Source organism: Rana temporaria, chromosome 4, assembly GCF_905171775.1.
Source record: "Rana temporaria chromosome 4, aRanTem1.1, whole genome shotgun sequence".
Taxonomy (NCBI): Eukaryota; Metazoa; Chordata; class Amphibia; order Anura; family Ranidae; genus Rana; species Rana temporaria.
This window is the reverse complement of record NC_053492.1, coordinates 336,896,194-337,472,909: the sequence shown is the minus strand read 5'-3', so window position 1 is coordinate 337,472,909 and position 576,716 is coordinate 336,896,194. Positions and strand designations below refer to the sequence as shown.

General features: G+C 46.0%; 2 protein-coding genes across 2 annotated transcripts; one reads left to right on the top strand and one right to left on the bottom strand.

Moving 5' to 3' along the window:
• Positions 1-103,492: 103,492 nt before the first annotated feature.
• Positions 103,493-568,161, top strand: TMEM178A (transmembrane protein 178A). The gene is made up of 4 exons (XM_040350749.1): positions 103,493-104,394; positions 259,308-259,421; positions 366,095-366,232; positions 567,368-568,161. The coding sequence occupies exons 1-4, from the start codon at positions 103,959-103,961 to the stop codon at positions 567,607-567,609; spliced, it is 930 nt and encodes a 309-aa protein (XP_040206683.1). The 5' UTR covers positions 103,493-103,958; the 3' UTR covers positions 567,610-568,161.
• On the bottom strand, positions 454,924-464,393 carry LOC120937484. Its single transcript, XM_040350747.1, has 2 exons — positions 464,291-464,393; positions 454,924-456,768 (listed from the first exon to the last, which is right to left on the bottom strand). Exon 2 carries the CDS (start codon positions 456,543-456,545, stop codon positions 455,517-455,519), a length of 1,029 nt encoding a protein of 342 aa, XP_040206681.1. The 5' UTR covers positions 456,546-456,768; positions 464,291-464,393; the 3' UTR covers positions 454,924-455,516.
• Positions 568,162-576,716: the final 8,555 nt, after the last annotated feature.

The window sequence follows — 576,716 nt, the reverse complement described above, 5'->3', positions numbered from 1 at the left end:
GAGCCATATGCAAAGTATTGCATCAAAAATTGTTATTAGACGCCCCTGTTGAACAGGGGCAGAAAAATTGGGCCTTAGGCACAACACAACACTGCAACCCCTCAGATACTGTAATTGGAGCACAGCAAAGAGCCACATGCAAAGTATTGCATCAAAAATTGTTATTAGACGCCCCTGTTAAACAGGGGCATAAAAATTGGGCCTTAGGCACAACACAACACTGCAACCCCTCAGATACTGTAATTGGAGCGCAGCAAAGAGCCACATGCAAAGTATTGCATCAAAAATTGTTATTAGACGCCCCTGTTAAACAGGGGCAGAAAATTGGGCCTTAGGCACTGGTGGCGGAGCCCAGAAACAAAAATGTTCTTATTAGCTATCAGCAAGATCAGTAAGGAGGAAAAGGATATTCAGTCAGCAGCATAACAGGACAGTCACTCAGCATCAGCATAGGCAGTCTCCAAGGGATCGGTCATTTCAAAAAAATTATTCAGTTACATCAGCATCAGGTGCTTGGTAGCTGGTGTTTATCCAAGTCTGATTCATTTTTATGATCGACGGAGTCGGTGGAGAGGCGCACCCTGTGATCGGTCACAAAGCCTCCAGCAGCACTGAATGTGCGTTCTCAAAGAACGCTGAATGCAGGGCAAGCCAGTAGCTCAATTGCGTACTGTGCAAGCTCTGGCCAGTGATTCATCCTCAAGACCCAGTAAGCCAGAGGATTTTCGGTGGGGAAGGTGTCCAAGTCTGATCTTGCCCCTAGGTATTCACGCACCATGTAAACCAAACGCTGACGATGGTTGCTGGAACCGGTCATACCTTGGGGCTGCGGACTAAAAAATTGTCTGAACGCATCGGTCAGACGGCCACCTTCTCCACCGCTCCATCTGTGACTCACCGAAGCCTCAGCAAAACGTTGTCCAGGAACAGGATTTGGTAATCCCCCAGGTTCTGGGAACGCGTTGCACAGACCCTTCTGCAAGGCCTCCCGAAGATGTTTCATCTTCTGCTCACGGCAAGATAAGCTCCGCAACCTTACTCTTGTAACATGGATCTTGGAGAGTTGCCAGCCAGTAATGATCCCTCTCCTTGATACCACGAACAAGAGGATCCTTACGCAGGCTTTGCAGGATCAGGGAGGCCATGCAGCGTAGGTTTGCTGAGGCATTCGGGGCACAGTCCTCTGGGTCACTGAGGATGACAGGATCCGCAGCCATCTCATCCCAGCCACGTAAAAGTCCACGGGTTCCTTGGGACTGTAAGTGATCCCTTGAAGACTGCTGCTGCTGATGCTGAGTGCTAGGTGCTGATACAATCCTTCTCCTCTTCCACCTCGTCCTCCTCATCCTATTCCTGTGTGCTAGGCGGGCATGCAGGACCACTGTCTGAATAAAGGGGGCCTTGAGAAGTAAGGAAGTCCTCCTCTTCCTCCCTCTGTTCTGCCTCAAGGGCCCTGTCTATTATTCCACATAGCGTGTGCTCCAACAGGTGAATAAGAGGGACAGTCTCACTGATGCATGCACTGTCACTGCTCACCATCCTCGTGGCCTCCTCAAATGGTGACATGACAGTGCATGCATCCCTGATCAAGGCCCACTGACGTGGGGAAAAAAACCAAGCTCCCCTGACCCAGTTCTGCTGCCATATTGGCACAGGTACTCATTGATGGCCCTCTGCTGCGTGTGCAGACGCTGCAGCATGGCCAATGTAGAGTTCCATCTGGTGGGCATGTCACAGATTAGGCAGTTCTTGGGCAGGTTGTATTCCCTTTGGAGATCTGTCAGCCGAGCAGTGGCATTGTATGACCTTCGGAAATGCACACAGACTTTCCTGGCCTGCTTCAGGACATCCTGTAAGACTGGGTACTTGCCCAAGAACCGCTGCACCACCAAATTGAGAACATGAGCAAAACAGGGCACATGGGTCAGTTTTCCCTGTCGCAGGGCAGAGAGGAGGTTGGTGCCATTGTCGCTAACCACCATTCCTGGCTTAAGCTGGCGTGGCGTCAACTACCTCTGAGCCTGCCCCTGTAGAGCTGACAGAACCTCTGCCCCAGTGTGGCTCCTGTCTCCCAAGCACATCAGCTCTAGCACCGCATGCCATCTCTTGGCCTGCATTCCTGCGTAGCCCCTCAGACGCCTACTGAGCACGGCTAGTTCAGAGGAAACATCAGCACAGGAAGAGGCCACAGAGGAAGAAGAAGAGGAGGGGGTGGAGGAGAGAGGTGTGCCACAACCAGTAGTAGTGTTTTGGAGGCGTGGTGGTGGAACAACCTCCAACACTACTGTACCTTGCCCTGCGTTCTTCCCAGCTGCCGACAGAGTCACCCAATGCGCTGTGAAAGAGAGGTAACGTCCCTGTCCATGCCTGCTGGACCATGAGTCAGCGGTGATATGCACCTTACCACTGACCACCCTGTCCAGCGAGGCATGGACATTGCCTTCCACATGCCGGTAGAGAGCGGGAATCGCCTTCCGTGAGAAAATGTGGCGTTTGGGTACTTGCCACTGAGGTACCGCACATTCCACAAACTCACGGAAGGGGGCAGAATCTACCAACTGAAAAGGTAGCAGTTGAAGTGCTAGCAATTTCGCTAAGCTAGCATTCAAATGCTGGGCATGTGGATGGCTGGGAGAGTACTTCTTTCAGTGCTGCAGCAGCTGGGGCAGGGAAATTTGTCTGCTACCATCAGTAAATTTCCCGCATGTACTACTAGGTTGTGACACACCTATTTCTACACCTTCAGTCTTATCAGTGCAGGCTTCAGAGAGGACTGAGGGTCTAGTGGGGCTGGAGCTCCCAGCTGATGAGGTGCAAGGGGAGGTCTGCTTTGTTCTTTGGTGTGGGTCTTTAGGGTATGCTTGCCAACGAACTGCATGGCAGGTCGACATATGTCTGGTCAAGCATGTGGTGCCCAAGCGGGTGATGTTTTGACCACGCGACATACGCTTGAGACATATGTTGCAAATAGCAATGGTGCGATCTGATGCACATGTCTCAAAAAAGGCCCACACCAAAGAACTTTTGCAGTACCGTTGAGACACAGCAGCGCCCTGCACAGGCGTAGCTCTGCGATGTAATGCAGTTGGTGTGCTGCCCATAAGCTGTCCCCTGGAGGGCATCCTGCCTATTTGGAGATGTGCCTGTGCCTCTTCCTCTCTCCTATCAGGCACCCACATAGAGTCAGTGACCTCATCATCCCCTCCCTCCTCATCACTGTCGAAAACCTGGCAGTATGCTGCAGCTGGGGGAACATGACTGCCAGATTGCTGTCCCTCTCGGGCACCCGCTCTCTCTGGGCTCACATAAATGCCTTCCTCTATCTGTGTTCCGTCATCGGAGCCTTCAAAACGCTGCGCATCTTCATGTAGCATGTACCCAACACTGTGTTGAAACAGTTCGGGGGACTCCTCAGGAGGACATGGTGGGACTAGGGAAGGATTGTGTGATGCCATTGTGCAGAGGGAAGAGGACGCCTTGGCAGCTGCTTTGCCAGACAAACTAAGCTCAGCCTGGGTGAGAGAGGATGAGGAGGATGAGGACGGCTTGGTCATCCACTCTACTAATTTCTCTGCATGTTGAGGCTCAACACGGCCAGCTCCCGAAAAGAAGGACGAGCGTGTCAAACGGCCACATCCTGAAGAGGATGCACCGTGTCCACCACCAGCGTTGCCTCTAGATGCAGAGCCTGCTTGCCCTCGTGACTCTCTGCCTCTCTTTGTTGTCCTTCCAGACATTTTAATAGCCTGCACAAGACAAAATCAGAAATAAACAGCACACGTGCAGTAAGAGCGACTGCGTTTATGGGCAAAAACACAGCAAACGTGCACTAACAGCAACTGCGTTTATGGGCAAAAACACAGCAAACATGCAGTAAGATCGACTGCGTTTATAGGCAAAAACACAGCAAACGTGCACTAACAGCAACTGCGTTTATGAGCAAAAACACAGCAAAAGTGCAGTAAGAGCGACTGCGTTTATAGGCAAAAACAAAGCAAACGTGCACTAACAGCAACTGCGTTTATGGGCAAAAACACAGCAAACGTGCAGTAAGATCGACTGCGTTTATGGGCAAAAACACAGCAAACGTGCAGTAAGATCGACTGCGTTTATGGGCAAAAACACAGCAAACGTGCAGTAAGAGCGACTGCGTTTATGGGCAAAAACACAGCAAACGTGCACTAACAGCAACTGCGTTTATGGGCAAAAACACAGCAAACGTGCACTAACAGCAACTGTGTTTATGGGCAAAAACACAGCAAAAGTTCAGTAAGAGCGACTGCGTTTATGGGCAAAAACAAAGCAAACGTGCACTAACAGCAACTGCGTTTATGGGCAAAAACACAGCAAACGTGCAGTAAGAGCGACTGCGTTTATGGGCAAAAACACAGCAAACGTGCAGTAAGATCAACTGCGTTGATAGACAAAAACACAGCAAACGTGCAGTAAGATCGGCTGTGTTTATGGGCAAAAACACAGCAAACTTGCACTAACAGCAACTGCGTTTATGGGCAAAAACACAGCAGACGTGCAGTAAGAGCGACTGCGTTCATAGGCAAAAACAAAGCAAATGTGCACTAACAGCAACTGCGTTTATGGACAAAAACACAGCAAACGTGCAGTAAGATCGACTGCGTTTATGGGCAAAAACACAGCAAACGTGCAGTAAGACCGACTGCGTTTATGGGCAAAAACACAGCAAACGTGCAGTAAGAGCGACTGCGTTTATGGGCAAAAACACAGCAAACGTGCACTAACAGCAACTGGGTTTATGGGCAAAAACACAGCAAACGTGCAGTAAGATCGACTGCGTTTATAGGCAAAAACACAGCAAACGTGCACTAACAGCAACTTCGTTTATGGGCAAAAACACAGCAAAAGTGCAGTAAGAGCGACTGCGTTCATGGGCAAAAACAAAGCAAACGTGCACTAACAGCAACTGCGTTTATGGGCAAAAACACAGCAAACGTGCAGTAAGAGCGACTGCGTTTATGGGCAAAAACACAGCAAACGTGCAGTAAGATCGACTGCATTTATGGGCAAAAACACAGCAAACGTGCAGTAAAAGCGACTGCGTTTATGGGCAAAAACACAGCCAACGTGCAGTAAGATCGACTGCGTTTATGGGCAAAAACACAGCAAACGTGCAGTTAGAGCGACTGCGTTTATGGGCAAAAATACAGCAAATGTGCACTAACAGCAACTGCGTTTATGGGCAAAAACACAGCAAAAGTGCAGTAAGAGCGACTGCGTTTATGGGCAAAAACAAAGCAAACGTGCACTAACAGCAACTGCGTTTATGGGCAAAAACACAGCAAACGTGCAGTAAGAGCGACTGCATTTATGGGCAAAAACACAGCAAATGTGCAGTAAGATCAACTGCGTTTATGGGCAAAAACACAGCAAACGTGCAGTAAAATCGACTGCGTTTATGGGCAAAAACACAGCAAACGTGCAGTAAGAGCGACTGCGTTCATGGGCAAAAACACAGCAAACTTGCACTAACAGCAACTGCGTTTATGGGCAAAAACACAGCAAACGTGCAGTAAGATCAACTGCGTTTATGGGCAAAAACACAGCAAACGTGCAGTAAAATCGACTGCGTTTATGGGCAAAAACACAGCAAACGTGCAGTAAGAGCGACTGAGTTTATAGGCAAAAACACAGCAAACGTGCAGTAAGAGCGACTGAGTTTATGGGCAAAAACACAGCAAACGTGCAGTAAGATCGACTGCATTTATGGGCAAAAACACAGCAAAAGTGCAGTAAAAGCGACTGCGTTTATGGGCAAAAACACAGCCAACGTGCAGTAAGATCAACTGCGTTTATGGGCAAAAACACAGCAAACGTGCAGTAAGAGCGTCTGCGTTTATGGGCAAAAATACAGCAAATGTGCACTAACAGCAACTGCGTTTATGGGCAAAAACACAGCAAAAGTGCAGTAAGAGCGACTGCGTTTATGGGCAAAAACAAAGCAAACGTGCACTAACAGCAACTGCGTTCATGGGCAAAAGCACAGCAAACGTGCAGTAAGAGCGACTGCATTTATGGGCAAAAACACAGCAAACGTGCAGTAAGATCAACTGCGTTTTTGGGCAAAAACACAGCAAACGTGCAGTAAAATCGACTGCGTTTATGGGCAAAAACACAGCAAAAGTGCACTAACAGCAACTGCGTTTATGGGCAAAAACACAGCAAAAGTGCAGTAAGAGCGACTGCGTTTATGGGCAAAAACAAAGCAAACGTGCACTAACAGCAACTGCGTTCATGGGCAAAAGCACAGCAAACGTGCAGTAAGAGCGACTGCATTTATGGGCAAAAACACAGCAAACGTGCAGTAAGATCAACTGCGTTTTTGGGCAAAAACACAGCAAACGTGCAGTAAAATCGACTGCGTTTATGGGCAAAAACACAGCAAAAGTGCACTAACAGCAACTGCGTTTATGGGCAAAAACACAGCAAATGTGCAGTAAGATCGACTGCGTTTATGGGCAAAAACACAGCAAACTTGCACTAACAGCAACTGCGTTTATGGGCAAAAACACAGCAAAAGTGCAGTAAGAGCGACTGCGTTTATGGGCAAAAACAAAGCAAACGTGCACTACAGCAACTGCGTTTATGGGCAAAAACACAGCAAACGTGCAGTAAGAGCGACTGCATTTATGGGCAAAAACACAGCAAACGTGCAGTAAAATCGACTGCGTTTATGGGCAAAACACAGCAAATGTGCACTAACAACAACTGCGTTTATGGGCAAAAACACAGCAAACGTGCATGTAACGGCTACCCATGTAGTGTGAGGGTCTCAGCCGTTGGAGACGTCCTTTTCCCTGGCAAGCTGCGATATGCCAGTACCGCCGGTATATCCCATCAAACGCCCTTCCAAGAAACGAGACGGGCTACGTTTGAAGGGTCAAGCAGACTGACTTTATTTGGCATATTTCACCTGCTTATATCTGCTTACAACTGTTACAAGAACAATGACAGTTTCCGCCCCCCCCCCCCCTTCCCCCAGTAGGGGGCTTCAACACAGACCCCCTGAAACAATGACATCTCCTTGAATTAATCACTTGACCAGTCTCTAGATGCTTCGGCACCGCAAACCACTTAACATTTTCTGGCCAGGCACATTCCTTTCTCAATAGAATTCAATTAACCTTTAAAACAATTATCACTCACACATAATCCCCATCAGCATACACCTCACAGGGGGGCTGTTACCTACACAAGAGAGAGTTCATTAGCTATGCGAAGGGAACATTAGCAATTAGCAATGAAAGAGACTTGTCCAATTAACCCTTTGAGCTCAGAATACAATGTGGTACATCCAATTGTGACAAGCCATGCAGTTCCTTGTAGTCCTCCCTGCATGACGATTATAACTGTCCCGGCAGCATGCATATGTCCGTTACACTACTCCCCTTTTGTGGAACACTCCGGCAGACCCGGATTGATCTTTTTCGGATCAACCTGGGGATGTCCGGTCTGCTGTTAGGGTAAAAGTTCAGTTTGCCTGGACAGTCCATCGGCCTTCCCATTGGCTTACCAGGTCGGTAGCTGATGGTGACGGTGAATAATAGAATTCAATTCTGGAACAGTCACTTGCTTTGCTCTCTCAATGGCTCCCAAAACCTGTTGCTGATGCTCTTGGGACAGATACGGCACCACCTGGATGCAAATCCCATTTAATCTTTTGACAATTTCCGCCTGTTTGTGCATTTCAATGTTCAAGCCATGGGACATCTCATAATACATGACATAGTGTCGTTGCATCTCTGATTTCTCACTGGCCAACTTGTCACATTCCCATTTTAGACTGTGATATTGTGCCGGATCTACAGTACATGTCGGGGAAGGTAGTCTTACCCAGTTCTCAGCAGCAAGCGGGTTGATTCCAGCAACGCGGGTGGTCACGGGACAAGCAGCAGCAGGTGTAGGTAAATAAGCCGAAGTCAGAGGGCCAAGGTCGTTGCCCAGCACCACCTCGGCAGGTAGGTTGTCCATGATACCAACTGTGGTCTTTCCTGACCCGGCTCCCCAGTCTAAGTACACCCGGGTGGTGGGTACGCGAAATACAGCACCCCCTGCGACCCGGACGGCAACTGTGCGAGTGGACACGTTCTCTGGCTTTAACAGATGTTTTTGAATCAGAGTGATAGTAGTCTTGGAATCTCTTAGGCCTTGTGCTACTTGTCCATTCACCCGTACCTCCTGACGGTGATGCTGACGATTATCCGGAGAGGCCGCTTGTATTGGGTCTGCCTCATACCAAATTCCCAGACATTCCTCCGGGCCCCCCTCGGTCTCCAGGCAGTGAGCCGCAGAGGGACGTGATGGAGTGACCTCTGTGTTGGGTGTTGTGCGTCTCCAATTGTTATTTGTAGCTCTCAAAGGGCAATAACGAGCAATATGTCCCGTGTCGCTGCAGTGATGGCACGTCACCCTAGGTGAATCCCGGGGGTAGTTGCTAGGCCCCTGAGGACGTGGTGGGACTGGAGCCCGAAACTCTGGGCGTGGGGTGACGGTTGGAGTACGCGGTTCTACCTTCTGAGCCAGCCGCATAGTACCTTGGCTTACTCTCCTTGTTTCCGCGTACTCACCTGCTAGCCGAGCCGCCTCGTTTAAGTCAGCGGGATGGCGATCTCGTACCCAGTCTTGTATGTCTGCGGCCAGGTCTTGGAAGAAATGTTCCATTGGGAACAGCTGCAATACTTCCTCCCCGGTGTTGGCCTTGCACCCTTGGACCCAAAGGGATGCCACCCTTTGTAACTGGTTGGCCCATTCCATGTGGGAGTCCACAGCCATCCTCTTGGACTCCCGGAAGCGCCGGCGGTAGGCTTCTGGCGTTACGGCATATCGGGTTAGCAGCGCCTTTTTAACTTGCTGATATTGTAAAATATCCTCTGGAGCGAGAGCCCGAAAGGCTTCATTGGCTTTGCCCGACAATTTCCCCGACAAAATAGTGACCCATTGGTCTGGTGGTACCTGGTGTAGTGAGCACTGCCTCTCAAAGTCCGCCAAATATCCATCTATTTCCTCCTCACTTTCTACAAAAGCTTTAAATGCAGTGAACGGTATTTTCTTTCCTGTAGCAGCAGGTGGGGGGGGGGGGTAGGAACTGCAGGTGTAATGGGCTGTCTCGCTCTTACCAGTTCCAGTTCTTGTCCCCTCTTCGTTTGTATCTCTTCCCTTGCTTCCCGGAACAGCTGGTTGATTAGTTCCACGGACGTTTCTGGATACAAGGATAATCTCCGCTGTACAATCCCAGTAATTACATCTTCTTCGCTGACCGGTGCAAGGGGCTCCGTTCCTTCCATGGATCCATCCATTTCGTCCAGCCCCAGCAGTTCAGCTATCAGCTCCCTCCATGGTCTGTTGCTGGCGCTCCTACCACGACTCTCTAATAAATCTTTCAGTGTAGATCTTTTCAGCCTGGCGTACTGCGACTCCATTCAGCACTTGCTCTTTGGATAAAAGGACCATCCCACCGCTGCCAACCAATGTAATGGCTACCCATGTAGTGTGAGGGTCTCAGCCGTTGGAGACGTCCTTTTCCCTGGCAAGCTGCGATATGCCAGTACCGCCGGTATATCCCATCGAACGCCCTTCCAAGAAACGAGACGGGCTACGTTTGAAGGGTCAAGCAGACTGACTTTATTTGGCATATTTCACCTGCTTATATCTGCTTACAACTGTTACAAGAACAATGACAGTTTCCGCCCCCCCCCTTCACCCAGTAGGGGGCTTCAACACAGACCCCCTGAAACAATGACATCTCCTTGAATTAATCACTTGACCAGTCTCTAGACGCTTCGGCACCGCAAACCACTTAACATTTTCTGGCCAGGCACATTCCTTTCTCAATAGAATTCAATTAACCTTTAAAACAATTATCACTCGCACATAATCCCCATCAGCATACACCTCACAGGGGGGCTGTTACCTACACAAGAGAGAGTTCATTAGCTATGCGAAGGGAACATTAGCAATTAGCAATGAAAGAGACTTGTCCAATTAACCCTTTGAGCTCAGAATACAATGTGGTACATCCAATTGTGACAAGCCATGCAGTTCCTTGTAGTCCTCCCTGCATGACGATTATAACTGTCCCGGCAGCATGCATATGTCCGTTACAGTGCAGTAAGAGCGACTGCGTTTATGGGCAAAAACACAGCAAATGTGCACTAACAGCAACTGCATTTATGGGCAAAAACACAGCAAACGTGCAGTAAGAGCGACTGCGTTTATGGGTAAAAACACAGCAAACGTGCAGTAAGATGGACTGCGTTTATGGGCAAAAACAGAGCAAACGTGCAGTAAGAGCGACTGCGTTTATGGGCAAAAACACAGCAAACGTGCACTAACAGCAACTGCGTTTATGGGCAAAAACACAGCAAACGTGCAGTAAGAGCGACTGCGTTTATAGGCAAAAACAAAGCAAACGTGCACTAACAGCAACTGCGTTTATGGGCAAAAACACAGCAAACGTGCAGCAAGATCGACTGCGTTTATGGGCAAAACACAGCAAACGTGCAGTAAGATTGACTGCGTTTATGGACAAAAACACAGCAAACGTGCAGTAAGAGCGACTGCGTTTATGCGCAAAAACACAGCAAACATGCACTAACAGCAACTGCGTTTATGGGCAAAAACACAGCAAACGTGCAGTAAGATTGACTGCGTTTATGGGCAAAAACACAGCAAACGTGCACTAACAGCAACTGCGTTTATGGGCAAAAACACAGCAAACGTGCAGTAAGAGCGACTGCGTTTATAGGCAAAAACAAAGCAAACGTGCACTAACAGCAACTGCGTTTATGGGCAAAAACACAGCAAACGTGCAGCAAGATCGACTGCGTTTATGGGCAAAAACACAGCAAACATGCACTAACAGCAACTGCGTTTATGGGCAAAAACACAGAAAACGTGCAGTAAGATCGACTGCGTTTATAGGCAAAAACACAGCAAACGTGCACTAACAGCAACTGCGTTTATGGGCAAAAACGCAGCAAAAGTGCAGTAAGAGCGACTGCATTTATGGGCAAAAACACAGCAAACATGCACTAACAGCAACTGCGTTTATGGGCAAAAACACAGCAAAAGTGCAGTAAGAGCGACTGCGTTTATGGGCAAAAACACAGCAAACATGCACTAACAGCAACTGCATTTATGGGCAAAAACACAGCAAATGTGCAGTAAGATCGACTGCGTTTATGGGCAAAAACACAGCAAACGTGCAGTAAGAGCGACTGCGTTTATGGGCAAAAACACAGCAAACATGCACTAACAGCAACTGCGTTTATGGGCAAAAACACAGCAAACGTGCAGTAAGATCGACTGCGTTTATAGGCAAAAACACAGCAAACGTGCACTAACAGCAACTGCGTTTATGGGCAAAAACACAGCAAAAGTGCAGTAAGAGCGACTGCGTTTATGGGCAAAAACACAGCAAACATGCACTAACAGCAACTGCGTTTATGGGCAAAAACACAGCAAAAGTGCAGTAAGAGCGACTGCGTTTATGGGCAAAAACACAGCAAACATGCACTAACAGCAAATGCATTTATGGGCAAAAACACAGCAAATGTGCAGTAAGATCGACTGCGTTTATGGGCAAAAACACAGCAAACGTGCAGTAAGATGGACTGCGTTTATGGGCAAAAACAGAGCAAACGTGCAGTAAGAGCGACTGCGTTTATGGGCAAAAACACAGCAAACGTGCACTAACAGCAACTGCGTTTATGGGCAAAAACACAGCAAACGTGCAGTAAGAGCGACTGCGTTTATGGGCAAAAACAAAGCAAACGTGCACTAACAGCAACTGCGTTTATGGGCAAAAACACAGCAAACGTGCAGCAAGATCGACTGCGTTTATGGGCAAAACACAGCAAACGTGCAGTAAGATTGACTGCGTTTATGGGCAAAAACACAGCAAACGTGCAGTAAGAGCGACTGCGTTTATGCGCAAAAACACAGCAAACATGCACTAACAGCAACTGCGTTTATGGGCAAAAACACAGCAAACGTGCAGTAAGATTGACTGCGTTTATGGGCAAAAACACAGCAAACGTGCACTAACAGCAACTGCGTTTATGGGCAAAAACACAGCAAACGTGCAGTAAGAGCGACTGCGTTTATAGTCAAAAACAAAGCAAACGTGCACTAACAGCAACTGCGTTTATGGGCAAAAACACAGCAAACGTGCAGCAAGATCGACTGCGTTTATGGGCAAAAACACAGCAAACATGCACTAACAGCAACTGCGTTTATGGGCAAAAACACAGCAAACGTGCAGTAAGATCGACTGCGTTTATAGGCAAAAACACAGCAAACGTGCACTAACAGCAACTGCGTTTATGGGCAAAAACGCAGCAAAAGTGCAGTAAGAGCGACTGCATTTATGGGCAAAAACACAGCAAACATGCACTAACAGCAACTGCGTTTATGGGCAAAAACACAGCAAAAGTGCAGTAAGAGCGACTGCGTTTATGGGCAAAAACACAGCAAACATGCACTAACAGCAACTGCATTTATGGGCAAAAACACAGCAAATGTGCAGTAAGATCGACTGCGTTTATGGGCAAAAACACAGCAAACGTGCAGTAAGAGCGACTGCGTTTATGGGCAAAAACACAGCAAACATGCACTAACAGCAACTGCGTTTATGGGCAAAAACACAGCAAACGTGCAGTAAGATCGACTGCGTTTATAGGCAAAAACACAGCAAACGTGCACTAACAGCAACTGCGTTTATGGGCAAAAACACAGCAAAAGTGCAGTAAGAGCGACTGCGTTTATGGGCAAAAACACAGCAAACATGCACTAACAGCAACTGCGTTTATGGGCAAAAACACAGCAAAAGTGCAGTAAGAGCGACTGCGTTTATGGGCAAAAACACAGCAAACATGCACTAACAGCAACTGCATTTATGGGCAAAAACACAGCAAATGTGCAGTAAGATCGACTGCGTTCATGGGCAAAAACACAGCAAACGTGCAGTAAGATCGACTGCGTTTATGGGCAAAAACACAGCAAACGTGCAGTAAGAGTGACTGCATTTATGGGCAAAAACACAGCAAACGTGCACTAACAGCAACTGCGTTTATGGGCAAAAACACAGCAAACGTGCAGTAAGATCGACTGCGTTTATAGGCAAAAACACAGCAAACGTGCACTAACAGCAACTGCGTTTATGGGCAAAAACACAGCAAACGTGCAGTAAGATCGACTGCGTTTATGGGCAAAAACACAGCAAACGTGCACTAACAGCAACTGCGTGTATGGGCAAAAACACAGAAAACGTGCAGTAAGAGCGACTGCGTTATGGCCAAAAACACAGCAAACATGCACTAACAGCAACTGCGTTGTTGGGCAAAAACACAGCAAATGTGCACTAACAGCAACTGCGTTCATGGGCAAAAACACAGCAAACCTGCAGTAAGAGCGACTGCGTTTATGGCAAAAAACACAGCAAACGTGCACTAACAGCAACTGCGTTTATGGGCAAAAACACAGCAAACGTGCACTAACAGCGACTGTGTTTATGGGCAAAAACACAGCAAACGTGAATGTAACAGGACGACCCGTGACACCCAGAGACTTTTGAAGGATGGGGGATACTCCTGTGCCAGCGGCCCTAGGAACTCTTGGGTCTAAGTTCACCCTGTGCCCCTTTTGGGCATAGGGTGGCTAAGAAATCATAATTCATGTATTACATGAGATGGGACATTAATAATAGTTCATATTGCAGGATGTCTTGAGATATCACAAGTTGTTGGCTTATTCAATGTGGGGACACATTCTTTTGAAAGGTGTTAATTGCATCTGCTCCTAAGACCTGTCCATTGTGTAAAGGTGTTAATCCAGGTCTGCTCCCAGACCTCTAATTATGTATGCTAAATACTGTTTATGTGTGGAATGTACTTGTCGGAGACAGAACGTCTGTCTAGGAATGTGGATTGAGAAGAGATCATTGTGTGATGGTGTTTTGTTTGAGTTCTGTTAATGAAGGAATGTGCAGTGATTAGATCATGATAATTATAGGCCGGCGCCGTCACGTCTAGAATGTTTAGTAATTAGCCTTAGTGTGTGATTAGGGGGGTGGAGATCTCATTGTCCCTTTGAATACTGTCACATGATTGTAACTGCATAAAAAGCTATGAAGAAACCATTAAAGTTGTCATTACATTTGAAACCAGAAGCACAGAGCTGTGTGTCTCCTGTCTGGGGGGAATTCTTATGGGTCGTGTTCGTTTGCCTGATTGTGGAGTGTCGATAAGCTGTCTTGGATGGGATGGAAGGTCGTAAACAGTGGTGACCGTTACAGTGCAGTAAGAGCGACTGCATTTATGGGCTAAAAAACAGCACACGTGCAGTAAGAGCGACTGCGTTTATGTGCAATTAAATAGCCCACGTTCATTAACAGCGACTGCGTTTATGTGCAAATAAATAGCACACGTGCAGTAACAGCTAATGCGTTTATGTGCAATTATATAGCACACGTGCAGTAACAGCAACTGCGTGTATGTGCAATTAAATAGCACACGTCCACTAACACTGAGTACTATGTTTAGGTGTAAACTAAACACTATGCAGGCAATACAACACATTTGTGCTATATGCAGTGCTCTATCTACTACCTAACAATAGAAATAGCTGATCTAGCTAAGCTACACAGTGTATAAATATATGTACAACGCTAGGATGTATATGTGAAGAAAATAGACTTTATTCTGAATTTTCTCATAGGTTCTGTTTGTTTTTTAAGAACCCCTGGACCGATCTGGGTGAAATTTGGATATGTTGGTCCCCCAGATCGGAGCTATCAGGGCATATGTAATTGTAGGGATACCTTGTGTGGAAAGGGGTGTTCCAACTTTTGGGAAACTTGGGGTGCTCTCTGCCTGGAGATAATTGATTTATTCCTTAAGGCCTCGTACACACGACCGAACATGTCTGCTGAAACTGGTCCGCTGACCAGTTTCAGCAGACATGTTCGGTCGTGTGTACGGCCGACCGGACAAATGTCCGGCGGATCGGACAGGTTTCCAGCGGACAAATGTTTCTTAGCATGCTAAGAAACATGTTTGCTGGAAGCCTGTCCGTCGGACATGTTCGGTCCTCTGTACAGACTCACCGGACATGTCCGATCGGCCGCCATCCAAGTGATTCGACGCATGCGTGGAAGCATTGACCTTTCAGGGTAGCGCATGTCGCGGTCACATCACCGCGCTGTCTGTCCGCGCGGATTTCGGTTTGATGGTGTGTACAACCATCAGACCAAAATCTCCGAGCGGACATGTCCGCTGAAAACCTTTTCAGCAGACAGTCCGCTCGTCTGTACGGGGCCTAACTGATTTCAATATCTCCCAGGCAGAGCCTGCTGTGATAATATCGTCTGCAGTGTCATGTAAATGAACTTTGGTCTGTCTCTCAAGAAGCGTTCATTGTGTGAATTTCTATTGTTTAGCAGGTGAGAAGAGCTTAAATCTGAATCACCTCGTCTGGGTAAATGACCAGTAATTAACACATGTGGATTACATCGAAAACAGGACGTCTGCCTCCTAAGAGGTCTATTGAAGGGGGGCTCGTTAGTAAAACCATTGTATGATGTTGTGTGAGGAGATTATCATTGTTCATCTGATTACGTCAAGTATTCCTTTTGGTGTATATAAGAACCTGCCTCTCAATAAAGATATTCTATATCTGGACACCCTTCATGAAGTCTTGGCTCATGTTTGGGGGGGAAGATTCTAACAATTCGGAAGAATCATCTTGGAAACTGCATTCATCTCCACTATCCCTCTACCTCCTATGGTAGCGATAATCACTTAAGCTCGGCGATTGAGGGATGGAAAGAAGGCCGCAGTACCTTAACTACTGCAGGTCTTAACAACTGGTGGCAAGCAGCGGGGTTGAATGGGACGCATAAAGACAGCAGGTGAATGGCCCAGCATTGCGAGAGACTAAAGAGGACTACGCTAAAGGATCTGCTGGAAGCCCGAGGTCAAGTGGCAAGCAACAAAAAGAGAGCTACCCTCATAGCAGAACTAATGGAGGGCGACCAAACCAGCAGCATGGCGAATGTCAGCCAGGAGGAAGCGGAGTTCCAACAGAACCTATATGGGCCAAATCCCACACCGGAGATGGTGACGCAAGTCCTGGAGCAGGTGAGCGCAGAACGCAGAGCACAACAGGCAAGCTTAAACCAAGGAGACACCGCTTCTTTAGCCGGATCTATAAATGGAGGGCAGCGGAGAAAGTTTAACTATGCTGCGTTTAAAAGTTTTTCGGATGGAGAAATGGAAATTGATGCATACCTACAAGATTTCGAGCGTCAATTGGACCCTTTGGAGGGTCTGGAATCGGAGCAATGGGCAGCAAACTCACGGGCCGAGCAGCAGAGGCATACCGAGCAGTTCCTGATACAGCCATACACGACTACGCCAGGGTAAAGGACATTCTGCTAGCCAGGTATGCCGTGACCCCAGAGACTTACAGGAAAAGTTTCAGGCATTATGGAAAGGGGGCCGAGACTCCTACACCGAATGGGCTTTTAGGATGTATCGGGCGGCCCAAAACTGGATACAAGGCTGCCAAGCCGCGACACTAGAGGAGGTGCTACAACTCTTCTTGCTAGAACAATTTTTTGACCACACACCTGCAGACACCAAGGACTGGGTCAGAGACAGGAAGCCGGCCACAATCGAGGAAGCTGGCAGATGAGTATCACGAAGGAAGAAAAGGAGAGGCTAGTGGAAACCACCCTCTGGTAGGGTCCAGCACCCCAGCGCCAGGTCCTGTGACCCACCACCGACCGAACGCGGTACCACCCACTACACCACCTAATTTTAACCGGAGACCGCCATTGGTATGTCTCCAATGCAATCAGCAAGGGCACTACAAAATACATTGCCCTCAGCGGAGCAGAGGCAATTGGGAGCGGCCATCACCACCACCACCGAGGGCAGCCACTCATCACTATCAGCATGAGCTGCTGGAAGACCACAGCACTGAATCTGAGCAATGGACCAAACTACATGAGGTGAACCCAGCACAAGCCGAGGGGGACAACCGGGTGCACCACAGACAATGGGTCACAGTAGATGGAAAGGAGGCTGAGGAACTACGAGACTCTGGGGCCACCCTCACTCTGGTGCAGCCTCACACCATATCTGCGAAGGTGCGCACCAACAGGTGGCAGGAGGCGCCATCCACAAACTACCCACAGCCCAAGTGCAGTTAAATTGGGGCACTGGAGCCAAGCAGATGGAAGTAGGCATTATGTCGGGCCTACCTACGGAAGTATTGCTGGGGAACGATTTGGGGTGCCTAACTTCACAGCTGCTTACCTCAGATCCCGCTGGAACCTGCCCTGTGACTACCAGGGCGCAAGCCCGCCGAGCTGGACAGATGCACTCCGAGGAACCACAGGTAGGAACCGAAAACCCCGTAGTATGCCCGGACCCTATCCCATTCTGGGGCACTCCACAAGAATTTGGCCAAGCCCAACAGTCAGATCCCACCTTAGCAGGTTACAGGAAGGCTGTAGGTACCCCTAAGGAATGTAATGCTCAAGAGGACTTCCACTGGGACAAGGGACTGCTATATAGGGTCACAGGGGGAGTGGGAAGTGGGGCAGCCCAAGTTATAAAAAGTCAGCTAGTTGTACCCCGCAAATACAGAGCAGAGCTTCTAAAGTTCAGCCATGATATCCCGCTAGCCGAACATCTGGGTATCAAGAAAACTAATGATCGCCTTACCCAGACGTTCTTCTGGCCAGAGATATCAAAAGACTTGCAAACGTACTGCAGGACATGTGACACATGTCAAAGGATTGGGAAACGTGGGGACCAACCCAAGGCCAAGTTACGGTCCCTACCTATAATAGAGGAACCATTCTCCAGAGTGGCAGTAGACCTGATAGGGCCCCTCAACAAACCCAGTGCCTCCGGAAGGCGCTACATCCTCACGGTGGTGGAGTATGCCACCAGGTACCCTGAGGCAGTGGCGCTCCCCAACATTGAGGCGGAGACAGTAGCAGAAGCTCTAGTCAGGATCTTTTCTCTAGTAGGATTCCCCCGGGAAATACTCTCAGATCAGGGAACCCAGTTCACGGCAACTGTCACTCAACAGTTATGGCAGAGCTGCGGGGTGAAACCGATTCAACGGCATGCTTAAGCAGATGCTCACAGTGTTCACAGAGTCCTGCGGTCAATGGGAGAAATTTCTACCCCATCTCCTGTTTGCCTAACGGGAAGTGCCCCAGGCGTCGACCGGGTTCTCCCCCTTCGAACTCCTATACGGGAGAAAAGTCCGGGGACCCCTGGACCTCATACGGGAGCACTGGGAGGGCAACACAGGAGAGGAAGGGATCCCGGTTTTGCCGTACGTGCTGGAGTTCCGGGACCGCCTGCGGGCACTGACCGAATCAGTTCGGGAGAGCCTACAGGCAGCCCAGAAACGACAGAAACAATGGTATGACCGGGGAGCACGAGATAGGAACCTGAAAGTAGGGCAAAAAGTATTAGCCCTCAGACCATCCAAAAAGGACAAGCTACAGGCAGCGTGGCAGGGGCTATTTAAAGTGGTGGAACAAATTAGCGACACCACCTATATTGTGGCCAAATGTTCGGATGAAAGGATGTTGAAACCGTACTTCAAGCGCTCCGAGGACGTGGCCGCTATCGGTGCCCCATCCACTGACGCTAGTGAAGGACTCCCCTTACCTGACCTGCTGGCAGCTAACCAAGGTAACCTAGAGCAAGTTGGGTTGGGGGAGAAACTAAATCTCACCCTGAAACCCGAGAACTGCCATGGGGCCATGGCAGAGGCTCAATACCTAGGTATACTTTCCGGTATACGCTACAGAGGGAGGGGCCTGATAAGAGAGCAGAGACGCAGCTGCTGAGCGTGTCCTAACCACCTCCGGGCGGCATGAAGATCTAACGCCGCCATCCATCCAGTCCATGCGTCCTCGCGGTGCTGCACCCTCCTCGTCCTCCACAGTGTCCGGGTTCTCGAGCTTCGGGCTTTCGGGCGGAGCAGAACGGAACGGAGGCTGATCAGAAGCTAGGAGAGCCGGGAGCCGGGAGCCAGGAGCCGTCATGCTGAAGTTTCTGTCTGGTATCGTTAGGATAAGATAAGACAATCAGAATGACTAGCCGTAGGGCAAGCTGTAGTATAAGCAGTATGATGAGCCGTGTGGTAACCTAACTCTGCCTAACGCTGTATTCCCTGTACCCGCTCTACCCGTGCCCAGGCAACAGACATAGCGCTACACATACCAGCATACCAGCACGTCCTTTTTTTTTTTTTTATTATCCCAAACCCGCAGCGGGCTCACTGCAGACTAGGACTCAGGCTCATTGTATTTGGGGTATGCATGTTGGAGAGTGGGAGATCGGGTCGATCCGGGCTGGGCTGTGCACTGCTCCTGGGATCCCACACATCCACTCCGCCCGCTGTTGTTGCATCCGTGGGCACTGAGAATGCCGGTATCGTGAGTATAGCGGCAGTGCCATGCGGGGTTGTGTGAGCCCTATGAGTACTACCTATCTATACCTATCTACCTATCTATAGAGAACTTTAGACGGGGAGGGCAGGCGACCGGGCTGGGGGAGCACGGTTGGGCGCTGCCAGGTGATATTTCCTGGCCCTCTGCTCCTTGCCGGCCGATTGCCATATTCCCATTCGCTGCTGCTTTGTTACTGTTGACACCCCTGTTGCTATTGTAGCTATTGCTACTAAAGCTACTGGTTCACCCAGAGAGATCCATGAAGATCTATTATCTCAGAGCACTAGAGAACACAGTCCAAGCCAAGTTTAAGTTAAATAGAAGTCTAGTGCAAAACTGACTGTCTGATACTGTCTGATATCTGCATCAATTGGGACTGAGCATCGCAGAGTATCGCTTAATACATATTGCCCAAGATACGTATAGGCTCAGAAAAACGTTACTGTTGCCACTCCTGTTGCTATTGCAGCTATTGCTATTAAAGCCACTGGTACACCCAGAGAGACCCATGAAGAGCTACTATCTCAGAGCACTAGAGAACACCGTCTAAGCCAATTGTAACTTAAATAGAAGCTTAGTGCAAAACTGACTGTCTGATATTGTCTGATATCTGCATCAATTGAGGACAGAGCATCGCAAGTATTGTCTAATACTAAGATATTGCCCAAGATACGTACAGGCTCAGAGCCAGATTGCGATAGACACCAATGACAAATTGAGACGCGGCCTATTTCTGTCTGGGCTTTTTGTTTGTGTTACTGCCTGTACTGTGCTGCATTGTGCTGATCCGCACTGATCCATATGGCTACGTACCGATCAGTTTTACGGAACATTGTGTATCGATCCACCCTGCCCCTTGCTGGAAAGGAAACTTATCACTTTTGTGGATAGGTGCCAGCAGATTACATAATCACTCATTTACCTAAGTACATACTTAAAATTATAGCTGATATTTTCATTGACACTATCTCTTATATTATAATCATCACTATATCATTGTTATCATCGATCCGTTATGCGGTCACTTATATCCAACTGCTAAGAGGCTCTCTGTGGTGATTTTTGAGTGTACCTGTTGATTTCTATTGATCCATATTGCGATACTGATATCTTTACCCATTGGAATTAATGGCAAATTACTGGTAAGCACCGTCTTTATAATCATATATATCCCTATACTTGTTGCAGTATCGGATAATCTTCAGTGCTAACTAGTGACTTTTTGTCAAAAAAAAAAAAAAAAAAAGGGGGGTGGAGACTCTCTCTTAAGATACTGTAACTGACATTGGCCAAAATTTATTTTTTGCTCATGGACTCTTTTCAGACCAATGGGTCGCCATCAGGATATATGAGGTCTCATGCCTGATCTTACATCTTTATAGTTGTTTCCTTGCTCTCTTGGGAGGAGGTTCTGTAGGGTGGTGTCCCCTAGACTAGACATCAGCTCCACTAGACATACCAAACTGTAAGTGTACAAGCACTAGCAGTAACGTAGGGGCAGGGAGAATGTAAAGAGTCTACGTTAGACTAACCTTAGTGAGGCCTAATTCTGCACACTAGGCTTGCACACCCCTCGTCATCCCTAGTCCTCCTCGACTAAAGGGGTACATACAGGTTACTCTTTGCATGAGTTTAAAAATGAGGGGGAGATCGGGGAGAGGCGCGGTGGCAAATATACCTAGAGCAAGTGCGAGCCCCGGATCTATAAGGAAATATATAGTACAGGAGGGAGGAAAAGCTAGCCCTGGTAGTAAGGCAGGTACTAAAACACATACGGATTCGGCCAGTTTGCTGAGAGAGGAATTAGAGGACGACGGGGAAATGGAAACAAGACAAAAAAAGCAACAATTAACTAAAGGGGAGATGGCAGAAATGCTAGCAAGTATGGAATTAAGACTGGAATCCTCTATAAAAGGGGAAATAAACAGCTTACGGGAGGACATGAAACATATGCTGGAAAGAGTGGAGGAAGTAGAAGAAAGAATGGATAGCCAAAATTCAGAATTAAAGGAGTTAAAGAAACAAGTGGAAGATTTACGTAAAGAACAGAGATATGCGAGATATAAAATCGAGGATCAGGAGAATAGGAATAGAAGAAAGAATATCAGGATCAGAGGCATACCGGAACAACAAGGAGAAGATAACTTACAAGAACAAATGGACGAGATATTTGGTCATATGCTGGGAAATAAAGATGCCCCAAGAAAAATTAAGTTTGAAAGGATACACCGGATCAGAAAGCCACCAGAAGTGGGGGCAGAGGCCCCAAGAGACGTGATAGCTAGATTTCACAATTATCAAGACAAGGAGCAGATAAATAGTTATATGAAAGCGAACCAACCAACCAAGTATCGAGAGACCAGTTTACAGATTTTCCCAGATTTATTAGGAGAAACACTATCGCGTAGAAGAACACTGAAGCCACTACTGGAGCTTCTTAGATCAAACAATATTCAGTACACATGCGGTTTTCCTGCCTGCTTGACTGGCCGTAAGGAGGGCCGATCGGCAACATTAAGATTTCCAGAGGAGACCCCAAATTTCTGTAGGAGATTGAATATAGATCAAATTGAGATTCCAGGATGGTGGGAGAATCAAGAGCAAATTGATAATTCAGAGGAAGCACAGGAATGGCAGCCGGTTTGGAAGAGACCACAGGGCAGAAAGAAAATGTAGGGAAAGATAGAAAGGGTACGAAAGGGTATGGGTTAACCGGGAGAAAGAAAGGAAAGAAAAAAAGAAAAAAAAAGAAAAAGAAAAAGAGTAAGTTGCTTGCTTAGGGATACATAGGTGGAGGTAGCATATGCAAGGATGCCCTGGAGGGATGGAGCTGGAGGGGGTGGACATGGGCGGGCGGGGTGAGCGGTTTCTGCCCTCCTTCAGAGCTCAACCTCGAGGAGGAGAAGCCGGGGGCCGGGAAAAGGAAAGGAGGGCCACGGCCAATGGTCTTAGAGAGACCAGTATTTCCTCCAAGGGAAAGGAGGGAGGGGAGGGAGGAGGGGGGGGAAGGGGGGAGTGGGATGGAAGTAGAGGGGGGTAAAGACAGGGGGGGGGGGGGGGGGGGGGGGGGGGATTGGCAGTAGGGAAGAGGGTACCCCAGAAATCAACTAAATATCAAGAATATCTTACAAAAAATGTCAGAGATAAATATAATATCTTATAATGTGAGAGGCCTAAATGCACCCATTAAGCACGCAAATATAATAAAGGAGCTTAGCTTATTGAAGGGGGACGTAATTATGTTGCAGGAGACCCATCTTACTATAGAAGCAAATCGCAAAAATATGACACAATTTTACCCGGTATGGTATTTTGGACACTCCCCAATTAGTCGAGCGAAAGGGGTCGCTATTGGTTTTGCCAAGGAGATCAGGTTTATAATAGATGAGAGAAGGACAGATCCAGAGGGCAGATATTTGTTCCTGAGAGGAAAACTGAATGGAGTAGAGATCTCATTGGCAAACATATACTCCCCAAACAAAAATCCTATCCGCTATGTAATGAAAATGATAACGGAGTTTATGGAATTTAAACGGGGAATCGCCATAATAGGGGGGGATTTTAATTTTCACATGGACCCAGATTTAGATAGTACGTCTCGTGCACAGGGGACCGGAATGGCATGGAGAAACAAACTGAAAAAAAAAAACTCCACCAGTTTCAATTAGTTGATGTATGGAGGATACAACATAATAAACAGCAGGATTATACATTTCGTTCTCCAGTGCATGAGACCTACTCGAGGATTGATTTCTTTCTGGTAGAGCATAGGTTTTTGGAAAACATAAGTGATTCCAGTATAGGTATAGCAACCTTCTCTGACCATTCGCCAGTCTTATTACGACTAAAAATAGGGGAGAAACGGGTCAATAATATGAAGTGGAGGCTTAACGAAGAACTCCTGCAGGACAAAGATACAGAAATCAAAGTAAGAAGGGAACTGGAGGAATTTTTTTAAATAAATTTGACAGAGGATGTCTCAGAGGCTATAGTCTGGGATACACATAAGGCTTTTGTGCGCGGAGTATTAATTAAGATCGGGGCGAAAAAAAAAAAGAAAAAACAATGAGAATAGATTAACTCTCACAAAAGAAATCTATAAATTAGAACAGCAACTCAAACAAGATAGAATAAACTATCTTGAACAAAATAAAGAAACTTTGTTAAAATTAAACATTAAGAGAGAAGAGATAAGAGAGGAAATAGAACAAGAAACTAGAAGTACATTTAATCAAGTAAAGAAAGAGAGGTACTTATGGGATAACAAACCAGGGAAACATCTTGCAAAATTATTAAAAAATAAAAAAAACATTAACTTTATTGAGAAAATACAAACAAGTCGGGGGGAAGTAGTGCACAAATCTAGTGAAATAGTGGAGAGTTTCAAGGAATATTACGAAAAACTTTATTCAATTAATAAACAGGAAAATAAGGATGAGCAAAGTTTAAAAGGAAAAAAAACATATTAATTTTTAAAGGAAATAGAGTGGGAGGAAATTTCTGAAGATAATCTCAACAAACTAGAAGCTCCGATCGCAGAAAGAGAAATCAGAGAAATAATTAAAAACGCGCCAAACGGTAAGAGCCCAGGACCGGATGGCTTAACGGTGCTATACTATAAAAAGTTTATCGATATTTTGGCCCCGAAAATGTGTTCGTATTTTAATGGCTTAGTGGGACATGAGTAAAGAAGCTATTGAAGCTACTATCACCTTAATTTTGAAAGAGGGGAAGGATAGCACATTATGTGCGAATTATAGACCAATTTCTTTACTGAACTGTGACACTAAGATCTTCTCCAAAATCTTAGCAGAGAGAATGAAGGGTATAATGAAGGACCTGATCCACCCCGACCAGGTGGGTTTTGTACCAGAACGGGAGGGGAGAGATAATGGGATAAGAACGTTGCTAGCCATTCAGAAAATCAGTAATAGCGGTGCCCCAGGCCTACTCTTATCGATAGACGCGGAAAAAGCGTTTGATAGAGTGGCCTGGGGCTTCATATACAAGACGCTAGAGAGAATAGGAATAGGCCCAAAAATGCTAAACTGGATCAAAGCACTGTATAATAAACCCGTTGCCAGGGTAACGGGATCCTCTCAGGGGCGTTTGAACTTTACAACGGCACAAGACAGGGTTGTCCCCTATCCCCCCTTTTGTTTGTCCTAGCATTAGTACCACTTCTTAGTAGAATAAGGAAGAATTCTGACATAAAGGGCATAGAAGTAGGAAGTGAGGAACACAAACTCGCGGCATACGCGGATGACATCCTGTTCTACCTAACACGCCCAAAAACAACGTTATCAAATTTATTAAAACTAATGAAACAATATGGAGAGCTTTCTAATTTTAAAATGTATCCAACTAAATCTGAAACTCTCTCTATCAATATAGCTAAGAATGACCAAAACACCTTTCAAAAGGAGTTTCCATTTGTGTGGGGGAAAAAGGAAATAAAATATCTAGGGGTAAAAATAGCCACTTCAAAAGACAGGATCTATAAAGAAAATTTCGTACCTTTGCTGGATGATATTAAAACAGAACTCAGTAGACTCTCTGCAGGTCAGATATCCTGGGGGGGAGAATGAATATTTTTAAGATGGTAATCTTACCTAAAATTATGTATAAGATACAGATGTTACCGATCGCTCTACCTCAAAAGTACTTTAAGACCCTACAAACGATTTTATTAAAATTTGTTTGGCAGGGTAAAAAAGCGCATATCAGTTGGGCAACTTTAAAAAAAAATAAGACACAAGGGGGATGGGGAGCACCAGATATCAGAAGTTATTATGAAGCAGTAATTCTCACAAGAGTGATAGACTGGATTAGGGACACTAAGCAAAAAAGGTGGGTAAGCATGGAATACCATATGAGCAAGGCTCGTTTAGGGAGTATAATCTGGATTCCAGATAAATATAGGGAGTTAGATAAACAATCACATAGCATTACACGGCACGCTATCAAAACTTGGGATAGATTTCACAAGAGGGAAAAATGGGATTTTAACTCACCATTTATGCCATTAAATGATTCAAAATATTTCACACCAGGGTTAGAGAAAATTTCTGGGAAATGGATCAAGAAAAAAAATGCTCAGCTGAAGGATGTCATGACGCAAGACAAATTAGGTACCTATGAGGAATTAAAGGCCAGAGGGGAGGTAATAGAGATAAATGAATGGCGATATGGCCAGTTAAAACACTTTTTGAGGCCCTCCCACAGCCACATAGATCTGTGGAAAACCTACGTCCCCTGGAGAGAATTTGTCAGGGGGACTCAGGGAAAGGAGTTATTTCAAAAATGTATAAATGTCTAATAGAAGTGGGTCACTTGGACAATCCACCATATATCAAAAAATGGGAGGAAGAATTGGGATCCTCTGTGAGTCTCCTCGAATTAAAACAAATATGGAGAAGAGTGCATACCTCGTCAGCTAAAATAATCGAACTAAATTACAAATGTCTGATGCGATGGTATATCACCCCAGACAAGGCTCATAAATATAAGAAGGAAGCCTCAGAATTGTGCTGGCGAGGATGTAGACAGATCGGAGATATGGCGCATATATGGTGGCAATGTCCAAAAATTAAGTGGTTCTGGAGAAGGATTAGACAGTTAATTACTAAAATAACGGACATAGAGATTCCAGATGATCCATGGGGATGCTTGCACCAAAGGATCAGATTACCTATGAAACAATATCAAAAAAGTCTTTTACCCCATCTTTTAACAGCTGCTAAAAGTCTAATAGCCAGTCACTGGCAAGACAAGGAAAGTCCCCCCATTAAAGAATGGTGCAACAAAATAAACTCGATTCAAAACTTAGAATCCCTAAGGCTAAGTGACACAGATGGCTTAGAGGAATATGAACAGACATGGTCAAAGTGGTCAGAGTTCAAACATTCCATGGTATTTGCGGAGTTACTGGCCCAGATTCAGGTAGATTTGCCCATTAGTTGCACATGTGAAGAGCAGCTGATTTGCTCTGCGCTGGGGCAAATTGGAAAGATTGCCACCTGATTCAAGATTCCTTTTGTCTGCTAACTTGCTCCTTTGTAAGGCAAAAATCAGGGCGTAAGGCAGCGCAAGTGAAAGTGGGTGTGCCCTATGCAAATGATCTTTTTTCCACTCAGCAGTGGTTTGCGCCTATTTTCAGGGCAAATTTTGCCCACCTGCTTGCACTGAGCAAATAAATAGGGGCAGACCTGCGCAGGTCCTGTGCAAAATTACATCCTGCTTGTTCCACCCCCCCCCTGAGCAAGGTAATTTTGCCCTTTTCTGCGAGATGGCACCTCCCGGCCAAAAAAGAGGAAGGCCAATTTTGTGGCAGCGGAGATGGAGATCATGCTGGAGGCACTGACGCGCCATACTGCTGTTCTGTATGGCGCTGAACGCCAAAATACTACCGTAGCCCAAAGGAGTGCAATATTTGAGGCGATAACCTTAGACATCAATGCCCTGGGCTTTGAGGACCGGACTTGGATGGACATCCAGAAAAAGTTCACGGACATGCGGCGTCGCGTCCGGGACAAAATTGTCCTCATTAAAAAGCACAGCAGGGGCACCGGAGGAGGACCAGCCTGTTCTGTGCGACTCAATCCGGAGGAGGAGGTCATCTCTCAGAGTCTAGCGCTGGAGCAGGTGGAGGGACTGCCAGGCTATGACTCCACTGTTGGGGACTTGGGGACTGGTAAGTTTTTTGTTTCTCATATCTGTTGTGTATCATGGGAGGGGGTAGAAGTGAACATATGAGGGGGTAGAAGGGAACATGTAACAAGTTTTTGTTTCTCATATCTGCTGTGTATCATGGGAGGGGGTAGAAGTGAACATATGAGGGGGTAGAAGGGAACATGTAACAAGTTTTTGTTTCTCATATCTGCTGTGTATCATGGGAGGGGGTAGAAGTGAACATATGAGGGGGTAGAAGGGAACATGTAACAAGTTTTTGTTTCTCATATCTGCTGTGTATCATGGGAGGGGGTAGAAGGGAACATATGATAGGTGTGTTGCTCCAGCAACATTTTTGTTTTGTGTCATCCACAGATGTTGATGATGAGGCTGGGCCGTCGTCGGCTGTAGGGCGACCCACGCCATCCCCAGAACATCATGGGGTGCAGTCAGGCCCTCTGCAGATCCTGGGCATGTTGGTGGAGGAGGATATCGGCCAGAGTCCATCTAGGGAGGAGGAAGTGGTGGAGGAGGCCGTTATCCTCAATCTGGAGGAAGCAGTGTCCCTCCAGGAGGATCCCACCATCCCTGACCGACCCACCACCCCCCCGACCATAACATCATCCCCCTCCAGGGCAAGCCCCTCCAGTGTCCCTCCCTCCAGTGTCGCTCGCTCCAGTGTCCCCCCCTCCAGTGTCACTCCCTCCAGTGTGACCCCCTCCCCTTCTGCTCCCTCAGTTCGTGCCCCAGCCTCTCCTCCAAGGAAGGCTCTTTCTAAAACTAGGGGTGTACCCTCCAGCCTCCGTGAGGGTTTGCAGGAGGAGCAGGCCCGGCAGACCCACCATATAGGGGAGATGGTCGGAGACCTGAGGTGGGTGGCGGACAGCCTGGCATCCTCCTCCTCCTCTGTCCAGCAGGCCCTCACCCACCATGCTGACCGGGGGGACCGACAGAATGAGACCCTGGAGGATGTTAGTGGCAACTGCGCAGCCATTGTGACCTGTCTGGTTGAACAGCAGGATGCCACTGCATTATTAACTTCGGAGGTGAGCAGGTTGGCAGGTGCGTGGAGGCCAAAAGCTGCTGTGCGGGAGGAGGGGAGACTTACCCGACGGCAGTTGAGGATCACCACCACATGGCAGATGAGGATGTTGGGACAGACCAACACCGTCCTCAACCGCCTGGCCAACGCCATGGAGGGCTTGCAGGCACCACCTGCCAGGAGAGATGAAGTAGAGGTTGATGCTCCCCCCCCCTCCATCCCCACCCCATGCTCCACCACGGCGTCTGAGGAGCCAGAGCCGGGGGACCCTTGGGCCAAGGATGTCCAAAAGAAAAAAATAATTTATGACCATTTTTATTTTTTTTGGTGGCTCAGATTATTTTTTTGGTGGCTCAGATTATGAGCTGTGCCAACATGCCCCTGGCATGTTGGCACACAGATGTGAGATCCAGAAAGTGTGGGTGCTCTGCTTGTTCAGCTCGTCCGTCTTGGTGCTGCTGTAGTTGCTCTCCAGCTGACCTGTGGCCATCTGTTGCTAACTTGCCCCTGCTTTTATAAAGTGCAAATTTGCCCCGGCCAAACAGCTTGCGCGCTTTGGGAGCAAAATGCGCCTCACACGCGCAAGTTTATGAATCAGTGGCAGTTCCTCATTTGCATATTTGCTGAGGGAAAACCATGAGAGCGCAAGTTTCTCCCTGAGCAAAATTGCCCCTTAATTGCGCCGGGGCAGAGAAACTGCCTCCGTGCAAAAATGGCACATTTCAGGCTTAGCTTGCTTTCTGGGTCACCCGCAAATTTGCCTGGGAGCAAATCCGTACTTGCGCGGCGCAAATCACACTTGCTCCCGCGCAAGTCGTACCTGAATCTGGGCCAATGGGTGCATAGGGCATAGGGTATGATTTTGTAAGATTATTTAGATATCCAGGGCGGGATACAATTTAAGAAAGCAACTAGATAGAAGATAAGACTGAATAGAAGATACAGAAAGGTAATTGGAGGTACAGGGGGAGGGAAGGGGAGGGGGGTGGGGAGGGAAGGGGGGTTGAAGGGCCACGAAGGCACTAAAGGGTTAAAGTGTTATTAAAAAAAAAAAAAAAAATTCCTGCATTAGTAATTAATGTATCTAATTGCTCCTTGTGGATCTGGGAAAAAAGGAGTAAAACGAAGAACAAAAAAAAAAAAAAAAAATATATATAAATTTATAAATAAAAACTACCACATATGATGCAATACCAGAAGGAGATTTGTTGGGCAAATGAATGGCGGGAAAATCTCGCTACCTTCCTCCGGTAAATGGTTAAGTCTGAAGTGGGAAAAAAAAAAAAAAAAATACCTAGGGCCTAGAGTAGGGTCTGGGAAACAGTGCCCCGAACCCGCAAAAGTAGAGGCCATAGCCAATTGGCCCCAGCCCTGCACCAAGACGCAGGTATTGGCATCCCTAGGCACCGCCGGGTATTATAGGAAACCCCTCACCGACCTGACCAAAAGGGCCCTATCCAAGCAGGTAGCCTGGTTCTTGGAGTGTGCAATGGCGTTCCAGGGACTTAAGACGGCATGGAGCACCCGGTGGCATACCTCAGCCGCAAGTTATTACCTTGGGAGGTCAGCTATGCCACCATGGAAAAAGAATGCCTGGCTCTAGTATGGGCCTTAAGGAAGCTCCAACCGTACCTTTATGGCCATGCCTTTAGCCTACCCACTGACCACAACCACCTCATCTGGCTCAACCGAGTCTCTGGAGACAATCCCCGATTGCTGCGCTGGAGTTTAGCATTGCAGCTCTACAATTTTACACTGCAATACCGCCCGGGCAAGCAGAACGGAAATGCGGATGGGCTTTCCTGCCAAACCGACTTGGAAGTATAATTTTGACCCGGACATCCCCTAGCCAACCCGGCAGGGTCTAGGCAGGTATGCCAACCCATGGAACTAAGGGGGAGTATTGTGAAGAAAATAGACTTTATTCTGGGTTTTCTCATAGGTTCTGTTTGTTTTTTAAGAACCCCTGGACCGATCTGGGTGAAATTTGGATATGTTGGTCCCCCAGATCGGAGCTATCAGGGCATATGTAATTGTAGGGATACCTTGTGTGGAAAGGGGTGTTCCAACTTTTGGGAAACTTGGGGTGCTCTCTGCCTGGAGATAATTGGTTTATTCCTTAACTGATTTCAATATCTCCCAGGCAGAGCCTTCTGTGATAATATCGTCTGCAGTGTCATGTAAATGAACTTTGGTCTGTCTCTCAAGAAGCATTCATTGTGTGAATTTCTATTGTTTAGCAGGTGAGAAGAGCTTAACTCTGAATCACCTCGTCTGGGTAAATGACCAGTAATTAACATATGTGGATTACATCGGAGACAGGACGTCTGTCTCCTAAGAGGTCTATTGAAGGGGGAGCTCGTTAGTAAAACCATTGTATGATGTTGTGTGAGGAGATTATCATTGTTCATCTGATTACGTCAAGTATTCCTTTTGGTGTATATAAGAACCTGCCTCTCAATAAAGATATTCTATATCTGGACACCCTTCATGAAGTCTTGGCTCATGTTTGGGGGGGGGGGGAGATTCTAACAATTCGGAAGAATCATCTTGGAAACTGTATTCATCTCCACTATCCCTCTACCTCCTATGGTAGCGATAATCACTTAAGCTCGGCGATTGAGGGATGGAAAGAAGGCCGTAGTACCTTAACTACTGCAGGTCTTAACAGTATATATATCCTCTACACACTGTAAATTTAACTAAACTGACTAGCCTTCCTGCTCTATCCATCTATCTGGTAGAAAAGACACTGTGGGCTAGATTCACGGAGAGATACGACGGTGTATCTCCTGATACGCCGTCGTATCTCTGACTTAGGCCGGTCGTATCTATGCGCCTGATTCAAAGAATCAGTTACGCATAGATATGCCTAAGGCCCCGTACACACAAGAGGATCTATCCGCTGGTATTTATCCGCGGATCAGTTCCAGCGGATAGATCCTGTGGTGTGTACGGCCCAGCGGATATTTATCCGTGGATATTTTACGGGCCGATAGATTTCCAGCGGATAAAAATTTCTTAGCATGCTAAGAAATCTATCCGCTGGAATCCTGTCCAGCAGATTGATTCGGTGGTCTGTACAGACTCACCGGATCAATCCGTCCGATCCCCTCCCTCGCATGCGTCGTAATGATTCGACGCATGCGTGGGAAGTCTTTACTTTCCAGCGTCGCGCACGTCGCCGCGTCATCATCGCGGCGACGGCGCGACACGTCACCACGGATGGATTCCGCGCGGATTTCTATCTGATGGTTAGTACAACCATCAGATCAAAATCCGCCAGAGGATTTATCCGCGGGAACGGTCCGGAGGACCGTTTCCAGCGGATAATCCTCTCGTGTGTACGGGGCCTAAGATCCGACAGGTGTAACTGTGTTAGACCGTCGGATGCAATTTAATAATGGCCGCGGGGGGGCGGTCTCGCTGATTAATATGTAAATCAGCGAGATACGCCAATTCACAAACGTACGCGGGCCCGACGCAGTTTGTTACGACGTTTACGTAGCGCTTTTCCCGGCGTATACTTACCCCTGCTTCTATGAGGCGCAGCCAATGTTAAGTATAGCCGTCGTTCCCGCATTGAATTTTTTTTTTACGTTGTTTGCGTACGCCGATTCTCAAACCCGATCGTCGCAAGTTACGCTCACGCCGAAACCACTGACGTCCTAGCGACATCAGTGGGAGCAATGCATGCCGGGAAATTTCGCGGATGGCGCATGCGCATTTAAATCGGCGCGGGGACGCGCCTGATTTAAATAGTACACTCCCCCTAGCCGCGGAATTTGAACTAGTAACGCATCGCCCCGGTGCTAAAATGGGGAATGCAGATGGGTTGTCCCGAGTGCATGCCTGCCTGGCAACCTGTGTCCCAACCCTAGGGTTGAAACAAGAGGGGGGGTATGTGACAGGAAGTCAGGTAAATCTGTGGGTGTTGTCACAGATGGGACATGCATTTCTGCCTTGTTTAGACAATACACAAATTGTTATTGGGCGTCGGCTGCAAAAATAGCCAGACAAGGTCTAAGGGCATTGAAAGACTCCAGCTGTTCAGAATGAGGCAATTAAGGCCTCTATAAGTAGTCCAAAGGATTACCACTGAATTGCTTCATCATTCCTAAGGCTTTGTGAGTAGGAGAGCAGCACTGAAAGTCTTCTGAGGAGGTTAGGAGAGGAGTGATAAAAATCAAAAGACTATTGTTTTGTGCTGTACGACCAGCACTGTCTGCCCAGCGCTAGGCTGAGTCAGACTCCATACATAGGTTCCTGTGTGGAAGGTAAACGCCCAGAGTGGCTAGGGTTTATTTTATGTTTGATTTTGTTTATGCTGTTTGGATGCTTGCAATTGTTTTCCAGCAAGATGGAAAAATAAACCAAAAACGTTGTTTTCAACCGTCTTCGACTGCCAGTCTGTATAAATTCAGTGTGTGGTGAACCCATCCAAGGGGTCACACACCCCGCTACCGAGCTAACCCCTTACAATATATATACACACTGTAAGGGGTTATCTTGGTAGCGGGGTGTGTGACCCCTTGGATGGGTTCACTACACACTGAATTTATACAGACAGGCAGTCAAAGACGGTTGAAAACAAAGATTTGGGTTTATTCTTCCATCTTGCTGGAAACAAGTGCAAGCATCCAAACAGCATAAACAAAATAAAACATAAAATACACCCTGGCCACTTGGGGTGTCTATCTTCACCACACAGGAACCTATCTAGGGAGTCTGGCACAGCCTAGTGCTGGGCAGACACTGCTGGTCATACAGCAGAAAAACAATTGTCTTTTGATTTTTATCACACAGAAAAATCAATCCTCTCCTCACCTCCTCAGAAGACTTTCTGGCATTGCTCTCCTTACTCACAAAGACTCAGGATGCATCCACAACTGTGGTAATCCTCTGGATTACTTATAGAAGCCTTAATTGCCTCATTCTGAACAGCTGAGGTTTTCCAACGCGTCCAAGGTTTTCAAAAAACCCTCTCAAACTTGTCCCCCTTTAAATACTAACGCCAATGTATCTATTTTTGTAAATCAAACAGTGAGGGATCTCAACAAATTACCTCTTTATAAACTAAAACCGAGGAACCTTTCTTCCAGCGAAAATGAGGCACTGTCCGCTCTTGCGGACAATGCCACATTTACAGTCAAACCCTCTGACAAAGGGGGCAACATTGTCCTTATGGACAATGGTGACTATATCATCATGTGTGAAACCATCCTGGCCAACACTAAGTGGTACAAACAGATTTCTGTTTTGTCCATTGGCCAATATTTGGTTAATTTCTATACTCTCGTGGATAAGGCCTTCGCAGATCATATAATTTCCAGACATCTATTTGAATTCATTCGTACTAAACACCCCAAAATTGCAACATTTTATTGTCTCCCAAAAATCCACAAACAAAAAAAAACCCCGCCGGGAAGGCCGATAGTCTCCGGCAATGGGTCCATAGCTGAAAATCTAAGCCGTGTTGTGGATAGTTACTTACAGCCCTATGTTACATCATTACCTTCTTATGTAAAAGATACGATTCATCTTTTACAGATCACCGAGGAAGTTCTCATTTCCGATGATTCTATTTTGGTCGCCATTGATGTTGAGGCACTATATTAAGGCCTTGATTGCAGGTCACCCCTCTGTTACCTTTAAACGTGCCAGTTCGATCAAAGATCGTCTGGTACAAAGTGAATATAGGGATGCCGCCAAAAAGAACAAACATTGCCCCATACCAGGTACCTTCCCCTGTGGCCACTGTTCCCATTGCCCACTTATTAGGAAAGAAAAGACTTTTCGACTCCCAAACGGGGATGTCTTCAAACCATCTCATTTTTCCAACTGTCAAACACAGGGCATTGTCTATCTCATGGAATGCGAGTGCGGTGCTTTCTATGTCGGAAAGACAAAACAGGAGTTTTGGCGAAGGATAGCCAAACACACTTATAGTATGCAAATCGGCAACTTTTATCTCCCCATTGGGAGACACGCAGTTTTTCAACACAATTATACAGTACCCAAGGTGACCTTTACTGCACTTTATAGAATCCACATTCCTGATAGAGGCGGAGACTGGAATAAGACCCTGCTGCAACACGAGCAGCGGTGGATTTTTCGATTACAAGCCACTACCTTGCTGGGTCTCAATGAAGCAGTTTCTTTTGCCCCCTTCCTTAAGGGATTTGTATCCGGGAAGACGCATTAGATAACCTTTGTATATATATATTTTTTCCCCCTAAATCTTTAAGGTTGCTCTTTACCTTTCAGATTTATGTCCATTATATTTCTTTTTGCTGTTCTCAGTATTTAGAATAATTAAAACTACGTGATCATACTATTTTTGAGACCTATTCCAAACTTCCTTCCCAAGCACCCCAGATGATTCTCGCTCTCTATAATCTTTGAGCCATGAAGGGTGATCATCCCCATATATGTAGGGGATCGCCACATATCCAAGATACATATGCCACCTGGCCCCCGCTATTCTTTATACTACCATATATCATGCTCTTTTAGAATAATACCTTACACTATCTTTACATATGTAGTACACATGTATATAGGGCTAATACATGATGGCAATGCTGTTTGGATTATATATGTGTGCTGTGATATGGTCACCTCTGTTTGTATGGATTTATGTAATACAATGTGGAATTGTATTTTTGATGATTTGCTGTGGCTCTCATGCTCTTCAAATTTTATTTATATTTGATTAAGTTGTTTGGACTATTGCCTTACAACATTTTCCTTGTTTTTTTATCTTGTTCCTTTTTGTTGCTGTGCGGCCTGAGCGGCGCCTTGGACAGCTCTCCATGGATGATCTTTTCACCCCAGGTACATCTCGGTCTCCGTTCCCTTTAGTCCTCCCGCCCACCGCCCAGCAGGGTGAGATTTCAGCGCAAGTCCTTGCGCTATAGCATTTCACCACATGATGGCGACAGTGCGCACTGCTGCCTCTTGCGTGGGGAGTGCACTCTCCCCCTGCTGGTGGCATGTGTGCACCGCCTCCATACCCGCTGGCAAGCACCGCGCGTGCGCGGCTGGTCCGCGCGCACGCGGTGACGTCACAGCATCACATGGGATGCAGAAGGCGGCGGCTGACGCCGACGCCGCTGGCGTGCACACACGCCGAGGAGGCCACCACCGCTACGGACCGGGTCCCCCACCAGGTATGTCTCTGGCATTCCCACATTCCTGGGAGGGCAGGTGGCTTTGTTTGTATGTAGTAGTTTAGGTAGGGGGGTGGGTCGGAACCTTCATTGTTTTTTTTTTTTTTTTTTCTGTTCCCACCCCCTCCAATTAGGCCAGGTGTCCTATATATACTCCTGCCCTTTTCAGCTATCTTGGAGGGATCATTTTGGTACCTCCTAAGTATAGCACACCATCTGCTCTGGTGCTACAGGTAAGTCAGGGCTGCCTATTATGCTACCCTTTCTTTGGCAAACCTTTATTTGGCTCTCTTATTGATAACCTAAATTTTTCTACCATAGAGGGAACCTCTCTGTCTGTAACTGCTGTCATTTACAAACCCACAGCATTTTGATCAGACAATGCTATCCCCGCTCAGGAAGTTCTCTTTTAACTTATTAAACATATGCTCTACATTTTAAAGGTACTGCTCTCCATATCCTTTTTAATTATTTTTTTTTTAACTGTTTTTCGCTATCCTACCCTGTCATCCCCTGTTAACTGCTACATAAGCACTTCTATTTTTGCACCTTTCACTCCTCACTACTTTTCCCCCTTTCTTTTTCACAATAAATTTTAGGCATTTCCACTTTTTTTTTTTCCTTTTTCTCTTCCCCTCGTTTTCCGTTGATCATTTCATCCCTCTGTTTCTGTTTTTGTCTCTTTTTCTTTTTCTATCTATGATAGACTGTTTTATCTCCTTTTTTCCTTTTCCTTTTTTTTTTTTTCCCTCTTCCTTTCCCCTTTTTCCCCTTTCTCATCACTCCCTCCCTCCCTTCCTCCTCCCTTCCTTAGCTGTTCACCATCACTTCATATCTTTCCCTCACCTTTTTTCCCCCCCGTTCCCCCTCTTGTTTCCTTACCTCACACTCCACCCTAATTGCTGTTCAGCCGTTCACTATCACTTCCATTTTTCCTTCACTTCCTCTTTTTTTCTTTTCCTCCCCCCTCCTTCCTTTTTTGCTATTTCATATTCCACCCCACCTGTTTTGTACCATCCTCTTTCTTTCTTAATTTCCAATCACACTTTCACTCCCCACTTTTTCACTCACACCCCTTTTTTCTACCTAATATACACCGCCACTTCCCTCTTCCCCCCCCTCACTCTCACATTATTCCTCCCCTTTTTCTTTCTCCCCCCCTTTTTTTTTTTTTTTTTTTATTTCTTTTTCTTTTTTTCCTTTTTTTCTTTTTCTTTTTCCTTCCTTCTCCTCCCTTTTCTTCATCTTGTCCTTTTTTCATTATTTCCCTTCACATTTGATTTCACTGCACCTCCTTCAGGTATCACTTTTTTCACTATTTCCCCCCTCCTATTTCTTTTTCCTTCCTTTCGTTTCTTCCACATCTTCCTTTGCACTTGATCCTCACTGTATTTCTTTCACTGTTTCACTTTTCACCCGCTCTTGTCACTATTCTTATCCTTTCTTCCCCTCGCTCCCCCATCCAATTTTCTTCTTATTTCTTTGCCCTTGTCACTTTATTTCACTTGCCCCTGTCCTTATTCTTATCCCCTTTTTTTCTTTCTCCTTTCAACCTTCCCTTTCACCTTTTTTTTTTTTTTTTTCCCTCTTTAGGGAGAACTTTGTTTCTTTATTTTTGAGACATATTATTTTAAATTTGCAATCTAGCACTCCTGAGCATCTATTTCTTATTCTTTTTAAGCCTCATAAGGTTTACTCTGTCAACTTCTACCTTCCACTCCAGAGCCTTAACAACTATATCCCTTAATATACGCCTGTATATGTATGTACAAATATACAATTCAGAGTACCAATGTTGCTATTCTGCTTACAGGCCTCTTTATTAAACTTCTTCCCTTCTGCCAACAATTCCACACCCCTCCTGGGTTTTTGCATGGTCTTTCCATCTTTGACCCGGCCCTGTTTGGGGGTGACCCCCTGTGGTGTCGAGCGAGGGGTCTTATTCGGCGTGGAGATCCGATTTATTGCCTGGGTTGTGGATCATCTTTGAGTGGGCGATGCGGTGCTGCTCTACAGGCTCACAGTATTAACACTGAGACACCTTACCAAGGTAAAAAGACAAAAAAAATCATTTTATTTCATTATTATTGTTTTGTATATAAATATAGAACATACTGTCTCTTTTTCATATATTGTTTTCCTATTTCATAGGTTTTTTGTAAAAGTAGAAGCAAATTCTAAAAGTGTACCTCCTATTATTTGAATGACTATGAGATGTCTAATCAATATGTGTTCCCTTTTAGTTACACAATTCTCTGAAGAAGACCTTGTAGGTTGAAACGTTCGTTAGATTGTTTATGCTACAATACATATTTTTGGCTGTATAAACACTATTTGTGTACTGTATTGCATATCTATGTAAACGCTGAGTGTGTACTTGTCATAGCTCATATTCTATCCACTTTTGCTATTTCATTCTTGCCCGATTTTTTTATCATGTGAATAAATATAATTTTTTACTACATGGTATTATATTCTTCTACACTAGCTGCCTAATAACCCCACCTGGGAAAATCCGTTCATATTCCAACGCCCTTAGACCCTTTCTGGCTATTTTTGCAGCCGACGCCTAATAACAATTGATGTATTGTCTAAACAAGGCAGAAATGTATGTCCCGTCTGTGACAACACCCACAGATTTACCTGACTTGCTGTCACATACCCCCCTCTTGTTTCAACCCTAGGGTTGGGACACAGGTTGCCAGGCAGGCATGCACTCGGGACAACCCATCTGCATTCCCATTTTAGCACCGGGGCGATGCGTTACTACAAAACTAAATTCCTGGAGGGCCAGGAACCACCTATTTATTCTCCTATTGGTCTCTTTGTTCTGTGCCTTCCACTTCAATGGGGCATGATCCGTCACCAGTTCAAACTGTCTACCCACGAGGTAGTACCGGAGAGAATCCAAAGCCCATTTCACCGCCAAACATTCTTTCTCAATGATGGCATAATTCTCTTCATGGGCCTTCAACTTTCGGCTGAGGTACATAACAGGGTGTTCCTCCCCCTTGATAATCTGAGACAGTACAGCTCCTAAGCCCACATTTGACACATCTGTCTAAACCACAAAGTCCCGTGAAAAATCAGGCGAATTTAAAACTGGCTGACTACATAAGGCCTGTTTTAAAGCCTGAAAAGCTGTTTCTACTTCGGGAGTCCATTTGGTCATTACAGACTCCTTCCCTTTGGTCAAATTGGTCAGGGGAGCAGCCTGTGAGGCAAAATGGGGGATAAAGCGGCGATAGTAGCCCGCGATCCCCAAAAATGCACGAACCTGTTTCTTGTTGGTGGGACATGGCCAATCCTGAATAGCCTCAACTTTATTTATTTGGGGCTGGATTAGACCTCTTCCAATGGTATACCCCAGATACTTCGCCTCTTCTAGCCCAAGGGTACATTTTTATGGATTGGCTGTAAACCCGGCTTTCCAGATGGAATCCAACACAGCCTGAACTTTTGGCAAGTGTGATTCCCAATCCTCACTGTGGATGACAACGTCATCGAGGTATGCAGCAGCATAGGCTCGATGAGGCCGAAGGGTGTTATCCATGGTGCGTTGGAATGTGGCAGGAGCATTTTGTAACCCAAAAGGCATCCTCCGATATTGGAAAGATCCGTCTGGAGTTACAAATGCTGTTTTTTCCCTGGCCGACTCAGAGAGAGGAATTTGCCAATAACCCTTGGTCAGGTCTAACGTTGTCATGTACCAGGCAGTGCCTAGGTGATCAATCAGTTCATCTATGCGGGGCATGGGATAGGTGTCAAACTTAGTTATTTGATTCAGGCGGCGAAAGTCATTACAAAACCGCCAACTTTCATCTGGTTTGGGCACTAAGACAATGGGACTTGACCAATCACGATTTGACTCTTCTATCACCCCCAGCTCAAGCATTTGTTTTACTTCCTGGCGAATTGCCTCTCACCGGGCTTCTGGAATTCTATAAGGCTTCAACTTGACCTTATCCCCTGGTGTGGTGATAATGTCATGTTCAACTCCGGAGACCCAACCTGGCAGGTCTGAAAACTTCTCCTTATTACGGAGCACAAATTCTTTAACCTCCTGTTTCTGAGTTTTGGAGAGTCTCCGCTATCCCAACTTCAGGGACAGCCAGGTTAAATGGAGCAGAAAAATCGGGTAGTCTTAGCGACCAAGGACTCTCTATCCTTCCATGGTTTCAGCAAGTTCACGTGATAGCTGCTCAGGTTTTCGTCTTCCCGGTTGGCTAATTTTATAATTCACCACTTCCATTTTTTCCAACACTTCATATGGGCCCTGCCATTTGGCTAGGAATTCACTTTCGACCGTGGGGACCAGCACCAACACCCTATCACCAGGTGCAAAGAAACGGACCTGGGCCCCACGATTGTAAATCCTTTGTTGAGCCAATTGGGCTTGGGCTAAATGTTCCTTCACAATCGACATCACTTGGGCAATTCTGTCTTGCATTTGGGCCACATGTTCAATCACACTTCGATGAGGGGAACTCTCACTCTCCCATGTTTCCCTGGCAATGTCCAGTAGGCCCCGAGGGTGCCTCCCATACAGTAGCTCAAACGGAGAGAACCCTGTGGACGATTGGGGAACCTCTCTTATTGCAAACATCATATAAGGGAGCAGATAATCCCAATTCTTTCCGTCTTTATCCACCACCTTCCTCAACATTTGTTTTAAGGTTTTATTAAACCTTTCCACTAACCCGTCTGTCTGAGGGTGATATACTGATGTACGTAATTGGGTCACTTTCAGGAGTTTACAAAGTTCTTTGGTCACCCTAGACATAAACAGGGTGCCCTGGTCAGTAAGAACTTCCTTAGGAAGACCGACACGGCGGAAAACCTGAAACAACTCTTTGGCAATGGTTTTAGCAGAGGTGTTTCGGAGAGGAATCGCTTCTGGGTACCGGGTGGAATAGTCCATTATTACCAAGATGTGCTGGTGCCCTCTAGTGGACTTCAGTAAGGGGCCAACCAAGTCCATGGCGATCCTCTCAAAAGGGACCTTGATAATGGGCAGGGGTACCAACGGACTGCGGAAATGTGGCATGGGTGCAGTAATCTGACACACTGGACAGGAAGAGCAGTACAATTCCACTTCTTTAGTGATCCCAGGCCAATAAAACCTTTGGGTGATCCTCTCCCGGGTTTTTTCCGCTCCCAAATGTCCCCCAAGAATGTGCCCATGGGCCAGTTCCATAACCATCTTGCGGTACGGTTTAGGCACTACCAGTTGCTCAATGGTGTCCTCTATCCTCTGTGACACTCGATATAACAAGTCCCTTTCAATAATGAAGTAAGGGAGGGCAACCCTCTCGTCAGGGTTAACTAACTCCCCATCTATCTTCACTACATTCTCCCGGGCTCTTAGCAATGTGGGGTCCCTCAATTGCTCAGTGACAACATTTTCTCTGTGCACCTCGAGGTCATGAAACCCTATTGGCCGCTGTTCCTCTTCTGAGGTAGCAGGCTCCTCCCTAGGGACTGTTGTTTCCCATGCGAATACTGAGAATGGAAACTCAGGAGAATCCTCAGTTATAGGTTTCTGGAGTAGATGGTTCAGACTCAGAAGAACCACCTACTGGGGAATCTGGGCAGTCCCAGAGTTCCCAGAATTTTGGGAAATCCCTTCCCACAATGGCAGTTTGGGAACTAAACCCACCTGGTGACACAAGTTACCGAGGGAGGTTTCAAAGGAAACCGTAGTCACCGGATATTCTCGAGTATCCCCATGTACACAAACTACAGCCATTTTCCTTGGATGTAAGGTTTTTCCCACCACTAGGTCACTTTTCACTAAGGTGACAAGGCTACCTGAATCCAACAATACCACAATATTTTTACCATCTAAGCACATTCTATATAAAGGTTTCTCATTTTCCTTTACTGCAGTGCATGTGGTTGCAAAAAGGGACTGCCGTCTCTCGGTCAGAAAGTCACACTGCATGGGTTCATCACCCGCTGGGCAAACTGCTGCTACATGTCCCACTTCCCGGCAACGGTAACAAATCAACCTTCTGGTCCTCTCCTGTGAGATGGGACTTCCAGGCCGCTCTCGCCAAACATTAGCAGTTGTCAGAACCTGTACTCACCGAGACCGAGATGCTGAGGGCGGCTCACCTTTGCGACCCTGTGCAGACCACTCCCTGGAGTTGGGACAGAGGAGGGACGGCACAAGGAGGCACCGGTGCCGGGAGCTGGTAGGCAGACTTGGTGCAGCTGACAGAAGCAGGGCAGGTGCAGAAGACTGGAGACAAGCGTTGGTCAGGCAGGAACTGGTAGGTAAGTCTGGTAGGGTCCACAGGAAACAAAGGCAAATCCGAGTCACAGGCCGAGGGTCAAGAGCAGGAGAGTTCAGAGGGAGTCCGTGAGAGCAAGCCAAGGTCAAGGGGCAGGAGACAACAGCAATCCGGGTCACGTTAGCCAAAGGGTCAGAGGTTCCAGGTGAGAGGAGAGTCGTCAAGAATTCCGGGTCAAAACAGGCAGGTACGGCAACAGGTAAACACATAGGAGCTGAAGACAAGCCAGCAACTTGTTTAGGGGATGAGGCCAGTTTAAATAGGAGAGTCAGTCCTCTGATTGGCCACAGAGCTGTCACGTGCACGCTCGTGCGCGCGTCCACGCACACGGCGCGCCGCTGTACTGCGCATGCGCGCGCACATATTGCGCCCGCACGTGCGCCAGTGCCCAGTTGCCCCGCGCATGCGCGGGAGCTCAATGGAGCCGGGAATGGAGCCCTGACAGCAGTATTCCCGATAATTCCTCTAGTTGCTCCTTGGTACCTCTCTCCACCCCCATCCCTTGATGCAGTCTTACCAATAGTGGGGAGGGTCTGGTCTTGGGGTGAAAAGTCTGTGCGTCTCTGGTGGAAGAGGACAAATTCTCTGTTGTTAGGTACCTTTCGACCAGGTCTACAAGTTTGTCTGCAGTTTCCGGTGAGCTGCAAGGCTCTCTTGGTGAACCTGTTGTTGAGCTGCCATGCTCTCTTGGTGAGCATGCTGTTGAGCTGCGTGAGCCTGTTGTTGAGCTGCCTGAGCCTGTTGTTGAGCTGCCATGCTCTCTTGGTAAACCTGTTGTTGAGCTGCAATGCTCTCTTGGTGAGCCTGTTGTTGAGCTGCGTGAGCCCGTTGTTGAGCTGCAAGGCTCCGCTGCAAACCTGCATTCGTCTGCTGTTGATTTGCATTTGCTATAGCCAGCTGTTTCAGTATCTCCTCCATTTTGGGTTTACGTTAACTGCCTGCGGCACTCCACCATGTGTAAGGGGTTAGCTCGGTAGCGGGGTGTGTGACCCCTTGGATGGGTTCACTACACACTGAATTTTTACAGACAGGCAGTCGAAGACGGTTGAAAACAAAGATTTTGGTTTATTCTTCCATCTTGCTGGAAACAAGTGCAAGCATCCAAACAGCATAAACAAAATCAAACATAAAATAAACCCTGGCCACTTGGGGCGTCTATCTTCACCACACAGGAACCTATCTAGGGAGTCTGGCACAGCCTAGTGCTGGGCAGACACTGCTGGTCATACAGCAGAAAAACAATAGTCTTTTGATTTTTATCACACAGAAAAATCAATCCTCTCCTCACCTCCTCAGAAGACTTTCTGGCACTGCTCTCCTTACTCACAAAGACTCAGGATGCAGCAAATCAGTGGTAATCCTCTGGACAAATTATAGAGGCCTTAATTGCCTCATTCTGAACAGCTGAAGTTTTTCAACGGCCTTTAGCCTTTTATGGATACTGTTGCAGCCGACACCTAATAACAATTGGTGTATTGTCTAAACAAGGCAGAAATGTATGTCCCGTCTGTGACAACACCCACAGATTTACCTGACTTCCTGTCACAACACATACATGTGTGTTTGAGTTTGGGGTGCACACCCTAATGTAATAGGCTGTGCACGCCTATGGCAAGGATGCATACTAATTAGTGACTCATTACCTATCACTCTGAAAGACAGGATCTAGATCAAAGACGGCCAATCAAATTGCTCAGCTATGCAGTGGATAGAGAATATAATCTTGGAGGTAAGCCTTGTCACTCAGAGAATAATATTCCCTATGTATTCTCTGTATGAATATATGTTAGTCTGGAAGTGATCAGAATATATTCCCTCTGTAGAAATATGGCACAAGTCTAGGAAGAGACTTTGAATTATATACTCTGTTGGATTTTGTATCGTCTGTGGACTTTGGACTTTGTTCGTTATTGGAAGTTCAATTAAAATGCATTCTTTGGAGAGCCTGTGTGTTGCTGCGAAACAACAAATCTATAATCATCATACTAACATCTAAATATCAATTATCTAATCGGACTGGACACTATACTTTTATATCACTACATTGGTGCCATTCAAGTGACCATAAGCGCATTTTCAGGACTTAGTAACAGAAGCCGTTGATGACAGCAATCCTGTGAGGTGGACAGAAGTCTGATGGAGACCCAATAGCTGTGCTGTGACTCTAATGTCTGGTTGTGACATAAGAGAGTCTGATATACAAGATTAAACAAGTTTGGAACCCCAGAATTTTTCTCTGGAGACTGGAAACTGAAGAAAGAAAAGACTGTCGTGTACTAGAAGACCGGAACTGGCAAGGTGGAGCTTCAAATGCGGTGAGTAAAATATTTCCTTTTTTTAATTATTAATAGTATAGTCAAAATGCTTACTCAGTGTGAAGCTAGTGTCAGTTCTGATAAAGTTAACAGATGGGTATTAAAATGTATTAAGCGTCATGGCGGTCCTTATGAAATTCCAGAAAAATGTAAGCAGACGTGGACTACGATGACGGAATTTTTCAAGAAAAGTGTTTTTGATAGCAACATTTCAGAAAGTAAAAGAAAAGGTTGTATTGTGCAGGGCTTGTTATCTTGCTGTTTAACAATGGCAAGTTCTTTGATTGATAAGGTTGAAAAAATTGCGCAGTTACAGAATGCAGTTGATAATAGACATAAAGTTTGTCAGAGGTTACAAAACCAATCAGAAACTGAGACAGTAAATTTTAAAAATTGCATGCAGTTACTATTGGGGGAGCTTTGCTTGAGAAATTTAAACGCTGTGATGAATTATCAGAGGAAAATGAGAGATTAAAATTAAGAATTATGGAATTGGAGAAAAGATCTCAGGAATGCAGATATGCATCAAATCTTGGCTTAAGCAATCTGCAGCAAAATACAAACACAAATTGTCTATCAAATGAAACGGAACCTCATATTAAATCTGATAATTCATTGCCTGCCGCACCCACTGTGACCACCACGGTTTACAACAACAATAATAATACAGGTGAAGTTCAGCTTGTAATGAAGTATTTGAAACCAAAAGAACTAGATGCAATTTTTAATGAAATAGGAATGGTTCCCTGCCATGATTTAATGGTTTTGTGACTTGCAGAAGGTCAGAGATATGTACCATCTCAACCCATCTGACTTAGAAAGAGTTTTGCAACATTCTATAGGATATAGTCTTTGGATGAGAATTAAACAGATCTGTATTCAGCCTCTGAGGACAAGGGACATATTACTGGAATTATTATGTGTTTTGTATGAAGTACGTTCTGATGTTGCGATTCGTGGGCAGATCCAACAAATGCAAAGTGAATCTCCCTATGAATTGTCGCACAGGATAGCAACTATTATGGAATTGTTGGTAGGTAATAATCTTGCATTTGAACGTGGAGGCTCGATACATATCAGTATGTTTCTAGATGCTTTGCATGAAGATATCAAACAAAATATTTTATTAGTTACCCCGAATCCTCATGATTTAAAAGACGTATTATTGAGAGCAGATCATTTATGGAGAAAGTCAAATGAGCAAGCTGTCAGAATTGATGTAGCCACATTGTTTAGGACAAACACTGAACAGAAAGATCAGAAGATAATATCTAATGATCACAACAAGAGACGTAACTCTGGGTCAAACATAGGTGATATTAATATGAAAAACAGAGCTGACCAAAATAATAATAAGAAAAACCTGGATCCCATTTCCTCAGTTAAAACAGAAATATGACCACCTGAAGAATGAGTATGATAAGATGAAAATAGAATATTACACATTATTAGAACAGTTGAAGGGTCCAGATCTGTTTTTGAAAATGACGCTTCTCTAGCAGTGGGGGTGAATTAGCTTTAAACTGTAAACATGTAAATAGTACTTTGTTTCAGGACCTTGCTAATGAGTTTTTGTCTGAGAGTTTTTGTCTTCCAGGTACATTGCTGAAGATACTCGTTTGCATGTGAATAGCAGGAGAAATTGCTGGCTAGTGGGGAATAAACGCTGAATGGACAATATATCACTATACAAGTGAATATCTCTTAATATTCATCAAGCAATAGACTTTTTTTTTTTAACATTTCAAATTTCCTTTTTTTTTTCTTTTTTTTATGGACTTACCCAACGCCCTATTTTTTCATTTTCTCCCTTTCCCTGATATATTTTGCTTTTTTATTTGTATTATGTTTTATTTTTTTAACTTAATCTTAAAACCAGAGCGAAGCATTTAAACCTAAAATAATTTTATAACATCTGTACATATGACATAATGCATATTGATATCAATAGATTTGACCTCTGAGGTGATGCTGCACAATGGCTTGGCATAGCATAAATTATAGTAGGTTGGGTGGTTTTCCTAAATTTATAAGAGGGGTGAGTGAAATTCATCACTCTAGTCATGATTTGAAACATTGTTGAATCAGTTGTTTATAATATGCTGAAGGCTATGACATATATGGATGAAAAAGACCTTTCTACCTTTCATAAAAAATACTGGCAAGAATTTCCACTGCCGCCTTGTCTGGACAGAAGATCTGATAAACACTGATGTCATGTCAAACCATCGCATGGGGGAATATATATATATATATATATATATATATATATATATATATATATATATATATATATATATATATATATATATGTTGATATACCATTCTGGTGGAATTATGGACTGAATGATACAAATAACAGCTCTATTAAAGGCAATGAGGGGTCGGCCTACAGCACATTACGAAAGCAAATTGTTGCTGGCAATCAACAAATTCAGGTACTTGACATGTACACAACAGGTCATCATTGCTCAAATAGGAAATGGAAAGAAGTAGATGGACTACAGCTTTATTATCAGAGAATATTGAGGGTTTGATGTTAAAAGAACCAAGTGTCCTGATTGATGGATTAATGATTGAAGATGTCAAGTGCAAGGAAATAGTTTGCAGCACAGAATTTTTACTGCCATACCCAAATCTTTTTGACCTTGGAAGCAACTGCTGATACATTAATGGTTCTTCTTACTATAAAGATGGAAGTAGAATTTCAGGATTTGCTGGTGTTTGTGTAAAAGCATCTTTAACCACTTAAGCCCCGGACCATTTTTCAGCTAAATGCCCAGGCCAGGTTTTGCGATTCGGCACTGCATCGCTTTTACTGACAATTGCGCGGTCGTGCGACGTGGCTCCCAAACAAAATTGGCGTCCTTTTTTCCCCACAAATAGAGCTTTCTTTTGGTGGTATTTGATCACCTCTGCGTTTTTTTTTTTTGCGCTATAAACAAAAAATAGAGCGACAATTTTGAAAAAAATGCAATAATTTTTACTTTTTGCTATAATAAATATCCCCCAAAAACATATATATATATAAAAAAAAAAAAATCCTCAGTTTAGGCCGATACGTATTCTTCTACCTATTTTTGGTAAAGAAAATCGCAATAAGCGTTTATCGATTGGTTTGCGCAAAATTTATAGCGTTAACAAAATAGGGGATAGTTTTATTGCATTTTTATTAATTTTTTTTCACTACCATTGGCGGCGATCAGCGATTTTTTCGTGGCTGCGACATTATGGCGGACACTTCGGACAATTTTGACACATTTTTGGGACCATTGTCATTTTCACAGCAAAAAATGCATTTAAATTGCATTCTTTATTGTGAAAATTACAATTGCAGTTTGGGAGTTAACCACAGGAGGCGCTGTAGGAGTTAGGGTTCACCTAGTGTATGTTTACAACTGTAGGGGGGTGTGGCTGTAAGACTGACGTCATCGATCGAGTCTCCCTTATAAAAGGGATCACTCGATCGATACGCCGCCACAGTGAAGCACGGGGAAGCCGTGTTTACATACGGCTCTCCCCGTTCTTCAGCTCCGGGGAGCGATCGCGAGGGGGTGGCTAGAAACGAATAGCCGCGCCGTCGTCCCGGATCGCTCCCCAAAAGGAACCCGCCCGCCGCACGCAGCGGGGGGGTCCCGATCGGACCCCCCACCCGCTAGAAGGCAAGGACGTATATATACGTCCTTCTGCCTGTCCGTGCCATTCTGCAGACGTAAATAGTCGTGCGGCGGGCGTTAAGGGGTTAAAAATGAAAACTTTGAGCCTGGAGATGAGAGAATCCTGGACTTATGTGGATTGGACCTCCCAAAACATACCAAGCTTTACTTTCAGTGAGATGATGAGAGATGTGATGAAGTCAGAATGAGCCATTGTAAAGCATCCAGTACCTCAAACCATAATGATGTTTGTTGCTTGAATTTTGAGTCAGTTCTAGTAGTTAGAACCGACTCAAGTGGGGGAATATGTTGTAATATATGTTGTAATATGTTGGCCGGTTTATGTGGCATGTTTATATATATATATATATATATATATATATATATATAATGTCGTATTATTGTGTTATAAGGTCCAAAATTGACCAGGCCAGATTTCAGTCCAGGATGGGTCTATTTTACACATCAAACCTGTAATTACATGTTACACATCAAAAGACGCTTGCCGATTGTCAATAGGCAAAGAGACAGGATGGGACTATTTTACACATCAAACTAATCAAACTATTACTCAGGCCACATGTAATCTAATTATTTATTAGAGGGAGCTTATTAGTATGCAAGGATGCATACTGATTAGTGACTCATTACCTATCACTCTGAAAGACAGGATGTAGATCAAAGACGGCCAATCAAATTGCTCAGCTATTCAGTGGATAGAGAATATAATCTTGAAGATGAGCCTTGTCACTTTCTTCTTTAAGCTCTTTTACAAGGGGGGGTAGGCCCGGGCTTCTCCGCCATTTTCTGCGGGGGGGGGGCGGTCTTCTCTGTTCCCTCTTCTGCCGGGCTCCAGCGCGGGGTCCGGTCTTCTCCTTCACTGTCTTCTCTGTTCCCTCTTCTGCCGGGCTCCAGCGCGGGGCCGGTCTTCTCTTCTAGCGATGTTGACACGTTAATCTCTCCCGCTGTAATGCCGTGTGAGCGGGGGCTCCAGCGCGGGGTCCGGTCTTCTCCTCCGCTGTCTTCTCTGTTCCCTCTTCTTCCGGGCTCCACCGCGGGGGCCGGTCTTCTCTTCTAGCGATGTTGACACGACGAGCTCTCCCACTGTAATGCCATGTGAGCGTTGCGCATTGTGTTCCCAGTAACACGACGGGTGCGCGAGCGCCGCCGGCGGCGCGCCCCCTAGCGGCTTTAAATGACAGGACGTCATATGACATTCTGTCTGAACAATGGAGTCTTCCGCCCGCCGTCATTTGACAGTGTGCGGTTGACAAGTGGTTAAGGAAAACCTGAAAACATGGCCTGTTGGGGGGGGGGGGGTATTAGCGGACAGACTTGAAGTGCCGATTTACAGCACTGTGCTTAAATCTAGTGCAAGGCAATCCTATTCTAATTGTGGGTGTTTGAGGGAAGCCAAGTGAGTGTTAGAACCCCTGCTTGTGTTTTTTGGGTTGGGCTCTGTGTCCCTTTTCTTAAAATTGGCTTCACTTCCTGTCACACAGCTGAACAGGAAGTGAGGTTAAAACCCTACCAATGTCTTTTCTTGGGGACACACAGGTCAATCTAACACACAGCGGGAACTTCAATTGGAAGCGGATCGTCCAGGGAAGAAGAAGCCATGCAAAATGCGGACGAGAAGACCGAAGGAAGGAGAAGAAGATGGAGGAAGAAGCCGGTGCGAAGATGCGGATGAGAAGACCGAAGGAAGGAGAAGAAGTTGGAGGAAGAAGCCGGTGCAAGATGCGGACGAGAAGACCCAAGAAAGAAGAAGAAGATGGAGGAAGAAACCCGAATGAAAGCAGAAAAGAAGAAGATGGAAGAAGAAGAAGAAGAAGCGCGGAAAGAAGACATTAATAAAGGAATTGTCAAAAACTGGCTATTGTCTTTTTTTTATTTTTTACACTTTTTTTGGTGAAATGGTAGAGGTACAACGTACCCCATTACCATTTCACACAGGGGGGGCCGGGATCTGGGGGTCCCCTTTGTTAAAGGGGTCTTCCAGATTCCGATAAGCCCCCCGCCCGCAGACCCCCACAACCACCGGCCAGGGTTGTGGGGATGAGGCCCTTGTCCCCATCACCATGGGGACAAGGTGCTTTGGGGGGCCTGGTACGGTTCAGAAGAGGGGGGGCCACTCTCTCGTCCCCCCTCTTTTCTCCGGCCGGCCAGGTTACGTGCTCGGATAAGGGGTCTGGTGTGGATTTTTTTTTATTATTTGGGGTGGAGTTCCCCTTAAAATCCATACCAGACCTAAAAAGGGCCTGGTATGGATATTTGGGGGGAACCCCCACGTCTTTATTTTTTTATGGCGGGGTTCCCCTTAATATCCATACCAGACCTGAAGGGTCTGGTAATTGAATTTGGGGGGACCCCACGCTTTTTAATTTTTTTATGAATAAATTTGCTCTGAATTGCCGGGAGCCGACAATTCATTATAGCCGCGATTCATTAAATTACTTTTTTTCCTTCAGAATGTCATTTTGAGCAGGGACAGTTCTAAGTACGGGAAACATGCGCTATTTCACATGCTTACTTTACACCCCCCCCCTAGGTATGAAATTTAAACGAATATTTCACTTTTATTGTTGCACTTTAAGCATTATTAAATTCACTGCTCCCGAAAAAACGGACGTTAAAAAAAAAAAAAAACATTGATACATGTCCCCTGGGGCAGGACTCAGGTCCCCAAACACTTTTTAGGACAAAAATTAGCATATTAACCTTTAAAATTAACACTTTTGATTTTTCCCATAGACTTCTAAAGGGAGTTCGGCGGCGGCTTTACATATTAATTGCATTGCGCCCACTGCTACGCGGGTTCATTCGCCTAATTAAGGATTCATCCGGCATGCCAATTAAGCCATGAACCGGCGCAGCACATTGCTTTTAGTAAATCAACCCCTAAGTGTTGTTGGAAGCAGGACTGTTTCCCTATTGTATGCTTGAATCTGCTATTTCTCCTTTTACTCCAACTTTTCTATCACCACAAGTTTTATTGTTTTTACCCGGCTGGGTAATAAAGAGCACAAAAAAAGACACCTGTCATAGACATTCCGTTACTACTACAATCTCCCTAGACGGCGGAGGAGCCATGAGGTAACATGCCACCCAAAACAAACCAGCAGCTCCTTCCGGGGGTAGTGCTACACGTGGGGGCTCGTCCGGGATAGGCTGGTACCTCGGACAACCACATTGAGAAGTTTTATTCCGCCATTGATGCAAGGAATTGTCGTGGTGTTGGACTGTGCTGGTGAGGAGAGAGTTAACGTCAGGTAGTTAAAGTTTGGGTGCACGTGCAGCGGACTGACGTGTGCCTGCAACGTGGAAGAAAAATAACTCAAAGTGTGAGGAGTTACCCACCCCTGCGTGAGACATAAGGCGAGTTTGGCGCCAAAGGACAGAGTGATTGCCCGCCCACGAGATAGAGTCGTGCAAGCATGTCTGTGCCCCAATGTCATTTGAGAGATTGAGACCCCCGATGTCTATGCCGGGAGTTAATCCGATGCCTGCTGCCACCGCTTTCCCCCTGACCGATACCGGGATTTGAATGAGGACCCAGGGGAGGCGCGTGCCATTTTCCAGTGGTAGCGTTGAGGGCCTTGGACTTTCCTGCCCCCGATGTGTGGAGCAAGCTGTCCGGATCCTGCCAAGAAGTGCCGGGAATATTTGTTCCATGTGGAACAACCAACGGAGTCTCCCCGTGAGTACCGGGTGTATTGGGTCGTCGGAACGGTGACTGTGGAAGAAGAGGTCTTGTGGCCTGCACCTGCTTCCACCACTACTTTTGTTGATCCTGATGTTGTGACTGTCTCTTCCACACTCACTATGTCATCGGCTGCTACCCCGATTGTGTCGTCGGAAGGAAGTGACACTGAAAATAAAGAGAATATTCCTGCTGTGAAGGTGGATGCTGCTACTGAGACAGTATGCATGGCGGTGGTCCCTGCTTGGCTCACCTCTTTATATATAATGACCCCGTCAAGGTCTCCCATGGCTGTGGTCATGGCCTACCTACATGTGGACATGACAAGCACTTCAGGGCGAGCGTTGCCCCGGTCAAGGCCAAATCCAAATCCAAGGACAAGGTCAGGACACTTGTTAAAGAGCGTGTCTGTTTGCCTGCTGAAGAATACCACACTTCTGAGATGGACTCTTCCTCCGATGTGGGGGATGACCAGTGGTTTGAGCCGGAGCTGCCCGAGTCACAGTGGGGCAGAAACTCCCGTGCCTCCAAACCCAGCAAACACAAAAGACACTCCCAGGGATACCGTGCCACAGGCGGATGTCCCGCAGTTAACTTGGGGAGTTGCGGTGCCAAGCACCAGTGTTACTAGAGACACTGCTCTCATACCAGCTGCATTGCCTGTTGTGAAAAGATCACCTGAAGCCATTGTTATGTCAGGACTTGGACACCCCCGTACCATACCGAAACTGGCTAGCCTTCAGCGCATAGTAAGGAAAATGGTGGCCCAGGACTATGGGTGGGAATTCCCCTACGTGCCCCCAGCTCTCATGGCACCAATTGAGGAAATGAGAGAGGAGTGGTGCAAGGATGCAATTTGGGAGTATCTGGAAGAACCAAAAGCCGATCACGGCACTGAGTATGCTTTTATCTGTACCGGCCACCGGTTTAAAGGTTGCCTAAAGGAGTGGAGCCCTGGTCAGTACATCTACCGTGACAGAGTGGTTATAAAAAGTCCCGGAAAAGTGGATCGTGTTTATTCAATTACCACAATGAATAACAAAGGGGACATAATCACTTTGCCTGACCCAAGATTTTATCTGTAGAACCAGTACCTACAGTGTAATTTTTTTGCTGCTATTTGAAGAAATCATGGACGGGAGCGTTCACCCCTTTTTCAGTTTTTTGTTTTCATTTTTCCTCCGGATCCACATTTGGCGGTGATGTGAAGAACTTTGGGGGGATATAATGATATAGGGATGTTGTACAGAAATAACAGGCGCAGCTTATCTGTGTACAGCTCTGTGCTTTAGGATAAACACACTCAAATTGTCCAACATCAATGACCCATTACTATAAATAAATAGATAAAAGCTGCTGCTAAAAACAATAGTCCAAATGTAAAATAAGGCAGAAATGAAAATGACTCCCAATGAGTCTAATACAGTCCTGCAGCAGCGCTGCAAACTCTACGTTTGTTGTGATCCTATGCAGTGTAGAGGTAGAAAAGATGTGCTCCAATCACCAGTTGTTGTTCACCACGTGGGGGATAGGAAACCCCTTCAGGGGATGCACTTACCAGATGACTGATAAAAAACAGCATATAATCCACCTCGCTTAGTAATCGTCAGACTTTCACCATAATGATATTCAGCATGTATGAGGAGAAAGAAAACTCATATAGAATAGTACCGTTTGGATGATTTATTGACAAACTTTTCCCCAAATATACATTCCCCTTCTATAGTATGCGTACCACATAAATGAAAAATACAGGCATGTAAATGTAAACGTTTGCCTCACGATTTGATGACCCTGAAGACCGCTCTGTCTCGTTTCCTTGCGGCGGCTTCCTGGTTCCCTCCTCGTGGAGCGCAAACGTCACTTCCGGTTTGTTGTGTATCGAGAGTCACGCCCTGACGCGTTTCGTCACTTCCGGACTTCAACTGAGGGCGTGACTCTCGCAGACACCAGCCGGAGTTATAAGGAGCAGCACCGCCCATCATCGCAGAGAGATCAACGCCCATCACTCTGGATGCTAAGCCGTGATAGCTCACTGAGACTATGCTAGACAGACTGACAATTGCTGCGGTCATATGCTCAAATCATAATGCTATTAGGGTCATCACACCATTAATAGTAGTCACAATGAATACAATAATATGGCTCCTTGCTAAGAGTAGATCTGTGGAATTTCTGATCAGAAGTGGGATTTTTGAATACAAGTGATGAGTTAAAAACCAGGATTTGCTGGAGTGTTTAATTGGTAACAGGGAGTGTTTAATTGGTAACAGGTGAGTATATAAGTGTCTGTAAAAACTCCATAAGAGCTGGCTCCTTGCTAAGAGTAGATCTGTGGAATTTCTGATCAGAAGTGGGATTTTTGAATACAAGTGATGAGTTAAAAACCAGGAGTTTAAAACAAGAGTTAAGACAGGAGTCTTCTAAAACTGTAAGTAACTTCTTAAACTTCCTACAAGTAATTGTATTGTAACTGGGAAATGAGTGCTAGCAGGGTTGAAGGGTTTGCTCAGTGCACAGTGTGTCACATGTATGCAAAATTGGTGCAACAATTTGGGTGATGATGTGGAGGTGGCAAACACAGAGGTGGCAGCCCTAGATGTTACTGCTACCCCTAACAGCCGGGAGAGCAACCCATCTAGTAGAGGTGGGGAGGGGAGTGCAGGTAGGCCTAGACAGTTGGTGGTAATAGGGTATTCTATATTCAGAAGGACTGATAGAATAATTTGTCGCCAGGATCGCTTCAACCGAATGGTTTGCTGTCTCCCTGGTGCCAGGGTTCGGCATGTGGTGGACCGGGTGGATAAATTACTGGGAGGGGCTGGGCATGACCCAGCTGTCTTGGTCCACGTTGGAACCAATGACAGTATACATGGATGGTGGAGGCTACTTAAGAATCAATTTAAAGAACTAGGCTGCAAGATGAAGGGAAGGACCTCCAAGGTGATATTCTCTGAAATATTGCCTGTGCCATGCGCAACACAGGAAAGGCAGGGGGAGATTAGAGAGCTGAATGCATGGCTAAAGACCTGGTGTAGGAAGGAGGGATTTGGGTTTCTAGAGCACTGGGATGACTTTTCATTGGGGTGCAACCTATATGCTAAGGACGGTTTGCACTTGAATGGAAGGGGGTCTGCTGTGCTGGGGGAGAGGTTTATGGGAATGCTGGAGGAGTATTTAAACTAGGATTGAGGGGGGAGGGTGAACTAGAATTACATCGGGTACACAGGTCAGCTAGGGGTCAGACATTAATGGAGAGTGGAATGGGGATAGATGGGGGGAGGGTCATGGCAGGTGACAAGAAAGTTCCCATGTTGCAAACAGCCATTGGAAATAATAGTGCCATTTGTACTACTATAAATTATATGAAAAACACTAGAGAAAAATGTAACAATACATTTAAGTGTTTGTTCACCAATGCCAGAAGTCTGCCAAGCAAAACAGGTGAGTTGGAAGCTCTGGTGCATGAGGAGAGCTATGATGTAATCGGTATTGCTGAAACTTGGCTTCAATCCTCACATGACTGGGCTATTAATATTCCTGGCTATGCTCTCTTTCGGAAAGACAGGGTAAAAAGGAAAGGTGGAGGGGTCTGTCTCTATGTGAGAAGTGACCTCAAAGCAAGCGTGAAAGAGAACCTGGTTGATGGAGAGTGTGGTGAGGCTGAAGCATTATGGGTGGAACTGCATACAGATGTGCGTAGTTCAAAATTAATCATTGGAGTTTGTTATAAACCACCCAATGTTAATGAGGAGGTGGAGACTCAGCTCCTTGCACAGATGGAAAGGGCTGCAAGGGCTGGGACGGTGATAATAATGGGGGATTTTAACTACCCAGAAATTGACTGGATTAATGGCACTTCTGGGACAGTTAAAGGACAAAAATTTAAAAACCTATTGCAGGACAATTTTATGGTGCAGTTTATTGAGGCCCCAACTAGGAATGATGCTCTGTTGGACCTGATAATCTCAAACCATGCAGAGCTTATTACTAATGTTCAGATAAAGGAACACCTGGGTAGCAGTGATCATAACATGATTTCATTTAATGTTAACTATAAGCAGGAAATACATACAGGAAATATTAAAACACTAAATTTTAAGAGAGCAAATTTTCCAAGGATGAGGGCTGCTCTCCAGGACTTGGACTGGGAGGGACTATTGACACAGATGAACACAGAACAGAAATGGGAATTTTTCAAAAAGACTGTGTGGAACCTCACTGCAAAGTATGTTCCCATGGGCAATAAGTTTAAAAGGCTAAAAATAAAACCTATGTGGCTCACGGGCAAAGTTAAAAAAGCTATAAACAATAAGAAAGTAGCTTTTAAAAAATATAAAAATGAAGGAACACTAGTGTTGTTTAAATGTTACAAAGAATATAACAGGATATGTAAAAAGGAAATCAAGGATGCAAAAATTCAAAATGAACGACAGATTGCAAAAGATAGTAGGACAAACCCCAAAAAATTCTTTAAATATATTAATAGTAAAAAGGTGAAGTCTGAGCATGTAGGCCCCTTACAAAATAATCTAGAGTGGGTGACTGGGGACAAAGAGAAGGCAAATGTATTAAATGCTTTCTTCAGCTCTGTGTATACAATGGAGCATGGGGGAGCTCATGTCCAAAATGGGGGTGGGAGTGACACAGCCCCAAATCCACAATGGCTCAAAAGTGATATGGTCCAGAAATATTTAGACAGAATAAAGGTGGATAAAGCACCTGGACCAGATGGCATCCACCCACGGATCCTAGGTGAGTTGAGCTCTGTCATTTCAAAGCCACTGTATCTAATATTTAGGGACTCATTAATGACAGGAATAGTACCACTGGATTGGCGTAGAGCCAATGTGGTGCCTATATTTAAAAAGGGAACAAAGTCTTTACCAAGTAACTATAGACCTGTTAGTCTAACTTCTATAGTTGGGAAGATACTGGAACGTTTAATAAAAGACCACATGGATGAGTTCTTGCAGGAAAAAAACTATTTAAGCAGCAGACAACATGGATTCATGAAAGACAGAAGTTGTCAGACAAACCTGATTTCCTTTTATGAAGAGGTAAGTAAAACCCTGGACAGAGGCGTGGCTGTGGACGTGATATATTTGGATTTTGCAAAAGCGTTCGATACAGTTCCACACACACGGCTCATGTGTAAGGTAAGGTCTACAGGATTGGATATATCAGTTTGTAAATGGATAGAAAATTGGCTGAAAGCCAGAATTCAGAGAGTCGTGGTTAATGATTCTTACTCTGAATGGTCCAATGTTATCAGTGGTGTACCCCAAGGTTCAGTGCTGGGACCCTTACTTTTCAATATATTTATAAATGATATTGGGTCTGAGATCAAAAGTAACATTTCTGTCTTTGCAGATGACACCAAGCTATGCAGTGGAATAACGTCCTTGCAGGATGTCTCCAATTTACAAGCCGACCTCAATGCTCTGTCTAATTGGGCGACTGAGTGGCAGATGAGGTTTAATGTTGATAAATGTAAAGTTATGCACTTGGGGGCTAAGAATATGCATGCATCATACATACTAGGGGGAGTACAACTGGGGGGATCTGTAATGGAGAAGGATCTGGGGGTTTTAGTTGATCATAAGCTCAATAATGGCATGCAATGCCAAGCTGCGGTTTCCAAAGCGAGCAAAGTCCTTTCTTGTATTAAGAGAGGTATGGACTCCAGAGACAGAGATATAATTTTGCCCCTGTACAAATCATTAGTAAGACCTCATCTGGAATATGCAGTTCAGTTTTGGGCACCAGTTCTCAAAAAGGATATCGGAGAACTGGAGAAAGTGCAGAGAAGAGCAACCAAACTGATAAGAGGCATGGAGGAGCTCAGCTATGAGGAAAGATTAGAAGAACTAAATCTATTCACTCTTGAGAAGAGGAGAATTAGGGGGGATATGATCAACATGTACAAATATATAAGAGGTCCATACAGTGTACTTGGTGTTGAGTTATTCACTTTACGGTCAACACTGAGGACAAGGGGGCACTCTTTACGTCTAGAGGAAAAGAGATTTCACCTCCAAATACGGAAAGGTTTTTTCACAGTAAGAGCTGTGAAAATGTGGAACAGACTCCCTCCAGAGGTGGTTCTGGCCAGCTCAGTAGATTGCTTTAAGAAAGGCCTGGATTCTTTCCTAAATGTACATAAAATAACTGAGTACTAAGATTTGTAGGTAAAGTTGATCCAGGGTAAATCCGATTGCCTCTCGGGGGATCAGGAAGGAATTTTTTCCCCTGCTGTAGCAAATTGGATCATGCTCTGCTGGGGTTTTTTGCCTTCCTCTGGATCAACTGTGGGTATGGAGTTGGGTGTATGGGATTGTATTGTGTTTTTTATTTTGTTTGTTTATTTTTTTGTGGTTGAACTGGATGGACTTGTGTCTTTTTTCAACCTGACTAACTATGTAACTATGTAAATATTTGCAAGGAATTGTATCTGCGGACTAGTCATATTACAACATGTCACCATATTGTCTATACATTTTCTTGATATTGTGCAATTCTAAATGCATTAATTCTGTGAATCACAGCAAGATCTAGGTAATCAACAAATAAAATCACAAATCAATAAATTATTTAAATTGTCTGTGATATCAGGAACTCCTATAAAATATGCGATAATAGTATTTTGAATACTTAAAATCATTAAAATCATTAAAATCATGCAATCAATGAAATGGTGCCTTAAAAGAAATAGTACATTAAAATAATACACTAAAAGAAATAGTGCATTAAATAGTACAATAAAAGAAATTTTGCAATATTGAAATAAAATCAAGTACATGCCATTCACTAAAATACCATATGCAACGTGAAATTAAAATTAAATTAAAATTAAAATTAAAATTAAAATTGAAATTAATCCATCGCTCAAGTAGGTAACTAACAATCTCCCAATTTCACAGCCAGTATAAGGAAGTTGAAGCAATAGTTGGGCCCAGTAATACCACAAAAACCAGAATTCATTTACAGGAAAGCCCCCAATCATGGTGATGTTGTTGTAAAGAAAATTTTAGTTCTACCAACTAAACCCGTGCAAAGAAATCAAACATTTACAAAGAGGTCTTGATCATTTTCTGTCTCCCTCGAATAATAGGGAATTTGAAATTAAACAATTCATCACCTGCAACAGTGATTTCGTAGTATATGCCCTCAAATGCCCCTCAAATGCCCGTGTGGCTTACTGTATATCGGACGAACAAAAAGACTGCTGAGGATCAGGATTGCAGAACACATTAACAATATTAAGAACGGGTATACTGACCACAATGTGTCTCTCCATTTTAAGTTGAAACACAACCAAGACCCTTCAGGTCTACAATTTTGGGGGGTAGAACATCTGGCAGCACATTGGAGGGGCTCTCATAGAGTGCGTGAATTGTCCAAGCGGGAAACCAGATGGATCTATTTGGCCGATGTACTAATGCCTAAAGGCCTCAATGTCGAAGTGGACATTAACTGTTTCATTAGTGATACATAGATATATATCATGCTTACCTACAGTACAGTAAGGGCATAAATCGGATTTTATACAGTAACCAGAATGACAGAAATCATGTTATTCAAGGAAGCTGCTGTGTTTATGGGTGTAACATGCCCCTACCCCAAGTTGTCAGGGGTAGATTACATGTACATATATGTCATTTCAAACTAATATCCACGATGACTATGTTGTTTAAAGAATAACTCATCCATTCATCCATCCATGGATTCAATATTCTCGAATCAGGATGAGGTTTATGAATACATTGATGTACACATTTGTTGATATCATAACATAGTACATATTTACAGATTGTTAGTTACCTACTTGAGCGATGGATGAATTTCAATTTTAATTTTAATTTTAATTTAATTTTAATTTCACGTTGCATATGGTATTTTAGTGAATGGCATGTACTTGATTTTATTTCAATATTGCAAAATTTCTTTTATTGTACTATTTAATGCACTATTTCTTTTAGTGTATTATTTTAATGTACTATTTCTTTTAAGGCACCATTTCATTGATTGCATGATTTTAATGATTTTAAGTATTCGAAATACTATTATCGCATATTTTATAGGGGTTCCTGATATCACAGACAATTTAAATAATTTATTGATTTGTGATTTTATTTGTTGATTACCTAGATCTTGCTGTGATTCACAGCATTAATGCATTTAGAATTGCACAATATCAAGAAAATGTATAGACAATATGGTGACATGTTGTAATATGACTAGTCCGCAGATACAATTCCTTGCAAATATTATTGTATTCATTGTGACTACTATTAATGGTGTGATGACCCTAATAGCATTATGATTTGAGCATATGACCGCAGCAATTGTCAGTCTGTCAGTGCGCGCTGTACCAGATTATGGTGGCAACACGTTCTGGCATTAATAGCGCAGTACACACTGCACGTACAGACTTCTGCCCTTAGCATAGTCTCAGTGAGCTATCACGGCTTAGCATCCAGAGTGACGCGAATGACGCGAATGGGCGTTGATCTCTCTGCGATGATGGGCGGTGCTGCTCCTTATAACTCCGGCTGGTGTCTGCGAGAGTCACGCCCTCAGTTGAAGTCCGAAAGTGACAAAACGCGTCAGGGCGTGACTCTCGATACACAACAAACCGGAAGTGACGTTTGCGCTCCACGAGGAGGGAACCAGGAAGCCGCCGCAAGGAAACGAGACAGAGTGGTCTTCAGGGTCATCAAATCGTGAGGCAAACGTTTACATTTACATGCCTGTATTTTTCATTTATGTGGTACGCATACTATAGAAGGGGAATGTATATTTGGGGAAAAGTTTGTCAATAAATCATCCAAACGGTACTATTCTATATGAGTTTTCTTTCTCCTCATACATGCTGAATATCATTATGGTGAAAGTCTGACGATTACTAAGCGAGGTGGATTATATGCTGTTTTTTATCAGTCATCTGGTAAGTGCATCCCCTGAAGGGGTTTCCTATCCCCCACGTGGTGAACAACAACTGGTGATTGGAGCACATCTTTTCTACCTCTACACTGCATAGGATCACAACAAACGTAGAGTTTGCAGCGCTGCTGCAGGACTGTATTAGACTCATTGGGAGTCATTTTCATTTCTGCCTTATTTTACATTTGGACTATTGTTTTTAGCAGCAGCTTTTATCTATTTATTTATAGTAATGGGTCATTGATGTTGGACAATTTGAGTGTGTTTATCCTAAAGCGCAGAGCTGTACACAGATAAGCTGCGCCTGTTATTTCTGTACAACATCCCTATATTGACTAGCATTTTACTCAGCTGCTATGGATGCACTCAAATTTTTAAGCAACAGGAATCTTGATCTGAATACTTTATTTTCAGCCAGTGGACCAACCGCCAGCCAGGTTAATTACAATGGTGCTATGTCGGCACTTGGGAACGCACTAGAGAAACAGGTGCGCACCTGGTGGGACATATGCACACTCGAGCAATATGTGAAAGAAAATATAACTATTAGGAGTTTAAGATGGGAGATCACACCACAGGATGGGCTGGATGATGCCAGCTCCATCCGTGAATGGTTTGATTTTTTTCAATGGGGTAGCTTTTAAATTACAGAATTTAATACTACAAAGAAAAAAACGTAAAATGATCATTTTAGAAAAGAAAATTGATGAGTTAAAGGTACAACTAGACCCTATAAAAGATACACAGCTTTTGGTTGACTTCAACACAAGGACCAACAAAAGGCTTGAAAAAGTGGACAAAGATACGCAAAAAAAGAAACTCAAGAAATACCACAGAGATATGGGTGACTATAACTCTAACAACATTTACGTATGGCAATCATTGTTGCCTGATAGTGTAAATTTAGTTACAAAACCACCAGGTGATGAACCAGGAAGTAGTGGTATTAATGTAATTCAGAATTTAGCAACAATGGAGATTGCAAGTGAGGATGAGATCGACATAGATTCACCTGCACAATGGTCTACCCCCGTGAGGAGGGGAAAAGGCAAACTCAGAGAGACGAGGGGAAGAGGTGGAAATTCTATCCCACAAACATCCTCTCATCCCACCTCAACATATAATTATTATCAACCATTAAACACAGAACAGAATACTTATACTAATGTTCCACCACCGCGTCCTTTTTTAGGGAGAGGTGGGAGGGGCCAGAGAAGAGGGACGACCTACCCCCACAACAGAGGGAGGCCATATCCATACCCCCCCCAGGATTACAGGGAACAAGAATGGAGAGACAATCAGACTCACAATCCTTGGCCCAGGGAACATCCACAATCAAGGAACTTGGCACCGGAGAATCAAGGACCAGAGGACCAGAGGATGCAGGGCAGGAAGGAGGGCCCAACAAAAAAAGAAGTCGTCAACACTAACCAACGGTATTTTCAATTTAAGTACAGTGGAATTGAGCCATAAAGAATTGAATATCCTAAACATGGGCCTAAAGTGTGGGATAAAAAAGCCGGTAAACAAATTTGATGTATACATCGATGTACACAAATACATCAGAAAATTAAATATAAAAAAGTATTTTGTGGGCTTGAACACACAAACCTTGCCAATTAATAACCACCAAGGGGTAGTGAACAGCGGATTAAAGAATAAATCTTTATTTAATCCGTCTAATAACCCGAACCATCAGGTGGAAGTATTTAAAAGTCTAATATTGCGGGATTTAAGTCATCTCAAACCCCAAAAAAACGTGAATATTAAACATATCCAGGATGGCATAGAATTATTGGAAAAACGGAAGGACATTATTATCAGACCTGCGGATAAAGGAGGAGGGGTAGTGATTCTTCCTAAAGACTTCTATGACGGACAAATTCAGGAAATGCTTTCTGATGAGACCACATATGAGCGCTTAGCCCGGAACCCTACTCAAGCATTCAGGGACCAATTGGAGGTATTGGTAGGAATGGGATCAACAACTGGAGTGCTCTCCAAGAAAGAGGCCAATTTTTTGGTTCCAACGAGTAGTAAAATACCTACAATATATACCTTACCTAAAATACACAAGAATCCAGTGAAACCGCCAGCACGACCAATTGTCAATAGTATTGATTCTATAACTTCCCGAATGGGACAGTACTTGGATAATTATTTGCAAAAAAGCGTACATATGACTAAATCATACTTGAAAGACACTAAAGACTTTTTAAATTATTTGCACTATATCACTTTAGAAGAGGGCCAACAAGTGCTATTAGTTACATCTGACGTATCGTCATTATACTCTATTATACAACACGAGGACGCTATGTTGGCTCTCAATTGGGCTTTGAGCCAAAGAGATGACCTCCCCCACAGTCAAAAGGTGTTTATTGGTCATGCACTGAACTTTTGTCTCTCCCATAACTATTTTTGGTATGGGAATGAGTTTTATATACAAAAGAGAGGAGTAGCTATGGGAGCTAAATTTGCTCCCAGCATTGCCAACTTGTTCATGGCAGAATGGGAGGACAAAGTGATTTTTAATAACAGAAGATCTGAATTGATTTTTTACAAACGTTTTATAGATGACTTATTTTTTATCTGGGCAGGCCCAGAAGAGTCATTACAGAATTTTTTAAACGTTTTAAATATCAATAATAATAACATCAGATTAACGTCTAAATGGCATGAACAGACCATTAATTTTTTAGATGTAACAGTTTACCGGCAGATGAACAAATTAGAAACTAAAGTGTTTTTTAAACCCACAGATAGGAATAGTTATCTTCCCATTACCAGCGGACACCATCCGCAATGGCTAAAGAACATTCCTAAAGGCCAAATCATGCGTGTCAAGCGGAATTGTTCTGAAACTGATAACTTTATGGCACAATCCAAAATTCTAACAGGAAGATTTGAGGAGAAGGGATACAACCCGCAATTCCTGAGCAAAATAGTGGAAGAAGTTAAGACGATACCTAGGGAAAGATGTCTAAAGGTTAAAGAAGAAACAATAGAACCAATCACTACAATGAATAATTCTAAGCAATGGGGCTTCATCTCCCAATTTCACAGCCAGTATAAGGAAGTTGAAGCAATTTTTAACCAACACTGGCATGTGCTTTTACTAGATAAAAAATTGGGCCCAGTAATACCACAAAAAACAGAATTCATTTACAGGAAAGCCCCCAATCATGGTGATGTTGTTGTAAAGAAAATTTTAGATCTACCAACTAAACCCCCCACATTTTGGGATAAAAATGTTTTTTTCTCATGTAGGAAATGCAAACCGTGCAGAGAAATGAAACATTTACAAAGAGGTCTTGATCATTTTCTGTCTCCCTCGAATAATAGGGAATTTGAAATTAAACAATTCATCACCTGCAACAGTGATTTCGTAGTATATGCCCTCAAATGCCCGTATGGCTTACTGTATATCGGACGAACAAAAAGACTGCTGAGGATCAGGATTGCAGAACACATTAACAATATTAAGAACGGGTATACTGACCACAATGTGTCTCTCCATTTTAAGTTGAAACACAACCAAGACCCTTCAGGTCTACAATTTTGGGGGGTAGAACATCTGGCAGCACATTGGAGGGGCTCTCATAGAGTGCGTGAATTGTCCAAGCGGGAAACCAGATGGATCTATTTGGCCGATGTACTAATGCCTAAAGGCCTCAATGTCGAAGTGGACATTAACTGTTTCATTAGTGATACATAGATATATATCATGCTTACCTACAGTACAGTAAGGGCATAAATCAGATTGTATACAGTAACCAGAATGACAGAAATCATGTTATTCAAGGAAGCTGCTGTGTTTATGGGTTCAACATGCCCCTACCCCAAGTTGTCAGGGGTAGATTACATGTACATATATGTCATTTCAAACTAATATCCACGATGACTATGTTGTTTAAAGAATAATTCATCCATTCATCCATCCATGGATTCAATATTCTCGAATCAGGATGAGGTTTATGAATACATTGATGTACACATTTGTTGATATCATAACATAGTACATATTTACAGATTGTTAGTTACCTACTTGAGCGATGGATTAATTTCAATTTTAATTTTAATTTTAATTTAATTTTAATTTCACGTTGCATATGGTATTTTAGTGAATGGCATGTACTTGATTTTATTTCAATATTGCAAAATTTCTTTTATTGTACTATTTAATGCACTATTTCTTTTAGTGTATTATTTTAATGTACTATTTCTTTTAAGGCACCATTTCATTGATTGCATGATTTTAATGATTTTAATGATTTTAAGTATTCGAAATACTATTATCGCATATTTTATAGGGGTTCCTGATATCACAGACAATTTAAATAATTTATTGATTTGTGATTTTATTTGTTGATTACCTAGATCTTGCTGTGATTCACAGCATTAATGCATTTAGAATTGCACAATATCAAGAAAATGTATAGACAATATGGTGACATGTTGTAATATGACTAGTCCGCAGATACAATTCCTTGCAAATATTATTGTATTCATTGTGACTACTATTAATGGTGTGATGACTCTAATAGCATTATGATTTGAGCATATGACCGCAGCAATTGTCAGTCTGTCAGTGCGCGCTGTACCAGATTATGGTGGCAACACGTTCTGGCATTAATAGCGCAGTACACACTGCACGTACAGACTTCCGCCCTTAGCATAGTCTCAGTGAGCTATCACGGCTTAGCATCCAGAGTGACGCGAATGACGCAAATGGGCGTTGATCTCTCTGCGATGATGGGCGGTGCTGCTCCTTATAACTCCGGCTGGTGTCTGCGAGAGTCACGCCCTCAGTTGAAGTCCGGAAGTGATGAAACGCATCAGGGCGTGACTCTCGATACACAACAAACCGGAAGTGACGTTTGCGCTCCACGAGGAGGGAACCAGGAAGCCGCCGCAAGGAAACGAGACAGAGCGGTCTTCAGGGTCATCAAATCGTGAGGCAAACGTTTACATTTACATGCCTGTATTTTTCATTTATGTGGTACGCATACTATAGAAGGGGAATGTATATTTGGGGAAAAGTTTGTCAATAAATCATCCAAACGGTACTACTCTATATGAGTTTTCTTTCTCCTCATACATGCTGAATATCATTATGGTGAAAGTCTGACGATTACTAAGCGAGGTGGATTATATGCTGTTTTTTATCAGTCATCTGGAAAGTGCATCCCCTGAAGGGGTTTCCTATCCCCCACGTGGTGAACAACAACTGGTGATTGGAGCACATCTTTTCTACCTCTACACTGCATAGGATCACAACAAACGTAGAGTTTGCAGCGCTGCTGCAGGACTGTATTAGACTCATTGGGAGTCATTTTCATTTCTGCCTTATTTTACATTTGGGATATAATGATAAATTAGTAAGATTAGGGTCCTGCGGGTTTCATCACAGCAAGAAAAAAGAAAGAAGAAAAGTTATTTTTCCTCCTCTCTGATTGCTCTAATTTGAGCATTGACTGCCTTATGTTGGTAGTACCAGCGCACTGACCACAAGGGGCAGTGTTCTGCAGTTTCTACCAGCGCAGAAAGAATAACTTATATATATTTTCTCCTAGGTCCTTGCAGTTTGAGAAAATCTTAGCACTTAATGTGGATGTGTCTCTTTGGGAGGAACGGAGGCTTCGCCTTAGTTGGCAGAGGCGCAGCTTCAATTTCACCCTCAGTGACTTTAAATGTATATTAATGTTTATTTTGTGTATGCTCTACCACTTTTGTTTTTCAGGTTATTGATCATCTATCAAAACTGTCGGAGAATGGGGCAGGATAGATAGTCAGGAATGTGTAATGTCATAATGCATCACTGTGAATAATTGTACAAAGTACTATTTCTTCCTTTTACTGTTAAAGCAGATTCATGTTAGGTGTTCAGGCTTGAACACCAGTTTGTTGGGACACTGAGGACAGTGTCTATTCAAGTGGGGGGAGTTACCCTGAACTTGTCCCCCCCTGTGTCCCCGCTGGCCACGCTGGGTGGATTTCTCTGGTTCCCCCCAGGCGAACAAATGGCCTTTTTTGGCCCTTGGGTGGAAGATGGCAACGCCAGTTGCGGGAAGCTCATGAGTAATGGCAAACTTTTAAGTTTTTAGACCCTACAGGCCAGACATACTGGCTCGCAAAAACATTTTTGGAGATATAGGGAACTTCACAATTTTTTTGAAATTCATGGCCCTTCTATTAGAGATATTGCCTCCCTTAAACCATTTGAACACCTTTTTCTGGAAGATGATGCGCTCCCACACCTGGTTTCCGAAATGTACCACCTGTTGGGCTCCGCCACTCTAGATCCTAGGCCCGCACACATACGGGTCTGGGAGAGAGACTTAAATCTTCAATTCTCCGAAACTCAGCTGACTCACCTAAACCGGTGATTATAAAATCTTGTCATGCTGGTATAAGGTGCCGGCTCATTTAGCAGGTATTTATCCCTCTGTATCGAGCATGCGGCCATAGAGGCACACTTATACACATATGATGGGACTGCCCCCGGATCAAGCCCTTTTGGGAAGACATTAAACTCCAAATAAAAGAGCTCTTATGCGCGTACACACGATAGTTTTTCGGCATGAATTAAAACAACGTTTTTAAAAAAGTCATTTAAACTGATCATGTGTGGGCTTCACATCGTTTTTCGGCTTCTGAAAAAGTACAAAAAAAAATAACGTCGTTTTTAAAAATGTTGCTTTTCGGGTTGTAAAAAATGATCGTGTGTGGGCAAAAACTAAGTTTTAAACCCGTGCATGCCCAGAAGCAAGGTAAAACTACCATTCATAATGGAGTAAGCACATTCATCACGCTGTAATGCCGCGTACACACGATCGTTTTTCAGCATTAAAAAAAATGACATTTTTTCATCATGAAAAAAAAAAGAAGTTTTTCCAACTTCATCATTAAAGTGGAGGTTCACCCAAAAATCTATTTTTAACATTAGATTGGGCCTAATTACGGGAAGCAAAATCGGGTGTTTTGATTAAAATCAATGCAGTACTTACCTTTTTTGAGATAGATGTTCTACCGCCGCTTCCGGGTATGGGCTGCGGGACTGGGCGTTCCTATTTGATTGACAGCCATCCGACCGTCGCATACAGCGCGTCACCAGTTTCCGAAAGTAGCCGAACGTCGGTGCGCAGTCGCCGTATAGCGCCGCACCGACGTTCGGCAACTCATGACGCGCTGTATGCGACCGTCGGAAGGCTGTCAATCAAATAGGAACGTTAAAAACGATGTTGCCCACACACCATTGTTTTGGAAAAATTATGAACAAAGCGTGGTGACGTACAACACGTATGACGGAACTCAAAAGGGGAAGTTCTATTCGCCTTTGGGCTGCTTTTAGCTGATTCCTTGTTAGCAAAAGACGATTGGCGCTTTTTTGTCTGTTACAGTGTGATAAATGTGCTTACTCCATTATGAATGGTAGTTTTACCAGAACGAGCGCTCCCGTCTCATAACTTGCTTCTGGGCATGCGCGGGTTTAAAACGTCGTCTTTGCCCACACGCGATCATTTTTTACATCATGGAAAACAACATTTTGAAAAACGACATTAAAAAATTTGAAAAAAATTGATTTTTCTTAAAACAAAAAGTAAAAAATATTGAATAAACTAAATTTTAGTCAAACATTTAGGCCAAAATGTATTCAGCCACATTGCTTTAGTAAAAAAAAAATCGCAATAAGCGTATATTTATTGATTTTCGCAAAAGCTATAGCGTCTACAAACTAGGGTACATTTTCTGGAATTTACACAGCTTTTATTTTATGACTGCCTATCTCATTTCTTGAGGTGCTAAAATGGCAGGGCAGTACAAAACCTCCCCAAATGACCCCATTTTGGAAAGTAGACACCCCAAGGAAACTGCTGAGAGGCATGTTGAGTCCATTGAATATTTATTTTTTTGTCCCAAGTGATTGAATAATGACCAAAAAAAAATAAAAATTTTACAAAATGTTGTCACTAAATGATATATTGCTCACACATGCCATGGTTATATGTGGAATTGCACCCCAAAATACATTCTGCTGCTTCTCCTGAGTACGGGGATACCACATGATTGGGACTTTTTGGGAGCCTAGTCGCGTACGGGGCCCCAAAAACCAAGCACCGCCTTCAGCATTTCTAAGGGCACAAATTTTTGATTTCACTCCTCACTACCTATCAAGGTTTCGAAGGCCATAAAATGCCAAAATAGCACAAAACCCCCCCAAATGACTCCATTTTGGAAAGTAGACACCCCAAGCTATTTGGTAGGTGGCTGTCCCGCTGGATCCGCTGAAGAAGTCCTGTGCCTTGGGACGATATGCGTGCGGGGGGCTTTCGTTTGATGTCAGGACAGCCACCTACCTGGTCTTTTTAATGTTGTACGCTTATATTCCATGCACTAGGACATAGTGCTATATTTGTGAGTACCATACCTTTTTAATAAATTTTACTGTGATTGTGATCATACGGAGAGCACTATGTGTCTGCTTTATACCCTTTTATGACACCATCCCACATGAGAGTATATCGGATGAACATCCATCCCCAGGAGTCGTTTGGAGAAAGGGACCATCCGAGGAGGCACCGTTATCCCTATACCCCCCTCAGTTGAGGGACAGCGCATTTGACCTGCTGCTCACACACAGGTCCATTCGTTCAGGTGAGCGGCTTGCACTTCTACTTAAGGATATCTGTTTGCTGTGTTTTTAGGATTTTTTTGCATCTGAACACCTCAGTGAGGTTCCAGGAGTCAGTTTAACCCTGTCATCACTTCGATTGATCATTATTTGGACTTATTATTTTATTTTAAATTTGTTTGTAGCGCTGCACTGCTTTTTACAAAACATTGTCACTAAATGATAAATTGATCAAACATGCCATTGGCATATGTGGAATTACACCCCAAAATACATTCTGCTGCTTCTCCTGAGTACGGGGATACCACATGTGTGGGACTTTTTGTGAGCCTAGCCGCGTACGGGGCCCCGAAAACCAAGCACCGCCTTCAAGATTTCCAACGGCATACAATTTTGATTTCCCTCCTCACTAGCTATCACTACCTATTAGGCCCCGTACACACGAGGGGATCTCCGCTGGACCGTTTCCAGCGGAGATTCCTCCTCCGGATTTGGATCCGATGGCGTGTTATCACCATCGGATCAAAATCCGCGCGGAATTCATCCGCGGTGACGTGTCGCGCAGTCGCCGCGATGATGACACGGCGACGTGCGCGACGCTGGAAGGTAAGTACTTCCACGCATGCGTCAAATCATTACGACGCATGCGAGGGAGGGGAGCGGACAAATTGATCCGGTGAGTCTGTACAGACCACCGGATCAATCCGCTGGACACGATTCAAGCGGATAAATTTCTTAGCATGCTAAGAAATTTATATCCGCTTGAAATGGATCGGGCCGAGGAATCTCCGCGGATAAATATCCGCTAGGCCGTACAGACGACCAGATTTGTCCGCTGGAACTGATCCGCGGATCAATTCCAGCGGATAGATCCGGTGGTGTGTACGAGGCCTAACTGTTTTGAAGGCCATAAAATGCCAAGATGGCACACAACCCCCCCAAATGACCCCATTTTGGAAAGAAGACACCCCAAGCTATTTGATGAGAGGCATGTTGAGTCCATGGAATATTTAATTTTTTTGCCCCAAGTGATTGAATAATGACAAAAAAAAAAAAACAATTACAAAACGTTGTCACTAAATGATAAATTGCTCAAACATGCCATGGGCATATGTATAATTACACCCCAAAATACATTCTGCTGCTTCTCTTGAGTATGGGGATACCACATGAGTGGGACTTTTTGGGAGCCTAGCCACGTACGGGGCCCCAAAATCCAAGCACCGCCTTCAAGATTTCTAAGGGCATACATTTTTGATTTCACTACTCACTACCTATCACAGTTTTGAAGGCCATAAAATGCCAAGATGGCACACAACCCCCCCAAATGACCCCATTTTGGAAAGAAGACACCCCAAGCTATTTGCTGAGAGGCATGTTGAGTCCATGGAATATTTAATTTTTTGCCCCAAGTGATTGAATAATGACCAAAAACATTTTTTTACAAAACATTAAAAGGAGGAAGCAGACTGCGCAAAGGAACACACAAAAAAATAAATAAAAATTTAGCAGCTGAACACTGAAGGTTATTGACCTTCAGTGTTCAGCTGCTAAATTTTTATTTAGGCAATCCTTAGGCAAAGTACATAGAAAAAAGCAGTGTAGCGCTACAAACAAATTAAAAATAAAATAATAAGTCCAAATAATGATCAATCGAAGTGATGACAGGGTTAAACTGACTCCTGGAACCTCACTGAGATGTTCAGATGCAAAACAATCCTAAAAACACAGCAAACAGATATCCTTAAGTAGAAGTGCAAGCCGCTCACCTGAACGAATGGACCTGTGTGTGAGCAGCAGGTCAAATGCGCTGTCCCTCAACTGAGCCCTTTCTGACACTTTTTTTTACATAAAAACATATTTCTTTTTTGCAAGAAAGTTAAGTTGAACCCCCAAACATTATATATTTTTTTAAAGCAAAGGCCCTACAGATTAAAATGGTGGGTGTTGCAATTTTTTTTCCACACAGTATTTGCGCAGCGTTTTTTCAAACGCATTTTTTTGGGGAAAAATACACTTTTTTTTATTTTAAAGCACTAAAACACACTATATTGCCCAAATTATTGATGAAATAAAAATGATGATCTTAGGCCGAGTACATGGATACCAAACACGACATACTTTAAAATTGCGCACAAACGTGCAGTGGCGACAAACTACATACATTTTTAAAAGCCTTTAAAAGCCTTTAAAGGTTACCACATTAGATTTTTTTTTAATATATTTATTTCGCTTTTTTTATTTTATTTGTAAACTGTTCCTTCCATTTTATTTATTTTTTTACCATTTTTATTGTTATCTCAGGGAATGTAAATATCCCTTATGATAGCAATAGTTAGTGACAGGTACTCTTTTTTTAAAAAAATGGGGTCTATTAGACCCTAGATCTTTCCTCTGCCCTCAAAGCATCTGACCACACCAAGATCGGTGTGATAAAAAGCTTTCCCATTTTCCCAATGGCGCTGTTTATATCCGGGGGGGGGACATTCCCTCCCACTGAATGTAAAAGCAGTCTAAAGGCTAATTAGCTGCTAGGACTGCTTTTACATGAAAGCCGACCGCTGGCTGAAAATAATGATACCAAGATGATGCCTAAACCCGCAGGCATCATTCTGGTATAACCATTCAAAGTCCAGCAACATACCAGCACGTTGATGGTTCTTGTTGGACATGTATTGTAATCTTTTTTTTCATGCAGCCTGTTGGCTGAACGAAAAAAAGATTGATTGGTGGGTATGCCCACCATTAGAATACCTCCCTTCATCCACCCACTTCTAATGATGGGCATACATGCACCATTTATATATGCCGAAGCATGGGGGCATCCTCCCGCAAAAAAGTAATGCCGCGTACACACGGTTGGACTTTTCTATGCCGCGTACACACGGTCTGACTTTTCTATGCCGTGTACACATGGTCAGACTTTTCCACGGGAAAGCCTCCGTAGGAATGTCAACCGTACGTACGCGGCATTAGGAGCAAAATCGCTCCTCCGCCCCTAATGCCCCCATGCTTCGGCGTTGGAGTCGGGGCTTTCTATATCGTGGGAGCAAACGCTGTTGCTGTCACGCTAAATAAATCCGCGCTGCAACTGAACTGCGTACCTGCTAAGCAAATGATGGTTAACATTAAAACAAAGTAACAAATTGCAAAGCAAATACCAAAAAAAAAACAGTAAAAAATAAAACATTTAACGCAACCTGTACCTAAAATATATATATGCCGAAGCATGGGGGCATCCTCCCACAAAAAAGTTATGCCACGTACACACGGTCGGACTTTTCCACGAGCAAGCCTCCGTCGGAATTTCGATCGTATGTACGCGGCATAAAAAGTTATGCCGCATACACACGATCAGACTTTTCCACAGGCAAGCCTCCGTAGGAATGTCGACCGTATATATGCGGCATTAGGAGCAAAATCGCTCCTCCGCCCCTAATGCCCCCATGCTTCGGCATATATGCTCTTTTTTTAACTGTGGTGGTGAAATCACCTCCTACAGCACTGGAGTCGCGGCTTTATATATCGTGGGAGCAAACGCTGTTGCTGTCAAGATAAATAAGTCCGCGCAACAGCTGAATGGCGTACCTGAAAACAGTAAAGTAAATTACATACCTGAAAAGCAAGCATGAAAAAACATAACAATAAAACTTTGCAGAATAGAATACAGTAAAAAAAGAGCAGAACAATAGAGAGAGAATAGAGAGGGAGAGAACAATAAAACAACAACTATTTTTGTTTTTTTTATTTTATATTTTTTTTGTGTTTTTATTTTTTACTTTTTTTTTTAACACTTTTTTTTGTAACTGTTGAACTTTCCGGATCCAGGTTTGGGTCTCTCAAAATGCGATGGCATCTTGGGAGACCCTGTGTAAGTGTGCCTAGCCTGTGAAATGTTTTACCCTACGCTAATACTTCACTTGTGTGTGGAAGCGTTCAAAACATTCACCAATACAAAGACCAGGATCGGCAGGACATTGGGGACAAAAATAACGGGTGTAACGCCTAAATCCGCGCTTGGTACAGACACGACATTTTCTTTGGGGGGCTTTTTGGGTTAGGGTACTCCTGAGGGCATATACAAAATGCCTCTCATGCAGTTGGCTTACTGCATTTGGTTGGGGATGGTGAGGTACAGAACCGCCTGGATACAGGAATTCTGTGACGATATCCCTCTGGAATTGAAGGAAGGATCCGTTCTGTCCTGAAGCTTTGTATAAGACAAAAGCATTCAGTAGAGTCAATTGAAATAAATGTAGAGACACTTTTTTGTACCAGCGTCTCGCCTTACGGGCAATAGGATACGGCGCCATCAACTGGTCGTTGAGGTCCACCCCTCCCATATTAAGGTTATATTCCTGGACACAGAGGGGTTTCTCCACAACACCAGTCGCCGTATGAATTTGTACTGTCGTGTCTGCGTGAAGGGTGGTAAGAACGAAAACATTCCTATTGTCCCGCCACTTCACAGAGAGCAAATTTTTACATCTGTAGCAGGCTCTCGCCCCCAGCCTAAGACGGGCATCTACAAGCCGCTGGGGAAAGCCCCGGCGATTAGGTCGCACGGTGCCACATGCTCCAATCTGATGATCAAACAAGTGACTAAAAATTGGCACGCTACTGTAAAAATTGTCCACATACAAGTGGTACCCCTTTCCGAATAAGTGTGACACCAAGTCCCAAACGATCTTGCCAGCACTCCCCATGTAATCTGGGAATCCTTCCGGCTCTACCTCACTATCTTTGCCCTCATAAACCCTAAAGCTCCATGTGTAGCCTGTTGCCCTGTCACAGAGCTTATAGAGCTTGACCCCGTATCTGGCACGCTTGCTGAGAAGGAACTGTTTGAAAGACAAGCGGCCAGAAAATTTAATCAGGGACTCATCAACGCATACAACCTGCTGGGGATTAAACAAGGCTGCATAACGTTCGTTGAAATGGTTTATGAGGGGCCGAATTTTGTAGAGCCGGTCATATTCAGGGTCTCCACGTGGACGACAAAGTGCATTGTCACTGAAATGCAGGAACCGCAGGATCGCCTCGTATCGATTCCTGGCCATGTGAGCAGAGAACACGGGCATATGGTCGATGGGATGTGTGGACCAATACATCCGCAACTTCGGAAATTGGTGTATGCCCATGTTGAGGGTAAGGCCCAGAAAGGTCTTAAATTCGGAAACCTCAAGAGGTTTCCATTCTTTGGCAAGGAGAGACTGGGGATTAGCGGCGATGTAAGTACCAGCATATAAATTAGTCTGGTCCACAATAGATCTATAGAGATCTTCCATGAAATACAGCGAATAGAAATCAAGTGGCATAAAATTCGCTGTATCCACCTGAATACCGGGTTGGCCAGTGAATGGGGGAAGTACAGGTGCTGCAGAAGTGGTGGGGACCCAATCAGGATAGGCGAATTCTGCAGGAAGGGCACTATGGGCACGACGGGCCTGTCTTTGTCTTCTTCTTGGTGGCAGCGGGACACTACTTGTGCTTGCCACCTCGCCAGCTTGAACTGCACTTATGGGACTCGCCACGTCACCACGTCTTACTGCAGTGCTGGATGAACGACCAGGGTGTACTAGGCCGCTGGTGCTTGCCAATCCACCAGAAGGAATAGCGGCGCTAGTACTGGCTCTCTGCTCCATACGAGGGACCTGCGGTTCTTGCTGCTCAACAACATCAGAACGGGGTCAGGTACGCCTGGCCTTAGCAGGGACCTCAACTTCGTCGTCAGAGCTATCTGACATGGAGGCGCTGTCGTAAACGGGTTCATATTCTGAGCCAGATTCTGACAGATGCGTGACCTCCTCTTCACTATCTGTCAAGCTCATGAACAAGTAAGCCTCGTCATCAGTGTACGTTCGCTTTGCCATTTGGACTCTAAATTTAGTCGTACACTGGTGATGATTCACAGGTAAAAAAAGCACCTGACTATAGAAAAGCAAATGTAGAAAACGCTTCCAAAAAAAACTGTTAGCGATCGCAGGGATCAGGCCTGTCTCTGCGAACGCTGCAGTTATGTGTGTTGTGTTTTTGAAGTGACAGTGATCGATCGATACTGCACTTGGGTGGGTTGGGCTGGGCAGAGGGGGAAAACGCAGGTGCTAGCAGGTATCGGGGCTGATTCCGCTAACAATGCGTTTTTGGGTACCCTAAACTGCTGGGTATGCTAGTATAGATCTGATCAGATCAGGTATCGATCCGTTCAGATACTATACCACTAAGGGGGGTGTATGCTTTGCGAGTGGGTGTAAGCAGTACTGGCACTAACCTAACGCTGCCTGGGGTGACGCAGACACTGACTGACGCTAAAATGTAATTTATATCACCCGCCGGGCGATCAGGGGATTAAACCTTTATTGGGTTATATACGGCGGGTGCCCTGATGCTATAAACAGCAAACTAACTAACCAGTCAACCGTAACACTTATACGGTGATCACTGGTGAAAGGGTTAACTAGGGGGCAATCAGGGGGTTAAAACCTTTATTAGGTAATATATGGGGGTACCTGATGCTTTCTAAAACCTGGCTAACCTAAAATAATGAAATAACTAACTGGCTAACCCGTGTCACCAGTGACACTTATACGGTGATCACTGGTGAAAGGGTTAACTCTAGGGGCAATCAGGGGTTAAAACCTTTATTTATGGGGGTACCTAACGCTATATAAACCTGGCGGCGAACCTCAAAAAAAAACTAGCTACCCAACGGCAAAAGTGACACCAATACAGTGATCAGAAAACCAATCGCTTAGTGACACTGGCAATAGGGGGTGAAAGGGTTAATTAGGGTGGTGATCAAGGGGTTAAACCTTTATTAGGGGGGGTAGGGGGCCTAAAGCTAATGTCCCTAACACTTTCACAAATGACACTAATTGCAGTGATCAGAAAATAAATGATCACTGCAATAGTGACACTGTGACAGTTGGCTGGGGGGGGGGGGGGGGTGATCAGCGGTGACTGGGGGGGGGGGGTTGTGTGCCTATGTGTAACGTGTCAGTGTTGTGTTTGGTGCAACTCACGTTACAGAAGTCCTCTCTCCTCTGGATCCAGACGAAAAAGACCCACACGAGGAGAGAGGACTTCACTTCCCCTTCCTGTGTTTACACTTAACACAGGAAGGGGCTGAGTAGGACGCCCATTGGCTAGGAGCAATCGAGAGGGGGTGGCTGGAATCGAATAGCCGCCCCCTCATCCCGGATCGCTCGTAACCACTTACCGACCGCCGCACGGAGCGGGGGGGGTCCCGATCGGACCCCCGACCCGCGAATAGGCGAGGACGTATATATACGCCCATCTGCCTGTCCGTGCCATTTTGCGGACGTATATAGTCGTGCGGCGGGCGTTAAGTGGTTAAGTAACGTGTGTTCGTTACGATACGCGCGAGGAAGAGGAGGATTGCTGGTGACTTCATCCGCTCGCGGCCGCAGAGCGGAGATCCGATCGTACTACACGCTGTTTATACAGCTCTGTCTGTTAGTGTTTTAACTGTTTTTACTCATTAAATTGTGAATGGTCTTACGCTATGGAAGCCTCCTTGTGTTCTTTTTGAGTGCCATTGCTGGGATCAGGTCTCTGTTTATGCAGTGTAAGAACTGCAGGCTGGCTGTGGGACATCCTTAATTTACATGTTATAAGGCTTACATACAAGCCGCTTCAGGGTAAGGGGCTTGTATTAACTATTTCCATCTTCACTACTGCACTGTGGAAAGGTTTGGAGTCTGTCATTTTGGAAGCACGTTTTTTACTTTGCACTGACGCACTCATCATGGAATCTTAATAGAAGTGAAGCACAGATGCACTTTATATTCATTCATTCTTTGCTTGATATTGCGTTCTTGACTATTGGATTGTTTTTCATTTTCACGTTATTTTTGCACTGGACACGTTTCTTTATATATATATATATATATATATATTTTTTTATATATATTTTTTTTTATATTGACATTTTTTTTTTCTTTTTAATTCCTTGGTGAATTATATGGGACAGTTTTCACTGCAGTCATTTATGGATTGAATTTTTTTCACTTTTATGCATGGATTGGAATTTTATTACCGTATTTATCGTGGTATAACGCGCTCCCGCGTATACCGCGCACCCCCAAAGTGGCACCGAATTCCTATGGAAAAAAAGTTTTTTAGTTTTTTTGTACTTACAGTTTTGGTGTCTTGCGCGGCGTTCATCGGCGGCCTCGTCGGTTCCGGCGTCCTTCTGCGGCTTCGGGTGTCCTCTTCGGCGGGTCGGGCGTCCGTCTTCGGCGGGTCGGGTGTCCTCTTCGGCAGGTCGGGTGTCCTCTTCGGCGGGTCCGGCGTCCTCTTCGGCGGGTCTGGCGTCCTTGCGGCGTCCTCACGTCCCCCCCACGCTTGTTTCCCGCCACGAGTTTTGAATACTGCGCCGGCATATACCGAGCGCAGTACACTCGTGTAACGTCGGGCAGGCTCGGCAACTGTCGCGCTGACGTCCTGTAAGCTCAGGACATCAGTGCGAGAGGCGCCGAGACTGCCCGAAGTTACACGAGTGTACTGCGCTCGGTATATGCTGGCGCAGTATTCAAAACTCGTGGCGGGAAAGCGGGTATCGGCGTATATCGCGCACCCACGATTTTACCCTGATTTTCAGGGCAAAATAGTGCGCGGTATACGCCGATAAATACGGTATTTATATTTCTTCCACTTTTTGATGTTTTAATGGATATTATTCATTTATTGCACTATGCACTTTGGATTGGCTTGAGCTCATTTGCATATTTGCACTATATATGTTATATGTTTATGAAGATAGCTACTGCTTGTTAATTTTATCTGAACGATTCCAGATCACTCGCTATTAATATTGTGCGGGTCACTGGCACATTTGTCTTTTTTATCATCATTTATCCACTCTTATTACTCTCCACATTACCCAGTTAATGTTGGGTGGGTATTTGATTTTATTCATTTTACACAGGAAAAAAACGACGTTTTTTTCATGCCCAAAAACGATCGTGTGTACGCGGCATTAGACTTGGACATCCCCCTCACTCCAGCACACTTCCTCCTCCCTCAAATCTCAATCAGTAGATACAAGAAAAGTGTGTTACCGCATGTTCTTAATGCAGCTAGATGTTTAATCCCCATCTACTGGAAACGTTCTCAAATTCCAACAAGGGAGGAATGGGTGGCCAAGGTAAATGATATTAGAGAGGCTGAATACTGGATAGCGACCTGTAAGGGTACATTGGACCGCTTTAACATGGTATGGGCACCCTGGGTAGCGCATTCGTCTGACCCTGGAGGTATATCCTCTATCTTAGACTTGGCAATATTGGTACTAGCTGAACCAGCCCTCAGATCCCGGGTGGAGGGGGGTGCTCTGATGCCCCAAGACAGGGGTGGCTCGTCCTTGGATGCGGCTCGCTTGGTGCAGACTTAAGGACTTCTACCTAACTCCCACTAATCTCTCCCCTAACTTTCTCTCTCTCCTAGTTCCTTTTCATCTTTGTGCAGCCTTGTGGCTGCATGGATTAGGAAACTGTTTAAGTATTTGCTCTCATTGGACCTTTGGTTATAATTTTTTGCAGATGCGAGGGGAACCCACATAGTGATGTGGGCATCATTTTCCCCTCCTTGCATTGAGCACTTGTCATGAGGTGTTGTGTGCTGGGTGGGGCGCCGGTGGAGGTTTGATGGAGGCAGATTTGGCCCCCCTCCACTGGCGTTGTTGCTGGCGAGTTGCCTCTTACCCTTTAGAGGGAATTGACTGCCAAACAATTTATCATATTAGGTCTAAGAAGGCGCTGAAGGGCCTACCATGCACTACTGTTAATTTGCAACATGTACTGTGGTATTGTCGTTCTCTTTGTCATGTATTTGTCTTTCAAATAAAATACAGATTATAAAAATAAAAATAAATGATGTCTTCGTCAATTTAGGCCAATATGTCTATGGTGTTGTCTGCTATTCTGTGAATTTTTTTTCCTTCCCTTCCTTCCCTGCCTCCTAGTTGCTTGTCTATATAAGACATGCTCAGTGTAACCCACATTGCCTAAACAACGTCTTAGTTCTCTGAGCCCTGGTTCCAGCTTGCTGCAAGGCCATCCCCACCATCAGGGGCTCTGGTAAAGAAGCAGGCTTAGACTCTGCACCCTAGGGAACTCTAATTTTGCATACTACAAGAGAGGTGTTATTGACCCCCTTGTAGCTATGCATAATAGATTATTTACATTTCTGTCTGGCTTTTATGCTTGCAGGCAATGCAAACATAATTAAAAAAAAGTATTTTTTTTTCTTTTGCTACCAACAGAAAATATCCTATTAAAAACCTTATTACATGTAATACAGGCTGGGTTGTGTACATGCTGGAGTGCAAATGTGGACTCCAGTATGTGGGCAGAACCTCCAGACCCCTGTGTGTTCACATGAACATGTAAATAACATCAAGAAAGGTTTGAGAGCACAGCGTTTCAAAACATTTTGTGTTTTTTCTTAAATCGGATGTTCACCCTAAAAACAATTTTCTAACATTAGATTGTGCTCACTCTCGACATTGACAGTACACTGATGTTTTTTTTTTTTTGCCGTACATACCATTGTATCACTATTTTCCCCGCCGGCTTCCGGGTAGTGGCTCCCGCGGGAGTGGGCGTTCCTATGCACAGGCTAAGTGATTGACGTGATGACAAAAGCTTCCCCCCCAGCACATAAGACGCGTCACGAGTTGCCGAAAGAAGCCGAACATCGGTGCGCAGGCGCCGTATAGAGCCGAATCGCAGTTCGGCTTCTTTCTGCAACTCGTGACGCTCCTTATGCACCGGAGGGAAGCTTTTGTCATCACGTCAATCACTCCTAGGCACAGCCTGTGCCTAGGAACGCCCACTCCCGAGGGAGCTACTACCCGGAAGCTGGCGGGGAAAATAGCAATACAACGGTATGTACGGCAAAAAAAAAAAAACATCAGCGTACTGTCAATGTCGAGAGTGAGCACAATGTAATGTTAGAAAATTGTTTTTAGGGTGAACCTCCTCTTTAATAGGGATCCCAAATGCCTTAGATTCTGGGGGTTAGAGAAAGTAATCAAACACTGGAGGGGAAGAAATTTTATAAGCCATTTAAGTCAGCGAGAATCCTTCTGGATCAATGACACAAAAGTTTTGTTTCCGGAAGGGTTACATGTTGAATTTGACTTGAATTGTTTTATATTGGATAAATAATCATTATTTTAAGGTGTGTTTAGGGCATTTAATTTGTTTTGTTATATTCATGTTTTTATTTGCTAACGTCCAATTTATGCATTTAGTTACAAAATATTATTGATGGCTGTCTTATATATTTCTGCATATCTCATATTATCCAGCCAGTGTCCCTATAGGAATCAGAGATCACAAAAGAGGACAGGGATTTCCTGTTTTCCCGCGATCTCCATGGAGACCAGCTGCCTATTTAAATTCCCGGGTGATGAGGTAGCCCCGCCCTCGCTGACATATAGTTACATAGTTACATAGTTACATAGTTAGTCAGGTTGAAAAAAGACACAAGTCCATCCAGTTCAACCACAAAAAAAATAAACAAACAAAATAAAAAACACAATACAATCCCATTACACCCAACTCTATACCCACAGTTGATCCAGAGGAAGGCAAAAAACCCCAGCAGAGCATGATCCAATTTGCTACAGCAGGGGAAAAAATTCCCTCCTGATCCCCCAAGAGGCAATCGGATTTACCCTGGATCAACTTTACCTACAAATCTTAGTACTCAGTTATTTTATGTACATTTAGGAAAGAATCCAGGCCTTTCTTAAAGCAATCTACTGAGCTGGCCAGAACCACCTCTGGAGGGAGTCTGTTCCACATTTTCACAGCTCTTACTGTGAAAAAACCTTTCCGTATTTGGAGGTGAAATCTCTTTTCCTCTAGACGTAAAGAGTGCCCCCTTGTCCTCAGTGTTGACCGTAAAGTGAATAACTCAACACCAAGTACACTGTATGGACCTCTTATATATTTGTACATGTTGATCATATCCCCCCTAATTCTCCTCTTCTCAAGAGTGAATAGATTTAGTTCTTCTAATCTTTCCTCATAGCTGAGCTCCTCCATGCCTCTTATCAGTTTGGTTGCCCTTCTCTGCACTTTCTCCAGTTCTCCGATATCCTTTTTGAGAACTGGTGCCCAAAACTGAACTGCATATTCCAGATGAGGTCTTACTAATGATTTGTACAGGGGCAAAATTATATCTCTGTCTCTGGAGTCCCGTAGAATGTAACACGTATTGGGGGAGGAACTAACTTGCAATCTCGCAATCCTTGCTGTATTTTATTCAGATCTACAAGAGCTCACTACAAGAGCTCCCCATGGCCGAGAATCTCAGGCCATGAGCTCCTCTGAGACCCTGCAGCCTCTTCTGGATCAACTTCAGTGTTTGGAGCAGGGAGTTGACGTCCAGCAGGCCTATCAAGAACAAATTATGCAGTGTCTGCAGGAACTTTCCTCCCATTTGGATCAGCTGCTGATGGTATCCACTTTCTCACCCACCATTCTGCATTCTCTTTCAGCCCCTGCTACTCCAGATCTTGCAGTCCCTCCTGCAAAGGGCAGTCTTAAAACTCCAGCGGCCTCCACCACCTCGCTTCTCTGGTGATCCTAAAGCTTGTCGGGGCTTCATGGTATGTTCATAAATGGGGTGACGAACAAAGCAGAGGGAACTGGCCTGTGCCGAATGATGTTGGGACACGACCCACAGCGACTCAGTGGCTTGGATCTATGAACAAATCGTATGTTCGTGAATGGGTGACGAACAAGGCAGAGGTAAACTACGTATGCACTGGCCGACAACTAACTACGAAAGGGATGCGGGATAGGATAGGGAACAGAACGAGTCGCAACTTGCATATGATATGAAAAAAGGTTTGAATCTTACCTGCAACCGCGAGCGAGAACCGCCATTGAAGACTTCAAACCGAGATGCCACAACACACTGGAATCGAATGCACAGACTCATAAGCATGAGCTGAGCTGGGAACCTAGAGACATAAGGTATCACGAACCAGAACCGACAAGGACCACAGGTGAGTTGTGTGCTTGAAATACACCAGGGCTCCTCCCATACTGGCCTTCTTATAATTAAGCGAATAAGTGAGGTGGTAGAAGTCGCCAAAATAATGGCGACTGGGAAGAGATATTCCCAAAGATAGGGTGGTGGTTGTTAAAGCAGGACAGCCCATCAACAGCCACTCTGTTGCCATCAGAGGAGCTGATGACAGCCTGAGGAGACTACCTAACCCTAACATGGTCCATATTAGACAAGTGCACTGCTGAAAAATGTGTTAGTTTCCGTTTGTTTCATTCGTTTTTTTGCTTTTTTTTGTAAAATAAAAAATTATAATTTTTGTATTTTGGAATTTCAGAATTTTCAAATTTAAGAATTTTGGAATTTCAAATTTTCTATTTTCCGAATTTTGCAATTCAGAATTTTCAGATTTTCAAATTTCAGAATTTTCTAATTCAGAATTTATGTATTTTCGATATAATAAAATTTTAGAATTTTCGGAAAATGGAAATTTTAAAACCCCAAAATCTGAAATAAATAACTAATAATAACTTAACTACTACTAATTAATAAATTATAGGTATTGGAATTTCCTTTCAAATTTGGCTGTTAGTGAACGTAACGAATGCCGCATCTAAACGTATGGAACGTAATAAAAATAATAATAAAAAAGTTTTATTATTTATTTCAGATTTTCGAATTTATGAATTTTCAGGATTCCGAAATTAGAAAATCAGAAATAAAAAAAATTCTAAATTCGGAAATTCCAAAATGCGAAAATTCGGAAATTCTAAATTCGGAAATAGGAAAATCGAAAATTCTAAAATCCGAAATTTCCGAATTTTGGCATTTGGAATTTCCGATTTTTGGATTTCCGAATTGTGAATTTCCAAATTTTCGCAAATCCGAAAATTGAAAATTCCAAAATGCAAAAATTCGAAACTTGGAAATGCGAAAATCAGAAATTCCAGAATGCGGAAATTCCAAAATCGTAAATTGCAAATTCCAAATTTTGAAATTCAAAAATTAAAATTTCGAATTTCAACTTTTGGGATTTTGGAATTTCGGATTTTCAAATTTTTCAGAAATTCGGAATTATGTAATTTGAAAATCTGATATAAATAATAAAACGTTTTTATTATTATTTATTATTATTAGATTGTTACGTTCCATTCATTTAGATACAGCATTCGTTATTTTGGATGATTCGTAACTTAGGATAAATTTGTATTCGTTACGTTCACTAACAGCCAAGTTATTATTAGTTAATTATTTCAGATATTCAGGTTTTCGAATTTCTGATTTTCAAATTTTCTAATTTCTGAATTTCCAATTTTCGAATTTCAGATTTTCGAATTTCCAATTTTTTTAATTTTCGAATTTCCCATTTTCGAATTTAACGAATACAAATTTATCTGAAGTTACAAATTATCCGAAATAACGAATGCTGCATCTAAACAAATGGAATGGAACAAATTATTATTAAATAATAATAAAACGTTTTTATTATTATTATTATTTATTATTATTATTAGAGAGCTACGCTCCATTCGTTTAGATATAGCATTCATTATTCCGGCTAATTCATATTTGTTACTTTCTGTGAGGAACCCATGACTATGTCCACCATCAATGCTTCCTCTGTCCAGAACCAGCACTATCCAAGACTCTTTAGCCCACCCAGTCTAACTCCAGTCTTGGAGTACATCAGGGCATAGCCTTTTATTTGAGATCTCACACAAATATATACACAAGGATGACAATACAAATTATAATCAATTGTCTAATCCTTTAGACAGCCTAGGTGACTCAGAGGCATGAACTTTGAGTTCCTAGCCTGGCTGTCTCCTAGCTCCCTAACTACAATACACTACAATTATCATAAAGCAACAGAGAACTCCTTCACACAATAGCAGAGTTCATTAACACAAACAACAATGGGTGAAAGACTTATGCCGCGTACACACGATCATTTTTCAGCATGTAAAAAACAAAGTTTTAAAAAAATGTCATTTAAAATGATTGTGTGTGGGCTTCACATCATTTTTCGGGTTCTGAAAAACGACAAAAAAAAATTCGAACATGCTGCATTTTTTAACGACGTTTTAAACGATGTCGTTTTTCGGGTTGTAAAAAATGATCGTGTGTGGGCTTAAACAACGTTAAAAACCTGCGCATGCTCAGAAGGAAGTTATGGGACGGGAGCGCTCGTTCTGGTAAAACTACCGTTCGTAATGGAGTAAGCACATTCATCACGCTGTAACAGACAGAAAAGCCCGAATCGTCTTTTACTAACACAAAATCAGCTAAAGCAGCCCAAAGGGTGGCGCCGTTTGAATGGAACTTCCCCTTTATAGTGCCGTCGTACGTGTTGTACGTCACCGCGCTTTGCTAGAGCATTTTTTTTAATGATCGTGTAGGGGCAACGTCGTTTTAATGATGAAGTTTGAAAAGACGTCGTTTTTTCAAGAGGCTGAAAAACGTATTTTTTTACAAGCCGAAAAATGATCGTGTACGCGGCATCAGAGCCCACACTGGCCTTATTTACAATAAACACATTATAGCAGACAACAGACAGACAGGTGGCTGGAGTTAATGACATCAGCCTCTTCCATTAACCCCAACATTATGAAGCCATCACTACAATATGGCATATACAGGGTTCCCAGAGTTTTGTGTTTTGGGGGAACATGGACTTGAATCCAAAGTAACATTACTTCAAGGTCCCCAGTAGGGATGAGCTTTGTGTTCGACTCGAACGTATGTTTGACTCAAACATCGTCTGTTCGTACGTTCGACGATTTCTGCCGGGGGAGGGCGCCATCCCTCGGTCCTCTCCGGTGGCCCCCCAACCCATTTAAGCTCTTTTTCATTTGGGGGGGGCATCCGGACTTTGGCGACTTCTGCCGGGGGATGGCGCCTATCCCCCGTCTTTCCGGTGCCTTCTGCCAGGGCTCCGGTCTTGTTCGTCTTCTGCCGGGGGTGCGCCAACTCCCCGGTCTTTTCTCTGCTGTCTTGGCATTCCCTCTTCTGCTTGTCTCCCCCGCAGAGCTCAGGGCTTTCTTTCCGCTGTCTTCTCTGTTCCCTCTTCTGCCTGTCTCCCCCGCGGAGCCCAGGGCTTGTCTCCGCTGTCTTCTCTGTTCCCTCTTCTGCCTGTCTCCTCCGCAGAGCCCAGGGCTTGTCTCCGCTGTCTTCTCCCTTCTCTTCCATTCGATGTTGACACAACGAGGTCTCGCGCTGGAATGCCATCTGAACGGTGAGCATCGACTTATATAGGGCAATGCCACCATGTGACCTAGACCCATGTGACATCACATTCCCTGGGCATGATGGGAATGTGATGTCACATGGGTTGAGGTCACATGGTGGCATTGCCCTATATAAGTCGATGCCCACCGCTCAGACGGCATTCCAGCGCCGGACCTCGTCGTGTCAACATCGAATGGAAGAGAAGGAAGAAGACAGCGGAGACAAGCCCTGGCCCTCCCGGAGGTGCCAGGCAGAAGTGGAAGGCACCGCAGAAGCCCGGAGGGTGGCGCCCTTCCGGCGGAAGACAGCGACGAAGGCCGCAGCCCTCCCCATAAGCAAGGAGCTTCATGGTGAAGGGGGTCCCGGTGGAAAACGGCGCAGAAGCCCGCGGCCCTCCCCCATAAGCAAGGAGCTTCATGGTGAAGGGGGTCCCGGCAGAAGACGGCGCAGAAGCCCGCGGCCCTCCCCCATAAGCAAGGAGCTTCATGGTGAAGGGGATCCCGGCGGAAGACGGCGCAGAAGCCCGCGGCCCTCCCCCATAAGCAAGGAGCTTCATGGTGAAGGGGGTCCTGGCAGAAGACGGCGCAGAAGCCTGCGGCCCTCCCCCATAAGCAAGGAGCTTCATTTTGAAGGGGGTCCCGGCGGAAGACGGCGCAGAAGCCCGCGGCCCTCCCCCATAAGCAAGGAGCTTCACGGTGAAGTGGGTCCCGGCAGAAAACGGCGATGAAGCCCGCGGCCCTCCCCCATAAGCAAGGAGCTTCATGGTGAAGGGGGCCCCGGCGGAAGACGGCGCAGAAAGCAGCGAAGCCTGGGCCCCCCCTCGAATGTAAAAGAGCCTTATGGGGTGGTGGTGGGGGGCCCCGGAGAAGACCCCCAGCTGACTAATAAATTAATTTATAAATGTGTGTGGTGTATTATTTTTTTACATTTTTTCCCCAGGTGAATGGGTAGGGGTACAATGTACCCCATACTCATTCACGTAGGGTGGGGGGGCCGGAATCTGGGGGCCACCTTATTAAAGGGGCTCTCAGATTCTGATAAGCCCCCCGCCCGCATACCCCGACAACCAACGGCCAGGGTTGTCGGGAAGAGGCTCTTGTCCCTATCGACATGGGGACAAGAGTGCTTTGGGGTGAGGGGGGCAGTGCCCCCTCCCTCAAAGCACACACTCCCCCATGTCGAGGGCATGCGGTCTGGTACGGCTCAGGAGGGGGGGGGCGCGCGCTCGTCCCCACCCCCATTCCTGTCCGGCCAAACTGCGTACCTGGGATAAGGGCTTGGTCTGGATCTGTTTTTCGGCGTGGGTTTAACCCCTCACGTTCTGGACCAAGCCAAGGAGCCTAATGTACCCCTGGAGGGGGACCCGCGCCGGTTTCTTGTTTGAAATTTGGCGCGGAGTTCCCCTTTATCCCGGTCCTGTCAGGGGGGGAAATGCCTGATCGTCTGTTCATACAATGTACAGCGATCTGTGATTTCCCCTAGTCAGTCCCACCCCCCCTTACAGTTAGAACACACCCAGGGAAACATAATTAACCCCTCCCTCGCCCCTAGTGTTAACCCCTTTCCTTGCCAGTGACATTTTCATAGTAAGCAATGCATTTTTAGAACATTGGTCGCTAGAAAAATGCCAATGGTCCCAAAAATGTGTCCGCCATAATGTCGCAGTACCAATAAAAAAGCCATAAAACTAACCACTATTTTGGAGACGCTATAACTTTTGCGCAAACCAATCAAACGCTTATTGCGATTTTTTTGAACGAAAAATATGTCGAAGAATACGTATCGGCCTAAACTGAGGGAAAAAAATATTATTGTTAGATAATTTTGGGGATATTTATTATAGCAAACAGTAAAAATAATTTTTTTGGGTAAAAAAAAAAATGTCGCTCTATTTTTGTTTATAGCAAAAAAAAAAAAAAACGCAGAGGTGATCAAATACCACCAAAAAAAAAATCTATTTGTGGGAAAATAAAGGACACCAATTTTGATTGGGAACCACGTTGCACGAATGCGCAATTGTCAGTTAAAACGACGCAGTGCCGAATCACAAAAACTGGCCCGGTCATTGACCAGTAATATGGTCTGGGGCTCAAGTGGTTAAAAATTAACAAACCACTAAAGTTAGCCCAATTTTTGGTGATAATGTGAAAGATGATGTTACACCGAGTAAATAGATACCTTACATGTCACGCTTTACTATTGCAAACACTCATGGAATGGCGCCAAACTTCAGTACTTTAATATCCCCATAGGCGACCTTTTTTTTTCAGGTTACCAGTTTATAGCTACAGAGAAGGTCTAGTGCTAAAAGTATTACTCTCGCTCTAACGCACGCGTCAATACCTCACATGTGTGGTTTGAACGGTGTTTACATATGTGGGCGGGACTTACGCAAGTCCCGCCAACATATGTAAACATCGTTCAAACCACACATGTGAGGTATTGACGCGTGCATTAGAGCGAGAGCAATACTTTTAGCACTAGACCTCCTCTGTAACTCTAAACTGTTAACCTGAAGGAAAAAAAATGTGCGTGTTCGCTTCTGACTGGGAGGACAGGGGCATTTTAATTATTATTATTTATTTTTGTTACGTAATAATTCACTAAGACCTCCCCTTCAGGCTGGAAAGCATGAGTTCAGGGGAAAAAAAAAAGCTCTCATGCTTTCAGCAGCCATTGCAGCTTTGTTCCTGCATGTGTGATGAACTGAGCCTGCTCAGACAAAATTTTCCTTTCTTTTTAAAAGGTGAAAATCACTTGGATGCTTATAGAGCGTGGGTGGGTTAGTAATTTAAGGACATCCTTACCAGGTGTAAGCACTTACAAGCTCACCCAAACTAGAGACTGAAATTTGTTCATGTGATTTCAATTGCTTAAATAGCACACATGTTATAAAAAGCGTGGATCGAGCAGTCCTCAGCTGCCCTCAGAGGGGCAAGCTGGCAGGCATGTTGTTGCTAAACAGAAATGTGGTTTGGAGCATGTTTATTTTTATTTTGCCAATGTTTTTGTTTATTTTTAAATGATGTTCACTTTGATGTATTTGTCTCTGCTGCCTTATTTTGATAAAAATTTCTGAAGATGTTGGGACGGTTAACCTATGTTTATTTTGATTTTTGAAATGTATTTTTGTTTGTGTGTGTTTGTTTGTTTGTCTTTTTTGCTTTCCTTGTTTTGTTGACCAATAAAAATTACTTTCAAATTTTTAAGTTTGTTTTTTGTTACTTTTTCATGCTACATATTTTGACAGCTGCAGCTGAAATAGGTTTGGGCCTAACAAATTAGGTGTGATTTTTGTCTAAGCTTCTTTCCTGGTGTGTAATCATGAAATGTTTGCCATGTTTATTCACCAGGAAATTAAAAAGACAAAGTGGTAAGTATTTTCTTTTTACTGCAGTGGTCCTCAGCCCTCAAGTACCCCGACAGGACATGTTTTGTGGATTTCTCTTATCAAGAATTGCTGTCCAGACTGTCTTTTAAAGCACATGTGCAAGATGAAGGAAAACCTGCAAACATGGACTGTGGGGGGGGGGGCTATTGGTGGACAGGCTTGAAGTGCTGATTTACAGCACTGTGCTTAAATCTAGCGCAAGGCAATCCTATTCAAATTGTGGGTGTTTGAGGGAAGCCAAGTGAGTGTTAGAACCCCTGTTTTTTTTTTTTGGGTTGAGTTTTGTGTCCCTTTTCTTAAAATTGGCTTCACTTCCTGTCACACAGCTAAACGGGAAGTGAGGTTAAAACCCTACCAGTGTCTTTTCTTGGGGACACAGGTCAATCTAACTACAGTAGTGTCCCCATTAAGCAAATTGCACTCCAGCACTGCTGTGTACACCCCAAATCATGGGTCTTCAAACTACGGCCCTCCAGTTGTTCAGGAACTACAATTCCCATCATGCCTAGTCATGTCTGTGAATGTCAGTGCATTACAAGGCCTCATGGGATGTGTAGTTCTACAACAGCTGGAGGGCCGTAGTTTGAGGATCCCTGCCCCAAATGATTATTTAGTTTGGGGATTAGTAAAGGCAAAGCCACTCTGCAGTACAAGCGTAGTCGCTGAAAATCAGAGAGGAAGCACTGATGGTTTTAACATCCAATCCTGTAGAAGCAAAGTTTTTTTGTTTTCTTCCTTGCTTGTCCACTTGTAGTGCAAAGTGGATTTGCCTTTAGTAAATGGACCCCAAAGTCCAAGATCCCTAATAATTTGGGGTGTACACAGCAAAATGCTAGAGTGCAATTTACATAATGGGAAACTATTTAGATTGATCTCTGTGTCCCAAAGAAAAGATATTAGAAAGGTTTTACCCTCACTTCCTGTTTGGCTATGTGACAGGAAGTGAATGAATTTGAATTAGAAAGGGTGAAGACACCTCACAAATGTTGTCACTATCAGGGGTGCAGACATCCCCAAAAAATGAGCAGATAATACTTATTTGAAAATTAATAATTTTTTAGTTAACATTGGGTGGTGTTTGTGGGTGGCCCTAACACACACATTCATACATATTAGCAACGCTGTATCCTGGCCTATTGGCATGGTTATATTTTCTTAGGCCTCTCAATAAAACTCTCTGAAATTTGTGCTTAAACTAGAACTATAATCAGCACTTTTTATTTTCTTTAATTTTGGATAGAGTGAGGGAGGGTTATAGCCCCTGTCAGTTTATTTTGTATTATCTGTGTCCAATTGGGGAGATTTGTCTTCACTTCCTGCCCCATAGCCAAACAGGAAGTGAGAGAAAAACTATGCAAATTAAGGGAATCCAGTGCCCCCCTCCCCCCCAGAACTAGTGTGTGTGTGCCCTGAAAATTCCTGGGTGGGTCATACAAAAACAGGGTGTGGCCTTGACAGGGAGGGGTGGGTCATTTTTCTATTAGGAGGTTCAGAAATGTAGTGAGGCCCCGCCTCTCTCCATAAAGAGGACCTGTCACACACTAGTCCTATTACAAGGGATGTTTACATTCCCTGTAATAGGAAGAAAAGTGATCCAAAATAAAAAAAAGTGACAAAAAAGTGCAAGAAGAAAAATATGAGGTAAAAAAACAAAACAAAAAAAAAAACGCCCCTGTCCCTAGAAGCTCGCACTCAGAAGCGAATATGCATGTAAACACCATTCAAACCACACATGTGAGGTATTGATGCGTGCGTTAGAGCGAGAGAACTAATTCTAGCCCTAGACCTCCTCTGTAACTCTGAACTGGTAACCTGTAAAAAAAATCAAGCATCGCCTATGGATATTTTTATGTCCCGAAGTTTGGCGCCATTCCATGAGTGTGTGCAATATTAAAGTGTGACAAGTTAGGTATCTATTTACTCGGTGTAACATCATCTTTCACATTATCCATAAAAATTGGGCTAACTTTACTGTTTTGTTATTTTTTAATTCATGAAACCGTTTTTTTTTTGGGCCAAAAAAAAAGGCGTTAGAAAAATTATTGCGCAAATACCGTTGGAAATCAAATAAAAAATTCCCTAGGGTGTCTGCTAAAAAAAATATATATAATGTTTGGGGGTCCTGAGTAATTTCCCAGGAACAAAATATAATTTTTACATGAAGGAGAGAAGTGCCAGAATAGGCACGGTATGGAAGTGGTTAAAGTGAAACAATAAAAGTGAAATATTCCTTTAAATTTCATACAGGGGGGGAGGGGGGGTACACGCATGTTTCCCATGCTTAGAACTGTCCCTGTACAAGATGTCATTTCTGAAGTGAAAAAAAAAAGTAATTTAAAAGTACTCATGGCTATAAAGAATACAGTCATTGCTCATTCAAAAAAACTAAAAAAAAAAAGTGTGGGGGTTCCCTCAAACTAAATGACCAGGCCCTTCAGGTCTGGAATGGATATTAAGGGGAACCCCGCCTTAACAAAAAAAATGACGTGGGGTCCCCCCAAATATCCATACCAGGCCCTTCAGGTCTGGTGTGGATTTTAAGGGGAACTCCACCCCAAATTTTAAAAAAAATGGCGTGGAGTCCCCCTAAATTCCACACCAGACCCTTATCCGAGCACGTTAACCTGGCCGGCCGCAGAAAAGAGGGGGGGACAGAGTGCGGCCCCCCCCTCCTGAATGGTACCAGGCCACATGCCCTCAACATGGGGAGGATGTCCCCATGTTGATGGGGACAAGGGCCTCATCCCCACAACCCTTGCCCGGTGGTTGTGGGGGTCTGCGGGCGGGGGGCTTATCAGAATCTGGAAGACCCCTTTAACAAAGGGGACCCCCAGATCCCACCCCCCCTGTGTGAAATGGTAATGGGGTACTTTGTACCCCTACCATTTCACCAAAAAAAAGTGACAAAAGTGTTAAAAATGACAGTAGCCAGTTTTTGACAAATCTTTTAATAAAATCTTCTTTCCGCGGTTTTTCTTCTTCTTTCATTCGGGTTTCTTCCTCTGCTTCTTTCTTGGGTCTTCTCGTCCACATCTTGCCCGACGTCTCCCATCTTCTTCTCTGTCCGTCGACCTTCTCGTCCCGCATCTTCTTGATCTTCTGGGCGCTGCGCTTGAAATTGAAGATCCCGCCATGTTCCCGCTCCTGGGACCCGCCCCCCTCTGACGACACAGGTAAACTCATATGAAAGTCTGTGTGTGGTACAGTATATGTGCGTCAAAGGGGGGCAGGGTCACATGAGCGTCACACGGCGGGAACTTCAATTGGAAGCTCATCCGCATAGTGCGGCGGCTTCTTCTCCGGACGGCACGCTTGAAATTGAATTCCCCCGCCGTGTGATGCTCTGTGACCCCGCCCCCCTCTGACGCACATGACCTTCTAATGAGTTTACTTGTGGTGTCAGAGGGGGGCGAGTCCCAGGAGCGAAACACGGCAGCTAATTCAATTTCAAGCGCTGCGTCCGGGGAAGAAAAAGATGTGGACGAGAAGGTTGGCGGACGGAGAAGACGATAGGAGAAGACACCGGGCAAGATGCGGGACGAGAAGGCCGACGGACGGAGAAGAAGATAGGAGAAGACGTCGGGCAAGATGTGGACGAGAAAACCCAAGAAAGAAGCAGAGGAAGAAACCCGAATGAAAGAAGAAGCGCGGAAAGAAGATTTTATTAAAAGATTTGTCAAAAACCGGCTACTGTCATTTTTAACACTTTTGACACTTTTCTTTTGGTGAAATGGTAGAGGTACAGTGTACCCCATTACCATTTCACATAGGGGGGGCCGGGATCTGGGGGTCCCCTTTGTTAAAGGGGTCTTCCAGATTCTGATAAGCCCCCCGCCCGCAGACCCCCACAACCACCGGGCAAGGGTTGTGGGGATGAGGCCCTTGTCCCCATCAACATGGGGACATCCTCCCCATGTTGAGGGCATGTGGCCTGGTGCGGTTCAGGAGAGGGGGGGCCGTACTCTGTCCCCCCCTCTTTTCTGCGGCCGGCCAGGTCAACGTGCTCGGATAAGGGTCTGGTGTGGATTTTTAGGGGGACTCCACGCCATTTTTTTTTAATTTGGGGTGGAGTTCCCCTTAAAATCCACACCAGACCTGAAGGGCCTGGTATGGATATTTGCGGGGAACCCACGCTATTTTTTTTTTACGGCGGGGTTCCCCTTAATATCCATATCAGACCTGAAGGGCCTGGTAATTGAATTTGGGGGACCCCATACATTTTTTTTTCCTTTATGAATGAATGCCTTTAGAATTGCCGGGAGCCGACAATTCATTATTGCCGCGTGTGAATTTTAAATGACTTTTTTCCTTCAGAATTTCATTTTGTGCAGGGACAGTTCTAAGTGCGGGGAAAATGCGCTATTTCACATGCTTACTTTACACCCCCCCTAGGTACGAAATTTAAAGGAATATTTCACTTTTATTGTTTCACTTTAAGCATTAATAAATTCACTGCTCCCGAAAAAACGGCCGTTTTAAAAAATAAAAAATGTGTTTATACATGTCCCCCGGGGCAGGACTGAGGTCCCCAAACACTTTTTAGGACAAAACTTGCATATTAGACTTTAATATGAACACTTTTGATTTCTCCCATAGACTTCTATAGGGAGTTCGGCGCGGCTTTACATATCAATTGCAATGCGCCAGCTGCTACGCTGGTTCATGCGCCTAATTAAGGCTTCACCCGGAGTACTAATTAAGGCATGAACCAGCGTAGCGCACAGAGAATAGTAAATCAGCCCCACGGTGTCTTTTCTACCAGATAGATAGATAGATAGATAGAGCAGGCAGGCTAGTCAGTTTTGTTAAATTTACAGTGTGTAGAGGAAATAAATACATCCTAGGAGTTGTACATATATTTATACACTGTATAGCTTAGCTAGATCAGCTATTCCTATTTGTCAGGCAGTAGATTGTGCTAGCTGCAGTGCTATAACGTGTTGTATTGCCTGTGTGCTGTTTAGTTTACACCTAAACGTACTCGGTGTTACTGCACGTGTGCGGTTTAATTGCACATAAACACAGTTGCTGTTACTGCACGTGTGCTGTTTATTTGCCCATAAACACAGTTGCTCTTACTGCACGTGTGCTATTTATTTGCACATAAACGCAGTTGCTGTTACTGCAGTTTGTATCTAAAGGTACGATTTGTGTGTACTGATTTTGTCCTGTGCAGGCCATTAAAATGTCTGGAAGGACAACAAAGAGAGGCAGAGAGTCACGAGGGCAAGGAGGATCTGCATCTAGAGGCAACGCTGGTGGTGGACACGGTGCATCCTCTTCAGCACGTGGCCGTCTGACATGCTCGTCCTTCTTTTCGGGAGCTGGCCGTGTTGAGCCTCAACATGCAGAGAAATTAGTAGAGTGGATGACCAAGCCATCCTCATCCTCCTCATCCTCTCTCACCCAGGCTGAGCTTAGTTTGTCTGGCAAAGCAGCTGCCAAGGCGTCCTCTTCCCTCTGCACAATGGCATCACACAATCCTTCCCTAGTCCCACCATGTCCTCCTGAGGAGTCCCCCGAACTGTTAAAACACAGTGTTGGGTACATGCTGCATGAAGATGCGCAGCGTTTTGAAGGCTTCGATGATGGAACACAGATAGAGGAAGGCATTGATGTGAGCCCAGAGAGAGGGGGTGCCCGAGAGGGACAGCAATCTGGCAGTCATGTTCCCCCAGCTGCAGCATACTGCCAGGTTTTCGACAGTGATGAGGAGCGAGGGGATGATGAGGTCACTGACTCAATGTGGGTGCCTGATAGGAGAGAGGAGGAGGAGGAAGAGGAGGAGGAGGAGGAGGAGGAGGATGAGGCACAGGCACATCTCCAAAGAGGCAAGAATCCCTCCAGGGGCCAGCTTAAGGGCAGCACACCAACTGCATTACATCGCAGAGCTACGCCTGTGCAGGGCGCTGCTGTGTCTCAACATTACTGAAAAAGTTCTTTGGTGTGGGCCTTTTTTGAGACATGTGCATCAGATCGCACCGTTGCTATTTGCAACATATGTCTCAAGCGTATCTCGTGTGGCCAAAACATCACCCGCTTGGGCACCACATGCTTGACCAGACATATGTCGACCTGCCATGCAGTTCGTTGGCAAGCATACCAGAAAGACCCACACCAAAGAACAAAGCGGACCTCCCCTTGCCCCTCCATCAGCTGGGATCTCCAACCCCATTAGACCCTCAGTCCTCTCTGAAGCCTGCACTGATAGGACTGAAGGTGTAGAAATAGGTGTGTCACAACCTAGTAGTACATGCGGGCAATCTACTGATAGTAGCAAACAAATTTCCCTGCCCCAGCTGCTGCAGCGCCGAAAGAAGTACTCTTCCAGCCATCCACATGCCCAGCGGTTGAATGCTAGCTTAGCGAAATTGCTAGCACTTCAACTGCTACCTTTTCAGTTGGTAGATTCTGCCTCCTTCCGTGAGTTTGTGGAATGTGCGGTACCTCAGTGGCAAGTACCCAAATGCCACTTTTACTCACGGAAGGCGATTCCGGCTCTCTACCGGCATGTGGAAGGCAATGTCCATGCCTCGCTGGACAGGGTGGTCAGTGGTAAGGTGCATATTACTGCTGACTCATGGTCCAGCAGGCATGGACAGGGATGTTACCTCTCCTTCACGGCGCATTGGGTGACTCTGCTGGCAGCTGGGAAGGACACAGGGCAAGGTACAGTAGTGTTGGAGGTTGTTCTGCCACCACGCCTCCAAAACACTACTACTAGTTGTGACACACCTCTCTCTCCTCCACCCCCTCCTCCTCTTCTTCCTCTGTGGCCTCTTCCTGTGCTGATGTTTCCTCGGAACCAGCCATGCTCCGTAGGCGTACGAGGGGCTACTCAGGAATGCAGGCAAAAATATGCCATGCGGTCCTAGAGCTGGTGTACTTGGGAGACAGGAGCCACACTGGGGCTGAGGTTCTGTCAGCTCTACAGGGGCAGGCTCAGAGGTGGTTGACGCCACGCCAGCTTAAGCCAGGAATGGTGGTTAGCGACAATGGCACCAACCTCCTCTCTGCCCTGCGACAGGGACAACTGACCCATGTGCACTGTTTTGCTCATGTTCTGAATTTGGTGGTGCAGCGGTTCTTGGGCAGGTACCCGGGCTTACAGGATGTCCTGAAGCAGGCCAGGAAAGTCTGTGTGCATTTCCGAAGGTCATACAATGCCACTGCTCGGCTGACAGACCTCCAAAGGAAATACAACCTGCCCAAGAACCGCCTAATCTGTGACATGCCCACCAGATAGAACTCTACATTGGCCATGCTGCAGCGTCTGCACACGCAGCAGAGGGCCATCAATGAGTACCTGTGCCAATATGGCAGCAGAACTGGGTCAGGGGAGCTTGGTTTTTTTCCCCATGCCAGTGGGCCTTGATCAGGGATGCATGCACTGTCCTGTCACCATTTGAGGAGGCCACGAGGATGGTGAGCAGTGACAGTGCATGCATCAGTGAGACTGTCCCTCTTATTCACATGTTGGAGCACACGCTACTTGGAATGATGGACAGGGCCCTTGAGGCAGAACAGAGGGAGGAAGAGGACTTCCTTACTAGACATGTGCACTGCCAAAAAAATCTTTTTTTTTTCGTATGTTATTTTCGTTTTTTTTTTCGTAAATTCGTAAAAAAAAAAATTTTTTTGTTTTTGTTTCATTAGTTTTTTTATTTTTTCAGAAATTTCTAAAAATTCTTATTTTTTTCGTTTTATAGTTTTTTTTTGCTTTTTTCGTAAATTCGGGAAATTCGAAAATTCAGAATTCCAAATTTTCGGATTTCCGAAAAAGCAAAAACGTAAAAAACTAATTTTCCAAATTTCCGAAAAAAAAACAAATGAAGCGAAAAAAAACAAAGAATTTTTGGAATCTCGAATTTTTCAATTTTCGAATTTTTCAAATTTTTTAATTTTCGAATTTTTCAATTTTCGAATTTTTCAATTTTCGAATTTCGCATTTTTCAATTTTCGAATTTCGCATTTTTCATTTTTTTTTTATTTTTTTAATTTAAATTTTCGAATTTTTCAATTTTCGAAATTTCGAATTTCTGAATTTTCGTATTTCGAAAATTGAAAAATTCGAAAATCGAAATTTCAAAAATTGAAAAATTCGAAAACTGAATAATTTGAAATTCGAAAATTGAAAAATTCGAAATTCGAACCCCCCATGACCCCATGAGGAAAGGGAGGCCTAAACGGCTGTCCCTTTTAATTCCCCAAAATTCGTTTTTTTCGTAAATTCGTAAATTCGTGAAATTCGAAAAAAAAAATTCCGAAAAAGCAAAAAAACGGAAAAAACTAATTCTCTGAAAAAAACAAATGAAACGAATTTTCGAAATTTCGATTTTTTAAATTTTCGAAATTTCGATTTTTGGAATTTTCGAAATTTCGATTTTTGAATTTTCGAAATACGAAAATACGAAAATTTTCGGAAATACGAAAATTACGAAAATTGAAAAATTCGAAAATTGAATAATTTGAAAAATTCAAAATTTCGAATTTGGATTTTTTCAATTTTCGAATCTTTCAATTTTTGAATTTCGAATTTTTTAATTTTCGAATTTTCGAATTTCGAAAATTGAAACATTCGAAAATTGAAAAATTCGAACCACCCATGACCCCATGAGGAAAGGGAGGCCTAAACGACTGTCCCTTTTACTTCCCCATTCTGCAGAGAATTGGTCAAAAGATCCCTGATTGTTGTTAAGAGATGTAAGGTGTTTGTGGAAGGTTTGTAGGTTTTTTTCTGGATTACTGGTGTAAGTATTATGAGGTAATTTTAATCGAATCAGTTTGTATGGGTTGTTTAATTTTTTAGGTGCTCGAGCGAGAAGCATGCCAGGCTTGTTAGCTTTAATATAACATTTATGCTTGGATTTGCGTATGGTTTTATCTGCGGATTCAGATAGGAAAAGATCAAGATTTAGGCTAGCTTCATCTAGTTGATTTTTTGTCACAGAGGTAGGATTCGCTTGAAAATTTGCGTGGCAATTGTTGAATTTTGTTTCTAATATTAGTTGTAGCTTGTTTTTTTATTTTTTAAGATATGATGCTTGGTGTAATAAGATTCCTCGAAGGACGGGTTTGTGTGCCTCCCATAAGGTTAATGGAGAAATATCAGGGGTTTTATTATTTTTCAGATAGTCTTTTATGGCAAATTCTAAGTCAGTAGAGTGTGATGGATGGAATAGGGTTGAATCATTTATGTGCCATGTGGGGTCTTGATTTTTAGGTATGAGGGAAGTGAAAGTAGAAAGTATTGCACAATGATCAGTCCATGTAAAGTGTATTACAGAAGATGTGAGCAATTCCGGGGGCATACTAATAGAGATTAGTATATGGTCGATACAGGAAAAGAAGGAATGGGAATAGAAGGAATATTGACATTTCGTGGGATTGATTTCTCGCCAGGAATCTAGCAAGGAATGTTGTTGAGAGATTGAGAATTGGAAGTGATAGGAATTGGGGACTTATCTAAATAAGGGTATAGAACTTGGTCCGAATCTCCACAGATCAAAAGGGTGCCCATTTTATGAGCCTCTATTACCTGGAACAAATGGGAGAGGAATGCTGTTGGATTTTTATTAGGAGCATAATAGGATACTACTGTGATTGGCGTATCACATAGATGCCCTGTAAGAATGGGATAGCGACCTTCTGGGTCTTTGGTTTCTGTCAGAAGAGAGAAGGGTGTAGCTCTATGGAATGCAATTAGCACTCCCCTTAGTTTCATTTTAGCGGAAGCAGTAAAAACTTGGGTATAAACTGTACCAAAATATTTAGGTGTTGAGGTTTCAGTGAATGAGTTTCTTGGAGGCAAATTATATGCGCCTTTGAGAAAGATAATGATCTAAAAACTTTGGTTTTTGTGAAACATTTAGACCTTGGACATTTAAGGTAAGGATATTTAAAGGAGCCATCATGATATTTTATAGAGAATATTATAAGACATATCTAAAAACGATTGAAAATCCATACTTACCCCGGGGAGGAGCAAAGAGAAAAGGGAGAGTAGAGACAGAATGTTGAGAAAGAAAGAGAAAATGAGAGTCGTTATTAAACAAATAATTAACAAAAAACGTTTAGAATGCAAGAAGGTAAAACGTTGGCGTTCCGAGCATGCAAAAGTGCAAGCTTAGAGGCACAGAGTCTGACCAGGGAGGCTCCGCACACAAAAATGTGTGTGGGAGAGTCAAAGGACAGAAAAATGGAGGGATCAGTGACAGTTTCTCGAGTCCCTCACGACCAACAATATATCTAGAGAAGAAAAAATATATTATGACACCTATACTGGGCGGAAGTAAGCAAAAATAAAATTAAATCTAAGAAAATATTATAATATTTTCAACATTAGTACATGTAAAATTTTAATCTAACAATTGTGTTTTATGGTTTCACGGGGAGGGAGTTAGATTATAAATTTTGTTGAATTATACAGATTACCTCTGGGTTGCCAGTTGTAGGAGAGTCAGTAATGTCATTAATAATTAGAATGAGAAGAAATAAAATATCAATTATTAATAATATATTAGTAATATTTACTTCTATTCAGTAAACAATTTTGTACAAAAATAATATAGAACCCTTGTTGTGGGTAAGAAAGGATTAGGGGAAAGGGGCGGGGAGGAGGGGGTAATATGAGGGAAGTAGAGGGGATGAGGTGAGTAAGGATAAGATGAGAAGGGAAGGGTGCAATGGGAATAGAAAAAAAAGATGGACAATTTAAAATTTCAATTATCCTAGACCAAAAGGAGGATACAAATTGGAATATATATATATTATATATATATATATATATATAAATAAAATCAGGCAATCAATATAGAACCAAAAGTCCAATACAAATTGTAGCAGCGCTCTTTGTTCTCATTGAAGTGAACAAACTTCTTTATGCGGTGAACATCATAAAGGTGAATGATAGATAAAAAAAGGAGAGGTGCTCAAGGGAGTAAAGTCTCTAAATGAAGATGGAAGCGGTGAAATAAGTCCTCTTCACAATCCACCAATCACCAGTATACCACCACGTGCAAACAGGAAACCCCTCTTGGGTATGCACTTACCACAAAGATAAGTGAGATACGCCTTCAAAAATCAGCTCATATCCTTCTCTCGTTACTAGAATCTCCACACGCTGTATAAGGGATGGGGTCCACTTTGGCTCATGTAAATAATAACAGAATGCACCACATAGCGTAATACTGTTTATATGTTTAAAACTTTTATTGCTTCCCCCAGTGTCCCCCTCTCAATATATATGTACACAATATAGATAAAATAACAGCAGAAATGCGGGGTGCATGGATGCTCAACAGAGGTGTAGTTTCCGGTACAGCCAGCTGTGAATGGCGAACACTTTCCGGGGATGCCTCCGTGAGACGCAAACCGTCTGTCTGTTAGAGCGATGAGACCACGGCCCTAACGTTTCATCCCTGTCGGACTTCCTCTGAGGAATTGGGGAAGTAAATTCAGGATGGGGACGCGCTTCATTTAAATGAAACACGCCCCCTACTCGCATTTGAATTGCGCGCCATTGCGCCGCGAGAGATAGACTACGCCGCCGTAACTTACGGCGCAAATTCTTTGTGGTTTCGAAGCTTCAAAAAGTAAGTTACAGCGGCGTAGCATATCTCCCATACGCTGCGCCCATGCAATTCTACGAGAATCTGCCCCTAAGTGTTTAGCATCCAAAAAGTGGATTTCAATTTGATATGCAAAATGCATTCAGTCCATTGAGTCTGGAGTATCTTGGTTTGGAGAGTTGAATCGACCCCTCTTCGATGAGCTTTGTCTGGTTCTGTTATTTTCGACTTTGGAGAAATTTTGTGGATAACTGGATGCTGTACATCGCCGAGGGCTGGCTTAAGGTCTTTCGCAGAGATGACATTTTTGTAGAGTGTTCTGTAGTTCATCAGTGGTTCTGCATGAGTGCTTGGTACCTTGATATGTGAAGCGAAGTGAAAAAGGGAATCCCCATTGATATGGGATCTGATGTTGTTGTAGGTTTTGTAATAAGGGTTTCATCGAGCGCCGTTTAGCAACTGTTATTGGGGAAAGGTCAGCAAAGATCTGATATGGGTGGCCTTGGAAGATAAAGGATTCTTTGTTCCTTGCAGCCACCATAAGCTGTTCTTTGGTGCGAAAGAAATGGAATTTTGCAATTATGTCGCAGGGGACCTTCAGATTTGCGTGGTGCTAATGCTCTATGTATTCTGTCTATTTCCAGTCTCTCAATTGGAATTGACGGTGATAACTCTTGAAATAGGGCAGTAATTGTTGATTGTAGATCAATAATAGACTCCGATATACCTCGTATGCGGATGTTTGAACGACGTGCACGATTTTCAAAATCTTCTCAATGAGTTTGCAGCGAGAAATTTTCATCTTTAAGTGTGTCCAATTCAGTTTCATGAGTCATTACATTCGTTTCTATGTCATCTACTCTGTTTTCTAATTCAGCCGTGCGCTGACCTAAGTCACGGATTTCTTTTGTTAATTTCTCAGTAATATGGTCGGAGGTCTGCTTTAATGCTTTTTGTAGCATTTTTTCTATTTGAGTTAAAACATTTGGGTGTAAAGAGCCAGCCTGTCTGTTGTGGCTGGCAGATGGCGCTGTCCTTACAGTCTGTATCATATGGTTCATGAGGTAAATGCTGCTGCTGCCTGACAGCGTGAGGTAAAACTGTGTGAGGAGATTTAGGCATTTTACTGGGGCCTCTAGATGAATTATCGCTTAGGGGTTTCATCTTATTTTTTCCCCGGACAGCTCCATAAACCATCTTAAAACGTTCCCAGGGCACTGAGGAAGACCAGGGTAAGCTTTTGAAATAATTATCCTTCCATTCGGGTGTGTATTCTGGCTGTGAAGTCCTGAGAAAAGGGGAGCCTCAGCAGGACATATCTGTCGCCGTGAGCTCCAAGCATGCCCCTGAAAATTGCATGTCTTACTGAATAGGTCTAATGGCATTTCAAAAACTTTTTTGGGTTGTAAAAAAGGAATTTTTTTTAATGTCTTTAAAAACGATCGTGTGTGGGCTCCAGAGCATTTTTCACGATGTAAAAAAATGGGCATTAAAAATTTAGAACATGCTCTAATTTTTCACAACGTTTTTAACGTTGTAAAAAATGTTCGTGTATGGGCTTTAACGACGTGAAAAAAATGTGCATGCTCAGAAGCAAGTTATGAGACGGGAGCGCTCGTTCTGGTAAAACTAGCGTTCGTAATGGAGATAGCACATTCATCACGCTGTAACAGACTGAAAAGCGTGAATCGTCTTTTACTAACACAAAATCAGCAAAAGCAGCCCCAAGGGTGGCGCCATCCGAATGGAACTTCCCCTTTATAGTGCCGTTGTACGTATTGTACGTCACTGCGCTTTGCTAGAGCATTTTTTTCACGATCGTGTGTAGGCAAGGCCTTTATAACGATCGGGTTGAAAAAAAACTTTGTTTTTTCTAGACCATTAAAAATTTCATTTTTTACAACCCGAAAAACGGTCGGGTGTACGCGGCATTACTTTCAAATAATTATGCAACTGAACAATTGATATTTTCTAGTATACTGGATAATTTCCAGAGCTGATGCTACATACAGTATGTCCACCAGTTATTTAGTTATTGATCATTTGTCATGCATACACAATTTGATGTTTACAAGACAATGCTGTATTAGTTTTGCAGGTTGTAGGCTAGATTGACATTATAAAGTGTCAAGAATGTGCACAAAGTCACATGCGTTCCTCACACATTAGAGAAAGGAGCTGCTGCTTAGAAGATGCGCTGGGGTGCCATAAATTCATAATGGCATCCCCATGCATCGGCAAAACACCATGGTATGGTCTTCCACCATACACTGCAGTATGCAGTTCTGTGCTGCACAATTTTAAAAGGGTCGTGGTCTTCTTTCTCCAAATTTATACGGGTAGTGCAGCCCATTGAAATGAATAGAGCGGTGTTCTGAATGAAGCCTTATTTTTGTTAGAGAAATTACTTTTCTTCCAAATTATTTTTCCCAGCTTTGTTCAATTTCATTTACAAAGTTGCATCAGCAGTAGCACTGTTATTGCTTGTCTAACAGACAGGAAATTGATAACTGATTTCCTGAGCACCTTGCTTGTATGTATACTTCCTCTATATATTACATATCAGATATACCATATTATGCAGACATAGATACAGCCAAGCTATTTTTCAAATGTACAACCTCACTAGTGCCAGCTTATTCCAAAGAATAGTGCATACATTTATTCATGTTTTAGGATGCGGTTTTCCAGTTAGTATAGCATATTCACCTTTGAAGTCACAGTCATAAATCACAGCCTTTTCTAAAATCATAGACTTCAAAACCTGTACAGTATAACGATATTGGTTGCGCTAATGAATAATGATCAGGCAACTGTTATGACATAATATATTGCAGATCCCTTCATAGAAAAGCTGTTAGAGTGTATGACTTCCTGTTTAATTATTGTTACAACTTAAATGTGTATAATTATGTCACAGAATTGATGTTCGCTGTTTTATTTCTTCTAACTTGCTGTGTCATTTGTGTGTGACCTTGTCATACCCTGGCTTGATCAGGGAAGGGCACATTCTGTGGGGAGTAGATCATTACTGTAATTGATTAGCCTGTACATTATTCATTCACTTAGTAGGTATAAATATCTCTCTACTTCTTGATTTAGTGATTTACAGGAGAGAAGAAAAGAAGTGAGGAGAGAGAGACAGAGATAGAGGGAGAGACAGCGAGAGAGACACAGAGAGAGGGAGAGAGAGAGAGGGAGAGAGAGAGAGAGAGAGAGAGAGAGAGAGACACACACACAGACACACACAGAGAGACGGATAGAGAGACAGAGAGAGAGAGAGGTGGGAGAGGGAGGGAGAGAGAGAGGGGGTGGGAAGTGAAGGAAGCAGAGAGGGAGTAGAGAGAGAGAAAACAGCAAGGGAAGCACAGAGGCGAAAGATGATGCAGTCGGAAAGGACAGTCGGAAGGAGGCAACTGAAGGAGGGAATATAGAGTTTATGTCTGCATCACAAAGCTGCTGCTTCATGTAGTCTGTTCACAAGCAGCCGGTAAGGTTGCAGTATACACAAAAGGCTGAGTTGGCTGTAGGTTAAATCCTTTTCACAGCATCTTGGCTGTTCATTTTGTGACTGGAGGCAGCCTGAAGGCACACACGGAAGATGACATTTTGGTTTAGGATATGGAAAAAAAGCATCTAGGGTGTTGTGGAGGTTGCAGATCACAGAAGGGGTGGCTTAATGGCTGGAGAAGCACAAACAGAAGTGAGAGGAGGGGGGTGCATTGCCTGAATCAAAGCAGCATCATGCCAGCCAGTGTTGCCTTGGTGTGATGCTGCACAAAGACATGGAGACAAGGGGCTTGGTCACTGCTGTTAGCTTGGCTCTGAGCCTTTTATCCTTGATTCTTCTGGTTACAGCTATATTTACAGACCACTGGTATGAGACGGACACTCGAAAACACAAGGAGATCTGTGACAGCCAGGGCAATTCAGACCCTACAGACCAAAAGAACAGACTGATGCCCCTTTATCAGCTGCCCTTCCGTGGGGACTCTTCCAAGAACCGCAAGATGGGTCTTTTGTCTCCAGCTCCTGCTGGAGGGGTCAGAGAGCCGGAGGATCTACTGGAAAATTGGAGGTCTCTATTGGGACTAGGGGTATTGGAATCAGATTGCGGGCGCCCCCTTTTCTCTACCTACTCCGGGCTGTGGAGGAAATGCTACCTTATGGGAATTGACAAAGACATTGACAACCTCATCCTTAAAGGTAAGCAAAAGCAAACAAGGTGTCAGTAGATGCTCTGTGCACATGTGACTTTCCCAGGACATCCACAGACATGGCTGATGATATCGGAGATGCTGAAAACCAACATAGAACGGTTATATGATTTCAACAAAACATTATCTGGAGGGTTACCGCTATATAAATTGAATTCACAAATATTTGAACAACCAAAAATATTTTTTTATACACTTTGTTAAGTCATGTAAGCTAACATTGTATCAAAGTTTCCCAAGATCATCTCTTAATTACATAGTTAGACATTATTTGTGTATTGACATCTTTAGGTATTTTAATGGATCCCCACCTTTAACCTTTGGTTCAGAAATTCTCAGTGGAATAATGCCTAATAATTATAGTTTTCTTGAAACTTTACCTTCTTACAGAAGGACCCTAGTGTTGGATTTTTCCATGTTTAGGTTGAATTAGACACTAAAACTATTTTACTCTATATTTGTACATATAGCATGTCAGAAGAATATACAGTATGTTAAATGTTTTCATTTTTGGAACAACCAAAATAGGTCCTTTTACTATTCATGTCTTCTACATTGGCAATTCAGTAATTCATTTTTCCTATATCAAGAACTCTGGGATACTTGCATTGTTATAGGGAGACAATGTGGAATGTACTGTATAGATCAACAGCACACACTCAATATATTAAAACTGATGCTAATGAGCTTATAGGCCCAGATTCAAAAAGAATGGCGTAACTTTCGGCGGGCGTAGCGCATCTCATATACGCTACGCCCCCGTAACTTAGAGAGGCGAGTACCGTATTCAGAAAGAACTTGCGCCCTAAGTTACGGCGGCGTAGCGTAAATGGGCCGGCGTAAGTCCGCCTAATTCAAATTATCAAGGCAGTGGGCGTGTTGTATTACAATGAGCCGTGACCCCATGTAAATGAGGGGCCGAACGAACGGCGCATGCACCGTCCGTGGACGTAAACCAGTGCGGATGCTCAAAATCACGTCGGATAGAATGCCTAAATAACGTCGAACACTGCCTACGACGTAAACGTAACTTACGCACAGCCCTATTCACGTACGACTTATGTAAACGACGTAAATTTCAATGGTCATTCCGACGTCCATACCTTAACATGACTTATCCCTGCTTTATGAGGGGTAAAGTTACGCCGGTCGTACGCCTTACGTAAACGGCGTATATTAATACGCCAGGCGCAAGTACGTTCGTGAATCGGCGTATCTAGGTCATTTGCATATTTATAATGGGAACGCCTAATGCGTCCAGCGTAACTATGCGCCCACGATACGTCGGCGTAGGCAAGTTACGTCGGACGGCTAAAGCCATGTTTTTGGACGTATCTCGCTTTGTGAATCAGCGCAAAGATACGACGGCGCACATTTGAAATTACGGCGGCGTATCTGGAGATACGCCGACGTGAATGCTTTCTGAATCTGGCCCATAGTGTGTAGCTACAACAGCTGATCACTTTAACTTGTGTGTGATGCAGTGACTGGAACTACTTTGAAATCAACTTAACTTTGAATTGTTTCTGTTTTTTAAAAGGCTTCTTTGGTTGTATGAGCTAAATGTGTATGTTGACCATTTGCATACATTAAAACTTGATTTAAATCATTTATAGCAATATGTTTGTAAATTGTTACCAAATCCCTGAGTCTCCTGCTTGACAAAAATTGTGTCTCTAGTTCAGTTAAAACACATTACTGGCAGTGGTGACCATTTAGATCAACCCAAATAGAGTAGAAACAGGAGTCATTGATATTGTATTTTCATAATAACCTATGTACACATTATATTTATTGTTACTAGAACAACCTATGGTTCCATTCTATTTTATGGTAAAATTAGTGGCATGCAGCTATTTTAAAACCACTTAACAGAGGGTACATAATTGTTGCCTAGCTACATATCATACATGTATTCACCAGCCATCTGCAATTTACAGTGTATGTAATGCTAGTGCTTGGCTAGTTCCTGTGCTGATGCCAATAAATTCTCATTGTATGTGTAAGTTGCACAGAATCTATGTTTGACACAGAACTTGAGTTAATGGTGTAGTATGTCCTGCATGCTAGTCTAAAGCTGGCACCCTTGGGAAATGGAGCAATAATTATGATAAGTAAAATAAACTGGATTAAAGGATAGAATGCAATAATGTATTGCTTGGTTATTAAAACAGGAAAAAATGATGACACTTGCTTGGTAATAAATGTGTGTTGAATTCTTGTGTTGATGATTGCTAGAATTATGTGGCACATGCTGCTAAAAATATATCTTGCCAGAAGAGAAATGACCTGCATACCCCTTTACACAATTAAATCTCCATTGTGTCACATCAGTGTAATTTACTCTTCATTAATGCCTGGCAGGGCTACCAGGTTCCTTAAATGATGTTTAACCTTTTCCAGTAGTTACCCGCTTTACAATATACAGTTGTGTCCGTAGAGTATCCATTTGTGTAGCAATATTTATAAAACCTCCTTTGCAGTTCTAATTCATATACATGTACAAAGAAGCAGAACTGTCCATTGCTATGCATTTGTGTTAAGTAAAGACTCTCGCGCCTCCATGTGAACTAAAAATATATGTGATAGACAACTGCAGCTCAATCTAAAGTGCAAACAAATGTACCAAAGTGAATAGAATAAATATATGTGATGAGCACAACAGTCTGCATAAAATTACAAAAAAGTAAAATCACACTGTGTGAAATCGCAATGATCCAAAGGCCAATAATCTGAAAAGTGCAATAATGCAAAATAATAAAGTTCAAAAGTGCATGTAAAAATAATAATTCTTAGAGCCCATTCACACAGGTCCGACTTTGGATCCGACTTCATGTCGCCCCAGGTCGCCCCTATTTGCCTCAAGTCACGCTGCATAAAGAAATCAATGTAAGTGAATGGAGCCGTCTTAATGCACACTACTGCAGTCGCTCCCACTTGAAAAAAGGTTCCTGTACTACTTCATTCCGACATGTAGGCGACTTGTACCCATTGATTTCAATGGAAGTCGCCTCCAAGTTGGATCCCCATTCACAGTGAGGCAACTTTACAGGAAGTCCCCCCAGTGTGAACCTGTTCTAAGGCAAACACCTCCATCCCACAGGGGAACTCCACGCTAAAAAAACGGCATAGGTTCCCCTCCAGGAGCATACCAGGCCCTTAGGTCTGGTATAGATTTCAAGGGGAACCCCCTACACCGGAAAAATGGCATGGGGGTCCCCCCAAATCCATACCAGACCCTTACCCAAGCACGCAGCCGGCCGGTCAGGAAAAGGGGTGGGAACGAGCGAGCGGCCCCCCTCCTGAACTGTACCAGACAGCATGCCCTCAACATGGGTGGGTGGGTGCTTTGGTGCAGGAGGGCACCCTGCGGCCTCCCCTACCCCAAAGCAACTTGTCCCCATGTTGGGCCTCTTATCGAAATCTGGGAGCCCCCTCTAATAAGGGGGCCCCCAGATCCCAGTCCCCCACCCTATGTGAATGAGTATGGGGTACATGGTACCCCTACCCATTCACCTGGGGCGTAAAAAGTGTCAAGAATAAAAACACACTAGACAGGTTTTTAAAGTAATTTATTAGGCAGCTCCGGGGGTGTTCTTTCTGACTTTGGGGGTCTTCCGACTTCTCTGCTTCTTTCTTCCTTCTGCCGGGCACCTCCGCTATCTTCTTCCAGCTCTTTTACCAGCGGGGGCCCTGTCTTCTGCGTTGCCTTCTTCCCTTCTTCGAAGTTGACTCGAATTTCCCTCCAGCTGTAATGCCGGGTGTGCGGTGCACAACAATTTATATAGACCTCTTATGACATCACAGTCCCAGCATGCTCCAGGTGGTGACGACATAAGGGGGCGAGGTAATTATGTCGTCACCACCCGGAGCATGCTGGGACTGTGACATCATAAGAAGACCTAAGGGCCTGGTATGCTCTTGGAGGGGAAACCCATGCCGGTTAATTAGTTAAAATTTGGCATTAAGTTCCCCCTCCTGGAGGCAAATTCAGGTCGTGTTGTAAGTCGCGCTGAAGTCACCCCAAAATGCGCTGTGATTCATACTCAAGTCGTATCCAAGTTGCCTCCCAAAGTCACGCTGGAAGTCGTGTTGACCCTGTGTGAATGGGCTCTAGTAATAAGACTGTGTCTTCGTGTTAGTGAACACACAATTTTCTTATGAACCTTCTGTAAGGCCTCGGACACACGGACGGACTGTCCTCTGAAAACGGTCCGCCGGACCGTTTTCAGCGGACATGTCCGCCCGGAGATTTCTGTCTGATGGTTGTACACACCATCAAACAGAAATCCGAGCGGACACGATACGCGGTGACGTGGCCGCGCCGTCGTTGCGACGATGACGCGGCGACGTGCGCAGCCCTGGAAGTTCAATGCTTCCACGCATGCGTCGAATCACTTCGACGCATGCGAGGGCTTTCGGCCGATTGGACATGTCCGGTGAGTCTGTACAGATGACCGAACATGTCCGACGGACAGGCTTCCAGCGGACATGTTTCTTAGCATGCTAAGAAACATTTGTCCGCTGGAAACCTGTCCGATCCGCCGGAAAATTGTCCGGTCGGACGTACAGTAGACTGAACATGTCCGCTGAAACTGGTCAGCGGACCAGTTTCAGCGGACATGTTCGGTCGTGTGTACGGGGCCTTAGAGGGTTCTCCAAATGTTAATGCTCTCAGAGCACTTACCTCCTTCCTAATAGAATACACCTTTGAATCTCTTGGCTTTCTCCAGTGTCCAGTCCTGGCCGTGTACTACTTCCAGCAGTCCCACTCAGTGTGCCAAAAACAGGGTCCTGGAGGAAATATAGGTATTCGTAAGATTCCGTAGGTAGGTGTGTCACCACGAGGGTACAAGCATAGAAAGATAGCCTCCTATAGCGTAATAAAGTTTTAAAAGGTGAAGGTTTATTCAAATAGTAATGCTCTTACATAGAAGCAAAGGATCGTATACAAAAAATAATTACGTTCGCGTTCCAAGTCACTTCCGTCCTTTCGGGTATATCCGGCCCTTACATGTTACGTCACATCACATCAGAGGTGTCAGATTGGCTATCTGCTCTTTCATTTATACAGAAAAAACGAAAGTGGTTCAGCGGCCATTTTGTCGGAGTACATGTCTCCGCTACATCGGCGGCCATTTTCTTGGTTAGCTAACCTGTGACAAGTAAAGGTGCTTAGGGGGAATGTGTTTAGCAGCCATTTTCTTGAAGTTCAGGCATAAACACATACCTCCGAGGCAGCCATATCGCTAACTGGACATCTCAATAAGCACTCTTGCATGATACAAATACATAGCTAAAATTAAACATCTATCGAATGATTGCAATGAATATTATATATAAAAATATATAAATATGATAAAATAAATATTAAAGTATATAATAAAACTAATTAAAAATTACTTAAAAAAAAAAAAAAAAAAAACAGTTAAGATCAAATTCTACGTTCAATCCATCAGGTACCAATGTCTGTAAACTTTTAGCTGTATTCAGAAAGACTTACTACGGCGTATCAGTAGATATGCAGTCGTAAGTCCGAATGCGCGCCGTCGTATCTTTGCGCGCATTCTTAAAATGAGATACGCCTCACTGTTGCTAAGATACGACCGACATAAGTCTCCTACGCCGTCGTATATTATGTGCATATTTACGCTGGCTGCTAGGGGCGTGTACGTGGATTTACGTGTTGAATATGTAAATGAGCAACATACGTACGCCCGTCGCAGTAAGCTACACTGTTTACGTTAGACATACGCCGGCGTAAAGATAAACCACCAAAAAGATGGCACAGCCCATGCAAGGTATGGACGAGGGAACAGCCGTCGTATTTTACATTGTTTGCGTAAGCGTACGTGAATGGGGCTGGGCGTAGGTTACGTTCACGTCGAAAGCATTGAGCCGACGTCATTTAGTAGGGCCCATTTGTGCTACGCCAACGTAACTTACAGAGCAAGTGCTTTGTGAATACTGTACTTGTCTCTCTATGTTACGTCGGCGTAGCGCATTTGAGATGCGCTACGCCGGCTTAAACATACGCCGCTCTACCTGAATCCGGCTATATGAATCCATCTGGATTCTTTCTGACTTATCGATCTAATCATATGTGCCCCTCTCCATGGTTTCTTATACCTCTCTATTGCCCAGAAGGATAAATGTGTAGGGTCTTTATTGTGAAATTGGGCAAATTTTTTTCTGAAACCGATCTCCCTTCATAACTTAAAACTGGTAATTTTAAAGGTTGCAGACTGCAACCTTTAAAATGTTCAGTTAAGTTATTAAGGAAGATCAGTTTCAGTCTTTTTGAATGCATAATTTCTCAGAACTCCATAGACATGGACAAGACATTCTTAGTAAATCAAGTTTCATGCATTTTTGATGCTCAGGGAGCCAACAGAGATGAAGGCCATAATACTAATGTTATCCACTAGAGGGAATAACAAATCATCATCATTTTTAGATTATTATTGCAAGAAAAATATATTTTTCTTTCCAATATTCAGATCTATAAAAAAGACAAATATTACAACAAAATAAAACTCACCTTCTGGATCGAGCAAGCACCGCCTCTTCGGTTGAGAACCACCTTCACTGCTTTTGTCAACCAGGGATGTGAAAGAATCTCTGCAAAATGTATGAGTAATAATAATAATAATAATAATAATAATAATAATAATAATAATAAAAAAAATAATAATAAAAGCAACAACATGATTACTGCTGGAACTGCTCGATGCTCCCCTTGAAATGGACTGAATCTATGTCCTTCTTGAGTTTGGCATAGAGGAGGTCCACATGCAGCATGATGTTGTGGAAAAAGAGTCTGAACAAATGTAAAATCCTGATCCTCCAACAGCATGGCAAAGGCTACTGCCTCTCTGACGGTAATAGGGTCCAAGTCACCTGAGTCTCACATAGTTTCAAACACTGTATTGACGGTACGGCTGTGAAAGTTCTATCTTACACTGCTTGATGTTGGTAGTCTATGGGCAACTACTTTATCAAGAACATCCATGCGCTTGGGTGATCTTGCAAAAAAGCTGGCAAATCCTCCAAGTGTAGAAAAAAAAACTCTCACTTTGGGTATTTGAGAAGTGGCCTGTTGCATTATTAGGTTCAGCTGATGTGCATAGCAATGGATGTATTGGGCATTTGGGTACACATCTTGAATCTTCCTTTGCACACCTGCAGAGGCACCCCTCATCCTGCTGGCTCCATCATACGTAGGGATGAGCTTTATGTTTGGGTCAAACATGAGTTCGACTCAAACATTGGCTGTTCACCCATTCGCAAAACAGCAAACAATTTGGGGTGTCCGTGGCAAATTCGAAAAACCCTTTAAAAGTCTATGGGAGAAATCTAAAGTGCTAATTTTAAAGGTTAATATGCAAGTTATTGTCATAAAAAGTGTTTGGGGACCTGGGTCCTGCCCCAGGGAACATGTATCAATGCAAAAAAAGTTTTAAAAACTGAAGTTTTTTTTCGGGAGCAGTGATTTTCATAATGCTTAAAGTGAAACAATAAAAGTGAAATATTCCTTTAAAATTCGTACCTGGGGGTGTCTATAGTATGCCTGTAACAGTCTCTGCACAAAGCTACTCGTGGCTATAAAGAATTGTCAGGTCCCGGCAATACAGATAAAAGTCATTGAAAAATTAAAAATAAAATACGTGGGGGTCCCCCCAAATTCTATTACCAGGCCCTTCAGGTCTGGTATGGATTTTAAGGGGAACTCTGCTCCCAAATAAAAAAAATTGCGTGAAGTTCCCCCCCAAAAATCCACACCAGACCCTTATCCGAGCACGCAACCTGGCAGGCCGCAGGAAAAAAGGGGGGACGACGAGAGAGTGCCCTTTCCCTCCTGAACCATACCATGCCACATGCCCTCAACATGGGAAGGATGTCCCCATGTTGATGGGGACAAGGGCCTCATCCCCACAACCCTTGCCCGGTGGATGTGGGGGTCTGCGGGGGGGCTTATCAGAATCTGGAAGCCCCCTTTAACAAAGGGGACCCCCAGATACCCCTACCATTTCACAAAAAGTGTCAAAATGTAAAAAAAAAAAAAAAGAAAACACACACACACACACCACGCACACCACCAAACTCCAGCGCTGTAATCCTTCTACGATCCCGGTTCCGGACCCACCACTACAAACGATACCACTCTCAGTTATAAAATAGCTGTCAGACAGATCGCGCGTCATTTGGCCGGGAGCCTCCGGGGGAGGCAGTATCGTTCGTAGCGGCGTTACGGGACCGAGATTATAGAATGATTACGGTGCTGGAGTTATTTTTTTATTTTTTTATTAAAAGGACTTGTCCCAACTTGGTGTGTGTGTTTTTTTTACATTTTGGACACTTTCTTTTGTGAAATGGTAGGGGTACAATGTACCCTGTTACCAATTCACATAGGGGGGCCGGAATCTGGGGTTTCCCTTTGTTAAAGGGGGCTTTCAGATTCCGATAAGCCCCCCGCCCGCAGACCCCCACAACCACCAGACAAGGGTTGTGAGGATGAGGCACCATCAACATGGGGACATCCTCCCCATGTTGAGGGCATGTGGCCTGGTATGGTTCAAGAAGGGGGGCGCTCTCTCGTCCCCCCTCTTTTCCTGCGGCCTGCCAGGTTGCGTGGTCGGATAAGGGTCTGGTATGGATTTTTGAGGGAACCCCACACCATTTTTTTTTAAATTGGCACAGGGTTCCCCTTAATATCCTTAACCGACACCCGAGGGGCCTGGAAATGGAATTTGGGGGGACCCCCACGCATTTATTTTTATCTTTCAATGACTTTTATCGGGACCCGACCAATCATTATAGCCGCAAGTAGTTTTAAATGACTTTTTTTTACTTTAGAAATGTAATTTTGTGCAGAGACTGTTATAAACACGGGAAACGTGCTACTTTGCAGGCATACAATAGACACCCCCCCCCCAGGTACGAAATTTAAAGGAATATTTCAGTTTTGTTGTTTCACTTTAAGCATTATTAAAATCGGTCCCCAAACACTTTTTATGACAATAACTTGCATATTAACCTTTAAAATTAACACTTTTGCTTTTTCATATTTGTTTCCCATAGACTAACGGTGTTCGAACAAATTTTTTGCCTGTTCGCATGTTCTGCTGTGAACCGAACCAGGGGATGTTTGGCTCATCCCTAATCATACGCTTGGGAGATTAGTTTATGCTTCTGATCCTCTGGAAGGATGACAGCAATGCGCTCTTGTAGTGCTGTAGAGATGGAATCTACTGTGATAAAATGCAGAGGAATATACTCAAAAAAACTCTTCAGTACGTTGTTTTTGGCATCAATGTAGCGCAGTACAAGCACAAGTTGGCAATGAGTGGCAATATTACTGCTTTCGTCGGCCTGGATTCAGATTCAATTGCTGCTCCGTGCTTCTTGCATAATGTGCTCCTTCACAACAGACAATATATAGTCCAACAGCTCGTTCTGAACAGATTTTGAAGTTCCCTTAGGCCCTGTACACATGACCGGATTTGTCTGCTGGGATTTATCCGCGGATCAGTTCCAGCAGACAAATCCGGTCGTGTGTACGGCCTAGCGGACATTTTTCGGCGGACATTTGTCCAGCCGACCGGTTTTCAAGCGGATAAAAATTTCTTAGCATGCTAAGAAATCTATCTGCTGGAAACCTGTCCGTCGGACGTGTTCGCTCGTCTGTACAGACTCACCGGACACGTCCGACCGTCCGCCATCCCTCGCATGCGTCGTACTGATTCGACGCATGCGTGGAAGCTTTGAACTTCCAGGGCCGCCCACGTCGCCGCGTCATCGTCGCGGTGACGGCGCGGCCACGCCCCGCGTATTGTTTACGAGCGGATTTCTGTCTGATGGTGTGTACAACCATCAGACAGAAATCTCCGGGCGGACATGTCCGCTGAAAACGGTCCGTGCTCTTTCAAAACTCCATCAAGAGGAGCAACAAAATCGACTAAGCCACTGAATATCCTGGGATTCTCCAATCTCTCGCTCTCGTCATGGCCACACAAAGCCAGTTCAAAATGCACCACAAAATTTTACACAATCTATTATTCTAGACAGGATTTGTCAATTTTTTGTGACCTCTTCATTGTGCCTTCCAATTCCAATTATGTAGCTTGCATATAGCTGTTCAACAATGCTACGCTTCCCAAAAAACTGGAGCTTCAAAGCGTTGTCAAGATGGCTTCGGGTACTTTAATGCCGCTTGCACTTTTCACTGAGATGCTTTAAGTCGGGAACCCCTGTTTTTGTCCACTTGTCAGTGCCAAGACTTTCAAATAGCAAACAGGAAAAACAATAAAAAGACATGGCTCACATCACATCCAGCTAACCATCTCTGTGTCCGATAATTTGCAGGGGAAAAGCGTAAAGTGTAAACTCTACCACGATCACTTGACTGCTGATTAATCTGCAAGTTGAGTCGATCTGGTCCAAGCTCCTTTATTCTCTTTTTCTCTTCATCAGGACGCCTTGTAATGATAAAACCAAATTTTCCTTCATGATGTTGAGAAATTGTGTTTGCTTCCACAATTATCTATTTAGTACCTATGAGTCAAATGACAATCTGGGTAAGTTTAAAAGAGATAGGTAGTGCGCTGCCAAATGCAAGTGTCTATTTCATCAAGATGTGCTCATTAAATGCAGCCTTACTGTGCCCATCAATCCAATTCCTGTCCCTTCACCCCCTCAGATCAGTCCCAATTCCTATCTCTTCACCCCTCTGATCAGTCCCAATTCCTGTCCCTTCACCCCTCAGATCAGTCCCAATTCCTGTCAATTCACCCCTCAGATCAGCCCCAATTTCTGCCCCATCAGACCTCAAATCCTTGTATATAGCATTTCTCACAAATCATGGTATATAATATAGCATGTCTTACAATCCTGGTATATAGCATGTCTCAGAAATCATGGTATATACCAGGGATATGTAATTAGCGGACCTCCAGCTGTTGCAGAACTACAAGTCCCATGAGGCATAGCAAGACTGACAGCCACAAGCATGACACCCAGAGGCAGAGGCATGATGGGACAAGTAGTTTTGCAACAACTGGTGGTCCGCTAATTGCATATCCATGGTATATAGCATTTCTCACAATCCTAGTATATAGCATTTCTCACAAAGCCTGGCATATAGCATTTCTCACAAAGCCTGGCATATAGCATTTCACACAAACCCTGGCATTAAGCATTTCTCACAAATCATAGCATATAGCATTTCTCAAAAAAAAACGGGCATATAGCATTTCTCGTCAATGGTTTTTAATTATTAGCCCCCAATACATATCACCTCTATTTGGTAATACACAGAATAAATATAAATGTGTATACAGTAGGTGTTTGTGATATTGTGCTTTTAGCACGACAGCGTCGCGCTGATACTCGGCGACATGGTGCCGAGATCTCGCCGACATCTTGCACTCACTGGAATAGTGACAGCACATCCCAGCAAGCGCGTCATAGAAGCGACGGGAGATCCGACTTGGATTCCCGCCAATTCTACACGTGTGCGGCGTTTGTTATGAATCCTGAGGGGGAAGTCCCCGCCGGATTTTAAATAAAAATCCGGCATGGGTCCCCCCCTCAGGAGCATACCGGGCCCTTAGGTCTGTTATGGGTTGTAAGGAGAGCCCCCCTACGATCCATACCAGACCCGTATCCAAAGCACGCTACCCGGCCAGCCAGGAAGGGAGTGGGGACGAGCGAGCGTCCCCCCCCTCCTGAGCCGTACCAGGCTGCATGCCCTCAACATGGGGGGGTTGGGTGCTCTGGGGCAGGGGGGCGCACTGCGGCCCCCCCACCTCAGAGCACCCTGTCCCCATGTTGATGAGGACAGGGCCCCTTCCCGACAACCCTGGCCGTTGGTTGTCGGGGTATGCGGGCGGGAGGCTTATCGGAATCTGGGAGCCCCCTTTAATAAGGGGGCCCCCAGATACCAGCCCCCCACCCTAAGTGAATGAGTATGGGGTACATCGTACCCCTACCCATTCACCTGCAAGAAAAGTGGTAAAAACACAAATAAACCACACAGTGTATTAAAACATTTTATTAGTCTGCTCCGGAGGCCGCCCCCTGTCTTCTTTATTAGCTCTTTTACCAGGGGGAGCTTCTTCTTTGACGTCTTCGGGTGGGTGGGGGCCGCCGTCTGGTTCTCTTCCACCGCCGGGGGGGGTGGCTTTTAAAAAAGCCCCCACCCCCCCGGCGGGTTTCCTCCGGCGTCTTCGGCGGGGCTCTTCTTCTTCCGCTATCCCGACGGGTCTTCTCCGCTATCCGGGGGGTCTCCTTCTATGTTCGCCGCTCTCTGCTGTTGACTCGTCGCACCCCGGTTCTTCGTCTCGCAGTCCGGTCCCTTCTTCCGTGCTGTACGTCTTCTTCCGTGCTGTGAGTTCTTCTTCCGCGCTGTGACGTCATGTTCTTCACTTCTCTTCTTCTCCCGATGTTGACACGCTGGTCCTCCTCGCTGAAATGACGGATGCGCGCCTTGCATCGGACCTATATAGGCCTCATAGTCCCATCATGCTCTGTACCTACCCATGTGATACCTACCCACGGCCTGTTGCCGACTCTGCCTGGACTTGACTCTGCTTGCCTACCGCACCTGTACCGGATCCAATACCCATCAGTGGATCCCTCTGCTGGGACTTGTCCCCACTGGACTACAATACACCTTCCCCGCTGTTGCTGCCTCGTCTGCTTCCTGCGCCTCCACCTGCCTATTGGGTCCGCCAGCCTGCACCTGCTTCCCTACGCAGTCCGGGACCTCTGGAGCTCCTCTCAGCACCAGCGCTGCAACCGGCACTCGTGCAACTCTGTACCCCCGAGCCCCCTGTCTGCTCTATCAGGGGTCTCGTGGTCAGAGGAGCAAGGGCAGCCACTCCTTGCACGTCGGGCTCGTCAACCAGGTACGTGACAGTACAGGTCAGCCATGTCCGAGCCCGCGCAGGGAGTGGATCCCATGCAGGAACTCTGCCGTCACCTTGAGGGACTAACCCAGGCGATCCGAACCCTGCAAGAGGGTTATACAAGATTGGAGAACCGCGTCCAGGCCTTATCAGCTCCAGCTCCCGCAGCCGCGGGTAATGCCGCCTCACCTTCTGTGATCATGTTGCCACCAGAGCCCAAGGTCCCTACACCGGAGAGGTTTTCAGGGGATCGGAGCAAATATCGGGCCTTCCGGAACGCCTGTGAACTGTTCTTTGCCCTGCAGCCGCGGACCTTTTCCTTGGAGGCCACCAAGGTGGGATTCGTGATCTCACTTCTATCTGGAGAACCACAGGCTTGGGCCCATCGCCTTCTGGAACAAAAAGACACTTCCCTGGATACCCTAACCACCTTCTTTCAAGCTATGTCCTTGCTTTACGAGGATCCACATCAAGCTGCCACCGCTGAGGCCGCCCTACATGCCCTCCAACAGGGTCGCAGACCAGCAGAGGACTATGTGTCTGAGTTTCGGAGGTGGAGCTCAGACACCAGCTGGAATGATTCGGCCCTTTGCTACCAGTTCCACCTTGGCCTCTCAGATTCACTTAAGGACGAGTTGGCTCGGGTAGGTGTCCCTGGGACTTTAGACGCCTTAATTAATTTGACAATCCAGATTGACAGACGCCTGAGAGAACGCCGGTCTGAACGAACCACCGGTCCGTCACGCCCAGTCTGGATGTTGCCGCGAGTACCCTCCTTCGCCAACTCAGCTCCACCGGTCCCAATGACCTCTTCACCACCCGACACTTCGGAACCCATGCAGCTGGGGCTCCTTCGTCCATCTCTTTCCCCAGAGGAGCGCCAACGTCGAAGAAGCAATAATCTGTGCCTATACTGCGGGGAATCCGGACATTTTGTGAGATCCTGCCCGGCGAAGCTTCGTAAGTCCCTCTTTTTGTCGTCTGTCCATATACCCGCCTTCCCCAAAAATTGCTCAACTCATCTGGCTGTCTCCGTTGTCTTTCAGCTCCCCGGAAGGAATATTCCGGTCCACGCTATAATTGATTCCGGAGCGTGCAGTGGTTTCTTGGATCAGTCCTTCGCCACCAGACACCGTATTCCTCTGCGTTCTAAGACTATTGGACTTTCTGTACATCTTGCAGACGGATCTGCCTTAAAATCCGGGCCGGTTGTCCAAGAGACTTTGCCTCTGGCTACAACAATTGCTGACATCCACCAAAAACTTCTGTGCCTAGATATTATCGAGTCACCCATATTTCCTGTTATCCTAGGCATGCCGTGGCTACAAGCCCACAACCCACAAATCAACTGGATCTCTGGGGAAATTATCCTCAACTCTCCTTACTGTCGTCAACATTGCCTTCAAGTATCACCCTCCTCGTCTCCCCTGCTCTGCATGGACTCTGACTCTGAAAGTCGCCAAGTTGTCCCTAGTGCATACCACAACTTCCTGGACGTGTTCAGTAAGAAGGGAGCTGAGATCCTTCCTCCGCATAGGGCCTACGATTGCCCGATAGAGCTCCTCCCAGGAGCTGAAATTCCCTTTGGGAGAATTTTCCCCTTGACAGGACTTGAGCTTGAGAACCTAAAAACTTACATTGATGAGAATCTCAGGAAGGGGTTCATTCGCCCATCCACCTCTCCGGCAGGGGCTGGGATCTTTTTTGTAGAGAAGAAAGACCACTCCCTCCGCCCCTGTGTGGATTACAGGGAATTGAACAAAGTGACTATTAAGAATCGGTACCCGCTACCCTTGGTACCTGAGTTATTCCAACGCTTGGGCGCGGCAGTCATCTTCACAAAATTGGATCTCCGCGGGGCGTACAACCTGGTATGTATTCGTGACGGAGACGAGTGGAAGACAGCCTTCCGTACCCACTTCGGACATTTTGAATATCTGGTCATGCCCTTCGGGCTTTGTAACGCCCCTGCCACATTTCAACATTTTGTGAACGACATCTTCAGAGACTACCTCGACCTTTTTGTTATTGTGTACCTGGACGACATCCTCATCTTCTCCCCTTCTCTAAGTAAACATCGGGAACATGTGAGGTGTGTACTCGGCCGCCTACGGTTGCATGGACTTTATGCAAAACCCGAGAAGTGTGAGTTCGAGCGCCAGGACATACAGTTCCTGGGTCTCATAATTTCAGTGGAAGGTATCAAAATGGATCCTCAAAAGGTCTCTGCAATCCTTGATTGGCCGGCACCCAAGGACAAAAAGGGTGTCCAACGTTTTGTTGGCTTCGCAAAATTTTATAGAAAGTTTATCCGAGGGTTCTCCAGTATCATTGCCCCGATAACCAGCCTAACCAAACAAGCCAGTTGATTCCAATGGTCCCCAGAGGCCCAGTCGGCTTTTGAGAAGCTCAAGGACTTGTTCGTATCAACATCCATCCTCAGACATCCTGACGCTAGCCTGCCCTACATCCTAGAGGTAGATGCTTTAGAAACCGCTGTTGGGGCGATCCTCTCCCAAAGACAGGGCCCCAAGGCTCTCTTACACCCTGTTGCGTTTTTTTCCCACAAGTTGTCTGAACCTGAAAGGAACTATGGTGTGGGGGACCGGGAGCTGCTGGCAATCAAGGCCGCCCTGTAAGAGTGGCGATACCTTCTGGAAGGCGCAGCCCATCCGATTCTGATATATACTGACCACAAGAATCTTGAGTATCTCAAATCTGCTAAAAGACTAAAACCACGTCAGGCCAGGTGGGCATTATTCTTCACAAGATTTGTGTTCCACATAACGTACAGACCTGGGTCAAAAAATTCCAAGCCTGATGCCCTTTCCCGTATGTATGGTGACTCAGAAATCTCTACTCCTCCGGACACCATCTTGTCCTCCAAAAACTTCCTGCTTCTTCAAGAAGACCTGCTATCGCAAATCAAGCAAGCCTCATCCAGCTTTCCTCCCTTACCTAGTTCGGATCTTCAGCTGAAGGATGGGTTGTTGTGGCATCAAGACAGAATTTTTGTACCTGAAGGTGTACGGGTCACCGTCCTAAAGTCTTGTCACGATCACAAGCTGGCCGGTCATTTTGGGGTGCACAAAATGTCAGAGTTGTTACAGCGTACGTTCTGGTGGCCCCAACTTTTAACAGACTGCAGGAAATACGTGGAGTCCTGTGCCACTTGTATACGGAACAAGGGAAGTAAGTCTAGAGCCTGGGGATTACTGAAGCCACTGTCGGTACCAGAAAGACCCTGGAAGATGATCTCCATGGATTTCATCGTTGAACTTCCCCGGTCGGAGGGCTTTACCACCATCTTCGTGGTGGTGGATAGACTCTCCAAATGGCTCACTTCTTGCCCATGAGGGGCACAGCCTCTGCTTCAGAGACAGCGAGGATGTTCATCAAAGAAATTGTGAGACTCCACGGGGTTCCTGCAAATATTGTATCCGACCGGGGGGTACAATTTACGTCCAGGTTTTGGAGAGCACTCTGCGAAGCCCTTAATATCGGCCTGTCGTTCTCCTCAGCGTACCACCCGCAGTCGAACGGTCAGACGGAGAGAACTAATCAGACTGTTGAACAATACCTACGCTGTTTCTCTTCCTTTTCCCAAGAAGATTGGGCTTCCTTGCTGCCCTTAGCCGAGTTTGCGTATAATAACTCTATTCACTCCGCCACAAGACAATCTCCGTTTTATGCAAACTACGGCTTCCACCCCTTGTTCATTTCTAACTCTGTCCCTGAAAGTACGGTACCCGCGGTCCAGGAGACTTTGAACTTTTTCAGCACCAACAATAGGATTCTGCAGGAAACCATGACCAAGACGCAGGAGTATAACAAAGAGGTGTTTGACAGGAAAAGGAGGGGGGAGCTTAACCTAGAACCAGGAGACCAAGTGTGGCTATCCACTCAAAACCTGAAACTGGCATGTCCATCAAAGAAATTGGGTCCAAAATTTTTGGGTCCCTTTCCCGTCAAGAGGAAAATCAATAACGTGGCGTATGAATTGGAACTGCCTGAATCCTTCCGCATCCATCCAGTGTTCCACGTTACTCTTCTCAAACCTGACGTCCCTGATCCTTTCCCTCAGAGGGACACCGGGCCTCCTGAACCAGTTCTAGTCGACGGTGAGGAAGAGTTTGAGGTGGAAGCCATCCTGGACTGTAGGAAGAGAGGCAGCCAGATCCAGTTCTTAGTGAAATGGAAGGGCTATGGACCCGAAGATAATTCATGGGAACCAGAATGTAACATCCATGCGGAAAGATTGGTCCAGTCCTTTAAAGATGCTCATCCTCTTAAGTTGTCTCAGTTGGGCATCCGGAGGCTGCCCATTGGAGGGGGGCAATGTCATGAACAATTTCGGCCACTAGATGGCAGTAGCGTCATTTCGGCGCGCACGGGCACGCGCACTAGCAATCGCGGCGCAATCGTGCACCATAATGCGCACAGGCGCACGCATCGGCGGCGCGCATGCATGTGAGGACGCCGTTTTGGCGCCAAACTTGGATTCAAAAGGATCCTGATCCCTGCACTTCTTGCTGACCTGTCTACAGTGCCCCCTGTGACCCTTGTATCCTTGTTCCTGTTGTACCTGTTCCTGATCACCCGGCTTGTACCTGTTTCTCCTTGCCTGCCGCCTGCCCTGACTACGGATCGTCTGACCATTCTCCTGCCTGACCCACTGTACCTTCTGCTGCCCGCCTGTTGCCGACTCTGCCTGGACTTGACTCTGCTTGCCTACCGCACCTGTACCGGATCCAATACCCATCAGTGGATCCCTCTGCTGGGACTTGTCCCCACTGGACTACAATACACCTTCCCCGCTGTTGCTGCCTCGTCTGCTTCCTGCGCCTCCACCTGCCTATTGGGTCCGCCAGCCTGCACCTGCTTCCCTACGCAGTCCGGGACCTCTGGAGCTCCTCTCAGCTCAGCACCAGCGCTGCAACCGGCACTCGTGCAACTCTGGACCCCCGAGCCCCCTGTCTGCTCTATCAGGGGTCTCGTGGTCAGAGGAGCAAGGGCAGCCACTCCTTGCACGTCGGGCTCGTCAACCAGTTACATGACAATCAATTAGATTCTTGAGTTTTCGGTCCACCACTTGTGTTTTCTTTTTAAGCTGGCCTAAGGCGATGTTTATGTCCTCAATTTCAGCCCTACAGGACAACACCTCCCCAATTAAGACCTGGGCACTGTAGGTGTCCAATCCGCCCCCAACTGCACGAATACCTCCTGAAATTTGTAAAAAAAAAATTATTACAATTATGCAGGCCTACATCTATTACCTGAACCTGTGCTGTATGACACTGACCTGATGTGGTGGCTTTTTCCACTTCCTGCACATCCGGTGAGGGTGGGGCTTGGCTCTGTGTGGGGTTTGTCGACTCCACTACTGCAGCTTGATTGCGCCATATGAGATTGTAAAAAAGGGATACATGAATCAAAAAGATTAGAGGTCTGAAAGAGGAACATCAATCATTCTTTTTATAAAGTGTGGTACAATTGTCTGTTTTTACAATCCTTCTAAGCTTAACACAGGATTTTATCCTTTACCAAAGCTGCTACATTTCTCTATATTTGGCCAAATTTCCTACATGGAAAAACAAGAAGTATCCACTGGATCACCTCTGTGTGACACCCTAACTAGGTTGTTCTTGTGGCCAACACTCAGTGCCGATCCTGACCTCCCTGGGGCCCTAGGCAAAATGACACGGCACATTAAAAATGAGAAGCGGGGGGCGCTGATGACAGTGACATGTCACATTGAAGAAAGTTGAGAAGCGGGGGGAGGGGGTGTTCTGCTGTCGGAAATGACATCTTACATTAAATTGAGAAGCAGGGGGTGCTGACTTCTTGCCTCTTCTCCCATGCAGCCAGCGAGTTGAGAAGCAGGGTGAGGGGGCGAAAATGACTTCTTACCAGGCGGGGCCTCTAGTAATTTGGGGGGCCCTTCGCAGCTTTGTGGGGCCCTAAGCGGCTTGCATAGTGAGCCTATAGGGCGGATCGGCCATGCCAACACTTGTGCTACTGAGTCCATATGTGTAACCAACTGCTGAGCATACTCTCCTTTTACTGTATATTGACTTATGTTGGATTATTTAAATCTAGTTAATAACACATCTACATTAAATAAAAAATTGGTCTCACATAAAAAAGATCATAAATAGAATGAACGACCAATTATTATGCCCACAAACATGAACCTTGAGACATCTATTCTTGAACTGTATATATATACACAACCTGAAAGAAAAAGCACATGCCGCAAAATAATAAAAACAAATAATCAGAGTACACATGAAAATCACTTACTACTTCTGATGACTTTTCTAATCCTATCCATCTGCTCTGGCTCTCTCAATTTAAGGTCAGACCAGCATTTACGTAACTGTTCCCTGGACCTCTGCACCCCGAATTTGTGATGGATAGTCCTCTGCACATTCTCCAGGATCTGGGCCTCGACTTTCTTTGGGTTCTTGTAAGGGCCATTTTTGCAATCAGTCCTCCCTCCTTAGGATTGCCACCATCTCAACCATCTCATCAAAGGACATGTTGGTGGCCTTATACCTCCTCCTCCTGGTGTGTGCTACTGGTGTGTGTGCCTGGCCTGGCTCCTGCCTTGAAGTTGCAGCTTCCTGTGTGTCCTCCATGGTGTCTTCTTCACTGTCTTGCATTGACCGACCGAAAAGGGGCGTGGCAATTACTAGAACGATCGTCAGGGGCGTGGAAACGTGCGGAGCTTCTCGCATGCGCATTGTATAAAGGGATATTGCGTGAGTGAAAACGTTGTTCACAGTCGTTAGGAAAAGTCGGAAGAAACAATCGTGTAGTACGACGATACGTAACTTGATTTTGGACTTTATGATCAGTGGATGAGTTTGTGGGTTAGATATGGGGAGAAAGCTTAGTAGTAAAAGGCTTGACTGACATTGGCTTTTTTTGCTTAATTTTGACTTGCAGAAATAATGGAGGCCTTAAGAGAACAGGAGTTCTTCACAGAATTTGTTCAAAGGGGGCCCCGGATGGCAATCCCCCTTTTTTTCTATAATTTTTCTTTCCGAAATAAATAATTTATTCAGCCAAGATCTGGCATTGTAATGCCCCCACCCCACACCCAAAAATTATCGACATATTGTTGCCACACAGCACGTGCGCTTTGGGGGGCCAAACCTGTATGGACAGGGTCACGGGCCACCACTGGAACATCAATGGCCTCATCAGGCACAAGTGTCATGTAGTTTGTTGAGGAAATTGTGCAATATGCAGCAGCAAAGTATGACATGGTTCAGATTCAGTGTTGCCAACCGCCAGTATTTTTACTGGCAGCCAGTAAAAAACAGGCAATTTTCTCCTGCAAGTAAATGCCAGTAAAAGTAAAAGGTTGCCTGTAAAAAATATGTCTGTGACACTCAGTTTGGTCCGGAGCTGGCTGGGACCATCCGAGTGCTTGCCACAGTGTGATCCGGTGGCTCTGGTGGAGACTGTGCCTGAGCATCTCGTGTGATGTCATGGTGCAATGGAGCCAAGCAGAGCGGCCAGAGCCTTGTGTGTGGGCCTGCGGTATTGGAGCAAGGCAAGCGGGGATCGGGACTGTTAGTGCTGTTTAGACTGGAGTGGACTGGAGGGACCACTTGGCTTGGAGAGAGACTGTCACTGTGACTCAGGAGGGGACGTGTTGTGTTAGTGAGGTCTCGCCATCATCTGTGCGGCTGCACACTGCTGTCAGTGTCACTGTGTAAATTATATGTGTGTGTTCCATCCATTCTAATTTCCTGCCCTCCTGAGTCCTGTCCCTGAGCTACTTACTTACTATATCAAAAATAAAATAAGAAACATGTTTTTTGCCAACACTGTTCAGATTCTACTTAACAAACCTACAGTCCTTGTCTTGTTTGCACCGCCTGTATACTGCTGTTCAAAGTATATAGGGCCAAAGGGTCTTGTAATGACCTGGGGGGAGTGGTGGCGGGGAAACCCATGCTATTTTTTCAATGATTTTTATCCATATTGCAGGGACCAAACATTACATTAAAGCCGCAAACAATATTAAATGTATTTTTTCTTATAGTAATCTCATTTTGTGCAGGGACAGTTGTAAACATGTGCCACCTCACAGGCATACTATAGACACCCAGCAGGTACGATATTTAAAGGAATTTTGCATTTATTTTTTCTCACTTTAAGCATCATTAAAATCGCTGCTCCAGAAAAAACTACAGTTTAAAAAAAAAATAATTCAATTGATACATGTTCCCTGGGGCAAGACCCGGGTTCTCAAAGACGTTTTCCAACAATAACTTGAAGTTTGGGCTTTAAAATGAGCACTTTTGAATTCGAACGTTCGAGTCCCATAGACTTCAATGGGGTTCTAAATGTTCGCGCGAACGTTCGGTTCGTTCGAAGGTTCTGGTGCGAACCGAACGCGGGGGTGTTCGGCTCATCCCTATTCAGCACCTCTCTGGAGGAGAAACACTGAGACCGGACAAGGTCCGCTTCCTCAGTATACCAGCGGTCGTGGCTGCGCCCTTGGTGGCTGTCTAGTTTGCCTAGCGGTAGCATTGGCCTAGTACAGGACCATTCACAAAGTAGAGAGTGGCTTGTGCATGTGCAGTGGGAAGTTTCCCTTAGTTAAGATGCCTAGGCACCCGAAGCCCAGTGAAGATCCGGCAGTAGCAGTATTTGTAGCTGCTGAGATTTACATTTTTGGGGGGAGACTGAAGCTCCTCTTTGAATGGAAGACACATTTACATATTTGAACTAATTAAAGTCCCTATATTACTGACAATTCCCTTTGCAAACATCAAATTGTGTGCTAGAAAAAAATTGGATTTTTGTACTCACCATAAAATATTAGCCTTCTATCAGAAGAGGACTAGGCAGAAACATGTTAAAACAACCTCAAATTGTACAGTACTTCCCAGGGGGTGGTCCCTCTCCCTGCATCCAGCAGCTCAGTTCACCGAAAAGCAGTACAAACATAAAAAAAGGAGGGGTGGGTGCTGTGTCCGTCCATGAACTTCAGAGAAAAGGATTTTACGGTGAGTACAAAAATCCCATTTTTTCTTTCATTCATGGACAGACACAGAAGCATAATCTTGACAGCTGGTCCGTCAATTTCACACAGATCGGGGAAGCCTGGTGCTTCCTTGTTCATGGTGCAGCAAACTTTTTCCTATTCAGGAAGCATCAGCGACACCAGGGTCGTGGCCGAAATGCTGACCCCAATACCGTGACTAGGGGCCGGGCCACCGCCTCAGCCCTCCTGTCTGCTGGTCCTCAAAAGGCAGGGGTCCTCTCCACCGGAAACGTGGCAATCTTATCGAACCGGGATCCCGGGGGACCCACAATCAGGAGAGATGTCAAGTTTTTAGGAAACTCTCCTCAAAAGGTATAACGGACTGCCATGCATTTCGGGCTGCTGCTGTTCACATTCCTAGTATATAAACTTATCAAAATAGGCTAGGTAAAGAAAAAAAAAAACCCTAGCGGTGCGGGCCGGCTTATGGGACCCAGAAGGTACCGACACCTCAGTAGATGCCTTCTCCGTATCCTCCATCTTTGTTTGAGGATCCCGCACCCGGTCATAAGTGCTCCAGCAAGCGCACTCTTGCGCTGATCCAGACACGGAGTCATCCACATTGTCCGAATGGTCCTGGTCTGCATATTTTGACACATCAGAACAGCAAGGCCCGAGTCTGAACCAGAGAAATTCCCCAGAGGACGGTGGGGGGAGGGGGCGTATCATAACCCCCTTCGAGCCCCCAAGGCCCCTCCACCCTGGCAACAAGGACTCCAGGACTTCCGGGGATGTCCTCACAAAACGTTCATAGGTACTAAAGTGCAGGGGAAGCGGTTGTCATCACAGGGATTCTGGGGAAGAAGCGCCAGTTTCTGACACCATGCTGACCTGCGCTCACCTGACATCCTTCTGGGACAAGTGAGGGCGCACGACGTCCACCCTCCTAGCTGTCACAGACCCAGGCCCCCACTGCAGGACTCACCACTCTGACCCAGGCATAGCACTGCCAAGCTGTCATCCGCTCTCCCCTGTCAGCCGTGAGGTGTTCTGAGCCATGTGTGCCGTTCAGGAGGAACATTCCCAGCGCTAGAGGCAAAGATTAGGCAGGGCTACAAGAAAATGGCAGTCGGTCGCCTCAGTAAACAAGCGTGGCTACAAGGAAATGGACACAGCGGACCTCAGTAAAAACAGGTGTGAGCTACAAGAAAATGGCCACCATTCGTTCACAGTAAAGACAAGCGCGGCTATAATAAAATGCCCGCCGACTATCTCTGAGGTAAAATAAAATGGCAGCAGCACGCTGACAAACCAAGCTGAGGCCTTCACCCCTGAACACACTGAGACACCCCCTGTGAAGAGTAGACCACCCAAGCCTAGCGCAGCCCCCAGCCAAAACTCGGAGCCCCCCGGAAGGACCCCCAGTTAGGTACACAGCAGGCCCAGCTCAGAGAGCATGGGAAGAAGGGAAAGTACAAGGAGAGAGGAAAAGGAGGGTGAGAGACCCCCCCAGGAATGTCGAGCTGTTCCATCCTGCCAAAACAGGAGGAACCTTACTTACCCATCCCTGTGTGGACTGCTAGAAGCATTCCTGCAGACCCATCACCCGAGCAGTACAGCGTGGCTGTCGGCCCTGGCATACTGTAAAACGGACAGTAATAGCCCAGTCATATGTGTACCCCAGAACATGTAGCTCACCAGCCACCCCTGGAGCAATGGGGGCATGTCGTGGCCGACCCAGCGTGTAGCTAAAGGTCTGCACACGCTCAATGGCAAAACTGGGGAGACTACAGGGATCTAGGATATCCAGCCTGTCACCCAGTCGGCAGTTGATAGTAGATCTCAGGATCAAAAATGTGAAAAAAGTTGAAAAAAAGAGTAGAAAAAATCTCCAAGACCAATGGGCCCACAGGGAGCCAGGTCCTTCTCCTATGCTAGGCAGAAAAAAACTGAGCTGCTGGATGCAGGGAGAGGGGTCGTAGCCAGAGGGACCGCCCCCTGGGCGGTACTGTACAGTTTGAGGTTGTTTTAACACTTTAACATGTTTCTGCCTAGTCCTCTCCTGATCGAAGGCTAATACCCTAATGTCAAGATTACGCTGCTGTGTCCATCCATGAATGAAAGAGAAAAACTAAATTTTTTCTTGCATGATTAGATGATAGACATGAGCAGAGCTTAACCTCATTCACTAATCTCATGGGCAAATTCTTTTACAGTAAAACCTTTGATTGCGAGCATAATTCATTCCGGAAGCATGCTTGTAATCCAAAGCACTTGTATATCAAAGCAAATTTTCCCATATGCAATAAGACTATCCCCTATTTTGTAAACGCTATAAATTTTGCGCAAACCAATCGATAAACGCTTATTGTGATATTTTTTTTAGCAAAAATAGGTAGAAGAATATTTATCGGCCTAAACTGAGGAAAATATTTTTTTTTATATATATATTTTTGGGGGATATTTATTATAGCAAAAAGTAAAAAATATTGAATTTTCAAAATTGTCGCTCTATTTTTGTTTATAGCGCAAAAAATTAAAACCGCAGAGGGGATCAAATACCACCAAAAGAAAGCTCTATTTGTGGGAAAAAAAGGACGCCAATTTTGTTTGGGAGCCACGTCGCACGGCCGCGCAATTGTCAGTTAAAGCGACACAGTGCTGAATCGCAAAAACTGGCCAGGTCCTTTAGCTGCCTAAAGGTCCGGGTCTTAAGTGGTTAATTTTAAGACTTTGGAAAATGTGGAAAGAAAATGAAAACACTTTTTTTTTTTTACACAAAGTTGTCCATTTATACAATATTTCTAACATATAGCATGTACATACCAAAAATTACACCCCAAAATAGATTCTCCTACTCCTCCTGAGTATGGAGATACCACATGTGGGAGACTTTTCCACAGCCTAGCCACTGGGCATGGGCTATCTGTTCAAGTCTAGCATGAGTTTGACTCGAACATCGGCTGTTTGATCATTCTTCATGCTGTTGGCGACAAATTCGAATGGCGCATCACGGCCCACAATTCACTGCGGCATCGCTAGTGCATTGCTGGCTGAGGGTTGGCCAAGCATGCACTATGACCCACATGCTTTGCCAATCACAGTGCCGTAAGCAAAGAGAGCCATAATTGGCCAAAGCCAGGGTGGCTTTGGCCAATTATGTCTCAGGGGGTTTAGTACACGCCCCACACTATATAAGGCCGCCTGCGTGGCGACCTTGCGTAGTGTGTTGCTGTGGTGAAAGACAGACAGAGAAAAAGACAGTTAGGTAGATTCAGGCCGGCGTATCAGTAGATACGCCGACCTAACTCAGAATCTGCGCCGACCTATGTTTAAGTGTATTCTCAAACAGAGATACGCTTAAACATATCTAAGATACAACGGCTTGCGCCGTCCTATCTTAGGTTGCAATATTTCGGCTGGCCGCTAGGTGGCGCTTCCATTGCGGTCGGCGAAGAATATGTAAATCAGTAGATACGCCTATTCACGAATGTACGCCCGGCCGCCGCAGTACATTTACGCCGTTTACATAAGAGATAGACTGCCTAAAGTTAAAGCTGCCCCCTAGGTGGCGTAGACAATGTTAAAGTATGGCCGCCGTTCCCGCGTCGAAATTCGGAAAATTTACGTCGTTTCCGTAAGTCGTCCGTGAATAGTGATTTACGTTGTTTACGTCCACGTCGAAATCAATAGGCCCGTGCGGCGTACCTAGCCGCAATGCACACTGGGAAATGTAGGCGCCCGGCGCATGCACAGTTTAAAAGAAATGTCAAAAACGTCAGGTCAAGCTCCATTAACATAAAACACGCCCCCTTAGACAAATTTGAATTAGGCGCCCGTGCGCCTGCCCGCTTTAGGCTACGCCGCCGTAACTTAGCAGGCAAGTACTCTGAGAATCAAGTACTTGCCTCGCTAACTTACGGCGGCGTAGCCTAAACACGCTAAGCTACGCCGCCGCAAAGTTGGGCCAATCTCTCTGAATCTACCTAAGTGTCATTTCATTTGAGTTAGAGCAGGCAGGCGAGTCAGTTACAGTGTGTAGAGGATATATATGCATCCCAGGTGTTGTGTGTGTGTGTGTGTGTGTGTATGTATATTTATACACTGTATTCAGTTTAGTTAGATTCGTTCCTGTATTCTCTTCCTAATATACTGACAGGCAGGTAGGTGATTGTGCTAGCTGCAGTATTTTCACTTGGTGTACTGTGTCCTTTGCACAGTGTGCACCTAAAGCTACTTGAATACAATTGCTGGTGTTCTCATACTAATACCACAAGCAGGGATCTGCAAGTATTTTCAGTTAGACCCCTTTCACATTGAGGAGTTTTTCAGGCGGTACATTGCTAAAAATAGCGCTGCTATACCGCCTGAAAAACTCCTGCCCAGCTACCTCAATGTGAAAGCCGGAGGGCTGTCACACTGAGGCGATGCGCTGGTGGGAGACAAATCTCCAGTGAGGCACGGAGCCAACTGCAAGTAAGCGTAGGGCCGGCATGACAGGGTTAACAGAACCCTGGTAGCTGGGGGGGAGGAGGAGCAGGAGCGGTGGGAGGGGAGTTTACATATATCTCCCACCATCCAGTTTCCCGGGCAGACAGGCGTGGGGGAGCAAAGTTCCCACCCACCCTCCCTAGTTTTGAGGTAGAAAATATGGACTGATGGTAATTGATAATTTGGTATGTGTTTTGGGTGCTGTTTTTGTGTTTTGTTTCTTTACAGGTGAGGATTACATCGTCGTGGCAGTGGCGGGTGTTTTTCGGACTTTGCAGGAGAAGATATTACCCCAAAGATGGACACCAGTACCCAGTGGTGGATGGTTTCTGAAGGGGTTTCTAGTTCCCAGTCTACTAATGTAGCTGGAAGGTTGGTGAATTGGGGGCACTGCGGTCAACGGTCGTCTTTGAGCCAGTTTCGGCTTGAGGCCTATGACCAGTGGTTAGGACACCGCAGTGCCAAATAAAGAGTTACAAGTTTAAAAAGTTAAAGTGTGAACAAGTTTAGTGGTTAGTGGGTCCTGCAAAGTCCAACACCATTTAGGAGAGGTATTATCTCAGGAATTTTACGTGTTTGTTGTTATGTTATTGGTTATTTATTATTTAAAGAGTATTTAAAATAAAGGAGGCTGCTACGGACAGTTTTTACTCCAACATTAAGTGGTGGTCTCATTATTTATTAAGGGGGTTAATGTGGGGTATTAACTGTAAAAGGGTCTTAGCGGTTAGGGTGTATTCTGGTATACCATAGTCATGTCAGCAGCATCTTTGGAGCGGTGAGAGGAGCGGCGTGTATATCGCTCCTTCCCATTAAAAATAATGGCAAACTGCGGCAATACCGCCCGCAATGCGCCTCTATAGAGGCGCATTGCGGGCGGTAATAACCCTTTATCGGCCGCTAGCGGGGGTTAATACCACACTGCTAGCGGCCTTTTCCCGTGGCAATCCCGGCGGTATAGCGCCGCTATTTTTAGCAGTGATATACCACCACCGCTGCTACAGGTCCAATGTGAAAGGGGCCTTAGTGTACTGTGTCCTTTGCACGGTGTGCAACTAAAGCTAACTGAAGACAATTGCTGGCGTTCTCTTAATAATAATAATAATAATAATAATAATAATACTACTACTACTACAGGCAGGCAGTTGATTCTGCTAGCTGCAGTATAATTAGTATGTATATATGTGTGTGTGTGTATGTGTATATATATATATATTGCATATATTGCGGATCAGAAGTTTGAGAGGTATGTGGTTGCCCGTAGCAACGGTGATGATGTCAAGTCTGCAGACCACGTGAGAAACGTATTGCCGACAGAGGATCGTGACAAGCTGAAAGCAACAATGCATCAAGAATCGCAAAGTCGCTGCATTTGGGAGAGTCAGCAAAGTACAGCTGGAAGAGTGCCATCTCCTTTAGCAACGAAAGATCAGATGTCAACCGGAAGGAGGAGCTACAGTGGAGATGTGGGGAGGCGTCCCACTAAAGAAATGTGCAAAAATGTACCATGCCTGGAATGTGGTCAGCTTGGGCATGGAATTTTTTCTTGTCCCAGCTTATGGAACATGGCTGGAGATATGGCTACTGGGCAGAAGTCTTTGTCTGCAAGCCCAGATCCTTGTGCAAGCATGTTTGCAATCACCTCTGGCAACAGTGAGGAAGTACCTGTTGTGCCTGCAGGGGGTGCTAAGGAGTCAGCAGTGGCTTCTGCAGTTTCATCCCATGGCCACCAGGGAGAGTTGGCCAGTGAAAGACAACGTACTCAAATGAACATGGCAGTCCCTGTTACAGTGATTGGTAAGACCGTTGCTGGTAAATGCATGGAAATGATTGACTATGTGAATGTGCACACTGGAGTTGCAGTGACCCCAAATGGGAGATCCACTGTCTGTGTGGAAAAGGACTTGCCTTGCTGCAGTGCCCTGTTCAGTGGGGAGGCAAGTGGTAAACTTGAATATGACAATGTGATGGGTAAAACTGACAATATTGTGTTGGCTAAAGTTGATGGCCCAGCTGCTAATGGGCTAGTGCAGCTCACTAGAGATATAAATGTTGCTATGAATACAGATAAAGATGTGTTATCTCCCCTAGCAACTGTAATGAATGCCACAGAGGTGTCCCTAGAAACCCCCAGGGAGCTCTGCGTTTTGGAGCCGGAGGTTGCTGGGATAGCTATGGTGCCATTCTGAAGGATAAGACGGTACCTGAACATAGTAATAATGAAATGTTAAATGCTAAAACTAATGTGTTTGAAAACACTCATGATGGAAGTGTCTTAATGCAGTCTGGCAATGACAGGTGTGAAGGTCTTCATGCATTTAATGAAGCGCCACCAGAAGGTGAGAGTGTGGTATTGCAGCCTGCTTTGGTTCAAAATGTATTGCCTCAGTCTGGTTTAAACAAAAGTGACATGCACAAGGTGTCAGTTACTGAGCTACTCCCTCTGATAGCGCAGAAATAATAGACTGGGACAGATGGGCAAAAAGCGTGTTGGCTTTGTTGGAAAAGGCCTCTGTTGGTAAGAGTGGAGCAGACATGATTTCTGCAGTGCCAGATGAAGGACCCGCAGAGCAATTTGTATGCAATGGTGCATTTGCTGCTGCAGATAATGTTGCTCACAAGATGGTAACGCCAAGTAACGGCGAACGCACAGAAGAGGTCATGTCTGTGATCCACAAAGGGCCTAATGATATGGTAATGGATGATGCCGCGCCAAATGAGCTGGTATTGGTGGAAATGCCAGATGGCACAGCAATAAATGAAGTGATTGTAATCAAAGGTCCAAATGTTGTGTTATGCGATGTTCAGCGGTCAGGACAGTTGCTGGCAGAGGATCTCATGCCAATGGAGTTGGTGTATACTGAAGCTGCTGGAGACAACCACACCGTTGGGTGCAGTTCCTCTCCAGACACTGCCCTGCCAAACATGGGTGAAATGAAACATGACCATTGCATTGATATTTTTGACCATGATGAAAAATGCAGCATGTTGGCTATTTTTGATGGTTTGGTTGCCATGGTTGACATCAAAAATAATGGTAGACCTGATGGTCTTGGTCAAGTTGATATGGTTGTAGCAAACCCTGAAAATTGTAGCAAGACAGGAAATGATAGGTTTGACACAGAGGTAAAAAGTAAAGCAGAATTAGGCCCCCTACAGGTTCAGGAGGGTAATTCTGGAGAAGGTTTCCTGAGGTTTGAGGAACTTCTAGGATCTGAGAAGGATCCTGGTAAAAAATGGTTGGAGGGAAAAAGCCCAAAACTTAGCAAGGTGTCGCATGACTTAAAAACCTCAGAGTGGCGAGATAGTCAGGATGTCCTTCAGAGGGAGACTAGGACAAGGCTGCAGTCTTATGAGGATGTTGGTGATGAAACTGACAGAATGAAGCATGCAGTGTACATGGGGAAACAAGTGACGCCAAGTTTGGACAGTAAGGGGGTGCCCGTACATAGAGCTCAGAGAGGGACCAGTGTCGCCCCAATAAAAGAGCGCCCACTTATCGCTAAACAAGTGTTTGAAAATGTTATCCCTTCCAAATTAAATAAAGGGAAAGAGGGGGGTCTATCGGAAATTGAGGGAGACTTTGGTAGCCTTAATGGTATCGGACCCTCAAAGCTCAGAAATCAGCCTTGGGTGCAAAAAGGTGCCAAGAGTAGTAAACTCCCTACTGATAAGGTGGCTAGTGTAGGTCCAAGGGAAATGGGAAGACAGCGCTTTTGGAAGCGTACACGTAAAAAGGCATGGGAGTGTCTTTGCAGACCCCGAGTAAATGTAGCAGGGGGACGCGGAGAAAGTCACCGGATGGGACAAGGTTTGGCCCATGTGGGTGGTAGCTTGCATGGTCATGCCAAAGTGAGGAGGTTGTACTGGTGTGTTCCGCCCTCTGGGTCGAAACAAGGGGGGGAGATATGTAGTAGTATGGTACCCCAGGGGTGTGGTGACCCAGGATTCTCAACCAGACAGGTTGAGGGGCTCCAGGGTATTTGCTGGTTTAAGAGGAAACTGGCTTTTCAGTTTCCTCTGTATTTACTAAAATCCACTTTGGGACCTGGAGCCCGGGGATTTCATAGAGATCCGGGTGGGATGAAATCCCCAGTCCTGAGTTCAGGCTTTAGAGGTGATCAGCACACTGATTGTGCAGGTGTGTGTGGGCCTGAAGGCAGACTCAGGACCAGCATTCTGGGCTCCACCCTCCCGAGGAGTCCAGGCTTGCAAGGGAGAACTCAGAGAGTGCAGGTGTGCACTGTGAAGTGGCTAGAGAAGCTGGAGAGTGCAGGCTGCACTGTGAAACCCCAGAGACCTGAGTCTAAGGTTGCTGACAGGAGTCAGGAGAGCTCCATGCTGGAGCCTGAGCAGTTGTGCTACTGCTGACAAGAGCCAGATGGCTTGGTATTTTCTTTGGCACGTATAAGCCAGGAGGCTGAAGGTACCGTTCTGTGTGGACAGTGAAAACCCCCTGCGTGGGAAACCTATGTTTGGATTTTGTTTATTTTTGCCTTTTCAATAAAAGTGGGCCAACAAGCCCTTAAACATAGTTCCGGACTGGCGTGAATCTATATATATATATATATATATATATATATATATATATATATATATATATATACATACACACACACACACACACACCCCAGCTTTGTGCAGCTACATCTACCTGCAGGCCATTAGTATGTATGGAAGGACAACAAGGAGAGGCAGACAGTCACAAGCCGACGATAAAAGAAGGCAAGCAGGCTCTGCGTCAAGAGGCAACAGTGCTGGTCGTTGACACGGTGCATCCTCATCAGCACGTGGGCGTGAGACACGATTGTCCTTTTTTTTTCCGGCAGCTGCCTGTGTTGAGCCGCAACATGCCAAAGACTTGGTAGAGTGGATGACCAAGCCGTCCTCCTCTTCCTCATCCTCTCATACCCAGGCTCAGGGTACTTTGTCTGGCAAAGCAGCTGCCAATGCGGCCTCTTCCCTCGGCTCAATGGCATCAGTCACTTTTCTAGCCCTACCATGTCCTCCTGAGAAATCCCCCGAACTGTTTGACCACAGTTTTGGGTACATGCTGCAGGAGGATCCGATGATGGTACCCAGCTAGAGGAAGGCAGTAATGTGAGCCCAGAGAGAGGGGGTGCCCAAGAAGGACAGCAATCTGACAGTCATGTTCCCCCCAGCTGCAGCATACTGCCAAGTTTTCTCCAGTAATGAGGAGAGAGAGGTATGATGAGGTCACTGACTCCACGTGGGTGCCTGATAGGAGAGAGGAGGAGGCACATCTCCAACGAGGCAGGATGCCCTCTAGGGGCTAGCTTAAGGGCAGCACAGCGACTGCATCACACCGCAGAGCTCCGCCTGTGCAGGGCGCTCCGCGTTATTCCAAAAGTTCTTTGGTGTGGGCCTTTTTTGAGACGAGTGCGTCAGATCACACCGCTGCTATTTACAACATATGTCTCAAGCGTATCTCGCGTGGCCAAAACATCACCCGCTTGGGCACCACATGCTTGACCAGACATATGTCGACCTGCCATGCAGTTCGTTGGCAAGCATACCTAAAAGACCCACACTAAAAAACAAAGCGGACCTCTCCTTGCTCCTCATCAGCTGGGATACCTTCAGTCCTCTCTGAAACCTGCACTGAGAGGAATGAAGGTGTAGAATTAGGTGTGTCACAGCCAAGTACTTGCGGGCATTCTGCTATCGGTACACCAACATCAGATTGTACCAAGAAAATTTCCCTGCCCCAGCTGCTGCAGCACCGAAAGTTTGCTCCCTGCCATCCACATGCCCAGCGGTTGAATGCTAGCTTGGCTAAATTGCTAGAACTTCAACTGCTGCCTTTTCAGTTGGTAGACTATGCCCCTGTAAGGAATGTTTTATTTACTGCCGTGGGATGTTATTTATTGTGTTGGATCGCAGCTGCAGAGGCTTGTCAGGTCTAACCACCAGGTCACTCTCTATGCAGTTAGAAAGTTTGGGGTTAAATCATCATATCCTCTTACCGATACCAAATTAAACTAGCTTTTTACCTCATAAGCTGAAGAGAAGAGTATAATGAGCATACTCCTTTAAGTGGACTATAAAGCAGGTGTTGAGATATTGATATAACTATATGAACATCCACAGTAGATGGGAACTATAATGTTACTTCACATTAGAGTAGATAATAGATATAGGTATAGTCCATAATAATATCATGAGACACAAGTAGTGTGAGACTTCAGTAAACTCCAATGTAACTAGTAACAATGCTGATAGGTAATCAGATTAAATATCAAAGATACTTGTGGTTCTGCTGAGAGCAGTAATCCATGGGGATTATGTAACTAGTAACAATGCTGACAGGTAAACAGATTAAATATCAAAGATACTTGCGGTTCTGCTGAGAGCAGTAGTCCATGGGGATTAAGATCCTGTTTGTTTAGAGGCTGTCAGCAGTGATGAAGTTTTAGAAGGGCCAGTGAATGTCAGGTAAAGTCCTCTGAGGTCTGTGTGGTCCAAGCGCTGGTGGCTGTAGGTGAGGACTGGTCTCCGGAGGCTGCTGTGGTGGAGGGTGCAGGCAGGGTGTTCCAAGGTGACTGCAGGTATCCGACAAAATAACGGAACACCCTGCCGTCATCTCTGGGGTCTTAAATAGCCGCGAATTCGCGGGGAAATTTGGAAAGGACGCTGGTCGCACGTCCGCGTTCCAGCGTGGAACGCACATGCCCGCGCACCGGAAGTGACGCGGGTATCTTGCAAAACGAAGTGCAGCTGTTTGAATAGGACAGAACGGGGCTTGTATGAGAGAAGTAGCATCAGAGATGTTACATACTCCCCTCCTCAAGGGGGCACCTCCGGTGTTCCCAGATGGAGATGGTCGGTCTGGGTATCTTTGGTGAAAGAGTCTTACCAAGCGAGGGGCATGTATGTCTGAGGAATTTTCCCAAGAATCATCATTTTGATCATAACCCTTCCATCGTACCAAATATTGAAGGGTAGAAGCACGTCTTCTAGAGTCTAGGATTTTTTCGACTTCGTATTCAGTCTGACCAAGTACTTCCACAGGTGGAGGTGGGCAAGGTTTCCTGTTAGGGAATGGGTTAGGAATATAAGGTTTGATGAGAGAGACATGGAAAGATGAATGTATTTTCCAATCTGTGGGTAAAAGCAATCTGACAGCATTAGGGTTAATCAAATGGGTGATCTGGAAAGGTCCCGTGAATTGAGTGCCTAATTTCTTTGAGGGTAATTTAAAATGAAGATTACGCGTGGATAGCCAAACCAAATCCCCAACCTTATATACAGGAGGTGCTGACCTGTGGGCATCATAATTCTTCTTTTGTCTATGTTGAGCAATCTCCAAGTTGGAACGTAGAGTACTCAAAGTATTTTTAAGAGTAGAAAGGTAATCTTCAACTGCTGGAACAGTGTTTGGGGGGTAGCTGGCTGGTAAACTGTTTGGGTGAAAACCATAATTGGCAAAAAAGGTGTGAATCTGGATGAAGAACTGGTTGAGTTGTTATATGAGAATTCGGCTAATGGAAGTAATTGATACCAGTCGTCTTGCAGATGTGTATAGTAGCATCTTAGATACTGTTCAAGGATCTGATTGAGGCGTTCTGTTTGACCGTTTGTTTGCGGATGGTAGGCAGTGGACATCCGATGGTCGATTTGTAGACTTTTACACAGGGTCTTCCAAAATCTAGAAATGAATTGGGAACCACGATCAGAGATTATTTGAGAGGGAAGTCCATGTATTTTAAGGATATTGGAAATGAAAGCATTTGCTGTCTCAAGGGAAGTTGGTAATTTCCTCAAGGGGATGAAATGTGCCATCTTCGTGAGTAGATCTACTGTGACCATGATGGTATTGGCACCGTTTGATCTAGGCAGATCAACTATAAAGTCGATCGACAAAACATCCCATGGTCTTTTAGGTATTGGAATAGAGGTAAGTAGACCAAAAGGAGGTTTCTTGGAATGCTTGTTTCGAGCACAAATTTCACAAGACGTCACATAGTCGTAAATCATTTTAGAAAGGTTGGGCCACCAATAGTCTCTCTTAACAAGATGAGTAGTTTTGTTGATCCCAGGGTGGCCTGCTAAAGGTGAATCATGAAGATGTTTAAGTAATAGGAGCTGTAAATTAGGAGGAACATACATTTTATTGTTGTAGGTGTAGACACCATCTGAAGATTTGGTAAGATCCTTTGGTAGAGAGGTGGCATCTGTAGAGAGTGATTGGGAAATTAATTGTCTGAAAGAGGTGTAGACTCCAATGAATCTATTAGATGGGATAACAGAGAGTGGAGGAATCTCAGTGTTTTGATCCTCATGCAATCGTGAAAGGGAGTCAGCCTTGACGTTTTGTGAACCAGGCCTGTAAGATATGTAGAAATCAAACCTGTCAAAAAAGAGACTCCACCTGACTTGGCGGGCTGAGAGTGTCTTACATGTCTTTAGGTGTTGTAAATTACGGTGATCCGTGAGGATGGTTATTGGGTGTGTAGAACCTTCTAGTAAATGTCTCCAGTTTTGTAAAGCGTCTTTGATTGCAAGAAGTTCCTTTTCTCCAATAGGATAATTCTTTTCCGCTGGTGATAGGGTCCTGGAGTAAAATGCAACAGGATGAAGTGGTTCGGAAAGGGTTGGGCGTTGTGAAAGTATAGCACCTAATGCATAATGGGAGGCATCCACTTCCACGGTGAAATGATACTGTGGGTTAGGTAGTTCTAGAATCGGTGCTGTAGTGTAGGAAAGTTTAAGAGAGTCAAAGGATTCCTGGGCTTCCTTAGTCCAGGAAAAGGGTGTTTTTGTGCTGGTGAGGGCATGTAAAGGTTTGACAATAGCTGAGAAATTTTTTATGAATTTACGATAGTAGTTGGAAAAACCATGGAAGCGTTGAAGAGCTTTCCTTGATTGAGGAATTGGCCAAGAAATGATACAATCCACCTTAGAGCGGTCCATCTGGATACCGTCAGGTGTAATTTGGTACCCAAGGAATGAAATGCTAGACTGGCTGAAAACGCATTTCTCCAGCTTGGCATATAGAGAATGCGTTCTAAGCCTAGCTAGAACCCATCGAACATGTTTGATATGTTCTTCAAATGAATCGGAATAAATCAATATATCGTCCAGGTATATTACCACACAGATGTCGAGCAAGTCTCGAAAGATGTCATTTATGAACCATTGGAATGTCGCGGGTGTATTACACAACCCAAAAGGCATAACAGTGTATTCATAGAGTCCATAGCGGGTTTTGAAAGCGGTCTTCCATTCGTCTCCTGGACGAATCCTGATTAAGTTGTAGGCTCCTCTAAGGTCTAGTTTTGTGAAGACTTTTGAAGTTTGAAGACGTTCGATAAGTTCCGGAATGAGAGGGAGTGGATTTCGGTTCTTTATGGTTATACTGTTTAGGGCTCTGTAGTCAATGATAGGGCGTAAAGATCCATCCTTGTTTTTGACAAAGAACATGGCAGCACTTGCTGGCGAAGTGGAAGGTCTAATAAAGCCCTTCTTTAAATTTTCGTCTAGGTAGACCTTAAGATGTTCAAGTTCTGGTTGTGAGAGCGGATAGATACGAGCAGTAGGGATTGGACTGTCTGGATTTAAATCTATAGGGCAGTCGTATATACGATGAGGAGGAAGAATGTCAGCGTTAATTTTACTGAATACATCTAAAAAATCCTGTATGTAGTCAGGTAAATCTTTACAGCTTACTTCTGTGGAGAAAAGAAAAGGTGTTGCCTGCGCGTATGTAAAGTAGGTATGAGGAAGGAAAAAGTGGATAACAGACTGCTGCCCCCCCCTAAAACATGTTGTCCAAGGAAAACATAGATAATATAAATACAAAAGATGGGGGTGGTGGCGCTGTCTGTTGTATTCCCTGTGTGACCAGGGTGTGAGCCTGTGAACAGTCCTACGCTAAATAGCGAGGATCAACAAAATGAAATAAAGTGGATAGCCAAACTGAATATTAATCGATGGTGTAGTGATACTCTCTGTCCACTAGATGCCGGTATTAAAAATACCTAAATTAAATGTGATACCAAAAAATAAATAAATACAGGTGCACTCAAGGTGTGACCAGTTGACTAGTATCAAACCATAAACAATAATGTATTAGGTGTATATATAAACCATTCGGTAGGATAAAAATAAAAATAAAAATATGTTAAACACTGTAAAAATACTTCTGCCATCCACAACTGGAAGCAAACGTGTGATAAATTAGCAATCAGTCAAATGTACATTCATCTGATAGTTAAATCAAAAATAAAATTGAAATAAAAATAGTCCTTCCAACTTGTAGCTGTGAAATATATAAAATAAACGGCAGCAGATATAAAGTTCATTCGGTGGGTGTCATCTTGGTGACTTGCTAGGTGAACAGACAAAATACTTTTAAGTGCAGTCGCTGTGGCTCCGGTGCTCCCCCTTATGTGTCCCCACTCACCAGAGTTGAACACCCCTGCAGGGGTAACAAGCGTGGGTAAGGATTTCCACCAGGCGCTCCTCAGCTTAGATCTCCAGGCACTTGATTTTCCCAACGTTCCCTTTAAATTCCACAGCGGGGCAAAAAGTAGACTGCTGTCTTTATATACCTCCGGAGATAAAAAGGACAGGGACTCCCATAGTGTAGTAAGTATGAAATAGCACCATGGCTAAGATTTATTGGCTGTGCCAGCAAAAAATATGTGTAATACAAATAACAAAAATAGCAGGGACTCAGATATAATAGGACAAAATAAAATAAAATAAATAAAATGTTTTAAAAGGGATCCAGGCTGGTTGGATTTGCCAGCCGTTTGGAAATAAAAACAAAAAACTGCTGTTCCAGCAGTGTCCCACTAGGCACTTGTTGTCCGGTACTCGTGACAGAGCTTGTCGAGCGGCGTGCGCTCCAGATGCGTTCCAGCTCGTCTCCCGGAAGTGCGTGGGGGTGTGCGTGTATCCGCTTGACGATCGTTTCGTCCAATCACGTCTTCTGAAGCGGGTAAACGCCTACCTCTTCTTCCGATTTATATAAGAGACGTCAGCGTGTAACCTCCCGCCCACTTAAAGGCATCAACCAATCGGGATTTTTTGCAGGACTCCCTCCGAATTAGTAGATTAGCTGAAAAAATCAATTCCCTTGGGACATTTAAGGTTACCGTGGACTGAACAATATAATATATTGGAATCATGCAAACCCTTCATTTATATGGCTTTGTCACCTCATGCAATTATACAGAAACAGTGCATAAACGGGAGAAAACTCATATATACATGAATAGCATGTGAAAAAGAGAATTTGTAGCGCAAGTGTGTATGGAATAGTAATGTAACCATAAATCAATGGTAAATGCTAGTATGAAGTTCAGAAGCCCCCACCTATAAGTGTACAAGGCTTCCGCTATATCAATGTAGGAAGAATAATACTAATAGTGTAGGAGATGAGATGGCTCGGGGATGCCGCACTAATCTGTTAAAGCTGATATAGCATGTGCATATAGAAAAGTATTAAATAGCAGCTCCAAGGAATCAGAATAAAAATAAATATAAATATAGAAATGGAAAACCTCTCCGAGGAATGTGCATGAAATAAAAATGAAAAATCTCAGGGGTAGTAGAGAAAATGCAGATCCCTAAACGACGGTACCCATAGAGTAGATAAATCCAGAGCCTAGGCTCATGGATGATGATACCATAACCTATAATATTACCTGGTAGGTGTGATTATGGGGAAGTATAGGTGTGTGAGTAGGGCAATATCGAAAGTGTGGTAGGCTGATGGGGCTGAACTGTGACAATCCCACACCAGATAAAAACGTATGTCATACAAAGGGAGGGAAAGGCACAGGTGGCACCATATGAAGAATACACCGTTTCACATGTATACCAGGGGCTTTAGATATTCCAATCTTGAGTAAGCATATCCTGCCACTCCCTAGTTACAGATCCTAACACTCCCCAATTTAAAGGTACCATGGGGTAGGGGCTCTAATTGAGAGCCAAGTGGATGGTATACATTCTTACTTGGAAAATTAGAATTAAAAAATTAAGCATATCCTAACTGAGAAATGTAAATTGGTATATATAAATGGCACTATAAGCTAAATAAGAAATAAAGAACCATAATAGTAATGGAGAACATATCATCAATATAAGGTAGGCCCCCAATGTCATGGATTGGCCAGGAAACAATTCAGATCTATGGGCCAAATCCACAAAAGAGATACTCCGGCGTAAGCCGTCGTATCTCTGGTTCTAACTTTGGAACTGATCCTCAGAAGCAGTTTTCCTAAGTTAGGCAGAAGATCCGACATCTGTAAGGGACTTACACTGCCGGATCTTAGGATGCAGTACCGCATCCGCCACTGGGGGCATTTCGAGTCGAAATGCCTCTGTTAGTATGCAAATTAGCACTTAGGGCGATCCTCAAAGGTTTGTGCCTAGTTTTTTCGCCGTAAGTGTTAGTTTGCCTGGTGTAAAACTAGGGCTGCTTTTACAAAGTGTAAAGTTAGTCACACCTTGTAAAGGCCCATTCAAGCGACGGCATTTGGTATGCATTACCGAGGGAGAACTCCACGGCAATTTGTAAATTCCAAACCGGCATGGGTTCCCCCCCAGGAGCATACCAGGCCCGTAGGTCTGTTATGGGTTGTAAGGAGACCCCCCTCCGCCGAAAAATTGACGTAGGGGGTCCCCCTACAATCCATACCAGACCCGTATCCAAAGCACGCTACCCGGCCAGCCAGGAAGGGAGTGGGGACGAGCGAGCGCCCCCCCCCTCCTGAGCCGTGCCAGGCCGCATGCCCTCAACATGGGGGGGTTGGGTGCTCTGGGGCAGGGGGGCGCACTGCGGGCCCCCCCACCCCAGAGCACCCTGTCCCCATGTTGATGAGGACAGGACCTCTTCCCGACAACCCTTGCCATTGGTTGTCGGGGTATGCGGGCGGGGGGCTTATCGGAATCTGGGAGTCCCCTTTAATAAGGGGGCCCCCAGATACCGGCCCCCCACCCTAAGTGAATGGATATGGGGTACATCGTACCCCTATCCATTCACCTGTAGGCAAAAAGTAAAAGTTAATAAACACACAACACAAGGCTTTTTAAAATATTTTATTATTCTGCTCCGGACGCCCCCCCTGTCTTCGTTATTAGCTCAATTACCAGGGGGGGCTTCTTCTTCCGCTCTCCGGGGGTCTTCTCCGCTCTCCGGGGGGGGGGGGTTCTTCTTCCGCTCTCCGGGGGGGGCTTCTCCGGACTCCGGGGGGCTTCTTCCATCTTCTCCCCTCTTCCGCTCTTGACTCGGCGAACCCCGGTTCTTCTGCAGCTCTCCGGTGCCTTCTTCTTCAGCGCTGGCTGCCTGCTATGTTTGTGTGTTAGCTCGATTTCAAACAGGCAGCCGGCGCGGTCTTCTGTGGCGTCAGGGTCTTCTGGTCTTCTGTTCTTCCGATGTTGCCTCGTCGCCTGTTGTCGCTGTAATGATGGAAGCGCGCCTTGCATCACATTTATATAGGCATCACCGTCCCATCATGCTCCGGCAGGTACCCACGTGGTGGGTGCACGTGGGTAGGCACCCACCACGTGGGTACCTACCGGAGCATGATGGGACGGTGATGCCTATATAAATGTGATGTAAGGCGCGCTTCCATCATTACAGTGACAACAGGCGACGAGGCAACATCGGAAGAACAGAAGACCAGAAGACCCTGACGCCACAGAAGACCGCGCCGGCTGCCTGTTTGAAATCGAGCTAACACACAAACATAGCAGGCAGCCAGCGCTGAAGAAGAAGGCACCGGAGAGCTGCAGAAGAACCGGGGTTCGCCGAGTCAAGAGCGGAAGAGGGGAGAAGATGGAAGAAGCCCCCCGGAGTCCGGAGAAGCCCCCCCCGGAGAGCGGAAGAAGAAACCCCCCCCCCGGAGAGCGGAGAAGACCCCCGGAGAGCGGAAGAAGAAGCCCCCCTGGTAATTGAGCTAATAACGAAGACAGGGGGGGCGTCCGGAGCAGAATAATAAAATATTTTAAAAAGCCTTGTGTTGTGTGTTTATTAACTTTTACTTTTTGCCTACAGGTGAATGGATAGGGGTACGATGTACCCCATATCCATTCACTTAGGGTGGGGGGCCGGTATCTGGGGGCCCCCTTATTAAAGGGGACTCCCAGATTCCGATAAGCCTCCCGCCCGCATACCCCGACAACCAATGGCAAGGGTTGTCGGAAAGAGGTCCTGTCCTCATCAGCATGGGGACAGGGTGCTCTGGGGTGGGGGGGCCCGCAGTGCGCCCCCCTGCCCCAGAGCACCCAACCCCCCCATGTTGAGGGCATGCGGCCTGGCACGGCTCAGGAGGGGGGGGGGGCGCTCGCTCGTCCCCACTCCCTTCCTGGCTGGCCGGGTAGCGTGCTTTGGATACGGGTCTGGTATGGATTGTAGGGGGACCCCCTACGTCAATTTTTCGGCGGAGGGGGGTCTCCTTACAACCCATAACAGACCTACGGGCCTGGTATGCTCCTGGGGGGGGAACCCATGCCGTTTTTTTCATTGAAAATTGGCATGGAGTTCTCCCTCAGGAATGCATGCCGAGCGACGCTGTCATTTTTTTTTATAATTATTTGTTTTCCCGGCGCGTCTTTTTTTCACCCGTCGCAACTTTAGTGTCCCGTCGCAATCCACAAAGCCGCCCGGCGTCAATTACGTTCGCGCGATGCACGTCGGGAAAATTACGTCACACGCATGCGCAGTACGGCCGGCGCGGGAGCGCGCCTCATTTAAATTGTAAACGCCCCCCGGAGAGGAGGAACGCCTTACGACGGCGGCACTTAACTTACACTGCTTGAAATTTTTACGTAAGTGCTTTGAGGATCAGGCACTTAGGTAAAAACTTTAAGTCAGTGTAACTTAACTGCTGAAAGTTAAGTTACGCCGCCTGGCTGAGGATTTGGCCCTATGTCTTTGTTAAGGCCATGGGGCACTAAAGTACCTAATCGGTAAATCCAGCTTGTCTCGTTCTGCGAGATCGCAACTGTTTTATTGCCCCCCCTCCAATTGTTCTTGACAAGGTCGATGCCATAGAAGATGAGCCCAGATGGGTCCTTCTGATGATATTCCTCGAAATGACGTGACAGATTATGTTTAGGGTAGGCACTTTTTATTCTGCTGATATGTTCCTGAATCCTGACCTTTAGGGGTCGGGTAGTTCTACCGACGTATTGCAAATGGCACGGACACTCAATGACGTATGTGACGTGTGTGGTATTGCAAGTTATTAACTCTTTAATTTTGTATTCTTTGAAATCGAAACGTGATTTGAAGCTAGTTTTTCTTCTTGGCTGCTTCTTACTAACCCGGCATGCTAGACATTTTTGGCATTTGTAAAAGCCTTTCAGCTCTGGGCATAGTCTGACAGGTTGCGGTGGATCAATGACATTGTGTACCAGATGTTGTCGTAAAGATGGAGCCCGTCTGTAAATGAATGTTGTTTTTTTCCTAATATGCTGGTCAGGATTTGATCTTCTTGTAAGATGGGCCAGTATTTTTTGATGATATGTTCAAAGTCTCTATACTGAGAGTTGAACCCTGTAATAAAAGCCACATCTGTCATCTTCTGTCTCTTCTTGACCTTAGGTTCCAGCATTAGGTTCCTGTTCATATTCCGAACTTCTTCCTTTTGTCTGGTCAGCTGTTCAATGTTGTATCCTTTTTCTTCAAACCTTTTTATTATCACGTCCGCTTGAATTTCAAAGTCTGAAATTAGGTTGCAGTTTCTACGGAGTCGCATCATCTGTCCTTTTGGAATATTTGCTTTCCATCTTGGGTGGTGACAGCTGGTAGATGGTATATAACCATTGCGGTCGGTGGATTTGAAGAACGTTTTTGTGTGTAATTTGGAGCCATAGATCTAGATATTCGATGCAATCTTGGTCACATTTACCAGTAAATGTGAGTCCATATCTATTATTATTGAGGTCTAGCAGGAATTTGTTAAAGGTGTCTGTTGTTCCGTCCCATAAGATGATAAGATCATCAATGTATCTTTTATACATTTTAATCTGGGGAATGTTTTGTCCATACACATATTCCTCTTCCCAACAGTCCATTAGTAGGTTGGCGACGCTGGGGGCATAACGAGCCCCCATTGCAACCCCTTTTGTTTGCACATAGTAGTTCTTCTGATACCAAAAATAATTGCACTCCATTGCCATTTGGAGGCCTTCAATGATAAAATTGATTTGTTCTTGCTTGAGTGCAGTTTTTTCGTGTAGGGCTTTTTCTACCCCCATCACTCCATCTACTTGTGAGATGCTGGTGTAGAGTGAATTTACATCAATGGTGGCCAGTAGCAAGCTTTCTGCCCCATCTATATGCTGTAGTTCGTTAATTAGTTGACAGCTATCACGGAGGTATAATTTGCCCTTCTTAACAATGGGATTGAGAAAGGTGTCCAAGTACTCCCCTAGTCTAGAAAAAGTGGAGTTGATTCCACTAATTATGGGTCTCCCAGGTGGTTTCTCTAGCCTCTTGTGTATTTTTGGGGTATAGTACAATACCGGTGTTTTAGTCGATTTGGACACTAGGTATTCAGCCTCACTCTTATTTAATATCCCTAGAGTGGTTCCTTTGTTAACAAACTTCTCAAGTCTTTTGGTGAACTGTGTTTTGGGGTTGCTTTTCAGTTTTTTATATGTACCCTCAACATTGAGTAGATTTTTCATTTCTTCTTCGTAGTCAACTTTGTTGAGGATGACCAGCCCCCCCCCCTTTGTCCGCTGGTCTGATGATTACCTCATTTCTCTCTCCAATGGCTTTGATGTTCTCCCACACTTTTTTATTTTTGGTTTTAGATTTCTTCTGAAGTTTCCTAAGATCGCTTTCTACCATTTTCTTAAACGCCCCTATGCACTGATTACCTGGTATGATAGGGTTAAATGTTGAGTTGTTCCTAAGATTGGTTTGGACATATTCTGATTGTGTAGCTCTCTCTTCGTCGGTACTATTATGGAAATGTTTTCGTAAGTTAAGTTTTCTCAGAAATTTTTGCAGGTCAATATAAGCTTCAAATTGGTCGATAGTTTTCTCTGGCGCATTCTTCAGGCCCAAATCTAGTATCTGCATTTCTTCTCTGGATAACTGTACATCACTAAGGTTGAATATGCCTTTACCTATTGATGTCTTGTGCGTTTTTCTTCTGCCCCCCTCGGCAGCCTCTCCTAGTCCTTCTCTTTGGTTTGGTTCTGCTTCCCTGTCTTGATAGTGGGATCTGTTCCATGGATTGGAATATGTTCCATGATCTTGGTATCCTTGATTTGCTTGATGTTCCCCTCTTCCTGATGGTCTTCCATGGGTATCCCCTCGGTTGCCATTCCTCCCCCTCCAGTTGGGATTCCCATATCCTGTTCGTGGTCTCCAGCGTCCTGGTGGTCTGGTATTTGGGCCACCCCTGTGAAAACCCCTATTTTCCCTTGTTCCTCTCCCTTGGGAAAAATGGTCATCACGGGGGTGATAGTCTCCTGAATAGTTTCTGTTTCGACTATGTGACCTCCATCTTGGTGGATTTGGGCTTCTATAGTTCTCAGTTTCCTGATAACGTACCCTTCGATTATCCGGTCTTCCCTGCTGTCTTCTTGGTGTGTGTGTCCTTGCCTGTATCGATTCCCTTGTATTGGAGGGTAGTTCTTGACTATTGTGGTAACTAGATGTAGCACCATCGTTACCAGTTAGCAGTGTTAGTTGTTCTGTTCCCACATGAAGGCGAATGAAGGTATAACTGATAATAGCTGTGTGACTTCTTACCTTCGTATCCAAGCAGTGGGGCAGACAGGACCGGCAGATGTTCAGGTTAGATGGATCCAGACTCAGACATGAAGATGAAATCAGCGTGGGTTTATTCAATCCAGATAAGACAACAAACGGTGATACAATACTGTTCTGTAGTAGTGGTATCAATGCTGACTTGTTAGAATATGTCCTGAGGCTAGCTGCTGTGGCTGCAGAGCTGCTGCTGAGCTGCTGCTAACTACTGCTGACTTCTGCTGACTTCTGCGTGACTTCTGCGTGGTCAAAAACTGATGCCTTCTCTCGAGCCCAAAAATGTGGAGTGTCTAGTCACACAGCCATGAGGAGATACTGAAAATGGCTGCTCCCAGTGAAGAGACCTGCCCAGCAAGAGTCCACGCCTCCGAATAGAAAAAACTTTACTAACAAGAACAGGGACGTGTGGCATGCAAATTCTGGCCAGCAGATGGCAGCAGTGAAAGAAATGCATGAAAACAAACATGTAGAAATAAAGATTAATAATGTAATGTACAAATAACTATAAAGAGAACAGCACACTGCCCGTCTGAAATTTACGTAAGGAGATTTCACTATGACGAATGTCCATAAAAATATAATACAACCTGTAACAAAGAACATGTGAAATGCAATAAACATGACATAGTGGGTTGGCTGACCCATAGCGGGTAAAACTGTGAAGTTCGAGTTCAGTCCTTTTTCATCCTTCGGGAACGTTCTCGATGGGTAATATTAGAATGAGTTCGTTAATCGGCCTTGCAAAAGTTTTAAGCTCACCCTTCCTGAAGATCTTCAGCTCCACCTTTCGGACCTTGCCATCCTTGCTAGGAAGAACCTTTGTAATTAGTCCCATAGGCCAGGTGATCCTTTTGGTTTGTTGCTCCTTCATTAATACGAGGTCTCCTTCTTTCAAGTTTGGTTTTTGATGTTGCCATTTCCTCCTTCCTTGAAGAATATTGAGATACTCTTTACGCCATCTGTTCCAGAAGTAATCTGCCAGGTGTTGTACACGTTTCCAGTGTTTTTGGTAGATATTCCCATGGGTAAATTCTCCACTAGGCGTGAGCATATTGTCCGTTTTTTGGGTAAGTAGAATAGCCGGAGACAGTATGGCTGGTGTTTCAGGATCCATAGATACTGGCACAAGGGGTCTTGAATTGATGATAGCTGAAACTTCAGCGAGAAGAGTGACGAGAGTCTCGTGTGTAAGTCTTGAAGAGTTTACATCCATCAACATAGAATTTAAGATGTTGCGTGAGATCCCGATCATTCTCTCCCAGGAACCCCCCATGTGGGAACTATGAGGAGGATTAAAAATCCAGGTGCAACCTTTCTCCGCCAACTGATCTTGGATAGGCTTAGTGTCGATGTTCAGTTCTCTACAGGCGCCGATGAAGTTACTTCCCTGGTCTGACCTCAACTGTTTCACTGGTCCTCTGATGGCGAAGAACCGTCTTAAGGCATTAATGAGGCTGGATGTGTCCATAGATTCTATCACCTCTATATGAACGGCTCGCACACTCATGCAAGTAAATAGCACGGCCCAACGTTTACTGTTTGCGTGACCACCACGGGTTCTACGTGCGGACACCATCCATGGTCCAAAGACGTCTAGGCCAGTGTAGGTGAAGGGCGGCTCTGTGCATAGTCTATCCGCGGGCAAGTCGGCCATTTGTTGGTGTAGCTGTTTTCCTCTGGCTTTACGACAGTGCACACAGTCATGCAGTAGTTGGGCTACACATTTCTTCATACCTATAATCCAAAGACCCGCAGACCTTAACTTGCCCTCAGTGATTTGTCTGCCCTGGTGTTCAGTCTTTTTGTGGTAATGTCGGATCAGCAACGTGGTGATAGGATGTTTGCTGGGAATAATGACAGGATTTTGCTCCGCAACTCCTAGGTGGGCTTGATTCAAACGACCACCAAATCTGAGCTGGCCAAAAGTGTCCATAATTGGATTTAAGTTAGCAAGAGGTCTTTTTATAGGAATCTGCTGTCTGTTGTTCAAGCACTTCCATTCTACGTTAAATTCCTGCTGCTGGACATGACGTATTATGAGAGACTCGCTATGAGAAATGTCCTCAGCAGAGAATGGTCTATGACAGATGTGCCAACCGTGACAATCTTTATCTTCTTGAGTGTTGTGATAACATCTGGCGATGTGCACTAACCTTGCAATGGTTCTGACAAGTCTCATCCAACTGGAGAAATGTTCAAAACGATGACAGTCAAGCCTGGAGGTCTGCTTTGTTTCAGTGACTAATGCGCTAACTTTGGCACGGATTTCTGGATCATTATCCGGATCCTGGATGCTGTAAACTTCCTGTTCACATTTGTCTGCCCGTCCTAGCAGAAACTCTGGGCCTGTAAGCCAAGTAGATTTAGCAAAGGAACCCACAGACGTAGACCTGGTGGCGTGATCTGCTGGATTAAGTTCGGATGATACGACAATGTGTTCTCTCGTCTCAGGCTTGCTGTTCATGGTACGCTGAAGAGAGTTAGGTCTGGATGGCGCTTGCTCCTGATTGTCCGGGAGACTTACCCTGGTGGTTTGGAAGGGTAATGGAGAAACACAGTGATTGGTTTCGCCTTTAAAGAACTCTCTGTCTTCTACTGATAAGGCTACCTTATTGTCATCCTTGGTTGTGTGGAAGACTGATCTCCCCGAGTCGTCAGCAAAGAGGGGAGAAATTATGTCAGGTGGTTGTACGAGGTCTGGAGACTTCTCCTTCACTTCATAGTGATGAGGACGCGGCTTAATACAAGTTGTGCGTCCGTCTCCACGCACGTACGTTTTGAAGGAGTCGATTTCTGGTTGATCCAGGTATACATTTCCTATGACTACCCATCCCAGGTCCAGCCTCTGGGCAAATGGCGCGTAGTCAGGACCATTACACTGTTGGCGCACCTTGTGCACCCTTAGATTGTCTCTGCCAAGCAGGAGTAGAATCTCAGCATTGTTGTCCATAGGTGGGATAACGTTGGCTAGGTGCCTTAGGTGCGGTTGGTGAAACGCAGCTTCTGGGGTAGGAATCTCATCCCTATGGTTGGGTATTTGATCGCATTCAATCAGCGTTGGTAGGGGTATTTCTGTATTCCCACTGATGGGGGAAGCAATGAATCCTTGCGCCCTCCTGCCGCTAGTCTCAATGCGGCCTGAGCAGGTGTTTAAGATGTAGGGTTCTGATGGTCCCTTTATCCCGAAGGCTTCAAAGAATTTAGGTCCTGCTAGGGACCGGTTGCTTTGGTCATCGATGATGGCATACATTTTTACTGCCTTTTCTGGGAGTCCCTCTGGATAGACCTTGATTAGGCATATTCTGGCACAACATTTCTCACCCTGGCCCTCGCCACATACTTCCAAACATGAGCAGGAAACAGCGGTGGCTGCGTTAGCGTGGTTCTGGGGCTCCCCGCCATGACTTGGAGCGGGACTGGTGGCGACGGCAGCTGGTGAGTCTCTGGGCAGTGGAACTGGGTGCATAGCCGAGGCATGTCTTTCACTATGACACTCCTCACACTTGATGATGGATTTACAGTCCTTAGCCATGTGCTCCAATGAAGCGCAGCATCTGAAACACACCCCAAGCTCGCTGAGGAATGTCTTGCGCTCCTGTATGGGTTTGGATCTAAACCCTCTGCATTTGTTCAGTGAGTGTGGTTTTTTATGAATGGGACATTCACGATTGAAGGACTTGTCTCCTGATGAGGTATTGTACTGTTTACCCGTGGGTGCTGCATAAGATGGTAGGTTAGTCTTTCTAACACTCACGCTGCTCTTAAAGTCTCTGTGTTTATGCATGGCACTCTCATACCTTGGTGATGGTGTCGCTGGAGCTGTAGTGTTGAACTCCAGGAAATCGAGGCTGGGGTCATTCCTCATCTGGGACTGTTCTTCAATGAATCTGCAGAAATGAATAAATGGGGGAAAGGTGATGTCATGCACCCTTTTGTACCTTGAGACTGATGCCGCCCACTTTTCTTGCAGACTGTATGGTAGTTTCACGACAATTGGGTTCACTCCATGGGCTGTATCCAGGTAGCATAGCCCGATCAGACGAGGGTCTCTTTTGGCAAGCTCTAGTTCCATGAGCAGGTCACTCAAATCCTGAAGCTTATGGACGTCCTTAAGATTGATCTTTGGAATGTTCTGCAATCTCTTAAATAGGGCCTTCTCTATAGCTTCTGCACTGCCAAAGGTACGTTCGAGTCTCTGCCAGGCAGCAGCGAGACCTGCTTCTGCTTGTCCCACATAGACAGTTCTGAGGCTCTTGATGCGATTTGTGGAGCTTGGACCCAGCCATGAGATCATGAGGTTGAGCTCCTTCTCTGCGTCTAGTTTGAGGTTGGCAATGGTGGCCTTGAAAGTTGCCTTCCAAGCTCTGTAGCTCTCTGCACGGTCATCAAATTTTGAGAGACTTGTGTTAATTAGCTCTCTGATCGCCATAATCCTGGCCAACTCAGACATATCTGATTTCTCACTGCTTGTTGCCACGACAACCTGTGGTGCCGCCGGGGCGTGTAGGCTTTGCGGCGTGAAAGGGTGAGATGCATCCAGGTAGAATGATGCTGCTGCAGGGTTGAGCTGTGATCTAGTCTCTGTAGATCGTGAGGACTGCTGCTTGAGCTGTGGAGGTAGGCCAGGAAACACCTGATGGCCCTTTTTGTAGTTTCGTAATAACTGTCCTTGAGAAGGCACATCTGGGTGAACACCATCGGATTTCTCGGGTGCTGTAAGTGACACTGGCACTGTAGGTGGAGATGACTTTGAGGTTTCGGTGTTGTCAGCTTGGACGGTACTGCATACTGGGGGTGATGCAGATAATTGTTTCAGCACATAGTCGCTGGTGCGGTAAGCTGAATCTTCTACCTCCTGTGGTAGCGAGCAGACTGGATCAAGACCTTGGCTTAATGCTTGCTCAAGTAGTCTTACTTTAGCTAATGCAACTTCCTCTTCCATCTCTGATTCAAGAATCTTTATTCGAGCCTCTGCTTCTGCGTCTGCCCTCTTGGCCTCTGCTTCTGCGTCTGCCCTCTTGGCCTCTGCTTCTGCGTCTGCCCTCTTGGCCTCTGCTTCTGCGTCTGCCCTCTTGGCCTGTGCTTCTGCTTTTGCCAGAGCTTCTTTTTCAGTGAAGGAACGCCTGACTTTGGATTGCTGTGCATTTATGCGGGCCTCTAGTAGTCTGTCGCTTAGGGTTGAGCTTCTTGAGCACGATGATCTGTATGACCGAGAGGAATGTTTGGATGAATTTGATCTGTGTGATCTAGTTTCTTGCAAATGGGAGATGCGGAGTTCCGCTTTATCTTTAGCAAGCAGCACCATGGTGTCTCTTTGAATGTCTATAGATTCTGCCTTGCTCAATTCTGAAAGGGCTTCATCATTATTAACGTTTTTTAGAAAGGTTATATACCTTGTGAACAGTCTCTTGTATCCTTCATGAGCTGTGTTCAGCCGCCTGATGCCAACTTGTAAGCTTGAGGTATCACCAGAGGATTTAAGTCCTGACATGAGGGAGGAAACTCGCTCCCATAGCTCTTCCAGGTTATCGCATAGCTCATCTTTTGTGGTTTGATAGTTTTCCCTGACCTTTATTGTCGGTTTGAGGGAGCGTCTTGGTCGCACGACTTGGTCTGCTGGAAGTGTGGGTTCTGCTTCCTGTACTTCTTGGTGATCAGTATCAGGCTGCATTAGCTCTGTTTCATCACTGGGGAACTGTGCAAGGTCCTTTTTGTCCATTTTGATTTAAGGTGCGCTGTCTCTTTAAGAAAATAAACATTTGAATCGGGGGCTGAAAATTGCAGTGTGGCTGTGCTGGGGCACTCTGGCAAGGTTCCTCAGGTGTTTTAAGTGATTTGCGGGGGTTTAGGTTAGAGAGGGACCCCGTGTGCGTTAACAGTTCTGCTATGCGAGCAAAGATTGATATGGGATATAGGAAACGGCTTGATGAGTTGTGGAGGGCTTTCAGGCAACAGTAAAGATACTGTGGACATGCGGTGCTTGCCCTTAGACTTGTGGAACATGCACTGTAGCTGGGCAGATTCGCTGCAGATAGGCCTGTTGCAGGGCGATTCCTTAGTGTGGTAACTCTGAGGTAATCTGTGACTGGGGTGTGGACATTAAGGCAGTTTTTGACTGTTCTGTTCCCACATGAAGGCGAATGAAGGTATAACTGATAATAGCTGTGTGACTTCTTACCTTCGTATCCAAGCAGTGGGGCAGACAGGACCGGCAGATGTTCAGGTTAGATGGATCCAGACTCAGACATGAAGATGAAATCAGCGTGGGTTTATTCAATCCAGATAAGACAACAAACGGTGATACAATACTGTTCTGTAGTAGTGGTATCAATGCTGACTTGTTAGAATATGTCCTGAGGCTAGCTGCTGTGGCTGCAGAGCTGCTGCTGAGCTGCTGCTAACTACTGCTGACTTCTGCTGACTTCTGCGTGACTTCTGCGTGGTCAAAAACTGATGCCTTCTCTCGAGCCCAAAAATGTGGAGTGTCTAGTCACACAGCCATGAGGAGATACTGAAAATGGCTGCTCCCAGTGAAGAGACCTGCCCAGCAAGAGTCCACGCCTCCGAATAGAAAAAACGTTACTAACAAGAACAGGGACGTGTGGCATGCAAATTCTGGCCAGCAGATGGTAGCAGTGAAAGAAATGCATGAAAACAAACATGTAGAAATAAAGATTAATAATGTAATGTACAAATAACTATAAAGAGAACAGCACATTAGTTCACCTTCATCTATAAGGGTATCATCTAATCCTTCTATTGGTTCTTCCATTGAGGCCTGCCATTTATACACTTGCATGTTTTTATAGTCCAGTACGTCTCTTTTGTATTTCTTTTGTTTCTTAATTTGAATGTCACTATCATATTTCTTAATTAAGTCCTGCAATTCTCTTGTTTTATCAATGTAGTCTTGCTGACTAGAGAATGGTGTCAGCAATGATTGTATTTCTGTGATGCATTTCTCAATTCCTTTGAGTTTGAATTTGCGTCTTTTAACGATCCTATGCAAAAGTTCATTCTCACTTGTATTAAAGAAGCTATACCACTCATTCATGAGTGCTGCATCTTCTATGTTATCATTTGGGTGTTGCGTTGCAATATCCCACCACACTCGTAACTGTTTTTCCATCGTGTGCCTTAATTGCTTCATCAATCCTTGCATGTCCTGCCTGTTGATGACTTCTTCCTGACTAAAAATACCACTATACTTCTGTGGAGAGGATGGTATGTTTTGGGTAACAATTACTTTGACAGAAAGTGGAATTTAAATTGAGAGAGTGGTTAGACCAAAGGAAAGTTGGTTGATGGCATAATAACCAGGGTAGACCAAGAACAATCGGGAATATTGGAGATGGGATAACATCAAAAACAAGAGTCTCTGTATGGTTATTCCCAGAAGTGACCAGTAGGGGTGAGGTCTGAGAGGAAATTGGGCCAGAAGAAGAGGTAGAACCGTCAATAAAAGTGACAGAGAGAGGATTTTGTTTAAGCACACAGGGAATTTTATTTTCATTCACAATTTTTAAATCAATAAAGTTGCCACAGGCACCGGTGTCGATCATTGCGTTGATAGTGATTCTATCTTGGTCCCACTGTAAGGTAAGGGTGACATAAATGAAACGATTAGTGGTACTTCTAGGTGGAATGGTCTTACATATATTAGATATGTTACCTTCAATGTTCCTCCTTAGGAGTGGGCAGGTGGAGACTAAGTGATCTGGAGCTGCGCAATATAGACAGAGGTTATGAGCTCTACGGCGCTGTTTCTCAGCTTGTGACAGAGGGCCCTTAACAGCTCCCAGTTCCATGGGAACCTCCTTGGGTGGTGATTTAGACCTTCTAAATTGTGGAGGTAAGTAGGTGTTGCCTCTTTCAGCCTTCCTCTCTCTGAGGCGTCGGTCTATGGTGAGTGAAAGATGCATAAGCTCTTCTAGAGTTGCAGGGAGTTCCACACGTGCTAACTCATCCTTCATAGATTCAGACAGACCAAGTCTGAATTGATTTCGCAAGGATATATCAGTCCACTGCGTTTCTCTGCACCAACATTTGAATTCAGATATGAACTCCTCCACTGGTCTCTTCCCTTGTTTAAGGCTCCTAATATTATTTTCCACTGTTAGCTGCCTATTAGGATATTCATATAGAAGTGACATCTCATCCAGAAAGGCTCCCGAATGCACCAAGTAATTCACCATGTTCAAGCACATATGCGTCAGCCCAGAGCCTAGGTCAGTGATGGCGAACCTTGGCACCCCAGATGTTTTGGAACTACATTTCCCATGATGCTCATACACTCTTCAGAGTAGCCGAGCATCATGGGAAATGTAGTTTCAAAACATCTGGGGTGCCAAGGTTCACCATCACTGGCCTAGGTTCTCCCTTTAAATAGGACACAAGGGTGAGGATGCGAACCCTGTCTGAATAATAGGTTCGTGGGCGCAAATCAAACATGAGACGACAGGAGCTAATAAACTGACGGAAATTTTTTCGGTCTCCTGAAAATGGTTCTGGGGGGCAGACCTTAGGTTCAGGCCTGTCCCTAGCTTGGACAAAATTTTGGTTGCGTAAAGTATCATTTTCTAGGCGAAGTTTGTTCATAGTGGCTGTAAGGTTATCGACTCTTTGTGAAAGTCCAACAAGGTGGTTTGCAAGCTCTGCTGGATCCATTACAAAAATTTTCTTTATTAAGGGGTTCCGTTATTATGTAAGGAATGTTTTATTTACTGCCGTGGCCAAGACTAACTGTGAGGGCTTGTGGCAACACCAACACCTAAGACTCAAATTTCTGCAGAGTATATACGGCAGGCCCCTACTTTCAAACATCCAACTTACAAATGACTCCTACTTGCAAATGGAAGGAGACAAAAGGAAGCAAGAGGAAATCTACCCCTAGGAAGGGAAATTCTCTCCTGTAAGGCCCGGTACACGCGAGCAAACATGTACGGTGAAAGCGGTCCGTCGGACCGTTTTCACCGTACATGCCTGCCAGAGGGCTTCTGTACGATGGTTGTACTAACCATCGTACAGAAGTCGGCGCGTAAACAATACGCGGGGCGTGTCCGCGTCGTCGCCGCGGCGATGACGCGGAGACGTGGGCGGGCCTGCCATTTAAAGGCTTCCACGCATGTGTCGAAGTCATTCGACGCATGCGAGGGACGGCGGGCACCTGGACATGTACGGTAGGTCTGTACTGACGACCGTACATGTCCGAGCGGGCAGGATTCCAGCGGACGGTTTTAAAACACGTCCAGGAATATTTGCCCGCTGGGAAAAGGCCCGGCGGGCAAATGTTTGCTGGAATTCGGCCCGCTCGCGCCTACACACGACCAAACATGTATGCTGAAACTGGCCCGCGGACCAGTTTCAGCATACATGTTTGGTCGTGTGTACGGGGCCTAAGAGTTAATATGGGAAAAATGCGTCTCCTCTCCACTGATGCTTTATCACCAATCCTTGTTTCACTAAAAACACCAAATTTTCAAAAAAAAAATTGTTGTTGGGACAGAAAATTTGATGAAATCTTCTGAACAGGTGCACAGACAGCACAACAAATGTTACAGGGGTGATAACCCTTCCCCATGTTTTCCAAAAAGCTTAAAAATAGGATTTTTGTACTCACCGTAAAATCCATTTCTCTGCGTTCATAGACGGACACAGCCTTCTTTGACCTTAGGGTTATGCTTCTTCCTACCAGGAGATTTAAGGCAGAATTCTACAGCACTTAAGGTGTTAAAACCTTTTCTTCATGCCGCTCCTCCCAGGGGGCGTGGCTCCCCCAGGCATAACCCACACCCTGCTCTAGCAGCCTCAGCTCGTAACAAGCAGTACAAACAAAGGAGGGGTGGGTGCTGTGTCCGTCTATGAACGCAGAAAAATTGATTTTACAGTGAGTACAAAAATCCTATTTTCTCTTTCGTTCATAGACGGACACAGCCTTCTTTGACCTTAGGGACGTCCCCAAGCAGTGTCAATTTTTTTTTGAAGGGTGGGAAAAATAACACAGCAAACCAGGTTACACCCCAAACAAAACCGGAGTTACTCAATGGAGGAACTCCAACCTTAAACTGCCGCCTGTAACACCCTGCGGCCGAAGGAGGCATCAGAAGATGCACTCACATCCACCTTATAAAACTTTGAAAAAGTGTGGACCGACGACCAGGTCGCTGCCTTACACACCTGTAACACAGAGGCTTGATGTCGGAAAGCCCAAGAGGCCCCGATCGCCCTGGTCGAATGCGCCGTGACCCGAAAAGGAGGCGCCCGCCCCTTCAGGGCATAGGCCTGAAGCACAACCTGTCGAATCCACCTGGAAATGATGGCCGACGAGACTGCCAGGCCCTTACTGGGACCGGACACTGACACGAACAGTGAGTCCGACTTCCGGAACGGAGCCGTCGCCGACAAGTAAACTCGAAGGGCCCGAACCACATCCAGAGAATGTAAAGTGGCCTCCTTCGGGTTCTTCGGCTGAGGACATAAGGATGGAAGAACAATGTCCTCGTTAATGTGAAAGGCCGAAACGACCTTCGGAAGAAAAGAGGGCTGCGGGCGCAGCACCGCCTTATCCTGATGGATGACCAAGTAGGGGGCCTTGCAGGACAAGGCTGCCAGTTCAGACACCCGTCTGATTGAGGCAATAGCTACCAGAAAGACCACCTTCTGCAACAGAGTCAGCAAAGGGATCTTCCGAATGTCCTCAAAGGGGGCACGCTGAAGCGCCGAGAGGACCAAATTAAAGTCCCATGAAGGCAGTGGAGGGCGCACCGGAGGGGCCACATGACGGACCCCTTGCACAAACGTGCGAATCAAGGAGTGCGCCGCCAAGGGATGCTGAAAATAAACAACCAGAGCAGAAACCTGACTCTTGATCGTGCTCAAGGCAAGAGCCTGGTCCACTCACCGCTGTAGGAACAGCAGGATCCGGGACACCACGTATGTACGGGGGTGCCACTTCATCTCCTCACACATAGAGATGTACGCAGCATGGTAGAGATCACCGGGCCCAACAGGCCTCGGTCCTTCAGTATCTGGCTCTCAACAGCCACGCCGTTAAAGCCAGTGACCGAGGAAGATCGGACCCTGAGACAGGAGATCTTCCCTCAGGGGTAGACGCCAGGGGGCGCCTGCCACCAGACGTACCAGGTCCGCGTACCAAGAGCGATGCGGCCAGTCCGGGGTGTATCAGCCGTTGGAGACGTCCTTTTCCCTGGCAAGCTGCGATATGCAAGTACCGCCGGTATCCCCATCCACGAGATCCAGAGAGAGAGAGAGAGAGTCCCCCTTTCAAGAACGAGACGAGGCTGCGTTTGAAGGGTCAAACAAGACTGTTTTAATGGGACATTTCACCTAGCTTATATGTGCTTACAACTGTTACAGGAACAATGAAAATCTCCGCCCCCCTCCTCACACAGTGGGGGGCTTCAATACAGATACTTTGAAATAATGACACCTCCTTGAATCAATCAGTCTCTAGACGTTCCGGCACCGAGATCCACTTAACATGACCTGGCCAGGCACATTCCTTTCTCAATAGAATTCAATTAACCTTTAGAACAATACACTCACAGATGATCACGTTAGCATACACCTGGCAGGAGGCTGTTAACTGGTAATACACAACAGAGCGTCAATTAGCATTTAGCAGTGAAAAAGTCACTCTACAATTAACCCTTTGAGCTCAGAATATAATGTGGTAAATCCAATTGTAACAAGTCATGCAGCCCTTGTAGGCAGAATAGTTCATAGGTCCGTTACACGGGGCGATCAGGATTGTCGGAATCCCTTCGGCGAGGAGGGAAGGCGTAAATCAGGTGATAGTGACCCCAGGGAGCCACCAACGTGTCTGACGCGTCCGCCCATGGGTCTTTTGACCTGGCCACGAACCGTGGCACCTTCCGATTGAGACGGAACGTCAGATGGTCCACGTCTGGAGTGCCCCATTTTTGGCACAGGTTCTGAAACACCTCCGAGTGGAGAGACCACTCCCCTGGATCCAGAGTCGTGCGACTTAGGAAGTCGGCTTGCCAATTCTGAACTCCCGGAATGTACACGGCCGACAGAGCCGGAACGGACCTTTCGGCCCACCGAAGTATGTGTGCAACCTCTGTCGCTGCAGCCAAGCTCCTTGTGCCGCCCTGATGATTGACGTACGCCACGGCCGTGGCGTTGTCGGACTGGATCCTGACAGGACGGCCCTGCAGCTCCAGGGACCACCTGGCAAGGCACAGCGAATTTTCGCGAAACCAGGTCGGGCGAAACCAGGTTGAGTTTTCCACTACGGGAGTGTTACAGTGATCGACTTCTGGATATGCCTATACAGACTCTATATCCTCTACATTATTAAACCACACGCTACCTGGGGTCTTCTTTTAATTAAGAGACCACTGGGAATCTGGTAATCAGATTCATTACTCGTTTGGTGGAGGATCTTCTCTATTGGATTATCACGTCTATTTATGTTAATTAATTTGGACTTTTTCTTTTTTTCATTCACTGGTGAAAGGATCTTCTGTCTTCAAAGGACTTTGGACATTTTTTTTTTTTTTTCCATATGCACAATTCTACTATTTACGGATATTTATTAGTTTTATTTGCTTTTTGGATGATAATTCGTTACTTCACTTAAGTGTAGCGCATCTTGTTTTTTTCTTTTATCTTTCTTCCCTTGCCTTCTCTGAATACCCGGCTCACTGTGGAGCTTTATGGATCAAAGGCTCATTCGTCGTATTGATTTACATGAATTATCGACATCTGATTTCTAACCGAGGCCCTGGATTTGTGTATCATCTGATCCTGTGTACTACATTAGTACTTTAAGCCTAATCCGACTTGCAGTGACGTATGTCAGCGCAGGTCCACCGACTCTGGTAAGCCTCCAGTTATCCTCATTGGTGGCGGTGTTCATTCACATTTGAATATACTTAGTTGGAGTATCATTAGAATCGCTCCATTCTACACGTGGTGATTTATATGGACTTTATTGCACATATTGGACCTTTTTTTCTTCACTTGAAAATGAAAATCCATTAGGAATTTCCATGTGATTTTATTACATTTTTTACAGGAACAATCACTATTTCACAATACTGTATATGTTATGACCGTAGCGCTACATTTTTGTTTTTTATTTCTGTTTTGCTGATTTGTCTATGTTAGCTATGTTAGCAGCTGGTCTCACATTCTTTGAAAGCAGCGCAGTATACCCACTTTTTGTTTTCTCCTCTAACTCTGAGCCTGAGGAAGCTCTCAGGAGAAGGTCGTCCAGATATCCCACGGTAGCGATCCCTCGCTGCCTCAGCAAGGCCAGAATCGGGGCGAGCACCTTGGTGAAAACCCGCGGTGCTGAAGCCAGACCGAACGGGAGGGCCACAAATTGAAAGTGGTCCTCTCCGATCGCAAAGCGCAGATACCTTTGGTGTCTCGTGCAAATGGGAACATGCAGGTATGCGTCCATGATGTCCAAGGACGCCATCAAGTCCCCCTGGTGGAGGGCCGCTACGATCGATCGGACCGACTACATCCTGAATCTTTGCACCTTGACAAAGGAGTTGAGGGCCTTTAGGTCCAGGATAGGGCGAACCCCTCCATTCTTGGGGACCACGAACAGATTGGAGTAAAACCCCTGAAACCGTTCCTGCGAGGGAACCGGCACAATCACCCCCCTGTCCAGAAGATCCTGGACAGCCCCGGACAAGGCTAGCCGACGATCCGGAGGAAGCTGGAGGTTGGAGGGAAAAATAGGATTTTTTGTACTCACCGTAAAATCCTTTTCTCTGAAGTCCATGGATGGACACAGCTTAAATCTTGACAAGTGGGTTATGTTCCCTGTTTACAGGAGAGGACTAGGCAGAAACATGTTAAATAGTTAAATACATGATACATTAACATAGTTGAACAGCCCCGCCCAGGGGGCGGTCCCTCCAGACATAACCCTCCTCACTGCAACTTGCAGCCTCAGTTCGTAACAAGCAGTACAAACCTAAAAAGGAGGGGTGGGAGCTGTGTCCGTCCATGGACTTCAGAGAAAAGGATTTTACGGTGAGTACAAAAAATCCTATTTTCTCTTATCGTCCATGGACGGACACAGCTCCTTAAATCTTGACAAGTGGGACGTCCCCAAGCAGTGTCAAAAAACGAGGGGTGGGAAATCTATCAGTAAAACCAATTTTAACTTCACCCCAAAACAAGCAAAGCTCCTCAACGGAGGAGGTGCAACTTTAAACAGCCGCCGGCAAAAACTAGCGGCTGAAAAAAACATCATAAGATGCACTCACAGCAACCATGTAAATTCTGGAAAAAGCGCGAACGGACGAGCAAATCGCCGCCTCGCACACTTGTGAGACCGACGCATGATGTCTGAAAAAAAACCCCAGGAAGCACCAATTGCCCTGGTCAAAAGTGCCGTGACCGGAAAGGGGGGGCCGCCCCTAGGAGCATAGGCCTGTATGACGGCCTGCCTGATCCACCGAGAAATGGTGGTCGACGAGACCGCCAGGCCCTTTTGTGGACCAGACACCGACACAAAAGAGAGTCAGAAGCTCCGAAACTGAGCCGCAGTAGGCTGGTATACCCGCAAAGCGCGTACCACGAGTGTCAAGAGAAAATCTCTCTGATGTTTCCAAAAGGAAGGTTCCTGAAGAACCGAGAGCACCAGAGTCAAAACGCATGGGGGAAGAGATGGGCCAAGAGGGGAAAGTATATGACAAAACCCTCTGCACACAAAAAAAGGGGACCCACCAGGGAACGGGCCGCAAAAAGGCCACTAAAAGAACACAGCCAAGGCTGAAATCTGCCCCCAAACGGTGCTTTAAGCAATTTTTAGATCCACTCCAAGCTTTAAAAAACAGCAGGACCCTGGACACCGAGAGTACGTCCGTGGACGTCACTCCATCCCTTCGCACCAAGAGAGGTGCGACGGTAGATCCTCCGGAAGAAGACTACGGTGCCCTGTTGAGATGACCGAGTCAGACAGACCCCGGTCACCTAAAGTCTGGCTTCCAATAACCATGTTGAGCAAGTCAGTGACTGTACAACAGGAAGTATGGGACCTTGAGACAGAGGAACCTCCTGCCCTGGCAACCGCCAGGGTGCCTCCGCTACCAGGCGCCCGATATCAGCGTACCAAGGATGCCAAGGTCAATCTGGAGCGATTAGAATCATCGGGATCTCCTCAGCCTCCACTCTGTGGAGCGGCCAAGGAAGCAACTACCATGGAGAAATGGCAAAAAATCACCGATACAGACAACACAGGGCCACCAGCGCGACTGACGCGTCTGTACCAGATCACTAGATCTGGCCACTAACTTTGACACCCTTGCGGCGGAGACGAGCGGCCAGGAGATCCATGCCCTGTGAGGCTCACCTCCTGCAAGGGAGCCAAAACACCCCAAGCACAAAGACCAGTCGCCCTGGTCCAGCATCTGGCGACTCCAGTAGTCCGCCTGCCGGCATACCTGATGGTAGACCGAAGCCACGGCCGTGGCATTGTCCGGCTGAAACCAGATCGGTCGACCTCAAGAAGAAGCATAGCCTGGTTGCCTAAAATAGTAGGACAATGAACAGTAGACAGCACTGGTATTCCCAGGCAGTCTCCCACCAGGCACTAGCCAGGCCCTACCCTGGGTAGCTACCGAGACCAGACACATTCAGGAAGGTGTGGCTGTAGGTCCACGCAAGTCCAGCGACTCAGGGCCGACTGGACCCCCCCAGTTTTGTGAACCCCCCAGGTTCACAACCCGTGAGCTGGCATCCGTCGTAAACACCGACCACTGGAAGGAAGAAACAACTTCCCGGACCGAAGAGTCTGGGATCTCTGTCACCAACTCAGAGAGACTAGGTGGCGCACAGGAATTTAATGATTTCAGAGACAAGAGATTTTTACCACCTGGACAGTATTTCCCCTGGAAAACCAGGGTGTGGAACTGGGCATACAGTACCGCCTTGAAGGAGGCTACCCACAGGCCCCAAACCAGCAGGCGCCCGGAGAGAAGACCGATTGCGTGATGCCAATACCTTCACCGCAGACTGAAGAGTCTGCAATTTCTCCAGGGGAAAAAGGACCTTTGCCACCGAGGAGTCTGTATCAACACTAGATACTCCAACGCTGAGTCGGAACCTAGCATGCCCAGGATTTGAACCCTGGGTCGCACACATGGAGGGCAGGCTTGCTGCCACTGAGCTACACTTTCTGGCCTAAACGTTTAACATCCACCCGAATCTTCGGAGGGTCTGAATGGGAATAACCCATCCACTAGGTCGGAGACAGAAGCTGCTCTCAGAAGAAAGTCGTCCAAGTAGCCAATGAGGCAAAGCCTCGCTGTCCCAACAAAGTTAGAATAAGTGCGAGCTCCTAGCTGAAAACCCATGGTGCTGACACCAGATCAAAAGGGTGGGCCACAGGCTGACAGAGACCCTTCTCTCATCACGAACCACAGAAAAAAACACTGTGACATGTACAAAACGGGACATGCATGTATGCGTCCCTGATGTCCGAGGACGTCAGGACATCCCCCGGATGAAGCGCAGCTACCACCGAACAAATGGATTCCATGCGGAACTACCCGACATTCACAAAGGTATTTAGGGCCTGAGGCCCATAGAAAACCCCAAAACTCTCGTCCTGCAGGAAAGGTAAAATTACCCCGCAGCTTAGCAAATCCCACAGGCAGACCGACGGGCAGGGAGAGGAAGACACAAGGAAAGAACTTTGTTCTGTGGATAGGAGGAAACCCTATCTAGTACTCCAAAGAGACCACCTCGCAGACCCACTGGTCGGAGAGCAGGGAGGTTTCACTGACTTGTGAACCTGCAAGCCGCCCCTCCCACCTAGAGACAGGGAGGGAAGGCTACATACATTGGCAGGATTTGGGTGCCGGCGTGATCGGCTTACGCACCCAGGGACGGATTAGTCCCCCAGCTGGGCCTTTGACGTGTATGTATATTATGTAGGTGTATGCACACATGTCTTTGGAGGAAACTGGAGTACCCGGAGGAAACCCACGCAGACACAGGGAGCGACAATGCAAGCTCCAGGCAGATTGGCGTCAGTGTTCCGGATTCGAACCAATGACTCTCTTGCTGCCAAGTAATGGAGTTAAGCACTACACCACCGTGTGCATAAAAGCATTCTGAAACAGACGCCCTGGATAACAAGGGCGCAGCATTCAATGAAGCATCACAGACCTATATGAGGCCCTGGACCAGCTGGTCCGCTAGCCTAATAACCTCAGGAGAGAATCGGTGCTCCCCCACTGTCTGGTGCAAAATGCTCACTCCGTGAGTTGTATACAGCACTAGGGGTCAGGACTACTCCGAGCGTTCAGAACGCGGCCACAGGAAAATGGCCGGCACAATGGAAGCTGCGCCATAGCGCGGCTACGACAAAATGGGCGCCAATGGGAGTTTTCAATGTAATTGAAAAACCTCCCAAAAAATGGCACCAGCGCCAACTGAGACCCCAGTGTAGTGGCCACAATAGGCCGCAAGCCAGACCCCAGCATGGTAAACATGGAACGGGTCAGTACTTCGGATCTTCTATCAGTCAGAACCATACAAGCGGGGGGTTCCGGCCCGGCGGTGAGGGACTATAAAAGCCCTTAGCGGCTTTTCTCATTCCGCATCTCAGAAATTATCAAAGAAGGGCACAGAAGGAAAAAACCTACACAGCGGTCTGATTTGTGTTTTTTTCTCCAAAAAAGACCGAGCCCTTGGCGGAAACCCAGCTGCACTATGCAGCTTAGGAGAGTCCCTTGCAGCAGTAAAAAGCGCACCCATAAATGCCTTATTCTGCTTTTTTTTTTTAACTAGGTACCTGGTCCATGGCTTCATAACAGAGCATTCCCCAGGGGATAACGGGGGAAGGGGACACTCTTTTACCGCCCGCCCGCAGTCCACCCCCACCCTGGCACAAACTGTGTCTATGTGGGAATCCCAGGTGCTAACACCTGCTGCCACCACCAGCATGTGGGGAAGGACCCAGATACTGACTCCAATATTTACATAGTGTGTATTATAATATGCACACTTGTCCATACAAATAGACAAAAGCTCCTAGAGCCCTATTCAGGGCCTCTCACCCACTCGCTGCGCTGACCAGGGGTAACCAGGGGACTCCCTCAGGAGGAGACTGCCCAGCGCTGCCTGTGCGGAAAAGAACCGTGAGGTAACTTCTGCAGGGACCTGTGTTTAAACAGGAAAAGCCTCCTAGGGCTTTTTTATGTAAAGATAAGACACAGATACAGCATAAAAAGCAAAACCGTTACAGGTGTCACCAATCAGTCAGCGTCTGCTGAAGTATATTCATAAACATCTGTGCTCATCACAGGGCTTTTTACCTCACAGGAAAGCCCAATACAAAAAAGAAAAAACACAGGCCAGATAACACAGTCCCCTTAGGAAGGCCCCCTCCCCCCTGACAGCGGCAATGTTAGCAATGCAGCAAGGGAAAGGAGCAGGGAAGTAAGAGGAGGGGACCCCCGAACCCCAGGAATGCCCAGCCGTACCAACCCACCGAAGCAGGAGGGACTGTACTTACCCGTTCCGATCAAGGACTCGCTGACGCATTCCTGACAGAACTCCAACCGAAATGGAGGTAGCTGTCGGCCCGGTCCACTGTGAGTGAGACAACACCACAGCCCAGTCATATGTGGACCTCGAAGCAAAGCTCACCAGCCCCCCCAGGAGTCATGGGGTATGGCGTGGCAGACCAAGCCTATTTGCAAAGGTGTGCCCACGCTTGCTGGTTCGGACTGAGTAGACTACAAGGATCTATATTATCCAGCCTGTATCTCAGCCGACAGTGGAAAGAAGATTCTTCAAGAAAAAGTAAAATAAAATAAAATTTCTCCTCAGGGCGCTGGGCCCAAATGGAGCCATACGTCCTTCTCCTTGCTAGGCAGAACGAAACTAAGGCTGCAAGCTGCAGTGAGGAGGGTTATGTCTGGAGGGACCGCCCCCTGGGCGGGGCTGTTCAACTCTGTTAATGTAACATGTATTTAACTATTTAACATGTTTCTGCCTAGTCCTCTCCTGTAAACAGGGAACATAACCCACTTGTCAAGATTTAAGGAGCTGTGTCCGTCCATGGACGATAAGAGAAAAATCTGTTTGGGGGACAAGAGAGAAACTCTATCTTGTACCCCGAGGCAACCACCTCGCAAACCCAATGGTCGGATAGAAGAGACTTCCACCGATCCGCGAATTCGCGAAGTCGTCCCCCCACCCGAGACCCGGGCGGGGGCAGACCTTCATGCGGAAGCAGGCTTGTCCGCAGGCTTGTTGGGCTTGCGGAACCAGGTGCGCTTCTGCCCTGCAGTGGGGGCTTTAGCACCTTGTGGACCCTTTCCCGCTGTGCTGGGCGCACAAAAAAACGCTTAGGGGTAGTAAAGGTAGGGCCTTGCTTGCGGCGAGGTTCCTTACCCTTCCCAGACTGTGGGAGCAACGTGCTCTTACCACCCATGGCATCCTTTATGATGTCATCCAGGGAAGCCCCAAAAAGACGTTCGCCCTTAAAGGGCAAATCCACCAAAGCCTTTTTAGAGGACTGGTCAGCCGACCAGCATTTCAGCCACACAAGGCGGCGCAGAACCACTGCGTAGACGGAAGCCCTGGAAAGCAAAGGTATCGTATCCATGGCCGCCTCGCAGAGAAATTTTTGACCCTGAACCAATTGTTCAGCCAGGTCCCTAGAGGACTCGGAAGCGCCCTGGTCTTCCAGCTCCTGCAGTAGGAGCTTCGCCCTTTCAGTCAGGGTCTGTGCCACCAGGCTCCGGCAAAATGGCCACCGTGACGCAGATTTAAAAAGACAGTGACACAACAAACTGTCATACAAAAAAATCACCACACAGCACACTGTAAAGGCCCAGAAGTGAACACCACAGCCCCCTGTAGTGACACACACAGCCCCTGCTACACTACGGGTCCAGTGACATGAGCCCCAGAAACCCCCCCCCCCCCCCGCACAGCCGTCACCCAAAAAGGGAAGGAGGGAGAGGAATAAGGGAGAGAGGAAAGCAGGGAAAAAACCCTCAGTCGACCTCCCAAGGGAAACATTCCAGCCAGACCACTTACCTGAGTAAGAGGCCACTACTTACCCGTCCTGCGACTACCCGGCTGGAAGTATCCCAAACAGAACCAACGTCCGTGAACGGCATGGCTGTCGGCCAGACACACTGTGACAAAGCCATAAAAGACCGGTCATATGTGTGCCCTAGAACCGAAGTTCCCCGGCCGCCCCTGGAGCAACGGGGCCTGTCGTGGACGTCCCAAAGCTGAGCTAAGGGCCGGCACATGCTCGAAGGCCGAACATGGGGGGACTACAAGGGTCAAGGACCCAGCCTGTCGGCTGTTGATAGAAGAATGGCAGGATTCAAAAATGCAGGAACAAAATAATAAAAGCGAGAAAAATCGCAAGAAAAAAACTCCAGAGTCCAGGACTCCAGAGAGAGCCTGACTCTCCTGTCGTTAGGCAGAAAAAAACTGAGGCTGCTAGAGCAGGGTGTGGGTTATGCCTGGGGGAGCCACGCCCCCTGGGAGGAGCGGCATGAAGGAAAGGTTTTAACACCTTAAGTGCTGTAGAATTCTGCCTAATGGTAGGAAGAAGCATAACCCTAAGGTCAAAGAAGGCTGTGTCCGTCTATGAACGAAAGAGAAAATAGATTTTTATGGCTGGAGCTACACTTTAAAAATGTACCAGTTCAAAATTACAAACAGATTCTACTTAAGAACAAACCTACAGTCCCTGTCTAGTTTTCACCGCCTGTATACTGCTGATCAGAGTATATAGGGCCTGGGGGCCCCACGCCTTTCCTTTTTTTCAAATTTGGGTGTGGGGTTCCCCTTAATATCCATAAAAGACCCAAAGGGGCTGGTAATGGCCTGGGGGGCTGTGTTCGTTTTTGCTCCATTTCCATGGGGACAGGGACTCTCACTATTACATATTGATCCGGAGGGGGGAACACCAGCACACGTCATCAGGGTTGGGACACCTCTGTGTTGGCTGTCAGCTGCATATGCCCAACCCTTTTTTCGGGTGCGCTTCCAGGTAAGTCCTACCCTGACTCTCCATGGGATCCCACTCGTTTCTATTCTACGCTTTCTCCCTCTTCTGAGGTTCCTGGGCTTATTTGCTTTTCTCGGGGGAACTCTGCCTTCCCTAATACCCTCACTTTCTTCATATAGGGAACCTGTTCCTAATACTTCGCCTGATGTGACACCAGATTTTCTCATTACAACAGGTTTTTTTGGTTTAATAACTTAAAAAATATATAAAATGTAGCGCCAACCTATGTGAAAATTTTTTTTTTTTTTTTTTTTTTTTTTTATCCACAAAGTGGCCCCAAATGGACAGACACCCTATAGGGAAATATGTCCAAAAACTTCACTGGGTACACGATGGGAAAAAGATCATATATACCATGAACAAAAAACAACTGATGATCACGGTTAGATATGAATAAGTGAACCAACAAAGGTAAATAAAGTAATTAATAAGTCCTGTAAAAGTGTATGACCACAAATACAATTTATAATTGAAAAAGTCCCATGTATATATGTGGGGGTGGTTCTTTATGATACATTCATAGCTTGTGACTACGTTCAGATATTTCCCTCAGTTGAGAAAACAACACCACTTCACACGGAAAGGCAAAAACCTCTTCTCATGGACATTCCTTGGTAAGTTAAAAGATGAATACTCTTACCGACTCCCGTTGACCCACATCTCACCGTACGGTGGGTAGGTCTCCAAGGCTTATATGGGCTCAGATACCCTCCAACAGCACCGATGAAGGAAGAAATCCTGATTCTGATGTTCCTGAAGGAGATTGAAGTATTGGCCCCAGGAGCGTCCGTGAGATGGTGTGGAATAAACACTCCAGGTTTCAGAGGGAAAAAAGGGAAAAAGAACACCTCCTCATAGTGTAGAAAAATTTAATAAAATCTCTCAAAAGATATAAAAAATGTTCCACAGCAGAGAGAGAATCCAAACAGTACAAATGTATATAAAAATCCCGACAGATAAAAAGTTCCACACTTAGGTCACCACAGCAGGTCACATCACCACAGCAAATCAAATCAAGAGAATCAAGATCAAATGGCGTAGTGAAAATGATTGGAGTCCAGTGTAGCCGACCGGTTTCGTCCTCATAGACTTCTACTAGGGCATGGAACTGGACTCCTTCACCTCCACACGCCTATAAATAGCCCCCATAATTGCCTACCTGTTGTCTATGCATGCCACGCCGTTCCCATCCAGCGTGCGTTCCACAGCCTGTGTGTTCCCCTTCCTGCGCTCCACGCAGCGGAAGTGAGCCACAAGGATCTGACGAATTGTAGGGGGTAATCACAAAAATCTCCTCCTCCTGTTTCACGTGTATCCCTCTGTCCAATACGAGGGAGTGTGAGTGGATAGCCCCGCCTTGCACCCGCTGTCCAATCCGAGTCCAGGGCTCAGCACAATGCTGTCCATTGCTGAACTGGTCATCCATGGGGCCGGCGATGACGGAAGCGCTAGCATCATGTGACCGCTCCATGCGCGCCACCCACGTCCAGACGTAGTGACGCCGTGCACTCCACCACAACGACGGAAGTGTCGGCGCCACGTGACCGCTTCATGCGTGTCACCCACGTTAGAACTTGGTGACGCCGTGCGTTCCATCGTGAGCATCCCAGGATTCATTGGGAGAAAAGGGATTTAGCGCAGTAGCGTTAACCCTTCGCTGCGGAACAAGTACATTAACTCCTATGGGGACGGATACTGGTATACAGTGTCCCATAGGTGGGAAGGTCATAGCTGGCGTGTACATGCAAGAATACAAGTGTGCAACATCAAACAACTGCGTTAGCAAGTGTATGGGTAAAACTCATGGGGAAACAGAAAAAATATATACTACAATACATAAACAGCTCAGTCAAAACCATTATTGAAAGGGGGTTTATAAAGCTGTACTGGACTGTTTATCAGACTATTAGGATTGATTGATGAAAGAGTTCACGTCCCATTCCACGTTGAGGCCATGGGGCGTGTAACTCTTAAGTTGGTAGATCCAGAACACCTCCAACTTTGACACCCCACGAGTAGCGGGTTCACCCCGCCAGTGGGGGACAAAATGGTCGATAATCTGGAACATGGTCCCTTCCACTTTTTTGTCGTGGTGTTCCAAATAGTGTCTGGGGACCGTATGTTTTGGATAGCCTTTAAGTATCTTGGCAATATGTTCACCTGCCCTTGTGGAAAAATTCCGTATAGTACGTCCAACGTACTGTTTTCCACAAGGGCAGGGTAACTTGTCCGAGGTTACCCATGGCAATTAAACCCTCGTTAGCAGTACCGACCATTGGCAGATCACAAATTTTGAGATCCCAACTTCCGATACCATCAGTGCTTTTTTCATAATTTGTTAGGACCCGTCCTGAGGAGAGACCACACACAGGCGAGTGACTATGCTCTACGGAACTATCACCAAGCTCCACCTCACTTGCTGTCCAACGCTCCATGGGCGGCTGTCCTAACGAATGACACTAACCCAAGCACAAATCATGCCCTACGGCGACAATGCCAACTGGTGTACGCATTACTTTGCTACAGCAACCAATTCCTTTAGCACTTTTCCCCACAGTGTCTCAGGGTACTTTAATTTGTACCTTTGTGCGAATGACAGGAAAAATCTCTGCTACTGCCACGTCCATTTCGGTCCCTTCCTTCATGTGAGGTCTAGTGGGTGAGGCAGTGTCCATGCCCTCTACTGACCACCGCTCAGCCGCACTTTGGACTGCATCAACAGAAGTTTTTTAGTCACCGTATTAGGCGGAGAGAATTCTGATGTTTTCAAACGTTCTCCTGAGCGCCTTTCATCCAAACCGGTAACTAGAAGGACCCTCTCAGAGAACCTTGAGACCATTTGCCACAATGCTAACAAATATGGTACATACCAGTTCCTCTTGTGATTAACATCAATCATAGCCTGTACTACTTGGCTCCACCTACTGGTACTACGCAGTACCACCTTGTCCGACCACGGTGGAGACACCCAAGTGTACAGCAAATGTGCTTTTTGGACTTCAAGCATTTTCAACAATACATCAGTCATCTTAATGCGATCCACATCTACATGCAAGACCTTTCTAGGGACTTTTCTATTATCAATGACGTGGAGGGGCTCACCCACTGAAGCTGGAAAGATAGAGACATTTACAGCGACCTCCACCTCACTGGTGGTATTGGTCTTCACAGCCTGGTGCTTAACTGGAGTGCTGTCAGATGTACGTCTCACATTTATCCCTTCTGCCACAGCATCAGTGAGCTGCTGCAGGTCATAAGTCACATTGCCATTTTTGCGCTCACTATTTTCCAGCGGATAACACAACTGCCATGCATGCGCCCTTAACCGGCCCTTCTGACTGGAGGGGACCAATCTCTGCAGAGGCCAACACGCCCTTGGTCACTGGCCACCCTGCAATCCCTCCGTTGGGCATATAAGGTAGAAATAAATAGTACATATAGAGCCTACATAGTGTATTAAGGGGATAAACCCAAACGCATTACCGTCCCGGGTAGAAAAATTAATATGTGTTCCCAATTGGGGATGGGGCATGGGACTGTGCGAATGCAGTTGGGATATGTGGTATAAATCGAAAAGATTTTGCTGAGGTACCGCAGATACCATACATAGTGGACAAAACTTATGTACGTAAAAAATATAATTTAATTCACATTGATCATATAAACCAGTGTTTCCCAACTCCAGTCCTCAAGGCACACCAACAGGTCATGTTTTCAGGCTTTCCATTATTTTGCACAGGTGATTTGATCAGTTTCACTGCCTTAGTAATTACCACATCCGTTTCATCGGAGGGAAATCCTGAAAACATGACCTGTTGGTGTGCCTTGAGGACTGGAGTTGGGAAACACTGATATAAACACACACATTGATAAAAGACATGATCACATGAGATAATAAAGTTCACCATATGCAAGGTTACAGATAGGTGTATGCAGAGGGTCCAACATGTTTCACCCTTCAGGCTTCTTCAGGGACAAAAATGCATATTATATAATCTATAAATAGATAAGAACATGTAAGTATGGTACAGTTTACAAATTCACATAATATACTGATCAATGGCCAACTGCGGAAAAAACCCTGCAGATTTTTGCAAAAAATCAACATGTTTACTATGAAAGCCTATAAACTAAGAAATATACATATGAAAAAAGATAAACAAAAAATAGAATTTTTCTGTGTCTGCCAACACCACTGTGTCAAGGGGTGAATGTCCAGAACAATATATACCTCGGATGTGATTGCACATAGAAATCCTAGGCGGATCCGTCAGAGTGCTAGATGGATATGCAAGATACAACACACGTCATGGGCAATCCATAGGTCAATCTGGGGAGCACATGGAGGTATATTATATTAAGATAATATCTAAAGAAGCTATAATCTGATATTGATAAAGAGATAAATGAAGTTTTACAAATTAAACAAAAATAGGAGAAATAGATATATAATGGAATTGGGCGTTTTCACTGGTTAGTAAAGATGCTATAATCATAGTAACAAAAATGTTCTCCATACTATTTAGGTATGCAGTATAAGTGCTAGAGAAGAAAAATAGTGATGGTAGTGATAATGGCCCAATAAAGGGATCTATTTGGTAAATGTACAGAAATCTAGAAAGCTTTTATATATGCATGTCTGAAACAAGCATATGCTTGTATATATTATGTCCTTTTAGGCTTATATTTTTTTGCGCAAAATATGCACCATACATTCGTGTCATAATGGCAGTTAAAAAAACATAATAATTATAACTTGAATAGACTTACATACCAAGTTTCAATTAGATAGATTGCTTGTGGATAGATGTCAGAGTATAAGTAGCAACCTGGAAAGAGGCTGATTGGAGCCAGGTGCACCAGGCGTATTTGGCAATCTGAAGTGATTATACATATGAATACATGTTAAGATCTCATAGGTAAATGCAAAGACAAAAAAAGATAAGATGAAAATTAAAAGAAAAAAATATGCTGATTATGGGTGTATATACCTCCTATAGCAGCTCCACTGTGAAAGGATGGTATATGTTTAAACCCTGAATGAGGGTGCAGGGGTAGACCAGTACCACAGCCAAACACACACTAAAGGCAGAAACTGGGAGACAAAATGGGTAAAAAGAGATCCAAGGGAACAGAGTCCCCTATTAGGAGTATTATGATAATAATGCTGAATGGCGTATGGCTAGCCTCCATGTATAGGAGGAAGGCATATCCAAGACTCAGACTCAGGTTGAAAAAAGAGTTTACAAAGAGTTACCTTGGTGTATTGGCTGGTGTAGACACGGTCTCCCTGCGATGGCCTGAGCCGATTGTGTCTGCTACCGTGTTTCCCCGAAAGTAAGCCCTACCCAGAAAATAAGACCTATCTGGATTATCAGGTTGGGCTGCAATATAAGCCCTACCCTGAAAATAAGCCCTAGTAAATCTCATTAAAAACCCTGTAATGCTTTTGTAAATATTGACCAGTGTCTTCGTTTGCAGCTGTATTTAAAAAAACATGTTTACACCCACCGCTGACCCGCCGGAGGTCCTCTTCTCTCCTCCCGTATGATGTCTGTACCCTTTCCTCTTCTGCGCATGGAGTGGGCTGACGTCAGCCGATATCTCGGCTGTTCTCTTTCCTCCACTCCTCCCACCTAGCAGCGGCCCCTCTGTCTTCAGTGCACAGACGTCACATTCTCTTTCCTCATCTTTACTCATCTCAGAGAAGAGCAGTATAAGGTACCATAAAAGTTGTTAAAAAGGTACTTTTATACAGTATAAAACGGGACTGACTGAACTGTAATAGAACTGATTACTTTACAATCAATTCAGAATGATGTAAAAACGGACTCCTGACCTGACAATGTTGTGGTGGGCGTGCAGGGGGTGAGGGGAAGACAGAGGACACATAATTTTTAGATTTTAAGAGGAAAATAGAGAGGGATAGATGACACCGCACAAACACGGTGTTGTCTATCATGCTTTAAAGAAACAGGATTTTTTTTTTAAGCAACAACCAGCCAGACCGACCGTAAATAAATAAGCCCTACCCTGAAAATAATCCCTAGTGTGTTTTTTGTGACCAAAATGAATATAAGACCCGGGCTTATTTTCGGGGAAACACGGTAGATGTGCTGCTTTTATACTCCCCGCGTCCTCTGACGCAGCAGACATATGGGGCTACTCCATTGGCACGATGTGGACATGATGGGCTTTTTTGCCCTCGGGCACATCGCACCCAATGAGAGAGGCGGTGAGATTGACAAACGTCTTCTCCAACTAGAAGCTTGCTGGATCTACACGTTAAGAGCCACCATATACCCTGGCCTTAACGACAGCATGAGCTATAAATCATTTTTGTAAATACACAGGATAGATCCTATATCAATGAAGTTATCTCCCCATCCCTCCCTCTTTTTTTTTTTTTTTTTTATTCTGTATGTATTTTTTTTCCTTTTTCATTTTTCGTTGTTTATTATTATTGGTTTTTCCCATATCAGAGGTTTTCACATTTACTCCCCTCTTTTCCCCAACACAGCGACATATCAGACGCTGCGGTAACATATTTATCCCATTGTGTACCCATATTCAGGGCCGGATTAACAATGGGGCTGATGGAGCTGCAGCTCCAGGCCCCTTTCTCAAGATAGGCCCATTTGCCCAAAAAAAAAAAACATTTTTTTTTTTTTTTTAAGAATTTTTTTTTTTTTAAGATCGAATTTGGGGGGTTGTAGCTCGATGACCAGAGGTCACAGAAACCCCACATTTGGGGTTAGCCTTGGGAAGAGCTACCCCACAACTGGTCAAAATATGGGACAGCTATCATTTATGGTTCCGGAGATACGGGCCTGCTTGCACAGCCTGTCAGAAGCTACATTCAGAGCGGCCAGTATAAATACAAGCTGACACACTGCAGCAAACTGATAGGATCACAGTGCTTATAATAATAATTATTTGTATATTACTCATGGTAATTAACCCCTCGCCACCCAGGCCAATTCTGACACTTCTCTACTACATGTAAAAATCATCATTTGTTTTTTTGCTAGAAAATTACTCTATGGTGGTCTTTGCACTTTTTATGTTGCAGGGTACAGAGCTGCACGATTCTGGCTAAAATGAGAATTGCAATTTTTTTGCTTAGAAGATAGATCATGATTCTCTCACGATTGTTGCGGCGTAACATCATCTTTCACATTAAAACAACAAAAAAAAAAATGGGCTAACTTCACTGTTTTGTTTTTATGGTTTTTATTATTCATTTAAGTGGGAAAATGCAGTGTGACATAAAATATTGCAGCAATTGCCATTGTATTCCCTAGAGTCTCTGCTAAAATATATATAATGTTTGGCAGTTCCAAGTAATTTTCTAGCAAATAATATTGCTTTTTAACTTAAGAAACAAGTGTTGGACTTTAAGTGGTTAAATTTAGTTACAATGTTAGTTAGTTACAATGTTTCATTTTGTTTACAAACTTCGCAGACTGCCCAGATGTTTTCTTTACACACAGAAGTGTATCCCTTTGATCTAAGAAGGAAGTGTCAGTTACAATGTTTCCTGTTAAAAACTTGGCAGACTGCTCGAATATTTTCTTTTGACAGCTGAAAGTCTTTCCACTTGTTATATGAAAGAATCAGCAAACTCTGCATTGGAGATCGTCAGGGGGTTGAATCGAGATCACGATTTTTTTAACGATTAATTGTGCAGCTCTAGCACGGTATTTGCGCAGCAATTTTTCAAACATGTTTTTTTGGAAAAAAAGTTAGCACAATTTTTTTTGGTATCCTAAGCAATGCTTTACATTTTTTTAGGTTACATGTTTAGAGTTACAGAGGAGGTCTAGTACTAGAATTATTGTTCTCGCTCTAACGATCGTGGCGTATGTAACCTGTGTGTATCTGGCTCTGATACTAGCCAGTGCCTACCCAGCCACTGACTAGTATCTCTCCCCAGCCTGTCCCCACACACCCTCTCACCTGCTGACCTGTGGATGGGGGAATCACTCCTGCAGTGTTATTGTGTTCTGCCAGTGCGTACAATGATCAGTGTTGCTAACTTTAGCTGGCAGCACTGATTGTTTTAAGAAAAAAAAAACAGGCTGGTTATACTCAAGTTGATTAATAGATTGACTTGTGTAAAACCAGCTAGCCCATACATAGATTGACTATGGCTGGTCTCTGCATAATTGGCGTAATTTCAATCCATGTATGACCCGCTTAACCACTACTCAGTCCCTAAATATCCTTCCACTCCTGTACATAGTGCTCACTGTCATACTCTCCACACTCCTCTCCTGTACATAGTGCCCACTGTCATACTCTCCACACTTCTCTCCTATACATAGTACCCACTGTCATACCCTACACACTCCTCTCCTGTACATAGTGCCCACTGTCATACCCTCCACACTCCTCTCCTATACATATCGCCCACTGTCATACCCTTCACACTCCTCTCCTGTACATAGTGCCTGCTGTCATACACTTCTCTCCTGTACTTAGTGCCCACTGTCGCACCCTCCACACTCCTCTCCTGTACATACTGCTCACTGTCATACCCTCCACACTCCTCTCCTATACATAGTGCCCACTGTCATACCCTCCACACTCCTCTCCTATCCATAGTGTTCACTGTCATACCCTCCACACTCCTCTCCTATACATAGAGCCCACTATCATACCGTCTACATTCCTCTCCTGTACATACTGCCCACTGTCATACCCTCCACACTCCTCTCCTGTACATACTGCCCCATCATACCCTCCACACTTCTCTCTGGTACGTACTACCCTCTGTCATACCCCCTCACTCTTCCTGTACATACTGCCCATTGTCATACCCTTCACACTCCTCTCCTGTACATAGTGCTTTTTTTGGTACCCTTTGTACTCCTCTCCTGTACATAGTGCCCACTGTTAGACCCTCCACATTCCTCTCCTTCACCTGCACATACTTCCCACTTATATACCGCCCATACTCCTCCCCTATGTCGCTTACCCACAAAAACAGTTCTTTAAAATTATACTGAATATCCTCAATGTTACCAGCTCTAGAATGGACACACTTTTGTTAGTTCAACTAAAGGAAATATCAGTTCTCATATTTGTTCTGCCCCATTATTAGTACTCATTTAATTTTGTGATTACTACTATGATGTATAGAGGAACATCGGGGATCTCAGCTACTCTAAATATAGCACTTATATAAAAAAGTGGCCCTGAAAATATTTTTTAAATGTTGGCAACTGTGCACTTAGGCACTGCCCAAGGGCCACCGTCCACCTGGTCAGTAGGGGGCCCCATGAGAGGCTCCTGGGATCCTGTGATAATAAAGCGGTAGTAAACTTTCCTGACATTACTACTTTTTAGAGGCCCTGGGGTAGGTTATGCCACAATGTACAAGTATGCACAGCATATTAGCACATTAGTGTACACTTACATTTTCAGACTGAGCCCTCCAGTGCTGCGATGAATCAGGCGGGGCCCGGGCGCTTCCATCTTCACCCGGTCTTCCTTCTGGGTTCTGTGCCTTTGGTCACTTGCCTTGGCTGGGCTGTGTTCATGTCATTCCCACGCATTTATTTATTATTTATTACACCCCATTCACACCTCCGCGACAAAACGCCCGACGCCGGCCGCTCGTGCCGCTGGAGGGGAGAATTCCTATTGCTGTCTATGAGATGGTTCACATCTCATAGACGCCGTACACCTGCGGCATGAAAAAAAGTCCCGGACCCTTTTTTTCAGGCGGCATTGGCGTTCGGCCATACAAAGCAATAGGAAGGATTTGTAAAAAAAAAGTTACACTATTTGCGGCAAAATACGCCGCGTACGCGGCGTTGCTTGTCGCGGAGGTGTGAATGCAGCCTAAAAGGCCCCACCAAAATCCTCAGCACCAGGCCCATGATGTTCTTAATCTGGCCCTGCCCATATTCCAGCTGTTCCATATGTGGATTTTGCATCTAGATCCATCACTGGCCCTCATAGTACCCGACTGCTCCCTACAACACCATATGGAGCTTTATCAGGCTTGCAATCAATTATATGCACTATATACAAAAGTTCCCAGCATCAGCCTTTGTGGATAATAATATTCCACAGAGACGACCCATTAAACTTTCTTTTTGCTGTGATAGGAATGTTTTGCTGTATTCAAATGAAGGGTTAATTTTCCCCTTCACCTTATGAGATAGTGACCTTTAAAGGGTGCATGATCTGTGCATCTTGGCTGACATTTAGTCATATAAATATAATTTCAACTTGCTATAATGTTAACTACATTATGTTTTGCTGCATTTGTTAACACTTTTTTCTTTTTTATTTGTCTCTGCTTGCTGTCATGTGTCATAGGTTTTTTTTTCTGCCCAGGGACTGTCCATGCCTCTATATGTCAGTGTTGGCTGTTATATCCCAGTGCGCCCGTCATCGATCAGGCTGTCATTCTAGCCCCACACGCACCACCATTCAACATCCATGGATCTCGCTAGTTGGGCGCCCAGGGGTGTCCACCAGAGTAATTGCTCTGAATCATGGCTGAGGCCATGATGCTGTGGTCATCCGCTTCCCGAGCGCATCAGCTGTGCATGGGTGTCTGCACCGCCGTGGAGACAGACGGGCATTCCCCCATCCCGCCCAGAGGGCGTGACTACACCGTCATCCCCGATGGGCGGGTTCCCCACACAGCGCTGACAGGAGAGGACTTCCCCACACCTCTCCTGACGCGCTCTGCCCGCCCACATCAGTCCTCTGACGTCTGCTCCGTCAGAGGACGCGGGGAGTATAAAAGCAGCACATCTAGCACTGGCAGACACAATCTGCTCAGGCCATCGCAGGGAGACCGTGCCTACACCAGCCAATACACCAAGGTAACTCTTTGTAAACTCTTTTTTCAACCTGAGTCTGAGTCTTGGATATGCCTTCCTCCTATACATGGAGGCTAGCAGGGCTGGACTGGGACAAAAATTTGGCCCTGGACTTCATCCAGACTGGCCCACTTTGACAGGTCTCTCTCATGGCGGCCAGACAACTCCCGAACCCCCCCCACCACCCAAGCCCCCCTCTCCCCTCTCCACCTTCACTAGCCACTAGCCATTCTGCTTTATTAGAGTAGAATGGCTGGTACTGGTACTCTTATAGGCAGGACCAGTGGGGAAGCTAGACTTTATTTCACCCGGGGCAAAGTATCAATTTAGTGCCCCCCCTTATGGGACAAGATTAGGCAGAAGTGAGAAACTCCCAGGCCATAGCTGTTGAGTCAGCTGTCTGTCCCCTCCCCCATGCTCCTCTGTCCCCCCCTGCTCCTCTGGTCCTCCCCCCTGCTTCTCTGTTCCCCCCAGGTGAGCGCTGCAGGGAGGGAGAGGAGGGAGGGCAGCGGTCCGCTGTCACTGAAGCCGGCCCACTGAGCCATCGGCCCACCGGGAAACTCCCTGTAGTCCCAATGGCCAGTCCATCCCTGGAGGCTAGCCATACGCCATTCAGCATTATTATCATAATACTCCTAATAGGGGACTCTGTTCCCTTGGATCTCTTTTTACCCATTTTGTCTCCCTGTTTCTGCCTTTAGTGTGTGTTTGGCTGCGGTACTGGTCTACCCCTGCACCCCCATTCAGGGTTTAAACATATACCATCCTTTCACAGTGGAGCTGCTATAGGAGGCATATACACCCATAATCAGCATATTTTTTTCTTTTAATTTTCAACTTCTCTTTTTTTGTCTTTGCATTTACCTATGAGATCTTAACATGTATTCATATGTATAATCACTTCAGATTGCCAAATACGCCTGGTGCACCTGGCTCCAATCAGCCTCTTTCTAGGTTGCTACTTATACTCTGACATCTATCCACAAGCAATCTATCAAATTGAAACTTGGTATGTAAGTCTATTCAAGTTATAATTATTATGGTTTTTTAACTGCCATTATGACACGAATGTATGGTGCATATTTTGCGCAAAAAAATATAAGCCTAAAAGGACATAATATATACAAGCAGTGCTTTAACTGGGCCGGAACGGTGCTTTAAAATGGCCCTGGAGAGTACCAGCACCTCTCCGTGCGCCCAGTACGTGGGTTTCCCATACCGGAACGCAGCCCCAGGCCAGGAATATGATGATCAGTGGCGGAACTACCGCCATAGCGACCCACACGGGCGCTATGGGGCCCGCAGCCGAGTGGGGCCCGCTGATGGGGAGGCAGATCGGTGCGCTTTGACAGTTACAGAACCGATGCTGTGTATCTCTCCCTCCTGTCGGCATCATTTCTGTAACTGTCACAGCGCACCGATCTGCCTCCCTGTTCTAGCCACATGTGATCCTCCTATAGGTGCCTGGTCTCCCCCCAGCGCTGCCTGCTTTCCTCTCCCTAAAAGCTGGGGGACACTGTGAGAGAGCGGGGGAGGGCTTTCCTGTCTTAATGCACAGGCACTTCTGTGAACTGCCCAGGGGTCCTAGGTGCATGGTGGGCCTTTTTAATTTTTCTCCCAGCAGGTTCGGGCAGCAGTGGTAACAGGTCTCCTCACGTTGGCTTTACAGGTCAGTTCTGGCTGTGTCTGCAATGCTCTCTCTCTCCCTGGCATCTTCCTCCCTTCCTCAGCCACTATCTGGCCGGCCGTCCTGCTCCCTGTCGTCCTCACACAGATCCATTCTTCTTTGCCTGTCACACTGCTCCTCTCAGATGGTTGTGATCTCTCCCCCTCCCTTCCCTGACTTTTCCCTGCAGACACTTTACCTTCACACATGTGTGTGTGTGTCCCAGGATCTACAAACATTACAAATGTCTGGAACAGTGGCGGCTGGTGCTCAAAATTGGGGGGGGGGGGGGGGGGCACAAAAAAAAAAAAAATTGAAGCCTCACTGTGCCCATCACATGCAACCACTGTGCCATGCCACCAAATGCAGCCACTGTGCCATCAATTGTCACCACTGTGCCATGCCATCAAACAGCAACTGTGCCATCAATTGTCACCACTGTGCCATGCCATCAAACGCAGCTACTGTGCCATCAAACGCAGCCACTGTGCCATCAATTGTCACCACTGTGCCATGCCATCAAACGCAGTCAACTGTGCCCTGCCATCAAACGCAGCCACTGTTCCATCAATTGTCACCACTGTGCCATGCCATCAAATGCAGCCACTGCGCCCCTCAATTGTTGCCACTGTGCCAATTGTCACCACTGTGCCCTTTAATTGTCACCACTGTGCCCCATGATGCCACTGTGCCCATTGTCACCACTGTGCCCCATGATGCCACTGTGCCCATTGTCACCACAACTTTTCATGTTCAGTATTGGGGGGGGGGGGGGGCACCGGCTCCTAATAGAGTACCGCCACCTCTTTTGGCCCACTTAAAGCACTGTATACAAGCATATGCTTGTTTCAGACATACATATATAAAAGCTTTCTAGATTTCTGTACATTTACCAAATAGATCCTTTTATTGGGCCATTATCACTACCATCACTATTTTTCTTCTAGCACTTATACTGCATACCTTAATAGTATAGAGAACATTTTTGTTACTATGATTATAGCATCTTTACTAACCAGTGAAAACGCCCAATTCCATTATATATCTATTTCTCCTATTTTTGTTTAATTTGTAAAACTTCATTTATCTCTTTATCAATATCAGATTATATCTTCTTTAGATATTATCTTAATATAATATACCTCCATGTGCTCCCCAGCTTGACCTATGGATTGTCCATGACGTGTGTTGTATCTTGCATATCCATCTAGCACTCTCTGACGGATCCGCCTGGAATTTCTATGTGCGATCACATCCGAGGTATATATTGTTCTGGACATTCACCCCTTGACACAGTGTTGGCAGACACAGACAAATTCTATTTTTTGTTTATCTTTTTTCATATGTATATTTCTTAGTTTATAGGCTTTCATAGTAAACATGTTGATTTTTTGCAAAAATCTGCAGGGTTTTTTCCGCAGTTGGCAATTGATCAGTAGATTATGTGAATTTGTAAACTGTACCATACTTACATGTTCTTATCTATTTATAGATTATATAATATGCATTTTTGTCCCTGAAGAAGCCTGAAGGGCGAAACATGTTGGACCCTCTGCATACACCTATCTGTAACCTTGCATATGGTGAACTTTATTATCTCATGTGATCATGTCTTTTATCGATGTGTGTGTTTATATGATCAATGTGAATTCAATTATATTTTTTACGTACATACGTTTTGTCCACTATGTATGGTATCTGCGGTACCTCAGCAAATCTTTTCGATTTATACCACATATCCCAACTGCATTCGCACAGTCCCATGCCCCATCCCCAATTGGGATATAACACATATACAGTGTTATAAAAACAAAGTATCTATATATAGCGTGAACTAGTGTTCAAAAGATAAAACAGCGCTGTGAGTTGGTGAGTGTCCAGCTCAGATAAAAATATATATATATATCTCCTAGAGATCAGTGATGATATGGGAGGTGATCAGATAAGGTGTAAGTGCACCATACACCTAAAAAGATTCACCCCTAAAAAGTGGATTGCTCCCCCAATTGGGGTACGGGCTTACAACAGCAAAGAAATAAATAAATACATTTTGCAATCAAACCATCAGATCATCCGGGTATTGATAGGGATTTAACTCTCAGCCGAGGTACATGAAAAGCAAACAAACAGACCAGACCTAGTGTGATATTGCTTAAATGACAGCTCAGCTAAGTTTAGGTAAAAGGAACCAAAGGTTAATGCCCGTACAATGTGACACTATAGAATGAACATGTAAACAAAAAGGATGTCACCGCCGTCTTCCTACCCACAGGGGCCGCGCGCGTGCTGTGTGGATGTTGTACTGTGCTAAGCTGTGGTTGGAAGTCCGTGGATTGTCTTCCGTGTGGCGCCGTTGTAGCCACGCCCTGACGCGTTTTGTCACTTTCGACAGAGGGCGTGGCTACACAGCGCTTTCACTGTCTCTTTATACTTATTCAACAGCAGGCTATTGGAAGAGTGTTCCCCGTCCACCGGTCATGATTGGTGCTGCTCAAACCGGACGGAGGGATGGACTTCAGCCGTGTTGTATAGAGTTTACAAAGAGGATGTGAGAAGGATAATTATACTGCATTTTAATGTGGTCAAATAAAGAAACAAAGCAACCCATCAATATGCTTGTCCTATATAGGTAAAAAGATCATTGGTAAATGGTCAATAACAAGCAATGGTGCAAATGATGGTTTTAATAAAGAAAAGGTTTAAAATATACTAGCCTAGTTTGTGGTGTTTCATAGCACAAACGGCATTTTCGCCCAATCACATATGATGTGGGCGTATCTGGAGATCTCATACAATCTTATGTGGCGATCATATCGAATCTTAAAGTACTTGCAGTATAAAGGTGGTAAGGAATAATCATTATGCGATTTTCAAGATGCAGAGTCAGACATACTATTGAGACATTATTGGATAGCAGTAGTTTTATAACCAAGCTAAGTCTGATAGTCAATATGTATAGATTACTGATCATTGGGATGATCGCAGTAAATGAATGATCTGAATGCACAGTAACGCACATCCACCACACAATCTGCATATATATGGACGTATGTAAATCAAAGTCATCCATATGGAGAAACACAGGGGGATCTCAGAGTACTAAATTCACACATAAAAAAATTGTATAAAATATAGACTATATAAAAATACATTATATATATATCTATAAAATAAGGGAGTTATTTATATATATATATATATATATATATATAAATATATATATATATATATATATATATATATATATATATATAACTATAAAAATAAATATATATGTAAAAAAGGAGTCAGCATATATAGAAGACTATAGGTATGTAGCTACCATTACTCTGAAAAAAAGAGAACCGGTTTATGGATCACAAAAAAAAACGTGAAGGCAACCGTCTGCTGTGTGCAGAGGTGCAGGGACATGAATCATGAGTAGACGGTAGGAAAGGCACAGGACAAGTGAGCTGAGAGATACCTGATACATAGGCAACAATGTATCAAATGTAGACAAGGAGTGGGTCTGTGTACGGGTAGTAGGATGAGGTAGACCATACAGACAGGCTAAAAAAAAGGGGTTAAAAAAACATTAAAACTCAATCACTGATAAAGCAGTTTATGTGAAGGTCAACGTTTAACCCTTTCGGTACTAGTGTGCCAGCCATGTATATCCATTCGGTTTCGCGTTTGGATAATTCTCTTACATAATTACATCCTCTCCATGAGGGTCCAACATGGTCTACCCCCCAAAACTTCAGGCCGGCAGGGTTACTGTCATGGTGCAATTTAAAATGAAGTGATACATTATGATCCTTGTACCCTAGTTTAATATTGGCCACATGTTCGGCTATTCTGATTTTTAGTTTTCTTTTGGTCTACCGATATACATGAGTTTGCAGGGACATTCCAGCATGTACACTACATATGTTGTATTGCACGTGATAAAGGATTTGACTTGAAACTGGATTCCATTGGATGTGGCGATAAAGGAGTCAATTGAACCTCTTGACCTATCTGCTTCTCTACAGGGAAGGCATTTTTTACAGGGAAAGAAACCATCCTTGTCCCATATAGATGGGGGTTTCTTTGGAGGGTCGAGGACCTTTTTCACAACTTTGTCACCGAAACTCACGGCCTTCCTGTATATAAAGCCTGGTTTTGTTGGAAGGACCGTATTAAGAGTTTTATCCAAGAATAGGATATGCCAGTGATTTTTGAAAATCTTTTCTATTTCTTTATACTGGCTATGGTAGCCAGAGATGAAGCTCCAGTCATGCATATTTTACTTGATTTGGGGTTGACTTGTGGATAGGCAACTAGATCTGGGTAGTATTGTTAATTCCTCAATGATCTTATTCAAATGATTGTTTTTTTATAGCCCTTTTCCACAAACTTCCCTTTAAGCAACTGGGCCTGTGATTCAAAGTCCACATCACTGCTACAATTGCGTTTTTACTCGCATCAATTGACCTTTAGGAATATTCCTCAGCCACATAGGGTGGTGGCCACTTTGCATAGGTAAAAAACTATTAGAGTCAGTCGGTTTAAAGTACACCTTGGTGCCTAGTTTGTTCTCATTTCTAAATATGTTAAGATCTAGAAAGTGGATACTCTGTTGATTGTATTCACTGGTTAGGCGAATATTGCGAGTGTTTGTGTTAAGATCCTTTAAAAAAGCTTCCAATGTTAAAAGGGGACCTGCCCAGATAAAAAAGAGATCGTCAATATAACGACGGTAAAAAATCAATTCCCTCCGTACCATATTAAAAATAGTTTTGTCCTCCCACTCAGCCATAAAAAGATTTGCTATACTGGCGGCAAATTTAGCCCCCATTGCAACACCCTTACTCTGTAGATAAAAACAATCATTGTACCAAAAGAAGTTATGACCTAAGCAAAAGTCCAAGCAATTGCGAAGGAAAACTTTAACAGTATGTGATAGGTCATCTCTTTTGGAAAGGGCCCAATTCAGTGCTAGAAGAGCATCATCGTGTTGGATTATTGTGTACAACGATGAGACATCAGCCGTTACTAAATATACATCGTTCAGTCCTGTTAGGTCTATCCCCTGTAGTTGTATAAGGAGTTCTTTCATATCTCTCAGGTAGGCTTTAGTGACTGCCACACTTTTTTGGAGATGATGATCGAGGAATTGACCCAGACGAGATGTGATGGAGCCTATTCCGTTCACTATCGGTCTTGCAGGTGGGTGTTGTACATCTTTGTGAATTTTAGGTAGTGTATAAATCGTTGGTATCCGACTGCTACTAGGGATCAAGTATTTCCTCTCCTTATTAGAAATTGCATATGACCGTTATCCCGCCTGTACCAGATCTTGCAAATTATTTTCATACTGTGTTGTAGGGTCCTTCTTCAATCTAGAATATGTGGTTGAGTCAGACAGCATGTTGGTCATTTGTGAATGATAAAATTCTTTACTTAAAATGACTACAGATCCTCCTTTGTCTGCTGGTCTTTTCACAATATCTTTTCTTTTCTCCAATAATTCAATCCCGTCCCTTATATGCCTTGGATTGACATTCTTTTTGGGTTTGACATGTTCTAGGTCTCGAAGTAAAAGTCCCTTAAAAACATCTAGAGGTTGGTTTGATCCTACTAGGGGGTTAAAAAGTGATTTGTTCCGTAGAACAACGGCGCCACACAAAGACAATCTGCGTTCCACCGCGCTCCACGGACTTCCAACCACAGCTTAGCACAGTACAACATCCGCACAGCACGCGCGCGGCCCCTGTGGGTAGGAAGACGGCGGTGAAATCCTTTTTGTTTACATGTTCATTCTATAGCATGGGTGCTCAACCTGTGGCTCTCCAGCTGTTGCAAAACTACAATTCCCATAATGCCTCAGCCTTTGGGAGACATGCTTGTACCTGTCAGCGGCTTGCAATGCCTCATGGGAATTGTAGTTCCGCAACAGCTGGAGAGCCACAGGTTGAGCACCCATGTTCTATAGTGTCACATTGTACGGGCATTAACCTTTGGTTCCTTTTACCTAAACTTAGCTGAGCTGTCATTTAAGCAATATCACACTATGTCTGGTCTGTTTGCTTTTCATGTACCTCGGCTGAGAGTTAAATCCCTATCAATACCCGGATGATCTGATGGTTTGATTGCAAAATGTATTTATTTATTTCTTTGCTGTGGTAAGCCTGTACCCCAATTGGGGGAGCAATCCACTTTTTAGGGGTGAATCTTTTTAGGTGTATGGTGCACTTACACCTTATCTGATCACCTCCCATATCATCACTGATCTCTAGGATATATATATATATATATATATATATATATATATATATATATTTTTTTTTTTTTTTTATCTGAGCTGGACACTCACCAACTCACAGCGCTGTTTTATCTTTTGAACACTAGTTCACGCTATATATAGATACTTTGTTTTTATTCTTTTGAATGGTTCATTCCATTTAATTAAAATAGCTGCTTTTCTAGATTATTACCACTCTCAGTACTGGTAGTTTCTCTATACCTCAAAGTATTTTACACCACCCCACTTTCACTTTGGTAAAAGGTGTTATACTGTTATCTGGCGCCGGAAGTGCAACACTAGGCCACGTTTGTTGCACCCTTTTCTTTATATAAGGTGTTATGTCCATATCCAGGGCCGCTGATAGGCCAGTACAGCTGGCCCTGTTGTACCGGGCCCGGCCAGCAGGGGGGCCCGGCAACCTGATCAGATCAATAAGTTAATGTAGTAAAAAAAAATGTTGCAGCCGTGTCCCTTAACGTCGATCAAATGCCCAACCACCACAACCGTTTGATACTGACATACCACTGACTCCCCCCCAACCCCCCCTCCCTTCAGATTTTAAGTTTTTTTCCGTTTGTTTGTGATCGGTTTTTGGACTATTTTGTCTATTTCGGGTGCGGAAGAATACCATCCCTGTGCTGGCCAGCGGACAATTGCATTGCTAGACAGGTGCGGGGGGTGCGGCCCGGGTGATGCCATCCTGACTCTCCCTAGGGTTTTTTTCTTCCGCTGACCCCGCTGGAATAACACGTCCAGCTCCGCGCAACCGTGCCTGTCGTGTGTCCTGCTTCCTCCTCCCTACTTCCCTGCTGAGCCAGTGACATCTCAGACATGATGATGTCACGATCTACACCCGGGCGGCGCGGCTGCACACGATCCTCGTCTGAGTCCCCTCTCCAGCTGCAAGCGAGTGCTGCAACAGGTAGGAGGGAGGAAAGGGTGACACTGACACAGCTTACTATGGGATGTCCACTGCCGGCCCAAGCCTGAGCCTGAAGTGAGGTGTGAGGTGTACACAAACCAATGGAGGGACACTGCTGTGTATGCTGAGCTAAAATGTGTTTGTACTGTACTGTCGTAGATGGAGGAGGGGCACAGAGGGCACAGAGTGTGGAGTGATGGCGGGGTCTCTATACTTAGTGTAAGGGGGGTTTGTTCTTAGTATAGGGGTTCTGAGCTGGGGGAGGGTGTCTGTACTTAGTGTAAGGGTGGCCTTGTACTTAGTGTAAGGGGGGTCAGGACTGGGGAAGGGGGTCTATACTTAAGAGGTGACTGTACTAAGGGAGGGGGTCTGTACTTATTGGAGAGGGGGGCCTAGACTAAGGGAGGGGGTGTCTATAGTGAGGGGTTGTGGTCTGTACTGAGGGGGACTATAGTTAGTGGAGATGGGAATCTGTACACAGGAAGGGGGTCTGTACTATGGGAGGGGATCTGTACTTAGTGGAGGGGGGTCTATACTGGTGGAGGGGATCTGTACTGAGGGAGAGGGGTATATACTGGTGGAGTGGGGTATGGACTTAGGAAGGGGGGTCTTTACTTAGTGGAGGGGTTGTGTACTAAGGGAGGGGGTCTGTACTTAGTGGAGGGGGGTCTGGACTGAGGTCGGTCCTTAGGGGAGGGGGCTCTATACTGAGGGAGGGGGGTGGTCTATACTGAGAGAAGGTGTCTGTACTGAGGGGGACTATACTTAGTGGAGGGGGTCTGTACTTAGTGGGGGGTCTGTACTGAGGGAGGGGGTTTATACTGGTGGAGGGGGTTTGGACTGAGGGGGGGTCAGTACTGAGGGTGGACTATACTTGGTGGAGAGGGGGGTCTGTACTGAGGGAGGTTGTGGTCTATACCTAGTGGAGTGGGGGGCCTATACTAACATAGTTGCCAACATTTGAAAAAAATTTCCAGGGACACTTTGCAGCACAGCTATTAATTAATTACCACACTCACTTCCCCGAAGCTCCACCCACTCTGTATAATCATCGCCTACTTATCAGATTATAGGGTCTACTCAATAAACAGAGAATTACAGGAAATTGAAACGGGAATTTCAAACTTAAGACCAATGTAGCAGAGTTGGAATAATTCTCCCATTCAGCTGCACTACTTCTGCTTAAAGTTTAAAATTCTCATCACAATTCCCTGCAATTCTCTCTTTATTGAGTAGGCCTTTATAACACCAAATTCCCACCAACAACTATGCTGATGAATAACATTAATATGCAAAAATACTGTACGTGTAAAATTAAATAAATGACCCTCAGAGAAATCCATGTATCGATTGTATTCCGCCATAAAAACCTTCTCTCCCTCCCCGGCCCCCGAACCTCCTGCCTGGGCAGCACTCTAGGAAAGCTTGGGGCTTCGGCCTATACAGAGGAAGCCGCATATCTGCTCTGCTCCTCCCAGGCCGGGTCACCACTGGGGCCAGTACGACTAACAGGGGACAGAGGAGGCAAAGCGCCACCATTTTGTTGGTCAGCCCACTCACCTGCTGTAGAAGCGAGTGCCCTGTGAGGGGAGGAGACTTCATTCACCCCGAGCGACCCTACTGACCGTCCTTTACTGCTGTCACCCTGAGCCTGCACTCTTATCGTTGCCCGCTAGCACACACACATAACATGTCTGCCTCCAGCTTCCTCATCTCTCATAGAGGCCAGGGGCGTACCTAGAGCATTTGGCACCCGGGGCGACTCCTATATCTGGCACCCCCCCCCAACTTTAAAATGTAAAAACACCCCACTGTGCCCCCTGCATATCTCTGCACCCTTCAATCTCTGTCACTATTGTGTACCCCCTCTCCACAACTGGACCCCTTTACATTACTAAACCCTCTGCATCTCCTGGACCCATTTAAATTACAAAACCCCCTGCACCTCTGCTGGATCCCTTTACACTACACAGCACCCTGCAACTCAGGACCCCTTTACATTACACAGCACCCTGCACCTCTGGGCCCCTTTATATTACACAGCACCCTGCACCTCTGGGCCCCTTTACATTACACAGCACCCTGCACCTCTGGGCCCCTTTACATTACACAGCACCCTCTGGACCCCTTTACATTACACAGCACCCTCTGGACCCCTATACATTACACAGCACTCTCTGGACCCCTTTACATTACACAGCACCCTCTGGACCCCTTTACATTACACAGCACCCTCTGGACCCCTTTACATTACACAGCACCCTCTGGGCCCCTTTACATTACACAGCACCCTCTGGACCCCTTTACATTACACAGCACCCTGAAGCCTTTGGGTTCACACGTGTGTCCTGGAGTTTGTCGCAGTGCTGGGGTATACACAGTTTTTCTGCATTTAATCCCCATTTTTAGCTGCAGCCCCACAGACTTCTATTAGCTTGTGTAATTTTACGGTGTTTTCTGAAAGCTCACCAAATACGCAGTAAGGACAGTTGGTGCGCTTTCAGAAAATGTTGCCAAAATGTGTAACCTAATAGAAGTCTGTGGGACTGTAATGAAAATTGAGGTAAAAGCAGGAAAACTGCGTATACACAAGCACTGCAACTGAACCGTAGCACATCAGTGTAAATCCACTTGAGTGCTGGTTTACATATATGCGATGCAGGAATCAATGCGATTCCTGCATTGCATGTTGCTTGTTGACCGTTCACGCTGTCCTTTGCAAACTGCTACGGGTGTCAATATAAATTAATGACACCCCCAGATCGGTTGGCAGATCGCAGTGAGGACTGTGAAATGGTGCAGGAATCGGATTGCTTAGGTATAAACACCAATCCAATCCGATTCCAGCGCAGACCAAAAAAAGGTTTTGGTGCAAATGCGATTTCAGCCATACAGTTTGTATGTCTGAATTCGCATCGCACAGCCACAGACGTCGCATGTGATCTGCACAGCAATGCGGTGCGAATCACATGCAATGTCTATGATCACACAGTAGTGAAAAACCTGGCTAAAGGAATGGACCAACTGTCAGCATAGGGTTAATGACAGGCACTGCTGGAGGAAAGAGGGGGGGTGAAGGATTTGGGGGAGAGGGCAGAGTCTGGACACAGTGCTGATAACTCACTTTATGTTCCGGGATGTCCCCAGTCTCACACTAGTTCTGTCTCCAGGCTCTTTTGCTATCAGCTACTTGCTCGAATGTTCCCGCCCACACGTTCCTTTCAGACACACAGCTGAGCAGGGGCTGCACGGAGCATGGAGGACACAGAGGGGAGGGAGGAGGCAGAGCTGATGCAGACTCTTCCATTCCTGTAGTGGGGGGGGGGGGGAGTTCTCACGGAGCTCTGTAAGAATTTAACAGAGAGTGAGTTGCACAGTAGTGTCAGTCTGCCTGAGCTCTCCTTGCGCTGTCAGCATATAACATCGCCGCTGCACTACCAAGCCCACTCTCACTGTTTCATACAGGGGAGGATGAGGGAGCCGCCTGACACCCCCCTAATGTGTGACACCTGGTGCGGTCCGCCCCATAGTTAGTACGCCTCTGATAGAGGCAGTTTATATACACGGCCAAAATTAGTTGCGGTTTCATGTTAGCCGGGACAAGTCCCGGCAGGCTAAATTAGCCGGGACTAGGTCCTATTTAACGGGACTGTCCCTTTAAAAACGGGACAGTTGGCAAGTATGTACTAAGGGGTAACTATAGTTAGTGTAGAAGGGGGGCTGTATTAAGGAAGGAGGGTCTATTCTTAGTGGAGAGGGGGGTCTGTACTGAGGCTGGACTATACTTGGTGGAGGAGGGGTGGCTCTGTCTGCCCATAATGCATGTGCTGCCTGCAGAGACAGTGCCACCCATGACGCTAATGCCATAACGCATGTGCTGCCTGCAGAGACAGTGCCTACCCATGCTGCCAATGGCATTATGCCATTGGCGGCATGGATGACAGTGTCTGCAGCACAATATGGCATTGACGGCATGGGTGGCACTATCAGCAGGTAGCACATGCGTTATGGCATTGGGTCATGGGTGGCACTGTCTGCAGCACATTACGGCATTGGTGGCATGGGTGGGACTGTCTGCAGGTAGCACATGCATTATGGCCCATAACACATGTGCTGCCTGCAGAGACAGTGCCAGCCATGCCGCCAATGCTGTAATGTTCTGCAGACAGTGCCACGTGTTCCGCCAATTACCGTAATGTGCTGCAGACAGTGCCACCTATGCTGCCAATGGCATTATGCCATTGGCAGCATGGGTGGCACTGTCTGCAGCACAATATGGCATGGGTGGCACTGTCCGCAGTACATTATGGCATTGGCGGCATGGGTAGCACTGTCTCTGCAGTACATTTATGGCATTGGCCTGTCCCGATGTCAAGTCGCTGGGCCAGGGGGCGGAGCCAGGGGTGGGGCTGAAGGCGGGACCAGGGGCGGGACTGAAGGGGGCCCCGTCAGGTAGGTTGTACGGGGCCCCATGATTTCTATCAGCGGCCCTGTCCATATCTGTGTTACGTAACCTAGCCTTATCCAGCATGGCTAGCAATTGTTTTGCCCAGCTGTCCCAGTCAGTGGTACTTTCCTGACAGGCATTCTGCAGCGCTGCATCACCTGTTCCAAGAGGCACCAAAGGAACCTGGGACTCATTACCCAATACAGTAAATGTGTCATCTCTATACGCATCACATTGTACAAGCACAGTTTAACAGGGTGAAAAATTGTTCACCAAACTTGTCACATACCAGGCGGGTGGTCTGCACCCACACGCTCTCATTGTGTGGTGCAGTCCCTCCTTGTTCCCCCCAGAGTAGTACCAGAGCAGTCCTGGACAACCTCCAGTTCCAACACAGGGAGATCCTGGGAGGTTTCCACGGGCAACCCTACATCCTTCTCCCATCCTTTTTAGTAAACATATTACCAGTATTCTCAAATATGACATTTTCAGAAATACCTTTATCAACCTTAGAGGATCATCATTACACTTAGACATAGCTGTAGCTATTGTGGGTGGCCCCTTACCTACTTGAGCAGCTCCACAGCTGACCTGAGAAACCCTCCGCTCCAACACTGTGGGCTCCTGGGAGGTTTCCCGGGGCAACCCCACAGCACCTGTCTCCGTCACTAGGGAACATGGTATACAGATTTCTTTGTTCAGGTCTAGTACAGCTCTTCCAGCATTCTGCTGGATTCCACCAGGTACAGAGTCCTCATGTCCTTTTTAGTCTTTAGTCCTGCTGACAGTTGGGCTTTACCCTGTGCCACCCCCCTACTTTGGGTAGCACACTGTAGAAAGTCCACCTGTACTGTGGATCTCCCCGCTGAACACACTTCCACTTCATTGGGTTCTGTCCCATAAACTGCAACAGTCTTACCAATTCCTGTAGCCAGTGTCATAGCCTTCATTTGAGTGTGTTGTCTCTCATCTGTGGTGTCTCCATAGGCTGACTCTTCCATGTGGTCATGGAGCAACACTGCAGCCTTTTCAGACCCACCAACACCCCCTGCATGTAACACAGGATCCCTGTTGCTAGGGGTAACAGCAGACCAGCATGCCAAAGATGGTTGGCTACACCTCATGGTGGCTTCAGACTGTTGTGTCCTTCTTTCTGGGCTGACCACTTCACATAAGCGGCCATAATACACATATTTACATTCCTCATTGGTACCCCCTGCAGGCCACACAGACTTCTTGCCACTGTTGCCAGGGGTGACAACTGATAGGTTTGCAGAAAACCCAGGGCTGGTACACTGATACACACTCATGCTCTCCTGAGCCATTTCTTGACTGGTGCTTTGTTGTCACAGTGATGCCTCTCCCGTTTCTATGGTTGATGACCTCCCTTTGCTGGAGCATTGCTGGTGGCCCATGATGCGATGGAACTCTCCTCTAAGATGGATTTCCTCTTTAAACTGGCAGTAGTCATCCTGGTTCCTGTCCATCAAATGGTAAACCAACCGGTACTCTTCCAGTAATAAGGTTTGCAGCAACTTTGGCCACCGGTCTCTAGGCCATTTCCTCCTTACAGCGACTTTTTCTAATTTTTCCAGGAACTCCTCAACCTCCCCTGTAGGTAGCATGGGTTTTGTGTAATCAGAGTCCCAAATCATAGCCCCTTGAACTGCATCCGACTCTTTAGTCTGGTTTCACTTGAACCACTCATTCACCGTCTCATACACTACTGGCCCTATTTGACTGGCCCTCCTAGGTGGAGACATCTTCTCAGGCCACGCTGAGCTCACTTCCCCTTTAACTTGATTTAACATGAACTTCTTGTGTTTTGACTACCTCATCCTTGCAGTCACATGCATAGCAGCTTGTTACACAGTTCACATGAGTAGAAAAAAAGATTCTCACAGGTGCACTACCTGTATGCAACGCTGTCCGTCAATTTAACTCCCGCAAAATGCCGTTTGCCTGGCTGCCACACACAGCTAGCAGCAGTTCCTAAAATGACTCACTACTGGCGCAGAGACCCGGATTTCACCGCCTTGTGCCCGCATTCTCCACCACTTGTGACATTGGGGGTTGTTTAGCTCAAGTGAATAGATGCATTTTTATGCAGGGAGTCCATATCAGACAGGTGTTCTAGTCAAGGGCCTGGTAGCCCACGTTTATTAAAACAGAAAAACAAAAGCAAAATGTCCATTCAGGATTCCCACACAGGGGTTCAAACTTCATTCAGCACACAAATAAAAAACATACCAAGCCACCTGGCTCTCTTGTCAGCAGTTCCTATGCTTGCTTTCAAATATAAACTATTCTTTCCAGCCCCCTGGACTCACTGGCGTCCTCAGTCTCCCTGACTCTTAAGGCTGGCCAGCCTTTCTCAGTCCCTGGGCAAAGAATCCCCCTTTACAAAGTTTACATGGGATGTAGTCCTTTACAGGCAGACCACTTTCCAGACACAGGTCTGTCTACACACAGCAATAACAAACGATTCACTCTCCACCATCCTCTACCTTCTGCTCTCACCAGCCCCTCATTATATTGGTTGTGTGCACCTGAGCACACGCCCTGCTGGCTGTCCACAAGACCCGGACACAGGGTTGGAGATCCCATCCCACCCAAGTCTCTGCGGGATCTCCAAACTACACAGCCCCATCCAAACTTAGCAAAATCAGGAGAAAGCTGCCAAAACAGTTTTCTCCATTTCAAAGCTATGCTCTGTAGTTCTGCAGTCCACTGACATGCAGACTCTGTGTCTGTTTTTGCTCCCTTTCCATAGGGATAGGGACCCTCACTATTGCAATACATATATACACTGTATCCTGTGCAGCTAGATCTCACTGCAGACCGTTCCTGGTGTACTGTTTCTAAAATACTTCAGGCAGGAAGTTGATTCAGTTAGCTGCAGTGCATTTAATATATATATATATATATATATATATATATATATATATATATATATATATATATATATACAGTATATATATATATATATATATATATATATATATATATATATATATATATATATATATATATATATATATATATATATATATATATATATATATATATGTCTAGCCAAGCCTATACCTGACTGTAGGCCATTCCTGGTGTATATGTTCAAAGACACTTTCAGGCAGGCGACTCAGTGAGCTGCAGTTCATAAAATTGATATATACTGCATTGTAGTCCAGCCAAGCCTATACCTGACTGTAGGCCATTCCTGGTGTGTATGTTCAAAGACACTTTCAGGCAGGCAACTTAGTGAGCTGCAGTTCATAAAATACCAGCACTAGTGCCTAAAGCCAAATTTTTCTGCCCCTGTTCAACCCGGGACGTATAATTACAATTTTTGTTGTAATATTTTGCAGTAGATATGTAGTGAAACAGTGCAGTGCAAACAAACAATAAAATATAATAAAATATTAAATATCAAAAGTCCATGAGTGATCATATGGAAAATAATGAATACAATCAAAAGTCCATAAGTGATTAAGTGAAAGAGAAATCCAAATGAATTTCATTAAAACGGTGCGGGTTCCAATCAAGTGACCGAAGAAAGATCCTCCACCAAGAGAAACAGATGGCCTCTCACCTCGCCCGTGCCGATCAGAGTCTAGACTGGCATGTACGCGACACCTTCCTCCTCCTCTCTCAGCGCCCAGCTCTGCGGGTTTCCTCACACGGTGGTCGGCTGGAGCAGGAGGTGGCAGGGAGGAACGTGCTGGTGGTGAACACCTTCCTCATCCTCCCTCAGCGCCCAGCTCCGCGCTACTTCCGGGTTTCCTCGCACTGTGGTCGGCTCGGCTGGAGCAGGAGGTCACTGGCAGGGGGGAATCTGCTGGTGCTGCGGGACCTGGCTGCCCCAGAGGGACACCAAAGATGACAGAGCGGGAGGCTGAGCCCGAGCTGTGAAGAGGTGGAGGGAGAGCTGTGCGAGGCAGTGCTGCAGCTGCTAGGGGGAAGGTGAGGCTGGTGCACAGAGAGCTGTGTGTGTGTGTGTGATGTGGGGTGAGCTGAGTGCAGCTTTTTCATTATGTTACTGGTCACACTGCTCCCCCCCCCACCTGAGACACTGCCGCCCCCCAAGAAACTGCTCCCTCTGAACACTACTTCCCCACCTGTCACACTGCTCCCCTCCACCTGACACACTGCCCCCCTAACCCCCCTCAATACCACCCCTGGCTGTGTCTAACCCCCCTAGCACCCCTGGCTGTGTCTAACTCCCCCTAGCAACCCTGGCTGTGTCTAACCCCTTCCCTACCACCCCTGCCTCGGTCTAACCCCTTCCTTACCACCCCTGCCTCGGTCTAACCCCTTCCCTACCACCCCTGGCTGTGTCTAACCCCCCTCCCTACCACCCCTGGCTGTGTCTAACCCCCCTCCCTACCACCCCTGCCTGTGTCTTACCCCCTCCCTACTACCGCTGCCTGTGTCTGAACCCCCCACCACCACCGCTGCCTGTGTCTGAACCCCCCACCACCACCGCTGCCTGTGTCTGAACCCCCCACCACCACCGCTGCCTGTGTCTGAACCCCCCCCACCACTACCACCGCTGCCTGTGTCTGAACCCCCCCACCACTGCTGCATGTGTCTGAACCCCCCCCCACCACCGCTGCCTGTGTCTAAACCCCCCACCACCACCGCTGCCTGTGTCTGAACCCCCCACCACCACCGCTGCCTGTGTCTGAACCCCCCACCACCACCGCTGCCTGTGTCTGAACCCCCCCCCTCCACCACCACCGCTGCCTGTGTCTGAACCCCCCCCCCTCCACCACCACCGCTGCCTGTGTCTGAACCCCCCACCACCACCGCTGCCTGTGTCTGAACCCCCCCCCCTCCACCACCACCGCTGCCTGTGTCTGAACCCCCCACCACCACTGCTGCCTGTGTCTGAACCCCCCCCACCACCGCTGCCTGTGTCTGAACCCCCCACCCACCACCGCTGCCTGTGTCTGAACCCCCCACCCACCACCGCTGCCTGTGTCTGAACCCCCCACCCACCACCGCTGTCTGTGTCTGAACTCCACTATCATTGTTGCATGTAAATATGACTTACTTATGAATTGAATTCAGGTTTTATTTGTAATGATATAAAATAATTAATGTGGGGGCCTTTTGGTGGCCAAGATTTTTTTTTTGGAGGGGGGGCAGCACTTCATTCCTGGGCCCAGGCAGTACAATGTCTTGGGCCGGCCCTGAATATATATATATATATATATATATACACATACATACGCACACTTTTTTTGTATTTTTGGAGGTGGGGAATCTTGGGCGAGTTCCCACACTTTTTTTCCTAGGACTTGACCCCTGGAGAGATCTAATGCTCTCAGTAGCAAAAAGGGGTATTTATTAAAACCAATAAAAGCCACTCACATGGTAAGGCACTCAGAACCGAGTGCAGGTAAACAGGCAGATAACGCTAACAAGCGTGTACAGCATAAGGTTGAAGCGGTGATTGCGGGTGACATCAGCACGTAACTCCTCCCCCTCGTACGTTGCGTCCCATGGGCAGGACTTCCTTTAGCGTCGGGTATGGAGATACTGAAGGTGTCCCGCAGACTCAAGCATATACAACATGCTAAGGCGTAGTTATGGCAACTGCTATAAACCAATCAATCAAGCAAAAACAAAGCAGCCTAGAACAGCCCGCATCGTATGCTCATGGTAGCTAGAGCGCAAAGGCCACAGAAAACCAGGCTCATTAGCAACTCGGTAGATCAAGGATACAAACGTCAGTCAATCTGGCCACTGACCAGACAAGAAGAATCCTTGAAGGCTATATAAATGTATTAATTTTTTAAATTGTATATAATAAGAAAATAAAAATAAAAATCTATAAAAAAACGTAAACAAAGGTAAGGGAGATATAATCTCAATGACACACAAAATTGCATATAACATGCCAACTATGTGATCAACCTCTTTGTAAAACACGGTTAAGATTTCTTATATCAAAAATTATCACATATACCAAAAGTATATGTAACGGAATGACCCGTGACAAGCAGAGACTTTGGAAGGATGAGGGGTACTCCTGTATCGGCGTCACCAAGGAGTCTTATGTCTAGGGTCACCTTATGTCCGATAGGGCCATAGGGTGACTGAGAAATTATATCCTAAATTACAGGACAGGGGACATTACTGATTGCAATATCTCAGATCCTGCAATATGAGCTAAGTGTTGGTTTATTCTATGACTCATCTCTGTGTAGACTGTTGACATGTTAAATGAGGCTGGCTCTTGAAAGGCCTTCCATTGTCTGAGGCTGTTGAGATGCTAACTAAGACTGCTTCTGTGGATTGAAACTGAGAGTCAGCCTGGCTCCTAGACCTCTCATTATGTATACTGTTTATGTGTGGAATGTACTTGTCGGAGACGTAACGTCTGGGGGATAATTAACTCTGAATATCATTATGTAAAAGAATGTGATTGAAGCCCCCCCCCCATGGTGTGATGAGGGGGGTAGAGAGTTTGATTGTTCCTGTGATTACTGTAACCTGTTGTACTGCATATAAGCAAGCTAAGAAACCATTAAAAGTTAGTTCATACATTTTGAAGCAGAGAATAGAGCGGTCAGTCTCATTTTCTGGGGAATGGATATGGATCGTGCCTGCTGGTTTGTCTGTGTGTCGGATAAGCTGATGTGGGTTGATGGAAGGTCGTAAACGGTGGTGATCGTTACAATATATATGGAAAAAACGTCAGCCGCAATCACCCTTTCATAATACAAAACAGCTTCAATACTGTGACAAACATAATAAAATAATAATATAATAATAGAGTCACCTATTCGAAATAAAACAATTCAAATCAAACTCAACATTTTAATCCTGCTGGCGAGGTAACTTTGGTCTCATAAATCCAATAGGATTCACGACGACTCAATTGTTGAATGTAATGTCCACCTCTCCAGTGTTTAGAGACTTTTTCTATTCCCCAGAATTTCAGGCTTTTGGGATCTCGTTGATGATGAGTCCTGAAATGTTTGGAGACACTGAGTTTTGATACCTCTCTTAATGTTACTAATATGCTCACCTACCCTTATATGAAGCGCACGAGAAGTGCGCCCCACATATTGGAGGCCACATCCACATTCAAGCATGTAAACCACACCCACTGGTACATGTGATCAACTGTTTAATGGAATATTCAGTCTGTGTAACAGTGGAACTGAAAGATTTCCACTTTTTAATATTAGCTTTAGCATGCTTACAAGACGCACAGCGACCGTAAGCATAAAAGCCAGACAAAAAATTGAAAAGTTTTGGTTGAGATACAGTAGGTGGGTCCACAACTCTGGGGGCTAAACAGTCCCTAAGAGAAGGGGCCTTCCTATAGATGAATTAAGGACGGTCAGGGAGGGCCGGGCCTAAAATTCTATCACCCTTTAATACTGGCCAATGTTTGGCCACAATTCTCTCGAATTTCTTATGCTGGATATTATAATCCAACACTATTTTATAGTTGCTAACCTTTTCCTCACCAGAAGTCTGGGGTTTATCAGCTATAATGATTTTCCTTTCAATGGCCCTGACCTTCTCGATCTCCAGAGAGATGGAGGGTCAAGAATATCCCTTGGAGGTGAACCTGGTTACCAACTCTTGCGACTGTAACAAGAAGTCAGACTCAAGTGTGCAATTTCTGCGGAGTCTGACAAATTGTCCTCTAGGAATGTTACACAACCATAACTTGTGATGGCAACTGGTAAGTGGAATATATCCATTCCGATCAGTTACTTTAAAATGATTTCTGGTATGTAGTATGGAATCTCTTTTGAATATTTCTAAATATAGAAATGTGACGTGCTCATGGGAAACTGTCCAGGTTAGGGTTATATTCCTATTGTTGTCATTCAGTCTATTCATGAACACCTGGAGTGTAGACATATCGCCCTCCCAAATCATTATCAAGTCATCGATGTATCTCCTATAACAAAGGAGCTGGGGTGGCCTATCATGGAAGACAACATCCTGTTCCCAGTGGGCCATAAACAAATTGGCCACACTGGGAGCAAAACGGTCCCCCATGGCAACACCACATCGTTGCAAATAGAAATCTCTATCAAACCCAATTTTCTTTTTCAAAAGGCAGAATCTAAGGCTCTCCAGTAAAAATTGTACATGGTCTTCACTAAGATCAGTGGGTTCTAGTGCACAAAGGACTGATGGAAGGGCCGCTTCATGACCAATGATCGTGTACAGAGACCCTACATCTGCTGTGAAATAGAGTCCAATATCTGGATGATCTGCTTGGTGTCACAAAGGTATGCTGGCAATTTGCACACCAAAGGTTGCAGAAAGAAATCCAGATATTGGCCCAGGCGTGAAGTAACTGAATCTATACCATTTACGATCGGACGACCAGGTGGCCGATCTACATCTTTGTGCAACTTCGGTAAGAAGTATATAACAGGGGTACAGCAGTGAAAGGGGTCCAGATAGGCCGCCTCCTTAGCATTAAGAACACCCCTGCCTTTACCATCCTCTATCAGGGAATGTAATGGTGGCCAGTATTAAAGGGTGATAGAATTTTAGGCCCGGCCCTCCCTGACCGTCCTCAATTCATCTATAGGAAGGCCTCTTCTCAGAGGCGTTGCTAGGGGGTGCGGTCCGCACCCGGGTGACACCCACTAGAGGGGTGACACCCCCCCGCGACTGCAGCAATGAGCGCTGTGGAATCTGAGCGCCGAGCACCGCGGTACAAGAGGAGGGGGGTTGCGGGGTGACACCGCAGCACCATCCATCCCCTCCTCTCACAGCCACGGGCTGTTAGCGGTGCTCGGCAGACGGCACACAGGCACAGCCCCCTCCTCTCTGTTTGTGTGTACAGAGGGGACCTGCTGTCCATGCGATGATTTGAGGAACTGAATGGGGAGGGGGGGGTGTTTGCACCTGGGGGGATTTCACTGAAGGGGGGGTGTTTGCACTGAGGGGGGTTATACTAAGGGGGTGTTTGCACTGAGGGGGTTTTCTTTTCACTAAGGGGGTTTGCACTGAGGGGGGGTTTGTACTAAGGGGGGGTTTGCACTGGGGGTGTTAGCAATGGGGGGTTGCACCGAGGGGGTTTGCACTGAGGGGGTGTCTGCACTGAGGGGGGTCTGCGTAACATGCAGGGGTCCAGAGGTGCAGGTGGCTGTGTAATGTAAAAGGGGTGCAGTGATGCAGGGTGCTGTGTAATGTAAAAGGGTCCAGAGGTGCAGGGGGCTATGAGATGTAAAGGGGGCCAGTGATGCAGGGTGCTGTGTAATGTAAAGGGGTCCAATGATGCAGGGTGCTGTGTAATGTAAAGGGGTGCAGAGGGCTGTGTAGTGTAAAAGGGTCCAGAGGTGCAGGGGGCTATATGATGTAAAGGGGTGCAGAGGTGCAGGCGGCTGTGTAATGTAAAAAGGGTGCAGTGATGCAGGGTGCTGTGTAATAGACATGTGCACTGCCAAAAAATTATTTTTTTTCCGATTTTTGTTTCATTCGTTTTTATTTTTTCGTAAATTCGTAAATTTCGAAAAAAAAAAATATTTTTTTGCTTTTTTCGTAAATTCAGGGAATTTTCGGATTTCCGAAAAAGCAAAAAACGGGAAAAAACGAATGAAACTAAAAAGACGAATGAAACGGAAAAAAAAAAAGTTTCGGAAATTCGGAAATTTACGAAATTTCAAATTTTTTCATTTTTGACATTTGGAATTTTTTCAATTTTCGAATATTTCTATTTTCGAATTTTTCGATTTTTTCAATTTTCGAATTTTTAAATTTTCGAAATTTCAATTTTAGAATTTTTCATTTTCCGAATTTACGAAATTGAAAAAAATCGAAGTTCCAATTTTTTTTTCAAATTTCGCATTTTTCAATTCTCTTAAAATTTCGAATTTTTTAATTTTCAATTTTCAAAAATACGAAAATTCGGAAATTGAAAAATTTGAAAATCGAAATTTTGAAAAATTGCAAAATTCGAATTTTTCACTTTTCCAATTTGAAAAATTGGCACCCCTTTACATTACACAGCCACCTGCACCTCTTGGACCCCTGCATGTTACGCAGACCCCCTTCAGTGCAGACACCCCCTCAGTGCAGACACCCCCCTTAGTGCAACCCCCCTCAGTACAAACCCCCTCGGTGCAACCCCCCAGTGCAAACCCCCCCTTAGTACAAACCCCCCCTCAGTGCAAACCCCCCTTAGTGAAAAGAAAACCCCCTCAGTGCAAACACCCCCTTAGTACGACCCCCCCTCAGTGCAAACACCCCCCCTTCAGTGAAATCCCCCCAGGTGCAAACACCCCGCCTCCCCATTCAGTACCTCAGATCATCGCAGGCAGCGTCACGGCACATGGACAGAAGGTCCCCTCGGCCCGTCCCCCTCTGTACACACAAACAGAGAGGAGGGGGCTGTGCCTGTGTGCCGACTGCCGAGCACCGCTAACAGCCCGTGGCTGTGAGAGGAGGGGATGGATGGTGCTGCGGTGTCACCCCGCAACCCCCCCTCCTCTTGGCGCTCCGATTCCGCGGCGCTCATTGCTGCAGTCGTGGGGCGGGGGGGAGCAACCCCCCCCCCCACATGTCAGCTAAAAAAAAAAATGTTTTTTTTTTTAATCGGGATGGTGTCACCCCTCTAGTGGGTGTCACCCGGGTGCGGACCGCACCCCCTAGCAACGCCTCTGCTGGGTATGACTGACTATGGCTGGGTATTGCAGAGTATGGCTGAGCATGTATGGATGAATGAGTGCTGCAATGGGCACAGAGCAGCGCTGAGGGCACTACAGATCCAGCCAACAGCACTGCTGCACCCAATCTCTCCCCTCACCGCTCACACTGTACCGATCAGTACAGAGAGGGCAGAGAGGAACCGGACAGGACTCTGGTCTGTCATTTGATGGAGCGAGGTAAACGGACTCTGTCAGTGGCCATTTACCATGATCCATGCAGAGGACCCAGCGGTCACATATACTCCCGTGTGCGCGCCCCAGGGGGCACGCGGCAGCGTGATTCTGGGAGGACGTCATAGTATGCATATCGAGCCATGCTGTAGCCATCATTCGGCTATAGCACGGTTGTTAAGTGGTTAAGGAAAATCAAAACTAAGCTATCTATATATACAGTATTTTACAAAAGTGAGTAAACCCCTCACATTTTTGTAAATATTTTATTATATTTTTTCATGTGATAACACTGAAGAAATTACACTTTGCTACAATGTAAATTGGTGAGTGTACAGCTTGTTTAACAGTGTAAATTTGCTGTCCCCTCAAAATAACTCAACACACAGCCAATAATGTCTAAACTGCTGGCAAAGTTAGAACACGCTGAAGAAACACCCCTTTATCGCGCCCCTAGTGTTAACCCCTTCCCTGCCAGTGACATTTTATACAGTAATCAGTGGCTATTTTTAGCTCTGATCGCTGTATAAATATCAGTGGTCCCAAAAAAGTGTCAAAAGTGTCCGATCTGTCCGCCGCAATGTCACAGTCCAGATAAAAAACGCAGATCGCCGCCAATACTAGTAAAAAAAAAATTATAAAAATGCCATAAGTCTATTCCCTATTTAGTAAACGCTAGAACTTTTGCACAAACCAATCTAATGAATTGTTGGCTCCCGACAATACAGATAAAAGTCATTGATTAAAAAAAAAAAAAAAAAAATTCAATTGCCAGGCCCTTCAGGTCTGATATGGATATTAAGGGGAACCCTGCATCAAATTTAAAAAAAAAAAAAACGTGGGGTTCCCCCCAAATATCCATACCAGACCCTTCAGATCTGGTATGGATTTTATGGGGAACTCTGCACCAATTTTTAAAAAAAAAAAATGGTGTGGAGTTCCCCCCAAAAATCCATACCAGACCCTTTATCCGAGCACGCAAACTGGCAGGCCGCAGGAAAAGAGGGGGGACGACAGAGCGCCCTCCTCCCTGAACCATACCAGGCCACATGCCCTCAACATGGAGAGGATGCTTTGGGGGTCTGTGACCCCTCAAAGCACCATGTCCCTATGTTGATGGGGACAAGGGCCTCATCCCCACAACCCTTGCCCGGTGGTTGTGGGGGTTTGCGGGTGGGGGGCTTATCGGAATCTGGAAGACACCTTTAACAAAGGGGACCCTCATATCCCTGCCCCCCCCTATGTGAATTGGTAATGGGGTACATTGTACCCCTACCATTTTCACAAATAAAGTGTAAAAATGTTTAAAAAAAAACAGACACCTTTGGGAAAAGTCCTTTATTAAAATAAATAAAAAAATAAAAATTAAAAAGATTCCTGTGGTGGTACTCCACTCCAACGCTGTCGGTATCCTGCGATGGATGCTCTTCTCTCCCGGGTCCAGCGATGGATGATATCCTCTCTATCCAGGTCCAGGCTCCAACGATGATGTCCAGCGCAGCGCATCCTGTCTCCACCGGAAACACCCCAGGAATATCGTCGCCGCAGTCCTACAGGTCTTATGTAACTGAGGGAGGGGCCACCCGTCACATGACCCCGTCCCCCTCTGATGCAAGGGGAAACACGGGCTTACCCAGTGACGTGATGGGTGACCCGGCTCCCTCTGATGCAACAAGAAACCTGCATTACATCAGAGGAATAGAGATTTAATCTCCAAATACAGAAAGGTTTTTTCAAAGTAAGAGCTGTGAAATGTGGAATAGACTACCTCAAGAGCTGTGTGACAGACTCACCTGGGACAGAGGCTTTTGGAGGGGACTAAATGCTATCCACTTGCCTTGCGATCAGAGGTGGTGTTACTTTGGATTCAGGTCATGTCCCCCCAAGACACACAGACTCTGGGAACCCTGTATATGTCATATTTGAAAGAGTGACTGAGTCATACTGTTGGGACATATACTGTAAGGAGATGCTAATGTCATCCCCTCCAGCCACCTGTCTGTTGTCTTCTATAATGTAAATGAGTCTAGCGTGGCTTCTCTGCCACCCATTGTTGTCTGTGCTAATTGACCCTGCAATTGTATGAAGGAGTTCTGTATGATAAAGTGTATTGTAGTTATGCAATCACAACGGCTGCTTTATGGGATTAGTTATTTATATAATTATTTATATAGCGCCAAAACAGTTTACGCAGCGCTTTACAATATAAAGGGGAGACAATACCGTTATAATACAATAAAATATAAGAGGATTAAGGGGGCCCTGCTCAGAGTATCTTACAATCTAATAGGGTGGAAGTGGTAAAAGATTAGTTGGAGATGTCTTAGACTTCCCTGAAGAGATGAGTTTTCAGGGATCGCCTGAAGATAGCAAGAGTAGGTGATAGCTGGACAGGTTGAGGTAGAGAGTTCCTGAGGATGGGAGAGGCTCTGGAGAAATCCTGGAGATGAGCATGGGAGGTGGAGATGAGAGAGCTTGACAGTAGGAGGTCTTGAGAAGAGTGGAGAGGCCGTTTTTGGATATGTTTGGAGACAAGATTGGTTATGTAGCTCGGGGCAGAGTTGTGGATGGCTTTGTAAGTTGTGGTTAGTATTTTGAATTTAATTCGCTGGGTGATCGGGAGCCAGTGTAGGGATTGAAGGAGAGGGTTGGCAGACACTGAGTGGCTGGTAAGATGGATAAGTCCGGCACCAGCATTCATGATAGACTGAAGAGGGGATAGGCATGGCCAATGAGAAGGGAGTTGCAATAGTCAAGGCGAGAGATAACAAGGGAGTGAATGAGGAGCTTGGTGGTTTCATTTGTTAAAAAGGGGCACATTTTAGAGATGTTACGGACGTGAATTCTACAAACTTTTGACAACGATTGGACTTGAGGCTGAAATGACAAGTCAGAGTCTAGGATTACACCTAGTAACCTGGCGTGAGGGGAGGGACTGATGATTGCATTGTTGATTTTGATAGAAAAGTCAGGGAGGGGGGTAGGGGGGAATATTAGTAACTCCGTTTTAGAGAGATTTCGTTTAAGGAAGTGGTGCGACATCCATGCTGAGATGTCAGTTAGTAAGTTAGTAATGCGAGAGGAGACTGAAGGAGTGAGGTGAGGAGTGGACAGATACTGTAGATTTGGGTGTCATCGGCGTATAAGTGGTATTGGAAACCGTGGGTGGTTATCAAATGACCAAGGGAGGAGGTGTAGATAGAGAAGAGAAGTGTAGATAAATAGAAAAAGACTGTGAAGTCTGAGACTAGGAGAAAATGGACTTTGTAGGCACCAGATTTTTTTAAAAAAATATAAATAATTTTAATTTGAACAGTACATTAGCACAAAAAACACTGAACAATTGCTCAATTTGATAATCAGAAAAAGAAAAACAACACAAAATACAAATAACTCAATTCCTGTCCCTTTCAGAAAGACACCGCTGATAGCCACAGGGCTAGATGTAAAAATACACAATAAGCGCTGGGTGGCGTTGTAGACTTCAAGAGATGGTGCAGGAGGAGTTTGGATAAAAGTGGGGATCAGCTCAACATGTTTCGCGACGTTGTCGCTTCTTCGGGAGCTTCTGGGTGTTTAAAAGACAAAACAGTGTTGTCATTAGAGATGTATATATATCCAAATACAATACAATATTGTTTAAACATTAGGCATATTGTACAGGAATACAAAAAGGCCTCTGAGCAAATAAGAAACAGCATTTCGACTGTGGCCATAATACTCACCGAAAAACGGTGTTTAGAAACTTTGAAGAGTGCTCAGCAGCGTCCAGAATTAAATATATGATCAGACCAACTACCTTAGTCAGATGAAATGAGATACCAAGGGTCAAAGCCACACTGACCATGCACCGCCGGGCAGGTTTGAACCAGTTGGGGTATCTAAAAATTGGATAGTAGACAAGAAAAAATAATAATGTGTCCAACACTAGGTGGGACCATAGAAAAATTACAAAAGGGAAGTCAAGGAGAAAGAAAAAAGAAGAAAAAAGGAAAAAGACGGATGAAAAAAATATATATGAAAAGTATAATATGTATAAAATTTGACTGATATAGCATACCTTAAAAGAGGTATAAGGGCCTAGGCATTCAGAGGACAATTCCAAGAGCTGGAAAAGGGGAACGCCCTTAGATAGAAAATATTGGGACACCAGAAGGTAAAGGGTCCATGTGAATTCCCTCCTAACTGTAACAAGTCCAGAAAATATAAACGGTAAAAAGTATATATATAAAGAAAGAAAAAATTATAAATATAAAGAAACAAATAAATGATAATATTATTGGTTGCCAGATAGTAAACTAAAAGATTTAATAGGCACTTGGTTTGTAGGAGAAGTAGTTGATATTTCAAAAGGAACCTGACATTAAACAAAAATATAAAAATATAAGCAGTGATTTTTACCTTGATAATAAAGGACTGGATAACAAGTCAATTCACAAAAATTGCCACAAGATGGCAGCGTTGAGCGTTAGGCTGGAGCGAGGAGTGAGGAAACCCCCACAGTGGAACAGCAATCAGCTGTTGAAAATACAAAACCACTCTTAATAGAGGCATGGTGGCAGACAAAAATAAGCAAGGGTAATGAAGGAAAAAGAATTTGTGTACATACCCAATGCTTGACTAGCAGATGGAACGATCTTAGGCAGTGAAATGGTGTATAGGCCCCCTGGACGTCCGTCCTGGCTGGCATTCAACAAAGAGCAACTGCATGCACAGGCTCTTGTTGAATTTAAATACCCCGCGCGGATGACGTCACGCTAATTGACAATCATCCGACAGGCCAGAAAACAGTACACTGCGCATGCGCGTGCGCATGCGCACAGAGAGCCGCGATCAGGCTTTCTGAGTGGATGGAAAACAAGTGTATGCATATGGTGTTTCCCAGATGGAAAAAAGAAATGGGGAATTTTTAACACCATATTGAGAGTGCCATCACACATTCTAAAGTCTGGATGAATAACATCTGACCGGATAGTGTGATGGCTTACCTGGCCACTGGTTCATCTGCTCAACGGCGCATGGCACTGTGGTGACAGGTGGTAAGGCAGGCATAAGTCTGAACATATATAGACGCTGGATGAGCAAACAATAAGAAAAAATGATGAAACATTTATATAGAAAGACATGCAAAATACATGTATAACAGGATTGAATCCATCATAGAGTGGACATATACAACACAATAAATAATGATCATAGTACTGTTTCTACTTATTAATGACAAATCAATAAGGAAACTGCACAAAATTTGTCACAGAACACACTTTTAAAACCTGGACATTGGGAAGGGGAAATGGGGGTGGCCCAAACCGGGGCCACTTTGGCCACTAGGACAGACTAGCTTAATGCTATAGCTTGATCAGGTCACAAGAGATTTGAGGTATTAATTAACCGTATTGAGATTATTACATAGAGAGAAGTGAAGTCAAAACCATTTAGATATATAATGGTCAGACCTAAAATAATAAAATAATAAAACGAAAACCAAAACAAAAACTAAAATACAACAAAAGAAGAAATAATTATGAATATTATGCAGGTAGACAATCAGCGTTGGAAAACCACCGTTGGTTTGATGGATCGATCTCTAAGTATGGGAGCTGCCATACAGGTCCCTCAAAGGAAGGGCCTGTATGATAGTACCTCATTGATCCCCGGTAATTTAGTGGCGCCCAAGCGCTCTATCCACAGGGTCTGTCTTTCTGAAAGGGACAGGAATTGAGTTATTTGTATTTTGTGTTGTTTTTCTTTTTCTGATTATCAAATTGAGCAATTGTTCAGTGTTTTTTGTGCTAATGTACTGTTCAAATTAAAATTATTTATATTTTTTTAAAAAAATCTGGTGCCTACAAAGTCCATTTTCTCCTAGTCTCAGACTTCACAGTCTTTTTCTATTTATCTACATTATTCAGGATGTGGCACCTTATATTAAGGGGTGTTTGATTACCACCCCAGGGCAATCGTAATTCTAAATATAAATAGAGAAGAGAAGTGGTCCAAGAACAGAGCCTTGGGGGACCCCCACAGAAAGGTGCAATAGAGAGGAAGAGACAGAGTTGTAGGTAACACTGAAGGAGCACTGTGATAGATAGGCCATGATAGAGCAGAATCTTGGAGGCCAAAGGAATGTAGTTTATTGAGAAGGAGCGGGTGGTCCACGGTATCAAAACTGCAGAGAGGTCAAGTAGGAGTATGGAGTACTGGCTGTTGGTTTTAGCAGTTAATAAATGTGATGTTTGTGATAGATCACTGTAACCCTTGCCCTTTTTCTCCTGATGCATGATGGGGGGGGGAGCTGAACCAGGAAGTCGGGACGGTGTGTGTGTGTTGGCAGACTGGAAGCCGACACACGAGGCTGGAGAAGGGATTATATCTGTTAAGAACAGAAGCTGTTTGGATCAAGACTCCTCCATGTAAGAATGACATAATATTCTGAGTAATAAACCTCGCTCTGGTTAAGAAGTACAATCGGCCTGTGTGTGTGTAACTTGCTGAGCAGATTCTGGCAGCATTGCCAGCAACACCGGGGACACAGAGTGGCAAGGGGACATAACAGTGGCGACGAGGATTGTGGATGTTAGCACACATGGCCTTCATAGGGTTTATTCAACCATTTGATCCTGCAGCTGAGTCATGGAGCTCTTGGGTGGAGAGGTTGGAACAGTATATGGAAGCAAATAATGTGACTGTTGAAAAGAAAGTTGCAGTTTTTCTCACTGCATTGGGTCAAGCTGCATATGAAACTCTCAGAGACCTCGTTTCTCCAGACAAGCCGGCCTCTAAGCCCCTGCCTGAGTTAATTCAGACGTTGCATACACACTACAACCCAAAGCCATTAGAAATCGCAGAGCGGTTTAAATTCTACAGTAGGAAGCAGCGGGCCGGGGAGGATATAAAGACATATATCATCCCTTTACGTAAACTAGCTGCCACTTGTCAGTTTGGAGACTACCTGCAGATGGCTCTCCAGGACATGTTCGTCATGCGACCCAGCCATACAGAAACGTTTACTCACGGAACCCGATTTGACTCTGGCGAAAGCCACTGACCTTGCTACGATCATGGAGTTGGCAACTCGGGACGCCACCCTACTGAAGGCACCACCTGAACATCCTGCAAGCCAGGGTGAGGAAATATTCCACACTGCTATCACGCCTCACTCAAGACGGCCGTTCCCTGCCACTCAGCTTAAACCTCGTCTCCCTACTCCTTCGGTCTCTGGGACCCTGACTTGCTACCATTGTGGTAACACTGCTCACAGTGCGCCTGCTTGCAAGTTCAAGGATGTCGTTTGTTTTCGCTGTGGAAAGACTGGTCATATTGGGCGTGTTTGCTGCAGCTCTCGTTCCCCGAACACTACCGAAAAAGATAGACGTAAACAGACTTTCCGTGTAGATATGGACAATAACTGTTTCAGCTCTGATGAGGAGACCCGTGTCCAGCATGTTGGACTGTTTTAAGTAGCTGGGAGCACTCCTGCGATTACAGTGGATGTCGCACTCAATGGCTATCCTGCCTCCATGGATGTTGTTACGGGGGCAGCTGTGTCTGTCATTTCATGGACTGATTTAAAGGCATCGGGTCTGTCCCTGCCGCTCAGACCTACAAAGCTCACACTGCAAACCTACATCAAAGAACTACTACAACCCTTGGGTTATGTACAACCCCTTGTTACATTAGGCACCCGCAGTCAAAGGCTACACCTTTATGTTGTGAGTAAAGGGGGTCCTCCGCTATATGGAAGGGACTGGATCAAAGCCCTGGGCATGCCTCCTTTTGCCATTGCCCAATGTACATTGCTTTCTGAAGTAGACCTTTGGGTGGAATCCCTGAAGTCACGTTTTACAACAGTTTTTGAGGACTCTTTGGGCACAGTAAAAGGAAAGATGGCCCACCTCCTCTTGAAGCCAGGTGCTACACCTCATTTTTGTAAGGCAAGGTCAGTACCCTTTGCCTTGCGGAAGAAAGTGGAAGCAGAGCTGGAACACCTATTGGCTGAAAAGATCATAACGAAAGACATTAGGATTTGTGGTGATTTCAAGGTAGCCCTGAACAACCAACTTCTTGTGGATCAATACCCATTGCCTCGACTTTAGCTCACTGGCTGGGGGGGCAAAAGTTTACAAAAATAGACTTAAAGCAGGCTTACCTGCAACTACAACTGCAAGTACACCGAATTCACGTAATCTGTTGACCATTAACACTCATAAAGTTTTATTCCAGTATAACCGCATGGTTTTTAGCATAGCCCCAGCTCCAGCCATCTGGCAGCGGCTCATGGATGAGGTCCTGGCGGGAATACCTTTCACCCAATGTCTATTGGATGACATGCTCATCACTGGTCCCACTGATGAAGACCACAGAAAGAATGTTGAAGCGGTGCTAGAGAGACTCCAAAGGTATGGTTTACGTGTTACTCTTTCAAAATGCGAATTTCTCAAGCCTCAACTGGAATTTTGTGCCCACACGGTGGACCGACATGGGTTACACACTACTGAAGAAAAGGTTAAAGCCCTTACCCATGCCCCTACTCCCCAGAATGTCACCCAGCTCAGGTCATACCTGTAACGCCATCTGCGTTATTTCATGCAGAACGAGCGCAGCTGTCCCTGTTTCAAACAGCTGCGCTCCGTTCTGTAAGACGTCCGCGTCACTTCCAGTGCGCGGACATCTGCGTTCCACGCTGGATTGCGGAAGTGCGTCCCAGCGTGTCACGCTCGGCTCTCTTCACCGGGGCTATTTAAACCCCCCAGGATCGGCGGCAGGGTGTTCGGTTATTCTTGTTGGACCCTGCCGCCACCTGGAACCCGGAACCCGTGCTGTAGGATCTCTGAAGAACCTCTCCCCTCTGGACCCTGCTCCCTGCTTCCTGGACCCTGCTCCCTGGACCTCTCCTGTCTGGGCTCTCTTCCCCAGTGGACCTCAGCATAGCCCAACTGCAGGGTACAATACTATTGGGACTCACCCTCATCGCCCCTGCAAGACACAAAACCCCTACTGGATCAGCTGCCTGCATATCTTATATTGAATTCGGGAACACCACCATTAGCTCTCCGTTCGCAGACAACCAGCTACAGAGAAATCTCCTAACCGCAAGTATTCTCTATGACAAGATGTATTGCTTATAGTTAATGCTAAACCAATTCAGGACTGTGTTTATCTCCATACCAATTGCCTATTAGCTTAGCATATTTACTAAAGAACTTTGCCAGTTTCTTAAATACTCAAGCAAGATTGGAGTAACCTGCAGCAATACCATCACCTGCTTGTTCTGATAGTAGATCTCAATCTAAACATAACAGTTCTTTACTAATATAGAGACTGTTCATTTACGGCACTATACAACTAAGCTTATGACCTAATAAGCTATCAATTATATGTTTTGTTCTCACTGGAGGTTGTGATGACCTAACCCCAAACTCTCTATATAACTCTGAGGCCGGGTACTCACGACCAAACATGTATGGTGAAAGCGGTCCGTCGGACCGTTTTCACCATACATGTCTGCCAGAGGGCTTCTGTACGATGGTTGTACACACCATCGTACAGAAGTCCGCGCGTAAACAATACGCGGGGCGTGTCCGCGGTGTCGCCGCGTCGATGACGCGGTGTCGCCGCGACAATGACGCGGCGACTTGGGCGGCCCGCCTTTAAAATGCTTCCACGCATGCGTCGAAGTCATTCGACGCATGCGAGGGACGGCGGGCGCCTGGACATGTACGGTAGGTCTGTACTGACGACCGTACATGTCCGAGCGGGCAGGATTCCAGCGGACTGTTTTAAAACAAGTCCAGGAATATTTGTCCGCTGGGAAAAGGCCCGGCGGGCAAATGTTTGCTGGAATTCGGCCCGCTCGCGCCCACACACGACCAAACATGTCTGCTGAAACTGGCCTGCGGACCAGTTTCAGCAGACATGTTTGCTCGTGAGTATGGGGCCTGAGAGTGAACCGGTGGTTGAGACCTGAGAAGCCTCCTCAGCTGAGATCCAAACTTATAGTCTAGAAATCTGATTAATACAGAGTCCTAACATAATAACCGAACCAAAAAAACTTTTTTGACATGGATCCAGCGGAGCTTGCAAATCACTTAGTGGGACTTTCACAGAGGGTAGATACCCTTACCGCCTCCATGAATGAGTTGCGTTTAGAGAATGACGCCTTGCGTAATCAAAATTTTGCGCAACCCAGAGAGAGACCTGAACCCAAGATCTGTCCTCCAGAGATCTTCTCTGGAGATAGGAAACACTACCGCCAATTTATTAGCTCATGCCGACTGATGTATGAGTTGCGCCCCTGCACATATTATTCCGACAGGGTCAGAATCCTCACCCCAATTTCTTATCTTAAGGGCGAACCCAGAGTTTGGGCCGATACTTACGTTGAGGAACATGGGGACCTTCTTGGTGCTTTTGACACTTTTTTGGATGAGATGTCATTACTATATGAAGACCTTATTAAACAGCTGACTGCAGAGAATTCAATTAGGAACCTTAAACAGGGGAAAAGACATGTGGAAGACTACATCTCTGAATTTAAATGTTGGAGCAGAGAGACCCAATGGCCAGATATTGCTCTTAGAAACCAATTCCGTTTAGGCTTATCAGAAGCAATGAAGGATGAACTTGCCCGTGTTGAGCTTCCAACATCTTTAGAGGATCTTATGCACCTCTCCGTTGCCATTGATCGTCGTCTTCGGGAAAGGAAGGCCGAACGTGGTAACACATATCTTCCGACACCTTTCAAATGATCCAGATCTCCTCCCAAGGATGCTCCTATGGATATAGGTGCTATTAAAGGTCCTTTATCCCCAGCTGAGAAACAACGCCGCAGAGCCAATAACCTTTGTTTGTATTGCTCAGCTCCCGACCACATTGTATCCAGTTGTCCGCTTCTAAAGAGGAACTCTGAAGGTAAATTTTCCCACATTAGTAAACCTAATTCAAGTGGAACTACCTCTAACTGATATATTTTTATCGCTCTTACTTTACAGTGGGATCAAGAAAAGATTACCATTGAAGCGATGGTCGACAGCAGAGCCTGTGGCAATTTCATTGATTCAAAAATTGTAGAATCCAATAAAATCCCCTGTGTGTTTAAGCAAATTCCTGTGTCACTCACTTTTATTGACGGTTCTAGTTCCTCCTCAGGCCCAGTCTCTTCCCAAACTTCTCCCCTCTTGGTTACCTGTGGAACTGGTCATACTGAGACCCTTGTTTTCGATATTATTTCATCTCCTGTATTTCCTATAGTTCTCGGTTTACCATGGCTACTTCTTCATCAGCCTAGTTTCCAATGGTCTACAAATTCACTAACCTTACAGTCCACTTACTGTAAGGAAACTTGTTATCCTAGTTACATTTTCTCTTTTACAGATGCTAACCATCCTCCTCTGCCAGGTTATCTATACGATTTTGCGGATGTCTTCAGTAAGACCAACGCAGACATACTTCCTCCACATCAGATCTATGACTGTCCTATAGATCTTATTCCTGACAGTCCGATCCCTACAGATCGGATTTATCCGTTATCCCAACCAGAACTTATACATCTCAAGGATTACTTAGATGAGAACCTCAAGAATGGATTCATTAGACCTTCCACTTCTCCAGCAAGTGCAGCGATGTTTTTCGTCAAAAATAAGGATGGTTCACTCCGGCCAATAATTGACTATCGCTCTCTCAACAGCATCACTATAAAGAATAGATATCCTTTACCACTTATCCCAGAGCTTATTGAACGTCTCCAGACTTCAAAAATGTACACAAAACTAGACCTCAGGGGGTGCCTATAATTTGATAAGGATCCGTCCAGGTGATGAATGGAAGACTGCATTCAAAACTCGGTATGGTCTTTACGAGTATACTGTTATGCCTTCCGGGCTATGTAATGCACCTGCAACTTTCCAATGGTTCATTAATGACATTTTCCGCGATCTGCTTGACATTTGTGTTGTAATTTACTTGGATGACATTTTAATTTACTCAGACACCCCTGAAGAACACAACAAACCTGTGCGTTGGGTCTTGGGCAGACTTAGAACACATTCCTTATATGCTAAACTTGAGAAGTGTGTTTTTAGTCAATCTAGTATTTCTTTTCTTGGATATCAGATTACTCCCAACGGTATTCAGATGGATCACTCCAAGGTTGATTGCATCTTATCCTGGCCGACTCCCCATACTAGGAAGGCCCTCCAGCGTTTCCTTGGATTTTCAAATTACTACAGAAAGTTCATCAAGAACTTCTCATCAATTGTGAAACCACTAACTAGTTTAACTAGCACAAAAACACCTTTTTCTTGGTCTAATGAAGCACAAAAATCCTTCGATACGCTCAAGCTCAGTTACACCTCTGCCCCCATCCTCCAATTGCCTAATCCACTGTACCACTTTACACTAGAAGTTGATGCCTCACATTTCGCCTTGGGTGCTGTACTCTCCCAACGACCAACATTATCAGAACCCTTGCATCCAGTAGCCTTCTATTCAAGGACCTTATCGCCAGCTGAAAAGAATTATCCCATTGGGGAAAAGGAACTACTTGCAATAAAGGATGCTTTAGCCAATTGGAGACATTTATTGGAGGGTTCCACACACCCAATTACCATCCTTACTGACCATCGCAATTTGCAACATTTAAAAGCCTGTAAGACCCTGTCCGCTCGTCAAGTTAGGTGGAGTTTATTTTTTGATAGATTCGATTTCTTCATCTCCTACCTCCCGGGTTCACAAAATATTAAGGCCGATTCATTGTCCCGTATGCACGTAGACCAGACGTCGGAGATTCCTCCTCTCTCCATTATTCCATCCAACCGATTCATTGGGACTACTACCTCTTTCAAGCAGTTGCTTATTCAAACCCTTTCTAAAGAGGGTTCCCAATTACCTAAGGATCTGAAAAGACAATCTAATGGTGTGTATACCTTCAACAATAAGATTTACGTTCCACCAAAATTAAAACTCATACTTCTCAAACAACTCCACGATTCTCCTCTTGCGGGTCATCTTGGAGTCAGTAAAACCATCCACCTTCTTAAGAGAGACTACTGGTGGCCTCATTTAACAAGGACAGTTCAGGATTACGTCCGTTCCTGTGACATTTTTGCCACCAACAAACATTCAAGGAGGCCTCCCTATGGTCTTCTAACTTCCATCCCTATACCGAAAAGACCCTGGGATGTAATTTCCATGGATTTCATAGTTGATCTCCCTAGGTCACAAGGTGCTAATACCATCATGGTCACAGTTGATGTATTAACAAAGATGGCTCACTTCATTCCCTTAAAAGAATTGCCAACATCTCAACAAACAGCAAAAGCTTTCATCTCCAATGTTATTAAGCTTCATGGATTACCTTCCCAGATTATTTCAGACCGTGGCTCCCAGTTCATTTCTAGATTTTGGAAAGGCCTCTGTCAGACTTTACAAATTGATCACTGTATGTCCACTGCTTATCACCCTCAACAAATGGACAAACAGAACGTGTCACCAGACACTCGAACAGTATCTACGTTGTGACTGGTTCCATCTGCTTCCCCACACGAATTTGCATATAACAACGCCACCAGTTCATCTTCTCAGTTCTCACCATTCTACGCGAACTACGGATTCCACCCCAACAGTTTGCCGTCCTCTTTCCTCCCTAACAATGTTCCCGCTGTGGAACACTATCTTTCAACCATAAAGAAGACTCTGAGTATATTACGCTCCAACCTTGAAACTGCTCAGCAAAAACAAAAAAAATATTATGATACTCATAGAACAGTACCTCCCACTTACAAGGTTGGCGATTTAGTTTGGTTATCCACTCGGAACTTACACCTTAAGATACCTTCAAAAAAAACTTGGCCGTCAATTCACTGGACCTTTCCCAATTTCTCATGTGATCAACACCAACGCTGTTAGACTTCTCTTGCCTCCTGATTGGAAGATTCATCCGTCATTCCATGTTTCACTTATCAAACCATACATACCTAATCCATTCCCTAACACAGGGCTCAAAATGTCAAGTCCTGAGCCACTAGCCAGGCCTTAAGAGTTACTTACCACCAGTTGCCCCACCCAATACCTCCCCTGCCCTACCCCTAAGTCTGCCCCTAAACACGACCTTTTAAATGCTCTCATGAAATGACACTGTTAAATATTTTAAGCAGAATTACGTTCCAAAAATAAATATTAACAATAGTAACATAAAGCATAACAGTACCCATCTGTGCCCTTGAACGCCTTAGTGTGCCCCATCAATGCAGCCTTAGTGTGCCCCATAAGTTGCAGCCTTACAGTGCCCCATCAGTGCAGCATTGCTACTGGGGGGTATCAGGGGAGCATACACTGGGGGGGGGGGGGAATCAGGAAAGCTTACACGGGGGGGGGGATCAGGAGAGCATACACTGGGGGGGGGATCAGTAGAGTATACACTGGAAGGGAGGGATCAGGAGAGCAAACACTGGGGGGGGGGGGGTTTGGAGAGCATACACTGGGGGGGGGGTCAGGAGAGTATACACTGGGGGGGGTCAGGAGAGCATACACTGGGGGGGGAATCAGAAGAGTATACACTGGGGGGGGAGGGATCAGGATAGTATACACTGGGGGGGAGGGAAAAGGAGAGCATACACTGGGGGGGTCAGGAGAGCATACACTGGGGGGGGAGGGAACAGGAGAGCATACACTGGGGGGGGGGGTCAGGAGAGCATACACTGGGGGTGGGGATCAGGAAAGCATTCACTGGAAGGGAGGGATCAGGAGAGTATACACTGGAAGGGAGGGATCAGGAGAGCATACACTGGGGGGGGGGATCAGGAGAGTATACACTGGAAGGGAGGGAACAGGAGAGTATACACTGGAAGGGAGGGAACAGGAGAGTATACACTGAGGGGGGGGGGATCAGGAGAGTATACACGGAGGGGGGGGTCAGGAGAGTATACACTGAGGGGGGGGATCAGGAGAGTATACACTGGAAGGGAGGGAACAGGAGAGTATACACTGGAAGGGAGGGAACAGGAGAGTATACACTGGAAGGGAGGGATCAGGAAAGTATACACTGAGGGGAGGGGGGGTCAGGAGAGTATACACTGGAAGGGAGGGATCAGGAGAGTATACACTGAGGGGAGGGGGGGGGATCAGGAGAGTATACACTGGAAGGGAGGGAACAGGAGAGTATACACTGAGGGGGGTCAGGAGAGTATACACTGGAAGGGAGGGAACAGGAGAGTATACACTGAGGGGGGGGTCAGGAGAGTATACACTGGAAGGGAGGGATCAGGAGAGTATACACTGGAAGGGAGGGAACAGGAGAGTATACACTGGGGGGGCAGTCATAATCCTTAAAATGAGTTACATTTCTCACTTCTCATGAATGAAGATCTGTTTTGTCAGCTAACAGCACCTCTATGCTAGGTTGCAGTAACTCAGCAAAGTGGTGCCTGTAAACAAATCCACACTGTAGTGCAAGCAGCAGAGCTCACCTGCAGGAACTTTCACATGGCTTCCCTCTGCTCAGCTCAGCTGCAAAGTGCACGCATCTTGCATCTTCCTCTTCCAGACGAGCGTCTTCTCTGGGAAAAGGGCACATCCCCATCCCGCCCACTCAAGCAGCAGCCTGCAGGAGAGAGGCTGAAATGCTGCTGGGGGAGGTACAGGGGGCGGAGAGTGCAGACCCGAGGTTTCTGAGCAGTCATTCATGCTTAGAATGGCTGCGAGTTGTCCTGACTGCAGCTCTGGTTACCCGGGTGCCTCAGAGACTTTAATGTTTTCTCAGGCACAGACCCAGCTCCATGACAAACAGCGGAAGCGCTGTGTGTCTGTGATATGAGAGGAGGAGAAGGAGAGAGCTGCATCCACGGCTCAAAGCGGCGCCAGGGCAGTCCAGCCCTGCCGCTCGCTGTGTCATTCGGCTGACAGTTTCCTGGCTGATCGCTTCAGCCAGGAAACTGTCAGCCTGATTCACCCCCGCTCCTCACTCGCCCTGGACTAAATCCCACTCGCATTTTGCGAGCAAAGAGTGGAATTTTTGAGGGCTTCCCTAACAGACATCCTCAACCTCCTCCTCCAGTCGATGTCCTTGGTGAAACTGAATTTGAGGTAGAGAAGATTCTCAATTCAAGAAAGAAAGGTTCTTCTCTTCAGTATTTGATTCGTTGGAAGGGTTATAGTCATCTCGATGACTCCTGGGAGGATTCCACATACATTCATGCTCCTCGACTCTAACAGTTTCATCACAGGTATCCTGATCGGCCGTCTCTTTCTGGGTGACCTATAGGTGCCCCCTTGAGGAGGGGAGTATGTAACGCCATCTGCGTTATTTCATGCAGAACGAGCGCAGCTGTCCCTGTTTCAAACAGCTGCGCTCCGTTCTGTAAGACGTCCGCGTAACTTCCGGTGCGCGGACGTCTGCGTTCCACGCTGGAACGCGGAAGTGTGTCCCAGCGTGTCACGCTCGGCTCTCTTCACCCGGGCTATTTAAACCCCCCAGGATCGGCGGCAGGGTGTTCGGTTATTCTTGTTGGACCCTGCCGCCACCTGGAACCCGGAACCCGTGCTGTAGGATCTCTGAAGAACCTCTCCCCTCTGGACCCTGCTCCCTGCTTCCTGGACCCTGCTCCCTGGACCTCTCCTCTCTGGGCTCTCTTCCCCAGTGGACCTCAGCATAGCCCAACTGCAGGGTACAATACTATTGGGACTCACCCTCATAGCCCCTGCAAGACACAGAACCCCTACTGGATCAGCTGCCTGCATATCTTATATTGAATTCGGGAACACCACCATCAGCTCTCCGTTCACAGACAACCAGCTACAGAGAAATCTCCTAACCGCAAGTATTCTCTATGACAAGATGTATTGCTTATAGTTAATGCTAAACCAATTCAGGACTGTGTTTATCTCCATACCAATTGCCTATTAGCTTAGCATATTTACTAAAGAACTTTGCCAGTTTCTTAAATCCTCAAGCAAGATTGGAGTAACCTGCAGCAATACCATCACCTGCTTGTTCTGATGGTAGATCTCAATTTAAACATACCAGTTCTTTACTAATATAGAGACTGTTCATTTACGGCACTATACAACTAAGCTTATGACCTAATAAGCTATCAATTATATGTTTTGTTCGCACTGGAGGTTGTGATGACCTAACCCCAAACTCTCTATATAACTCTGAGAGTGAACCGGTGGTTGAGACCTGAGAAGCCTCCTCAGCGGAGATCCAAACTTATAGTCTAGAAATTTGATTAATACAGAGTCCTAACAATACCCTGGCCTCCTAAATTACTACCACCGTTTCTTGACGAACCTGGCACACCAGCTCTACCCATTACATCGCTTACTGGATATGCAAGAGCTAAATGGATATGGACGGAAAAATGTGAGGAATCTTTTCGTTTTTCTAAATACCTCATTCTGTCTTCAAGAGGTCTGGTCAACTATGATTTGAAGAAACCTGTTATCTTGGCTTGTGACGCCTCGCCTTATGGACTGGGTGCCGTGCATTCCCATGTCATGCCGGATGGCACGGAGCGCCCCATTTCTTTTGCCTCCAGGTCTTTAACCTCCCCAGAACAAAACTACTCCCAGATAGACAAGGAAGCTTTGGCCATTGTATGGTCCACAAAGAAATTTCACGCGTACATCTATGGTCGGGAGTTCACACTTATCACTGACCACAAACCTCTGTTGTCAATACTGAACCCTCAAAGGGATTTCTACAACAACGACTGCATCTCGCTTGCAAAGGTACGCTTTATTTTTAGGAGCTTATACTTATTCTATCAGATACCGCTCCCATGATACCCATGGCAATGCAGATGCATTTTCCAGATTGCCACTTGGAGGCCACCCACCAAGAGATATACGTGTAGTGGAAGTACACAGGCCACGATCTTGCATGTCCACCTCCCTAATTGCCAGACATACAGCCACAGATCTTTTCCTGTCTCAGATATTCTCTTATGTTCAGACTGGATGGCCAGAAAGAGTTCCAAGTGAATTTCGTCTGTACTTTGCCAGAAAATGTGAGCTTGTGACAAATGTTGGTTGCCTACAATGGGGCAATAGAGTGATTGTACCCCAGTATTTGCAATCAACCATGCTGCGGATGCTGCATGAAGGCCATCCTGGTGTGGTGCGCATGAAGCAGCGAGCTCGGAACTATGTTTGGTGGCCACAAATGGATACGGCAATTGAAGATTATGTTGCTCAATGCCCTGGGTGCTGTCAAGCCCAGCGACCCCAAAAGAGAGGAACCCTGCAACCTTGGCCATGGTCAAGACTCCATCTTGATTTTGCTGGCCCCATCCGGGATAAAATGTATTTTGATCTTGGTAGATGCGCATTCCAAATGGCCAGAAGTTTTTCAAATGACTTCAATTACCTCGGCTGCTACCATTCTAGTCTTAAAGAAGCTTTTTGCTCAATATGGCTTGCCGACAGCCATAGTCTCCGCTAATGGCACTCAATTTACATCGCATGAGTTTCAATCCTTCCTTGGTGGCTTGGGCGTCCACCACTACAAAACAGCTCCTTATCATCCAGCTTCGAATGAGCTGGCGGGAACAATTTGTGCAGATGTTTAAGAAGAACTTACTGTGCACTCTGGACCAGGTTGGACTGTCAGAAGAGAAGCTGCTGGAATTCTTGATCATGTACCGTAACACGAAACACGCTACTACTGGGCTGTCACCAGCATTTCTTATGTTTGGCAGGCATCTCCGCACCAAACTTGATTTAGTTCGTCCGCAGGAACCGTCAACAACACCTCCTTCGCCAGGCCGCCTGGGATTCCGTTCCGGTGATCTTGTGTGGTCTCTGAATTACAGGGTTTTGCCCCCTTGGCTCCCTGGCGTTATTGATGGAACTCTTGGAAGAAGAATGTACCTTGTTCACCTGGAGAAAGGCATTTCTGTTCGACGACACCTTTTGCAATTGAGGAAGCACATTTGCCGGCCGCTAGTGATGAACCCGACCCTCTTGCTAACCACCCACCAGAGTCTACTCTGAACTCTGCTGGTGACATATGGCATGGTGTCTGGCATGATCCCACAGGTTTACAACCAAACCCTGAAACAGTTGGTGACCATGGGCCAGATCCACAAAAGAGATACGCCGACTTAACTCGATTTTTCTAATTTTACACGGCGTGTATCTTTGCGCCCGATCCTCAAAACGAGAAGCGCCTGAAATTCCGGCTTTTCCGTCCTACCTAAAATAATTACACCGGCGCATTCTCGGGCGCAAATTACGCTAGGCACGCCGCTTTATTTGATAGGCAAAGATGCAAATGAGGGAGATAGGGCGATCCACAGAATTAAGTGTGTGCGCCGTAGATTACGCCCTGTGCGCACCTGTTAGTTTCCCGGTGGGAATTTACACTTTATAAAAGCAGCCCTAATTTTACACATGCCGTCTGAATGTCTGCTGAAGCAACACCATTGCTGAAGAGCTCAGCACACACACACTTTCAGGACTAAAATCTCTCTGCCAAAATGCCAGGACCATCAATGATCCTAGCTGCATTAGTGTCTATAGAGGCACAAAGAAGGAGGAGGGCACAGAGGAGGAGGAGGAGGGCACAGGAGAGGGTATACCGCCCACGCCAAGATTTGTTTGGCATGCCTGCTTCTGAAGTATTCCGCAACTACAGATTTACCCGTGAGGCCATCCTGGAATTAACAACAATACTTCAGGATGATCTTACCAGCCCAACACAACGCTCCCATGCACTGCAGCCACTCACCAAAGTACTGGCAACTTTGCATTTTCTTGCCACTGGCTCATTCCAACGCACAAGTGGAGGCGTGGCTGGGATGGCACAATCCTCCATCAGCAGGTGTGTGCACCAAGTGGTCCCTGCAATCCTGCGGCGCATGGGAAATTAGTTTCAAAAACCCACCCAGGAGGATCAGCGTTTAAAGACCATGACAGACTTCTATCACATTGCCAGATTTCCACGCACCATCGGGGCCATTGATTGTACCCATGTGGCACTACAACCACCCCATGATACTGAGCACATGTTCCGGAATCGTAAAGGCTGGCATTCCATAAATGTGCAAGTGATCGTAGATGCCCATGGCCTCATCTGGCATGTCTGTGCTAAATTTCCGGGATCCTGCCATGATAGTTATATTTACCGGCAGACCCAGATCTCCAGAGATTTGGACCAGAACATGTATGGAGACAGCTGGCTGATTGGTGAGTGACATGTGTGTCAGGTATGTCCCCCCCATGATGCTGACATCACAAGGGGCACATGCATGACTAATATCCTCCTGTCTTTTCCCTTACAGGTGACTCTGGATATGCCCTGGGACCTCACATGATGACCCCATTCAGGAACCCCCAAACCCCAGGAGAGCAACGCTACAACCAGGCGCACATACGTACCCGGGGCGTGGTTGAACGTACCTTTGGGCTTATGAAGTCCCGCTTCAGATGCCTGGATAAGTCTGGGGGTACACTGCTGTATTCCCCTGACTTTGTGTGCCAAATAATTGGGGCATGTTGTATACTCCACAACTTTGCCCTCAGAAGGGGACTGCATATTGACTTATGTGATGACCTGACCCCTGACCCAGGCAATACCCCCCCAACCAACTCTACCCGGGCTGCTAAGGGCACAGCAGCCAGGAGACGCCTTGCAGAAGGCATTTTTTCCCAGTAAACGTACATGATTAATGTCACAATAAGAATGTATCTTTTCCCTGTAAATGCACATGAATAAAGTCACAATGATAATGCATGAATGCACACCACTGTGGTTCCTAGCACAGACACATCACATGCACATCGAATTGGATTAGATCCAAGTCCCCCCCCCCCTTTGGGACTTGGGAGCAGTAACGCCACGCCACAGCTCCAATTATGTCACTGTGCATTCATACACCATTCAGGAACCTGGGATTGCACTTCTCCCTGGTCCTGGGGATCCCTACTCCACCAAAACTGAGGGTGACACCCTTAATTTCTCAGGAATGCCACCCCCCCACATTCACACATCATTCACACACATAAATCAAATCATAAGTACAGAAGACCAAATTAAATAATAAACAAAAAAAAATGCATAAACAAAAAAACAAAAGTATCCCAGCAAATTAATTAGCGGCGGCGATTGCTACGCCTTGGCTGGGCAGGGGCACGGGCAGGGGCACGGGCAGGGGCACGGCCACGGCCACGCCGTCGCGGAGGATGTCCATTGGGGGGGGGTCAGCTGGGGAAGGAGGAGCCTCCTGGGGGGGTGAGCTGGGGAAGGAGGAGCCTCCTGGGGGGGGTGAGCTGGGGAAGGAGGAGCCGCCCCTGCTGGCCTGCCCTCCATGGCCCCTGCAATGCGAGTGAGACAGGCAGTGAGGGCAGCCGCATTGGCCTGGCCAGACCTTGTATTGTCCTGCACAGCCTGGGTCAGGGCACTCAGCTCATGGGCCACGCGTGTTGTGGCGGTCTGTATGTCGTTCAAACATGTAATGACAGCCGTTGAGTTGGTGGCCACATCACCGAGTGCCTCCATCATTTCACCCTGGCTGTGCTCCATCTGCGTAATTTTTTGAAGTATTTTCCCAAGAGTGCGGGTCTGCCGGGCATTGTCCTTCACCACACTGGCCGACAGACGCTCGCCCACAGCCACGGTCTCCTGGGTTGGCCCCCTGGCTGCCGCTGAGTCTTGCGGGCCTGGAGGAGGGGAGAGAGTGACCCTGGTGACTGGAGGCCTGTTGGGGGAGAAGTGGGAGGGGCTACCCCTGATGGTGGCCTGACTGGTGCCAGCCTCAGGGGAAGACTCAAAGGTCATCATATCAGTGGCCAGGAGGACTTCCCGGCCAATCTGCATATTTTCCTCCTCCTCCCCCTCATCATCCTCCTCCCACTCATCCTCCTCCCCCTCAACCTCCTCCCCCTCAACCTCCTCATGAGTGGAGGTTTGGCCAATCCCCTCCCCTGGGGAATCCTGCCCTTCTTGGGACTCATCATCAGCCTGTCTTGGGGGTGGTGCAGCCTGGCCCGATGGGCCTGCAACCTCCTGGCCTGCAACCTCCTGGCCTGCAACCTCCTGGCCTGCAACCTCCTGGCCTGCAACCTCCTGGCCTGCAACCTCCTGGCCATCTGTGGAGGACACAAAACAATCACATGTTTGAGGAACCACACACTTGGCACATCTTCCCTTCCCCCACCCACACATGCTAATCAACAGAGAATAAACAAAAAAAACCTACCTGTCCTCCAAGGAACATCTGACGTATAGCCAGGCAGGCCCACCACCTGCTGTGGGTGGAAACACTGGGCCACTGCCCATTCCTCCTCCGTCAGTCTGACTGGGCAGGGTCCCCCTCCTCCAGTGCCCCTGGCATGGGCGTCGATCCTTGCCATCTTATTCCGGACGACGCTCCTCAGATCATTTATTTTTTTCTGTATGCCAGCGGGGGTCCTGGTCTCCCCCCCCCCCCCCGCCGCATTGATCTGGTCGGTGATTTTTTTTAGAAGCTGCCTCCTCCTGGCCGGGGTGGTGTTCTGGCTCTCAGGGCCATGCAGAAATCGCCCATATTTCACAATGCCCCGAGCAAGAATTTGCTTCTCTCCCAGGGTGAAATTAAGCTTCCTGCGTTTGGGGGGCATCACATACACCACCCAGCAACAACAAACACACCCGACAAACAATCTACAATACACACACAAAAACCAGACAAAAATATACACCACAAAAAACTAACCAAAATCTAACCACACAAGGACACAGCTAATAGTAATTCAAAAACAAACACGCACCAACAAACAAACAAAAAACAAGCACCAAAAAACAATCAGCAAAAACACTAACAAACAAATTAAATAAAGACACTTCGCAAAAACAAACAACAACTAGACTCTCCAACTCCTCAAACACTTTTCTCACAAACACAACTTACCAACACACAAACAAACAGAGCAGAAGCAAATTGCTCATGGAAGGGGAACAATGGGATATACTTTTGCAAGGGAAGTGTGTGTGTGTGGTGCTTTTTACACACAGGGCGATCCTCAAACTAAGTACACTTGGCCTTTTACCTATCTCACTGATTGCGCCGAGACCAGTTCTGCACATGCCCAGTGAGGTCCCGATTCGTGCGCGCATGCGCAGTACGGCCGGCGCCTCATTTGCATGGGGTCACGGCTCATTACAATGAAGCACGCCCACTTCCTTGCCACTTGCAAAAACCCCGCCTTACGCTTCTGAATTTAAGTTACGCTGGCGCAAATTTAGACGCAAATGCGCTGTGGATACGGCACTTACGACACCAACTTAGGGCAACGTAACTTAAATGACATAAGTTAGGACAAACTAAATTTGCACCGCTGGCTGAGGATCTGGCCCTATATTCCTGAGGAGCCCAGTCATGTGCCTGGGGTTACAGAGACTGATTCGTCTGTGGGACAGACACTGACATCTGCAGAACCTTTGACCGACTCTGTTACTCCCGGTGCTGTGCCACTTCATAAGTCTACCCGTCAAAGACGTCAAACGCCTCATTGGCAAAGTGCTGAAATTTTACGGGACAAATTGGAGATCGGGACACAGAGACACAGGGCTTGTGAAGTGCTGCGGGAATCACAGAACTGAGTTGCAGATGCTACTTGCTGAACTGATTTTGCTTGCCTCGTTATGTTATGTGTTCAACATTTTGTTCTCTTGTTATGTTTTTTTTTTCACTCTGGTTAAGAAGTACATCGGCCTGTGTGTGTGTAACTTGCTGAGCAGATTCTGGCTGCATTGCCAGCAACACCGGGGACACAGAGTGGCAAGGGGACATAACAATAAATCGTTGGTGAGTTTTAGTAAGGCAGTTTCCGTGGAGTGCTGCGAGCTTAAGCCAGACTGTAAGGGGTCAAGAAGGTTATTTTTCACTGAGGTAGGAGCCAAGACGGTTGTGGACTAGGTGTTCTAGAAGTTTAGAGGTGAATGGGAGCAATGAGATGGGCCTTAAGTTGTTCAGGTTGGTGGGGTCCAATGAGGGCTTTTTAAGTATGGGAGTGATCTGCGTATGTTTTAGAGGGGAGGGGAAGGTGCCACTAGAGAGGGAGAGATTGAAGATGTGAGTAAGGAAGCATAGGATGGAATCAATATATCCAGACTGGAAGGAAGTGGTATATGACGAAAGCACTCAAGCGGAGTGTGGGATATTTCGTTACAAGCTGGTTCTGGCCAGCTAAGTAGATTCCTTTGAAAAAAGGCCTGTTTTCTTTCCTAAATGTACATAATATAACTGGGCACTAGGGATGACTTTGTGTTTGAGTCAAACCCATGTTCAACTCGAACATTCGACCATTTGTCGAATAACCAACATTATGGGCCGTTCCCTCCAAATTCGAGTGGCGTGTTACGGCCCATAATTCACTGCGGCATCGCAGTGCATTGCTGGCTGATGATTGGCCAAGCATGCACTATGACCCGCATGCTTGGCCAATCAAAGCTTGCAAAAAAACGGAGAGCCATAATTGGCCAAAGCCAGGGTGGCTTTGGCAAATTATGGCTCAGGGGGTTTAGTACACGCTCCACATTATATAAGGCCGCCTCCCTGGCAGCCTTGTGTAGTGTTTTACGGTGGTTTACAGAGACGAGAGAGTGTCATTTTTTGCAGTTATACAAGGCAGGCAGGCTAGTTAGTTACAGTACATGTTGCCGAGAACGTGTTTCTAGCACGACAGCACCGCGTTGATTCTCAGCGACATGGTGCCGACATCTCGCACTCGCTGGAATAGACAAAGCACATTCCAGCGAGCGCGTCATAGAAGTGACGGGAGATCCGACTTGGATTCCCGCCAATTCTAGCTGCAGCATTTGGTATGCATCCTGAGAGGGAGAACTCCACGCCAAATTTTAAATAAAAAAACGACATGGGTTCCCCCCCCAGGAGCATACCAGGCCCTTAGGTTTGGTATGGGTTGTAAGGAGACCCCCCCACTACGCCGAAAAACCAACGTGGGGGGTCTCCCCACAATCCATACCAGACCCGTATCCAAAGCACGCTACCCGGCCGGCCAGGAAAGGAGTGGGGACGAGCGAGCGCCCCCCCACCTCCTGAGCCGTACCAGGCCACATGCCCTCAACATGGGGGGGTTGGGTGCTCTGGGGCAGGGGGGCGCACTGCAGGGCCCCCCCACCCCAGAGCACCCTGTCCCCATGTTCATAAGGACAGGGCCTCTTCTCGACAACCCTGGCCGTCTGCGGGCGGGGGGCTTATCGGAATCTGGGAGCCCCCTCAAATAAGGGGGCCCCCAGATACCGGCCCCCCACCCTAAGTGAATGAATATGGGGTACATCGTACCCCTACACACGACACAGGGTTTTTAAAATAATTTATTAGTCTGCCCTGGGGGGGCTTCTTCACCGCCGTCTGGTTCTCTTCCGCTCTCCGGGGGTCTTCTCCGCTCTCCGGGGGTCTTCTATCTTCTCCGCTCTCCGGTTCTTCTCCCGCTCGCTTTCCGGTGCCTTCTCCTTCAGGGCTGGCCGCCGCTATCTTCGTGTGTTAGCTCAATTACTAGCAGGTGGTCAGCCCGCTCTTCTGAGACGTCTTCTTCTCTTCTCTTCTTCTGCCTTCTTCCGATGTTGCCCCGACGCCTCTTCTCGCGGGTCTGGTATGGATTGTGGGGAGACCCCCCACATCGGTTTTTCGGCATAGGGGGGGTCTCCTTACAACCCATACCAGACCTAAGGGCCTGGTATGCTCCTGGGGGGGGAACCCATGTCGGTTTTTTATTTAAAATTTGGCGTGGAGTTCTCCCTCTCAGGATGCATACCAAATACCGCAGCTAGAATCGGCGGGAATCCAAGTCGGATCTCCCGTCGCTTCTATGACGGCTTTGTCTCCATCGCGGCAAGCCAGCTCGGCGCTGGCTCCCGCGCAGGGGCTCGTAGGTGGTCAATCTCGCCGAGAAAGGGAGCGAGATTGACACAATATCGTGGTCGCCTACTGTAGAGGATATATATGCATCCCAGGTGTTGTGTATATATATTTATTTATTTATTAAGTTTAGCTAGATCCACTCTTCCTAATATACTGACAGGCAGGTGATTGTGCTAGCTGCAGTATTTTCAAGTGGTGTACTGTCTGTGTCCTCTGTACAGTGTGCACCAAAAGCTACGTAAAGCTGGTGTTTCTCATATTAGAGGCAGAGATCTGCTCAAATTAATACCACAGGCGGGGATCAGCAGGTATTGTCAGTATTTGTGCAGCTACATCTCACTGCAGGCCATTAGTATGTCTGGAAGGACAACAAGGAGAGGCAGAGAGTCACAAGCCGATAAAAGAGGGCAAGCAGGCTCTGCGTCTAGAGGCAACAGTAAAGGTCGTGGACATGGTGCATTCTCGTCAGCACGTGGCCGTGATACACGCTCGTACTTTTTTCCGGCAGCTGGCCGTGTTGAGCCGCATCATGCCAAAGACTTGGTAGAGTGGATGACCAAGCCGTCCTCATCCTCCTCATCCTCTCTCACCCATGCTCAGGGTACTTTGTCTGGCAAAGCAGCTGACTCTTCCCTCTGCTCAATGGCATCAGTCACTCCTTCCCTAGCCCTACCATGTCCTCCTGAGGAGTACCCCGAACTGTTTGACCACAGTGTTGGGTACATGCTGCAGGAGGATTTAATAAAGGGAGTTAGAAGGATTGGGGGGGATTATCACGGTGCCAAGATAGAAACCAGACAGCTCATTTATAGCAAAAATAGAAAATATTTATTCAAATTTTACACAATAAAATCTAATTCAAAATACAATAAAGACAGGAGGATGCGCAGCGTTTTTGAAGGCTCCGATGATGGTACACAGCTAGAGGCCAGCTAAAGGGCAGCACACCGACTGCATCACAACGCAGAGCTCCGCATGTGCAGGGCGCTGCTGTCTCTCAGCGTTATTCCAAAAGTTCTTTGGTGTGGGCCTTTTTTGAGACGAGTGCATCAGATCGCACCGCTGCCATTTGCAACATATGTCTCAAGCGTATCTCACGTGGCCAAAACATCACCCGCTTGGGCACCACATGCTTGACCAGACATATGTCAACCTGCCATGCAGTTCGCTGGTAAGTGTACCTCAAAGACCCACACCAAAGAACAAAGCGGACCTCTGCTTGCTCCTCATCAGCTGGGATCTCCAACCCCACTATACCTTCAGTCCTCTCTGAAGCCTGCACTGATAGGACTGAAGGTGTAGAATTAGGTGTGTCAAAGCCAAGTACTTGCGGGCAATCTACTATCGGTACACCAACGTCAGATTGTAACAGGCAAATTTTCCTGCCCCAGCTGCTGCAGCGCCGAAATAAGTTTTCTCCCAGCCATCCACATGCCCAGTGGTTGAATGCTAGCTTAGCTAAATTGCTAGCACTTCAACTGCTGCCTTTTCAGTTGGTAGATTCTGCCCCCTTCCATGAGTTTGTGGAATGTGCAGTACCTCAGTGGCAAATTCCCAAACGCCACTTTTTCTCACGGAAGGCGATTCCGACTCTCTACCGGCATGTTAAAGGAAATGTCCATGCCTCGCTGGACAGGGCAGTCAGTGGTAAGGTGCATATTACCACTGACTCATGGTCCAGCAGGCATGGACAGGGACGTTACCTATCTTTCACAGCGCATTGGGTGACTCTGCTGGCAGCTGGGAAGGATGCAGGACAAGGTACAATAGTGTTGGAGGTTGTTCCACCACCACGCCTCCAAAATGCTACTACTTGTGTTTGTGACACGCCTCTCTCCTCCACCCCCTCCTCTTCTTCTTCCTATGTGGCCTCTTCCTGTGCTGATGTGTGCTCGGAACCAGCGGTGCTCTGTTGGCGTTCAAGGGGCTACGCAGGTAAAGAGATGCCATGCAGTGCTTGAGCTGGTGTGCTTCCGGGACAGGAGCCACACTGGGGCAGAGGTTCTGTCAGCTCTGCAGGGGCAGGCTCAGAGGTGGTTGACTCCACAACAGCTTAAGCCAGAAATGATGGTTTGCGACAATGGCACCAACCTCCTCTCCGCCCTGCGACAGGGACAACTGACCCATGTGCCCTGTTTTGCTCATGTCCTTAACTTGGTGGTGCAGCGGTTCTTGGGCAGGTACCCAGTCTTACAGGATGTCCTGAAGCAGGCCAAGAAACTCTGTGTGCATTTCCGACGGTCATATAATGCCAGTGCTCGGCTGGCAGACCTCCTAAAGGAATACAACCTGCCCAAGAACCGCCTAATCTGTGACATGCCCACCAGATGGAACTCTACATTGGCCATGCTGCAGCGGATGCACACACAGCAGAGGGCCATCAATGAGTATCTGTGTCAATATGGCAGCAGGACAGGGTCAGGGGAGCTTGTTTTTTTCCCAGTGGGCCATGATCAGGGATGCATGCACTATCCTGTCACCATTTGAGGAGGCCAAGAGGATGGTGAACAGTGACAGTGCATGCATCAGTGACACTGTCCCTTTTATCCACCTGTTGGAGCACACGCTGCATGGAATAATGGACAGGGCCTTTAAGGCAGAACAGAGGGAGGAAGAGGAGGTATTCCTTACTGATTATATATATATATATATATATATATATATATATATATATATATTGTGAGATTGGGGGATCAGACTCCAAGTGTAGATGCGTTTTTTCAGTGAGACGCCAATCCAATACGGAGTTTTTAAGGGCTGGTAGCCCACTTTTCTTTAAAAGTAAAGTTCAAAGAAAACGAAAGTAGCCCTCGCAGGGGGTTTTCATCATTCCTGTATCTTGGAAATACATCAATAATTCAGCCTCCCGGCTTTCACATTTGCCATCCGGCTGTTCAGGCCTTTAACTTAGGCCCCACGTTCTGCTCCTCAGAACTACCAGCTTCTTAGCCATAAGCACACGTCTAGCTTACGTCCTGCTGCAGCTAAGCACACACCTAGCTTATCTCTTGCTGCTCCAACAGTAATCACCTCTGCCTCCTGCAGACATGCACCCACTCGGTCTTCTCTCACAGAGCTTTTGGGAGTCACCTGACTCCTTAGCACAGACCTCCTGTCTGTGGGGTGGGGGCCCTGAATGCTGCTCAGATCAGCCTTTAAAAACCCAAAACACAGCTGACCAATTATCATGTGTTTCTTTACAGAATCTGGCATAAAATAGCCATTTCTCACCGAGCACAAGGTCCTATCCTCACATATCCTCCCCCCCCTGTTTCGAACCGGAGGGAGGAACACATAGACCTCCCACCACCAATGGGACACCTCCAGGCCAGCCATAGGCCCATGTTTTTCGGGTAAATTGCCACCAACACTTCACCGTGCCAACTATCAGCAGCAGGAGCCCTAACCTGCCTAACCTTTTCTCTAAAGGGGCACTCCACCCACATCTTCTTCCGGATGTGCTTCCACCAGCACTTCTTCCTGAACCGTAGGCTCCCACTAATCTCTCTACCCCTTCTATCTGCTGGCCTCAAGATCCTTCTTTTCCCTCCCACGGACCTACTCTCCTGGGACTGTTGGTGACCTACTTCCACAAGGTCTGTCAGGGACTGACCGCTCTCACTACCTGACTCAACATTAACCAACAACATTTGTTTCTCAGGTTCACTAACCCCTATGTGGTTACCTTTGGCAACCAAACCTTCTGAGATCAACACCACACCCTTCTGTGTAACCTCACTGGCACTGTTCCACAAAGGGTTACTCAACTCAACATTGTCATTGGGACCTCTTGTCCCCTTGTTTGCTTGGACAGTGTCTATGGAGGGACCACCTACAGGCAAGCAGCTAATCCATATGGGACAATCCCGCAGTTTCACATCGCCCCCTGTTGTCCAACACTCCCGATAGCAATTGTCCTACCAACGCACATTTTTCCTTACCACTCTCTTTAACCACTTCTGTGTCCATTGGTACCTCAACCAATAGCTCAGAATTGTCTGACAGTGCTCTACAGTGCTTCTCACACACGTTTTCATTACAGTTACCACTACTGTTATTTCCTGTCAATGTGTCTCCGGGTACCTCAAACTGCACCTCTTTGCGAGAGATGGACTGAATTCCCACTACTGCCACGTCCATTCCGAGCCCTTCCTTTACATGAGGTCTAGAGGGTAAGACAGTATGCGCCATGTACCAACCACTGCTCAGCCGTACCTCGGACCGCACCAGTAGGAATACATCCCATCACATCAGCACACGGAGAGACTTCCACTATGTCTATTATTTCTGATTTCTCTAACAATTCTCCTGAGCGCCTTCCGCACCCAACCGCCGCTGGAAGCACTCTCGAAGAGAACTGTGAGACAACTTTACACAAAATAAACCAACAGTACAGCAACCAAATTTTCATCAACACTGCCTAACCATGTCTGTACCACCTGTGTCCACCGATTGGTACTAGGCAGTACCATGTCACTCCTCTGCTGTGGATACACGCAGGTGTACATCGGAAAGGTTTTCACCAATTGCAATAATATTTCAGTTATTTCTAGACATGCCACATCTGAACACACAACTCTAGGAATTTTCCCTTTACCAACGATGTGTAGGGGCTCATTTGCTAAAGCGTGAGAGGCTGAGTCATTTAAAGAGACCTCTACCTCAGAGGCAACTGACAAAACTTGCGGCTTCCCTTGAGCACTGCAAATTGCATGTGCGACACTCATCCTCTCACTTCCAGCAACACTGAGCGATTCCAAATCGCTATCCATTACCCCATCATCCTGAAGCTCAACCTTCCTAATCTCTTTGGCTGTGGACAAAACCTCTGTTATGCACGCGCCCTTTTCAGATCCTTCCAACGGGAGAGGGTTAACTTCTGCAAAAGCCAACGCACTCGTGTCTACCGGCCCTGCAGTCTCTTCCTTTAGCATAGCAGAAATTGTTTCCACTTCACTGTTATCCACTGAGCCTTCTTTTAATATAGCCAAAAAACTTATGGCCCATCTGTCCCAGTCTACTTTCTCTATGTTCCCATCAGAGGCACTATGCAGTACAGCTCCAACTGCCAAAGGAGACACAGGACAGAGTGGCTCCACTGCACACACATTTTTAAACACAGCAGGCTGCAATAACATAACTTCACCACATTGCTCAGCTGGCGCTTCACTAAACTCATGAGAACTTTTCCTGCCATCAGCGACAGACCGTAGCAACCTATTATCACTACAAGTAATTTTAAACATTTGAGTTTTACCATTTTCCTCATCACCAAGGACAAGTACCCTCTTATCCATTAGAGCGGCACCACAGTTGTCCCCGGCAACCTCTGACTCCAACACACAGAGCTTCCTGGAGGTTTCTAAGGACACCTCTGCAGCCTTATCTACTGTTGCTAAGGTGAATCGCATATCCTGCTTAGCGATCACCCCTACCTTATTACTAGTGAACACACCACCATAAGTACATGTATCATTAACAACATCTTCAACATCAGCATCCATAAACATAGCAGTTTTATAATCTCTATCAGACTGACTTTTGTCAGAACGCATGGCAACCTGCATGCGACTCAGCACATCACCCTTCCTCTCCAAAGGAACCATTTTGCCCACTAGGGCGGCTTCACAGTTGTCCTGGGAAACCCCTTGCCTTACCAATAGCGGCAGCAGCTGTCTCTATCGCTAGGGAACATGACACACCAACTGTTTTGGTCACCCCTAACATATCTCTCTCAACATACTGCTGGAGAGCACATCGCCAATATTTTATTGGGTTATAAAGACCACAATGTTTCGCTTCATTTTAAGTTGTTCCATAACCAAGACCCGAGTGGTCTAATGTTCTGGGGTGTGGACCATTTGAAACCAACATGGAGAGGAAGCAATCTGGTCAGGGATTTATCGAAGAGAGAAACCCAGTGGATCTTTTCGGCCGATACTCTTGCCCCTAGGGGCTTAAATATCGAGCTAGACATTAATTGTTTTATTAGTGATTTCTGATATTATGTCTTAATTGGTCAATTCGAGTTTTGGGTGTTGACCCATTTTTTTCCCTTTTATGTTTTTATATTAAGTGGCTGAGTGTCATCTTTGCTTTATTATTTTCCTGCTCCTTTTTATTATGAGTATTAAGTTCGGCTCTCTCTTTCCTGTTTTAGTTGTGTTTTTCTTGAAAGATCACCGAATTTTTGATGCAGATTAAATAGCAAATTATGGTCACATTCCCCTGTCCTTTTAGTGTAAGGTTGATATTTATGCTATATATCTGCTCACCACAAGATGGTGCTATATTAGCTGTGGTCTATCTATCATTGCACAAAATGCTGTATATTACTTAAAATGGGACTATATTTTTTATTATATTTTTTTATTATTGAGTCATTTGTATTTTTAAATATATTTATGAAATGATCACAGTTATTAATGTATATTTTAATGTTATTAATGTATATGTTTTAATATGTAACATATAATTTATGTATATTCAGTTCAGTGAAGTTCTCACATTCTATGCGTTTATGACATCCGTTTTTGGTTGTTGATTATATATCATCAAATTACAGTATAGTGCTCTTAATAGTTTTATGAGTTTATTATTATGTTTAAATCATATGCATACGTCCGTGCGTTGTCCACCACCCCTATTTCCGGTGTCACCGCTAATTACGGCCCCTGTGTGTGACAGCACGAGATGGATGTTGTTTTTTGAGATATCTCTCACTCGCCCCCACACGCCGTGGTTCTATGAGTCAGGGGGCGGATTAAGCACCTTTGCCCGCCCTCGTCTCTACGGCGATTGGTGTGCCTTTGAGAGCTGCATGTATTTAGCTTGGTGGATAGCGTCGTGAGGCCACGCCCTCTGTCGAAGTCTTATGACGAAACACGTCAAGGCGTGGCTACTCACGACGCTCAGGAAGTGACGCTTGCGCTCCACCAGGGCCTCGGCTGGAACCAAAGTTTGCTAGTCTCTCTGAGACTGAAATAGGACCAGCACGACGCTTCACCTTGCATACAGGAGTTGGTGATTATGCGCTTGTTTATCTTTTATATTGTACATGTAATATTTGAAGGGTTGATCTCATCTGTGGGCTACTTTTATTTTTAACCCATTAAAAACGGAATTATGCTATGGCACTGTTTTTGTCTTTTTTTGGATTAACTGGGAGCCTCCATACAGATTTATTTTGATTACCCTGCTTGAAGGATTTATACCAGTCTGGAGTTATATTTACATCGCCATATATTACTTACTTTTTGGTAAGTGTGTACCCCAGAGGGGGCTGATTTTGTCCCACGCGGTGTCTTTTGAGGAGTTCGGGTGGAAGGTGCTTTGCTGTCTGTCCTTTCTTAAAGTGAACCACATCCTTCTATGGGACTTTACCTCTATTGACTTATTTTCTTCACGCAATTTTTTATATAGTGTATTAGTGGTGCTTTGAGCATTTACACCAGAACTATCACTATTAGCGCTGTTTGTGATTGTTTTAATTGTGCATTTATGCTCTTTTAATTGTGATCATTTTTTATCATGTCTTTATTGTTTTAAACGGCTGCTCCCATTATCGTAGTATACAGATTTTCTGTCATCTACGTTTTTTCAGTTATTAGCTTATTGCAATCAGCTTTTATCCTGGTTTGGCGCTGGGAGGTGTTCTATAGGCCTTCAGTACACTTTTTTCGTTTTATACTGCTGGACTACCTTAGGTGCACCCATAGTCCATATGTCCATTTCAGACCTTGACCTTGCTGCAAGCAGGGCTTTACCCGGTGTCTCCCCACTGATCTGGGTAGCACACTGCAGCAAGTCCATCTTTACAACTTCTGCCGATCTCCTCACCGGACACACTTCACTTGAAACAGAAACTGCAACAGTCTTACCATATTCTGAAGTCGACAAATCGATCTTCACTTGAGGGCGTTGTCTCTCAGCTGCATATTCACTGGTAAACTCCTCCTGGTGGCCACAGGATGAAATTACAGCAGGCATCTCCCACTGTTTAGCACCCCCTGCAGATACAACAGAAGACTTCTTGTTGCCAGGGGTGACTGCAATCATATCTGAAAAGGAAACTGGGCCCACCGACAAAGAGTTCTGCTCATCAACTTCACTTTTAACTGCATCCCAGAATCTAGGGCAAGAAAATATGCCGTGCCCCAGCTGACCACATTCCAGGCATGGCACTTGGTGACGTTCTCCTGTTGCTAAGGGAGATGACACTCTCCCAACAAGCAGAATTTCACTTGTATCTGACACATTTTCTCCAGTTGCTAACGGAAACGGTGCTCTCCCAGCTGCACATTGCTGGCTCTCCGACACACGTCACGTACACTCTCTCCATGAAGCGGCGTTGCTTTAAACTTGCCAGGACTCTCTGTAGGCAACATTTTTGTCTTGTGGTCCACTGACCTGACACCATAAGCGTTGCCATGGGCAACTGCACCCATCTGCTCACTCTTTACATTCAGCGCAGGCTTCTCATACCTTTGCTTTGTTGAAGCCTGGGACAAAGGGCATTTGGACACTTCATGCCCCCACTCACTGCATCGCAAACAGCACACCTGGCTTTCAAAACTTTTCACCTTGACAGCTGGCCGACCTACACCAGCGTTGCCAGGGGCAACAGCATGAACTTTGACTTTGGCTTGGTTCAGCGCAGCCAAGTGCTTTTTGCACGATTCTGGGGCTTGTTCTGTCGGCAACAAACCCTCCAGCCACAAAGTTCTGTCTCTCATTTCAGCAAATATTGCTTTCTGTTTGCGATTTGACCTTCCCATCGCTGCAAACAGGGCAATAGTTTATCACACAGTTCCTTCTTAATACAGGAAAAATGTTGGTGTACTTGCAAACTTGCAAACAGCACACTTTCACATGCAGACTTCACTCTCTGCGATTCCACTTGAACCATCCATTCACTGGGCCTTCCCAAATGGATATGTCTTCTCAGGCCATGTGCAACACAGTCCATTAATTGACCTTCTGTGCAATGCTGTTCTCCTGACTGCCACACACAGCTAGCAGCAGTTCAAAGCAAGAAAACTTTTAACTTTCAGTTCATATTGGCTGTTCATCATAGCATTGCTGCCAAAAACGCACGGTTGCTTTCTACTCACTGTTTGTTGGTATGCGTGGATCTGGAACTCTTCCAAACTGCCCGTAGCAATACCTCCACCATATGTGAGATTGGGGGATCAGACTCCAAGGGTAGATGTGTTTTTTCAGTGAGACGCCAATCCAATACTGAGTTTTTAAGGGCTGGTAGCCCACTTTTATTTAAAAGTAACGTTCAAAGAAAACGAAAGTAGCCCTCGCAGGGGGTTTTCATCATTCCTGTATCTTGGAAATACATCAATAATTCTCCCGGCTTTTACATTTGCCATCCGGCTGTTCAGGCCTTTAACTTAGGCCCCACGTTCTGCTCCTCAGAACTACCAGCTTCTTAGCCATAAGCACACGTCTAGCTTACGTCCTGCTGCAGCTAAGCACACACCTAGCTTATCTCTTGCTGCTCCAACAGTAATCACCTCTGCCTCCTGCAGAGATGCATCCACTCTGTCTTCTCTCACAGAGCTTTTGGGAGTCACCTGACTCCTTGGCACAGACCTCCTGTCTGTGGGGTGGGGGCCCTGAATGCTGCTCAGATCAGCCTTTAAAAACCCAAAACACAGCTGACCAATTATCATGTGTTTCTTTACAGAATCTGGCATAAAATAGCCATTTCTCACCCAGCACAAGGTCCTATCCTCACAATATATATATATATATATATATATATATATATATATATATATATATATATATATATATATATATATATATATATATATATATATATATATATATATATATATATATATATATATATATATATATAGTACATATATGAATTCTGCATGTATATATTATGTGCTAGATATTCTCCATGCCAATAAATATGCCTATACATTTTATGGTCTGTCATATGCTTCATCTAAAGTTCCAAACCTTTCCTTTTTGTAACTTTGTTTTTCATATCTCCCTCACCAAAATCTTAAATACGACCATCAATTTATTTCCTGACACCTTGGGATTGAATGTCGAATTGTTGCTTATCCTCAATATTACTAACCACATTATTACATTTTTCTGCATAATGCTTTTGTTTTTAGGTTTAGCTTTCTCAGAAAATGTGTACATTTCTGTCAATAGAAGTATCAAACTTCATGCCCAAAATCCAAAATTCTTATTCACTAAAATACTCAGATTAAAAACACCTTCTGTAAATTTCTCTCTTTTTATTATTCAACGGGAGGCAGAAATCCCCAATTTCTCCATTAGGTAGCATTATGGAGAATGATAAAAAATGGAAAATTGTACCAAACACTTACCGCAATTTTCCTTTCCTGATGCCAAGACATGGCAGCATACATATGATATAGTTCCGCCCAGTGCTTTAAGTGGGCCAAAAGAGGTGCCGGTACTCTATTAGGCGCCGGTGCTCCCCCCCCAATACTGAACATGAAAATATATATATTTTACAAACCCTTTCTTAGACGAAACCTAACATTTGATTTTGCTGCTAAAATTACATAAACCAGCTGATGATGTCAGAAACTAAAAAAAGAGAAGATAAAATGGGCACAAAGCATGACAAGGGACAGACACCACAGAAAATAGATAGGAGAAGTATAGAATATACATATCAGTCTGTGAGCAGCCATAGCAACAAAACATCACTCACCATTAGTACAGAATCTGTACTTCAGATCCAAAGCAAAGTCCGATGACTGATTTTTCACTTTGCTGCACCGTCCTAGGAGGGGCAGTCACCCGCTCACATCCACCACGCCGCACTGATCGCTCCTCACAGGCGCGCGGAAAGGAGTTGACGTCATCTAACGTGAGGTCAACTCCCTGCCTGCGCCTGCACGTACGGCTCAAGCCGTACTCTGCACACGGCCCGCCCCCCTCCACTAGCTGATGGCCGGCCCAGCCAATGACTATTATGGAGGAGACGGTGCGCGATGTAATTCGCCCAGCGGCCAGCCACTACAATGCTGTAGCTAGCTCTCCACCCGGGGGCCTGATTAAAAGGTCCGTCGGGCCGTATCATCATATTCCTGGCCTGGGGCTGCGTTCCGGTACGTGAAACCCACGTACTGGGCGCACGGAGAGGTGCTGGTACTCTCCAGGGCCATTTTTGGAAGTGGCGGTACCGGCCCAGTTAAAGCACTGGTTCCGCCCCTATATCCACCCACAGGACTAGTTTAACTCTCTATAAAAGTCTGACTGAGAGCAACCTCCCCCATTCTCCGTATAAAGCAAAAATATCAGAGGGAGGGTTCGTATGCTGCCATGTCTTGGCGTCAGGAAAGGAAAATTACGGTAAGTATTTGATACAATTTTCCATTTTCCTGACGCCAGACATGGCAGCATACATATGATAAATGTTGAGCTTTTGAGAGGGGGGGTTTAATGCTGTAAACGTAATCTTTATTCAACAAAAAGACATAGAAGCTTGGATAGACTTCCTCCCAAACTCTACTGTAGTAAGAGCTGCTGGATCCACCCTGTAGTGTTTTAAGAACATATAATGTTATGACCAGCTAGCCTCTTTGCAGACTGTCTCCAGAGACAACCCTGCCTGTACCGTCCAAGAAGATGACATCACCCTGGTTGAGTGATGAGCTCTAACCACCTCTGGAGGATCCTTCCCGGCTCTCCATGCCTGGTGAATATTTTTACTATTCAGGCCAAGATGGTTCTGTCCGAGGCCCCTTAATCTTTAAATCTTCATGATTCTGAATGTAGAAGTAGCCTGGAGATAGGCCTTGAGGACTTTTGGAATGTCCAAGTTATGCAGATCAGCATCTGATTCCGCTGGGAAGGCTGGAAGCACCCATTCACTGGAAAGATGAAATATGGATGCCACTCTTTGGAACAAAAACGATCCAATGGTCTCAGCTCAACCCTGTCTGGAACGAACATGGAATAAGGTTCCGCAGCCCCAAATTTTTGGAGTCTACACTTTCCCCTGAAATCATGGCTAATAGAAAAGCAGATTTTAGCCTAGGTTCACACTGCTGCGAATTCAAAATTGCGGTAAAATGCGCGATTTTACCGTGATTCCGCGGCTGCGATTTTGCCGCAATTTAATGTAAATCGCGGCCCGAAATTGCAAAAAGTAGTACAGGAACTACTTTTTGAAATCGCAGATGCGGCGTCGCACTGATTAGGACAGTGCCATTGCCGACAATTGCCGCCGATTTGAGATGCGGTTTGACATGTCAAATCGCATCTCAAATCGTTCCAAATCGTACCCAGTGTGAACCAGGGCTTAAGGAGATCTCATATAAAGAACAGTCTTCTGTCAGAGTACGATGAGGGTTTGCTAGAAAATTGAGGACTACTGCCAGGACCCATTGAGGGAACCTATTTCTCTTGGGAGGGCATAGTCCAAGTAGCTCTCTCATGAAGTGATCCATCAGCAGATTTGCTGCCCATTTCTTTTGGGTAAAAGCCAAGATGGCTGAAGTTTGCACCTTAAGCAAACTGAGCCCCAAATCCAATTCAGATTATAGAAAAGACAGAATTTAAGATACATTTGGGTCACTAGGGTCAAACTGACATCCAGCTGCAAAGCTTGTGAACCTAATCCATATTCTGGAGTAGAGGGCATTGATTGACCCATTCATAGAACTTTGTAAAGTTCTAATCTCCTCTGGAAAACATCCTAACTCTTGTAACCTCTGCCTTACAATTTCCAGGCCACTAAGGTTAGTCGTGATTGTTGCAGATGTAGTGTATCTCCCTCAGACAAGAGGAGATGATCGGTGTGCACACGCTGATACCCATTGCCAGAGAGACCCATGGTCTGTGAGGCCAGTAAGGAAAACCTGTGATGACTGTCAAAAATCTCCTCAGGGATTTTGGGATTAAAGAATTTGGAGGGAAGGTATAGGCTAGTTGCCCAACCCAAGGATTGGTAAAGGCATGTGTCCCCTCCACTAATGGATGAGGGTAGTGTGAGAGGAACCGGTTTCCCTTGTAGTAGGCTGATGAGGCAAAACAGATCCAGTTGCAGGTACCCCCACTCGTGGATGATCCTTTGGAACACTTCGGGGTGAAGGGACCATTCCTTGGGATCCTTGAATTGTCCGGATAGACAATCCGCTTCCAAATTCTGATAGCCTGGAATATATATGGCCCTCAAATCTGGGAGATATTGCTGGGCCAAAGTCATGATTGGTTCCACCTCTCTCAAGAGGGATCGGCTGTGTGTGTCACCTTGTCGCTGTATATAAGACACTGATGCCATGTGGTCCAGATGGAGTAGCAACTTAATGCGAAAATAATATAAATAAATAAATAAATAAATACATAAATGAATAAATAAAAAAATAAATAAATAAAGTGCTAGTGCAAAAAATAGCAAAAATGATGCCCAAACAGTTATGGAAAAACCTTTCGGAGTAAATACAACAATCTGCTATTTGGGACCAAGCGCTTAAAAAACTTTGTTAGTCCATTAGAATTGCATACTAATCAATTGTTAAACAGTCCCAAATGAGAGGGAAAATCAACAGCAGAACCCCAAAACATATGAATGTCCAAATAGATGGGCAAAAACAGTTGCAGAGTAATGAAATAATCCAAATATTGAACAGCCTCTGGTCTCTGGTCAGAAGAAACATATATTCCCACCGAGAGGTAAGTAAGGGTGTGCTCTTACCAGATCCACGATCATAAAAAGCGTGTCAATCCACTCAGGACATGGAGAAAGCTCGGTCACAGCTGACAGGCAGAATATCCTCTCCAATGTGTTTAACGGCTCCACATCCATCCGGAGAACCAGGGGAAGAAATAGGCTCAGAATGTGAAGTACCGTCAAATATTTATTAAAAATTGCGGTACATATAATTTAAAAATGGCCGGCTAAAACAAGCAAAGAGATACAAATAAAAAACGTACGCCCGTGCATCCGGGGTCACGTAAAACGCAATGACGTTCGATGCGTGGCTCCGCCCTGATCGATTTCGCCACAGATGGCGTTGTCAAAGGGCACGGGCGACGCACTGAACATCAGCCTTAAATGCCTACAGAGCAGGCAACCAAGCCTCTCTCTCAGCTAGCAGCCTCCAATCAGGAACGGCCGCGGGATCCATGAACCCAGAAGTGGGGAGGATCTGAACGACCCGGAACCTCCTACCAGTAAGACCGCCAGTGAGATAGATAAGACTATCCTATGTCAGCAGGGTAAGGTCCTACCTCATGAGGATATTCTCGATGGTCAACAGACATCCCACCATTCACTTCATATAAATATTTTAGTTAAAGGGTCACTGTCTGTCACATCGTATGTTCTTACTATACATCAACAGATAACACCATATTAACCTAAAAACGGGTAAATTCATGTCACCACTTAATAGCATCTGTTAGGAACGCCAGAAAGTTAGCAGCATGAACATTATACCCAAATTGATATCATATCAGCCAAAACAGGGATTTTAATATCTGAAAGAAAAATCACAGTTGGCTGACATCCTTATTCTCTTAATACATTAAAATCACAAAGGTCAGAAACATATTTTTTTTTTTAAATTAATAGATCTAACATATCACATTGAGAGCCCTCTAGTGGGTGATAAAGAAATTACATTACCATTTAACCAGCATTTGTGAGTATTACAGGTAGGTAAATCCCTATTGAAGACAAGAACAATTCCCAAAAGGATAACCTAATTTTAAATTATATGTACCGCTGTGTATATGTTGCACAATTTTTAATAAATATTTGACGGTACTTCACATTCTGAGCCTATTTCTTCCCCTGGTTCTCCGGATGGATGTGGAGCCGTTAAACACATTGGAGAGGATATTCTGCCTGTCAGCTGTGACCGAGCTTTCTCCATGACCTGAGTGGATTGACACGCTTTTTATGATCGTGGATCTGGTAAGAGCACACCCTTACTTACCTCTCGGTGGGAATATATGTTTCTTCTGACCAGAGACCAGAGGCTGTTCAACATTTGGATTATTTCATTACTCTGCAACTGTTTTTGCCCATCTATTTGGACATTCATATGTTTTGGGGTTCTGCTGTTGATTTCCCCTCTCATTTGGGACTGTTTAACAATTGATTAGTATGCAATTCTAATGGACTAACAAAGTTTTTTAAGCGCTTGGTCCCAAATAGCAGATTGTTGTATTTACTCCGAAAGGTTTTTCCATAACTGTTTGGGCATCATTTTTGCTATTTTTTGCACTAGCACTTTATTTATTTATTTATTCATTTATGTATTTATTTATTTATATTATTTTCGCATTAAGTTGCGACTCCTAGCGCAACTCATCTTTTTTCTTTTTACTTTTTGCGTGTATATCACATATTTAGCGTTGCTGCTGGAATTACTCACTATTTATTTATTTATTCATTTATTCATTTGAAATTCATTTATATTCATTCTCCTAGCGTGAGGAAACCCCCCCCCTCTTCCAGATGGAGTAGGACTGGCAGACCCTGTATGTGTGGCAGTAAAGTGTTCAATGTCATGAATGCTGGTAGGAGTTCCAGAATATTGGAAACTAGGCCCTGAGTGGGAAATTTCCACCTGCCCTGGATCTTGAGATGCTCGCAGGTGGTGCCCCACCCTGCTGTGCTGGCACCTGTGGCAACAATTATCCATGGCTGCAGCCCTAATAGACTAAGTCATTTAGCAGTTTTTTTATCACCAGAAACTCTGGTGCCTCCTGCTGGAGATCCTGATTGGCTGGGCTAGACAAACTCTTCCATTGAATCAGGAAGCCTTGTTGGAAAACTGAATTTCCAGTGAGCCCAGAGGATCATCGGAATACATGAAGCCATTGTCCCGAGAGGACTCATGCACTGGGATGCTGACATCACTGGTGCAGTCAACGCCTGTTCGAACGTCTCCCTGACTTTGGGGAGTTTGGGGTGGCAAAGAAACTGAGGCCACCTGAGTATTGAATTGGGCCCCTAGGTAGAGCATACTCTGCATAGGCTCCAGCTGGTTTTGGTAAAACCTACCCCTCAACTCGAAACTGAGGAACTGCTGGTATGACTGAAGGATCGGGACATGCTCATAGGCATATTGCAAGTCCATTGAAATCCTCCAGTAACATGGTTAAATTACCTGGATTTATGGTATGGAGAGACTCCATCTTGAGTCTATCCATATAAATTGATTCAGCCTCTTGAGGTAGTTCTGAAAGCTACTGTTTGAACAACCAATAATGGCCTTGCCATTGCTAATGATTAAGCACAAAATTAATGTGTGAAATGCATCTATGTAACCTTGTGTTGGTGTCTTTGGTGTTATCACTTTTAACAATAAAAGGCATTCGGAATTCCTGGATGTGCAGCCATTTCTTTTCTTACATGGCCTTTCGCCACTGTGGACTGAAACCACCATTTTCAGCAGTGGTTGTGCCGGACCTGGGTCACTTTGAGTCACCTGGCTCCAACTGCCTCCTGGGCAGGCCTGGTGTTAAAAGGTCTTCTGGGTATCTTGGGGAGCCGCAAGGGTCTTGGCTCTCTGCGATCTTACGAAGGTTGACTGTGTACCCCTCCAATGCCCTCTGAAGTTCTTGGATGGGCGAAAGCCTCCCAAATCCCAGTACCTGTTTGGCGCTCCCCTGGATGGTTGCCCCCTCTGGCTCTTCGAACTTGGGGCAGAAGAACTGATTTTCCTCCTGTAACCCTGGAGATGATAGTTTCCAGTTTCTTTCCCATCAAAGGGCAGTTTACAGCAATTCTGCTTTGAGGATGGGCCAGCCATCCAGGATTTTAGCCACAGTGCTCTTTTGGCTGTGACTGAGCCGAGCATGGCTCTGGATGACCATCGAATGATGTCTATAGCTGCCTCACCTGTAAAGCCCGCTGAGAGTTTTATCTCATCAAGAGCCTTGATGACTTTTCTCTTTGGCAGCTGGTTTTAATCGCATACTCCAAGTTCCTTGCCCACACTCGCATAGCACTTGCTACAGATGTTAAAACAATGGTGGGTTTACAAGCACCACCTGCCGTGATGTAAAACATTCTAAAGTACATGTCAATGCGTCAATTAAGGATATCGTGAAAGGAGGAAGAGTCTTCCATCAGAAGTGTCACATTCTTGGTCAGTCTGGTGACTGCCGCATCCACCGTTGGTGGGTTAGATAAAGGAGTCACATTCCTCCTCCGTTAGTGGATACAACTTCTGCAACCTATTAGTTGAGGAGGATTTCTCTTCCGTTCATGGACGGACACAGCAGCCTTTGACCTTAGGGTATATATCCTTCCTTCCAGGAGAGTTAGGCAGAAAAACAAGCTTTAATTTGTTTTGTTCCTGCTTTTTTTAATCCTGTGATTCTACTATCAACTGCCGACTGGGTGACAGGCTGGGTCTTGACTCTTGTAATCCCCCCATGTTCGGCCATCGAGTGTGTGCCGACCCTCAGCTCAGCTCTGGGTCGTCCATGACATGCCCCATTGCTCCAGGGGTGGCCGGGGAACTACGGTTCCAGGGCACACATATGACCAGTCTCTCTATGGCCTTGTCACAGTGTGTCTGGCCAACAGCCATGCTGTTTAACGGACATTGGTTCTGTCCGGAATGCCTCCAGCCGGTGGTCGCAGGATGGGTAAGTAGGTTCGGTGGCCATTTTCTTGTAGCCGCATGGTGTTTTTTACCTCAGATGGCGGCCATCTTGGAAAAGTCTTGGCATCTAGTGCCTGAAATAGCGCAGCAAAAGCCCGCGAATCACTTCCTGAGGGACAGTGCAGCCAGCACTTCAGCTCACACTGCAACCGGGTGGGGTGGTGAGTTCCCTGGGGGTCCCCTGCCTTCTTTTTTTGCAGCCGGGAGGTGACCGGTGTTTTTTTTTCTGCCTTGCAGTGTTAGGCATAGCGGTGGGGCAACATGGAGCCTGAACCAGGAGCTTCTGCCCCAGCAATGCCTGAGTTAACCCTTAATGCCCCTGCCGCCTCTGTAGAGGCTATGACGGCAGTCCTTGAGGCGTTTCTCGCCAGGATTGAAGCGACAAGTGGCCAGAAGGGGGGTAAAAAGCGCCCCCTCCCTGAGCCTGCTTCTGGGGATGTCTCTGACACAGAATCAGGCCCTGCTATTGCGTCTGGCTCTGGTTATTTCATGTCAGATGATGTGGGCTTAACCCACACGGACAGTGAGGAGGACTTTGTTGAAGCTCTTATCTCTGCGGGATACTCAGAAACTTAAAGGTTTGGCAGAGGCATCGGATGTGCCGGTCCCTTTTGGGTTCCGCAAGCCACCCCGCACCGCAAAAGTGTTTCCTTGTATTCCATATTTGGGCAAATTGTTGTACAAGGAATGGGATACGCCACAGAAAGCTTTTGCTGTTCCAAAATACTTTGCGACCCGTTATGCCTTTGAGGAGGACTTTTTGAAAAAGTGGGTCTCTCCTCCGTCAGTGGACCCTCCCGTGTCCAGATTGAGCAAAGCCACCACGTTGCCTGTGTAAGGGGCTCCTGCCTTTAAGGACCCCGCAGAAAGGAGAGTGGAGGCTGTGGCCCGCTCCATGTTCACAGTAGTGGGTTCGGCAGTAAGACCGGTTTTGGCCGGGGCTCTGGTGTCACAGACACTTACTGAACGGGCAAAGTTCTTGCTACAGGAGCTGGAAGCGCAAAATGCTTCAGAGACCTGTGTGGACCTGGCTGAACAATTGGTTCAGGGTCTGAAGTTTGTCTGTGAGTCGGCCCTGGATACGCCCCCCTTGCTCTCCAGGGCCTCTGCCTACGCGGTGGTACTATGTCGCCTTGTGTGGCTAAAGTGTTGGTCTGCGGAACAGTCCTCAAAGAAGGCCTTGGTTGATTTACCCTTTAAGGGTTAACGGCTTTTTGTGGCATCCCTAGATGACATCATAAAAGATGCCACAGTCTGGTAAGCAAGGGCCCTCTTTTACTACCCCAAGCGTTTTTTTTTGCCCGCCCAGTGCGGCAGGAAAAAGTTTTCAGGGTGCTAAGACCCCCGCTGCAGGGCAGAAGCGCACCTGGTACCGCAAGCCTAACAAGCCTGCAGACAAACCTGCTTCCGCATGAAGGTCCCTATCTCTCTTTTCCACCAAACAGATTTTTTCCCTCCAACCTCCAGCTTCCTCTGGATCGCCAGAAGGATCTGTCAGGGGCTGTCCAGGATCTTCTGGTCAGGGGAGTGATTGTGCGGTTCCCTCGATGGAACGGTTTCAGGGGTTTTACTCCAATCTGTTTGTAGTCCCCAAAAAGGAAGGGGTCCATCCAATCCTGGACCTCAAGGCCCTCAATTGTTTTGTCGAAGTGCAAAAATTCAGGATGGAGTCGATTCGCTCAGTAATAGCAGCGCTCCATCAGGGGGACTTTATGGCGTCCTTGAATATCATGGACGCATACCTACATCTTCCCATATGCACAAAGCACCAGAGATTTCTGCGCTTTGCAATCGGGGAGGACCACTTTCAATTTGTGGCTCTCCCGTTCGGCCTGGCCTCGGCACCACAGGTTTTCACCAAGGTGCTCGCCCCGATCCTTGCCCTGCTGAGGCAGCGCGGGATCGCTATCGTAGGATATCTGGACGACCTTCTCCTGAGAGCTTCCTCAAGCTCAGAGTTAGAAGAGGACGTGTCTATCACGTGTCAGACTCTCCAAGAGTTCGGCTGGCTTCTGAATATCCAGAAGTCAGTGTTGGTTCCGTCTCAGAGACTGGAATACCTGGGACTAGTCCTGGATTCCGCAAAGGCGAGAGTTTTTCTCCCACAGGAGAAATTTCAGACACTGCAATCTGCGGTGCAACAGTTGTCGACCCAGAAGTGGTCATCTCTTCGATTCTGCATGAGGGTTCTGGGTCTGATGGTGGCCTCTTTCGAGGCAGTTCCGTATGTCCAATTCCACACCCGGGTGCTACAGAAGGAAATTCTGTCACGTTGGGACAAGCTCCCTTCATCTCTGGATTACCAGATTCAGTTGAGTCAACTGGTCAAGTCCTCCCTGGTGTGGTGGCTGATGTCTCCGGTGCTTCGGACCGGGAAGTTGTTTCTGCCGTGCCATTGGACAGCAAGCTGACTACCTAAGTCGCCAAACACTAGACCAAGGAGAGTGGTCACTTCACCCGGAGGTGTTTCAGAGCCTGTGCCAAAAGTGGGCCACTCCAGACGTGGACCTTCTAGCGTCCCCTCTCAATCGGAAGGTGTCACGGTTCGTGGCCAGGTCAATGGACCCGTGGGCGGACGCATCAGACGCGTTGGTGGCACCTTGGGGTCACTATCACCTAATTTCCGCCTTCCCTCCTCTGAAGCTTCTTCCTCGCCTGCTGCACAGAATGGAAGCTGAAGGGATTCCAACAATCCTGATCGCCCCAGATTGGCTGCGCCGCTCCTGGTACGCGGACCTGGTGCGTCTGGTGGCAGACACCCCTTGGCGTCTACCCCTGAGAGAAGATCTTCTGTCGCAGGGTCCAATCTTCCACCCTGCTTTACAGTCACTGGCTTTAACAGCGTGGCTGTTGAAAGCCAGGTACTGAAGGACCGGGGCCTGTCAGGCTCGGTGGTTTCTACCATGCTGCGTGCACGGAAGTCTACTTCACGGAGGATTTACCATCGTATGTGGAGGGCTTACATCTCTATGTGTGAGGAGATGAGATGGCACCCCCGTACATACGTGGTGTCCCGGATTCTGCTGTTCTTACAGCAGGGAGTGGATCAGGCTCTCGCCTTGAGTATGGTCAAGAGTCAGATTTCGGCTCTAGCTGTTTACTTTCAGCGACCCTTGGCAGCGCACTCCTTGGTGCATACGTTTGTGCAGGGGGTCCGACATGTGGCCCCTCCTGTGCGTCCTCCACTGCCCCCATGGGACCTGAATTTAGTCCTCTCTGTGCTTCAAGAAGCTCCCTTTGAGGGCATTCGAAAGATCCCTTTGTTGACTCTGTCACAGAAGGTGGTTTTTCTGGTGGCAATTACCTCAGTCAGACGGGTGTCTGAACTGGCGGCCTTGTCCTGCAAGGCTCCTTACTTGGTCATCCATGAGGATAAGGTGGTGCTGCGGCCGCAGCCGTCTTTTCTCCCAAAGGTTGTTTCGGCTTTTCACATTAATGAGGACATTGTGCTACCATCCTTATGTCCTCGGCCGAAAAACCTGAAGGAGGCCTCTTTACATTCCCTGGATGTGGTTCAGCCCTACGTGTGTACTTATCTGCTCCGTTCCGGAAGTCGAACTCACTGTTCGTGTCGGTGAATGGTCCTAAAAAAGGTCTGGCGGTCTCGTCGACCACCATTTCTAGGTGGATCCAACAGGTTGTGCTTCAGGCCTATGCCCTGAAGGGGTGGGCGCCTCCCTTTCAGGTTACAGCCCATTCGACCAGGGCGATTGGTGCCTCTTGGGCTTTCCGTCATCAAGCGTCTGTGTTACAGGTGTGTAAGGCAGCGACCTGGTCGTCAATCCACACCTTCTCAAAATTTTACAAGGTGGATGTGAGTGCATTTTCGGATGCCTCCTTCGGCCGCAAGGTGTTACAGGCGGCAGTTTAAGGTTGGAGTTTCTCCGTTGGGAAACTCCGTTTTTTTGTTTGGGGTGTGGCTTGGTTTGCTGTGTTGTTTTCCCACCCCTCTAATTTTTTGACACTGCTTGGGGACGTCCCTAAGGTCAAAGGCTGCTGTGTCTGTCCATGAACGGAAGAGAAAATAGGATTTTTGTACTCACCGTAAAATCAATTTCTCTGAGTTCATGGACGGACACAGCACCCACCCCTCCTTTGTTTGTACTGCTTGTTACGAACTGGAGCTGTTGAGGCAGAGTGTGGGTTATACCCGGGGGACCATGCCCCCTGGGAGGAGCTGTACTGAGGAAAGTGTTGTTAACACTTAAAGTGCTGTTTTTCTGCCTAACTCTCCTGGAAGGAAGGATATATACAATAAGGTCAAAGGCTGCTGTGTCCGTCCATGAACTCGGAGAAATGGATTTTACGGTGAGTACAAAAATCCTATTTTTCTCTCTCCTTTTTCCCATTCCTCCTGAAACAGGCCTCTTATTTCTGTTATTTCTGTTTCTTTAGGTTCCTCCTATGGAACACACGATCGGATATCTGATGGAATCTAATTCGATGGATTTTTTCGTTGGATATACGATGAAGCTGACTTTCATCAGTCTTGCCTACACACCATCAGTCAAAAATCCGACCGTGTCCAACGCAGTGACGTAAAACACTACGACGTGCTGAGAAAAATGTTCAGTGCTTCCGAGCATGCGTCGACTTGATTCTGAGCATGCGTGGAATTTTCTCCGATAGAAAAAAAAACGATCGTCTGTGTGGAACTCTATCAGTTTTTTATCCATAGGAAAATGTTAAAACATGTTCTATTTTTTTTCATCGATGGAAAACAAACCGATGGGGCCCACACAAGATCGGTTTGCCTGATGTTTTTTATCCATAGTAAAATTTTAAAACATGTTCTATTTTTTTTCATCGATGGAAAACAAACCGATGGGGCCCACACAAGATCGGTTTGCCTGATGTTTTTTATCCATAGAAAATTTTTAAAACATGTTCTATTTTTTTTCATCGATGGAAAACAAACCGATGGGGCCCACACAAGATTGGTGTGACAAGGACAGAGAGGGACGCTGGGGACAGACAGAGGGACACAGTGTGATGAGGACAAAGAGGGACGCAGTGCCACGAGTACAGAGAGGGATGACAGGGATGGACGCAGTGTGACAAGGACCATGCCCCTCCTCCCAGGGGGCATGGTCCCCCGGGCATCAGACAAACCGATCGTGTGTACAGGGCTTTAGGCTTGTTCAAACTTGCAGCAGGATCTGCTATTGCACTGAAAAGCAATCTGTGCTTAGGTCACTTTTTTGATATTGTCACATAGAGGGGACCAGTGTTTCTGCTATGCAATTTTCAAAGAGCAATTTGTACACAATGTTGCAACTCGCATGGGGGTGGCCCATTCACTTGGTTGCCCTACGTGTGCAAAAAGAAGCCCCTGCTTCTATTTAAGGGCGACCAGCTTTGCACAATGTTTGAAAGCACTTTTTCCCACATGACTATCACAGCAAAATCGCATGGCATTTGGGGTTCCCTGAAAGGATAACGGCACCTAATGCATATTGTACAGCGATTGTCACACAATTTAAAATCAGATTGTATTGTGTGTGATAACAGGTTTTCTTCTTCTTTGGAGGAGGTTCTGGATCCCCCCATTCCAGTGCCACTTTACTGCCATAACGAATGGTGACATTAGCGTAAAAACAAAGCCTCAACCTTCAGGATCCTCAGCCAATATCATCTCCCTCTGCCTGAAAGGTTGGCTGTAATACTGGGTCTGGGGAACCAGCCTGCCTAATTTGCTGGGCTGGAGTCACCCCTGAAGTGCCTGGTACCCCTTCAGTTAGAGAGGGTTAAATGGTTTAGACCTGATGTAGTGCCCACACTATTGGTCCACTTCTGTCCCTGGTTGCCCGAGATGACCGGAACATTCTGCCAGGGATTTGGCGACTATTTTCTTGAACAAGGTTGACACCTGCTGACTCTTATACTCCTGGTCTCTGGCAAGCTGCCTGAAGCAGTTTCTGCAAAGTAGCTTTCCAGGCATAGGGTCGTCTCCACATGACCAACATTTGCCTTTCGGGCACTGAGCCCTCAGAGGAGAAGCTGTGTGCGTACGTCTTAAGCGTACATTTGCGCCCTTTGTACTGGGGTCTGCCAGGACTGGAGGAGACACTTTCTGCCCTGAAAAAAATCCTGATGATCCAGAGGGCATCTGAACCTCCTTGAGCGGGTGTGAGCGGCCGGGTTGCAATAGATAAGTAGGCACGCTCGTCAGGGCTCGATGCACTGTTTTCTCCCGCGTCTTCTTACTTACCAAAAGTTGGCCCTTTACCTGATAGTGCGGTGGTCTTGATTATGTGGCGGTAGGCTCATGCTTATGGAAGTTACGAGGACTGTCGTCTCTGATTAGAGAACACCTTGACCCCAGAAGACCACCAGAAGGGGTTCCCAACCTTGTCTGTGTGTTTAGCGTGCCTAAGATGTGGGACTTCGCACTGGGAGAGGCTTGAACCCAGACGGAACTTCGACATAGTCGGCAGGTAAGGGCTTATCCTGAGTTTAACGGTCTGTAGGTGTTGATCTTTTGAGGACAAAAAGGAGAATGGGGGAGGTTGCTCTCAGTCAGACTTTTATAGAGAGTTAAACGAGTCCTGTGGGTGGATATAGGGGTGGAACTATATCATATGTATGCTGCCATGTCTTGGTCTCAGGAAAGCACAACTGCTTCACTTGCCAATTTATATTTTTTTACAGATAAAAGATAAATAGTTACTGTATGCGCTTGAACAATTTATCAATTGTTCAAGCCAATATGTTGTATATTGTTTACAATGTCCCTGCAGTCTATTGTATGTGTGAAGAAACAAGCACACTTTACACAAGCGAGTGGGGGAGCACCGTAGGTTTATAGAAGATGGTTCTGTTGAACTAAGGCCGCGTACACACGATCGGTTCAAACCGATGAAAACGAACCGAAGTTCAGTTTCATCGGTCCAAACCGTCTGTGTGTACGCCCCATCGGTCTGTTGTCCTTCGGACAAAAGTTAGAGAACTTGCTTTAAAATCGAACCGATGGACCGCTGACCAAAACCGATGGTTAGTACACAAAAGCATCGGTTCAAAACCCGCGCATGCGCAGAATCAAGTCGACGCATGCTTGGAAGCATTGAACTTCATTTTTTTCAGCACGTTGTTGTGTTTTTCGTCACCGCGTTCTGACCCGATCGGATTTTGAACTGATGGTGTGTACGCACATCAGACTGCTTCAGCGGTGAAACGATGAAAACGGTCCGTCGGACCATTCTCATCAGATGGACCCGTCGTGTGTACGCGGCCATAGAGTTCCTCAACACTTTCTCCTCTGACATAACTAAAATATCAAAGAGCTGAGAGTTCATGGATTCACAGGTTAGACGCTAACTTTAAAAGCAGATTTGCAGACAATTCTTTAGTGATCTTCTCCTTTGTTTTCTCTTCAGAGTATTTTATCTGTATATTTTTATCTTTTTCTGCTCATGTTGGGTCATTTGATAGCGCTAATTAAATATCCTTTTCTTAATTTTTTTTACATACATGGATTTTTTGTGTGTATATGATATGGATGCATAGGTATTGTTTGGATAAACACTAATGGTCTATAAATTAGCTTTATTATACTTCACACTTTTTAAATTATAAAATAATATAAGAGTGTAAACCATTGTATACACATTTTTATCATCCGTTATATCTTATGTGACCTTTTGTTGATCCTTATTAAGGAATTGTGTGTTGTGTAGAATTGTATTTATTAAATTTTTCATCAATATGATTTTTTGGTTATTATACATATAATATAATTAATTTTATTTTTATACATATTATATTTTGATCAATTCTTGTATTCAACCAGTGGATGAACATTTAGTATTTTTAAAATGTCATGATTAATTTATGTAATTTGTATGGAGGTTGTTTGGATTTATGTTTTGCTGCGATAAGTCCTAATCTTGCCCCTACATTTTTGTTTTACTATATAAATCACTTTCACTCTATCCAATTCCCTCTCTCGCTACTTACAACATAGGAAGAAAAAAAGCAAACACTCTAAAATAAAGTACAGCTCAAATTGCATAATGACAATCACCAACATAATTTTTGAGGGCAAACAGGACCTTTGTCAAGGCATGTACACGTTACACAGGTGGGGCATGCAGCTTAGCACAATTGTTATTTGCACATTGTAAGAAATTTAACCCAGTGCTGAGTTGCTCACTGACAGATAAGAACTGTTTACTTGCCAGTCACAGCATTTTCTTTCAGTTAATTTACCCTTATGTCACCCTGTACCTCCTTATGTCAGTGTGTTTCCAAACCCTTCCCTTCTACTTTCATCACCTTTTCTATATCTTGGGCACTGTTCCCCGTCCTTGGAGGGTTTCCCCGTCTCAACCCCGGGGGAGACATCATGCCCGAACCCCCCCTTTTTCCTTGGCAGATACCGGACCAGGTCTTGAGGCTGTATAGTAAGTCTCCCAACTGTTTCCATCCTGTCCCTGTCCTCCCCTATTCATAAGGCATTATTATTTATCCTTGTTTATTTTTATTTCCAGTATACTACTTTATAACACTCCTGATGAATGGCTGAAATGACGGCAAACACGTAGAGTGCCACTAGATGCCAACAGTCACCTGTCTATATTTCATATGTTTTTTTAATTGATTGATTTTACCATGTATATCTGCTATGTCTGTTTTTTATTTTTGTATTGCATGCTATGAGCAGCATATTTAGAGTAAGCCTTGTGACTACCTATTTGATACAAAATATCTGACATGTATTTAAGATTGTAATAAATAAATCATGTACTGTAATTTAATCTTTATGTTATTATTCCCTTTGACGTAGCGCTCCCTCATTTAAAGTCCCACAAACCCCTCTTTTCTATATATCTTTTCTATTATAATTATGCTCCTACTCCTATCACCCTGCCCCACTCCTGTATCCTCCTCACCCAATTCAAAGCATCTCTGTCTCCAGAAATAATGACCCTCTGGAACGGGCATTGCTAGGTCTACAAAAGATCTGGGGCCCATAGCAACAAAACAAAGAAAGTCATAAGCTTTGGGCGGGCATACACATGTATATAATATACATGTGTGTGTGTATAATATTTTATATATATATATATATATATATATATATATATATATATATATATATATACACACATACACATATTGTTTATATATATATATATATATATATTATATAGTGCGTATTCCCCCTTACATCAGGGTCCCCAAAGAGCCCCCATTATATCAGGGTCCATATAAAGCCATCAGGATCCTAGGTACTTACATCAGGGTCCCCAGAGAGCCCCCCTTACATCAGGGTCCCCAGAAAGCCCCTTCCTTACATCAGGGTCCCCAGAGAGCCTCAGGGCTCAGGAGTGTGCTACATAAAGAATGCAGGGCCCAGCTGTGCTCATCTATGCAGCCTCACCTGTGCCCTGCACTGCACCCCCCACTGTAGTGTCCTCTGTCCCCTGCACCCCACTGTAATATTCTTTGTTCCCTGCACCCCCCACACGTCACTGTAGTATCCTCTGTCCCCTGCACCCCCACTGTAGTGTCCCCTGCACCCCCACCCCACTGTAGTATCCCCTGTCCTCTGCACCCCACCCCACTGTAGCATTCTCTGTCCCCTGCATTCCATCACTGTAGTGTCCCCTGCATCCCACTGTAGTATCCCCTGCACCCCCTACCCCACTGTAGTATCCTCTGTCCCCTGCACCCTCCACCCCACTGTAGTATCCTCCGTCCCCTGCACTCCCCACCATAGTGTTTTCTGTCCCCTGCACCCCCACCCCACTATAGTGTCTTCTGTCCCCTGCACCCCCCCACTGTAGTCTCTTCTGTCCTCTGCTCTGCACTTCCCACCCCACACTGTGGGGCAGATCCACAAAATAATTACGCCAGCGTATCTATTAATACGCCGCATAATTTTAAAGTTCCCGCGTCGTATCTTTGTTTTGTATCTACAAAACAAGATACGACAGCATCTGGGATCGATCCGACAGGCGTACGTCTTAGTACGCGGTCGGATCTTAGGTGCATTTTTTCCGCCGGCCGCTAGGTGGCGTTTCCGTAGAATTCCGCGTTGAGTATGCAAATTAGCTAGTTACAGCGATCCACAAACGTACGTCCGGCACATTTTTTTACGTCGTTTGCGTTCGGCTTTTTCCGGCGTATAGTTACCCCTGCTATTATGAGGCGTACTCAATGTTAAGTATGGCCGTCGTTCCCGCGTCAAATTTTGAATTTTTTACGTTGTTTGCGTAAGTCGTTCGCGAATAGGGATTTGCGTAGAATGACGTCACCCTCAGAAGCATTGGCTTGTTCCGGTTTAATTTCGAGCATGCGCACTGGGATACCCCCACGGACGGCGCATGCGCCGTTAAAAAAAAACGTTGTTTACGTCGGGTCACGACGTATTTACATAAAACACGCCCCCATCACAGCTATTTGAATTCTGCGCCCTTACGCCGCCAAAGATACACTACGCCGCCGTAACTTACGGTGCAAATTCTTTGAGGATTCGAAAAAAAAAAAAGTTACGGCGGCGTAGTGTATCTTAGATACGCTACGCCCGGCGGAGAGAAGTGCCGATCTATGTGGATCTGCCCCTGTGTAGGTACTTTCCTACCTTACACAGGTGTACAGAGAGCAGAGCATCAGAGATTGACATCACTGGTCTGGACGGGGTGGGAACTACTGAAGTTAAGTTTTCACATTAACAGGCTGGTTATTGGTTGCTAGGATCTTCTGGCAACCAATCACCTGCTGTTTAATATAAAAGTTTACTCCAGCAGTTCCCGCCCCCATCCAGCCCTGTGATACTGGCCGCTCGCCGCTGTCTAATGAAGAGGACAGTGGCAAAAATCTCCATGGGCCGGGTGCCCGTAATCAGCGGTGGCTGGCCCTGTGCCTGTATTCAGCGGTGGCGGGCTGGGTGCCCATATTCAGAGGTGGCGGGCCGGGTGCGACCTGCGGGTTGCCGACCCCTGCACTAGAGACTCAGGGCAGCAAAAAAAAAATTAAATATTGGATCCTGATAGTGTTATAATATATGTGACAAGAATAATATCGGTTAAGAAAATTTACTGATTATTGGGGCATTGCTCTTTCAGAAGCAGTTAAAAATCAGATGCTTATAACCAGCCACAATTAAAACATTGCATTACATTGAAACAGCTGCTTTTTCTCTTCAAAGGGATTGCACAGAAATGTACAGCTATCAAGTATCACTTCTCTCAGCCGTTTCGTCTGAGGAATATTCCATTCAATTTGACCAGAACTATTCAGCAAGATGAGTGGCACCTTCTACGTAAGTAGGATACTTCAAATGACACAAGAAAGCAGTTGTGGTTGCTTTAATACATGTGCGTCATAAATTGTTTTCATGGTAACTTCTAGGGTTATTACAGTTGTGCTTTTTTTCTTTTTGACTTTGTTTTCCCTTTTATGTATACTGACGCTGAACTATGTTATTTTATTGTAAACAACATACCTCAATAAAAAAATATTGTTTAAGAAAAAAAAAGAGCAGTTGTGCAGGTGAAGAGGATACACTTAATGAAACACAATTTCTAAATACATGTGTGTTTGTGTTTATGTATATGTATTTATGTGCGTTTCTGTGTTAGAGAGAAAACTTATTTTCAACCATTAAAACTTTTTTTTTTAATTGTTTGCAACAGATATTACTGATGCATTGAATCTGCAACACAAATACCGATTACCCGTACCGTTCATTCATAACTTAAGCATAATAAACGTTTACCATGTCCTCAGTTTATGAATGAACAGGAGGTCTCTGCACAGAATGTTTCCTGTTCATTCAGTGCAGCTGCATCTTCAGAGTAGGAGGAGATTGCAGATACTGGGGGTTATTTACGAAAGGCAAATCCACTTTGCACTACAAGTGCTAAGTGCTCTTGAAATTGCACTGAAAGTGCACTTGGAAGTGCAGTCGCTGTAGATCGGAGGGGGACATGCAAGGAAAATAAAAAACAGCATTTTAGCTTGCACATGATTGGATGATAAAATCAGCAGAGCTTCCCCTCGTTTCAGATCTACCCCTCAGATTTACAGCGATTTCACTTCCAAGTGCACTTTCAGTGCAATTTTAGATGCACTTTGCAATTGTAGTTTGCACTTGTAGTGCAAAGTGGCTTGGCCTTTAGTAAATAACCCCCAACGTCTTGGATCCCTTTCTACGAGATAAAATCAAAATGTAAGGCAGAAAAAAAATATAGTAAGACCTCATTCACACAAAGAGCCTATTTCTGCACTCAGGAGTTACAGGTGTTGCATCTGTCAGCCTGTCTTTGATTTTTGCAAGCTGACAGATGCCGCAGCTATATTTTTTTAAATGACATTCATTCAACTATATGGGGTTGATTTACTGAAGGGAAATCCACTCTGCACTACAAGTGCACTTGAAATTGCACTTGTAAGTGCAGTCGCTGTAGATCGCTTTAGATCTGAGGGAAAGCTCTGAAATTAGGGGAAGCTCTGCTGATTTCATTATCCAATCATGAGCAAGCAAAAATTCTGCTTTTTAAATTTTCCTTGCATGTCCCCCTCAGATCTACAGCGACTGCACTTTCAGGTGCACTTGCAGTGCACTTGTAGTGCAAAGTGGATTTGCCTTTCGTAAATAACCCCCTATGTGTGGTAGCACATTGTGACATGTTGCTTCAAATTGTAACACACTGCGTTGCATTAAAATGTATGCCTGCATTATTTTATTGCAATGCACACTTAAATAAATTGGGGGTTTTTGGATTCTCCTTACCTAAAATATATATACCTTTTCCGTTCTTGTAATGTGCTATTCTGTTAAAGCCATGCTAAAATTAATAGTGACAATATAAATAATAACAGCTATAATATTAAACATAATGCTCACAGAAGCAAAGGTCTTCTTTAAAAGTAAAACCCTAACATAGAAATCTAAAATAATATTATAGAGCATATAGAAATAAAAGAGCAGAGATGAAACGGTATGTAAGCTCTGTATAGTGGCTGGGCTCCAGGAAGATCAAAAGGGACTATAGGTGGCCTTGCATTTTATACCACTCACAAGCCACACTTATAATGACATCCTTGGCATAGTGATGGGCTTTGAATTCAAGTCGAACATAAGTTTGACTCGAACATCGGCTGTTCGATCGTTTGACAAAGATTGAACTTAATGGGCCGTTCGTGCCAAATTTGAGCGGTGCGTCACGGCCCATAATTCACTGCATCATCGCAGTGCATTGCTGGCTGATGATTGGCCAAGCATGCACTATGACCCGCATGCTTTGGACAATCACAGCGCCCTCAGCATAGAGAGCCATATATGGCCAAAGGCATGGTGCCTTTAGCCAATCATGGCTCAGGGTATTAGGTACACGCCCCATACTATATAACGCCGCCTGCGTGTCAGCCTTGTGTAGTGTGTTGCAGCATTCAGAGAGAGAGAGAGAGTCATTTTATTTCAGTTAGCTAGATTGAGCGGGCAGTAGATTCAATTAGATCAGTATAATTAGTATATATATGCATTCCACTACACAGCCCTCTGCACCCCTTTACATTACACAGCACCCTGCATCACTAGACCCCTTTACATTACACAGCCCCCTGCACCACTGGACCCCTTTACATCACATAGCCCCCTGCACCTCTGGACCCCTTTACATTACACAGCACTCTGCACCTCTGGACCTCTTTACATTACACAGCCCCCTGCATCACTGGACCCCTTTACATTACACAGCACCCTGCATCACTGCACCCCTTTTACATTACACAGCACCCTGCATCACTGCACCCCTTTTACATTACACAGCCACCTGCACCTCTGGACCCCTGCATGTTACGCAGACCCCCTTCAGTGCAGACACCCCCTCAGTGCAGACACCCCCCCCTTAGTGCAATCCCCCCCTCAGTGCAAACCCCCTCGGTGCAACCCCCCAGTGCAAACACCCCCAGTGCAAACCCCCCCTTAGTGCAAACCCCCCTTAGTGAAAAGAAAACCCCCTCAGTGCAAACACCCCCTTAGTACAACCCCCCCTCAGTGCAAACACCCTCCCTTCAGTGAAATGCCCCCAGGTGCAAACACCCCCCCTCCCCATTCAGTACCTCAGATCATCGCAGGCAGCGCCACGGCACATGGACAGAAGGTCCCCTCGGCCCGTCCCCCTCTGTACACATAAACAGAGAGGAGGGGGCTGTGCCTGTGTGACTACTGCCGAGCACCGCTAACAGCCCGTGGCTGTGAGAGGAGGGGATGGATGGTGCTGCGGTGTCACCCCGCAACCCCCCTCCTGTTGTACCGCGGCGCTCGGCGCTCCGATTCCGCGGCGCTCATTGCTGCAGTCGCGGGGGGGAGCCACCCCCCCACATGTCAGCTAAAAAAATATATATATATATTTTTTTAAATCGGGATGGTGTCACCCCTCTAGTGGGTGTCACCCGGGTGCGGACCGCACCCCCCGCACCCCCTAGCAACGCCTCTGTGGTCATGGCCCTCTGACCAAGAGATGTGGATCACATAAACACGCAACAAGACTTACAACATAAATGGACCTGAAGTGTGCCTTGGTGGTCTGGTCAGTATGCCAAGAAAAGGGGGCATACCCAAGGTAAGTAATGGGTAGTTAATTGAAGAAAGATATGCTAAGAAGTGCCCTGAAAAAGAGAAGGGCGGGAGGGTGTCGAAATGTGATTGAATGCACAGACTCACGGACATGAGGTGAGCTGGGAAGAGTCGGCCCAGTGACGTGTAGTACCGCACAATGAAACGACAAAGAGCATGTGTGAGTGGACTGCTTAAATACCCTCCGGGCTCCTCCCATAAACTCAGGCCACCATATTGGCCTTCTAATTTATGGTCGTGGCCCTCTGACCGAGAAACATGCGACAAGACTTACAACATAAATAGACCTGAAGTGTGCCTTGGTGGTCTGGTCAGTATGCCAAGAAAAGGGGGCAAAAGACTCAGATAGGGAAATAGCTTTTATTGATTTATTGTATTTATTAAGCCAGCTTGGTAAAGGCTTGTGCCATTTCTTCCTGAGGATTTGGGATGTATGTGCCAAAACAAGCAGACTTCCATCAGCCTAGTATCTTGATTACGTGGTCTTGTACTCCCTTTTGGGAGGCAGCTGAGGCTGCTCTAATTTGGAAGGAATGTCCAGAGAACTGACTGGGGTTTGATGCCCAAGTTGCTTAGGAGGATTCTGACATGCTTGACAAACTGGCTGCCACTCATGGAGCTGGTTTAGAAAGGGTAGCAACGAGCTACCATCAGAGTTGCTGGGTAGATGGAGCAGTAGTCGGTCGAGCACCGTCACTGGGCGTCAGGCTTTGTTAGTCTGAAACAGGTTGATGTCAACCCAGTGGCGGCTGGTGAAGTTTTAGGATGGGGGGGCGCAAGACCCCGCCCCTCTACATTTGGTCCCTCCCATTTCTCATAAGCCACACCCCTTATAGAATTCACCCACTCCGTCCCCTGTATTCCACTTGCTTCCACTCATAGTGTCAGGAGTATACAGCTCAGCATCACAGGGCAGAGTATACAGCCCCAGCATCACAAATCATGTTATATAGCGCAGCCTTAGGCCTCGTACACACGACGGGACATGTCCGATGAAAACGGTCCGCGGACCGTTTTCATCGGACATGTCCGCTAGCGGATTTTGGTCTGATGGCTGTACACACCATCAGACCAAATTTCCCGCGGACAGCGAACTCGGTGATGTGGCCGCGCCGTCGCAGTGACGTGCGCGACCCTGGAAGGTCAATGCTTCTACGCATGCGTCAAATCACTTTGACGCATGCGAGGGCTTTCGGCCGAGCGGACATGTCTGGTGAGTCGTACAGACGACCGAACATGTCCGACGGACTGGCTTCCAGCGGACATGTTTCTTAGCATGCCAAGAAACATTTGTCCGCTGGAAACCTGTCCGATCCGCCGGAAAATTGTCCAGTCGGCCGTACAGACGACCGAACATGTCCGGACCAGTTTCAGCAGACATGTTTGGTCGTGTGTACGAGGCCTCACAGATTGGCACAAACAAACTAAAAAATTACACTGTTAGTAATGAAGGACTCTAAATGGGCATGAGATTACCAGATACTGCGGACATACTGCACAAGGTTACCAGAGACTGCGGACATACTGCACAAGATTACCAGAGACTGCGGACATACTGCACGAGATGACCAGAGACTGCGGACATACTGCACAAGATGACCAGAGACTGCGGACATACTGCACAAGATGACCAGAGACTGCGGACATACTGCACGAGATGGCCAGAGACTGCGGACATACTGCACAAGATGACCAGAGACTGCGGACATACTGCACGAGATTTTCAGAGACTGCGGACATACTGCACGAGATTATTAGAGACTGCGGACATACTGCACAAGATTACCAGAGACTGCGGACATACTGCACGATATTACCAGAGACTGCAGACATACTGCACGAGATTATCAGAGACTGCAGACATACTGCATTGTCCTGCGACTTGGGACTTCAACGTTGCATGACAAGTCGTACCCCACGATTTCCAATGAGTACCGTTCATATCTGTGCAACTTCAAGTCACACTGACTTCAAAGTAGTCCCTGCACTACTTTGGTCCCACTTTGATGCAACTTGAGGTCCATAGACCTCCAGAACAAACAGGCATTGCTTTAAGTCGCATCAAAATTGCGTCAGAATTATGCAACTTTCAGACTGCGTTAGCCTGAAAGTTGCAAGATTCTGCCACAATTTTTTGCTGCGATTTTGCAGCAACTTGAAGCAATGCCTGTGTATTCTGGAGGTCTATGAACCTTAAGTCACATCAAAGTGGGACAAAAGTAGTGCAGGGACTACTGAGAAGTCGCTGTGACTTGAAGTTGCACAGATATGAACGGTTCTCATCGGGTCCGACTTATCCTGCAACTTTCCAGTCCCAAGTCGCAGGACAATTTGCAATTTTTTTTAATAAGCGGGGGGGAGTGGGGTTGGTGTTGAGGGCCGATATTTTCCCCGCACATTAAGTATAAAAAAAATGTAATAACTGGGGGGGTTGGTCTGGTGGGGTAGTGTTGACGGACGCTATTTGTGCTGTAATACATTTTTACATATAAAAGAAATGTTGTTAATAAGTGGGTAAGCGGGGGGGGGGTTATGTTGTTGACGGCCGCTATTTTCGTCGCAAATGAAGTATAAATAACGTTTTTTTTAATAAGGTGGGGGAATTGACGCTCGCTATTTGTGCAGTAATTCTTACGTAGTAAAGACGTTTTGTAATAAGCGGGGGGGTTTGTGCTTGCCGCTTATTTTGAATGAGCGGGGTGGAGGGGTTATGGGGGGGCCGTTCCGGACGCTATTTCCGCCCAATGTTAAATATTCCAGCCGATTAAATATAAAAAAAAAAGTGTTTGAACTAAGAGGGGGGGTGTGGCCGGATGCAGGAGGGAGTGAGAGTACTGGAGTGAGTGTGTGAGATCCTCCACCCCCCCCACCACACTGAGAGTCATGCCGAGATAATACATCCAAATCCGGATCTCTTACTCCCTCAAAGTTGAGATTTTGATGTTCTATAAGGAACCCCGGGGCAACAGTATGTTTTCTGTTATTTGGCGATCCAAGCTTATCCTATGAACTTTACGCAGGACTTACCTGGTGTACTTTGAGCCGCTGAGCCGTCTTGTGCTACTGCTGCTGCCGTTGAGCCTGAGCTTGGCTGGGTGGTATCCAGGAGCTCACAGGTATTGTGGATGCACTGAGATGCTTCACGGCACCTGTATTTTTCATTCAGCCTCTGGGCTTTGGACTGCTTGGTCGGACCAGGGAGCGAGGAGCGGCTTCAAGGCTGGAGGAGACCGGGGACGTCTGTAGCCGTGCGGAGGATCGTGGGGTGCACGGGGATACCCGAGGCTACGGAGCTGCTCGAGATCCCGCGAGATCTCGGATACACACGAGAGCGGGTCTCCCCGCTGCTGTGTCTCTGTCTCTCTGTGGTAGTGGCGTGTGGAGATCCCCGCAAGGAGAGAAGACGGCTGGTCTATACATGGGCATTGAGCACTGGATGGAGGTCCATGGGTGCCACACTTTAATGTGACCGTCAGAGTCTTTAAATAGTGTGGTGCTTTTGTGTCTCATACTTTTAGATAGAGGGACTTGCAGGCTAATAATTGTTCTCCCCCTTCTTTTTTTATGTCCCTCCTGATTTACCAGCAAATAGAAAACGGCACAGTGGTAAGAGGCACCTGTTGTAAGCTGCAAGCTATAAAGGACTGTTATATAGTACTCGCAATATGGCAAGGTGATGCAACAGGAGTAGGACACTATAGGAATATTAAAGTATAAGTTGGGGCAATAATATGTCCAAAAAGTCTGGGGAAGAGAAGCAACCAGTCCAGCATTGTCCAGAAGGAGCTCAAGCTCAAGGCACTCGCTCCACAAGGATTCAGGCAGCACAACCATCCCAGGAGGGGATAAAGAACACTCGATCTGCGAAAAGTCAGGCAGCAGCGGCGGCGGCCAAACTGGAATGCTCTGCCAGAAATACCTTATCGCCAGCAAACTAGCCCAAATAGGATTGGCAGCGGATCGGAAAAGCCAGGGCAGGGGCCAGGTATTGGCCAACACAGCCGCTGCTGCAAAGCTCAATCCAAAAACTGTGAGTACTAAAGGGGCAGGGGGAGGAAAAATCAACACTGTAACTGCTGAAATTTCTGTATTACCCCCTGTTAAGACAGCTCAGACCAACATGGAGGGAGCACCCACAGAAAGGGAGGAGGAGCCTACGTTGAGGGATTTGTTGCATGCCATTAATGCCTGTAGAGACTCAATAACTGGCCTGGATGCAGAGCTTAAAGGCATTAAGGGCGAGCTCCTCTCAATGGGGGATAGGGTGAGTAAGACTGTGGAAAAAATGACTGTGTTGGAGGAGAGACTCAGTACAGTGGAAGACAAGCTTTTTCCCCTTAAACAAGTAATTATTGATATGAGTAAACAGATGGATATACACGCCGCAAGAATCGACGATTTAGAAAACAGAAACCACAGAAACAACGTTAGGATAATAGGCATGCCTGAACAGAGCGAGGGACCCAATGCAATAGCATTTTTGGAGGGATGGTTTAGGGAGGTCTTTGGGGCTACATCCTTCTCACCATTTTTTGGTATTGAGAGAGCCCAACGTACCCCCTTCAAACCTCAACCGGCAAATAAATATCCCAGGCCACTACTTATTAAAATGTTTAATTACATTGATAAAGTGACTTTGCTTCGGAAGGCCAGAGAAAAGGGAGATATTTTTTTTAATGGGACGAGAATTTCATTCTATCAGGACTTTTCCCCAGACCTGCAGAGACGAGGAGGAGAATTTATCCCTGTCAAACGAATGCTTCAACAACATAAACTAGACTATGCGTTAATTTACCCTGCACGCCTGCGAGTAAAGGCGAAAGATGGTACCAAATTCTTTGACACTCCAAAAAGTGTGGAAAGGTGGCTCGAAGAAAACAAGAAAGAGTAGTACAGGACAGGACTTTTTTTGAATAATGCACGAAATGCACAAATTTGCGCAATCTAGCAGCAACATAAGAATACAGGGCCAAATCCTCAAAAGAGATACTCCGGCGTAAGCCGTCGTATCTCTGGTTCTAACTTTGGAACTGATCCTCAGAAGCAGTTTTCCTAAGTTAGGCAGAAGATCCGACATCTGTAAGGGACTTACACTGCCGGATCTTAGGATGCAGTACCGCATCCGCCACTGGGGGCATTTCGAGTCGAAATGCCTCTTCTGGTATGCAAATTAGCACTTAGGGCGATCCTCAAAGCTTTTGTGCTTAGTTTTTGCGCCGTAAGTGTTAGTTTGCCTGGTGTAAAACTAGGGCTGGTTTTACAAAGTGTAAAGTTAGTCACACCTTGTAAAGGCCCATTCGAGCGACGGCATTTGGTATGCATTCCCGAGGGAGAACTCCACGGCAATTTGAAAAATCCAAACCGGCATGGGTTCCCCCCCCAGGAGCATACCAGGCCCTTAGGTCTGTTATGGGTTGTAAGGAGACCCCCCCTCCGCCGAAAAATCGACGTAGGGGGTCCCCCTACAATCCATACCAGACCCGTATCCAAAGCACGCTACCCGGCCGGTCAGGAATGGGAGTGGGGACGAGCGAGCGTCCCCCCCCTCCTGAGCCGTGCCAGGCCGCATGCCCTCAACATGGGGGGGTTGGGTGCTCTGGGGCAGGGGGGCGCACTGCGGGCCCCCCCACCCCAGAGCACCCTGTCCCCATGTTGATGAGGACAGGACCTCTTCCCGACAACCCTTGCCGTTGGTTGTCGGGGTATGCGGGCGGGGGCTTATCGGAATCTGAGAGTCCCCTTTAATAAGGGGGCCCCCAGATACCGGCCCCCCACCCTAAGTGAATGGATATGGGGTACATCGTACCCCTATCCATTCACCTGTAGGCAAAAAGTAAAAGTTAATAAACACACAACACAAGGGTTTTTAAAATAATTTATTATTCTGCTCCGGATGCCCCCCCTGTCTTCGTTATTAGCTCAATTACCAGGGGGGGCTTCTTCTTCCACTCTCCGGGGGTCTTCTCCGCTCTCCGGGGGGGGGCTTCTCCGGACTCCGGGGGGCTTCTTCCATCTTCTCCCCTCTTCCGCTGTTGACTCGGCGAACCCCGGTTCTTCTGCAGCTCTCCGGTGCCTTCTTCTTCAGCGCTGGCTGCCTGCTATGTTTGTGTGTTAGCTCGATTTCAAACAGGCAGCCGGCGCGGTCTTCTGTGACGTCAGGGTCTTCTCTTCTGTTCTTCTCCCCTCTTCCGATGTTGACTCGTCGCCTGTTGTCGCTGTAATGATGGAAGCGCGCCTTGCATCCCATTTATATAGGCATCACCGTCCCATCATGCTCCGGTAGGTACCCACGTGGTGGGTGCACGTGGGTAGGCACCCACCACGTGGGTACCTGCCGGGCTATTCTGTCACTGGATGCTACTAAAGCGTTCGATAGTGTCGAGTGGCCCTACCTCGTGGAAATATTAACCAGGTTTGGATTGGGAGACAGATTTATAACATGGGTAAAGGTGCTTTACTCAAAACCTAGAGGCAGACTCCGAGTTAATAATAACCTCTCCCTCCCATTTGAGCTACAAAGAGGCACCCGGCCACCTGAAGGAGCAGAGCAGATTACTATAGCAAGTCGTTTTTGCTATCTGGGTGTGGTGGTTTCCCCGGATACGGCTGAATATCTTCAGCTGAACCTGGGTCCACTACTGGCAAAACAAAAACAGAAATGTGACAGCTGGTGCAAACTTCCCCTATCAGCGGTAGGGAGAGCTAACCTAATTAAAATGGTATGGGCTCCACAACTCCTATACATCTTCCATAACTCACCGATATGGATACCGAACAAATGGTTTAAAAGAATCGATACCCAGATGCGGGAGTTGATATGGAAGAAAAAGGTAGCCAGGATTAATTTAACTACTTTACAATATGGAAAGGGTAGGGGGGGATTGGCGGTACCTCACCCCAAAATGTACTTTTTAGCCTCTCAGATACAACAGCTGGCGGGATGGGGAAGGGAAGAAGGAGAGGATCCGAATAGAAATATGGTGACTGATACTGCTCCCTTATTAAAGGCAGCCTCCCATCTTGAGATGGGCTTGCCCAGTATGCCACAGTCAGCACCCACAGGAACCCTCCTCAGAAAGGTATGGGGGGAGCTACGGAAGACTCTGGGGACAGAGGGGGTGTTAACATTTACTCCAATATGGAATAATCTCAGATATACAGAGCTACAGGATCTAGCAGGCTTTACTTCATGGAAAAAGAGGGTAATTTGGTTCTTTTCACAGCTATATGAGGGTGAGGTATTAAAAACCTACGAGCAGCTGTGTAGGGAATACCAATTAGCCCCACGGGGCTTCTATCAGTATCTCCAGCTCCGGCATGCTTTACAGAAACAACAACAAACACAATTACTGGTGGTAACAGCACCGTCACCCTTGATGACGGCGGTTCTGCAAGCGGAAGCTCGGAGACGACTCATAACAAAAATATATGAGGGATTGTTAGCAACAATTCAGAGTCATGCCTCCCTTGGAAGCCGCAGGAAGTGGGGGGAAGACATTGGGGAGATAGACGGAGACCAGTGGGAGAGGGCGCTCGAATCTGTCCCGGTGGTATCCGTCTCTGCATCGCACAAACTGTCGCAACTCTTTATCCTACACAGGGCTTATAGAACAGCGCCACAACTACATAGATAGGGAAGAAGGGATACTCCTATGTGCCCAAAGTGTAAGGTTCAGCAGGGGGACTTCATACATTTGATTTGGAGATGTCCAAAGCTTCACAGGTACTGGGAGGAAGTATCTCAGTGTATCACTAGAGTGGCACAGGTACCAGTTCCATTGGATCCCCTAGTATATTTGTTGGAGAGTATACAAGGGGAAAGTATTGTATGGTAACAAGACTGCTGTACTTGGCAAGAAAACTCATTGCACGTTATTGGATGGCCCCCGGGGTCCCCACAGGGAAGCAATGGATTGCATATGTCAACTCCCTGTTGGGTAGATAACATCTGGCCTACAAACGAAGGAAAGCAGAGGGTAAATTTGAGGAGATTTGGTATTCCTGGTTGAGAGATGCGAGTGTCGCACCACCAAAACTGGTGATGGATAGATTTTCTATGTAGAGTGCAGAGAATAGGGGGGGCGGGTGGGGGGGAGGGGATGCGATATAAAAATATAGAGACGTACATTGGAATTCTATAGGAATGCAAAAATGTTGTATAATGTATGTCAACTGAATTGCAATGGATACCGAAAAGGCATATTTATGTATGAAATAAAAAATTAAAATAAAAATAAAGTGGATTATAAAAAAAAAAATATATATATATAAAAAAAAAACATTTGAATAAGCAGGGGGGGATGGTTGGCCCCTATTTCCGCCGATAAGATATAAAAAAAAACATTTGAATAAGCGGGAGGGGGGGGCGTTCCAGCCGCTATTTCTGCCGAATATTACGTGGTTTCAGCTCGCTATTTTCGGCGCATTGAGCTCGAGAGTCCCGACGTCACTTCCTGTTCTTCCAGTGACGTCGGGAACTAGCATAGAGACGAGCGGGTGCACACAGAAAGTGTGTGCACCCGCCCAGCCATAACAATACAGTCCATTGCGCCACAAAGGCTTTTTTTGGCTGCCAATGTAGTGCCATGTCTGCAATCCCGTGATTGCACAGACGTTGCGCTACCCATACTGCACTGTGCCTGGCGTCCCGGATACAGTGCACCTAAGGACCTTTTTTGGATTTTTTTCCCTTAAAGGGACATGTTTAAATAAAAATAAAAATAAACAATTATTGACTGGGGGAGGGGGGGGGCACTGTGTCAACCCCGGGGCTGGTTTGTTGCGTTTGCAGACTGTGGGAGTGTAGTGGTTAGAAAGCGAGTCGGGTGGCATCGGAGCAGTGTCTGACTGCCAGAGCCGCTGACTGTAAATTCACTAGGTCGTAGGGAACCGTAGAAGGCCTGGTAGATGGCTGTTTGGATGACTAGGCTGGGCAAAGCCCTAAACGGGGAACGAGTGAGGATTTCAGACTTGTCCCTAAAGAGGGCACTCTTGAAAGGTAGGCGCTTGCCACTGACTACAGGTTGGTGCTTGATAGTATAGCGTGATAGTATTGTGAGAAAGGGTCAGCTGTGTGTGGAAATACGATATGAAGGCTAGGACATGTCTAACGTCGCCTATTGCTGCTCCGGGGCAAGGGGCCAAATTTTTTTCGGCTAGTGTTCCAAGCAGTGCGATAGGCCTTCAGTGTGTTGCATGCCAAGGAGTGGTTAATAAGCTGGGTTGCGTTGCAGAGATGCGACTTCAGTCCATCGTCAGCAACAACCAGGGTGGGACAGGCATAGTTGCTGGAAAAAACAAAGTAAGGTTGGAACGGGACAGCGCATCAGCTGCGATTTTGCATTTGCCTGGAATATGTCTACAGAAGATATTAAACTGGTGACGGAGTGACAGCTGCGTGAGCCTGCGCAGGAAGGACGTGATGAGGAGTGACTTCGATCTACCTTAATGGGGTACAGTACGAGGAGTGATGAAGACTCGGTCAAGATTTGGCGAACCAGTGGCGGCTGAAAAATGGGTGCAAAGCCTGTGGTGGTTCGGCTGACACTGCCGGATGAACATTGAAATGCTGTTGTCCCACATAGCTAAGTCTGCTACTGATGCTTGGTCTAGTTTGAGAACTCGGACTGAATCTTGCATTGGTGTGAGAAAATCAAGACAATTCACAGGTGCTCAACAAGACGATATACGTGCACTCGCTGACCAACGTGCACTCGCTGACCAACGTGCACTCGCAGACCAACGTGCACTCGCAGACCAACGTGCACTCGCTGATGCTGGATGAAAACCTGAACTAACCTCAGGGAAAAAGACAGAGAAAAGATGAGTCGCCCACGTGCCACTGAAGATGAATGGCCAACTGGGTGCCGCTGCGTGTTTGTGTGGCTGATAGTTTGTCACTGAGGTGTGTTTGCAAGTTTAGTTTCTATTCGGGTTTGCACATAGGTGCGTGCAGCAAAGTGTTTTATACTACTGCAGACAATATTGTGTGGTTGCAAGGGTGTCAGTGAGTGTCAGGTTGCTGGGCCGATATTGCATGGTTGCAGGGGCCTCGTTGAGAATGAAGGTTTGTTTTGAGATGGCATTGCGTGGTTGCAAGGGTCTCAGTCTGGTTTGCTGAGACGATATTGCGTGGTTGCAAGGGTCTCAGTATGGTTTGCTGAGACGATATTGCGTGGTTGCAAAGGTCTCGATGGTTATGAGGTTTGTTTTGAGATGGCATTGTGTGGTTGCAAAGGTCTCGGTCAGGTTTGCTGAGACAATATTGCATGATTGCAAGGGTCTCGATGAGTATGAATTTTTTATTTTTTTTATGATAAAATTGCGTGGTTGCATGGGTCTCAACAAGTGAGGGGTTTCTGAGACGATATTGCGTTTGCAATGGTCTTAAATGAGTGTCAGGCTGCTGTGACAACTTTGTATGGCTGCAAGGGTCTGAACGGGTGTCAGGTTGCTGAGACGATATTGTCCGCAGACCAGTTTCAGCAGACATGTTCGGTCGTCTGTACGGCCGAGCGGACAGGTTTCCAGCGGGCATTTGTCCACCCGACCGTTTTCGAGCGGACACATGTTTCTTAGCATGCTAAGAAACACGTCCGCTGGAATCCTGTCCGTCGGACATGTTCGGTCGTCTGTACGGACTCACCGTACATGTCCGAGCGGCCGCCATCCCTCGCATGCGTCGAATCACTTCGACGCATGCGTGGAAGCATTGACCTTCCAGCGTCGCGCACGTCGCCGCGTCATCGTCGCGGCGACGGCGCGGACACGTCACCGCGCTGTCTGTCCGCGCGGATTTCTGTCTGATGGTGTGTACAACCATCAGACAGAAATCTCCGAGGGGACATGTCCACTGAAAACGGTCTGGCGGACCATTTTCAGCGGACTGTCCCCTCGTCTGTATGAGGCCTCAGACGAATTTGTATGGCTGCAAGCGTCTGAATGAGTGTCAGGTTGCTGAGATGAGATTGTGTGGTTGCAAAGGTCTAGACGAGTGTGAGGTAGCTGAGATCATATTACATTTTGCAAGAGTCTCAAATTAGTGTCAAGTTGCTGAGACAATATTCCCTGACTTTTTTTTATTTTTATGAAAACGACTGTGAACGAAACGGTGGTAAATGTGAGTTACCACATCTAGCATCGTTTACAAGCTGTTAGGCCGCGTACACACGGTCGATCCAAACCAATGAGAATGGTCCAACGGACCGTTTTCATCGGTTCACCGCTGAAGTGGCCTGACGGCCTGATATGCGTACACACCGTCAGTTCAAAATCCGATCGGGTCAGAACGCGGACACGTGACCCAGGTACGACGTCACTATAAAGGGGTAGGCCAAAGCCTTCGTTGCCGCCCTTGAGTCCGCTTTTGCTAATTCCGTGTAACCGCGTGTTAGTGAAAGGTTGGTGAGAGCCGATTCGTGCTTTTCAATCTCCGTGCTTTTTCAGATCGTATTCTCGGGTTCAGTGTGTGCTTGTGGGTTTGGATTTGTCATTCAGTGCTGGCTTTCGGGTCGTTTCTGCTTTGCAGTGCTGTCCTGTCCGCTCGCATTTAGGTGCAGTGCGTTCTTTACAGGTATTGATGGATTTAGGGGTGCTTTCTGACCAGCCGACCGGTTTCAAGCCATGATGGGCTGGCTTCTGCAGTTCATAGTTACTCAAGGACTTTGGCCAGGACCAGAGGGAGGAGGAGTTTCTGGGCCAAGAATTGGTTGCGCCAGCGTGACCAATTTTTTCATATGCCTCTGCTTAGGGAAATCCAGGAGAATAATCCTGATGACTTCAGGAACTTTCTCCGTATGACGGACCCCGTTTTCCACCATCTATTGGATCCTCTGTCCCCCTATATCACGAGGCAGGACACTGTGATGCGCCAAGCCATCACGGCCGAGCAGAGGCTTATTGCCACGTTGCGGTACCTGGCGACTGGGAGGAGCCTGCAGGACCTCAAGTTCTCGACAGGCATCTCTCCCAAGGCGCTTGGGATGATCATACCGGAGACGTGTTCTGCTATCGTTCAAGTCATGCAGGAGGAGTATATTAAAGGTAAGTTTCCTCCTTTAATCATCACAATCTCTGTTTTTTTTAATGTATGCTAATATCTCTTTATTTTTAGCAGATTTCCCTACTTCCCATGATTGTATTATGCTGTGAATGTTCCCTTTTGTCCCCATGCCTGTTTGAAGCTTTCCATGCTCTTTTTTTGTCCTACATGCATCTTTCCCTTTGCTAAACCTGTCCAGCATGCTATCCTAGGGCCAAACACACCTAGCCTAGTCTTTTTTCAACCTTATTTTTGTCTGCTCCATTGTAGTTCTGCCCCCCCTTTTGTTTTTTTTTGTTTTTTTATTTTTGTAATATTTTTAGGCATAGTGCTACCTGTATAGAATTTTTAGGGCCTACACTCAGCTTGCCCCCCTCTAAAAATGTTTAATGCCCCATCAGAGGGGTGAGGAGTCTGATTTAAGTGGGCCTATATCTTTGTAATACTCACTCCAATGCTAGTAAATGTTATAATGATGTGGCACAAGGATGTTTTTGAAATTGTGATTGCAATGGAATGGCAGATTGTGGCTTCCCAATTTGCCCAGCGGTGTGATTTTCCGAACTGCGGAGGGGCAATAGATGGGAAACACGTCCACATAGTGCCGCCACCCCGTTCGGAGTCGTACTATTTTAACTACAAAGGTTTTCATAGTATCGTGTTGATGGCGGTGGTGTCGGCACAGTATGAATTTTTGAATGTGGACGTGGGGAAGAACGGCCGGCTGTCTGATGGGGGAGTGTTCGCGCAGACGGAGTTTGCCAAGCGTCTACAATCTAGTGGTCTGGAAATGCCACGGGATGAAGACAATTTGGAGGGACTTCCGTTTGTTTTTCTCACGGATGAAGCTTTTGGGCTTGGACCTCACCTCATGCGGCCTTTTCCCCAGAGGACCCTCACCCCGGAGAGGAGGGTTTTCAATTTTCGGCTGGCCAGAGCTCGGAGGGTAGTCGAGAATGCCTTTGGGATACTCGCCAGCCAGTTCCGCCTGTTCCTGACAGCGAAACACCTGGCGGAATATAAATTGAACACCGTTGTTTATGCCTGTTGCATTTTGCACAATTTTTTACGCAGGCACTCCCAGTTGTACCTAGCCAACATTGGTGCTGAGGCAGGACTACCCTCAGATACCTTTCCTGGCATGGACACTGGTCGCGATGGCTTGGCCCCCCAATCTGCTTGTGAAGCACGCAACAAATATGTTGAGTATTTCATGGGTCGGGGGGCCATTGCTATGCCTGAAAATATTTCTTTCTAATTCGGCCCCCAAAAGAAAGAAATATTAATTACCTAATAAATAATTTGACCATTGGAATTTATACAGTTGTTTGTCATTCTTGCTTTGGTTAATTTTCTCTGTCTCCCTGGTTTTCCTTCTAGTGCACTTCTAGTGCCAAATGTAGTTCTCAGTTTTAGTAAATAAACACAATTGCACAGTAGTCACACATGTACATACTGGTATTGAGCATAGAAAGAAGAAGCCACTCCATTTGTATCTTTCGGGGGGTTTTTATTCTGTGCTCAACCTCCCTTTTTTTTATTCTGGTAACAAAATAGACAAGTGTTTGTTTCTGCACAAGGTTTATTTTATTTTATTTTATTTTTTATTATTTTTTTTTCTATTTTTTTTTTTTAAATATATGTTTACATGTTGTACAAAACCCATGCGTTTAAAAAAACAAAAACAAAACAAAGTTCAACCTTATTCCAAACACATGTGATGGGGTGATGTCACCCCACAACAAGCCAAAAATTTTAAGATGCACACATTTTGACTGGCAAAATGGGGATTTCTCTCCTGATACCATGCCAACATGTGCTATCTGCCATCATGGGTGATCAATGGATGTGTTTTGGGGGGCAAACCCTTCCTCTCACCTACTTGAGTAGCGAGGAAGGTCTTGAACCCACAAAGCAAAGCCAATCGATATCCTGTGATGGCAGATAGCACATGTTGACGCACTGTGTGCATCTTAAAATTTTGGTGTGTGGATTCTTCAATACAAATTCTTCAACACTGACCTGTTGTGCTGATAATCTCCATCTTCCACAACTCCTTCTTCCACCACTCCTTTGTAGTGATCTAATTTGTCCAATAAATGTAGTGATAATGTATAGTGTCCAGTACTCCGGTCAGATAATTAATATCTTAGATGTTAGTATGATGACCATAAATTACGTTGTTTCGCAGCGACACACCAGGCTCTCCAGAGAACGCAAAATTTAATGAACTTCCAATAACATACAAAGTCCAAATTCCACAGATGATACAAGAGTCCAACAAAGTAATGTAGTGTCAAAGTCTCATCTTAGAGAATACATGTTCTGATCCCTTCTAGATCTGTGCCTTCACATGTTCATGCAGAGAATACGTGGGGGTATCTTCTCTAACTGATAACCAGAAATTCCCAACATTATATATTGTTCCTTTGAATAGCTGAGCAATTGATTGGCTGTCTCTTAATTGAAAAACAGGAAATATTTACCTGCCACTCTAAAAGACAGGATGGGACTTCAGCCGAAGTCACTAATTAGTATGCATCCTTGCATACTAATAAGCCCCCCTCTAATAAGTAATTAGATTGATCATCTTTTTTTCTATATATATATATATATACATATATACAGATATATAAATATACACATATATATCCATATATTACAACATATACTACTACATCCTTCCTCGTCGATTTCTTCCACCACTCCTTCTTCCACCTGTCCATCTTCCATCACTCCTTCTTCCACCTCTCCTTCTTCCACCACTCCTTCTTCCACCACTCCAACATCCTCCTCCTCCACATGCTGTGGTTGATGGGGTTTCTTGGGTCTGGCCCTCCTTGCCTCCTCCGAACGGTGTCCTCTTCTTTCCTGGAACAACGGAAAACATCGGATTTGTGAGGAACGATGTGGAGGAACGACACTACTACGAACGGAAAAATAATACACTTTGCTAAAACAATCAAATTACTTTGCCATGTTCAAAAGTACTACCAGGCCAAAGAAGCACATGGAGAAAAACATGTTCACAAATTAGAAAGTCAATTGCAAATAAAACATTCAAATTACCTACTTTTATCAAGAATTCGCTTGATCCTCCTAAACTGCTCTGGCTCACGCAGTTTCAAGTCCGACCATCTCTTTCTCAGCTGCTCCTTGGACCTTGTGACCCCAAATATGGCATAAAGTCTCCTTGCCACTTTATCCATAATTTTGGCCTTCCTCCGATTAGGGGTGTTGTATGGGCCATAATCCCCATCATAGTCTTTCCTCCGCAGAATGTCCACCATCTCCACCATTTCTTCTTGCTTTGTAGTGCCTGGGCCTGGATCGTGACGTTTCCGCCTCCTGCCTTTCCTCGTCTGCAAAGGGTAACCCACGCTCCTGTGACCCCGCCATATTTTCGTAACATAATGTTTTAAAGGGCGTGGAAAAGAGGGAAGGGTCCGTCATGGGCGGGCGAAGCTTCACGCATGCGCGGGTATATAACAAGAACAACATGATTACGTGAGTTAACGCGGAGTCTGCTCGAGCAGAAGTTTGTCACAAAGGTATTTTTGAAACTAGAACCAGCAGAGGCCTAGAGACTTGAGTATAATGGGATGTGGGGTTTATATGTTGATTGCACCCTTGCAAGATAATTTAGCTTGGGGCTCACCATGCTTTTTTGCCCTCCTTTTGCTTGGAGACTGCTTCAAATATATATGTGAGATTTAAAAACATCATTATTTTAGTGTGTATCACATCAGGCAACGATTGTGATGTTGGACAGAGGTAATTAGCCAGTGTATCATCTCATCAATGCTGAGAGGGGCATGATATCTACACTGAATAGTGCTTTGATGAATGCTATCATTACTTTGTAATGTTATTATGCCACTTATTTAGTGAAATGAAAACACAGGGTTTGCAGGTAAAGTCAGCATTTTCACCAACAATGGGGCAGAGCTGGGCATCATTTTAGCAGCAGGAGACAGTGTGTGTTTGAGGCTCAAAAGATTGGGTGCAGATTCTGACAATGTCAAAGCTGAGCCAAGTGGTTCTAATTTTTGTTTTTGGTATTCTAGAAAAGCATGGATCAACTAAACGTGCACGAAAACCTAGCACGCCTCATCGAAAAATATCGGGAACAGCCCTGTCTTTGGGATTCAAGGAACCCTGCCTACCATAAGGCAAATGTGAGAACGGCAACACTCAACCAAATTGCAACATACATGCAGACTTGGATACCGGAGTGCACAGGCGCCATGATTAGGGAGAAAATAAACAACATCAGGGGCACATACAGAAAGGCCTACCGGATTCAACACAAATCACAGAGGTCAGGAGAAGCAGCACGTGCTGCAAAGGAGCCCAAGCTGTGGCACTACACGGAGCTCAGCTTTTTGGAGGATCAAATGGAGGGCCGGGCTTCAATTTCAAGTCTTCCTTCCACCCTTCCTTCCAGGCGTCGTTCCACCAGAACTTCCACGGTTCCCCCCACCCCTGCAGAGTGTGAGCAGGAGCTGGCTGACATCGAGGACGCAGATCTGTCAGGCTTCAGTGAGGTATAGTAGTTTACAACATATTTCTTGGCTGCAAAATCTTGTGGGTTTATGGAGATGAATTTGTTAGCAACAAGGAAAGCTTGTAAACACAAACAAAAGTTGGGGGCAGAAACAATTGTGTCAGGGATGCCAACTGCAGGGTTTCAGAATAAGAGTCTGTTCAATTTCTATTCGTAAAAAAAAACTGTCAAGAGCATGAAAATGTGTGTGATTGATTGTGCAAAATATTAAAACATGTCCCGTTTTACTACACAGGAGGAGACCAGCCAAGAGGCGGCAGATACCCAAGATGTCAGCCAGGCGGAAGGGGTGAGTGGCAGCCAGGAGGAGGCCGGGCCCAGTGGATGTCAGCCAGTCCCCAGGCTCAGCACCATCTCCCAAGTGCCTCCCCTCCAGATGCGCCGACCAGGCCAAAGGAGGTGCTTGAGGCAGATGGAGGAGAGCATGCAGGTCATGAGGGAGGCTGCAGAGATGATGAGGGCCCCCCTGAACCCCATGGAGAGCTTTAGCTCTTCTCTCTCAAATGACCTGCAGGAATTGGGAGAGGAGCAAAGAGGCCTGGCAAAAGACATGATGAATCAGGTCATGTGGTGGGCCCGAAGGGACTGGCTGACCAGGGACACTGAGCTGAGTGACCTGGCCCGGCCTGCTGCTCATCTTCTGACTCCTGCTGCCCCACCTTCACCACCTCTAAGGGGCTGTGGACAGGGGCGTGGAAGTTCTGCTGCAAGGCAGCCGGAAGGAAGGCTGTAAGGAAGACTAGAAAGTGAATCCCTGCCTTCCTGCTGATTTTTCAAAAACCTGAGCTTAGTGTAGTACCACAGCTTGGGGTCATTTCTGGCATTTGCTGGAGCTTTTGAGTTCTGTGATTTGTGTTGCACATTGTGACTCCTGATGTTGTTTATTTTGTCCTTAATCATGGGAGACTGTGCCTTTTGGTATCCATAAAGTCTGCATGTATGTTGTAAATTGGTTGAGTGTTGCCGTTCTTTTTATTATTTTATTTTTCCAGAATAAATGGAAATTTATTTTACATTACAACCTTGTCTATTGTGTTTTTCTGGTGAATAGCCATCAAACATTTCCAAAATACAATGTGTCATTTACAAAGGACACAACCTCCTTGATGGGGGGGGGGGGGGAACATTGGTGTGATAACTTGACAAAAAATAAATAAAAGCCTAAACTCCCAAAAAAAAATACATCTCACTCCAAAAAAAAAAACATTGGTGTGATAACTTGACAAAAAAAAAGCTTAAACTCCCCAAAAAAAAAAATCTCACCCAAAAAACAAACAAAAAAAAACATTGGTGTGATAACGTAACAAAAAAAAAAAAAGGCTAAACTCCAAAAAAAAATAAAAAAGAAACACCCCCAAAAAATAATAAAATAAAACATTGGTGTGAGTACAAATAAATATTTTGGAGATCTGGCTAGGGAAAAATTATAAAAAAAAAAAAGGAGATAGATCATAAGCAAAAAAGAAAATAATTCTGTATGGGAGAACACTGGCTAAATAGCGTCAGCTAAAAAACGTGTTCATTCTAGCAATAGAGCGAAGAAACAAATGCTCAGCAAGAAACGGAACACTACTTTTAAAAATGTAGAATGTGCCATCTCAAAAACGAATGCGAGGTTTACAAGAACGAGCGCTCCCGTCCCCTCATTTAGGTTTTTGAACAAATGCTTTTGTGTACTAACCATCGGTTTGGACCGATCGGGCAGCGGTCCATTGTTCGGTTTTGAAGCATGTTTTAAAATTTTGGACCAAAGGAAAACAGACCGATGGCCTATACACACGGTCGGTTTGGACCGATGAAACTGAACTTCGGTCCATTCTCATCGGTTTTGTCCGACCGTGTGTACGGGGCCTTACAGGCATTGTCGTTTCGAATGCCTCTGAACATCCACCTGAACCCATTTTTATTTATTTTTTCTGGAAAGGTTTCTAAACTCAACTGCCTAGAAATGACTATAAATGACCCTGTGTACATATACTGATAAGATAACATAGAGGAGAGATCGGGGCAGCTGAAAAACGCCCAACTGTTCCTATCGTCTGTTTACCAACAGCAGTGTACATGAGGCCTAAGACGATTTGTCTGGCTGCAAGGGTCTCAATAAATGTCAGGTTGCTGGGGCAAGACTGCGTGGTCACAAAGGTCTTTGACGAGTGGGAGGTTGCTCGAGACGGTATTGCGTGGTTGCAAGGGTCTCGATGAGTGTGCAGCTGCTAAGACTGTATTGTGTTTGCAAGGGTCTCAACAAGGGTGTCAGGCTGCTGAGACAATTTGCATGGTTGCAAGGGTCTCAACAGGTGTCCAGTTGCTAGACTGAGATTGCGTGGTGGCAAAGGTTTTTTTTTTGTGTTTTGCAAGGGTCATGTGTTGCGTTTGACAAGGGTCTAAACAAGGGTGTCAGGATACTGAGATGATTTTCATGGTTGCAAGGGTCTCAACAGGTGTCCGGTTGCTAGGCCAAGATTGCGTGGTGGCAAAGGGTTTTTTTTTCTTCTTTTTTTTTATTTTATTTATTTGTTCTTATTCTGCTTTTTTTATGCATTTTGCAAGGGTCATGTGTTGCAAGGGTCTTAACAAGGGTATCAGGCTGCTGAGATGATTTGCATGGTTGCAAGGTCCCAATTAATAAGAATTGGGTTACTGAGAAAGGATATAAACACCTGGTTTGTTTGCTGGTTTACCGTACCATTAAGCAAGCAGTATAAGGTATAAGGACAACGTCCGTTTGATTCGTAGGTTCTGTAGGGGCAACTACCAAACGATATGGGAAACAACGAATAGTAACGAATTTATAGGACATAAAGAATGTAATAACAAATCTTACTTGCGACAGCGGGCCATACGAGTGGGTTCGCGGCAGACTGTGGCTGGAGTGAAACACATCGAGAAGGCGTAGCGTGATGCCATGCATGAGGCAAAACGAGGTTTGGTGTAGAAAATAGAACGCGAGAAGTGCGTACGAATAATTTGTAAGCTCCACTGCGGGTACCGAACATATGGTACGGGTGAGACCACGAGTGGCCACGAATTTGACATGACAAACAAGATAACGAATCCTACCTGGGACAGTGAACGTGCGACTGGGTTTGCTTTGGACTGGAGCAGGTGTGCAACACATCCGAAGAGTGTGGTGTGGCGCCATGCATGACGCACAGACAATAACTTTGGTAAATAAATGAGAGAGATGAACCGTGTACAACCAATTTGTAAGTTCTGCTGCGGGAACTAAAACACATGGCATGGGGAAACAACGAATGGCAACGTTAGAAAGTATGCAATGCATCTGATACAAATCGGTTGTAAAATGCATGAAATGAAGCCGACACTGTCATGATCTTACCTCTCTGCAGGCTTCTCATCACTGACATGTGCTGGCAGCCATCTTGCTTCATGGGGTTCTTGTAACCTGCCTCACACTGCGGCTCCTCCTTCCCACTGGGAGGAGCTGGCTTCCCAGCATATATATATGACGAAATGAAAGAGATCGCGCTAAAATTATTGAACAGTGAATAATAAATAAGTGGAAAGTTCAAATTAAAAAATCAGTCCCGCCACACAGGCAAATTCATATGAACAATCTCCCAGGTGTAACACCGAATCCACAAAAGAAGAGTGCTTGACAGGAAAGATCCTCCACCAAGGTTATAAAAGCCTCTTACCGGATGGAAATGATCTCCAAATTATAAGAGATCAAATAAAGCGTGATAAGAGACAAGGATGGATGATATTCCATAGGAAGTCACAGCGCTGAAATCCTGATAGACTGTATCCTTACGTTAGATAGGTACTCCCGATAAACCATCCAGGGGTATATAAAAACAGAAGGGGATCACATAGTGTAAAACCTTCTTTAATTAATAAAATAAGTGGAAATACACTTACATAGTATCAGCAAACATGGAGCATGTAAAAAGCCGGCCAGCTTAACAAAAACGCCCGTATCCGGGTAGAAGATGCGCAGTAACGTCAGAACGCCGCCTCCCTACGTTTCGTCACGACAGGACTTGGTCACGGGATACGGGCGGCGCTCTGAATGACCGCGTATATACACAAACAAACGGATGCAGCCTCGATGTGGTGAACGACTGATCTCAACTCGGACATCTTGGCTGCTGGAAAACATTACTAGCTGCAACTACAAATGCTCTGCTAAGTAAGGGAAACCATAAAGGCACTAAAAACACTACTCAATCAGCGAACAAAGAGACTATCCAAACCAACACTGTCTATGAACGTCGGTAAATACCGATATATGCAAATTTAGAAATTAACCAAATGCTAAAAAAAGGCACGGACAGGTTGAAAGAAGGCCGCAAAGCGGCACACACAGCGGTATGACAAATAACATCAGACCCCATGTCTTCATTGGTTATTTGGATATTCCAAAAAATTATATTATTTAAAACAAAATCTTTTGTGCAGTAATGTATAAAAAATTACATGATATTACAAGATGTTGTGAAACCTGAAATTAAATAAAAGAGGTCCACACTGTTACCTACAAAAGTAAAAAGTAAAAAAAATTATTAAAAAACGTGTGACCCGAAAGGTGCTGCACCATAATGGTTGGGCATCGAATCCAATAAACCATTATCCAAGATTACCAAACGAATGATAAAAATTAGTAACAGATAAATCTATAGTTTGCTTGTCAAACACCACGTTGAGCTCACAACCATCTGCATATACAGATAATAATGTTTCCAGAAGATTGGGACTTAAAAAAAAAAAAAAACATATACCAACAAATTATACACATAAAAGCATGGAAGTGAGGAATAAACACTAATATGATAACCAATTATGAGTTGGCTATAAAACAATTGACGTCTACTTCTATATTTAAGCCGATGGGCGTATAGGACTTTAACCTGTAGACCCAAGACATCTCCAATTGAGAAATGGTTCTCACCAGATGGCTTCCTCTCCAGTGGGGACTAAATGTATCTATTCCCAGAAAAATGGTGTTCTTGGGGTTTCTGTTGTGTGCTGTTAAATAATGTTTGGACACAGAATGTTTGGTGTAACCTAATTGAATGTTGTTAATATGTTCGTTTAGGCAGACCTGCAGGGGTCGCTTGGTCCTGCCCACATATTGAAGCCCACATGGGCACTGGAGCATATAAACTACCCCTGTTGTGGAACACGTAATGAAAGGTTTAATGGCATAACTTTTAGATGAGCAAGTAGAAGTAAACGTGGTGGTTCTTCTAGAGTTGCAACCGTTCAGGGAACAAACCTGGCATTTGCCACATTTATAGTATCCTGTAAGGCCAGAAAAAAATTTAGATTCCATACTCGGGGGGGTTCAGGATGTTGGGAGCCAGTTTGTCCTTCAAGGAAGGTGCCCCTTTAAAGACCACCTGTGGCTTATCTGGTAATAAGCCCCCTAAAATCTTGTCATTTTTCAAAATATGCCAATGTTTGCCCACTAGATGCTTCACATTTGCATGTTGGCATGAATAGTTGGTAATAAAGGGGTTACGGAACTCATTGTCTTGGTCCTTAGTCCTAACGGTCAGCAGATCAGATCTGTCGACATCCTGGACTGAGGACAAAGTGTTGGATAAAAAATCTTTAGAATAACCTTTCTCCTAAAAACGTTGGGTGAGAACCTCGGCTTGTTCTGCAAAGGTAACATCCTCCGTACAATTACGCTTCAACCTCAGGTATTGGCTTTTAGGCACTGATCTAAGCCATGATGCATGGTGACAGCTACTTTTGGGAATAAAAGCATTCCTGTCAGTGGCCTTAAAGAATGTTGATGTAACAAAAGCACCATTGATGACAGAAATGGTCAAGTCCAGGAAGTTAACCCTATCTTGGCTCACCTCTTGACTCAAGTGGATACCTCTGTCGTTCACATTCAGAGAATCCAAAAATTGCATTAAGTCAGACCTAGTGCCATCCCAAAGGAGGAGGATGTCGTCTATGTACCTGGCCCACAGAACTATCTGAGGCCTAGCATCCACACAGACGACATCCTCCTCCCACTTGGCCATAAATAGGTTCGCTAAACTAGGGGAGTATTTGGCCCCCATGGCGACACCCCTATCTTGCCTGTAAAACTGGCCATTAAACCAAAAATAGTTATGGGATGCGGCATATTCCAACAACTCCATAATAAACAAAACCTGCTTGTTAGGCAACTCGGAGTCTCTTTTTAAGAAATGTAGAACTGCCTCCAAGCCTAGTTGATGCGGGATCACCGTATATAATGAAGTGACATCCGCCGTAACCATCCACAGGTTGGCAGGAGGTGTGAGGTCCTTCAGAAGATTAATGACATGTCTGGTGTCTTTGACAAAAGATGGCATATTGCGTACCAAAGGTTGTAAGTAGAAATCAATGTACTTGCCCACCCGGGAAGTAATGGAATCAATCCCACTGACTATGGGCCTTCCCGGGGGGCAAGTGGGATTTTTATGGACCTTCGGGAGGTAATATATAATTGGAGTCCGGGGAGACTCAGGGATCAAAAAAGCCTTTTCTTTTTTATTGAGGATTTTAAGACTGAAACCCTTAGAGACTAGCTTCTTTTTGTATTTTCCGCCCGGATCCAAAGGTAAAGGAGTGTAGGTAACAGTATCAGCCAAAATACGGCCCATCTCCTGCATGTAATCCTCTTTATTGAGGACCACAATACCCCCTCCCTTGTCCGCCGGGCGGATAACAACCTGTTTATTAGCACAAAGGGACTCAATGCCCAACTCGATATTCTGTTTATTCCTCACATTTTTGACCTGGATATCCTCTAATTCCTTTAAAGCGGAGCTCCACCCTAAAGTGGAACTCACTTTGCACCCACTTCCGGCCACACGCTACGGGCAAAAGACGGGTTTTTCTGACTTCCCGTCTGTCGCCCGTTGTGTGCTGGATATATTTATACACTGTATTGAGTTTAGCTACAGTAGATCCGCTCTTCCTAATATACTGACAGGCAGGCAGGTGATTGTGCTAGCTGCAGTGTTTTCACTTGGTGTACTGTGTCCTCTGCACAGTGTGCACCTAAAGCTACTGTCAGGGCACTGCCCTTTACGGTCACATTCCCCAGTTGGCTCTGGGTGGAATTGAACCTAGGACCTATCCATTACAAGTCCAGCTCTTTGCCTCTGAGCCACTGCTCAAGTGTTACTTTGCTTGCTGTCCGTTGGAGCCTGGTTCTGAACCTGTACTTCTGTGAACCAATCAGTGGCCAGTGCGGCCTATTTAAGCCAGCCCCTTCCCCTTTGCTAATTGCTGGTTCGTTGTCAGCTTTACCCTGTGAGAGAACCTTGAAACCTGAATACCCTGACCTGTTTGACCCGGATTGGACCTTGACTATTCTCTGCCGTCTCCTACACTTGACCCCTGCCTGCTTATCGGATTTGCTGTTGTCTCCTGCCCCTTGACCTTGGCTTGCTCTCACGGACTTCCTCTGATCTCTCCAACTCCTGACCCACGGCCTGTGACCCAGATTTGCCTTTGTTTCCTGTTGGTCCCTTCTGGACTTACCTGCCTGTTCCTGCCTGATCAACGACTGTCTCCAGTCCTCTGCACCTGCCCTGTTGTCGTCAGCTGCACCAAGTCTGCCTACCAGTTCCCGGCACCGGTGCCTCCTTGTGCCGTCCCTCCTCTGTTCTAACTCCAGGGAGTGGTCTGCACAGGGTCGCAAAGGTGAGCCGCCCTCAGCATCTCGGCCTCGGTGAGTACTTACCTTAATGGTCCTGACAGCTACGTTATTATATTTGCTGGTGTTCTTATATTAATACCACAAGCAGTGACTGATCAGCAATTATTTTCACTTGGTGTACCGTATCCTCTGCACAGTGTGCACCTAAAGCTATGTGAATACAATTGCTGGTGTTCTCATATTAATACCACAGGCAGTGATCAGCAAGTATTGTCAGTATTTGTGCAGCTACATCTCCCTGCAGGCCATTAGTATGTCTGGAAGAACAACAAGGAGAGGCAGAGAGTCATTAGCCGATAAGAGGGCAAGCAGGCTCTGCGTCTAGAGGCAACAGTGCTGGTCGTGGACATGGTACATCCTCATCAGCATGTGGTCGTCCTTTTTTTCGGCAGCTTGCCGTGTTGAGCCGCAACATGCCGAACACTTGGTAGAGTGGATGACCAAGCCGTCCTCATCCTCTCTCACCCAGGCTCGGGGTACTTTGTCTGGCAAAGCAGCTGCCAATGCGGCCTCTTCCCTCTGCTCAATGGCATCAGTCACTCCTTCCCTAGCCCCACCATGTCCTCCTGAGGAGTCCCCCGAACTGTTTGACCACAGTGTTGGGTACCTGCTGCAGGAGGATGCGCAGCGTTTTGAAGGCTCCGATGATGGTACCCAGCTAGAGGAAGGCAGTAAGGTGAGCCCAGAGAGAGGGGGTGCCCAAGAAGGACAGCAATCTGGCAGTCATGTTCCCCCAGCTGCAGCATACTGCCAGGTTTTCTACAGTGATGAGAAGGGAGGGGATGATGAGGTCACTGACTCCACGTGGGTGCCTGATAGGAGAGAGAAGGAGGAAGGAGGAGGCACATCTCCAATGTGGCAGGATGCCCTCCAGGGGCCAGCTTATGGTCAGCACACCGACTGCATCACAACGCAGAGCTCCGCATGTGCAGGGTGCTGCTGTCTCTCCGCATTATTCCAAAAGTTCTTTGGTGTGGGCCTTTGAGACGAGTGCATCAGATCGCATCGATGCTATTTGCAACATATGTCGCAAACGTATCTCGCGTGGCCAAAACATCACCTGCTTGGGCACCACATGCTTGACCAGACATATGTCGACCTACCATTGCAGTTTGTTGGCAAGCGTACCTCAACGACCCACACCAAAGAACAAAGCGGACCTCTCCTTGCTCCTTATCAGCTGGGATCTCCAACCCCACTATACCTTCAGTCCTCTCTGAAGCCTGCACTGATAGGACTGAAGGTGTAGAATTAGGTGTGTTACAGCCAAGTACTAGCGGGCAATCTACTATCGGTACACCAACGTCAAATTGTACCAGGCCATGCTGCAGCAGCTGCACACGCAGCAGAGGGCCATCAATGAGTATCTGTGCCAATATGGCAGCAGGACAGGGTCAGGGGAGCTTGTTTTTTTTCCCACGCCAGTGGGCCATGATCAGGGATGCATGCACTATCCTGTCACCATTTGAGGAGGCCACAAGGATGGTGAGCAGTGACAGTGCATGCATCAGTGACACTGTCCCTCTTATGCACCAGTTGGAGCACACGCTGCGTGGAATAATGGACAGGGCCCTTGAGGCAGAACAGAGGGAGGAAGAGGAGGACTTCCTTACCTCTCAAGGCCCCCTTTATCCAGACAGTGTTCCTGCTTGCCCGCCTATCACACAGGAAGAGGACGAGGAGGAGGATTGTGTCAGCATGGAGGTGGAGCCTAGCACTCAGCATCAGTCTTCAAGGGATCAATTACAGTGCCAAGAAACCCATGGACTTGTACGTGACTGCGGATCATGTCGTCCTCAGTGACCCAGAGGACTCTGCACCGAATTCCTCAGCAAACCTACGCTGTATGGCCTCCATGATCCTGCAAAGCCTGCAGAAGGATCCTCATATTCGTGCTATCAAAGAGAGGGATCATTACTGGCTGGCAACCCTGTCAGGGAAGGTTCCCCCCGCTGGTGTTACTGCCTGGTATTTGGCGTGCAGTACTGTGGCCCACCACCAGGTGTCTCCCGGCAGTCTTGGACTGCTGGGGGAGCTCTCCCCTGGTGGTATTATGCGATCCTTGGGCTGCAGTGCTGGCGTCCACCAGCGGGGGGTTCTTGGCAGTATGGAGCATACAGCCCTTCCTGCATTCAGGTGTGACCTGAATGCAATCAGCACGCCTCTATAAATACCCGGCGTGTGTAATCACTCTTCGCCCTGGTATCGTTCTACCTCCCGGACCTGAGCCTGTTATCTGACCCTGCTATCTGGACTCTGTTGCTGTTCCCCATCCTGGACCCGTCCTTCCTTTTGCCTGTTTACCTTGGTTCCTGTTGCCCCTTGGATTCCTGCCCCACAGCCTGTCCATCCATCCGCTCCGCGGTGTTCCCATCCTCACCTATCTGCTGACTTCCCCTGTGTATGACCTCGGCCTGGCTTTGTTTACGAATACGGTATTTCCCCTGATTGTATATGCTTATTTGTTGCGCACTGGTTGTCTTCACTTATTTGTTAATAGACACCTTTTAACTTCACCACATACATTGTTGGTCTCCTCTGTGCAGTCACACAGTACTGGTCTACTATATTCTCCTGACAGTATACCAGGGCCATCCCTGACCAGATGTGCCTGCATTGAGGAACCATCCTGTTGCGGTGCGTTTTTTGAAGATGGATTTCACTGAAATCACTTACCTTTCTCTGCTGGCAGAGGAGGATGAGGAGTATTGTCGCCAGGTTTTTGAGGGATGGACAAGTGACCAGCTGATGGAAGCCATCAGATCAGCCCATTCCATGGTGGATCAGGGTTATATGTCTTATGATGATATCCAGCCATTAATCCGGTTATGTGTTAAACCGGCCCTGTCGTTCATCCCAGATGGTAGTGATGATTTCTCTCCCCCCTTCAGTCGTGACCAAGTTGAATCCTTGATATGGTTAATAGAGGATGATCCAGTTTCTTTTGATGAACATTATTCCTCTTGTCCCCAGCAGAAGTTGTCTGAGTGCATTAGTTCAGTGCAGTCTCTAATTAGACAGGGTGTGTGTGAACCAGTGGCGGCTGGTGAAGTTTTAGGATGGGGGGCGCAAGACCCCTTCCCTCCACATTTGGTCCCTCCCACTTCTCATAAGTCACACCCGCTTATGGACGGGCCGCCACTGCGATAGCTCCCTTTACATCACAGAGCCCTCCCTTTACGCAACAGTCCCCCATTCGCATCACAGTTACTCCATATACATCACAGGGCTCCTCTTTACATTGTGGTACACCTTTACAATACAACCATAATATACAACACTGCCCCCTTTTACATGGCAGCCCCTTTACATTGCAGTCCCCCTGTTTACATTACAGCCCTCATTCTAAATTACAGCTTTCTTTACATCACAGCACCCCCTTTTACATCACACCCACCCCTTTAAATTACATTATAGCACCTTCCTTTACATTACAGTCCTGATTTGCATCACACTCCCTCCATATACATCACAGTACCCACAGTCCACCCCTTTACACAGTGCCACTCTTTTCAATGCATCCCCCACACCCTTTACATATCAAGTTGCCCCTTTACATGACAGCCATCCTTTACATTACAGTACCCCCCTTGATAAAGCAGTATCCCTTCATAGCACAGTGCCAAATTTTACATTACCGCTATTTCCATCAATTAAATAAATAAATAATAAAAAAAAACATTTGGATAAGGGGGGGGGGGGTGGAGTGCCGTTACGGCCGCTATTTTTGCCCGATGATACATATTAAACTATGAATAAGAGGGGGGGGGGGGTCCGTTTACGGGTGGGGAAATGAGCCGCTGACTGATGCCTCCGTATTAATAATACTGCTGCAGGCATGGATGGCATAGCTCAGCTTACCTGTTCCACCAGGCGCACTGAGCTCGAGAGTCCCGACGTCACTTCCTGTTCTTCCTGTGACGTCGGGACTAGCAGCACAGAGACGGGCGGGTGCACACAGAAAGTGTGAACCCGCCCAGCCATAATAACAGTACAGTCCATCGCGCCGGAAGCAAGTGGCACGATGGAGAACGCCACAAAGGCGTTTTTTTGTGCCAATGTAGCGCCTCGTCTGCAATCCCGTGATTGCACAGACGTGGCGCTACACCCACTGGACTGTGCCCGGCGCCCGGACACAGTGCAGCTAAGGACCTTTTTTGGAAAAAAAATTCCTTAAAGGGACATGTTTAAATAATTTTTTTTTTTTTTTTTAGATTTTTCTTTTTTTTTTACTGACTGGGGGAGGGGGGGCGGCGCCCTCTATGGACGGGCCGCCACTTATGTGAACCTGCTTTTGTTCAACCTGTACTGCAGGCATGGTCAGATCTCCTGATTTCAGCCAAACCACTACATTCCAGCCCTGCCACTAATCATCTGCCTTTCCAAGAATCTATCCGTCCATCACCAATAGCAACCCCAGCTACAACCCAGATAATTTCGCTCCCTACCAAATATTATTACCCAGTCTCTACCTGTTGTACCTACCCCGCTTTCAATCCACCTGCTTCTTCCCTTCCACCTGTAACAACTCCACAAAGATCTCCTCCAGTCACTGTTCCTGTGTCCCTGCCACATTCCAACCCTTCCTCCTACATAATCCGATCCTTTTCATACGTCCCTCCTGTTAACAAGTCTGCAGTGACTAAATCCAAAAAGAAGCGGAAGTACTTCCCGACCCACACCATAGTGCCATCTGTTCAGCCTGTTCTAGTGCCATCTGTTCAGCCTGTTCCAGTGCCATCTGCCCAGCCTGTTCCAGTGCCATCTGCCCAGCCTGTTCCAGTGCCATCTGCCCAGCCTGTTCCATTGCCATCTGTTCAGCCTGTTCCAGTGCCATCTGTTCAGCCTGTTCCAGTGCCCTCTGCCCAGCCTGTTCCAGTGCCCTCTGCCCAGCCTGTTCCAGTGCCCTCTGCCCAGCCTGTTCCAGTGCCATCTGCCCAGCCTGTTCCAGTGCCATCTGTTCAGCTTATTCCAGTGCCAGCTGCTCAGCCTGTTGTTCCAGTGCCAGCCGCCCAGCCTGTTGTTCCAGTGCCAGCCGCCCAGCCTGTTGTTCCCGTGCCAGCGGTCCAGCCTGTTGTTCCCGTGCCAGCGGTCCAGTGCCAGCGGTCCAGCCTGTTGTTCCAGTGCCAGTGGTCCAGCCTGTGCCAGTTACCCCGCCTGACGTTGCAGTGCCAACCGCCCAACTTCTTGAGCCACTGCCTGCTTCCCAGCCCGATGACCCGGAGCCTGCTGCCCAGCTCGACGACCCGGAGCCTGCTGCCCAGCTCGACGATCCAGAGCCTGCTGCCCAGCCTGACGACCCGGAGCCTCTGCCTGCTGCCCAGCCCGATGACCCGGAGCCTGCTGCCCAGCCCGATGACCCGGAGCCTGCTGCCCAACCCGACGACCCGGAGCATCTGTCTGCTGCCCAGCCTGACGACCCGGAGCCTGCTGCCCAGCCCGACGACCCGGAGCCTCTGTCTGCTGCCCAGCTCGACGACTCGGAGCCTCTGTCTGCTGCCCAGCTCGATGACCCGGAGCCTGCTGCCCAGCCCGACGACCCAGAGCCTCTGTCTGCTGCCCAGCCTGATGACCCGGAGCCTGCTGCCCAGCCCGACGACCCGGAGCATCTGTCTGCTGCCCAGCCCGATGACCCGGACCCTCTGTCTGCTGCCCAGCTCGATGACCCGGAGCCTCTGTCTGCTGCCCAGCCCGATGACCCGGAGCCTGCTGCCCAGCCCGATGACCCGGAGCCTGCTGCCCAGCCCGACGACCCGGAGCCTCTGTCTGCTGCCCAGCTTGATGACCCGATGCCTGCTGCCCAGTTTGATGACCCGGTGCCTGCTACCCAGCTCGATGACCCGGAGCCTGCTGCCCAGCCCGATGACCCGGAGTCTGCTGCCCAGCTTGATGTGCCCCTGTCTGCTTCCCAGCTTGATGTACTTTTTGCCCAACCTGAGATGTCCGTACCCGCTGCCCAGCTCGAGCTGCACTTTGCCCGGTTTAAAGTCTTGGACCTTCCTCCGGCCCAACCTGATGTGACTTTATCCGCTGCCCGGCTTGACACCACGGACTTTCCCCAGCAACAGCTAGTTGGAGCCTGTTCCAGTGCCATCTGCCCAGCCTGTTCCAGTGCCATCTGTTCAGCTTATTCCAGTGCCAGCTGCTCAGCCTGTTGTTCCAGTGCCAGCCGCCCAGCCTGTTGTTCCAGTGCCAGCCGCCCAGCCTGTTGTTCCCGTGCCAGCGGTCCAGCCTGTTGTTCCCGTGCCAGCGGTCCAGCCTGTTGTTCCCGTGCCAGCGGTCCAGCCTGTTGTTCCAGTGCCAGCGGTCCAGCCTGTTGTTCCAGTGCCAGCGGTCCAGCCTGTGCCAGTTACCCCGCCTGACGTTGCAGTGCCAACCGCCCAACTTCTTGAGCCACTGCCTGCTTCCCAGCCCGATGACCCGGAGCCTGCTGCCCAGCTCGACGACCCGGAGCCTGCTGCCCAGCTCGACGATCCAGAGCCTGCTGCCCAGCCTGACGACCCGGAGCCTCTGTCTGCTGCCCAGCCCGATGACCCGGAGCCTGCTACCCAGCCCGATGACCCGGAGCCTGCTGCCCAACCCGACGACCCGGAGCATCTGTCTGCTGCCCAGCCCGACGACCCGGAGCCTGCTGCCCAGCCCGACGACCCGGAGCCTCTGTCTGCTGCCCAGCTCGACGACCCGGAGCCTCTGTCTGCTGCCCAGCTCGATGACCCGGAGCCTGCTGCCCAGCCCGACGACCCAGAGCCTCTGTCTGCTGCCCAGCCTGATGACCCGGAGCCTGCTGCCCAGCCCGACGACCCGGAGCATCTGTCTGCTGCCCAGCCCGACGACCCGGACCCTCTGTCTGCTGCCCAGCTCGATGACCCGGAGCCTCTGTCTGCTGCCCAGCCCGATGACCCGGATCCTGCTGCCCAGCCCGATGACCCGGAGCCTGCTGCCCAGCCCGACGACCCGGAGCCTCTGTCTGCTGCCCAGCTTGATGACCCGATGCCTGCTGCCCAGTTTGATGACCCGGTGCCTGCTGCCCAGCTCGATGACCCGGAGCCTGCTGCCCAGCCCGATGACCCGGAGTCTGCTGCCCAGCTTGATTTGCCCCTGTCTGCTTCCCAGCTTGATGTACTTTTTGCCCAACCTGAGATGTCCGTACCCGCTGCCCAGCTCGAGCTGCACTTTGCCCGGTTTAAAGTCTTGGACCTTCCTCCGGCCCAACCTGATGTGACTTTATCCGCTGCCCGGCTTGACACCACGGACTTTCCCCAGCAACAGCTAGTTGGAGCGTTCGGAGGCCGCTCCTTTGAAACCCATGGACTTGTACGTGACTGCGGATCATGTCGTCCTCAGTGACCCAGAGGACTCTGCACCGAATGCCTCAGCAAACCTACGCTGTATGGCCTCCCTGATCCTGCAAAGCCTGCAGAAGGATCCTCGTATTCGTGCTATCAATGAGAGGGATCATTACTGGCTGGCAACCCTGTCAGGGAAGGTTCCCTCTGCTGGTGTTACTGCCTGGTATTTGGCGTGCAGTACTGTGGCCCACCACCAGGTGTCTCCCGGCAGTCTTGGACTGCCGGGGGAGCTCACCCCTGGTGGTATTATGTGATCCTTGGGCTGCAGTGCTGGCATCCACCAGCGGGGGGTTCTTGGCAGTATGGAGCATACAGCCCTTCCTGCGCTCAGGTGTGACCTGAATGCAATCAGCACGCCTCTATAAATACCCGGCGTGTGTAATCACTCCTCGCCCTGGTATTGTTCTACCTCCCGGACCTGAGCCTGTTATCTGACCCTGCTATCTGGCTGTTCCCCATCCTGGACCCGTCCTTCCTTTTGCCCGTTTACCTTGGTTCCTGTTCCCCCTTGGATTCCTGCCCCACAGCCTGTCCATCCATCCGCTCCCTGCTCTGCCGTGTTCCCATCCTCACTCATCTGCTGACTTCCCCTGTGTATGACCTCGGCCTGGCTTCGTTTACGAATACAGTATTTCCCCTGATTGTATATGCTTATTTGTTGCGCACTGGTTGTCTTCACTTATTTGTTAATAAACACCTTTTAACTTCACCGCATACATTGTTGGTCTCCTCTGTGCAGTCACACAGTACTGGTCTACTATATTTTCCTGACAAACCCTCCTTGATCCACGTTACAAGGGTAAGGTTGCGAACCTTATCTTGCCAGCACAGAGGGAGCAGAAGATGAAACATCTTCGGGAGGCCTTGCAGAAAGGTCTGTGCAACACGTTCCCAGAGACTGGGAGGTTACAAAATCCTGGTCCTGGACAACGTGTTGCTAAGGCTTCGGTCAGTCAAAGAAGGAGCAGTGGAGAAGGTGGCCATTTGACCGATGCGTTCAGACAATTTTTTAGTCCGCAGCCCCAAGGTATGACAGCAACTACCGCCAGCGTCTGTTTTACATGGTGCGGGATGCGCCTCTCCACCGACTCGGTCGATCGACTGACCTTAATAAAAATGAATCAGGCTTGGATCACCACCAGCTACCAAGCACCTGATGCTGATGTAACTGAATATTTTTTTTGGAAATGTCAGATCCCTTCAAGACTGCCTATGCTGATGCTGAGTGACTATACTGTCATGCTGAGTGACTATCCTGTTATGATGAGTGACTATCCTTTTCCTCCTCAATGATCATGCTGAAAGCTTGTAAGAAAATTTTGGGTTCTGGGCACCGCCACCAGTGGCTAAGGCCCAATTCTTCTGCCTCTGTTCAACAGGGGCATGTAATTACAATTCTTGATCTAATATTTAACAGCATGGCCCATTCCTGCACCCACCAAGAGTAACTGTGAGGGCTTACAGTGTTGTGGCACCAGCACCACCAAAGGCCCAATTTTTCTGCCCCTGTTCAACAGAGGCATGTAATTACAATTATTGATATAATAGTTCCCAGCAGGGCGTTCCAGCACCCACCAAGACTAACTGTGGGGGCTTATAGTGTTGTGGCAACACCAACACCTAGGGCCCACATTTCTGCAGAGTATATATGGCAGGCCCCTACTTTCAAACATCCAACTTACAAACGACTCCTACTTGCAAACGGAAGGAGACAACAGGAAGTGAGAGGAAATCTACCCATAGGAAGGGAAATTCTCTTCTGTAAGAGGTGTCTCCTGTCCACTGATGCTTTATCACCAATCCTTGTTTCACTAAAAAATTTTTTTTTCAAAAAGACATTTGTCATTGGGACAGAAAGTGAGGCGCAATCTTCTGAACAGATGCGCACAGACAGCAAAACAAAAGTTACAGGGGTGATAACCCTTCTCTATGTTTTCCAAAAAGCTTAAAAATAGATTTTTTGGCTGGAGCTACTGTGACAGAACCCACTGTCACTGTGTGTTTTGTTCCAGCATTAAGCTTTGGCTCATGTATGGTCTTTTATGGGAAGAAGGGAATGCTTGACGGGGATATTTTCTACTACCGTCACAACTGGTGGCAGCAGTGGGATGTCTCCTTCAGTCCAGGACATCCAAACCACCACCAGGATTCAAGATCTGGGCAGCTGCCGAGGAGCGATACGGGGACCAGCCAGCATGAGAGCGGAGTTCGGGAGGAGGCTGCAAGGCATGCGGAAAAATGTACGGAGACCCAGACTTTGGGAGCAATGAGGAGTGGAGGCTGGAAAACATCCTGGACTTCCGAGATGAGGTGCTGGACCTCCCCGAAGAGGCATGTGACCTGGAGGAATTGGAGTTCCTGGTTGAGCAGGAATGGGAGCTCGAGATTGCCTACAAGCGGCTGTTTGACGGTAATTAGCAGCCTGGCATGGCTCCCGTTGCCTGGGACTGTCCGAGAAATAGCAGACAGTCAAAAAGATGAGGAGCAAATGGGGCCAGGGTTGACCCTACGTTTTCCCATCCTAACCGTAATGGAAGAAGCAGCGATGATACAGAGGGCACTGCGAGTGCTAGAATGCTGGAACGCACCGGAGGTCCCCCAGGCAGCGAGAAGCATGAAGGTCTCAGAAAGAGGAGTTGAGACAGGAGCTGGAAGGCTGGGAAATGGTGATCAGCAGCAAGTCCAGAGTATCTCATCTGGTGCCCCAGCAGAAGCGCTGGCTACAGGGCAGAGTGCCCCTGGCATCTGCCCAGCATCAGAAAAAGAGTTGGATCCGGAGAGTCTGAGAGAGGATCTGTGTGAGCTGTTTCCCCAACAGCAGATATCCCCACCGGGAGTAGAGGAAGCAATTCTCCCTCCCCAGCAATTGGACACTACCCCAATGTTCACCCCCCCAGCAGAAGCGCTGGCTACGGGGCAGAGTGCCGCTCGCCTCAGTCCACCCTCAGAGTTAGATCCAGGGAGTCCGAGGGAGGACCTCAGTGAGCTGTTTCCCCAGCACTTGGACACTACCCCAGTGTTTATCCCCCCTACCAAAAGTAGGTATAAGAATATGTATCGGCCTAAACTGAGGAAAAAAATTTTTTTTATATATTTTTTGGGGATATTTATTATAGCAAAAAATAAAAATATAGATTTTTTTTCAAATTGTCGCTCTATTTTTGTTTATAGTGCAAAAAATAAAAAATGCCAATGTGATCAAATACCAATCAAAAGAAAGCTCTATTTGTGGGAAAAAAAGGACGCCAATTTTGTTTGGGAGCCACGTCGCACGACCGTGCAATTGTCAGTTAAAGCGACGCAGTGCCGAATCGCAAAAAGGGGCAAGGTCCTTAACCTGCATATTGGTCAGGGTCTTAAGTGGCACGAGGATGGTGAGCAGTGACAGTGCATACATCAGTGATACTGTCCCTCTACTCTACCTGTTGGAGCACTCTCTGCGTGGAATAATGGACAGGGCACTTGAGGCAGAACAGAGGGAGGAAGAGGAGGACTTCCTTACCTCTCAAGGCCCCCTTTTTCCAGACAGTGTTCCTGCGGGCCCGCCAATCACACAGGAAGATGACGAGGAGGATTGTGTCAGCATTAAGGTGTAGCCTAGCACTCAGCATCAGCAGCAGTCTTCAAGGTATCGTTTACAGTCCCCATGGACTTGTACATGATTGGGAGGTGGTCGCTGCGGATCATGTCGTCCTTAGTGACCCAGAGGACTCCGGACCGAATGCCTCAGCAAACTTACGCTGCATGGCCTCCCTGATCCTGCAAAGTCTGCGAAAAGATCCTCGGATTCGGAGGGATCATTACTGGCTGGCAACCCTCCTTGATCTACGTTACAAGGGTAAGGTTGTGGACCTTATCCAGCTGTCACAGAGGGAGCAGAGGATGAAAAATCTTTTGGGAGGCCTTGCAGAAAGGTTTGTGCAATGCGTTTCCAGAGCCTGAGGGGTTACAAATTCCTGGTCCTGGACAACATGTTGCTGAGGCTTCGGTCAGTCACAGAAGGAGCGGTGGAGAAGGTGGCAGTCTGACCGATGCGTTCAGACAATTTTTTAGTCTGCAGCCCCAAGATCTGATCGGTTTCAGCAGCTATCGCCAGCGTCTGATTTACATGGTGCAGGAATACCTAGGGGCATGATCAGACTTGGAGACCTTTCCAACCTAAATTCCTCTGGGTTACTGGGTCTTGAGGATGGATCACTGTCCAGGGCTTGCATAGTATGCAATTGAGCTACTGGCCTGTCCTGCATCTAGCGTTCTTTTGGAATGCACATTCAGTGCTACTGGAGGCTTTGTAAATGATCACAGGGTGCGCCTGTCTGGGTCGATCGTCTCACCTTCATAAAAAAAGAATCAGTCTTTGATCACCAGCTACCAAGCACCTGATGCTGATGTAACAAATAACTTTTTTATGAATGCGAGATCCCTTCAAGACTGCCTATTATGACTGTTATGCTGAGTGACTATCCTATTCCTCCTCAATGTTCATGTTGATAGCTTGTAAGAATATTTTTGGTTCTGGGCACCACCACCAGTGGCTAAGGCCCAACTTTTCTGCCCCTGTTTAACAGGAGCATGTTATTACAATTTTTGATCTAATATTTCACAGCAGGGCCCGTTCCTGCGCCCACCAAGTGTAACTGTGAGGGCTTACAGCGTTGTGGCAACACCACCACACCACCAAAGGCCCAATTTTTCTGACCCTTTACAACAGGGGCATGTCATTACAATTCTTGATCTAATATTTCACAGCAGGGCCCGTTCCAGTGCCCAACAAGAGTAACTGTGGGGGCCTACAGTGTTCTGGTACCACCAACACCTAAGGCCAAAAATTCTGCAGAGTTATCATGGGGAAAAAGGTGTCTCCTCTCCACTGATGTTTTATCACCAATCCTTGTTTCCCTAAAAACCCCAAATTTTCTCAATCCAATTGTCATTGGGACAGAAAGTAAGGTGAAATCTTCTGAACATAGGCACAGACAGCAAAACAACAGCGGTGATAACCTTTCCCTATGTTATCCAAAAAGCAATGATTTTCATCCATATTGCCGGGACCCGACATTACATTAACCACTTAAGCCCCGGACCAAAATGCTGCCTAAAGACCCAAGGGGTTTTTACAGTTCGGGACTGCGTCGCTTTAACAGACAATTGCGCGGTCGTGCGATGTGGCTCCCAAACAAAATTGGCGTCTTTTTTTCCCCACAAATAGAGCTTTCTTTTGGTGGTATTTGATCACCTCTGCGGTTTTTATTTTTTGCGCTATAAACAAAAATAGAGCGACAATTTTGAAAAAAATGCAATATTTTTTACTTTTTGCTGTAATAAATATCCCCCAAAAACATATATATATTTTTTTCCTCAGTTTAGGCCGATACGTATTCTTCTACCTATTTTGGTAAAAAAAAATCACAATAATCGTTTATCGGTTGGTTTGCGCAAAATTTATAGCGTTTACAAATAGGGGATAGTTTTTTTGCATTTTTATTTATTATTATTTTTTTACTACTAATGGCGGCGATCAGCGATTTTTTTCGTGACTGCGACATTATGGCGGACACTTCGGACAATTTTGACACATTTTTGGGACAATTGTCATTTTCACAGCAAAAAATGCATTTAAATTGCATTGTTTATTGTGAAAACGACAGTTGCAGTTTGGGAGTTAAACACAGGGGGCGCTGTAGGAGTTAGGGATCACTGTGTATGTGTTTACTAGTGTAGGGGTGTGTGGCTGTAGGAATGACGTCATTGATTGTGTCTCCCCTATAAAGGGGATGACGCAATTGATGCGCCGACACAGTGAAGCACGGGGAAGCCGTGTTTACACACGGCTCTCCCCGTTCTTCAGCTCCGGGGAGCGATCGCGACGGAGCGGCTATAAACAAATAGCCGCGCCGTCGTCCCGGATCGCTCCCCGAGCGGACCCGACCTCCGCATGTACCGGGGGGGTCCCGATCGGACCCCCCACCCACGTCTAGCAGAGGACGTACAGGTACGTGATTGTGCCTGTCCGTGCCATTCTGCCGACGTAAATGTACATGAGTAGGTCGGGAAGTGGTTAAAGCCGCAAGCTTTTTTTTTTTTCTTTTTTTACAATAGATCCGCAAGCAGTTTTAAATGACTTTTTTTCCTTTAGAAATTTTGACATTTTGTGCAGGGACTGTTCTAAACACGTGCCACTTTACAGGCTTTAAGCATCAATAAAATCACTGCTCCTGAAAAAACGTCAGTTTTTAAAACTTTTTTTTTCCATTGATACATGTCCCCTGGGGCAGGACCCGGGGTCCCCAAACCCTTTTTAGGACAATAACTTGCATATTAGCCTTTAAAATTTGCACTTTTGATTTCTCACATTTGAGTCCCATAGACTTTAACGGTGTTCGAAAGTTTGTGCAAACTTTTGGTCTGTTCGCATGTTCTGGATGCGAACCGAACCGGGGGGTGTTCAGCTCATCCCTACCACAGCATAGTCCTTTGTCCAATGAGCAAAAAAACGGTAAACTATCAGGACTTATGTTGCTATTCCGATATCCAGCAGATTGTGTTGTCACATTGCCGACAAAAGACTCGGCTCAGGTCAGCATTTTGGCACCAGGTTTGATCTTTTTTCTTTGATCTTATTAAAAAGAAAATATATTTTTTCTTTGATCTTGTTGAAAGAAAAGGCTATCAGGCATTCCAATCTTCACATCACCAGGAAGTCTGAGGCGATACTCATTTCATGATGATTTGCAGTAGTGTCCAGATGGCTTAGGTATAACCAGGCCTTCACAGTCCAGAAATGTCTGATATTAACCCCTTCCTTACTGGGCTCTTAAACCCCCCTCCTGCTCAGACCAATTTTCAGCTTTCAGCACTGACGCACTTTGAATGACAATTGCGCGGTCATGCAACGATGTACCCAAATAAAAATGTTATCATTTTTTTTTCACACAAATAGCTTTCTTTTGGTGGTATTTAATCACCGCTGTGTTTTTTATTTTTTGTTAAACAAAAAACATGGAAAATTTTGAAAAAAAAATCATGATTCATAGTTTGTTATAAAATTTAGCAAACAGCTAATTTTTCTCCTTCATTGATATGCGTTGATGAGGCAACACTGGTGGGCACTGATAGGCTGCACTGGTGAGCACTGATGGGCACAAATAAAACGGCACTGATAGGCACAAATAATATGATTTTTTAATACAGTTTACCTGTAAAATCATTTTCTTGGGAATACATCACAGAACACAGAGCCTTAATTACTTAATGGGTTATGTAGTCACCACAGGTGATTGGACACCGACAAACCCAATTAAAATTGAGTTCCTCCCCTATATAACCTGTAAACGGAACGTTCCACACTCCGCTTGAGTGCTTCCGTCATATACCGCTTCCTATCAGTCTGCATATAGATATCAAATATTCCAGCTGCTCTCAAGCACACAAACGAGACGAGATGAGACTTGTTTGTCTGCTGAACATGGAGTGTTTAATAGAACCAAGAATACAACCTTATATACAGTTTAAAGAGGAGGTAACCAGAACATAAATTAACATGAGCTAATTAACTAATCATTTACCCAGACTAGGCGACTCATAGATATGACCTTTCAGGGTAGACGTCACGTCTCCTCGCTCACCTGCTATACAATACACATCATAAGTGTAAACACAGGACATCTTCACACAATAGCAGGGTCAATTAGCACAGAGAACAGACAGATGGCTGGAGGGGATGGCATTAGCATCTCCTTACACTGTATGTCCCAACAGTATGAATCAGTCACTCTAATGGCATATACAGGGTCCCAGGCATACAGCTCACAAAGAGCACCGTTCCCCCAAATGCCAGGTTTCCTGATCGCAAGGCAAGAGGCTAGCATTCAGTCCCCTCCAAAAGCCCCTGTCTCAAGTGAGTCTGTCACATAACCCCTCCCAAATGGAGAGTACCTCAGTTTTGTAGCAAAGCAATAAGTGTTCCACGTTTAACTCCGAAGAGGGATGGGAGCTCCAAGATGTATTCCCAAGAAAGGGATTTTACAGGTAAGCTGTATTAAAAAATACTATTTTCTTGATCATACATCACGGGACACAGAGCCTTAATTACTTAATGGGATGTCCCATAGCAATGCTAAAATTTGAGGGGAATCAGAATAAGACCGCCATTGAACCAGAGGATCTATACTGCTACCTGCAGCACACTACGCCCGAAGGCGGCATCCTCGTAAACCTCTCATATCTACCTGGTAGAATTTAGTAAATGTATGGACTGAAGACCAAGTAGCAGCCTTACAGATCTGAGCCATGGAGGCCTGGTGATTCACTGCCCATGAAGCACCAATTGCTCTAGTCGAGTGCAATTTCACCTGAAAAGGAGGGATCTTCTTTTCTAAACCATAGGCCTGAATAATGACTTGTCGAATCCATCTTGCAATAGTGGATTTTGACTCTGCCTGGCCCTTCCTTGCCCTTGTGGCAGAATAAACAGACAATCAGTCTTCCTTATCTGAGCCGTAGCTTGCAGATAGACAGACTTAGAGAAACCTGGTGTAAAAGTTTAAAAGGTAGTTTCTGTAAAACAGATAATACCAAATTCAAATCCCATGGGCACACGGAAGACTTAACCGGTGGATTCAAATGCAGTGCACCCTGAATAAAAGGCCCTGACTAGGGAATGAGAGGCAAGCGGTTTTTGAAAAAATACCGACAAGGCTGAGATTTGGTCCTTGATAGTGCTCAAAGTCAACTTCATATTTAGGCCCAACTGAAGAAAGGCAAGAATCCTATTAATGGCATACTTCCTAGGATGCCATCTTCTGGGTTCACACCAGGTAACATATGCCTTCCAGATTCTGTAATAGAGAAAGATTTTCACCGCTCCAGGTGAGCCTTGTAGATGATCAGGGACGGTCGGATTACCAAGGTGCTGGCGATGCATGTAGCAATAGCAATGAGAAGAGGAAGATGGACAGTCGCACTCCGGAAAAACTTTTAAAAGAAAGTTGTCTTTATTTTCAAACTGGAACATGTAAAGTCACCGCAACCACAAAACAGGACAGCCGACGCGTTTCGCACTTAACTAGTGCTTAGTCATGGCTAAAGTATGGTTCAAATACAATAACATTTATACTAAACATCAAATCAAACATGTGATTTCTTTCAGCCTATGGCATCATGGAATTAATTAAAAGTGATACACACCCGAAATCAAAGCAATTATAGAAAACACATGTATGTAAAAACAAATCCATCTTTAACCCTACAAAATACAAGATGCATACATAGATTTCAAATAAAGAAAATAAATAAAAAAATGATAATAATGTATAATATAATGAAATAATAAAATATAATGATAAAGTATTCCCACAATGTCTACTGGAATGACACATATGCATGTAGGTTAAACAAACCTAGACACAAATTTATATATATATATATATATATATATATATATATATATATATATATATATATATATATATATATATATATATAAGACCAAAATTATAAGTGTAATGTGGTATAAATATAAATATATAAGCAAACCATATAAATATAGAGAAGAGTTTTTAAGAATGAGAAAAGTGAGATAATAGTGTACCCCGTGTATATGAGTATGCACATAACAGCGTATAAATATATATATAAAAATGTGCATAAGCTCACATCCGTCAATTATATTGTGATATAATGAAAATATAATATATAAAAAAGGAATTATATATATGTGTATATCAGTATTCGACAAATTCCGGGCGCCAGGTCGCCGTTGCGCCTAGAATTATCGACCTGGCGCCCATGGCAGCAGAGCTGGGGTATCCTGAGAGCGTCGCCGCGCATCCCCCACAACCGCGATCGGGTCGTGCCGCTAATTGAGGCCGCGGCTTTGCGGCCTATGCATCGAGCGGTATGGATAATGTAGCCGATGATACAAGCAGAGGTTGCGGGCACTCCGCCTCCGGCCGCCTCTCGCCCTGGGGATTGGGGAATTTCTCAGAGGGGGCGGTGCCACGGCGAGTCAATGCGTATCATGTAGCCGATGATACAAGCAGAGGCTGCGGGCGCTCCGCCTCCGGCCGCCTCTCGTCCCGGGGATTGGGGAATTTCTCAGAGGGGGCGGTGCCACGGCGAGTGAATGTGTATCATGTAGCCGATGATACAAGCAGAGGCTGCGGGCGCTCCGCCTCCGGCCGCCTCTCGCCCCGGGGATTGGGGAGTTTCTCTGAGGGGGCGGTGCCACGGGGAGTCACAGGAACGGAGCTGCCCATGCTGTTCGCGCTCTGTGAGAACAAGGTTAAAAGGTAAAAAAAAAAAAAAAAAGAAGACAATACTTTTAAAACCGGAACAGTTATTAGTGTTGCTAGTGTGAACTCAGTGTTGCTAGTGTGAACTCAGTGTTGCTAGTGTCAACCATAAGTGCAAAAATCCTATATAGTTATGGCATAACTATATAGGATTTTTGCACTTATGGTTCACACTAGCAAAGTTAGGGCACAGCACAGGCATGTTGATATTGCTCACTTTGCAGCCACTGTGCCCATCAATTGTCACTACTGTGCCATGCCATCAAACGTAGCCACTGTGCCATCAATTGTCACCACTGTGCCATGCCAAACGCAGCCACTGTGCCCATCAATTGTCACCACTGTGCCATGCCATCAAACGCAGCCACTGTGCCATGCCATCAAACGTAGCCACTGTGCCATCAATTGTCACCACTGTGCCATGCCAAACGCAGCCACTGTGCCCATCAATTGTCACCACTGTGCCATGCCATCAAACGTAGCCACTGTGCCATCAATTGTCACCACTGTGCCATGCCAAACGCAGCCACTGTGCCCATAAATTGTCACCACTGTACCATGCCATCAAACGCAGCCACTGTGCCATCAATTGTCACCACTGTGCCATGCCAAACACAGCCACTGTGCCCATCAATTGTCACCACTGTGCCATGCCATCAAACGCAGCCACTGTGCCATCAATTGTCACCACTGTGCCATGCCAAATGCAACCACTGTGCCCATCAATTGTCACCACTGTGCCATGCCAAACGCAGCCACTGTGCCATCAATTGTCACCACTGTGCCATGCCAAACGCAGCCACTGTGCCATCAATTGTCACCACTGTGCCATCAATTGTCACCACTGTGCCCATCAATTGTCGCCACTGTGCCAATTGTTGCCACTGTGCCCTTTAATTGTCGTGCTCACTGGTTCCCGCTGTGTTCTGGGAGCTGTGTGTTTCCCAGAACACAAGGGGGGGGGGGGGCTCTGACGTCCTGCTCGCAGTCTACCCGCAGACTGTGTGGCCGGAAGTGGGTGCAAAAAAACCTGGCTCCTAACTTTTTTAGCTGGCTCCTAGATTCCAAGCAAATTTGTCAAGCCCTGGTGTATATATATATATGGGGATAACACTGAAAGTGAAATAAAAAAGAAGAATGCGTGCTGAAGTGCTGTAAGATATATATTGGAATAAAAAATCTCGCGCCAGAAAATATATAAATAAAACAAGATAAGTGTAAATAAAATAGCTGCTCCCCAAAACAATTCAAATAAGAATAAATTCAAATAAGAATGGACATATAAAGGAAATTAATAAATAGGGGGCGCTGGCATTAATAGTAGGGGGCGCTGGCATTAATAAAAAAACAATAAGAAGTGGCAGTAAAGTGCCTGTGCAAAACAATACAAAGGGTTTTTTGAAAAACCTTTGAAAGTGTAAATTAATAATAAATATGGGTAAGAATACCTATAATAGGTGTGCCAAACAACAAGTGAATAAAGTGCGTGTGCAATTTATAAACTGATAAAAATGAGTGCATGAACCTTAAATGTAAACCACACAGAAAAAACTGCACATATGTTAAGTTTTTTCTGTGTGGTTTACATTTAAGGTTCATGCACTCATTTTTATCAGTTTATAAATTGCACACGCACTTTATTCACTTGTTGTTTGGCACACCTATTATAGGTATTCTTACCCATATTTATTATTAATTTACACTTTCAAAGGTTTTTCAAAAAACCCTTTGTATTGTTTTGCACAGGCACTTTACTGCCACTTCTTATTGTTTTTTTATTAATGCCAGCGCCCCCTATTTATTAATTTCCTTTGTAAGATATATATATATCAAACCGAGATTCTGAATATGAACATGTGAATTAAACAGAAAGTGTATATATATATATATATATATATATGAAGTGCAGACCAGTATTGGATACATCACATATGTGAGAAACTAGTGATATAAACATGAAATCTATTAGTATAGTGATGATATAGAAGTAAAAGGAGGGAAACATCCCTACGTAAACATAGGTTTCCAAAAATTATGGAAACCAGAGGCCATACATTATTTATTCTTTGGACGTTCATTGGCATGAGTTCATTAAACCTTACTATTTTATGGTTCTAGTTGTGTTTCGTTTCTAGAAACATATACTATTTGATATACTACATACTAATATATGAGGAAAAATATGTTTTTCCCCTTTTTATATTTACTTCAACTAAAATACCTCTTACTCTTATCCTCTTCCCTACTTTTTCTGCCATACACATGTAGATATATAATATTGCGATCCTTTGAGATCTTCTATATTGGATTAGACTTACAACTCATTCTATATATATATGTGCACATATACCTATATACTATTGTTCATGTGCATAACAGCATAGTTTCTGTTTGTTCTATAGCTTAGGGATGTAGCCAGTACAATGGGCTTAATGACATGGTGATCACCCCTCCTCTTCTTCTTTTACTAGACCTTGACCCTCTTCTCTGGGACATAGTCCTTACTGCAAAGCAAAGGTACTATCCACAAATATAAATGCAATCACTGTTGTGCTATAGTCTTACAATACACAAAAAATATCAGCTCACTGCACGACCTGAGCCCGTTCCGAACCACAGCTCCAGACGACATCTGTTTACAGGATCCACAGCATGACAGACTCCGCAGGCTCATCCATCCCTCGGGGCGCTAGTTATCCATAGCTTTTATGTAAGTGTGAAAAGACATGTTGCTGCTTTTATTAAATATTTGCACTCAGATGCGCTTTCTTGTCTGTTTCCATCAGAGCTGGCTTCGCTCTCCATTGAAAGCTTTCCCTTAGTGCTTATACACATCACCTCTTAGATGTGAAAACACATCAATTGCAAAAGACTGCTTCTCACATGGACATTCTTATCAATTAGTAATCAATGGACTAGTTTATTTTTTATTTTATTTTAGGGCCGAAACAATTAATCGACAACTAATCGATTATGAAATTAATCGATTACCATTTACATAATCGATTAATCGGGCAGTAACATAATGGGGTTAAAAAAAAAATTGTCCCTTTATAGTACAAAAAGAGCAAATCGCTACTGTAAATATTACTTTCACTGTCCAACAGTAAAAAATTAACCCCTTACAGTAGCAATTATTTGCTCTTTTTGTACTTATTTTAGTTTTTTTAACCACATTATGGGGCAGATCCACAATAGGATTACGTCGGCGTATCTATTGATACGCCTGCGTAATTTTTAAATTCCTGCGTCGTATCTTTGTTTTGTATCTACAAAACAAGATACGACGGCATCTCGGGTCGATCCGACAGGCGTACGTCTTAGTACGCCGTCGGATCTTAGGTGCATTTTTTCTGCCGGCCGATAGGTCGCGTTTCCGTCGAATTCCGCGTTGAGTATGCAAATTAGCTATTTACGGCGATCCACGAACGTACGTCCGGCCGGCGCAATGTTTTTACGTCGTTTGCGTTCAGCTTTTTCCGGCGTATAGTTAAAGCTACTGTTATGAGGCGTACTCAATGTTAAGTATGGCCATCGTTCCCGCCTTGCATTTTGAATTTTTTACGTTGTTTGCATAAGTCGTTTGCGAATAGGAATTTGCGTAGAATGACGTCACAGTCGTAAGCATTGGCTTGTTCCGGTTAAATTTCAAGCATGCGCACTGGGATAACCCCAGGGACGGCGCATGCGCAGTTAAAAAAAAACGTTGTGAGCTTTGACACCACACACATGATGATGGAGTGAGTGTGTGACGTGTGTGGGCGTGCTCCTCTGCTGTTGCGATGCTCCACGTGTGAACCACCAGCCTCTCTCCCTCCCCAGCAGCTTTCTATCTCCCGTCCTAGATACCGAGGGGACAACTGAGTGGAGCTGGATGCCCGGTCACTGTGGGTAGCAGAGCAGAGAAACAGTAGCTGGGCTTCGGTGTTTTCAGCCCCCCTTTGGCTGCATACTTCATACTTCCAGATCGGCAGGTCTGCTTACCGTTGGAAGTAATTTGACCCCCCTCCTGGATCCTCGGAGCACAGTACATCATTGTATCCTGCCTTCAGAACTGAGCACTGGCATCCCCAGCATCCCCACGGCTGTGCCTTCTCCTCCTCCTGCTGGCTTCCCTCGGCACTGAACATTCTCCTAGCAAGTGATAATACAAGTAGGTCTGATCTTTTACTCACTTGTACACACACTGAATGTCACTGCTTTACTGAGCGAAAATTAGGAGAGTGGGAGAGATGCTGAGTGGAAAAACAATAAGGACATTTATGTGAACTGCACTAAGGCATAAATTGCCTAAGAAAGAGGAGAATCTGTGAAAAGGTGGTGGGGGATAAATAAATAAAAATACAGTCTCTATTACACTGATAAAATCTAGAAATGGTTTAGACGGTGGAGTAGAGAGCAGCATACGCACGCATGTAGCGCCCCATACCCCACACTCTGCACCCCGCCGCTCACCGAGGGAGGCAAAATTTGAATCCCTGGAACCCAGCTGAAAAATAACCCCTGCGGTGGCCTAGGAATGGCAGCGTGAGAGACATGGAAGCCTGCAGCTTCAGGTTCTCTCCATGAGGATTTCAGCGATAGCGGTGTGCATCTTCTGCAGGGTTTGAAGCGGTATTTACGGCGGGAGCTGGAGTTGGCGCCCTATGGAGCGGTATGAACAAAGACCGCAAATACATAACACGGGCAGATACAAAGAAAGCGGCCGCTCTAACAGATAGCAAGCAAAGAGACATTCAGAGATATCTTACCTCGGCATCTCCAGTGTCCATAGCGGCGAGCGGTGCAATTAACAAAGGAGCCCGCGGTCGGAGCGATGAAAGTAGTGCAGCGGGGGAGAGGTCAGCAACGCAACGAAGAGCTTCCGGAGCAGGAGTTACCCAAACACAGACGCCGACTGCAGTGAGATCCGCCGCAATAGAGATGGAAATGGCAGAGATCAAAGCGATGCTTGCAGCTCTCCCGACACGCCAGGACATCGAGCGGCTCCCCACCCGGCAGGAGATTGAGGTAATGATACGCCATATGGAGGAGACTCAACGCCAGGACCTACAGGCGGTAAGACAAGATTTAAGTGCCCTGTCAGAAAAGGTGATGTTAAGAGAAAGCTCTATAGTCTCAATAGAGCAGAGAGTGGGGGCCATTGAGAGAGCCGTGGAGGAATTGGAGCGTAGTAGAATGGACATAGCAGCCGAATCCCTAATAGACCTGCAACTACAGTTGGAAGTTTTAGAAGACAGAAGTCGCAGGAATAATGTGCGACTTAGGGGTGTCCCGGAGGCAACAGATACTGAGGACTTGGACAGTAAAGTCAAGGCAGTCTTCGGGTTAGTACTAAAATTACCCCAGATGGAAATTGAGATAGAGAGGGTGCATAGAGCCCCAGGCCCTAAGTCACTTAATTTAGATAGGCCAAGGGACATCATCTGTAGATTATATAAATATCAGCAAAAAGAAGCGATTCTCCGGAAAGCATGGGACATAAAGGACATAGTATATGAGGGCGCGCCTATAAAAATTCTACCAGACCTGTCCCGGGCCACCCTTCAGCGCAGAGCATGCCTGCGGCCGTTATTGGACCTTGCTAGAGAAAAAGGGGCTACATACAGGTGGGGGTACCCACTTGCAGTGACATTTCGCAAGTCTGCAGCGTCATTTACGCTCAGAGCCCCAGCGGAGCTTCCAGAACTATTTATATTTCTTGAGACAACATCAATCCAGGTACCAAACTGGCTCCTACCAATAACATACACGGGTAATAGAGGAAGGCCTCAAATGAAATCGGGGCAAGGGAGGACCCCACAGAACATGCGGACACCAGGAAAGATGGGGTATCCCCTAAGAGACAAATAGTGGTCCCTGAAGGGAAGTAGTTGACCAGCAGGAAGAAATGTGATAAAAGAAGAAACTGAGACAGCCATGGCCAGAATAAAATGGAGAGAGACCAGCTTTGGGGAGCTTTTTTTTTCCTTTTTAACACCCCCCCCACCCTCCGATCATACAACCTTCCCCCCAAATATTTGTTTTTCTTTTTTTGGGGGGGGGGGGGTAGGGGGGCCTGTATGGGGGAAGGGGGGCCCTTTTTCTTTTTTTTTTTTTCACATCACATACACGGGGAGTGAGATACACCCCAACAAACAAACAACACCAATTACAATTAACGATCCCAGTATCAACGACAGGAACGACACTAGTGCACAACACATCGTATACACACATAGCGATTTAGATAATTGCCACATAACCATATAGACAACACAGACACTCACTAACGTATAGATACACCGATATATAGTCTCACGACAAAGGGGTAGGGGATTCCCCCCCCCCCCCCTTTTTTTTCTCTCTCTCTTTTTTTTTTTTTTCTCTCACACACACAACTCACAACACAACTACTGATGCACCCAGGTGCCAACGTAGTACGCTATCTGGGGAGCGCAATATGCACATGGCACAATAGAGGGGCCCCCCATTGTACAGAATACCCAGCAGACCCTGCCGAGATGCTGTGGAGTTAGGAAGGGGCAGGTCGACCCCCCCCCCGTCTTGGGGAATGCATTTAATGACAACACAAGAAATGGAATGATACGATTGGTGAATATCTATAGAGAGGAAGCAGAGAGCTGCGAGCTGGAAAGTTGAAAGAAAGTGGTCCCACTCTTTTCCTCTCTCGAACCCCCCTTTGATACCCAACAGTTGGGATATTACTGAATCTTCTCTTTCTTTTCTCCGTCTCCTTCCCCCTAGTGGAAAATGTAATTATAATTATATTTTTTGGATTGTACTTCACTCCCACCTCCATCTAGAGTTGGATAGTTGGAGAGTGGAGACCAATAAATGAGGGTGTGGTGAGGGATGGGGGGGGAATGGGGAGAAAGGGGCATAACAATAGAATAATAAAAGACAACCCTCTCGATATAAGGGGGGGGGGGTACAATATAAAGTAATGGTATGGGCCATGGCTGTAACCTTCTATGTATGTATATGTATGTGTATGTATATATATGTATGTATGTGTATGTATATATATGTATATATGTGTATATATATGTATATGTGAAATATGTTAAATGTTATGTGGTATAATTACTAGATAGTAGATATAGTAGGAATGTATGCTCACATTTCTGTAGGTCTTCTCCTTCCCTTACTCTTATGGAGAGGGGGAACTAGCAGAAGAGAAGGGAAAAGGACTTGGTGATAGGAGTCACACTTGGGCCCCCACAATTGACAGAATGAAGGAACGTGAGAAGCCAGGGGGGCAAAGGGAATTTTCTCTTTTCTTCAATTTTTTTTTATTTATTTTTTTTGGAGAATTGGAAGGAAAATATGGGAATCATGGGGAGACCCGGAGCTTAGAGCTCGTTTTTTTTTTTGTTTGTTTGTGCTCCCTGTATTTCTCTCTCTCTACCCTATTCTACTGAAGGTGTCCCTATAAGTGGGATACTCTCTCATATCTTTTTTGTGTAAGCATTACATTTAAAAAGAAAGGAGAAGGAAAGGGAGGAAAGAGACTGGCACATAGGAGCACAACGGAAGGCCACCTATGGAGCACGCCCCCCAAACATAGGTTGACGCTCAAATACCGTTAATACGGTGAGTGTTTCCACTCTTATTAGCAGGATAGCTAATATTAGGAAAGGAGAATATCTCCTTTTTTTTTTCCCTTTTTTTTTCTGTTTTGTTCTTTTCACCCACTTTTACCAATCCCCCCCCCCCCCCCCCTCGTTAATTGTCTGCCCTCTAGGTTTATGCTCTAAACTGATACAGGGAATATAGGAAGATAGATGGAGAAATTAAATGTACTATCAATAAATGCGAAGGGGTTGAACTTACCCGAAAAAAGGAGAATCCTCCTGCATGACCTACAACGATTAGGTATTGACGTTGCGTATATACAGGAAACACATTTTAGAGAAGACAAAACTCCGACATTAAAGAATAGGAAATACCCAATAGCATACCATGTGACAAATCAAGAGGCAAAGTCAAGGGGGGTGTCTATTCTGATAGCAGGGAGAATCCAATGGACATATGTAGACTCCATGAGAGATCCGAAAGGGAGATATTTATTCGTGAAGGGTAAAATAGGAGGGATAGGGGTAACATTCGCCACAGTATATGTCCCAAATGAACATCAAGGAACCTTCCTAGACAAAACAATTAAACGCCTATTAGAATTCACAGAAGGACATTTGATTATGGGAGGAGACTTGAATATTCCCTTAGATCCCAAAGAGGATACCTCATCGGGAAAGTCATCCACATCTTTCAGTGTGAGAAATCATATTATGCAAACTCTGTATAAAAGTCAACTGATTGATATATGGAGGCTGTTACACAATAAAGAAAGAGACTATACGTTCTACTCTGCTCCACATAAAATATACTCCCGGATAGATCTTTTCCTCATTCCACATGCCCAATTACACTCTGTACAGTCGACTAAAATTGGATCAATTACATGGTCGGACCATGCCCCGATCTTCCTGGTATATGAGTTAAAAGATTTAAGACAGTCCAGACCAAACCAGTCGAGACTAAATGAAAGCCTGTTGGAAGATAAGGAGGTCCTAGAAGATGTAATTAAAGAATTGAGGTTTTATTTCAATTCTAATGACACACCAGAGTGCGACCCTGGAATTATATGGGAAGCACACAAGGCGGTTATTAGAGGTGTGTTAATTAAACATGGATCTAGGATCAAAAGGAAACGTACTGAAAAGTTAAACAGGCTATTAAAGGAGCTAGCCATCTTGGAAGGCAAACATAAGCAAACATGGTCAACAAATGTAGAGAAAGAACTAGCTAGTAAAAGAACTGAAATCACAGATCTCCTGTACTATAAAGTAAAAGCGGCAATGCAGAGATGCAAAAAGGCTGAATACGAGTCAGGGAATAAGTGTGGAAAAAGACTGGCGAGGCTACTAAGAGAACAGAAGCTGAGTAACTATATTCCACATATTAACTCACCCAAGAAACAGAGGGTTACAAAACCAAATGATATAACGAAGGAGTTCCAGGAATACTATCACTCTCTTTACAATATACAGAGAAAGCCCCCGACTAGAGAACAAATTGATTTGTATCAAACAGAATCTGCAATACCAAGACTATCAGAAGAGGATAGACAGAAATTAGATGACGTTATAACCGAGGAGGAAATTAAAGTAGCAGTAAGCATAATGAAAAGGGGGAAAGCCCCGGGACCCGATGGTTTTACAGGTCAATATTATAAAATTCTGTTTCCCTCGATATCAGGATATATGGTTAAACTATTTAATGCCTTAGGGACATCGGCCAGTTTAGCCAAAGATACCCTGCTAGCGTATATTTCGGTGATACCAAAAGAGGGGAAAGACCCAGCCCTCTGTGGAAGCTACCGACCAATTTTGTTATTAAATTCGGATGTGAAGATTGTTGCCAAGGTCTTAGCAAACAGGATACAACAACATATCCCAGACTTAATAAACCTGGACCAGGTGGGATTTGTCCCTACCAGGGAAGCACGAGACAACACAATCAAGGCAATTAACCTGGTGCAGTTAGCCAACTCAACACAGACGCAATGCGTATTTCTCAATACGGACGCAGAGAAGGCCTTTGACAGGGTGAGGTGGAGTTACATGAGGGCAGTCCTAAAATACGGCGGCTTTGGGAACAAAATAATACAGTGGATATTCTCCATGTATTCAGGCTTAACAGCCCAGGTACGGGCCAACGGAATTCTGTCCGAGCCCCTCACAATCTCAAATGGGACAAGACAGGGCTGCCCTCTGTCTCCACTTCTATTTGCCCTGTCACTAGAGCCCTTTTTGTGTACGCTACGAGCAAACTCTAATATTTCAGGCATACAAATAGGGAAGAACCACTGTAAAATTACAGCCTATGCAGACGATATGTTGTTCAGTCTTACAAACCCGTTGATTACAATTCCAGAATTAATGAAGGAATTTGAGAGATACGGATCTTTATCGAACCTACGTATCAATTTTAATAAATCGGAACCGATGGGGGTAAACGTCCCACATATAGTGATAAACTAAAACAAAAATTTAAGTTTAAATGGACTGATAATGCTCTGACATACCTCGGTATACAACTAGCAGGGAAGGTGGAGAAGATCTTTGAGCTGAACTTCCCACCCCTCTTACAGAAAGTAAAGATCTTATTGGATAAGTGGAACCAGGGTTTTCATAGCTGACTAGGACGCTGCAATATTATTAAGATGAACAGACTCCCGAAATTCTTGTATTTATTACAAACATTACCAATACATATTCCATCAAAGTATTTTAAACAGTGTCAGAGAGTGATCTTTAAGTTCATATGGGCACATAAGAACCCCCGGATACATAGGAAACAACTAATGAGCACTAAGCAGCAGGGAGGACTGGGAGTCCCAGATATAAGGAAATATTATTACGCAACACATCTGAACAGGCTAATAGACTGGAATAGGCATTCAGATACGAAGCTATGGGTACAAATCGAACAGGCGCAATTCAAAACACCTCTAGAAAGAACACCGTGGTGGTTTGCCTTACTCCCTAAAGAAATGAATAAAAATCCAATAGTGGGTAACACGGTGAGGATCTGTGCAGCAGCACTACCTATGATGGGCATCGAGCCCAGGACCTCCCCACTATACCCAGTGATAGGTAACCCCCTCTTCCCATCGGGATACGAAGACGGAGCATTCCGGCAGTTGAGAAAAAGAGAGTGTACACAAGTAGCAAGGTATATCCACATGGGAAGATGGGTAACCATAGCGGAACTGATGAAAATAGGAAATGTATTCCGTTTGACATTCTGGAATGCACTTCAGATAGTTCACTTCCTGAACACTTTGCCAAATCCAGAGAGCTTTGAAAGACCACTCATGAAATTTGAGAAAATATGTAACTAACAAGGAACATTACTACATAGTCTTTCAATAAGCTATGAGTTATTAGTGCGATCAGGAGGTTGCCCTCTGAGGTGCGTTCAGGAATGGGTCTTCAGTCCTTCAGTTCGGAACAGCGACAATGCATATACAGGCGAACACACGAAACATCAATATGTGTGAGAATACAAGAGACAAACTATAAGATCTTCACAAGATGGTATAGGACACCAGAAAAGTTAAGCAAAATTTTTGCAGAGGTATCAGATAAATGCTGGAGGTGCCAGGGAAGCAAAGGAACGATGCTACATATATTCTGGAAGTGCCCAATTCTAAGGAGTTTTTGGGCAGAGATTAAAAGTGCTTTACAGTTTTGCTCAGATTATGAGATTCCGGAAGATCCGGAATTCTATCTTCTGCATTTAAACCAAATACCAGAAAAAGCCTATAGGGAAATGATTATATGCCATCTATTAGATGCCGCTAAGGCCTGTATAACGAAGAGGTGGAAGTCACCAGTTCCACCAACAGCGGAGATGTGGATATGTAAAGTTAGGGAAATAAGCAAATTAGAAGAGTTAGTCCTGACAACACAATATAAAAGGGAAAAATATTTAAGAACTTGGACTCCCTGGAAGTCCTATATGGACCACAGGGGGGAAGGCTGAATGGTATAGAAGGAGCCCAGGAACTTGGATTGGGTATATGTGGGATTTAATGAGAAACCACAGGAATATGGAGAAGGGTCGGAGGAGAGGGAAGTAGGGTGGGTTGTTGTGTTTTTTTTAATTTATTTATTTATTTATTTATTTTTCTCCCTTTCTTCTTCTTTCTCTCTCAGGGATGTTTGGGAAGGGGAGAGATATGTAAGAAGGAGATATATGTTTGATTTTGACAACAAGGTTAAAGGGGATGTATAATAATAAGATGGACTGTGACTGTTGTTTTGTAATAATGTTCTGTTATGTATTATTTTTTATATATATATATATGTGTTGTACTGATTTGTTTTAAAATAAAAAAAGAATTATAATCTAAAAAAAAAAAAAAAAAACGTTGTTTACGTCGGGTCACGACGTATTTACATAAAACACGCCCCCATTACATCCATTTGAATTCCGTGCCCTCACGCGCCAGAGATACACTACGCCGCCGTAACTTACGGGGCGAATCCTTTGTGGATTCGAAAAAAAAAGTTACGGCGGCGTAGTGTATCTTAGGTACGCTGCGCCCGGCGTACAGATGCGCCGCTGTACGAGGATCTGCCCCTATGTTAATAAACATCTCAGGCCTGGGTTCACACCTCTGTTTTTTAGTGCTTTTTGAGAAAAGGCCCTACAGTTCATTTACATGTTTTCCTATGGGACACATTCACATCCATGATTTTTTTTCAGCTGCTGCCTATTTGGAAAGGGCAAGGACTTTTTTTAATGCAAAACGGTACTATTTTGTTTTTTTGGTTCAATATACTTCAATGGAGAAGCTGCAGAAAAGCATGTAATGTGTTTTTTAATCTGCCCAACAACAAATTGCCCAAAAAAAATGCAAATCAAATCATCACATTTTTAACATTATTAACCGATTAATCGAAACAATAATCGGCCAACTAATCGATTATGAAAATAATCGTTAGTTGCAGCCCTATTTTATTTGTATTTCAGTTTTATCCTTGAATCTTAATTGGCATAATTTGTATATATGATGCCGAGTAGGAGTCTAGGTTTGCCTGGTTCAATCCACAGGGATGCTTACAGCCCACAGCTCTGTGTCCATGCCGCTTACAGAAGGCTCTGGCGTGCTGGGCTTTTCAAACCAGCCTCTTGGCGCCTGCACACAGGTGTTCCACGTTTGCGTACTTGCACTAGCAACCACGGCCCTCGCCCTATCCATGTCTCACTTAGACAGCTAAAAGCACGCTCCCGGCACGCGCCGCTGTCATGGCGGCACCGAGGAGAAACAAGCATGGGGGAGAGATTACTGGGGGCATCATTGTGGACCCCTGTATGCGTTATTGTGGCAGAACCTGCAGCGGAAGGAGGCGAGTGGTGTTTCCTGAATGGCTTACATAAGAATACACTAGGTTGCACTTACTCCCTCCAGTGGTAAAAAAACAGGAAAGACATCCTACTCGCAGAAGATAATATAAAATAAAATGATCCTCTTCTTACCTTATCCACGCCGCAGGAAAAGCTACCAAAAGTAGTTCCAGCTTTTACCCATCACGGCAGGCAAGTTGTGCCAACCTTTAGATTTATCAAGGTTTCCATTAGAGAAAACCTCATACCTGGACCTGTAGAAGACTTTTCATGCCACAGATGTATTAGTACACCAAAGTCTGGATCCCAGAGTCCAGACCTCCGCAGAGAGACATTACAGGCAAGCCTTGTTTCTTCTTACACAAAGCCTGGGTACCAACCATCTTAGGCCTTTGATATCAGCCCGAGGAATGGATCCGGTTATAGCTCCTAGGTCTCCGCAGCCAGACCATCAAAAGAGCATTTTTCTTCATAGCATATGTTGAACGTGACCAACCACCTTAAACACTGGCGAAAAAACTGAGGTACTCTCCATTTGGGAGGGGTTATATAGGGGAGGAACTCAATTTTTATTGGGTTTGCCAGTATCCAATCACCTGTGGTGACTACATAACCCATTAAGTAATTAAGGATCTGTGACCCGTGATGTATGATCAAGAAAGGCGGTACTGATGGGGACAGATAAGACGGCACTGATGGCCACTGATAAGATGGCACTAATGGGCGGGAACTGATGGGGGCACTGAAATGGGGTACTAATGGGCACTGGTAGATGACACTAATGGGCACTGGTAGGTGACACTGATGGGCATTGGTAGTTGACACTGATGGGTGAAACTGATTGGTGACACTGATAGGTAGCACCGTGGTCACTGATAGGTGGTGCTGGTGGGCACTGATAGGCGGCACTGCTGTACACTGGCAGGTGGCACAGATGAGCAGGAGGCTGCTCTCCCTGATCAGGAACGATGTCCCTCTGATAGCCGCCGGTGATCGGCTTTTTTTTCTCCTCGCTCTATCAGCACGAGGAGAAAAAATAGTCGATTACCAGCTCTGTTTACATCACATGATCAGCTGTCATTGGCTTACTCCGATCTGTGATCAGCAGAGTCTCATTGACTTGCTGATCACAGAGCGCACCACGCGCCTCCAGCAGGGGGCGCACAGGTCGCTCGACAACGGGAGGACGTCCCGGCAAATTAGGTCCACGCTGTAGCCGTCTTTCGGCTATAGGGCAGATCTGAAGTAGTTAAAAAACATGTTGCGCCTTTCAACACTCAATAATGCAGTGCACACATGGTGCTGCAATTGAGTATTACCACAATGCGTAAGTGTGAAGCCAAATTCCAGATTGCTTATTTTCAATTTTTCTTACCTTCAGTTCTCACTATTTTGTAAAAAAGCCACAATTAAAAACTTACAAATATTTGTTAATTATTAACCCAATACAGTTTTATTTTTTTTTTATTTTTTTTAACAATTTGTATTGAGTTTTCTCAAAAGGAAAACATACAGAGAAGTAAAAAACTAATTACGAGTGAATATTCAAGGTCGGGGGCGGCAGCGTGGCCGGAAGATGGTGGAGTAGAGACACACACGCTCCACAGCTCCTTCCTCTGCCCGTCTGAACGAGCGATATGAGAATCCAGCAATAGTTTGATTATAGCCTGCCCGGAGTCGCATTATTGGGCACCCCCTTGGAATGAAGAAAGAGGCGTTTAAATTACCTGGGGTGAATCTATCCAGAGCGCCGGTTCAGCCGGAGATTCAGCGGTTCTTCCCCCTTACAAGATCAGCTTCCACTAGAAACCGCAAGACAGCGTCACGTGGTATAGTGACGAGCAGGAAGCTAGACGAATCAGCAGTAATCTCCGTTACACCAGCGCTGTCAGTGTTGTCGACCCCCGGAGTGTTAGGAGGGATGAGCGAAGAGGAACAGCGGAACGGACATGTAGGGGGGAGAGCGCCACACACAGAGCCAGGCTCAGGAGAAACAGAGTCAGAGCTGAGTACTCTGAGAACCCTGCTGTAAGCCCTCCCCACACAGGCCGATATGGAATCTCTGGTCATGCGCTTGGAGGAATCCCACCGAAGGGATCTGAAAATCGTGCGGGAGGAGGTTCAACATCTGACAGATAAGTTGGGAAATGACGAATTGTTGTTGGCTAAATTGGATGAACGCATAACTGCTATAGAACAGACACAAATGTTGAAATTGAAGTCCCCTCAGGTTGACCCCATACAGCCAGGGCTGTCTTAATGAGAGGGCACACCTGGGCACTGCCCAGGGGCCCCCCTGCACTTTCCCCAAAGCAGCTGGTCCCTGAGCCCACGCTGCCCCAAAATTGAGGGGTCCCATGATGGCACTGAGAGTGATAGATACACAGGGGAGGCAGTATGCCTCCTACCTACATGATGTCTGTTTACCTGCACTGTTATCAGTGTAAGGGCCTCAGAGCATTACTTTGCCCAGGGGCCCATAATGCTATTAAGACGGCTCTGCATACAGCTTAGGTTGGAGAAAATGAAGGACTGTAACAGACGTAAGAACTTGTTCAGGGGGGTCCCCGAAACGGTAGAGAGGGAGGCTTTACAGTCAGCCATATTAGCAATATGCCATCAATTTACCACCCCACCCCCTATCCAGGTCTTTGTATTTAAAAGACTGCATAGATCATTGGGCCCCCGCTCAACAAATCTGAATAGACCCAGAGGTATAATCTGTTGTTTCCACCGTTACACACATAAAGAGTTGATCAGTCGGGAGGCATGGGAGGCGGGGGAAATTGTATTTGAAGGGTCCCAGATAAAAATCCTCCCAGACCTGTCTCGGGCTACTTTACAACAGAGAGCCATGTTGCGTCCATTATTGGATAAAATTAAGGGTCTGGGAGGGACATATCAGTGGGGGTACCCGATTTCCCTAACAATTAAGAAAGAGGCACGGACATTTATCCTACAGCAACCAACGGACCTTCCTGAGCTGTTTAAATTCTTAGGAATAGAAGCATTTGAGGTCCCGGACTGGTTACAACATTTACCAGGGCCAAGGAGAAGAGAAATGACCCAACAGGAATAAAAGAAGATGAAGTTTAGAGGAGAGGAGAGACTAAAGGGGGAGATTTGAGGCCTACTAGCAGAACAAGTGAAGGACTAAGAGGCTTATTGGATGGGCCTCTCTGGAGAGAGAAGAGAGAAAAATGGACTCCCCCCCCCCTTTTTTTTTTGTCCCCCCTCTCCTTTTTTACCCTCCTCTCCATGGCTTTTTTTTCCTGGAGGAGTTCCCCCCCTTTTTTTTCCTTCCTTTTATTGTCCCCCCCCTTTCCCGCCTCCTTCACCCAACAGGGCCTATGGACAGCACAATTGCACAATGAGATAGAATACTTTTTTGGGGGGGGGGGAAACCATTTTTTTTTATTTCCCCTTTTTTGTTTTTTTTTGTTTGTTTGTTTGGTTTTGTATTGGATAATTACATTATGAATTATAAACACTAGATGCGCCTGAGGTGGGATAGGCCACTTGGTTGTAAGGGGCCCTTGAAAGTTTAAAGATATGGGTTATTCAGATTTTTTTTTTCCTCCTCATGGATATTAAATAGGACACTGAATGAATGAAATTAGATTTGAATAGAGTTGAGAAGGAACTGAGATAGAGATACAAAATATTATTGAAACTACACTATGAAGTATTACACAATAGAGATATAAAGTATGAGAGATGAAGGGAGGAAGTGGATACATAAAATGTTCCCCCTTTTTTTTCTCCTCTCTCCTTTATTTTCTCCTTTATTTTGGTAAATTCACTGTGTACTCACTTCTTGTGGGTACTGTAGGCATTCACAATATCACTAGATAGGAAGAGAATAGGCTGAGAGCGGGGTGGGAATGGGGGAGAAGGTTGGTAAGATCCATTGAGAAAGGGAGGGGAAAATATGCCTACCGTAGTAGGATAGATGGTGAGGAATCTTAGGCAATGTGGATGGGAGGGTGAGGCGGGGGATGGGGGGAGGGGAAGAGGGGGTATGGCCCCTGGAGACGGAGGAGGAGAGGAAGATTGGACATAGAGAGGAACAAGAGTTTTTTTTCTCTCTCTCCCCCCGCTCACTATTTCTCTTTCTTTCACTAAAGATTTAAGAGACTCGGGCAGTAGTATGTGTATATGGAGTTTCGATAACTATAAGACAAATATGCAATACATAGTTAAGAGGTAGAGAACGATGATGTTGCCAAATAGAAAGTGGATGATGTAAAACTGAAAGTGCTGGAAGGGAAAAAAATTATGAAAAAAGTTTGGAAATTATAATAATTCAGTCGGGGGGAGGGCGGAGACTGAGAGGGAGTTACTTAGCTTATCTTAGTCACCCCCTCCAATTAGGTGTACACCCACGGAGGTTTCCCTTAGGGGCATAGAGGGGGAAGGTATTGATAAAGGGGAGGGTAAGGAGGGAGGGGAGAAGAATATATAGGGTTTTGTTTTTTTTGAGATGGAGGGATTAAAAATAACTTCCCTGAATGCTAAAGGACTTAATGTTCCAGAAAAATGAAGGATGATGTTGAATGATCTAAGGCATTGGGGGACTGATGTGGCCTATGTACAGGAGACACACTTCAGGGCAGGGGAACTTCCATTCTTCCAAAACAGATGTTTTTCCATGTGTATACCATGCGATGAACCAGGAGGCAAAGTCTAAAGGAGTATCAATTTTGATCTCCAATCGAATGACTTGGTCACTAGTAGATAAAAGCATGGATCCAAATGGTAGGTTTCTCTTTTTAAAGGGTTGTATCGGAGGATTTAAAGTGACACTGGCCACGGTGTATGCACCAAATATGCATCAAGATGTATTTATTAAAAAAGTCCTCACACAACTGGTGGAGTTCACAGAGGGTAAGTTGATTCTGGGGGGAGATTTTAATATCTCTCTGGACCCCAGAATGGATATGTCCTCTGGGACATCATCGACCCCAGGGAATATCAGACGAGGTATACTGCGGAAATTGCATGAAGTACAGTTGGTGGATGTTTGGAGGATTCTACATGCGGAGGAAAGGGATTACACCTTTTTCTCCAACCCACACCAAGTGTACTCCGGCATAGACCTCTTTCTGATTCCCCATTATCTGATCTCCTCAGTTCTAGAAGTAACAATTGGGAATATAACGTGGTCAGATCATGCCCCGATTAATATGTGTCTCTCACTATCCAGTGCGGTTCTCTCCCGGGATAGATGTTGGCGGCTAAACGAGATCTTGCTACAGAACCCTGAAGTTAGGGAAGATGTCGCTAAAGAAATTACAGTATATTTTGAAGTGAACGATACGCCCGGGAGAGACCCAGGAATGGTATGGGAGGCACACAAGACTGTGATTAGGGGGATCCTGATCAAACATGGATAAATCCTGAAGAAAAACGTGAGAAACAGATTAGGGATTTATTGGAAGATATTTAGGAATTGGAACTTCAGCATAAAAAGACACAACTACCCTCCTTTGGAAGGGAGTTAGGGCAATTGAGGAGACAGGTTACAGAGATTATGGGGATATACTAAAACATTTAATGTGAAAATGGCTTAATGTAGCTTAATGAGTAATAAAGTGCCTAAACCTCAATCAATTTCCCTGAAACTTTGCACAGCCTAAGATCTTAACTACCCAAACCAATCCAAGACGTTTTGTGCGATTCGGTGACCCACAAGGCAAACTAGGGACATTAAGCTTGTTTTTTGGGAAGCTTAATGTGGCTTAACGTACGAAAAAGACCTTGAGGCCTCGAACAGACGAGAGGATTTCCGCTGGAAACGGTCCACCGGACCGTTTCCAGCGGACATTCCTCCTCCGGATTTTGATCTGATGGCTTGTACACACCATCAGATCAAAATCCCAGCGGAAAACATAAGCGGTGACGTGCCGTGCCGTCACCGCGACGATGACCCGGTGACGTGCGCGACCCTGGAAGGTAAATACTTCCACGCATGCGTCGAATCACTTCGACGCATGCGAGGGATGGGGATCGGGCGGACTTATCCGGTAAGTCTGTACAGACGACCGGATAAGTCCGAAGGACAGATTAGCATGCTAAGAAATTTTTATCCGCTGAAAATCCGTCGGCCTACACACGACCGGATCTGTCTGCTGGAACTGATCCGCGGATCAATCCCAGCGCATAGATCCGGTCGTGTGTATGGGGCCTAAATGTTAACCAATTTCCACCAAACTTCACACAGTAGAAGACTCTATCCGTGCCAACATATTCTGAAAATGTCAGCTCATTTGGTTAATCACACCAAAAGTTATTCACATTAAGCCAATTTTACATTTAATGTGAAATTGGCATAATGTAGCTTAATGTAGCATAACGAGCAAAAAGGTGCCTAAACCTCAATCAATTGCCCTGAAACTTTGTACAGCCCAAGATCTCGACCTTCCAAACCTATCCTATAAGTTCAGCCTATCAGCTTATTTGGTTAATTACACCAAAAGTTATTCACATTAAGCTATATTTTACAATACTAAAACATTTCATGTGAAATTGGCTTAATGTAGCTTAACGAGCAATAAAGTGCCTAAACCTCAATCAATTGCCCTGAATCTTTGCACAACTAAAGATCTCAACATCCCAAACCTATCCTATGTGTTTCGTGCGATTAGGTGTTCCACAAGGCAAACTAGGGACATTAAGCTTGTTTTTTTGGGAGCTTAACGTACAGAAAAGACCTTAAATGTAAACCAATTTCCCCCAAACTTCACACAATAGAATGCTCTATCCATGCCAACATATTCTGAAAATTTCAGCTCATTTGGGTAATCACACCAAAAGTTATTCACATTAAGCTATATTTTACAATGCTAAAACATTTATAGCCAGATTCAGTTAGAGATACGCCGGCGTATCAGTAGATACGCCGTCGTAACTCCGAAACTGCGCCGTCGTATATTTAAGAGTATTCTCAAACTGAGATACGCTTAAATATTGCTAAGATACGACCACCAGCACCGTCGTATCTTAGCTGTCTATTTACGCTGGCCGCTAGGGGCGTGTACGCTGATTTACGCCTAGAATGCGTAAATCAGCGAGATTCGCCTATTCACGACTGTACGCTTGAAATCGACGGGTGATCAGCGGTCCGGTCCAGCGATGAGAAGATCCATCCGTCCATAGCGCAGCAGGCGAACTCCAATCTCCTCTGGACACAGCCCAGCGGAATGACGCGCTGGAGCTTTGACATTTCTTGTATAGGGGAAGCGGCCACCCGTCACGTGACCCCACCCCCATCGCTGGATAGAAGACAACGTTGGAGCAGGGAGCCGCATCGAGAGTGGATTACCACCGCTGCATTTTTTTTTTATTAATAAAGGAATTTTTTCTACGGTGTCTGTGTGTGATTTTTTTTAACTATTTACACTTCCTTCTTGAAATGTTAGAGGTACAGTGTACCCCATTACCAATTCACATGGGGGATTCTGATAAGCCCCCCGCCCGCAGACCCCCACAACCAATGGGCAAGGGTTGTGGGGATGAGGCCCTTGTCCCCATCAACATGGGGACATCCTCCCCATGTTGAGGGCATGTGGCCTGGTGCCTGGTGCCGCACTCTGTCCCCCCTCTTTTCTGTGGCCGGCCAGGTTAACGTGCTCGGATAAGGGTCTTGTGTGGATTTTTGGGGGAACTCCACACCATTTTTTTTTTTAAATTTGGGGTGGAGTTCCCCTTAAAATCCACACCAGACCTGAAGGGTCTGGTATGGATATTTGGGGGGAACCCCACGTCATTTTTTTTTAAATTGACGGTGGGGTTCCCTTTAATATCCATATCAGACCTGTTAATGGAATTTGGGGGGACCCCCACGCTTTTTTTTTTTATGAATGAATCATCTCTGAATTGCCAGAGCCGACAATTCATTAGAGCCGCAAAGCCGGTTTTAAATGCCTTTTTTTCTTTCAGAAATGACACTTTGTGCAGGGACAGTTCTATGTACGGGAAACATGCGCTTTTTCACATGCTGACTTTACACCCCCCCTAGGTACGAAATTTAAAGTAATATTACACTTTTATTGTTTCACTTTTAGCATTATTAAATTCACTGCTCCTGAAAAAACGGCCGTTTTTAAAACTTATTTTTGCATTGATACATGTTTCCTGGGACAGGACCCAGGTCCCCAAACACTTTTTAGGACAATAACTTGCATATTAGCCTTTAAAATCAAACACTTTAGATTTCTCCCATAGAGACTTTAACAGGGTGTTCCGCGGCTTTTCGAATTTGCCGCGAACACCCCTAATTGTTCGTTGTTCGCCGAACAGGCGAACAGGCAATGTTCGAGTAGAACATGAGTTCGACTTGAACTCGAAGCTCATCCCTAATACCAACATATTCTGAAAATTTCAGCTCATTTGGTTAATCACACCAAAAGTTATTCACATTAAGCTATATTTTACAATGCTAAAACATAGAGGCCCGGATTCACAAAGGATTTACAACGGCGTATCTCCAGATACGCCGTCGTAAGTCCGAATGTGAGGCATCGTATCTCTGCGCCTGATTCAAAGAATCAGATACGCATAGGTGTGCGCAGCCTATTGCATAAGGGTGTGCACCCCAAAGCTCTAACACATATGCATTTGACATATTTACCGGCCTCTTCCCCGCTCTCCATCCTGAAATAATAGGAGAAAGGAGGAGCAAGGGAGCACATGGGGGGCATATATTGGTACCCATCCCCTACATTTTCTTCCTGTGGCAGCTGAATGTTGACAAAAGGGAGAGGAAAAGCCAACTTTCAGCTGCTGCAGAAGGAAAATACAGATTGGTTCCACTAAATTCCACCCCACCACCTCTCCTGTCCAGGTTCCGAGGGTCAGCAAGGAAGGATTGTGGTTTACCTGTCACCTTCCCACCATTGACAGGTTGCTAACCCCAGAATAAGGGTGTGCCCAGGCACACCTGACACACCCCTTGCGCACGCCTATGCAGATACGCCTCACTGTTGCCAAGATACGAGCGGCGTAAGTCTCCTATGCCGTTGTATCTTGGGGTGCATATTTACGCTGGCCTCTAGGGGCGCTTCCGTATATTTCCGCATCTAATATGCAAATGAGAGGCTGTCCCTGCTGCTTGATAGGCTTTCCTAAGGTCTAAGTCTATTTTCCTGTCCATTAGGTCCTTGAAGGAGGATGAGTCCTCCATAGGTAGAGTCACATTTTTTGCCAAGCGGACAACTGCCGCATCGACCGTAGGTGGCGAGTCAAGTGAGATTCTCTCCATTTCCTGTAGAGGATATCATTTCTGCATACGGTTGAGGGAAAACCTTTTATCGTTTTTTTGCCACTCTTGCTTTAGGACTCCCTTGATTTCATCCATGAATGGAAAGTAGGATTGTCTTTTTTGTAGAAAAGGGTAATAGGATTTTGCCTTGTTTGGCACTTCCTCCTCTTCCCATGCGATCGCCTGCTTTATGACCAGAATGAGGGGTTCTACAAGGGAAAAACTGAACCCGAGTTGTTCTGGGTCCTCCTCTGATGAGGAGGAACTGTCCTTCTCTGCAGGCTGAGAAGACTGTAAGGCCACCCCACTGGGTATAGCCATACTGCTTGCTGAAGTCCCTGGTTGGTCTTCCAGTGGAACCTCTTATGTGGCTGGCTGGTCTGATGTAAACTCACACATGGAATCTCGTACTACTTTTTTTTAGCAATGACGAGACCTGCGCAATGTCCTGTTCCCTGTCCCCTGCAAACTCTTCAAGACAGTTTTTGCACACCAACTTGTTGGACAGGGGAACGGCGCCACAGGCCCAGCATGATTTCTTGTTGGGACGCCTGTATTGCTCTGGAGAAGAGGAGGAGCGACGCACTCTCTGATTTTTTCTTTGAGCAGGAGCGATTCCTAGAGCTATTTCCCTTTGAAGAGCGTCTGTCCTCTCTTGTTCTTGGACTCCTAGAGCGTGAGCGTGCGGGGCTGAAATGAATCAAAGCAAACCGCATTAGAGGGCACTCTTTTTAAGGGTCACCTGAAAACTTACCAACTAGGGGTCCCCCTACCTTAAGTATTGAGGGTCTTGCATAAGTGGTAACTGCCTCATGGCAATAGAGAATAAGGGACGGCTAGCGTACAAAAGAGACAGCTGAAAGAAAGACAGAAAAGTGGCGATTGCTAAAATTTGTCCCATTTTTTTTTTTTTACATGATACAAAAGCAAAAAAAGAATCTAACTATAATCAGGCAAACAGATCACAACCACAATAATACATTACTTTATATAAAATTATATAATATTCAACATTATATAAAAATTCCCTTTTTTTTAAACAGAAAACTTTCTTACCAGTAGATGGCGCCACAGAAGGTTGCTACTTCTGGATCCAGAAAGCACTTCAAAGTCAGGAGCCACAGACAAAAGGCTGTATGTTGGCCACTCTACAACAGCCTACTGATAAATTTAAACTATCCCGGGATTAACTGAACCCGCCCCCAGGCTCCTTCTTGCTGCTGTGGGCAAAATTAATTACTTTGCCCAAAACAAACATGGCGTCCTGAGCCTCCGTCGGCCAGTGCACATGTGTGAACCTGGCGCAGCCCAATGACATCATCAGGCCATCCTAGGCCGGTAAATACAGCGCTGGGCAGCCGCCCCACGCCTATAGGGAGACACTAAAACACCCACAGTACAGCGTGACCCGCTCTCCCCCCCCGAGAAGGAAATGTTTGAGAAAAGAAAGACAAAGGTAAGGTAAAGACACAGTCTGCTGACCACAGAGAGAAAATGACATGCTGGCCCCCCCAAAGCTCTGTAACCAAGTAATGCTAATAAATGGCAGATTTCGATCCTAAAGAGGAAACACTGCAGGGACCCCTTCAAGACCACACAGACGAGGGTTTCTCAGACTATTTAGCGCGATGTTAGCAGCCCAAGCTCTGAGACTTCGCACTGGGAGAGGCCTGAACCCAGACGGCTACTGCTCAGCGGCAGAGTGGGGGGACATAAAACTCCTTACTTCATCACTAGCGTGGAGGAAAAAAAGAAGAATGGGGTGGTGGCTAACCATGCCTTAATTTATGCTATTCACTGGTCCTGGAGGAGGGGTCAAGAGGCGGAGCTCTATCACTAGTATGCTGCCATGTTGGCGTCAGAAAAAGACCTTAACTGTTAACTATTTTCCCCCAAACTTCACACAGTAGAAGATTCTATCCATACCAACATATTCTGAAAATTTCAGCTCATTTGGTTAATCACACCAAAAGTTATTTACATTAAGCTATATTTTACAATACTAAAACATTTAATGTGAAATTGGCTTAATGTAGCTTAATGTGGCTTAACGAGCAAAAGAGTGCCTTAACCTCAATCAATTGCCCTGAAACTTTGCACAGCCTAAGATCTCGACCTTCCTATACAAGAAGTTACCAGTGATTTGGTGTCCCATAAGGCAAACTAGGGACATTAAGCTTGTTTTTTTGGGAGCTTAATGTGGCTTAACGTACGAAAAAGACCTTAAATGTTAACCATTTTCCCCCAAACTTCACACAGTAGAAGACTTTATTCATACCAACATATTCTGAACATTTCAGCTCATTTGGTTAACCACTTCCTGACCGCCGCATGTATATGTACGTCCACAGAATGGCACGTACAGGCAAATGGGCGTACAGGTACGTCCTTGCCTTCTAGCGGGTGGGGGGTCCGATCGGGACCCCTCCGCTACATGCGGCGGTCGGATTCCCGCAGGGAGCGATCCGGGACGACGGCGCGGCTATTCGTTTATAGCCGCTCCGTCGCGATCGCTCCCCGGAGCTGAAGAACGGGGAGAGCCGTATGTAAACACGGCTTCCCCGTGCTTCACTATGGCGCTGCATCGATCGAGTGATCCCTTATATAGTGAGACTCGATCGATGACGTCAGTCCTACAGCCACACCCCCCTACAGTTGTAAACACACACTAAGTGAACACTAACTCCTACAACGCCCCCTGTGGTTAACTCCCAAACTGCAACTGTCATTTTCACAATAAACAATGCAATTTAAATGTATTTTTTGCTGTGAAAATGACAATGGTCCCAAAAATGTGTCAAAATTGTCCGAAGTGTCCGCCATAATGTCGCAGTCACGAAAAAAATCGCTGATCGCCGCCATTAGTAGTAAAAAAAAAATAATTAATAAAAATGCAATAAAACTATCCCCTATTTTGTAAACGCTATAAATTTTGCGCAAACCAATCGATAAACGCCTATTGCGATTTTTTTTTTACCAGAAATAGGTAGAAGAATACGTATCGGCCTAAACCGAGGAATTTTTTTTTTAATATATATGTTTTTGGGGGATATTTATTATAGCAAAAAGTAAAAAATATTGAATGTTTTTCAAAATTGTCGCTCTATTTTTGTTTATAGCGCAAAAAATAAAAATCGCAGAGGTGATCAAATACCACCAAAAGAAGGCTCTAAAAAAGGACGCCAATTTTGTTTGGGAGCCACGTCGCACGACCGCGCAATTGTCTGTTAAAGCGACGCAGTGCCGAATTGCAAAACCTGGCCTGGGCATTTAGCTGCCTAAAGGTCCGGGGCTTAAGTGGTTAATCACACCAAAAGTTATTTACATTAAGCTATATTTTACAATACTAAAACATTTCGGGCCAGATCCACATACATTTCGATCGGCGCAGCGTATCAGAGATACACTACGCCGCCGTACCTTACCTGGCGTATATTCGAATCCTCAGCGAGTTTGCGCCTTAAGTTACAAGGGCGTAGTGTATTTCTGGCAGCGGATTTCAAATTGGGCGGGTTGGGGGCGGGTTTCATTTAAATGAAGCGCGTCCCCGTGCCGATTGAACTGCGCATGCTTCGTTTTGAAATTTCCCGCTGTGCTTTGCGTGAAATGACGTCGCAACAACGTCATTTTTTTAACTTAGACGTGAGTTACGTCCATCCCTATTCACGGACGACTTGCGCAAAAAAAAAAAAAATTCTAATTTCGACGCAGGAACGACGGCCATACTTAACATGGGAAGTCTATCTATACACCGAAAAATACCAGCTTTAACTATACGCCGAAAAAAAGCCGACTACAGACAACGTTAGAAAATGCGACGGACGCGCGTACGTTCGTGGATCGTCGTAAATCTCTAATTTGCATACTCGATGCGGAAAACGACGCAAACTCCACCCAGCGGGCGCCGAAGTATTGCATCTAAGATCCGAAGGCCTACAAAGCCGTACGCCAGTCGGATCTTACCCAGATGCTGTTGTATCTTAGTTTGAGGATTCAAACTAAAGATACGACGTGGGAAATTTGAAAGTACGCCGGCGTATCAGTAGATACGCCGGCGTACTTCGTCTGTGGATCTGGCCCAGCATGTGAAATTGGCTTAATGTAGCTTAACGAGCAAAAGAGTGCCTTAACCTCAATCAATTGCCCTGAAACTTTGCACAGCCTAAGATCTCAAATTTTCAAACCTATCCTATAAGTTTCAAGCGATTTGGTGTTCCACAAGGCAACTAGCGACATTAAGCATGGGCTCTGGGGAGCTTAATGTACTTAAAACGTACTTAATGTACTTAACGTACTTAAATGGTAACCAATTTCCCCCAAACTTTACACAATAGAAGGCTCTATCCACGCCAACATATTCAGAAATTTCAGCTCATTTGGTTAATCACACCAAAAGTCAGTCACATTTTACAACCCTAAAACATGTGGCTTAGTGTAAAAAGAGCATAATGCAGTGGCGTACTAAGTTGGGGGGGGGGGGCGTGCCGCACCAGGGGGAGTGCGAGCCGCACCCGAGTGATACCCATCCCGTCGGCAGACCCGGCCGCAAAGATCCCCTTCTCTCGTGGCCGTGCTGCGGCTCTGATAAGTCTCGGCTGTGACTGTCTCGCAGTCACACAGCCGAGCAGAGTAAAGCCGCGCCGCCTCCCCCTCCTCCCTGTAGTCTACAAGTGCTGTGTGTGCAGCACGCGGCGCGCTGATGATCTGACCTGAACGAGGTGCATTACGGGTCTGAAGGGGGGGTGTCTGCACTGTTGTAGGGGGCTCTGTATTGTAGGGGGGCTGTATTGTAGGGGGGCTCTGTATTGTAGGGGGGGTCTGCACTGTAGGGGGGTTGTTTTGTAGGGGGGAGGTCTGTTTTGTAGGGGGGGTCTGTATTGTAGGGGGTGTCAGAGAACCAACTATGAACTGAGACCTGGCAGACCTGTCTTGCACGGCCCAACAAGCACAATGCGCAGACGCCCTGGCTTGTCTCTCGGCTTATCCTTTGTCCTGCTCCTGTCTGCTGGTTCCTGTGTATGACCCTGGCTCGCCTCCTGACCTGTTCCCGTCTCTTCCTGCTTCATGTGCATGACTACCGGCTTGGCTCCTGACTCCGCCCCTGGGTCCTCGTGCCAGTCTACCTCATCTGGTACTTCTGAGGTACCCCTGCCTGACTACATATCCTGGCATACAGCTGATCTCCAACATCACTCAGCAAGTCGCAGCTGGCAACCCTTGCACCTCTGGGCCGAACACCCCCTGTGTTACCTCCAGGGGGCGTTCTGCACTTGGTCTTAAGGGAAGCCCTCTCAGCACTTCGGCCTCTGGTAAGGTACGTGACAGTATCATGCAGCCAGAAGTGTCAGAGGCCGACAGAGGTGCTTCCCCGCTTGAGACTTTGTGCCAGCAGGTCGCAGCCCTTCCGCAAGCTGTGACAAGCCTACAGTATTGCTACTCTCAGCAAGCTACCTTCCGAATCAGATGATGTTCCCTCCTCCAGAGCCCCGTGTACCCACTTCAGAACGCTTCTCAGGTGATCGAAAGAAGTTCAGAGCGTTCAAAGTCTCCTGTATCCTGTACCTGACCCTGCAGCCAAGAACTTTTTCCCTAGAAACTGTTAAAGTGGGGTTCGTTATCACTTTGCTGTCTGAGGGACCTCAATCCTGGACCCATCAGTTGTGGGAGCAAAAAAGCCCCGCCATCAACACTTTGGACTCCTTCTTCAAAGCTATGGCCACTTTATATGATGATCTTCTACGTCCAGCCACCGCAGAGGCAGCCCTCCATGCCCTACGACAAGGACCACGCCCTGTAGAGGACTATACGGTGGATTTTCGTAATTGGGCTGCAGACACAGGATGGAACGAGGCCGCCCTCAGGCACCAATTCCGCCTTGGCCTGTCTGAACCTATTAAGGACGAACTAGCACGAGTGGAGGCCCCTGCCACCTTGGAGGGGCTTATTCGACTGGCCATTCAACTTGACAGGCGCCTGCGGGAGCGACTGTCTGAACGTGCCTGCCGGCCTTCTCACTTACAGTCTATGACCCCAGCCGCTCACGTGTCCTCCTCTTCCGTCACGATCAATAGGTGGCCTATGCAGGTTGGTATGGTTCGCCCTGCCTTGACTCCCAATGAAAGACTTCATCGCCGACAGGCGAACCTCTGTTTCTACTGCAGAGCGGCCGGACATCTTCTTTCCAGTTGTCCAACCCGGCCCTGTAGGCCCTCTCCCCGCAACCTGTTGCATCTCCGTCTCCCGAGACCCTCCTCAACTCACCTGGTTCTCCATGTCATATTACAGTTGGCAAGAGGGGAGGTCAGATTCCCAGCAATAATCGACTCTGGAGCGTGTAGTTGCTTTTTGGACATTTCTGTTACTAAGGACTACCAGATCCCTTCTGCGGAACAAAGACTTGAGATTCATTTGGCCGATGGATCTGCACCTTGTTCAGGGCCTGTTACCCAAGAGACTTTACCTATTTTTACCTCAACTGATTCTGGACATCAAGAGTTCCTCTGTCTGGATGTTATTTGTTCACCGATGTTTCCTGTGATCCTGGGGCTCCCTTGGCTGAGGGCACACAGCCCACAGATAGACTGGAGCACAGGGAGTATCGCCTTCAAATCAAGTTACTGCCGTCAGCACTGCATAAGGCCCGAGACTTCAGCCTCTCCCAGTTGTCTCACCGTCCAGCCAGCCTCCACTTCCAACCCAAATGTTCCTTCAGTCTACCATGATTTCCTTGACGTCTTCGATAAAAAGAAAGCCAATACCTTACTACCACACCGTCCTTACGACTGCCCTATTGAGTTGTTGCCTGGTGCAGAAATCCCCTTTGGGCGAATATTCCAACTTTCAGAGACTGAGCTCGAGACCTTACGTCAATACGTTGATGAAAATCTGGAAAAGAAGTTCATCCGCCTATCTTCCTCTCCAGCCGGTGCTGGAATCTTCTTCGTAGAGAAGAAAGATCATTCCCTCAGGCCCTGCGTGGATTACAGAGAACTCAACAAGATCACCATTAAGAACAGATATCCTCTCCCTCTCATTCCCAAACTTTTTCAGAGATTCCGTACTGCACGAGTCTTTACCAAACTGGATCTACGAGGTGCTTACAACCTTGTGCGTATTCGGGAGGGGGATGAATGGAAGACCGCCTTTAGAACCCGTTTCGGTCACTTAGAATATCTCGTTATGTAACGCCCCGGCGACCTTTCAACATTTTGTGAATGACATCTTCAGAGAGTTCCTGGATTACTTTGTAATCGTTTATTTAGACGACATTCTCATTTTTTCTGCTACCCTGGAATTACATAGAACCCATGTCCGGAAAGTACTAACCACATTAAGGTTGCACGGGCTCTAAGCAAAAGCGGAAAAGTGCGAATTTGAAAACTCATCCATACAGTTCCTGGGTCTAATCATTTCCACATCTGGAATCTCCATGGATCCTCAGAAAGTATCCGCTATTTTGGAATGGTCAGCCCCTACTGATAAGAAAGGCATTCAGAGGTTCATCGGGTTCGCAAATTTTTACAGGAGGTTTATTAAAGACTTTTCCGGCATTATTGCCCCCATTACCCAGCAGACCCGCCAACATACCCGTTTTCAGTGGACCCAGGAGGCCCAGGAAGCCTTCGATAAAATAAAGGCTCTGTTTACTTAGGCCCCCGTTCTACAACACCCGGATCCAACCTTACCTTATGTCCTTGAGGTCGACACATCGGAAGTCGCCTTAGGGGCTGTCCTGTCTCAACGACAAGGTCCTAAAGCTTTGCTCCATCCAATAGCTTTTTTCTCCCGAAAATTGAGCCAGCCGGAAAGGAATTATGATGTGGGGGATCGGGAGTTACTGGCGATAAAAGCTGCTTTAGAGGAATGGCAGTATCTCCTTGAAGGTGCCGCTCACCCCATCATGGTATTCACGGATCATAAAAATCTTAAATAAATCAGATCCGCCAAACGACTGAGACCTCGGCAAGCCAGGTGGGCTTTATTCTTTTCAAGATTTAATTTTCATCTCACCTACCGCCCAGGGTCCAAAAATGGTAAAGCAGATGCCCTCTCACGCATGTTCCCAGAGACCCCAGAGACTGTCATTCCCAGCACGAACTTGTCCCCCCAGAACTTCCTGTTGATTCAGCCCAACCTAAAGTCAGCCCTGGAACAAGCCTCTGCTCAATGTCCTGAATCTGAGAGTTCTGCATTCAGAAAACAAGAAGGGCTCCTGTGGCACGGAATTAAGATTTTTGTTCCCGAGGGAGCCAGACTTCAGCTTCTCAAAACCCTTCATGAACATCAGCTTGCCGGCCATTTTGGGGTCCATAAGACTTCTGAGCTGATTCAGCGATCCTACTGGTGGCCTGACCTGAGAAAGGAGTGCAAGGACTTTGTAAGTTCCTGTACAGTTTGTGCCAGAAGAAAAGGAAGCCGCACACAAGCCTGGGGCCTGTTAAGACCATTACCTGTCCCTGACCATCCATGGAAAGCGATATCTATGGACTTCATAGTGGAATTACCCCCCTCTGAAGGGTTTACCACGATCCTGGTGGTGGTCGACCAGCTAACGAAGATGGCACATTTTTTGCCTTTATTAGGTACCCCCTCGGCCATGGATACGGCTCATACATTTATCAAGGAGATTGTGAGATTGCACGGCCTACCCAGTAGTATTGTATCTGATAGAGGGGTACAATTTACCTCAAGATTTTGGAAAGCTCTCTGTAAAGCCCTTAACATCGAAGTCTGCTTGTCATCCGCTTATCACCCACAAAGTAATGGCCAAACGGAGAGAACCAACCAGACGCTGGAGCAATATCTCCGCTGATTTTCCACCTCCTCTCAAGACAATTGGATAGTCCTACTTCCATGTGCCGAATTTGCATAAAATTAATTCGGTACACGCCACCACTAATCAGTCTCCGTTGTGGGCAAATTACGGATTTCATCCGTCCTTCTTGCCCAATACCGTTCCTGAAGCAACGGTGCCTGCTGTACAGAGACAGATTAACTTTTCTCCAAGAAAATTTACAGGTTCTTCAGGAAACTATGCAAAAATCCCAGGACTATAAGAAATACTATGACAGGAAGAAGAAGGAGAGTCCGACTCTGGAAGTAGGAGACAAGGTTTTGCTTTCTACCTTGAACCTCAAACTGTCCTGCCCGTCCCGGAAACTGGGCCCTAAGTTCATTGGTCCTTTTGAAATTAAGAGAAACATTAATCCTGTGGCCTTTGAATTGTCCCTGCAGCACTTTTATAAGATTCATCCAGTCTTTCACGTCTCACTTCTCAAACCAGCCATTGCCGGTTCCTTTCCTGGAAGAGAAGATCCACCTCCACCTCCAGTTACAGTGGGTGAGGACATGGAATTTGAGATGGAAGCCATTTTGGATTGTCGGAAGAGAGGTAGACAAATCCAATATCTAGTAAAATGGAAGGGCTACTCTCTCGAAGAAAGCTCTTGGGAACCTGTAAAAGATGTTCATGCCCCTAAACTGTTGTCTGAATTCTTCAGGAAGTACCCAGAGAAGCAAGTACGTTTGGGCATCCGGAGGCTGCCCCTGAGGGGGGGGCACTGTCAGAGAACCAACTATGAACTGAGACCTGGCAGACCTGTCTTGCACGGCCCAACAAGCACAATGCGCGCTCAGACGCGTGCATCGCACACACGCTCGCAGACGCGTGCAGAGGCGCACACACGAGCAACAACACTGTGAACTCATTGTTCTTTACTGCGCACGCGCGTGCGCCAGTACGCACGCAATGTGGGCGGGACTCCTGGCGTCAGTGCACTATTTAAAGCTTGCTGCAGCAGTGACTAACTGCTGCATGATCTTCAGCCCTGGATGTTATCCCGAGTTCCTGTACCTTGTGTTCCTGTTCCTTGAGTTCCTGTTGACGACCCGGCTTGCCTGACCAGACTTCTCCGTGCATGACCCCTGGCTTGTCTCTCGGCTTATCCTTTGTCCTGCTCCTGTCTGCTGGTTCCTGTGTATGACCCTGGCTCGCCTCCTGACCTGTTCCCGTCTCTTTCTGCTTCATGTGCATGACTACCGGCTTGGCTCCTAAATCCGCCCCTGGGTCTTCCTGCCAGTCTACCTCATCTGGTACTTCTGAGGTACCCCTGCCTGACTACGTATCCTGGCATACAGCTGATCGCCAATTTCACTAAGCAAGTCACAGCTGGCAACCCTTGCATCTCTGGGCCGAACACCCCCTGTGTCACCTCCAGGGGGCGTTCTGCACTTGGTCCTAAGGGAAGCCCTCTCAGCACTTCGGCCTCTGGTAAGGTACGTGACAGTGGGTCTGTATTGTAGGAGGGTCTAAAAAAAATTGGGCTAACTTTTACTGTTTTGTTATTTTTTAACTATTGCGCAAATACCGTGCGAGATAAAAAGTTGCAATGACTGCCACTTTATTCCCTAGGGTGTCTGCTAAAAATATATATATAATGTTTGGGGGTTCTGTGTAATTTTCTAGCAAAAAAAGGATGATTTTTACATAAAGGAGAGAAGTGCCAGAATAGGCCCGGTATGGAAGTGGTTAAGCTAAATGTCAATCATTTCCCTTGTGGGAAACCAAAATCCATAAACCTTTAGGATAGGGTTGGGAAGATTAAAACTTTGCTTGTGCAAAGTTTCAAAGCTATTGATTAACCACTTCAGCCCCGGAAGGATTTGCCCCCCTATTGGCCAGGCCATTTTTTGCGATACTAGACTGCGTCGATATAACTGACAACTGCATGGTCATGCGACGTTGTACCCAAACAAAATTGACGTCCTTTTTTCCCACAAATAGATCTTTCTTTTGGTGGTAATTGCTCATCACTGCGGTTTTAATTTTCTGCGCTATAAACAAAAAAAAGAGCGTCAATTTTGAAAAAAATAAACTTTTTTTACTTTTTGCTAAAATAAATATCCCCAAAAAATGTTTTATAAACAATTTCTTCATCAGTTTAGGTCAATATGTATTCTTATACATATTTTTGGTAAAAAAAAATAGCAATAAGCTTATATTGTTTGGTTTGGGCAAAAGTTATAGCATTTACAAAATAGGGAATAGATTTATGGCATTTTTATGGAATTTTTATTTATTTTTTACTAGTAATGTCAGTGAGCTGCGATTTTTTTTACCGGGACTGCAACATTATAGCAGACAGATTAGACACTTTTCTGGGACCATTGACATTTATAAAGTGATCAGTGCTATAAAAATGCTTTAATTACTGTGCAAATGTCACTGGCAGGGAAGGGGTTAACACTGGGGGGCGATCAAGGGGTTAAATGTGTCCTTAGTGTTTATATAGATATGGTCCAAAATGCATAGATTCACCCAAGAAAAAGGCACCTAATCCCAAATAGGTAGATAAAGTTTTTTCAAAAAAGAAAGAAAAGGGGGATAATTTGCGGTGTGTGTTTTTTGGACCCATGCGATTTCCTTTTCCAGTTGCATCTGCATTCCAACTGACTGATGCTCTCTGTTACCCACTGAATTAAATCAACAACTAGTTGTCCACTTCCTTTTAAACTAATTAAAGCGGGAGTTCACCCATTTAAAAAAAAAAATCTCCCCTTAGCTTCCTGCTCGTTCGGTCTAGGGGAATCGGCTATTTATATTAAAATATGTGCAGTACTTACCCGTTTTCGAGCTGCATCTTCTTCCGTCGCTTCCGGGTATGGGTCTTCGGGAGCGGGCGTTCCTTCTTGATTGACATTCTTCCGAGAGGCTTCCGACGGTCGCATCCATCGCGTCACTCGTAGCCGAAAGAAGCCGAACGTCGGTGCGGCTCTATACTGCGCCTGCGCACCGACGTTCGGCTTCTTTCGGAAAATCGTGACGCGATGGATGCGACCGTCGGAAGCCTCTCGGAAACCTGTCAATCAAGAAGGAACGCCCATTCCCGAAGCCCATACCCGGAAGCGACGGAGAGGATGCGTCTCGTAAACGGGTAAGTACTGCACATATTTTAAAATAAATAGCCGATTCCCCTAGTAATAATGAGCAGGAATCTAAGGGGGAAAAGTGCCCTCTAAGGGTGAACCCCCGCTTTAAGTGTATATTTTGTATTTCTATTTATGAATAAAGTATTTTTTGTAAATTTTGTAACAAAGAATTTGAGCTTTCTCATCACTATCATTTTACAAAAACACACACCGCAAATTATCCCCTTTTTCTTTCTTTTTTGAAAAAACTTTGTGTCCTTAGTGTGTTTCTAACTGTGAGGGGATGGGAATGACCAGAAGGGGAGCCAGATCTTTGTTCCTGCCAACTAGGGTTGCCAACTCATCCCTTTAAAACAGAACACATATTAATTACACAGGTTCTGAGGCTAATTTAATGCAAATGAGGCACCAAGTGAGTTTAATTACCTCCTTAATCAGCCACAGAACCTGTGTAATTAATATGTGTTCTGTTTTAAAGGGATGAGTTGGCAACCCTACTGCCAACTGCCCCCACAGCAAGCAGCTAGCTATAGGGCACTCGAGCCGAGCCGCAGCTTTGTGTGTCCATTTTAACACAGAGCCATGGTTTGGCCCCGCCCCCTCTTTCTCCTCCATCTGTCACTTGGCTCTCGGGTGGAGGCGCCACCATCTTCGGTAAGGGAATCAGGAAGTGAAGCCTTGCGGCTATCTATGCCCAGGAGTGGGAGCAAAATACCTGTATTAGACAGGTATCAGCTTCCCCCTCCCCTTGAAAGGTGTCAAATGTGACACAGAGTGGGGGAGGATTCCGAAAAATGGAAGTTCCATTTTTATGTGCAACTCCGCTTTAAGATAACACCGTAATACATAGAATTTTTATTTAACTACTTGCCGACCAGCCGCCGTCATTCTACGGCGGCAGGTCGGCTCTCCTGGGCGAGAGCCCGTAGCTATGCGGCGGCTCTTTGAGCGGCCACTAGGGGCGCGTGCGCGCCGCCGGAGGTGCGCGCGCACACCCCCCGCTCGTCCGTGACTCCCGTGCGGGTGCCCGGCGGACCCGATCGCGGCCGGGCACCCGCGATTGCTCGTTACAGAGCGGGGACCGGGAGCTGTGTGTGTAAACACACAGCTCTCGGTCCTGTCAGGGGGGGGAAATGCTGATCTTCTGTTCATACAATGTATGAACAGAGGATCAGTGTTTCCCCTAGTGAGGCCACCCCCCCCCCACAGTAAGAACACACCCAGGGACATACTTAACCCCTTCCCCGCCCCCTAGTGTTAACCCCTTCACTGCCAGTGGCATTTTTATAGTAATCCAATGCATTTTTATAGCACTGATCGCTATAAAAATGCCAATGGTCCCAAAAATGTGTCCGAAGTGTCCGCCATAATGTCGCAGTACCGAAAAAAATCGCTGATCGCAGCCATTACTAGTAAAAAAAATATATTAATAAAAATGCCATAAAAATACCCCCTATTTTGTAAACGCTATAACTTTTGCGCAAACCAATCAATAAACGCTTATTGCGACTTTTTTTTACGAAAAATATGTAGAAAAATACGTATCGTCCTAAACTGAGGAAAATTTTTTTTTTTATATATTTTTGGGGGATATTTATTACAGCAAAAAGTAAAAAATATTATTTTTTTTCAAAATTGTCGCTTTATTTTTGTTTATAGCGCAAAAAATAAAAACAGCAGAGGTGATCAAATACCACCAAAAGAAAGCTCTATTTGTGGGAAAAAAAGGACGCCAATTTTGTTTGGGAGCCACATCGCACGACCGCGCAATTGTCAGTTAAAGCGGCGCAGTCCCGAATCGCAAAAAGTGCTCTGGTCTTTGGGCAGCAATATGGTCCGGGGGTTAAGTGGTTAAGGTCAAACAAGGCTTTCTTTCTGTGAATATTGTCCTACAACAAAATTATTATTTTTATTTTTTTTGCAATCCTAAGACAATTTAATGTAATAAAACTAAACAAAAGGCATTTTTTTCCCAGCAGTAAATATATGTAAAAAGTTGTAAAAAATATTAATAAGCAAAGCAAACAAAACCAAAAAAATAGTTTAACTATTACCGAGGTTCACCATCCCTGTATTAGATAAATAAAATAGAAAAGAAAAAAAAATCACCAAGAAAATTACACTTGAAGAGAGAAGGAGAATATAGAGTTAATCAGTGCTGATTAGAGAAAATTAAAGGGTTAAAAAGGGGTTCAACAGAGGAACGTTTAATTAGAAAAAAAAAAAGAAAAATTTTTTTTTTTGCCTTGTCATGGTTGCTTTAACTCTCTTCACCTGCAAATCAAAGTTCAATCAAAGTTCATCCCTATACAGATTCAGAACACAGAACATTACAATTGATACAGTGTTTCAATGTAAATTTCTGTGAAGTGTTTGTTGATAAACTTTGCCAGCCTGCTTCTTTTTTTTATTTATTTTGACAACTACTATATTGTAAAATATAGCTTAAAGGGGTATTCCAGCCAATTTTTATGTTTATAAAAAGTCAGCAGCTACAAAAAGTGTAGCTGCTGGCTTTTAATAAACATACACTTACCTGCTCCAGCGTTCCAGCGACACGCGGCCGGGGTTCCGCTCCTCTCCCCCCTCCCCAGCCGGCTTCTTCATTTCAACTGTGGGCACCCGGCCGTGACAGCTTTTGGCTTCACGGCCAGGCACCCACTGCGCATGCGCGCGGCGCTGCGCCGTCTGATTGGACAGGAGATCGCCTAGGACCTGTGAAGTGCAGGGCCGGATTTGCTCTCCCTGCCGCCCCAAGGCCAGGTTCCAAAATGCACCCCCTCCCCACCAACCGAACCCCCCCCAAATCAACGGAGAATGTGCGGCACGGTTAGTTCAAATATGTTTTGTTTGTTTTTTTACTTTTTTATCACTTTTTTTTATTTTTATTTATTTGTAGCTTGTCGCTTACTTTTTTTAATTTTTGTATAATTTTCTTCCCCGTGCTTCACTGTGGCGGCTGCATTGATCAAGTGATCCCTTTTATAGGGAGACTCGATCGATGACGTCAGTCCTACAGCCACACACCCCATCAGTTGTAAACACACACTAGGTGAACCCTAACTCTTACAGCGCCCCCTGTGGTTAACTCCCAAACTGCAACTGTCATTTTCACAATAAACAATGCAATTTAAATGCATTTTTTGCTGTGAAAATTACATTGGTCCCAAAAATGTGTCAAAATTGTCCGGAGTGTCCGCCATAATGTCGCAGTCATGAAAAAAATTGCTGATCGCCGCCATTAGTAGTAAAAAAAAAAAAAATTAATAAAAATGAAATAAAACTATCCCCTATTTTGTAAACGCTATAAATTTTGCGCAAACCAATCGATAAGCGCTTATTGCGATTTTTTTTACCAAAAATATGTAGAAGAATACGTATCGGCCTAAACTGAGGAAAAATAATTTTTTTATATGTTTTTGGGGGATATTTATTATAGCAAAAAGTAAAAAATATTTTTTTCAAAATTGTTGCTCTATTTTTGTTTATAGCGCAAAAAAAAAAGAAAACGCAGAGGTGATCAAATACCACCAAAATAAAGCTCTATTTGTGGGAAAAAAAGGACGCCAATTTTGTTTGGGAGCCACGTCGCAGTGCCGAATCGCAAAAAGGGTCTGGTCCTTTACCTGCATTTTGGTCCGGGTCTTAAGTGGTTAAGCTACATTAAGCCAATTTCACATTAAATGTTTTTAGCATTGTAAAATATAGCTTAAAGCGGGGGTTCACCCGAAAAACACATTTTTAACATTAGATTGAGGCTAATTACGGGAAGCACAATCGGATGTTTTTTTTAAAATCAATGCAGTACTTACCGTTTTAGAGATAGATGCTCTCCGCCGCTTCCGGGTATGGTCTGCGGGACTGGGCGTTCCTATTTGATTGACAGCCTTCCGACTGTTGCATATAGCGCGTCACGAGTTGCCGAAAGTAGCCGAACGTCGGTGTGCAGGCGCCATATAGAGCCGCACCGACGTTCGGCTTCTTTCGGCAACTCGTGACGCGCTGTATGCGACGGTCGGAAGGCTGTCAATCAATTAGGAACGCCCAGTCCCGAAGACCATACCCGGAAGCGGCGGAGAACATCTATCTCTAAAACGGTAAGTACTGCATTGATTTAAAAAAAAAAACACCAGATTGTGCTTCCCGTAATTAGCCTCAATCTAATGTTAAAAACATTTTTTCGGGTGAACCCCCGCTTTAATGTGAATAACTTTTGGTGTGATTAACCAAATGAGCAACATGAATATGTTGGCATGGATAGAGCCTTCTATGGTGTGAAGTTTGGGGGAAATTGGTTAACATTTAAGGTATTTTTTGTACGTTAAGCCACATTAAGCTCCCCAAAAAAACAAGCTTAATGTCCCTAGTTTGCCTTGTGGAACACCAAATTGCACGAAACTTATAGGATAGGTTTGGAAGGTTGAGATCTTGGGCTGTGCAAAGTTTCAGGGCAATTGATTTGCTCGTTAAGCTACATTAAGGCAATTTCACATTAATAGGTGGATTCAGAAAGAGTTAGGCCGGCGTATCTACAGATACGCGGCGTAAGTGTAAATATGCGCCGGCGCATTTATGTTCTGTACCCACAGAACAAGATACGCCTGAAAATAGGCTTCCTCCGACCGACGCAACTTTCCTACGCCGGTGTATCGTGGGCGCATATTTACGCTCGACGCATCTTGCGCTCACATTGATTTCCTATTCAAATATGCAAATGAGGGAGATACGCCGATTCACGCATGTAAGTGCGCCCGACGCAGGCTACGCCCGGTGCGCGCAAGTCGTACGTCAGGCCTAAAGTTATTCCATCAAAAAGCTGGAATATCTTTGCACCAGGCGTGCACAGGTCAGCTGGAGAGTAGCTACAGCAGCAGCGTTACGGACGAGCTGAGCAAGCTGAGCATCCACACTTGCAGGACAACACATCTGTGTGCCAACATGACAGGGGCAGGCGTGGTCCTAGCACTACTAATGGGTCCACCGACTCGTAGGAGGGCACGGGAGAGGATATACCGCACTCGCATGAACGTCTTTGGCATGGGTGATTCGAAGGTGTATCGCATCTACAGATTCAGCCTTGATGCCATCCTAGATTTAGCCACAACCCTGCATGATGACATCACCAGCAAGACACATCGCGCACATGCAGTGCAGCCACTGGTCAAGGTACTGGCAACACTGCATTTTCTTGCAAGTGGATCTTTTCAGCGTACAAGAGGAGTTGTGTCTGGGATGTCACAATCCACCATAAGCAGATGTGTGCACCAGGTTGTCCCCGCAATCCTCACACGCATGTCCCACCACTTCATCAGACCCACCTAGGAGCATCTGCAGCAGAAGGCAATGGAGGATTTCTACAGAATTGCCAGATTCCCACACACCGTGGGGGCCATTGATTGCATACATGTGGCACTACGCCCCCCCCCCCGTGATACAGAGCACATATACTGCAATCGGAAGCACTGGCATTCCATCAACATACAGGTGATAGCTGATGCCCAATGCCTCATATGGCATGTCCGTGCCAAACAGCCAGGGTCCAGCCACGACAGCTACATATACCATCAAAGCAACATCCCAACAGATTTTGAACAGAACGTGTATGGGGACAGCTGGCTGGTTGGTGAGTGACATGGGAGTCAGGCATGACTGTCCAAACCCATGATGCAGACATCACTAGGGGCACATGCACGACTAACATCCTCCTGTCTTTTCCCTTCCAGGTGACTCTGCATATGCACTTGGACCCCATCTCATGACTCCATTCCAGACTCCCCAAACCACAGGAGAGCAAAACTACAATGCTGCACACATACGTACCCGTGCAGCAATGGCGTCCCTAGGGGGGGCAGAGGGGGCCCTGACCCCCCAACATTATGCTGTGCCCCACCATGTGCCCCCCAAAAAAAAATTGTATTTTGCTCGGGCTGCTGCTGGAGTAACAGTCCCCAGTAAGCTCTGCGGGGGATTCCTCCCCCCTCCCTCTGCTCGCCGACACTGCATAATGCGATCGCTCACACAACCACAGCCGCCCAATCTGCTCCTTCCCCTGCATCCTCATTGGCACAGAGAATGGAGAAGAGCGAGTTGCAGAAAGGACTCCATGAGCACTGTGGGGGGGGGGGGGGGGGGGGGGGGGGGGGGCCCAAGCCTTTATCTCAGTTACTGAAAAAACAGACTGATTTCTCCCGTCCTTCGGAAAGGAGAACCAGCCTGTAAATTCCGAGAGTGGTGACTGCAAGCTGAGCCGAGTGTCAGTCTATGACACTCTTTCACAGCCCGGCGAGTCCAGCCACCCCCCCTCACTCTCCTCATATACGAGCAGGGAGAAATACAGCTCCTCCTCCTCCTTTCAGTCCCACCCACACTATCCCGGTGTGCTGTATCTGAAGAGAGGTGATGTGTGGGCAGGAAATATCAGCAGCATTCCTGACTGTGTGTGAATGATGCCTGAGATTCTAACCTGCACTGTGGGTAAGTGTGTGCACTGCAGACTGCAGTACACTGTAATCACTGAACTGCATTATCTCCATCCCTTCTCTCCCTCATCTGTCTTCCTCCCCCTCTCCTGTTCTTTCAAGACATTCACAATTTACTTCCACTTTCAGTTAGGCAGGTAATATACGGTTCAAATTTCTTTCCTGCATCCACAGATTGCAGGAAAGAAACTTGCATGATTCCCCCATCAACACAGACAGTGGTGACAGGGGAATATCCCTCCTGCCCAGCAATTGTATTCTCCCGACAAACAGTGATTATTACTAGTGGCTATACAGCAACCACTAGTGATAATCATAAGAGAATCTGCTCATTAATGGTTCAAATCTCAGCCAGTTCCTGCTGAACCAGCTGAGATTTAAACTGTCTATGGCTGGTCTTAGGGCCAGATTCACGTGCAGCGGGCGCAAGTTTACATAACCGGTTTACGTTACACCGCCGCAATTTTTCCGATTTAGTGCCCGATCCACAAAGCACTTACCTGGAAATTTGCGGCGGTGTTTCGTAAACAGGTCCGGCGCAAGGCGGTCCAATTCAAATGGGGCGGGTACCATTTAAATTGGGCTCGCTCCTGCGCCGGACGTACTGCGCATGCTCCCGTCGCAAATTTCCCGACGTGCTTTGCGCAAAATTACGACGCGCCGACGTTTTGTGAATCGCGACGTGAAAAAAGATTTACGCCGGGAAAAATAAAAGATTTAAAAAAAATTCAAAAGCGACGCGGGAAAGACAGGCATACTTTAACATGGTGGAGTACTTTTACACCATGTTAAAGGTGCCCTATCTTTGCGACGGAAATCTAACACTCGCGACGACGTAACGACGGGAAAAATCTTCGTGGATCGCCGTAACTCCTAATTTCCATACCCGACGCTGGTTTACGACGCAAACTCCCCCCAGCGGCGGCCGCGGTACTGCATCCTAAGATCCGACAGTGTAAGTCCATTACACCTGTCGGATCTTCTGCCTATCTATGCGTAACTGATTCTATGAATCAGTCGCATAGTTAGAAACAGAGATACAACGGCGTATCAGGAGATACGCCGTCGTATCTCTTTTGTGAATCTGGCCCTTAGCTCTTAGGCAGCCCATACATTGATCACTTTTTTCATTCAACTATTAGGTTGAATGAAAAAAAAAGAAATGATCCAATTCCCCCATCCAGACATTATAGGTGGATGGGGGAATCCTCCCAGTGTGGACCAGTGGTGGAATAACCAGAGTTGCTGTCCTATCCCGGCTATTCACAGCGCTGGTCTCTGTCTCCATGGCAGCAGCGGCAGCACATTGGAACCCAGAGCTGGTTACTTTATGGGGCTGATTCATCTGACATTTTCAATGGGGGTGTTGAAAACATCAGATGATGACGAAACGCGTCTGGGAAGGACAGGCAGTATCGTCACCACGTTGAGGAGGAAGGGCTCCGTTTAACTTGCCGGCCGGCTTGTTCTGTTTTTAAATTTACGCTGTTTTACTGCAATGTTTGTAAGTACCTTCTGACCGTACTTTATTAAATACCTTTTATTACTGAATTACGCTATGGTGCATCTTTCTTCTATTTCCAAACTCTGCATATGGGAGAGTGTCATCTAGCGGGTTCCTGAGTGCTGCTTCCCCCATTGTGATCTGGTGGATTGAAGGCCGCGGCTGGGTTATAGCCAAATGCACAATTGGCTTACCCTCTGGTAAGCAGCCCCTTTTTACTGGTGAAGGGATTACTTCAGTCAAGGTTTTCTCACTTAGCGGTGGTCTGTCAAGGATTATTTGCATGAGTGTGTCTGCTGGAGGATTCGTTTTTAACCATTTCCTTGCTGTCTAAACATTCACTGTGGACTGCTGAACTTATTTTACATGAACTGTTTTCACTGTTCTTGGAGCCATTCCTTATGATCTAATTTTTTGGCACAGCTTTATTTGTTTTTTTTGTTGTATTGTGTATCACACGTCTGTCTGCAGCCTTAGCATTTTCTGATTAGCGCAGTTTTTTTGTTTCCATTTCACAGCCTATGATATGACTGGCATAAGAGCCTTATGCTAGTCATATCTTAGGCTGCAGTCAGCGTAACGAGGTTCCTGAATCAGGAGCATTCGAAACGCCGGCGCAAGTAAGCAATTGCGCTGCGTAACTATGGTTACTCAGACGCAATTGCTACCTGAATCTGGGCCACTGTGTTTATTAGATCTGAATGGGAGCATCACCTGGATCACATCCAGCATGTCAACAGAGAAGGTTATACAGCATTACTGCTGCCAGGTGACCACCTGGGGGCTCGTCTCTCTATAACCAATAGTGCCAGCCTTCTCCTGTATGCACCCATAATGTGACCAGCACTAGGTCCCAATAGACTGCCGTCACTGCCAAGGAGACAGATGCCAGACCAGCGCTGTCAATAGCAGGGACAGGACAGCTGGGGATCCCCACAGTGGCAGAACACCAGGGCCCGGTGGCAAGACAACCTTTGCAACCCTGATAGTTCTCCCACTGCTTTGGACCCCTATATTTTCTTGGTGTGCTGGTGACATATATCTCTTGTTTTCTGCCACCCTGGGGGGCCCCAATATAGTAGGAAGGGAGCTCACTAAAGAACATGTTAAAGCGGAGCTCCACCCTAAAGTGGAACTCCCGCTGATCGAAACCTCCCCCCTCCGGTGTCACATTTGACACCTTTCAGGGGAGAGGGGGTGCAGATATCTAAAGACAGGTATTTGCACCCACTTCCGGCCACACAGTCTGGGGTAAACTGCGGGCATGACGTCACCTCCCGTCCCCCCCCCGTTGTGTTCTGGAAACACTCCGCTCCCAGAACACAGAGGGAGACAATCAGCAGGCGTAGAGCGACTTACGCATGCGCCGTAGGGAACCGGGCAGTAAAGCCGGAGCGCTTCACTTCCTGGTTCCCTCACCGAGGATTGCGAGGGGGCAGCAGAGTGACGAGCGATCGCTCGTCCTCTGCTGCGGACGGCGTTGGACTCCAGGACAGGTAAGTGTGCTAATATTAAAAGTCAGCAGCTGCAGTATTTGTAGCTGCTGGCTTTTAAAAAAAAAATTTCAGCGGACATCTGCTTTAAAGGGCCCGTTGTGGGTGGTGGAACGCACCTTTGGCCTCCTGAAGTCCCGTTTCCGATGCCTGGATAAGTCCGGGGGGACCCTGTTGTATCCCCCAAACTTTGTGTGCCAGATCATCGGTGCATGTTGCATTCTACACAACTACACCATGAGAAAGGGCCTGGAGATTGACCTACGTGATGACCTGACCCCCGAACCACACAATCCCCCCCTAACCGAGGGTAGTCCGTCTGCTGAGGGAGCAGCAGTCAGAAGACGCCTCACAGAAGACATGTTTGCACGTTAAACACACACATTCATTATGGCACAAGGAGAATGCACGCATGCACACCACTGTGGTCCCTAGCACACACCCACATCCACATCACATTGGATTAGCCCAAGTCCACCAAGCAGGACTTAGGAGCAGCAACGCCACAGCAAGGCTCCAATTATGTTGCTGTACATTCATACCACATTCACACGGGTCGTGGCGATAAGTTCCCCCCAACGACCGAGGGTGACACCCCTTACTGGCAGGAGTGTCACCCCCCCACATTCACACACCAGTCACACTGTAGCCAGCACTCCTCACCGTGTGCTTTAAAAATAAAAAATAAAACTCATGACCTGAGCATATAAAAAAATAAAAAATAAAGGCACTTATTTTGCCTGACGGGGGCTGTGCCTGGTGGCAGCTTTCTGGCTCCTCAGCTGCCTGGGGTGGGGCATCTGGAGGTGGCTCATCCCCGGGTGGGCCACTCCTGGCAGGTGATGGCTGCCTGCCCTCCAAGGCCACGGCAATTCGGCTCAGAAAGATATTTGTCTGGGCCTGCATCCTCAGCTGGCGGGTGAGGTTATGCCGCTGATTGCGTTGCCTCTGTCTCCCCTCCTCCTGGATGGCAGCCGTGTTGGCGTTTATGGCCTCAATAAGGCTATCAACCTTGTCCACCAGGTTCACAGTGGTGGCCTGCAGGTCCGCCACACAGGTGACCACTGCAGAACTGTTGCAATTGCCATCCAGCACTGCATCATGGATTTGGCCAGCCTTATGTGCCATCTGCTGCAGGTGCCCAGCTATATCCCCCATATGCCGGGTCTGCTGGCCTTGGTCCAGGGCTATTTGGTCCTGTACACTTACAGGTACACCCCTCGTCTTCCGTGTCGCCTTTCTTGGGGCAGAAGACGCTATCGAGTGGGTGTATGGGGAGCCCCTTGAGGTGGTTCCCCTGCTGGTGGGAGACGCAGAGGGGCTTCCCCTCATGGGGGTGGAGGTGTGAGAGGGCCCAGCCATAAAACTGGACTCCTCTATAATGAGGCCGATCTGGCCAAGGTCCACTGACTCCTCCACCACCTCTTCGAGAGGAGAGGTGTGGACAGTCCCCTCCACCGCAGGATCTTGGGGGTCTTGCTGAGGCTGCTCCGGGGACTTTGTGGTGGGACGGCCACCACCAGCAGATGGGCCTGCTCCCTCCTGCACATCTGTGGATGACATAAAGCAGTCACATGTTGGGGGACCCACACACTTGTCACATGTTCCCTTCCACCCCCTCACATGCTACACACCGGATAGGGGATATAAAACACTTACCTGTCCTCGATGCATCATCCTGGGAATCTAAGCCCTCCACGCCCTCCAAATGCTCCCTCTGCATACACTGGGTGACCTTCTCCTCATCCGGGGTCAATACAATAGTGCAGGGTGGTCCACCCCCGTGCCACTCTGGTGCTTACGAATGGCGGTAAGCTTCTCCCGCACACGGAGCCTCAGGTCGTTGATTTTTTTGTTTATGTCCTTGCCGCTGCGGGTGGCATTGCCAAGGGCACTAACCTGAGTGGCAATTGTGTCCAGGATAGGCTGGCGTATACCAGGAAGTTAGGCCGGCGCAGTTGTGAGCATGCGCACAAGGAAGTGATCATACTTCGACATCACTGCGCATGCTCCGTTGAAGATACGCTAGTCGTAATCCACTGCTCCACGCTCAGGCCATCATTTGCATAAGTTCACACCCACTTACACTTACACCGGCTTACGCCTTCAATTTTAGTTTACGCCGGCGCAACTTGGAGAGCAAGTGCTTTGTGAATCATGTACTTTCCTCTCTGACTTATGCCAGCGTAGCGCATATACGTTGCGTTACGCCGGCACAAAGATGCGCCTATCTACCTGAATCTAGCTATAAATGTAAAATTGGCTTAATGTGAATAACTTTTGTTGTGATTAACCAAATTAGCTAAAATTTTCAGAATATGTTGGCATATATAGAGCCTTCTATAGGGTAAAGTTTTGGGGAAATTGGTTAACATTTAAGGTCTTTTTTTTACGTTAAGCTCTCAAAAAAACAAGCTTAATGACCCTAGTTTGCCTTGTGGAACACCAAATCTCACGAAACGCATAGGATAGGTTTGGAATGTTGAGATCTTATCATGTGCAAAGTTTCATGGCAATTGATTGAGGTTTAGGCACTTTTTTGCTCGTTAAGCTACATTAAGCCAATTTCACATTAAGGGCCAGATCCACGTACATCGGCGCATATATAGGCCGGCGTAGCGCATCTCATTTCCGCTACGCCGGCTCAACTTAGAGAGGCAAGTACCGTATCCTCAGAGTATTTCCGTCCAACGTTGTGCCGGCGCGACGTAAATTCCTAGGCGTAAGCCGGCGTAATTCAAAGTAGGAAGAAAGTGGGTGTGTTCCATTGAAATGAACCGTGACCCCATGCAAATGAAGGGCCGAATGAACGGCGCATGCGCCGTAACGCTGACTATGTCCCGGGCCTCTCTGCGCATGCTCAGAACTAGGCCCGGCGTAATCCCTGAGATACGCCCAGGGCATAAATACGCCCAGACATGCGCCCGTCGAGTGCAAAAGTATATCCGCTTGTTTCCCCACCCTGAATCAAGGTACTTTTGCTGGTTGGTTTGGTGCTGGTTTTTTTGAGCCATGTCTGCTCCAGCTGCTGAGAAGAGGAGGAAGTTAAACTATTCCCCACAGGAGAAGTAGGTGATTATCAGGGCCATGGCCCAGTTTGATGTCTTCCTCCATGGGGCAGAGAGTGCCAACACCACCAAGGCCAGGAGGACGGAGATCCTGTCGCAGATTGCGGCTGATGTGAATGCGTTGGGCTACGAGGTCAGGACTACCAATGACATTCAAAAAAAAATTATTAATGATCTGCGTCGCCTGGTCAAAGGTAAGATGGCAAGGATGAGGGCTCATGCCAGGGGCACTGGAGGAGGACCAGCAACTACCTTGACGCTCACTCCTGAGGAGCAGGTGGTTGCCCAGTGCCTCCACAGGCATCAAGTGGAGGGAGTTGAGGGCTTTGACTTCGTTGAGGATGCCTTGAGGACAGGTAAGTGTGTTTTATCTCATATCTGGTGTGTAGCATGTGTGGGGGTGGAAGGGAACATGTGACAAGTGTGTGGATCCTCCAAATGTGAATGTTTTGTGTCATCCACAGATGTGCAGGAGGGTGCTGGGCCATCTGCTGCCGGTGGCTCTTCAACACCATCCCCCGGACATCAGTCCGAGTCAGACCCCCTGTCAAGCCAGGAGTCATCAGTGGAGGGGAGTGGCAACACCTCTCCTCAGGAGGTGGTTGAGGAGGAGGTGACCAGTGGAAACGAGGTCAGCCACTATTTAGAGGAGTCTCCGTCTCCCCCTTTGGCTGGGACCATTTAGTCAGCCCTCCATCAGGGGTAGCCCCACCGGGTCCTCCCCCAACAGGGCTTCCCCCTCAAGGGTCTCCTTCTCCACGGCTCCAAGCCTCTTCTGGCCACAGGAAGGTGTCCAGGAAGACTAGGGGGTGTCTGATGTTCTCCCGGAACACCTCAAGAGGGACCAGGCCCGCCATCTGGGTGAGGTTGCCATGCAGATGGAGCGCATGGCAGACAGCATGGCCTCCTATGCCACCATGACGGAAGCTGTCCAGGACGTTGGCGCAAATTCTGCTGCTGTGGTCACCTGCTTGGGTGATCTGCAGGCCACCACAGCAGGCCTTGTGGGTGAGGTCCACGCCCTGGCAGAGGCTGTCAGGGAAAATACAGCTGCCATCCAGGCGGAGGGGAGGCAGTCAAGGCTGCTGCAGGCCGACACAAATGCGGTCCTCACCCGCATCGCCCTGGCGTTGGAGGGCAGGCCGCCAGCCGTGGAGAGACCAGGGGATGCTCCCCCTCCTCCTGATTCAACCCCCCCCATGAGTCTCCCACGAGGAGCCGGGCCGTGGCAGGCGTGGGCCACGTCAGCGTTGCTGATGTTTTTTTTTGTGTTTATTTTTTTATACTCAGGTTATGAGTTTTTTGTTTATTTTTTTATACTCAGGTTATGTAGCCCAAGCACACGGTCAGTAGTGCAGGCTACAGTGTGACTGGTGTTTTAATGTGGGGGTGACATTCCTGCCGGAAAAGGGGTGTCACCCTCGGTCGTCGGGGAGAAGTGATCCCCAGGACCGTGTGAATGCGGTATGAATGGACAGCAACATAATTGGAGCCTTGACGGGGCGTTGCTGCTCCCAAGTCCTGCATTGTGGACTTGGGCTAATCCAATGTGATGAGGATGTGGGGTGTGTGTGCTAGGGACCACAGTGGTGTGTAAGCGTGCATTCTGCTTGTGCCATGATGAATGTGTGTGTTTAACGTGCAAAGATGCCTACTGTGAGGCATCTCCTGACTGCTCTTCCCTCAGCAGATGGGGTAGCCTCGGTTAGGGGGGGAAATGTCTGGTTCGGGGGTCAGGTCATTACGTATGTCAATCTCCAGGCCCTTTCTCACGGGGAAGTTGTGCAGCATGCAACATGCACCGATGATCTGGCACACAAAGTTTGGGGAATACAACAGGGTACCCCCCCGACTTATCCAGGCATCGGAAACAGGACTTCAGGAGGCCAAAGGTGCGTTCCACCACTGCACGGGTACGTGTGTGTGCATCATTGTATCTTCTCTCTATTGGGGTTTCAGGATTCCGGAATGGAGTCATGAGATGGGGCCCAAGTGCATATGCCGCGTCACCTGGAAGGGAAAAGACAGGAGGATGTTAGTCGTGCATGTGCCCCTCGTGATGTCTGCATCATGGGGTCGGACAGTCATGCCTGACTCCCATGTCACTCACCAACCAGCCAGCTGTTCCCATACACGTTCTGTTCAAATTCTGTTGGGATGGTGCTTTGACGGTAAATGTAGCTGTCGTGGCTGGACCCTGGGTGTTTGGCACAGACGTGCCATATGAGGCATTGGGTATCGGCTATCACCTGTACGTTGATGGAATGCCAATGCTTACGATTGCGGTATATGTGCTCTGTGTCTCACGGGGGGGGTCGTAGTGCCACATGTGTGCAATCAATCAATATTTGAATAGCAAATCAATGGTGCGTCCAGCGTATACATGCGCCCACGATGCGCCGGCGCAGAAAAGTTACGTCGGTCGGAAAAAGCCGATTTTCAGGCGTATCTAGTTTTGTGGATACGGCGCATAGTTACATCGGCGTATTTATACACTTACGCCGCGCATCTCGAGATACGCCGGCGTAAGTGCTTTGTGGATCTGGCCCTAAATGTTTTAGCATTGTAAAATATAGCTTAATGTGAATAACTTTTAGTGTGATTAACCAAATAAGCTGACATTTTCAGAATATGTTGGCATGGATAGAGTCTTCTATTGTGTGAAGTTTGGGGGAGATAAGTTAACGTTTAAGGTCTTTTATGTACGTTAAGCCACATTAAGCTCCCAAAAAACAAGCTTAATGTCCCTAGTTTGCCTTCTGGGACACCAAATCACTTGAAACTTCTTGGATAGATTTGGGAAGTTGAGAACTTAGGCTGTGCAATGTTTCAAGAAAATTGATTGAGGTTAAGGTACATTATGGTACGTTAAGCTCTTTACATTAAATGTTTTAGCATTGTAAAAATAGCTTAACGTGAATAACTTTTGGTGTGATTAACTAAATGAGCTGAAATTTTCTAAATATGTTGGCATAGATACAGCCTTCTATTATCTTAAGTTTGGGGAAAATTGGTTAACATTTAAGGTATTTTTTGTACGTTAAGCTCTCAAAAAAACAAGTTTAATGTCCCTAGTTTCCTTTGTGGAACACCAAATCGCACAAAACGCATAAGATAGGTTTGGAATGTTGAGATCTTAAGCTGTGCAAACTTTCAGGGCAATTGATTGAGGTTTAGGCACTTTATTGCTCGTTAAGCTACATTAAGCCAATTTCACAATGTTTTATTATTGTAAAATATAGCTTAATGTGAATAACTTTTGGTGTGATAAACCAATTGAGCTGAATTTTCAGAATATGTTGGCATGGATAGAGTCTTCTATTGTGTGAAGTTTTGGGGAAATTGGTTAACATTTAAGGTCTTTTTTTGTACGTTAAGCCACATTAAGCTCCCAAAAAACAAGCTTAATGTCCCTAGTTTGCCTTGTGGAACACCAAATCGCAAAAAAACTTATAGGATATGTTTGGAAGGTCGAGATCTTGGGCTGTGCAAAGTTTCAGGGCAATTGATTGAGGTTCAGGCACTTTTTTGCTCGTTAAGCTACATTAAGCCATTTTCACATTAAATGTTTTAGTATGTCCCAGATTATGCGCTTTAAAGCTAAAGCAACAATACAAAAAGGTAAGAAGGTAAATTATGAGTTGGGAGATAAATGTAGTAAACTACTAGCATGGAACCTTTAAGAAAAAAAAAATTGCTCAACATATATACCGCAAATCAAAGGGAAAGAGGGACAACTAGTACGGAAACCAAGGGATATAGCGCAGACATTTGGAGAATATTATTCTTCTTTATATAATCTGTTACATACAGGGTCTCCACAGTCAGTTATGGAAGAATATCTATCCTCAGCAGGCTTATCTAGATTGCCATCACCAGCTTGAAATAGTCTTGAGATCCCTATTTCCATTGAGGAAGTAGATGCAATCTTAAAAAAGGTTAAGTCTGGGAAGGCCCCAAGCCTGGACGGATTTACCATAAGGTACTACAAAGAGTTTTCTACCCTCTTAAACGGACAGATGACAAATGTCTTTAATGCACTTGGCGGAACTTCGGCACTACCCCCGGATGCACTCCTGGCACATATTACGGTAAATCCAAAGGAGGGGAAGGTACCGGTGGAGTGCGGCAGTTATAGGCCAATTTCGTTATTAAAGGTAGACCTAAAACTTTTCACGAAAGTATTGGCGTCCCGGCTTCAACCTTGGTTATCACAGTTAGTTGATCTAGACCAGGTAGGGTTTGTCCCTGGAAGGAAAGCTAGGGATAATACAATTAAAACCCTTAATTTGGTCCATTATGCTAAAGTGAAAAATATTCCCTGCATATTCCTGAATACCAACGCTGAGAAAGCGTTTGATAGAGTGAACTGGCAGTTTCTTTTGGAAGTGCTGAGACATGTGGGATTGGGGGAGCACATGATTAGGTGGATCATGAGTGTCTACACGATCCCACGTGCCTCAGTAAGGCCTCGTACAGACGACCGGACAGTCCACTGAAAACGGTCCGCCGGACCGTTTTTAAGCGGACATGTCCGGTCGGAGATTTCGGTCTGATTTCTGTCTGATCAGACAGAAATCCGCGTGTAAACAATACACGGGGACGTGGCCGCGCCGATGACGCGGCGACGTGGGTGGCCCTGGAAGTTCAAAGCTTACACGCATGCGTCGAATCAGTACGACGCATGCGAGGGATGGCGGTCGGTCGGACATGTCCGGTAAGTCTGTACAGACGACCGAACATGTCCGACGGACATGGTTCCAGCGGACAGGTTTCTTAGCATGCTAAGAAACATTTGTCCGCTGGAAACTGTCCGATCCGCCGGACAATTGTCCGGTTGGGCCTACACACGACCGAACATGTCTGCTGAAACTGGTCCGTCGGACCAGTTTCAGCGGACAGATCCGGTCGTGTGTACGGGGCCTTAGAGTAAATGGAGTGCTCTCACTACCTTTTAAGATTACAAATGGTACTGTAACGCCACTGGCGTTATTCAGTACAAGACGAGCTCAGCCTTACCTCATTCCATCGGCTGCGCTCCTCTCTCTGCACTGGCCGCGTCACTTCCGCCGCGCCGCAGCGCGCTCTGCTGTTTCCCGCGCCCCGTCGGCTATTTAAATCGCCAGAAATGACGGCAGGGTGTTCCGCTATTTCGTTGGACCCCTGCCTTCACCCGGGACCCGCTCTAAAGACCCCTGAAGGACTACTTGAACTGAGGCCCTGATTCCTCGTCCTGGTCTGCGACCAGCAACCCCTTCAGGCATCACTTCACCATTTCCAGGCTCCAGCTCACCCTCTCCAGCTTTCAGCATTCCAGACATTCCTTCACACCACTCCAGCTTACAGCTATTTCTCGTGGAAGACCAGCAGTACCGCAAGTATCTGAATCTATGATTTAACTGTTAGCAGGCTATAGTAACTTCGTATATGCATGTTACCCATCCTGCTTATTTAAGACCTGCCAAGATACATCTGTATGAGCTGTGATTTGCCTACTATTTGATTCACTAGTGCTGTCTTTAAACCAGAGACTTTAGTCATAATTACTACAACCCTCAATATATAATTTTCGTGCTCCAGCACATCCGTATACTGCAAAATATTAGCTTATGAATTAATAAGCTCTTTGATTGTGTTGGTACTCCATCTGAGGTTGTGATGATATAAACCATTAACTCTTAGCATATATTAGAGTGACTAATTGGTTTACACCTGAGAAACCTCCGCAGCTGAGATCCAATTAATCAAATCACATATATCAAGACAGGAGCGTCACAGGTACACGACAGGGATGCCCCCTTTCGCCTCAGGGAATACAGATAGGAGAGCAGATACACAAGGTGGCAGCATATGCGGATGACTTGCTTTTTTCCCATGTCCAATCCACACGTTTCACTCCCTAACCTTGTGGGAGAAATTGAGATCTATGGAAGGCTGTGAAATTTGAAAATAAACCACGCTAAATCGGAAGCAATGAGTGTGGCAATGCCCACTCCGATGAGTAAAACCATACAACGTAATTTTGGTTTTAAATGGGGGACGGCACTAAAGTACTTGGGTACACATATTCCATCAAATATAAAGAATATCTTTGAGATAAATTTCCCACCACTGTATAACTCAATAAGAATACTCTTAGAGAAATGGCAACATGGATTGCATTCATGGTTCGGCCGGAGCAATATAGTAAAGATGACTATTTTACCAAAAAATCTGTATTTGTTCCAGGCATTGCCAATTACTCTTCCAGCAGCCTTCCTCCGCCAAGTAGGTACCTTGTTTATGAAATTTATATGGGCGGGGAAACTGCCAAAGATCAAGAGAAATCTGATGAGTTTACCCAAGTGCTCGGGTGGGATGGCAGTCCCAGACATAGTAAAATATTATCGAGCAGTACACTTGACAAGGTTAGTAGACTGGTGTAGACATGTGGAGTCTAAACGTTGGGTGGACATGGAACAACGGGTTAGTCCGGTACCTCTGTCTAGAGCACCTTGGTGCTATGTAGCACTACCTAGCTATCTTAAGAAGCATCCTACAAAAGGACCAACGCTACAAATTACAGCAAGGATATGCCGGGATCTGAAATTTTCATCAGCTCAATTACCATTGGTACCCGTACTAGGAAACCCTAATTTCTTACCAGGCTTGGAAATAGGAAGATTTGATAATCTTAGAGTGAAAGGCCTTTATCCGGCATCACATTTCTTATGCCGCATACACACCATCACTTTATGTGATGAAAAAAAACGACACTTTCTGTGAAGTAAAAAATGACGTTTTTGAAACTTCATTTTTCTAAGACGAAGTTGCCTACACACCATCGTTTTCTCACAATGATCTTGCAAAGTGAGGTTACGTTCCACCACGTTTTTCCATTGAAGCTAGCTTCTGGGCATGCGTGGATGAAAAAACGTCTTAGAAAACGACGTTTTTTGCTACACACGGTCAATTTCTGTGAAGTAAAAAGTGCACTTTTGAAAAACGACACATAAAATTGAAGCATGCTTCAATTTTTTTCTGTCGTTTTTTACAAGACATAAAACGACGTTTTCCCCCACACACGGTCAATTAAAGTGACGTTTTTAAAAACGTCATTTTTTTTCATCACATAAAGTGATGGTGTGTACGCGGCATTACAGTCAGGATCCTGGCCGTCCATTCAAGATCTTACAAGATCAGGGGGCCGTTTTGAATTAAAACTTTGGCAGGCGCTCCAAGTAAGTCATTTTCTGAGATCTTTGGGGCCAGCTATATAATTCTCACAAGGGGTATCTAAGATGTATGGGCTGTTGAATACACCCTCGGAAGATTTTGTGATGTCAGGTATTAGTAAATGGGAAAGGGACCTAGGGAGGACTTTCACTCCAATTCAACGTAAACAAATAATTTTTCTGACATTGAATTCCTTGGTCTGTACAAGGACCCAGGAATCCAATTATAAACTTCTCACACAATGGTACCACACCCCAGTAAGGCTTCATAAATTCGCTAGGGAAACCCTGGATTGTTGCTGGAGATGTGGGGTGGACCGAAGAACTCTACTGCATATATTTTGGTCCTGTGAAAAAATGAAGCATTACTGGCTGGAGGTCCGGAGAATATCTCCAAAATTTACAGAATATCTGTTACCAGATGACCCTGCCTTTTTTTTTTACTTCATTACTCACAGATTCCGACTCAGAATTATAAAAAATCAGTAGTGTGCCACTTAATCAATGCGGAAAAAGCGGGAGTCACCCTACGGTGGAGGGATTCTAAATCTCCCTCCATCGTGGGATGGCTTAACAGGGTTCGGGAGATAGGAGCAATGGAGGATTTGGTCTCTTCAGCACAAAACAGAAGAGAACAATATAAGGAAACCTGGACAGGATGGAATTTATGTATCAGTTCAGAGGAAGGGAAGAGAATGCTAGAAGAGTGATAAGAGGAGTAATATAAGCCCATTTGGAGTTGCATACCTGTATATGGGATTATATGGTATTGGTATCCCTACATCTCGGGGGGGGGGGGGGGTGTTTAAGGGGTAAGAGTTTAATGTAAGAAGGAGAGAAAGATGCAAAATGGAATCCTAGGAGATATAAAAGTATAGATATGGTGACTGACAATGTTGATTGGATGGATTGTATTTAGGAGAATAGGTACAATTGTATTTATACATGTTTATACACTTGAAGTTGATGTATGGTGCTTTTTTTTTTAAGGATTTTTTGTTTTGCTATGTATGTCTTTCTTATTTTTGATAAAATAAAATAAAAGATAAGTAAAAAAAAAACTAATTACAAGTACAAACAACGGTCGACACTTGACTGAAAAAGAAGAATATAATATGCTAAAGTTCTACAGATCAATTGCATCCGAGAACATAAGTAATTCAGAGATAAACCTATTGAAATTGCACAAATAAAATTTCCTCGCTTAGAGTTGCTGGCTACAGCACCTCGAATGTTCACAAAAAATACTGCCCCCGGCCCTAGCAAGGCTAAGGGCACGAGGCATAGCAGTAACAGCCTACCTGGACGATCTGTCAATCATAGATCGGTCCGCCGCACGCTTGGGCCACAATGTGCACAGCACAGTGGAATATTTTAAGTACCTAGGCTGGGTCCTTAAACTGAAGAAATCTTCCTTGCAGCCTAAAAAAAGGCTAGAGAACTTGGGCATGATTATAGACACGTCCCTAAGCAAGGTATTCCTTCCCAAGCCGAAGGCAAAAGCCATAGGAGACTTGGTCCGAGTGGTAAAGGCGAAAAGAAGGCCTTCCATCCGTCTATGCATGAGATTGTTGGGAAACATGGTAGCCTCCTTCGAGGCTGTCCCTTAGGCCCAGTTTCACGCAAGATCGTTACGGGGCGGAATTCTGTTAGCTTGGAACAAAGATGTTCAGGCCCTGGATCTTCCTATGATCTTATCTCCAGGGGTTCGCCAGAGCCTCAATTGGTGGTTGCTCCCCCAAAATCTGTCAGAAGGAAAATCCTTTACTCCAGTTACCTGGAAAGTGGTGACCACAGACCCTTCTGGGCTGGGGGGCAGTGCTGGAAGAAGCATCTGCCCAGGGGAAGTGGTCCGGGGCTGAAAAGCTCCTACCCATCAACATTCTGGAGATTCGGGCAAATTATTTGGCCCTCAAAGTTTGGTCTTTCAGACTGCAGGGCTGGCCTGTTCAGTCCGACAATGCTACGGCCGTAGCCTATATCAATCACCAAGGAGGCACCAGAAGTCTGGATCCCCAAAAAGAGGTGAATCACATCTTGGGCAGAAAGGCATATTCCTTGCCTATCTGCGGTCTTCATTCCAGGGGTAGAAAATTGGCAGGTGGATATTTTAAGCCGCCAGCAACTGAGTCCAGGAGAATGGTCTCTACAACCCGACATGTTTCAAATCATATGTCAGAAATGGGGAACCCCAGATGTGGACCTGTTGGCTTCCAGGTTCAACACAAAACTGGACAGTTTTGTGTCAAGAACAAGAGATCCCTGTGCTCAAGGCTCAGATGCCCTAAAAATCTCATGGGATCGGTATTCCCTGACTCATAGGTTCCCTCCAGTACTGCTCCTCCCACGATTCCTTCAGAGAGTCAAGAAGGAAGGAAAGTCAGTGATTTTGCCCCCCCCCCCCCCGGCTTGGCCCAGGAGACCCTGGTACGCAGAAGTCGTAAGGATGGCAGTAGGAAGACCTTGGGTTCTTCCACTACGCCCAGACCTACTATCGCAGGGTCCAATATTCCATCCTGCCTTACAAAGTCAAAATTTGACGGTTTGGCTGTTGAGACCCACATTCTGAGGAAACGTGGGCTCTCAGGGCCACTCCTATCCACCCTGGTTAATGCTAGGAAGCCGGCCTCCAGGCTAATCTACTACAGAATCTGGAAGGCATATGTTTCCTGGTGTGAACCCAGAAAGTGGCATCCTAGGAAGTTTGCCATTAATAAGATTCTTGCCTTTCTTCAGTTGGGCTTAAGTATGAAGTTGGCCTTGAGCACTATCAAGGGCCAGTTGGATGTTGTAAGAGCAGTAAAGGTTTATCTGCAAGCTACGGCTCAGATAAGGAAGACTAATTGTCTATTCATTCTGCCACAAGGCCCAAAGAAGGGCCAGGCAGCGTCAAAATCCACTATCACAAGGTGGATTTGACAAGTCATTATTTAGGCCTATGGTTTGGAAAAGAAGATCCTTCCTTTTCAGGTGAAAGCACCCTTGACTAGAGCAGTTGGTGCTTCATGTGCAGTGCATCACCAGGCCTCCATGGCTCAGATCTGTAAGGCTGCTACTTGGTCTTCGGTCCATACATTTACTAAATCCTTCCAGGTAGGTGTGAGAGGTTACAAGGATGCCGCCTTCGGGCGTAGTGTGCAGCAGGCAGCAGTATAGATCCTCTGGCTCAATAGCGGTCTTATTCTGATCTGTGTCTCCCTCCCTCTAATTTTAGCATTGCTAGGGGACATCCCATTAAGTAATTAAGGCTCTGTGTCCCGTGATGTATGATCAAGAAAATAGGATTTTTTAATACAGCTTACCTGTAAAATCCTTTTCTTGGGAATACATCACGGGACACAGAGCTCCCACCCCTCTTCGGAGTTAACGTGGAACACTTATTGCTTTGCTACAAAACTGAGGTACTCTCCATTTGAGAGGTGTTATATAGGGGAGGAACTCAATTTTAATTGCGTTTGCCAGTGTCCAATCACCTGTGGTGACTACATAACCCATTAAGTAATTAAGGCTCTGTGTCCTGTGATGTCTTCACAAGAAAAGGATTTTGCAGGTAAGCTGTATTAAAAAATCCTATTATTTACATGTCAACCTTTTAGGTGATTCTGAAGGTGTATATAAAGTCAAAACCATTTTAGATAGTTAGGTAGGGTAAAACTACAGTTATTCTATTTATTCTACCTCTGTCCAGCTTATTTTAAAGACAGAAGTGAAAATGAGAGGAAATCACTCCAAATGTATGAAATTCCCATCTTAGAGAACTGTCAAAAGAACAGGTATCCCAATTGGAGGATATTCCCTCACCTCTTGCTCTGGGGAGGGCTCAAAGAGTTTCCCTCATATTCTGTTACCATGGCAATGGTATCTAGGACAAATAGAGGGATGAATCTCCCTTGTGAGGATATAGATAGCTATAAAATATTTGACAAAGTCCAAACCTTTGCCCACTGTATCAAAAACTAAAAAAAATAATTTACATACATATATCTTTCCTCACACTGATTAAAAAACAAATAAATACATATGGTGGTGTTTGAACCCCTAATTTAAAAAAAAGTCATCAGTTTTTATTTGATTACATTTTTGACAAATGTAAAATAAGTTTCTGATCTACAATGTTTATTTTTACCTTTATAGGTTTACGTTTCCTCATGTATATCATTATCATGTCCTCATGCTGTAGTAATACTTGTAAGATCTAGACATGCAGAATGGAAAACCAGAGTTAGACTTACCGGTAACTCTGTTTCTAGGAGTCTTCCAGGACAGCCCACGAGACATAGCATCTACTCCTTCAGGAACAGGAAACGCATCACCAAGTACACTTTAAAGGATGTCCCTTAAAACAAGAACCGAAGGACGAAACCTAAACAAAACATCATAAGACAAGGGAGGGAATCCGGCTGTCCTGGAAGACTCCTGGAATCAGAGTTACCGGTAAGTTTAACTCTGGTTTTCCCAATTCGTCTTCCAGGACAGCCCATGAGACAATAAGCAAGAACTTACTAGATTAGGGAGGGTCAAAAAAAGCCTTTACTACCCCCGGGATTACCATAAATATCATAGATATGGTGGATCCAGATCTCAATAGAGAGAAAAACCATGGTAGGGGACCTGGTTGCATCGGACTGATTCCAAAAAAATCTATATCTGTAATAAAAGAGCTAGCTCTAGTGAGCATCTCCTCTGGCCGGAGGAAACACAAATACTGACCAGTTCAGCAGAGGGACTTCCTTTAAAGTGTACTTGGTGATCTGTTTCCTGTTCCTGAAGGAGGAGGTGCTATGTCTCAGGGGCTGTCCTGGAAGATGAATTGGGAAAAATGTGTTTTGTTTTGGATAGATTAGTTATGTTGATAATTTCGTTTTGGAATATATTTAGTTTCATTTAGAATTATAAATTTTCTAACGAATTCCAAATCTTTAATTCATATTGGGACCGATTGAAAAATAATCAACCAATCAGAATTCTGTGTAAAGAATAGCTGGTTGTTAAAGCGGAGTTCCACCCTATTTTACAACTTTTTTGCATTGTATTTAACACTGCCCCTTTAAATCTAATTGGCATGTTTTTTTTTAAACTCACAGTTTAATTCTTTGGCGTTCATTTCCCCGTTGCGGTGGAATGGCCTCCCCGCCGCATCCAGCGCTGCTATGCCTCCTGGGAGATGTGTGTCATCAATCCCAGGAGGCTGGGCTGAATGATCGCCGCCGTAGTTGAAAATCTCGGGGGCGGGAGGGAGGGAGGGCAGTGCCGCCCATAGAGGTGGTGTTCCTCTTCTCCCTCTCCAACTCCTCCCTGCTAGCACCGCCCCCGTCCTCCCGCCTCCTCCACCCGCCCACCATCTGTCTTCAGTGCGCGGAGAGTTAGATCATCACGATCTAACAAAGCGCATCTCGGTCTGATAGATTTGTATGTGTGAACACCGCTCTTAGTACAGCCTTGCCTCCCTGTACATTGAAACATCGCTCTGTCACAATTCTGGTGCAGGGAGGTGAGTCTGTACTAAGAGCGCTGTTCACACATACAGACATACACAGACCGAGATGCGCTCTGTCATCCTGATGATCTGTAACTCTCCCCACTCTGCACTGATGTCACAGAGTTAGTGGGAGAGCAGAGCTTGCCAGCATATACCCCTCCACTGTGCCATCAAACACAATCACACATTTGGGCCATCAAATGCATCCACTATCCCCAACGCTGCCTCACTGTGCCCGTAAAACGCATCCATGTGCTGGGGGCTATGCGATTTGGCGGGGGACCGATGCGTTGTGCAGGGACCGATGCGATGTGCCGGAGGCTGATGCGGGTTGCTGTGTCGGGGGCCGATGCGGGGTGCCGGGGGCCAATGCGGGTTGCTGTGTCGGGGGCCGGTGCCGGAGCCGATGCGGGGTGCCGGGGGCCGATGCGTGGTGCTGGGGCCGATGCGGGTTGCTGTGTCGGGGGGCGATGCGGGGTGCCGGGGCCGATGCGGGGTGCCGGGGGCCGATGCGGGGTGCCGGGGCCGATGCGGGGTGCTGTGCCAGGGCCAATGCTGGGTGCCGATGCGTGGTGCTGGGGCCGATAAGGGGTGCCGATGCGGGGTGGTGGGGCCGATGCAGTGTGATGTGCCAGGGCCGATGCGGGGTGCCCGGGCCGATGCAGTGTGCTGTGCCAGGGCTGATGCGGGGTGCCGCGGCCGATGCGGGTTGTTGTGTCGGGGGCCGATGCAGGGTGCCAGGGCCGATGCGGGGTGCCGGGGGCCGATGCCGGGGGCCGATGCAGTGTGCTGTGCCAAGGCCGATGCCGGGTGCTGGGACCGATGCAGGTTGCTGTGTCGGGGGCCGATGCGGGGTGCCGGAGCCGCAGCGGGGTGCGGGGGGGGGCGATGCGTGGTGCTGGGCCCGATGCGGGGTGCTGGGGCTGATGCGGGGTGCTGGGGCCGATGCGGGGTGTCGGGGCCGATGCAGCACAGCACACGGATGGTGGGAACCCCTCATAATGAGCACAGCAGGAGTACAGCAACGGGAAGTCAGTGCAGGGATGGTGGGAACCCCTCATGAAGGGTTCCTACCATCCCTGTTCTGTGCTGACATCCTGTGGCTGTACTCCTGCTGTGCTCATTATGAGCGTACGAATCCGAAGTGAGTTTCAGGCACAAAATACGAAATAACGGCTAATGCGAAACAGAACTAAAAAAATGAATTTATTGACAGTGCACATGTCTAGTATATGTATACACACCACATATATAACAAGATATATATATAATATTGTTATGTAGATATATCTGCACAGGAACAAATTATTTAGTATATTTACTGGTTCCTGGAAGGAGGAGGGGAGGAGGTTTGCATAGATAAGGGGCGGCAACTTTCTCTGACACTCCCGTTGCTATTGAAACCTGATCTGAAACCTATTACACTGCTTGTGCACCACTGAGCATGTGCAGGATCTGCAAGGCTGAAATCAAGGAAGTCATACAGTCTGGCTTCATGATGCCCACACTTAAGATGGCCCCAGTCAATTTCTATTTTATAAAGTGTCTAAATGCTGTAACAACCTAACAAAACGGACCTTAGTTTACAGACTAACTTTACTAGACTACATTAAGCTTGTGTAGTACAGGGGTATTTATATTTAAAAAGTGAAATTGTGGCCGGAACTCCGCTTTAAGGAGTGGGCCAGGTAGCTCTGGGAAATTCTGAAAAAAAAACAGCATGGGGGTCCCCCCCAATCCATATCAGGTCCTTCGGTTTTGGTTGGACCCCTCGCCATTTTCAAAAAAAATGGTACGAGCACGCAGGTACAAGCTCAGGTCTGCAGAAGTCCGGCATGGCAGATTAGTGATCTGCTGATCACTGCTGCAATGCTTTACAGGCTCTTATAACAAAAAATAAATGCACATTTTTTACCTGAACAAAATGTGCACTATTTTTTGTCAAATGGTAAACTAATCCTTTAATTTTCATTTATGTAGGGAATTTAAATGTAATAGAAGATCTGAACTCTTACCAAACCCAATGCACTATTCTACCAAAGAGAAAATACTAATCCTTTTTTTTTTTTCACTTTCTGGTACAGATTTAAGAAGAATTACTGCTGGATTCTTGGGCATGGCTGCAGCGGTACTCTTGTGTGGATGCATAGTTGCTGCAGTCAGCTTCTTCTGGGAAGAAAGTCTTACACAACATGTGGCTGGACTGCTTTTTCTAATGACAGGTACTTATTATTTTCACTAATAGGCCAATCCTAATAAAAACAGCCTGCTTTCCATGTGGTTATCAAAACACAACTCTATTCAGCAAGTTAAAGCACACAAACTGCACATCCTATAGATACAATGGGACTTTGATGAAGTTAGAAGTTCTGCTCATTTTACCTTTAAACTAGGATTTGCATAACCCCATAATGAAAGATACGGCATGTTTCTCCAACACCTTCTGCGTAGGACTGCAGATTTTTGCCACACAGTTATGCTCTGCCCAACTATCCTGTCATGCTAGTGTGTACTGGGTAGAGAGGCTGCATTTTGCTCAAATACAGTAATGTTCTTAGGACCGTGGAACCCACTAGGCCAGGGGTCTCCAAACTGTGGCCCGAGGGCCAGATGTGGCCCTTTGCTAGCTTCTGTCTGGCCCTTGGGGCACTATTCCTTCCACTGATATGAGGCACTATTCCTCCAACTGACAGCAACAATGGGGCACTCTTCCACTGATATCAATGATGGGATACTATTTCTCCTATTAACCACTTAAGCCCCGGACCAATACGCTGTCTAAAGACCCAAGGTGTTTTTACAATTTGGCAATGCGCTGCTTTAACTGGTAATTGCGCGGTCATGCAATGTTGTACCGAAACGAAACTTGCGTCCTTTTCTTCCCACAAATAGAGCTTTCTTTTGATGGTATTTGATTGCCTCTGCGATTTTTATTTTTTGCGATATAAACGCAAAAAGACCGTAAATTTTGAAAAAAAATGATTTTTCTTATAACAAAAAGTAAAAAATATCGAATAAACTAAATTTTAGTCAAACATTTAGGCCAAAATGTATTCAGCCACATGTCTTTAGTAAAGAAAATTGCAATAAGCATATATTTATTGGTTTTCGCAAAAGTTATAGCGTCTACAAACTAGGGTACATTTTCTGGAATTTACACAGCCTATCTCCCTGACTGCCTATCTCATTTCTTGAGGTGCTAAAATGGCAGGGCAGTACTAAACCCCCCCAAATGACCCCATTTTGGAAAGTAGACACCCCAAGGAAACTGCTGAGAGGCATGTTGAGTCCATTGAATATTTTTTTTTTTGTCCCAAGTGATTGAATAATGACGAAAAAAAAAAAAAAATGTTTACAAAAAGTTGTCACTAAATGATATATTGCTCACACATGCCATGGTTATATGTGGAATTGCACCCCAAAATACATTCTGCTGCTTCTCCTGAGTACGGGGATACCACATGTGTGGGACTTTTTGGGAGCCCCGAAAACAAAGCACCGCCTTCAAGATTTCTAAGGGCATACATTTTTGATTTCACTCCTCACTACCTATCACAGTTTCGAAGGCCATAAAATGCCAAAACAGCACAAAACCCCCTCAAATGACCCCATTTTGGAAAGTAGACACCCCAAGCTATTTGCTGAGAGGGATGTTGAGTCCATGGAATATTTAATTTTTTTGCCCCAAGTCACTGAATAATGACCAAAAAAAAAAAATTACAAAACGTTGTCACTAAATGATATATTTCTCACACATGCCACGGTTATATGTGGAATTGCACCCCAAAATACATTCTGCTGCTTCTCCTGAGTACGGGGATACCACATGTGTGGGACTTTTTGGGAGCCTAGCCGCGTACGGGGCCCCCGAAAACCAAGCACTGCCTTCAAGATTTGTGTGAGTGAAATCAAAAAATTATGTCCTTTTAGGCCAAAATGTATTCAGCCACATGTCTTTAGTAAAAAAAATTGCAATAAGCATATATTTATTGGTTTTCGCAAAAGTTATAGCGTCTACAAACTAGGGTACATTTTCTGGAATTTACACAGCCTATCTCCCTGACTGCCTATCTCATTTCTTGAGGTGCTAAAATGGCAGGGCAGTACTAAACCCCCCCAAATGACCCCATTTTGGAAAGTAGACACCCCAAGGAAACTGCTGAGAGGCATGTTGAGTCCATTGAATATTTTTTTTTTGTCCCAAGTGATTGAATAATGACGAAAAAAAAAAAAAAAATGTTTACAAAAAGTTGTCACTAAATGATATATTGCTCACACATGCCATGGTTATATGTGGAATTGCACCCCAAAATACATTCTGCTGCTTCTCCTGAGTACGGGGATACCACATGTGTGGGACTTTTTGGGAGCCCCGAAAACAAAGCACCGCCTTCAAGATTTCTAAGGGCATACATTTTTGATTTCACTCCTCACTACCTATCACAGTTTCGAAGGCCATAAAATGCCAAAACAGCACAAAACCCCCTCAAATGACCCCATTTTGGAAAGTAGACACCCCAAGCTATTTGCTGAGAGGGATGTTGAGTCCATGGAATATTTAATTTTTTTGCCCCAAGTCACTGAATAATGACCAAAAAAAAAAAATTACAAAACGTTGTCACTAAATGATATATTTCTCACACATGCCACGGTTATATGTGGAATTGCACCCCAAAATACATTCTGCTGCTTCTCCTGAGTACGGGGATACCACATGTGTGGGACTTTTTGGGAGCCTAGCCGCGTACGGGGCCCCCGAAAACCAAGCACTGCCTTCAAGATTTGTGTGAGTGAAATCAAAAAATTATGTCCTTAGAAATCTTGAAGGCGGTGCTTGGTTTTCGGGGTCTCATACGCGGCTAGGCTCCCAAAAAGTCCCACACATGTGGTATCCCCGTACTCAGGAGAAGCAGCAGAATGTATTTTGGGGTGCATTTCCACATATAACCTTGGCATGTGTGAGAAATATATAATTTAGTGACAATGTTTTGTACATTTTTTTATTTTTATTTTTTTTGGTCATGATTCAATCACTTGGGGCAAAAAAATGTAATATTCCATGGACTCAACATACCTCTCAGCAAATAGCTTGGGGTGTCTACTTTACAAAATGGGGTCATTTGGGGGGGTTTTGTGCTATTTTGGCATTTTATGGCCTTCGAAACTGTCATAGGTAGTGAGGAGTGAAATCAAAAATTTGCGCCCTTAGAAATGCTGAAGGCGGTGCTTGGTTTTCGGGGTCCCGTACGCGGCTAGGCTCCCAAAAAGTCCCAAACATGTGGTATCCCCGTACTCAGGAGAAGCAGCAGAATGTATTTTAGGGTGCAACTCCACATATAACCATGGCATGTGTGAGCAATATATCATTTAGTGACAAATTTTTTTTTTTTTTTTTGTCATTATTCAATCACTTTGGACAAAAAAAAAAAAATCAATGGACTCAACATGCCTCTCAGCAGTTTCCTTGGGGTGTCTTCTTTCCAAAATGGGGTCATTTGGGGTTTTTTTGTGCTATTTTGGCATTTTATGGCCTTCGAAACTGTGATAGGTAGTGAGGAGTGAAATCAAAAATTTACACCCTTAGAAAGCCTGAAGGCGGTGATTGGTTTTTGGGGTCCCGTACGCGGCTAGGCTCCCAAAAAGTCTCACACATGTGGAATCCCCGTACTCAGGAAAAGCAGCAGAATGTATTTTGGGGTGTAATTCCACATATGCCCATGGCATGTTTGAGCAATATATCATTTAGTGACAACTTTGCGCAAAAAAAAAATATATATATATATATATATATATATATATATATATATATATATATATATATATATATATATATATATATATATATATATATATATATATATATATATATATATATATATATATATTAATATTTCCCGCAACTTGGGTCAAAATCTAAAATATTCCATGGACTTGAGATGCCTCTCAGCAAATAGCTTGGGGTGTCTACTTTCCAAAATGGGGTCATTTGGGGGGGTTTTGAATTGTCCTGGCATTTTATGCACAACAATTAGAAGCTTATTATATATATAGTATATTGCGCTGAATATTAACTAAGATAATGTGAAAACCAAAATACAAGTGATTCAAAATCCAAAATGTATATAAACAGATCCAAAAACAATTAGTCCAATTGCATGGATACACCAGTGCTTCTTCTGTGAACAACACCCTGTGTAATGATTGAAAGATGTGGAATGTAATCACACTCTGTAGACGTCTGTTTCATATATATGCAGCGCTTCCTCCACACTGATACAGCTCATAGAAATCAAACAAGAGAAAGAAATCTCATAGCGCAAATAGCATGAACAAACCAAATGGGGTAAATGATTTCTGACAAGGTCACACTCACGAATCCACCGAGTTTAAAGCAGCATTTAGGACAACAAAGCACCAATCCTCCAATTAAAGCCGCTCAGCGTGTCTGATGCACTCTCCTCATTCGGATCTGCGATCCGTCCCGCTCGTAACTCCTCCCCCACGCGTTACGTCACTAGACACGTGACTTAGTCATGGGTAACTGCTTGCCAGGTCTCAGCTGATGTTATTTATAGTCAGCGAGAGACTCAGGCAAAAAACGGGATTTGCAGTAAGGGAGTATTTCATCTTACATCATCGCAGGCTGATAAGGATTGGTAACATATTCATGTATACAATTTATAATTTTAATACAGAAACAATTTTTAAAATTATTATTAAAACAATCATTTATATTTGACAACTGGGGATATGTATATAAACATAGCAGCCTCCAGTGGTCACAAGTGGTACAACACTGTAACCTCTAACACATCATCAATTTATAATGGACAACTGTGGATATGCATATACGCATAACAGCCTCCAGTGGTCATACGTGGTACAACACTTAAAAAAAGATGAAGAAATGAACTCCAGCAACTTATCAATAACCATATCTGCCGGACATGATAAAAAATTGATATAAAATTGATAAAAAATTGAATATACATAAATACATATAAAGTCACCTATTTGAATACCTGTTATAAATTACCTATTTAAAAAATACCTATTTAAAAATCCAGAGAGGAATATATTTAAACATTGAACACATAGGTATAAAAATGTGAAAATGTATAAAATATATAAAAAATCAGTAATCAGAGATGAAACAATTGAGGTCAAATTCAATATTTAACCCATTTGGTGATAATGATCTCATTTCATGTATCCATCTTGATTCAGTCTGACTTAATTGCCGTACCATATGACTCCCCCTCCAATGTGGGTTATACTTGGCAATAGCCCAAAATTTGAGATCTTTGGGGTTATTTTGGTGACACATGGAAAAATGGCGTGACACATTATGGTCAGGGAAGCCCTTTTCGATATTTTGAACATGCTCCCTAAGGCGTTTCCACAGAGGCCTTTTGGTACGGCCAATGTACTGAAGGGAGCATGGACATTGTAAGGCATAGACTACTCCCTCAGTTCTGCACGTTATTAAATCTTTAATTTGATATTCCTTTTGTGTAACGTTAGATACAAAACTGGAGCATTTTTGTCCATTGAAATTAGTCTTTCTGCAGGCAAAACATCTCTTACAAGGGAAAAAGCCTTTTCCTTGAAAGAAGGTTAGTCTGTTAGATTTAGTAGGGGGATCAGGTACATTCTTTGCCACTAAATCCCTTAAAGTGGGTGCACGTCTATAGATTATTCTTGGCATACTTGGCAATATACATTGTAATTGTTTATCCGCCTGTAATATAGCCCAGTGCCTTTTAAAGATAGTCTCCAATTGTTTGTGTTGGACGTTATAATTCAAAATAATCGGTACTTGATCATCCAAAGCTGTTCTTTTGATCCTATCTTCTATTAGTGTCTCTCTAGGTATTTCCAACACTTTTTGGATCTGTGTCTGTATAAAACCAGTGTCATATCCTTTGTTCACAAACTTTTCGCCAATCATATTAGCCTGGTCCAAGAATGTTTGTGGATCAGTGCAGTTCCTACGAATCCTGACCAGTTGCCCCTTCGGGATATTTATTAACCAGGGGTCATGGTGGCAGCTATCCACCGGTATATAGCTATTCCGCTCAACCGGTTTAAAATGAGTTTTAGTGGTAATTCGTTGAGCTTCAAGTGTGATTTCTAGGTCCAGGAATTGTATAGTTTTTTCATTAATCATGTGGGTGAGTATAATGTTTTTCTGGTTCATATTGAGTTTTTCAAAAAATTGGATCAAAGATCCTTCATCACCTCTCCATATGAGAATACAATCATCAATGAACCTTTTGTAGAGAACTAATTGCTCAGGTGGGTCTTCATATATAGCAGTTTCCTCCCACTCAGCCATAAACACATTGGCAACACTTGGTGCATATTTTGCCCCCATGCCTATGCCATTCAATTGGCGATAGTATTTCTGTCTGTGCCAAAAATAATTGTGTTGTAGGCCGAATGCCAGACATCTCAACACAAACCTATTTTGTTTAGACACAAGTGACCCAAATTTATTCAGTGCCCATTTTGATGCCTGAATCGCCTCTATATGGTTGATAACCGTATAGAGCGAGGACACATCGGCAGTGGCTAATAGATAATTCTCTGATCTATCGATCCTCACTGTATCCAAAATCTGAATCAGATGTTTTGTGTCCCTTAGATAGGCCCTTGTTTGTGGGACTAATGGTTGAATAAACTTATCTACATACTGTCCAAGTCTTGAGTTTATAGACTGAATTCCATTAATAATGGGTCTACCTGGAGGTCTGAGTGGGTCCTTATGAATCTTCGGTATTGTATAGATTATAGGCACCCTGCAATTATCTGGGACCAAATATTTTTTTTGTTCTCTTTTATGAAGTACTCCTTTGTCCCTCCCTCTTTGAATCAAATCAATTAGTTCTTCCTTATATTCACACGTAGGGTTTCCCCTGAGCTTAATATATGTATTTTGATCTTCCAGTTGACTTTCCAATTCTTCAAAATAATATTCTTTAGATAATACCACTATAGCTCCTCCTTTGTCCGCAGGTCTAATGATGACTTGTTTGTTGTCCTCCAGTTCCTTAATTCCTTTGTGTATACTTTTAGGATCCGGGACTTTTTTAGTTTTTAATTTCTCTAGGTCTCTCAGTACCATTTTGTTAAAAACTTGAACATGTTCATTATTGTGAACCTGAGGATTGAATAACGACTTATTCCTTAATTGACTATGCTGAACTCTCCCCAAAAGAGTTTGATCCAGTGCTCCTTTTATGGGTTGATTCATCATATATTTCTTAATATTTAATTTCCTGAGAAATTAAAAACTAAAAAAGTCCCGGATCCTAAAAGTATACACAAAGGAAATAAGGAACTGGAGGACAACAAACAAGTCATCATTAGACCTGCGGACAAAGGAGGAGCTATAGTGGTATTATCTAAAGAATATTATTTTGAAGAATTGGAAAGTCAACTGGAAGATCAAAATACATATATTAAGCTCAGGGGAAACCCTACGTGTGAATATAAGGAAGAACTAATTGATTTGATTCAAAGAGGGAGGGACAAAGGAGTACTTCATAAAAGAGAACAAAAAAAATATTTGGTCCCAGATAATTGCAGGGTGCCTATAATCTATACAATACCGAAGATTCATAAGGACCCACTCAGACCTCCAGGTAGACCCATTATTAATGGAATTCAGTCTATAAACTCAAGACTTGGACAGTATGTAGATAAGTTTATTCAACCATTAGTCCCACAAACAAGGGCCTATCTAAGGGACACAAAACATCTGATTCAGATTTTGGATACAGTGAGGATCGATAGATCAGAGAATTATCTATTAGCCACTGCCGATGTGTCCTCGCTCTATACGGTTATCAACCATATAGAGGCGATTCAGGCATCAAAATGGGCACTGAATAAATTTGGGTCACTTGTGTCTAAACAAAATAGGTTTGTGTTGAGATGTCTGGCATTCGGCCTACAACACAATTATTTTTGGCACAGACAGAAATACTATCGCCAATTGAATGGCATAGGCATGGGGGCAAAATATGCACCAAGTGTTGCCAATGTGTTTATGGCTGAGTGGGAGGAAACTGCTATCTATGAAGACCCACCTGAGCAATTAGTTCTCTACAAAAGGTTCATTGATGATTGTATTCTCATATGGAGAGGTGATGAAGGATCTTTGATCCAATTTTTTGAAAAACTCAATATGAACCAGAAAAACATTATACTCACCCACATGATTAATGAAAAAACTATACAATTCCTGGACCTAGAAATCACACTTGAAGCTCAACGAATTACCACTAAAACTTATTTTAAACCGGTTGAGCGGAATAGCTATATACCGGTGGATAGCTGCCACCATGACCCCTGGTTAATAAATATCCCGAAGGGGCAACTGGTCAGGATTCGTAGGAAATGCACTGATCCACAAACATTCTTGGACCAGGCTAATATGATTGGCGAAAAGTTTGTGAACAAAGGATATGACACTGGTTTTATACAGACACAGATCCAAAAAGTGTTGGAAATACCTAGAGAGACACTAATAGAAGATAGGATCAAAAGAACAGCTTTGGATGATCAAGTACCGATTATTTTGAATTATAACGTCCAACACAAACAATTGGAGACTATCTTTAAAAGGCACTGGGCTATATTACAGGCGGATAAACAATTACAATGTATATTGCCAAGTATGCCAAGAATAATCTATAGACGTGCACCCACTTTAAGGGATTTAGTGGCAAAGAATGTACCTGATCCCCCTACTAAATCTAACAGACTAACCTTCTTTCAAGGAAAAGGCTTTTTCCCTTGTAAGAGATGTTTTGCCTGCAGAAAGACTAATTTCAATGGACAAAAATGCTCCAGTTTTGTATCTAACGTTACACAAAAGGAATATCAAATTAAAGATTTAATAACGTGCAGAACTGAGGGAGTAGTCTATGCCTTACAATGTCCATGCTCCCTTCAGTACATTGGCCGTATCAAAAGGCCTCTGTGGAAACGCCTTAGGGAGCATGTTCAAAATATCGAAAAGGGCTTCCCTGACCATAATGTGTCACGCCATTTTTCCATGTGTCACCAAAATAACCCCAAAGATCTCAAATTTTGGGCTATTACCAAGTATAACCCACATTGGAGGGGGAGTCATATGGTACGGCAATTAAGTCAGACTGAATCAAGATGGATACATGAAATGAGATCATTATCACCAAATGGGTTAAATATTGAATTTGACCTCAATTGTTTCATCTCTGATTACTGATTTTTTATATATTTTATACATTTTCACATTTTTATACCTATGTGTTCAATGTTTAAATATATTCCTCTCTGGATTTTTAAATAGGTATTTTTTAAATAGGTAATTTATAACAGGTATTCAAATAGGTGACTTTATATGTATTTATGTATATTCAATTTTTTATCAATTTTATATCAATTTTTTATCATGTCCGGCAGATATGGTTATTGATAAGTTGCTGGAGTTCATTTCTTCATCTTTTTTTAAGTGTTGTACCACGTATGACCACTGGAGGCTGTTATGCGTATATGCATATCCACAGTTGTCCATTATAAATTGATGATGTGTTGGAGGTTACAGTGTTGTACCACTTGTGACCACTGGAGGCTGCTATGTTTATATACATATCCCCAGTTGTCAAATATAAATGATTGTTTTAATAATAATTTTAAAAATTGTTTCTGTATTAAAATTATAAATTGTATACATGAATATGTTACCAATCCTTATCAGCCTGCGATGATGTAAGATGAAATACTCCCTTACTGCAAATCCCGTTTTTTGCCTGAGTCTCTCGCTGACTATAAATAACATCAGCTGAGACCTGGCAAGCAGTTACCCATGACTAAGTCACGTGTCTAGTGACGTAACGCGTGGGGGAGGAGTTACGAGCGGGACGGATCGCAGATCCGAATGAGGAGAGTGCATCAGACACGCTGAGCGGCTTTAATTGGAGGATTGGTGCTTTGTTGTCCTAAATGCTGTTTTAAACTTGGTGGATTCGTGAGTGTGACCTTGTCAGAAATCATTTATCCCATTTGGTTTGTTCATGCTATTTGCGCTATGAGATTTCTTTCTCTTGTTTGATTTCTATGAGCTGTATCAGTGTGGAGGAAGCGCTGCATATATATGAAACAGACGTCTACAGAGTGTGATTACATTCCACATCTTTCAATCATTACACAGGGTGTTGTTCACAGAAGAAGCACTGGTGTATCCATGCAATTGGACTAATTGTTTTTGGATCTGTTTATATACATTTTGGATTTTGAATCACTTGTATTTTGGTTTTCACATTATCTTAGTTAATATTCAGCGCAATATACTATATATATAATTTTGCACTATTCGTTTGGCATACATCACTTAGGCCCCATTCACACCTAAGCGACAAAACGCCCGACGCGGGACGCTTCTGTCGCTTGAGGGGAGAATTCCCATTGCCGTCTATGGAGATGGTTCACATCTCATAGACGCGCAACGCCTGTCGCCTGAAAAAAAGTCCCGGACCCTTTTTTTCACGCGACAGGCGCGTTTTCCCATAGACAGCAATGGGAATACTTTAGAAAAAAAAAAAAAAAAAGAAACATTTGTAATCGCGGCAAATCTGCCGCTACACGCGTACGCGGCTGTCGCTTAGGTGTGAATGCAGCCTTATTGCTGCGTTTATTATTTGGTAATTTTGTTAATGTCATAATTTCTAAATATTTAATTAGCGCTGTAGTACTATTTTTATAATTAGAAGCTTATGTCACACATCACCCACTCTTCTAACCACTTGAAGAAAAAGCCCTTTCTGACACTGTTTGTTTACATAAAAACATATTATTTTTTTGCAAGAAAGTTAAGTTGAACCCCCAAACATTATATATTTTTTTAAAGCAAAGGCCCTACAGATTAAAATGGTGAGTGTTGCAAATTTTTTTTCCACACAGTATTTGCGCAGCGTTTTTTCAAACGCATTTTTTGGGGAAAAAATACACTTTTTTTTATTTTAAAGCACTAAAACACACTATATTGCCCAAATTATTGATGAAATAAAAATTATGATCTTAGGCCAAGTACATGGATACCAAACACGACATACTTTAAAATTGCGCACAAACGCGCAGTGGCGACAAACTACATACATTTTTAAAAGCCTTTAAAAGCCTTTACAGGTTACCACATTAGATTTACAGAGTAGGTCTACTGCTAAAATTACTGCCCTCGATCTGCCCTTCGCGGTGATACCTCACATGCATGGTGCAATTGCTGTTTACATATGACTCCAGACTGACGCTTGCGTTCGCCTTTGCGCAAGAGCAGGGGGGGACAGGGATGCTTTTTTTTTTTTTTTATATATATTTATTTCGCTTTTTTTATTTTATTTGTTAACTGTTCCTTCCATTTTTTTTTTTTTTTACCATTTTTATTGTTATCTCAGGGAATGTAAATATTTTTTTTAAATGGGGTCTATTAGACCCTAGATCTTTCCTCTGCCCTCAAAGCATCTGACCACACCAAGATCGGTGTGATAAAATGCTTTCCCATATTCTTAATGGCGCTGTTTATATCCGGGGGGGGGAACATTCCCTCCCACTGAATGTAAAAGCAGTCTAGAGGCTAATTAGCCGCTAGGACTGCTTTTACATGAAAGCCGACCGCTGGCTGAAAAGAATGATACCAAGATGATGCCTAAACCCGCAGGCATCATTCTGGTATAACCATTCAAATTCCAGCAACATACCAGTATGTTGATGGTTCTTGTTGGACATGTATTGTAATCTTTTTTTTTCATGCAGCCTGTTGGCTGAATGAAAAAAAGATTGATCGGTGGGTATGCCCACCATTAGAATACCTCCCTTCATCCACCCACTTCTAATGATGGGCATACATGCACCATTTATATATGCCGAAGCATGGGGGCATCCTCCCGCAAAAAAGTTATGCCGCGTACGGTCGGACTTTTCTATGCCGCGTACACACGGTCGGACTTTTCTATGCCGTGTACACATGGTCAGACTTTTCCACGGGAAAGCCTCCGTAGGAATGTCAACCATATGTACACGGCATTAGGAGCAAAATCACTCCTCCGCCCCTAATGCCCCCATGCTTCGGCATATATGCTCTTTTTTGAACTGTGGTGGTGAAATCACCTCCTACAGCATTGGAGTCGCGGCTTTATATATATCGTGGGAGCAAACGCTGTTGCTGTCACGCTAAATAAATCCGCACTGCAACTGAATGGCGTACCTGCTAAGCAAATGATGGTTAACATTAAAACAAAGTAACATTCCAGTATAACAGTAAGATCATACCATACCTGCAAAGCAAATACCTATAAAAAAAACATAGTAAAAAATAAAACATTTTTTAACGCAACCTGTGCCCAAAATATATATATGCCGAAGCATGGGGGCATCCTCCCGCAAAAAAGTTATGCCGCGTACGGTCGGACTTTTCTATGCCGCGTACACACGGTCGGACTTTTCTATGCCGTGTACACATGGTCAGACTTTTCCACGGGAAAGCCTCCGTAGGAATGTCAACCGTATGTATGCGGCATTAGGAGCAAAATCGCTCCTCCGCCCCTGCTGCCCCCATGCTTCGGCATATATGCTCTTTTTTTTAACTGTGGTGGTGAAATCACCTCCTACAGCACTGGAGTCGCGGCTTTATATATCGTGGGAGCAAACGCTGTTGCTGTCAAGATAAATAAGTCCGCGCAACAGCTGAATGGCGTACCTGAAAACAGTAAAGTAAATTACATACCTGAAAAGCAAGCATGAAAAAACATAACAACAATAAAACTTTGCAGAATAGAATACAGTAAAAAAGAGAAGAACAATAGAGAGGGAGAGAACAATAAAACGACAACTATTTTTTTTTTTTTTTTAACACTTTTTTTTTGTAACTGTTCAACTTTTCGGTTCCAGGTTTCAGGTTTGGGTCTCTCAAAATGCAATGGCATCTTGGGAGACCCTGTGTAAGTGAGCCTAGCCTGTGAAATGTTTCACCCTACACTAAAAATTAACTCGTGTGTGGAAGCGTTCAAATCATTCCCCAATACAAAGACCAGGATTGTCAAGACAGCGGGGACAAAAATAACGGGTGTCACGCCTAAATCCGCGCTTGGTACAGACACGACATCTTCTTTGGGGGGCTCGTTGGGTAGGGGTACTCTCGAGGACATAAGAAAAAAGCCTCTCATGCAGTCGGCTTACTGCATTTGGTAGGGGATGGTGAGGTACAGTACCGCCTGGATACAGGAGTTCTGTGATGATATCCCTCTGGAATTGAAGGAAGGATCCATTCCGTCCTGAAGCTCTGTATAAGACATGAGCATTCAGTAGAGCCAATTGAAATAAATGTAGAGACACTTTTTTGTACCAGCGTCTCGTCTTGCGGGCAATATGATACGGCGCCATCAACTGGTCGTTGAGGTCCACCCCTCCCATGTTTTGATTATATTCGTGGTCACAGAGGGGTTTCTCGACAACACCAGTCGCCGTACGAATTTGTACTGTCGTGTCTGCGTGAAGGGTGGTAAGAACGAAAACATTCCGCCACTTCACAGCGAGCAAATTTTTACTCTTGCAGCAGGCTCTCGCCCCCAGGCTAAGACGGGCATCTACAAGCCTCTGGGGAAAGCCCCAGCGATTAGGTCGCACGGTGCCACATGCTCCAATCTGATGATCAAACAAGTGGCTAAAAAGTGGCACGCTGCTGTAAAAATTGTCCACATACAAGTGGTACCCCTTTCCGAATATGGGTGACACCAAGTCCCACACGATCTTGCCAGCGCTCCCCATGTAATCTGGGCATCCTTCCGGCTTTAACCAGGGACTCGTCAACGCATACAATCTGCTGGGGATTAAACAAGGCTGCAAAACGTTCGTTGAAATGGTTTACGAGGGGCCGAATTTTGTAGAGCCGGTCAAATTCAGGGTCTCCACGTGGACGACAAAGTGCATTGTCACTGAAATGCAGGAACTGCAGGATCGCCTCGTATCGTTTCCTGGCCATGTGAGCAGAGAACACGGGCATATGGTCGATGGGATGTGTGGACCAATACATCCGCAACTCCGGAAATGTGTGTATGCCCATGTTGAGGGTAAGGCCCAGAAAGATCTTAAATTCGGAAACCTCAATAGGTTTCCATTCTTTGGCAAGGAGAGACTGGGGGTTAGCGGCGATGTAGGTACCAGCATATAAATTAGTCTGGTCCACAATAGATCTATAGAGATCTTCCGTGAAATACAGCGAATAGAAATCAAGTGATGTAAAATTCGCTGTATCCACCTGAATACCGGGTTGGCCAGTGAATGGGGGAAGTACAGGTTCTGCAGAAGTGGTGGGGACCCAATCAGGATAGGCGAATTCTGCAGGAAGGGCACTATGGGCACGACGGGCCTGTCTTTGTCTTCTTCTTGGTGGCAGCGGGACACTATAGGTGCTTGCCACCTCGCCAGCTTGAACTGCACTTATGGGACTCGCCACGTCACCACGTCTTACTGCAGTGCTGGATGAACGACCAGGGTGTACTAGGCCGCTGGTGTTTGCCAATCCACCAGAAGGAATAGCGGCGCTAGTACTGGCTCTCTGCTCCATACGAGGGACCTGCGGTTCTTGCTGCTCAACAACATCAGAATGGGGTCGGGTACGCCTGGCCTTAGCAGGGACCACAACTCCGTCGTCCGAGCTATCTGACATGGAGCCGCTGTCGTAAATAGGATCGTATTCTGAGCCAGATTCTGTCAGATGCGTGACCTCCTCTTCTTCACTATCTGACATGCACAGAATCCTGACGGCCTCTTCACCAGTGTACATTCGCTTTGCCATTTTGGGCTCTAAATTTAGTGGTACACTGGTGATGATTCACAGGTAAAAAAAGCACCTGACTATAGAAAGGAAAATGTAGAAAACGCTTCCAAAAAAACTGTTAGCGATCGCAGGGATCAACCTGTTTCTGCGAACGCTGCAGTTGTGTGTTGTGTTTTTGAAGTGACAGTGATCGATCGATACTGCACTTGGGTGGGTTGGGCTGGGCAGAGGGGGAAAACGCAGGTGCTAGCGGGTATCTGGGCTGATTCCGCTAACAATGCGTTTTTGGGTACCCTAAACTGCTGGGTACGCTAGTAACGATCTGATCAGATCAGGTATCGATCCGTTCAGATACTATACCACTAAGGAGGGTGTATGCTTTGCGAGTGGGTGTAAGCGGTACTGGCACTAACCTAACACTGCCTGGGGCGACGCAGACCCTGACTGACGCTAAAATTTAATTTATATCACCCGCCGGGCGATCAGGGGGTTAAACCTTTATTGGGTTATATACGGCGGGTGCCCTGATGCTATAAACAGCAAACTAACTAACCAGCGTCAACCGTAACACTTATACGGTGATCACTGGTGAAAGGGTTAACTAGGGGGCAATCAAGGGTTAAAAACTTTATTTATGGGGGTACCTTACGCTATAGAACCTGGCGGCGAACCTAAAAAAACTAACTGCCTAGCGGCAACAGTGACACTAATACAGCGATCAGAAAATCGATCGCTTAGTGACACTGGCAATAGGGGGTGAAAGGGTTAACTAGGGCGGTGATCAAGGGGTTAAACCTTTATTAGGGGGGGTAGGGGGCTACCCTGGACCTAAAGGGGGCTAAAACTAACTGCCCTAACACTTTTTTCTGTAACACTGACACTAAATGCAGAAATCAGAAAATAAATGATCCCTGCATTCAGTGACACTGTTACAGGACACTGGGGGGGGGGGGGTGATCGGCGGTGACTTGGGGGGGTTAAATGTGTCAGTGTGCTGTTTAGGTGCAACTTACTTGTGTGATGTCTTCTCTCCGCAGCGGTGGTCGATATGACCACCACGAGGAGAGATCACACAGTTCCTGCTTCCTGTGTTTACACTAAACACAGGAAGAGGAGGGGGGAAGCGCTGGCATTGGCTGAGAGCGATCGCAGAGGGGGAGCTGAAAACGAACAGCCGCCCCCTCATCTCGGATCGCTTCTACAGCTTACCGACCCGCGCCATGTACCGGGGGGGTCCCGATCGGACCCCCCACCGCCGTCAAGCAGAGGACGTACAGGTACGTACATGTGCCTGTCCGTGCCATTCTGCTGACGTATATGTACATGAGCAGGTCGGCAAGTGGTTAATAGGGGCACTACCCCTCCTATTGACCACCAATCCTGAGACCATATTTATTCTCAATGATGCCAACATTTTTGCCCCTGCCAGCCACAATCCGGCCCTCCTAAAGTCTAAAGGACAATAAACTGGCCCTTTGTTTAAAAAGTTTGGAGACCCCAGCACTAGGCTAAAATTTTGTGGGCTCAGAGATAGGAGTATTTAACATTTATATGTTAAATACTCCTAACTCTGAGCCCACAAAATTTAAGCCCAGTGGGTTCCATGGTCCTAAGAACATTACTATACCAGCACATATTAGGTCTTATCAAGTGGGGCACCATGTAAAGAATGCAAGGTTTAAGAATAAAGTGATTCAGCAGCGAGAAAATAAAATGCAATACATATATGTTTGACTGATATGTACCTATAGCAACAAGTTTACATTAAGAATGTCATGTTCTGAGTGGGATAAGCAGAGTTAGACTTACCGGTAACTCCTTTTCTGAGAGTCTTCCAGGACAGCCCATGAGACCTAGGGCTCCTCCTACCAGGACGGGCAAACCTTTATCCCCACAAGATAGAAGGGCGGTCCTCCAGGCCCCATGTCAGTCTTTTCGAAAACCGTATGACATCCCTGAAAAACATATGCATAATACACATAACTTCTGGCTGTCCTGGAAGACTCTCAGCAAAGGATTCTAACTCAGCCGATGAGACAGAACTTAATCAGTCTAGGGAGGGACAAATGCCTGAAGCACCTTACGACCAAACGCCTGCCCCTGAGCAGATAGGAGATCTATGCGATAATGTTTAATGAAGGCTGAATAACTGGACCGTGTACAGCCCTGCAAATTTGTTCCGGTGAGGCACCAGCCCTCTTAGCCCAAGACGCAGACAAGGCTCTTGTAGAATGCGCAGTGACAAAAGGCGGAGGAACTCTAATTTTGTAAGCTTCAGAGATAGCTTGCTTTATCCATATAGCCAATGTGGCTTTAGATGCACTCTTACCCCTGTGCTTCCTGAAAAAAGGACAAACAAGGCATCTGTTTTCCTAAAGGTCTTGGTGACCTCAAGATAGACCTGTGGCAAACTACAAAAGGTTGGCAGTATGATGTCATGAGATCTGTGGAATGTACTGGCCACCTTAGGCAAAAAAGTGGATCGGTTCTCAAAACAACACGATCCTCAAAAATCATGAGGAAAGGCTCCCTCACTGATAAGGCCTGTAACTCGCTTACCCTATGAGCTGAAGTAATTGCTACCAAAAAAATAGTTTTTAATGTAAGTAACTTAACCAAAATATCCTCTAGGGGCTCAAAAGGAAATTCTGCCAGAGTTCAAAGCACCAAATGCTGTGAAACACGTCATTCTATTGGCCCAATTTCTCCCTACGTCACTTCCGGTTCACGCTGCGCTCCACTCCAAGGCACACTATTAGTTCCTGTCCTGGTCTTCCGGAGGTAGCTGCTTTTCAGGCCACGGGACTCCCCTGCAGACGCTTCATCACTGTCAGATCTTCTGGGACACAGCCATCCATCCATTTTACGGACCTCAGAGTGACTACGGACCATTTCCTGCTTATATGCCTGTTTATGTCTTCGCCCTGTGAGTAGCCATTTGGCTGTTTGTACTGTCATTCTAAATTAAACTCTAATACTGCACTTAGACTGGCGCTCCTTGCTTTTCTCTATTGGACACCTTCTTACCACTACTGGCCTGTTCCTACAAATTGATTTTAAAAATGTAGCTGTAGTGGGATTTTCCAGGAGAGAAAATGGAGGAAAACACTGATTAGCTGCCACCTGTACCTTTAAGGTACTAACTGAAATACCTTTGTCGACATCCTCTTGAAAAAATTCCAAAATTGAAGGAACATCATAAGTTAGTCTTTGATTTTCAACCATGAGTTAAACTTTTTCCAAACCTTGGAATATATGGCTCTAGTGACTGGTTTTCTGCAATTTACCAGGGTCTTGACTACCTTGTCAGAGAACCCCTGGGCGCTTAGTATCTTTTCTTCAGATACCAAGCCGTCAAGTTTAAGGAAACCATCTGTGGGTGCGACACTGGACCCTGTGATATTAAGTCCTCTCTCTTCGGAAGCCTCAGAGGGTCTGTAGCAGGGAAAACCATGGCCTCTTGGGCCAGAAAGGGGCAATCGGGATAAGGTCTGTTTCTTCTAGAAGAAACTTCCGGAAAAAGTCTGATCAGCGGGAAGGCGTAACAATGATCGATCTGCTGGGTTCAGAGAAAAGAACTCCTCTGTTTTGCAGTTGTCCTGATTTGCGAACAGGTCCGCTTCGAGACAACCCCATTTGTCAGTGAGATCCGTAAAGACTTCGAGATGAAGGGACCAGTTTTCCCCAATTTACCCTGTAGCGGCTGAGATAGTCTGCCAGACAGTTTTGTGTCCCCTTCAGGCCTCGTACACACGACCGAGAAACTCGACAGAATCCATCAAGAAACTTGGTGGAAGAGCTTTTTTGCCGAGGAAAACGGTCGTGTGTACGTTTTTCATCGAGGAAACTGTGTGTATGCTAAGAAACCCGCGCTTGCTCAGAATAAAGTATGTGTAAGGATACTGCCTTATGAATACTAATTAGTACTATTGGATCTCAGCTGCAGAGGCTTCTCAGGTCTAACCACCAGTTCACTCTCTATATAGCCAGAAAGTTTTGGGGTTAATTCATCACAGCCTCAATCTGTACCAACATAAAGTAGCTTATTGCTGCATAGTATGAAATCATATAAGGAAAGTAGTTTAAAGTCTCTTGTATAAAAAAGGAAAGCTTACTGTGTACCTTGCTTGACAGTATTATGTTACACCTGACTTATGAAGGAGTAATTATTATCTGGCGTTTATATTGTTACTTCACAATATTTCTGCTTAGTACTGAAACAAGCATAGTCCATAAGAGTATTAAATCAGGTAAGCATTAGCAGAGGTATATGTAATAACGTTTCCTCAAACTTGCAAGTAATTGGTTTCACATCACAATGCAGCAGGTAATTATATGAACATGATACTTGCGGTTCCGCTGGGTCTTGTAGTACACTGCTGCAGAATGTGCATAGGAGAGTCCTAGGTTAATGGATGTTGAAGAGTCTGTGCAGGGCTGAGGAAGAGTGCAGTGGGCTGAAGGCTCACTGCTTGCTTAGACCAGGAGACAGAGATCTGTGGTCAGGGAGCTGACAGGTGAGAAGGTCTGCAATGGCTCCTGGGCTTTAGGGTGTGGGATGGTTGTTTCACAGGTGACGGCAGGCATCCAAGAGAATAACCGAACACCCTGCCGTCATCTGTGGGGGATTTAAATAGCCCCGATTTCGCGGGGAAAACGGGAAGGACGCTGAGTCGCACTTCCGCGTTCCAGCTTGGAACGCAGACGTCCGCGCACCGGAAGTGACGCGGACGTCTTTGCAGAATGGAGCGCAGCTGCTGGGAGAAGGCACAGCTGCGCTCGTTCTGCGAACAGTAACATCAGAGATGTTACAGTATGAGATGGGAGTAAAAGTAGCATTTGTAATGGAGATAACACATTTTTCAAGCTGTAACAGACTGTAAAGTGCAAATCGTCTCTTACCAAACTTTTACTTAACACGCAAACACATGAGATTAGCAAAAGCAGCCCCAAAAGTTGTGCAAGTGTAATCGAACTTCCCCTGCCATTGTATTTGTTGTACGTCACCGCGTTTGAGAACGAGGAGATTTTGTCTTGACCATGTGTACACAAAGCAAGCTTGTGGAGTTCCTCGACAAGCCTAACAAGAAACTCGTTGAGGAAAACAATGTGTCTCGCCCGACGAGTTACTCGGTCGAGTGTACGAGGCCTCAGGTGCACTGCTGTAATTGAGGCTAGATTCCCTTCTGCCCATGATAAAATCTCCTGGGCGATGGATTGAAGTATCCGACTCCTCATACCTCCCTGTTTGTTGAGGTACGCAACCTTTGCGATATTGTCAGTTAGAATCTGGAGATTGTGACCCCTGATTTCTGTCTGAAAAAACCTGCAATGCTCTCTGAACCACTAAAAGCTCTCTCTGGTTCGATGAAGCTCTTGCTTCCCTCAAGGACCATTCCCCCTGTACCACGTTGTTGCTGAGGTGGGCTCCCCACCCCCTGTTGGAAAAGGTTTTTTTATGTGTATTGTGTGACTATTTGTAGGAATCTAAAATGGATTCCAGTTTTCTGTAATGGCTTCTAAAGACACGTTGCTTTAACTAGCCTAATTCTATTGTTTGTTTTACTTCCTTAAATCAAACTTTGCTAAGAGTTGTAAAGAGACACTGGATTGGCAAATAAAGCTGTTTGCGTCATGAGCCACCGGTGGTCTTTTAGCCAATAGTATACTTCCTGTTGACCATATAAGAAGGTCACACACCTTGTGTCTGTATGGGACTTTTTGCTTTTTCACTTAGCATGTAGATCTCATCCAGTTATACCGGTGCAACTGAAATAAAATTATCTTGCTTCTGGAACACTTGAAGTTTGACTGATCACAGGGGAAGAATTATCCTATCACCCCCAGGAACTCGCATCCGTAGTGATCCTCTGGGATATAGGAATGGACCATGGTAGACCCTTTTGTTAGGTGAATTTTTGTCCTCCACCACCACAAGCTTCTTTTTACCCTGGCGGGTAACAAGACCCTTAACTCCAGAAACCTTGCGTCTTTGTCCCAGGTCCTCAGAAGAAACATCTGTACCGGTCTGTAATGGAATCTTGCCCATGGTACTGTGAGAAAGCACAAGGTCATCAGACCTACTGCTCTTGAAACCTCTCTCAGCGAGACCGACTGATTGGTCTGTAAGGCTGACACTGTTTGCACCATTTTCGAGACCTTCTCCTGTGGGAGAAAAACTTTTTGGTCTACTGAGCAAAAGTCGTACCTCAGATACGTCACCTTCTGGTCCGGAATTAAGGAAGACTTCTCTTTGTTTTTTTGTTTTTTTTAATTTTTTATTTATACAAAATAGAAGACCGGCCCACAAGGACCACAGCAAGTAAACAGTACAACAGTTGTCATATGAAGGCACTCATATGAGACATGGCAGTTACATAAGAAAAGTTTTGCGAGAACTCTAAAACTGTCTGTGGAGACACCTCTCCCGGCTGGGTGCGGCAGCGTACGGCACGAAAGGCTATGTGCCACCCGCCCCGCATCGCCGCCCCCAGTTCAAAAGCCGGCACCTCATCCCCTTCCGTGTTCTTGTGGTATCTTTCTGCGGCCGGGAACTATGGAACCGTGTGCCAGTCCTCTACCATTTCCATTTTCTAAGTGTAGTAAAGTATAGGAAAACAGAAATAGAAATCTGGGTGCTGCTCGGTGAGCAGTCCAGAGACAAAGAGGGGAGAGATAGAAAAATAAAAGAGTAGAGGGAGAAGAGTGGTATAAGGGTAGGTATTTAAGTGGAGGATAAGGGAGTGAGAGGGGGGGGGGGGAGGTTCGCGAGCATGGACCAGCATCTCTGTCCGTCGGTTCCTTTTACCGTGGCGGCCTTTGCCGTCAGGGTTGCATGTCCAGGTGTGGGGGCAGGCTCTGATCAGGGGGTGACAGCAGTTCTCCTCTAAGGGCCTGGCCCTCTTCGGAGTACTTAAATATAGCCCATAATTGCCAGGTCTGGGAGTAGAGTTCACCCCTATCTTGCTTTGACAGGACTAGATCCTCCATCCGCCCGATCTCATCCACCTTCCGTAACCACATGGCCACTGTCGGTGGGTTGGAGGATTTCCAGCACAGGGGGACACAGGCCTTGGCTGCGTCTAGCAGGTGGCGCACCACCGACTTTTTGTATACACGCGCTGGGGTAGAGGTTGCATGGAGCAGGAAGTACGCTGGGTCATCTGGGACCTCGCGCTCCGTGAATCTTTGTGTAATTCGCCTTACTCCCTCCCAGAACGGTCTGAGGAGTGGGCAAGACCAAAGGATATGCAATAGTGTCCCCCTGTCTGATCGGCACCTCCAGCAGAGGTCTGATGTGTCCGGGAACAGTTTGTGCAATAGGTCTGGGGTTCTGTACCACCTTGTCAGCAGTTTGTAATTGGTCTCCTGGACCTTGGTGCAAATTGATGATTTATGTGTAAATGTGAGTATCTGCTGTCTCTTAGCGGGTGTTAGCTGATAGCCCAAGTCTTGTTCCCATCTGTCAAGGCTAGGAATCTGATACCCTTCTACGGGGGTCACCAGCAGCGTATGTAGTAAGGACAGGGCGTGGGGTAACGCCCCTGACTCCTCGCACATCTCCTCCAAAGTCGTAAGAGTCTGTCCGGCGGGTGGTGGGGGGATGGTTCTGAGGAAGTGGTCCAGCCGGCTGGCTCTCATAAAGTCCAGCTGATATTGACCAAACTGGTCCATCAGCTGGGTTGATGACTTCCACCGACCCATCTCACTGAAGTGTGAGGCTTGAAAAGTCCCCGAATCGCGGAGCGCAACAAATTTGGCGTCTCTAAGTCCCGGTGTAAAGTTTGGGCTGCCCAGAATTGGGCGTAGCGGTGAGGTCTCCGTTGCCAGGCGGTACTGCTCTAACAGCCTCGCGCACACCTTGGTAGTATTCCCTATCAGTGGATGGTGTTGTACGTCTGTTTGTTGTAGGGCACGGCACCACGGAGCACGTCGTAGCATAATGCTACTTTGTGCCTGCTCTAATTGTGGCCACAGTTTGAGCGAGCTGTGTCGATTCCAGTCTATGAGACGGTTTAACTGCGCTGCATGATAATACGTTCGTATGTTTGGCATGGCTAGGCCACCACATAATTTAGGTAATGAGAGGACGGCTTTATTTACTCGGGAGCGCTTCCCTGCCCACAAGAAAGTCCCGAACGCGGCCTGTGTTTGCTTAAAAAACTCTGAGGGGACATGCACAGGGAGGACTTGCAACAAGTACACAAATTTGGGCAGAATGGACATCTTCAGAATGTTGCACCTACCGAACCAGGAATGTAATCCCACGGTCCAGTGGTTCAACAGTTGTTGGACTGTCTTAAGTAATGGAGGGAAATTAAGTTGGAATATATTAGACAGTCGTGGTGGGATCCGTGTTCCCAAATACGTTAGTGCTGTGTCCGTCCATTTTAGGTGAAAGCTTTGTTTAAGTCGGGTCAGTAGTGGTTGAGAAATTCCCACCCCCATCGCCTCTGACTTTGACAGGTTAATTTTTAGGTTCGACAGCTTGCCATAGGAGTCAAATTCACGCATCAAATTTGGAAGGGACGTCGACGGGTTAGTCAGAGAGAACAGCATGTCATCAGCATAGGCTGAGACTTTGTATTGGTTGTTTCCAACCTCTATTCCCGTAATATTTGGGTTCCGCCGTATTTGCCGTAGGAAGGGTTCCAGCGTCAGGGCGAATAGGAGGGGTGACAACGGGCATCCCTGTCTGGTCCCATTCGCGATCGGAAACGGGTCTGACTGCGTTCCATTTGCTCTTACTCTGGCCGTTGGTTTCGTGTAGGCCGCTGTAATCCATCTCATCATTTTCTGACCTATCCCTACGTGACTCAAGGTGGCGAACAAGAAACTCCAGCTCACCCGGTCGAATGCCTTTTCGGCGTCTGTCCCTACAAAGACACAGGGGACCTTTGTTTTATTAGCTACGTGGAGCAGGTTCAATACCTTGGTCGTATTGTCCCTGGCCTCCCTGGTTGGGACAAATCCCACTTGATCCAGGTGAACAAGACCAGGGAGATACTTCTGAATTCTCGTGGCGATCACTTTTGTGAATAGCTTTATGTCAGTGTTCAGCAGTGAAATGGGTCGATAACTGCCGCATTGACCCGGGTCTTTACCCTCTTTATGGATCACTGCTATTTGCGCCTGCAGAGTGGAAATATGGAACGCGCTCTCTGTCCCCAAGGCATTGAACAGGCTCACCAAATGGTTCCCCAGAGATGGCAGCAGGGTCTTGTAGTATGTGGCCGTAAGGCCGTCTGGGCCCGGGGCCTTCCCTGGTTTGGAGGATTTTAGTGCCATCTGTATCTCTGGTAGGGTAATTGGCTCCTCTAGCTCTTCCCTCATTTCTGTTGTTAAGGTCATCATGCTGGAGGAAGTCAGATACTCCTTCGTCTGGTTCGGGTCAAGTTCTGGGATTGGGCCTGGGAGGTTATATAGGTTTGTATAAAAAATTTTAAATTCCTGGGTAATCTGTTGAGGGGTGGAGACCTTCCGTCCTTCGCGTGTGACTATGTGCGGTATGTATGATGCTGCGTTTTGTGTACGGAGTGCTCGCGCCAGCATTCTCCCGCATTTATCGCCCGATTCGTAACCATGTCGCCTACATATCTGTATCGCCGCTTTGGCCTTGAAATGTAACAGATCCGTGATCTGTGTGCGAGTGGTGTTTAGTTCCGAGTTCGCTTGGGGCGTCTGGGACTGTTTATGTTGGGTCTCTAGTAGCTGTAACTTATCGAGCAGTTTGTTGAGTTGGTCTGTTCTCTGTCTCTTCAGTCTGGCCCCATGCTTGATTAGAATCCCCCTTATGACCGCCTTGTGGGCTTCCCAGATTACTCCCGCATCGCTGTCTTGTGTGGTGTTAGAGTCAAAGTAATGTCTCATCTCCTCCACCACCTCTGTCATGGTATCAGCGTCCTGCAGCAGGCTCTCATTAAGTCGCCAGGGACGTGTCTGGGCCGTCTGTGCGTCTGTCAGGGCATACACTAGCGTGACCGGTGCGTGATCGGACCAAGTTATTGACCCTATCGACACATCCTCCACTGCCGAAAGATGTCTGTGAGGTATCAGGAAGTAGTCAATCCTGGAATAGGATGTATGGGGTTTGGAGTAGAAGGTGTAGTCCTTCTCTCCAGGGTGAAGAAGGCGCCAGGCGTCCACCAGCTGTGCCGAGTGTAGCGTCGTGTGTATGCGTTTACGGGAGTCCCTGGAGGCAGAGGAGAGTCCTGTCGAGGTGTCCTCTTCAGGAATTAAAGGAATGTTAAGGTCGCCTCCTATAATTAGTTGTCCCTCCGCGAATCGCATTAACTGTTTTAGTTGTCTGGATATAAAAGAATCTTGGCGCTCGTTTGGGGCGTAGAGGTTCGCTATAGTAACCTGAACCTGTCCAATTCTGCCCTTCAGGAACAGGAATCGTCCCTCCGTGTCTAATTTAGCATCCTCACACGACCAGGGAACTCTAGCTGAGAGTAGTATGGAAACTCCCCTGGATTTTGCTGCCGCATATTTTGAGTGGTATACAGTGGGATAGTGCCTACTTTTTAGCATAGGTATGTTCCCTTCCCTAAAATGCGTCTCCTGTAGCAACACCACGTCCGCGCCTAAGCGACGCATATCACTTAGGAGCATTCTCCTCTTTTCTGGGATGTTCAGGCCTTTGGCGTTCAATGACACCACTGTCAGCCTGTCCATGCTCGCGAACTCGGGGAGGGTGTGTCCCCCTGGGTCAGCGGGGGGTAGGAAGATGTGGGGTGGGGGGTGAGTCCTCTCTGGTATAGGGGGGTAGGGTGGATAAGGAGTATAGGGAGGGTGGGGGGAATAGGGGAAAGGGAAGATTCAAGTTAGGAGGCCACCAACAGAGTGTGTGGCCAAAGAGAAAGAGTCTAAGTTAGCCTAAACAGCTAAAGGCGCTCTCCAGTTAAAAAAAAACTGGGAACCGAGCGCAGGCCTAAGTGGGTAGGTGGGTAGGACAGGGTCTGCAAAGGCGAGCCCCCGAGTCCACGCCCCCCCCCCCCACCATAGTTGTTGTTGGGGCCCAAGTTGACAGTGCAATCTAAGTCATCAAACATTCCAGGTGCAATATAACATCAGATTATTCATAATATATTATAACCAAGCATAACAGAACAATACAGCATCACATGGTTCATAGCAACTCAAAGTTAACAGGGCATTGTAATTCTATCCTCAGCACGAAGTGTCATTAATCCCCTTGTGAGGGGGGCCCCTCTGTTGTGCTCTATGCATATGGTGCTGTTTCTAACTAGAACTGGCATAGTGGTGGTGAGCCATGTCATCTCCCCCCTCCTTCATCTTAAATAATACTACCGCTCCTTCCCTCCACGTCCCGGCCAATAAGGCACAGGGAGACCACCGAGGTATTCTCCCCAAGTGAGAGATCCCCCCTCCACCCCGAGCAGCCGCTCAGCATTCCCTCCCCCAGCGTCCAAGCGTTCCCTAGTGCAATGGTGTCCCCCCCTCACCCCTCAGGTCCCCTCAGCTCACCCCCGCATGGCCATCGTCCAGGCCCCCAGAGGGCTCAGTTACGCCTCTGCGTACCCGTTGGTCCGGAGGTGGGGAACCTTCATCTCCCTCCCTTCCTACTGGGAAGCGGCTTCAAGTGTCACTGAAGGGAGGCCGTTGTGTGATGCCCGCATGTCCCGTTACCAACATGGGCGAATCATGTCACGACCCCCTGTGGGGTGGAAGTTCGAGGAAGTACCTGTCTGCCCGACGGGGACATAAGGGCGAGAGGACCCGTCTCCTCAGCAGGGGAGTGCCAATTTCCAACCGGCTAAGGGGCCTCCGCATACTGGGCATGTACATGTGGCCTACAGGGGCTGGTTGCCGTCCCCCACCCCCCGCTTAACATCAAAGATCGGGCGTGGGTTCAAGATAGGACCATCTCCAGGCCCAAGCAGAGTCCATGTGCACTCCCCCCCCCCCCGGACCAACATGGCGCGGGTGGAGGAAAGAGAACCCGACGGCGGCCCGACCATGGCAGCTCGAGCTCAGGCCCAGGGAGAAGGGGGTCATGTGTCGAAACGTCATTCAGGGCCCGCTTACAACCAACGTGCCCATTAGTGGGGCGGGAGATTGGGGGACACCCCGCTTGTCAGGTGGGGATAGGAGGGCGAGTGTTCTCATCACCTCGGCAGGGGATCATCAGCTTCAGGTCAGGCAAGGGGTCTCTGCAGCCCGGGCATGTTTATGTGGCCTACAGGGGTTAGTTGCCATCCCCCACCCTCCACTTAACATTTAACAACCTTAGTGGGATCTGAGTGGTTGAATGGCCGGGCCAGAGCAATGTCTATGGCCGTTCCTTCTTTGCCCAGGGCCGACAACGTGGGTGGGAAGAAAAGTATGCCTGATGACAGGCTGAACATGGCAGTTAACATTCAGTTTCATGGAGAGGGGGGGTCAAACAGTGGGTCATCATGCAGGGTCTACTCACGCTATCCCTGCGGCTCGTTTCCCGATGGTGCTCTTTGCCGTCGTCTGTTCTGTCTACGCTGTCTCGGCTGTGCGGCTGCTCTGTAGTTGGAAGGCCCCGATCTCCCGATCGTACGCGGCAGGATCTGCAACCAGTCTGGCACCGATACAGGTTCAGCTCCCAAGAACCGGAACAGTCCCGGCAGGTCCACCGGAGTCATCAGGGTGTAGGCCATACCTTCTTTCCGAAAGGTGACAGACAGTGGGTAACCCCACCGGTAGGTAAAGCCGAGCTGCTTCGCCAGATCCAGTACCGGTCTGAGCATTGCCCTGCGTCTAAGTGTTGCCCTGGATAGGTCCGGCAAGATCGTGATCCGTGCTCCCTCCACCGTCACCTCCTCGTGTTCCCAGGCGCCTCGCACTATGCGCTCCTTCTGGGCATATCTGAGAAGTCTGCAGATCCCGTCTCGCGGCCTGTCCTGTTCCGCCATCCTGGGGCCTAGAGCGCGGTGCGCCCTGTCGATCTCGATCTCCTCCAGCGGCTCCCCCAGTACCTCCCGGAACAGCTCCTGGAGTTTCCCCTCTAGTGTCTCCGCATCCACCGTCTCGGGTAGCCCCCGTAGCCGCAGATTGTTGCGGCGGCTTCGGTCTTCCACATCCTCCAGGTGGAGCTGTAGGGCAACCGCCGTGTCCCTATGTTGGTCTCTCGCTCTCTCCAGGCCCGCCACCCGCTGTTCCAGGGCCGTGAATGATGCTTCGCCCGTCGTCACTCTCTCCGCCAGGGATGATACGTCCGCCTTTACCTCCTGGAAGTCCCGACGGTGGGTCTCCTCTAGTTTGAGGATCAGCGCCTCTATGTCTGACCGCGTGGGGAGGGCCTCAAGCAGGGCCCGAATTTCTCTCTCCACCGGGGAGCCCCCCGGGGAGGAGGACGGGGATTCCATTCCAAGGTCAGCGAGGCTCAGTGGTGCTCGAGAGCCTGAAGGTAAGTCCGGTGTCGCTGGGGCTAGGGTCCACTCACCGCGCTCCAGGGTTTCTGTGCGGGCTGCAGGCGCCGCACCGCGTGGCGCCGTCGCTCTGGCTCCCGGGGATATCCGCTGTTGGTGCTGGAAGTACCGGTGCAAATCTCCGGACGGATCGCTGGATCTGGTCACCCGGGTAGTAGCTTTAATGCTACGCTTTTTGGCCGATTGCATGCCGAATATAGTGGTGTTTTGGCCGGTATAGGGGAGGACAAGGCCGGGAGCTCGATGAAGAAGCAGCTTCACTCAGCCATGTCCAGGCCACGACTTCTCTTTGTTTATCAACCAACCTAGGGATTGAAGGAAATCTTGTACAGTCTGGAGATCCGCTAATAACTCTTGGTAAGACTCTGCCACTACTAGGAGGTCGTCCAGGTAAGGGATAATAGTTATCACCTTTAACCTTAGCAGAGCCAGTGCCTCCCCCAACACTTTTGTGAAAATGTGTGGGGCTGAGGACAGACCGAAGGGGGGAGCTTGAAATTGAAAGTGCCAAATCTCTGTTCCCATGTTGACTGCTATTCTCAAGAATCCTTGGAAGGCTGGATGGATATGGATGTGCAGATAATCATCCCTCAAATCCAAAGTGGCCATAAAGTAGTTTGGGTAAAGCAGGTTTTTGATAGTGAACACCATCTCCATACGAAAGTGCTTGTATCTGATGGAACGGTTTAGAGACCGAAGGTTCAGAATAAGTCCATACTTTCCTGACGGCTTTCTGATGACAAATATATGGGTATAAATCCCCTTGCCCTGATCTGACCGGGGAACAGGGATCAGAACCTTTTGATCTAACAAGTCTCCAATTTGGAGACCCAAAGACCTCGCTTTTTCCCACGATCCTGGGGAGGTAAGGTGACCAATGATCGCTCTGGTGGTTGGCAAGAAAATTCCAGCCTGTACCCATTGGTCACTAGGTCCAGAATGAATGGACTTGAAGTGACAGCTGCCCTCAATATTCCTCCCACTAGGAGACACGAGTCACTGTGGCTTGGCGGGCTGTTAAGAATGGTTTAAAAAGACGCCCCCCTCTACCCCTGCCCCTGTGCCTGGTCCAATGTTTCTTGGGCCTATTGTCTTTTTCTCTATGACCTTGCTGCCTACTATGGCCACGAAAAAACTTTCTGGCTGTCGGCTTTTTCTTATTTTCTGGAAAGGCCTTTTTTTCTATTGGCCATACGTTCCAGTGCCTCCTGCAGACCTGGGCAAAACAGATGATACCCTGTTAAAGGAAGCCCACATAGGCGCAACTTAGAGGCTGCATCACCTGACCAGGTTTTAAGCCACAGGCTTCTTCTGGCCGAATTCACGGCTGTCATTTTACCGACTCTGCGGATGAATCAGCTAAAAACTCTACAGCCTTAAAAAGGAGAGGGAAAGATTTCAGAATCTGCTCTCTAGATGTACCTGCCAACAAATGAGTTTGTATCTGTGACAACCATACTTCCAAATTTCTGGCTACACAAGTGGAGGCCAGACCCAGTTTAAGATTCCCAACAGCTAAATCCCAGTCTCTGTGAAGGATATCTCATCTTTTGTCCATCGGGTCCTTAAGCACACCCATATTGTCAAACGCCAAGTTCAAATTTTTTGATAACCTTAACAAAAATAAACAGCTAACAAAACTACAAGTCAATAGTGTTACATTTTATATCACAGTTCCCCCCCTTAGAGTTCCCAGAGAGCCCTACATCGGAATCCACAGAGTTTCCCTTCACACTGGGAAATATAATCTAAAGAATGCTGTGGACTCTGGTGTCATCTTTATATACATTGTAAAGGGGGGGGACGCTGACACAAAGGGGACCTCTGCGGACTGAGATGTAGGGGGGCCTCTGATGTGAGGGGGTCTCTGGTTATTACAGAGCCCAGAGATGCCACTTACATCAGCGTTCCCCTTTACCCCAGAGTCTGTAGAGTTCCCCCTTAAAGCAATGTATAAGTATTTCTAGACAGAGGTCAGGTTAGCCATGGCAGCCCTGTAACAGCACAGAGTATATGACCAGCCCTCCCCAGTATGTGTGAGCATTTCCCCACCACCATTTCTCTGCTAAGGGATATTTTTTGCTGTGAAAAGCGCTTTATGGCCACAGCATATATTATCCACCCTCGACTGATTTGCAAAATAAAGGGAAGTGGTTGGGGACAGTAAAAAGACACACATGATATTTTTACTACCGTCCCAAACACAAGTGTGAGGGCACATTCACACAGGGCACAGGCACCCATGTCTCATGCATAGACTTTTACTGGCACAATGTTGTGTGCATCCTCATACCGATGTTCCATTTTTAATAGGACATGCACCCTCCAGACATATTGGGACATGGTGTCTGTGTCCATGCAGCCATGGGACACTGGCATTAGAATGCAAGCAACACTGTGCCAGTAAAAGTCTCTGCATGGGAGATGGATGTCTGTGCCTTGTGTGAATGAGCCCTAAACGAGTGCCAAGGATACATTTCACTGTCCCATCATCATTATCATGATAATTACACACTCAGTACAGGTGATGTGGCTTAAAGCACCTGTACTATGAGGCTATCATGATAATAATGATTGAAATATCTGGACAAGTTATATCATAAACACAATCAATCCCCCTCCAGTGATATATTAAAACAAAACAAATCCAAGATACAGCCCTAGATACTTTACTAACCTCAGATACAGAAAAAGCCCTTAGATGGTCAAAAGCAAGATTCTTATTACATAGTAATTCTACATCCACTATTTTTGCCAGAAAACTGAACCAATCCACGAAACCTCCCCACACCTATAAACTAAGAAACTCTGCAGGCCACTTAATCTCCCACCCTAAAGGAGTCATTTTATAAAAAACTTCTATTATCTCCACAATCCACGCCGAAGCAATCCTCGACGCAATGGCTAGATGAAATACCACTTCCCACTCTATCAACCCAAAAAAACGAGGCACTGAATGCACCTTGCACAGAAACAGAAATAATTAAGATTATAGGTTCACTAAAGACCTCCACAGCCCCAGGCCCCGATTGCTTTTCTTCATCATACTACAAAAAGTTTGCATCAGTATTAATTCCCCATCTTGTGAAACTATTCAACCACATTCTACAAGGCAATCAATTCCCTTCTGAAATGCTCCTAGCTAATATGTCTCTTCTACCCAAACCAAACAAAGACCACTCATCCCCACAGAACCTCCGCCCGATCTCAGTTATAGACAATGACCTCAGTTATAGACAATGACCTAACAATTTTTGGTAAAATATTAGCAGACATATTGGCCTCAGTCATTTCACCCCTTATCCACCCAGATCAATCAGGTTTTATTCCGGACAGGCAAATTACAGACAATATGGCCCAGATTCTCGTAGATGGGCGTAAAACTGCGGCGGCGTAATGTATGTCATTTACGTTACGCCGCCGCAAGTTTTACAGGCAAGTGCTTTATTCACAAAGAACTTGCCTGTAAAGTTGCAAGGCGTAGCGTAAATCCCCCGGCGCAAGCCCGCGCCGAACGTAATGCGCATGCGCCGTCCCTAAAATTTCCAGACGTGCATTGCGCTAAATGACGTCGCAAGAACGTCATTGGTTTCGACGTGAACGTAAATGGCGTCCAGCCCCATTCAGGGACGACTTACGAAAACGACGTAAATTTTTTAATTTCGACGTGGGAACGACGGCCATACTTAACATTGGTTGCCCCTCATATAGCAGGGGCAACTTTACGCGTCGCAAATCTAACGTAAACGTCGTAACTTCACTGCGTCGACCGCGCGTACGTTCGGGAATTCGCGTATTTTGCTAATTTGCATACTCAACGGGGAAAACGACGGAGGCGTCACCTAGCGGCGAAAAAAATAAATGCATTTAAGATCCGACAGCGTAAGAGCCTTACGCCTGTCGGATCTAATGTATATCTATGCGTAACTGATTCTAAGAATCAGTCGCATAGATACGACGGCCCAGATTAGGACTTACGACGGCGTACATTGCGTTGCGCCGTCGTAAGCCCTTTGAGAATCTGGGCCTATAAGATTAGCAACAAACATCATCCAAGACTCCAACCTTCATGCAAGATCCACACTACTACTTAGTTTAGATATTCATAAAGCCTTTGATAGCATCAGCTGGTCCTACTTAGACTCGCTACTCTCTAGATATGGTATAGGTGATGAATTTCTACACGGATTTAAAGCCTTATACCATGATCCACATACCCGTATCAAGCTCCCCGGCCATAATTCAGAATTTTTCCCATTAAGCAAAGGCACAAGACAGGGCTGCCCCTTATCCCCTCACACTCACCACTGTGCCCCATGATGCCACTGTGCCCATTGTCACCTCTGTGCCCTTTGTCACCACTGTGCCCCATGATGCCACTGTGCCAATTGTCACCTCTGTGCCCCATGATGTCACTGTGCCCCTTTCCCTGTAAAAAGCACTTACCTGAGGATTCCATGTGCTCCCTCGATGTCTTCTGCCGCTGTGGTGAAGCTTCAGCCAATCAGGTTCCTGATAACCAGAATCTGGGAACCTGATTGGCTGAAACGGCCGTTTGTCTTATACAATGAGCGCAGATTGCCTGCGCTCAGAGTATAGACAGCTGAGAGCCGGAGAAAAGCCTATCAGAGCCGCTGGCTTTGATAGGCAGTTCCCCTCAGCCAACCAGCTGCCGCTATTCGGGTAACCGGCGTCCCGCATCTGGTTATCTGAATAGACCAGGTAGCGCTGGCAACCAACAATAACATACATTTGTGCATTTATGCACGAATGTGTGTTATTTGCGAGAGGGGGTGGCACTGCAGCGCCCTCTATAGACGGCCGCCAGAACTGCGGCTAAAATGTCAAAATGACATTTTAGCCTAATAAAAGTTCTTAAAGGGCCCGTTTTTTTTTTTTATTGTGACTGTGGGAGGGGGGGCGGCGCCCGTGCGTCCCTATGGATGGGCCGCCACTGCTGAAAAGTGTACACACGACCGAGTTTCTCGCCAGAATCCAGCTCCGACCGAGTTTCTGGCTGAATTCCTGTCGTGTGTACGGGGCCTGACAGAATTAATTAATTCTACCTCTCCCCTATGTTTTAGAGGTTGCCCAGTACAGGGTTCCCTTATACACGCCTTCTGGGATTGTACACACCTCAAAAATACATGGCAACAAGTCAGTATCAAAATAGAACAGATAACAGGTAGAAGAATAGAACTGACACCTAAAATGTGTCTCCTTTTTTATCCTATCCCTGACATTCCTATAGCCCACACCAGGCTAATACACACCTTGCTCACATCAATACACTGGGCGATAGCTCTCAACTGGCGTTCCTCTACTGTGCCATGGTCCCAAATTATGGATCGTATGTTGTCCATCAAACTAGCAGAACGCATTCATCACACCTTATACGATACTATGAACATATACGATCAAAAATGGAGGCCGTGGGACCTATCTCTGTTGATTCATTGAATTAAGATATGAGTCTGTTATCTCCCCTTTTTTTTTTCTCTGCCATTAAGCTAATTCATTAGGTTCTTACATCACTGTATTATGTTACCAAATAGCCTTTTATACAAACCTTGACCTATTTTTCTGCCTCTCGAATAACTCCTATGCATATTTTTCACAGATGTTCACTGCTCATATATATATTTTTGTACTTCTTGCCAATGTTCGTTTAAACTGTATTGAGACTTATTTTTCAATAAACCGTTTGTAAACAAGAAATATATAGCAGCCAAATGTGATCAACATGATCAATAAAGATGACATTTAGCTGTGTATAATTCAGTCATGGGCAACAAGCCAGGGCATGGCATGGTTGAAGGGGGCTTGTGTGCACTGAGTCTTCACTGTTGACTGTACCTTTTGAGAGTAAAAGAATCCTCTGCAGTCTGATGTTCCCACTTCAGTTCCCTCACTCAGTAGAAACAGTGTGCTGTGCTGTAACTTTCTGTGTTCACACAGACACAGCACCGATGATGATGATCAGTGCTGGGACAAGGCCATTTGGTGCCCAGGGCGAAGATGGAAAACTACGCCCCCCCCCCCCTCGTTTTTAAGCAAGAATCAATGTCGTTGCAACAAGAATATACGTAAAACAATACAAATTCAGTTTATAGCGTAAAAAATAAAAAACGCAGAGGTGATCAAATAGCACCAAAAGAAAGCTCTATATGTGGGGAAAAAAAAGGACATAAATTGTATCTGGGTACAGCATCACATGACCGCGCACTTGTCAGTTAAAGCAGCGTGGCATTGCAAAAAATGGCCTGATAATTAAAGGGGTAAAACCTTCTGGAGCTAAAGTGGTTAACACATACAAAGCAAAACCCTCTCTTACTAATAATAACTGGTGTGATGTGGGAAACCCAGCGATTTCTGTACGTGTTCCTGCATTGCACCTAAATTGCCAGCAGTTCACTCTGACATCTGCAAACTGCTGCGGTGAAGTTAAGGACCCCCCAGATTGGTTTGCATATCGCAGTGTGTACTGTGAAATGGTGCAGGAATCGGATGGCATGGGTGTGAACACCTATGCCAACCGATTCCAGTGTGGACCAAAAAAAAGGGTCCTGCACCATTTTGGGCCAAATGTGATGCAAATTCAGCCATACAAACTGTATACAAACTGTATGGCTGAATTTGCATCACAAAGACATTGCATGTGATCTGCATAGCAATGCGGTGCAATTCACATGTGATGGCTATCATCGCAATAGTGTGAACCCAGCCTAAGGCCGGGTTGACACTATACTACACGACTTTCATCCTTCTTTGCTCTGCGACAATGCTCCTACACTGATACTACATTGGTCCTACATTTATCCTACATTGGTCCTACATCCATCCGACTTTCATGAACAGAATACTACTTTGATCCGACTTTGCCCTGGACTTGAAGTCCGACTTTCAATGAGCAGGGATCCGACTTGGATCCCTGCCAATATCAGGCACTGTGTTTGATATGAATCTTGAGGGGGAACTCCACACCAAATTTTAACAAAAAAACAGGCATGGGTTCCCCTCCAAGAGCATACCAGGCCCATGGGGGGTGCACGGAGCATGATGGGACTGTGACGTCATAAGAGACCTATAAAAGTCGGGGCGAGCCACCGCACACGGCATTACAGCGTGAGGAAGCGACGTGTCAACAGCGAAGAAGAAGGCAGAAGGAGAAGGCAGAAGACGACAGAAGCCCGGGCACCAACCAGCCCCCCCGCCCGCCGAAGACATCGGAGGAAGACCGGGAGGGGGCCGCTGTAAAAGAGCTAAAGAAGAAAGCGGCCCCCACCCGGCGGAAGAGAACCAGACGGCGGTGAAGACTGGGACCCCCCCCAGAAGACGTCGGAAGAAGCAAGCCCCCCCCCCGTGAAAGAGCTAAAGAAGAGAGGGGGGGCCCCGGAGCTGACTAATAAAATATTTTAAAAACCTGTGTAGCGTGTTTATTTATTTTTAACACTTTACTTCCAGGTGAATGGGTAGGGGTACGATGTACCCCATACTCATTCACCTAGGGTGGGGGGCCGGTATCTGGGGGCCCCCTTGTTATAGGGGGCTCCCAGATTCCGATAAGCCCCCCGCCCACAGACCCCGACAACCAACGGCCAGGGTTGTCGGGAAAAGGGCCCTGTCCTCATCAACCTGTAGGCACGGTGCTGTGGGGTAGGGGAGCCGCAGTGCGCCCCCCTGCCCCATAGCACCTACCTCCCCATGTTAAGGGCATGCGGCCTGGCACGGTTAAGGAGGGGGGGCGCTCACTCGTCCCCACCCCCTTTCCTGACCGGCCGGGCTGCTGCTCGGGTACGGGTCTGGTATGGATTTTGGGGGGACCCCCCACCGTTTTTTTTGCGTAGGGGGGTTCCCCTTTAAATCCGCACCAGACACATGGGCCTGGTATGCTCTTGGAGGGGAACCCATGCCGTTTTTTTTGTTAAAATTTGGTGTGGAGTTCCCCCTCAAGATCAGTAAAATACATGTCGCATGCCAAAGTCGGAGCGTGCAAGACTGCGTTCCGACTTTGATCCTACTTCAATGATGTTCAATGGAGTGAAGTAGGATCAAAGTCGGACCAAAGTAGTACATGGAGCATCTTCAAAGTCGTGTCGGACTAGTTAAGACGGCTCCCATAGGGAAACATTGCTTTTCACATGTCATGCGACATGAGCTCCCAATGTCGGAGCGTATGTCGGACTAGTGTGAACCCGGCCTAAAACAGGTAGAGAAGAGGTGACATAATGCATAAAGCACCTGCAATAAGGCATATTACACTTTACTTCTATCACCCCCACCCCTTAGAAGAGTCCTGTGAATTTGTGTGTTTGGGAAAAGAAGGACAGTAAGCCAACCTCTTACTGAGAATTCTAGTCAGTTGATGTTATGCTGACCCACCATCTTTAATACATTCTGGCCTAAAGCATGTATGTCAGGAAAATCTGTCAAAATTCACATGCCCCAATCCAGGGTTTGACAAATTTGCTTGGAATCTAGGAGCCAGCTATAAAAGTTAGGAGCCAGAAAACGCGCCCCGTCCCGACGAGCTTGCACGCAGAAGCGAACACATACGTGAGTAGGGCCCACATATGTAAACGGTATTCAAACCACACATGTGAGGTATTGTCGCGATCGTTAGAGCGAGAGCAATAATTCTAGCTCTAGACCTCCTCTGTAACGCAAAACATGCAACCTGTAGAATTTTTTAAACGTCACCTATGGAGATTTTAAAGGGTACGTTTGTCGGCATTTTACGAGCGGACGCAATTTTGAAGCGTGACATGTTGGGTATCAAAATTGGGATAAAATTGGGATAACTTTACTATTTTTTAATTTAAAAAAAAGTGTATTTTCCCCGCAAAAAAGTGCGCTTGTAAGACCGCTGACAGACGGCGTGACAGAAAGTATTGCAACGATCGCCATTTTATTCTCTAGGGTGTTAGAATAAAAAATATATATAATATTTGGGGGTTCTAATTAGAGGGAAGGAGATGGCAGTGAAAAATTACACATTAGAACTGGTTTTACTTGTAATGCCAACGGCCACCACCAGATGGCACCAGGTCACAGAAGGAAGTTTGGGACTTCACAAGGCCGCAAAGCCGCGGCCTTAATTACCGGCCGTCGCGGGTCCGCCACGATCGCGAGGTGGAGGCGCAAGGAGACACAGGATTCTGTGCCTCCGTGCGCCCCCACCTCCCCCATCGTGCAATCGCGGCGGGCCCGCAACGGCCAGTAAGGCCGCAAAGCCGTGGCCTCAATTGTTGAGATGAAGAATCTCTCCATGAAGTGTAACACATAACTGTCAGACCCCCCTCCATGCATTTCACCCCCCTTTCCACAATAAATATCAGTGTTTTTGAAGCAAGCTCTCCTCTGCTACAATACCATCCCCCACATAATATTTAGCTGTAGGACGTTGAAGCTCTTTTCTCCCTCCTTTTAGTAACAGCAATAGAGAGCAGTGGCTCAGCTCAGGTCCTCCATGCAGCTGTCCACTTCTAGGAATGCTGCCATTCGGTTCTTTGCAGCTTTGTCCCTCCATAGGACACACATAGGCTGACTGCAGAGGTGAGGAGGAGCCTAACATGCAGGGAAGAAATGGGGGCAGTGATTGCACACACATACGTTTTTTTTCTCTTGTCATTAGCAAAAACCTGAATTTCTCTGCTCTGCGGAAACAAACTGAAGGACGCTTTACCCTCACTCCCCAGCGCTCTATACACAGAAGGAGATGTTCTTCTCCGTGGCTGTCCTCCTCTCTTCCGCTCACAGGCTGCTATTGGAGGGAAGAGAGAGCAGTCTCCTCCCTTTAGCAGCTATCGAGATCCCTGCTCTGCCTGATAGTAATGAGTTGACACTCCGTCACTTCTGTAATTGAGGGAACTTCAGATCATCTGCTCCAGTGCGCCCCTCCCCCTTCATGTAATACTCCGCCCAGGGCACACGTCCCTTCTGCCCAACCCTTGTACTGGCCCTGATGATGATGATTTTCCCTCCGTCCGAGCCCGCCTTCTTCTCAAACTATTTGCTGGAGGAGTCAGGCAATGAAGTGCCATTTTGATATCACTCCACCCGGTTGGAACTTTATTGCCATTAACTGCATACAAGTGGGGAGGAGTTGATATTCCAGCAAGCCGAATTAGAAAAAATAATTCCTCCATTTTAGAGCCTCCTGGGCCCCTGTGATTGATCTCATGGGGCCCCAAAAATATGATTTAGACTACAAAGGAGCCATGGCCTGCAGTGCAGGGAGAGGGGAATGTAATGAAAAATTTGCCTGCAGCTTAAAGCGGATCTCCACTCTAAAGTGGAGTCCCGCTGATCGGAACCCTCCCCCCCTCCGGTGTCACATTTGACACCTTTCAGGGGGGAGGGGGGTGCAGATACCTGTCTACAGACAGGTGTCTGCACCCACTTCCGGCCCTACGATACGGGCAAAGGACGGGTTTTTTCCTTCCTTCCCGTCCGTCCCCCCGTTGTATGCTGGGAACACTCGGCTCCCAGCACACAGCGGGAGTCAATCGGCGGGCGCAGCGCGACTCGCGCATGCGCCGTAGGGAACCGGGCAGTGAAGCCGGAGCGCTTCACTTCCTGGTTCCCTCACCGAGGATGGAGGGGGGAGCAGCAGGGTGACGAGCGATCGGCTCGTCATCTGCTGCGATCACCGCTGGACTCCAGGACAGGTAAGTGTCCTTATATTAAAAGTCAGCAGCTGCAGTATTTGTAGCTGCTGGCTTTTAATATATTTTTCCCGTGGCACATCCGCTTTAATCAAGACGATCAGTCTTAACATAAGGCACTGGCAGTCATGGGCATCCGCTGAAATTTTTTCAAGGGGGGGTGCTTCGGCAGCGACAATACACAGTCACATTTAACCCTGTCTTTGACCACTAGCTGGGGTTTAAACCCCCCCCCCCTCCCTAGCAGCCGAATAGTGGTGTCAGGGCAGTGGGCGGTGTTAGAAGGGCAGTGGACGGTGTCAGTCGTTTTTCTATTTATTTTTTTACAAATGTATTTATTTTTACATTTTTTAACAGTCTTGTTGGGGGGCTTTGGTGAAATATCAGGGGACTAAACAGACCCCTGATAGCTCACTTTCGAAAAATAGAAAGGAACTGAGTGTGAATTCTCCAGTTCCTTTCTCTGAGGCATAATAAACATAGTAAATTGTAACAAAATATACTCTCTGTGTACCGAACTTTTGCTGATTCCCTCAATCTCTGTGACTGGTCCCCTGCAGCTTCTGTGAAAGTTGTGACAGGCTGTGGTGGCACTCCATCATCCTCATTGTACCATACAGGGTTAATGTTCCTGTATGGTATGCAATGATGCTGAGGCTTTGGGTTGAGGAGGAGAGCAGTGCGGCTGACTGGAGCATGAAAACTTAGAAGTAAAAGTGGTAATTTCCCCCCAGCAGTGCAAGGGTGGAATTTTCCCTTTCCTGGAGGTGGGCTGTATTCTGTATGTCTCTTTATACTCATGACAATGTCAGGAATATACTGGGACTTTTCAGGTTCTACATAGAAAGTATTCCACATTATTAAAAATAATAATTTTTAATAAGATATGGTGTGTGTGTGTGTAATGCATCCATGTGGAGCCTGAAAAGTGCAGTCCACTCTGACTTCCAGGGGGGGGGGGGGAATTGACCCCCCTTGCCCTATGGAGCGGACGCCCATGCTGGCAGTACAGCTGTCCCTCCTGCTGGGCAGATAGCTGGGCTCTGCTTTTGCACTGATAGGACCCTGAGCCAGAAGATCTGCAGAGACATCTCCTGACTGAGTCCACAGTCCTGTCAAAAATTACACCAACCCCGATGCCACTGCTATAGTCCTGGCTATAGCATCCCTGACAGCAGGCGGCGGAGTAATATTCAGCTGCTGTAGCCGGAACTATAGAGGTAAAATGGGCCACCTGCTTACTTTGTGACCAGTGACTGCAGTCACAGGAGTATGAAATTAGAAATAGTCCCACTCGCAGCGCTGCCATTGTCCATTAGCAAAGGTGCTGAAAAGGAGATCCAGCCTTTGCTCGGGAGCCTTAAAGGGAAGAAGAGACCATCAGACCCTGGTAAGTGTCTTGCTGCCCTGCCACTCACCACTTCATATGGCGTCCATGGCACGTGCCATGGCTGCCATACCCTAGATATGACACTGCTCACCAGGATAGCAAGAGGGTGACACATAAAACACTCCAGGCTTTCCTGAGAGGTGCTGGTTTTGGAGACCGCATCCACTGCCTGTGCAGGTACTGCAGAAGAATCCATCTGCCCCTCTGGTAGTCCACAGCCTTTGCTGCTTCTTTACCATTCAAAACACAAGCAGCTAGCGTCCCCTGTTCACGCCGTTTATGGAGACCGGAACCAGCATCTCTGGCGCCTGATGATGACGTCATACATAGGCGTGCGCAGCCTATTACATTAGGGTGTGCACCCCAAAGCGAAAACACCTGAAGTTGGCACCTGGGTAAAGTTCCCTACTGCGCATGCGTGAGTCGCGCTGCATGTCCTCACTGGTCCCTGCTGTCTTCTGGGACCTGTGTGTCTCCCAGAGGACAGCGGGGGGGACAGAGGAGGGACCAGACATGGCGTAGATCGCTGGGGAATCTGCAGCGATCTATCACCGGAAGTGGGAGCAAATACCTCTATTAGACAGGTATCTGCTCCCCCCTTCCCCCTGAAAGGTGCCAAATGTGACACCGAAGGGGGGGAGGAATCCAAAAAGCGGAAGTTCCATTTTTGGGTTGAGCTCCGCTTTAATAAACACTTATCAAAGTAAAAAAATATATATATTTTTTTTCAGGGCTGTTACTGATCTAAATTTTTGTGTTCAATCAATCGATTTTTTTTTAATCGATTACTCGACTAATTTCGATTAATTATAACGCACATACAGATCCAACTACTTTTAGCTGATCTCCTTGCAGGCTGATTCCCAATGCAGCCACCAACCACTGGAAAAATGGATAGCAGGATACAAACACACACACAAAGGCAGCACTCGATGGGAGTAGCATTAAAATGATTATAGTCTTCAAGTAGGTAACAAAATAAATATTGCACTGGAGATAAAATCGATGTAGCTACATAAACTGTAAAAATGGTGCGAGTAATACCAAACGGTAACAAAAGCAGTCATAAAAACATGTAGCCAAGTTTGAAACTGGTATAAAAATGTGTACAACGATGCCACTGCTGAATACAAATGAGGAAAAGTTAACATCAGTCCGTCGGCATGTAGATGTCCCGTGAAGGGAACTATCACAACTCCCAGTGGATGGTTGTAGAATCCCAGGTTGATAGAGGGAAGTGTAACAGCCCTTGCGTGTGGCAGATAGTAAGGTCCCGCCGACATGCAGATATGAAGGCACAGCAAAGGAGCCCTTTAGATGGACACGGCAAGCCACGCCGGTGGCCGTGACGTCACCGGATCTCCGACGGAACTCCCTGAAGCCGGCGGAGAGGTGAGTACAAATCAAAATAATTTTGTTCGATCAAAAAAATTAAAGATTAATCGATTAATTAAAAGTTAATTTCCACAGCTCTAATTTTTTTTTAAAATGTATTAAAACATTTAATTGTTCACACTAGTGGTTGAGGTGCAGTAAAACCCTGCTGTTGAGCTGTGCTTTTACTGCCCCTTAACCACTACAATTTCTTTAGCTTTAGAGGCAGCAGCTGGGCATGTTCACATGCCGCGGTTGCAATTATACCCCCTGTTGCTTTCAGCAGGTGTAACACCCACTGACAGTGACCCATTCCAGTGAAAGGCGGCACTCTGCAAGCAGCCCACAACTGCGTGCAGCATGGAGTTCAAGGGGTTAAAGCAGGTTGGGTGGAGCCGATACAACGTCTTCTCACCACCTCTCAAATGCTCTCTGCATGAGTGGGAGTGACGTCATTGTGCTCCAGCCACTCATACAGCCAGAGCCCGCAAACTTGGAAGGAATGTCAGGGGAGGAGGAAAGTCCTGTTAGAGGGCCTGCTTCTAAGGCAAGCATTTCATAATGTGCTAGTATGCGATGCATACTAGGACATTGTGCAATTGTCTTCCAGGGGAATTTTTATTTTATTTTTAACTGCTGTGGTTTACAACCGCTTTAAGTTGGTACATGTGCACAGGTTTTTTTTATTCAGTTTGCTAGCTGACAGGTTCTTGCATCTACACAAGCGATGTTGATGCAAAGACTGACAGCGGAGACTCTCCACCGTTAGAGCCGGTTCACACACAGGCGGCACGACTTTGGGGGTGACTCGGCAAGGCGATCTCAAGGCGACTTGAGAGGCAACTTGCAAAATGACTTCTGTATTGAAGTCAATGCAAGTCGTACAGGAACCTTTTTCTAAGTCGGAGCGACTTGTGTCGCTCCTATTAGAACGGTTCCATTGACTACTGCGGACCGCGACTTGTCAGGCGGCTGAGTCGCCTGACAGGTCGCCCCTGTGTGAACCGGCTCTTAGTATACACTGATTAGTGCTACAGCTGATTTGTTGCAAAATGCTGATTGAAAAATGTTTCAAAGCCCCTTTCACACTGAGGCGGTTTTGAGGCATTTTAGCACTGGAAATAGCATCTATAAAGTGCCTGAAAACCGCCTTTCATTCATTTCAGTGTGACTTTTCACACTGGGGCGGTGCTCTTGTGGGACGTTAGGAAAAGTCCTGCAAGCAGCATCTTAGAGGCTGTTTGGGAGTGCTGCTGTATACACCACTCCCAAAACGCCCTGCCCATTGAAATGAATGGGCAGCGCTTCGGAAGCATTTTTTAATAAGCATTTTTCAGGCCCATTTCAATACACCGTTTTGGGAGCGGTGTATCAGCAGCACTCCCAAACAGCCTCTAAGATGCTGCTTGCAGGACTTTTTCTTACACAGGGGTATTTTCTACTTCCTAGGCCGCTAGCGGGGGTGTTGTTTGCCCCCCCCCCAAAAAAAAAACACCAGCTGCAATTGTTGGGCTGTATTATAAAATCAGATTCCTTGCAACGGCGGATCCAGGGGGGGGGGGCAACAGGGAAATTGCCCCCCCCCCCCAGAGACAATCATGTCACATTGGCTTTAAAAATATATATATTTTGTTTATAATTTTTTTTTAAAACTGCTTTGCAGTGCCTGAGTGCAGAGTCTCTTACTCTCTCTCTGTCATCACCAGGGCCGATCTGGCGCAGCCTGGTAGGCTGCCTGTCCTGAGGCTGCTTTGAGCTGTAGCTGACTGCAGCGCTCCCCCTCTCTCCTGCGTGTATGACACCGGGCATCTCTCGCTGTGTGTGAGAGCTGGGTCTGTTTCGGCTGTGCTGCCTGTGCTAGACCTGCTCATGTGATAGTAGATGGAGATGGAACACTGATTGAATCAGTGTTTTGTCTATCACACAAGCCCGTCTAGGGGGGGACCTTGCTAGAGCACACTGCCCTGCCAAACACAGACCTACAGCTCCTGTTTGTTCCATGACACACGTCGGGAGAGGAGATACATGCTGTGTGTGTGATCAAGGCAATGCCATGGTGAGTGCCATGCACAGTGAGGCTTCATTCATATACAAAAGTGGGGCTGCATTAATATACAAAGTGGGGCTGCATTAATATACAAAGTGGGGCTGCATTCATATACAAAGTGGGGCTGCATTAATATACAAAAGTGGGACTGCATTCATAGACAAAGTGGGACTGCATTCATAGACAAAAGTGGGACTGCATTCATAGACAAAAGTGGGGCTGCATTAATATACAAAGTGGGGCTGCATTAATATACAAAGTGGGGCTGCATTCATATACAAAAGTGGGGCTGCATTCATATACAAAAGTGGGGCTGCATTCATATACAAAAGTGGGGCTGCATTCATATACAAAAGTGGGACTGAATTTATATACAAAAGTGGGACTGCATTTATATACAAAAGTGGGACTGCATTTATATACAAAAGTGGGACTGCATTTATATACAAAAGTGGGACTGCATTTATATACAAAAGTGGGGCTGCATTTATATACAAAAGTGGGACTGCATTAATATACAAAGTGGGGCTGCATTAATATACAAAGTGGGGCTGCATTCATATACAAAGTGGGGCTGCATTAATATACAAAAGTGGGACTGCATTCATAGACAAAGTGGGACTGCATTCATAGACAAAAGTGGGACTGCATTCATAGACAAAAGTGGGGCTGCATTAATATACAAAGTGGGGCTGCATTAATATACAAAGTGGGGCTGCATTAATATACAAAAGTGGGGCTGCATTCATATACAAAAGTGGGACTGCATTTATATACAAAAGTGGGACTGCATTTATATACAAAAGTGGGGCTGCATTCATATACACAAGTGGGACTGAATTTATATACAAAAGTGGGACTGCATTAATATACAAAAGTGGGACTGAATTTATATATACAGTGTGACTGAATTTATATACAAAAGTGGGGCTGCATTTATATACAAAAGTGGGACTGCATTTATATACAAAAGTGGGACTGAATTTATATACAAAATTGGGACTGCATTTATATACAAAAGTGGGGCTGCATTCATATAAAAAAGTGGGACTGAATTTATATACAAAAGTGGGACTGCATTTATATACAAAAGTGGGACTGCATTTATATACAAAAGTGGGGCTGCATTTATATACAAAAGTGGGACTGCATTAATATACAAAAGTGGGGCTGCGTTCATATGTACAGTGAGGCTGCATTGATGGGCACTGATGAGGCTGCATTGATCTCTTGTACCATGTCCATCCAGTCTCTGACCATCCCTTGTACCATGACCATCCCTTGTACCACGTCTGCAGTCTCTGACCATCCCTTGTACCATGTCTGCAGTCTCTGACGATCCCTTGTACCATGTCTGCAGTCTCTGACCATCTCTTGTACCATGTCTGCAGTCTCTGACCATCTCTTGTACCGTGTCTGCAGTCTCTGACCATCCCTTGTACCGTGTCTGCAGTCTCTGACCATCCCTTGTACCATGTCTGCAGTCTCTGACCATCTCTTGTACCATGTCTGCAGTCTCTGACCATCTCTTGTACCATGTCTCCAGTCTCTGACCATCTCTTGTACCATGTCTGCAGTCTCTGACCATCCCTTGTACCACGTCTGCAGTCTCTGACCATCTCCTGTATCATGTCTGCATTCTCTGACCATCTCTTGTACGACGTCTGCTGTCTCTGACCATCTCTTGTACCACGTCTGCAGTCTCTGACCATCTCTTGTACCATGTCTGCAGTCTCTGACCATCCCTTGTACCACGTCTGCAGTCTCTGACCATCTCCTGTATCATGTCTGCATTCTCTGACCATCTCTTGTACGACGTTTGCTGTCTCTGACCATCTCTTGTACCACGTCTGCAGTCTCTGACCATCTCTTGTACCATGTCTGCAGTCCCTGACAATCGTCTACATTTATATTTAAATATTTTTTACTAGTACCAGTACCTAGCACGTGGGTAGACATGCCTACCCACGTGCACCCACCACGTGGGTACCTGCCGGAGCATGATGGGGCGGTGATGCCTATATAAATGGGATGCAAGGCGCGCTTCCATCATTACAGCGACAACAGGCGACGAGTCAACATCGGAAGAGGGGAGAAGAACAGAAGACCCTGACGTCACAGAAGACCGCGCCGGCTGCCTGTTACTAATTGAGCTAACACACAAACATAGCAGGCAGCCAGCGCTGAAGAAGAAGGCACCGGACAGCTGGAGAAGAACCGGGGTTCGCCGAGTCAACAGCGGAAGAGGGGAGAAGATGGAAGAAGCCCCCCGGAGAACGGAGAAGCCCCCCCCGGAGAGCGGAAGAAGAAACCCCCCCCGGAGAGTGGAAGAAGACCCCCGGAGAGTGGAAGACCCCCGAAGAGCGGAAGAAGAAGCCCCCCTGGAAATAGAGCTAATAAAGAAGACAGGGGGGGCATCCGGAGCAGAATAATAAATTATTTTAAAAAGCCTTGTGTTGTGTGTTTACTAACTTACTTTTTGCCTCCAGGTGAATGTATAGGGGTACGATGTACCCCATATCCATTCACTTAGGGTGGGGGGCCGGTATCTGGGGGCCCCCTTATTTGAGGGGACTCCCAGATTCCGATAAGCACCCCGCCCGCAGACCCCGACAACCAACGGCAAGGGTTGTCGGGAAGAGGTCCTGTCCTCATCAACATGGGGACAGGGTGCTCTGGGGTGGGGGGGCCCGCAGTGCGCCCCCCTGCCCCAGAGCACCCAACCCCCCCATGTTGAGGGCATGTGGCCTGGCACGGCTCAGGAGGGGGCGCTCGCTCGTCCCCACTCCCTTCCTGGCCGGCCGGGTAGCGTGCTTTGGATACGGGTCTGGTATGGATTGTAGGGGGACCCCCTACGTCAATTTTTCGGCGTGGGGGGGTCTCCTTACAACCCATACCAGACCTAAGGGCCTGGTATGCTCCTGGGGGGGAACCCATGCCGGTTTTGAATTTTAAAATTGCCGTGAAGTTCTCCCTCGGGAATGCATACCAAATGCCGTCGCTGGAATGGGCCTTTACAATGTGTGACTAACTTTCCACATTATAAAACCAGCCCTAGTTTTGCGCAGGCAAATTCGGAACTTAGGCAGAAATTACAGTGATGAAATGCTTTGAAAATCTGCTTAAGTCCTCATTTGCATACGCAAAGCTGCATTTCAATGAGAAATGCCCCCAGTGGCGGATGCGGTACTGCATCCTAAAATCTGACCGTGTAAGTGTCTTACACATGTCAGATTTTCTGCCTAACTTTGGAAAAAGCCTTTTGAGAATCGTTTCCAAAGTTAGGCACAGGGATACGCAGGCTGAACAGCAGTTAAGTCTGCGTATCTCTTTTGAGAATCAGGCCCGGAGTTCCTGCACTTTTTTCACAGCAGGAACGCAGTTCCCTTTGCAGGACTAAAGCAGCCGAGCCGCATGAGCCAATCCTTCACTAAGCGGCGATACCCAGCTTGAGTCACTGTCAGGGGCAGGCGAACCTTAGTAATCCTTTGTTACAGGCCGCTTCCTGTATATGGATTCATCAGGTAGTGTGCGGATATTCCGTCACTTCCTCGATGCCGCAATGTCTCCTGGGAGCTTTTGTCATTGTTCCCAGGAGACATTGCGGAGGTCTGCCGCGAGTTATCACAGGATTTAGAAAGAACTTGCAGTTTAGTAGTTATGCATATGAGTGTATCATTTTTTTTTTGGTGGGGGAGTGGATCTTGGGTGGGAGTTCCCACACTTTTTTCCCTAGGACTTGACCCCTGGTCGGGACTCACATTTGGAGAAGATTCAGGCTGCCACCATTCCTCTGAGGTCTTCACTCTGCCCCAGTGAGAGCTGTGCTGGGCAGGAAGCAGTGGACAAGCTGAACTGTGATGATCTCTTCCTGCTCCACCCACCTGTGTTGCAGCTGTAAAAGCCCCGACTTGTCCAGAAAAAACAGCACTGAGGAGAGACAATCTTCAAGCTTTGTGTAGTAAAACACAGCATAGGATGGTGGGTTCTGGTAACCACTCGCTCCTGTAAAGACTGCAATCACCAGCTGTGGAGCAAGCAGACAGGAGTTATCTGATGCTGCCTCTGTATGTCCTGGCTACTCCATCTCTGATAGCAGGCGGAGTGATATTCAGCTGTCAGTGATTCTGTAACCGGAACTACAGAGACAGTATCGGAAAATGCGGCTTCCTGACTGCTTACTCCGCAGCCAGTGTCTGCAGTTCTCCCAGGAATTTGGCATCCATCTGAAAGATAGTCCCACTGGCACCACTGCAAGTTAATAGGGGTGCCGAAAGGGAGTTATCACAAACATATTCTGACCCTGGGGTGTGCCCAGGCACACCCGGCACACCCTGTGCGCACATCTATGACGTCATATGATCCGGAAGTGACCCTCGCCAGATACTTCCTGTGGGCCAGCTTGGACCGCAGAAGCTCCGCCCTCTCAAACCCTGCAGCTCCCTCAGGGAAAGGATGCCACCATGCCGCCTGCGACCTCACGCTATGGGGCCCAATATCACCACGGTCCTGGCCCTCCCCAGACACAGAGAACAGGGAGCAGCAGATACAACCAACTTCCCCAGTGAAGGTACTGCTTCTGGCGAGGAGAAAGGACAGTTAACACACCCCACACAGCCATTAGAGCCCCTGCTCATGAGACCTAGGGGACCAGGTTCCAGGAACATGTTACCCTTCATCCGGAGGAAACACTAATACTGACCTTTTATCTGGTGGGGACATACCTCCCAACTTTTTGAGATGGGAATGAGGGACACCTATTAGCAAAAGTATGCAGGCATAGGACACACCCCTTGCCACGCCCCCTTAAAGGAGAATTGTACAAAAAAACAAGATTGGTTAAACCCACAAGTGCTTTTTTTTTTTACCACTACTATTCCTTTATATTTTATTGGCTTTTGGGATTTACAAATGCAGCAATTTAGAAATCAGATGAAAGATTTAGCACTGGAAAATACTTTTTGATAGATAAAAAGTGCATTTTATTTACATTTATATAGATCAGACCAAAATGAGGGACAAATGAGGAGGAATGAGGGACTGAGGGACATTGCTCCAAATCAGGGACAGTTGGGAGCTATGTGGGGGTACATATTTCCTGTCCTGGTAGGAGGAGCCCTAGGTCTCATGGGCTGTCCTGGAAGACGCTTAGAGAAAAGCAGTTTCAGTGTTGTAATATGAACAAAAAAATTATTAGAATAACAGTAGGCCCCCCACATGAGCAGGAAATCACAGTTCTGTACACCAGCAGTGTACAAAATGCCCTTACAGAAGAAACCATTGTAGTAGCATGTTCTTTTTTAGCATATGAGCAGTGCAGCACAACAGTGTGACTCCTTGTGTTGTTTTTTCCTCTTCCATTCTGAGTTCTGCTGTACAGTGAATTGTAAAAGGCTGCTTTTACAATTCACTTTTTCACCACTTCACCATAATTTATTGTCTTTTTGACAATTTAAACTGAGTCAGTAGACTATATTAGGGCACAGAAAGGGACATTGAGTTAGCTTTAACACACATAAAACTGACTCTCAAAGGGTGCAGCTGCAAATATGATGATCACACCTCACCAAAACGTCTCCTCCTGACTCACAGTGACAGTTACTTTCCATGCTAGGTGGTCCCTTTAGTCAACTCAAGTCCAAGCAGCACAGACAGTCCGGCTCCCGGCTTGATTTGCTCCATTCCCGCAGACCCTTACACGAGGCACTGGCCGCTCCTCTGAGCTCCCTTGCACCATGACATAACATGGCATCGCCTTTGCTAAACCCGCCCCCTCCTCCTCAATACAGAAGCGAGAATAATTTTAGGCAGGCCATAATTTATACAAATTTTCCTTCCTTCAAAGGAAAGAAAATGCCTCTATTCCCCCATCAACAGAGTCAGTGTTGATGGGGGAATCCCTCCCATATTGTGCTATTGTGTTTTGCTGTAGGGGAACTAGGGAGCCTTCCTCACAATGATCCCTGCTTCTGGCAGTGATTGGGTAAAAAAAAAAACAGGCTGGTTGTACTAAAGTCGATCAACAGATCAACTTCAGTACAACCACCCTGCCCATAGCTGGATTGAAAATTGTCTGGTTCCTGTTGAACTGGTCAAATTTTGATCTGTCTATGACCGGCTTTAATGAAGTGAATCTAACGCAATATAGAAGATCCAGGTAAATTATGTTATATGCATGTGAGCAATGCAATTTAGTGTGTAAATTGATCAGGGTACCCCTTCTGACAATACCTTCATCTTTATTCAAGCATCAAAATTTCAGGGTCAGAATTTATCTTTGATTTGGATGCTGGTCCACTGTAGCAGAATTATGTATATCCAAATGCTTGTGAAGAAACCTTTATTTTAGTGGCTGTTTGTTTACAGGCATATCCTGCTTTTAAGTACACAATAGGGTTTATTTACTAATGCTGGAAATCACAATATCAGGCTCACTTCTGGGTAGAATCCAATGAGCTTCTAACTCCAGCTTGTTTAATTAAGCCTGGTAATAAAACCTGGAAGCTCATTGGATTCTGTGCAGAAGTGAGCCTTATTTTGCGTTTTCTAGCTTTTTTTTTTTTAAAGGTTAACTTTTTTTTTATTGTTTTTATAAACATACCAAATAATGGTTACGCAGGTGTATAATCATAGCGAACATCGCTTCAGTCAAAGTGCAATACAATAATCAGGTATAAAGGTAAACATTGTGAAATAGCATATAGAAAAGTAATCATGTAGCACAATCTACTCTAATCAGGGCCTAGACACTGGCCGTTTTGGAACCATAATATGCCCATTAAAAGCTGTACCCTAGGGGGCAGGTGGTATGGTACTCTCTGAGTTAACCCAGGAGTTACATATTTTGGAGAACTTTTGGGGGCATCCTCTAGCTTCGTATGGATAGTGGTATCGCTTGGTTGACAATGGTAAGCCAAAACGTTATATTTGGTGTGGACTGAGATTTTCAGTGCATGGTAAACGGTTTTTTTTGCGTAAAACAGCATGGATTGTACAGGAAGGATTGTACATTTTTGGATAAAGCTTCATCATCAATGTATCCCAGCAGACATCTATGAGGATTGCAAATATTAGGAATCTCAGCTACAGAGCTGATGAAAGCAGTAACATCCGATCAGAACTTCCTTTTCGGAGCACATTCCCACATCAGATGGAAGAATGTGCCATCGGCCATTCCACATCGAGTGCATAAAGGAGAGGATAATCTCTTTAATCTATATAACAAATATGGTGTAAAATAGGATCTATACAATAGTTTGGTCTGGATCACCTTGTCCCTTGAGGAAATGACGGAGGGCACTTGCAGGGGAAAGAATCTCTCCCCAGATCTCCTCCGTTAGCTCAGGTATGTCTGTGCTCCATCTCTGTTCAATGGTGGTAAGCCTAGTGGTCGTGGAGTGGAGTAGAGACTTATAGTAAGATGAAACTATTTTGGTGTGGGAGGGGTTAGTCAGTAAGTTTTCAAGTGGGGAAGTTTGCATCTCTATATTTCGTAGTCCAAACTGTGCAGCAGCGGTATGCCGAATCTGTAGATATTGAAAGTAGGCCGTGCGTGGGAATCCAAAGTCTCTCTGGAATTCCCCAAAGGAGCGGAACATAGTATCTGTAAATAAGTGTGATATTGTTTTTACCCCCTTTTTTAACCAGTATCCCCCGTCAGTTCTCTGATGAAATTCTGGTAGGCATGGGTTTCCCCATAGCGGGGCGTTGGGAGAATATATAGCTGGGGTACTGGGTGGTAACAGTTTAGAAACTCTAAAGATCTGCAGAGTCATGGCCAGAACAGTAACCCCTTCCCTCCCCCTAAGCGACAGACGGTGTATTAGGTTCTGGAGAGATTCATATGAGGTGAGGATGGCTGCCTCTAGGGCAGCAGCTGCATTGTTGGCCTCAGGATGAAACCACCAGTGGGCATGCGCCAGTTGCGAGGCAATATAGTATGTTTGGAGACAGGGGAGTGCCAGTCCCCCCTCCAAAGTAGGTAGCTGTAAAGTTTGCTTAGCAATCCTCACCACACCACCCCTCCAAACAAAATTGGTGATTATGGAGTCTTTGGCCCAGATTCACAGAGAGCAGGGCGCACATTACGCCGCCGTAGAGCACACACTATACGCTACGCCAACTCAGCGCAGAGAGGCAAGCATTGAATTCAGCGCGCCAGTGCTCCCAACGCTGCGCCAGTGTGGCATGGGTTTCGAAGGCGCACGCCGGCGTAGGTGGAAGTGGGCGTGAACCCATGCAAATGAGGTGTGACCCCATGCAAATGATGGGCCGAGCGCCAGACAGGTACATATCACGAACTGGGCATGCGCTGTGATGTGGACGTACCCCTATGCGTCTGCTCACAACCACGCCGGCAAAACTGCCTAAGCTACGCCGGATCACTGCGTGAACATAACTAACCCCCAGCCAGACACACGTCCAACGCACAATACGCTGGCTTGTGTTCCCTGGTGCAGACCTGAGCATGTCTGTTTCTGGGTTGCACCTCCTTTATGGAGAAAAACTTTACGCAGGACGTACAACTTACACGCATCTCGCATAGCATGCGCCGGGCACACGCACTTTCGTGAATCGCCGTATTTCCCTAATTTGCATGTTTAAATGGCTAATTAATGGGAGCGGCACCATGCTCCAAGCCTAAATGTGCTCCCACTCTACACCGGCGTAAGCAAGATACGTCCGCGGGTGTATAGGCGCAACATAACACTGCAACCCCTCCCAATATCTGTAATTGGAGCGCAACAAGGAGCCACGTGCAAAGTATTGCATCAAAAATTGTTATTAGGTGCCCCTGTTACACAGGGGCATAAAAATGTGTCCGTAGGCGCAACATAACACTGCAACCCCTCCCAATATCTGTAATTGGAGCGCAACAAGGAGCCACGTGCAAAGTATTGCATCAAAAATTGTTATTAGGTGCCCCTGTTACACAGGGGCATAAAAATGTGTCCATAGGCGCAACATAACACTGCAACCCCTCCCAATATCTGTAATTGGAGCGCAACAAGGAGCCACGTGCAAAGTATTGCATCAAAAATTGTTATTAGACACCCCTGTTACACAGGGGCAGAAAAATTAGGCCTTAGGCCACGTGCAAAGTATTGCATCAAAAATTGTTATTAGACGCCCCTGTTACACAGGGGCACAAAAATTAGGCCTTAGGCCACGTGCAAAGTATTGCATCAAAAATTGTTATTAGACGCCCCTGTTACACAGGGGCACAAAAATTAGGCCTTAGGCCACGTGCAAAGTATTGCATCAAAAATTGTTATTAGACGCCCCTGTTACACAGGGGCACAAAAATTAGGCCTTAGGCCACGTGCAAAGTATTGCATCAAAAATTGTTATTAGACGCCCCTGTTACACAGGGGCACAAAAATTAGGCCTTAGGCCACGTGCAAAGTATTGCATCAAAAATTGTTATTAGACGCCCCTGTTACACAGGGGCACAAAAATTAGGCCTTAGGCCACGTGCAAAGTATTGCATCAAAAATTGTTATTGGACGCCCCTGTTACACAGGGGCACAAAAATTAGGCCTTAGGCCACGTGCAAAGTATTGCATCAAAAATTGTTATTAGGCGCCCCTGTTAAACAGGGGCAGAAAAATTAGGCCTTAGGCACTGGTGGCGGAGCACAGAAAAACAAAATTTCTTACTAGCTAACAGCATGAAAAGTGAGGAGGAGAAGGATATTCCATCAGCAGCACAACAGGACAGTCACTCAGCATCAGCAGTCTCAAAGGGATCTGATATTTCAACACAAAATTCTTATTCAGTAACATCAGCATCAGGTGCTTGGTAGCCGGTGTTGATCCAAGCCTGATTCATTTTGATGAAGGTCAGTCGATCAACAGAGTCGGTGGAGAGGCGTACCCTGTGATCGGTCACAAAGCCTCCAGCAGCACTGAATGTACGTTCTGAAAGAACACTGGATGCAGGGCAAGCCAGTAGCTCAATTGCGTACTGTGCAAGCTCTGGCCAGTGATCCATCCTCAAGACCCAGTAAGCCAGAGGATTTTCCGTGGGGAAGGTGTCCAAGTCGGATCTTGCCGCTAGGCGATGGTTGCTGGAACCGGTCAGACCTTGGGGCTGCAGATTAAAAAATTGTCTGAACGCATCGGTCAGACGGCCACCTTCTCCACCGCTCCTTCTCTGACTCACCGAAGCCTCAGCAAGACGTTGTCCAGGGCCAGGTTTTGGTAATCCCCCCGGTTCTGGGAACGCATTGCACAGACCCTTCTGCAAGGCCTCCCGCAGTAGTTTCATCTTCTGCTCCCTCTGCGATGGCAACATAAGATCCGTTACCTTACTCTTGTAACGTGGATCAAGGAGAGTTGCCAGCCAGTAATGATCCCTCTCCTTGATAGCACGTACACGAGGATCCTTACGCAGGCTTTGCAGAATCAGGGAGGCCATGCAGCGTAGGTTTGCAGAGGCATTCGGGGCACAGTCCTCTGGGTCACTGAGGACGACAGGATCCTCAGCCACCTCATCCCAGCCACGTAAAAGTCCACGTGTTCCTTGGGACTGTAAATGATCCCTTGAAGACTGCTGCTGTTGATGCTGAGTGCTAGGCTCCACCTCCATGCTGCTGATACAATCCTCCTCCTCCTCCTCTTCCTCATCCTCCTCCTCCTCTTCCTGTGTTCCAGGTGGGCAAGCAGGAACAGTGTCTGGATAAAGGGGGCCTTGAGAGGTAAGGAAGTCCTCCTCTTCCTCCCTCTGTTCTGCCTCAAGGGCCCTGTCCATTATTCCACGTAGGGTGTGCTCCAACATGTGAATAAGCGGGACAGTCTCACTGATGCATGCACTGTCACTGCTCACCATCCTCGTGGCCTCCTCAAATGGTGACAGGACAGTGCATGCATCCCTGATCAAGGCCCACTGGCGTGGTGAAAAAAACCCAAGCTCCCCTGAGCCAGTTCTGCTGCCATATTGGCACAGGTACTCATTGATGGCCCTCTGCTGCGTGTGCAGCCGCTGCAGCATGGCCAACGTAGAGTTCCATCTGGTGGGCATGTCACAGATTAGGCGGTTCTTGGGCAGGTTGTATTCCCTCTGGAGGTCTGTCAGCCGAGCAGTGGCATTATATGACCTCCGGAAATGCACACAGACTTTCCTGGCCTGCCTCAGGACATCCTGTAAGCCAGGGTACCTGCCCAAGAACCGCTGCACCACCAAATTGAGAACATGCGCAAAACAGGGCACATGGGTGAGTTTTCCACGTCGCAGGGCAGAGAGGAGGTTGGTGCCATTATCGCTGACCACCATTCCAGGCTTCAGCTGGCGTGGCGTCAACCACCTCTGAGCCTGCCCCTGCAGAGCTGAAAGAACCTCTTCCCCAGTGTGGCTCCTGTCTCCCAAGCACACCAGCTCTAGGACCGCATGGCATCTCTTGGCCTGCATTCCTGCGTAGCCCGTCGTACGCCTACGGAGCACGGCTGGTTCTGAGCCAACATCACCACAGGAAGAGGCCACAGAGGAAGAAGAAGAGGAGGGGGTGGAGGAGAGAGGTGTGTCACAAGCAGTTGTAGTGTTTTGGAGGCGTGGTGGTGGAACAACCTCCAAAACTACTGTGCCTTGACCTGCGCCCTTCCCAGCTGCCAGCAGAGTCACCCAATGGGCCGTAAAAGACAGGTAACGTCCCTGTCCATGCCTGCTGGACCATGAGTCAGCGGTAAGATGCACCTTACCACTGACCGCCCTGTCCAGCGAGGTATGGACATTGCCTTCCACATGCCGGTAGAGAGCCGGAATCGCCTTCCGTGAAAAAAAGTGGCGTTTGGGTACTTGCCACTGAGGTACTGCACATTCCACAAACTCACGGAAGGGGGCAGAATCTACCAACTGAAAAGGTAGCAGTTGAAGTGCTAGCAATTTTGCTAAGCTAGCATTCAACCGCTGGGCATGTGGATGGCTGGGAGCGTACTTCTTTCGGCGCTGCAGCAGCTGGGGCAGGGAAATTTGTCTGGTAATATCAGTAGATTGGCCGGATGTACTACCACTACTACGTTGTGACACACCTATTTCTACACCTTCGGTGCAGGCTGCAGAGAGGACTAGGGGTCTAGTGGGGTTTGAGGTCACAGAAGGGCAAGGGGAGGACCGCTTTGGTCTTTGGTGTGGGTCTTTCTGGTATGCCTGCCAACGAGCTGCATGGCAGGTCGACATATGTCTGGACAAGCATGTGGTGCCCAAGCGGGTGATGTTTTGGCCACGCGAGATACGCTTGAGACATATGTTGCAAACAGCAAAGGTAGCATCTGATGGACAGGTTTCAAAAAAGGCCCACACCAAAGAACTTTTGCTGTACCGTTGAGACACAGCAGCGCCACGTAATGCAGTTGGTGTACTGCCCTTAAGCTGACCCCTGGAGGGCTTCCTGCCTCTTTGAAGATGTGCCTGTGCCTCGTCCTCTTCCTCCTCCTCCTCTCTCCTACCAGGCACCCAGGTAGAGTCAATGACCTCATCATCCCCTCCCTCCTCATCATCACTGGCGACAACCTGGCAGTATGCTCCAGCTGGGGGAACATCACTCCCAGATTGTTGTCCCTCTCGGCCACCCCCTCTCCCTGGGCTCACATCAATGCCTTCCTCTATCAGTGTTCCGTCATCGGAGTCTTCAAAACGCTGTGCATCTTCAGCTAGCATGTACCCAACACTGTGTTGAAACAGTTCGGGGGACTCCTCAGGAGGACACGGTGGGACTAGGGAAGGATTGTGTGATCCCATTGTGCAGAGGGTAGAGGACGCCTTGGCAGCTGCTTTGCCAGACAAACTATAATCAGTCTGTGTGAGAGAGGATGAGGAGGATGAGGACGGCTTGGTCATCCACTCAACTAATTTCTCAGCATGTTGAGGCTCAACACGGCCAGCTCCCGAAAAGAAGGACGAGCGGCCACGGCCACGTGCTGAAGAGGATGCACCACATCCATCACCAGCGTTACCTCTAGATGCAGAGCCTGCTTGCCCTCGTGACTCTCTGCCTCTCTTTGTCCTTCCAGCCATAGTTATGCGTTCAGGTGTTATGTAACAAAATAGTCGCTGTCACACCGACTGCGTTCAGATGGTATTAAACAGCAACCACACAGTAAGAGCGACTTGGCTCAAGTGTAAAGTAACAAAGTAGTCGCTGTCACACCGACTGCGTTCAGATGGTATTAAACAGCAATCACACAGTAAGAGCGACTTGGTTCAAGTGTAAAGTAACAAAATAGTCGCTGTCACACCAACTGCGTTCAGATGGTATTAAACAGCAACCACACAGTAAGAGCGACTTGGCTCAAGTGTAAAGTAACAAAATAGTCGCTGTCACACCAACTGCGTTCAGATGGTATTAAACAGCAACCACACAGTAAGAGCGACTTGGCTCAAGTGTAAAGTAACAAAATAGTCGCTGTCACACCGACTGCGTTCAGATGGTATTAAACAGCAATCACACAGTAAGAGCGACTTGGTTCAAGTGTAAAGTAACAAAATAGTCGCTGTCACACCAACTGCTTTCAGATGGTATTAAACAGCAACCACACAGTAAGAGCGACTTGGCTCAAGTGTAAAGTAACAAAATAGCCGCAGTGACACCAACTGCCTTTAGTTGCTATTAAACAGCACGCACGCAGTAATAGCGACTGCGTTCAAATGTGATTTAACAGCACGCACGCAGTGACACCAACTGCCTTTAGTTGCTATTAAACAGCACGCACGCAGTAATAGCGACTGCGGTCAAATGCGATTTAACAGCACGCACGCAGTGACACCAACTGCCTTTAGTTGCTATTAAACAGCACGCACGCAGTAATAGCGACTGCGGTCAAATGCGATTTAACAGCACGCACGCAGTGACACCAACTGCCTTTAGTTGCTATTAAACAGCACGCACGCAGTAATAGCGACTGCGGTCAAATGCGATTTAACAGCACGCACGCAGTGACACCAACTGCCTTTAGTTGCTATTAAACAGCACGCACGCAGTAATAGCGACTGCGGTCAAATGCGATTTAACAGCACGCACGCAGTGACACCAACTGCCTTTAGTTGCTATTAAACAGCACGCACGCAGTAATAGCGACTGCGGTCAAATGCGATTTAACAGCACGCACGCAGTGACACCAACTGCCTTTAGTTGCTATTAAACAGCACGCACGCAGTAATAGCGACTGCGGTCAAATGCGATTTAACAGCACGCACGCAGTGACACCAACTGCCTTTAGTTGCTATTAAACAGCACGCACGCAGTAATAGCGACTGCGGTCAAATGCGATTTAACAGCACGCACGCAGTGACACCAACTGCCTTTAGTTGCTATTAAACAGCACGCACGCAGTAATAGCGACTGCGGTCAAATGCGATTTAACAGCACGCACGCAGTGACACCAACTGCCTTTAGTTGCTATTAAACAGCACGCACGCAGTAATAGCGACTGCGGTCAAATGCGATTTAACAGCACGCACGCAGTGACACCAACTGCCTTTAGTTGCTATTAAACAGCACGCACGCAGTAATAGCGACTGCGTTCAAATGCGATTTAACAGCACGCACGCAGTGACACCAACTGCCTTTAGTTGCTATTAAACAGCACGCACGCAGTAATAGCGACTGCGGTCAAATGCGATTTAACAGCACGCACGCAGTGACACCAACTGCCTTTAGTTGCTATTAAACAGCACGCACGCAGTAATAGCGACTGCGGTCAAATGCGATTTAACAGCACGCACGCAGTGACACCAACTGCCTTTAGTTGCTATTAAACAGCACGCACGCAGTAATAGCGACTGCGGTCAAATGCGATTTAACAGCACGCACGCAGTGACACCAACTGCCTTTAGTTGCTATTAAACAGCACGCACGCAGTAATAGCGACTGCGGTCAAATGCGATTTAACAGCACGCACGCAGTGACACCAACTGCCTTTAGTTGCTATTAAACAGCACGCAGTAATAGCGACTGCGGTCAAATGCGATTTAACAGCACGCACGCAGTGACACCAACTGCCTTTAGTTGCTATTAAACAGCACGCACGCAGTAATAGCGACTGCGGTCAAATGCGATTTAACAGCACGCACGCAGTGACACCAACTGCCTTTAGTTGCTATTAAACAGCACGCACGCAGTAATAGCGACTGCGGTCAAATGCGATTTAACAGCACGCACGCAGTGACACCAACTGCCTTTAGTTGCTATTAAACAGCACGCACGCAGTAATAGCGACTGCGTTTCTGTGCAATTCAATAGCCCAGTTGCATTAACAGCGACTGCGCTTCTGTGCAAATAAATTGCACACGTGCAGTAACAGGTAATGCGTCTGTGTGTGCAATTAACTAGCACACGTTAAATAACACAGAATAATTATATTTAAAGTAAATCCCTAATGCAGGCAATACAACACGTTAGAGCGCTGCATGTAGAACAATCTCCTGCCTGATAGATAAACTAGCTGAGCTGTACAGTTTATAAATATATTGACAACGCCTAAGGATGTGAATATATTCTCTACAAACTGTACTTTTAACTATACTGACTACACTTCCTACTCTATCTATCTATCTATCTATCTATCTATCTATCTGGTTAAGACACTGTGTCTCTATCTCTCTATCTCTCTCTGTCTGACTGACTGATCTTCTCTAGAACCGCCAACACACTACACTAGGCAGCCGTGCAGGCTGCCTTTTATAGTGGGGGGCGTGTACTAATCCCCCTGAGCCATAATTGGCCAAAGCCACCCTGGCTTTGGCCAATTATGGCTCTTCGTTTTTTGAGCGCTGTGATTGGCCAAGCATGCGGGACATACAGCATGCTTGGCCAATCATCAGCGCTCAACGCCCCAGTGAATTATGGGACGTTTTGCGTCACTCGAATTTGGCGCGAACGACCCGTTTTGTTCGAGTTTCGACGAACGATCGAACGACCGATGTTCGAGTCGAACATACGTTCGAATCGAACGCGGAGCTCATCCCTAGTCACAATGAACACAGTAAAAAACTTAAGGTGGCAAAACGTATATATAGTGGCAAAATGTATATATAAAAATATATAAAAATGAAAAATACAGTCAATATAGTCCCAGATAGGTTCAAACAAAAAGAAAAAGCCACAGTTCCAAGGAGGGTTGATGCAAAGGTGGATAAGTGAATAAATGAAAAATGGAAAAAGTTGCAAGATCCAGTAAGTGAAGGTGTGCAGCCTAATCTAATCCACAAGCCGTGTAGCCCACACCATTCAGTGATCTTCGCAGCTTACCTCCCAGCTGTCATTCAGAGTCAAAACAAATTACCAATACTTCAGCCTTTTTCTATTGGGTGGATATCTTCCTCTCAGTTCTCAGAGATTGGCCATGCATGTGGAAGAGATAAGAGATGAAGTCCTGATGAAGTCACGTGATGTGACGAACACGCGTCGGGACACTAGAGTACTAACCGGGAGCAACATCTAACGGACGGCAGACGAGCGCGGTGCTCGTGGAGATGCGACCGTTGACATACTGCCCCATGTGAGTTTTATCGATAGTTTTTTATGCTTTATTAAACGTTTGCTGTGCAGTTTTATGCGATGTGCCCTCCCCCCCTTCTTTTTCCTCTTCCCACTCTGCCTCTCTCACCCTGATATGAGCAATCGGCTCTACGGACACTGAGAGACAGTACACTGGCAGTGAGAAGTTAAGGATACGAGCTCGGCGCTCGTGGAGATAGGCACATCTTCCTTACACACTTTGTAAGTTGTGTAAGTGTATACCAACTAAATCATTTATTTCTGAGAACCCTTCCTTTCATGTGTGGCAACAGGATAAGGCTACAATATACACTCTCTTATCTCTTCCACATGCATGGCCAATCTCTGAGAACTGAGAGGAAGATATCCACCCAATAGAAAAAGGCTGAAGTATTGGTAATTTGTTTTGACTCTGAATGACAGCTGGGAGGTAAGCTGCGAAGATCACTGAATGGTGTGGGCTACACGGCTTGTGGATTAGATTAGGCTGCACACCTTCACTTACTGGATCTTGCAACTTTTTCCATTTTTCATTTATTCACTTATCCACCTTTGCATCAACCCTCCTTGGAACTGTGGCTTTTTCTTTTTGTTTGAACCTATCTGGGACTATATTGACTGTATTTTTCATTTTTATATATTTTTATATATACATTTTGTCACTATATATACGTTTTGCCACCTTAAGTTTTTTACTGTGTTCATTGTGACACAGCTTAGCTAGCACTGTACCCATTCATTACCGTGTTAGGTCACTTTATTGTGTCTGTACACTCTTCGTCTCCCTAAGTCCACATCCCCCGTCCCACCTCCCCTTTGCTCTCCCCTCATCCATTCACCTATTCACTAGTTTTAATTACAGCGCAGACACTCATACCTATTTGCACATTTATTCATTGTCTTTATTGGACAGACCTTTCTTTGTTTGCTGCAGTGCCCACATCCACAGCCCTTTGCATCCCCCCTCCCCTTCCCATCCCCTCCCTTCCCTACCTACCCATTTCAGCGCAGGAGTTCCACCTATTTTTATATGGCGAATATGCATTGTTCTGCATTTGTCACTCTATCGCGGAGATTATGCAAATCTTGAAAAAGAGGAATCACCGCTCTAAGATACTAATCAGAAAGTCTCCTCACCTGATCCAAAGCCAAGGGTGCAGGCAATGCATGGAATGATGCAAAATGAAGGAAAAACATTCTGGACAGCCGCACTCCAAAAATAAATAGCTTTTATTGTAAAATCAAAAAAACACACAAAAAGCATGCCACAGCAGAAGGTGTAAAAATCTGACACGTTTCACACCAAACTTTAGTGCTTATTCATAGCTTACAACATAGAAAATGGATGTCCAGTATATATACAACTATAGGTCACATGACAAAAAGGATAGCACCCAATCAACAATCCAATTAGCAAGTTACCAATTAGTATCTGGTGTGAACCTAGACAAATCCAGATTGCATGGTTAAGGCTGGGTTCACACTACTACACTACTTTCATCCTACTTTGCTCTGTGTTCAATGTTTCCCTATGAGAGCGTCTTGTAGCGTGCTACACAAGTCGGTCCGACTTTGAAAATGCTCCCTGTACTACTTTTGGTCCTACATTGATCCTACTTCAGGCCCATTGAATATCATTGAAGTCGGACCAAAGTAGTATCCTGTTCATGAAAGTAGGATGGATGTAGGACCAATGTAGGATAAATGTAGGACCAATGTAGCAGAGCAAAGTAGGATGAAAGTAGTGTAGTAGTGTGAACCCAGCCTGAGAGAGAAAACACACCTATATAAAATTTAAATTGAAGTTTAAAAAGACCACCAAACACATATAGTTATTCTCATTCCAGAAATAGTCCTGAGAATGAGAAGCAGATTAAGTGAATCAAAAATAAAAATAATGCTGAAGTCCCTATGTATATAATACACCTATGAACAATACATGTATAAAGGATTGCAGATACGAAATCCCTCTGATTGTATAGTGCAGCCCTCAATATTTTCACTCGCCAGCTCGCATTTTGCGAGTGAAAAAATGAGGTTTGCGAGTGTTGTGCTGCTGTGCTGTTACCGGGAATGTAGCCAGCTTCCCCCGGCTGTGCATAGGCTCCCAGCATGGTCATTTCAATAGGAGTTAAACAGCTGTCTTGGACCGCCCCCTCCACCTCCTTCCTGCCGCACATACCCGCCCCGATTAGACTTGCATTGTGGGCTTTCAATAGGCGGCAAAGAGCCGTCTGGGACTGCCCCCTCCACCTCCCTCTTGCCGCATATTCCCGCCCTGCTCAGGCTCGTATCGCTGGCTTTGAATAGGATTCGAAGAGCCCCCTGGGACCGCCCCCTCCACCTCCCTCCTGCTGCATATTCCAGCCCCTCTCAGGCTCACATCGTGGTCTTTCAATAGGATTCGAAGAGCCTCCTGGGACCGCCCCCTTCACCTTCCTCCTGCCTCACATCTAAGGAGTGGGGCGATGCATGTCTCTGCAGGGCAGTCCTAAGAGGGCGGGCTTGAACATTTGGTCCGCCCTCAGTGTGCATCGTTGTTTGACCCCCGTGGCTGCAGCAGAATGGTAAATAATAAATATGACAGTGTGCTGTGGTTGGAAGCAACACGTGCTGGAGACATTGGCATAATGGGGGATTGAACAAGATGTGTTGGGAGGGAGGGGGATTAATAGGAGGCATAGGTATAATGGTCTTGGGAGTGGGGGGGGAGGTTATTGTGGAATTGAAGGCATAGATCTGAATCATACTCAAGCCTCCAATTCCACCCCCCCACTCTATCATACATGTGCCTCCAATTCCACCCCTCTCCCCAATATATCTTACCGTAAGATAGATTGGAGGCATAGGTATAATGGATTGGGGGGAGGGGGTGAAATTTGAGGCATATGTTCGATAGATTGGGGGGGAAGGGTGGATTTGGAGGCATAGGTATGATGGTTTGGGGGGGGGGGGTGGAATTTAAGGCATATGTATGATGGATTGGGGGGGAAATTTAAAGCATAGATGTGCTGGATTGGGGGGGGGGGCGAATTAGAGGCATAGGTGTGCTAGAGAGGGAAGGTTGGAAGACGAGGTGTGCTGGGGGATCATTAAAAGCACAGGTGTGCTGGGAGGGGGTGTAAGGAGGCAGAGATATGCTGGGAAGAGGAATTAGAGGTAGATGTGGGCTAGGGGTAGAGGTGTACTGGGGGAGGCATTGGAGGTAGAGGTGTACTGGGGGGAGGCGTTGGAGGTAGAGGTGTACTGGGGAAGGCGTTGGAGGTAGAGGTGTACTGGGGGGAGGCGTTGGAGGTAGAGGTGTACTGGGGGAGGCGTTGGAGGTAGAGGTGTACTGGGGGGAGGTGTTGGAGGTAGAGGTGTACTGGGGGAGGCGTTGGAGGTAGAGGTGTACTGGGGGGAGGTGTTGGAGGTAGAGGTGTACTGGGGAAGGCGTTGGAGGTAGAGGTGTACTGGGAGGCACTGATGGGGCCTTACTGATGGACACTGATAGACTGTTGTTAATATTTATTTTTGTAACTTAATTCTGCATAAACTATTTAACAGTGTCATTTCACAATATATTTATGAGGGCGTGTTTAGGGGCAGGGTAGGAGTTGGGTGGAGCAAATGGTGGCGAGTAACCCTTAGGGCCTGGCTAGTAGATCAGGACTTGAAATTTTGAGCCCTGGTATAGTGTATGGTGATAAAAATAGTGAAGATGTTTAAACATATGTAAATACAGAACAAGCATAAATGAATATTAATGAAAAAGTAAATAAATATATTCAGGGGACATATGTGCCAATGAGTATATATATAATATACTGTATATATATATATGAGTGAAACTAGTGAGTGAAAAAGATTGAGAATCCAAAAAGGATCTCTATCGAAAATCTGTGTGGGTGAACGTAGAAACTGTGCTTACATAAATTTAAAAGATATGTATATGAAATGATGTAAGAAATATAATAATGAGTTATGTCCGAAAACATATATTATATGAATTACAATTCTCTACGTAAATAAAGTGAGTGACAGAGGCTGGGCGTAGGGAGGACCGCGAGGGAGACTCATCCCCGCTCATGACCCGACGTAGTTAGCACCCTGCACTGCAGTGGACGGCCGAGCGGAGCACAGCTGACTGTGCGGGAAACACACAGCGACAGAGTCAGCGGGGGTTCCATTAAGGTTTCCCCTTGTAGCTGCACAGCCCAGCGGTGGTCGGAGAGAGGATCAAAGGGATCGGTGAGGCTCTCAGTTGAGCCGAGTCGGGTCGGGCTTTTCGCCCCCCCCCGGACCCCCCCCCGGACCCCCCCCCACTCCCGTCCCCCCCTTGTGACTGAGATCTGCTATTTGTTGTTTTTTCAATCCTAGGACGATTGTATGTCTAGTGCATTGCTGGGACTGGTTGCGGATTCTACTCAGGCATGATGTGAAAGAGCAGGAAGGGCTCATTCTTTTAGCATTGATATTTTCCTATGACTTGTGATTTGGGATGTATGGAAAAATCGGTGAAATAACTGGGGTTTGTGTTACAAGGATCAGTAAAGCGGACCATTGGATCTCATATTCTTATTTTTCACTGAATGCCTATCGGGGGAGTCAGTGTAATGCCCCTGTCGTTCTCTGTAATGACTGGTTCCTTCCCCCTTGCAATTCACCTCCTCCCACTTCCATTTCTCACTTTCAGGCTCAGTGTACTGAATCGACCGCGTCACTTCCGGTGCGCGGACGATTGCGTTCCACGCTGGAACGCGGAAGTGCGCCCTCACGTTCTCCAGCTGAATCCCATTCACTTCCTCTATTTAAACCCTTGGACATGGCAGCTAGGTGTTCCACTATTCTTGTAGGACGCCTGCCGCCATCTGGGAGACTGAAGCAAGCCTTACTGCCTACTGCCCTGGTACCGCAGCACAACTTACTTTTCATGCCCAGCGGAGACCCTGTTCCAACTTCTAGCTTTCTGCAGCCAGCCCTGCATTCCACTTGAGTACCTGCTGCTGAATATTCACACAAACTTCTCTTCTACTTCACACCCTCCTGGACTGGAAGTACTAATGTCGTTTTCATGAAGGAATCTACTCTGCAAACCGCAAGTATCTGGTTTATCAATAATTAACCTCAAATAACCTGCATGCAATATATACAGACTTACAAGGCATCTTATCATAGTAATTCCACAACCTCTTCTTGAAGTATTGCCTATGTTAGTAGTATTATTTTTGATACAAAGTTACACCATAGTTTATCCTCTCTGCTTTCTAGAGACTTTCTTGTTGACATATTTGCCTATGAGGGAATAGGTATACGCACAGAGCAGTGTCACTACATTTGATGTTGTGATGATTTGATCCTTAAACTTTCTACACAATATAGAGAGTGACCAAGGGTATCATACCTGAGAAGCCTCTGCAGCTAAAGATCCATATTATATACATACAGATTGCAGGGTCGTTACATAATAGTGGAACCCAAAGAAAGTTTTTTGGTTTAATGGATCCTGCAGAGTTAGCAAATCATTTGGTTGGACTTTCCCAACGGGTGGACACATTAACCGCTTCCATGAATGAGCTCCGGCTTGAAAATGACGCTCTTCGCAATCAGAATTTTGCCCAACCCTGAGACCGCCCTGAACCAAAAGTTTGTTCCCCAGAACCTTTTTCTGGTGATAGAAGAGTTTTCAGACAATTTATTTCTTCATGTAGACTTATGTTTGAACTTTGTCCTCGTACTTACTATTCAGATAGAGTGAGAATTCTCACCTTAATTTCCTACCTCAAAGGTGAACCCAGAGTATGGGCTGACTCATATGTTGAAGAGCATGGAGATCTTCTTGGAGCCTTCAATACATTCCTAGATGAAATGTCATTACTCTATGAAGATCCAAATAAACAACTAACCGCAGAAAATATGATCCGCAATCTAAAACAAGGCAAAAGACCTGTTGAGGATTATATTTCCGAATATAAATGTTGGAGTCGTGAGACCCAGTGGACTGACATCGCACTAAGGAATCAGTTTAGGTTGGGCCTCTCTGAGGCAATGAAAGATGAGATCGCTCGAGTTGAGCTTCCCACCTCTCTAGAGGACTTGATGCACCTATCTGTAACCATAGACCGACGTCTTCGTGAGAGAAAGGCTGAACGTGCTATTCAATTCCCACCTACTCCACTCAGAAGATCTAAATCACCACCCAAGGAAGTACCTATGGAGCTGGGTACTATTAGAGACCCTTTGTCTCCTTCGGAGAGACAACGACGCAGATTAAATAATCTGTGTTTATATTGTTCCGCACAAGACCATGTCGTCTCTACCTGTCCGTTACTTAAGAAGAATTCCGAAGGTAACATTTCCAACATTTGTATGCCCACCACTCAACGATCTTCCACTAATTCTTATATTTTTGTTACTCTTACTTTACAGTGGGATCTAGAAAAGATCCTTATTGATGCGATGGTGGATACTGGAGCCTGTGGCAATTTCATAGATTCTGGAATTGTACATTCAAATAAAATCCCTTTTTTCCTTAAGCAAATACCTTTGTCAGTCACCTTTATTGATGGCTCAAGTTCCTCCTGTGGTCCTGTTTCTTCTCAGACCTCTCCCCTTACGGTCTCCTGTGGGAATGGTCACTCTGAGATTCTTTCTTTTGACATCATTCCATCCCCCCTTTTCCCAATTGTACTCGGATTACCCTGGCTACATCTTCATCAACCCACTATCCAATGGTCTAATAGATCTCTATCCCTACACTCTACTTACTGCAACGAGACCTGTAATGCTAACCAACCACTTCTCATTGCCAACACGGTTAATCCTGACCTCCCTACATACCTACTAGATTTTGCAGATGTATTCAGTAAATCTAATGCTAATGTTTTACCACCACATCGTGTCTACGATTGTCCTATAGACCTCATTCCTGGTAGTTCTATACCTACAGCAAGAATTTATCCTCTATTGCAACCCGAATTAGTCCATCTCAAAGACTATTTAGATGACAACCTTAAAAAAGGGTTTATCAGACCCTCTACATCACCAGCAAGTGCTGCGATGTTTTTTGTTAAAAACAAAGATGGTTCTCTCCGACCTATTATCGACTACAGATCCCTTAACAACATCACAATAAAGAACCGATACCCCTTACCACTCATTCCAGAACTCATTGAAAGACTTCAGACATCTAAAATTTTCACTAAGTTGGACCTCAGGGGTGCTTACAATTTAATTAGGATCCGTCCGGGTGATGAATGGAAAACTGCATTCAAGACCCGGTACGGCCTATTTGAATATTTGGTCATGCCATTTGGTCTTTGCAATGCACCCGCTACCTTTCAATGGTTCATTAATGATATATTTCGTGACTTGCTTGATGTTTGTGTGGTAATTTATCTGGACGATATCCTGATTTATTCTGACACTATCCAGGATCATCACAAACATGTTAGATGGGTTTTGGCAAGGCTCAGAACGCATTCCTTGTATGCTAAATTGGAGAAATGCGTTTTTAGTCAGACTACCATTTCGTTCCTTGGCTATCAAATTACCCCTGATGGCATCCAAATGGATCAATCCAAAGTCGACACTATCCTTTCTTGGCCAATTCCAAGATCAAGAAAAGCTTTACAACGTTTTTTGGGATTTTCGAATTATTACCGCAAATTCATTAAAGATTTTTCATCCACTGTAAAACCATTGACTACTCTAACTAGTACTAAAGTACCCTTCTGTTGGACTGAGGATGCTCAGACTTCTTTCGATTCACTAAAAACTTCTTTCACCTGTGCACCCATCTTACAACTACCAGATCCAACATGTCATTTCACCTTAGAGGTTGACTCCTCTTATTTCGCTTTAGGAGCAATTCTATCTCAACGACCCTCTCTATCAGAGCCTTTACATCCTGTCGCATTTTACTCCAGGACTCTATCTCCTTCTGAGAAGAATTATCCCATTGGGGAAAAAGAACTATTAGCTATTAAGGATGCACTAACAAACTGGAGACACCTATTAGAGGGTTCCACTCACTCTATAACAATTCTAACCGATCATCGTAACCTACAACACCTCAAGACTTGTAAGACTCTATCGGCCAGACAAGTTAGATGGAGTTTGTTTTTTGACAGATTAAATTTTTTTATCTCCTACAGACCAGGATCACAAAACACAAAAGCTGATTCCCTTTCCCGCATGTACGAAGACCAGACCACTGATACTCCACCACTCTGCATCATACCTTCCAATCGCATCATTGGTGTTACAACTCCTTTTAGGCAAATGCTATCCCATTCTTTCGCAGGTAATGTTCCCTCAATACCTCATGACCTCACTAGACAGCCTGACGGTATATACACTTTCAAAGATAAACTCTATGTTCCTCCAGACCTACAGCTTCAACTTCTTAAACAATTCCATGATTCCCCTTTAGCAGGACATCCAGGGATTAACAAGACCATTCTACTTCTTAAAATAAATTACTGGTGGCCTCAGATGGTCAAAACCATTCAGGAGTATGTCGGCTCATGTGAAGTCTGTGCCTCCAACACACACTCAAAAAGACCCCCCTATGGACTTTTATGTTCTCTTCCTATACCTAATAGGCCTTGGGAAGTAGTCTCGATGGACTTTATAGTTGATCTCCTGAGATCACAAGGCGCTAACACGATCATGGTGACAGTGGATCTTTTAACCAAGATGGCACACTTTGTTCCGCTAAAAAAATTACCTACCTCCTTTGAGACAGCTAAAGCCTTCATTGACCACATTCTCAAACTCCATGGAATTCCTACTCAAGTTATTTCAGATTGTGGTTCACAGTTTATCTCTAAATTCTGGAAAGCCCTATGTAAGGCCTTACACATAGACCACCGAATGTCCTCCGCTTACCATCCACAAACAAACGGTCAAACTGAACGTGTAAACCAAATTCTGGAACAATATCTACGATGTTATTGTAGTCACCTCCAAGATGATTGGCATCAATTGCTCCCTTGTGCTGAGTTTGCCTACAACAATGGATAAAGTGAAAAGTGCTTTTGCGCTAAAATGGATCCTAAATGAGTGAATCCACCAAAAATATATAGTGCAGCAAAACCTAATTATGTTTACATGACATAAAACAGGAATATAAATAAATGGTGATTCTGCGCAACATATCACACTAATGGAATAGTGATATCACATAAACAAGATAAATGTAAGAGCTGACAAATAATCAGCATATAGTATTAAATGCAAAGAGAATAGTGAGTCCAAATATAAATATATATATACTCAAATAGTGAATAGTGAGTCCAAAATATATAATACTCATAAGGCGAATGTGCAAAAATATATAAAGAATATTGTGCAAAAAAACCGGAATGGAAGTTCAATCCCAATAGTAAACACAAATCAGCTGTCAGGGCAGATATTCTGAATGCACTGGATGAAGGTGAGCACCAGCTCTATGGTGTGAGTGCACGGCCGTGCGATAGAAGATAAACCAGATCCCTGGCTGAGCTCCCGGGACTCTTACCTCTCAGCCCTCCTAAATGGGCATTGATGTACAGGTCACTCGCAGCCTTCTATGGGTGGTCCCTGATGTTTCCTCTCTTGATCTGATGGATCCTTCCTTAATTGGGACAGATGCTCCTCGAAACCAGATGGATGATGTGGGTTATAAGAGAGAGAGAGAGGGGACTCCCATAGTGAGGTAACGTTTGGTGCAGGTAAAATATGTTTATTGAGGAAAAACCTGCACTTACATTAAAAGAAAAATAAAAGTGCAACGAGGAAACAAACAAGCGGCGTTTGAATCGCCAGCTTACGTCACTCCGGGTGTACGTCCTCCAATTCCTACGCGTTACGACACCACGTGTCTTCGTCTGGGGAATCTGATTGGTAATGTGGCTGTTGTTTATATAACCGAAAAAACATCAACACCCATTGACCATATATTTTTTATTAAATTGCCTATTATCTGTGTGTATGTATATATATTCTGTGGTTGTAATGCGACAAACCGAGTGTACGACCACCATATATATGTATTATTTATATACACCCTCTACTTTCAATTTTAATTTTTTTAACATATTTAAATATCAGTATTATATTTATTCCATATTAATAATTTATATGGGAGCCCCCTGTGGCGGCAGCGGGGATGCAGGTAAGTGGGACATGGCTGCATGGGGGGGAGACGCTGGATACATGGGGGGGAGACGCTGGATGGGGGGAGACGCTGGATACATGGGGGGGAGACGCTGGATACATGGGGGGGAGACGCTGGATACATGGGGGGGAGACGCTGGATTCATGGGGGGGAGACGCTGGATACATGGGGGGAGACGCTGGATACATTGGGGGTGAGACGCTGGATACATGGGGGGGAGATGCTGGATACATGGGGGGGAGACGCTGGATACATGGGGGGGAGACGCTGGATACATGGGGGGGAGACGCTGGATACATGGGGGGAGACGCTGGATGGGGGGAGACGCTGGATACATGGGGGGGAGACAATGGCTGCATGGGGGGAGACGCTGGATGGGGGGAGACAATGGCTGCATGGGGGGAGACGCTGGATGGGGGGGAGACATGGCTGCATGGGGGGAGACGCTGGATGGGGGGAGACAATGGCTGCATGGGGGGTGACAATGGCTGCATGGGGGGTGACAATGGCTGCATGGGGGGTGACAATGGCTGGATGGGGGGAGACAATGGCTGCATGGGGGGAGACGCTGGATAGGGGGAGACAATGGCTGGATCGGGGGTGACAATGGCTGCATGGGGGGTGACAATGGCTGCATGGGGGGTGACAATGGCTGCATGGGGGAATACATTGCTGGATGGGGGGATACATTGCTGCATGGGGGGAGACAATGGCTGCATGGGGGGTGACAATGGCTGCATGGGGGGAGACAATGGCTGCATATGTGGGGGGACATCGCTGCATTTGGGGACACATTTAAAAAAAAGTATCGGTATTCGGTATCGGCGACTACTTGAAAAAAAGTATCGGTACTCGTACTCGGTCCTAAAAAAGTGGTATCGGGACAACCCTAATCAATACTATTGGGGTCCCCTTGAGGAGGGGAGTATGTAATGCCCCTGTCGTTCTCTGTAACGACTGGTTCCTTCCCCCTTGCAATTCGCCTCCTCCCACTTCCATTTCTCACGTTCAGGCTCAGTGTACTGAATCGACCGCGTCACTTCCGGTGCGCGGACGATTGCGTTCCACGCTGGAACGCGGAAGTGTTCCAGCTGAATCCCATTCACTTCCTCTATTTAAACCCTTGGACATGGCGGCTAGGTGTTCCACTATTCTTGTAGGACGCCTGCCGCCATCTGGGAGACTGAAGCAAGCCTTACTGCCTACTGCCCTGGTACCGCAGCACAACTTACTTTTCATGCCCAGCGAAGACCCTGTTCCAACTTCTAGCTTTCTGAACACAGCACAGCCAGCCCTGCATTCCACTTGAGTACCTGCTGCTGAATATTCACACAAACTTCTCTTCTACTTCACACCCTCCTGGACTGGAAGTACTAATGTCGTTTTCATGAAGGAATCTACTCTGCAAACCGCAAGTATCTGGTTTATCAATAATTAACCTCAAATAACCTGCATGCAATATATACAGACTTACAAGGCATCTTATCATAGTAATTCCACAGCGCACAGAGCAGTGTCACTACATTTGAGGTTGTGATGATTTGATCCCTAAACTTTCTACACAATATAGAGAGTATCATACCTGAGAAGCCTCTGCAGCTAAAGATCCATATCATATACATACAGATTGCAGGGTCGTTACAGTCAGGACCTCAGTCCGCATGGAATAGAACTGGTTTGAACTGATTAGGATTGTTCAGGACTACTCCCCACTTTCACTTCTCCCTTATGAATGCGTTCTACTACTTGCTGCTACTTTAGTCCTAAGAGGAATTTCTGTGTAATACACTACACGGATTAGCGGTAAATTTTATCCAGGCATGACATATTTAAGAACAGGAAGTGTTTATTCTCTCTTTATTTGCTGCTCTCCTTTGACTCGTGACTTGTGACGTATGAAAAAAATCTGTGAAATAATTGGAGCCTGTGATACAGGGATTAGTAAAGCGGACCATAGGATCTCACTCTCTTACTTTTTTGCTGAATGCTTATCGAGGGAGTCAGGTCCTTAGACCGCATGGAATAGAACAGTTGTGAACTTTTCAGGACTGTCCAGGACTGACCTACGGAGCAAACAGCGTAAAAAGTGCAGAAGTGCCGCTGTAACCTAGCGGATATAAACGCACTATTTAATTGACTGATATCTATATATAGGGGAAACCTTCCGTTACACGGTTGACCCTGTTAGCCATAGTAGTACTGCACAAAAATTCGGAAGTTGTGTAATGAACAGAGGGAAACGGGTTAATCTACTACAATAGGCCCAAATAGTCAAGAGGTAGAGGTGTATCCTTTTTATTCCTCAGTAGGATTGGCATACCCTGTATACCCGGTTCCCCTCTCTGTACCGAGTCCAAGACAGCCCCACGGCCCGACTACCAGAGAGAAAAAAAATACGCTCAAGGGCCTCCAGGCCTCTGAGTAGCCAGCAGAGTTGGGTCGTGACAAATCATCTTACTACCCTCAAACTGGGGAAGAGAATTAGACCCACAAATAAAAACAAGATGAACAGATCCACGAGAGGCGTAGCCTCAAAAGCACCCAAAAGCAACGCTGGGACCAGCTCAATACAGCAGTACATGACCCAAGAAGGAAACCCCAAAAGTTCAGGACTTGTAAAAAAAAATGAAAAAAAGAAGAACGAGACTAAAACGGGGGAAGGTAGCTCAGATTACTCTAAAGGTGAAACGACAATAGAAAGTGACTACGAGCATAGCAGATTAGAAGAGCTGGGCCAGGAAACACAACCGCCAACAAAGGCAGAGATGAATACTATGTTACTAAGGATGGAAAATGTGATAAAAACAGAAATCAACAGAGTAAGAACGGACCTAGGAGGGCTCCTGGACAGAGTGGAAGCGACAGAAAAAAAGAATAGAAGAACAAGACCATGAATTAAGCTGAGGAGCATTCTTGAGCATCACCACCAGAGAGGAGCCGATGGTGAAGGAGTGGAGGCAACCAATAGCGGCTCCTAGGCCAAGAACGGGCCAAGGGGAGGGATGGGATGGGGGGGCAGGGGTAGTAGGGAGGGTAATGGTGACCATCTCAATGATTCCACAAGAAATTTTTCAACCCCTTCAAAATACCTATAGATGACAGAAATTAAGTTTCTCTCGTATAATGTTAGAGGTCTGAACTCTCATATCAAGAGACACAAAGTTCTCAGTGAATTGACGCATCATAAGGCAGATGTTGTCTTCTTACAAGAGACCCACATAACATTGGAGTCTAACATAAAATTGTACTCCTCTAATTACCCCATATGGTTCTATGGAGACACAATATCATCGTGGCTAACGTCTATGCCCCCAATGTGAATCCGGTTAAATATGTGAGCAAAATCCTTAGAAAACTAAAAGATTTTGAGGCGGGGCATGTGGTGTTGATGGGGGACTTTAACTTTTGCATGAACCCGGTACTCGATAGTACGTCCCGGGCACAGGGGACTAATTGTGAGCAGCTAATAGAACTGAAAAAACGAATGTCACATAATCAAATGGTTGACGTATGGCGAATTCTACATCCTAAAATTCACGACTACACATTTTTCTCCCCTGTGCACGGGACGTACTCGAGGATAGATTACATCTTCATAGACCAGGGATAAGCAATTACGCGGACCTCCAGCTGTTGCAGAACTACAAGTCCCATGAGGCATAGCAAGTCTCTGACAGCAACAAGCATGACACCCAAAGGCAGAGGCATGATGGGATTTGTAGTTTTGGAACAGCTGGAGGTCCGCTAATTGCATATCCCTGTCATAGACCATAGACTCCTCGAGAGGGTAATTGAAACGGGAATTGAGGTTACGACGATCTCAGACCACGCGCCTATAACTATAAAAATTAGCACATCCATACAGAAAGTTAATCCACCGGAGTGGAGACTGGACGAAAGTCTATTGGGAGATGAGGATGTAGTTGGTAGAGTACAAAAGGAACTGGAATCTTATTTTCGGGAGAATGATACGAAGGGGATCTCTAGGGCCTCCCTCTGGGACGCCCACAAAGCCTATATAAGAGGGATTCTTATTGCGGAAGGGGCAAGGAAATTGAAAGAAAGAACTAGGAAAATAAAATCACTAATGGAAGAAATATATAAGCTGGAACAAGACCATAAAACACAGGGTCAAAAGAGAGAAATACTCCATGAACTGACTTTAAAAAGAGATGAATATAGAGCACTCTCCGAGCAAGAAACTAAGAAATCAATAAATAGTATGGTGAGAGAAAGATATGTATGGGGGAATAAACCCAGCAAGAATTTAGCCAGAATGGTACAAAAAAAGAAAACTAGAAATTTTATTGAAAAAATAAAAAAAAAGAACGGGGAACCTGTCAATGCGACAAGCGAAATAGCCAAAGTCTTCAGAAGTTATTATGAAGGCCTATACGCTGTACAACAAAAGTCTTGGGACCCTGGGGAGAAAGAGGCCAAAATAAGGGAAGTACTACAGAAAGCTAACTTGCCAAAGATAGATGATCAGGAAACTGCAAAAATGGACAAACCCATAACAGAGGAGGAAATTAGTTGCGCCCTAAAAAACTCCGTCAAGGGGAAAAGCCCAGGGCCTGACGGCTTTACGACCTTATACTTACAAAAGTTTAGCGCCATCCTGGTACCTAGACTATGCCACTATTTTAACGGGTTGGGGGTAGACTACGAGATGAGCAGGGATGCATTAGCAGCAACCATTACAGTTATAAAAAAAGAGGGAAAGGATAACACGCTCTGCTCAGGCTTCAGGCCTATTTCATTACTGAACGCAGACACAAAATTGTATGCTAAGATCCTGGCCGAACGCATGAAGGGGATAATGACAGCCATGGTCCATCCAGACCAGGTTGGCTTTATACCTGGCAGGGAGGGCAAGGACAATGGGGTCAGGGCACTCCTTTTCCTCCGGAAAATTAAAGAAAAAGGGACCCCCGGTCTATTCCTGTCAGTTGACGCCGAAAAAGCGTTTGACAGGGTAGACTGGGGGTTCATGATGCAAACATTAGAAATTATAGGAATTGGCCCGAGGATGATTGAGTAGATTAAAACACTGTATTTCCACCCCCGTGCAAGGATCAAAATTAATGGGACCTTATCCACACCCTTCGAGATGAGGAACGGGACCAGGCAGGGGTGCCCCCTGTCCCCTCCCCTATTTGTTCTTTCGCTGGAACCCCTTCTTGCAATGGTGGGGAACAATCCTGACATTAGTGGAGTAAAAGTAGGAGAGGAGGAGCACAAATTGTACGCTTTTGCCGACGACATCTTATTTTTTATAAGTAGCCCAAGAACTACACTTCCTAATCTAATGGTAAATTTAAAACAGTATGGTGAGGTCTCTAATTTTAAAATGAACTTATCCAAGACGAAGATCTTGAATGTTAATATTCACAAGGAGGAAGAACGACATCTTCAAAAGGAGTTCAACTTCTCTTGGCAGAAAGAGATAAATTACTTGGATATAAAATTAGCAAACTCCCTAAAGAAAATGTACAGAATAAACTTTATCCCCCTGTTAGATGAAATTAAAAGAGAAATCAAAAATATATATAACAGACCAATTTCGTGGTTTGGAAGGATAAATGTTGTAAAAATGGTCTTAGTTCCTAAAATCTTATATAAATTCCAAATGGTCCCAGTAGCCTTGCCACAGTCTTACATTAAAATAATAAACTCTCTATTAATGAACTACATTTGGAAAAATAAAAAACATAGGATCTCCGCTCAAGTACTAAAACTGAATAAGAAAAGGGGTGGATTGGCTGTTCCGGACATCAAAAAATATTACTACGCGTCGGTCCTCTCACGGGTTATAGAGTGGGCTAAAGAGACTCATGATAAAAGATGGATTAAAATCGAATGCGCACTAGCAAGGGAACAATTAGGGAGATTAATTTGGAACCCACCACAATATAGAACCTTATGCCGCGTACACACCATCACTTTATGTGATGAAAAAAAACGACACTTTCTGTGAAGTAAAAAATGACGTTTTTGAAACTTCAATTTTCAAAGACGAAGTTGCCTACACACCATCGTTTTCTCACAATGTTCTTGCAAAGTGAGGTTACGTTCCACCACGTTTTATCATTGAAGCTCGCTTCATAAGTAGCTTCTGGGCATGCGTGGATGAAAAAACGTCTTAGAAAACGACGTTTTTTGCTACACACGGTCAATTTCTGTGAAGTAAAAAGTGCACTTTTGAAAAACGACACATAAAATTGAAGCATGCTTCAATTTTTTTGGGTCGTTTTTTGCAAGACATAAAACAACGTTTTCCCCCACACACAGTCAATTAAAGTGACGTTTTTAAAAACATCATTTTTTTTCATCACATAAAGTGATGGTGTGTACGCGGCATAACACACGTCCACACACACAATCACACTTAACGCACTACGGATTTGGGATAGACTACATAAACAATTAAAATCAAAATGTAACTCCCCACTCATAGATCTAAAAGATAATGAATATTTTGCACCAGGGACAAAAGGGGTGGGTGGAAATTGGATTAGAAATAGAACCCAGATAAAGGATCTAATTCCAAAGGGTAAAATTATGACACTTCACGAGATTAAATCCAAGGTATAATTCATGATGCTGGACGAATGGCGATATCTATAGCTATCACTATTTATTTAGCGCCTACCGCAACCTATGCGCCCACGGGAGGAGTACACAATGGTGGAACAACTTTGTTTAACTGAAAGCTCTAAGGGTAACATCTCTAAAATCTATAGATTTTTGCTGAAAGCGGATGAGCCGGAGACGCTAAAATATATTCAAATTGGGAAAGAGAACTAGAAGTCCCAAGGGGGAAAACGACAGTAGGAAGAATACTTAACCTGACCCATACCTCGGCAGTTGACGTAAGGACTGCCGAGATGAATTTTAAATGTATTACGGGTTGGTATGCTACCCCAGACAAAACTAGCAAATTCAGAGAAGGGCAGCCAGCAGAATGCTGGAGAGGTTGTGCTGCAAGGGGAACGATGGCCCACCTGTGGTGGGATTGTCCGAAAATAAAAAATTACTGGAAAAAAATCCTGACATTGATTAAAGGGTCACTAAAGGAATTTTTTTTTTTGCTGAAATGACTGTTTACAGGGCATAGAGACATAATAGTTAACTGATTCCTTTTAAAAATGATTAAAAATAGATAAAAAAACAATCATATAATGTGCCTGCAGTGTAGTTTAGTTTTTGCTGTTGTTTCCTGGTTCTCTGATGTACAGAGAGCCACTAGAGGGCAGTCAGCCAATAGAGAGCAGTGATACTTTGTCTAAAACTCCTCAGCACCAATCCAGTTTAGTTTTACTCACACCTCCTTGATTAGTGACCACCGTGAGAAATCTCCCAGTACTGTGGTCATCAGGAAACAGGCAACCAGGAAGTGTCCAGAACAGAGAGGATTTACAGCAACATGAATGCAAAAACGAACAATGAGGACATGAAACCAGGACTGCAGCAAGGTAAAGGAAGCTATTTAGCTAAAAAAAAAAATTCCTTTAGTGACCCTTTAAGGTTATAACTAAGAAAGAGATAGAAGAGGACCCATGGGTTGTTCTTTTTCATGGGGGAGAAGAGACCTTAAAAGAATATAAAAGATCCTTGACCCCCCATCTGCTTAAAGGGTCACTAAAGGAAAAAAATTTTTTTGCTGAAATGACTGCTTACAGGGTATAGAGACATAAAAGTTAACTGATTCCTTTTAAAAATGATTAAAAATAGATTAAATTCAATCATATAATGTGCCTCTAGTTTCACTTTCGGTTTTAAACTGGTTTCATGTTTCTGTGAAGTAGAGAGAGACACAGAACAGAAACAAACAAATCCAGGGCAGTGTTTTGTTTTTAAAATGAATCTGATTGGTTCTGAGGAGTTTTAGACACACAGCTTGGACCACAGTGAAAAGCTCCCATGAGATTTTTCATAAGGAGCCAGACAAGCAGGAAGTGTGGAGATCACAGCAGAATTACAGCTACTTCAAAGCAAAAACAAACAATGAGGACATGAAACCAGGACTACAGTAAGGTAAAGGAAGCTATTTAGCTAAAAAAAAAATTCCTTTAGTGATCCTTTAATGCAGCCAAGCGATTGATACCTAAGAAATGGAGGGAAGTGGAAGGCCCACAAGTTTGGGAGTGAATGGATTCCGTCAAGGACACATACAGAAGGGAGGAGCTGAAGTACGGGGTGGAGGAGGACAAGGCAGGTTCCAGGGGCAATTGGGCAATTTGGAAAGACTTTAAAAAAACTTGGAGCTTTGCGGAAAATCTGAGAGAACAATGAGGAAGATACAGCAGTAATCGGTCCAAATTTGCAAATGTGGAGTCATGAGATGGTGGGGTGGGGGGATGGCGGGACAGGCGGGGGGGTAACGCTGGCTTAACTTCCCTCATCTCCTTTGTTTTTTTTTATGTCTATATACTTTCTTTAAAAAAAAAAAGGGATAAGCATACAAAACGTATTCAAAAGTAATCATTCTTCCGCATATGATGCTAAACTTTTATGGAGACGATGGGGGTCCATCTTCCATGAGAAAGTCGCCAAGATTGTTAAGTCTGAGCGAAAAAAATAAAATAAAAAATAAAGTGAGTGATCCTAAACACACCTATCTAGTTGTGCGTATTTTCCGTAGCATTTTAGTGTTAGTTTTAGTATTATATGTGACATGTTTATTCTGTTTTTCAGACACTGCGCATTATGTGCTTTTAACCACCCAACCACCCAATATCTATATGGCGATTTTCATATCTTGCTACACATAGCCATTTAGTGATATCAGTAACAAAGGTTTTTTTTTTTAATGCAGAAAATATTTTCTTGTTTCATAGGTTTTGGGTTTGATGTATGGGCTTTACAGGCTTGCATGGGTTACATCTAGCTACTCGCATATATTTATATATATAGTATAGTGACCTAGGCCGATCCATCCACATGGTTGAGAGTTCTCACTGACACACGAGCAATGCTTCATGTGCACAGGTTTTGGCTGCATTTAATGGTCCCTTGGCTTTCGATCATACTTTATCTAATTCACTTCCCTGATCGGGCACTATAAATATGCAGATCGTAGTCCAAGCCCAAAGCATGTTTTGTTATAGAGTTATAGAGATATGTATATATATATATATATATATATATATATATATATATATATATATATATATATATATGACACATTTCCCTGTTTAACAGCGGTGTCCCTATGTATTTATATATATGTGTTTACATACATATTCATTTATTTTTCTACTTTTATATTTGTGTTTATATACTATATATATATATATATATATATATATATATATATATATATATATATACATATATATATTTTTCATATATTTATATCCATATTTACAAACATACTCATACTCATATATCAATATTTGTATCCCCAACGCTCTATGATTTGTGGCCATCATGCGCATTCTGATGAACTTCTTTATTTGGGCTATTTCTTGTGACCACACATCACAGCTCCCCGGAGAGATGGCCTACCAGGCCAGGGTTGCGCATGCCACGCGTTGTTCCTGGTTCCGGGACCATGTTGGCCCGGAGCAACTGAAGCTGTGATGGGGCCCCAGTGGTCAACTGGTGTGATACATTTGCCTATATGTCTCAGTTTACTGCTCCCTGCTAGCCATATGGGTTAGAGGTAGAAAGGAATTTCATGTGTGATTCATTCCTCTGACAGGTTATTGACGTGCTAATGTCCCCTCACTATTCTAAACGTTAATTGATCTATTGTGTTGTGTGAAGAAGATCTGTGTTTACCCTTAAAAGATGTGTATTGTATCATCAGGCTAAATGATTAGAGAAGTAGTATGTTAATTATTCTGATTGCTTCAGTGTAGTAATTAACTCCCCTGATGTCTTTATCTAAAGAAATGTGTCTGCATGGTCGGCTCCGACTTGTCTCCTATAATCTGTATGGGAAACCCCACTGTGTGAGGGGGGGGCGTTCCTAACAGGTTGTAACCACATATAAGCTGAGTTTTTGTGTCATTAAAGTGTCTTTTTCTAGCAGTAAGCTTGTCTCATGTGTGGCTTTCTGGGCGATTCCAGGGATATCCCTCCTCGTGGAATATTGGGGTGATTTTCGTTATGGGAAGAAGGGAACGTTGACGGGGATATCATACCGATACCGTCACAATTGGTTGGTAGCAGTGGGATTTTCCCTTCTATTCCCCTTCACACCCAGATTCCAAGCAGACACTGGAAGAACTACTGGAAGTTCGTGGAAGGATTGCTAGCAACGAAACCAAGCGGGTCATCATAGCAGAATCAATGGAGCTAGACCAGGAGGACGGGATTGCAGCAACGCTAGCAGTACAAGAGATGGAGACACCAGTGATTCAGGAGGAGGAATCGCCAGCCAACAAGCTAATGAGAGAGAAGCTAGCTTGGTTCGGCCCGAACCCAACGCCGGATGTGGTGCTGAAAGTGATGGACCTGTTAGTAAACGCAGAGCTACAGAAGGCTAAACAAATAAGAGACGCAGAACTACAGAAGGCTAAACAAATAAGAGACGCAGAACTACAGAAGGATAAACAAATTAGAGACGCAGAGCTACAGTTAAAACTGGCAGCAGTCCAACAAGCAGCCGCACATTCTCCAAACAGTGAGTACAGCACAGCAGACGCAAGGAAGATTCCGTTTAGCGCTTTTAAAGCTTTTGATGAAAAGGACTGTGAGATTGATAACTACCTGGCGGATTTTGAGCGACAATGTAACCTGCACCGAATAGCTAGAAGAGAGTGGGTTGCAATATTGTCAGGCAAACTGTCAGGCAAAGCTTCTGATGCTTTCCGGACCGTGCCAGATCAGGATATCCATAGCTACGCCAGGGTTAAAGAAGTGCTCCTAGCTCGTTATGCAGTAACCCCAGAGTCCCACCGACAGAAGTTCAGGGACTCACGCAAAACCACGAAAGACTCTTACGCGGAATGGGCATGCCAGTTGTCCCTGTCGGCCTCTAACTGGGTTAACAGCAGCCAGGCCACCACCGCAGAGGACATTTTGCAACTAATGCTCCTGGAGCAATTTTACAATCACATCCAGAAGGATGTCAAAGATTGGGTGAGAGATCGCAGGCCCATGACTCTACCAGAGGCCGCGAAGTTGGCGGATGAATATGCGGATACTCGCAAGACGAACCAGGTCACACCACGGGTACAACCTCCACGACCAACGGCGCCCTCACACCCACCAGCCGCTAGATACCAACCTCCTAACAGACCGATGACATCTAGCCCTCGCTATCCACGCCAGGAGGACAACGAACAACGCTGCTTCCGGTGCAAACAGCTGGGTCACTTCAAGCAGAATTGCCCCATGAACGACAACACCAGGTCAAATTGATCTCAACCTGGGTACCGCCCACCAGCAGCAGCCCATTGTGTAGACTCGGCTTGGGATCTCCAGGAGCTGGGTCAGGAAGAACCATTGGGCACCCCTTACGAAGCCCTCATGGTACAATCTGTTATTACGGACAACAGGGAACACCATTGTCAGCTGGTCATGGGCGACAGCCATGAGCCGGAGGGGCCCTGGAGGGAGCTGGGCAGAAAGAGGCACCGCCAGCTACCCCCCAAGAAGAAGAGGTCCTGGAAGCCGTATAACAAGCTGACCTGGGAGGAGAAGAAGTGACTGGAGGAGAGGGAGTCGCAGCGGGCATCCCAGATGCGGGCCAAGATGTTCACCAAGGGCCCACCGGTGGCCCCTTACACCACCACCCAGTTCCTGATGATGAAGGACCACGTGGAGAGCCTGCAGGACATGAGCAAGCAGGAGCTGATCCGTGAGTACATAGAGCTGGAGGAATGCATAAGCCGCATGGAGGAGGAGAACAACCACCTGAGGTCACAGCAGGCTGACCCCCCCAGGCTCCATGAACTGGAGATGGAGCTGGAGAAGCTCCAAGAGGAGAACCGGCGGCTGCGGAGGGAGCAGGGGGTGGCTGATCTTATGGGGCTCTGATTCCCCTCCCCCCCCGGACTCTGAGCACCAGTGCTACAGCATTTCAACAAATATAACTTTTTCTTTTTATGAATCTCCTGTGATTGTCACTTCAGAGCCATAACCTGCCCCTCCCATAGCGGGACACCTAGACGGCAGCGCACAGACCCATTCGCTGTCTTCACACTGACTTCTGGTGACTTTGCAGATCGCACAAAGACTTGGGGACTGACCGGTGTGTGATCTGACGACCCGGTGACATACCTGAGTCTGAAGCAGTTGCCAAGGGAGGTCAGTCATGCCAAACGGAGTTAACCTCGGACTAAAAGCTCTGAACCCGTCAACCCTACTGGACCAGGGAAGGTCCAACCGGGTTTGCCAGAGCAGGGAGCAAAAGGGGGGCCATTGTGATACATTTGCCTATATGTCTCAGTTTACTGCTCCCTGCTAGCCATATGGGTTAGAGGTAGAAAGGAATTTCATGTGTGATTCATTCCTCTGACAGGTTATTGACGTGCTAATGTCCCCTCACTATTCTAAACGTTAATTGATCTATTGTGTTGTGTGAAGAAGATCTGTGTTTACCCTTAAAAGATGTGTATTGTATCATCAGGCTAAATGATTAGAGAAGTAGTATGTTAATTATTCTGATTGCTTCAGTGTAGTAATTAACTCCCCTGATGTCTTTATCTAAAGAAATGTGTCTGCATGGTCGGCTCCGACTTGTCTCCTATAATCTGTATGGGAAACCCCACTGTGTGAGGGGGGGGCGTTCCTAACAGGTTGTAACCACATATAAGCTGAGTTTTTGTGTCATTAAAGTGTCTTTTTCTAGCAGTAAGCTTGTCTCATGTGTGGCTTTCTGGGCGATTCCAGGGATATCCCTCCTCGTGGAATATTGGGGTGATTTTCGTTATGGGAAGAAGGGAACGTTGACGGGGATATCATACCGATACCGTCACAACTGGGCCCCCAAATTCTGAGGAAAGATCCCAAGCGAGATAGCTGTTCGGTGGGGAGTCAGCCTGAGGAGAGCCAAGAGAGGCAGGCAATCCATTAGGGCCTCGACAATCCATCAGGGATCAAGGTAACCGGACACTGAAAGGTTGGATGTCAGCCACCTGTCAGTCAGTGACCCAATTGAGAACTACCTGAGGGAGATCCAGGCATGAATACTACTGAGGAGGACTTTCCTCCATGATCCATGTTCTAGGGAAGGGTCTGTGGCAGAGATTTGTTTTCCCTCAAGGTTCCGAGTGATACCCTGGCTGCCAGGTCAGTGTGAGAGGCCTGTCCAGGTACACTATACCCACTCCGGCTGGACTGCTTCCATACTGTTGAGCCTGAATCTGCTATTTCTCCTCCTCTTACATCTTTGCTGTCTACCTCAAGTTTTACTGTTTACCGTGTTAGGTAAACTAAAAGCACAAGAAAAGACACCTGCTGTTTGGACATTCCATTTGCTGAAGCTCTCATCATCTACACTAGACGCTCACAGAGGTAACACGCCATCCCAATCTATAACCAGCGGCTCTTTCGGGGGTGAGCGATACACACGGTTTATACGTTCACCCACACAGATTTTTGATAGAGATCCTTTTTGGATTCTCAATCTTTTTCACTCACTAGTTACACTCATACACACACACACACATATATATATATATATATATATATATATATATATATATATATATATACACTCATTGGGACATATGTATATATATATATATATATATATATATATATATATATATATATATATACTCATTGGGACATATGTCCCCTGAATATATTTATTTTCTTTTTCATTAATATTCATTTATGCTTGTTCTGTATTTACATATGTTTAAACATCTTCACTATTTTTATCACCATACACTATACAATCAGAGGGATTTTGTATCTGCAATCCTTTATACATGTATTGTTCATAGGTGTATTATATACATAGGGACTTCAGCATTATTTTTATTTTGGATTCACTTAATCTGCTTCTCATTCTCAGGACTATTTCTGGAATGAGAATAACTATATGTGTTTGGTGGTCTTTTTAAACTTAAATTACAATTTTATATAGGTGTGTTTTCTCTCTCAACCATGCAATCTGGATTTGTCTAGGTTCACACCAGATACTAATTGGTAACTTGCTAATTGGATTGTTGATTGGGTTCCCAGCTGCTATCCTTTTTGTCATGTGACCTATAGTTGTATATATATACTGGACATCCATTTTCTATGTTGTAAGCTATGAATAAGCACTAAAGTTTGGTGTGAAACGCGTCAGATTTTACCCTGTCTGCTGTGGCATGCTTTGTGTGTGTTTTTTTTGATTTTACAATAAAAGCAATTGATTTTTGGAGTGCGGTTGTCCAGAATGTTTTTCCTTCATTTTGCATTATGCACATCTTGTTTTAGGAAGGACAGATCTGATCTAATGGAATCTATCTGAGTGGTATAGGAAGCATGGCTGTGCTGAATAGCCTCCGTGATCTGTGTCAGCATAGGTTCTGAAGGGCCTGCATCAGCCTGGTCAGCGCTGGGGGAGAGAGGTGCCGTGTCTTCAGGCTGTGAGAGCAGCAGGGGGTCATCAGAGCTAGATGCAGGGGATTTTCGTGACTCACCCTTCCCCGATTTGTGTTGCATTGCCATGGATGAAGAGGAGGGCTTGCTGTGATCCCTTCCATGATGCTGTCCGGCGCCATTTTGTGGCGGCTCACATGGAGAGAGCAGTGGTGGGAATTTGGCGATATCTTCCAGCGCGGGCCGTATTTCACCATCCTAAGGCGTTCCTGGTAGTCTCAGGAGGTTGATAAGGCTGGCAGAGTTTTACAGGGGCGAACGGGTCAGCAGGATGAGGCTAGGATTGGAGCAGGACAGATGGAGCTCAGGGAAACTGTGTCCTCACATTCCAGTGGTCAGCCACACTCCCTGTCAGGTGGCAATCCAGAAGACGAGGGGGCCAGAGCTATTGCTGGCAATTGTCTGTCATGCGGCTACGGAAGCAGAGGAATGCTTCTATGGGGGCTGCAGATGGCAGTCGGACAGGTTGGGTAACTCCGGTGGCAGTATAGGGAGACAGCTGGGTGCAGAGGGGACAAGGATATCAGGGCTGCCTGTGGACACTGTAGCAGGGTGGAGAAACTGACGATGACCACTATATGTGTCTCCTCTGCTGGGACCAGGGCAGCCACTTGTGTCACGGATTACCATGTATGACTGCTACTGGGGGTCATGGCCTGGCCGGCTAGAGTGCTTTTGATCTCCAGGAGAGGCTTACCGGTCGCAGGGGAGTTACATGGAGAGTGCCGGGTGCAGCAAGATGGCCACCGTTTACTGGGCCGGGGGCCGGTATTCCTCCTGAAGGCTGTTGTGGAGGTAGCACAGGCAGTGGTTAACGGGTGGATGGGCTCCGGAGGCTGTGCAGAGGAACCACACTGTCCAGGCTGGTCTGGGAGGCCAAGATCAAGGGCCTGCACCGCGTGTAGCAAAATGGCCGCTGCTCCGGAGCCGCGGTCTTTCCCACAGGCGGCCCCAGGCACCGAGAAACAGGATGGTGCACTTAGCGGATGGATGCCAAGGATACTGCAGCAAGATGGTAGGAGCTCTGTAACAGCACGTCCTATTCAGACCCTGGTCAGGCCATGCCCCCGCTTTCCAGCTTTAATAAATAAACCCTATTGTGTACTTAAAAGTGGGGTATGCCTGTATGTGTTTTCCCATATACTGTAGATTAGTATCCTGCTGATGACTCTGACCAACCAGTGCAAATAATCATCACCCTCACATTATATCCATGACCAGTGTAATTTGGATAGCCCAATTACCCCCCAAACCATCAAACCCCCATTTGTTACCATTACCTTACTCCCCTTTCTAGATTAATGAGAGACACAAAATTGTTGGAGTAAAAAATGGCCACGACAGCCAATTTTTATTTTTAAACATAAATAATTTTTAAATAAAATAATTAAATCACACCAACTTTTTCCTTAACAATTTAATAAACAACTTTTAATAATAACCCAGCTTCTTGGTCTTTGACGGTAGCCCGGCTTAACCTTCCTTTCTTTAACCTTACACTGCGGAACTATTAACCATAACCAGCCCCCAGCCGACCCAGCTCGGAGACAAACCTTTTTCCACCGCAGTGCAACCATAACCGTATTCCAGCGGACACCGTTCCACTGGAATAATCCCCCATAAGTGTCCCATCCCACCGATGAGCCCACCACCATTTGCATCACATCTGTAACTGCCACCATCAAAGACCAACGAACACCGCCAACCACACTGCCACAGCTGTCATGACGAACTTAGCCCTCCGACCTGAAAGAAAAGAAAACACACAAGCGACACCAAGAAACTCACAACAAATAGGGAGGGTGGGTGGGAAAATCCTGCCTCCTTGGTCGTCCTTCCCGCACTTTCCTCCCGAGTCCACGCCTCCCCCTTTTATAATACCCCTCCCCTCTCTCCACACCATACCTTTTTCCTTTCCTCCAACCAGCTTCCTATCTTTTTTAACCCCTGCTTCTCCTACCTCCACCCAGTCATGCCCGGCCCTACGCTATTCTGCTTTGCTGTCTTTTTAACTCCGGGCCTCACTTGACCAGTGTAATTAGGATAGCCCAATTACCCCCCAAACCATCAATCCCCCATTTGTTACCATTACCTTACTCCCCTTTCTAGATTAACGAGAGACACAAAATTGTTGGAGTAAAAAATGGCCACGACAGCCAATTTTTATTTTTAAACATAAATAATTTTTAAATAAAATAATTAAATCACACCAACTTTTTCCTTAACAATTTAATAAACAACTTTTAATAATAACCCAGCTTCTTGGTCTTTGACGGTAGCCCGGCTTAACCTTCCTTTCTTTAACCTTACACTGCGGAACCATTAACCATAACTGGCCCCCAGCCGGAGTGCACCGCACTGCAACCATAACCGTATTCCAGCGGACACCGTTCCACTGGAATAATCCCCCATAAGGGTCCCATCCCACCGATGAGCCCACCACCATTTCCATCCCATCTGTAACTGCCACCATCAAAGACCAACGAACACCGCCACAGCCCGAAAGGGTAACACCTTACCCTTACGGGCCCCTCCACACCCGCAGGGCCCTCTGAATCCCCTCCTGCAAATGTAGGAACCACAACTCCATACCCACGTCAGATAGGTGAGTACCATCTCTGCAAAGGTATAGGCCCACGTTCTCCTCCAACTCCATGTGCCTCACCACTAACCCCCCATGTCTCGCCACAAACCTCCCAATCACCTTGTTGACCTTAATCCGCCCTTTATTCAGCCTCACCACAGACCTCGCCATGCGCCAGGTGGTCCGAGCAATTATGTCAGACCAAACCAGCAGCATCCCAGGATAAGCCACGTGAAAGTACACGCGTTAATACATCCGCCTTAACGGCCGTGATCAGATCCTCAATAGGCCTAATTCCTAGGTCATTCCCCCCTACATGGAGAATAAGTCACTGGCACAATCTGTTGAAATAAGAAGAGACAAACACACACAGACACAGACACAGCTTCTTGTGGAGTGCAGCTGGAGAATGAGAGAGAGAAGCTCTCTTCAACCATGCATTGCCTTTATAGTTCTCATGACATCACAGATACATACATTTTCATTGGTTCACATTAAGTACACACCCATCGATCCCTTCCAATCACCCATGGACCCACCCACTTACCCTCCCCTCCTGTGAGCACATGGCAAAAGTCTTTGTCCAAACCTAAATCATAGGGGTTTCCTAATGAAATCTACAAGGAGTCCTAATGAGATGGGTTGGAAAGAGGGCCTGTCTAGGAGCAGGGGGCAGGGAAAGGAAATCCATATATGGAAGAGGTCCTCTGGTTACAAGTCCACAAAATAGTCCTTTTAGATATCCATACGCGAGAAGCAAGAGTATTGCCTTATAAGGGTATAAGCAGTCCAACATCATGTAACAAGAATTCCTTTGGTGGGAGGTGGCAGAGAAGAAGAAAATGGAGTGGAGACAGTTTTGAAACACAGTAAACATATCTTATATAAAATCATCAAGGAAAATAGGTACTAATATGATTTCATTCATGCATATTTATACATATAAAAAGGTATATAAAAAAAGAATATATAAAAAATAATACTAAACATTATTAGTAGTTCTAATAAAAAATTAGCTCATCTTATCAAATAGGCATTATTACAGAAATCTATCACAATCCCCCCTAAAATGTCTATTTGAGAAGTAACGTCCCTACATTCTCTTTGCCCTTTCTCTTACTTGAGATTGTTGTAAGTGGTCTCAACAGGCAAGGACTGTAACAGAGGATATGGTCCCTCTTCTACTTCCTTCATTGAATCTCCTATTTCACCCAAATTTAAAAAAGTAGGAGTTACCTCTTCAGCTGCTTTCCCTAACAGCTTCTTTATACAGGGCAGAATACAATAAAACATCACCACAACCAATATAACCAAAAACAAAAATGCTATACCTATTTGAGTACAAATGCATTGCCACCCTTTCATCCATCCAAAATACTGGTCCCAGGGATCTGTCAGCCCTGAATTTCTTTTTAACTCTTTGGAGAGTTCCTCCAATTTCTTAATGGCCAATGTTACCTTGCCATTCGGACCTGTATTGTCCGGAATGTACGTACAACATGTACTTGTTCCAGGTAATATTTTACATACACCCCCCTTTTCAGCTAATATCATGTCTAGGGCCATACGGTTTTGGAAAGTCATCCGTGAAGTGGCCTCTAGTTGTTCAGCTATTCCCTGGAGTGCATCCCTGGTATAGTTAACAAACCTCTGGTGATTATAGTAAATATAATTAATCCAATCTACATGCTTATTTATGGTGATTATGGGAATCAGGGACTCAAAACCGGCAGCTACTTGATCTCTAGCTTTAAACTCATCCGGGACCCCCCTTGGAACCCCTATGGCATCTATATATACATGAGGGTCAAAACTACCTGCTGGGGCACTTCTACGCTCTCTATTGGAGTGCTCCCCTTGTGTTACTAGGTCCTCTACAGAAAAGATGTGCAAGGGCATTATGACTTTAGCAAGTGCACATTCCCCTGTCCATCTGTCAGTTAATTTAGTCCTAATCTTCATGTCACCACAGATCCAATACACATCTCCCAAGGATTGTATTTGATTTTGAACTAAATCTCCAGATACACTACTGTATGAAGCACAGTATCCCTCAGAGAATTACCTAAGAACCTCCCTGCTCCCTGGTATTTCCCATAACATGTATAATTACCGGGATATATAGTGATACCTTCCCCAGGCCTTGCTGTCTTCGTTATTATTGGGTATTCCTTTTTCCATGTTTCACACTGGGAGTGATCAGTAGTAGTGTTGGTAAACAGGCTCAGAAAACACTCCTCTTGAGTAGGAGGTATGTTTAATGGTACCGTTCCCAAATGGGGTTTAGCTCCACTACACACATAACAGTTGGATCTGTTATGCTTCCATGCACTATACATCATCCATTCGAGCCACAAGTTGACATCCGAGAAACCAGTCTCAGCTGCCATTGTGTCTTCGAATGTGGGATCTGCTATGGCCACTATATCTCCTAGGGTGCTTTTATGTACATGTACCTCAGGGGGATCGCTTGATGCTTGTAAGGCCTGCCATTCAGGTGAATTATACATGTCTTTAAGTTGGAACTGTATGATTGGTCCCTTCTCCCCTACATTGGGTATCCTCTTCTCTTCACTGTACCGTAACCCCATATTATATGTGCCTGCATCCGCAGGACTGGGATTCCTTATGGTTAGGGTGAGTTTTGTGCTATGTTCCACCTCACCAACGGACCATATACCTGTTTTTTTCAAGGTCAGTCTATCAAGTAATGGCTCCCCATATTTGTCTTCTTTATTCAGAGCATGCTGCGGTCTGTTTCCCCAGTCATCACCTGTATTCCAACCCACAGATCCCCAATTGTCACAATCCTCAGTTGCATCACATAGATGTATTTCTCCGTGGGCAACAAACAGCCGTCGGTACGTATTACACCAATCCCACGCAACTGGAGGATATACATCACAGTAATCAAATATAAAGGTAGCCACACGCGTGTCTGATGAATTATACCAGAATTGCACTATCCGTTCTGTTTTCCTAATAGCCACCTCCTGTGTATACACAATTGTCACTGTAAAAAGAAGGATATATAACTTCATTCTGATGCGGGTGGGTCACAATCCTCAGGAACTGGAGCCTTTTTGCAATGGGATGCGTGTATCCAAGTGTTCTTTCCGGCCAACTTTACTGAAGTAGCTGTTGTCAGCAACACTTGGAATGGACCATCATATCTTGGCTCTAGAGAATGTTTTCGGAGGAACTTCTTAACCATCACCCAATCACCAGGAAGTATGCTGTGAGTACCGGTATCTAAATCAGGATCTGGAATGGAAGAATATACTCGTGCATGGATATTAGTTAGTTCTTTGGCAAGAGCCGTTACATAATCTACCAAAGTATCAGACTGTAATTGCAACTGTTGCGGGTAATAACAACCTAACCTGGGAGCTGTACCAAACAAGATTTCAAAAGGGGACAAAGAATGCTTCCCTCTCGGGGAGTACCGTATTGGCAAACTTTCTGGCCAGGACAGACCTGTGTCTTTGGCCATTTTCAACATTCGGGTTTTAAGTGTCTGGTTCATTCTTTCCACCTTCCCACTACTCTGAGGATGATAAGGTGTGTGAAACGCTAACGTGGTACCTAGGGCCTTCCATATTTCTTTTGTAATGGTAGCAGTGAACGCAGGACCTTGATCACTTTCTATCACCTCGGGTACCCCATATCTTCAAACCACCTCCAAAAGTAACTTTTTAGCTGTCTGATTTGCAACTGGATAAGCCTCGGGCCATCCTGAGAACATGTCTACAACTACCAGGGCATACTCGAATCTACCACTCTTTGGCATTTGTATGTGGTTGATCTGTATCCTCTGGAAGGGGTAGAGTGGTCTAGCTGAATGTTTCCGGGGGGGGGGGGGGTTTCTCCAGCCTTCCAGGATTGCATGCTAGGCAGGTGTGGCAGGACTTGCAGTACTGGTTAGTTAAAGTAGTGATTCCTGGAGCTACATAATGTTTGTTTATGAGTGAGTTCATCAAAGTTTTTGAGAGATGGGTTGGCCCATGGGCCCACTGTACCACAGCTGGGTACAAAGCTCTGGGGAGACATGGGCGGGTTCCTACAGTCCAAAGGTCATTCATCCGTACTGCTCCCATCTTATTCCACGTAGTTTTCTCTTGGTCTGCAGCGTCTGTTTGAGTCTTTTTAAGCAGGTCTGTGTGTACCGCTTCTGGTTGTGGATGGTATATCCCCACAAAGTCTGTGGTTTGAGCCTCTAGAGGGGTCATGGCTGCTTGTTTTGCTGTTTCATCGGCAAGGTAGTTTCCTCTGGCTTCTGGTGTGGTTCTCTTTCCATGGGCTTTAACCTTGAGTATTGCTACTTGTTCAGGGAGTTGGAGTGCTGTCAGGAGTGCATCTATTGCCCTTCCATGCTTCACTGGGGTACCGGCTGTAGTCAAGAAGCCGCGAGTCTTCCATATAACTCCAAAGTCTTGGGCAACGCCCAGTGCGTACCGCAAATCAGTATAGATGTTTGCTGTTCATCCTTCTGCAATCTGGCAGGCTACTGTAAGGGCATAGAGCTCAGCCTCTTGAGCAGACATGGATGCTGGGAGCGAGGCGGCTTTCATAACTGTAGTCTCTGTGGTAACCGCATATCCTGTATGGTAATTGCTGAATGAATCTGCAAATCTGGAACCATCAACATACAAGGTGAGTTGAGGATCTGGGATCGGTGAATCCAGGACAGAGGGTAGATGGGTGATTTCCGCCTTCATGAGTTCAAAGCAATCATGTTCATATTCATGCAAGGTAGGAGCAGGTAAATCTGTGTTCTCTTCTTCCTGTTTGTCCAGAGACATATCGCGATTTCCCCCTTGGACAAGAGGAAGAAGGGTAGCGGAGTTCAGCTGCTGGCATCGAAGCAGTGTGACATTGTCAGGCAGGAGAAGAGAGCATTGCAACCGGAGGTGACGGGCAGAGGAAATATGCTTGGGCTGCACTTGATTCAAGATGGCAGAGATATCGTGAGGGGCAAGCAGCTGTAGGGGATAACCCAGAACAATATCTGAAGTTTTGTCCAATAGGGCCTGGGCAGCAAAAACAGCTTGGAGACAAGATGGGCCTCCTCTAGCAACAGAGTCCAGGCGGGCAGAATAGTAACCAATGGGGCGGTTACGAAGTCCATAACTTTGTGTCAGCACCCCTGAAGCGTGTCCCTGGGTCTCAGAAATAAACAAACGAAAGGGCTTTCCATAGTCAGGGAGCCTGAGTGCAGGAGCAGTGCTGATCGCCTGTTTCAAAAGGTAAAATTTAGTAAGGGCTTCTTCGGACAGCGCAAAGGGGACACATGGCAGGTTGTCATATAGTGGCTGCATGAGAAGGGAAGCCACAGGTATCCAGGCTCTGCAATAAGAGATCAGTCCCAAAAAAGCATGTAGGGCCTTAGCGCTACTGGGAGGCGAAAGAGCTTGGATGGCTTCAACGCGTTGTTGCGTAATGTGCTTCGCGCCATGAGATATGCAATGTCCCAGGAAAACAACACGGGGAGAGCACCACTGTAATTTCTCTTTCGAGGCCTTGCATCCTTGTTGAGCTAGGTACACCAGAAGGTTGACAGAAGATTGTTCCGCTGTTTCCTGAGAGGGGGCACAGACCAGCAAGTCATCCACATATTGGAGAACCAAAACCAGGTCCGGGTGGGGGTTAGGCCAGTTGGAGAGGATGAGGGACATGGCCTTGGTGAATTGGTCGGGTGAGTTCTGTGCGCCTTGCGGGAGAACACCCCAGGTATACTGTTTAGAAGCGTGCGTGAAGGCAAACAAGTACTGGCAGGAGGGGTCCAATGGGACACTAAAGAAGGCATTTGCTAAATCGATGACAGTGAAAATCTTTGCAGATGGGGGAACCCCTGACAGAAGAGTGTGCGGATTGGGGACAAGTGGTGTCTCCAAAACGGTGGCCTCGTTCACTGCTCTAAGATCCTGTACTAACCAAAACTTATCCGGGTGACCCTTGGGGGTCTTCTTTTTAATAGGAAACAATGGGGTATTGCAAGGGGAAGTACAGGGTATCAGGGCACCATTCCCAAACAAAACTTAAATTTGCTTAGAAATTGCCTGAGTCTGGACAGGTTTGAGGGGGTATTGTGCCCTTCTGGGAAGAACAGCTCCTGGTTTGAGAAGGACTACCACCGGGGGAACTGACAACCTACCTACATCCTCTGGGCCCGTGGACCAGAGGCAGGAAGGTATTTGATCAAGGAAATGGTCAGGGATAGCTTCTGGCGGGACCTGCAGGGACATCAGGATGGGGAGGGAACATAATGCTGACGTGTCACCCTCACTCAGGGCAGTGGACACGGAGATGGACCCGTCAGCATTATACAAAATGGAGGCCTGAAGCCTGGAAAGAACATCCGCCCCCAAGAGATTGAGGGGACAGGTGTTCAAAACCACAAATCTTGCCAACAATGCGGGGGTAGTACCCACCTGTAGAGGTCTCGTGAGAGGGCTGGACCGAGACTGATCGTCCACACCCACACAGGACACATCTATAGAGGATAAGTAGGAGGGGTCAGGGATTTCTGCCTCCCGAATTACACTACGACAAGCACCTGTGTCCACAATAAATTTGGTGGGGCGGCCCTCTATAGGAATCAGAATATTTGCTATAGGACCTGCCCCTGACCGGGTTGTGGCGGCCATTATCGGAAGGGAAGGGGAGGAGGCAGAAGACACAGGGTTGCCGTTTTCCTATTCGATGGGTTGAGGGCGCTCCCCTCGAGGAGGAGGAGGGAAACCCTGGCATTTGGGCGCTGGTCATACCTGTAGTCAGGGTATTGATCATACCTGGAGTCCGGGTACTGATCATACCTGGAGTCCTGGTACTGATCATTTCTACGGTCATACTGGTTCCGATCATACCCACGGTCATACTGGGGGGGGTTACGGCTAAACCGTCTGGGGGCCCTACAGTCCCTCTGGTAGTGACCCTGAACCCCACAGTTAAAGCAAGTAATCATAGGTCTCCGAGACAGGCTGGGAACCACAGCCAGTGGGGGGTCGGGAGCCACAGGTAGTGGTTGGGCGGGAGGTATAGGTAGTGGTTGGGCGGGAGCTACAGTCATTAGGGGTGTCACCTCTGGGAGTGATTGTTGTACTTCCAGACCTCTTTAAACAGGCAATAAGGCGTCTATACTCTGGATGGGCCACCATCAGTCCCTTCCGTATCGGTTCTTTCAAACCTGCGACGAAAGCAATTGACAGCATCTGACAATGAGCTTTGGTATGTATAGAAAATCCTAGATCAGTAAAGACCTGAGTGAGTCTCATGTAAAACTTGTCCACTGATTCCGTCTGGTCTTGTGTCACATCCTGAATGCTAGTGGCCTGATTTGCTAATTTACCCCTAGCCCAGTCCTGCAGCTGCTCACAAAACACAACTCCCGAGTTAGATGAGACGTCGCTGTCTAACCGGGCATTATTAAAACATTGCTCCATTAAGGGCCAGTATGCATCTCCTGCTTTAATTTCACACAAGCTAGCTAGATCCTTCCATGCCAATGAGTACGTCTTTTGGATCTGTGCAATTCTCCGAAAGAATGGCATCGGGTGTAATTCTGGGTCGGGGAGAGAAACTACTAGGGTGGATGCTTGCGAGGGGGAAAAGGAGGCATACCTGAGCGGCGTGTCAGGCAGCATACGGGCAGGCCCCGAGTTCCAGGTTATCTCGTCCTTCAGGCCCTGGGTTATACACCTCTCATCAGCACCTTCCCATACAGAACCTGCTGGGTCATAGGAAGGTAGGCTGGGGGGTGGGGGTGGTAGTGCTGCAGGAGGGAGCAGTGCCCTTGCAGGGGTAGACTGAACTGGCCCTGATACTGGAGCGTATTGAGCGGAGGCAGCGGATGGCTGATCCAGTGAGTCCGATACTGCAGGCATCACCGGGACAAAGGCCGGTGGGCAGTAGTAGCTGCCATCTACATTCAATACTGGATATAAGGGACAGATCGGTGTGGGTGGAGGGGGTTGCGAGACAGGAGGTGGGTCTGTTTGCAAGGGGGAGGACTTCTGGGGGAGTGGCTCCGTCTTATGACTGCATTCGTCGCAGAGCCCAGGGTGGTCAGGATGTGGGAATCCGGACCTCCCACATTCCCTACACGCCCAGTTGGAGCCACCCTCATAGCCCCTCCTTAGTCTGCAATTCCTGTTCCACCCAGCCATGAATAAGCACTAAGTCAGTGCGAAACGTCGGTTATCCTCCTGTTTCTGTTGCTGTGATCTGGTATGTTTTTGCTGTTCGTTTAAATAAAGACAACCTGTTTGGTTTGGAGTGCGGCCATCCATCCTTCATTTTACGCCAACGAAGCCAAGCTTCCGCTGCTGAAAACAAACTACTATTAGCCAACAAGCCCTTCTGTTCAATTAACAAGATTCTCCATTGTTCTGGCTGAAGCCTGCTACCACTACCAGAAAAATTGGCAAGCTTCATCAACTTTCTCCAGCCTTTTATGCCCTGCTGCCCCTCACGCTGAAGCACAAGGTCATAGGCTAGTGTACCCTCAGCTGGCCTAGTGAGCCGGGACCCATTCTCAACCCTTTCCCAGGAAATGCACTAGTAACAGACCAAAAATCCACGCACCCCAACAGAAACAATAGTTTAGCAAAAACAGGAGGAACGCGAGAGAGGAAAAGAGGGAAGTAACTAAGGTAAGGAAAAGAAAGGGAGGGATGGGGGGGAAAGAAGAAGGAGAAGAAGAATCAAAGAAAAAGCAAGATGGAGGACGAAGAAGAAGGGGAGGAGCTATCTAGAAAAGGCGGGAAAAAATCTAAAGCATAAAATCAATCAAAATAAAATGGAGCAGCGTAGGAAGAATTCATTAACCACTTGTCAACAAAGAATTTGGAAAAGGGATCAATGAAGTTCAAGGGGAAGAAGAGGAAAGGGTTGAAGAACGGAGAAAGAAAGAAGAAAGAAAGAGTTTGTTTCCAGCACAGAATTGAGAACCCAAACTAAAGAGCACACAAAGAAAGACACCATAAGTTACAACACACAGAAGGGAAGCACAAGCAATTATTGTCGAAGCAAAAAGAACATAGCAGCTATAGGCAGAATGTACCATTAGACACAATCAAAGCACTCCTTGCATCAGTACAACAGCATGTTACATAGAGGGAGAGGGAGTTAGAGGGGGCTTTGTAGCAATCAGCAAAGAAGGGTTAGTAAGGCAAGCTACAAAAGAAGAGAGAGAGAGAAAAAGAAAGAGAGAGAGAGAAAGAGAGAGAGAGAGAGAGAGAGAGAGGGGGGGAAGAAGAAGAACAACAACAATCAAAGAAAAAGCAAGATGAAGGACGAAGAAGAAGGGGAGGAGCTATCAGGAAGGGCGGGAAAAATTCAAAGACTGTAGTGAAGAAGAAGGGAGGAGCTATCAAGAAAGATGGAGGAGAGGAGAGGGGAGGAGCTATGAAGAAGGGCGGGAACAAAATTCAAAGACTGTAGTGAAGAAGAAGGGAGGAGCTATCAAGAAAGATGGAGGAGAGGAGAGGGGGGGGAGCTATGAAGAAGGGCGGGAAAAATTCAAAGACTGTAGTGAAGAAGAAGGGAGGAGCTATCAGGAAAGATGGAGGAGAGGAGAGGGGAGTTAAGTAAAAAGTAAAAACAAAGAAAGGAAGAAAGAGAGAAGAAAAAAAAAACTTCAAACTTCTGTAAATCAAAAACAAAAGTCAGCAACAACAGCAGTCGATATATATAACAAGAAAGCCAGATACATGTAGAGATATACAGAAATAAGTAATTGATTAACCATGTGTTCCTTCCAGACTGGTCTATTCAGTCAAACACATTGCTTTCCAGCATAAAACAAACATATGCTTATAGACAGAGGATCAATTACTTACCCCAGCATAAAAAAAGAATTAACTAAGGAATGGGAAGGACACAGAAATGAAAGAAACTTCCTTTCCAGACAACAAAGGGTTATGCTAGTTAGAAAGACCGAGAGTTAATTGCTATCCAGCTGTGACAAAGGGCATAGGGTAAGAGAAAAGCAGTTTAGGCACAAGTTAGAATATAACATAGACACAGATGCACAATTAGCAGAACAAGAAGCCACACATAACCCAGATATGTGTATGTGTGTTAAACTGCCTTTTGTGTGTATGTGAGAGATTCTAGCAGCCTGTCAGCAAATCTGCATGTCTCCCTTTTCCAAAGGAACAAACTCCTCTAACGTGCCCCCACCCTTTCTCACAAAGGAGAAGCAAAACCCAGCGAAATTTAAAACAAGGATAGATTGTGAATAGCTGACTCAATGTTTGAAACAAATAACACTACATACATACACATATAATCCCCAGCCCCCCCAAGGTAACCCCAATGTAGCAAATCCCATAAAGTTTAACCCCAATTTATCTAACAAAAAGAAGATTTGATATATTTACCACAAGCATAAATATAGCAAATACCATAAAGTTTTCTCGCAGCCAACTTCCTAAGAGGCTATATCCAAGACTAACCCAAGCCAGGATGCACCCCGATGCACCCTACTCAAACACCAGTCGGCTCACTCAGTCGACCGACGACTGAACTATCTCAGTCGGTCGATTCCACACACCCCTTACAGAACAAAGAACCACACGACCGGACAGACAATACACAAGATAACAACAAAAATAGCAGCAAACCAGTGCAAGCCTGACGGGTTCGCTTTTTGTTTAAAAAAGGTTTTGGACAAGAATAAATACCGTCTTTGCAAAAGGCTAAGAATGTGCAGACAGACTGGATGAGGAATAAGAGGTCTATATTGACAGCAACACAAAGTGAGGAATAAAAAAACTTCACTCACCGTGCTTTGGGGGTCATGACTTCCCAGTCAATGTTAGACGATTTCTCAATCCTCAGGCAACTTCTTGTGGGTCAGCACTTCCCTCTAAGTCCAAAAAACGCACGTTGGGACGCCAAAATGATGTAGACTGATTCCTGTCTACTTGCAGTGTCTCACTGGCACAATCTGTTGAAATAAGAAGAGACAAACACACACACACACACACACACACACACACACAGACACAGCTTCTTGCGGAGTGCAGCTGGAGAATGAGAGAGAGAAGCTCTCTTCAACCATGCATTGCCTTTATAGTTCTCATGACATCACAGATACATACATTTTCATTGGTTCACATTAAGTACACACCCATCGATCCCTCCCAATCACCCATGGACCCACCCACTTACCCTCCCCTCCTGTGAGCACATGGCAAAATACTTTGTCCAAACCTAAATCATAGGGGTTTCCTAATGAAATCTACAAGGAGTCCTAATGAGATGGGTTGGAAAGAGGGCCTGTCTAAGAGCAGGGGGCAGGGAAAGGAAATCCATATATGGAAGAGGTCCTCTGGTTACAAGTCCACAAAATAGTCTTTTAGATATCCATACGCAAGAAGCAAGAGTATTGCCTTATAAGGGTATAAGCAGTCCAACATCATGTAACAAGAATTCCTTTGGTGGGAGGTGGCAGAGAAGAAGAAAATGGAGTGGAGACACTTTTGAAACACAGTAAACATATCTTATATAAAATCATCAAGGAAAATAGGTACTAATATGATTTCATTCATGCATATTTATATATATAAAATGGTATAAAAAAATTGAATATATAAAAAATAATACTAAACATTATTAGTAGTTCTAATAAAAAATTAGCTCATCTTATCAAATAGGCATTATTACAGAAATCTATCACATAAGCACATCCGGAGGACGGTCCAGTCGGGCATAATGCTGCACCTCCGGCAGCACCCTGCCCCACTCCATTCCCCTAATCCCCAACCACCTGATCCTATCCACCCCCCTAGGGATACCTAGCTGCCTGCCATCCGGCCTAGCTTCCGCCCTTCTGGCCCCCCAGTACACGTAAGAGTGCCCCAAAATCCAAACGAGGCGCTCCTGACCACCATCTGAAAAACAAATAACAACATTGAGTGACCAGTACAATGCAACAACATTCCAAACGATCCACCTTCAAACTCCTGAACTTCCCCACCCCGAAATTTCACTCCATAAACCTATGTGGTCTAACGTATCTTTTAGATTCCCACCTGCCAATACGATTTATTGCCGCCTCATCCAACCCGCACCGAGCCGCCTCAGTAGTTGCCCGATGCGGAAGGAGTGCGAGGCGAATTGTGTGTCAGCAAACCCAGCCGCCCGTAAGCATTTCCGAAACACTGCTACGAACTGGAACTTGGACATGAACGAACCATCCTTATGCATTAGCAGGGGCCCTTCCAACCCCGGGCGAATGGCCAAAAACTCCCCCACCACCTTTACCGGGCAAACTCCCGACCCCTGTAAAGCATATAGAAACACGTCCACCCCTTTTCCTGCCTCATCCGTTTTTGACCTGCGCAACCTAAATACCACTCTACCTTCAGCAACGTGCACATCCGTGACTAACAACCCCCCCTCCAACCGTTTTAGAGGGGCTAACCAATTCCCCCACCCGGAACGCTCCGAAAAACGCGATAGTGAAAACCGCCCTGAACAAACTTACCTCATATTCAGAAGAGCATACCTCCGCCAGCACACCACAGATCGCCTGCAAAATTCCAAATGAAACCGGTCTCCTCGTATCCCTACACTTATTACCCTTCCTGTACCCCTTCACCTCTTGCTTAACCCAAAAGGACTTAGTAAAATCCTCCCTGCCTTGTAGCTTAAACAAGAACGCCAGGGCCGCCAACTTTTTATCAAGTGCAGAAACTGACCCACCTCCCTCCATATGCCTAGCCGCAAAGTACAGCACTAACCAACCCATTTCAGCATCACCTGGCTTGCCATCTGTGAAATGCATGTAACTGGACCATTCCTTCCAGACCTTGGCATAAGTCGCCCACATAGGCCCACTCACCGAACGCCTGATCCATGTTGCGGCGATTCCGAAACAATCCCCCACATCCACCCCGGGCAAGGCACCCCTTCTCTGTCCGCGTGCGGAACCAACTCCCTGAACTTGTCCCACTGAAAGCGAGACAGAGCATCAGCAAGCCTGTTGTCCACACCAGGAATATGCACAGCATACATAAATATATTCCATTGCAGGCATCTCAAAACCAGATGGCGTAGCAACCTAACCACCGGCAAGGAAGAGGCGGTGATCCGGTTGATGATCTGAACCACCCCCATGTTATCACAGTTCAGCCTGATCTTCAAATTCCTGCAAGATTCCCCCCACAACTCCATAGCCACCACCACAGGGAACAATTCCATCAATACCAAGTTCTTTACCAACCCTGTAGTGACCCACTCCTCTGGCCACCCTTCCGCACTCCACTTACCCCTAAAGAAGGCCCCGTAACCAGTAGACCCAGCCGCGTCCGTGACCAGATCCAAGTCAAAGTTACTCACCGGGCCTTCCATCCACAAGGACCGGCCATTGTACTCCTCCAGAAACGAATGCCACACCTGCAAGTCCGCATGTAGCTCTTTTGTCAACCGTACAAAGTGCGTTGGTACTTTAACCCCTGCAGTAGCCGCCGACAGCCGTCGGCTGAACACCCTTTCCATAGGAATGATGCGGCAGGCAAAATTCAATTTGTCCAGCAGAGATTGCAGCGCCCTCAACTGCACTTTATTGCGCCCCAACATACCTCTAATCTCCAGCCGAAGATTGTCCACCTTTTCCACCGGTAACCTACATTCCATGGCCACTGAGTCTAACACAATCCCCAGAAAACTCAATTCTGTAGTCGAGCCCTCCGTCTTGTCCTCCGCCAACGGCACTCCAAACCTTTCCGCGACATGCTGCAGCGTTGCTAGCAATGTCGCGCAAATCCTGGAAGACGGGGGGCCCACGCACAGAAAGTCATCCAGGTAGTGGATGACCGAATTCATGCCTGCCACGTCCCTGACCACCCACTCCAGAAAAAAACTGAACTTCTCGAACAGCGCGCATGAGATGGAGCAACCCATGGGCAAACACTGGTCCACATAATACTTCCCCTGCCACCGGCAACCCAACAGCCAAAAACTGTCCGGGTGTAGGGATGAGCCGAACATACCCGGGTTCGGTTCGCATCAGAACGATCGAACAGACCGCGGGTTCGCGCGAACATTTAGAACCCCATTGAAGTCTATGGGACTCGAACGTTCGAATTCAAAAACGATCATTTTAAAGACCAATATTCAATTTAATGTTGGTAAACGTCTTTCAGAACCCGGGTCTTGCCCCAGGGAACATGTATCAATCGAAAAAAATATTTTAAAAACGGACGTTTTTGCGGAGCAGCGATTTTAATGATGTTTAAAGTGAAAAAAAAAAAATTAAAAATTCCTTCAAATATCACACCTGCTGTGTGTCTCTAGTAGTGGCACGTGTTTTGAAATGTCCCTGCACAACATAAAATTATTATAAGAACAAAGTAATTTAATACTGGTTGCGCACGTGCTGTGTGGGAACAATATCTCGATTATTTTAGGGGTGGTGGGGGGGTGGCATTATCTTTTTGGGAAAGCAAAATTGTAGAAAAAAGGGCACCCCTCAAACATACTGTAATTGTAGCGCAACAAGGAGCCACGTGCAAAGTATTGCATCAAAAATTGTTATTAGGCGCCCCTGTTACACAGGGGCATAAAAATGTGTCCGTAGGCGCAACATAACACTGCAACCCCTCCCAATATCTGTAATTGGAGCGCAACAAGGAGCCACGTGCAAAGTATTGCATCAAAAATTGTTATTAGGCGCCCCTGTTACACAGGGGCATAAAAATGTGTCCGTAGGCGCAACATAACACTGCAACCCCTCCCAATATCTGTAATTGGAGCGCAACAAGGAGCCACGTGCAAAGTATTGCATCAAAAATTGTTATTAGGCGCCCCTGTTACACAGGGGCACAAAAATTGTGCCTTAGGCCACGTGCAAAGTATTGCATCAAAAATTGTATTTAGACGCCCCTGTTACACAGGGGCACAAAAATTGTGCCTTAGGCCACATGCAAAGTATTGCATCAAAAATTGTTATTAGGTGCCCCTGTTACACAGGGGCATAAAAATGTGTCCGTAGGTGCAACATAACACTGCAACCCCTCCCAATATCTGTAATTGGAGCGCAACAAGGAGCCACGTGCAAAGTATTGCATCAAAAATTGTTATTAGGCGCCCCTGTTACACAGGGGCATAAAAATGTGTCCGTAGGCGCAACATAACACTGCAACCCCTCCCAATATCTGTAATTGGAGCGCAACAAGGAGCCACGTGCAAAGTATTGCATCAAAAATTGTTATTAGGCGCCCCTGTTACACAGGGGCACAAAAAGTGTGCCTTAGGCCACGTGCAAAGTATTGCATCAAAAATTGTTATTAGGCGCCCCTGTTAAACAGGGGCAGAAAAAATAAGGCCTTAGGCACTGGTGGCGGAGCACAGAAAAACAAAATTTCTTTCTAGCTAACAGCATGAAAAGTGAGGAGGAGAAGGATATTCCATCAGCAGCACAACAGGACAGTCACTCAGCATCAGCAGTCTCAAAGGGATCTGATATTTCAACACAAAATTCTTATTCAGTAACATCAGCATCAGGTGCTTGGTAGCCGGTGTTGATCCAAGCCTGATTCATTTTGATGAAGGTCAGTCGATCAACAGAGTCGGTGGAGAGGCGTACCCTGTGATCGGTCACAAAGCCTCCAGCAGCACTGAATGTACGTTCTGAAAGAACACTGGATGCAGGGCAAGCCAGTAGCTCAATTGCGTACTGTGCAAGCTCTGGCCAGTGATCCATCCTCAAGACCCAGTAAGCCAGAGGATTTTTCGTGGGGAAGGTGTCCAAGTCGGATCTTGCCGCTAGGTATTCCCGGACCATGTAAACCAGACGCTGGCGATGGTTGCTGGAACCGGTCAGACCTTGGGGCTGCGGACTAAAAAATTGTCTGAACGCATCGGTCAGACGGCCACCTTCTCCACCGCTCCTTCTCTGACTCACCGAAGCCTCAGCAAGACGTTGTCCAGGGCCAGGTTTTGGTAATCCCCCCGGTTCTGGGAACGCATTGCACAGACCCTTCTGCAAGGCCTCCCGCAGTAGTTTCATCTTCTGCTCCCTCTGCGATGGCAACATAAGATCCGTTACCTTACTCTTGTAACGTGGAACAAGGAGAGTTGCCAGCCAGTAATGATCCCTCTCCTTGATAGCACGTACACGAGGATCCTTACGCAGGCTTTGCAGAATCAGGGAGGCCATGCAGCGTAGGTTTGCAGAGGCATTCGGGGCACAGTCCTCTGGGTCACTGAGGACGACAGGATCCTCAGCCACCTCATCCCAGCCACGTAAAAGTCCACGTGTTCCTTGGGACTGTAAATGATCCCTTGAAGACTGCTGCTGTTGATGCTGAGTGCTAGGCTCCACCTCCATGCTGCTGATACAATCCTCCTCCTCCTCCTCTTCCTCATCCTCCTCCTCCTCTTCCTGTGTTCCAGGTGGGCAAGCAGGAACAGTGTCTGGATAAAGGGGGCCTTGAGAGGTAATGAAGTCCTCCTCTTCCTCCCTCTGTTCTGCCTCAAGGGCCCTGTCCATTATTCCACGTAGGGTGTGCTCCAACATGTGAATAAGCGGGACAGTCTCACTGATGCATGCACTGTCACTGCTCACCATCCTCGTGGCCTTCTCAAATGGTGACAGGACAGTGCATGCATCCCTGATCAAGGCCCACTGGCGTGGTGAAAAAAACCCAAGCTCCCCTGAGCCAGTTCTGCTGCCATATTGGCACAGGTACTCATTGATGGCCCTCTGCTGCGTGTGCAGCCGCTGCAGCATGGCCAACGTAGAGTTCCATCTGGTGGGCATGTCACAGATTAGGCGGTTCTTGGGCAGGTTGTATTCCCTCTGGAGGTCTGTCAGCCGAGCAGTGGCATTATATGACCTCCGGAAATGCACACAGACTTTCCTGGCCTGCCTCAGGACATCCTGTAAGCCAGGGTACCTGCCCAAGAACCGCTGCACCACCAAATTGAGAACATGCGCAAAACAGGGCACATGGGTGAGTTTTCCACGTCGCAGGGCAGAGAGGAGGTTGGTGCCATTATCGCTGACCACCATTCCAGGCTTCAGCTGGCGTGGCGTCAACCACCTCTGAGCCTGCCCCTGCAGAGCTGAAAGAACCTCTTCCCCAGTGTGGCTCCTGTCTCCCAAGCACACCAGCTCTAGGACCGCATGGCATCTCTTGGCCTGCATTCCTGCGTAGCCCGTCGTACGCCTACGGAGCACGGCTGGTTCTGAGCCAACATCACCACAGGAAGAGGCCACAGAGGAAGAAGAAGAGGAGGGGGTGGAGGAGAGAGGTGTGTCACAAGCAGTTGTAGTGTTTTGGAGGCGTGGTGGTGGAACAACCTCCAAAACTACTGTACCTTGACCTGCGTCCTTCCCAGCTGCCAGCAGAGTCACCCAATGGGCCGTAAAAGACAGGTAACGTCCCTGTCCATGCCTGCTGGACCATGAGTCAGCGGTAAGATGCACCTTACCACTGACCGCCCTGTCCAGCGAGGTATGGACATTGCCTTCCACATGCCGGTAGAGAGCCGGAATCGCCTTCCGTGAAAAAAAGTGGCGTTTGAGTACTTGCCACTGAGGTACTGCACATTCCACAAACTCACGGAAGGGGGCAGAATCTACCAACTGAAAAGGTAGCAGTTGAAGTGCTAGCAATTTTGCTAAGCTAGCATTCAACCGCTGGGCATGTGGATGGCTGGGAGCGTACTTCTTTTGGCGCTGCAGCAGCTGGGGCAGGGAAATTTGTCTGGTAATATCAGTAGATTGGCCGGATGTACTACCACTACTACGTTGTGACACACCTATTTCTACACCTTCGGTGCAGGCTGCAGAGAGGACTGGGGGTCTAGTGGGGTTTGAGGTCACAGAAGGGCAAGGGGAGGACCGCTTTGGTCTTTGGTGTGGGTCTTTCTGGTATGCCTGCCAACGAGCTGCATGGCAGGTCGACATATGTCTGGACAAGCATGTGGTGCCCAAGCGGGGGATGTTTTGGCCACGCGAGATACGCTTGAGACATATGTTGCAAACAGCAAAGGTAGGATCTGATGAACAGGTTTCAAAAAAGGCCCACACCAAAGAACTTTTGCTGTACCGTTGAGACACAGCAGCGCCACGTAATGCAGTTGGTGTACTGCCCTTAAGCTGACCCCTGGAGGGCTTCCTGCCTCTTTGAAGATGTGCCTGTGCCTCGTCCTCTTCCTCCTCCTCCTCTCTCCTACCAGGCACCCAGGTAGAGTCAATGACCTCATCATCCCCTCCCTCCTCATCATCACTGGCGACAACCTGGCAGTATGCTCCAGCTGGGGGAACATCACTCCCAGATTGTTGTCCCTCTCGGCCACCCCCTCTCCCTGGGCTCACATCAATGCCTTCCTCTATCAGTGTTCCGTCATCGGAGTCTTCAAAACGCTGCGCATCTTCAGCTAGCATGTACCCAACACTGTGTTGAAACAGTTCGGGGGACTCCTCAGGAGGACACGGTGGGACTAGGAAAGGATTGTGTGATCCCATTGTGCAGAGGGTAGAGGACGCCTTGGCAGCTGCTTTGCCAGACAAACTATAATCAGTCTGTGTGAGAGAGGATGAGGAGGATGAGGACGGCTTGGTCATCCACTCAACTAATTTCTCAGCATGTTGAGGCTCCAGCTCCCGAAAAGAAGGACGAGCGGCCACGGCCACGTGCTGAAGAGGATGCACCACATCCATCACCAGCGTTACCTCTAGATGCAGAGTCTGCTTGCCCTCGTGACTCTCTGCCTCTCTTTGTCCTTCCAGCCATAGTTATGCGTTCAGGTGTTATGTAACAAAATAGTCGCTGTCACACCAACTGCGTTCAGATGGTATTAAACAGCAACCACACAGTAAGAGCGACTTGGCTCAAGTGTAAAGTAACAAAATAGTCGCAGTCACACCAACTGCGTTCAGATGGTATTAAACAGCAACCACACAGTAAGAGCGACTTGGCTCAAGTGTAAAGTAACAAAATAGTCGCAGTCACACCAACTGCGTTCAGATGGTATTAAACAGCAACCACACAGTAAGAGCGACTTGGCTCAAGTGTAAAGTAACAAAATAGTCGCAGTCACACCAACTGCGTTCAGATGGTATTAAACAGCAACCACACAGTAAGAGCGACTTGGCTCAAGTGTTATGTAACAAAATAGTCGCTGTCACACCAACTGCGTTCAGATGGTATTAAACAGCAACCACACAGTAAGAGCGACTTGGCTCAAGTGTTATGTAACAAAATAGTCGCTGTCACACCAACTGCTTTCAGATGGTATTAAACAGCAACCACACAGTAAGAGCGACTTGGCTCAAGTGTAAAGTAACAAAATAGTCGCTGTCACACCAACTGCGTTCAGATGGTATTAAACAGCAACCACACAGTAAGAGCGACTTGGCTCAAGTGTTATGTAACAAAATAGTCGCTGTCACACCAACTGCTTTTAGATGGTATTAAACAGCAACCACACAGTAAGAGCGACTTGGCTCAAGTGTAAAGTAACAAAATAGTCGCAGTCACACCAACTGCGTTCAGATGGTATTAAACAGCAACCATACAGTAAGAGCGACTTGGCTCAAGTGTTATGTAACAAAATAGTCGCTGTCACACCAACTGCTTTCAGATGGTATTAAACAGCAACCACACAGTAAGAGCGACTTGGCTCAAGTGTAAAGTAACAAAATAGTCGCTGTCACACCAACTGCGTTCAGATGGTATTAAACAGCAACCACACAGTAAGAGCGACTTGGCTCAAGTGTTATGTAACAAAATAGTCGCTGTCACACCAACTGCTTTCAGATGGTATTAAACAGCAACCACACAGTAAGAGCGACTTGGCTCAAGTGTAAAGTAACAAAATAGTCGCAGTGACACCAACTGCCTTTAGTTGCTATTAAACAGCACGCACGCAGTAATAGCGACTGCGGTCAAATGCGATTTAACAGCACGCACGCAGTGACACCAACTGCCTTTAGTTGCTATTAAACAGCACGCAGTAATAGCGACTGCGGTCAAATGCGATTTAACAGCACGCACGCAGTGACACCAACTGCCTTTAGTTGCTATTAAACAGCACGCACGCAGTAATAGCGACTGCGGTCAAATGCGATTTAACAGCACGCACGCAGTGACACCAACTGCCTTTAGTTGCTATTAAACAGCACGCACGCAGTAATAGCGACTGCGGTCAAATGCGATTTAACAGCACGCACGCAGTGACACCAACTGCCTTTAGTTGCTATTAAACAGCACGCACGCAGTAATAGCGACTGCGGTCAAATGCGATTTAACAGCACGCACGCAGTGACACCAACTGCCTTTAGTTGCTATTAAACAGCACGCACGCAGTAATAGCGACTGCGGTCAAATGCGATTTAACAGCACGCACGCAGTGACACCAACTGCCTTTAGTTGCTATTAAACAGCACGCACGCAGTAATAGCGACTGCGTTTCTGTGCAATTCAATAGCCCAGTTGCATTAACAGCGACTGCGCTTCTGTGCAAATAAATTGCATACGTGCAGTAACAGGTAATGCGTCTGTGTGTGCAATTAACTAGCACACGTTAAATAACACAGAATAATTATATTTAAAGTAAATCCCTAATGCAGGCAATACAACACGTTAGAGCGCTGCATGTAGAACAATCTCCTGCCTGACAGATACTAATAGATAAACTAGCTGAGCTGTACAGTTTATAAATATATTGACAACGCCTAAGGATGTGAATATATTCTCTACAAACTGTACTTTTAACTATACTGACTACACTTCCTACTCTATCTATCTATCTATTTATCTATCTATCTATCTATCTATCTATCTATCTATCTATCTATCTATCTATCTATCTATCTATCTATCTATCTATCTATCTATCTATCTAGTTAAGACACTGTGGGGCTGATTTACCAAGCCTTTACTCCATGACTCATGGAGTAAAAGCAGGAGTAGCAGCCGTTTTGCCATTTACTAAAGAAATACGCTGCTAGTGCAGTGTATTTCCCTAGTTACTAATGTGCTCCGTGCGCCCAGGAGAGGGTGCATTGTGCACCAGTACAGACCTGGCGCACGGCACATTAAACTGTAAATTGCGGGGGTTTGGGCGGGAGTTTATTAGGGGGGGAGGTGGGGGGATGCAGGGGAAGTGAAGTGACATGTGTTTTGAAGTGTTTGGCGGGCCGAATTGAAAGGGAAAGTGTTTTTTGAAAACAGATCCCCGTACGCTTGCACAGTGCGCCTGAACCTCGGGAGGTTCATTTGCATACTGGGCATGCGCAGAGAGAAAAGTCAGGGATTCCCGTGCGCCTTGTCAGTACGCCGTGAAAATCTTGGTAAATACCAAGCGGCGTACCCGTGAATGCGCTGCGTGACGCGGCGCACGGGAATCTCCGAGCTGTTTTCAGCCCTGAAGGGGAACTCCGCGCCAAATTTCAAGCTTGAAATCGGCGCGGGTCCCCCTCCAGGGCTACATTAGGCTCTTAGGCTTGGTCCGGAACGTGAGGGGTTAAACCCGTGCCGATTCGGCGCGGGGGTCCCCCCCAGATCCAAACCAAGCCCTCATCCCAAGCACGCAGTCTGGCCCGGACAGGAATGGGGGTGGGGACAAGCGAGCGCCCCCCCCCTCCTGAGCCGTACCAGACCGCATGCCCTCAACATGGGGGAGTGTGTGCTGTGGGGGAGGGGGGCACTGCCCCCCCACCCCACAGCACTCTTGCCCCCATGTCGATAGGGACAAGAGCCTCTTCCCGACAACCCTTGCCATTGGTTGTCGGGGTATGCGGGCGGGGCTAATCGGAATCTGCGAGCTCCCTTTAATAAGGGGGCCCCCAGATGCCGGCCCCCCACCCTATGTGAATGAGTATGGGGTACATCGTACCTCTACCCATTCACATGGGGGAAATGTAAAGTAAAATAAAACACCACACAGAATAAAATATTTTATTAATCTGCTCCGGAGCCCCCCCTTTCTTCTTTAGCTCTCTTAGAAGGGGGGGTTTCTTCTCTCCCGATCTTCTGCCGGGACCCTGGGCTTCGGTGATTTCTGCCGGGGGAGGGCGCCATCCCTCGGTCCTCTCCGGAGCCTTCTGCCGGATGCCCCCACCCCATTTAAGCTCTTTTTCATTAGGGAGGGGCATCCGGACTTCGGGGTCTTCTGCCGGGGGATGGCGCCTATCCCCCGGTCTTTCCGGTGCCTTCCGCCAGGGTTCCGGTCTTCCTGGTCTTCTGCCGGGGGTGCGCCAACTCCCCGGTCTTTTCTCTGCTCCCTCTTCTGCCTGGCTCCCCCGCGGAGCCAGGGCTTTCTACCGTCTTCTTTCTTCTCTCTTCCTTCTTCTGCCTGTCTCCTCCGGGAGCCCAGGGCTTGTCTCCGCTGTCTTCTTCCTTCTCTTCCATTAGATGTTGACACGACGAGGTTCCGCGCTGACATGCCGTGTCAGCGACGGGCATGGACTTATATAGGGCAATGCCACCATGTGACCTCAACCCATGTGACATCACATTCCCTGGGCATGATGGGAATGTGATGTCACATGGGTTGAGGTCACATGGTGGCATTGCCCTATATAAGTCCATGCCCACTGCTCAGACGGCATTCCAGCGCCAGACCTCGTCGTGTCAACATCGAATGGAAGAGAAGGGAGAAGACAGCGGAGACAAGCCCTGTGCTCCGCGGAGGAGACAGGCAGAAGCGGAAGGCATCGCAGAAGCCCGCGGGTGTCGCCCCCCGGCGGAAGACACCGTACAAGCCCGGGACCCTCCCCCAAAGGCAGGAGCCTCACTGGTGAAGGGGGTCCCGGTGAATTACGTCGCTGAAGACGGGGGTGGGATGCCAGTGCACCCCCCCCCGCAGAAACCGTCGTGGAAGCCCGGGACCCTCCCCCAAAGGCAGGAGCCTCCCTGGTGAAGGGGGTCCCGGTGAATTACGTCGCTGAAGACGGGGGTGGGGTGCCAGTGCACCCCCCCCCCGCAGAAACCGTCGTGGAAGCCCGGGACCCTCCCCCAAAGGCAGGAGCCTCCCTGGTGAAGGGGGTCCCGGTGAATTACGTCGCTGAAGACGGGGGTGGGGTGCCAGTGCACCCCCCCGCTGAAACCGTCGTGGAAGCCCGGGACCCTCCCCCAAAGGCAGGAGCCTCCCTGGTGAAGGGGGTCCCGGTGAATTACGTTGCTGAAGACGGGGGTGGGGTGCCAGTGCACCCCCCCCCCGCAGAAACCGTCGTGGAAGCCCGGGACCCTCCCCCAAAGGCAGGAGCCTCCCTGGTGAAGGGGGTCCCGGTGAATTACGTCGCTGAAGACCGGGGTGGGGTGCCAGTGCAACCCCCCCCCGCTGAAACCGTCGTGGAAGCCCGGGACCCTCCCCCAAAGGCAGGAGCCTCACTGGTGAAGGGGGTTCCGGCAGAAGATGGCGAAGCCCGGGGCCTAATGGGGTGGTGGTGGGGGGCCCCAGCAGAAGACCCCCGGCTGACTAATAAATACATTTTTAAATGTGTGTGGTGTATTATTTTTTTCCATTTTTTTCCCCAGGTGAATGGGTAGGGGTACAATGTACCCCATACTCATTCACATAGGGTGGGGGGCCGGAATCTGGGGACCCCTTTATTAAAGGGGTCTCTCAGATTCTGATAAGCCCTCCGCCCGCATACCCCGACAACCAACGGCCAGGGTTGTCGGGAAGAGGCTCTTGTCCCTATCGACATGGGGACAAGAGTGCTTTGGGGTGGGGGGGCAGTGCCCCCCTCCCCCACAACACACACTCCCCCATGTTGAGGGCATGTGGTCTGGTATGGCTCAGGAGGGAGGGGGCGCTCGCTCGTCCCCACCCCCATTCCTGTCTGACCAGACTGCGTGCCTGGGATAAGGGCTTGGTTTGGATCTTGGGGGGGACCCCACGCAATTTTTTTTTGCGCGGGTTTAACCCCTTATGTTCCAGACCAAGCCTAAGAGCCTGGTATGCACCTGGAGGGAACCCACCTTATTTTTTTTTGGGGGTCTGGAGTTCCCCTTCATGAACAGCGATCTGTCATTTACACATGTCAGTCCCACCCCCCCCCCTACAGTTAGAACACACCCAGGGAACATATTTAACCCCTCCCTCGCACCTAGTGTTAACCCCTTCCCTGCCAGTGGCATTTTTGAGTAAGCAATGCATTTTTATAGCACTGATCGCTAGAAAAATGCCAATGGTTCCAAAAAAGTGTCCGATGTGTCCGCCATAATGTCGCAGTACCGATAAAAATCGCTGATCGCCCCAATAACTAGTTAAAACAAAAAAAATATATATTTTGTAGACGCTATAACTTTTGCCAAAACCAAACACTAAACGCTATTTGCGATTTTTTGGAACCAAAAAGATGTAGAATACGTATCGGCCTAAACTGAGGGTTTTTTTATTTTTTAGAATATATATTTTTGGGGATATTTATTATAGCAAAAAGTTAAAATAATTTTTTCATATGTGGGCGGGACTTACGCAAGTCCCGCCCACATATATAAACATCGTTCAAACCACACATGTGAGGTATTGACGCGTGCGTTAGAGCGAGAGCAATACTTTTACCACTAGACCTTCTTTGTAACTATAAACTGGTAACCTGGAAAAAAAAGAAAAAGGTCGCCTATGGGGATATTCACGGAATTCATTTTGGCCCCATTGCAGGAGTGTTTCCAATAGTAAAGCGTGACATGTAAGGTATCTATTTACTCAGTGTAACATCATCTTTCACATTATCCCCAAAAATTGGGCTCACTTTTGTGTTTTGTTAATTTTTAACCACTTGAGCCCGGACCATATTTCTGGTCAATGACCGGGCAAGTTTTTGTGATTCGGCACGGCGTCGCTTTAACTGACAATTGCGCAGTCGTGCGACGTGGCTCCCAAACAAAATTGGCAACCTTTTTTTTCCCACAAATAGATTATTAAATGTGCGTGTTTACTTCTGTCTTTAACACCTCCCCTTCAGGCTGGAAAGCATCAGATCAGGGGAAACAAAAAAAAAAAAGCTCTCATTCCATTGCAGCTTGGTTCCTACATGTGTGATGAACTGAGCATGCTCAAACACTTAGAAAAAAAATATCCTTTCTTTTTAAAAGGTGAAAAACACTCCTTGGATGCTCATAGAGCGTGGTTTGGGTTAATTGCAGGTGTGCCCAATTACAAGCTCACCCAAACTAGAGACTGCAATTTGTTCATGTGATTTCAATTGCTTCATTACTAGCACTGTTATAAAAAGCAGGGATCGATCAGTCCTCAGCTGCCCTCAGAAGGGGCAGGCTGGCAGAAATGCTGTTGCTAAACACAAATGTGGTTTGTTGCATGGGGTTTGTTTTATTTTGCCAATGGTTTTGGTTTATTTTTAAATGATGTTCACTTTGATGTATTTGTCTATGTGGCCTTATTTTATGAAAAATGTGTGAAGCTATGGTTATTTAGAATTTTGAAATGTATTTTTGTTTGTGTTTGTTTGTTTTTTTGCTTTCCTTGTTTTGTTGACCAATAAAAATTACTTTAAAATTGTTAAGTTTGTCTTTTGTTACTTTTTCATGCTACATATGTTGACAGCTGCAGCTGAAATCGGTTTGGGCCTAACAAATTATGTGTGTCTAAGCTTCTTTCCTGGTGTGTAATCATGAAATGTTTGCCATGTTTATTCTCCATGACTTTAAAGACAAAATTGGTAAGAATTTTCTTTTTTCTGCAGTGGTCCTCAGCCCTCAAGTACCCCCGACAGGACATGTTTTGTGGATTTCTCTTATCAAGAATTGCTGTCCAGACTGTATTTTAAAGCACATGTGCAAGATGAAGGAAAACCTGCAAACATGGCCTGTGGGGGGGGGGGGGTTGCTATTGGTGGACAGGCTTGACGTGCTGATTTACAGCACTGTGCTTAAATCTAGCGCAAGGCAATCCTATTCAAATTGTGGGTGTTTGAGGGAAGCCAAGTGAGTGTTAGAACCCCTGCTTTGTGTTTTTTTATTTTTGTGTTGAGCTTTGTGTCCCTTTTCTTAAAATTGGCTTCACTTCCTGTCACACAGCTGAACAGGAAGTGAGGTTAAAACCCTACCAGTGTCATTTCTTGGGGACACAGGTCAATCTAACTAGTGTCCCCATTAAGCAAATTGCACTCCAGCACTGCTGTGTACACCCCAAATCATGGGTCTTCAAACTACGGCCCTCCAGTTGTTCAGGAACTACAATTCCCATCATGCCTAGTCATGTCTGTGAATGTCAGTGCATTACAAGGCCTCATGGGATGTGTAGTTCTACAACAGCTGGAGGGCCGTAATTTGAGGATCCCTGCCCCAAATGATTATTTAGTTTGGGGTTTAGTAAAGGCAAAGCCACTCTGCAGTACAAGCATAGTTGCTGAAAATCAGAGAGGAAGCACTGATGGTTTTAACATCCAATCCTGTAGAAGCAAAGTTGTTTTCTTCCTTGCTTTGCACTTGTAGGAGTGGATTTGCCTTTAGTAAATGGACCCCAAAGTCCAAGATCCCTAATAATTTGGGGTGTACACAGCAAAATGCTAGAGTGCAATTTACATAATGGGAAACTATTTAGATTGATCTCTGTGTCCCCAAGAAAAGATATTAGTAAGGTTTTACCCTCACTTCCTGTTTGGCTATGTGACAGGAAGTGAATGAATTAGAAAGGGTGAAGACACCTCACAAATGTTGTCACTATCAGGGGTGCAGACATCCCCAAAAAAATGAGCAGATAATACTTATTTGCAAATTAATAATTTTTTAGTTAACATTGGGTGGGGTGCTCTAACACACACATTCCTACATATTAGCAACGCTGTATCCTGGCCTATTGGCATGGTTATATTTTCTTAGGGCTCTCAATAAAACTCTATGAAATTTGTGCTTAAACTAGAACCAGGGGCGGACTGACAACTCATGGGGCCCCTGGGCAATAGAAGATTATGGGGCCCCTCTGGCTTACAGATGACCACCACGCCAGGAGGTAGTGCAGAGGCGGGCAGCTAAAATCTTGGGATATTCACATTAAAAGCATGTAATTTTCGGACATATCAGGGACAGATCTAAAAAAAACACAGATTTTTACATACTGTCCCTGGTTTTACTGAGCCTGGCAACCCGGATGGGGCCCCCTAGTGGCATGGGGCCCTCGGGCAGTGCCCGAGTGACTCAATGGTCAGTCCGCCCCTGACAAGAACTATAATCAACAAGTTTTATTTTCTTTAATTTTGGATAGAGTGAGGGAGGGTTATAGGCCCTGTCAGTTTATTTTGTATTATCTGTGTCCAATTGGGGAGATTTGCCTTCACTTCCTGCCCCATAGCCAAACAGGAAGTGAGAGAAAAACTATGAAAATTAACCACTTCCCGCCCAGCCTATGGCCGATTTACGTCCGGGAAGTGGTTACACAATCCTGACAGGACGTCCTGCAGGATTTCATGCCGCGCGCGCCTGTGGGGGCACGCAGCGCGGCAATCGGTGATGCGGGGTGTCAGTCTGACACCCTGCATCTCCGATCTCGGTAAAGAGTCTCTCACGGAGACGGAGACTCTTTACCACGTGATCAGCCGTGTCCAATCACGGCTGATCACGATGTAAACAGGAAGAGCCATCGATGGCTCTTCCTCACTCGCGTCTGACAGACGCGAGTATAGGAGAGCCGATCGGTGGCTCTCCTGACAGGGGGCGTTCGCGCTGATTGTTTATCAGCGCAGCCCCCCCTCGGATCACCACACTGGACCACCAGGGATGCCCACCCTGGACCACCAGGGTGTGCAAAAAAAAAAAATATAGAAAAAAAAAAAAAAAGCATTAAAAAAAAAGAAAAAAGATGCCAATCAGTGCCCACAAATGGGCACTGACTGGCAACCTGGGAAAATCAGTGCCACCCCACAGTGTCCATCAGTGCCACCCCACAGTGCCCATCCATGCACAGTGCCCACCTATCAGTGCCCACCTGTGCCACCCATAAGTATCCATCAGTGCCACCCATAAGTGCCGCCCATAAGTATCCATCAGTGCCACCCATAAGTGCCGCCCATGAGTGCCCATCTGTGCCGCCCATGAGTGCCCATCAGTGCCGCCTATGAGTGCCCATCAGTGCCGCATAGCAGCGCCGCCAATCAATGCCACCTCATCTGTGCCCGTCAGTACTACCTCATCGATGTCCATCAGTGCCATCTCATCGGTGCCCATCAGTGCCGCCATATCAGTGCCCGTAATTGAAAGAGAAAAACTTATTTACAAAAAAATTAACCTAAAAAAATAAAAACGTTTTTTTGTTTCAAAATTTGCAGTCTTTTTTTAGTTGTTGCGCAAAAAAAAAACGCAGAGGTGATCAAATAACAACAAAAGAAAGCTCTATTTGTGGGGGAAAAAGGACGCCAATTTTGTTTGGGTACAGTGTTGTATGACCGCGCAATTGCCATTCAAAGTGCGACAGTGTTGAAAGCTGAAAATTGGCTTGGGCGGGAAGGTGCGTAAGTGCCTGGTATGGAAGTGGTTAAGGGAATCCAGTGCCCCCCCAGAACTAGTGTGTGGGTCCCCTGAAAATTCCTGGGCGGGTGATACAAAAACAGGGTGTGGCTTTGACAGGAAGGGGTGGGTCATTTTTCTATTAGGAGGTGCAGATATGTAGTCAGGCCTAGGGCAGAACAAAACCTAAATATACTACTGCATATTAGGGCTTATTTAGACCGGATCCGATTTACAGCGTGTTTTTATATTGTGGGAGGAAACCCACGCAGGCACAGGGAGAACATGCAAACTCTATGCAGATGCTGTCACGGGCGGGATTCGAACCAACGACTCTTTTGCTGCTAGGTCAAAGTGCTATACACTACACCACTGTGCTGAACGAACATGATTGCAGCTGAAAGCATGAGAACTTTTTTTTTTTTTTTCAATACCATGCTTTCCAGCCTTATTGACTCCGCCTCTCTCCATAAAGAGGACCTGTCACACGCTAGTCCTATTACAAGGGATGTTTACATTCCTGGTAATAGGAAGAAAAGTGATCCAAAATCAAAAAAAGTGTCAAAAAAGTGCAAGAATAAAAATATGAGGTTAAAAAAAAAAATAAAAAAAAAAAACGCCCCTGTCCCTAGAAGCTCGCACTCAGAAGCAAATATGCATGTAAGTCCCGCCCACATATGTAAACACCATTCAAACCACACATGTGAGGTATTGACGCGTGCGTTAGAGCGAGAGCAATAATTCTAGCCCTAGACCTCCTCTGTAACTCTGAACTGGTCACCTGTAAAAAAAAAAAACAAGCATCGCCTATGGATATTTTTATGTCCCGAAGTTTGGCGCCATTCCATGAGTGTGTACAATATTAAAGCGTGACAAGTTAGGTATCTATTTACTCGGTGTAACATCATCTTTAACATTATCCATAAAAATTGGGCTAACTTTACTTTTTTTTTTTTTTTTATTCATGAACCGTGTTTTTTTTTTGGGCCAAAAAAAAGGCGTTTGAAAAATTATTGCGCAAATACCGTTGGAAATCAAATAAAAAATGACCGCTAACTTTATTCCCTAGGGTGTCTGCTAAAAAATTATATATAATGTTTGGGGGTCCTGATTAATTTCCCAGGAACAAAATATAATTTTTACATGAAGGAGAGAAGTGCCAGAATAGGCGCGGTATGGAAGTGGTTAAAGTGAAATAATAAAAGTGAAATATTCCTTTAAATTTCATACAGGGGGGGAGGGGGGGTACACGCATGTTTCCCGTGCTTAGAACTGTCCCTGTACAAGATGTCATTTCTGAAGTGAAACAAAAAAAAGGAAGTTTAAAGTACTCATGGCTATAAAGAATACAGTCATTGCTCATTAAAAAAAAAAAAAAAAAAAAAAAAAAGGGGGTCCCTCCAAATTAAATTACCAGGCCCTTCAGGTCTGGAATGGATATTAAGGGGAACCCCGCCGTAAAAACCCCCCCAAAAAATGGCGTGGGGTCCCCCCAAATATCCATACCAGACCCTTCAGGTCTGGTGTGGATTTTAAGGGGAACTCCACCCCAAATTGAAAAAAAAATGGCGTGGAGTCCCCCTAAAAATCCACACCAGACCCTTATCCGAGCACGTTGACCTGGCCGGCCGCAGAAAAGAGGGGGGACAGAGTGCGGCCCCCCCCTCTCCTGAACCGCACCAGGCCACATGCCCTCAACATGGGGAGGATGTCCCCATGTTGATGGGGACAAGGGCCTCATCCCCACAACCCTTGCCCGGTGGTTGTGGGGGTCTGCGGGCGGGGGGCTTATCAGAATCTGGAAGACCCCTTTAACAAAGGGGACCCCCAGATCCTGGCCCCCCCCTATGTGAAATGGTAATGGGGTACATTGTACCTCTACCATTTCACCCCCAAAAAAATGTCAAAGTGTTAAAAATTACAGTAGCCGGTTTTTGACAAATCTTTTAATAAAATCTTCTTTTCTTCTTTCCTTCGGGTTTCTTCCGCTGCTTCTTTCTTGGGTCTTCTCGTCCACATCTTGCCCGACGTGTTCTTCTATCTTCTCCGTCCGTCCTTCAGCCTTCTGGTCCCGCATCTTGCCCGTTGTCTTGTCCTATCTTCTTCTCCGTCCGTCCGCCAGCCTCCTCGTCCGCATCTTGTGTCTTCTTCTCGGTCCGCCAGCCTTCTCGTCCCCGGACCCAGCGTTTGAATTTGATTTGGCCGCCGTGTTCCCGCTCCTGGGACCCGCCCCCCTCTGACGCCACAAGTAAACTCATATGAAAGTCCGCGTGTGGCATATGTGCGTCAGAGGGGGGCGGGGTCACATGAGTGTGACACGGCGGGAACTTCTTCTCCGGGCGGCGCGATTGAAATTGAATTCCCCCGCTGTGTGACGCTCTGTGACCCCGCCCCCCTCTGACGCACATGACCTTCTAAGGAGTTTACTTGTGGCGTCAGAGGGGGGCGGGTCCCAGGAGCGCAACACGGCGGCCAAATCAAATTCAAACGCTGGGTCCGGGGACGAGAAGGCTGGCGGACCGAGAAGAAGACCGGAGAACACACAAGATGCGGACGAGGAGGCTGGCGGACGGACGGAGAAGAAGACAGGACAAGACAACGGGCAAGATGCGGGACCAGAAGGCTGAAGGACGGACGGAGAAGATAGAAGAACACGTCGGGCAAGATGTGGACGAGAAGACCCAAGAAAGAAGCAGCGGAAGAAACCCGAAGGAAAGAAGAAAAGAAGATTTTATTAAAAGATTTGTCAAAAACCGGCTACTGTCATTTTTAACACTTTGACATTTTTTTTGGGGTGAAATGGTAGAGGTACAATGTACCCCATTACCATTTCACATATGGGGGGGCCAGGATCTGGGGGTCCCCTTTGTTAAAGGGGTCTTCCAGATTCTGATAAGCCCCCCGCCCGCAGACCCCCACAACCACCGGGCAAGGGTTGTGGGGATGAGGCCCTTGTCCCCATCAACATGGGGACATCCTCCCCATGTTGAGGGCATGTGGCCTGGTACGGTTCAGGAGAGGGGGGGGCCGCACTCTGTCCCCCCCTCTTTTCTGCGGCCGGCCAGGTCAACGTGCTCGGATAAGGGTCTGGTGTGGATTTTTAGGGGGACTCCACGCCATTTTTTTTTTCAATTTGGGGTGGAGTTCCCCTTAAAATCCATATCAGACCTGAAGGGCCTGGAATGGATATTTCCCAGGAACCGCACGTCTTTTTTCTTTTGGGTTTTTACGGCGGGGTTCCCCTTAATATCCATTCCAGACCTGAAGGGCCTGGTAATTTAATTTGGGGGAACCCCTACACATTTTTTTGTTTGTTTTATGAATGAATCCCTTTAGAATTGTCAGAGCCGACAATTCATTATAGCCGCGTGTGAATTTTTAAATGACTTTTTTCCTTCTGAATGTCACTTTGTGCAGGGGCAGTTGTAAGTGCGGTAAAAATGCGCTATTTCACATGCTGACATTACACCCCCCCTAGGTACGAAATTTAAAGGAATATTTTACTTTTATTGTTTCACTTTAAGAAATATTAATTTCACTGCTCCCGAAAAAACGGCCGTTTTAAAAAATAAAAAAAGCATTGATACATGTTCCCTGGGACAGGACTGAGGTCCCCAAACACTTTTTAGGACAAAACTTGCAGATTAGCCTTTAAAATTAACACTTTTGATTTCTCCCATAGACTTCTATAGGGAGTTCGGCGCGGCTTTACATATTACATTCAATGCGCCGGCTGCTACGCTGGTTCATGCGCCTGATTAAGCCTCCACCCGGAGTACTAATTAACGCATGAACCAGCGCAGCGCACAGAGCATAGTAAATCAGGCCCACTGTCTCTATCTCTCTATCTCTCTCTGTCTGACTGACTGATCTTCTCTAGAACCGCCAACACACTACACTAGGCAGCCGTGCAGGCTGCCTTTTATAGTGGGGGGCGTGTACTAATCCCCCTGAGCCATAATTGGCCAAAGCCACCCTGGCTTTGGCCAATTATGGCTCTTCGTTTTTTGAGCGCTGTGATTGGCCAAGCATGCGGGACATACAGCATGCTTGGCCAATCATCAGCGCTCAACGCCCCAGTGAATTTTGGGACGTTTTGTGTCATTCGAATTTGGCGCGAACGACCCGTTTTGTTCGATTTTCGACGGACGATTGAACGAGCGATGTTCGATTCGAACATACGTTCGAATCGAACGCGGAGCTCATCCCTATCCGGGTGTACAGGCAGCAAACGAAATGCGGCCTCAATGTCAGACTTTTGGGGGCGTGGCTTGGCTAGGGATGTAGACGGTCGCACGTCCGGTGAGCTCCGCCGAGAATCCGACCGCTTATCCTGTTAGCGAGTCCCCTGTGACTCGCCATTGATCCTGTCTGCTACCTTAGCACCCCCGGTTGAACCGAGTACCCTTGTAGGCTTTAATCCCGGCTCCGGAGCGATGTCCCGGCGAAATCCTGCAGGCCTCACGGCCCCGGCCCACGTGAGCCAAGATGGCGGCGCCGCTCAGTCGGCGAAGGAGAAGTACAGGGCGGCTGCCCAGAAATTGTTCTCCCCGATCAGCACCCTTGAACTGCTGGAGGTCCCTGGGGAAGCCGAGGACAATCGCAGCGGCTCCCAGTCGGACGCCGATGACACAGTGCCCTTGGAGGATCCATCCGCGCCAGTGCTGCCATGGAACGCAGTGAGTATCTCACCGGGGTCCCACGTGCAGGGAACGGTTGAGGCCTCAGGCTTGGACGGGCCTGAGCCCACGTTAAGGGACATTTTTGCCGCAATTACGGCCTGTAACACCTCGGTGTCGCACCTAGCTACAGAGCTTAAAGGGGTCAAGGCTGAAATGTCATTTATGCGGCAGGACATGCAGAAACTGCGGGATCGCACCACTGATGTTGAGGGCCGTGTAAGTGTACTGGAGGATGATTTAGCTCCCATGCAGCGAGAGGCCCATGCTCAACAATTGATAGTCGCCAAACATGCGGCAAAAATTGATGAACTTGAGAACAGAATGCGCCGCAATAATGTGAGAGCCATTGGGATCCCTGAGAGGATGGAAGGGAAAAACCCGGTTGCGTTTATAGAGCAATGGCTATCAGAAAAGTTTGGCAAGGATTCTTTTTCTATTATGTTTGCAGTGGAGCGTGCACATCGTGTCCCTTTGAGGCCTCTACCCCCTGGGAATCCCCCCCGGGCTTTCCTGTTTAAATTGTTACACTACAGGGACCGGGATGTCATTTTGTCCGAGGCACGCACTTTGGGAGATGTTTTAGTGATGGACAACTCCAGGATTTCCCTGTTCCCAGACTTCTCAGCAGAGGTGCAGAAACAGCGCGCTCAATTTAACGATGTTAAGAAGCGGTTGCGCTTCCTTGAACTGCAATATGCCATGCTTTACCCTGCCCGGCTGCGAGTGGTGGCCAGGAATGAAGTGCACTTTTTTGAGAAACCTGCCCAGGCTATGCAGTGGATGGATAGGGAGGAACGGTCCTTGCGAGAAGATTTGGGGAGAAGACGCAGGAATGAGTGACTGTTGCCTATCTGATGTGTTTTTGCTGACCAGATTGTCTGCCGGAGGGTCGACAATGATGTTTCACTCCACTATTCTACCAAGGCGGAGGACTGTTCCCACAGGAAGTGTTTACACTGTTTGGATAAGTACTGCTCCACCCTAACAAAAGGCCTGCTAATTGCGGAGGCCTTTATGCTGGCTAGTGAACTTGGCCCCCTAGAAATGGGTCCCTCGTGGACACGGTGGTCCTTTAGTTGTTTTTCAAATATTTTTTTGCTATATTTTTTTTTTTTTTTTAGTTTGACTCTTGCCCACTTGGACGGCGTATCTACATTCTGCCTAACTTTTGCTTCCACAGGTTATGCCCAGTTTGCCTGGACTTGGTCATCAGGAAGATTTTCTCCTGTCTGTTGCGTTCTCCACAGTCATGGTCATGTTCTCTTATCTTTTTTTGCTCAGATTTATTTTTCCGTACTTGTTTTTGCCCAGGAAGGAAGGTCCTTATTGTTTATGGGGCTGCCATGGTCTATTTACTTTGCATGCATTTCTACTGTGTCTGGTATAATTATCTATGAGTATAAGAAATGGCTACGCAGTGTGTGCTGACTAGTTGGAATGTAAGGGGTCTGGGAGACAAAGTGAAGCGTGTGGCAGTGGGTCATGTACTTAAACGTTTGAGTTCCTCCGTGGTTTGCTTGCAAGAGACCCATATGCTCCGGGATCAGGAATCCCCATTCTCCCCTAGACTATATGGGTATCAGTACCACTCTACTTTCTCGTCATTCGCCAGAGGGGTTAGCACGCTTATTGGCGTGAATGTCCCATTTGCCCTCACCTCCTCTCTTATAGATCCTGGAGGTCGTTTTGTTTTTTTGCACTGCATGCTGAACGGTATGCAGTGCATTATTGCCAACATATATATACCACCCCCTTTCTCAGTGGAGGTCATTAAGACCCTGGCCACCTTTTTGTCACGACACCCAGGTGTCCCTGCTCTTATAGTAGGGGACTTTAATAATTTTTTATGTGCCAAACTTGATAAGTTCTCTCCTGGGGCGTTGGCGACCACCCCGAGAGGAGGCCAGGCGCCTTTTGCTCGGCTTCTGCAGGAGCTGGGGTTGAGGGATGTTTGGAGGCTCGCCCACCCACAGGAGAGATGCTATTTGTGCCATTCGGCCTCGCATAGGGGTCTGTCCATGATTGATCTGGGCTTGGGTAACGGTGAGATGCTTCCCCTGGTCTCGTCCGCACGGTATGAGGCTAGGACTGTGTCCGACCATTCACCTTTATGTATAGAATTACTTACGTCTAGCATTACTAAACGTACCTGCTGGAGGCTTAATCCATTTTGGATGTCGCTGTTTCCAACCCCAGATCCCATTCGTACTGAACTTGTGAATTTCATCAGGGTCAACAGGAACTCCACAGGGCTTGGTGTCCTTTGGGACGCTCTCAAGGCCTTTCTGAGGGGTCAGTTTATTAGATCCATTAACTCCATTAAAACTGGGACAAGGTCCTGGGAACAATTTGTGCTTCGGGAGGCTGAGAGGGCTGAGTCAGCTTATGTGGACTCCCCCTCTGAGAATACCGAACGAGCGTGGAATGAGGCTCAGAATATGGTTAAACATGTGACTTTGTCTAGAGCTGAGAACAAAAGGTTTTTTCTCCAACAGAAATACTTTGAGGATGGGGAGGGTACTGGGCACATGCTTGCTATGATGGTGCGCTCACAGAGGAGTTCGGCCCATATAGAGTCAATTAATAATGTTTCGGGGATAACGGTTAGTGTTGAGCAGAATATGCCATATTCGATTTCGCGATATATCTCGAATATATATTCGAATATTCGAGATATATTCGCTAAATTCGAATATTCGTGATATTTTATCGAAATTAATTGAATGCGATTTTTCGCTATTGCGAATGCGAAAATAATTGCGATTTTTTTAATAACTGCGGTAGGAGCGCTCTGATTGGCTTAGAATATTCGTGATATTTTATCGAAATATCGCAACATGCGAATGCGATATTTATTGCGGAATTTCGAGATATGCTGGAGGAGCGCTCTGATTGGCTTAGAATATTCGTGATATTTTATCGAAATATCGCAACATGCGAATGCGATATTTATTGCGGAATTTCGAGATATGCTGGAGGAGCGCTCTGATTGGCTCAGAATATTCGTGATATTTTATCGAAATATCGCAACATGCGAATGCGATATTTATTGCGGAATTTCGAGATATGCTGGAGGAGCGCTCTGATTGGCTCAGAATATTTGTGATATTTTATCGAAATATCGCAACATGCGAATGCGATATTTATTGCGCAATTTCGAGATATGCTGGAGGAGCGCTCTGATTGGCTCAGAATATTCCTGATATTTTATCGAAATATCGCAACATGCGAATGCGAAATTTATTGCAGATATTTCGAAAACTGCTGTAGCAGCACTCTGAAATCGAATATGTATGATATTTTAACCAAAATACATATTGCGATTGCGATTTTTTCGATCGCGCATGCGCAATTGCGCGAACAACACGCGACCATTTCCTGGAGCCTTGCCAGTTTCCAACTTATGATCGCAGCGCAATCACACAGCAACATGGTTGGAAGCAATTTCACTAAGTCTGAGGAAAAGTTGCTGATTTGTGTAAGTATTTTGACCACTGTTATTTCATCATCTTCAACTGCATTTAAGTCTAGTTTAAAAGTTAGTATATATGATCAGATATTAGTATTTAACCAAAAATGTGTCTCCTGCTTTTACAAAACTACAAGTCCCAGCCCAGCCCAGCATTTTAGTCTAGTTTAAAAGTTAGTATATATGATCATATATTAGTATTTCACAAAAAATGTGTCTCCTGCTTTTACAAAACTACAAGTCCCAGCATGCCTGGACAGCTGCAGACACCCTGGTTGGCAAATGTGTATTTAGGCACTTTTCCTTGTTATTTAGCATAATGAATTTAAAATTTTTTTGGACATAGGACGTATGCGAACGTCCTGACTTCAGTGTCCTCAAGGCCCAAGGACGTTCGAATACATATTGCCCTTTAGATGTTGCAGAACTACAACTTCCAGCATGCCTGGGAATGCTGGCACTTCTAGTATTGTAAGTTCTGCAGGCCCCCATTTTTCAGGCCTTTATGCACGGGTCTCTAAACTGTGGCACCCTAAATGCAGCAAAAGTAAAATTCTTAGCATGCACTGACAGACCGTGGCTGATGGGAGTAGTAGTTTTGCAACAGCTGGAGGTGGACTGGTCTTGAAACCCAGAGTTAAGTAACAAACACGTAGTGTTTTGCAACCATTCTGCCTCCAGCTGTTTTTTTCCTGTTGAAAAGCCTGTGGCGTGCAAAACACAACCCAAAAACTCCACCCGGATGCAGTGAAAAATGTGCACACACCTAAAGAGTGACATCACAAAAAACTGCGACGGGTACATACGTCAGTGGTCCTCCGAAAAAGGTCCCGTCTCTGACCCCCCGGGGCGTTAGGCTCCTGACAGGGAAAAGAGTTAGCAACGCATATCTCCCCTATACGTGTATCCTGTGTTGTTAATAATATATTCATAATTATGCAAATGATAATGGCTGCTATATTTATGCAAAAAAGGTGGCGACCGAAATGGCAGGATATAAAATCTTTCATGTTACCCCTGTCATTGATTAATAAGGCGAGAATGCTTCCAATTGTTGAATAGCATACATTTACGTCATATATCCATAAGGCTGTCAACAGAAGTATTACAATATACTTTGTTCTTCATCTTGCAGAAGTTCCTGGAAACAGGATACGATGAGCTGCGGAGGCAGCCACAGAAAAGGGCTGTGGTCAGCGCCCTAATCGCTGACTTTGGCGGCCAACATGACCACAAGGCCATTGTTAAGAAGTGGTCTGACCTGAAGAGGCGCCAAATGGTTCATGTCAGACGTCTTCGGGCTAAATATCATCCAGGTAAGTTATTGTTGACAGTTATGTTTTTTTTTAAAAAAGTGTATTTTGTGCGTGAACTCGAAAGAGAGAGGAGCCGGCCTGCAGGAGTTGGGAGGCCTCCCCCAGAGGCAATCTGCCACCTTTCTCCATGCCCCGGTTGGCAATGGCGGGTGTGAGGGGGTCCTCCCAACCCAACCTCGCATAGCACACCCACCAGGGGCGGGGCTGAGACCACCAAACTCAATTCACAGGTAGCCGAGAGCGGGATCCGAACCCCTAGCTGCAGAGGTGAATCAGTTGTCAGTGCAGTGGCAATCGCGTGGAGCCACCGCAGCTCCTTTGGTGACAGTTATGTAAGGTCATATGTAATTCATGTAAGGTCAGATGTTGTTAACCAAGATGCCATGTTGTGCTAACATATATCACCACCGGCCAAGGTATTCATAGTACTGTTGAAAAAAGACATGGGGCAGCAGACAGGAACACAGAAGTTATGTGGGAACATAATTTTCCCATTGCTTTGCATGGGACTTTAAAGAAAAACCCCGACCATGGCAAGTGGGGGTGGGTAAGGTTTAAACCACCTATCCTATGTTTGTGGCTGACATATAAGTAACCTGTGTGCCAAGTTTCATATAAATATCTTTAGCCGTTTGTACGTGATGCTGGAACATACATACATACATACATACATACATACATACATTTATGCACACACACACGTTGAGTTTTATATATATAGATTACCACTAAATTCCTGTGTTAGGAGTGGGGTTGTTATAGTAATCCCGTGTGCTCCATCAGGCCCTTTTTTTAACATGAGATGGTCTGAACAAAACAAAGGAGACAAAAACAGCTCATTTTAACATGGTTGCATCCCAGCTCACGCTCAGTCCCCTGTAGTGCCCACAAGACCCTTTAATATAACATTGTCCCATTGGTTAACTGTCTATATAAATCAATTTGTATTCATATACAATACAGCACAGTACACAGAATTTGCATACGTCATTAGAAAACATTTTTATAATATATGAACATTGTGTTATTATAGGAGCTCCAATGCCAGTTGTCCGCGCCAAGCGCAGAAGGCGCCAGGCCGATGAGGAGGAGGAGGATGCGGCAGAGGAGGATGCGGCAGAGGAGGAGATGCATGAGGAGGAGCAGCCAGGGCCCTCCCACTCCCCAACCCCAGCTCCTGTTGAGGAGCAAGCTGAGGAGCTTCCCCCCCCCACCACCCCAACTTCTCAAGCAGAAGATCAGGAGGAAGAGAGCGGTCCTGTGAGCCTCATTCAGGAAGGTAAATATGTGCACAATGATTAATAACATTTCAACAACAAAATGTAGATATAAAAATGGACAACATATAAAGCGCACCTGTCAGATTGTAGAACCATAATATGGTATTGATGCTAGAAGTATACAGGTAGTGCATAATTATTAGGCAAGTTGTATTTTTTGAGGATTCATTTTATTATTGAACAACAACCATGTTCTCAATGAACCCCAAAAACTCATTAATATCAAAGCTGAATTTTTTTGGAAGTAGTTTTTAGTTTGTTTTTAGTGTTAGTTATTTTCGGGGGATATCTGTGTGTGCAGGTGACTACTATTACTGTGCAGAATTATTAGGCAACTTAACCAAAAAATAAATAGATAGCCATTTCAATGATTTATTTTTAACAGTGAAACCAATATAACATCTCAACATTCACAAATACACATTTCTGACATTTAAAAACAAAACAAAAACAAATCAGTGACCAATATAGCCACCTTTCTTTGCAAGGACACTCAAAAGCCTGACATCCATGGATTCTGTCAGTGTTTTGATCTGTTCACCATCAACATTGCGTGCAGCAGCAACCACAGCCTGCCAGACACTGTTCAGAGAGGTGTACTGTTTTCCCTCCTTGTAAATCCCACATTTGATGATGGACCACAGGTTCTCAATGGGGTTCAGATCAGGTGAACAAGGAGGCCATGTCATTACTTTTTTTTATTTAATACCCTTTCTTGCCAGCCACGCTGTGGAGTACTTTGACACGTGTGATGGAGCATTGTCCTGCATGAAAATCATGTTTTTCTTGAAGGATGGTGACTTTTTCCTGTACCACTGCTTGAAGAAGGTCTCTTCCATAATCTGGCAGTAGGACTGGGAGTTGAGCTTGACTCCATCCTCAATCCGAAAAGGCCCCACAAGCTCATCTTTGATGATACCAGCCCAAACCAGTACTCCACCACCACCTTGCTGGCGTCTGAGTTGGACTGGAGCTCCCTGCCCTTTACCAATCCAGCCACGGGCTCTTCCATCTGGCCCATCAAGACTCACTCTCATTTCAGCAGTCCATAAAACCTTAGAAAAATCTTTCTTGAGATATTTATTGGCACAGTCTTGACGTTGCAGCTTGTGTGTCTTGTTCAGTGGTCATCGTCTTTCAGCCTTTCTTACCTTGGCCATGTCTCTGGGTATTGCACACCTTGTGCTTTTGGGCACCCCAGTGATGTTGCAGCTCTGAAATATGGCCAATCTTGTGGCAAGTGGCATCTTGGCAGCTGCACGCTTAACTTTTCTCAGTTCATGGGCAGTTATTTTGCACCTTTGTTTTTCCACACGCTTCTTTTGTTTGATGATCACGCTTCAGAAGCTTTGCAACTTTAAGAGTGCTGCATCCCTCTGCTAGATATCTCTCTATTTTGGACTTTTCAGAGTCTGTCAAATCCTTCTTTTGGCCAATTTTGCCAAAGAAAAGGAAATTGACTAATAATTATGCACACCTGATATAGAGTGTTGATGTCATTAGACCACACACCTTCTCATTACAGAGATGTACATTACCTAATATGCCTAATCTGTAGTAGGCTTTCGAGCCTATACAGCTTGGAGTAAGACAACATGCATAAAGAGGATGATGTGGTCCAAATACTCATTTGCCTAATAATTCTGCACTCCCGGGATGTGTTAGACACATAACAAGTGTATACACATGATAATGATTGATTAATAAGCAAAAAAAAATATTTATTTATTTGGTAACGTTATTTGAAATCCAAATGTTTTTTTATTATATCCTAAAAGCATCAAGAGATCTGAGGAGGCAAAATATACTCATCGAAAAGACGCACCAGAAGATCCTTCAGAACCAGCGGAAGATGAGCTACCTCACCCAACAAAATGCTCTGCTAGAGCAGCAGCTATCGGGTCAGATTGCGGAAATGCACCGCATTCAGAAACGGATTGAGAGCTATATTTAAATTTATTTTTGTATTAAAAAAACTTATTTTTTGGAAATGTTTCATTTCTTTTTGAGATAGAGTTGTAGGTTTTTCAACACATCTAACTTCACATCAAACAAATCAACATCAACACATTTAACTTCATAATAAGCAAAAACATTTTATACTATTATTTTATTTAACATTAACCTAGGACAAACTAAAGCACACGACACAGACACGACGAACACAAAATAAACTGTTGAAAAATGAACATAACAAAAGCAACAATATATATATATATACAAAGAGAGAGAGAGGGAGAGCAAGAAAGAGAGAGAATGCAGATGAGCTCTTGCAGTCAGCCCAATGGTTGCAGTATAAATGCCGCAAAACAGGGTTTAACATAAGGTTCATTGTTATAGTTACACTTGCTGTTTAGATCCGGTCTGGTAGTCCGGTCTGGTAGCTTGTAGCGGAGGCTGTTGGTGGATCCGCTGTGCCAGAAAGGTCATGAAGCTTTACTCAGCATGGAGGCAGCAGCAGGAGTATTAAAATATAATATAACTAGACAATGCATTTCCTGAGGAAAATGCGAGTGGGAATGCTGAATAGCTTAATTGGTGAGCCCCTTGCCAAAGACATTCACCATAACCACTACACTATCTTTAGGACACACAGCTTCTTTCTCTATCTGCAAAGTATAGAGTATGCTGACTTCCTGGTCGCCCCTCCCCCCTCAATAGGTTTCCCCTCCCCCCCAGGTCAGTGAGGAGGAATATTGCACTGAGGTCAGGAAAGTTATTTATGGAAAGAAATAACATTACAAACGCTTTTAATTCACAGATCTAATACATGATTTAAGCCTCCAAACAAAGCTTAATAAATCCTCAAACGTACATGCAATTGATACAACGACTACACCGTTTGAAATACACGGCCCTTGTAAACGCATCGATATGAAATTTATGTAGATAAACTTAAAAATGTGGCCATGTCTGCGATTTAGAAAAGAGCGTCTTTGTGAGTTCTGCAGCAACATTTTTTAGATAATTTCACATGAGAGTCTATGAGACATAATTTCTGGCTGTTGCTCCAATAATTAAAACTAAAATACGTATCGCAGAATTGGTCACATTGCCATAAACCAGACAAGCATAGCTACGTTTTGATATAAAAATTGTGTATGAAAAGTAGATCTTGTGGGCGTGAGACCAATTTGTTTCCCCTTTTTGTAAAGATATTTTTAATTACAAAGATCTCCAATGTTAAGGTCACATGACAGACTCTAAATCCCCTCCATAGGATTACATTATAACCTATTGCATTTTTGTGAAAAATTCGCAAAACGTAAATTGCGTTTTCACCAAAAAATTGTAAACGATAACGATCTGAAAAGTCATAGCCGGATAGCTAAATATTTTGTGACCGCTTTAAAGGTTTTTCAGTGTCTGTAAGTGAAAGTATGAAGTAGCTGAAACTTTTGGCATGGCATGTGAATTCAAAGGGGAAAAGGATGTTCTCATTGACTTCAATGTTTAAAAAAAGGGTCTAAAAGCTTAAAATTTATAAAAGTGTAAAAAGTAGAAAAAAACTTGAAGAAGTCCCATCATTAGCTGAACGAGACGAACATTTTTACAGTTGAATGGTCTCAATAGCTGAAAGTATGCCAAAGTTACGCAGAACCAAAAAACGTAAGGAATAATAAGATTACTAAATTTACGGATATCAATACTGGAAATGTTTATTAAAGCATTCACACTAATTAAGATTAATACATTTACGGGTATCCATACTAGGAATGCTTATTAAAGCATTCCCACTAAGTATCACACAGGCATGATTTACAAGCAGTAGTGGTAATAGTAATACATAGCATAAAAACACTTGGGGAATACTTTACAGCATCAGTAGTGGTCATAGTAGTCAATAGTGTACCAAAAAATTGGGACACAGGTGTCTTGACTGAGCTGTAATAGTAGTAGTAGACATTGACAATACAGTGTCAAATCACTCGGGCAAGAGGTGCCATGATGAACAGCAGTCTTAATAAGAGTATATAGGGTGTGAAATAACTGATGACATAGGTGTCTTGACTGGGCAGCAGAAGCAGCAGTAGTAGTATTAACAGTAGTAGTTGATACAGAGTCATATCACATGGGCAGGAGGTGCCATGATGAACAGCAGTAGGAATAGGAGTATATAGAGTGTCAAATAACTGCTGACATAGGTGTCTTGACTGGGCAGCAGCAGCAGAAGCAGCAGTAGTATTAACAGTAGTAGTTGATACAGAGTCATATCACATGGGCAGGAGGTGCCATGATGAACAGCAGTAGGAATAGGAGTATATAGAGTGTCAAATAACTGCTGACATAGGTGTATTGACTGGGCAGCAGCAGCAGAAGCAGCAGTAGTATTAACAGTAGTAGTTGATACAGAGTCATATCACATGGGCAGGAGGTGCCATGATGAACAGCAGTAGGAATAGGAGTATATAGAGTGTCAAATAACTGCTGACATAGGTGTCTTGACTGGGCAGCAGCAGCAGAAGCAGCAGTAGTATTAACAGTAGTAGTTGATACAGAGTCATATCACATGGGCAGGAGGTGCCATGATGAACAGCAGTAGGAATAGGAGTATATAGAGTGTCAAATAACTGCTGACATAGGTGTATTGACTGGGCAGCAGCAGCAGAAGCAGCAGTAGTATTAACAGTAGTAGTTGATACAGAGTCATATCACATGGGCAGGAGGTGCCATGATGAACAGCAGTAGGAATAGGAGTATATAGAGTGTCAAATAACTGCTGACATAGGTGTCTTGACTGGGCAGCAGCAGCAGAAGCAGCAGTAGTATTAACAGTAGTAGTTGATACAGAGTCATATCACATGGGCAGGAGGTGCCATGATGAACAGCAGTAGGAATAGGAGTATATAGAGTGTCAAATAACTGCTGACATAGGTGTCTTGACTGGGCAGCAGCAGCAGAAGCAGCAGTAGTATTAACAGTAGTAGTTGATACAGAGTCATATCACATGGGCAGGAGGTGCCATCATGAACAGCAGTAGGAATAGGAGTATATAGAGTGTCAAATAACTGCTGACATAGGTGTCTTGACTGGGCAGCAGCAGCAGCAGAAGCAGCAGCAGTAGTATTAACAGTAGTAGTTGATACAGAGTCATATCACATGGGCAGGAGGTGCCATGATGAACAGCAGTAGGAATAGGAGTATATAGAGTGTCAAATAACTGCTGACATAGGTGTCTTGACTGGGCAGCAGCAGCAGAAGCAGCAGTAGTATTAACAGTAGTAGTTGATACAGAGTCATATCACATGGGCAGGAGGTGCCATCATGAACAGCAGTAGGAATAGGAGTATATAGAGTGTCAAATAACTGCTGACATAGGTGTCTTGACTGGGCAGCAGCAGCAGAAGCAGCAGTAGTATTAACAGTAGTAGTTGATACAGAGTCATATCACATGGGCAGGAGGTGCCATGATGAACAGCAGTAGGAATAGGAGTATATAGAGTGTCAAATAACTGCTGACATAGGTGTCTTGACTGGGCAGCAGCAGCAGAAGCAGCAGTAGTATTAACAGTAGTAGTTGATACAGAGTCATATCACATGGGCAGGAGGTGCCATGATGAACAGCAGTAGGAATAGGAGTATATAGAGTGTCAAATAACTGCTGACATAGGTGTATTGACTGGGCAGCAGCAGCAGAAGCAGCAGTAGTATTAACAGTAGTAGTTGATACAGAGTCATATCACATGGGCAGGAGGTGCCATGATGAACAGCAGTAGGAATAGGAGTATATAGAGTGTCAAATAACTGCTGACATAGGTGTCTTGACTGGGCAGCAGCAGCAGAAGCAGCAGTAGTATTAACAGTAGTAGTTGATACAGAGTCATATCACATGGGCAGGAGGTGCCATGATGAACAGCAGTAGGAATAGGAGTATATAGAGTGTCAAATAACTGCTGACATAGGTGTATTGACTGGGCAGCAGCAGCAGAAGCAGCAGTAGTATTAACAGTAGTAGTTGATACAGAGTCATATCACATGGGCAGGAGGTGCCATGATGAACAGCAGTAGGAATAGGAGTATATAGAGTGTCAAATAACTGCTGACATAGGTGTCTTGACTGGGCAGCAGCAGCAGAAGCAGCAGTAGTATTAACAGTAGTAGTTGATACAGAGTCATATCACATGGGCAGGAGGTGCCATGATGAACAGCAGTAGGAATAGGAGTATATAGAGTGTCAAATAACTGCTGACATAGGTGTCTTGACTGGGCAGCAGCAGCAGAAGCAGCAGTAGTATTAACAGTAGTAGTTGATACAGAGTCATATCACATGGGCAGGAGGTGCCATCATGAACAGCAGTAGGAATAGGAGTATATAGAGTGTCAAATAACTGCTGACATAGGTGTCTTGACTGGGCAGCAGCAGCAGCAGAAGCAGCAGCAGTAGTATTAACAGTAGTAGTTGATACAGAGTCATATCACATGGGCAGGAGGTGCCATGATGAACAGCAGTAGGAATAGGAGTATATAGAGTGTCAAATAACTGCTGACATAGGTGTCTTGACTGGGCAGCAGCAGCAGAAGCAGCAGTAGTATTAACAGTAGTAGTTGATACAGAGTCATATCACATGGGCAGGAGGTGCCATCATGAACAGCAGTAGGAATAGGAGTATATAGAGTGTCAAATAACTGCTGACATAGGTGTCTTGACTGGGCAGCAGCAGCAGCAGAAGCAGCAGCAGTAGTATTAACAGTAGTAGTTGATACAGAGTCATATCACATGGGCAGGAGGTGCCATGATGAACAGCAGTAGGAATAGGAGTATATAGAGTGTCAAATAACTGCTGACATAGGTGTCTTGACTGGGCAGCAGCAGCAGAAGCAGCAGTAGTATTAACAGTAGTAGTTGATACAGAGTCATATGACATGGGCAGGAGGTGCCATCATGAACAGCAGTAGGAATAGGAGTATATAGAGTGTCAAATAACTGCTGACATAGGTGTCTTGACTGGGCAGCAGCAGCAGCAGAAGCAGCAGCAGTAGTATTAACAGTAGTAGTTGATACAGAGTCATATCACATGGGCAGGAGGTGCCATGATGAACAGCAGTAGGAATAGGAGTATATAGAGTGTCAAATAACTGCTGACATAGGTGTCTTGACTGGGCAGCAGCAGCAGAAGCAGCAGTAGTATTAACAGTAGTAGTTGATACAGAGTCATATCACATGGGCAGGAGGTGCCATCATGAACAGCAGTAGGAATAGGAGTATATAGAGTGTCAAATAACTGCTGACATAGGTGTCTTGACTGGGCAGCAGCAGCAGCAGAAGCAGCAGCAGTAGTATTAACAGTAGTAGTTGATACAGAGTCATATCACATGGGCAGGAGGTGCCATGATGAACAGCAGTAGGAATAGGAGTATATAGAGTGTCAAATAACTGCTGACATAGGTGTCTTGACTGGGCAGCAGCAGCAGAAGCAGCAGTAGTATTAACAGTAGTAGTTGATACAGAGTCATATCACATGGGCAGGAGGTGCCATCATGAACAGCAGTAGGAATAGGAGTATATAGAGTGTCAAATAACTGCTGACATAGGTGTCTTGACTGGGCAGCAGCAGCAGCAGAAGCAGCAGCAGTAGTATTAACAGTAGTAGTTGATACAGAGTCATATCACATGGGCAGGAGGTGCCATGATGAACAGCAGTAGGAATAGGAGTATATATAGTGTCAAATAACTGCTGACATAGGTGTCTTGACTGGGCAGCAGCAGCAGAAGCAGAAGCAGCAGTAGTAGTATTAACAGTAGTAGTTGATACAGAGTCATATCACATGGGCAGGAGGTGCCATGATGAACAGCAGTAGGAATAGGAGTATATAGAGTGTCAAATAACTGCTGACATAGGTGTCTTGACTGGGCAGCAGCAGCAGAAGCAGAAGCAGCAGTAGTAGTATTAACAGTAGTAGTTGATACAGAGTCATATCACATGGGCAGGAGGTGCCATGATGAACAGCAGTAGGAATAAGAGTATATAGAGTGTTAAACAACTGCTGACATAGGTGTATTGACTGGGCGGCAGCAGCAGCTGAAGCAGCAGTAGTAGTATTAACAGTAGTAGTTGATACAGAGTCATATCACATGGGCAGGAGTTGCCATGATGTACAGCAGTCTTAATAAGAGTATATAGGGTGTGAAATAACTGCTGACATAATTGTCTTGACTGATCCAAAGGAGTCATGGGAGAAAATCATGTGGTCAGATGAGACTATAATATAATTTTTTGATCATAATTTCACTAACCGTGTTCGGAGGAAGAATAATGATGAGTACCATGCCAAGAACGCCATCCCTAATGTGAAGCATGGGGGTGGTAGCATCATGCTTTGGTGGTGTTTTTCTGCACATGGGACAGGGTGACTGCACTGTATTAAGGAGAGGATGACCGGGGCCATGTATTGCAAGATTTTGGGCAACAACCTCCTTCCCTGAGTTAGAGCTTTTAAGATGGGTCGAGGCTGGGTCTTCCAACATGAGAATGACCCAAAGCACACAGCCAGGATAACCAAGGATTGGCTCTGTAAGGAGCATATCAAGGTTCTGGCGTGGCCTAGCCAGTCTCCAGACCTAAACCCAATAGAGAATCTTTGGAGGGAGCTCAAACTCCGTGTTTCTCAGCGATAGCCCAGAAACATGACTGATGTAGAGAAGATCTGTGTGGAGGAGTGGGCCAAAATCCCTCCTCCAGTGTGTGCAAAGTTGGTGTAAAACTACAAGAAATGTTTGACCGCTGTAATTGCAAAGAAAGCCTACTGTACCAAATATTAACATTGATTTTCTCTGATGTTGAAATAGTTATATTCAGCACTGTAAATACATCAGGTCCGGGGCTTCATCAGGGAATGCATGGCAAGGGACCCTTCAGCGCCCTGAACCGACGACGGGTGCCAGAAAGTCACCGCCGATCCAGGACTCATTCATCTTTATGAATGTGAGTCTGTCCACGGAGTCTGTGGACAGACGGGTCCTCTTGTCCGTGACCACCCCACCTGCCGCGCTGAATGTCCGCTCAGATAGTACGCTGGAGGGGGGGCAAGACAATAACTCCAGCGCATACTGAGCGAGCTCGCGGCAGGTGTCCAATCTGGCAACCCAGTACTCCATGGGGTCGTCGGTGCTCATACTGTCAGAAGCACCGACGGACGCCATGTAGTCTGCCACCATGTGGGCCAGCCGCTGGTGGTGACTGCTGCTGCTGCTGCTGGTGGTGGTACTGGGTCGCTCGGTTTGAAAGAACATCCTCATCTCTTCCATTAGGTCCCCTGCTCGGCTGCAGCTGGGTGCAGCCACCTGCTGGGTGAGATGAGGGGGGACAACTGGAGGCCGGGGAGTTGCCTGCTCCAACCGTCTGACAATGGCTGCCTGCAGTTCCTCCATCCGGTGCTGCCTCCGGCTGGCTGGGATGAACTGCTCCAGTTTCCCCTTGCACCTGGGATCCAAAAGGGTGGCCATCCAGAAATCATCCCTCGTCTTGATGGTCTTAACCCGGGGGTCCCTCCTGAGGCATCTCAGCATGTGGGCAGCCATGGGGAAGAGCACAGCCCGCTGTGACTCCTCAATGCTGGCCAGGTGAATGAGGTGCGACTCTTCATCCCTGAGGCGCTGCTGGTCAAACTCAGACATGCCCAACCCCCGGACTATCGGTGCCCCCAACACCGGCTCTCCCTCCTGACCAGGCCCTGACTCCGGGACGACACCAGCAACCACCTCCTCCTCCTCTTCATCATCATCCTCCTCCTCCTCCTCCTCCTCCTGGTCCTGGCCCTGGTCTCGGTGGAGCATTGCTGACTCCTCCTGCTCCACCAAGGCACTCTCCCCAGCCTCGAGCAGGCGATCTAGTGTCCTCTCCAGCATGAACAGTATTGGCAGCACGCTATTGAGGCCAATTTGCTCACTGCTGACCATCTTGGTCGCCTGCTCGAAGGAGGACAACACTTGGCAGACCTGGTTTATCTGCCCCCACTCCGCACAGGCGATGAAAGGGAGTTGTGGTGAAGCCCTCTCAGTGCCTAGTTCCATCAGGTACTCCCTCACCGCCCTTTGCTGCTCCCACAACCTCTTCAGCATGTGGAGGGTGGAGTTCCACCGCGTCACACTGTCCACAATCAGCCTGTGAAGGGGCAGATTGTACTTCCGCTGCAATTTGGACAGGGACGCGGTAGCGGTTGGGGAGCGCCTGAAGTGGCTGGCAATCCTACGCGCCTTTGCCACAATGTCACTCAACCCTGGATAAGTGCGCAGGAACTTCTGCACCACCAGGTTGAGGACATGTGCCAGACAGGGCACGTGCGTCAGACTGCCAGCATGGAGGGCGGCGAGTAGGTTGCTGCCGTTATCGCAGACAACCATACCTGGCTGGAGCCTTCGGGGTGTCAGCCACTTCTGGACCTGAGCTTGAAGTGCTTTCAGCACTTCTTCTGCAGTGTGTCTCCGGTCCCCTAAACTAACAAGCTGGAGCACGGCCTGACAGCGCACGTGCCCCACACTTGAGTAGCTACGGGGGCGCTTGCTGGGAGGCTCAGCAGCTGCGGAGACAGTGGCTTGAGGGAGACCAGCAGTTCTCCCCTGGACACCCCGGGGCGGCACCACAAGATCGGTTGCCGACGATCCCTCACCGACGCCTCGGAGGGAAACCCAATGGGCCGTGAAGCTGATGTAGCGTCCCTGCCCATGCCTGCTGGTCCAGCCATCCATTGTCAGATGAACCCTGTCGCTGACAGCGTGATCCAGCGACAGGGTTACATTCTGCACAATGTGCTGGTGTAGGGCAGGGACACCAGTCCTGGCAAAGAAATGGCGGCTGGGGACACGCCATTGGGGTTGGGCCTGCTCCAACATCTGCCTGAAGGGGTTGCTGTCAACTATGTTGAAGGGCAGCAGATGTTGGGCAATAACCCTTGCCAGGAGCCCATTGAGGGAACGCACACGTCGGTCTCCAGGGGGGAAGGGAGTGGTGCGGTCAAAGGCGTCTGAAATCGACGCCTGGCGCCGGACGGCAGTGCGGGACACAGACGTGGAGGGTGCTGTGGAAGTAGAGGTCTGGCTGCCGGTACCAGTACCTCTACTAGAGGGAGCGGGGGGGCATGACCTGCTGGAAACAGATGAAGATGTGGCAGGGGCTGCTGTACCCTGCTCACTTGTGGTGGTGGCGCTGCTACCACCACCACGCTTCATCTCGTCATACAACGCCCAGTGGTTTATCCTCAGGTGCTGGTTCAGGGCTGTGGTACCCACCCGAGCCAAACACTTCCCTCTCTTCACCCTCACTTTACAAATCCGGCAGATGGCCACGGTAGGGTTGTCTGCCACCAGGGTAAAGAAATTCCAGACAGGTGACTTCAGCACCGCCCTCCTGTCAGATGGGGTGACGCTTACTTGCACCTGCTGGGATTCGGTGCGCACAGGTGGAGCTGCCTGCTGCTGCTGCTGCTGCTGCTGCTGCTCCTCCTCCTGACACCTCCTGCTGCCATCACCAGTGGAGACCCTGACGATGGTCTCCCTGGTGGTGACCTGGCGCACCGTTTCACCAGGGTGCCTACCTTCCCCGTCGTCACTGACGTAGTGAGCCGACGCGTCAGATGGCAACCATGATGGGTCACCCTCTTCGCCCCCAGAGATGTCAGACCAAGGGCTGAGATGTGTTGGTCTGAGGGAACCACGTGACATGGAGCCTCTAGCCTGGCTCCGCTGTCCCCTCACCCACGCCTGGGTCTGACTAGGTGCTGCTGTTTCCTGCACCAAAACAGCAGCACCAGTTTGAAGGGATGTCTCTGGGATACTGCCAGCAGGTATCCCATCCTCCTCATCCATCCCTTCAAAAAGGTCCTGACCATCAGGACAGAGCTGGAGGTCTGCCTGATGCATGGCCTCCCCCAAGAGATCCCTATCACTGTCGCTGTCGAACAGTAAGATGCTGGACTCTTGGGGGCTGGGGGGGGGTAGTACAGGCAACGGTGTAATGGTGGTACTACTGTGAGTCGGGACCGACGACTCAGTGGCACTGCTGTGCCCCATGTAGTCCACCACTACTTGAGCCTGAGATGGCAATATCGGGCGGCTGCCCGATGGGAAGAACTCCCGGATCAGGCGTACTCCCCTTGCACCCGATCCTCTACCACTAGTAGGGGCACGAGAGGTACCCCGTGCTGGCAGCGATCCAGCACTGGGAGTAACTCCCCTACCCCTGCTGCCACGGCCACGGATGCCGCTCATTATTGCTGATATGTGTGTGGGGGGGGTAAACTTTATTGGGGGGGGAAAATGTGAACAAAATGTGTTTTTGTGTTTTTTTTACAAGACAGGCACGCAGACAAAGACGTACACAGACAGCTACTAAACTATAAGAAAAGTAGTACACCAGACAAGGACTACAAAATTAAAGAAAAAAAAAAAAGCACTAAACAAACACTAACTTTTTTTTTTTTTTTTTTTTTTAAACACAAAACACAGACACTAAACACACACTAAGCTAAGCTAGATGAAATAAATGTACACTAACAGTGTGTACACTTACTACACAAAATTTAACTAAACTGAACACAAAACTTAGCTTTTATAAAAGCTCTTTAGGGAAAACTAAACAAAATTTGAACTGAGATGCCTATCAAATATCACTGAACAGCGAACCTGCAAGATCTAACAGTAACACAAGATGAACAAAACTTAGCTTTTAGAAAAGCTCTTTTATAAAGCTCAGCAAAATGTGTTCTGAAATCTCTTGCAAATATAACTGAACAGGGAGGATTGCAGGATCAAACAGTAACACAAATGAAAAAAACAGCACAAAACAGCACAAAACGTAGCTTTGAAAAAAGCTCTTGGGTCTATTGCTTTGAAAAAAGCAGTTGATATACTGGAAAAGATCCACTGGAATCACTAAATAGCAATGCTGGTGATGATCTAAATCAATCAAGAACAAAGACACAGGAAACCAGGAACACAGAAACAGCCTCCACACTCTATAGCCAGCTTCTGAATCTGCAATGAAATGGTGCTGGGAGTGAGCTTATATAATGTCCATGCAGGCAGGTTCCTATTGGTTGCTAACCTGTGACGAGTGTGGAAGGAGAACTCTGATTGGCTCTGATGCAAAAGGGCGGAGCAAATAATCGCGCAATATTCCTATTGCCGAATATTCGCATTGCGAATATTCGGCAATATAAAATGATCGCTTCAGCTACTCGGCCCAATGGCTCTAATCATACCAGCAATGCTTTCAGACGTCTATGGAGATCACTAGGATGTGATCTGTTTTAAAAATGAAACTGTAAAAATCGCTCTGATGCGGAAGATCGGGGCGAGGAAAATAATCGCGCGATATTGCGTTTGCCGAATAATCGCATTGCGATCTTTCTGGAAAATTCAATGAACGCTTCAGCTACTCGGCCCAGGGTCTCTAATGATACCAGCAATGCTTTTAGACGTCGATGGAGATATCTAGGATGTGATCTGATTAAAAAAAAAAATTGTAAAAAATCGAATATTCGGAATTGCGAATATTCACCGCGAATTTCGAAATATAGCGCGATTTCTCGAATATGCTATATTCGAGTCGAATATTCGCAATGCGAATATTCGTGAGCAACACTAATAACGGTGTCATCTCATGCGGATGTTCTGTCCACATTCAAGGATTTCTATGCTGATGTGTATTCCTCTAAGGTTTCGCCCACGACGGAGGAGATTTCCTCCTTTTTGGATCAATGTCATCTCCCGCGTCTGTCGGCCGAGGATGTGGCCCAATTGAATGCGCCGCTCACGGCCGACGAGATGCTGGAAGCTTTGGCGCTCTCCTCTCCCGGTAAGTCTCCGGGCTCGGATGGCTTGCCGGCGGAGGTCTATGGGCGCTACTCGGATGGCCTGATACCTCTTTTGAAAGAGGTATTCGTAGACGCATTTGAGCAAGGCTCCCTGCCTCAATCTATGAATGAAGCCATTATAGTGCTGTTACTGAAGCCGGGTAAGGATGCCCAGTGGGCGGATTCTTATAGACCTATTTCGTTACTGACGACCGACGTTAAATTATTGGCTAGAGTGTTGGCCACAAGACTAGCTAAAGTTATAAATAAACTCATACACACTGATCAGTCGGGTTTCATCCCCTCCCGGTCTACGGCTATCAACATCAGGCGCCTTTGCCTCAACCTACAGATACCTGCTGACAATGAGGGACAGAGGGCGATCCTGTCATTAGACGCTGCCAAAGCCTTTGACAGCGTCGAATGGCCCTATCTGTGGGAGGTTCTGGATCAATTTGGGCTAGGCAACAATTTCATTAAGTGGGTACGCCTGCTGTATGCTGCCCCCACGGCCAGGCTTCGGGTGAATGGGGACCTAACGGACCCTTTTCCTTTGTATAGAGGCACAAGGCAGGGGTGTCCTTTATCGCCCCTGCTCTTTGCACTGGCCCTAGAACCGCTGGCGGCGTTAGTACGGTCCTCCCCTTCGATAGCTGGATTTCAGAGAGGCGAATGTATAGAGAAGATTTCACTCTACGCGGATGATACTCTATTGTATCTGGGAGATGTGGACACATCCCTCATGGCGGCTATGGAGTTGATTCAATGTTTTGGCTCCTTGTCGGGTTTTTCGATCAATTGGAGCAAATCCGTTCTTTTGCCTGTGGATGGCCGGATCGGATCTTTACCAATGGTTGCAGGGTCCCTACAGGTGGTTGAATCCTTCAAGTACTTGGGGGTTCAGTATCCAAAGACAAATGAGAGAGAAGATCACTGCTCAAGGTAGGTCTATTGTAGGGTCGTTTCACAAATATAGGACTCCAAGGGTGCAGGCAATGCACTAAGGCAAATATTGGTATAAAGATGAGGGATGGACAGCCGCACTCCAAACCAAACGGGTTGTCTTTATTCAAATCAACAGCAAGAACACAGCAGATCACAGCAATAGGAACAGGAGAATACCGACGTATCGCACTGGCTTCAGTGCTTATTCATGCCATGAATAAGCACTGAAGCCAGTGCGAAACGTTGGTATTCTCCTGTTCCTATTGCTGTGATCTGCTGTGTTCTTGCTGTTGATTTGAATAAAGACAACCCATTTGGTTTGGAGTGCGGCTGTCCATCCCTCATCTTTATACCAATACTTGGAGGTTCAGGTGTCAGTAAACCCACAGAAATATCTAGAAGAGAATCTACTACCCCTTTTTAAACGCTTGCAGTCGACTTGTAATACCTGGTGCAAACTTCCGTTGTCAGTGATAGGACGAATAAATTTAATTAAAATGGTGTGGGGCCCCCAACTCTTATACATTATGCATAACTCCCCTCAGTGGATACCCCGGCGGTGGTTTACCCGGATAGATTCCTTGTTTCGATCGTTAATCTGGAAAAAGAAAGTTGCCCGTATCCGTTTGACTACACTGCAATACTGCAAAGACCAAGGGGGAGCGGCTGTACCCAATCCCAAATTTTATTTTTTGGCCTCCCAAATGCAGCACTTGTGTGGTATGGGGCGGATTAACAACAGGGACTCCATTGACATGCTGTTGCGGGGTGGGTCCGGGAATGCGTCGGTTTTGGCGTGTCTGGAAGCTGGGTTTCCGCACCTACCACGGGCAGCACCTACGGTGGTCCTCCTTGGAAAGCTGTGGTCCATGGTTAAGTCGACTGTGGGCGTTTCGGGATTTCTTGTGGATACCCCTCTGTGGGATAATCTAAACTTGGCAGAAGTTTCCAGACTTGAGGGTTTCCTATCTTGGAAATCGGCGGGGATCCAAAATATTGCCCAGATTTATCATAATAACATACTTAAGTCATTTCAAGACCTACAAAATGAGTTTGATTTGCCTAGACACCAATTTTACAGATACTTCCAGCTCAGGCATGCTTTACAGGCCCAGGGTCGGATGTCTGTTCTCCGACTATCCAGTCATAGGCTGATAACAGATATTTTCTATGGTAAAGACAAAAAGGGCATGATATCTCATGTGTATTCCTCCCTTTTGTCGTCCATACAAAACTCAGAGACCTTACCATGTAGGAGAGGCTGGGCGGAGGACCTGGGGGACATTGACGGTGAGACATGGGAATCCTGTCTACAAGCGGGGCCTTTGACCTCAGTTTCACAATCGCATAGATTGTCTCACCTGTTTCTGTTGCACAGGGTCTACCGCACACCCATTCAGCTGTTCCGATGGGGCAGGAGGGACTCCTCTCTGTGTCCCAAACAATGCTTATTCACCTAATGTGGCGCTGTCCCAAGCTGCATCGGTTCTGGAGGAGTGTCACTGAGGTTGTTTCCTCAGTGTTCCAGGTTAGGGTCCCGTTGGACCCATTGATATGCATATTGGGTGCGGTGGACGAAGAGGTATACCCTCCACCAGTTAATATCGCAGTGATCAGGCTTCTATATCTAGCAAGGAAACAGATAGCTAGATTTTGGCTGTCCCCGCATGTTCCGACCAAAAAACAGTGGATCGACCAAGTGAACCTCATTATTGTGAGGGAACATTATACATATCAGCATAGAAATGCGCCCAAAGCGCCATCGTTACCCGTAGCCCCGACGACGACGAGGATTCCGGTCCGCCTCACCCCCAGCAGAAGCATTGGTGCGCTTAGCCGGGGGGGCGCCGGGTCCACATGGGGGCTCCTAACTGTGCGCTGGGCTCTGGCTGATGGGCTTGGAGAGTAACGCTCCGGGGCCCTGGACCTCCGAGCGCGTGGCGACCGCATGTCAGCCTCGTGCGACCCCCCCGATTCGTCCCGCAGCAGTCCACCGACCTGTGCCTCCAACCATCCGGGGTCCCAAGACGCAGCCGCCGCCCGTAGCCTGGCTAAAAGCCTATCAATGTCCGCCATAGCAATAAAAGACCAGGAGCAGAAAAAAAGAAAATCCTGCCTCCTTGGTCGTCCTTCCCGCACTTTGCTCCAGAGTCCACGCCTCCCCCTTTTATAATACCCCTCCCCTCTCTGCACACCATACCTTTTTCCTTTCCTCCAACCAGCTTCCTATCTTTTTTAACCCCTGCTTGTCCTACCTCCACCCAGTCATGCCCGGCCCTACGCTATTCTGCTTTGCTGTCTTTTTCACTCCGGGCCTCACTTCATTCTCATACTGACACAAAATGTATTCCTAGACAGACTTTGTGAATGGGCAAATAATTTATTCGAACACTCGAACATCGTTAGAGTCTATGGAACACGAACATGAAAAATCAAAAGTGCTCATTTTAAAGGTTAATATGCAAGTTATTGTCATAAAAAGTGTTTGGGGACCCGGGTCCTGTCCCAGGGGACAGGTATCAATGCAAAAAAAAACATTTTAAAATTGGCTGTTTTTTTCGGGACCGATTTTAATAATGCTTAGCCACTTAAGACCCGGACCAAAATGCAGCTAAAGCACCAGGCCCCTTTTTGCGATTCGGCACTGCGTCGCTTTAACTGACAATTGCGGGGTCGTGCGACATGACTCCCAAACAAAATTGGCGTCCTTTTTTTCCCACAAATAGAGCTTTCTTTTGGTGGTATTTGATCACCTCTGCGGTTTTTATTTTTTGCGCTATAAACAAAAATAGAGCGACAATTTTGAAAAAATGCTATATTTTTTACTTGTTGCTATAATAAATATCCCCCAAAAATATATAAAAAAATTATTTTTTTCCTCAGTTTAGGCCGATACGTATTCTTCTACCTATTTTTGATAAAAAAAATCACAATAAGCGTTTATCGATTGGTTTGCGCAAAATTTATAGCGTTTACAAAATAGGGGATAGTTTTATTGCATTTTTATTAAATGTTTTTTTTTACTACCAATGGCGGCGATCAGCCTTTTTTTGCGATTATGGCGGACACTTCGGACAATTTTGACACATTTTTGGGACCATTGTCATTTTTTAAGCAAAAAATGCATTTAAAATGCATTGTTTACTGTGAAAATGACAACTGCAGTTTGGGAGTTAACCACTAGGGGGCGCTGATGGGGTTATGTGTGACCTCATGTGTGTTTACAACTGTAGGGGGGTGTGGCTGTAGGTGTGACGTCATTGATTGTGATTCCCTATATAAGGGAACACACGATCGATGACAGCGCCACAGTGAAGAACGGGGAAGCTGTGTTTACACACAGCTCTCCCTGTTCTTCAGCTCCGGGGACCGATCGCGGGACTCCAGCGGCGATCGGGTCCGCGAGTCCCGCGGTCACGGAGCTTTGGACCGGGTCGCGAGTGCGCGCCGCGGGCCCAGCTGTGCCATTTTGCCGACGTATATCGGTGTTAGGCGGTCCTTAAGTGGTTAAAGTAAAACAATAAAAGTGAAATATTCCTTGAAATTTCGTACCTGTATAGGTATGTATAGTATGCATGTAAAGCCACGCATGTTTCCCGTGTTTAGAATTGTCCCTGCACAAAGTGTCATTTATGAAGGAAGAAAAAGCAATTTAAAATCGTGGCTATAAGGAATCCCGGGGTCCCCGGCAATACAGAGAAAAGTCATTGAAAAAAACGGCAGGGGTCCCCCCCCAGTACATTACCAGGCCCTTTTTTTTATGACTTTTATCTGTTTTGCCGGACCTACAATTCATTAATAGATGCAGTAGTTTTAAATGACTTTTTTTTCTTCAAAAATTACATTTTGCGCAGGGAACCAACATTTTTAAAAATGCATGGGGGTCCCCCCCAAATTCCATATCAGGCCCTTCAGGTCTGGTATGGATTTTAAGGGGAACGCCGCCTACGTCATTGGCTATTCCCCGGCAAGCAGGGAAAGCCGGGGCTTACCCTATGATCTGGCAGTTGACCCGCCCCCTCGTACGTCAGACCCCGCCCCCTCGTACGTCAGACCCCGCCTACATCATTGGCTATTCTCCGGAAAGCGGGGAAGTCCCGGGCTTTCCCAGTGATATGCGGGTGACCCCCTCTGATGTAATGCAGGTTTCCCGTTGCATCAGAGGGGGGTGGGGTCACCCGCACATCACTGGGAAAGCCCAGTTTTACTGCTTGCCTGGGGAATAGCCAATAACGTAGGCGGGGTTTGATGTACGGGGGGCGGGGTCACCCGTCAGATCATAGGGTAAGACCTGGCTTTCCCCGCTTGCTGGGGAATAGCCAATGACGTAGGCGGGTCTGACGTACGAGGGTGCGGGGTCACCCGTCAGATCATAGGGTAAGCCCCGGCTTTCCCCGCTTGCCGGGGAATAGCCAATGACGTAGGTGGGGAAAGCCGGGGCTTACCCTAGGATGTGATGGATGACCACGCCCCCTCGTACGTCATGGGGGTTTTGTGTGGAGTGGAGACTGGAGGAGACTGCAGCGCTGGACATCGGATCACCGCGGGACATAGAGAACAACGCTGGACAGACTGTATTACATCGCTGGAATGTTTTTTTTTTTTATTATTCTTTTATTTTTAATAAAGGACTTTCCCAACTGTGTCTGTGGTTTTTTTTTTTTTTTTTTTTTTTACACTTTCTTTGTGAAATGGAAGGGGTACAATGTACCCGTTACCAATTCACATGGGGAGGCCGGAATCTGGGGGTCCCCTTTGTTAAAGGGGGCTTCCAGATTCTGATAAGCCCCCCGCAGACCCCCACAACCACCGGGCAAGGGTTGTGGGGATGAGGCCCTTGTCCCCATCAACATGGAGACATCCTCCCCATGTTGATGGCATATGGCCTGGTACGGTTCAGGAGGGGGGGGCGCTCTCATCCCCCCTCTTTTCCTGCGGCCTGCCAGGTTGCATGCTCGGATAAGGGTCTGGTATGGATTTTTGGGGGGGACCCCACGCTATTTTTTTTTTATTTTGATGCGGGGTTCCCTTTAATAGCCATACCAGGCCTGATATGGAATTTGTGGGGGACCTCCACGCATTATTATTTTATTTTTTTCATTTTGGTTCCCTGCGCAAAATGTCATTTTTGAAGGAAAAAAAGTCATTTAAAATGACTGCATCTATTAATGAATTGTCGGTCCGTTAAAAGTCATAAAGAAAAAAGGCATGACCCAAAGGGTCAATGACCCAAAGGGCCTGGTAATGTACTGGGGGGGACCCCTGCCTTTTTTTTTTAAAGATATTTTTTTTAGGTTTTAGACAAACCAACAAACAGAAAAACATACAAAAGAAAAAACACCAGACAACCTGGTCATGAACGTCAGGCAATACACTCAAACATAGAAAAATAAACTGACATCAATGCAATATAAAGTAGGCACAGTGGTAAAAGGCTCAATAATAATACCGGGATATAGCAAAAGCGGAGGTCCAGACATTAGAGATCCGTGAGGCACGGCCCATCAATGGTCTAGTAAGAGTAGTACAATCAGTGCTGGGAGGGGGTTAGCGGACTAGCCAACCATCTACCCCAAATTTTGTGGAAGGTTTTGTTCCGTTTCCGGAGTTCAATAGTAAGTTTATACAGTGGGATAGCGTCATTAAAGCGGGGGGCTCACCCTAAAAACGAATTTCTAACATTAGAGCCAGCATACTAAGGACATTTACTTTCGGCAGGTAATTTTTTTTTTCTCCGTACATACCTTTATATTCTGATTTTGTCCAGGGCTTCCGCGTTCTGATGACTGTGGGATTGGGCGTTCCTATCCTTCGGTTAGATGATTGACGGCTTGTGAAACAGATCCCCTGACGCACAACGCGCATCACCAGATTTCCGGAAATAGCCGAGCTGCGAGTCGGCACTATACGGCGCCTGCGCCCGCCGTGTAGAGCTGACTGTGCAGGCGCCGTATAGTGCCGACTCGCAGCTCGGCTATTTCCGGAAATTTGGTGACGTGCGTTGTGCGACAGGGGACCTGTTTCACAAGCCGTCAATCATCTAACCGAAGGATTGGAACGCTTGCTGGGGAATAGCCAATGACATAGGCGGGGTCTGACGTACGAGGGTGCGGGGTCACCTGTCATATCATAGGGTAAGCCCCGCCTTTACCCACTTGCCAGGGAATAGCCAATAACGTAGGCGGGGTCTGATGTACGAGGGGGCGGGGTCACCCGTCAGATCATAGGGTAAGCCCCCCGGCTTTCCCCGCTTGCCGGGGAATAGCCAATGACGTAGGTGGGGAAAGCCGGGGCTTACCCTAGGATGTGATGGATGACCACGCCCCCTCGTACAACATGGGGGTTTTGTGTGGAGTGGAGACTGGAGGAGACTGCAGCGCTGGACATCAGATCACCACGGGACATAGAGAACAATGCTGGACAGACTGTATTACATCGCTGGAATGTTTTTTTTATTTTTTATTCTTTTATTTTTAAAAAAGGACTTTCCCAACTGTGTCTGTGTGTTTTTTTTTTTTTACACTTTCTTTGTGAAATGGAAGGGGTACAATGTACCTGTTACCAATTCACATGGGGAGGCCGGAATCTGGGGGTCCCCTTTGTTAAAGGGGGCTTATCAGAATCTGACCCCCACAACCACCGGGCAAGGGTTGTGGGGATGAGGCTCTTTTCCCCATCAACATGGGGACATCCTCCCCATGTTGAGGGCATGTGCTCTGGCGCTCTCGTTTTTTTTTTATTTTGATGCAGGGTTCCCTTTAATAGCCATACCAGGCCTGATATGGAATTTGGGGGGGACCTCCACGCATTATTTTTTTTTATTTTATTTTCATTCCCTGCGCAAAGTGTAATTTTTGAAGGAAAAAAAGTCATTTAAAACGACCGGTAAAAGTCATGATAAAAAACGGCAGGGTTTCCACTTAATATTCATACCAGACCCAAAGGGCCTGGTAATGTACTGGGGGGGACCCCTGCCTTTTTTTTTTTTAAAGATATTTTTATTAGGTTTTAGACAAACCAACAAACAGAAAAACATACAAAAGAAAAAACACCAGACAACCTGGTCATGAACGTCAGGCAATACACTCAAACATAGAAAAATAAACTGACATCAATGCAATATAAAGTAGGCACAGTGGTAAAAGGCTCAGGTATAATACCGGGATATAGCAAAAGCGGAGGTCCAGACATTAGAGATCCGTGAGGCACGGCCCATCAATGGTCAAGCAAGAGTAGTACAATCAGTGCTGGGAGAGGGTTAGCGGACTAGCCAACCATCTACCCCAAATTTTGTGGAAGCTTTTGTTCCATTTCCGGAGTTCAAAAGTACGTTTATACAGTGGGATAGCGTCATTAAAGCGGGGGGTTCACCCTAAAAACGAATTTCTAACATTAGAGCCAGCATACTAAGGACATTTACTTTCGGCAGGTAATTTTTTTTTTCTCCGTACATACCTTTATATTCTGATTTTGTCCAGGGCTTCCGCGTTCTGATGACTGCGTGACTTGAAGGGCACACAGACCTCTCTGAAATCCCTCTGGTTAAAACTTATTAAAGCGGGGTGTAACAGGATGACCCGTGACACCCAGAGACTTTGTGAGGATGGGGGATACTCCTGTGTCAGCGTCACTGATAACTCTTGTGACCCAACCAGTCAATAGTGACTCATCTCTCTGGATAGCCTAGTGACATGTTAAATGAGGCTGGCTCTTGAAAGGCCTTCCATTGTGTGAGGCTGTTGAGATGCTAACTAAGAATGCTTCTGTGGATTGAAACTAAGAGTCAGGCTGGCTCCTAGACCCTCTCATTATGTATACTGTTTATGTGTGGAATGTACTTGTTGGAGACGCAGCGTCTGGGGGATAATTAACTCGGAATATCATTATGTAAAAGAATGTGATTGAAGCCCCCCATGGTGTGATGAGGGGGGGACAGTTTGATTGTTCCTGTGCCTTGAAAACTGTATAAAATCTGAGAAGAAACCATTAAAAGTTAGTTCATATTTTGACGCAGTAACAGAGCTTGTCAGTCTCATTATTGAGGCAATTCTTATGGAATGGATCGGGTCTGCCTGTTGATTGGAGTGTCGATAAGCTGTCTTGGATGGGATGGAAGGTCGTAAACGGTGGTGACCATTACAATTGGTGGCTAGCAGCGAGATAATTCCATCGCTTAAAGGACGGCTACAAGGACACGGGACAATGGAGACGCTGTATGAACGGCTGAAGCTCTCTTCCCTCAAGGACTTACTGGAGAGCCGGGGCAGATTGGCCTGCAATCGCAAGAGAAGGGACATTATTACAGAGCTTGTCCAAATGGATAGAGCTGAAAGGCCCAGCATAACAGACAGGACACCCGATGAAGAGTTTTTTGACCGGGCTGTTAGACGTGGACTGGCACAGTATGGACCTAATCCTCCACCGGAGATCATAGACCGGGTTATAGCGGCTGTGGATGCCACTTGGCTACAGCATGAGGTGCTGCAGCAGCAGAAGTCACAGCAGCACCAACTGAAGAGAGGGGAGAGGTACAGATGCCAGTCACCATGAAAGTGGAGTTCCAGGGAGCCGGGGCAATTACCCCTCTCCCCAGCAACAAGCTGTGGTGGTAAAGCATTTACTCCCAGCTGAATTGCTGGCGGCAGGGCAGGATGCTACTGGCTGCTGCACACAACTGCAGCTTGAGCTGACATCGGGGGATGGGACTGTGGTCTCCCCTCAAAGCGACCCAGCAGAAGGGCTGGAAACGGAGCAGAGTGCCACAAGTCTCTGCTCTCAACTAGCAGGAGAGGGAGTTCCTGTGGGAGTGGATGGGACTGTGGTCTCCACTCAAAGTGACCCAGCAGAAGAGCTGGCAACAGAGCAGAGTGCCACAAGCCTCTGCTCTCACCTAGCAGGAGAGGGAGTTCCTGGGGCAGTGGATGGGACTGTGGTCTCCGCTGACACAACCCCAGAAAATGGTGCGTCACCGAGACAGGAGGATGTCGGCTTGGCTTTGCAAGCATCGGGGGATTTTCTCCTACCAGTGGATGGGACTTCAGTCTCCACTGGTATACCCCAAGGATGGGGGCCAGTTGGCCCAGATCCCCAACCACATGATGGACTGAGCCCAGTCACCTTGTCTTCTCTCCAGCGGCTGAAAGGACTCCAGGGAGAAGGGCCAGTCCAGGCCTCTCCCCAGCGGCAGGCAGGTTCTCTGAGAGAGACAGAGGTTGGCAGGGTGAGTAATGCTCTGTTTGGAGCAATTTATTTGGGGTACGGTATGGATACCAGCATTGGAGGACTGGATCTATTGACTGACTTCGGAGTCAATCCGTTCGGGGTCTCCTCCTGTGTCAGTCTCCCACCGAAAGGGGAGAGATGTAACAGGATGACCCGTGACACCCAGAGACTTTTTGAGGATGGGGGATACTCCTGTGTCAGCGTCACTGATAACTCTTGGGTCTGAGTCCACCCTGTGCCCTTTGGGCATGGGGTGGCAAGTGAATCATAATTCATGTATTACATGAGATGGGACATTAATAATAGTTCATATTGCAGGATCTTGAGAGATTGCAAGTTGTTGGTTAATTGTGACCCAACCAGTCAATAGTGACTCATCTCTCTGGATAGCCTAGTGACATGTTAAATGAGGCTGGCTCTCGAAAGGCCTTCCATTGTGTGAGGCTGTTGAGATGCTAACTAAGACTGCTTCTGTGGATTGAAACTAAGAGTCAGGCTGGCTCCTAGACCCTCTCATTATGTATACTGTTTATGTGTGGAATGTACTTGTTGGAGACGCAGCGTCTGGGGGATAATTAACTCGGAATATCATTATGTAAAAGAATGTGATTGAAGCCCCCCATGGTGTGATGAGGGGGGGACAGTTTGATTGTTCCTGTGCCTTGAAAACTGTATAAAATCTGAGAAGAAACCATTAAAAGTTAGTTCATATTTTGACGCAGTAACAGAGCTTGTCAGTCTCATTATTGAGGCAATTCTTATGGAATGGATCGGGTCTGCCTGTTGATTGGAGTGTCGATAAGCTGTCTTGGATGGGATGGAAGGTCGTAAACGGTGGTGACCGTTACAATTGGTGGCTAGCAGCGAGATAATTCCATCGCTTAAAGGACGGCTACAAGGACACGGGACAATGGAGACGCTGTATGAACGGCTGAAGCTCTCTTCCCTCAAGGACTTACTGGAGAGCCGGGGCAGATTGGCCTGCAATCGCAAGAGAAGGGACATTATTACAGAGCTTGTCCAAATGGATAGAGCTGAAAGGCCCAGCATAACAGACAGGACACCCGATGAAGAGTTTTTTGACCGGGCTGTTAGACGTGGACTGGCACAGTATGGACCTAATCCTCCACCGGAGATCATAGACCGGGTTATAGCGGCTGTGGATGCCACTTGGCTACAGCATGAGGTGCTGCAGCAGCAGAAGTCACAGCAGCACCAACTGAAGAGAGGGGAGAGGTACAGATGCCAGTCACCATGAAAGTGGAGTTCCAGGGAGCCGGGGCAATTACCCCTCTCCCCAGCAACAAGCTGTGGTGGTAAAGCATTTACTCCCAGCTGAATTGCTGGCGGCAGGGCAGGATGCTACTGGCTGCTGCACACAACTGCAGCTTGAGCTGACATCGGGGGATGGGACTGTGGTCTCCCCTCAAAGCGACCCAGCAGAAGGGCTGGAAACGGAGCAGAGTGCCACAAGTCTCTGCTCTCAACTAGCAGGAGAGGGAGTTCCTGTGGGAGTGGATGGGACTGTGGTCTCCACTCAAAGTGACCCAGCAGAAGAGCTGGCAACAGAGCAGAGTGCCACAAGCCTCTGCTCTCACCTAGCAGGAGAGGGAGTTCCTGGGGCAGTGGATGGGACTGTGGTCTCCGCTGACACAACCCCAGAAAATGGTGCGTCACCGAGACAGGAGGATGTCGGCTTGGCTTTGCAAGCATCGGGGGATTTTCACCTACCAGTGGATGGGACTTCAGTCTCCACTGGTATACCCCAAGGATGGGGGCCAGTTGGCCCAGATCCCCAACCACATGATGGACTGAGACTTGCTGCTCACCTGCTGTTTATTTCGGCAGGTGGGCTACCATACGGGTTTCAGTGTAACTCCCCCAATTTAAGTTTGAGACTACATTCATATTTACATAATTATGCAATTTTGCTCACCTTTGCACTGTCCATACTTTGCATATCTCATTCACGAACAGGCGGGTCACCATATGGCTCTTGGTAATAATTTTTATCAAGACACCATAAATTAATATATGGGTTCTCGTGTGGCCTGTTAATATACAGGGTACGAGGGCTCTACGGGGGTTTTGGGAGGGGGGGGGTTTTTGTCGGGTGAACATGCAGGTTATGCATTAAACATTATTTTTAATCAGGCATTAGCGGTTGGATTGATGCCATATCTGGAGGTGATAACATATACAAGTCTTCTTCTACTGTAATTGGAGACACATTACACAGCTTCACCTTCACCAATATTATTAGTGCATCCTGCATCATTTTTCATCTACCTCTCATAATATATCCCCCCCCCACCCCTAGGTTCAATTAGCGCTTCATTATGAAGCATACACATTTCTATACAATCTATGTTACACATCCCATATTCATATGGGTATTGTATTCGTCCCTCATTATACATATACTATATAAAAACCTATTTTAGATATACCTATTCGCAATTTTGCGTTTTTATACCTCTTTAATCTTTGTTTCCTTTTTCTTTATTTTTCCCCTGGGTTTTAGGAGCAGTACGCTATACTGGTTTCATTGTATGGCTGATGAGGTACCATTATAGACAGTTTGACTTATGTCGACCCTTGTCCCTTGTCATATATAACCAGGTGCCACACCATTGCACAGGTTCTCGGGCTTTTTGCGCACTTGTTTATTTATCTGTTTGAATTTCTTTTCTATTCATGTGCTAGCCCCGTTCCTTATAAGATCCAATTGATTGTCCGGTTCGGTATAATAATCTTTTTATTTTTATTTTTAATATCGATGATTGACACCGGACTTTCATGCAGGATCATATGCATACTTGCTTGTATTCTTATTTACATTTGCCCTTGCGACTATTATGTCTTTTTAACGTATAGAGATGTCTATTCACACTCTTTACTTGTGCGAGGTCACTCACACAGTTCCTTAACTGGATAATAAATAAAAAAATATATATATAAAAAAAATAAAAAAAAAAAAAAAAAAAAAAAAAACAACACTTATATGTATATGGTCGCTGGTCTGCTCTTTCAGAGCATAACCAGCTTCTTTATTATGTATACTCTTACATTCATGTATTAGACCTCTGAATGGATAAATATTTAGACAGATCGATTGCACATTACCACACTTGACCTCAGACTTTTGCACTAGATCATCATCTACCTAATGGTAAAATAACCGTTACCATGTTCATCACGATCACATTTATTGGGTAAGGCACCTTAACAGATGTTGTCATTACCTGCATGATGTTCATGCACATCATATCCATATGATTTTGTTTTCACTGACTCATTCATTATAAGGTCTTACTCACTATTGAACTTTAACTTAATGTCCATTCATGTAGCGATTCTCCCATCAATTTATTATTTGATTTTGCTATTTCACAGTTTATTCCCTAAAATAGGTCTATTTTGGCTTCACTAATTAATTTATTCCAATAACTTATGCATTTTTGAGTCACTAAATGACCACGGATCAGAGCGCTTCTATATATATATATATATGTACATGTATACACATAATAGAGAATTTTTTTTTTTATTATTATAATTATTTCTTATTTTTTAAGTGAGACTATACCTATACATATATGTTGTGGTCTGATTTTGAGAAACTTTATAAGTAATTTTATGGGTATTTCTATTTTTATATATTTGTTTATCTTCATTGTCATTTCATTTTGATTTTCATTTATACACAGGTTTTTCACAAATCAATATGTGTTTTTCACGCTTTCTCCCTTTTTTACAAAGGGACACACTTGAGGGAGGTTTAACCCATATTTCAGCTGTTTAAAGTGCCGTTTGATTTACTGCTTGATTAACTTAATTGATTCCTCCCTGCTGTAGGCAGGGCTTTTCATCACATGATTGTATGTTTTGTGTATATATTTCATTTGTAGTGTGAACCTTGCTAGCCATGACTAAGCACTGACGCCAGTGCGAAACGTTGGCCATACTGATTTTTGTGGGCTTGCAGTGACTGTATGCACAGTTGAAAATAAAGACATCTCTTTTAAAGAAAATTTTGGAGTGCGGCTGTCCAGCTTTTGTTCTTTTGTTTTTTTGCTATTACCGCATTGCCAGCACCCTGGTGGTTCAACAACCCCTGATCATCACGAGGCTCACCTGGAGCGGTGAGAATCCTGTCTGTGTGTCTACTCTGGATTGTGCATCCTTGTTCACCAGCTCGGGAGCCTCTGTCAACGGGAACCTAGTGTTGACACTTTGGAACCACCAGTCTCTTCATGGAACACAGTGCACCTTCAAATGCAGCCACAGATTCGGTTTTTAGCAGAACCCTTCAACCCTCGGCCGAGAACCCGTTCCGATTGGGAACCTACACTGCCTCGGCACCCAGCCAGGATAATGGGGCTTCACTTTTGGCCATGTTCCGACTATTGGAACAATCTATGGCAAAAGAAATTAAGCTGTATTGGGACACTCACTTCCTTTCCAACTACATCACGATGCAGCAAATCCCCCGGGGACTACGAATTAAAAAATTCCCCACCACCATATTATCCAATGAGACATTACAACAAGAGTGGACGGATACCCTTAACACCTGCTCTTTTGCCTTAATGAGCATTCTCATCAAATCCAATCTTGAGCAAGTTAGCTCATTGCAAACCGAAATGTCAGCGGTTCAAAAAGATCTTACCATGCTGCAAACACATCCAGATTTTGCCGATTTGGACAGCAAATTAAATAAAAGATTGGATAAACTTGAGAAATTCGTCATCGACACAAAAAGGGGCAAGCAACTGAGAGACCGTGCCGACTACGAGAGCAATAAAGTTTATATACGCACGCATGTTCCTTTTCAGTCCAGACGCCCTCGCAAGAATAGAGCAAAGAAGGTGAGCTTTTCCGACATCGAGCACAATGTCGCATATGACACTTTGGTTACATCCGGATCCGAATCATCTCCGGACCGTCCCGCACTAACACCAAGTCCGTTGTCGGACGATGATATACAACCCAATGGACACCCTCACGGAACCAAGGACACAAAGAAGCGAAAACCCATCATAAAAAGACAAGAAGGGGAGGCAAGAGATCCAAAGGCTACACGCACCCCATGCGCTTTACGGGGAAACAGAAGGAAATAACCAACAACGTTATCAACATCTCTAAAAGAGACTTAAACCCAGATGAACTCCATCTACTATCGAAAGGCTTGAACTTTTGTCCGTCCAACCATTTTAACTTGTTTGGTACCATATTGGACGTTAATAGATTTGCAAGAAAATTAACCCTTAAGAAACATTTTTTCAAGCCACCTATAGACGAAGTCAGTTCATCAGGAAGCAGCTTGGAGCTGGGTGAGTTGGTCTCTTCTCCTATTCTGTTTAAGGATGTTTGTGGTCTTCAAGACCTAACTGATTTACTCATTGAATCGGACCCCTGCCCCGTGGATCCTGTGGATGATTTGATTTCTATACCTTTCAAATTACAATCTCGATTCTATCCACTAGGGTCCAGGGGCAGTGAACTCGATCTATATCAGAAGTTAGTGGAGAGAGACCTGACTCATCTGGCTCACAGCTGCCTTAATGTCCCACACTCCTCCAACTTAACACAGCTCGAGAAAAAGGCTTTGATGTCCTTGAGCTCTGATAAGGATGTAGTGATCCGAAATGCGGATAAGGGGGGGGGCGGTGGTTGTCATGGACTCTTGCCTTTATAGATCAGAAGCCATCCGACAATTATCTGACACATCCACTTACACATGTCTCAAAAGTAATCCCACTATGGAGTTTACAAAAGACTTGGTTTCTCTTCTAGACAGGGGGGTAGCCGCAGGCATTTTTTCTGAAGCTGATAGTAAAATGTTTATCCCAGCATATCCCATAATGCCGGTCTTCCACCATCTGCCAAAAATCCACAAGGGACTAGTTCCCTTAACTGGTAGACCGATTGTGGCAGGCATCGGGTCGCTCAACGAGCGCCTCGGTGAGTGGGTGGATGGCCGGCTGCAGCCACTTGTGTCTGTTCTTCCTGGTTACCTAAGAGACACCAAACATCTTTTGTGCAAATTGTCGGGGGTTCCATGGCAACATGGTTACAGATGGATGAGTTACGATGTATGCAGTCTCTACTCTAGCATCCCGCATGATCTAGGTTTACAGGCAGTATCTCACTTTTTGAAAGAGTCGGGTCACTATTCATTAGTCTTACAGGAGTTCATTGTTTTGGCTCTTAAATATTTGTTAACGCACAATTTCTTTATGTTCGACGGGGTCTTCTACCTCCAGAGGTGCGGGGCTTCCATGGGGGCTAAGTTCTCACCTTCCCTGGCCAATTTGTACATGGGATGGTGGGAAAAGTCCCGCATCTTTGGGGGTACCAGCCCCCGTCGTTCAGATACAGTCATCTACTGTCGCTACATCGACGATCTGCTCCTCGTCATTTCCGACGAGTCTGCAGATCTAGATGAGTGGCTAGTTTATCTCAATGACAATGAGCTCAATCTTCGGTTTACAGGTAACCTACAACCTACTACCATTGAATTCTTAGATCTAAAACTCACTGGGGCTGATGGTATTATTTCCACAAGTTTATTCAGAAAGAGTACTGCAGGTAATGCTCTGCTACGAGCTGACTCATCTCACCCTCCGCATACTATTAATAGTATCCCCTATGGGCAGTTCCTTCGCCTGAAAAGACTTTGCACCTCACCTGTGGATTTTACGAGTGAAGCTCTTGAAATGGCTCATAGGTTTAAAGACAGGGGATACTCTGCCACTGTGGTCAACAATGCCCTTCGTAGGGTTAATGCCATTCCAAGAGACTCACTTTTGGACAACAGGAGATCTAGATCTAGATCTCCCAACTCCATGAACAATGAGCCAGCTCCGATCTTTTCTACCTCTTACAGTATGGAATTTTACAAAATTAAGCAGATCATTATCAAATATTTGCCTGTACTGTATAGTGATGCGTCTTACACATCCATTCTGTCGAAGGGTATTAAGACGGTCAGTCGTCGAGCCCCCACATTGGGGGGGGTTCTCTCACCTAGTCTCTTTGAGTCCAAACCCACTTCTTCAACTTGGTTGGACTTTGTGGGCACCTTCAAGTGCGGCACCAATGGGTGCAGATACTGCCCCCTAATGGGAGCTGGTAAAGTTATACGGTCATGCTCCAGTGGCAGAAATTTTTACATTAAGCAATACATAAACTGCAACACTAAGTTTGTGGTTTATGTAATTACTTGCAACATCTGCAATGTCCAATATGTTGGTAGGACCATTAGAAGACTACGTGACAGACTCAGTGACCATCTGTACGACATTGACAAAAATCACAATACCAATGTAGCCAGGCACTGGAACAACGTACATGACAAAAACATTTCCAGCCTGTCCATACAGGGTATTGAGAGGATTGTGTGTCCGGTTAGAGGGGGGGACAGATTCAAACTTCTTTGTAAACGGGAGGTATATTGGATATTTCACCTCAATTCTAGACAGCCTTGGGGCCTCAACTTTGATTGGGATGTTTCCCATTTCCATGATTGAGAGTAACATCTCTCTCCCCCCCCCTCCCCTCTGCTTGGCATACTCACTGTTTTTGTCCTCTTTTTCTAATGTATTTATCATCACACGTACATAACCATGTTCCCACACCCAATATTACACTTGTCATCTTGTGGGAACACAAAGTGTCTTTTTTGATTTGTTGAGGCTCTATTACTTGTTCCTATGGTTTACACCCAAGTTGTTAATGGTAAACTCATTTACATTACCCACTTGCTGCTCACCTGCTGTTTATTTCGGCAGGTGGGCTACCATACGGGTTTCAGTGTAACTCCCCCAATTTAAGTTTGAGACTACATTCATATTTACATAATTATGCAATTTTGCTCACCTTTGCACTGTCCATACTTTGCATATCTCATTCACGAACAGGCGGGTCACCATATGGCTCTTGGTAATAATTTTTATCAAGACACCATAAATTAATATATGGGTTCTCGTGTGGCCTGTTAATATACAGGGTACGAGGGCTCTACGGGGGTTTTGGGGGGGGGGGGGTTTTTGTCGGGTGAACATGCAGGTTATGCATTAAACATTATTTTTAATCAGGCATTAGCGGTTGGATTGATGCCATATCTGGAGGTGATAACATATACAAGTCTTCTTCTACTGTAATTGGAGACACATTACACAGCTTCACCTTCACCAATATTATTAGTGCATCCTGCATCATTTTTCATCTACCTCTCATAATATATCCCCCCCCCACCCCTAGGTTCAATTAGCGCTTCATTATGAAGCATACACATTTCTATACAATCTATGTTACACATCCCATATTCATATGGGTATTGTATTCGTCCCTCATTATACATATACTATATAAAAACCTATTTTAGATATACCTATTCGCAATTTTGCGTTTTTATACCTCTTTAATCTTTGTTTCCTTTTTCTTTATTTTTCCCCTGGGTTTTAGGAGCAGTACGCTATACTGGTTTCATTGTATGGCTGATGAGGTACCATTATAGACAGTTTGACTTATGTCGACCCTTGTCCCTTGTCATATATAACCAGGTGCCACACCATTGCACAGGTTCTCGGGCTTTTTGCGCACTTGTTTATTTATCTGTTTGAATTTCTTTTCTATTCATGTGCTAGCCCCGTTCCTTATAAGATCCAATTGATTGTCCGGTTCGGTATAATAATCTTTTTATTTTTATTTTTAATATCGATGATTGACACCGGACTTTCATGCAGGATCATATGCATACTTGCTTGTATTCTTATTTACATTTGCCCTTGCGACTATTATGTCTTTTTAACGTATAGAGATGTCTATTCACACTCTTTACTTGTGCGAGGTCACTCACACAGTTCCTTAACTGGATAATAAATAAAAAAATATATATATAAAAAAAAAAAAAAAAAAAAAAAAAAATAAAAAAAAACAACACTTATATGTATATGGTCGCTGGTCTGCTCTTTCAGAGCATAACCAGCTTCTTTATTATGTATACTCTTACATTCATGTATTAGACCTCTGAATGGATAAATATTTAGACAGATCGATTGCACATTACCACACTTGACCTCAGACTTTTGCACTAGATCATCATCTACCTAATGGTAAAATAACCGTTACCATGTTCATCACGATCACATTTATTGGGTAAGGCACCTTAACAGATGTTGTCATTACCTGCATGATGTTCATGCACATCATATCCATATGATTTTGTTTTCACTGACTCATTCATTATAAGGTCTTACTCACTATTGAACTTTAACTTAATGTCCATTCATGTAGCGATTCTCCCATCAATTTATTATTTGATTTTGCTATTTCACAGTTTATTCCCTAAAATAGGTCTATTTTGGCTTCACTAATTAATTTATTCCAATAACTTATGCATTTTTGAGTCACTAAATGACCACGGATCAGAGCGCTTCTATATATATATATATATGTACATGTATACACATAATAGAGAATTTTTTTATTATTATAATTATTTCTTATTTTTTAAGTGAGACTATACCTATACATATATGTTGTGGTCTGATTTTGAGAAACTTTATAAGTAATTTTATGGGTATTTCTATTTTTATATATTTGTTTATCTTCATTGTCATTTCATTTTGATTTTCATTTATACACAGGTTTTTCACAAATCAATATGTGTTTTTCACGCTTTCTCCCTTTTTTACAAAGGGACACACTTGAGGGAGGTTTAACCCATATTTCAGCTGTTTAAAGTGCCGTTTGATTTACTGCTTGATTAACTTAATTGATTCCTCCCTGCTGTAGGCAGGGCTTTTCATCACATGATTGTATGTTTTGTGTATATATTTCATTTGTAGTGTGAACCTTGCTAGCCATGACTAAGCACTGACGCCAGTGCGAAACGTTGGCCATACTGATTTTTGTGGGCTTGCAGTGACTGTATGCACAGTTGAAAATAAAGACATCTCTTTTAAAGAAAATTTTGGAGTGCGGCTGTCCAGCTTTTGTTCTTTTGTTTTTTTGCTATGGACTGAGCCCAGTCACCTTGTCTTCTCTCCAGCGGCTGAAAGGACTCCAGGGAGAAGGGCCAGTCCAGGCCTCTCCCCAGCGGCAGGCAGGTTCTCTGAGAGAGACAGAGGTTGGCAGGGTGAGTAATGCTCTGTTTGGAGCAATTTATTTGGGGTACGGTATGGATACCAGCATTGGAGGACTGGATCTACTGACTGACTTCGGAGTCAATCCGTTCGGGGTCTCCTCCTGTGTCAGTCTCCCACCGAAAGGGGAGAGATGTAACAGGATGACCCGTGACACCCAGAGACTTTTTGAGGATGGGGGATACTCCTGTGTCAGCGTCACTGATAACTCTTGGGTCTGAGTCCACCCTGTGCCCTTTGGGCATGGGGTGGCAAGTGAATCATAATTCATGTATTACATGAGATGGGACATTAATAATAGTTCATATTGCAGGATCTTGAGAGATTGCAAGTTGTTGGTTAATTGTGACCCAACCAGTCAATAGTGACTCATCTCTCTGGATAGCCTAGTGACATGTTAAATGAGGCTGGCTCTTGAAAGGCCTTCCATTGTGTGAGGCTGTTGAGATGCTAACTAAGACTGCTTCTGTGGATTGAAACTAAGAGTCAGGCTGGCTCCTAGACCCTCTCATTATGTATACTGTTTATGTGTGGAATGTACTTGTTGGAGACGCAGCGTCTGGGGGATAATTAACTCGGAATATCATTATGTAAAAGAATGTGATTGAAGCCCCCCATGGTGTGATGAGGGGGGGACAGTTTGATTGTTCCTGTGCCTTGAAAACTGTATAAAATCTGAGAAGAAACCATTAAAAGTTAGTTCATATTTTGACGCAGTAACAGAGCTTGTCAGTCTCATTATTGAGGCAATTCTTATGGAATGGATCGGGTCTGCCTGTTGATTGGAGTGTCGATAAGCTGTCTTGGATGGGATGGAAGGTCGTAAACGGTGGTGACCGTTACAATTGGTGGCTAGCAGCGAGATAATTCCATCGCTTAAAGGACGGCTACAAGGACACGGGACAATGGAGACGCTGTATGAACGGCTGAAGCTCTCTTCCCTCAAGGACTTACTGGAGAGCCGGGGCAGATTGGCCTGCAATCGCAAGAGAAGGGACATTATTACAGAGCTTGTCCAAATGGATAGAGCTGAAAGGCCCAGCATAACAGACAGGACACCCGATGAAGAGTTTTTTGACCGGGCTGTTAGACGTGGACTGGCACAGTATGGACCTAATCCTCCACCGGAGATCATAGACCGGGTTATAGCGGCTGTGGATGCCACTTGGCTACAGCATGAGGTGCTGCAGCAGCAGAAGTCACAGCAGCACCAACTGAAGAGAGGGGAGAGGTACAGATGCCAGTCACCATGAAAGTGGAGTTCCAGGGAGCCGGGGCAATTACCCCTCTCCCCAGCAACAAGCTGTGGTGGTAAAGCATTTACTCCCAGCTGAATTGCTGGCGGCAGGGCAGGATGCTACTGGCTGCTGCACACAACTGCAGCTTGAGCTGACATCGGGGGATGGGACTGTGGTCTCCCCTCAAAGCGACCCAGCAGAAGGGCTGGAAACGGAGCAGAGTGCCACAAGTCTCTGCTCTCAACTAGCAGGAGAGGGAGTTCCTGTGGGAGTGGATGGGACTGTGGTCTCCACTCAAAGTGACCCAGCAGAAGAGCTGGCAACAGAGCAGAGTGCCACAAGCCTCTGCTCTCACCTAGCAGGAGAGGGAGTTCCTGGGGCAGTGGATGGGACTGTGGTCTCCGCTGACACAACCCCAGAAAATGGTGCGTCACCGAGACAGGAGGATGTCGGCTTGGCTTTGCAAGCATCGGGGGATTTTCACCTACCAGTGGATGGGACTTCAGTCTCCACTGGTATACCCCAAGGATGGGGGCCAGTTGGCCCAGATCCCCAACCACATGATGGACTGAGCCCAGTCACCTTGTCTTCTCTCCAGCGGCTGAAAGGACTCCAGGGAGAAGGGCCAGTCCAGGCCTCTCCCCAGCGGCAGGCAGGTTCTCTGAGAGAGACAGAGGTTGGCAGGGTGAGTAATGCTCTGTTTGGAGCAATTTATTTGGGGTACGGTATGGATACCAGCATTGGAGGACTGGATCTACTGACTGACTTCGGAGTCAATCCGTTCGGGGTCTCCTCCTGTGTCAGTCTCCCACCGAAAGGGGAGAGATGTAACAGGATGACCCGTGACACCCAGAGACTTTTTGAGGATGGGGGATACTCCTGTGTCAGCGTCACTGATAACTCTTGGGTCTGAGTCCACCCTGTGCCCTTTGGGCATGGGGTGGCAAGTGAATCATAATTCATGTATTACATGAGATGGGACATTAATAATAGTTCATATTGCAGGATCTTGAGAGATTGCAAGTTGTTGGTTAATTGTGACCCAACCAGTCAATAGTGACTCATCTCTCTGGATAGCCTAGTGACATGTTAAATGAGGCTGGCTCTTGAAAGGCCTTCCATTGTGTGAGGCTGTTGAGATGCTAACTAAGACTGCTTCTGTGGATTGAAACTAAGAGTCAGGCTGGCTCCTAGACCCTCTCATTATGTATACTGTTTATTTGTGGAATGTACTTGTCGGAGACGCAACGTCTGGGGGATAATTAACTCTGAATATCATTATGTAAAAGAATGTGATTGAAGCCCCCCATGGTGTGATGAGGGGGGGACAGTTTGATTGTTCCTGTGCCTTGAAAACTGTATAAAATCTGAGGAGAAACCATTAAAAGTGAGTTCATATTTTGACGCTTGTCAGTCTCGTTATTGAGGGAATTCTTATGGAATGGATCGGGTCTGCCTGTTGGTTGGAGTGTCGATAAGCTGTCGTAGTTGATGGAAGGTCGTAAACGGTGGTGACCGTTACAATTTGTTTTTAACATTACATCTAGCATACTAAGCATACTAAGGACATTTACTTTCGGCAGATCATTTTTTTTCCCTCCATACATACCTTTTATATTCTGATTTTGTCCAGGGCTTCCGGGTTCCGATGACTGCGGGACTGGGCGTTCCTATCCATCGGTTAGATGATTGACGGCTTGTGAAACAGGTCCCCTGTCACACAACGCGCATCACCAGATTTCCGGAAATAGCCGAGCTGTGAGTCGGCACTATATGGCGCCTGCGCCCGCCGTTTAGAGCTGACTGTGCAGGCGCCGTATACTGCCGACTCGCAGCTCGGCTATTTCCGGAAATCTGGTGACGCGCGTTGTGCGAAAGGGGACCTGTTTCACAAGCCCTCAATCATCTAACCGATGGATAGGAACGCCCAGTCCCGCAGTCATCGGAACCCGGAAGCCCTGGACAAAATCAGAATATAAAAGGTATGTACGGAGGGAAAAAAATGATCTGCCGAAAGTAAATGTCCTTAGTATGCTTAGTATGCTAGATGTAATGTTAAAAAATTTTTTTTGGGGTGAACCCCGCTTTAATAAGTTTTAACCAGAGGGATTTCAGAGAGGTCTGTGTGCCCTTCCAGGACAGTAAAATAGCTTTTTTAACATAGAAGAGTATACAAAGCAGTCTCTTGGCATGTGATGATAGGTGTAATTCGCCAAAGATGCCTAATAGGCAGTTCTTGGGGTGGATTATGTTTGGGAGGCCTAGCGCAGATGAGATGAAAGCACCCACTTCTTCCCAGAAGTCCTGGACCACCGGGCATGTCCAGAAGCAGTGTAAGAAATCGGCCTCCTGGCCACAGCTGTGGAAACAGGCAGGTGAGGGCAGGAGACCCATCCTGTGTAACCTAGCTGGAGTGAGGTGGGTTTGATGGAAAATTTTGACCTGTATGATGCGGTCCCGGGAAGCAATAACAGAGGTTTTATACGTATCACTAAATTCTGACCAGTCCTCGTCTACCAGGGAGATGTCCAGAGAGGTCCATTTTACCTGAGTTTTGTGAAACCTGGGGTTAAAGTCAGTCATTAGGGCTGCATAATAGGTGGAGACAAGTTTAGTGGGATCTGACTGTCTGAGCAGTTTTTCCAATGGGGGCAGGTCAGTGGGATCATCCAGGGAGCCAAACTGGGCACGGATAGCGTGCCTGAGCTGGTAGTAATAAAATAGTTACGATCTTGGTAAATCGAAATCTAAACGTAGCTGAGAAAAAGATTTAAAGCCCTGAGCATTGTACAGGTGGCATAAATATTTAACTCCCTTGGAGTACCAGCTATTGGGATCAGGAGGGGGTATAGTTCCTGCAGATTGGGGTTAAACCACAGGGGGTTGTTGGGAGATTTCAGCCAGGTGTGCCTGGATACTTTAGTGACAATATAACGAAAAGAGGAAAGGGAAGTGGCAAGTAAGGAGGTTCCGGGGCGATCGGGGACCTGGCCTCTGTAGATAATATTATGTAGGGTTTCCAGAGAAGATGCGATGGTTCCCTTCCGTGGAGGTACAGGCATAGGCCGGAACCGGGCACAGCCAATCGTGGATGTGCACCAACTGGGATGCCAAATAATATAGAAAGAAGTTGGGAAATGCCAGGCCTGCCAAGTGCGCTGGCAACCGTAGTGTTTCAAGTGCTACCTTGGGGGAGCCACCCTTCCACAGGAAAGTAGTACATATTGAATCTATACGTTTAAAAATAGATTTAGGTATTTTGCAAGGGGAATTGGCAAGGATATAGAGTAATCTCGGTAGGTAGATCATTTTGAGGACATTGGCCCTCCCCATAAGATCCAGAGGCAGATCCATCCACTGCTTGGTCTGCTCCCGAAAGGCGGACCAATAGAGGATCGAAGTTATTGGCCACATATAAAGATAAAGGGGTCTGCACCAGAACCCCAAGGTACCTAAAGGAGGATACCACTTGAAGCTTGGAATCCGGGTGAATCAGGGGAGGCTCAGCCACATCTAGGAGGAAAAGACTAGACTTATCCCAATTCACCCGGAAGCCAGAATAGTCTCCAAAGGTATTAATCTCCACCAATAGGGCCTGAAGTGATTCATTAGTATCAGCCAGATACACCAATGTGTCATCCGCATAAAGTGAAATGCGCTCCTCTATATTAGCAATTGGGAGTCCTTTAATCGAGGGGGAGAAGCGAATGCGATCCGCAAGTGGATCCATGGCCAGGGCAAACAAGTGGGGCGACAACAGGCACCCCTCTCGTGTGCCCATAGTAATCGGAAAGGGGCCAGTGATAGAGGAATTGACCCGCACCCGAGCTACAGGGGAGGTGTAAAGGAGTTTTATCCATGCTACAGCACGGGGCCAAAGCCATACATCTGTAACACCCGAAACACATATGGCCATTCCACACTGTGGGAGGACAGTCGTGTGGATATTGCAGGTTTTGAAACAGCCTGCGGATATTCAGTCTGGTGGACCAGCTGGGGATAAAGCCCCCTTGGTCACGATTGACCAAGGACGTGACTACAGTGTTCAAACGATTTGCCAATATTTTGGCCAGAATCTTAACGTCCACATTAATAAGAGCAATTGGACGGTAAGATTTGCATTTAAGTGGGTCCTTACGGGGTTTTAATAGAAGTACAATCAAAGCCTCTCGCATCGTTGGGGGGAGGATCCTGACATCTAGAGCTTTGTTATAGGTTCGCGAAAGAAAGGGGCACAAAAGGTCTTTAAATTGTGAGTACCATTCAGTAGGGAAACCGTCTAAGCCCGGAGTCTTATGTGCAGGCATTTGTGAAATGGCTGCAGCAATTTCCTCAACCGAGAGAGGTGCATCCAGCACTTCACGCCCCTCCGTTGACAAGGAGGGGAGAGATATGTTAGCCAAGTAGTCATTCATTTGGGAGCCCTCGTAGTCAACCCTAGAGGTATACAGGTCTTTGTAAAAGCATAAAAAGGAGTCTAGGATATCCCCTGGGTTGTCACCGATGGGGCCTTGAGCAGTAAGGATACGTGGGATGGAAATGGGAGAGTGATCAGGTCTAGTCAGATATGCCAAGAGACGTCTGGCTTTATTACCATGTTCAAACGATTTTTGTGTGGCATGCAACATGCGTTTTTGCGTGAGATCTATTAGACAGAGTTCATACTCCCTACGGCTCTGTAACCATGCCTCTCTCATGTCGGAGGCAGGGTTAGAGGCATAAGCAGACTCAGCACATACCATAACAGTCTCAAGTTCCTCTGTAAGCATCTGGTTATTTTTGCGCAAGACCCCTGTGATGGACATGAAAGTGCCCCTCAGAGTTGTCTTAAACGCGTCCCATTCAGTGGAGGGGTCTACATTTCCCAGATTATCCCTCCAATAGTTTGTGATGCCTGTCCTGCATTCTCCCTGCACTACCTCATCCTCCAACCAGTATGAGTTCAGGCGCCAAATAGCAGGCCCCGAACCTGGGAGGAGGTCCACTGAGAGAGGGGCATGATCAGAAACCCCTCTAGGCAGATATGAAACGGCAGAGACAACAGGGAGGGTCTCAGCCAGAGCAAATGCCATATCTAGTCTGGACATGGTGTGAAAAGAAACCGAGTGGCAGGAAAAGTGGCGTACATCCGGATTTTTCCATTGCCACACCTCTGTAAGGCCATGAACCTGTGCCCAGTCTAGAAAAGAGGGAAAGGGTCTACCTAGACCACCCAGGCGGTCCATAGTTGGATCTAATATAGCATTAAAGTCCCCCACATAAAGTAAGGGGCCAGGGGGTCTAGTCAGCAGCTGAAGTGACAGTATAGAGAGTACCTCCACCGAAAATGGGGGGGCACATAAATGTTCACTAGGGTAAAGGTCACAGTAGAAATTCGCAAAGTAAGAACAATAAACCGCCCGTCAGGGTCGGTTTTAACTTGTACCGTCTCAGCCGGGAGAGATTTGGCTAGAAGGATGGAAACCCCCTGGAGTAATTAGTATGAGTGGCATGATAGGAGTTAGACAACCACGGGCGTTTTAGGGCCCTTGTTTTAGAGCCTGTAAGGTGAGTCTCTTGGAGGCAGATGATGTGCGGGCGACATTTTTTTAATACTGAAAAGACCAGGGATCTCGTCTGGGGTGCATTCAGACCTCTAGTATTCCAGCAGACTATCCTTAGGGGCTTTGCCATTGTAAAACATACAGTAGTAAATAAGCACAAAGTAACATGCATACAAGAATATAAATGACCAGACAGGCCGCGCCACCTGAAGCACATACATGCACATGAGTAAAAAAAGTGCGTGGATCCGCCATCAGGACATCATGAGCCAGCAATGAAATAATAAAAAACATTAAAAGTCTGCCATAGGCAGCAACCTAAGAAAAAATATAGGAGTCAAAAAGTGCAAAAAGGAACAGAGAAAAAAAAAGAGGAAAAAACACCAACAATGTCCCAGAAAGTCTAGATAAAATCCCTTGCCCCCCGCCCCTTAGGGGCTTTGCCATTGTAAAACATACAGTAGTAAATAAGCACAAAGTAACATGCATACAAGAATATAAATGACCAGACAGGCCGCGCCACCTGAAGCACATACATGCACATGAGTAAAAAAAAGTGCTTGGATAAAATCCCTTGCCCCCCTCCCCGCTCGGCCAACCCCAACATAGCGAGCCTTGGATCCCTGAACTGTAAAACGAAAACCCCCCTCCTTAAACTGAGGGCGAGCTGTACTGTGGCCTCGCCACTAACTGGTATGGGGGGTGTAGTGGAGTCCAGAGTGACTTCCGAGCAGCATTGTAGGGATGAAAAGCATCAGTCCAACAGCGGATGCAGTAGATTGCAGAGTAAACAACTGGCAGCAGTTGTAGGGGGATAGGCCTGTTAATAAGAAGGAAGTTCAGTCTATTAGGATTAAAGATGACAGGGTAATAGTTCTCAGGCCTATTGCAGGGAGGCGTACCATACCTTCATGAAAATTCGGATCACAGTGCAGTCAAGGCAAATGAGTTCTCCAAAATGGAAGGATGGACATACCCATAATCAGTTCAAGACAAACATAGAGGAGAATGCAGGGGCCTAGGACCGCAGATATTAGGCAGCCCTGTGCCTAGGAAGAACTCCGAATTGATCATTGAGCCAGGCCATAGCCTCCTTGGGGTTGTTGTAGAAGTGCGCTTTACCCACATAAATGATGCGCAGCTTGGCGGGAAAAAGCATGGCGTAGGAGAGGCCATCCGTATGCAGGCGGGCCTTCACTGCCGCAAAGGAGGTGCGTTGTCGCTGGAAATCTGCTGAAAAATCGGGGTACACTGAGATGGTGTTGCCATTGTATTTAAGTGGACCCTTCTCCCGGGCCAGGCGCAGAACAGCAACTTTGTCTTGGAAGTTGAGGATCCTTGCTATAATGGATCGTGGGGGTGCTCCAGAAGGTGGGGGACGCGGAGGGGTGCGGTGGGCACGCTCAATGACATGTGAAAAGGATGGTGCGTCAGTCCCAAAAATGTCCCTCAGCCAATTATATAAGAATTTTTCTGGGTGGGAGCCCTCCGCCCTTTCAGGGAAACCAACGAAGCGTAGGTTGTTCCTCCTCGAACAATTTTCCAAACTGTCGATTTTGGCGCGGAGGGCCGCCATTTCCCCTGTATGGTCCCTCACTGTAACAGCTAAGGGGTGGATAACATCCTCAAGGGAGCTGATACGTTCAGCCTCCCCAGCTCTGTCCCTTAAATTTTGCACATCTTGCTTCAGGAGAGAAAAGTCCATGCGGACTGATGCAATCTGTGCAGTGAGAGAGGCCTTGCAGTCCTGTATAGCATGCATGATGGTGGCCAGGGTGGGCTCAGCAGGAGGGGAATCAGGGCCTGAGCCATCCTCACTGTCTATGGGGGAGTCCTGAGATTGCAGGGGGTCTGGCTGTGCACAGTGGGGAGCAGGGGCAGATTCACTCACCAGAGCCTAAAATAAAAACCGCAGAGGCAATCAAATACCACCAAAAGAAAGCTCTATTTGTGGGAAGAAAAGGCCGCAAATTTTGTTTGGGAGCCACGTCGCATGACCGCGCAATTGTCTGTTAAAGCGGCGCAGTACCGAATTGTAAAAACCCCTTGGGTCATTTAGCAGCATATTGGTTCGGTCCTTAAGTGGTTAAGGCAAGAACATCTAAAGGCTTAGTTTCAGCAATGTACACCACCTTGGGGGCTAGAGCAATAAGTAGAGCGGGTCCCTCTAAGAGTAGAGTGGGGTGGGAAAGGGACGTGGGGAGAGTAACTCCCGAACAGTGGGACAAGATCTTAAAACGAGGAGCATTGGTTTTGATTGCTCCAGCGCAGAGACTGTCCCATCTGTTTTTATTACATAGGGTATACCACACCCCCCAAAAAATGTTCAAACTAGGGTGGAGGCAAAACAATGAATGCCCAAGGTGTAAAGCTAAAGGGGATTTTATACATATGGTTTAGAAATGCCCAAGGCCTTATAGCTATTGGCTCGAGATAATTGAGAGGATCAACAAGGCTTTCGGATCCTCCCTTGAACCAGTGGCTATGACTTGCCTCTTAGGGAGCATGGAGGACAATAGAGTCCCGCCAGGCAATCTGGGAGCCGTATTGAGATGCCTATTTCAGGCACGCAAGATAATCGCCCAAAAATGGCAGGCCCACGTCCCCCCGTCTGTAGAAAACTGGGTAGCGACCATTAATTTAACAATCTCTAGCGAAAGAGTGAGTCTTACTAGACAAGGCAATTACGGGAAATTTGTGAGACTGTGGGGACCTTGGTTGAGGGCTGTGGGGGACCCTCAGTAGGGGATTCAGCGATGCTATCTGCCCCGGCCCACCAAGACCATACTTCCCCTTCTTTTACTGTTTTTTTTTGTGGGTTATCCGCCTCGTTCCTTTTTTTGTTGGCTCTCCTATTTTTTGTCTTTATCCATATTATTCCTCTGGAAGATTCTCTCCTCCAATAACTCAAGGCTGTACCGAGTATACCTGGGTGGTCTTTATTCTCCCTTGGTTAGGCAATCACAAGGGAAGTATGCTCACCAAGGATAGGGTAGGGAGGGCAGGAGGGGGGAAGGGAGTCATGAGGGAATAGCCATAAGGGGAAATAGTAGGAAGAAGATATCTTATGTTGTCCTAAAATAACTGTATATTTATTTTTTGCTTCTCATTTGTCTTTTTTTGCTGTTTCTCTTATTTTGTAACTATGCCACTTGTATTTGTCAATTGCTGGACTAAGAAAATCAAACAAAAAGTTGGTCTGGTGCAAATCGGATATAGGATGCCTGTAGGATGCCACTCGGAAGACAGAGCTGAAATCTCACAGGTCTGTTCCCTCTGCCATCCGGACACGCCCCCCCTGCCTTTTTTTTAATGACTTTTCTCTGTATTGCCAGGGACCCGGGGATTCCTTATAGCCGCAAGTGGTTTTAAATGACTTTCTTCCTTCAGAAATTACACTTTGTGCAGGGACAATTCTAAACACGGGAAACATTCTCTGCTTTACAGGCATACTATACACTTTTATTTTTTCACTTTAAGCATTATTAAAATCACTGCTCCCGAAAAACCGACCGTTTTTAAACCTTTTTTTGCATTGATACATGTCCCCTGGGGCAGGACCCAGGTCCCCAAACACTTTTTAGGACAATAACTTGCATATAAGCCTTTAAAATTAGCACTTTAGATTTCTCCCATTGACTTTTACAGGGTGTTCCGTGGCTTTTCGAATTTGCCGCGAACACCCCAAATTGTTCGCTGTTCGGCGAACAGACGAACAGGCAATGTTCGAGTCGAACATGAGTTCGACTCGAACTTGAAACTTATCCCTACTGATGTTACACACAGACTGATCTTTAACTTGACTGCTATATCCCTATTACACTGATCTATAGGCACTGCATCCAACTTTAAAATCTCCTTTTAGAAGCGTGTGGGTGGGGCTTATGCACCCTAGTGGGACAAGTTAAACTTCACTCACTAATGCCTAGAACCAAGGCAGGGAGCTGCAACTGCACTGTTTAATGTAATCCATGGCTGACTACATTACACTGATAACACTAAGACATTTTAGACACAATCTCCATGAGCACTACATCCCAGGCATGCAGCATTTAGGGACTAATACTGCTGAGCCTGTACCGGTCTCCACCAATCCAGCAATTCATGTTACCTCTCTCCCAGTGACTAGTCCCATGGCTGATATTATTATTATTATTATTATTATTATTATTATACAGGATTTATATAGCGCCAACAGTTTGCTTTACAACATCAGGGAAGACAGTACAGTTACAATACAATTCAATACAGGAAGGATCAGAGGGCCCTGCTCGTTAGAGCTTACAATCTAGAAGGGAGGGTCAAGTAGAACAAAGGGTAGTAGATGTGGGAGGTGATCAGATGGACAAAATTAAAATACAGTTGTTAGATGTGGGTAGGATAGGCTTCTCTGAAGAGGAGGGTTTTCAGGGATCCTCCAAAAGCTAATAGAGAAGGAGATAGATGGATAGTTTGGGGTAAGTCGTTCCATAGGCTTGGAGAGGCTCTGGAAAAGTGCTGTAGACGAGCATGGGAGGAGGTGATGAGGGAGCTAGAGAGCAGGAGGTCTTGAGAAGAACGAAGAGAATGATTAGGTTGGTATTTAGAGACTAGGTCAGTGATGTAGCTGGGGGCAGAGTTGTGGATGGCTTTGTAGGCCGTATTTAGTATTTTGAATTTAATTTGTTGGGCGAGCGGAAGCCAGTAGAGGGATTGATAAAGAGGAGCAGCAGAGACAGAGCGGTTGGTAAGGTGGATGAGTCTGGCAGCAGCATTCATGATGGACTGAAGAGGGGATAGAGTATGCAGCTGTAAGCCAATGAGAAGGGATTTGCAGTAATCGAGGCGAGAGATGACCAGGGAATGAATTAAGAGCTTTGTGGTGTCATTGGTTAGAAAGGGGCGTATTTTGGAGATGTTGCGAAGGTTGAGGCGGCAAGATTTGGACAGTGATTGAACGTGAGGCTTATAGGACAGTTCAGAGTCCAGGACTACTCCTAGGACCTTGACATGTGGGGATGGGCTGATAGTTGTGCCATCAATTTTGACAGAGAGATCAGGGGAAGAGGCACGTGGGGGAGGGAAAATGATAAGTTCCGTTTTGGATGGATTGAGTTTGAGGAAGTGGTGTGACACTCAAAGTGATATATGTTCTGTTCCCACATGAAGGCGAATGAAGGTATAACTGATAATAGCTGTGTGACTTCTTACCTTCGTATCCAAGCAGTGGGGCAGACAGGACCGGCAGATGTTCAGGTTAGATGGATCCAGACTCAGACATGAAGATGAAATCAGCGTGGGTTTATTCAATCCAGATAAGACAACAAACGGTGATACTGTTCTGTAGTAGTGGTATCAATGCTGACTTGTAGAATATGTCCTGAGGCTAGCTGCTGTGGCTGCTGAGCTGCTGCTGAGCTTCTGCTAACTACTGCTGACTTCTGCGTGGTCAAAAAACTGATGCCTTCTCGAGCCCAAAAATGTGGAGTGTCTAGTCACACGGCCATGAGGAGAAAACTGAAATGGCTGCCCCCAGTGAAGAGACCTGCCCAGCAAGAGTCCACGCCTCCGAATACAAAAAACTTTACTAACCAAAACAGAGACGTGTGTGGCATGCAAATTCTGGCCAGCAGATGGCAGCAGTGAAAGAAATGCATGAAAACAAACATGGAGAAATAAAAATTAAGAATGCAATGTACAAATAACTATAAGGAGAACAGCACACTCCCCGTCTGAAATTTACGTAAGGAGATTTCACTATGACGAATGTCCATAAAAATATAATACAACCTGTAACAAAGAACATGTGAAATGCAATAAACATGACATAGTGGGTTGGCTGACCCATAGCGGGTAAAACTGTGAAGTTCGAGTTCAGTCCTTTTTCATCCTTCAGGAACGTTCTCGATGGGTAATATTAGAATGAGTTTGTTAATCGGCCTTGCAAAAGTTTTAAGCTCACCCTTCCTGAAGATCTTCAGCTCCACCTTTCGGACCTTGCCATCCTTGCTAGGAAGAACCTTTTTAATTTAGTCCCATAGGCCAGGTGATCCTTTCGGTTTGTTGCTCCTGGTGTTCAGTCTTTTTGTGGTAATGTCGGATCAGCAACGTGGTGATATGATGTTTGCTGGGAATAATGACAGGATTTTGCTCCGCAACTCCTAGGTGGGCTTGATTCAAACGACCACCGACTCTGAGCAGGCCAAAACTGTCCATAATTGGGTTTAAGTTTGCAAGGGGACTTTTTATAGGAATCTGCTGTCTGTTGTTCAAGCACTTCCATTCTACGTTAAATTCCTGCTGCTGGACATGACGTATTATGAGAGACTCGCTATGAGAAATGTCCTCAGCAGAGAATGGTTTATGGCAGACGTGCCAACCATGACAATCTTTATCTTCCTGAGTATTGTGATAACATCTGGCGATGTGCACTAACCGTGCAATGGTTCTGACAAGTCTCATCCAACTGGAGAAATGTTCAAAACGATGACAGTCAAGCCTGGAGGTCTGCTTTGTTTCAGTGACTAATGCGCTAACTTTGGCGCGGATTTCTGGATCATTATCCGGATCCTGGATGCTGTAAACTTCCTGTTCACATTTGTCTGCCCATCCTAGCAGAAACTCTGGGCCTGTAAGCCAAGTAGATTTAGCAAAGGAACCCACAGACGTAGGCCTGGTGGCGTGATCTGCTGGATTAAGTTCGGATGGTACATAGTGCCATTGTTCGGGTTTGGATGACCTCCTGATTCTCTCAATGCGGTTACTGACGTACACATAAAATAGTTTTTTCTGATTGTAGATGTAACCTAAAACAACCTTACTGTCCGTATAATACTGGACTTCGTCTACGTCGACATCCAATTCTTGTTGAATGAAGTCTGCGATTTCCACCGCTAACACGGTCCCACAGAGTTCGAGTCTGGGAATAGTATGATCAGGCTTGGGGGCTAACTTAGCCTTACCAAAGACGAACCCAATGTGACTCTGAATGTTGGCGTCTGTCACCTTCAGATAGGCAACCGCTGCTATGGCCTCCGTGGAGGCGTCCGAGAACACGTGGAGTTCCTTCTTTACGCTGGAGGCAAGTGAGGTTTTAACATAGCATCTTGGGATGCGGATCTGGTCCAAAGCACACAAAGATTGTTTCCAGGCTTCCCATTTTTGCTCTTTGTCAGAAGAAAGAGGGGTATCCCAATCCTTGATGGTTTCTGAAAGCTGTCTCAGTAGGGATTTGCCCTGTAAAGTGATGGGTGCTACAAATCCCAGCGGATCGAATAGGCGGTTCACCACTGATAGGATGCCACGTTTCGTGAACGGCTTGTCTGCGCAGCTTATTTGAAACCCAAAGGAGTCGGCTGAGAGATCCCATCTGAGGCCCAAGCTCCTTTGAACGGGTGGACTGTCCAGTCCCAGGTTAATGTCCTTGAATCCAGGTGCATGATCACCCGACTCAAAGGCCTGCATTACGGCCAGGCTGTTTGAAGCAATTTTGTGTAGTCTAAGTTTAGCTTGGTACAGCATGCTTTGAGTTCTTTTGAGCAGATCGATAGCCGCTTCCTCAGTTGGTAGTGATTTGAGTCCATCGTCTACGTAAAAGTCTTTCTCTACAAAGTCTCTGGCGTCTGTACCGTACTTTGATTCTCCTTCTAACGCAGTTCTCCGAAGGCCGTATGTTGCTACGGCAGGTGAAGGGCTATTTCCAAATACGTGTACCCTCATTCGGTACTCCACCACTTCTGCGTTAGTGTCCTTGTTTTTGTGCCACAGAAACCTGAGGAAATCCCGGTGGTCCTCCCTGACTACGAAACAATGGAACATCTGTTCGATGTCAGCGGTGATGGCGACAAGCTCCTTCCTGAACCTCATCAGCACTCCCACTAGGTTATTCGTCAGATTAGGACCTGTGAGAAGGACATCATTAAGGGATACGCCTTGATGTTTGGCGCTTGAATCGAAAACGACCCTAATTTGATTAGGTTTCCGTGGATGATACACTCCGAATGAAGGCAGGTACCAGCACTCTTCGCTCTTTCTTAGGGGTGGGGCTGGTTCTGCGTGGTTGTTACGGAATATTTTGTCCATAAAGGCGACAATGTGTTCTCTCATCTCAGACTTGCTGTTCATGGTACGCTGAAAAGAGTTAAATCTGGATCGCGCTTGCTCCCGATTGTCCGGGAGCCTTACCCTGGTGGTTCGGAAGGGTAATGGAGAAACCCAGTGATTGGTTTCATCTTTAAAGAACTCACTGTCCATTACTGATAAGGCTACCTTATCATCATCCTTGGTTGTGCGAAAGACTGATCTCCCCATGTCGTCAGCAAAGAGGGGAGAAATGATGTCAGGTGGTTGTACGAGGTCTGGAGACTTCTCTTTCACTTCATAGTGATGAGGACACGGCTTAATACAAGTTGTGCGTCCGTCTCCACGCACGTACGTTTTGAAGGAGTCGATTTCTGGTTGATCCAGGCATACATTTCCTATGACTACCCATCCCAGGTCCAGCCTCTGGGCATATGGTGTGTAGTCCGGACCATTACACTGTTGGCGCACCTTGTGCACCCTTAGATTGTCTCTGCCAAGCAGGAGTAGAATCTCAGCATTGTTGTCCATAGGTAGGATAACGTTGGCTAGGTGCCTTAGGTGCGGTTGGTGAAACGCAGCTTGTGGGGTAGGAATCTCATCCCTATGGTTGGGTATTTGATCGCATTCAATCAGTGTTGGTAGGGGTATTTCGGTATTCCCACTGATGGGGGAAGCAATGAATCCTTGCGCTCTCCTGCCGCTAGTCTCTATGCGGCCTGAGCAGGTGTTTAAGATGTAGGGTTCTGATGGTCCCTTCATAGTTACATAGTTACATAGTTACATAGTTAGTCAGGTTGAAAAAAGACACAAGTCCATCCAGTTCAACCACAAAAAACAAAAAAACTAAATAAAAAACACAGTAAAATCCTATACACCCAACTCCATACCCACAGTTGATCCAGAGGAAGGCAAAAAAACCCAGCAGAGCATGATCCAATTTGCTACAGCAGGGGAAAAAATTCCTTCCTGATCCCCCGAGAGGCAATCGGATTTACCCTGGATCAACTGTACCTACAGATCTTAGTACTCAGTTATATTCTGTACATTTAGGAAAGAATCCAGGCCTTTCTTAAAGCAATCTACTGAGCTGGCCAGAACCACTTCTGGAGGGAGTCTGTTCCACATTTTCACAGCTCTTACTGTGAAAAAACCTTTCCGTATTTGGAGGTGAAATCTCTTTTCCTCTAGACGTAAAGAGTGCCCCTTTGTCCTCAGTGTTGACCGTAAAGTGAATAACTCAACACCAAGTTCACGGTATGGACCTCTTATATATTTGTACATGTTGATCATATCCCCCCTTATTCTCCTCTTCTCAAGAGTGAATAAATTCAGTTCCTCTAATCTTTCCTCATAGCTGAGCTCCTCCATGCCTCTTATCAGTTTGGTTGCCCTTCTCTGCACTTCATCCCGAAGGCTTCAAAGAATTTAGGTCCTGCTAGGGACCGGTTGCTTTGGTCATCGATGATGGCATACATTTTTACTGCCTTTTCTGGTAGTCCCTCTGGATAGACCTTGATTAGGCATATTCGAGCACAACATTTCTCACCCTGGCCCTCGCCACATACTTCCAAACATGAGCAGGAAACAGCGGCGGCTGTGTTAGCGTGGTTCTGGGGCTCCCTGCCATGACTTGGAGCGGGACTGGTGGTGACGGCAGCTGGTGAGTCTCTGGGCAGTGGAACTGGGTGCATAGCTGAGGCATGTCTTTCACTATGACACTCCTCACACTTGACGATGGATTTACAGTCCTTAGCCATGTGCTCCAATGAAGCGCAGCATCTGAAACATACCCCAAGCTCGCTGAGGACCTTCTTGCGCTCCTGTATGGGTTTGGATCTAAACCCTCTGCATTTGTTCAGTGACTGTGTTTTTTTATGAATGGGACATTCACGATTGAAGGACTTGTCTCCTGATGAGGTATTGTACTGTTTACCCGTGGGTGCTGCAGAAGATGGTAGGTTAGTCTTTCTAACACTCACGCTGCTCTTAAAGTCTCTGTGTTTATGCATGGCACTCTCATACCTTGGTGATGGTGTCGCTGGAGCTGTAGTGTTGAACTCCAGGAAATGGAGGCTGGGGTCATTCCTCATCTGGGACTGTTCATCAATGAATCTGCAGAAGTGAATAAATGGGGGAAAGGTGACGTCATGCCCCCTTTTGTACCTTGAGACTGATGCCGCCCACTTTTCTTGCAGACTGTATGGTAGTTTCACGACAATTGGGTTCACTCCATGGGCTGTATCCAGGTAGCATAGCCCGATCAGACGAGGGTCTCTTTTGGCAAGCTCTAGTTCCATGAGCAGGTCACTCAAATCCTGAAGCTTATGGACGTCCTTAAGATTGATCTTTGGAATGTTCTGCAATCTCTTAAATAGGGCCTTCTCTATAGCTTCTGCACTGCCAAAGGTACGTTCGAGTCTCTGCCAGGCAGCAGCGAGACCTGCTTCTGCTTGTCCCACATAGACAGTTCTGAGGCTCTTGATGCGATTTGTGGAGCTTGGGCCCAGCCATGTGATCAGGAGGTTGAGCTCCTTCTCTGCGTCTAGTTTGAGGTTGGCAATGGGGGCCTTGAAAGTTGCCTTCCAAGCTCTGTAGCTCTCTGCACGGTCATCAAATTTTGAGAGACTTGTGTTAATTAGCTCTCTGCTCGCCATAATCCTGGCCAACTCAGACATATCTGATTTTTCACTGCTTGTTGCCACGACAACCTGTGGTGCCGCCGGGGCGTGTAGGCTTTGCGGCGTGAAAGGGTGAGATGCATCCAGGTAGAATGATGCTGCTGCAGGGTTGAGCTGTGATCTAGTCTCTGTAGATCGTGAGGACTGCTGCTTGAGCTGTGGAGGTAGGCCAGGAAACGCCTGATGGCCCTTTTTGTAGTTTCGTAATAACTGTCCTTGAGAAGGCACATCTGGGTGAACACCATCAGATTTCTCGGGTGCTGTAAGTGACACTGGCACTGTAGGTGGAGATGACTTTGAGGTTTCGGCGTTGTCAGCTTGGACGGTACTGCATACTGGGGGTGATGCAGATAATTGTTTCAGCACATAGTCGCTGGTGCGGTAAGCTGAATCTTCTACCTCCTGTGGTAGCGAGCAGACTGGATCAAGACCTTGGCTTAATGCTTGCTCAAATAGTCTTACTTTAGCTAATGCAACTTCCTCTTCCATCTCTGATTCAAGAATCTTTATTCGAGCTTCTGCATCTGCCCTCTTGGCCTCTGCTTCTGCCTCTGCCCTCTTGGCCTCTGCTTCTGCCTCTGCCCTCTTGGCCTGTGCTTCTGCTTTTGCCAGAGCTTCTTTTTCAGTGAAGGAACGTCTGGCTTTGGATTGCTCTGCATTTATGCGGGCCTCTAGTAGCCTGTCGCTTAGGGTTGAGCTTCTTGAGCACGATGATCTGTATGACCGAGAGGAATGTTTGGATGAATTTGATCTGTGTGATCTAGTTTCTTGCAAATGGGAGATGCGGAGTTCCGCTTTATCTTTAGCAAGCAGCACCATGGTGTCTCTTTGAATGTCTATAGATTCTGCCTTGCTCAGTTCTGAAAGGGCTTTATCATTATTAAAGTTTTTTTAGAAAGGTTATATACCTTGTGAACAGTCTCTTGTATCCTTCATGAGCTGTGTTCAGCCGCCTGATGCCAACTTGTAAGCTTGAGGTATCACCAGAGGATTTAAGTCCTGACATGAGGGAGGAAACTCGCTCCCATAGCTCTTCCAGGTTATCACATAGCTCATCTTTTGTGGTTTGATAGTTTTCCCTGACCTTTATTGTCGGTTTGAGGGAGCGTCTTGGTCGCACGACTTGGTCTGCTGGAAGTGTGGGTTCTGCTTCCTGTACTTCTTGGTGATCAGTATCAGGCTGCATTAGCTTTGTTTCATCACTGGGGAACTGTGCAAGGTCCTTTTTGTCCATTTTGATTTAAGGTGCGCTGTCTCTTTAAGAAAATAAACTTTTGAATTGGGGGCTGAAAATTGCAGTGCGCCTGCGCTGGGGCACTCTGGCAAGGTTTCTCAGGTGTTTTAAGTGATTTGCGGGGGTTTAGGTTAGAGAGGGACCCCGTGTGCGTTAACAGTTCTGCTATGTGAGCAAAGGTTGATATGGGATATAGAAAACGGCTTGATGAGTTGTGGAGGGCTTTCAGGCAACAGTAAAGATACTGTGGACATGCGGTGCTTGCCCTGAGACTTGTGGAACATGCAATGTAGCCGGGCAGATTCGCTGCAGATGGGCCTGTTACAAGGGAGATTCCTTAGTGTGGTAACTCTGAGGGAATCTGTGACTGGGGTGTGGACATTAAGGCAGTTTTTGACTGTTCTGTTCCCACATGAAGGCGAATGAAGGTATAACTGATAATAGCTGTGTGACTTCTTACCTTCGTATCCAAGCAGTGGGGCAGACAGGACCGGCAGATGTTCAGGTTAGATGGATCCAGACTCAGACATGAAGATGAAATCAGCGTGGGTTTATTCAATCCAGATAAGACAACAAATGGTGATACAATACTGTTCTGTAGTAGTGGTATCAATGCTGACTTGTAGAATATGTCCTGAGGCTAGCTGCTGTGGCTGCTGAGCTGCTGCTGAGCTTCTGCTAACTACTGCTGACTTCTGCGTGGTCAAAAACTGATGCCTTCTCGAGCCCAAAAATGTGGAGTGTCTAGTCACACGGCCATGAGGAGAAAACTGAAATGGCTGCCCCCAGTGAAGAGACCTGCCCAGCAAGAGTCCACGCCTCCGAATACAAAAAACTTTACTAACCAAAACAGAGACGTGTGTGGCATGCAAATTCTGGCCAGCAGATGGCAGCAGTGAAAGAAATGCATGAAAACAAACATGGAGAAATAAAAATTAAGAATGCAATGTACAAATAACTATAAGGAGAACAGCACAATATATCTGTCATGGTCTTACCTCTCTCCTGTCTCCTTCGTTTGACATGTGCTGGCGGCCATCTTGGTTTCTGGGACTCTTGTAGCCTCCCACCCTGCGGCTCCTCCTTCCCACTGGGAGGAGCTGGATGCCTGGCTCATATATATAGGAGGTCTGTGGCTTCAGTTCCTTGCTTGGTCCTCCTGTGTTCACATGCTTCTAAGACTGCTGCTGCTGCTTCTGGTTCCTGATCCTGGCTTCGTCTGACTTCCCTGCTGGTTCCTGATCCTGGCTTTGTCTGACTTCCCTGCTGGTTCCTGATCCTGGCTTCGTCCGACTACCCTTCTGGTTCTTGACATCTGGCTTCGCAAGACTCTGCTTCGGTTTCACCATCCGTTTGGACTTTTGCTTTACAGCTTGATTTTCAATAAAGCCTTCTTATTTTCACTTATCTCTTGTTGTACGTCTGGTTCATGGTTCCGTAACAATATCTGATAGTAAATTAATGATACGTGAGGAAAATGAAGGAGTGAGTTGAGGGGCAAAGAAATAGATTTGAGTGTTGTCAGCGTAGAGGTGGTATTGGAAGCCGTGGGAGGCTATTAGCTGACCCAGGGAGGAGGTGTAGATTGAAAAGAGCAGAGGTCCAAGAACAGAACCTTGGGGGGCCCCAACAGAGAATGGAAGAGGAGAGGAGGAAGTAGAGTTGTAAGTAACGCTGAAGGTGCGGTTGGATAAGTAGGTAGAGAACCAGCGAAGAGTACAGTCACGGAGACCAAAGGTGTGGAGTTTTTTGAGGAGGAGTGGGTGGTCAAGCGTAGCGAAGGCAGCAGAGACGTCCAGGAGTAGGAGCACAGAATAGTGTCCCTTAGTTTTGGTCGTTAGTATATCGTTTATTAGTTTTAGGAGAGCAGTTTTTGTGGAATATTGAGGACGAAATCCAGACTGAAGGGGATCAAGAAGGTTATTATGAGCAAGGTGGACGCTCAGTCGGTTGTAGACTAGACGTTCAAGGAGTTTGGATAAAAAGGGGAGCAAGGAGATGGGGCGTAATAAAAGTAAGGGGATGTAATGGCGCTTGCAGAACTAAAAAATAATATAACTAAATAACATAATAAAAATTATTCCAACTGACAGGCATGTAAGCTCCAATGCTTCCTATTAATAAACGTGTTCCACTCAAGATGAAATAACCACCCAGCATCAACCAAGTAATGTGCAGGGTATTCAGAGTGAAATGATGATAATAAATAAGAGAAACAAATGTGCCAATCCCAAGCACAGTGTTGATAACACAATATAAAAAGTAATATGAAAACAGTAATAATTTCTTCAAAACACATATAAAGTGCAAATCAGCAAATAGGTCCAACTGATCTAAGGTGCATAGTGCAATATTAAATGAAATATCCAGTAAATATTGTCCAAAACAGTAAAAACCACCAAGAATGGAAAAAATAAAATTATATAAAAATATAAATAAATATTCAATACCATGCATAGGTGAAAAAAACTCAATCCATAAATGACTGCAGTGAAAAGTGTCCCATACTAATTCACCAAGGATTTAAAACCTTCAACAAATGTCAATGATAAAAAAGAATTAATAAAAAAAAAAAGGGGGTGGACGTGTCCAGTGCATATACGTGCAGATGAAATCAATCCGATCCTCAAACGGAAATGACAAACATAAATATAAAGTGCATAAGTGCTTCACTTCTATTCAAATTTCATGATGATTGCTTCAGTGCATAATAATCGATGTGCATACATGCTTCCAAATGCCAAAACGTTTCCACAGTGCAGAGGTGAGGGTAACAATTATTTCTACCAGCCCCTTACCTTGAAGAGGCTAGTATATTAGCCTTTAAAGCGGAGTTCCGGCCACAATTTTAAAAATAAAAACTTTTTAAATATGAAAACCCCTGTAATACACAAGCTTAATGTATTCTACTACAGTTAGTCTGTAAACTAAGGTCCGTTTTGTTAGGTTGTTACAGCATTTAGACACTTTATAAAATAGAAATTGACTGGGGCCATCTTAAGTGTGGGCATCATGAAGCCAGACTGTATGACTTCCTGGATTTCAGCCTTGATCTCGCACATGCTCAGTGCTGTACAAGCATGTAATAGTTTCAGGTCAGGTTTCCATAGCAACGGGAGGAACTTGCTGCCCCTTGTCTATGCAAAACTCTCCTCCCCTCCTCCCTCCAGGAACCAGTAAATATACTAAATCATTTGTTATGTAGATATATCTGCACAGAAACAAGATTATATATATATATATATTATATATATATATATATATATATATATATATATATATATATATATATATATATATATATATATATATATATACATACACACATACATATACTAGACATTTGCGCCGTCAATAAATTCATTTTGTTTAGTTCCGTTTCGCATTAGCCGTTATTTTCGTATTTCGTGCCCGAAACTCAATTCAGATTCGTACGAAATACGAATTTTCGTTAGATTCGTTCACTTTTCGTAACAATTACCCACATTCGTTATGATGAATTTTTAAAAAACTGGACTAATAGTATCTGCTGTGCTCATTATGAGGGGTTCCCACCATCCCTGTGCTGTGCTGACTTCCTGGCGCTGTAGGGATTATGGGAACCCCTCATGAGCACAGCAGGGGTACAAACCCAGGAAGTCAGCACAGCACAGGGATGGTGGGAACCCCTCATAATGAGCACAGCACGAATACAGCCCGGGAACTCAGCACAGGGATGGTGGGAACCCCTCATGAGCACAGCACAGGGATGGTGGGAACCTCTCATGAGCACAGCACAGAGATGGTGGGAACCTCTCATAATTAGCACAGAAGGAGTACAGCCCCGGGAACTCAGCACAGTACAGGGATGGTGGGAACCCCTCATGAGCACAGTACAGGGATGGTGAGAACCCCTCATGAGCACAGCACAGAGATGGTGGGAACCTCTCATAATGAGCACAGAAGGAGTACAGCCCCGGGAACTCAGCACAGTACAGGGATGGTGGGAACCTCTCATAATGAGCACAGGAGTACAGCCCTGGGAACTCAGCACAGTACAGGGATGGTGGGAACCTCTCATAATGAGCACAGGAGTACAGCCCTGGGAACTCAGCACAGTACAGGGATGGTGGGAACCTCTCATAATGAGCACAGGAGTACACCCCCCGGGAACTCAGCACAGTACAGGGATGGTGGGAACCTCTCATAATGAGCACAGGAGTACAGCCCTGGGAACTCAGCACAGTACAGGGATGGTGAGAACCCCTCATGAGCACAGCACAGGGATGGTGAGAACCCCTCATGAGCACAGGAGTACAGCCCCGGGAACTCAGCCAGCATCTCTTTAAATCAGGGGTGGGGGAAAGGGTACAGCATGTGTTAGTAGGCATTTTGGGAGGAGGGAGGACATGTGCTGGGGGAGGGGTGGGGGCAGATTTTCCTAAAACGCCCCCTAGCACATACCCTCTCCCCCCACATAGATCACTGCAGGCATTCATTTATATCAGCTCCCCCACGCAAGTGTCATCTATAGTCTGTGTTTAATGATGTCTGTTTACTTGTACACAGACCTTTAGCACAGCAGCATCCCACCTCCTGCCTGGCTCCTCCTCCTGTCTGTGTACTCAGAAGGTGTCAGATCGGAGGAGGCGTGGTAGGGGCGGGGTCATCGGCATACACAGTGTATGCCGATGACCCCGCCCCTACCACGCCTCCTCCGATCTGACACCTTCATCTGCATTGCAAGTGAGAGAGGCAGCTGACGGGAAGCAATGTCGGCTGCCATGAAGAGCTGGGCTAAGATAGTGTGGGACAGCAAACACCCCGCACAAACTGCGGGGGGGTTTGTGCCCACATTAGCCCGCCCCTCCTAAGCAAATGACAGCAAGTGCACCACCCCCCTGAAGCAGGACATACATAGAGCGGTGGGCGGGGCTTTAACCATCTCTCCGCCTACGCCCGCCCACCCGCTCGCTCGAGATTTCTTTCAATTGCGGTGGAAGTACCGCGATACTTCTGAGGAATAGCAGGGCTGGGGATGACGCTGCGAGGCCTCTGCCGCCGCGGCGGGAGAAATAAACGAAAAAGAATAGCACAGTGAGTATTTAGAAATAAAAAAAAAAACATGCCAAATATATTTAAGGGGGCAGTATTACATCATATGATACAAACTTAAAAAATAGGGTGGAACTCCGCTTTAATAATGATTAATGGAAGTGTGTCCCACAGCCAGCCTGCCGTTCCTTAGTGCATAAATACAGACTTGGTCCCAGCGATGGCACTCAAAAAGAGAACAGGGAGGCTTCCATAGTGTAAGACCATTCACAATTTTATTTAAAAAAACGAATAAAAACACTTACAGACAAAGCTGTAATGACAGCGTGTGTAGTACAGATAGGTCACTGCTCTGCGGCCGCGAGCGGATGACGTCACCAGCAACCCTCCTTCCTCACGCGTATCGTGACAACCAACGTCACTTAATCATAGGATGGAGGGCGGCTGGTACGGAGGTGACTCTTATAGTGCCTTGCTATCAAGACTGTGCAGGCATCAAACAACGGACATATTAAATATAGTCATGAAACTGACTGGATGCTACTACTGACAATCAGATGTATATAACAGGATATTTTTTTAAAAAATAATAAAATATAGAATCCTATAATTGGATTGCGCCCTCTAGTGGTGAAAGAAGACATGGAACGCAAAAGAATTATCAGCTCACAGATATTAAGTGCACCACCACCCCCTGCTGGATGCTGAGAAAAGCACATGAGAGAAATGTTTCATTATAAAATAAAAAATCAATCATATGCACTGATAAAACAAATACAAGTATGCTAGAACTCCCAGAGAATGAATATGGAAAGGTAATGATAACCACAAGGCCCAGAAAACCGGAGGGATATCTCAGGATGAAGGATAAGTTCTTAATAAAAAAGACAATAGACCAATAATAGTAGGTGCTGGAGAATAAGAATAATAAGCCGCAAAAATTAATATATTAATAATTAATCAATAAATAAATAAAAGGATGATAATACTGAACATCCTATATAATTCATTTAGAATAATTTAAAATCCATTAAAAAGGAGGGAAGGGACTAAAAGTTTGATATAAACCAGTTAAGATCAAACTCAATGTTATGCCCATGCGGAGTTAAAGTACACAATTCGTGTATCCAGCGGGATTCCGCTTGACTGATCTTCTGTACTTTATTGTCTCCTCTCCAATGGGGTTTATATTTCTCTATGCCACATACCATTAATGAGGAGGGGTCTCGTTGCGATCATAGTGACGAGATAGGCTATGCTTGGGGTACCCATTTTTTATATTTTGTGTATGCTCCCGAAGCCTTTTCCAGAGTTTTCTTTTATCTCTACCAACGTACTGAATTTTACATGGGCATTCTAATAGGTAGACCACCCCTTCGGTCTCACAGGAGATAAAATCTTTAATTTTATATTCTTTCCCTGTGAAACTAGATTTAAAATGTTCTTTTTTATTTTTACTCTCCTTGGTGTGTCTACATGTAAAGCATTTTTTACAGGATAATATCCTTTTTCATTAAAAAATGAAAAACTTTTTTTCTCCGGGGGGTCAAGTACATTTTTTGCGATCATGTCCCTTAGGGTAGGGGCCCTTCTGTATGTGAACATCGTTTTTTCTGTGCACATCTGTGCTATTCTGTGTTCCTGTCAAGTTCCATAGTCAGGGAGAGTTTCCTGAAATATATTTTCTGTAGGGGCAGTCAGCACTCTATAGGTGACTCTGTATATTTCACCAGCACAGTCTACCTGTCCCCTGTGATATACTGTCTGTGCAGTACATTGTTTAGTGCTGGCTTCCTGCTTCTTGCTATAGGTGGATAAATATATAGGTGAATCTCTGCCTATTTCACCAGCTTACACTTTTTTGTATTTAAAATTTCTCAAAATTAGGGCAAGACCCTAAATTTGAGAAATATGAGGAAACCGTCAAATAAGGGACGTGGCCGCGGGCGTGGTGCTGCTGGTGGAGCTCCTGTTAGAGGGGGAGGATGTGGTCGATCTGTGCCAGCTACAAGCACAAGTGAAACACCTTTCTCAGGTGCGAGTAGCCGACAGAGCCTGCAGCGGTATTTGGTCGGGCCTAATCCAGCTCTACGAATGTTGAGGCCAGGAGCAGAACAGGCGGTAGTAGATTGGGTTGCTGACAGTGCCTCCAGTTCCTTCACATTGTTTTCCAACCAGTCTTGTGCTGAAAGTTCAGAGTTGGCGCCTGCAGCCGATGTCCACCATCAGTCTTTCACCTCACCCCCTTGCAAATCAGCCAAGCAGTCTGAGCCCCAAAGCATGCAGCAGTCTCTTCTTCTTTTTGATGAGTCTGTTAGCATGTGTTCCCAGGGCCATCCAACTAGCCCAGGCCCAGAAGGGGAAGAGATTGAGTGCACTGATGCCCAACCACTTCTATTTCAGGATGAGTTCATGGGGGGGCCATCACAGCACGTCTTGCATGATGATGATGATGAAACACAGTTGCCAACTGCTGGTGCTTTTGCAATTGTGCAGAGCGACAAGGAGGGCAGTGGTGAAGACTGGGTGGAAGATGATGTGCAGGACGATGAGGTCCTCGACCCGACATGGAATCAACCTCGTGCAGGTGACCCATGTAGTTCGGAGGAAGAGGCGGTGGTCGCACAGAGCCACCAGCACAGCAGAAGAGGGAGCAGGGTGCCAAAGCAGAGCGTCCGTCCCCTAGACAGAATGCCTGCTACTGCCCAACCCAGCAAGGGTCCGAGCACACCAAAGCCAGGTCCAAGGAGTTCCCTAGCGTGGCAGTTCTTCACACAATGTGCTGATGACAAGACACGCGTGGTTTGCACGTTGTGCAATCAGAGCCTGAAGCGAGGCATAAACGTTCTCAACCTGAGCACAACCTGCATGACCAGGCATCTAAGTGCAAAGCACGAGCTGCAGTGGAGTAGACACCGCAAAAACCAAGAAAGGTCTCTGGCTCTTCCTGCTTCCTCTTCTGCATCAGTCTCGGGCCTCTCTGCCTCTTCATCCACCTCCGTAGTGACAGTGCCACCTGCCACCCCTCAATTAGAGGACCGGCAAGCAACACTACCACCTGGGTCACCAAACATCTCCACAATGTCCCATGGAAGCATTCAGCTCTCCATCTCCCAAACACTGGAGCGTAAGAGGAAGTACCCCTCTACCCACCCCCGAGCCCTGGCCCTGAATGCCAGCATTTCAAAATTACTGGCCTTTGAAATGCTGTCATTCCGTCTGGTGGAGACGCAGAGTTTTAAAAGCCTGATGGCATTGACTGTCCCACAATACGTCGTGCCCAGCCGCCACTACTTTTCCAGGCGAGCCATCCCTTCCCTGCACAACCTAGTGGGGGACAGGTGTGCACTGCGCAACGCCATCTGTGCTAAGGTCCACCTAACTACGGATACGTGGAACAGTAAGCACGGTCAGGGACGTTATATCTCCCTAACAGCGCACTGGGTAAATGCAGTGGCGGCTGGGCCTGAGGCCGATAGCAGTTTGGCGCATGTCCTTCCACCACCGAGGATTGCAGGGCGCTTCAGTTTGCCTCCTGTTCCTAACTCCTTCTACTCCGCTTCCTCATCCTCTGCCGCCTCCTCATCCAGTCAGCTTAAGAAACTCACCACCAACTTCAGCACAGCCATGGGTAAACGCCAGCAGGCAGTTTTAAAACTTTCCTGTTTGGGGGAAAAACCACACACCACGCAGGAGTTGTGGAGGGACATGGAACAACAGACCGATGAGTGGTTGACGTCATTGAGCCTCAAGCCGGGCCTGGTGGTGTGCGATAACGGGCGAAATCTCGTAGCAGCTCTGGGCCTAGCCGGTTTGACGCACATTCCTTGCCTGGCGCATGTGCTGAATTTGGTGGTGCAGAGTTTCCTGAAAACTTACCCCGATATGCCACAGCTGCTGCAGAAAGTGCGGGCCGTCTGTGCGCACTTTCGGCGTTCTCACCCTGCTGCTGCTCGCCTGGCAGCGCTGCAGCGTAACTTCGGCCTTCCCACTCACCGCCTCATATGTGATGTGCCCACAAGGTGGAACTCCACCTTGCACATGCTGGCCAGACTGTGCGAGCAGCAGCAGGCGATAGTGGAGCTCCAGCTGCAGCACGCACACGTGAGTCGCTCTGCGGAACAGAACCACTTTACCACCAATAACTGGGCCTCCATGCGAGACCTGTGTGCCTTGCTGCGCTGTTTTGAGTACTCCACCAACATGGCCAGTGCCAATGACGCCGCTCTCAGCGTGACTATCCCACTTCTATGCCTCCTTGATAAAACCCTACTGGCGATGATGGAACAGGATGTGGCACAGGAGGAGGAGGAGGAGGAGGAATCGGGATCATTTGAAAGGCTTTCAGGGCAGTCATTCACAAGTGGCTCCGAGGGTGGGTTTGTGCACCAACAAAGGCCAGGTACACAATTGTCTAGCAAGGGCACAGTTCTGGAGGATGACGCGGTGGAGGATGAGGAGGAGGAAGACATGGAGGAGGAGGAGGAACCATGTTCACAGCAGGATGGCATCCAGACCAGCTCATGGCCAGTAGTGGTGCGTGGCTGGGGGGATACAGAGGAAACAGATGATACACCTCCCACAGAGGACAGCTTTTCGTTGCCTCTGGGCAGCCTGCCGCACATGAGCAATTACATGCTGCAGTGTCTCCGCAACGACCGGCGTGTTTCGCACATTATGACAGGTGCTGATTACTGGGTGGCCACGCTGCTGGATCCCTGTTACAAGGACAATGTACCGTCCTTAATCCCCTCACTGGAGCGTGAACGCAAGATGCGCGAGTACAAGCGCACGCTGGTAGACGCGCTGCTGGTGCAATTCCCACCTGGCAGCGGGGCCACAGTGGAAGCAGAAGGCAAAGGCAGAGTGTGATACATTTGCCTATATGTCTCAGTGTACTGCTCCCTGCTAGCCATATGGGTTAGAGGTAGAAAGGAATTTCATGTGTGATTCATTGCTCTGACCGGTTATTGACGTGCTAATGTCCCCTCACTATTCTAAAGGTTAATTGATCTATTGTGTTGTGTAAAGAAGATCTGTGTTTACCCTTAAAAGATGTGTATTGTATCATCAGGCTAAATGATTAGAGAAGTGGTATGTTAATTATTCTGATTGCTTCAGTGTAGTAATTAACTCCAGTGATGTCTTTATCTAAAGAAACGTGTCTGCAGGGTCGGCTCCGACTTGTCTCCTATAATCTGTATGGGAAACCCCACTGTGTGAGGGGGCGTTCCTAACAGGCTGTAACCACATATAAGCTGAGTTTTTGTGTCAATAAAGTGTCTTGTTCTAGCAGTAAGCCTGGACTAATGTGTGGCTTTCTGGGCGATTCCAGGGATATCCCTCCTCGTGGAATATTGGGGTGATTTTCGTTATGGGAAGAAGGGAACGTTGACGGGGATATCATACCGATACCGTCACAATTGGTTGGTAGCAGCGGGATCTTCCCTTCTATTCCCCTTTACACCCGGATTCCAAGCAGACACTGGAAGAACTACTGGAAGTTCGTGGAAGGATTGCTATCAACAAAACCAAGCGGGTCATCATAGCAGAATCAATGGAGCTAGACCAGGAGGACGGGATTGCAGCAACGCCAGCAGTACAAGAGATGGAGACACCAGTGATTCAGGAGGAGGAATCGCCAGCCAACAAGCTAATGAGAGAGAAGCTAGCTTGGTTCGGCCCGAACCCAACGCCGGATGTGGTGCTGAAAGTGATGGACATGTTAGTAAACGCAGAGCTACAGAAGGATAAACAAATAAGAGACGCAGAGCTACAGGAGGATAAACAAATAAGGGACGCAGAACTACAGAAGGCTAAAGAAATAAGGGACGCAGAACTACAGAAGGCTAAAGAAATAAGGGACGCAGAGCTACAGAAGGATAAACAAATAAGGGACGCAGAGCTACAGTTAAAACTGGCAGCAGTCCAACAAGCAGCCGCACCTTCTACGAACAGTGAGTACAGCACAGCAGACGCAAGGAAGATTCCGTTTAGCGCTTTTAAAGCTTTTGATGAAAAGGACTGTGAGATTGATAACTACCTGACGGATTTTGAGCGACAATGTAACCTGCACCGAATAGCTAGAGGAGAGTGGGTTGCAATATTGTCAGGCAAACTGTCAGGCAAAGCTTCTGATGCTTTCCGGACCGTGCCAGATCAGGATATCCATAGCTACGCCAGGGTTAAAGAAGTGCTCCTGGCTCGTTATGCAGTAACCCCAGAGTCCCACCGACAGAAGTTCAGGGACTCACGCAAAACCACGAAAGACTCTTACGCGGAATGGGCATGCCAGCTGTCCCTGTCGGCCTCTAACTGGGTTAACAGCAGCCAGGCCATCACCGCAGAGGACATTTTGCAACTAATGCTCCTGGAGCAATTTTACAATCACATCCAGACGGACGTCAAGGATTGGGTGAGAGATCGCAGGCCCATGACTCTACCAGAGGCCGCGAAGTTGGCGGATGAATATGCGGATACTCGCAAGACAAACCAGGTCACACCACGGGTACAACCCCCACAACCAACGGCGCCCTCACACCCACCAGCCGCTAGATACCAACCGCCTAACAGACCGATGACATATAGCCCTCGCTACCCACGCCAGGAGGACAACGAACAACGCTGCTTCCGGTGCAAACAGTTGGGTCACTTCAAGCAGAATTGCCCCATGAATGACAACACCAGGTCAAATTGGTCTCAACCTGGGTACCGCCCACCAGCAGCAGCCCATTGTGTAGACTCAGCTTGGGATCCCCAGGAGCTGGGTCAGGAAGAACCATTGGGCACCCCTTACGAAGCCCTCATGGTACAATCTGTTATTACGGACAACAGGGAACACCATTGTCAGCTGGTCATGGGCGACAGCCATGAGCCGGAGGGGCCTTGGAGGGAGCTGGGCAGAAAGAGGCACCGCCAGCTACCCTCCAAGAAGAAGAGGTCCTGGAAGTCATTTAACCAGCGGACCTGGGAGGAGAAGAAGCGACTGGAGGAGATGGAATCGCAGCGGGCGTCCCAGATGCGGGCCGAGATGTTCGCCAAGGGCCCACCGGTGGCCCCTTACACCACCACCCAGTTCCTGATGATGAAGGACCACGTGGAGAGCCTGCAGGACATGAGCAAGCAGGAGCTGATCCGTGAGTACATAGAGCTGGAGGAGTGCATAAGCCGCATGGAGGAGGAGAACAACCACCTGAGGTCACAGCAGGCTGACCCCCCCAGGCTCCATGAACTGGAGATGGAGCTGGAGAAGCTCCAAGAGGAGAACCGGCGGCTGCGGAGGGAGCAGGGGGTGGCTGACCTTATGGGGCTCTGGGTTCCCCTCCCCCCACCCCCCCCGGACTCTGAGCACCAGTGCTACAGCATTTCAACAAATATAACTTTTTCTTTTTATAAATCTCCTGTGATTGTCACTTCCGAGCCATAACCTGCCCCCTCCCATAGCGGGACACCTAGACGGCGGCGCACAGACCCATTCGCTGGCTTCACACTGACTTCTGGTGACTTTGCAGATAGCACAAAGACTTGGGGACTGACCGGCGTGTGATCTGACGACCCGGTGACATACCTGAGTCTGAAGCAGTTGTCAAGGGAGGTCAGTCATGCCAAACGGAGTTAACCTCGGACTAAAAGCTCTGAACCCGTCAACCCTACTGGACCAGGGAAGGTCCAACCGGATTTGCCGGAGCAGGGAGCAAAAGGGGGGCCATTGTGATACATTTGCCTATATGTCTCAGTGTACTGCTCCCTGCTAGCCATATGGGTTAGAGGTAGAAAGGAATTTCATGTGTGATTCATTGCTCTGACCGGTTATTGACATGCTAATGTCCCCTCACTATTCTAAAGGTTAATTGATCTATTGTGTTGTGTAAAGAAGATCTGTGTTTACCCTTAAAAGATGTGTATTGTATCATCAGGCTAAATGATTAGAGAAGTGGTATGTTAATTATTCTGATTGCTTCAGTGTAGTAATTAACTCCAGTGATGTCTTTATCTAAAGAAACGTGTCTGCAGGGTCGGCTCCGACTTGTCTCCTATAATCTGTATGGGAAACCCCACTGTGTGAGGGGGCGTTCCTAACAGGCTGTAACCACATATAAGCTGAGTTTTTGTGTCAATAAAGTGTCTTGTTCTAGCAGTAAGCCTGGACTAATGTGTGGCTTTCTGGGCGATTCCAGGGATATCCCTCCTCGTGGAATATTGGGGTGATTTTCGTTATGGGAAGAAGGGAACGTTGACGGGGATATCATACCGATACCGTCACACAGAGTAGTAGGAGGAAGAGGTCGCCAACGCAGCAGGGGCACCGCCAGCACCTCAGAAGGCAGGGTTAGCATGGCCGAAATGTGGAAAAGCTTTGTCAGCACGCCACAACAAAAAGCACCACCAGCTGATATGGAATGTTTTAGCAGGAGGCAGTATTTCAGCAACATGGTGGAGCAGTATGTGAGCACACCCCTACACGTACTGAATGACGGCTGTGCCCCCTTAAACTTCTGGGTCTCCAAATTGGGCACATGGCTTGAGCTTGCCCTTTACGCCTTGGAGGTGCTGGCCTGCCCTGCGGCCAGTGTATTGTCTGAACGTGTATTTAGCACGGCAGGGGGCGTTATCACAGACAAGCGCAGCCGCCTGTCCAGATCCAACGTGGACAAGCTCACGTTCATTAAAATGAACCAGGCTTGGATCCCAGAGGAGTTGTCCGTACCTTGTGCAGAATAGACACCGGGCCGGCCTTACCCAGCCATTTTTTTTCTGAGATTTCTAGGGTTGCCATCTCATCGCTTTCAAAGCAAAAACATATTAATTACACAGGTTCTCTGGCTGATTAAGGTTCTGTTAATTAAACTCACTTGGTGCCTTATCGAGTCTATCGACATTAAATTAGCCCCAGAACCTGTGTAACTCTGTGTTCAGGTTTAAAGGGATGAGGTAGCAACCCTAGATCTGTCTAACTATTTTGGGGTTTACCCTAATTTAAAAAATAAATCAATTAAAAACCAAAACCTGCTGTGTTGGCTACCTCCTCCTCCTCCTCCTCCTACACCGCCGCTTCCACCTTCAGTCACATTCTTAGGCTTGCGCACTGCAACTGCTTTCTTTAAGTCCCACCAGAGGTTCTCAATCGGATTTAAGTCTGGTGACTGCGATGGCCACTCCAAAATGTTCCAGCCTTTAATCAGCAACCATGCTCTAGTGGAGTTGGAGGTATGCTTGGGATCATTGTCCTGTTGAAAGGTCCAACGTCTCCCAAGCCTCAGGTTTGTGTCGGACTGCATCACATTGTCATCCAATATCTCCTTGGTACTGAAGAGAATTCATGGTACCTTGCACACGCTGAAGCTTCCCTGTACCTGCAGAAGCAAAACAGCCCCAAAGCATGATTGACCCCCCGCCATGCTTCACAGTAGGCAAGGTGTTCTTTTCATCATAGGCCTTGTTCTTCCTCCTCCAAACATAGCGTTGATCCATGGGCCCACACAGTTGTAATTTTGATTCATAAGTCCACACAACACAATCCCAAAACGTGTGTGGTTTGCCCACATGACTTTCGGCATACTGCAGTCGACTCTTCTTATTCTTTGGAGACAGCAAGGGGGTGTGCCTGGGAGTTCTGGCATGGAGGCCTTCATTACGCAGTGTGCGCCGTATTGTCTGAGCAGAAACTTCAGTACCCACATCTGACAAATATTTTCTCAGTTCCTCAGCAGTCACACAGGGACTTCTCTCCACTCTACGCTTCAGGTAGCACACAGCAGTCAAAGTCAGCATCTTCTTTCTGCCACGACCAGGTAGCGTTTAACAGTGCCCATTGCCTTGAATTTTGCATTTACTACTGTGTTACAAAACCAATTGATATTATTTTAGTTGCATATGGTTCTTTATGAAGTCCTTGTAGGATTTCATTCTGAATACAATTACAAATGTACACTAAATTCCCTAAAACCCTTTACAGCATTGGGGGGTTGAATAATTTTGAACAAAACTGTATGGACCTCGTCCTCCAAGGTCAAAATCATTATATTTTTAATTTTTATTTTTTTTAGGTTATTTTGAGTTATTTCCCTATCCACAGAGTACTTGCCATGCTCTTCCCGACATTTTGCTGCCATTTGCAGCCCTCCAGCACTTTCCCTTAGTTTTTTAGAGACATTTTTGTAGTCAAAAGTCCGGGTCCCCATTGACTTCAATGGGGTTCGGGTCAAAGTCCGGGTTCGGGTTCGGTCCCGAACCCGAACTTTCTTTTCAAAGTCCGGGTTCGGGTCCGAACCCGAACATCCAAGTGTCCGCTCAACTCTACTCCTGACCAAATAATTAAAATGTCATCAATAAAACGTTTGTATAAAAGAAGCTGTTGCGGTTTCCTATTATATAAAACATCTGCTTCCCATTCTGCCATGTATAAATTGGCCACACTTGGCGCATACTTCGCGCCCATAGCTATACCACAAATTTGTTTGAAGTAATCATTTCCATACCAGAAGTAGTTGTGGTCTAGACTGTATTCCAGACAGTTGGAGATGAACATTTTTTGTGCATTTTTAAGGTCACTAAGACCATTCAAAGCCCAATTGGTGGCTTGTATTGCTTCCTTGTGATTAATGATTGTGTATATCGATGATACATCTGCTGTGGCCATATAGATCGAACTCCCATCCAGTGCAATAGTATCCAATATCTGGATCAGATGTTTTGTATCTCTGAGGTAGGATTCGTTTTTTTTACTAGGGTTTGCAAGAACCAGTCTATATATTCTCCTATTCTCGCACCTACGGAGTTAATCCCATTAACAATTGGCCTTCCCGGAGGGTCTTCTCTTGATTTGTGAATTTTTGGTAGCGTGTATATGACTAAGGTTGTAGATATTTAGCTTCCTTCTTGTTCAAAAGCCCTTTTTTGGTTCCTCTCTTGATAAGACTTGTTAAATCATCTTTATAACGGACTACGGGGTTCCCTGGTAATTTCAAATATGTATTGATGTCACTTAACTGGCGCTCAATCTCCCTCTTATAAGCCCCACTTTTGATTGGATGACAATGCCCCCCCCCCCTTATCAGCTTGTCTCACTACTACATCATTTCTTTCTTCTAGTTTATGAATACCGCTCTTGATGTCTCCTGGGTCAGATCTTTTCTTGATCTTCATATCTTGCAAATCCTTCAATACCATTCTTCTGAATGCTTCAATGTGCCCCTCATTACTTATTGGCGGGTTGAATACAGATTTATTCCTTAGATTGCTAAACACGACCTCATTTTCCACAATAATATTTCTTGCTATAACTTCTCCTGGTTTATTCATCATGTACTTTTTGATGTGGAGGCTTCTAGCAAATTTATTGATGTCCACATACGCATCAAATTTTTTTAAAGTTTTTCTTTGGGGCAAACTTAAGGCCCTTGTCCAACACTTTGATTTCCTCTTTCGTACTCTTTTCCTCTTTTCCACTCCACTAATATTGATCACTCCTTCTCCTATCAATCTCTTCTTCTGTTTTTTTGCTCCCGCCCTGCATCCTCTCCTTGATTTCCGTGTCTTCCAGATTGATTTTCTTGGGTCCTTCCTGGTGTTCTTCTCGCTTTCTCTTCTCTGTCCCGATTTCTCTGAACATCCTGATTCCTGGGATCTCCTTTCCTCATCTCTCCTGGTCTGGGTTCCGGGCTCCAATTCCTTGATCTCTGTACCCCATAATCCCGATGACGCCTCTGGGATTCTTGGCGTCTCTGCTCTAAAAAACGCTTTGGAGATGCGTTTCTATTTTCTCTTCCATATGAATAGTGGCGATTAGGTGTTCTCCTATTTTCATAATGTCTTGGTGTTTTTGCACCTCCACCATCATCTCTTCTTAGATGGTCATACTGATTGTACACGGGCACATTGTATGAGTTCTCATAGTATCTTCTATCTTCCTGTTGATAGTAATTTCCTTCCCGTCTTTGGTTTTCATAATTATTTCCATCTTGATAGGCTTGATTTCTCCAAGGGGGAGTTTGCGATCTCCCCCTGTTGGGCATCTGTTGGAAAGGTCTAGGGGCATTGTAAGTATTTTGATTCTGCCAGTTCTTTTTCCAAAAGGGTTTCCAACCATTATTATTCACATTTTTTCTAGGCTTCTGATTCGGGGTGTTGGTCCCTTGATTCGTCTCAATAGTGTTAGCATTCTGATTGGTGATTCTCTCATTGGTAGCGTTTTGCCCTGTATCCTGTTCCGGCGAGCTCCTATTTGACACAGTCCCTGATTCCTCCAATTTATTCTGCCACTTGAATACTAAATCATCCTCATAGTCCTTCATATCCCTCTGATATTTTCTTTTTTTCCTTGCCACTGTCTCCTTATCCTTTTGTTCCATATCTCGCTGTAGTTGTTTCGACAGGGCTATAAATTCAGGTAGCTCTTTACTGCTTTCAAGATTTGTTTTTAGCTCTGAAATGGTTCGATCAAGGGCTCTGATTTTACGTTGTTTTCTTTTTATCAACAGCACCAATAACTCCAGAGTTAGCGATAAAGTGATCGTGGAGGGACGTGAGTTTGTTACAGACAGAGCGAGCGTTCAAAATGGCGCAAGAGAAATCTTGGGAAGAAGAGAAATGGGAGCTAGATTGTGTGCATTGCGGCTGCATCCAGAGGGTGTAGGCAGGGCCGCCATCAGGAATTATGGGGCCCCTTACACAGCTTCAGGCATGGGCCCCCTGGAGCAGAGAACCGGGGGGGCGGGGGGGTGCTGCCGCCAACTGAAATTAAGAAGCGGGGGGGGGGCTGCCGTGAATTGAGAGGCGGGGGGCCCTCCGGACCTCTGGGCACTTTAATAAAAATAAAAAAAATAAACCTCTGGGCCCTTTAATAAAAAAAATATATATAAATAAAAAAATAATAAAAATAAACATTTATAAAAAACAAAAAGGGGGGTTGCCATCCAGGGCCCTTTAATAAAAATAAAATTAAAAATAAATAAATAAATATAAATATATATGTAAATATATATATATATATATATATATATATATATATATATATATATATATATATATATATATATATATATATAAAAGAATATATTAAAAAAAAGAAAAATCATTTTAGAAAAAAAAGCGGGGTTGCCATTCGGGCCCTAGGGACCTGTGGGCTCTTTAATAATAATAATATATATATATATATATATATATATATATAAAGAAATAAAAAAATATATAAAAAAAAAAGTTTTTTTTTTATAAAAAAAAGGGGGTTGTCATCCGGGGCCCTGGGGATCTCCGGGCCCCTGGGGACCTCCGGACCCCTAAAAAAAAAAATTGGCCCTTTAATAAAAAATAAAATAAAAATATATTAAACAATATATATTTTTTTTAATGAAAAAGAAATAAAAAAAGGGGGGCTGCCATCTGGCACGCTGGAGGCCTCTGGGACCCTGGGGACCTCTGGACCCTTAAAAAAAATTGTCCCTTTAATAAAAAATAAAATAAAAATACATTTAAAAAATATATTTTTTTTTATAAAAAAAAAAAAAAGGGGGGGGTTGCCATCCGGGGCCCTGGGAGCCTCTGGGCCCCTGGGAACCTCTAAAAAAAATGGCCCTTTAAGAAAAAATAAAATAAAAATATATAAAAAAAATTTTTTATGAAAAATAAATTTAAAAAAAGGGGGGTTGCCATCTGGGGCACTGGAGGCCTCTGGGCCCCTGGGGACCTCCGGGACCCCTAAAAAAAAAAAAAAAACTTTTTTTTTTTTTTTTTTTTTAACCTCTTGACCACTGGGCACTTAAACCCCCTTCGTAACCAGATACATTTTCAGCTTTCGGTGCTCTCACAATTTGAATGACAATTACTCAGTCATACAACATTGTACCAATCTGAAATTTTTGTCTTTTTTTTCACACAAATAGAGCTTTCTTTTGGTGGTATTTGATCACCTCTGCGGTTTTTATTGTTTGCGCTATAAAAGAAAAAAAGACTGAAAATTCTGTAAAAATAAAAAAAAAATTCTAGTTTCTGTCATATTAGCAGGTTATTTCTCACACACAGCATATGCATACTACAAATTACACCCCAAAACACATTCTGCTATTCCTCCCGAGTATGGCGATACCGCATGTGTGAGACTTTTACACAGCGTGGCCACATACAGAGGCCCAACAGGCAGGGATCACCATCAGGCGTTCTGGAGCACCATGGCCAATTCTGACATTTCGCTCCTACATGTAAAAATCATATTTTATTTGCAAAAAAATTACATAGAACCCCAAAACATTATATATGCTTTTTTTTTCAAAGACCCTAGAGAATACAGTGGCGGTTGTTGCAACTTTTTATCTTGCACGGTATTTTCGCAGCAATTTTTTGAACGCGTGTTTTTAAAAAAAAAACAGTTTTGTGCTTAAAAAAAAAACAGTAAAGTTAGCCCAATGTTTTTGCATACTATGAAAGATGAAGTTACGCTGAGTAAATAGATACCTAACATGTCACCCTTTAAAATTGCACACGCTCGTGGATTGGCGCCGAACTTCGCTACTTAAAAATCCCCATAGGCGACGTATTGCAAGGTATTGGAGTATTGGGGTATTGTGAAGTATTGAGGGTATTGCGGAGTATTGAGGGTATTGCAGAGTATTGAGGGTATTGCAGAGTATGGGGGGTATTGCAGAGTATGGGGGGTATTGCAGAGTATGGGGGGTATTGCACAGTATGGGGGGTATTGCACAGTACGGGGGGTATTGCACAGTATGGGGGGTATTGTACAGTATGGGGGGTATTGCACAGTATGGGGGGTATTGCAGAGTATTGCGCAGGGAGGGATGGCTGGATCTGTGACTGCAATTGTCACAGATCCAGCCCACAGTGCTGCTGCTGCCACCCGCTCCCCCCCCCCTCTCCTCTCACACTGTACCGAACGGTACAGAGAGAAGAGGGAGGAACCGGCGTCATTACATTTGTTTACAAGTGATCGCTCCGATGATTCCGGGAGCGCGCCCCAGGGGGAGCGCGAGAGGAGGATTTTGGGAGGATGTCCCAGGGACGTCCTCCCAGAACAACTCCACCGCGCTGTAGACATATTTTCTCAATAGCGCGGTGGGAAAGAGGTTAAAGGGGGTTGCCATCCAGGCCCCTGGGGACCTCTGGGCCCCTTACAGGTGTACTGCCTGTACCCCCCTGATGGCGGCCCTGGGTGTAGGGTAATGGGTGCGTTGAGCACAGTTGGATGAAGGAGGCCCAGGGTTTGGGGAGACATCACCAGAGCATAGGAGAAGCAGAAGGGTGAGGGAGGTAATGTGGGAATGCGATTTATATGAGTGGACCTGCCCCAGTGATTTGTAGCATTGGGCGTTTGACTTTAGAATTAGCATGAGTTAGTGAGTGCAGTAATAAGGAGAGGACAGAAGTGAGGGCGATATATATAGGGTGTGGGGTGGACAAGAGGGGTGAAGGAAAGACAGTTTGAGGATAGAAGACACAGCTGTCAGAAGGAGTGGTAGAGAGTGCATTTTCGAAAGGGGAGGAAACCGAAACTTAAAAAAAAAATAGTATCCCTGTATTCTGAATAGCAAAATAATAATAATTTTTATCACTTTGTGCAATCGCTGAAGTGCAGAGTCAGAAGTGCTTCCACTTATAGAAAAAGCCCCACTTGGAGAAAGAGCCCCAGATGCAAGGAGCCCCCTGCTTAAACTTCACCCAAAAGGATGCTTATATTTATACTGATGGATATAGGGGGTGGGTGCATTTCAATTATCTAATCAGGAGGCAATAAAGGTATGCTGTTCAACACAAATTGGGGAACTGGCCACTAGTGGAGGTGCCAAGGGCACAACTCACTTCACTACCAGTGTGACCGTCACCTCTGCCATGTCACCAGTCTCCTGGCGGATTGGTTGCCTTACATGGAACACAGATACTGTAGTCCTTAGCAACAACACATTAACTTCCTCTGGATAGTACTCTGTGTGTTGGACCCATGTTCGATATCTTCCTCTAACTCAGTCCCCTTGCTGTGTTGCAAGCCCTGTTCTTTTGATACGTTGGGCATGCACCCCTTTAAGAGACTTCAGATCAGGCAAAGCAAGTAAACAATAGACGCCAAGCTGTCAATAGTGTAGCACAGTTTATTCACAGCAACATAAAATACAGTACAAATGCACTCACAGACATCCTGGGTGACAGGCATGAGATAGCTCAGTATGGGACAACCAAGGGAAAGTCAAAGTCCAATCCTGTAAAAGCGGAAGTGGGATGCAGTGCAGGGAACTGGACGAACAAGCCAGGAGCCGCCGGGAGGGAAGAGCCATCAGGAGAGCTGTCAGGAAAACTGTCAAGCCCCCATATTCTGCAGCCAATTGAAACACATTTTTCAAGCTAAACCACGTCTCCTTCATCAGCCTAATGGTGGGATCTCCAAACTACAGCCCTCCAGCTGTTTCAGAACTACACGTCCCATGAGGCATTGTAAAACTCTGACATTCACAGACATGACTAGGCATGATGGGAATTGTAGTTCCTGAACACTTGAAAAACAAATGCTTACAAAGTTAATCCCTTGTAGGTACCTGCCTACAAGCTGTTGGACCCAACCCATCATCAGCAAAACTAACCACAGTGCACAGTGGGGGACCAGCACTATTGGATGCTGGAATATTAATTTAAAAAATATGTCTGCTTCTAAAGCCTGTTTCTACTTGTGCTATGGCGGGAAGAGAAACAGCATAGTTACACTTTACAATGAAAAAAAAAATGGCTTAAAAGTTACAAACTTCTTTTCTGTATATTTTACTAACTTACATCTCTTTTGTTTTAGGAATATTTTGCACCATTTCTTTGTGTACTTATGCAGCAAGTGTCTCCTATGATCTGAATCGCTTGCCACAATTTATTTATGGGCTTCCAAGTGATGTTGAACATGGATACAGCTGGTCTTTGTTTTGTGCCTGGTGTAGTTTGGGCTTAATAGTGGCAGCTGGATGCCTCTGCACTGCCTATCCATTTATCAGAAGGACCAAGATTTTGCATCTAAAGTTTGCCAGAGACTCCTGTGTATGACTGAGACAAGCTATGACTTTCCTGCCATTTTCAAGACTACAAAACTGATCAAACCTGAGCTGCACAGACTAAAAAAAACCTATGTTGGAAGCACAAATACTGTAAGCTTAATCGATTCAAAGAAGATATAGCTTCCGGCTATGTATAAATAAATAGTTAATGACCCAGTGGCCTTCATTGCTCCACTGTTGATTCTGCCCTTGAGTCCTTTTGCCTGCCTTGTGCACTACTGGAACCTACCCACGGGAATGTAACATGGTTGGAATTATAAACTAAAATTGGTCATTTGTTTAGGAACAAAGTAAAACTAAATATCCACAAAAACAACTGACACAGCCTTCCAAAGCATGGAAATACTGTGAAATCAAGTTCTTTAAGAAACCATTATTTATGCAACATGTTTATGTGCGTCACTGACAGATTTGTCAACATGCAAACTTTGCAGAAAAAAATAAAAAAAAGACTTCCATCTATAGTACTGCTTATATTTTCTCTTGCTTTTGCTTGTCACTATTTTACAGAAAATAAAAAAGACATGTTTTGGAAAACAGACCTCCAAGAGTTACAGTGCTATGTTAATCTCATGCTTGAAAAAAATTACATTCAAGCTGTTTCAAAGCCATTTGAGCTCCTGCTCAATTATTATAACCATTTTGCATCTTATCACATCTCAAATGATTTCTGTCATTCCTGCTTTGCCATAGAAAACGGTTATAAAACACAGTGGCCCGGATTCAGAGAGCAATTGCGCCTGCGTAACCATAGTTACGCAGCGCAATTGCTGACTTGCTCCGGCGTTACGAATGCTCCTGATTCAGGAACATCGTAACGCCGACTGCAGCCTAAAATCTGCGTGGCATAAGGCTCTTATGCCACGCAGATTTTAGGCTGCATTCTTGCGATGACTGCTAGGGGGCGCTCCCATTGTGCTCAGTGTATAGTATGCAAATTGCATACTAACACCGATTCACAATGTTGCGCGAGCCCTGCGTATGCAAGGTACGGAGTTTCCGTATGGCGTCTTTAGCGTAAGGCTGCCCCTTCTAATAGTAGGGGCAGCCAATGCTAAAGGATACCCGCCGTTCCCGCGTCGCGAAATTTGAATTTCACGTCGTTTGCGTAAGTGATACGTGAATGGCGCTGGACGCCATTCACGTTCACTTTGAAGCAAATGACGTCCTTGCGACGTCATTTGCCGCAATGCACGTCGGGAAAGTTTCCCGGCGGCGCATGCGCTTTACGATCGGCGCGGGAACGCGCCTAATTTAAGTGATTCCCGCCCCCTGCGGGATCATTTAAATTGCGCGCGCTTACGCCAGGCAATTTTGCCGGCGCGCCCTCGCAATTTACGGAGCTACTGCTCCGTGAATCGAGGGCAGCGGCGCAAATTTGCGGGGGCGCAGGGCAAAATCGTTGCCCTGTGCCTCCGTAATTTCAGCGCAAATCTTACTGAATCTGGGCCAGTGAAACTAATGACATTTTTTTTTGTATATTGCCCATCACCAATTTTGTTATTTTCTTCATATAAGTGGTGTATCTTTATAACTTCTGATTCCTATTGCATCATTATATTCATGCATATTGCAGCAAAAATCTCACTGAATGTGTCTATAATACACATTTCAGTAATATGCTAACCAGGGACCTACAAGAATATGGGGATTAAAATTGACATTACCTATCAAAATCTTAACACTTGTAGAATAACTCAATTGGAACGGTCTATTCTCCATGACTATCAAGCCAGGAGTTGGTAAGGGGGCCTATTATGACTAATGTCTGGGTCATCAACACAGTTGATTGCTAGCTCATTGGGAAGTTGCCCCCTTTGCTGCCATATTTTATTATGAGAAAGTTATTATTTCTGGGGCTTTTTTAAAGCAGTATTAAACCCAAAAGTGTAATATATTGCAGCATACAAATCATTAAATGTGGTGGCTGTAGTAGTTCTAGGCTTTTTTCTCCTCTGCTGTCACCTGGTGTTTTTGGCCAGTAATATGCCTCCTTGTATTAGAGTACCCCCTCTCTGGATCAAGGAGCATAGGGGGCATCTTTGGACAGCAGCATTATCAGTCTGGGGGGAGGGGACTTTAAGATGTACTAGCAGATTTAAGTACACTAACAAATTGAAGCCAATACTTTTAAAGGAGTTACTGAGACAGTTTATTTGGGGGGGGGGGGGGGTAAAGATTTTACCCTTTAACTGATACATCTGCAAGAGAGTTTGTTCTTTTGAAAAAAAGACTTACTGGCTTGCTTTTGTTTTTTGTTTTTTACTGCTTTAACCTTAGTGTTGATTTGAAGTGGGATATTGATTCCAGGGGTGATATTTTTTATTCTTTACTTCTTTAGGAGGTACCTGATATAACGTCTTTGGGATGAATTAGAGCAGACACTGCGAGCCAGGCCTTCTTATCCAACATCAGTGCCTGACCTCACAAATGCGCTTCTGGAAGAATGGTCAAACATTCCCATAGACAAACTCCTAAAACTTATGGACAGCCTTCACAGAAGAGTTGAAGCTGTTATAGCTGCAAAGGGTGGGTCAAATCAATATTAAACCCTACAGACTAAGACTGGGAAGCCAATTAAAGTTCACGTAAAGGCAGGTGTCCCAATACTTTTTTAAAGTGTAACTAAACGTAAAACCTTTTTTTAACCTAGTTTTGGCTAAAGCGGAGAGGAAATGGAACACCTGTCAGTTTTGTATTGCCGTCTGTGCCACAGTTAGGCAGATTCACCCTCTCTATTGGTCCTGTTTAAAGAAAATTCTAAATTTTAGGTTGACACTAGAACAGTAATAGAGAGGAAATCATCCAACGGGTATGATAGTTCTTGTGACTCACTTTGGAGGGATTTCTTCTCACTTCATGTTTTGACTATGGGACAGCAGCAGCATTTTCTTTTCTTTTCTTTAAAATCTCCTCTATAGGATGGGACAATAAATATATAAATCTCCAGCAGGTGGCCAATAGTAAGCAAGCCCCTCCAGGTGGATGTGATGTAAGGTCCTTGAAACCAGGGAAACACCAGGAAGAGCTAACAGAGGTAGCAAGCCTGTGTATATCACATTGACGTGGACCACTCTGGACAGCAAGAAAGTGTTGTAGGCCCACAAGATGGCCTTGATGATGTCATGTGATGCATATGGTTGTGGTTACGTGTTTTGGGGCATGGCCCCGTTGTCAACCTTTTTTTTAAACAAATGCCACACTTAAGTGGTGATGCTTTTCTCCTCCTTTTTTGTTATTACATGGTTTGCTGGCAGGAGCCTCCCCATATCCTACTTGAAAGAGAGACTGCTGATGCTTAGTGTAACGGTCACCACCGTTTACGACCTTCCATCCCATCCAAGACAGCTTATCGACACTCCAACCAACAGGACCCGATCCATCCCATTCCCAGAATCAGACGAGACACAGCTCTGTGCTTTCTGGTTTCCAATGCAAGAATGCTTTAATGGTTTCTTCTCAGCTTTTTATGCAGTTACAAGCAGGTGACCGTAATCAAAGGGACACTGAAATCTCCACCCCCCTTCACACCATGGGGCTTCAATCACATACTTTTATCAAAAGAATTCACACAAAATATTATCACACAATGAGTTCCCTTCAATCCACATCGTTAGACAGACGTTTTGTCTCCGACAGACAGGTAGTCACACCTTTACACAATGGACAATGAAATGTCTAGGAGTAGATGCAATTAACACCTTTCAACAGAATGTGTCCCCACATTGAATAAGCCAACAACTTGTGATATCTCAAGACATCCTGCAACCATGAATTATTATTAATGTCCCATCTCATGTAATACATGAATTATGATTCACTTGCCACCCCATCTCCTGGCTCAATCTGTGCCCAAAAGTCACTCCTGTTACATGGCTCCCTCCTTGTGGAACACTCCGGCAGACCTGGCTTGATGCTTTTCGGGTCAACTTGGGGATGTCCGGAACTAGGAGGCCCGGATGACGTCTGTTTGCCGGGATAACCCATCAGCATTGCCATTTGGCTTACCAGGTCGGTAGCTGATGGTGAAGGTGAATAATGGAATTCAGTTCTGGAACAGTCACTTGCTTTGCTCTCTCAATGGCTCCCAAAACCTGTTGCTGATGCTCTTGGGACAGATAAGGCACCACCTGGATGCAAATCCTGTTTAATCTTTTGACAATTTCAGCCTCTTTTGTGCATTTCAATGTTCAAGCCACGGGACATCTCATAATACATGACGTAGTGTTGTTGCATCTCTGATTTCTCACTGGCCAACTTGTCACATTCCCATTTTAGACTGTGATATTGTGCCGGATCTACAGTACATGTCGGGGAAGGTAGTCTTACCCGGGTCTCAGCAGCAAGCGAGTTGGTTCCAGCAACGCGGGTTGGGGCACAGGTAGTCACTGTGTGGGCTTCAGCGGGACACATCGCGGCGTACGCAGAAACAAGGGGGGCCAAATCATTCCCCAGTAGTACATCTGCTGGCAAATCCTTTATCACCCCCACATTCACATGTCCCGAACCAACCCCCCAATTCAGGTGAACCCGGGCAACGGGTAGCCGGAAGATGGTGCCTCCCGCTACTCTTACGGCTACGGTGTCTCCGGTGTGCTGGCTCTCTGGGATGAGTTTCTTCTGTAGCAGGGTCATCGTGGCCCCAGTATCACATAGCCCATTGGCTACCTTTCCATTGACCCAGACAGTCTGCCTGTGTTGCTGCCTGTTGTCCTGGTTAGCTGCTTGTATCGGATCTGCCTCGTGCAGAACGCCCCAATGTTCTTCCTCCTCAATGCAGTGGGCCGCAGGCATGGATGTGTGGGGGTTCCCCCTTTCTGGCTGTCTCCATGACTGTGACTGCCTGGGTGGATTCAATGGACAGTCTAGCTTTCTGTGTCCTAGCTGTTTACACCCAAAACACCTGATGGGCTGTGAGTAGTCCTGGGAGTTGAACCTAGGCTTCTGAGGATAAGTGGCCGCTGGAGGTGGTGTTGTAGGACGGTCCGACTGGGGTTTGTAGGCAATAGCCGACGGGGGGTGCCGCTGATCGATAATCCACCTGAGCTGTGGTCTTGACCACAGAGTTGTCCAGTTTACGGGCGTCTGTGTATTCGTGCGCCAGGTGAGCTGTTTCAGACAAGGAGAAAGGGTTTCTGTCCCGGACCCATTCTCTGACTTCCCAGGACAGTTTGTCAAAGAAGTGCTCCAGCAGGAACACCTGCAGCACCCCTTCCCCGGATTCTGCTTGGCATCCATCGACCCAGTGGGATGCTGTGCGGTGTAGGCGGCATGCCCACTCGGTATATGAGTCTCCAGTCTGCTTGCTCGTCTCTCGGGAACCGCCTCCGGTGTGACGGCATATCTGGCCAAAAGTGCTTCTTTTACCAGTCCATAGTTCATAATATCCTTGTCTGGGATGGCCCTGAACGCTTCACTGGCCCTGCCGGACAATTTCCCAGACAAAATGGTAACCCATTCCTCTATGGGCACCCAGTGTAGGGCACATTGCCGTTCAAAATCAGCAAGGTACCCACAGTGTTGTTCATCTTCTTTTAAAAAAGTAACTAGTTACAATTACAAGTTACTTGACCGAAAAAGTAAGTGAATTAGTGACTCAGTTACTTTATTGGCAAAGTAACTAGTTACTCGGAAAAGTAACAGAATTTTATTTTTGATTTTCTACAATGCAAGCACGTTCTATAACATCTCTAATATCAAAGATGTTTATATTAACTGATTGAAGCTTAAAAACACCACATACAGTATTTTAGAATATTTCGTATTTATTTGAACCCAATTCAATAGATTGCAGCGGCGCAGCCTGCCATAGATCATATGAATGATATATACATAAACATATAAAATAAATAAATATTTCAACTAAAATTCAAGTGCAAAATTAAGACACACAAATGTAAACGTGGGTAAAAAGAAACAAAGGAAATTCTGGCCTTTAATTAGTGCAATTATCTGTATAATAGTGTTAAAAGAAACAAAGGAAAAACCTGGCCATTAGTGCAAATCTCTGTAACTGTATATTAAGCCTACTAGAAACTACACTCTGAGCTCTTCAAAACCACACTAGCGACCAAAATAGAAGTACCAAATCTGAACCACTCAACGGATCAAACACTCAACGCCTTAAACAAAGCATTACTGCAAACAGCCGACACAGTCGCTCCAAAACGCAGAGCTCTCAGCCGGGAAAAAAACTTGGGCTGGTTTAACGACACTCTCACTCTACTGAAACAGGATCGCAGAAGAGCTGAAGGAGCCTGGAGGAGGAACCCATCAATAGAAACCCACACAAGGTACAAAACCCTCACCAAGATTTACCACAAAGCGATCTTTAAAGCTAAAAAAGAACACTTCGCAAACACCATCTCAAAAGCCCTAAACCGTCCACGGGAACTTTTTAAACTAGTCGCTAAGACTATGAACCACTCCTGCTTGGAGCCCCCTGCAAGTGAGACACAAGAATTCTGTAATTAATTATCTGACTTTTTTATCGACAAAATCGAAAAGATTCGGACTACAGTACAACAGAAAAAAAACATTAACCCCACTCAGACACAGCAAGAAGAAGCAATCAACATAAATAGTCCACGATCGACGAATTTTGAGCTGGTCCCAATTACCATCGATACCACAAAAAACATCATCGGAAGCCTTCGAGACAACACATCACCAAACGACATCATCCCTACAAAACTCTTGAAAGAATGCACGGACATCCTGACACCCATCATAACGCACATCATAAACCAATCGTTCAGGGAAGGGAGTGTTTCCGAGCACCCTCAAGCAAGGCATAATAAAACCCCTCCTAAAGAAACTGTCAGGGCCAAAGCGCTGTACTTCCTCCTTTAACACACCAGCGTAGTAGATTGACTTCCCAGCGGCTAACTGGGCACTTTAGGCGTGTGCGCATACGCATGTGACCTCTCGGGGCCAATCACCAGCGTGACCGCCGTATTTAAACCAGCTCCTGTCAGTAGACAGGTTGCTGGTTTATCGTCAGCTACTTCCTGAACCTGTGTCTCTGGAAACCATTTCCTGTTGGAATTCTGTTCGACTCACCTCTCACCTGGAACCTGACCTCGGATTGCTTCACCACTCTATTGAACTCTTCTGACCCCGACCTCGGCTTGTGACCTGGACTCTGTTGTTGTTTCTCCTGCCCTTGAACCTCTTGGCTTGTGACCCGGATCTGCTGCCTTCTCTGCTCCCTGAACCTTGGCTTGCACCCCGGACTTTCCAGTTTGTTTCTTGGACTCTTTCAGTACCGGTTATCCAGCTTCAGTATCGTTTGTTCCTGTTTCCGTCCGCAGTCACCCAGAAGCACCTGTCATCTACAACCGTCACCGGTCAACACTTCTCCACTGGCACCGGTACCGCCACGTGCTTCCGCCACCAGTTCCAAAACTCAGTGGGCGGGTGCGCTTGGTCGTAAAGGTGAACCACCCTCGGCAGTTCGGTCTCGGTGAGTACTTGATTCCTGATAGTATAAACCAGCCGAAAACAAAAAATGTCCGAGACCGACAGGGTGAGTTCACCTTTCGAGACACTTTGCCAGCAGGTGTCCGCACTTACCGAGGCGGTGCAGAAACTTCAGGAGGGATATGTCCAAGTCGATGGCCGTCTACAACAGTTAACTGGGTCTCCTGGGGTAGCACCCCCACCTGCTGCATCTGCTGTCGGGACTTCCTCATCACAGTCCATTCCCAGTTCAGCTGTCGGATTGATCCACCCGGAACCTCGGGTCCCTCCTCCGGAGCGTTTTTCTGGCGAACGCCGAAAATACCGGGCGTTCAAAAATGCGTGTACTTTATACTTAGACCTCCAGCCTAGAACTTTTTTCTCAGAGGCCGTGAAAGTTGGATTTGTTATTTCCCTCTTGTCCGAAGTACCCCAGGCTTGGGCGCACAGCCTAATGGAAAAACGAAGTCCGATCCTAGATTCACTGGACTCTTTCTTTGATCATATGGCTCAGTTATATGATGACCCGCAGCATATGGCTTCTGCTGAGACCGTCCTCCATAATCTAACCCAGGGGAGGCGTCCGGTAGAGGATTATACCGCGGAATTCCGCAAATGGTCAGCTGACACCGGCTGGAATGACGCAGCACTAAAATACCAATTCCGCCAGGGACTCTCAGAAACTCTCAAGGATGAGTTGGCAAGAACCGAGGCTCCCGCTTCGTTAGAGGCCTTGATCCAGTCCGCCACCCAGCTGGACCGACGTTAACGAGAACGACGCACTGAGCGCTTCCAGACTTCACGCCCTGCTTGGGTTCCACCCAGGGTAGTTCCAGCTGCATCCCCTCCTGTGGCTCCTCAACACGGCAGTCTTCCAGACCCGGAACCCATGCAACTCGGACTGGTTCGAACCCCTCTCACCAGTGAGGAAAGACTGCGTAGATGCCAGAATAACTTGTGTCTGTATTGCGGTGCCACCGGTCATTTTCTTCGCACCTGCCCCATAAGACCGAGTAAGTTCCCGATTCAACCCGTTTTCAACCTTCATGTCTCAAATAGTTCTCAAACTCATCTTGTACTCTTCGTCTCTTTACAGCTACCGGAAAGGACCATCCGCCTCCCGGCCATCCTTGATTCAGGTGCATGCAGTAATTTTCTGGACTCCAATTTAGCCCTTAAACTCCACATACCCCTTCGCAATAAGGATCAACGCCTGCAAATACATTTGGCCGATGGCTCTCTTCCTAAATCGGGACTAGTCTCACAGGAAACTGTGTCTCTTCTAGCCATTACCGATTCAGGTCATCAGGAATTTCTACGACTAGATCTCATTCCTTCACCGCTTTTTCCTATTATTTTAGGACTCCCCTGGTTGCAAACACATCAACCTTGCATCGATTGGCTGAAGAAAGAGGTCAACTTTACATCTTCCTTTTGTGCCCAAAACTGCTGCGCACCCACGGTAGCCACCTGTTCAACTGTGGTAACCTCACCTGAACTTCCACCTCACGTCCCCTCTGTTTACCATGAATTTAAAGACGTTTTTGATAAACAGCAGGCTGACTCTCTCCCTCCCCATCGGCCTTATGATTGCCCGATTGATCTCTTACCTGGCTCTGAAATACCTTTCAGCCG

Bases quoted from the DNA above. Each gene is read 5' to 3' on its own strand.
- LOC120937484 (XM_040350747.1), bottom strand. From the start codon at position 456,545: ATGAAGTTATATATCCTTCTTTTTACAGTGACAATTGTGTATACACAG.
- TMEM178A (XM_040350749.1), top strand. From the start codon at position 103,959: ATGCTGCACAAAGACATGGAGACAAGGGGCTTGGTCACTGCTGTTAGC. The intron at 259,422-366,094 runs GTAAGTAGGATA...TTTCTGGTACAG, and splicing joins AGATGAGTGGCACCTTCTAC to ATTTAAGAAGAATTACTGCT. The intron at 366,233-567,367 runs GTACTTATTATT...CTTTTGTTTTAG, and splicing joins ACTGCTTTTTCTAATGACAG to GAATATTTTGCACCATTTCT.